General features: G+C 42.5%; 6 protein-coding genes across 6 annotated transcripts in view; 3 read left to right on the forward strand and 3 right to left on the reverse strand.

Moving 5' to 3' along the window:
* Positions 1–24,635: 24,635 nt before the first annotated feature.
* col27a1a (collagen, type XXVII, alpha 1a) lies at positions 24,636–267,283 on the reverse strand. The gene is made up of 61 exons (XM_046369694.1): positions 266,896–267,283; positions 261,626–261,696; positions 247,387–248,849; positions 231,902–231,955; positions 224,126–224,179; positions 208,016–208,069; positions 207,797–207,850; positions 198,086–198,130; positions 186,907–186,960; positions 186,199–186,243; positions 181,367–181,420; positions 180,509–180,553; positions 174,807–174,860; positions 165,623–165,667; positions 163,618–163,671; positions 163,087–163,131; positions 159,795–159,848; positions 159,511–159,564; positions 156,387–156,440; positions 156,232–156,285; positions 148,477–148,530; positions 148,064–148,108; positions 134,739–134,792; positions 134,385–134,429; positions 134,217–134,270; positions 129,496–129,549; positions 124,987–125,040; positions 124,220–124,273; positions 112,537–112,590; positions 108,775–108,819; positions 108,295–108,339; positions 107,869–107,922; positions 99,676–99,729; positions 89,005–89,058; positions 88,479–88,532; positions 88,318–88,371; positions 87,796–87,903; positions 85,369–85,422; positions 85,074–85,181; positions 83,273–83,326; positions 78,771–78,824; positions 77,164–77,220; positions 77,018–77,071; positions 67,921–67,974; positions 60,908–60,961; positions 60,587–60,640; positions 54,002–54,109; positions 49,693–49,800; positions 49,291–49,398; positions 49,055–49,108; positions 48,113–48,175; positions 46,340–46,393; positions 46,211–46,246; positions 44,417–44,434; positions 44,266–44,292; positions 38,608–38,634; positions 38,353–38,409; positions 38,056–38,224; positions 37,827–37,936; positions 29,682–29,900; positions 24,636–26,162 (listed from the first exon to the last, which is right to left on the reverse strand). The coding sequence occupies exons 1-61, from the start codon at positions 266,946–266,948 to the stop codon at positions 26,016–26,018; spliced, it is 5,244 nt and encodes a 1,747-aa protein (XP_046225650.1). The 5' UTR covers positions 266,949–267,283; the 3' UTR covers positions 24,636–26,015.
* A 101,451-nt stretch (positions 267,284–368,734) lies between these two features.
* On the forward strand, positions 368,735–377,847 carry psmd5 (proteasome 26S subunit, non-ATPase 5). The gene is made up of 10 exons (XM_046369695.1): positions 368,735–368,946; positions 370,060–370,204; positions 374,090–374,203; positions 374,290–374,418; positions 374,784–374,893; positions 375,031–375,173; positions 375,350–375,541; positions 375,669–375,778; positions 376,868–377,008; positions 377,353–377,847. The coding sequence occupies exons 1-10, from the start codon at positions 368,774–368,776 to the stop codon at positions 377,608–377,610; spliced, it is 1,515 nt and encodes a 504-aa protein (XP_046225651.1). The 5' UTR covers positions 368,735–368,773; the 3' UTR covers positions 377,611–377,847.
* Positions 377,848–385,611: 7,764 nt separating this feature from the next.
* Positions 385,612–387,210, forward strand: LOC124047660 (beta-1,3-galactosyltransferase 9). The gene is made up of 3 exons (XM_046367972.1): positions 385,612–385,617; positions 385,804–386,510; positions 386,826–387,210. Exons 1-3 carry the CDS (start codon positions 385,612–385,614, stop codon positions 387,208–387,210), a joined length of 1,098 nt encoding a protein of 365 aa, XP_046223928.1.
* Positions 387,211–476,770: 89,560 nt separating this feature from the next.
* LOC124047795 (retinal homeobox protein Rx3-like) lies at positions 476,771–482,094 on the reverse strand. Its single transcript, XM_046368106.1, has 3 exons — positions 481,433–482,094; positions 481,021–481,250; positions 476,771–479,105 (listed from the first exon to the last, which is right to left on the reverse strand). The coding sequence occupies exons 1-3, from the start codon at positions 481,686–481,688 to the stop codon at positions 478,638–478,640; spliced, it is 954 nt and encodes a 317-aa protein (XP_046224062.1). The 5' UTR covers positions 481,689–482,094; the 3' UTR covers positions 476,771–478,637.
* A 27,065-nt stretch (positions 482,095–509,159) lies between these two features.
* LOC124048680 (protein ERGIC-53-like) lies at positions 509,160–534,836 on the reverse strand. Its single transcript, XM_046369696.1, has 13 exons — positions 534,596–534,836; positions 532,742–532,896; positions 530,738–530,845; positions 530,382–530,443; positions 529,776–529,875; positions 529,423–529,546; positions 528,707–528,765; positions 528,350–528,482; positions 526,083–526,267; positions 520,713–520,783; positions 509,980–510,130; positions 509,737–509,864; positions 509,160–509,623 (listed from the first exon to the last, which is right to left on the reverse strand). The coding sequence occupies exons 1-13, from the start codon at positions 534,801–534,803 to the stop codon at positions 509,587–509,589; spliced, it is 1,521 nt and encodes a 506-aa protein (XP_046225652.1). The 5' UTR covers positions 534,804–534,836; the 3' UTR covers positions 509,160–509,586.
* Positions 534,837–572,388: 37,552 nt separating this feature from the next.
* The window catches only part of LOC124048681 (potassium/sodium hyperpolarization-activated cyclic nucleotide-gated channel 1-like), a 178,611-nt gene continuing 174,283 nt past the window's right edge, over positions 572,389–576,716 (forward strand). Inside the window, exon 1 of the mRNA XM_046369697.1 lies at positions 572,389–573,026. Coding sequence (XP_046225653.1) covers positions 572,662–573,026 — 365 coding nt within the window. The 5' untranslated portion in view covers positions 572,389–572,661. The remainder of the gene's footprint in view (positions 573,027–576,716) is intronic.

Genomic DNA, 576,716 nt, shown 5'->3' on the forward strand with positions numbered 1-576,716 from the left:
GTGACAGATTAAAGGCCTATTATGTGCATTGTGAAAAGTTATAATTCCAACTATCTTTTGGAAAAAAATATAATTGTGTACCACCTGCTGTATGCTCCCTTGTTGACCGGATTGCAGGTTGGGAACTGCTGGCACATGGCTCTCCTCCACAGTGTGTTTTTCTCCACTTTGTTTTCAGTTCATTTGATGTTAGCTAGTTAGTTTAGCAGTTAAATATTTCAAATACATTTGGTAATATATATATTTTTTATATATCTGATTTTTAAAATCACATTTTATTGGTCACTTAAATAAACGTGTTTAGCAGATGTTATTGCGGGTGTAGGAAATGCTTGTGCTTCTAGCTCCGACAGTGCAGCAATATCTAACAATTTCACAACAAATACCTAATACACACAAATCTAAGTAAAGGAATGGAATTAAGAATATATAAATATATGGATAAGCAATGTCAGAGTGGCATAGACTAAGATACAGTAGATAGTAAAGAATACAGTAGATACATATGAGATGAGTAATGCAAAATATTTAAACATTATGAAAGTGACAAGTGTTCCAGTTATTAACGTGGCCAGTGATTTCAAGTCTGTGTATGTAGGCAGGAGCCTCTCTGTGCTAGTGATGGCTATTTAACAGTCTGATGGCCTTGAGATAGAAGCTATTTTTCAGTCTCTCGGTCCCAGCTTTGATGCACTGACCTCGCCTTCTGGATGATAACGGGGGAACAGGCTGTGGCTCGGGTGGTTGTTGTCCTTGATTATCTTTTTAGCCTTCCTGTGACATTGGGTGCTGTAAGTGTCCTGGAGGGCAGGTAGTTTTCCACCGGTGATGCATTGTACAGACCGCACCACCCTTTGGAAAGCCCTGCGGTTGTGGGCTGTGCAGTTGCCGTATCAGGTGGTGATACAGCTCGACAGCATCTGTAAAAATTTGTGAGGGTTTTAGGTGACAAGCCACATTTCTTCAGCCTCCTGAGGTTGAAGAGGCGCTGTTGTGTGGGTGGACCATTTCAGTTTGTCAGTGATATGTACGTCCAGGAACTTAAAACATTCCACCTTCTCCAATGCTGTCCCATCTATATGGATATGGGAGTGCTCCCTCTGCTGTTTCCTGAAGTCCACAATCATCTCCTTTGTTTTGTTGACATTGAGTGAGAGGTTCAACCACACCTCCAGGTGTGAACTAGATTCACTTTTCGCCTTTTAGGGATTTGAAAAATAATGGAAAGATGGCTGTGACGGCCCCAAGGGGAAAAATCTGGGGTGCTCTATCTTCTCAGGGTCCATAAACCTACCTCTGTTACAAATGTAGTGCCTTTATCCCAAACAGGCCAACATCTCAGATGGCTCTATATCTAAAACCTACATCTGTGCCAAATGTGGTGCTTTTATCACAAAACACAGGTTGTTTCAGATTTTCCAGCCAAGCCGCCCCACTAAGCCACCCCACTAACTGTACGACATAACAGCTTGAGGATTTACTACCAGAAGGGTGTTCTCACTTTGCATTTCACAGTCTATGCTCACAGCCTATACTCACAGCTCCCCTGCCAACTTGACACTGTCCGTGTCATTTCCAAAAGAGTTGATTTGAATTCAGATATAAACAAAGTGCTTATTTGTTAAATCATTTATGGGTTCTAGTAGGCCTACAATGTGGTTAATAAAATTTGATTTTGATTTATTTGGCTGTTTTCATAAAATAGTGTAAAATATACGGCCTAAATTGCCTAAATGTAGACTAATGTTTTTGTGCTGTAGAAAGACGAACCAATTGCTTCAGGGGAGATTAACCAATTGCTTACTAGGGAGATTCCACAAAACAATCTTGTGAAATCTCCCACAGAAAATTCAGACAGTTTAGTCTTTTGGCTAGGACGAATTGATGTTGTCCGTAGCTTGCAAATGCATTAAATCGGATGTTGTTGATCCTACCACACTGTTCGACTTATGAGCTTCTGTTTTTCATGAACGACCTAACGTCCTAGATCTGTGCTTTAGTGCAATTTCTGCTCTGAGTGTTAGTAAGCAAAAGAGAGGACTAGGGAGTAGAGAGAGAGGGCGAGAGAGAAAGATGGAAACTCACATACTCTCATATACCACCAGCCACATTCATTGCCAGAGAGAGTATGTAAAAACAGTCCAAATTAACCCTCAGAGCAACTCAGGGAGTGTCAGCTGTCTGCTGTGGTATCACTTTCCTTCCAAGTGGCATAGGGGGATCTGACAACTGCCACCATGACCTTGTCCCCCCCCCCCCTCTGTGGTGGGACTAGACAAGGTTACCTGCGTTCACAATCATCTCACTTTCCGAAAACACTGTCCCCCTGCCGTCTGTCAATCAAAAAGTGATGATGTTGGTATGACAGGGCCTGAACAGATGGCTAATGGTAAGGCAGAGGCTAGCATGTTAGCATCTTAAAGACAGTGTTTCTGTGTGTTTGTAATAGGCGGAATGCAGACAGGGAGCATCTCCTTAGGAAAATACTAGACTGGTGCCTGAGTTTGCCTGAGTGAGTAACCCCACCAACTATAGTCCATATCTTATCCTCGCACCGGAGACTGGGGTTCACTTTCTGGTCCAGGTTGACCATTTCTGGCCTGCCTCTCTTCCGTCATCTGTCTCCTGCTCTATAAAACATGTATTTAAGACTTGATTTGCTAGATAACAATTTCGAAAACATGATGCAGTTTCAACCACAACGACCCTCATCTGACCAAACTCATTTGGTGTCAATCTGAATTATGGTGGAGAATAACACACACCAATCCAGGAATAAGTCTGATAACTAAGTGGCCGATCCCTGAAGCCAAACCCACTACAGCACAGGGCATGGAATGGAATCCAAATGTGAGACCAAAATGGCACCATATTCCCTACATAGTGCACTAATTTTGACCAGAGCCTTATGGGTCCTAGTCGAAAGTAGTGCACTACATAGGGAATAGGGTGCCATTTGGAATGGATTCTAAATGTCACAGATAATTTCTCACATACCTCCATCACATACCCCACCCCGCCTCCTCTTCCTCATCTCCATGTCTCTCATCCACTCTCTCTCCTTCTCCCTCCCTCCCTCCCTCCCTCCCTCCCTCCCTCCCTCCCTCCCTCCCTCCCTCCCTCCCTCCCTCCCTCCCTCCCTCCCTCCCTCCCTCCCTGTCAGGTGGTTAATGGAAGTATGCCCGGCCTGTGGCAGGAGTCCTTTAATTCTGAGGGCTGTTTTAGATTCTGTGAAGAGGTGACCTTAGTGTCACTGAGGTCGAGAGCGTGAAACCTACTAATGACAGACAAGCCACTTCTGTGCCGGCATATATTATCAGCTGTACCATGGACATTAGAAAATGTTAGAGTGAGGTCTGCGTGTGTGCGCCTGTACGTCTGTGTGCAATCACACATCCTGGACAATAAGTTGAAGAGCAAGAAATGCCTGGCTAGGGGGCCCATAATGGAAACAGAACTCCCCAATGATAGCTCCTGCTGTGTCTTCACATTAGGACTGATATGTGATCCTAAATGTACTGCTGTGCCTGACCTGGGGAAGGTCCTTGGGGATCCTTGGAGGGTGTGTAGAGCAGCGGCCTGCATGCCGTCGGCTAACCGCCAGTGGGGAGGGCACATGGTGCCAACAGCTGCCACGCTATAACGCTAACTCCACTAAACACTCATCCAAGGAAACACCGCTGGGCCGAAGCACATTCCAGTGGGTGCCAGGGGATAGAGAGACACATACACACACGCACACACTAACTATAGTGTATCATACCAATGGGGGGCAGGGGGGTGGACCAGCTGACGCCGTGGAGAAAGGAAAATCGACCCTTGTGAAATGGCCTATTAGAGTGCGGTCGGTATCCACGGGGTGAAAGGATAAGCGTGTAAAGGGAAACTCAACACCTACTTCAACATAAACAGAGCAGGCATAAAGATCCAAGGATATTTTCAGAGGACTTTTATTTCCACTGATGAAACTCCTTATGGGATTTAGGGAGGGAAGGGACTTTATGTTATGTGTCCTGAATGTGTAATATGTGGGGAACATTTTTGACATGTTTCTGAATCCCAAACAGAAAAGCAAGGGATTTTTACCTTTGCAGACCCTGCCCACTGACCAGATACACAAATTAAACATCTGGTTTTGATATCTGATTGAGTTAACTATTGTGAAATCAATGTAAAAAAAACTGTCACTGCAGCAAAACAAAGAGATGGGAAACTATGTCAGCTCAACCGGAGGATTCGACTGTGAAGATCTTCACAAGTATAACTTGTCTCAACCTTTTTTTCCTGCATTTAATTTTAGAGAATGGTTTAAGATACTGTATGATTGGCTCTATGTCAGGTCCACTGAGTGGATCTTCCCTCCCTGGTTATGCTGTTGAAGACCTAGAGGATCTGAAGGCCATATGTATCTCGCCCGTGTTGCCTGTAGTCCAGATTCCAGAGTTACCATTTTAGGTTGTTCGGAAATCAATAGCGCGAGTGCCACAGTCTGTTAACTCAATTGTGTTTTCAGACGTTTGCACAAAGGTCAATTATTTTGAACCTGTGTGTAGTTTCAGGTGGTGAGATTGGTTTAAGGTGCTTGATATGCTCCAACAAGTGCAGAATCTATTTCACCACAGACAAAATTGGCACCGCCGGTCCCTTCTGAACACAAGACAGAACTTTCCCTGTCCTTCTAGAAGGTTGAGCAACGGCAGAGGCCTTTTGGAGCTCCCAATGCAACAGGCAATATATGAAGATTGAGCTGGACAGAAGTCTAGAGACTGATGGAGCTGGTGGAGGGCTTGAGGCGGACAGTGGTGTCACATTACAAGCAGCCACTGGAGACTTTCTAAGAAAGGAAAACAAATTTACAAATGTAGTAAATAGTAATAATATGTATGCTCTATATAGAGGTTTAGTAATAACCTCTATATGACACTAAATAATTAGTGTCATAGTTTCATATTGTTTAATATAATATGTATGCATAAATTGTTGGACACAAGATTTTCAAGAGAATATAAAAAAACATGATTATGTTGAAACTCTTCAGGTTTTGATGCATCTTTAATGAAATGGGGAAAATAGCCCTTGGCCATTTATGCGTCCATGTCACAACTCCTACCGAAGGTGGCTCCCCTTCCCGTTCGGGTACGCTCGGGGTTGTCATCCCTGGCCTATTGTCTGTTTATTGGTTACACCTCTTATGTATTGTGTTGATTAGTTGGGCTTTATTAGCCAGCCGGCCCACCTGTTCTTTGTGCGGGATTGTTTGTGTGACATTTGTGCATGTTTGAGACAAACAAGTTTTTTCCTGTTCGTGGGTTTTGCTGGACTGTTTTAGTCCCCGTGTTTGGGGCATTTGTTTTTGAGTGCCCAGTGTTTCGTGGGGTGGGCCTAGGTTCGCCGTGTGTGCATTAAAGAGCACTACCTCTCTGTTTCCTGCACCTGACTTCGCACCCACTACACCCAGATCGTTAGTCCATGAGCAAATTTATCTAAGAGGATGTCTGCTTGGGGTTAAAGGAAAGGATAGGTCCACAACATTATTAATGACTTGGCCCCCCAAAATAAGCAAACATCAAACCTATCATCTATACTGAACAAAAATATAAATGCAACATGCAACAATTTCAACAATTTTACTGAGTTACAGTTCATATAAGGAAATCAGTCAACTGAAATAAATAAATTAGGCCCTAATCTATAGATATCACATGACTAGGCAGGGGCACAGCCATGGGTGGGCCTGGTAGGGCATAGGCCCACCCTCTTCGGAGCCAGGCCTACGCACTAGGGAGCCAGGATCAGCCAATCAAAATGAGTTTTTCCAGACAAAAGAGCTTTATTACAGACATAAATATTCAGTTTAGTTATCTCTTCGGGTGGCAGGTCTCAGATGATCCTGCAGGTGAAGAAGCCGGATGTGGAGGTCCTGGGCTTTTGTGTTTAAACCTGTTCTGCGGTTGTAACGCCTGTCGTCGGAATGAGTGGACCAAAGCGCAGCGTGGAAAGTATTTATGATTTTATTGATTAAAAAAAACACTCAAACAAAGTAACAAAATGATAGCGAACAGTTCTGTCAGGTAAACAGAAACTAAACAGAAAATAACTACCCACAAAACACAGGTGGGAAAAAGGATGCCTAAATATGATTCCCAATCAGAGACAACAATAGACAGCTGCCTCTGATTGGGAACCACACTCGGTCAAAAACAAAGAAATAGAAAACATAGAATGCCCGCCCAAAATCACACCCTGACCTAACCAAATAGAGAAATAAAAAGGCTCTCGAAGGTCAGGGCGTGACAGCGGTTGTGAGGCCGGTTCGATGTAATGCCAAATTCTCTAAAACAATGTTGGAGGCTGCTTAACATTAAATTATCTGGCAACAACTCTGGTGGACATTCCTGCAGTCAGCATGCCAATTGCACACTCCCTCAAAACTTCCCTCTGTGGCATTGTGTTCTGTGACAAAACTGCACATTGTAAAATGGCCAGTGGCCTTTTATTGTCCCCAGCACAAGGTGCACCTGTGTAATTATGCTGTTTAATCAGCTTCTTGATGTCCTACACCTGTCTGGTGGATGGATTATCTTGGCAAATGATAAATGCTCTCTAACAGTGATGTAAGAAATATGTGCCCAAAATTTGAGAGAAATAAACTTTTGTGAGTATGGAACATTTCTGGGATCTTTTATTTCAGCTCATGAAACATTTTATGCTGCTTTTATATTTCTGTTCAGTGTACAATGAGGCATTTGGGGCATTTTCTGTCTATGAAGCACAGGTTCTGTCTATGAAGCAATTAATGATTGAAAGGATAATGAGCACCTCAACATCTAATTTGACCCTCTAAAAAAAGCAGCCTCTTAACCCCTTTCAACCAACAAATCTAGAAGACTTAGAAAAAAGCTAACTTATCAGCTAAAGAGAAGCCTTGAATCTTTTATTTCTAATGGATCAATTTGAATGTAAGTTTAATATAAATTTGATATAATAATTATCCCCGACATGCATGTTGTATCCCCAGTGTGTGACAATAAAACATTTTCTTCTTATAGTTTTAAGTTTTTAATATTGAAATATATTATTGTGTGTTTGTGAGTGTGCTTAAATGAATGCTATTTATACAAATGTTATCAGGCATGTTATAGTATACAATATGTTGATTTGTTGAACTGAAATGTTTTAATTGTTAAATTGCTCTCAGTACATGCCCTTGTACTGAAAGACTGTGGAGACAAAGGAAAAGCATGTGTCATGTCTGTGCATTACAACCGCAGCAAGGGTCTACTCAAGAGTAGACCAAAAATGCCCTCTAGTGGAATTTTAGTTGAAAAACATAACTGACAGTCAATGCAATTTTCAATAGAATTGTGTATGCTTGTGTGTGTGTACAAGTGGAGGCTGCTTAGGGGAGGTCGACTTACACTCCATTCCAGCCATTATTATGAACCATCTTCCTCTCAGCAGCCACCACTGGTGTGTGAGTGTGTGTTTTACATGAAAGTTCAAGATTTTGGTGGACAGGAATAAACAACTTGTACACCAGGTCTAAATCAGTCACTAATTAGAGGGGAACAATGAAAAAGCAGGGGAACTGGCTTCGGGTCCAGACTTAAATTTGAGCGTTCTAGGCCTCCCAAAAAGTTCGCTTTTGGAGCCTGAGTTATACCATTTGAACAATGTGAGTATTGTCTATCAATTTCTAAATTCTGTTGCTAAGAAGGATACCATGTTGCAAAGTGTAGAAGGGGGCATGTTTCTGTTTTACCATTGTAGTCTGTGGATGATAGAAACATCTTACACATTCCCCATTTTTTCAGTTGGTCCCCAGTTGAGCCTGTGTCACAAGGATGACGCTGGAGAGGTGAAGCAGGTACAGGGAGTCAAAAATGTAATATAGAACGGACATGGAACGAGACAGGAACAGCATCAGCACACGGGTAACACAGACAAATAACAATCAATGCAGCTGCGGGGAACAGAGCTGGGGAACTGACAAATATAAGGGAGGTAATAAACAGATGATGAGTGAGTCCAGGTGAGTCCAATATCGTTGATGCGCGTGACGAGGAAAGACATGTGTGCGTAATTAATGATGGCAGGAGTGAGTGATGCAGGGCAGCCTGGCACCCTCGAGCGCCAGGGGGAAAGAGCGGGGGCAGGCGTGAGTTATAGCAAAGGGAAATCATTGGATAACAAAATGTACGAGCTCCGATCAAGGATATCCTACCAACGGCAAGATAGAAGAGCTGCATCTTGTAAGACAAGGGGTGGCGGTCTGTGTCTATTGGTAAATAACAGCTGGGCCACGAAATCTTATATTAAGGAAGTCTCAAGGTAGAGTATCTCATGAAAAGCTGTAGACCACACTATTTACCAAGACAGTTTTCAGCTATATTTTTCGTAGCCTTTTATTTATCACCACAAACCGATGCTGGCACTAAGACGGCACTCAAAGAGCTATATAGGGCCATAAGCAAAAAGGAAAATGCTAATCCAGAGGCGGCACTCCTAGTGGCCGTGGACTTTAATGTAGGGAAACTTAAATCCATTTGACCTAATGTCTATCAGCATGTAAAATGTGCAACCAGAGGGAAAACAACTCTAGACCACCTTTACTCCACACACAGATGCATACTGTAACAGATGTCGTCTGGAGATAGAGGAGGACCAAGGTGCAGCGTGGTAAGTGTTCATGTCTTTTTAATAAACAAACTGGGGGCGTATGCTTTATGGTTAACGGGACGTGGTGTGGCCAAAACAACATACAGGAACTCAAGTCCTTCTGTTCACCTGATTTAGAATTCCTCACAATCAAATGTAGACCGCATTATCTACCAAGGGAATTCTCTTCGATTATAATCACAGCCGTATATATTCCCCCCCCCAAGCAGACACATCGATGGCTCTGAACAAACTTGATTTGACCCTTTGCAAACTGGAATCCATATCTCCGGAGGCTGCATTCATTGTAGCTGGGGATTTTAACAAGGCTAATCTGAAAACAAGACTCCCTAAATTTTATCAGTATATCGTTTGCGCAACCAGGGCGGGAAAAAACCTTGGATCATTGCTATTCCAACTTCCACGACGCATATAAGGCCCTGCCCTGCCCTCCTTTCGGAAGAGCTGACCACAACTCAATTTAGTTGCTTCCAGCCTATAAATTGCGTCCAACAACAACATTGACAAAAACGCAGTTTCAGTGAGCGAGTTTATTAGCAAGTGCATCGGCGATGTCGTACGCACAGCAACTATTAAACCAGAAACAGTGGATTGATGGCAGCATTCGCGCAAAACTTAAAGTGCGAACCACTGCTTTTAATCATGGCAAGGTGACCGAATACAAACAGTGTAGCTATTCCTCCGAGCATGCGCAGACCAGCTGGCTGGTGTGTTTACGAACATATTCAATCAATCCTTATCCCAGTCTGCTGTTCCCACATGCTTCAAGAGGGCCACCATTGTTCCTGTTCCCAAGAAAGCTAAGGTAACTGAGCAAAACGACTACCGCCCCGTAGCACTCACTTCCGTCATTATGAAGTGGTTTGAGAGACTAGTCAAGGACCATATCACCTCCACCCAGCTGACACCTTAGACCCACTCCAATTTACTTGCCGCCCCAATAGGTCCACAGACGATGCAATCTCAACCACACTGCACGCTGCCCTAACCCATCTGGACAAGAGGAATACCTATGTGAGAATGCTGTTCATCTAATACAGCTCTGCATTTAACAACATAGTACCCTCCGAACTCATCATCAAGCTGGAGACCCTGGGTCTCGATCCCACCCTTCGCAACTGGGTACTGGACTTCCTGACAGGCAGCCCCCAGGTGGTGAGTGTAGGTAACAACATCTCCATCCCGCTGATCCTCAACACTGGGGCCCCACAGGGTGCATTCTGAGCCCTCTCCTGTACTCCCTGTTCACCCACGACTGCGTTGCCATGCACGCCTCCAACTCAATCATCAAGTTTGCAGACGACATTATAGTGGTAGGCTTGATTACCAACAATGACAAGACAGCCTACAGAGAGGAGGTGAGGTCCCTTGGAGTGTGGTGTCAGGAAAATAACCTCACACTCAACATCAACAAAACAAAGGAGATGATCATGGACTTCAGGAAACAGCAGAGGGAGAACCCCCCGATCCACATCGACGGGACAGGAGTGTAGAGGGTATTAAGTTTTAAGTTCCTCGGCGTACACATCACGGAAAAATTGAATTGGTCCACCCACAAAGACAGCGTGGTGAAGAAGGCGCAGCAGCGTGTCTTCAACCTCAGGAGCCTGAAGAAATTTGGCTTGTCACCAAAAGCACTCAAACTTTTCCAGATGTACGATCGAGAGCATCCTGTCGGGCTGTGTCACCGCCTGGTACGGCAACTGCTCCACCCATAACTGTAAGGCTCTCCAGAGGGTAGTGAGGTCTGCACAACGCATCACCGGGGGCAAACGACCTGCCCTCCAGGACACCTACACCACCCTATGTCACAGGAAGGCCATAAAGATCATCAAGGACAACAACCACCCGAGCCACTGCCTGTTCACCCCGTTATCATCCAGAAGGCGAGGTCAGTACAGGTGCATCAAAGCAGGGACCGAGAGACTGGAAACAGCTTCTCTCTCAAGGCCATCAGACTTTTAAACAGCCACCACTAACATTGAGTGGCTGCTGCCAACATACTAACTCAACTCCAGCCACTTTAATAATGTAAAAATGTATGAAAAATGTTTCACGAGCCACTTTAAACAATGCCACTTGTATATGTTTACATACCCGTACCATCTGCTGCATCTTGCCTATGCCGTTCTGTACCATCACTCGTTCATATATTTTTATGTACATATTCTTCATTCCTTTACACTTGTGTGTATAAGGTAGTTCTTGTGAACTTGTTAGGTCAGATTACTTGTTGGTTTTTACTGCATTGTCGGAACTAGAAGCACAAGCATTTCACTACATTCGCATTCACATCTACTAACCATGTGTATGTGACAATTACAATTTGATTTGACGGGCGGTACACTGTAACACGTTACATTATACCTAAGTTACCCCTTTATGGGTGGTAGACTGTAACACAGAAAATGTTTGGTTTTATTCATTTCTATGCACTACACCGGGGCGAAGAATAAGAGTGAACCCCTTCTGATGATAATGACTGTTAAATTTGTTGACTGTTCACTCTGTTCAAATGATTGACTATTCACTCTGTTCAATTTATTGAATGGTATGGAGTGATGGATCTCTAAGAAGTCCACATGTAGCACAAGTGTATGATTACATTGAAACTTTAGCTGGAGGAAACTCCAACACGGGTTATGAGGTAAAGGATTAAATTGAAGCTTCAGCATGGAGAACTCAATGTATGAGTTGGATGGTGCAGTTGCTGAGGTGAAAACTGTGTTTGAGGAATTGTTGCATTTCCATTGTCGTTTTTGTTGCACTTGCATTCAGTAGCATTTATGAATCACATATAGACTGAATTCAACAGCAAGGCCCAGTTCTGTTTTATATTCCTCGCACGGGGCTCTAATATGCTGCGACTTTACTTCCATTCATCTGATGATTGTTATTTGTTTAATCCACTAACTATGTTTCATTGTTACATGATTAATTTAATCAGGTAACAATTAACTCATTAGGATCTGGGGCACCACGGAAGAAGTTATTTAGAGAGTTACCATCTCCTGAATTAAACTCTATAATGTCTTTACCTATCACATCTATAAACAGTCATCTTATTAATCATTAGCTCTTATCAAATACTCATTCTGAACGGTCTTATCCTTCTTGGATTTGCAAAAACCCCAGCCTTGCACATTATTCAGTACTACACAAATTGGTTTAATCATTTATTTACTAGCTAACTAAATAATAACACAGAATACACATACACGCTTACATAAGACAAAGATCCCTCGTGGGCTAACAAGATATGACAGCTTGTTACAACATAGATAGGGAAGAGGGGGAGAAAGAGAGGAAAAAGGGACACATTCTATAACTATTCTCCCATTACCCATATACCTTGCACAAAAACCACCGCCCGTTTGGAATAAGAAATCATTAATGTATTTATGTGTGAAATGCCTTTGTTCGTCGTTTAGAACTAGGCCTTGCTATTGAATTCAGTCTATATGAATTGTGCAGCAGATTACGTAATACATCATTAGAGCAGTAGGCAGGATTTGTTGTTGAGTGGTGTGTGTGTTTCCATTTGAAAAAGATAGTCGAGAGATTGACTCAGGTGTTGTAATGTAAATGTAAATGTTGTATATCTGACAAAGAGTCAGACTGTGTAGGGTGAATGAATTCATTCTTAGAGCTAGGACATATGGGCCTGTGGATTTAGGAGAATTGAGAAGATATATATTTGTTGGCCAAAGCAAAGCATTATCTCTGTCTATCACACTTAAAAATGTGAAAAGTGACAGCGAATATTTCTTTATGTTATTGCGTGTTCTGTGATGTTCTGTGTTATACATTATAGCCCTTACCATATCATATGTGATGGAATATTATTTGCTGTTGAGTTGTGTGGGTATATGTGTTATGCAACATAGCTGACTTGAGACATTGTTAACAGTTTCAGGGCCATGGGCCTTTCTCATGATGGAAAAATACAGAATAACATGAAGACAGGGACTGTGCAATGAGTTGGGGGGCACATAGTGTTACAGAACATAGTGTTACGAGAACAAACAGTCTTTTGTTAGTTAAAAATGTCTTGATACTACCCATCCCGCATGCGGCAGCGTAATCATAGCCTCAAACTAATTAGCATAACGCAGCGGCCATAAATATCCCTAGAAAATGTTCCTATTCATGAAAATCACAAATGAAATATATTGAGACACAGCTTAGCCTTTTGTTAATCACACTGTCATCTCAGATTTTCAAAATATGCAGCCAACGCTAGAAAAGTATTTGTGTAAGTTTATCATGGTATAATGCTATGCTAGGCTCTGCTACCAGCAGGCAACATTTTTACGAAAATAAGAAAAGCAATCAAATTAAATAATTTACCTTTGCAGAATTTCAGATGTTTTCACTCAGGAGACTCCCAGTTAGATAGCAAATGTTCCTTTTTTCCAAAAATATTATTTTTGTAGGCGAAATAGCTCCGTTTGTTCTTCACGTTTGGCTGAGAAATCGACCGGAAAATGCAGTCACTACAACGCCAAACTTTTTTCAAAATTAGCTCCATAATATTGACAGAAACATGGCAAACGTTGTTTAGAACATATCTATTCGATAAAATATCCACCGGGACAATTGGTTTCTCATAAGAAGCAATTGGAAAAATGGCTACTTCTGTACTTTACGCAAGATTTTCTGCGGGAGCCATCATGTGACCACTTGCTCAATGTGGTCCCTTACGGCTATTCTTCAACATAAATGCGTAAAAAGACGTCACAATGCTGTAGACACCTGCGGGAATACATAGAAAGTGTAAGCTCATTCGTAGCCCATTCACAGCCATATAAGGAGTTATTGGCATGCAGGGCTTTCAAAATATGGGGCACTTCCTGGTTGGATTTTTATCTGGGTTTCGCCTGTAACATCAGTGCTGTTGTACTCACAGACAATATCTTTGCAGTTTTGGAAACGTCAGAGTGTTTTCTATCCAAAGCTGTCAATTATATGCATAGTTGAGCACTGTGTCGTGACAAAAGTTTTTTTTAATCCAAAAATGAAAATACTGCCCCCTAGTTACAAAAGGATAACAGGAGCCAGGTGCCTGATAACTGTATATTCTACACAACTACAACTACTGACCACTGGAGCGCCCGGGGGATGGGACCAGCTCTGTGCCAACAATCAACGATAGGCTGGGTGAGTCTAAACCATGCCCAGTCTCTACTCTGACAGGCCGGCTCAGAAGCAGGAACTATTTCTGCCAAGAGTATATTATAATATCTTTGTCAGGAACAAGTCAGTTCTCTGTTTGCCCTGAGAGGTGGAACAGAGAGCCTGTATATACGAAAATTGCATTTACCACTTATTGCTTAGCTAATAAAAAATACATAGTATACAATCGGTGACTCAGTGTCATACTTATCCTGATACCAGATTCGAATTGACGCAACCTTAACAGTTCCTATAATGTCACTAGAAAAAAACACCTATTGGATTGAACACGAATCGTCGTTAGTAAACCCCTGGTCCCGTATTGAAGGGGACCCTGTCTGTGCTTGGAAGTGAACATTCTTGTTAGAAAACCGCTAGCTTTGCATTCGATGTTAAGCTAACAAAGAAAGAGCAGCAAGCAATTTTCGTTTGTCACAGACAAATCCCGCGCTTTGCGGGATTCCCGTGTGATTTCAGCTTTCAGGGCAAAACCCTGTGTATTGGGCAAGGGAAGTCCCGCCTCTGCTGGAATCCCCTGTGAGTTAATAACAATCATCAGATTAATGCAAGTAATGTCATGACACTAGTATTTACAGAACAACTGGTTCCGAGAGATAGGATCAGGACCTGCAACTGTAACAAAAAGGAAAATTGCAGTTTAGCCATTATTAAATTAATGCTATGTATTTATTTATGTAATTCTATACCTGTCTATTAATGTTATGTATTATGTAATTTTATCTTGTTCTGTCCATCAGCTGTAATTGTTATGTTTTTCTTCTTTTCTTTTTTTTGAACCTTTATTTAACTAGGCAAGTCAGTTAAGAAATAAATCTTATTTTCAATGACAGCCTAGGAACTGCCTTGTTCAGAGGGGCAGAATGGCAGATTTGTACCTTTTCAGCTCGGGGATTTGATCTTGCAACCTTTCGATTACTAGGTCCACACTCTAACCACTAGGCTACCTGCCGCAATAGGTAGCCTATTCCTAAATTTTCATGTTTCCATTTTTAAAGTTCATCATTCATCAAGGATGATTGTGTCTGACTTCTACCCGCTCAAGGTATGTGGTTCTTTGGATTTTGTTTGAGTGACCACTTGGACTTGAGACAATGTTTAGAACTTGGCTAACTGGAGGGTCAGTTTTGTCTTGTGTTATGATTTGGCTAGTAGTTAAGGCCCTTATATACTACGTGAGCTCTGGCTAGGAGCTAAGGCCCTTTTATAATAGGTGAGCTCTGAATAGTAGCTTTAGCTTTGTTGGACAAGATGTGCTCTGGCATGTAGCTGTAGCACCTGTTGGACTAGGAGAGCTCTGGCTTGTAGCTGTAGCCCTTGTAGGACTAGGTGAAATCTGGCTAGCAGCTGTAGCCCCTTTTGGACTAGGTGAGCTCATGCTAGAAGCTGTGGCCCCCCATTGGACGAGGTGTGCTCTGGCTAGTAGCTGTAGCCCTGTTGGACGAGGTGATCTCTGGCTAGTAGCTGTAGCCATGTTGGACTAAGATAACTCTGGCTTGTAGCTGTAGCCCTTGTTGGAATAGGTGAGCTCTGGCTAGTAGCTAAAGCCCTGTTGGACTAGGTGAGCTCTGGCTAGTAGCTAAAGCCATGGTTGGACTAGGTGAGCTATGAATAGTAGCTATAGCCCCTGTTGGACTAATTGTGCTCTAGCTAGTAGGGGTTGCCCCTGTTGGACTAGATGAGCTCTGGCTAGTAGCTGTTGCACTTGTTGGACTAGGTGTGCTCTGGCAAGTAGCTGTTGCGCCTGATGGACTAGGTGAGCTCTGGCAAGTAGCTGTAGCCCCTGTTGGACTAGGTGAGCTCTGGCTAGACGCTAAAGCCCTGTTGGACTAGGTGAGCTCTGGCTAGTAGCTAAAGCCACGGTTGGAATAGTTGAGCTATGACTAATAGCTGTAGCCCAGTTGGACTACTTGAGCTCTAGCTAGTAGCTGTAGCCCCTTTTGGACTAGTTGTGCTCTGGCTAGTAGCTGTAGCCCCTGTTTGACTAGGTGAGCTCTCTAGTAGCTGTTGCCCCTGCTGGACTAGGTGTGCTAAGTCTAGTGGCTGTATTCCCTGTTGGACTAGGTGAGCTCTCTCTGGTAGCTGTAGCCCCTGTTGGACTAGGTGAGCTCTGGCTAGTAGCTGTAGCCCCTGTTGGACTAGGTGAGCTCTGGCTAGTAGCTGTAGCCCCTGTTGGACTAGGTGAGCTCTGGCTAGTAGCTGTAGCCCCTGTTGGACTAGGTGAGCTCTGGCTAGTAGCTGTAGCCCCTTTTGGACTAGGTGAGCTCTGGCTAGTAGCTGTAGCCCCTGTTGGACTAGGTGTGCTCTGGCTAGTAGCTGTGGTCCCTTTTGGACTAGGTGAGCTCTCTCTGGTAGCTGTAGCCCCTGTTGGACTAGGTGAGCTCTGGCTAGTAGCTGTTGCCCTTGCTGGACTAGGTGTGCTAAGTCTAGTGGCTGTATTCCCTGTTGGACTAGGTGAGCTCTCTCTGGTAGCTGTAGCCCCTGTTGGACTAGGTGAGCTCTGGCTAGTAGCTGTAGCCCCTGTTGGACTAGGTGAGCTCTGGCTAGTAGCTGTAGCCCCTGTTGGACTAGGTGAGCTCTGGCTAGTAGCTGTAGCCCCTGTTGGACTAGGTGAGCTCTGGCTAGTAGCTGTAGCCCCTGTTGGACTAGGTGAGCTCTGGCTAGTAGCTGTAGCCCCTGTTGGACTAGGTGTGCTCTGGCTAGTAGCTGTGGTCCCTTTTGGACTATTGGAGCGCAGATGCTATCAGCTAGCTGCTGTCCTATCTTTTTGAACAGTTATTGGCAACGAGCCTATGGACCAATGTCAGGAACCAATTTTAGAAACTCAGTCGGTGTCTCAACTTACTGCTGAGAGTTATTATAATAGAATGCACGAGGTGCAATTTCAAAATTTGGTTGTGCATCAGCAGTCACTCAATTAGCCCATGTCAGCAATTTTTTTAGATTGGCCAGCTGTCTAAACTCGTAATAATCATGGTTGAATTACCGACCAGGATCGACCCATTGATCATCAGTTATCATACTAAAACTTCAAACATTTTCCTCCACAGTCTGGGAAAATCTTTGGAAATGCAGGAAATGAGCTGTAAATCTGCACATTTTTCTCTCCGCCCTATGGCAAAATGAGTAGAATTGCAAGAAATGAGTTATACAATTGTAAAATCTTCTCTTCGCCCCATGGCAAAAACTGTGGATTTGCATTACACAGCCATCCTAAAAACCCAAATCTGATCATTATTCATATTCAATATTTTTTTCTGACTGTCCACACTCAGTTTTACATATCAGATTTGTGCATTCACACGGATGTAGCCTCTGAAGTAGCACACAGATGTAGCCTCTGAAGAAGCACACAGATGTAATTCTCGTTTCGTGTCACTGTTCCTCTAAATTTGGGGGTGATTGTCGTGGTAATGGCAGGTCATGTGCAAAATAAATACTTAAGATACAAAAATGGATGTGAGTGTCCAGACTAAGGTCTAGATGCTTGAAATTCAAAATATGAAACACCGAAATTGTATCAGAATTGAGTGCCACGTATGAATTTGGAATTAAAAAGATGAGATTCAATGTGGTTGTTGCTTAGCACCTCAACTGAGTGCCAGCCATAATTTGCAAATCGATTCTACATGTAGAAACAGGAGAAAATGACATTTGTCTGTCGCCACCCTAAAAAACACAGCACCTTCAGCAATCGAATGAATGGCAAATGAACGGCAGACGTCAATCGGTGTGATTCCACTAGGTTGAATTAACGTTGTTTCCATGTCATTTCAACCCATGAAATCTATGTGATGACATTGAATCAACGTGAAGAACTGATTGGATTTGCAAAACGTAATCAATGTAAAAAAAAACAAATCTAATGACACGTTGTTTTTTCGATTTCACATTGAGTTCACGTTTGTTTACAACTCAATCAAATCAAAACTAGACGTTGACCTGACATCTGTGCTCATTGGAATGTGTTTTATTTTTAAAATGACAATTAGTTATGTCAAACAAAAGTATGCTGAACAAAAATATATATGTAAAGTGTTGGTCGCATGTTTCATGAGCTGAAATAAAAGATCCCAGAAATGTTCCATAAGCACAAAAAGATAATTTCTCTCATGTTCTTCTCAAATTTGTTTACATGCTTGTCAGTGAGCATTTCTCCTTTGCCACGATAATCCATCCACCTGACAGATGTGGCATATCAAGAATCTGATTAAATAGCAGGATCACTACACAGATGCACCTTGTGCTGGGGACAATAAAAGGCCACTAAAATGTACAGTTTTGTCACACAACACAATGCCACAGATGATTCAAGTTTTGAGGGATTGCAGGAATGTCCACCAGAGCTGTTACCAGATAATGGAATATTAATTTCTCTACTATAAGTCACCCCTAACATCGTTTTAGAGAATTTAGCATTACGTCCAACCTGCCTCACAACTGCAGACTACGTATATGGCATCGTGTGGGCAAGTGGTTTGTAGTGATGTCAACGTTGTAAACAGAGTGCCGCATGGTGGCAGTGGGGGTATGGTATGGGCCGGCATAAGTTACAGACAATGAACACAATTGCATTTTATCGATGGCTCTTTTGGAAATGACCATTTTAATGAATGGGGCACTGCCAAATGCGCTCCACAGATTGGAATTTGCGCAAAAAGGGCAGCGTTCAAACATATCGCTGAGCGTGCTAGGATAGAACTGGTTTCCATGGGTTTGATGCCATTCCACTCACTCCATTCCAGACATTATTATAAGCTGCCCTCCCCTCAGCAGCCTGCACTGATGCCTACGGTGGAGGCGCAAGTGAACACACAAATCTAGGGCATAGTAGTGAGAGGAAGGGACTGGTTCCATTATCGTGACCCCTGGCAGATATACTGCAGAATCTAGAAAATATATTATTGGGTATGCAAGTGTTCAAACCCAGATCCTAAATATTTATTGAAGAACTGAACATTAAACATGGGGAACTGCAAGGCACACAGACACGTGAAGGCAAAAGCATAGATCTTGTTTGGAAATGTAATTGGGCTGATATTTTGCATGTAAATATATATATTTACAGTTGAAGTCTGAAGTTTACATACACCTTAGCCAAATACATTTAAACTCAGTTTTTCACAATTCCTGACATTTAATGCTAGTTAAAATTCCCTGTCTTAGGTCAGTTAGGATCACCACTTTATTTTACGAATGTGAAATGTCAGAATAATAGTAGAGAGAATGATTTCTTTCAGCTTTTATTTCCTTCATCACATTCCCAGTGGTTCAGAGGTTTACATACACTCAATTAGTATTTGTTAGCATTGCCTTTAAATTGTTGAACTTCGGTCAACGTTTTGGGTAGCCTTCCACAAGCTTCCCACAATAAGTTGGGTGAATTTTGGCCCATTCCTCTTGACACAGCTGGTGTAACTGAGTCAGGTTTGTAGGCCTCCTTGCTCGCACATGCTTTTTCAGTTCTGCCCACAAATTCTATGGGACTGAGGTCATGGCTTTGTGATGGCCACTACAATACCTTGACCTAGTTGTCCTTAAGCCATTTTGCTACAAATTTGGAAGCATGCTTGGAGTCATTGTCCATTTGGAACACCCATTTGCGACCAAGCTTTTAACTTCCTGACTGATGTCTTGAGATGTTGCATCAATATATCCACATAATTTTGTGGACCAGTCCCTCCTGCAGCAAAGCATCCCCAAAACATGATGCTGTACCCCTCCCTGTGCTTCACGGTTGGGATGGTGTCTTCGGCTTGTAAGCCTCCCCCTTTTTCCTCCAAAGTTAACGATGGTCATTATGGCCAAAGAGTTCCATTTCTGTTTCATCAGACCAGAGGACATTTCTCCAAAAAGTACAATCTTTGTCCCCATGTGCAATTGCAAACCGTAGTCTGGCATTTTTATGGCGGGTTTGTAGCAGTGGCTTCTTCCTTGCTGAGTGGCCTTTAAGGTTATGTCAATATAGGACTCGTTTTACTGTGGGTATACCTGTTTCCTCCAGCATCTTCACAAGGTCCTTTGCTGTTGTTCTGGGATTGATTTGCACTTTTCGCGCCAATGTACGTTCATCTCTAAGAGACGGAACATGTCTCCTTCCTGAGCGGTATGACAGCTGTGTGGTGTTTATACTTGCGTACTATTGTTCGTACAGATGCATGTGGTACCTTCAGGCATTTGGAAATTGCTCCCAAGGATGAATCAGACTTGTGGAGGTCTACAATTTTTTTCTGAGTTCTTGGCTGATTTATTTTGATTTTCCCATGATGTCAAGCAAAGAGGCACTGAGTTTGAAGGTAAGGCCTTGAAATACATCCACAGGTACACCTCCAATTGACTCAAATGACGTCAATTAGCCTATCAGAAGCTTCTAAAGCCTTGACCTCATTTTCTGGAATTTTCCAAGCTGTTTATTAAAGGCACAGTCAAATTAGTTTATGCAAACTTCTGACCCATTGGAATTGTGATACAGTGAATTCCAAAGTTAAATAATATGTCCGTTAAAATTGTTGGAAAAATGACTTGTCACGCAAAGTAGATGTCCTAACCGACTTGCCAAAACTATAATTTGTTAACAAGAAATGTGGAGTGGTTGAAAAATGATTTTTAACGTCTCCAACCTAAGTGTATATAAACTTACGACTTCAAATGTATATATATATTTTTATGTAGACCAAAATAATTTCCTCTAAAATCATATATAAATGTCAGGTATTCTTAAGTTGTATTATGATTGACAAAAACAGAACTTTCACACATTAACATTTTTTATTTTAAACACAAGTTATAGCATTTAACAGAGCAGGGGAGTCACCAGAGTTTACGAACATCCTGGACCCAGGCATTGAAGACCAGGCATTTCTTTGTATTTGCGGTTAGAGAAAAATGGCCTTTTCTAAAATAATTTCATGCAATTATACGTCATTTTACACGACTGGAGATATTTGAAGAATATTCTTTTTATACCACACAAATGACTGACATGACAGGCTACACTGACATACTGAGACAATTAAAACGAACTACCCTGTCTTAAATGCAACCAATAGCATAGGCCATTAAAAAGAGTGGAGACCGATTGTACTATATGAGGAGGAAATTATAGTCCACAAATTTTCCAGTGGCACTGACTCATCCAAACTGACACGTGTTTTTCCCGTAATTGTATTTTGAAAGTTTGTGAAAGGTCTTTTAGCTGCTGCCTTCTGTTCATTGACAGACACTTAGACTGCTCTCTGGTGTATATTTTCAACGATTTCATTTATTTCTCTAAAGACAGGAGTAATTATACAATTGGTCAAATTTATTTCAATTTCTCTGCAGCACCTCCAGCACACCTCCCACGGCTATGTTTTCTTCCATGTACTGTGCTCTCCCCTATACAGTCAATGGATTGTGGTCTGTTTTCTTCCATGCACTGTGCTCTCCCCTATACATTCAATGGATTGTGGTCAGTAACCCCATATGAGGTTCTTGCGTATGTGAATATTTTCAGTAAGTTAATGAACAAGAGTTTATCTATTCACTTATTTTTTTCTTTTTAGCCAATAGTGGCTTTAGCTACATTGTTATAGAAACTATGTAGGACTAATGGCCTTTTTTTAAAAAGAGTGCAGTTGACTTAATTTTCTTGCATGAGGCTTTAATCATTGTAGCACAGAAACTATGTTATTAAGGCTAATTAGAAAATATTTAAAATTGACTATGTGAAAGTGTTCAAAAGAGTCTTACCTTTCAGGAATGGGGTCATGGTTAATTTGCGAGTGAAGAGCAAAATAATCCACCAGACTATATATAACATGCTAGCAAAATGTTCTGATCAGTCCTGCTAATAGATGAACAAACTAGACTAATGATGATGTGCACTCACCTCAACTTAGCTAAAATTTCCCAGCCTAATTGTAACCAAATATCCAAACAGACATTCAGTGAACACTAAAATCTGACATGAATTGATTTATCAAGAAGAGTATCCATGTTTGTCTCAAAGCAGCACGATGGTGCTGTCCCAATCAAGAGTGTTGAAATGATGACTTATGACTTTGGGAGTTTCACGTTAACACGGCTCTATGAACTAAGTGACGCATTCAGTTGACAATTCTTTTTTACACCATCGCAGCAGTGTTAAAGCATTGGTTCACAACTCCGGTCCTCGAGTTCCCCAACAGTACACATTTTTATTCTAGCACCAGACAAGCACAACTGATTGAACTTGTCGACTAATCATCAGGCCCTCAATGAGTTGAACATGGTACAGTATGTTTGTTCGGCGCTACAACAAAGATGTGTGCTCTTGGGGGTACTCAGGACTGGAGTTCGGAACTACTGCGCTAAAGATTCGGGGCTGACCCCCCAAAATTCGGTGCTGAAGCCCGAAAGCCTGATCCTAGTGACATCCCTGGAACAGAGTTCCAGTATACAGTACATGTTTGATTACCATAGAGAAAAGTGAAATAATAAAATAAAAAAATACAAATAAAGACAATTAACATTGCAATAAATGTGTTCTCTGGAGCTCCAAATTTACAAATCAAAATATATAAACTCCAAGGCTAGTTGGGCTAACTGATAACATAACATTATCAGATAAAATAACTATTGCTTAGACAAAGAGCACCTTGCTTGGTCAGCAACCACGTTTACGACATTTAAAGAAAAATTGAATTAGCAAGAGGGGATCCACTGTATATAACAAGGCTTGCATAGATATAACCATGTATTTTTTTATGCTTACAAAAGTATTATGTTTTTCATCTCTAAATCTATTGCCTTATAATAGGCACCTCTGATTTGCATTTTTTTCTCAGAATCATGAAACATGAAATTGGTTTTGAATTGGTGAATCTATTTGGCCATATATCAAGGATTTGGGTACCACACATTAGCAATATGAGAATGTGTGACATATATAGTTAATCTGATCAATAAGCAAGACTCACTCTGGCTAAATGTAATTTAATCTGTCACATTAGTACAAATTCGAGGTGGTTCATGGAGGTGAACCATTGTTTTGTGGTGAGTAACCTTGCCTGACACCTGAATACTTGCATTAGCTCCCCAATGTGTATGGCAGAGTGGTGTAGTGTATACAATACCTGTAATTAGAGAAGCACCTCAGGTTGGTCAGAAACATGTGTGAGAGACCAGATGAGGAGGTGGGGAGATCAGGGGCTGTATGTATAAACCATCTCAGAGTAGGCGTGCCTACATACGATCAGCCTTTCTTTTCAGATAATAACGAACATGGTTATATTTGGACAGGAGGAACCTAATCCTAGATCAGCACTGCGACTCTGAGACGCTTGATCAATTCTGTAATCTGTTCTTACTTGTCTGTAACAGGTGAGAGCTCTGGCTCTGTGTTGAAGTTGCCCATAGGCACAGATATAGGATCAGCTTGCCCTACACAAATTAGAGAATATCCAAACTGACCTCAGGTCAGGAAACTTCATGCTACACCAGTGCATACTGAGAATGGAAGAGTGATACATACAGTTGAAGTCAGAAGTTTACATACACCTTAGCCAAATACATTTAATCTCAGTTTATCACAATTCCTGACATTTAATCCCAGTAAAAATTCCCTGTTTTAGGTCAGTTAGCCACTTTATTCTAAGAATGTGAAATGTCAGAATAATAGAGAGAATGATTTATTTCAGCTTTTATTTCTTTCATCACATTCCCAGTGGGTCAGAAGTTTACGTTCACTCAATTAGTATTTGGTAGCATTGCCTTTAAATTGTTTAACTTGGGTCAAACGTTTCAGGTAGCCTTCCACAAGCATCCCACAATAAGTTAGGTGAATTTTGGCCCATTCCTCCAGACAAAGCAGGTGTAACTGAGTCAGGTTTGTAGACCTCCTTGCTCGCACATGCTTTTTCAGTTCTGCCCACAAATGTTCTATGGGATTGAGGTCAGGGCTTTGTGATGGCCAATCCAATGCCTTGACTTTGTTGTCCTTAAGCCATTTTGCCACAACTTTGGAAGTATGCTTGTGATCATTGTCCATTTGGAAGACCCCATTTGCGACCAAGCTTTACCTTCCTGACTGATGTCTTGAGATGTTACATCAATATTATCCACATAATTTTCCTCCCTCATGATGCCATCTATTTTGTGAAGTGCACCAGTCCCTCTTACAGCAAAGCACCCCCACAACATGATGCTGCCACCCCCGCGCTTCACGGTTGGGATGGTGTCTTTGGCTTGCAAGCATCCCCCTTTTTCTCCAAAGATAACGATGGTCATATATGGCCAAACATTTCTATTTTTGTTTCATCAGACCAGAGGAAAATTCTCCAAAAAGTACAATCTTTGTCCCCATGTGCAGTTGCAAACCGTAGTCTGGCTTTTTTATGGCGGTTTTGGAGCAGTGGCTTCCTTCTTGCTGAGCGGCCTTTCAGGTTATGTCGATATAGGACTCGTTTTACTGTGGATATAGATACTTTTGTACCGGTTTCCTCCAGCATCTTCACAAGGCCCGTTGCTGTTGTTCTGGGATTGATTTGCAGTTTTCACACCAAAGTACATTTATTTATCTAGGAGACAGAACACAGTGTTTATACTTGTGTTTATACTTGAATACTATTGTTTGTACAGATGAACGTGGTACCTTCAGGCGTTTGGAAATTGCTCCCAAGGATGAACCAGACTTGTGGAGGTCTATAATGTTTTCTGAGGTCTTAGTTGATTTCTTTTGATTTTCCCCTTGATGTTAAGCAAAGAGGCACTGAGTTTGAAGGTAGGCCTTGAAATACAGCTACAGGTACACCTCCAATTGACTCAAATGATGTCAATTAGCCCATCATAAGTTTCTAAATCCATGACATCATTTTATGGAACTTTCTAAACTGTTTAAAGGCACAGTCAACTTTGTGTGTAACTTTCTGACCCACTTCAAAAGTGAAATAATGTCTGTAAACAATTGTTGGGAAAATTAGTGGTGTCATGCACAAAGTAGATGTCCTAACCGACTTGCCAAAACTATAGTTTGTTAACAAGAAATTTGTGGAGTGGTTGAAAAACACGTTTTAATGACTCCAACCTAAGTGTATGTAAACTTTCGACTTCATCTGTATGAACACCTCTAAAACACCTTGCTCACTCTTTTAGGTGAGGAGTATCAGCCAAAGGTAGTGACCAGGGCCCAGTTTCCCAAAAACATCTAAATCGTTCTTACGATTAACTTAGCCATAAAATGATTTTGGGAAACTGGGCCCTGATCGCTTATCTGACTGACATTCAATACAGAGTATGCTGTCAAGCATGGTCTTAAAGTGTGTCCTAAAATTACCACCACCCGACAGTATATCAAGTCTAATTGGTGTGATATACGCATTAATAATTATTATAGGCAGAAGGTCTGAGACAATATACACCGACTGGTTGCCACTGATATCCATTATGGCGCAGAGACTGAGAGACGTGTCGGTCTCATGTTTGGGACTATGGGTAAGTGCATAAAAAAAAATCAAGTCAAGCACCAAAGCACACAAAAAAAGCCTTCAGCATTATCAAAGTCTAAAATATTAAATGATCATCTAATTTTCTATTGCACTTGAAGATGATTTCTTTACATAAAATATGCATGTATAAAAGTGACGGAATACGCATATATATGTACAGTATGTTTAATATTGTTCCCCATTACTTTAATTAATCTCTTGGACAGACTGTTGTTCCTTGGTATTTATTAAGTACACACTGTATGATAACTCACTATAATTCCAAAAGAAGGGGAATTGGCAGTATCGACTTAGTCTGGATGTCCCTTAACTTAATTGTTCATGAGAGACTGTTTGGCAAAGCCTTTTCTCCAAGAAGATATCCACAGCTTGTTTTTAGTTTAAATCATTCCCGAAGAGCAAAAAAATAACAAATTGTCTTCTTTAGGAGCTATTAGTGTGAGAACTCCCCCATTCCTCCTTTGCTCTTCTCCTCATTCTCCCCCAGCACCAAAATATCTTCCCTTTATTTCTGCAGTCTGATGAGAGGGGTGATAAGGGGGTGTTGAGGGAGGGGTGCAGAGGTCCTTCTTGGACAGTGCTTGAGGGAGGGAATGGACTGTTCCATTCACCCCAACTGCATGGAGGTTCAGAAGTGAGGGTCCCTGCACACACAGCACCACACAGACATACACACCCTTACAGGAAACACACAGGGCCAACCTCCAGGTGGTAGTGTGATCCGAGAGTGGTCTTGGGTAAGTTATAGATGTTAACCACAGGGAGCAGGTTAGGATCCTGGGTGTGGAACACAAAATGGGTGTGGTGCCAGCGTCCATCCTTCATCTGTAATAGAGAAACAAATAAGTAAAAGAGTTTCAGATTTTATGATTGATATGTCATTATTCTATTACTGTTCATAGTGCAGAAAATGGAAGTTGAGAGACTGGAGTAAGAAGAAGTAGCCCCTTTCTGATAGCCTCACAGATACAAACCAGGTAATGGTCAAATACACTCCCCTCCATATGCATTTGGACAGTGAAGCTAAAAGATGTGGCTCTATACTCCAGTATTTTTAATTTGAATTCAAATGTTTTATATTAGGCGACAGATTGTCACCTTTTATTTGAGAGTATTTTCATACATATCTGTAAGCACATTATGTATCTAGTCCTCACATGTGAAGAATTCACAAGAATTTGGACAAATTCAATTAACCCAGGATTCCTGAAATGTGACACCTAAGTTATGTTGACTGTAGTGATAGAGGAAGAGTTTACTGACTTACTGTATGCACTTGTGAAAAGTGTAAACAACTAGTTTCCTAAAAAGACCAGATCATTGAACACCTAGAGAGAGGAAAAGGATCCTAAAAGAACATCACGCTCTGGCTAAGAAGACTTCAAGATTGCATGCTGTTTTTGATGTGACAATTTTAAATGACCGAGAGGGTAATACAGGGTACTATGAGATTGGAATCCTCTGCAGTTGCTTCTGAGGATTATGCCTTGGACCACTTTCTTGTATTAACACATCCCACCAACGAGAACCAGAAGACTACTGCGTCTTGCTCTACACCATCAGAGGCAAAGTGGAATCGAGTTAGAGCAAAGAGAGGTGGAACATTCCAACATATTCTCCCTCTGCCCATTCGTCCAGACCTGCGGCTCTAACAGTTTTACGGCTCTGGGCCCTCCAACACACTCCTCTGGACCTGGTCCTGGGTTACTGAGCCGGCCATCCCCTGGATCAGCCCCATAGCTGCTGAGCCTTCTTCACCACGCTGTGTGGATGGACCATTTCAGGTTGTCAGTGATGAGCACGCAGAGGAACCCTCTCCACTGTGGCCCCGTTGATGTGGATGGAGAGGGGGGGGGGTGCTCTCTCTGCTGTCTCCTGAAGTCCACAATCAGCTTGTTTTGTTGTCGTTGAGGGCCCCCTTGTGGGGCCCCCATGTTGAGGATCAGCGTGGAGGTAGTGTTTTTGCCTTCCTTCCCCACCTGGGGTCGGCCAGTAAGGAAGTCCAGGACCCAGTTTCACAGGGTGGGATTCAGACCCAGGGGCTGGGCTTAGTGAAGAGCACTATGGCGATGAAGGCTGAGCGGTTGTCAATGAACAGTATTCTTACATAGGTATTTATCTTGTCCAGATTGGATAGGCATTGTGCAGTGCGACGGTGATTGTATAATCCGTTTATCTGTTGGAGCAGAATGGAAATTGTAGTGGGTCTAGGGTGTCGGGTAAGGTGGAGGAGATATGATCCTTAACTAGCCTCTCAAAGCACTTAATGATGACAGAAGTGAGTGCTACGGAGTGATTGTAATTTAGTTCAGTTACCTTTGCTTTCTTGGGTACAGGAATAAGAAGGGACTTGAAGCATGAGGGGACAACAGACTGGCTAAGGAGAGATTGAATATGTCCATAAACACTCCTGCCAGCTGGTCTGCGCATGCTCTGAGGACGCGGCTAGGGATGCCATCTGGGCTGGAGAATGAGAGCTCACTGTCTTCGTGAGCGCCAGTGGCCGGCATCGGTGGTTCTGTGTTTTTGCTTGAAGCGGGCGAATGAGTTTTTTTTAGCTTGTCCGGGAGTGAGACGTTGGTGTCCACAACGTGGCTGGCTTTCCCTTTATAATCTGTGATTGTCTGGAGTCCCTGACACACATGTCTTGTGTCTGAGCCGTTGAATTGCGACTCCACTTTGTCCCTGTACTGTCGTTTTGTCTCTTTGATTGCCCATAGCTGGTCTGTTTGTACACCTTGCCGTGGTTAAATGCGGTGGTTCGCGCATGCTGCCATCTATCCACGGTTTGTGGTTTGGTTAAGTTCTAATCGTCACAGTGGGAACAACATCCTCATTGCACTTCCTGATGAACTCTGTCATAGAGTCAGTGTATACATCAATACTTTATTGTCCAGGGACTGAACTTTAATGAATAATATACTCGGAGGAGGTGGATGATATGCACACCTCCTGAGTCTGATTAGCAGCCCAGACCTTATTCCTGTTCTCTGTCGACGGTGCAGCCCCAGGATGAATGGAATTGCCTCTGGGAGTTCAAACAAAGGATCCAATTCAGGAAAGTCAAATTTCTGATCGAAATTGTGACGAGTGACCGACGTTCTAATATCCCAAAGTTATTTTCAGCTACAGGTAATAATGCCGGAAATATTCTGAGCAAATAATGGCTAGGAGAAATATGGCGACGTAGCTAGCCAAATTTGCCTCATCTGAGAATAATGTCAGCTAGCTATTAACTTAGTAACAGGAGCTAGCTTGCTTTTGGTGGAAGAATTCAACATTTTGTGTGCTGAACTGGTTAGCAGCATCACTCGGTCAATCGGTCCTTCTGTAGCTCAGTTGGTAGAGCATGGCGCTTGTAACGCCAGGGTAGTGGGTTCGATCCCCGGGACCACCCATACGTAGAATGTATGCACACATGACTGTAAGTCGCTTTGGATAAAAGCGTCTGCTAAATGGCATATATTATTATATATATTTATATTACTTTGATTTCATATGGCTGGCTGGACAAATCATCCTATGCTTTCATGACATTGTCAAACTTCAGAAATACTGCTCATTGGTTCACAAAACACCATGTAAAATGGTATGACTAAGACTTCCTCATCAAATGTCTACATTATTTACAGATGTATTGTTTTAACTTCAATTAATTCGGTATGTTTTAGACAGCAGAAGATGGAGTCCTAAAGATGGCGCTGCAATGCTTTGTTATGTCACTTGATTATTGCTGGAATGGTATGTTCGTATACTGTATATTTATTTTCTCAACATGTTTTTTTAATTTAATACAATTTTTACTAGCTATCTTAAGATAAATGCACTGATTGCAAGTTCCTCTAGATAAGAGCATCTGCTAAATGACTAAAATGTCAATGTTTTACATGCAGATCTCATATTACTATATTGATTAATTTCTTAATGTTTTTTATTTTAATATTGATGTCAAAGTATCATTCCTACAGTTATTTACTAAAAATGTAGTTACTTGTAGATGTGATTGTAAAACCTGGCAGTACTACTTATTTATAGTGTTTTGCAAAAAAAAAACATTTGTCCCTCTGAAAGGAAGCGAGTGATAGATTTCAAGCAATCATTGAACAACCCCTCTTTAATACGTTTTTTAACAATAAAAGCTAATTGACCATATCTGAAAATGGATATAGTGTATATAGCGTTTTGGAAATAAACTTTTCATATGGAGGGGAGTATATTTTCCATACCCCTAATGGTTAGAATCAGGGGTAGGGTAGTGTAAATCGATCCTAGATCTGTGGTGAGAGACAACTTCTACCTCAAGCTCAGAGAGTGCACTCCACTGAGAGAAAATGGCAGCCGTACCCAACAGGAGTCCTCGATGACGTGAGGCTCCATCGCTCCTCCTGCCTCAATGATCTCCCCACTCCACGCCCTGAAATGCACAGACCCCTTTGAAGGAGGCTGGTCCTCAGAGGTCCTCCAGATAGGTACGTTCAGGCAGTGGATGGTCACATGTTGCACAGCCTTTGAGCTCAAGAGATGCAGGAAGTTCATCTGGACACGCCCAACACTAATCTCCAGCTGCATTGTCAATGAAGAGAAAAGTTGTTCAAAACAAATATACTATATCATAATATATAAATATACAGTTGAAGCCGAAGGTTTATATACACCTTTACCAAATACATTTCAACTCTGTTTTCCACAATTCCTGATATTTAATCCTAGTAAAAAATTCCCTGTCTTAGGTCAGTTAGGATCACCACTTTATTTTAAGAATGTGAAATGGCAGAATAATAGTAGAGTTATTTCTTTCAGCTTTTATTTCTTTCAGCACATTCCCAGTGGGTCAGAGGTTTACATACACTCAATTAATATTTGGTAGCATTGCCTTTAAACCGTTTAACTTCAGTCAAAGTTTCGGGTAGCCTTCCACAAGCTTCCCACAATAAAGTGGGTGAATTTTGGCCCATTGCTCCTAACGGAGCTGGTGTAACTGAGTCAGGTTTGTAAGGCCTCCTTGCTCGCACACACTTTTTCAGTTTTGCCCAAACATTTTCTATTTTCTATGGGGTCAGGGCTTTGTGATGGCCACCTTGACTTGGACATCCTTAAGCCATTTTGCCACAACTTTGGAAGTATGCTTGGGGTCATTTGGACCCATTTGCTGACTGATTTCATGAGATGTTGCTTCAATATTTCCACAAATTTTCCCGCCTCATGATGCCATCTATTTTGTGAAGTACACCAGCCCCTTCTGCAGCAAAGCACCCCACATTTTTGTTTCCACAGACCCAGAGGATATTTCTCCAAAAAGTACGATCTTTGTCCCCATGTGCAGTTGCAAACCGTAGTCTGGCTTCATGGCGGTTTTGGAGCTGTGGCTTCTTCCTTGCTAGGCTGCCTTTCAGGTTATGTCGATATAGGACTCTTTTAGCTGTGGATATAGATACTTTTCTACCTGTTTCCTCCAGCATCGTCACAAGGTCCGTTGCTGTTGTTCTGGGATTGATTTGCACTTTTAGCACCAAAGTATGCTCATCTCTAGGAGACAGAACACGTCTCCTTCCTGAGCGGTATGACGGCTCTGTGGTCCCATGGTGTTAACACTTGTGTACGATTGTTTGTACAGATGCATGTGGTACCTTCAGGCATTTGGAAATTGCTCCCAAGGATGAACCAGACTTGGAGGTTAACATTTTTTTTCTAAGGTCTTGGCTGATTTCTTTTGATTTTCCCATGATGTCAAGCAAACAGGCACTACGTTTGAAGGTAGGCCTTGAAATACATACACAGGTACACCTCCAATTGACTCAAATATCAATTAGCCTATCAGAAGCTTCTAAAGGCATGAAATTATTTCTGGAATTTTCCAAGCTGTTTAAAGGCACAGTCAATTAGTGTATGGAAACTTCTGAACCACTGGAATTGTGATAGTGAATTCTAAATTAAATAATCTGTCTGTAAACAATTGTTGGAAAAATGAATTTTGTCATGCACAAAGTAGATGTACTAACCGACTAGCCAAAACTATAGTTTGTTAACAAGAAATGTGTGGAGTGGTTGAAAAACGAGTTGTAATGACTCCAACCTAAGTGTATGTACATTTCTGACTTCAACTTTATATGCCATTTGCCAGACACTTTTATCCAAAGCGACTTACATTTTATGCAAGGGTGTTTCTTATTATTATAATGTACCCTACGTTCAAAAGTTTGGGGTTACTTAGAAATGTCCTTGTTTTTGAAAGAAAAACATTTTTTTTGTCTACTAAAATATCAAATTGATAGGAAATACATTGTAGACATGTTGTAAATGTTGTACATTGTAGACATGTTGTAAATGTTATTATTATTAAATGTAAATGACTATTGTAGCTGGCAACGGAAGATTTTTAATGGAATATCTACATAGGCGTACAGAGGCCCATTTTCAGCAACCATCACTCCTTTGTTCCAATGGCATGTTGTGTTAGCTAATCCAAGGTTATCGTTTTAAAAGGCTAATTGATCATTAGAAAACCCTTTTGTAATTTTTTTTAGCACAGGTGAAAACTGTTCTGATTAATGAAGCGATAAAACTGGCCTTCTTTAGAGTAGTTGAGTATCTGGAGCATCAGCATTTGTGGGTTTGATTACAGGCTCAAAATGGCCAGAAACAAAGAACTTTCTTCTGAAACTCATCAGTCTATTCTTGTTCTGGGAAATTAAGGCTATACCATGTGAGAAATTGCTAAGAAACTGAAGATCTCGTACAATGCTGTGTACTCCTCCCTTCACAGAACAGTGCAAACTGGCTCTAACCAGAATAGAAAGAGGAATAGGAGGCCCCGGTGCACAACTGAGCAAGAGGACAAGTACATTAGAGTGTCTAGATTGAGAAACATACGTCTCACAAATCCTCAACTGGCAGTTTCATTAAATAGTACCCGCAAAACACCCGTCTCAACGCCAACAGTGAAGAGACGACTCTGGGATGCTGGCCTTCTAGGCAGAGTTGCAAAGAAAAAGCCATATCTCAGATTGGCTAAGAAAAAGGAAAGATTAAGATGGGCAAAAGAACACAGACACTGGACAGAGGAACTCAGCATCCCGGAGTCGCCTCTTACCTCTTAACTAACACAACGTGCCATTGGAACACAGGATGGCGCCAACAGAGATGATGGCCTCGCTTCAGGTCCTTAGTAAACTATGCAGTTATTTGTTTTTTATATATTATTTTATGTATTATTTATTGACTTATGTAAGAATGCTGTTCATTGACTACAGCTCAACATTTAATACCATAGTACCCTGAGTCTCGACCCCGCCTTGTACAACTGGGTCCTGGACTTGGCGGGCCGCCCCCAGCTGGTGAAGGTAGGAGACAACATCTCCACCCTGCTGATCCTCAACACTGGGGCCCCACAAGGTTGCGTTCTCAGCCCCCTCCTGTACTCCCTGTTCACCCATGACTGCGTGGCTATGCACATTTCCAACTCAATCATCAAGTTTGCAGACGACACTATAGTGGTATGCTTGATTACCAATAGCGACGAGACGGCCTACAGGGAGGAGGTGAGGGCCCTCGGAGTGTGGTGTCAGGAAATAACCTCTCCCTCAACAAAACAAAGGAGATAATTGTGGACTTCAGGAAAAAGCAGAGGGAGTACCCCTTCCCCCCATCCATACCGAAGGGACAGTAATGGAGAGGGAAAGTTTTACGTTCCTTGGCATACACATCAAATTAAAATGGTCCACCCACACAGACTGCGTGGTGAAGAAGGCGCAACAGCGCCTCTTCAACCTGAGGAGGCTGAAGAAATTTTGCTTGTCACCTAAAACACTCAAAAGATTTTAGAACTTGCCCCCCCCTCCCCATATAAACAAGTGACTAAACTACAGTCTATAAGCTCACATTCACGGGGAGCAGCAATTGGTAACTATAGTGTTTCAATATGAAAAACAGCACTTGCACAATCAATCTTTTCTGTGAAAGCAGTCCATCTCTTGTGACCAACTTTCAGGAGACGTATAAAAAAGTCTTAACGAATTCACAAAGAAAGTGAAAAGCTGGTTTAAAAACAGAAAGAACGCTACCATGTGTGATTCTTTTGTAATACGTTTTGTTTATTTATTTTGTCATGTTTTCTTTTTCACTTATTTGAAAGCACAAATTTGGTGATTCATTATTCAAATGAGCACAAGCTAAAGCATATTGGTGTAATGCATATGTTGATACTTCAATGTTTTATTTGTACCTGTCCATAACAAATTAAAGCATTATTATTATTAAATAGGTGAGAATGGGATAATGCTTATCAGTGAAGAAATATTGCAATTGTACTGGCTAAGTTAGTTGAGCAAGCAACATGGTAAAACATTTTTCCCACTAACCAGGTTTTCATCCAACCTTTTTATGCGACTAAATGTTATGTCGGATAATACAAAAATGTAATGGCAGGCCTGATGGAAACAATTTGTCAGTAAACTTTCCCTTTTTGTTTACAAGGAACTACTTTATAAACTTCTGTCGTATCTAACTTTGATGTTGAAGTAAAGACACCCGAGTTGCCTAACCCATTCAGAGGATTGGTTAACTTGAGGTTTCTAGGGTCTCCACTGAGCTAGGTAAATCTGCCTTTAGTTTTAATGCACCATATTGCTGGAACAAAATTCAAAATACATTTCATCTTGATGTTCTTCTGCTGTTGAGGCAATTTCAAGTATTGATTGGGGACTTATTTGTGGAGGAAAGTAACTTTTTCTGGCTGATTTGTGATGTTTTATTTGTGCTTCCCATGACTGTATTTTTGTATTTTAATGTGTATATGTTTGGGTATAATGTGTATATTTATGTTGTGTGTATATACAGGGCATGTTTGTAAAAGACAGCTAGGTCTCAATCGATTTTCCCTGTAAAAAAACAATGTTGACAAAACAAAATACACTAGATGGGATATTTTTGTGCCTGTAAAGTTAATGATGCTTGAAATATTAGTGGAATCACTTTTATGTGCAAATATTGATATAATAAACAGCTCCTTGAAGTAAACTTGTAGTCCCACGATAACATATTGTGTGGTCTTCCCACTACGACTAGTTGGGACCATGCAGTTTATTAGGCTACAGATGAAATAAATGATGAACTTCACAGGGTGGTGAAAGTGCAAGGTGTTGAGCTTGATGCTCCTTTCCAATTAATATTAAGGGTCTTATTTTGGTGGCATGATCATCGATGCTTGGCTGCCATTTGACAAGTAATTTAGCTCTTTTGTCCATAATAATCTAATCATGAAGGCTGGCTAGAGTGCACATGCAAATATGAGAGTGGGCACACCTGCTATACATTACCAGTCAAAAGTTTGGACACAGCTACTCATTCAAGGGGTTCTCTTTACTTTATTCTACATTGCAGAATAATAGTGAAGACAAACATTATGAAATAACACATGGAATCATGTTGTCCCAAATTGTTAATCAAATCAAAATATATTTTATATTTGAGATTCTTCAAAGTAGCCTTGATGACAGCTTTGCACACTCTTGGCATTCTCTCAGCCAGCTTCATGAGGTAGTCACCTGGAATGCATTTCAATTAACAGGTGTGCCTTGTTAAAAGTTAATTTGTGGAGTTTCTTTCCTATATAATGCATTTGAGCCAAACAGTTGTGTTGTACGGATGGTTTACAGAAGATAGCCCTATTTGTTAAAAGACCAAGTCCATATTATGGCAAGAACAGCTCAAAAAAGCAAAGAGAAATGACAGTCCATCATTACTTCAAGACATGAAGGTCAGTCAATCTTGAAAATCTCAAGAACTTTGAAAGTGCAGTCGCAAAAACCATCTAGCGCTATGGTGAAACTAGCTCTCATGAGGACCGCCACAGGAAAGGAAGACCCAGAGTTACCTCTGGGTGTGATGTGTGGGAGTGCTTTTCTGGTGACACTGTCTGATCTATTTAGAATTCAAGGCACACTAAACCAGCATGGCTACCACAGCATTCTGCAGCGTTATGCCATCCCATTTGGTTTGCACTTAGTGGGACTGTCATTTGTTTCTCAACAGGACAATGACCCAACACACCTCCAGGCTGTGTAAGGGCTATTTGACCAAGAAGAAGATGCCGCATCAGTTTAGCTATATTTTGATTTGTTTAATACTTTTTTTGGTTACGACATGATTCCATATGTGTTTTTTCATAGTTTAAGTCTTCAATATTATTTTACAATGTAGAAAACAGTAAAAATAAAGAAAACCCTTTGAATGAGTAGGTGTCCAAACATTTGACTGGTACTGTATGACTCTACATGTATTTTTTAGTAAAACCACCAGTAGAGTTGAAAATGCGACAGAAACCCATTTAGCCAAGCACAACTTTAAAGAAAAAATCTGCAACAAGTACATTTGATGGAAACATATCTTTGTTGGGAAAATGTGCGTATTTTTTTCATGCAGATTTTAGAATATTCCCTTTCCCATCTGGACAATAGGAACACCTACAGTTGAAGTCAGAAGTTTACATACACTTAGGTTGGAGTCATTAAAACTAATTTTGCAATCCCTCCACACATTTCTTGTTAACAAACTATAGTTTTGGCAAGTCAGTTAGGACATCTACTTTGTGCATGACACAAGTCATTTTTCCAACAATTGTTCACAGACAGATTATTTCACTGTATCACAATTCCAGTGGGTCAGAAATGTACATACACTAAGTTGGCCTTGCATTTAAACAGCTTGGAAAATTCCAGAAAATTATGTCTTGGCTTTAGAAGCTTCTGATAGGCTAATTGACATCATTTGAGTCAATTGGAGGTGTACCTGTGGATGTATTTCAAGGCCTTCACTTCAAACTCAGTGCCTCTTTGCTTGACATCATGAGAACATCGTATTTTTGGGAGAAATATCCTCTGGTCTGATGAAACAAAAATAGAAATGTTTGGCCATAATGACCATCGTTATGTTTGGAGGAAAAAGGGGGAGGCTTGCAAGCCGAAGAACACCATCCCAACCGTGAAGCGAGGGGGTGGAAGCATCATATTGTGGGGGTGCTTTGATGCAGGAGGGACTGGTGCACATCAAAATAGATGACATCATGAAGCTGGAAAATATGTGGCTATTTAGAAGCAACATCTCAAGACATCAGTTAAAGCTTGGGTCTTCCAAATGGACAATGACCTCAAGCATACTTCCAAAGTTGTGGCAAAATGGCTGAAGGACAACAAAGTCAAGGTATTGGAGTGGCCATCACAAAGCCCTGACCTCAATCCTATATAGAATTTGTGGGAAAAACTGAAAAAGCGTGTGCGAGCAAGGAGGCCTACAAACCTGACTCAGTTACACCAGCTCTGTCAGGAGGAATGGGCCAAAATTCACCCAACTTATTGTGGGAAGCTTGTGGAAGGCTACCCAAAACTTTGACCGAAGTTAAACAATTTAAAGGCAATGCTACCAAATACTAATTGAGTGTATGTAAACTTCTGACCCACTGGGAATGTGATGAAATAAATAAAACCTGAAATAAATCACTCTACTATTATTCTGACATTTCACATTATTTAAATAAAGTGGTTATCCTAAATGACCTAAGACAGGGAATTTTTACTGAAATTAAATGTCAGGAATTGTGAAAAACGGAATTTAAATGTAGTTGGCTAAGGTGTATGTAAACCTCCGACTGTACGTGACAATGCTGTTCGTTGATCAGCGTATAACACTATCGTGTACTCAAAGCTCATCACTAAGCTAAGGACACTGGGACTAAACACCTCCCTCTGCAACTGGATGTTGGACTTTGAGGCTTCCCCCAGGTGATAGCGGTAGGCAACAACACATCAGCCACGCTTATCCTCCACATGGGGGCCCCTCAGCAGGGGTGTGTGATTAGTCCCCCTCTGTACTCCCTGTTCACCCACGACTGCGTGGCCAAACATGACTCCAACATCATCATCAAGTTTGCTGATGACACAACAGTGGCCTGATCACCAACAACGATGAGACAGCCAAATGGGAGGAGGTCAGAGACCTGGCAGTGTGGTGCCAGGACAACAACCTCGCCCTCAACGTGAGAAAGACAAAGGAGCTTATCGTGGACTAAAGGAAAAGGAGGGCCGAGCATGCCCACATTCACATCGACACCTGTCGTGGAGCGGGTCGAGAGCTTCAAGTTCCTTGATGTACACATCTCTAACTCACGATCATGGTCCAAACACACCAAGACAGTCGTGAAGAGAGCACGACAACGCCTCAATCCTCAAACATTTCTACAGCTGCACCATCGAGAGCATCCTAACTGGTTGCATCACCGCTCGGTATGGCAACTGCTCGGCATCTGACCGCATTTCATGGTAACGTTGTATTCGGGGCATTTGACAAATGACATTTGATTTGAAACTCTTTTGCCAATTGAATAGAAGCCTAGCTACTCATGAAGCCTAGCTATTCATGAAATACTGTGGTATCATATATTCAGTGTGACTGGTTGTAGTATGACTGGTGATGTATGACCGGTGATGTCTGAAGTACCTTGGACACCGTTACAGGTTTTAGGCAGGTCTGCCCTCCACCTGTGAAGTTACAGGTGACCTCTATTGTATCTGAGGAGTAGCCCAAGTTTGGGTCAATCCAATAAGTGCCTAGGGAGAGAAAATAGTCAGTTACTAAACACACTCTTTCCCATTCTTCTCCTCCCTCTTGTGTGCACATACAGTACATGAATGCATGCATGCAAGCACACACACATCTGTCCTCTCACCATCGCTCATTTTCTGTTCACAGCTGTGGAGGTCCCTGCAAATGCGGGCGGGGTTATCGCTGGTGCCCAGTGGATTTTTCAGGCTCTGGATCAGGTTACTAAGGTAGTGGAGGGTCTTAATGATCTCTGTAACATGGTCTAGCATAGGCAGGTCCATAACTACCCAATTCTGCACAGAGATAGATAGAGAAATTCATTTGTAGCAGTCTACAGTATATTCAAAAAACATGAATGGATGACTATACATGAGTATAAATGGATATGTTCACAGCTTATTGAGGGTATCATGGTACTGACCTCAGTCCTAAGTGGGGTGTTTATAGACTCAAACACCTGAAGGGAACTGTCCTGTTTCTGAATAAGAAAACGGCACAGACAACATAATGTAACATTACACTTTCATAGGACGTACTGTATAGGAACACACCGTGTTTGGTACTGTAGTGATGGCCATAGTCAATAGTCACATAGTTGATGATGGCCATAGTCACAGTAGCTAAATGTTTTGGTGAAACTTAGTGTACTTAGTGTATTGAAGAGACAATAACTTACAAATGACAGAGGGACACCAGGAGGACCCTAGAGAAAATGGAACAACCAGTCAGGAGAAATAACGCTACAGATCACCTAAAGTAACACAGATGGAGTATGCTCCATCACAGTTCGATTGCAGGAACTATCAAGAAATGTGCCCTTATAAAGGACTAATCTTGCAATGTAGTCCTTGATGAGGCCCATCTGAATTCTTCGGTTGGAAGTTTCCTTTTTTTTATAAACAGCCTTCGTGTGTGATAATTTTTATCACTCACAATAGGGGTTTGCGATGCTACTTTCCAACATGCTAAGAGCAGGGAGTTTTGAGAATGCACTGTGAACTAAGCTGTTTTTATGAAAAACTGGAGCCCTTCAAAATTGAATTTGAGACTTGTTAGACTCCAGGTAGAGAGAATAATTGGATGCGTGGTGGGACCAGAAAAAAAGATGAAGAATCGCTCCCGGTGCGCCTGCCTTGACCGCCTCAAATAGCCGACCAATCAGCCTGTCACCAACCCTTAGTAAAATTTGGAAAAAATGGTGTTTGACCAGATACCGTGCTATTTTACAGTAAACACATTGACAACAGACTTTCAGCACGCTTACAGAGAAGGACATTACACAAGTGACTGATGATTGGCTGAGAGAAATTGATGATAAAAAGATTGTAGGGGCTGTTTTGTTAGACTTCAGTGCGGCTCTTGATATTATCCATCATAGTCTGTTGCTGGAAAAACATATGTGTTATGGCTTTATACCCCCTGCTATATTGTGGATAAAGAGTTACCTGTCTAACAGAACAGAGAGGGTGTTCTTTAATGGAAACCTCGCAAACAAAATCCAGGTAGAATCAGGAATTCCCCAGGGTGTCACGCCTTGGTCATTGTATCTTGTGTTTTTGTTATATGTTTGGGTAGGCCAGGGTGTGACATGGGTTTATATGTTGTGTTTCGTATTGGGTTTGTATTAATTGGGATTGTGTATTATTAGGGGTGTGTCTAGTTAGGCTTGGCTGCCTGAGGCGATTCCCAATTGGAGTCAGCTGATTCTCGTTGTCTCGGATTGGGAACCGTATTTAGGTAGCCTGAGTGCACGTTGTATTTTGTGGGTGATTGTACCCGTCTCTGTGTTAGTCACCAGATAGGCTTTAATTAGTTCTCATTCTGTTTGTTGTTTTCTTCTTCAGTTATTTCATGTACCATATTTATCTTCATTAAAGTCATGAGTAACCTACACGCTGCATTTCGGTCTGACTCTCTTCATCTTCAAACAACAGACGAAGGTCGTTACAGAATCACCCACCATTCACAGACCGAGCAGCGTGTGAACTGGCAGGATCTGAAGGAGGACGTTATGAACAGCAGAAGCATGGAGTATACTACGTGGGAAGAAATCGACAGGTGGGCGGCCGACCCAGAGCGAGTGCAGGAGCCCACCTGGGATTCCCTACAGCAATGCGAAGAGGGCTATACACGTATGGAATCGAAAAGGAAAGCACGGCTATACAGAGCGAAAACCCGTAGGTAACGGGAAAAGCGCAGAGAGAGAGTGGCAGAGTCAGGAGTCAGACCTGAGCCTACTCTCCCTGTTCATTGTGAGGAGCAGCAATATGAGGACTTCTGGTCTTGGGAGATGATATTAGATGGTAAAGGACCCTGGGCGCAGCCGGGAGAATATCGCCGTCCCAAGGAGGAAATAGAAGCAGCTAAAGCGGAGAGGCGCAGGTATGAGGAAGCAGCACGGCGACGCGGTTGGAAACCGGAAAGTCACCCCAAAAAATGTATTGTGGGGGGGCTAGAGGGGAGAATAGTTATGCCAGGTAGGAGACCTGCGCATACTCCCTGTGCTCACCATTGGGCTAGAGAGACCGGGCAGGCACCGTGTTATGCTATGGAGTGCACAGTGTTTCCAGTGCAGGTGCAGAGCCAGCTGCGACACATACCAGCTCTTCCTATTGGCCGGGCTAGAGTGGGCATCGAGCCAGGTAAGCTTGGGCAGGCTCGGTGCTCAAGAGCTCCAGTGCGCCTGCACGGTCCGGTCTATCCAGAGCCACCTCTACACACCAGTCCTCCGGTAGCAGCTCCCCGCACCAGGCTTCCTGTGCGTGTCCTCGCGCCAGTACCACCAGTTCCAGCACCACGCACCAGGCCTCCAGTGCGCCTCGCCTGTTCAGCGCAACCAGTGCTTTTCTCCCCTCCTGCGCTGCCGGAGTCTCCCGCTTGTTTAGCGCAACCAGAGCTGTTCTCCTCTCCTGCGCTATCGGAGTCTCCCGCCTGTTTAGCGCAGCCAGAACATTTCTCCTCTCCTGCACTGCCGGAGTCTCCTGTCTGTCCAGCGCTGCCAGTGCTCCCAGTCTGCCCAGCGCCGCCAGTCGGCCCAGCGTCACCAGTCTGCCAGGATCCGCCAGAAGTGCCAGTCTGCCAGGATCCGCCAGAAGTGCCAGTCTGCCAAGATCTTCTAGATCGGCCAGACAACCTGAATCATCCAGTTCCACCAGCCAGCCAGGATTTACCGGAGCCTACTACCTGCCTGAGCTTCCTCTCAGTACTGAGCTTCCTCTCAGTACTGAGCTTCCTCTCAGTACTGGGCTGCCTCTCAGTACTGGGCTGCCCCTCTGTCCCGAGCTGCCCCTCTGTCCCGAGCTGCCCCTCTGTCCCGAGCTGCCCCTCTGTCCCGAGCTGCCCCTCTGTCCCGAGCTGCCCCTCTGTCCCGAGCTGCCCCTCTGTCCCGAGCTGCCCCTCAGTTATGTGGGGATCAGGGTGAGGACTATTAGGCCATGGTCGGCGGAGAAGGTGGATTATCCTAGGACGCGAAGGGGAGGAACTAGGACATTTATGGGAGTGGGGTCCACATCCCGAGCCAGAACTGCCACCATGGACAGAGGCCCACCCGGACCCTCCCTATGCTCTTGAGGTGCGTCCCGGAGTCCGCACCTTAGGGGGGGAGGGGGGTTCTGTCACGCCTTGGTCATTGTATCTTGTGTTTTTGTTATATGTTTGGGTAGGCCAGGGTGTGACATGGGTTTTATATGTTGTGTTTCGTATTGGGGTTTGTATTAATTGGGATTGTGTATTATTAGGGGTGTGTCTAGTTAGGCTTGGCTGCCTGAGGCGATTCCCAATTGGAGTCAGCTGATTCTCGTTGTCTCGGATTGGGAACCGTATTTAGGTAGCCTGAGTGCGCGTTGTATTTTGTGGGTGATTGTACCTGTCTCTGTGTTAGTCACCAGATAGGCTGTAATTAGTTCTCGTTCCGTTTGTTGTTTTCTTCTTCAGTTATTTCATGTACCGCATTTATCTTCATTAAAGTCATGAGTAACCTACACTCTGCATTTCGGTCTGACTCTCTTCAAACAACAGACGGACGTCGTTACACAGGGCAGCTGTCTATGCCACTTTTTTTCAAATTGTATTAATGACATGCCACTCACTGGCTTTAAATAATGCTTAAACTGCTTGGAGTAACCATGGATTGTAAACTGTCACGGTCAAAACATATTGATACAACAGTAGCTAGGATGGGGAGAAGTCTGTCTATAATAAAGTGCTGCTCTGCATTCTGAACAGCACTATCAGCAAGGCAGGTACTACAGGCCCTAGTTTCGTCGCACCTGGACAACTGTTCAGTCATGTGGTCAAGTGTCACAATGAGTGACTTAGGAAAATTGCAATTGGCTCAGAACAGACTCAAAGTGGAGGAGAGCTTGACTTCATCACTATTTGTATTTGTGAGAAGTATTGACATGTTGAATGCACCGAGCTGTCTGTTTGAACTACTGGCACACAGCTTGGAAACCCATGTATACCCCACAAGACATGCTACCAGAGGTCTCTTCACAGTCCCCAAGTACTTAAACTATGGGAGGCGCACAGTACTACATAGAGCCATGACTACATGGAACTCTATTCCACATATTGTAACTCATGCAAGCATTAAAATTAGATTTAAAAAACATGAAAATACACCTTATGGAACAGCGGGAACTATGAAGCAACAGACACATGCATACAAACACATAATACACACGTACATATGGATTTTGTTTTGTATACATGTGGTAGTAGAGTAGGGGCCTGAGGGCACACATGAATTTGTTGTGAAATCTGTCATGAATGTATTGTAATATTTAAAAATGTATAACTGCCTTAATTTTGCTGAACCCCAAGAAGAGTGGGGATTCATAATTAATACACATACAAAGTTACAACAGCTGACATAACATATCATAACCTGTCATGATATAGCCATAACATTGTCATGACCCATTTATAGTGTTCCCGAGTGGCGCAGCTGTCTAAGGCACTGCATCTCAGTGATAGAGCTGTCACTAAAGACCCTGGTTTGGTTCCAGGCTGTATCACAACACGCTGTGATTAGGAGGAGTGCCATAGTGCGGCGCACAATTGGCACAGCGTCGTCTGGGTTAGGGTTTGGCCTGGGTAGGCATTCATTGTAAATAATAATTTGTTGATAACTGACTTGCCTAGTTAAATAAAGTTTAAATAAAATAAAGAAAAATAAATAAATATTTACACCTGTTGTGACATATATTGCATTATTTTATGGCTGGTTATGACAGCTACATAAGTGTCAAAACCCACATTTATTCAAGTTCGTTATTTCCCTGCCAAGAACTTTCCTTTTGTTTGAAACTTTGTTGTTGTAATTCTTTAACGTCATTTTTTTCAGCATATCTTAAATAACTTGTAGAAAATAAGCTTTCTGACAATGCCATGAAGCATTATGGCCATCTTGTTTACTTGAACTAAGAAAATACACTTTATGGCACTGTCTAGAAACATGATGACCATCATAATCATATGAGCCAGACAGGCCTATCTTGTACATGCCCTTATATCAGTCATCAGTCACAAAGAGGGTCTCCTGCTCCTGAAATCTGCTCCTGCATTCATCCCAGTCATCAGCAACAGAGCATTGGGGAAGGTGGATGTCTGACATCAATGTGTGTGCAATTACAATGATAGTTTAATATGGTCAATTTCCCAAAAATGTATTCAACATAAACACACTGTTGACACATAGGCTACGGTGTAATTGACTGTTTTTCCTTGTGTGCAGGTTGTGGGTATTGACGCTAATGTTGTTATAATAACTCGCCATAAAAGAAACTACGTTGTGGGTTTTTACACTCTTATGTAGGTGTCATAACCAGCCATAAAATAACTACCATGGTAGGTTTTTACACCGTTATGTAGGTGTCATAACCAGCCATAAAATAACTATGTGGTAGGTTTCGTGGGTTGTTACACTCTTATGTAGGTGTCATAACCAGCCATAAAATAACTATGTGGTAGGTTTTTACACTCTTATGTAGGTGTTATAACCAGCCATAAAATAACTATGTGGTAGGTTTTTACACTCTTATGTAGGTGTCATAACCAGCCATAAAATAACTATGTGGTCGGTTTTGTGGGTTGTTGCACTCTTATGTAGGTGTCATAACCAGCCATAAAATAACACAATGTCACAACAGGTGTAAACATATGTGTCATGACAGTGTTATGACCATATTATAGCAGGTTATGACACGTTATGTCAGCTGTTATGACATGGATATAACGTGCTATGACGCTGAGTGTCAAGTAAAGTGTTAACCTAATTTGGCTAACACACTAACAAAGTATGCTAGATTGAGTTAGGAAGGTGAAGACTTACTGGAGGTCCCGGGGGTCCTGGAAGCCCCTGTGAAACAACAAAATCACAAACATCTCAATCCGGTAGTTAGAAATGCCTTTTTTAAGCCTAACATTGGAGGGTTTTTAAATCAGCTTCATTATTTAAAACATTCTGCACTGCAAACACATACCTTTGGTCCTTGTAATCCCTGTTGATGAGCAAGAGGGAAAGAGGAAAAAAATAGGTCAATTTTGGGTACACTCTGGAAAAAAAGGTACCTACAGTAGTTGTCACTGGGGTACCCTGTAAGGTACGTACATATTATACCTTTAGTCAGCGGTATATCATATTACCCTTATAGGTTGTATTTGCAAAGAGGCAATTGTGTACCTCATGGGTGACGAAATAGCACCTTTCTCACAGGTATAAATGTGCACCTACAGAAAAGGTACACATGAGCTTTTTTTAGGGTGCCACTACAGCCCTTTTGATTCACTTCTCTTTAAACACATTTAAACACATTGAGGTGAATTAAAGAGCAAATATTATATACACAATCAAACAAAACAAACACATTTATAAATATAAAAATCCCTAGCCTTTCTCGTAAACTGACCCAGAGACAACACCACTTCCAAATGAAACATTACTTGAAGATTATTCCACATTATAGAGGTCTAGTAGGAAAAGGTTCTTTTTTAAGTGACAAGAATGCTATATAATGCCTGTTTAGACGTTCTAGATTACTTTTCCTTTCTTTGTTTTACAACATGCTGAGAAAAACAATTATATATTGTAAGGAAAATGTTGACTCAACAACATTTGATATTAACAATAGCTTTTTTACTGTCTCGTGCGCTTATATAAGCCTTTAAAAAGACTACAGAGCTGCAAGTGGACAATACCTAGAAAACATGACCACATTGGCCCCTGTTGGATATTCTGTGGGCATGGACTAGCTCCACCAGCCTAACATGGGCTGGCCAACACCAGTCCAGCACAGGCTAGCCCATACCAGCTTAACATGTGCTAGCACATGCTGGGCCAATTATTAGGTGGCTAACATAGCATGGACCAAATGGGGAAGCCCACACTGGTCCCTAATGTGTTAGATGGGGTGAGTGTTTTATTCTGTTCCACTTGATAATGTACCGGCGGGGGCTCATTACAATATTTGGGGCGTGGTTTGCGTTCAGTTATTTTGTGCAGCTGTCACTGAGTGTCATTCCAGATTGTACACGGCCATTTCAGTAGTCTTAATAAAGGCTTGAGTAAGTGCATGTGACATTATAAAAGTATCTTACACAGTAACCACTACCACTACTTTGAATACAATGCTAATCTGTTAAAACGGATCAATTTTCATAAGGTTGGGCCTATACCATGAGCTCATATCAAACACTTATCTCCCTCACTAGCTTTAAGCACCAACTGTCAGAGCAGCTCAAAGATTACTGCACCTGTACATAGCCCACCTATAATTTAGCCCAAACAACTACCCCTTTCCCTACTGTATTTAATTTATTTATTTTGCTCCTTTGCACATTCTTCCACTGCAAATCTACCATTCCAGTGTTTTACTTGCTATATTGTATTTACTTTGCCACCATGGCCTTTTTTTGCCTTTACCTCCCTTATCTCACCTCATTTGCTCACATCGTATATAGACTTGTTTATACTGTATTATTGACTGTATGTTTGTTTTACTCCATGTGTAACTGTGTCGTTGTTTGTGTCGAACTGCTTTGCTTTATCTTGGCCAGGTCGCAATTGTAAATGAGAACTTGTTCTCAACTTGCCTACTTGGTTAAATAAAGGTGAAATAAATAAATAAATAAATATTAGGACCCAAATGGCCCTCACCAGAGGAGGGCTGCCCTCAGCAAAGGACCAAATGTGTCGTTATTGGAGCAGACTGAATCAGTGAAGTGAAATAATACTAAAATTGACCTTGGATTCCAGAGTAGGTATAGTAGTTACTTACCATCTCTCCACGGCTCCCCTTGTCTCCTTTAGGGCCCTGAGGAGATACGTGTATAGTCAGAATGATGAAGGCTAGCAATCAGCCATACCTAAATAAATATTGTTTCATTGATATGGGCAAAATACTTACTGGACTTCCATCGGGCCCAATAATCCCCATCGGACCCATTATTCCACCTCTGCCCTGGAAATGGAAGGAAAGAGGAAGAGAGTGATGAGTTCACGTCAATCTATAGCCCTGTTTATATCTGGTGCTAACATGCATCCTTTGTTCCTGATTGTGCCCACATTTTTAGACTGGTGTAGACGATTAAGACTCCAGAGGCATTTGGGAATGCATTGTGTCTGGATATCTTACAATGGACCTAGACAGTAAAATGGACAGAGACAGTAAAACAATTTAAATCATAATTGAGCCCTACAGACGAAGAACTGTATGTGCTAATTGCATTTTCATTTAAAAAAAAAACAAATCGCACCAAATACAAACACGAACAACAACTTTCAGACGCACACAAACGACAACATCTCAACATCTCATCTGCCCAGACCCCATCCCTAGTGCCTGCATTATAATCTGCCATGTAGCCTTAAATTGTACCAATTAGTTTCTCGGTCACCCAGGGAATTTAAATATTTCAATAATAAATAATATTGTTTTTCCATTGTGTTAATGATGGTGGATTGATTTCCACAATTTTTATACATTTTTTTCAAGATCAGTGAGATGAAGAGAATCGTCCAGCCCATTAGGTATCTCACTATACCACCATATGCCATATCTTGAAATATGCACTTGCTAAACATCTCCTGAGTAGTTTTGAAAAAATGGTGTGTTACTACTGTAGTCAAAAAATAGTTCTTAATATTCCGGGCAACTTTATGAATTGTATCTGAATTTACATTTCTTGGTAAAAATGTGTAGCACTATTTTAGAGTATTGTTAAGAATATAAGATATTTTATGTATACTGTCCCTGACCTCAGTTCAAATGGCTTATTTTTCTTTCAAAAGAGACCAAGATACAATTGCGCTAACTGACATCGGTTTGAAAAAAATCTGTGTTCTTACATGGTGTAACCAATAAAGTGTTCAAGAGGGTATGTTCACACACAATGTAGACATAGTACAATATATTCTTTATGCTATTTTAATGTATTTTCTCTAGCAACAGCAAGGGAAATACTTTTTCACACAGATGTTTCAGACAAAGCCTTCTCCTGTGTGTGCAATCAATAAACCCATCACAGAATAGTCCCAAAAGTGCAAACCCAGCCCCTCTGACACTGTCACGACTTCTGCCGAAGTCGTTGCCTCTCCTTGTTCGGGCGGTGCTCGGCGTTCGACGTCACCGGTCTTCTAGCCATCATTGATCCATTTTTCATTTTCCATTGGTTTTGTCTTGTCTTCCCACACACCCGTTTTCAATTCCATTCATTACCTGTTGTGTATTTAACCCTCTGTTTCCGTTCTGTCTTTGTCAGAGATTGTTTATTGCCAGTGTAGTGTTTTTGTTGTATAGGTGCACGACGGGTCTTCGTACCCATATTTGTTTATGTTCTTTTCCTGTTTAGTGTTATGGAGCATGTTACTATGACATTATTAAAAGACCTCATTTTACACTCCGTTTGACTCTCCTGCGCCTGACTTCCCTGCCACCTATCCACATATGCCTGACAGACACTTAAGGCAGGCTAAATCAAACAGATTAAGCCTAGTCCTAGACTAAAAAGCAAACTCAAAAACTCTTCCTCCAGGGTTCTTTTTCATCTAGGACTAGGCTTGAGCTGTGTCCGGGAAACTAAACCTCAAAGTATTTGAAAGAAAACAAATACTACTTGAACCCAGGTTTGGTAGAGCTAGCATGCCGGAAATTACTGGTCTACAAAAGGCCCCTACTTACCATTGTGCCCTGTGGCCCTTTTGGTCCCTGTATGCCTTTTGGTCCCAAGTCACCTGGAGGCCCCTGGAAACACCAATGACAAACATTTATACAATCAGTATAACTTCATGTGCAACACATGTATTCCAGCCCCCATTTAAAGTATTGTAGTGATTTTTAACTATCACCCCATTTCAAGGCTTCCTTGTCCAGCTAAGATTATTGAATCCTTCACCATTAATTTCTATTGGGCACAAAATAATCTGGGCTATGGGACTTAATACAAACACACGATAACATACCACACATGTACACATTGATTTTGTGTTCTAGATATGTGGTAGTAGAGGCCTGAGGCATACACTTAATGTTGTGAATTCTGTTATGAATGTATTGTAATGTTTTTAAAATGTATAACTGCCTTAATTTTGCTGGACCCAAGGAAGAGTAGCTGCTGAATACAAATACAAATACTAAATGTTTGACTACTTTAATACGCATATATGTGAATTTGTCCCAATACTTTTGGTCCCCTAAAATGGGGGGAATATGTACAAGAAGTGCTGTAATTTCTAAATGGTTCACCAGATAAGGGTGAAAATACCCTCAAATTAAAGATGACAGTCTGTACTTTAACCTCAATCAATGTATCATTTCAAATCCTAAGTGCACAACCAAAGCAACAAAAACATTTGTCACTGTCCCAAGACTTTTGGAGCTCACTTTATGTGGTTGTCCCACCTAGCCATCATAAGATCTGAACTGGGCTGTGTGGTACGAGGTCGCCATCTACTGGCGGTGGAACGACATTGTTTTTTGCTAACTCGACTGTTTTCATGAACATTAAGGACTTTTTTTGTGCATTTCTTATATATATATATACACATGTAGTAGGTGGTGTAGTTCAGCTACATCACATATACCCCTTGGCTGCCTGACATGTGCATGTGTTTATGAACTCACTGTTGGTCCAAACACTCCCAGTATCCCTGGAAAACCTGGTTCTCCTGTATCACCCTGGAACAGATCAGACACAGCAGTTAGGATGTGGCCCCAACAATGGGGGGGAAACAACATCCATCAATAGACCATCAGAAAACAGCAGTAAGCTAATACAGGAACCATGCTATGTGAGCATTACCAGTATCATCAATGTCAATATTGATCTATATACATGTGGTTAGTTGGCTGAAACTTACAGGTTGTCCTTTGGGCCCTTGGTCCCCCTGTGGCCCTGGCAGTCCCATCCCACCCTTAAAGCCTCTCTTCCCTGAGGGTCCTGTCTGTCCTGGGAGGCCCCTTTCACCCTGGGAGAAGAAATCACATAGAGCCAACTGACATGAAGAATAGTAGTATGGAGTAGGTGCCTATTACTCTACAATAACGTTCCATAAATGTTTCTAGAATCGAGACATTCTTTAAGTTGAGCTTAATTACATTTTAATTCAGTCAATTCAGGGGATGACTCGAAAAGGATTTAATGACGATTTTACAATTATTGAATTGGAATTGTCATTCAATTATCCTTGGCCTATGTTTACACCCTGATGAAAACCCTCCCTCCATACTCAACTACACAATTTCCATCTCTCTTACAGTACCTTTGGTCCCAAAGTTCCCATATCGCCCGGCAGTCCCAGCCCGCCGACTTTTCCACGGTAACCAGCTTTGCCAGGGAGACCGAACTCACCATCGTCACCATGCTCGCCCTACAGAGAGAGAGAGAGAGTCTATTTCTTTGTACTGTATTGTCCTATTTATCATTATTATTCATTGGGTATTCTTATTGTGAAGAATGCGAAGCATGAGCCCCAGCTTTTTTATATTGAACTTTTATTTAAGTTGGCAAGTCGGTTAAGAACAAAATCTTATTTACAATAACAGCCTTGCCGTGTGGTAGCAGAGGAAACTGTCTATAACTTGGGTGACTGGAGTCTCTGACAATTTTATGGACATTCCTCTGACACTACCTACTGTATCGGTCCTGGATGGCAGGAAGCTTGGCTCCGATGTACTGGGCCATGTGCACTACCCTCTGTAGCGCCTCACGGTGGGATGCCGAGCAGTTACCATACCAGGCGGTGAAGCTAACGGTCAGGATGCTGTCGATGGTGCAGCTGTAGAACTATTTGAAGATCTGGGTGGGAACCCATGCCAAATATTTCAGTCTCTTTTGGGGGAAAAGGTGCTGTTGTGCCCTCTTCACGACTGTCTTGGTGTGTTTGGACCATGATAGTTTGTTGGTGATGTGGACACTAAGGAACACTCTTGACCCGCTCCACTACAGCCCCGTTGATGTTAATGGGGGCCTGTTTGACTCCTTTTCCAGTAGTCCATGATCATCTCCTTTGTCTTGCTCACATTGAGGGAGAGGTTGTTGTCCTGGCACTACACTGCCAGGTCTCTGACCTCATCCCTATAGACTGGCTCAACTGTTGTGTTGTCAGCAAACCCAATGATGGTGTTGGAGTCGTTCGTGGCCATGCAGTCATGGGTGAACAAGGAGTACAGGAGGAGACTAAGCACGCACCCCTGAGGGGCCCCAGCGATGCAGATGTGTTGTTTGCCTACCCTTACCACCTGTGGGTGGCCCCTCAGGAAGTCCAGAATCCAGTTGCAGAGGGAGGTGTTTAGTCCCAGGGTCCTTAGCTTAGTGATGAGCTTTGTGGGCACTATGGTGTTGAACGCTGATTTTCCTTTTGTCCAGATGTGAAAGGGCATTGTGGAGTGCAAGAGAGATTGTGTCATCTGTGGATCTGTGGCGCGGTATGCAAATTGGAATGGGTCCAGATTGTCTGGGATGGTGGTGTTGATGTGAGCCATGACCAGCCTTTCAAAGCGTTTCATGGCTACAGATGTGAGTGCTACAGGGCAATAGTAATTTAGACAGGTTACGTTGGCATTCTTGGGCACAGGTACTACGGTGGTCTGCTTGAAACGTGGGGATTACAGATTGAGTCAGGAGGAGGTTGAAAATGTCAGTGAAGATACTTGCCAACTGGTCAGCACATGCTCTGAGTGTGCATTTTGGTAATCCCTCTGTCCCCAAGGCCTTATCAATGTTAACCTGTTTAAAGTTCTTACATCGGCTAGGGAGAGTGTGATCATACTGTTGTCCGGAACAGCTGGTGCTCTCATGCATGGTTCAGTGTAATGCGAGCCTTGAAGCGAGCATAAAAGGCATTTAGCTCGTTCGACAAAGCACTGGAGTCTGACAACTACTGAGGATAATAGCAGACGATATTGCCATTCATATTTGCCGTATTTTCAATCTAAGCCTACTAGAAAGTGTGTGCCCTCAGACCTGGAGCGTAGCAAAATTACACTGGAACAAAAAATATAAACGCAACATGTAAAGTGCTGATCCCATTGCAGAAATGTTCCATATGCGCAAAAAGGGGGGTGCAGAGGGTTTTTTCTGTCTGTAATAAAGCCCTCTGGGGGGAAAAACTCATTCCGATTGGCTGGGCCTGGCTTCCCAGTTGGTCAGCATGGCTCCCAAGTAGGTGGGCCTATGCCCTCCCAGGCCCACCACTGGCTTCACCCTTGCCCTGTCATGTGAAATCCCTAAATTAGGGCCTAATGCATTTATTTAAATTGACTGATTTCCTTATATGAACTGTAACTCAGCAAAATCTGAGATTGTTGCATGATGCATTGTTGCATGATGCATTCATTATTTTTGTGTTGGATAATTCCACTGCCCAAGAATAGTAAAGCCCTCTCTACTGGCTGACTGAAATAGCTGACCAATAAGCCTGTAACCAACCCTTTGGATAACTTATGAAAGAAAATGGTGTTTTACCAGATACAATGCTATTTTACAGTAAACAAATTGACAACAGACTTTCAGCACGCTTATAGGGAAGGACATTCGACAAGCACAGCACTTACACAAATGGCTGATGATTGGCTGAGAGACAATTACGATAAAAAGATTATGGGAGCTGTTTTGTTAGACAATGCGGCTTTTGACATTATCCATCATAGTCTGCTGATGGAAAAACGTATGTGTTTTGGCTTTACACCCCCTGCTATATTATGGAACACAGAGGGTGATATTTAATGGAAGTCTCTCAAACATATTCCAGGTAGAACTTTTTTCAATCTTTACTAATGATATGCTCAACCTATACACCTCTGATCAAGATCTCAGTGATCACTGCCTCATTGCCTGCATCTGTAATGGGTCAGCGATCAAACGACCCCCACTCATCACTGTCAAACGCTCCCTGAAACACTTCAGCGAGCAGGCCTTTCTAATCGACCTGACCGGAGTATCCTGGAAGGATATTGATCTCATCCGGTCAGTAGAGGATGCCTGGTTATTTTTTTTAAATGCCTTCTTCACCATCTTAAATAAGCATGCCCCATTAAATAAATGTAGAACCAGGAGCAGATATATCTTATAGATATAGGTTCTCTCCAGACCTGACTGCCCTTAACCAACACAAAAACATCCTATGGAGTTCTGCATTAGCATCGAACAGCCCCTGTGATATGCAACTTTTCAGGGAAGCTAGAAACCAATATACACAGGCAGTTAGTATACACATACGACTGCACAGGCTGAAGAAATGTGTCTTGTCACCTAAAACCCTGACAAACTTTTACAGATGCACAATTGAGAGCATCCTGTTGGGCTGTATCACTGCCTGGTATGGCAACTGCACCGCCCTCATCCACAAGGCTCTCCAGATTTTGGTGCGGTTTGCACAACTCATCACTGGGGGCAAACTATCTGCCCTCCAAGACACCTACAGCACCCAGTGTCACAGGAAGGCCAAAAAGATCATCAAGGACAACAACCACCCGAGCCACTGCCTGTTCATCCCGCTACCATCCAGGAGGCGAGGTCAAAACAGGTGCATCAAAGCTGGGACCGAGAGACTGAAAAACAGCTACTATCTCAAGGACATCAGACTAACACAAAGAGGCTCCTGCCTACATACAGACTCAAATCATTGGCCACTTTAAAACATTGATCACTAGTCACTTTAATAATATTTACATATCTTACATTACTCATCTCATATGTATATACTGTATCTTATAACATCTATTGCATCTTGCCTATGCCGCTCGGCCATCGGTCATCCATATATTTGAAAGTACATATTCTTATTCCATTCCTTTAGATTTGTGTGTATTAGGTAGTTGTTGTGGAATTGTTAGATTACAGTTTAGATATTACTGCATTGCACAAGCATTTTGCTACACTCGCATTAACATCACATAACCATGTGTATGTGACCAATACAATTTGATTTGATTTTGATAACCACACAACTACTGACAGCTACTCACCACAACCACAAAACTGACCACACAACTACTGACTAAACCTAATAACCACAAAACTACTAAACCATACAACTTATGACCACAACACCTGACCACAACACACCTACTAACCACAGCTACTGAGCACACAACTACTGACAACAACCACACACCAACTGATCACACAACTACTGACCACACACTATTGAGAAAGACAACTACTCACCACAACCACACAACTACTGACTAAACCTACTTACCACAAAACTACTGAACACAACACCTAACCACAACTACTGACCTTAACCACGCAACTACTGACCACAATAACACAACTACTGACCACACAACTACTGAGAAAGACAATTACTGACAACAACCACACACCAACTGATCACACAACACAATTATTGACCACATGACTACTGAGAAAGACATCTACTTGCCACAACCGCACAGCAACTGACCACACAACTACTGACAACAAATCCTGACCACAAATTCTAACCACACAACTACTGACCACAACCACACAACTATTGAGTACACAACTACTGACCACAACTACTACGGACCACAATTACTGTCCAAAACTCTCTCTCCACACGCTCCACACGCTCTACTCACTGGCATGCCTTTGGACCCATCCTTCCCTGAGACTCCGTCTACGCCTGGCACGCCCTCCAGCCCCTCTCGCCCCACCATGCCTCTCGGGCCATGGAGACCAACCACACCCTGAGGAAGAAGAAAGACAAAATAAGCAAGAAGGATAAAGAAAAAAGGGAGAACGAGCCATCAGCACCAAATGTGTGAAAGCCCTGTCACGTTTTTGGTGTGAAATCACAGGAATCTTATTATCAATATGACTGACTTTTAATGTAACCAGGTTAAGTACAGCATTGCAAGGTTTTGTACAGTCAAATGTGAAAAATGTTATTTTTAATAAAGAACTGTACAAATTAAACATGTGTGAAGTCCATATTAAAAATAATATTTAAAAAAATGTAAAATATGCATGATACGAACGGATATATAGTAGTTGTGTGGCTGTGCTATATACAGTTGAAGTCAGAAGTTTACATACACCTTAGCCAAAATCACTTACTAAGTTTTTCACAATTCCTGACATTTAATCCTAGTAAAAATTCCCTGTCTTAGGTCAGTTAGGATCATCACTTTATTTTAAGAATGTGAAATGTCTGAATAATATTAGAGATAATGATTTATTTCAGCTTTTATTTCTTTCATCATATTCCCAGTGGGTCAGAAGTCTACATACACTCAATTAGTATTTGGTAGCATTGCCTTTAAATTGTTTAACTTGGGTCAAACGTTTCAGGTAGCCTTCCACAAGCTTCCCACAATAAGTTGGGTGAATTTTGGCCCATTCCTGCTGACAGAGCTGGTGTAACAGAGTCAGGTTTGTACACCTCCTTGCTCACACAGGCTTTTTCAGTTCTGCCCACACATTTTCTATAGGATTGAGATCTGGGCTTTGTGTTGGCCACTCCAATGCCTTGACTTTGTTGATCTTAAGCCATTTTGCCACAACTTTGGAAGTATGCTTGGGGTCATTGTCCATTTGGAAGACCCATTTGCGATTAAGCTTTAACTTTCTGGCTGATGTCTTGAGATGTTGCATCAATATATCCACATTTTTTTCCTGTCTCATGATGCCATTTATTCTGTGAAGTGCACCAGTCCCCCCTGCAGCAAAGCACCCCCACAACATGATTGTGCTGTGCTTCACGGTTGGGATGGTGTTCTTCGGCTTGCAATCCTCCCCCTTTTTCCTCTAAACATAACGATGGTCATTATGGCAAAACAGTTATATTTTTGTTTCATCAGACCAGTGGACATTTCTCCAAAAAGTACCATCTTAGTCTCCATGTGCAGTTGTAAACTGTAGTCTGACATTTTTATGGTGGTTTTGGAGCAGTTGCTTCTTCGTTGCTGAGCGGCCTTTCAGGTTATGTCGATATAGGACTCGTTTTACTGTGGATATAGTTACCTTTGTACCGGTTTCCTCCAGCATCTTCACATGGTCATTTGCTGTTGTTCTGGGATTGATTTGCACTTTTCGCACCAAAGTACGTTCATCTCCTTCCTGAGTGGTATGATGGCTGCGTGGTCCCATGGTGTTTATACTTGCGTACTATTGTTTTTACAGATAAACGTGGTACCTTAACCCAACTAGGGTAGGGGGCAGCATTTGAAATTTTGGATGAAAAGCGTGTCCAAAGTAAACTGCCTGCTACTCAGGTCCAGAAGCTAGGATATGCTTATAATTGGTAGATTTGGATAGAAAACACTAACGTTTCCGAAACTGTTAAAATAATGTCTGAGTATAACAGACAGGCGAAAACCTGAGGAAAATCCATCCAGAAGCACCTTTATTTTGAAATGCCTGTTTTTCCATTGAAAGCCTATACACCATACAAAGACTTATGACGCAGTTAACAATCTCTATGCCTTCTACAACATGTGGCCAGTCTTATGGCATTGTTTCAGGCTTTAACTCTGAAAAATCATGGAGAAACAGCACATTCAAGTAGTGGACAGTGGAAATTTCCAGACGTGAAGCCAGCGCACGACGGGAAGCGCACCTTTCTTGTTTTTCCTTATCTATTGATGAAGCTTTTGTCCGGTTGAAATATTATCTATTATTTATGACAAAAAGAACTTGAGGTTTGAGTATAAACATCCTTTGACATGTTTCTACAAACCTTTAGGGAACTTTTTAGATTTTTTTGTCTGTCTTTTGTGACCGCGCTTTGTTCCAATGGAATATTGAACAAAACGCACCAACAAAACTGAGGTTTTTGGACTTAAAGAGGGACATTATCAAACAAAACAAACATTTATTGTGTGAAATGGAGTCTTCGGCGTGTAACCATATGAAGATCAACAAAGGTAAGTAATACATTTTATCGCCATTTCTGACTTTTGTTACTCCTCTTCTTGGCTGCTAACTGTTTGTAATGATTTGTCTGATAGGGGCTGTTCTCAGATAATCACATGGTTAGCTTTCACCGTAAAGCCTTTTTGAAATCTGACACAGCAGTTGGATAAACAATAATTTTATCTTTAAACTTGTGTATAACATTTGTATCTTTTATGTATGTTTATTATGAGAATTTCTGTTTTGTTGAGTTTCACGCTCTGCAATTTCACCGGCTGTTGTTTGAGACAGTGTTTTACTGAACAAAATGCGCTAACAAAACAGAGTTTTTATTACATAAAGACGGACTTGATCAAACAAAGCAAACATTTATTGGGTAACTGGGAGTCTTGTGAGTGTAACCATATGAAGATCATCAAATGTAAGTGATTAATTTTATCGCTATTTCTGACTTTTGTTACTCGTCTACATGGCTGGTTACTGGTTGTAATGATTTGTCTGCTGGGCGCTGTTCTCAGATCGCATGGTTTGCTTTCGCCGTAAAGTATTTTTGAATTCTGACACAGTGGTTGGATTAACAAGAAGTTTATCTTTAAGCCCATGTATAACACTTGTATGTTTCATAAATTTTTATAATGAGTATTTCTGTTTATGGATTTGGCGGCAGCAATTTCACTGGATGTTGGCCAGGTGGGACGGTAGCGTCCCACAGACCCTAGAGAAGTTAACCTCTTGAACCTCTGGGGGCAGTATTTCATTTTTGGATGAAAAACGTTCCGGTTTTAAACAAGACATTTTGTCGCGAAAAGATGCTCGACTATGCATATAATTGACAGCTTTGGAAAAAAAACACTGACGTTTCCAAAACTGCAAAGATATTGTCTGTGAGTGCCACAGAACTCATGCTACAGGCGAAACCAAGATGAAATTTCATACAGGAAGTGAGCCAGATTTGAGGCGCTGTGTTCCAATGTCTCCTGATATGGCTGTGAATGCGCAAGGAGAGAGCCTACACTTTCTGTCATTTCCCCCAAGGTGTTTGCAGCATTGTAACGTATTTGTAGGCATATCATTGGAAAATTGACCATAAGAGACTACATTTACCAGGTGTCCGCTGTCAAAACTATTGTGTAATCTCCAGGTGCGTGCATGTTTCCATTTTGAACAGAGGAGAAACCAAACTGCCACGAGTGATTTATCATCGAATAGATATGTGAAAAACACCTTGAGGATTGATTCTAAACAGCGTTTGCCATGTTTCTGTCGATATTATGGAGTTAATTTGGAAAAAAGTTCGCGTTTTAATGACTGAATTTCGGGGTTTTCTCAGCCAAATGTCATGAACAAAACGGAGCAATTTCTCCTACACAAATAATATTTTTGGAAAAACTTGCTATTTGCTATCTAACTGAGAGTCTCCTCATTGAAAACATCAGAAGTTCTTCAAAGGTAAATGATTTTATTTGAATGCTTTTCTTGTTTTTGTGAAAATGTTGCCTGCTGAATGCTAGGCTTAATGCTATGCTAGCTATCAATACTCTTACACAAATGCTTGTGTAGCTATGGTTGAAAAGCATTTTTTGAAAATCTGAGATGAGTGTTGTTAACAAAAGGCTAAGCTTGTGAGCCAATATATTTATTTAATTTCATTTGCGATTTTCATGAATAGTTACGTTGCGTTATGGTAATGAGCTTGAGGCTATGATTACGCTCCAGGATACGGGATTGCTCGTCGCAACAGGTTAACAAGAAATTTGTGGAGTGGTTGAAAAATTAGTTTTAATGACTCTAACCTAAGTGTATGTAAACTTCCGACTTCAACTGTATATCTAAAATCTATGAATGAAAAATCTGAGAACAGTAAAAATTAACATAACAACATAAAGGACCCCTAAGTATTCATTTCTGATGAAAAAATACAAATGTGAAAAAATTGTGGACATAGTGTTTAGGAATGAAACCTCTCAATTATGGGGAAATGGGAAAATGCGGTGTGAAGGTGGACAGGTAAGCTACCGTATTTAGCTGACTTTGCTTTATTTAGAGTTGATTATCAAGAAAATCTGTCACCAAAATGGATTGGTATGGCACAGCCGAATATAAGTCTACGGGCTAGATTCAATCAGATTCGCGCTAGCTAACACGCGCTAGCCGGAACTGCATTATAGCTGTCAAAACAACATCTCGGCATTACACCTAAAGCGGAGATTGCCATTGGCTAGTCACATTAGTAGAAATCCTGTGCAGCCTTGTCTACAAGTTTGAACACTGGAATGTGAGATGTACAGTGGCTTGCGAAAGTATTCACCCCCTTGGCATTTTTCTTATTTTGTTGCCTTTTGGGGGATTTGTTTAATTTAATTTACACAACATGCCTACCACTTTGAAGATGCTAAATATATATAGGTGAACCTCCGTCCCAGTCTCAAATCTCTGAAAGACTGAAACAGGTTTCCTTCAAGAATTTCCTTGTATTTAGCCCCATCCATCATTCCTTCAATTCTGACCAGTTTCCCAGTCCCTGCCGATGAAGAACATCCCAACAGCATAATGCTGCCACCACCATGCTTCACTGTGGGGACTCTGGCCACTCTTCCATAAAGACCAGCTCTGTGGAGTGTACAGCTTAAAGTGGTCCTATGGACAGATACTCCAATCTCCGCTGTGGAGCCTTGCAGCTCCTTCAGGGTTATCTTTGGCCTCTTTTTTGCCTCTGATTAATGCACTCCTTGCATGGTCCGTGAGGTTTGGTGGGCTGACCTCTCTTGGCAGGTTTGTGGTGGTGCCATATTCTTTCCATTTCTTTAATAATGGATTTTTTATAACACAACCCTGAATTGTACTTCTCCACAACTTTGTCCCTGACCTGCTTGGAGACCTCCTTGGTCTTCATAGTGCCGCTTGCTTAGTGGTGCCCCTTGCTTAGTAGTGTTGCAGACTCTGGGGCCTTTCAGAACCGGTGTATATATACGGAGATCATGTGACAGATCATGTGACACTTAAGATTGCACAGAGGTGGACTTTAAGTAATTATGTGACTTCTGAAGGTAATTGGTTGCACCAAATCTTATTTAGGGGCTTCATAGCAAAGGGGGTAAACACACATACACGCACCACTTTTAATTTTTCTTATTTTTATATTTTGAAACAAGTAATTTGTTAAATTTCACTTCACCTATTTTGTGTATGTCCGTTACATGAAATCCAAATAAAAACAGGTTGTAATGAAACAAAATAGGATAAATGAATACTTGTCACGTTCTGACCATAGTTCTTTTGTTATGTCTTTGTTTTAGTATGGTCAGGGTGTGAGATGGGTGGGTAGTCTGTGTTCGTTTTTCTATATTGTGGTTTTGTGTTTGGCCTGGTATGGTTCTCAAACAGAGACAGGTGTCGTTCGTTGTCTCTGATTGAGAATCATACTTAGGTAGCCTTTTCACACCTGTGTGGTGTGGGTGATTGTTTTCTGTTTCAAATTATAACATTTTTGACATGTGTTTTTCTGGATTTTTTTAATGTTATTCTGTCTCTCACTATTTAAATAAACTTACCATTAAAGTTATAGACTGATCATTTCTTTGTCAGTGGGCAAACGTACAAAATCAGCAGGGGATCAAGTACTTTTTTCCCCTCACTGTACCTTACACTTTCTTGTTCTGAACTTCTAATTTGAGTGGGATCAGTGTGGCTTAGTGGAAATGGCCACAAGTGCAGCCACTCACCAATTTCACAGCTCCAACGCAGTTACACCTCTGACATATCGCCTAAATGAAAACAATCATCTGATATGTAGGTGACAGTTATCACGGGTTAACGCTGAACTGATTGAATCTACAGTAAGCCTTTGTAGGTTCCAATTCTTTCAAAATTGTTTTTACATTAGGCCTATGTCAAAGTAGGCTAGTATGGTGAATTCATGTTTTATAATAATATGCTTATGTGTAAAGATTGTGGCTTATATTGCTTGATCCATTATGATTTATATCTTCTGAAACCCGCTCATGAGTTGGTTTAGGTTTTTAAAAAGCTGATGCTATATAAGTGACGTCTGACAAAGAGTGCAATTGAAATCAAGGTGAGATGCACATCCAAACTCTGATTTGAATGTTAGCAAACTATGGCAGTTCTATCTATGCTGTTTTTGTACCACTCAAGTTTTGAAGATCATGAAAACCTTTAGAAAACACGAGGTCATGTCCAAGCATTTCCCCAAAATCCAGCATGCTGTGATATATGAAGACTGAACAAAACGCTGGTAACATAATCAGTCGTGGACTAGAGACAGGACCAGAGAGAAATCTACTCCTTACCAGCGATCCTCTGCTTCCAGATTCTCCTCTCTGACCGAGTTTGCCTTTCTGACCCTAAACAGACAATGAAATAGAGTGAAAGAGAGAGTGAGAGAGAAAAACAGAAAAAAAACACTAAATTCACATAGAAATGGCAAAAGGCCCTGTCAAAATGGCATGAGAATGGCTAATGCTCATGTATGAGTTGTGTATAGTTAGGCGTCAGGGTCATAAGTGGATAAATGTGCACTATCTGCACAGTTCACAGACACACACAAACACAAAGACTATGCAATGTTTAGGTGGTGCAACAAATATGGTGATAACTTTTAACATCCTTACTTGATCTCCTTTGGATCCTTTGGGCCCGTGTTGTGCATGAGGTCCTGGATGTCCCTAGGACATCAGATCAGTCAACATCAGATAAAGGATAGGCAGACTTGATGAACAGCAACAAGTATACCATTATTAAGAGGACCAATGAAGATAGTATATTTATAGTTCTAACGCCAACACAAGTAAATGACCTCGACTAACCTGTACTCCTAGACATTGCCTCGCTACCGGTACCCATTCGTTATTATTATTCTATTGTGTTACTTTTTATACTTTAGTGTATTTTGTCAATATTTTCTAAACCGCGTTGCTGGTAATAAGGTGCATGTGACAAATAAAATTGTATTTCATTTTATTTGAATCAATAACAGTTTCAAAGACCTTTTATTTATATAGAATCTATTTTGACCTTCCTGGTTTGGAAATTTGACCATTTGGAAATAGGAACAGAGTGAAGGTGTCTAGCAAGACATTTGGAGAACAACAGTCAAATCGGATCAAATGTTATTTGTCACATACTGTACACATATTTATCCAATGTTATTGCGGGTGTAGCGAAATGCTCGTGTTCCTAGCTCCAACAATGCAGTAGTATCTAACAGATCAGAACAATACACACAAATCTCAAAGTAAAATAACGGAATTAAAAAATATATAAATATTAGGATGAGCAACTTTGGAATGGCATTAACTAAAATACAGTAGAATACAGTATATACATATGAAATGAGTAAAGCAGTATGTTTAAAGTGACTAGTGTTCCATTATTCATGTGACCAGTGATTCCATGTCTATGTACATAGGGCAGCACTCTCTAAGGTGCAGGTTTGAGGAACCGGGTGGTAGCCAGCTGGCTAGTGATGCTTATTTAAGTCTGATGATCTAGAGATAGAAGCTGTTTTTCTGTCTCTCGGTCCCAGCTTTGATGCACCTGTACTGATCTCGCCTTCTGGTTTGGATGATAGCAGGATGAACAGGTCGTGGCTTGGGTGGTTGATGTCCTTGATTATCTTTTTGGCCTTCCTTTGACATCAGGTGCTGTAAGTGTCCTGGAGGGCAGGCAGTGTGTCCCCGGTGATGCGTTGGGCAGATAGGACCACCCTCTGAAGAGCCCTGCGGTTGAGGGCGTACCAGGCTGTGATATAGCCCGACAGAATGCTTTCAATTGTGCATCTGTAAAAGACGGTCTTAGGGGCCAAGCCAAGTTTCTTCGGCCTCCTGAGTTTGAACAGGTGCTGTTGCGCGTTCTTCATAACACTGTCTGTAAGGGTGGACCATTTCAGATTTTCCATTTTCACCTTCTCCACTGCGGTCTCATTGATGTGGATAGGGGGGTGCTCCCCATGCTGTCTCCTGAAGTCCACGATCAGCTCATTAGTTTTGTTGACATTGATGGAGAGGTTGTTTTCCTGGCACAACTCCGCCAGGGCTCTTACCTCCTACCTATAAGCTGCGTCGTCAATGTTGGTAATCAGGTCTACTACTGTTGTGCTGTCTGTAACCTTGATGACTGAGTTGGAGACGTGCATGGCCACACAGAGGGGGCTGAGCATGCAGCCTTGGGGGGCTCCAGTGTAGAGGATCAGCGAAGTGGAGGTGTTGATTACTACCTTCACCACCTGAGTGCAGCCCATCAGGAAGTCCAGAACCCAATTGCACAGGGCGGGGTTAAGGCACAGGGCCCCAAGATTGATGATTAGCATGGAGGGTACTATGGTGTTGAATGCTGAGCTATAGTCAATGAAAAGCATTCTTACATAGGTATTCCTCTTGTCCAGATGGGACAGGGCAGTGTGCAGTGTGGTGGCGATTGCATCGTCTGTGGATCTATTGGGGTAGTATGCAAGTTGAAGTGGGTCTAGGGTGTCAGGTAAGGCAGAGGTGATATGGTCCTTGACTAGTCTCTCAAAGCACTTCATGATGACGGAAGTGAGTGCTACAGGGCGGTAGTCGTTTAGCTCAGTTACCTTTGCTTTTTTGGGTACAGGAACAATGGTGGACATGTTGAAGCAAGGGAGGACAGCAGAATGGGATAGGGAGAGATTGAATATGTCCATAAACACTCAAGCCAGCTGGTGTGAGCATGCTCTGAGGATGCGGCTAGGAATGCTGTCTGGGCTGGCAGCCTTGCGAGGGCTAACGCGTTTAAATGTATTACTCACGTCGGCCACGGAGAATGAGAGCCCACAGTCCTTGGGAGCGGGCCGCATCGGTGGCACTATGTTATCCTCAAAGCGGGCGAAGGTGTTTAGCTTGTTTGGGAGTAAGATGTCGGTGTCTGCGACGTGGCTGATATTTCCGTGATTGTCTGTAGCCCCTGCCGCATACGTCTCGTGTCTGAGCTGTTGAATTGCGACTCCACTTTGTCTCTGTACTGGCGTTTTGCCTGTTTGTTTGCCTGACGGAGGGAATAACTACAATGTTTGTATTCAACCATTTTCCCAGTCACTTTGATTGGTTAAATACGGTTGTTCATCCTTTCAGTTTTGTGCGAATGCTGCCATCTATCCATGTTTTATGCTTTGGGTAGGTTTTAATAGTCACAGTAGGAACAACCTCACCTATACACTTCCTGATGTACTCAGTCACTGTGTCCATCGTCATTGTTATTCTCACAGGTAACCCAGAACAGATCCCAGTCCGCATGATCAAATCAAACTTGAAGCATGGATTCTGATTGGTCAGACCAACGTTGAACATACCTTAGCACGGGTGGTCAGTGACAGTGGTCGAGAGTTTTTGATGCGCGAGTACTACAGGCAATGTGTTGATAGAACTTTGATAGTGTTTTCCTCAAATCTGCTTTGTTAAAATCCACAACTACAATAAATGCGGCATCAGGATATGTGGTTTCCAGTTTGCATAAAGTCCAGTGTAGTTCCTAGAGGGCCATAGTGGTATCGGCTTGAGTGGAAATGTAAATAGCTGTGACAATAACCGAAGAGAAATATCTTGGGCTGTAATACGGTCTGCATTTGATTGTGAGGTATTCTAAGTCGGGTGAGCAAAAGGACTTGAGTTCCTGTACGTTATCACATCCCACCATGAGTAGTTAATCATGAAACATACAATACCCCTTTCTTCTTCCCGGAAAGTCCTTTATTCCTTTCTGTGCGATGTTCTGAGAACTCAACTGGCTGTATGGACGGGGACAGTATATCCGGAGAGAGCCATGATTTTGTGAAACAGAGTATGTTACAGTCCCTGATGTCGATCTGGAAGTAGATCCTCGCCCTGAGCTCATCTACTTTAATGTCCAGGGACTGAACATTAGCGAGTAATATACTCGGAAGTGGTGGATGGTGTGCATTCCTCCTGAGTCGGACTAGAAGTCCACTCCGATTATGTCTTCTCCGCTGGCTGTGAGGAGCAGCCTGTGGGATGAGTTAAATTGCCCTGGGGGGTAGGAACATAGTATCCAATTCGGGAAAATTGTATTTCTGGTCGTAATGCTGGTGAGTTACCTCCGCTCTGATATCCAAAAGTTATTTCTGGCTGCATGTATTAACGCAAAAAACTTTTGGGCTAATAATGTAAGATATAACACAGAAAAACAAAATACTGCAAAGTTGCTTAGGAGCTAGAAGCAGAGCTTCCATGTCTGTCATTTACAATTTATTTGGGCCCAAGACCCCATGCAGAATTCGAGGGTGGGTACATGGGTGGATAGCTTTCAATTTTAAGGTTTTAAGGGAGACACATGGAATACATTGCCTAGCGAAATTCTTACTTGCAGGTTCCTTCTCGACAATGAAACAACAATAAGAAATAATAAAAGATAAGAGTTATGAACATAAACTAAATGACAGGAGAATAGAATAATACATCTTAGCATAAGTAAATTACAGAAATGCACAATTTATAGTCCAATATTTACAAGGGTATTGGGGAAGAGTCTGGCATGAATGTATACAGTTGAATTCGGAAGTTTATATACACCTTAGCCAAATACATTTAATTAAACTCAGTTTAGAGAATGATTCACTTCAGCTTTTATTTCTTTCATCACATCCCCAGTGGGTCAGAAGTTTACATACACCCAATTAGTATTTGGTAGCATTGCCTTTAAATTGTTTAACTTGGATCAAATTTTCAGGTAGCCTTCCACAAGCTTCCCACAATAAGTTGGGTGAGTTTTGGCTAGGTCCTCCAGACAGCGCTGGTGTAACGGAGTCAGGTTTGTAAGCCTCCTTGCTCGCACACACTTTTTCAGTTTTGCCCACAGATTTTCTATGGGATTGAGGTCAAGGCTTTGTGATGGCCACTCCAATACCTTGACTTTGTTGTCCTTCAGCCATTTTGCCACAACTTTGGAAGTATGCTTGGGGTCATTGTCCATTTGGAAGACTCATGTCAATTTAGAAGACCCTCCTTGCTCGCACACACTTTTTCAGTTCTACCCACACATTTTCTATAGGATTGAGGTCAGGGCTTTGTGATGGCCACTCCAATACCTTTACTTTGTTGTCCATTTTGCCACAACTTTGGAAGTATGCTTGGGGTCATTGTCCATTTGGAAGACCCATTTGCGACCAAGCTTTTACTTCTTGACTGATGTCTTGAGATGTTGCTTCAATATATCTATATCATTTTACTCCCTCATGATGCCATCTATTTTGTGAAGTGCACCAGACCCTCCTGCAGCAAAGCATCCCCACAACATGATGTTGCCACCCCCGTGCTTCACGGTTGGGATGGTGTTCATCGAGTTGCATGCCACCACCTTTTTCCTCCAAACATAACGATGGTCATTATGGCAAAACAGTTCTATTTTTGCTTCATCAGACCAGAGGACATTTCTCGAAAAAGTATGATCTTGTCGCCATGTGCAGTTGCAAACCGTATTCTGGCTTTTTTATGGCGGTTTTGGAGCAGTGGCTTCTTCCTTGCTGAGCGGCCTTTCAGGTTATGTCGATATAGGACTCGATTTACTGTGGATATAGATACCTTTGTACCTGTTTCCTCCAGCATCTTCACAAGGTCCTATGTTGTTGTTCTGGGATTGATTTGCACTTTTTGCAGCAAAGTCCATTAATCTCCAGGAAACAGAACGCATCTCCTTCCTGAGAGGTATGATGGCTGGTGGTCCCATGGGGTTTATACTTGCATGCAATTGTTTGTACAGGTGAACATGGTACCTTCAGGGGTTTGGAAATTGCTCCCAAGGATGAACCAGACTTGTGAAGGTCTACAATTTATTTTCTGAGGTCTTGGCTGATTTCTTTAGATTTTCCTATGATGTCAAGCAAAGAGGCACTGCGTTTGAAGGTAGGCCTTGAAATACATCCACAGGTACACCTCCAATTGACTGAAATGATATTATTTAGCCTATCAGAAGCTTATAAAGCCATGACATAATTTTCTGGAATTTTCCAAGCTGTATAAAAGGCACAGTCAACTTAGTGTATGTGAAAATTACTTTTGTCCTAACCGACTTGCCAAAACTATAGTTTGTTAACAAGAAATTTGTGGAGTGGTCGAAAAACAAGTTTTAATGACTCCAACCTAAGTGTTTTTAAACTTCGGACTTCAACTGTATGTGTATGTATGCCTGTGTGAGTGTGTGCTAAGTGGCGGAGAATCAGAGCAGGTGGTCAGTCCAGTTCAAGTGTTCAGCAGTTGGATGTCTTGGAAATATCAAACCTCATGCCCCGACTCAGTCTGCCTGATGGTAAAGGGGAGAACAGCTCGTTGCCGGGGTGTTTGGGGTCCTTGATGATGCTGCCTGCCTTCCTCAAGACCTGTTTCAAGTATATGCACTGGATGGGTGGGAGCACGGTCCCAGTAATGTTCACCACCCGCTGGAGGACCTTGCAGTCATGAGCGGAGCAATTCCCGTACCAGACCACGATGCAACCATTCAGGACGCTCTCGATGGTTTAGTGGTAGTATTTGGAGAGGACCTGGGGCGGTATGACAAATTTCTTCAGCCACCTTATGAAGTAGAGACGCTGTTGTGCCCTCTTGACAAGAGTGGTGGTGATGTTGGTCTCCTTAAAGCAGGTGGGGACTACAGCCTGAGAAATGGACAGGTTGAGAGATGTCAGAGAAGACTTCACTCTGGGGACGCGGCCAGGGATGCCATCTGGGCCGGCGGTTTTGTAAGTATTCACTCTTTTGAGAGGTTTCCTCACATAAGCCTCGTAGAGCGAAAGCACCTGGACATCCGGAGCAGCGAGACTCTTCCTGGATGGCTCTATATTGTCTGCCTTGAAGCGATCATAGAATGTGTTAAGCTTGTCTGGGAGGGAAGCGTCAGTGGGGACTGCACAGCTGGATTTGCCTTTTTAATCTGTAATAGTCTGTAGTCAGTTGTCGAACATCAATTCAAGTTTGAATCTCTATAGTCTCTTTGCGTCCCCAATGGATTATGCGTCGTGCCCCGCCAAGTCATCAGGGTTCGTTCTGCTGCAGTACGAGCTCTCAGCATTGTACGGTTATCTCTCTCGTTCATTCAGGGTTTTTGTTTGGGGTATGTCCGGATTGTTCTTGTGGATCATCATCAACACATTTCCTAATGAAGCCTGAGACTGACGATGTACAGTATATTTGTCAATGTTGATTAATGAGTCCTGGGTGGATGAATCTATTAATATATTCCAATCAATATCCTCAAAGCAATCGCGCAGCATAGAGTCTGCCTCGTAAATCCAGCGCCTCACTATTCTCTGTGTTGATGGCTCTATGGTGTGTTGGTCCAAGCACATTTGGGCTCGGGGGTAGGTTGATTATTTTATTTTGTACAAATGAGAAATATGTTTGTTGTGTCTGCGCAGTCACAATGTAAAAATCTATAAAACAGTTTGTTTTTAAGAATACAGGTTTTTGTGGTGTATTCATGCTGTATATTCTATACTCCTTGTTGCACAATGCATTTCTATACAGTACAGTTATGACTGATTTGGCTCATTAATGCCAATGATTTGCAGGCATGCATGGGTGCACAATCCCATGTTTGCAATGTAAAATGTAAATACATATTGATGTGTAAATCATAGCTTCAACAGATCCACACTCACAGGTTGTCCAGGGGCTCCAGGTTTGCCTCTCCCTCCGTCCACACCTTGTTGCCCCTTAGGAACAGTAAAACATTGTCAGCTACAATATAACGTATGCAACAGGACAGTAATACAAAAAGACATGCATGAGGAGAGTACTGTATAGTTGGTATGCCTGTAATGTGTTGAAACCGGTTGCACTATAGTATTACTACACCATAATGTTCTAAAAACTTGCTGGGAGAACACGGAGCCTCTAGCAGCCCCCAACCAGTAAGGAACATGACAAGCAAAGGCAGAACAAACTAGCCGAGTGCTAAATAGCTCAGACAGATACAATTATTTGCTATCATCAACTTTAATGCCATGTTTAGTAAATAAAGCTGGGATAGACATTCAGATTCACTTCATTTTAACACAGCATAAAATCATAAGATAATACTGTAGATAAAAACAACACCCCCACTTCTTAGATTTTATAAATATTTTAACCAGCTAGTTTTAAACTATACCTGATCTGATATCAATAACTGAAGACATATTATTTGGGGGTGGATTGCAACTCAGTCAAACTTCAAAGGTAGCATTAAGCACACTTCGTCAGAGGTGTCATACCAGGGGAGCGTGGCAATTGGGGCATTAATGTGCTCATGGGTCGGACATGGGTCGGACATGGGTCGGACATGGGTCGGACATGGGTCGGACATGATTGTGTTCAAGTGCTTTTTAAGTGTGACCTTTTCTTCAAACAATAACATGTAATTTGCTTTCCCGTTGTTAGACTGAGTAAGAGAGTAGCAGATGGGTTCTGTAAACCTTTTTTATTTCACCTTTATTTAACCCGGTAGGCCAGTTGAAAACAAGTTCTCATGTACAACTGCGACCCGGCCAAGATAAAGCAAAGCAGTGCAACACAAACAACACAGAGTTAGGAAAAAAAATCTATATAGAGTGTGTGCAAATGAGGTAAATTTAGAGAGGTAAGAAAATAGGCCATAGAGGCTAAATAATTACAATTTAGCAATTAAACACTGGAGTGATAGATGTGCAGAAGATCAATGTGCAAGTAGAGATACTGGGGTGAAAAGGAGCAAAACAAATGTTAAATAACAATATGGGGATGAGGTAGTTGGATGGGCTATTTACAGCTGGGTTATGTACAGATGCAGTGATCTGAGAGCTGCTCTGACAGCTGATGCTTAAAGTTAGTGAGGGAGATATGAGTCTCCAGCTTCAGTGATTGTGGCAGCAGAGAACTGGAAGGAAAGGCGGACAAAGGAGGAATAGGCTTTGGGAGTGACCATTGAAATATACCTGCTGGAGCGCATGCTACGGGTGGGTGCTGCTATGGTGGCCAGTGAGCTAAGGTGGAGCTTTACCTAGCAAAGACTTATAGATGACCTGGAGCCAGTGGGCTTGGCGATGAATATGAAGCGAGGGCCAGCCAACGAGAGCGTACAGGTCACAGTGGTGGGTAATATATGGGGCGTTGGTGACAAAACGGATGGCACTGTGATAGACTGCATCCAATTGTCTGAGCAGAGTGTTGGAGGCTATTTTATAAATGACATCGCCGAAGTCGACGATCTGTAGGATAGTCAGTTTTACGAGGGTATATTTGGTAGCATGAGTGAAGGATGCTTTGTTGTGAAATAGAATGCCGATTCTATATTTAATTTTGGATTGGAGATGGTTAATGTGAGTCTGGAAGGAGAGTTACAGTCTAACCAGACACCTAGGTATTTGTAATTGTCCACATATTCAAGTCAGAACCGTCCAGAGTGGTGATGCTGGATGGGCGGGCAGGTGCGGGCAGCGATCGGTTGAAGAGCATGCATTTAGTTTTACTTGCATTTAAGAGCAGTTGGAGGTCACGGAAGGAGAGTTGTCTGGCATTGAAGCTAGTCTGGAGGTTAGTTAACAGTGTCCAAATAAGTGCCAGAAGTATACAGAATGGTGTCATCTGCTTAGAGGTGGATCAGAGAATCACCAGCAGCAAGAGCAACATCATTAATGTATACAGAGAAAAGACTCAGCCCGAGAAAAGAAACCTGTGGCATCACCATAGAGACTGCCAGAGGTCAGGACTCAGCCCGATAAGAATGTGGTGATTGACATAGTCAAAAGCCTTGGCCAGGTCGATGAATACGGCTGCACAGTACTGTCGAGAAAAGAAACCTGTGGCATCACCATAGAGACTGCCAGAGGTCCGGACAACAGGCCCTCCGATTTGACACACTGAACTCGGTCTGAAAAGTAGTTGATGAACCATGCGAGGCAGTAATTTGAGAAACCAAGGCTGTTGAGTCTGCCGATAAATTTGAATGTTTTTCAAACTGCCTGTGATTGACATAGAATCAAAAGCCTTCCACCATCTACTTCAGGCCAAAATGTTTTCCAAATCGATGAATATGGCTGCACAGTTACTGTCTTTTATTGTGATGGCCACTCTGGAAAATTAAGATATTGTTTAGAACCCCACCTTGAGGCACAAGAACATATCAGGTGGCTGAGGTACACCCATGACCATGCTGAGAGCACTAGCTGTTCCGTAAACCAGATTGAACATCTGCTTTAGTGGAGAAGGTACAGTGGGATTAGAAATGGTTTGAACTGTGATCTGTTTGTTAAACAGACTATGGGAGGCTTTCCATGCCTAAGACCTTAGAAAGGCAGGGGAGGATAGATATAGGTCTGTAACCGTAAATTGTATAACTGCCTTAATTTTGCAGGACCCCAGGAAGAGGATCCATAATAAATACAAATACTAGAACTGTTAAATCATCCATTTTGACTGCTCATACATTTTTAAAGTCATGACCCCTCCACGTCCTTTACTTTTCCTAAAATAGTCTATATAACACACTGTTGTTGTTAGAATCTTAACATCACAAACAGTACTGGAGTTATAACCAGTTTTAGGAGGGTGTGTCATTTTTTTGAATGGTTTTCCCCCTTTGTCCCTCCTCTCATCAGTCGGACCTGCTTACAAAGAAGAAGTCTGGCCAGCACCATGAACAAAGTGAAACGGGAGATCCCTCCCTCTGCGCAAAATAAGGCACCTGCACAGTCGCTGTTCAATGGTGCTTACTAGACTATATTGATCTTGTCTATATTGAATACATCATTTAAACATTCACAGTGTAGGTTGGGAAAAGTATGTGAACCCCTAGACTAATGACTTCTCCCAAAGCTAATTGGAGCCAGGAGTTAGATAACCTGCAGTCCAATCAATGAGACAAGATTGGAGATGTTGGTTAGAGCTGCCTTGCCCTAAAAAAACACTCACAAAATTTGAGTTTGCTATTCACAAGAAGCTTTGCATGAAGTGAACCAAGACCTAAGATTAAGAATTGCTGACTTGCATAAAGCTGGAAAGGGTTACAAAAGTATCGCTAAAAGCCTTGTGTCACGCCCTGCTCTGAGTATTCTTTGTTTTCTTTATATATTTTGGTTAGGTCAGGGTGTGACATGGGTGATGTATGTGTTTTGTACTGTCTAGGGGTTTATAGGTTTATGGGGTTGTTTACCATCTAGGTGTTTATGTATGTCTATGGTTGCCTAGATTGGTTCTCAATTAGAGGCAGCTGTTTATCGTTGTCTCTGATTGGGAACCATATTTAGGCAGCCATCTTCTTTGGGTATTTCGTGGGTTATTGTCTATGTGATGTTGCATGTTTGTGCTCAGTATTTATAGCGGTCACAGTTGTGTTGATATTTTGTTTGTTTAGTGTACTTTGTGTTTGTTTTCATCTATCATTAAAGGGATGTATTCACATCACGCTGCGCTTTGGTCTCCTCAATACGATGATCGTGACACCTTGATGTTCATCAGTCACGGTAAGACAAATTGTCTATAAATGGAGAAAGTTCAGCACTGTTGCTACTCTCCCTAGGAGTGGCTGTCCTGCAAAGTGGACTACAAGAGCACAGCTCAGAATGCTTAATGAGGTTAAGAAGAATCTTAGTGTCAGTTAAAGCATTACATAAATCTCTGGAATATGCTAACATCTCCGTTGATGAGTCTACGATATGTAAAACACTAAACAAGAATGATGTTCATGGACACCACGGAAGAAGTAACTGCTTTCCAAAAAAACATAGCTGCTTGTCTGAAGTTTGCAAAGGTGCACGTGCAGGTTCCACAGTGCTACTGGCAAAATATTCTGTGGACAGATGAACCTACAGTTGAGTTGTTTGGAAGGAACACGTAAAACTATGTGTGCAGAAAAAAAGGCACAGCACACCAATAGAGTGGGAGGCGTGGGTGCACAACTGAGCAAAATAACAAGTACATTAGTGTCTAGTTTTAGAGTTGCAAAGAAAAAGCCATATCTCAGACTGGCCAATAAAAAGAAAAGATCAAGATGGGAAAATGTAAATGCTTGTGCACACACAAACTGGAAACACTGAATGTCCTTGGGAATGTGATGAAAGAAATAAAAGCTGAAATAAATCATTCTCCAGACATTTCCATTCTTAAAATAAAGTGACTTGAAAGACCCTATGAATTGAACATCTAAATGTATTTGGCGGAGAAACTTCCGACTTCAACTGACCTGAAAATAGTTATTAGTATTTTCTCATATATCCATTTGCATTGCTAGATTAATATTATTAGCCATATCCATTTGCATTGCTAGTTATAGCCTAATGGCAGCGAGCTAGCTAACATCGAAGCTGGTTGGTTATATTTAGCTACCTGCAGATTCATGCATTGTAGTAACATTATGAGTTGGGATTATGGTTCAATGTTTAGCTAGCTACATGTCTAAACAAAAGATTCCCCAATGCAAGTAACCATTTCACTATACCTTTTACAACTTCTGCATCCTGTGGATGTGACAAACTTACATATGATTTCATATAGTGTGTGTTTCCTAGAGATGGTAATGTGAAAAACAACATGACCTGCACCAAAGTCATTTAAGATATAATGTTAGAGCCTCCCAAGTGGCACAGCAGTCTAAGGCTCTGCATCACAGTGCTAGAGGTGTCACTACAGACCCGGGTTCGATCCCAGTCTGTGTCGCCGTGACCAGGAGACCCATGAGGCGGTGCACAATTGGCCCGTTAGGGGAGGGTTTGGCCGGCTTGGGATATCCTTGTCCCATCGCGCTCTAACAGTTCCTTGTTGGAGGGCCGGGCGTAGTGCTCGCTGACTTCTGTCGCCAGCTGCACAGTGTTTCCTCCGACACATTGGTACGGCTGGCTTACCGGTTAAGTGGGCATTGTGTCAAGAAGCAGTGCGGCTTGGCTGGGTTGTGTTTCGGAGGATGCACGGCTCTCGGCCTTCGACCTCTCCCTAGTCTGTACGGGAGTTGCAGCGTTGAGACAAGACTAACTTCCAATTGGATACCATGAAAGAGGGGGAGAAAATAAAAGATTGCTCTTCAACTGACTGTGACCCTGCATGTAAATATTTGGATTGATATGGATTTGACATTTAAAAAATATATACTGTAGATCTGGTTAAGAAGCTAAGTTTTAAAGTTGGCTTTTTCTACAGAAACAGATTGTTCAGATTATTCAGTCAACCTGCTACTTCTCCTAAACCTTTGGATGCCATCTACCATTGTGCCCGTCATTTCGTTACAGGTGAAAGCTTTTATTAACATTATTTTTTTTAAATGTAAATTTTATCCTTTTTCTCCCAAATTGTGTGATGACCAAACGGTAGTTACAGTCTTGTCCCATTGCTGCAACTCCCGTATGGATACGGGAGAGGAGAATATCGAAAGCCATGCGTCCTCCGAAACACGACCCTGCCAAGCCGCACTGCTCGCTTAACCTGGAAGCCAACCGCACCAATGTGTTGGAGGAAACACCGTACAACTGGTGTCAGTGTGCATGCACCCAGCCTGCCACAAGGCGTCGCTAGAGTGCAATGGGACAAGGACAACTGTTGCGGCCACCTGGGATCGAACCCAGGTCTGTAGAAACGCCACTCGGGAGGCCCTATAGGTGACAGTTTTGATACTTATCATTAACAGAAGTTCATGAAGTAGAGCCTTGTGAACAAAAAGGAAGTAATATAGAGGTCTACGGGTCTTCAGGGAAGTCCAGACAACAACATAGACCTCTACATTACTCCCTTTTTGTTTACAAGGCCCTACTTCATACATTTCTGTCTAATCTAACTTTGCTGTTGAAGTATAGGCATCTGAGTTGCCTAACCCGTTCAGAGGATTGGGTAACTCTTGAGGTTGCTGTATTTTAATGCACTGTATTGTTAGAATAATATAAATTTCATATTGATGTTCTGGTGCCGTTTGGGCAATTTAAAGTATTGATTGGGGACTTATTTGTGGAGTAATGTAACTCTTGTTCTGGGTGATTTTTAAAAAATAGTTCTTCCCACTAATGTATTTTTGTAAATCTGGGGATCCAAGATCTTTTACATATTATCGCCCAATAACTGTACTATGATGTTTTTTTAAACCAACACTATTCTATATGAGCACCAATATGGTTCATAATTCATAAGCACTACCACACAGATGTCTCTTTTACAACTTGTGGATAAAATCTTTACAGCCCTGAACAACAATGAATACACTCTTGGCATCTTTTTAGATTTATCAAAAGCATCCGACATGGTTGATCGTGAAATATTATTACAGTTTTCAGGATTGTACATATAAATGGCTATATAATTATGTTTATGATAGAGAACAATTTGTATATGCAAATGGTTGTGCACCTACCAGGGCCAAGATATTCTGTTGCATTCCACAGGGTTCAATCCAAAGTCCTTGCTACTTTGTCTTCTACTGTAATTCCCATTCTATTTGCTAATGATTTTATCACTCTAGAATTTTGATTCGCTAATCAATGAAGCAAACTCGGGCATGGCCAAGTTTTCTGAATGGTTCCAGATTTTTTTAACATTTAAAGATGATTAATTTATCTTCATTGTATTCACTGGTAAGAATAAGAAATAGCAAACAATAGAATAGGACCAGGTTTCATCCACTCGATTCCTAGGTGTTTCAATTGATAAAAAGTTATAAATCATGTTAATTTTGTTTGCAGCAAAGTATCATCAGAACGAATAGTGGTTTGGTTCATCAGGCTTGCTTCCTAATACCACACTACATATTAATTTACCCATATCTCATTTACTGCAATATTGTCTAGGACTGTACATATACTGTATGCTTCCTACCTACACAAATTATTCTTCACACCAAATAAATTTACAAGACTAGCCACCCCCTTTAACTACTTGGCTCCATCGGTCCCTCTGGTTTAAGAAACTGAATATATTGTATATCTACAACATTTAATTTACCAAAATGATGCACCTTCATGTACAAATACCCCCCAAACAGCCTACCCAAACCCTTCAATGGATTCTTCCAGGTTAATTCCCAAACCCATGCATACAACACAAGACACTGTGATAACCTGCATACTCCCATTGCCGCACCTCACAGTCCATTCTCTATCAGATACAGGTTCCATACTCTGGAATTCCTGCATAGACTAGGTGTTAACCAAACTACCCAGTATTGTCTCCTGACCCTCCTGTCTCAGCCTCCAGTATTTATGCTGCAGTAGTTTGTGTCGGGGGGCTAGGGTCAGTTTGTTATATCTGGAGTACTTCTCCTGTCATATCCGGTGTCTTGTGGGAATTTAAGTATGCTCTCTCTAATTCTCTCTTTCTTTCTCTCTCTCAGAGGACCTGAGCTCTAGGACCATGCCTCAGGACTACCTGACATGGTAGGGTAGCCTAGTGGTTAGAGTGTTGGACTAGTAACCGAAAGGTTGCAAGTTCGAATCCCCAAGCTGACAAGGTACAAATCTGTTGTTCTGCCTCTGAACAGGCAGTTAACCCACTGTTCCTAGGCTGTCATTGAAAATAAGAATTTGTTCTTAACTGACTTGCCTAGTAAAATAAAAAAATAAAAAATGATGACTCCTTGCTGTCCCCAGTCCAACTGGCCGTGCTGCTGCTCCAGTTTCAACTGTTCTGCCTGTGATTATTATTATTTGACCATGCTGGTCATTTATGAACATTTGAACATCTTGGCCATGTTCTGTTACAATCTCCACCCGGCACAGCCAGAAGAGGACTGGCCACCCCACATAGCCGGGTTCCTCTCTAGGTTTCTTCCTAGGTTTTGGCCTTTCTAGGGAGTTTTTCCTAGCCACCGTGCTTCTACACCTGCATTGCTTACTGTTTGGGGTTTTAGGCTGGGTTTCTGTACAGCACTTTGCGATATCAGCTGATGTACGACGGGCTATATATATACATTTGATTTGATTTAGTCTCCTCCATGCAGTTTCTTTTATCTGTAGTGTTAAGTATTTCACTTGTTTTCTATGGTGCAAATAAATAAAACCTAAAAACCCAAATAAGCTAGTTAATGTTGCTAATAATAAAGTTAGCTAGCTTGCTTAAAGCTTGAATCCTTCATTGGTGAAACTAACACCTACGTTGGGGATATTACAACAAGACATGCTACTGCAAACAACAAACAGTTTTTTTTGTAATTATAAAAAAACAGATTTGTTGTCATGTTTAGGTTGAAAAGGTAAATGGTCAGTGGTGAATGAACAACTCGGCAACTTGGATAACAAAATGTTCTCAGAGTTTTACAATTGTAATTTGACTTGGCGTTTCGTTCAAGTGAAACTTCAGAGTCAACTCGGAACTTCAGATAATTCCGACAGCTTGTAAAGGCCCCATATGACATCAGTTGCAAAGTGCATATAAAACACATCAAGTGTGCACATGTTGTGTAGGGTGCAGAAATTGAATTTGAGAGCGTGCAAGTGTGTCATTGGGAACAGAAAATCATTGCAGCGTCCAATAAATGAGTCTGAGAGTGAAGATATTTCCCCCCTGAAGAAATAAAGATTCAGAAGTTGTTGCAAATATACCCTGCCCGGATGTCTCTTCTCACACACACATTTTAATTTTACTCTTCAAAATCCATCTCGCTCTAGCCGAGTGGATCTCTTGCTATAATATTTTACAGGTAGGTGTCAGTGTCAAAATTCTACCCAATGAGAGAGTTTATTCCAGGCTACTGAAATGCAATTGGTCAGGAATTTCTGTACCAATCAGCTGGTTGACTGGTTTGTTTAAATGCAGAATCATAACACTTACTCGGTATCCTGGATCCCCTATCTCCCCTCTCTCTCCTCTGTCTCCTGGAGGACCCTGATCAAAAACAGAAGAATACGTTGATATTAAAGACCCTCAGAACCGAATTGGGATTAGTAATGAAAGATGAGAAGATAATAGCAACTCACTCTGTCGCCTGGAGGACCAGTAGGACCCTCAACCTTCCCATCATCCCCCTGCTCGCCCTAATATAAAGAAACAATGTTAGTGGAGCCATTCAATGGAAGACAATACAATTTACCTCTCACAGATTGCTCACTGAAAGTGCACTGTTTCTTCAAAGATTGTTGGTTAGTGTCCTGAATGATCCTACTGTAACCGTGTACACATGTCAGATGCAGCTTTGCAGTGTTTACGCCATGCTTAAATGACTAGCTTTAGCCAGGGTTGATTTGTTGTTTGTTAGGCAATACATTTAAAGCAGACTTGGGGAATATAAAGGATAACTGCAGAGTTGTGTTAAAGGATCTTTGCTTCATGGTTCAAATGGGAAACATTGAGTTCAAATGTAGATCCAGACAGCTGGTTGATGTTAATACACACTATTACATAACAGACTGAGATAGAGACATGTTGATAGAGAAATAGGGTAGGATTATGTTCAAACAAGACCACAAGTGTCCATTTTTCTTTTGCCCGTCAGGCACAGTTGAATCTAACCCACTGTAATATATTAGATGCACTACAGTGGGTGCAGAAGAATCACATCAGTGAGGCAGCAAGCTCGATTTGCTAAACACTTTTTTTTTTTACAAATGTCTGATATACCATCCCGTCAGAAAGTAGTCATACCCCTTGACTCATTCCACATTTTGTTGTGTTACAGTCTCAATTTAAAATGGATTACATAGATTACCCCGAAATGACAAAAGTGAAAACATGTTTTCAGAATGTTTGCAATTGTGTTGAAGGTGAAATACAGAAATATCTTATTTAAGTATTTACACCCCTGAGTCAATATGTTAGAATCACCTTTGGCAGCGATTACAGCTGTAAATAATAATATTTGCACATTATTATTAAAACAATTCTTCAAGCTCTATCAAGTTGATTTGTTTATCATGGCTAGACAGCCATCTTTTTCACAATGCTCAAAGGGATATTGAATGTATGCTTTCTTTTTTAAAATCTACCTGTAGGTGCCCTTCATTGTGAGCCATTGGAAAACCTCCCTGGTCTTTGTGGTTGAATCTGTGTTTGAAATTCATTGCTCAAATGAGGGAACTTACAGAGAATTGTATAGTGTTAGGTACAGAGGTAAGATAGTCATTCAAAAATCATGTTAGTTATGTTACTATTATTGCACACAGAGTGAGTCCATGCAACTTATTAAGCAACTTACTCTTGAATTTATTTAGGCTTGCCATAACAAAGGGGTTTCAATACTTATACTTTCATTTTTAATTAATTAATTTCCAAAAACATAATTCCACTTTGATATTGTGGGGTATTGAGTGTTGGCCTGTGACACAATGTGTAGGCCAGTATTCCATTTTAAAGTCAGGCTGTAACACAACAAAAAGTGGGAAATGTTAAGGGGTGTGAATATTGTCTGATGGCACTGTATGCCTGTAATATGCTTCTGCTGTAGCACCCCCAAAATTAAGTTGACAAAGCAACATTAGCCTTACGTGATGCTTGCAGTGCAGTTTCTGAGTTAGACATACAGTAGTTAGCCATTGTAAACATAGATGCTAGTTTCTGAGTTAGACATAATGTGTTGGGAATGGTGTACCTTTTCACCATTTGGTCCTTGATGCCCAATAGGGCCTTGGGGTCCCTGATGACCCTATATAGACAGACAGGGATGGAGGAAATACTTTTTTATTCTATTTTTATTTCACCTTTATTTAACCAGGTAGGCTAGTTGAGAACAAGCAGTGTGACACAGACAACAACACAGAGTTACACATGGAATAACATGGAATAAACAATAAACAAGCCAATAACACAATAAACAAGTCAATGACACAGTTGAACAAAATAAAGTCTATATACAGTGTGCGCAAAAAGCATGAGGAGGTAGGCAATAAATAGCGCAAAGTAGCAAGGAATTACAATTTGTCAGATTAACACTGGAGTGATAAATGAGCAGATGATGATGTGCAAGTAGAGATAATGTGTGCAAAAGAGCAGAAATGTAGATAAAAACAGTATGGGCATGAGGTAGGTAGATTGGATGGGCTATTTACAGATGAACTATGTACAGCTGCAGCGATCGGTTAGCTGCTCAGATAGCTGATATTTAATGTTGGTGAGGGAAATATAAGTCTCCAGCTTCAGCGATTTTTGCAATTCGTTCCAGTCACAGGCAGCTGAAAACTGGAAGGAAAGGCGGCCAAATGAGGTGTTGGCTTTGGGGATGATCAGTGAGATATACCTGCTGGAACGTGTGCTACGGGTGGGTGTTGTTATCGTGACCAGTGAGCTAAGATAAGGTGGAGTTTTATCTAGCATAGACTTATAGATGAGCCAGTGGGTCTGGCGACGAATATGTAGCGAGGGCCAACCGACTAGAGCATACAGGTCGCAGTGGTGGGTGATAGAAGGTGATTTGGTAACAAAACGGATGGCACTGTGATAGACTGCATCCAGTTTGCTAAGTAGAGTATTGGAAGCTATTTTGTAGATGACATTGCCGAAGTCGAGGATCGGTAGGATAGTCAGTTTTACTAGGGTAAGTTTGGTGGCGTGAGTGAAGGAGGCTTTGTTGAGAAATAGAAAGACAATTCTAGATTTGATTTTGGATTGGAGATGTGTAATATGAGTCTGGAATGAGAGTTTACAGTCTAGCCAGACACCTAGGTATTTATAGTTGTCCACATATTCTAGGTCAGAACCGTCCAGGGTGGTGATGCTAGTCGGGCGGGCGGGTGTAAGGCAGTGAACGGTTGAAATGCATGTATTTGGTTTTACTTGCATTTAAGAGCATTTGGAGTCTATGGAAGGGTTAATACTGTGATATACAGATTTAATCATTGATATACTTTTAAAGGCAATTTCACTGATGTTTGCGGAGATCACTTTTCACTGACATAACCTTTATAATGAAATATTTCCCTGATGGCAAAGCTCCCATCCACTTTGAAGCAAAACATGTTTTATTGTTTCTTAACTTGTTTCCTTGTCACACATCATAGGTTTGTTCACTAAAATTGCCAATTTTCTAGTTCAGGGGTTTCCAACTCCTGTCTGGAGAGCTACTGGGTATGTAGGCTTTTATTCCAGCATCACACCTGATTCAGCTATTTATTGTTCATATGGATAATCATGATGCATTGAATTAGGTTCCTTAGTGATGGTCTTTATTAAAAATGAGAGTTGGAGTACCGTGCTCTAAATGTTATTAAGCCAGTTATAGTCAGTTATAGGTATTAGATGATGAGGTTAAGTCAGAATTTCTTGAAGTAGTTCCGCAGGTGTCGATACTGTTCTTTTCACTATTTATATAAATGCTGTTGGTTAATCTGTTGAAAATTGTACATTTCATCTATATGCAGATGATACTATGTACACAATTCCCCTGACTGCTGAACTGGCTGTGACAAGACTACTGTCCGATTTTGCAGTTGTGCGGGAAGCCTTTACTGGTTTAAAATGCATGCTTAATACAGGCAAAACAAAATACAGTACATGTTGTTTTCAAGTTCTCGTAAAATTGTCTCAGATGGATTACATCTTCACTCATCGGATGGCTCTATACTGAACAAAAATATAAACGTAACATGTAAAGGACCCATGTTTCATGGGCTGAAATAAAAGATCCCAGAAATGTTATGTGCACAAATGTGTTTTACATCCCTCCTTTGCCAAGATAATTCAGCCACCTGATAGGTGTGGCATATCAAGATGCTGACCAGCATGATCAGTACACATGTGCATCTTGTGCTCGGAACAATAAAATGCCATTCTAAAATGTGGAGTTTTGTCACACAACACAATGCCACAGATGTCCAAAATTTTGAGGGAGCGTGCAATTGCCAGATAATTGAATGTTACATTTCCTAACATAAGACGCCTCTAACGTAGTTTTAAAAAATTTGGCAGTACGTCTAACATGCTTCACAAACCCAGAGCAAGTGTATGGCGTTGTGTGGGTGAGCGGTTTGCTGATGTCAACGTGGTTAGCAGAGTGTCCCAGTGGTGGGGTTATGGTATGGGCAGACATAAGCTATGGACAATGAACACAATTGCAGTTTATTGATAGCAATTTGAATGCACAGAGATACCATTGTCGTGCCATCATTCCGCCGTCATCACCACGTTTCAGCATGATAATACACGGCCCAATGTTTCAAGGAACTATACACAATTCCTGGAAGCTGAAAATGTCCCAGATCTTCCATGGCCTGCATAGTCACCAGACAAGTCACCCATTGAGCATCTATGGGATGCTCTGGATCGATGTGTACGACAGCGTGTTCCAGTTCCCGCCAATATACAGCAACTTCACACAGCCATTTAAGAAGTGGGACAACATTCCACACGCCACAATCAACAGCCTGATCAACTCTATGTGAAGGAGATGCGTCACGCTGCATAAGGTAAAAAGTTGTCAGACCAGATACTGATTGGTTTTCTGATCCACTCCCCTACCTCACAGATGCATATCTGTATTCCCAGTCATATGAAATCCATAGATTAGGGCCTAATGAATTTATTGAAATTGACTGATTTCCTTATATGAACTGTAACTCAGTAAAATCTTTGGAATTGTTGCATGATTCATTGATATTTTTGTTCAGTGTAGTTAGCCTATTCCCGATCTGGACAAATGATCCACCTACCACTATTGTCACTATCAATGGTGGATAGAGGGCAGGATAGACAGACTGGTAGACTATATTGACCTGAAGTATAGTTAGCACGCGGAAAAGCATAGTGCATAAGGGCAATATCAAAACAATTTAATATAGGGGAGGCCCATGCAAGCAGATAAGGAAATTTGTCTAGGATGGAATTCTATAGTAAAACCTGCAAAAGGGTGAATGTAAACCAGGGAAAAAACAACCCTCCACAAAGCAAAGAAAAATTGTTAGACCACTCTCCCCTAAATTTCAAACTGTCCCTAAGTAGTGTGATCAAAAGCATTAGGAGTGAAGCACGTTGCGGGAACAGTTTTACTCAGTACATTACTGTAACCCAGTTTTAACAAACTAGTACGGTGTGACGAAAGCGTTACTGGAGAGATTTGGAGCTCAAGGAACAGGTCAAAATCTGTATTTTGTTTAATATTTTTTTTTTAATTCTGTGATTTATGAAATAGTACAGTACAGTCGTGGCAAAGTTTTGAGAATGACAAATATTAATTTTCACAAAGTTTGCTGCTCCAGTGTCTTTAGATATTTTTGTCATATGTTACTATGGAATACTGAAGTTTAATTACAAGCATTTCATAAGTGTCAAAGGCTTTTATTGACAATGGGGAGAGAAGTGGCTTGGAGAGAAGTGGCTTATTTGCTTCCCTTCTTGACACCAGGCCATCCTCCAAAAGACTTCGCCTCACTGTGCGTGCAGATGCACTCACACCTGCCTGCTGCCATTCCTGAGCAAGCTCTGTACTGGTGGTGCCCCGATCCCGTAGCTGAATCAACTTTAGGAGACGGTCCTGGCGCTTAATTGAACCGCTCTCCTTGAAGTTCTTGATGATCCGATAAATGGTTGATTTATGTGCAATCTTACTGGGAGCAATATATATCCTTGCCTGTGAAGCCCTTTTGTGCAAAGCAATGATGACGACACGTGTTTCCTTGCAGGTAACCATGATTGACAGAGGAAGTACAATGATTCCAAGCACCACCCTCCTTTTGAAGCTTCCAGTCTGTTATTCGAACTCAATCAGCATGACAGAGTGATCTCCAGCCTTGTCCTCATCTACAATCACACTTGTGTTAACGAGAGAATCACTGACATGATGTCAGCTGGTCCTTTTGTGGCAGGGCTGAAATGCAGCGGAAATGTTTGTTTTTGCAGATTCAGTTAATTTGCATGGCAAAGAGGGACTTTGCAATTAATTGCAATTCATCTGATCACTCTTCAAAACATTCTGGAGTATATGCAAATTGCCATCATACAAACTTTTTTGTATGATGGCATTTTGAAAAAAAAAAAATCATATTTGTGTCATTCTCAAAACTTTTGGCTACAACTGTATATGAAGGCCTCCCTCGTAAAAGAGACACTGGTCTCAATGGCGAGTCCCTGATTATATAAAGGTACATAAATATGTAGACTTACCTCGTAACCTGCTAGACCCAGTTCCCCCTGTTTACCCATTCTGCCTGGGGGACCCTGTGAGAGGAAGGGAGGGAGGGTTTGGTCACACTGGAGCTAAAACTGCAAATAACCACATTACCCATCTAAAGTGACAGCCTTCAGATGTCAATGAAGGTCAAACCTAAATACGGATTTTGCTCTGACTGCTTGACTTCTTACTGGGTTTTACCTTCTAGATCTAACATCGGGACCCATATGCATAAAGCATCACAGAGCAGGAGTGCTGATCTAGTGCGGCACTACCCTTCCGAAAGGGTAGTGACATGTATTCATGGACTCCAAGGGAACATAGGGAACACGAAGACACATAAAATAATGTATTACTCTGTGTTCCATAATTTTCCTTCAATACTGGCCTATGATGATAACAGCAATTCTGATCCAACCATTAATTCATACATTGTTGTGCCCCTGGCCTGAGAGGGTGGAAGTTCAATATGTAGCTAGATGTAGAAGACTACTGTTAACTAGTTAACGTTTCCCATGAATGGAAGTTAGGCTAGTAAAGGCAAGCATTTTACCAAGTAGCCTAGGACAACAAAAACTAAAAGTATGTACTGTATGACAGAGTGATAGACCGTTTTGTCAACATGAAAGAGAGGATGTCATTGGCGTTTCTCGACAAGTAGGGTGAGTCAACATGTTTTACTACTTGCACAAACGCAACATGGTGCTGGAATAGTGGAGGCAGCTCCTGTTTTTTTTATGCGACTTGCAGTAACTCTGTGGTTCTAAATCAATAGTTGTTTAGTGGTCCGAAAATGTCGGAAAACATTAACTTGCTTAACCATGCTGTAGGTCATGTAACTATCTGTTACATGCAATATGCATTGTGGACTTCACTGGACAGAGGTTTCTATCCGGTGTGAAAAAACAATGGTGTAGTTGAATAACTTCTGCCACTGGCTTCTCATTGTCTCGGCCTTTAGGCCTATATATCATGGTCACAAGGCATATGAATTAACAGCAAACAATGCAATTTACAGAACACATATAGTGTAGGTTTTAATATGGCTGGCTTGAGTGGGGCTTGGCTTGATTTTGCCCTCGCATCCCTACCGCCGAAGGGATTCTTAATTTGTCCCCATAGAAGAATCCTTTTAGGTTCCATGTATAACCTTCTGTGGAAAAGGTCCTGCATGGAACCCAAAATGGTTCCTCAAAGGGTTCTCCTATGGGGACAGCTGAAGAACCCTTTTAGGTTCCAGATAGCACCTTTCTTTCTAAAGGTGATGGATCAGGTGCCCCCTGCCCATGTAATATTATACATTATGAAAAACTGATCCTAGATCAGGACTCTGTCACGCCCTGGTCGAAGTATGTATGTTTGTCTTCATTTATTTGGTCAGGCCAGGGTGTGACATGGGTTAATGTGGTGCGTTTTTGTCATGGGGTGTTTATGGGGTGTCTAGCATAGTCTATGGCTGCCTGAGGCGGTTCTCAATCAGAGTCAGGTGATTTTCGTTGTCTCTGATTAGGAACCATATTTAGGCAGCCATATTCTTTGAGTATGTCGTGGGTGATTGTTCCTGTCTCTGTGTTAGTGTTCACCAGATAGGCTGTATAGGTTTTCATGTTCCGTTTGTTGTTTTTGTTTGTTCGTGTTTTCATTATTAAAGATGTATCGAACTAACCACGCTGCATTTTGGTCCGACTCTCCTTCGACGCAAGAAAACCGTAACACACTCCTCCTCTGAAACGGTTTATGAATACAGGCCCAGAAAATGATCTCACTGTCTGCAATACTACAGGTCTACATTACCACAGGTCCAATGGTTCCTCTCGAGCCCTTCGGTCCCACAAACCCTTTTGGCCCAGTCTTTCCGATTCGTCCCGTCTCCCCAAGATGACCCATATGGCCTTTGGCTCCCTACAACATACACATATAATTGGTATGATATTATGAAACATTATACAGTAAAATTACTTGATATACAAGTACTGTAAACAAAGATACATTTATAAAGGTATAATAGGTATCGCAGGGTTCTGGACCATGTTTTGATCTAGCAATGGAAAATAATAAGTGAAATCAAATCTGTGGTTGATAAGAATACCTTTCTTCCTGGTTTGCCTCTTTCACCAATCTTGCCGGATTTACCCTCTTGTCCCTGGAGTGGAGATATGCGACAGACTGAGAAATAGACATTTCAGCTGAATAGCTACATATGACAAAATTTAAAATAGATAGACAATGGTGTTGTGAAATATTTCTAGGTGAGGGAGCGCAAAATAATATAACCCGTGAATGATAATTATTCATGTATGTCACCTCTACTCCCGCTCCTCCCCTCTTGTGCTTGACGTAGCCGGTTTACTAACCACCGGTCCTGGTAACCATCATTACGCACACCTGACATTCATCAATACGCGCACCTCTCTCATGACCTCCCCTTAATCTGGCACTCCCTTAGGTTTTTTCTCCATGATACTTGTTATATTAAAAACTTACCACCTTCACCTGCTTCTCGATTCCCAGCATTACAACGTTCTACCAGTAAAACGTCCAAACTGTATCTGCATGCCAATGATTTGATTGATCTCAATCAGTTTCATAGTAATATACATTTAGATCTTCTTGAATTACTGTTTCATAAACCGATTAGAGCAAATGGGGTTAACAAACTATCAGCCTTGTATTTTGTTTTAATTAAAGCACATATCCTGCCCACTCTTTTTTTACTATTCAACTTTTACTATTTACTCCACTCGGGGCCTCCCAAGTGGAGTAAATACAAATACATATAGCTTAATATCATTGCACTGTTTGTGAGGAGAGCTGTAAGGTCCTGGGTGTCGTGAAGGTGAAATCAGGCGCGGGAAAGCAGAGTTCAATAAAGTGCATTTTTTAATGCACACATGGTGAACTACGGTCACCCCACTTACGGGTGCTCAAACCAAATGCCCCAGACACAGGGAAACGAAAACAGTCTAGCACTAAATACACAAACCTGTACATCTAATGCAAACACCAGGGTTACAATATTCAAACCCACACCAAGAACCAGGCGGGCCGGCTGACTAAGAAAGCAACACTAATTATAACCAACTCAAAACAGGTGTACTCAATAAACACATAAGGAGGGGGAGAAAATAATCAGTGGCAGCTAGCTGGCCGGCGACGACGACCACCGAGCGCCACCCGAACACAAGAGCTTTAGTTGCGAGTAGCTATTTCATTGTATTGTGTAGCATACACTACGCTGTATCATAAATAAACTATAATTTGATTAGCTTGAACACATGGTTAGAATATGCTATTATAAAATAAAACAGAGGGGTGAACTATCAATTCATTTAATTTATTTGCATAGATTAAACAAACATCAAATTAATTGACCAAGTAGTGAACATAAATCATTACTACTTAGAATTGCAGGAAATTTGTTTTAAAACAGCCATCAAATCGAACTTTTGGTGTGGTGTATTCATGCATCTTAATAAAGTATAACCTTAATGTATTATTAAGCTACAACGGTTCCTGCGTCTCAGCCAATGTAGTCTAAATACTCCCAGAGAGGGTCAAGGCTCCTTGGGTTTTGCTGGGGCTAAACTGGTTTGGGTTTCCTTAACAGAATAGTTTCACCGTAACCAAGTGGTCACATTGTTCTGGGTTCCACTGTGGAAGAGGGGGTTCGTGGAGTTTTATGAACATCAATGCAGACGCACTGTGAATTTCGATTTTTAGATCTTGTTGGTGTGATAAGGTTCATGTGGCTAAACCCCCTCTCACATGCTGCCGAGATACAGTGAAAAGTGCTTGACCTGAAATAGGTTCCGGTACTCATTTTGGGTGCCGGTACAGTTTATTTTTTAGCTACAGGGGCTCCACAATACTTTTGAGCTAGTAAGAGTCAAGTCAAGAACTGGAGATGTACAGTTAAGCAGTGGTCTCAGCTTGCGTGTCCCCTACTGTGAACAAAGTCCCTAAAGCCATTGATAGTGGAGGCGCACGGGAGAGAGAAGTGTTGGCACCGGATGCGAATGTCTTTTTCCCTTGAATCTCGGAATGAGAGGCTCTGACCAGCTCTCTGTAATCGGACTGCGCTGCAGTCTGGTCCACTGCGGCCGTGCCTTTAAAGCTTGTGAACAAGCTCATGTTGTTTATAAGGCTAGACAGGAACTGCTGGTGTTTATTTTCCAACGTTCTCATTGGCCAAAGCGGTCAAGTCTCTGACGGCCTCCGCAGTGCACACACGCAGCTTATTCATCATTCTCACCACCGCCAGAGGCTGCTATACAGGCTTGTAAGCTGCTATACATAGGCTATTTATTTGGGTTATCGTTCTATCGTTTTTCATGGAATTTGTGGTAATTAAATCAAATGTATTTATTACAACTACAACCCAGTCACAGTTGGTGTAGTGTGTCGGGTCAACATATTGTAGCCATATAACACTTTTATTTACCAAGGTAAGCAATTGAGAACAATAGTCAACCTGGTTGAGTGTGTGTGGGGGTGTTTGGTTACGTTTGTCACTCACTGTGATGCCTATGAGTCCAGGATTCCCAGGTGGGCCCTCCTTTCCCTTCATTCCAGTTTCACCCTTCTCTCCTTTGTCGCCCTCGTGCCCCATGTCACCCTTTTCACCCTAATAAAACAGAACAGCATGGGCTCAACTGGGGAGCTCAATACAACAATAAAAAACGGAATGACCTGCGAAGAGAGCTGGTGAAACCAGCAGGCATAATGTGGAATGGAATGTCATAATGATGTCATATTTCTGGCTGTAAACAGTTTTTCTGGTTGTAGAGTCATCAGATAAAGAGGTATTTCTTGCTTGATAATATACTGTATATATTTTTTTATCAGTTCAGATATGTTTTTTCCTGGTTGTTTCAAAACACCATAAACAACCTGACCATTACCTCACAAAAAACATCAGAATAATGACAGCAACAAAGTTAATAAAGATAAATTGTTTACTACTTTTGACCAGGGCTCATAGCGAATAGGGTGCCATTTGGAAGCACACAATGACTCAGAGATTTGTCTCAGTCCATACCTTTGTTCCATCAGGACCAGCAGCACCGGCCTCTCCCTCAATCCCTGGCTCTCCCTACACACAGAGCACAAGCAATGAATGAGATTGACATTTGATGGTTAACAAAACACAAAACGATCAGGAGAAATTCATTTTAAGAAGAGAATGACAGAAAAACTGACCCGTTGTCCCATTAGTCCCTGCTCTCCGATGTTACCAATGGCTCCGAGTGCTCCCTGATACACACACACAATCTTGAGGGCAGGGTTTCCTTAATGTTACAGATATGTTTCTGCCTGCCTGTGTGTGTGTGTGTGTGTGTGTGTGTGTGTGTGTGTGTGTGTGTGTGTGTGTGTGTGTGTGTGTGTGTGTGTGTGTGTGTGTGTGTGTGTGTGTGTGTGTGTGTGTGTGTGTGTGTGTGTGTGTGTGTGTGTGTGCACGTGTTTATGCGTGTGTGCGTACATGTGTGTGCAAGGGTGTGTGAATGTGCTGTAACAATAACTGCCTACATACAGTAACTGTGCTGTTATTCACTAATTTGTCATTTACACAGACTCATCACAGAAACATCATTGCATTCACTAGGTATGTAAGTGTGTGTAGGAAGTGAGAGACTGACTTATTATAATGGACAGACAACCATGTAACAGTGTTAGAATGAGGACAGAGGGTGATAAGAGTAGGATGTGGTGAGTACTCGTGACTGACCTTCTCCCCTGGCTCCCCAGGCAGTCCTGGATCACTCACTTTGCCTAGAGGACCCTAAGAGAGACAAAAAGAGTAAAGAAGAAGTAACCAAAAGCTCGCTGGTTCAAATACCCAAGGCGACAAGCTGAAAAATCAGTTTGCGTAACCCTTGAGCAAGGACGCCGTACTACTATTTTTGACCCTGCAAAACAACACATTTCACTGCACCTCTCTCTTTGCTACCGCCAAGTCTGGAACCAAAAGGCTGCTGAACAGATTCTACCCCCAAGCCATAACAATGCTGAACAGATAATCAAATGGCTATCTGGACTATTTGCATTGACCCTCTTTTTTTCATAACACTGACTCTCGTGCACATCCTTGGAGAGCTCATTGGTCTTGGCCACTGACTCTCGTGCACATCCTTGGAGAGCTCTTTGGTCTTGGCCACTGACTCTCGTGCACATCCTTGGAGAGCTCTTTGGAGAGCTCTTTGGAATCTGATTGATTGCTTCTGTGGACCGGTGTCTTTTATACAGGTAACAAACTGAGATTAGGAGCACTACCATTAAGAGTGTGCTCCTAATCTCAGCTTGTTACCTGTATAAAAGACACCTGGGAGCCAGAAATCCTTCTGGTTGAGAGGGGGTCAAATACTTATTTCTCTCATTAAAATGCAAATCAGGGGGGAATTGGAGGGACGCCATGTGCGACGGACGTGGTTTCCATTTGCTCCCGTGGTATTCTTAAAGTTTATGTGAATTTTGCAGCTGAACCGTATTTATATTCAAATATTAGTTTGGTGATCCCTTTCCGTAAAAACCAAGACTACTTTGCTTCCGAAAGTCAGCATGTCGACGAAACATAAGGCCAGAAGCATGACTTTGAGAAAACCCGGCCTACAAGACCCACTCTCATCACCGCCCTCTCCTGAGTCTGAGGACCCGGGGACTCACACTTTACCCGGGGGTGCGGCCTGGCCTGGCGGCGCTGAAATAAACATTCTCGAGGCCATCAAACTACTATGCTCTGAGATAATTGAAATGAAAACGGAGGTGTTTGCTACGATTGAGACCAGAATACAGGAGGTTTCTGATACTTTAAAAGCACACTACAACGATCGCAGTACTGGAGACCTCCGCTACCAATGTCTCCGACTTAACTACATCCCTGGAGGCTAAATTGAAACGCCTAGCTGCGGATTTGAAAAAGGGGAAGGAGAGCTATGTGAGTTTAGAGGGATTCTCTCGCCGCAATAACCTAAGACTTGTATCGGTCCCAGAGTCAGCGGAAATGCCTCGCGCCACGGATTTTGTTTCAGGGCTGCTGAATGATGTTCTTGCCTTAGATGAAAAACCCCTGATTGATCGTGCCCACCGGTCGCTGCGCCCAAAGCCCCGGGATGGGGAGAGGCCCCGTGACATAATTCTTTGAGTGCATTTTTTTCATGAGAAGATGGAGATTCTCCGACGAGTCCGCAATACCACTCTGAGCTTTCAAGGACAGAGCTTCTCCATCTACCAGGACTACTCCCCCACTGTTTCCAGGCAGCACGCAGGTTTCGGACAGGCCAAACGACTACTACGAGACCATAAGAGCGTCTGCTAAATGACTTAAATGTAAATGTAAATCTACTACGGGACCATGAAGTATGGACTGCGATTCCCATTCCGTTTATGGCCATCTCATGACGGTAAAGACTACACATTTGAGTCTCCGGATGAGGCTATGGCTCACATTCAACGTCACATCAAGAATTCTTGAACTTGCTTACAGTTCAGCAACTGTTGCATGCGAACTGTGGATAGTAAGTAACCCACCTGTGGTACAATTATGTTTAGATATAACAGGCTAGTCTTGTATAGTTGGCGAACCCATTCAGGCTTATTTGATGTGATCTAATGTTTTGATCATCTAGTGTGCTTGCCTTACAAGCATTCAGTCATTTTAATTTCATTGTATTAAGGTTTTACTTAACTCCTGGGTTTCTAGGCTGTCTCGCTCACCTATTCAGTTTGTTTACATAGTGTTTTAGTGACTACAAATATTTTTGGTTATTTGTTATTGGTATTGGTTGTAAGCTGTATCAGCGTCAACTAGACAACTATTATTATTATTGATTGTCAATTACGATATCCTTACTTAAATTAGGATACACATCTACAAGTGGTGCTTTTGTAATTTCGTTTACATAGGGGGGGGGGTTGAATTGTTCAGTTCTAATGTTGTCATTCTGTCTTTTTAGTTTATGTTTCTGTACTTTTTCCAAACATCTACCACCGTACATTATTACTCTGAGACAAGCTATTCTGTTTTTTTTGGCGCTCATTGCTTTTCCATTCTATGCTCTAATGACAGGGTTGAATAACGGGAATGCCCAGAAGGGCCGAAATAATGCGATCAAGTACATTTCATGGAACATCAAAGGGGCTAATAACCCGGTGAAGCGTAAAAGGGTGTTGACACACTTAAAGGGTTTGAATGCAAATGTTGCATTTCTACAAGAGACTCACTTGAGGACTGGTGAGCATTTTAGGATGCGTAAGGACCGGGTTGGTCAAGTGTTCCACTCTAACTTTCATAGTAAATCACAAGGTGCTGCCATTTTGGTTGATAAAGCTACTCCCTTTTAGCTTCTGAGGTTATTGCTGATCCTAAGGGACGATACGTCATAGTAACCGGTAAACTGTTTTCTACCCCTCTTGTTTTGGCTAGTGTTTATGCTCCCAATTAGGATGACACAAGTTTAATTTCTTCCTTTTTGTCTGCTATACCCAATTTAGATGATCATTTGTTGATTTTAGGGTGATTTCAACTGTAACATGTCCCCAGTTCTTGACAAGTCCTCACAAACATCTACAGGCCCATCTAAATGTGCCCTACTTATTCAATCCTTTCTTCAGAAATATGCTATGTTTGAGGCCTGGCATTTCCTACATCCTACAGATAGACAGCATTCCTTTTATTCTCATCTTCATCAAATATACTCCCGGATTGATTACTTATTTTTGGACAAAAAACTTCTGCCTAACCTTCAGCAGTGTACTTACGAGAGTATTGTTATTTCTGACCATTCACCGTTCACTACCGCCCTGTAGCACTCACTTCCGTCATCATGAAGTGCTTTGAGAGACTAGTCAAGGACCATATCACCTCCACCCTACCTGACACCCTAGACCCCTAGACCCACTCCAATTTGCTTACCGCCCAAATAGGTCCACAGATGATGCAATCTCAACCACACTGCACACTGCCCTAACCCATCTGGACAAGAGGAATACCTATGTGAGAATGCTGTTCATCGACTACAGCTCGGTATTTAACACCATAGTACCCTCCAAGCTCGTCATCAAGTTCGAGACCCTGGGTCTCGACCCCACCCTGTGCAACTGGGTACTGGACTTCCTGACGGGCCGCCCCCAGGTGGTGAGGGTAGGCAACAACATCTCCACCCCGCTGATCCTCAACACTGGGGTCTCACAAGGGTGCGTTCTGAGCCCTCTCCTGTACTCCCTGTTCACCCAGGACTGCGTGGCCACGCACGCCTCCAACTCAATCATCAAGTTTGCGGACGACACAACAGTGGCAGGCTTGATAACCGACAACGACAAGATGGCCTACAGGGAGGAGGTGAGGGCCCTCGGGAGTGTGGTGTCAGGAAAATAACCTCGCACTCACCGTCAACAAAACTAAGGAGATGATTGTGGACTTCAGGAAACAGCAGAGGGAACACCCCCCTATCCACATCGATGGAACAGTAGTAGGAGAGGGTAGTAAGTTTTAAGTTCCTCGGCGTACACATCACAGACAAACTGAATTGGTCCACCCACACAGACAGCATCGTGAAGAAGGCGCAGCAGCGCCTCTTCAACCTCAGGAGGCTGAAAAAAATTTGGCTTGTCACCAAAAGCACTCACAAACTTCTACAGATGCACAATCGAGAGCATCCTGTCGGGCTGTATCACCGCCTGGTACGGCAACTGCTCCGCCCACAACCGTAAGGCTCTCCAGAAGGTAGTGAGGTCTGCACAACGCATCACCGGGAGCAAACTACATGTCCTCCAGGACACCTACACCACCCGATGTCACAGGAAGGCCATAAAGATCATCAAGGACAACAACCACCCGAGCCACTGCCTGTTCACCCCGCTATCATCCAGAAGGCGAGGTCAGTACAGGTGCATCAAAGCTGGGACCGAGAGACTGAAAAACAGCTTCTATTATCTCAAGGCCATCAGAATGTTAAACTGCCACCACTAACATTGAGTGGCTGCTGCGAACACACTGACTCAACTCCAGCCACTTTAATAATGGGAATTGATGGGAAATGATGTAAAATATATCACTAGCCACTTTAAACAATGCTTCCTAATATAATGTTTACATACCCTACATTATTCATCTCATATGTATACGTATATACTGTACTCTATATCATCTACTGCATCCTTATGTAATACATGTATCACTATCCAATTTAACTATGCCACTTTGTTTACATACTCATCTCATATGTATATACTGCACTCAATACCATCTACTGTATCTTGCCTATGCCGCTCTGTACCATCACTCATTCATATATCTTTATGTACATATTCTTTATCCCCTTACATTTGTGTCTATAAGGTAGTAGTTTTGGAATTGTTAGCTAGATTATTTGTTGGTTATTACTGCATTGTCGGAACTAGAAGCACAAGCATTTCGCTACACTCGCACTAACATCTGCTAACCATGTGTATGTGACAAATACAATTTGATTTGATTTGATTTGATCCCTAAGACCATGCCTCAGGACAAGCTGGCCTGATGACTCCTTGCATTCCCCAGTCCACTGGTCATGCTGCTGCTCCAGTTTCAACTGTTCTGCCTGCAGCTATGGAACCCTGACCTGTTCACCGGACGTGCTACCTGTCCCAGACCTGCTGTTTTAAACTCTCTAGAGACAGCAGGAGTGGTAGAGATACTCTGAACGATCGGCTATGAAAAGCCAACTGACATTTACTCCTGACGTGCTGACCTGTTGCACCCTCTACAACCACTGTGATTATTATTTGACCCTGCTGGTCATCAATGAACATTTGAACATCTTGGCCATGTTCTGTTAAAATCTCCACCTGGAACACCCAGAAGAGGACTGGTTCCTTTCTAGGTTTCTTCCTAGGTTGTGGAGTTTTCGGGAGTTTTTCCTAGCCACCGTGCTTCTACACCTGCATTGCTTGCTGGGGTTTTAGGCTGGGTTTCTGTACAGTACTTTGTAACATCAGCTGATGTAATAAGGGCTTTATAAAAACATTTGTTTTATTGACTTGAATCCGATCGAACATTTCTGGAAAGACCTGCAAAAAGCTGTGCAGCAACGCTCCCCATCCAACCTGACAGAGCTTGAGAGGATCTGCAGAGAATAATGGGAGAAACTCGCCAAATACAGGTGTGCCAAGCTTGTAGCGTCATACGCAAGAAGACTCGTGCCTGTAATCGCATCCAAAGGTGCAACAAAAAAGTATTGAGTAAAGCATCTCATTAAATCAAATTTGATAAATCACATGCTCTGAATATAAAAGGTGTAGACATTTACAAGTCCTTAACCAACAATGCAGTAAAGAAAATACTTTAAATTAGTAAGAAATACAAGTAACAAATTACTACAGAGCAGCAGTAAGATAACAATAGCGAGGCTCCAGTGGCTTGCGACAGTATTTACCCGCCTTGCCATTTCTCTTATTATGTTGGCTTACAACCTAGAATTAAAAATAGATTTTTTGGGAGTTTGTACCATTTGATTTACACAACATGCCTTCCACTTTGAAGATGCAAAATATTTTCTTTTGTGAAACAAGAAATAAGACCAAAAAAACTGAAAACTTGAGCGTGCATAACCATTCACCCCCCCCCCTCAAAGTTAATACTTTGTAGACCCACCTTTTGCAGCAATTACAGCTGCAAGTCTCTTGGGTTATGTCTCCATAAGCTTGGAACATCTAGCCACTGGGATTTTTGCCCATTCTTCAAGGAAAAACTGCTCCGGCTCCTTCAAGTTGGATGGGTTCCGCTGGTGTACAGCAATCTTTACGTCACACCACAGATTCTCAATTGGATTGAGGTCTGGGCTTTGACTAGGCCGTTCCAAGACATTTAAATGTTTCCCCTTAAACCACTCGAGCGTTGAGCAGTATGCTTAGGGTCATTGTCCTGCTGAAAGGTGAACCTCCGCCCCCGTCTCGAATTTCTGGCAGATTGAAACAGGTTTCCCTCAATAATTTAGTCTCATCTGACCAGGGTACCTTCTTTCATATGTTTGGGGAGTCTTCCACATGCCTTTTGGCGAACACCAAACGTGTTTGCTTATTTTTTTCTTCAAGCAATGTCTTTTTTTCTGGCCACTCTTCCATAAAGCCCAGGTCTGTGGAGTGTACGGCTTAAAATGATCCTATGGACAGATACTCAAATCTCTGCTGTGGAGCTTTGCAGCTACTTCAGGGTTATCTTTGGTCTCTTGCCTGGTCCATGAGTTTTGGTGGGCAGCCGACTGTTGGCAGGTTTGTTGTGGTGCCATATTCTTTCCATTTCTAATAATGGATTTAAGGGTGCTCCGTGGGATGTTCAAAGTTTCGGATATTTTTTTTGGTGCACCTTGCTTAGTGGTGTTGCAGACTCTGGGGCCTTTCAGAACAGGTGTATACTGAGATCATGTGACATATCATGTCAAACTTAAATAAAGTCCACCTGTGTGCAATCAAACTAATTATGTGACATCTGAAGGCAATTGGTTGCACCAGATCGTATTTAGCGGCTTCATAGCAAATGGGGTGAATACACCACTTTTCCATTTTTTTAAACATTTTTTTTCCCATTTCACTTCACCAATTTGGACTATTTTGTGTATGTCCATTACATGAAATCCAAATAAAAATCAATTTAAATTATAGGTTGAATAATTTTGCAAGGCACTGTATATACAGGGGGCACCGGTACAAAGAAATATCAGTGTGCATGTAGGTAGAGTTATTAAAGTGACTATGAATAGATGACTACAGAGAGTAGCAGCAGTGTAGAAGAGGGGGGAGGGGCGATGCAAATAGTCTTGGAAGCCATTTAATTAGTGTTCAGGAGTCTTATGGCTTGGGGGTAGAAGCCATAATTAATGTTCAGGAGTATTATGGCTTGGGGGTAGAAGCTGTTTAGAAGCATCGTGGACCTAGACTCCGGTACCGCTTGCTGTGTGGTAACAGAGAGAACAGTCTATGACTAGGGTGGCTGGAGTCTTTGACAATTTTTAGGGCATTCCTCTGACACCTCCTGGTATAGAAGTCCTGCATGGCAGGAAGCTTGGCCCCGGTGATGTACTGGGCCGTACGCACTACTCTCTGTTGTGCCCTGCGGTCGGAGGCGGAGCAGATGCCATAACAGGCAGTGATGCAACCAGTCAGGATGCTCTCAATGATGCAGCTGTAGAGGATCTGAGGACCCATGACAAATCTTTTCAGTCTCCTGAGGGGGCATAGGTTTTGTCGTGCCCTCTTCATGACTGTCTTGGTGTGCTTGGGCCATGTTAGTTTGTTGGTGATGTGGACGCCAAGAAAATTGAAGCTATCAACCTGCTACAGCCCCATCGATGAGAATGGGAGCGTGTTCGGTCCTCCTTTTCCTATATTCCACAATCATCTCCTTTGTCTTGATCACGTTGAGGGAGAGGTTGTTGTCCTTGCACCGCACCATCAGGTCTCTGACCTCCTTCGTATAGGTTGTGGCGCCGTTGTCGGTGATCAGGCTCACCACTGTTGTGTCATTGGCAAACGTAATGATGGTGTTGGAGTCGTGCCTGGCCGTGCAGTCATGAGTGAAAAGGGAGTCCCGGAGGGGACTGAGCATGCACTCCTGAGGGGCCCCCATGTTGAGGATCAGTGTGGAGGATGTATTGTTTACCTACCCTTACCACCTGGGGGGTGGCCCGTCAGGAAGTCCAGGATCCAGTTGCAGAAGGAGGTGTTTAGTCCCAGGGTCCTTAGCTTAGTGATGAACTTTGAGTGCACTATGATGTTGAACGCTGAGCTGTAGTCAATGAATAGCAGTCTCACATATGTCTTAACTTTGTCCAGGTGTGAAAGGCAGTGTGGAGTGTAATAGAGATTGTATCATCTGTAGCTCTGTTGAGGCGGTATGCAAATTGAAGTGGGTCTAGGGTTTCTGGGATAATGGTGTTAATGTGGGCCATTACCAGCCTTTCAAAGCATTTCATGGCTACAGACGTGAGTGCTACGGGTCGGTAGTCATTTAGGCAGGTTATCTTAGTGTTCTTGGGTAGAGAAACTAAGACAGGGAGAGGTTGAAATTGTCAGTGAAGACACTTGCCAGTTTTTCAGTGCATGCTCCGAGTACATGTCCTGGTAATCCGTCTGGCTCTGCGACCTTGTGAATGTTGACCTGTTTAAAAGGTCTACTCATACCGGCTGTGGAGAGCGTGATTACACAGTCGTCCTTAACAGCTGATGCTCTCATGCATGTTTCAGTTTTCCTTTCCTCGAAGCGAGCACAGAAGTTATTTAGCTTGTCACTGGGCAGCTCTCAGCTGTGCTTCCCTTTGTAGTCTGTAATAGTTTGAAAGCCATGCCACATCCATCAAGTGTCAGAGCTGATTACTTATGTAAATGTGATATTTCAGTTACTTTATATAAATTAGCAAACATTTCTAAAAAAAACACTTTTTGCTTCGTCATTATGGGGTGTGTAGATTGACGAGGAAAAATAAAAGAATAAGGCTGTAGTTAACAAAATGTGGAAAATGTCAAGGGGTCTGAAAATTTTCCGAATGCACTTTATATACACTGTGTATATACACTACCATTCAGAAGTTCGGTGTCACTTAGAAATGCCCTTGTTTTCCATGAAAACATACATGAAATTAGTAGCAAAATTAATAGGAAATATAAAGATGTTGACAAGGTTATAAATAATGATTTTTAATTGAAATAATAATTGTCCTTCAAACTTTGCTTTCGTCAAAGAATCCTCCATTTGCAGCAATTACAGCCTTGCAGACCTTTGGCATTGTAGTTGTCAATTTGTTGAGGTGATCTGAAGAGATTTCACCCCATGATTCCTGAAGCACCTCCCACAAGGTCGATTGGGTTGATGGGCACTTCTTATGTACCATAGGGACAAGCTGCTCCAGCAACAGCTCAATAGGGTTGAGATCCGATGACTTTGCTGGCCACTCCACTATAGCCAGAATACCAGCTGACTGCTTCTTCCCTAAATAGTTATTGCATAGTTTGGAGCTGTGCTTTGTCCTGTTGTAGGATTAAATTGGCTCTAATTAAGCACCGTCCACAGGGAATGGCATGGCATTGCAAAATGGAGTGATAGCCTTCCTTCTTCAGAATCCCTTTTACCCTGCACAAATCTCCAACTTTACCACCACCAAAGCATCCCCAGACCATCACATTGCCTCCACCATGCTTGACAGATGGCGTCAAGCACTCCCCCAGCATCTTTTCATTTTTCTGCATCTCACGAATGTTCTTCTTTGTGATCCGAACACCTCAAACTTAGATGCGTCTCCCCAAAACACTTTTTTCCAATCTTTCTCTGTCCAGTGTCTGTGTTCTTTTGCCCATCTTAATCTTTTATTTTTATTGACCAGTCTGAGATATGGCTTTTTCTTTGCAACTCTGCCAAGAAGGCCAGCATCCCAGAGTCGCCTCTTCACTGTTGTCGTTGAGACTGGTGTTTTGCGGATAATATTTAATGAAGCTGCCAGTTGAGGAATTGTGAGGAATCTGTTTCTCAAACTAGACAGTTTAATGTACTTGTCCTCTTGCTCAGTTGTGCACCGGGGCCTCCTACTCCTCTTTCAATTCTGGTTAGGGCCAGTTTGTGCTGTTCTGGGAAGGGAGTAAGTACACAGCGTTGTACGAGATCTTCAGTTTCTTGGCAATTTCTCGCATGGAATATCCTTCAATTCCCAGAACAAGAATAGACTGCTGAGTTGCAGAAGAAAGTTCTTTGTTTCTGGCCATTTTGAGCCTCTAACCCACAAATGCTGATGCTCCAGATACTCAACTAGTCTAAAGAAGGCCAGTTTTATTGCTCTTTAATCAGGACAAGTTTTCAGCTGTGCTAACATAATTGTAAAAGGGTTTTCTAATGATAAATTTACCTTTTAAAATTATAAACTTGAATTAGCTAACACAACATGCCATTGGAACACAGGAGTGATGGTTGCTGATAATGGGCCTATGTAGATAGTCCATAAGAAATCTGCCATTTTCCAGCTACAATAGTCAATTAGACATTAACAATGTCTACACTGTATTTATGATCAATTTATATATATATATATATATAATTTGATGTGATGTCATTATAATGGACAAAAAAGGTGGTTTTCTTTAAAAAACAAGGACATTTCTAAGTGACCCCAAACTTTTGAACAGTAGTGTGTTTTTTTAATGACAAATAAAATCAGTCAATCAATTATTCTTTATAGTGGGAAGAACAAACAGGTAGCTAGACACACATCCTGATTCAACTAGTGAAACCAGACGATGTGAATGTGTATGTGTGTGTGTGTGTGAGAGAGAGTGATACAGTGTGTGTACATGTGCATGTGTGTGTGTGTGCGTGCTCGCGCATGAGTGGACGTGTGAGCATGCATATGTTTGTGTGTGTACTGTATGTGTAAATTCTCACCTGTAGACCAATTTCTCCTAGTGGCCCCACTGTCCCCACTGGCCCAGGGAGTCCCTAGAAAACAGAGCAGAGACACAATGTTGATGAGAGATGGTCATATAAGAGAAACCAATGCAGCTTTGTGCTCAAACAACATCCTCGAACTATCCTTGTTAAACCATCCTCATCTTATGAGCCTACGTTCTGTTTCACTACATGGATTCACGAGGGCTACAGTCAGGTCAGGTTGGTGGATCAGGTTACAAGAGAACAGGTGCTGCCCAAAAATGAGTAGGGGACAATGGGGTAAGTTGAGACAATTTTTACATTTAAATCAAACTTTATTTGTCACATGCACCGAATACAGCAACCTTACCGTGAAATTCTTACTTACATGCACTTAACCAACAGTACAGCACAAGATAGAGTTAAGAAATAATTTGCCAAATAAACTAAAGTAAAAAATAATAAAAAGTAACGCAATAAAATAACAATAACGCGGATATATACAGGGGGTACAGGTACTGAGTCAATGTGCGGGGGTACAGGTTAGTCGAGGTAATTTGTACATGTCGGTAGGGATGAAGTGACTATGCACAGATAATAGACAGCGAGTAGCAGCAGTGTAAAAACAAAGGGGGGGGGGGGGGGGTCAATGTAGATAGTCCGGGTTGCCATTTGATTCATTGTTCAGCAGTCTTATGGCTTGGGGGTAGAAGCTGTTAAGGTGCCTTTTGGTCCTAGACTAGGCGCTCCAGTACCGCTTGCCGTGCGGTAGCAGAGAGAACAGTCCATGACTTGGGTGACTGGAGTCTTTGAAAAAATGTTGGGCTTTCCTCTGACACCGCCAAGTATATAGTTCCTGGATGGCAGGAAGCTTGGCCCAAGGATGTACTGGGCTGTATGCACTCCTCTCTGTAGCACCTTACGGTCAGATGCCGAGCACTTGCCATACCAGACGGTGATGCAACCAGTCAGGATGCTCTCGATGGTGCAACTGTAGAACTTTTTGAGGATCTTCGGACTCATGCCAAATATTTTCAGTCTCCTGAGGGGGCAAAGGTGTTGTCGTGCCCTCTTCACGATTGTCTTGGTATGTTTGGACAATGATAGTTCGTTGGTAATGTGGAAACCAAGGAACTTGAAACTCTCAACCCTCTCCACTACAGTCCCATCAATGTTAATAATGGGGGCCTGTTTGTCCCGCCTTTTCCTGTAGTCCACGATCAGCTTCTATGTCTTGCTCACATTGAGTGAGAGGTTGTTGTCCTGGCACCACACTGCCAGGTCTCTGACGTCTTCCCTATATGCTGTCTCATCGTTATCGGTGATCAGGCCTACCACTGTTGTGTCATCTGCAAACTTAATGATGGTGTTGGAGTTGTGTTGGCCATGCAGTTGTGGGTGAACAGGGAGTACAGGAAGAGACTAAGCACACACCCCGAGGGGCCCCAGTGTTGAGGATTGGCGTGGCAGACGTGTTGTTGCCTACCCTTACCACCTGCGGGCGGCCCGTCAGGAAGTCCAAGATCAAGTTGCAGAGGGAGGTGTTTAGTCCCAGGGTCCTTAGATTTGTGATGAGCTGAGGCCACTATGGTGTTGAACGCTGAGCTGTAGTCAATGAACAGCATTCTCACATAGGTGTTCCTTTTGTCCAGGTTCGAAAGGGCAGTGTGGAGTGCAATTGAGATTGTGTCATCTGTGGATCTGTTGGGGTGGTATTCGAATTGGAGTGGGTCTAGGGTATCCGGGATGATGCTGTTGAAGTGAGACAAGAACAGCCTTTCAAAGCACATCAGCATCACTCCGTCAAGGGAAATCGAGTATTATTCTCAAACAAAGATATCTACATATATTGCAGGATGCTGTAAATCCTGTGTATTGAAGAAAACACTTCAATTTGATCAACTTGCCAGTGGCTCAGCTTATCCCATTGCCATTGGCTAAACTTAACCCAAAGATTTTGGCTATATAGCCCACACACCTACAAGGATGCACTTTCATGCTAAGTTTAGGACCTCATATTGAAGCTTATAGAGACCAACTGATTAATAAAATCTCTCATGCATGTCTCAGTGTAATTTGCCTCGCAGTGAGCATAGAAGTAGTTTAGCTCATCTGGTAGGCTTGTGTCACTGGGAAGCTCTCGCCTGTGCTTCCCTTTGTAGTCTGTAATGGTTTGCAAACCCTGCCACATCCTATGAGTGTCAAAGCCAGTGTAGTATGATTCGATTTTCGTCATGTATTGCCGATTTGCCTGTTTGATGGGTCGTCGGAGGGCAAAGCGGGATTTCTTATAGCTTCCGGGTTAGAGTCCAGCTCCTTGAAAATGACAGCTGTAGCCTTTAGCTCAGTGCTGCCTGTAATCCATGGCTTCTGGTTGGGGTATGTACTTACGGTCACTGTGGGGACGACGTCATCGATGCACTTATTGATGAAGCCAATGACTGATGTCAATGACACTTCAGCGAGCAGGCCTTTCTAATCGACCTGGCCGGGTATCCTGGAATGATATTGACCTCATTCCATCAGTAGAGGATGCCTGGTTATTCTTTAAAAGTGCTTTCCTCAACATCTTAAATAAGCATGCCCCATTGTAAAAATGTTGAACCAGGAACAGCTATAGTCCTTGGTTCACTCCAGACCTGACTGCCCTTGACCAGCACAAAAATATCCTGCCGCGATATGCAACTTTTCAGGGAAGTTAGGAACCAATGTACACAGGAGGTTAGGAAAGCAAAGGCTAGCTTTTTCAAACAGAAACTTGCATCCTGTAGCACAAACTCTTATTCTCCATGGAGAATAAGAGCACCTCCTCCCAGCTGCCCACTGTACTGAGGCTAGGAAACACTGTCACCACCAATAAATCCATGATAATTGAGAATTCCAATAAGCCTTTTTCTATGGCTGGCCATGCTTTCCACCTGGCTACTCCTACCCCGGTCAACAGCCCTGCAGCCCCCACAGCAACTTGCCCAAGCCCCATTTCTCCTTCACCCAAATCCAGATAGCTGATGTTCTGAAAGAGCTGCAGAATATGGACACCTTCAAATCAGCCGGGCTAGACCATCTGGACCCTCGCTTTCTAAAATTATCTGGCAAAAATGTTGCAACCCCTATTACTAGCCTGTTCAACCTTTCTTTCGTATTGGCTGAGATCCGCAAAGAATGGAAAGCTTCCGCGGTACACCTCAGCCATGCTCAAGGTCCTAAACGATATCATAACCGCCACCGATAAGAGATTATCTTTTGCTACTGTGCAGCTGTATTCATCGATCTGGCCAAGGCTTTTGACTCTGTCAATCACCACATTCTTATCGGCAGAATCAACAGCCTTGGTTTCTGTTGGAGAAAATTATGGTTGAAATGACTAACTATGTATACATTCCAATCAGAACTGACTAGTCCAAATGCTATAATGTACTGTACTATATTAATTTTCTCTCTTGCTCCCATAGCCTAGTTATATAATGTAGTCAGGAGTTTAGTAACAATGAAGGTCTGTTCCTTAGTTCATTCATCTGTACAATCTCCAGATGACAGGGACGGAATATCTCCAGAATGTCTAGAATGCTGATTTACAGTGACTGACCTTGGCTTTAGGAGAGGAGGGAATGCTCGAGAAACTATAGGGCCTTTACCGGTGTTATGAAGAGATAGAACATTTAGAAAACGCTGATGTCATTTTCAGTTTATAACCTGTAGAGAAATGTGTATGTGGGAGTACTCTCTTGTAATAAACGCTGTTACCTGACTTTTAAGACTGGTCTCGATCTACTTCATGCATAATTAATGAATTTACAACTCATTAACCTCTTCAGTCGACCCTCTACTTTTTCGAACATTCTGTTAAAAATCGAGCAACATTTCAGCGCCCTGCTACTCATGCCAGGAATATAGTATATGCATATGATTAGTATGTGTGGATAGAAAACACTCAGACGTTTATAAAACTGGTTAAATCACGGCTGTGACTTTAACAGAACGTGCGTTTCATTGAAAAGTGCAGGAAAATCTGATCACTGAAAGTGGAAAAATATATCCATCCGCCGCTTCAACCCATTGTTATGGGCGAAAGACATTAAATAGGGCTGAGGTTGCAGTACCTACAGCATCCACACGATGTCAACAGTCTTGTCATTTGCCAATTCTTTGTTTCTTGGTCAAAAGAACAAGAGACAGGCTTTTTCTTCAGGTCTCCGACCGGATATTTTTGTTGAGAAATACACGGACAGTATTTCAAGACGGACCCCTATAGAAAACACTTCGTCTCGTGATTAATTTGATCGCTTATTAACGTTTACTAATACCTAAAGTTGCATTACAAAAGTATTTCGAAGTGTTTTGTGAAAGTTTATCGTCGACTTTTTGAATTTAAAAAAACGACGTTACGTTATGAAACGCAATTTTTTTCCGTTTATCACACAGTCTTCATAGATCGATATCTAGGCTATATATGGACCGATTTAATCGAAAAAAAGACCCAATAGTGATTATGGGTCATCTAGGAGTGCCAACAAAGAAGATGGTCAAAGGTAATGAATGTTTTGTACTTTATTTGTGCGGTTTGTGTAGCGCCGACTATGCTAATTATTTTGTTTACGTCCCCTGCGGGTCTTTTGGGGTGTTACATGCTATCAGATAATAGCTTCTCATGCTTTCGCCGAAAAGCATTTTAAAAATCTGACTTGTTGCCTGGATTCACGACGAGTGTAGCTTTAATTCAATACCCTGCATGTGTATTTTAATGAACGTTTGAGTTTTAACTAATACTATTAGCATTTAGCGTAGCGCATTTGCATTTCCAGAGCTCTAGATGGGACGCCTGCGTGCCAGGTAGGAGCAAGTGGTTAACCGGAGCCGTGTCTATGGCCCGTGACGTGAACAGGCAAAAGCGGTGCAGGAGGAACGTCCTCCTCAAATCGAACAGTAATCTGCGTAGCTCGGTCATGTTATCAACAACAAGTCAATATGGTGCATCGTTCAGAAACATTCCGCAAAGTCCAATATCTCTTTTCATAAATATATATTCACATTTTCAAACTAGTTTTTATTGGGAAGATAGATAAAGCCTTTTTATCAAAAGCAATCACTTTTGCATGTGAAAATACAGGATCCTACTCATTACTCCACGTGCTTAACCTAGAGTACCAGTCAAACGTTTGGACACAGATAATGATTCAAGGGTTTTCTTTATTTTTTCCATTTTCTACATTGTAGAATAATAGTGAAGACATCAAAACTGTGACATAGTACATATGGAATCATATAGTAACCAAGAAAGCGTTGAAAAAAGTGTATTTTAAAGTGTTGAATGAAAGTGTATTTTATATTTGAGATTCTTCAAAGTAGCCACCTTTTGCCTTGATGACAGCTGTGCTCACGCTTGGCATTCTTTCAACCAACTTCACCTGGAATGCTTTTACAACAACCTTGAAGGAGTTCCCACATATGCTGAACACTTGTTGGCTGCTTGTCCTTCACTCTGTGGTCCAACTCCAATCACAAACCATCTCAATTGAGTTGAGGTCGGGTGATTGGATGTAGCACTACATCACTCTCCTTCTTGGTCAAATAGTCCTTACACAGCCTGGAAGTGTGTTGGGTCATTGTCCTGATGAAAAACAAATGATAGTACCACTAAGCGCAAACCAGATGGGATGGCGTATCGCTGCAGAATGCTGTGGTAGCCATGTTGGTTAAGTGTGCCTTGAATTCTAAATAGATCAGACAGTGTAACCAGCAAAGGACCCCTACAGCATTACACATCCTCCTCCATGCTTCACGGTGGGAACCACACATGCAGAGATCATCCGTTCACCTAATCTGCATCTCACAAAAACAAGGTTGGGACCAAAAATGTCATATTTAGACTCATCAGACCAAAATTCGTATTTCCACCAGTCTAATGTCCATTGTTCATGTTTCTTGGCCCGAGCAAGTCTCTTCTTCTTATTGGTGTCCTTCAGTAGTGTTTTGTTGCAGCAATTCAATTATGAAGGCCTGATTCACACAGTCTCCTCTGAACAGTTGATGTTGAGTTGTGTCTGTTACTTGAACTCTGTGAAGCATTTATTTGGGGTGCAATCTGAGGTACAGTTAACTCTATTGAACTTATCCTCTACAGCAGAGGTAACTATGGGTCTTCCTTTCCTGTGGCAGTCCTCACGAGAGCCAGTTTCATCATAGGGCTTGATGGTTTTTGCGACTGCAATTAAAGAAACTTGAACAGTTCTTGACATTTTCCAGATTGACTGACCTTCATGTCATAAAGTAATGATGGACTTTCGTTTCTCTTTGCTTATTTGAGCTGTTCTTGTCATATTACGTTATTGTTCTTATACCAAATAGGGATGTCTTCTGTATACCACCCCTACCTTGTCTTAACACAACTGATTGGCTCAAACGCATTAAGAAGAAAATAAATTCCACAAATTAACTTTTAACAAGGCACACGTGTTAATTGAAATGCATTCCAGGTGACTACCTCATGAAGCTGGTTAAGAGAATGCCTAGAGTGTGCAAAGTTGTCATCAAGGCAAAGGGTGGCTACTTTGAAGAATCTCAAATACAAATATGTATTTTGATTTGTTTAACACTTTTTTTTGGTTACTACATGATTCCATATGTGTTATTTCATAGTTTTGATCTCTTCACTATTATTGTACAATTTAGAAAATAGTCCAAGTAAAGAAAAACCCTTAAATGAGTAGGTGTAAAACATTTAACCGGAAGTGTACATCTTTAATAGACATTCATATATCTCTTATAAACTAGCTGCCACTCTCCCTGAGTGAACTGGCTTGTTTAGGGATACAGAGAGAGAACTCTGTTAGGTATGATGGATTTAGTGCTTATTAACCCAGTAAGAGCAAAAGACAGAGAGAGGGCGGTGTTGGCGAGACAATGATGTGCAGACAGATGAGTGTGAAAGACAAGTGGAGGCAATTTATTCAGGATGGAGAGGGAGAGAGGAGAGGCATATGAAGAGAAGGAGGTGGAGATGGGGTTGAGGAGATCAATAGGGAGAAAATATAATGGAAAGAGAAAAGGGAGAAGATGGAGAGAGAGGAAATGGTGAGAGAAAAGAGGAGTGATGGAGAGAGGAGAAATAGTAAGACTTTAAATAGAGAGAGAGGAGATGGAGAGAAATGTGACGGTGAAAGTAGGAGAGAGAGACAGTAGAAGGGGAGGGGGAGGTGGAGAGAGAAAGGATAGGAGTGATGAGGAGAAATAGAAAGAGTATAAATAGAGAGAGAGATGGAGAGAAAGGTGACGGAGAAAGTAGAGAGAAAGACAGGAGAAGGCGAGGGGGAAATGGAGCTAGAAAGGAGAGGAGTAATGAGAGAGGAGAAATAGAAAGAGTATAAATAGAGAGAGAGAGATGGAGAGAAAGGTGACAGAGAAAGTAGAAGAGTAAGTGTTGGTAAAATTATGATGAAATGACTGAACAAATCATTTTAAATGGAACTGTAACTAAGTTAACTTCTACTCTGTTTTATTATATCTGATTACCAATATGAGTTCATACGATGGGATTGTGTGACACGGACAAGGAGTAATTAGAGTTAATGAACACCATTCCAACTAGGAAGAAACTAATGGGTTGTAGACTGTGTAAACACATAAGGTCGTTAACCTATGGTTGAACCTACAGAACTGAGCTCTGGGGTTTTTAGATAAGACAGTGAGTGCATTCCAAGTTTTCTGTTAATTAGAACTGTCAGCTCAGTGGTGATCGATAATGTTGAGGGGTAACTTTTGACCTGGGAGTGTGTTAGTAAGTTAGAATTAACTTTTCACCTCACTTTGTCCAAGTCGAGAGGAGGGGATTCTGATAAAACAATGAAATGACGTCATGATCTGTATATAAACTGTTGCTCATGGTTAGGTGGCAGCGCGCTCCGAGAATAAATTATGTTACCTATTATTGAAAGACTGGTCTCCGTCTATTTTATGCAAACAAGAATCTTACAAATTCTCATAAAATAGATTAAGGGTTTTCAATGAATGAAAGCACATTCGCATAATTAAACTACAGTAACAGTAAGAGAGTAGAAGTAGAAGGGGAGATGGAGAGAGAAAGGAGAGGAGTGATGAGAGAGGAGAAATAGAAAGAGTATAAATAGAGAGAGGAGATGGAGAGAAAGGTGACAGAGAAAGTAGAAGAGTAAGAGAGTAGAAGGAGAAGGGGAGATGGAGAGAGGGACTTACTGGCTCGCCTGCTATTCCTTGGTCTCCTAGAGATCCAGAGGGTCCTTGAATACCCTGTTGATATAACAGCTAATGATTGTAGAGAACAGATACACGCACACACACACACCGAGGGGGAAGCAGAACAACAGTCAACATGTGGCCAGTTAATGATGGGTTAAATCCCCACTTTCAGGCAGTCATAATATAAGATATAAAGCTCTGACCAAAAGCAGTACTATTAAAAACAAAAAACTACATTCTAAGTGAAAAGTAGGCATTAGTCTGAAGCTGAAAAAAAAGAAATAGCACAAAAATGCTTACTCCACCCATGCTTTACAAAAGGTTTTCCAGCACACAGCTTTGACCTATTACAGTAGCTGTGTTGGTATTGTACTTCAAACTATGTGTAGGCAGGTTGCTTAAGATTCCAACCTTAGAACTTACGGGAAACCCTTGAGGTCCAGCTTCTCCCAGCTCTCCAATTTTCCCCTGGGGATAGAGCACAAAAAAGCAGGAAAAATAAGACCACAACTATACGAGATAGCTGACCTAATGTACACCAAATGTGCTACCAAACACAGGCGAAGAAAAGACTGACCATCATATGATAAACGCACAGCTACAACTTAAATACAAATTAGCATATTTGTTGCAGCACTGCTCTGTGAGTGCACCGTATTGACAGTGGATAAGGTGAGTCCTCTCCTTACAAGGTAAAGCAGTATACACTTGAAGAAATTGCTGCACACAGTAAATCAATAAATTACAGTGTACCTACAAGCTCCTAAGAACAAGAAACTGTAAAAAAGCTGCCTGTCTCAAGTGGCGTGCCTGTCAGTAAATCAGTTAGGGCTAAGTGGCTGGGCTATCCAGTGTAACATAACCAGGGGTGAAATATGACAGTGATAGGAAACTTAATTTTACCTCATCTCCCGAAAAACCCATTTTTCCCGGAAGACCATCGGGGCCCTGTGGAGAGAAAGGGATGATGAGGAGGGAAAAGGAGGGAAAGTATGAAAGTATATGCACTTTATCGAACAAAACATACATGTATTGTGTAACATGAAGTCCTATGAGTGTCATCTGATGAAGATCATCAAAGGTTAGTGATTCATTTTATCTCTGTGCTTTTTGTGATTCCTCTCTTTGGCTGGAAAAATGGCTGTGTTTTTCTGTGAGTTGGTGGTGACCTATCATAGGCAATCAAACAAGCTAAGCGTCAGTATAGAGACAAAGTAGAGTCGCTATTCAACCGCTCTGACACGAGAGGTATGTGGCAGGGTCTACAGTCAATCACGGACTATAAAAGGAAAATCAGCCCTGTCGCGGATCAGGATGTCTTGCTCCCAGACTTACTAAACAACTTCGTTGCTCGCTTTGAGGACAATACAGTGCCACTGACACGGCCCGCTACCAAAACCTGCGGGCTCTCCTTCACTGCAGCCGACGAGAGTAAAACATTTAAACGTGTCAACCCTCACAAAGCTGCAGGCCCAGACAGCATCCCCAGCCGCGTCCTCAGAGCATGCGCAGACCAGCTGGCTGGTGTGTTTACGGACATATTCAATCAATCCCTATCCTAGTCTGCTGTTCCCATATGCTTCAAGATGGCCACCTTTGTTCCTGTTCCCAAGAAAGCTAAGGTAACTGAGCTAAACGACTATTGCCCCGTTGCACTCACTTCCGTCATCATGAAGTGCTTTGAGAGACTAGGCAAGGATCATATCACCTCCACTCTACCTGACACCCCAGACCCACTCCAATTTGCTTACCGCCCCAATAGGTCCACAGATGAAGCAATCACAATCACACTGCACACTGCAGTAACCCATCTGGACAAGAGGAATACCTATGTGAGAATGCTGTTCATTGACTACAGCTCAGCAGTTAACACCATAGTACCCTCCAAACTCGTCATCAAGCTGGGTCTCGACCCAGCCCTATGCAACTGGGTCCTGGACTTCCTGACAGGCCGCCCCCAGGTAGTGAAGGTAGGTAACAACATCTCCACCCGGCTGATCCTCAACACTGGGGACCCACATGGGTGCTTTCTCAGCCCTCTCCAGTATTCCCTGTTCACCCATGACTGCGTGGTCATGCATGCCTCCAACTCAATCATCAAGATTGCAGATGACACTACAGGGGTAGGCTTGATTACCAACAACAACGAGATGGCCTACAGGGAGGAGGTGAGGGCCCTCGGAGTGTGGTGTCAGGAAAATAACCTCACACTCAACGTTAACAAAACAAAGGAGATGATCGTAGACTTCAGGAAACAGCAGAGGGAGCACCCCTCTATCCACATCGACTGGACAGTAGTGGAGAGGGTAGAAAGTGTTAACTTCCTCGGCGTACACATCACGGACAAACTGAAATGGTCCACCCACACAGACAGCATGGTGAAGAAGGTGCAGCAGCGCCTCTTCAACTTCAGGAGGCTGAAGAAATTTGGCTTGTTACCAAAAGCACTCACAAACTTTTACAGATGCACAATCAAGAGCATCCTGTCGGGCTGTATCACCTGGTACTGCCACTGCTCCGCCCATAAACGTAAGGCTCTCCAGAATGTAGCGAGGTCTGCACAACGCATCACCGGGAGCAAACTACCTGCCCTGCAGGACACCTACACCACCCGATGTCACAGGAAGGCCAAAAAGATAATCAAGGACAACATCCACCCGAGCCACTGCCTGTTCACCCTGCTATCATCCAGAAGGCGAGGTCAGTACAGGTGCATCAAAGCAGGGACCGAGAGACTGAAAAACAGCTTCTATCTCAAGGCCATCACTAACATTGAGTGGTTGCTGCCAACATACTGACTCAACTCCAGCCACTTTAATAATGGAAAAATGTATGTAATAAATGTATCACTAGCCACTTTAAACAATGCCACTTCATATAATGTTTACATACCCTACATTAATCATCTCATATGTATATACTGTACTCGATACCATCTACTGCATCTTGCCTATGCCGTTCTATACCATCACTCATTCATATATTTTTTTATGTACATATTCTTGGTAATTCCTTTACACTTGTGTGTATAAGGTAGTTGTTGTGGAATTGTTAGGTTAGATGTGTGTCACATGTGTATGTGACAAATAGAATTTGATTTGATATGACCACCATATTGTAGTATTCGCTGTAGTGTTGTTGCGGACATGACTAGTATAGTGTAGTATTCACTGTAGTGTTTTTGCAGACATTACTCAAGTATTCACTGTAGTGTTTTTGTGGACATGACTCGTATACTGTAGTATTTACTGTCGTGTTTTTTGTGGACATGACCAGTATACTGTAGTATTCACTGTAGTGTTTTTGCAGAGTTTAATGTAGTATTCACTGTCGTGTTTTTGTGGACATGACTCGTATACTGTGGTATTTACTGTAGTGTTTTTGCTAAGGTGTTTCCTGGTCCGTTGCATTGCTCAGAACTGTTGTCCCGTCTCAATAGGTGGCCTGTCACGAACCTGTGTTTTATGTTCTGTTTGAGATGTTTCCCATATTAAACAGTAACTGGCAGTTGTTCCATGTTAGCTAACCCTAGTCGGCAGGTGTTACTACCATCATGTCTGCAATAATATTATATATAGTTTACTACAGTCTTGTCTGCAAAAACACTACAGTAAATACCCGAAAAACTCTCCATAAGAATCTGTCAGTTTAGAGATTTGTTTTTGCCTTGGATGCTTCTCAATTCACCACATCTGCCTATGTCGCACTTCCGCATATGCGGTGAAAGGTGACAGAACTAGAGAGGTGTTTGTCTGACCATGAGACATCCCAAAAATCAGTCTTCTCACAAAATCATCTGTAGCCTACTATTATGACCCCTCTATGGAAAGATGACTCTCACGAACGCGATGGTTTTCTCAGATTTGCTCTACGACCCCTTAGCAGCGTAATGGGACTTGGCAGATCGGCTGTACCTACTTCTGTCTACAGCGTTTTTTTTGCTGTAGGATGCCCACAGGCCTCACAAGACTCGTATGATGGTCCCCCGGTACCAGTTGAAAAAAGGAATGAAAGTATACAGTATCTGAACACTGTTTAGTGCCAAATATATATTTTTTTAAACATGTAAAAAATAAATAAATATGTTTCCTGATCTTTCTGACAACATTCAGAAACATTATACTGTAGATTACAATATTATACAATATTCAACATTATACTGTAGGACAGATACTTCAGAATAAACTTCCTTTTGACAGGGCATAGACAATGTTTTTTTAACCTGTCTCCTCCTCTTGTCTCATCTACACTGATTGAAGTGGATTTAAGTGAAAGTCTATGGTCAGTCTATGTCAAGGAAAGAGCAGGTGTTAATGTTTTGTATACTCAGTGTAGTATTCTATAGTATACTACACAATTCTTAAGTAAGCACGACACAATCGAGGAATACTCCAGTGTGGATTATAGGATTCTACAGTATACTATAGTTTACAACAGTTTACTATATAATTCTATAGTAAATACTATAGTAAGTAAGTCGCTCTGGATAAGAGCGTCTGCTAAATGACTTAAATGTAATGTAAATGTAATGTACAGTAAACTGTAGTATTTTTTATGTGGGCCCCATGTGTATCTGTAGCTTGGTCTTTTCTGGGGGTGTACGTTACAGCTGAAGTCCCTTACACCCTGCAGGACTGTGACCTTTGACACAAGCAGGAGTCTTACCTTCATGCCCACTAACCCCAGCTTCCCCGTTGGACCGTCGGGCCCTCTCGCACCCTGAAAAAGAAAGGCGTATAATTTAGACCAGTAGAGGTCGCTGTAAAACAGCCAGCCAGACAGCCACAACATAGCACAGCACAACAGACTCTTACTTTACATAAGCCATCATTGCCTTAACATCTGTGTATCCCCATGTATATCAATAAGGAATGTGAGGGTGTATTTTGTCAGCAAGGAATAAAAATGTTCCTCTGTGGTTGTTGTTTGCATTTGTAATTTTAACGGGCAGAAAGTATGTACGAAATCGTAGACATACACTACCGTTCAAAAGTTTGGGGTCACTTAGAAATGTCATTGTTTTTGAAAGAAAAGCAAATTTTTTGTCTATTCAAATAACATAAAATTGATCAGAAATACAGTGCTAATGTATTGTAGCTGGAAACGGCAGATTTTTTATAGAATATCTACATAGGCGTACAGAGTCCAATTATTAGTAACCATCACTTCTGTGTTCTAATGGCACATTGTGTTAGCTAATCCAAGTTTAACTTTTTTAAAGGCTAATTGATCATTAGAAAATCCTTATGCAATTATGTTAGAACAGTTTTCAGCTGTGCTGATTAAAGAAAAAAAATGGCCTACTTTAGATTAGTTGAGTATCTGTAGCATTAGCATTTTTGGGTTCGATTACAGGCTCAAAATGGCCAGAAACAAATAACTTTCTTCTGAAACTCGTCAGTCCATTCTTGTTCTGAGAAATGAAGGCTATTCCATGCGAGAAATTGCCAAGGAACTGAAGATCTCGTACAACTGTGTGTACTACTCCCCTCACAAAAAAGCGCAAACTGGCCCTAACCAATATTGAAAGAGGAGTGGGAGGCCCCGGTGCACAACTGAGCAAGAGGACAAGTACAATAGAGTGTCTAGTTTGAGAAACAGACACCTCACAAGTCTGCAACTGGCAGCTTCAATAAATAGTACCCTTAAAAACACCAGTCTCAATGTCAACAGTGAAGAGGTGACTCCGGGATGCTAGCCTTATAGGCAGAATTGCAGAGAAAAAGGCGTTTCTCAGACTGGCCAATAAAAATAAAATATTGGGGCCTCCCGGGTGGCGGTTAAGTGGTTGAGACCTTTACTTTTCCCATATTTTGTTACGTTACAACCTTTTGTAAAATTGATTAATTTAGATTGAGTAAAAAAATGTAATCTAATTTTAATCTAATCTACACACAATAACCCACAATGACAAAGCAAAAACAGGTTTTTAGAAATGTTTGCAAATATATTAAACATAAACACCATATTTACATAAGCATTCAGACCCACTGCTATGAGACTCGAAATTCAGCTCAGGTGCATCCTGTTTCCATTGATCATCCTTGAGATGTTTCTACAACTTGATTGGAGTCCACCTGTGGTAAATTAAATTGATTGGACATGATTTGGAAAGACACACACCTGTCTATATAAGGTCCCACAGTTGACAGTGCATGTAAGATCAAACACCAAGCAATGATGTCGCCCAAACTGAGCAATCGGGGGAGAGGGCCTTGGTCAGGGAGGTGACCAAGAACCCGATGGTCACTCTCCAGAGTTCCTCTGTGGAGATGGGATAAACTTCCAGAAGGACAACCATCTCTGCAACATTCCAATAATCAGGCCTTTATGGTAGAGTGGCCAGATGGAAGCCACTCCTCAGTAAAAGGTACATGACAGCCCGCTTGGAGTTTGCCAAAAGATACCAAAAGGACTCAGAAACAAGATTCTCTGGTCTGATGAAACCAAGATTGAACACTTTGGCCTGAATGGCAAGCGTCATGTCCGGAGGAAACTTGGCACCATCCCTACGGTGAAGCATGGGGGTGGCAGCAACATGCTGTGGGGATATTATTCAGTGACAGGGACTGGGAGACTAGTATGGATCGAAGGAAAGATGAACGGAGCAACGCACAGAGAGATCCTTGATGAAAACCTGCTCCAGAGAGCTCAGGACCTCAGACTGGTGTGAAGGACAATGACCCTAAGCACACAACCAAGACAACGCAGGAGTGGCTTCGGGACAAGTCTCAATGTCCTTGAGCGGCTCAGCCAGAGCCTTAACTTGAGCCCTATCGAACAACTCTGGAGAGACCTAAAAATAGCTGTGCGTGTAAATGTGATATTTCAGTTGTTTTTTTATAAATGTGAAAACATGTATAAAAACCTACTTTGTCATTATGGGGTATTGTTTGTAGATTGATGAGGGAACAAACTATTTAATCCATTTTAGAATAAGGCTGTAATGTAACAAAATGTGCAAAATATATACTGTATATATTTACCCCTGAAGGGTAAAAAAGTACATGCAGCCGAGATCTACTGCTCAGATTGTAAAAAAAGTAATAATATATTTTATTTAACCTTTATTTAACTAGGCAAGTCAGTTAAGAACAAATTATTATTTACAATGACGGCCTACCCCGGCCAAACCCGGACAACGATGGGCCAATTGTGCCCCGCTCTATGGTACTCCCAATCATGGCCGGATGTGATACTTGCACACTGAGATGCAGTGCCTTAGACCGCTGGACCACTCAGGAGCCTGACTTTTTTTTTAAACGACTTAATAACCGTAAGCCTATGCTACATTGAGTACCGTTACATTCACACAATAATGTGATTAATGTGGATAATCAGATTAATATAATAGTTTGACTAAAACGTTTACTTGCTTTGCAAGAAGAACGATTTCCCTAATAATCGTGTTTACATGGACACATCTGAAATCAGGCTACCTGATGGCAATGCAGAAAATCATCAATCAAAATAAACGTTCCAACACAGCGACCATATTTGATTCGGAGTTTGGACATATGAAGTTTGTATGTGAAAATTACCTCTAAAATGCATACATTCAGTTGTTCTGAACTCACTTCACTCACGCTAAGTGTGCTAGCACATGCACCGATCAAATACACCGCTGGAATGCCGATTAAGGTGTTTATATGTCCTAATGATTAGAAAGATTGCTCACAAACCCAGGTGTTTTAATCAGTTTAATGTATTGTTTAATTAATTACGCCTTACTAAGTATTGTTGACATACGTAGTATGTAGACCGCAGCAATGCCTTAGATTTTCCTGAACGATTTACCAACTGGAGAGGCAGGCATATATATATATTTTTTAATTCACCTTTATTTAACCAGGTAGGCTAGTTGAGAACAAGTTGTCATTTGCAACTGCGACCTGGCCAAGATAAAGCGTAGCAATTCGACACATACAGTCAATAATACAGTAGAACAAAAGAAAACAAAAAATCTATATACAGTGAGTGCAAATGAGGTAAGTTAAGGAAATAAATAGGCCATGGTGGCGAAATTACAATATAGCAATTAAACACTGGAATGGTAGATCGGCAGAAGATGAATGTGCAGTTAGAGATACTGGGGTGCAAAGGAGCAAAATAAATAAATAGATACCAGTATGGGGATGAGGTAGGTATTTGGGCTGTTTACAGATGGGTTATGTACAGGTGCAGTGATCTGTAAGCTGCTCTGACAGCTGGTGCTTAAAGATAGTGAGGCGGATGTGAGTCTCCAGCTTCAGAGATTTTTGCAATTCGTTCCAGTCATTGACAGCAGAGAACTGGAAGGAAAGACAACCAAAGGAGGAATTGGCATTGGGGGTGAACAGTGAGATATACCTGCTGGAGCGCGTGCTACGAGTGGGTGCTGCTATGGTGACCAGTGAGCTGAGATAAGGCGGGGCTTTACCTAGCAGGGACTTGTAGATAACCTGTAGCCAGTGGGTTTGGCGACGAGTATGAAGCGAGGGCCAGCCAACGAGAGCGTACAGGTCGCAATGGTGGGTAGTGTATGGGCCTTTGGTGACAAAACGGATGGCACTGTGATAGACTGCATCCAGTTTGTTGAGTAGAGTGTTGTAGGCTATTTTATAGATGACATCACCGAAGTCGAGGATCGGTAGGATGGTCAGTTTTACGAGGGTATGTTTGGCAGCATGAGTGAAGGGTGCTTTGTTGCGATATAAGAAGCCGATTCTAGATTTAATTTTGTATTGGAGATGCTTATTGTGAGTCTGGAAGGATAGTTTACAGTCACGTATTCTAAGTCAGAGCAGTCCAGAGTAGTGATGCTGGACAGGCGAGCAGGTGCGGGCAGTGATCGCATGCATTTAGTTTTACTTGCGTTTAACAGCAGTTGGAGGCCACGGAAGGAGAGTTGTATGGCATTGAAGCTCGTCTGGAGGTTAGTTAACACAGTGTCCAAGGAGGGGCCAGAAGTATACAGAATGGTGTCGACTGCGTAGAGGTGGATCAGAGAATCACCAGCAGCAAGAACAACATCATTGATGTATACAGAAAAGAGAGTCGGCCCGAGAATCGAACCCTGTGACACACCCACAGAGACTGTCAGAGGTCCGAACAACAGGCCCTCTGATTTGACACACTGAACTCTATCAGAGAAGTAGTTGGTAAACCAGGCGAGGCAATCATTTGAGAAATCAAGGCTGTCGAGTCTGCCAATAAGACTGTTGTGATTGACTGAGTCAAAAGCCTTGGCCAGGTCGATGAATGCGGCTGCACAGTAATGTCTCTTATCGATGGCGGTTTTGATGTCGTTTAGAACCTTGAGCGTGGCTGAGGTGCACCCATGACCAGCTCTGAAACCAGATTGCATAGCGGAGAAGGTATGGTGCGATTCTAAATAGTCAATAATCTGTTTGGTAACTTGGCTTTCGAAGACCTTAGAAAGACAGGGTAGGATAGATATAGGTCTGTAGCAGTTTGGGTCTAGAGTGTCACCCCCTTTGAAGAGGGGGATGACCGCGGCAGCTTTCCAATCTTTGGGAATCTCAGACGATACGAAAGAGAGGTTGAACAGGCTAGTAATAGCGGTTGCAACAATTTCGGCAGATCATTTTAGAAAGAGAGGGTCCAGATTGTCTAGCCCGGCTGATTTGTAGGGGTCCAGATTTTGCAGGTCTTTCAGAACATCAGCTATCTAGATTTGTGTAAAGGAGAAATGGAGGGGGCTTTGGCGGGTTGCTGTGGAGGGTGCCGGGCAGTTGACCAGGGTAGGGGTAGCCATGTGGAAAGCATGGCCAGCCGTAGAGAAATGCTTGAAATTCAATACGTGGATTTATCGGTGGTGACAGTGTTTCCTAGCCTCAGAGCAGTGGGCAGCTGGGAGGATGTGCACTTATTCTCCATGGACTTTACAGTGTCCCAGAAACTTTTTGAGTTAGTACTACAGGATGCAAATTTCTCTTTGAAAAAGCTTGCCTTAGCTTTTCTAACTGCCTGTGTATATTTGTTCGTAACTTCCCTGAAAAGTTGCATATCACGGGGGCTATTCGATGCTAATGCAGAACGCCACAGGATGTTTTTGTGCTGGTCAAGAGCAGACAGGTCTGGAGTGAACCAAGGACTATATCTATTCCTAGTTCTACATTTTTTGAGAGGGGCATGCTTATTTAAGATGGTGAGGAAGGCACTTTTAAAGAATAGCATTCTCTGCTCCTGCCACAGTTCGGTTGCCTTGATCAGCAGAATATGCAAAGCAACGTTTTCTAAGGAATATACATTTTTCACCCATGTCCATCACACTTATACCTGCATTGACTACTTCTTCTTAGACAACAGACTTCTTTCCTTTGTACGCTCATGCTCATACAATTCGATTGTCATATCTGATCACGCCCCTCTGACTTTAGCGCTATCAGTTGGTGGTGGGACTGAGCCTCGCGTACCTTGACTTTTTAATATGATGAAAGTTTTGTTAACTTTCTGACTGCTCAGATTGACGTTTTTATAGCTACTAATGACACCCCCGATGTTTCAGCATCTGTTCTGTGGGAGACTTTTAAGGCCTACATTAGAGGTCAAATAATTTCATACACTAGTTTTGAATGGAAAAATATAACTGACAACTCGTTTTTTACAGTTAGACAGTACTTATGATACCTCACCATCCCCAAATGTGTACAGGGACCGACTCTCTTCACAAGCTGAATTCAATACCTTGTCAACAGGACAAATTGAGGAACTGCTGCTTAAGTCGTGACATACTCACTATGAGTATGGTGACGCGGCAAGTAAATTGCTTTCTCATCAACTTTGCCAGTCTTCCTCTGCTCAACAAATTTGTCAAATTCAAACACCTACAGATGCAACAATAGATCCCCCACTAATAAATAACCAGTTTAAGGACTTCTATGCATCTTTATACACCTCTGCTGACCCCTCTGCTCTTCATACATTTTGTTATACTTTAACTGTCCCAACAAATGATTCAGTCTCCAAGCTTCAATTGGAAGAACCTATCACCATGGAAGAGATTTCAGAGGCGGCACGTGCAATGCAAGGTCGTAAAAGTCCTGGACCAGATGGGTACCCAATATAATTTTATAAGTAGTTTCTGGATAGTCTCTTGATTAATATGTTTATTAAATCAGTCTCTCTCCCTTTATCTTAAACACAGGGATCCATTTCATTGATATTGAAAAGGAATAAAAGACCCTCTCTTCTGCGGGGACTATCGCCCAAACTCACTGCTCAATGTGGATGTTAAACTATTAGCTATGCATTTGGAGTCGGTCTTACCACCTGTTATTTCCTCTGACCAGACAGGTTCTATAAAAAAATATACATTATTTTTCAAATATCAGACAACTCTTTAATGTTATGTATACTTCCTCTCTCTCAAAGCTCCCAGAGATTCTAATCTCCTCGATGCTGAGAAGGCTTTTGATAGAGTGGAGTGGGGCTACCATTTTCATACCATAGAAGAATGTAGCCTTGGCAAAAATTCCATTGCTTGAATAAACTTCATTTCTCCACTTGCATCTGTCAGACCAAACAAACACCACTCAGCCTATTTCCCCCTCTTCAGAGGCACTAGACAGGGGTGTCAAATGTCTCCCTTACTTTTTGCCATCACCAACGAGCCCCTTGCAATTGCATTTAGATCCAACCTACATATAACGGGAGTGTTCAGAGGCGACATCAAACAGAGGTTCTCACTTTATGCTGATTACCTGCTTCTCTATATCTCAAACCCTGATGTATCCTTACCCATTGTGTTCTTAATGCATTTGGCCTAGTCTCTGGTTACAAATTAAATTTGAATAAGAGCAAGCTTTTCCCTCTAAATGTGGCAGCTCGTAAATACCGATTACACACATTGCCTTTCAGAGTAGTTCTCAACAAATGTACATACTTGGGGGTACATGTCACAGACGAATTTGATAATCTTAAGGTAAAGGAAGCTTAAGGTAAATTTTTCTCCTCTCCTTACCATGTTGGAGAAAGAATTTGAACGATGGTCACTACTCCCACTATCATTAGCTGGTCAAAATAATTAGGTTAAAATGCATACCCTTCCTAAATTGTCCTACCCTTTTCAATGTATACCTATTTTTATTCCTAAATCGTTTTTTTATGCAAACTCGATGGGATTATTTTACACTTCATCTGGAATAAAACAAATCCAAGGATCCGCAAGGTGTTCCTACAAAGGCCTAAACCCTTAGGAGGCATGGCCCTACCTAATTTCCGATTCTATTATTGGGCTGCCAACTTCCGTAAAATCCTACACCGCACTCACTGGACTAAACTAAGGCTTTCTAAAGGTCTATCCTGATTTCGATTCTGTTTGCGACAGGTGTCGGCAAGCCCCTGCTTCATTAATACATATGTTTTGGTCCTGATCTTCTCTACATAACTATTACTCTGCCATCTTTGATACCATATCTAAAGTACTACAAGTGTCTTTTCCGCCTACTGCCATAACATTATTATTTATAACATTACCAAAATACACATCTGACTTTATAGCCTTTGAGTTTGTTGGCAAGAAGGTTGATTTTACTTCTGTGGAAGTCGCCCACCCCTCCTTCTCATTTTGTGTGGATCAAAGATGTCTTACACAAATTAATTGGAGAAGATAAAATATTATTCTGACAAATTCTACCGAATGTGACAACCTTTCTTTACCTATATAGAGATGCCTACCTAACCTTTTGTATTTCATTGATCTACCTTTGAGTGTTTAACTTCTTCGATATAGGGGGCGCTCTTTTAATTTTTGGATAAAAAAACGTTCCCGTTTTAAACAAGATATTTTGTCACGAAAAGATGCTCGACTATGCATATAATTGACAGCTTTGGAAAGAAAACACTGACGTTTCAGAGTGCCACAGAACTGATGCTACAGGCGAAACCAAGATGAAATTTCAAACAGGAAATGCCCCAGATTTTGAAGGCGCTGTGTTCCAATGTCTCCTTACATGGCTGTGAATGCGCCAGGAATGAGCCTACACTTTCTGTCGTTTCCCCAAGGTGTCTGAAGTATTGTGACGTATTTGTAGGCATATCATTGGAAGATTGACCATAAGAGACTACATTTACCAGGTGCCCGCTTGGTGTCCTCTGTCGAAATTATTGCGTAATCTCCAGCTGCGTGTATTTTTCCATTTCCTTCAGAGGAGAAACCCAACTGCCACGAATGATTTATCATCGAATAGATATGTGAAAAACACATTGAGGATTGATTCTAAACAACGTTTACCATCTCCAAACGTGATGAACAAAACGAAGCGATTTCTCCTACACAAATAATATTTTTGGAAAAACTGAACATTTGCTATCTAACTGAGAGTCTCCTCATTGAAAACATCCGAAGTTCTTCAAAGGTAAATGATTTTATTTGAATGATTTTCTTGTTTTTGTGAAAATGTTGCCTGCTGAATGCTAGGCTTAATGCTATGCTAGCTATCAATACTCTTACACAAATGCTTGTGTAGCTATGGTTGAAAAGCATATTTTGAAAATCTGAGATGACAGTGTTGTTAACAAAAAGCTAAGCTTGTGAGTGAATATATTTCTTTCATTTCATTTGCGATTTTCATGAATAGTTAACGTTACGTTATGGTAATGAGCTTGAGGCTATGATTACGCTCCCGGATACGGGATTGCTCGTCGCAACAGGTTAACAATCATGTTCCCATGTTATATTGAATGTACAAAAATACATGTACTGTATTTCAAACATTGTTTATTTTAACTGTGAAAGAAAATGCAAATAAAAAGAGTATATTCTCACAGACTCCAGTCACCCAAGTCATAGACTGTTCTCTCTGCTACCACACGGCAAGCGGTACCAGAGCGCCAAGTCTAGGTCCAAAAGACTCCTTTACAGCTTCACCCCCAAGCCATAAGGCTGCTCAACAATTAATCAAATGGCAACCCGGACAATCTACATTGATCTCCCCCTTTGTTTTTACACTGCTGCTACTCGCTGTCTATTATCTATGCATAGTCACTTTTACAAATTACCTCGACTAACATGTACCCTGGCACATTGACTCGGTACCGGTAGCCCTGTATATAGCCTCATTATTGTTATGTTATTCTGTTACTTTTTTACATGTATTTTTTACTTTAGTTTATTTAGTAAATATTTTCTTAACTATTTTCTTAAAAATACATTGTTGGTTACGGGCTTGTAAGTAAGCATTTCACGGTAAGGGCTACATCTGTTGTACTCGGCGCATGTGACAAATAAACTACTACTTCAAGGATGGATCCCTTTTGCAGGTCTGAGAGACAGCCCGCCAGCCAGGTCAGTCCCAGAGCAGCAGGCAGATTGATGGCCAGGGGAAGCAGCTCGCATTAATATTTAAATCTAGTACAGGATTAACTGAATGGACAACAGAGACTGAATGAAATGTGATATTTCATTAAATACAGTAGTTTGGGGGAAGGTCTCATCCCCGAGGGAAGATCCTCAGAGCCAGATGATGTGATGGCTCCAGAGGATGTACTTTTTAAAATAAATGTTTTATTTAACCTTTATTTAACTATACTAGTCAGTTAAGAACAAATTCTTAATTACCAATGACGTCCATTGGTTGAGATAGAGAAAGGCGATAATTGCTTGGGTGAGCCCATAGGTTAAACAGCAACCATGAGGAATGTGCATTATTGTGCACCAACACTGGACAATTAAGCGTAAAAACATTGCCTGGTCCGACAAATCCCGGTTCCTGTTACATCATGTTGATGGCAGATTCAGGATTTGGCATAAGTATCATGAGTCCATGGACACATCCTGCCTGGTGTCAACGGTACAGGCTGGTGGTGGTTGTGTAATGGTGTGGAAAAAGATTTCGCAAACCCCTTGAGGACGGAAGGGCGGAGCCAGTTGGATCCGAGCCAGTTGTAGTGTCCATCGTGGATGATGAACAGGAGTCTCAGACAGCCTTACGGTCTGATGAAGGTGGGAGCTCTGAGGATTTGAACCCGAGGTCGAAGTCAATGGAGATGGAACAGAGGACGATTGCACAGGTATCTTCGTTTCAGTGGAGGCTGCTGAGGGGAGAATGGCTCATAATAATGGTTGCAATGGAGAAAATGGACTCAAACATCTGGATCCAGCATCCTACTAGCTCTATTCTCCAGGGAAGGGGGAGAACCCTTCGGGAGGGATCACTACAGACTGCCTGCCAGTAGGCTGTGGAGAGCCGACACGGCAGCGACACTTCCACCAGAACAGAGCGGCGTCTGGCTACTTGGGTAGAAGAGAGTGTTTGTCTCTGTCATCATTTTACAGATGAACTTACTTGTTCACTCTTTTCTCCATCATCACGATAAACATCTTCCACTTTATGACCTCCATAATCATTGTCATTCATGATCTCGTCTTCTTCATGATCCTTTTTGACCCCATGATGTAGCTGATTGACAGATCAACCCATTTACCTCTTATTATTGGTGTAAACAGTGGAAAGGTACATCTTGTTGTTCTCTTCGTGGACCCCTAGTTACCACTCCCTGGGGGGTTAAAGTTAGAACATGGCCTGTCCCTCTAATTCACAAAATGTGTCCATCATCCTCCAGGACCACTACTTGTGACTATAACCAGGAACAGCCAAGTCCATTTTTCAGGAATGCAATTTATCTGCCCTGAACCCCATTTTAACTGTTCATTGTTATATTTTTATTGCCAACAAATAATATCTGCTGGTGAGCTTTGACTTCCAATGAAGATGACAAATGCTAGGGTCTCTCTTTCTCACCTGCTGTCTCGACATCTGAATGCTTGGCTATCTGGCCTGAAATACATTTTATTTGATTGGTTCTCAGTCCCTCTGACCCCGAGAATGTGTAGAAGCAGTTCCATATAATTTTATTACACAGCTAAATGTTTTCCTCCACATCAACATATCGATAAAGACGCGCGCGCGTGTGTGGACACATGTTTAGAACAGAATCTGTGAAGATAAATCCATACACACACAATGTGTAAGCACATACAGACATGCATTAACTAGCACAAATGCATACATACTCACAGGCTTGTGAGTTGAAATGGGCTGACTTGACTAGACAAACTGTAAGCATCTCACCTACTCCAAAGGCTGAAGAGTTGTTATTATGTGGGCTTTTAATTAATGGAAAATTGAATTAAGGGAAATCAAGTCTGAAATGTCAAAATTCAGAAGAAGCTTTTTTAAACCTCAAATATACTACAAGTTTAACATGTCCTTCATTGCAGGTTAATTCTCCTTCAACAGGGTGATCAAATTCAGATCCTACATCAGTAGCTACTTCTCTACACAGTCACAAAAGGGCAAGAGTGTGAAACATACAGTAAGTGCAGAAATATTCCATCTCATACCCATCTGCCTTTGGGTCCTCTGGTACCAATTGGCCCACGAGATCCTGGGGGGCCCTGTACAACAAATGGAAGGTGAGGGAGAGAAAGAGAGAGGTAGATATAAAACAAAGGTTTAGAATAACCGCAAAGCCCCTTTTTGCCCACCCTGGGGGTGCAGTCTGACCTCAGGAACACACTCTGGGGTTTGTTGTTAGATGTCACTCATCCCAATTAAAGAGCTGGCTCAGGAATCTTGCTCCTCTGAGGCCCTGTGTTTATGTTTGTTTTGGTGCCTCTGTGGCCCCCCGCCTCCTCTAGAGCTCTCCCCTGGACCCCTGCACTGTGTGAGCCAGGCGAGGCGGCACAGGGCCAGGGCAAAACACATCACAGGGTCAGGGGGTACGTCTAATTGGTTGGAGGTGTTGGAGTTTTGACTGACAGGAGGGTAGTCCAGCAGCGGGAAGCCAGGTCCTATAAGCCTCAGAACCCTTCAACAACACAGGCTGTAGACTTGCTGTAGAGTTGCTGTAGCATGTTACAGTTCTTGTAATATAGTAGCTACTGTAGCAAACAGGGTCAAATGTCATTAAAGACATAAAAGTAAAGTCATATTCTATTCATTTATATTTGTGATCATAATGGATCAAACAAATGTTTAACATTAGATCTCGTGACACAGCTCATCCCTGCAAATATTAGCCTAGAGCTAATATTATGTGAAGTAAGCTATGCTAAGACCATAGCTAATTCAATATATCATGTGAGTGAATGAATGGATGGTGACGTACCGGTCTTCCAGGTTCCCCAGATGGCCCACTTTCACCTAGTGTCCCTTGGTGACCCTGTTTAGAGAGCAACGACACACTGAGTGATTAATAAACTACTCAACGACATGATGACAGCACGGGACACTGCTGTTTAAGAACAATAGCAGATTGTATCACAGTAGTTACAGTTTAACATATCACCCATTCTTAATACGAGTTGTAACAGCGGAACAAGCTATCAGAATAAGAGCAGAAAGATAGTTAAACTTCCAATTGGAAGGACACAGGATTTACTGTGTACCTTATGTGTGTGTGTGTGTTTATTGTAATGTAAGCATTCATAAACACAATTTACTGTGATTATTGCTGACGGCTCTGAAACTGAGGAAGCTTATGTTCTAATGTATTGTGAAGTACGGGTTTGTAAGTAAGCATTTCGCGGTAAGGTCTACCCCCCAAAAGGTCGTTTTTGGGGGGTATCCGTACTTTACTATTTATATATTTGACAACTTTTACTTTAATACATTCCTAAATAAATACATTTTCCCTTACACTCAAAAGTACAAATTACATTTTGAAAGCTTGGCAGGACTGAAAGTCCAATTCACGCACGTATTATTATGCTCCTGGCTATCCGTAAATATATAAAAAAGAAAAGAATATGGTGTCGTCTGGTTTGCTTAATATAAGGACTTAGACATTATTTACACTTTTACTTTCGATACTTAAGTATATTTTAAAAATTACATTTACTTTTGGTACTGAAGTATATTTAAAACCAAACACTTTTAGACTTTTACTCAAGTAGTATTTCACTGGATGACTCACTTTCTTGATTCATTTTCTATTAAGGTATCTTTACTTTTACTCAAGTATGACATTTGGATACTTTTTCAACCACTGTATTTGGCACATGTGACAAATAAACATGTATTTGATTTGGATTTAGTACCGTAGAACTTTACAACGTGACATTCCAGTGACTTGATTGATTGATTTTTTATTTTATTTTACCCCTTTTTTCTCCCCAATTTCGTGGTATCCAATTGTTTTAGTAGCTACTATCTTGTCTCATCGCTACAACTCCCGTACGGGCTCGGGAGAGACGAAGGTTGAAAGTCATGCGTCCTCCGATACACAACCCAACCAAGCCGCACTGCTTCTTAACACAGCCCGGAAGCCAGACACACCAATGTGTCGGAGGAAACACCGTGCACCTGGCAACCTTGGTTAGCGCGCACTGCGCCCGGCCCGCCACAGGAGTCGCTGGTGCGCGATGAGACAAGGACATCCCTACCGGCCAAGCCCTCCCTAACCCGGACGATGCTAGGCCAATTGCCCCACGGACCTCCCGGTCGTGGCCGGTTACGACAGAGCCTGGGCGCAAACCCAGAGTCTCTGATGGCACATCTGGCGGTGCAGTACAGTGCCCTTAACCAGGAGCACTGCACCCTACTAATTGAGTTTTTAGATACAGTGGGAATAAAAAGTATGTGAACCCTTGGATTTAATGACAGGTTGACCCTCCGTCGGCAGCAATAACCTCTACCAAATGTTTTCTGTAGTTGCAGATTAGTCCTGCACAATGGTCAGGAGGACTTTTGGACCATTCCTCTTTACAAAACTGTTTCAGTTCAGCAATATTCTTGGGATGTCTGGTGTAAACCGCTCTCAAGGTCATGCCACAGCATCCCAATCGGATTGAGGTCAGGACTGACTCTGTTCAAGCCATTCTGTTATTGATTTACTTCTGTATTTTGGGTTGTTGTCCTATTGCATCACCCAACTTCTGTTGAACTTCAATTGGTGAACAGATATCCTTACGTTCTCCTGCAAAATGTCTTGATAAACTTGGGAATACATTTTTCAGTTGATGATAGCAAGATGTCCAGGCCCTAAACCATGATGCTCCCTTCACCATAGTTTACAGTTGGGATGAGGTTTTGATGTTTGTGTGCTGTGCCTTTTTTCTCCACACATAGTGTTGTGTGTTCCTTCCAAAAAAACTCAATTTTAGTTTCATCTGTCCACAGAATATTTTGCCAGTAGCGCAGAGGAACATCCAGGTGCTCTTTTGCGAACTTCAGATGTTCAGCAATGTTTTTTTCTGGACAGCAGTGGCTTCTTCCATGGTGTCTTCCCATGAACACCATTCTTGTTTAGTGTTTTGGCTATTGTAGACTCATAAACAGAGATGTTAGCATGTTTCAGAGATTTCTGTCATTTTTTAGCTGACATTCTAGGATTCTTGTTAACCTCATTGAGCGTTCTGCACTGTGCTGTTGCTGTCATCTTTGCAGGACGGCCACTCCTAGGAAGAGTAGCAACAGTGCTGTAATTTCCCCATTTATAAACAATTTGTCTTACCATGGACTGACTTTTATAGATACTTTTGTCACCCTTTCCAGCTTTATGCAAGGCAACAATTCTTAATTTGAGGTCTTCTGAGATCTCTTTTGTTCGAGGCATGGTTAACATCAGGCAATGCTTCTCGTGAATAGCAAACTCAAATTTTGTGAGTGTATTTTATGGGGCAGGGCAGCTCTAACCAAATTCTCCAATCTCGTCTCATTGATTCGACTCCAGGTTAGTTGACTCCTGACTCCAATTAGCTTTTGGAGAAGTCAATGTCCTAGGGATTCACATACTTTTTCCAACGTACACTGTGAATGTTTAAATTATGTATTCAATATAGACAAGACAATTACAATAATTTGTGTGTTATTAATTTAAGCACACTGAGTTTGTCTATTGTTGTGACTTAGATGAAGATCAGATCAAATTTGATGCCAAATTTATGCAGGATTCCAGGTAATTCCAAAGGGTTCACATACTTTTTCTTGCCACTGTACTTTAAAACTCATGGCAAACTATTCCTCCCAGTTATGCTAGGAAGGGTGTTAAGGTTTATTGAATGTGTCCCAAATGGCAACCTATATCATATGACCTTGCTCTGGTCAACAGTAGTGCATGTAGAGACTATGGTGCCAATTGGCAAGCAGTCATTGAGGGTAGGAAATGGATGGGGATTCACACAGTGAGAGTGAATATGAAAAGTAATGGTGGTGGCTGGCTACACGAGTCCCTCGTCACATTAATGTGATTAACGCACTGTGGGGAACATGTCTGTTGCATCAGGGGGAGAGAGAGAGAAACAGAGAGAGAAAGACAGAGACAACGTGCTGGTCAGGTTTTTCCTTTTATACTGCTATTTTATTTCAATTTTTGTTTTCAGAGGCTCTAGTGCAGCTGACAGAGTCTCCTCATATTCATGCACGAGTCAAGCTCCAAAGGATTCCCTTTGCAATCAGCAGGTAACCCGGAAACTGTTTCAATATGATTGATGGCCGACTTCCATTCATATTATCCACTCAGACTGGTCATACATATCATCCTATATAAAGTCAGGCACCATTTAATTTCCCATAAACCATCATAACCTTGCAAGGGCTCTCTCTTTAAGGACTGACAGGGAGAAGAGTATGTAGGAAAGGACTTTAAAACTGTCTGCTGTCTTTCCTGTCTTAAAATGAACTTTTCATGCATGTCTGAAACAGGTATGGGAGTTAAATAAAGTTGTAAAACGTGAACGAAGACCAAACAAAAAGGTTAAGTGTCTGAAGTTGTATTCACATTTTAGTCATTTAGCAGTCGCTCCTACACTACATGACCAAAAGTATATGGACAACTGCTCTTCGAACATCTCATTCCAAAGTCATGGGCATGGAGTTGGTGCCCTCTTTACTGCTATAACAGCCTCCACTCTTCTTAGAAGGCTTTCCACATTGCTGCCAGGACTTGCTTCCATTCAGCTACACGAGCATTAGTGAGGTTGGGCACTGATGTTGGGTGATTAGGCCTGAATCGCAGTCGGCGTTTCAATTAATCATTGGAAATACAGCAATTTATTTCCCCACCCACAACATTTTTCCACAGTCCAGCATAATTTACACTATGCCACTGTAAAACGTTTCAGAGTATTCTACTGTTTATAATACCCAAAATATCCCTATAAATTATAGTTTTCTGTTACAGTGTGTGTGTGTGTGTGTGTGTGTGTGTGTGTGTGTGTGTGTGTGTGTGTGTGTGTGTGTGTGTGTGTGTGTGTGTGTGTGTGTGTGTGTGTGTGTGTGTGTGTGTGTGTGTGTGTGTGTGTGTGTGTGTGTGTGTGTGTGTGTGTGTGTAACATGGCTGTTGGCTGCGGTTCAGACAGACGTGCACACTCAACAGTATTCAGCTGCCTCAGAGACTCATGTGAGATCATCAATAATGGCAGTTCTGAACTGGCCAGGTTACTTTGTCAGCTAGACATTTACACACATCTTGTGTGTATGTGTGAGAGAGTGCATGTGTGTGCGTACGTACATGTATGTTCTCAATAGGACCATCTATTCCCATGGGAATTACATAAACAATCTTAGAGGACTGACTTTCAACTTCACTTTTATGAGGGCCCCACCCCTCGTACCCCCCCACTTGGACTCTCAAAAATCTCTGGCTCCTCACAAGCTCCTCACATCTCTATCTTACCATTGATCCCTTTTCTCCAGGAGGTCCCGGCAGGCCCATCTCCCCTCGATCCCCCTAGAAAACACACACAATCATACACTGTAAACACGCCAACTTAACCATTGCTTAATCAGCTTTATTCTTTGAGTTGTGTGGACTTCAGAAGGACAAGAAGTTGAGCTAAAGAGTGAAAGTTTGAATTTGAACAAGCTTGTTGAGTAAAATTACAAATATATGTTTTCTCAAAACCACACCCATCATCATCATATTTCCCAGCATGTTCTATTGTAGGTTTCAATACCTGTGTTTTTGCATGTACTGTATTGGTTGATTAATCATATGCTACACAACATCCACTGAACAACAATATAAACTCAACATGTAAAGCGTTGGTCCCATGTTTCATGAGATGAAATAAAGATCCAAGAAATGTTCTATATGCACAAAAAGCGTATGTAACGATTCTCGTCCTCTTCTTCTGATGAGAAGTAGCAAGGATCGGACCAATATGCAGCGTGGTATGTATCCATAATGATTTAATGATTTAATTAATACAAAATACAAAAGAACAAGAGAATCCAAATGAAAACCGAAACAGTCCCGAATGGTGCAAACACTGAAACTGAAAAATAAACACCCACAACTCAAAAGTGAAACCAGGCTACCTAAGTATGATTATCAATCAGGGACAACGATTGACAGCTGCCTCTGATTGAGAACCATACCAGGCCGAACACAGAAAATCCCAAATTATATAAAAAAGAACATAGGCAACCCACCCAACTCACGCCCTGACCATACTAAAACAAAGACATAACAAAGGAACTAAGGTCAGAAATGACAGCATATTTCTCTCTAGTTTTTATTTACATCCTTGTTAGTGACCATTTCTCCTTTGCCAAGATAATCCAAGATGATGGCATGTCAAGAAGCTGATTAAAAAGCATGATCATTACACAGGTGCACATTGTGCTGGGGACAATACAAGGCCACTCTAAAATGTGCAGTTTTGTCACACAACACAATGACACAAATGTCTCAACTTTTTAGGGAATGCGCAATTGGCATGCTGATGTACACCAGAGCTGTTGTCAGATAATTTGATCAGTTGACGCCTCCAGCGTCATTTTAGAGAATGTGTTGTGGCCAGAGTGCCCCATGTTGGCGGTGGGGTTATGGTACGGGCATGTACAGTGCCTTGCGAAAGTATTCGGCCCCCTTGAACTTTGCGACCTTTTGCCACATTTCAGGCTTCAAACATAAAGATATAAAACTGTATTTTTTTTGTGAAAAATCAACAAAAAGTCGGACACAATCATGAAGTGGAACGACATTTATTGGATATTTCAAACTTTTTTACAAATCAAAAACTGAAAAATTGGGCGTGCAAAATTATTCAGCCCCTTTACTTTCAGTGCAGCAAACTCTCTCCAGAAGTTCAGTGAGGATCTCTGAATGATCCAATGTTGACCTAAATGACTAATGATGATAAATACAATCCACCTGTGTGTAATCAAGTCTCCGTATAAATTCACCTGCACTGTGATAGTCTCAGAGGTCCGTTAAAAGCGCAGAGAGCATCATGAAGAACAAGGAACACACCAGGCAGGTCCGAGATACTGTTGTGAAGAAGTTTAAAGCCGGATTTGGATACAAAAAGATTTCCCAAGCTTTAAACATCTCAAGGAGCACTGTGCAAGCGATAATATTGAAATGGAAGGAGTATCAGACCACTGCAAATCTACCAAGACCTGGCCGTCCCTCTAAACTTTCAGCTCATACAAGGAGAAGACTGATCAGAGAGGCATCCAAGAGGACCATGATCACTCTGGATGAGCTGCAGAGATCTACAGCTGAGGTGGGAGACTCTGTCCATAGGACAACAATCAGTCGTATATTGCACAAATCTGGCCTTTATGGAAGAGTGACAAGAAGAAAGCCATTTCTTAAAGATATCCATAAAAAGTATCGTTTAAAGTTTGCCACAAGCCACCTGGGAGACACACCAAACATGTGGAAGAAGGTGCTCTGGTCAGATGAAACCAAAATTGAACTTTTTGGCAACAATGCAAAACGTTATGTTTGGCGTAAAAGCAACACAGCCCATCACCCTGAACACACCATCCCCACTGTCAAACATGGTGGTGGCAGCATCATGGTTTGGGCCTGCTTTTCTTCAGCAGGGACAGGGAAGATGGTTAAAATTGATGGGAAGATGGATGGAGCCAAATACAGGACCATTCTGGAAGAAAACCTGATGGAGTCTGCAAAAGACCTGAGACTGGGACGGAGATTTGTCTTCCAACAAGACAATGATCCAAAACATAAAGTAAAATCTACAATGGAATGGTTCAAAAATAAACACATCCAGGTGTTAGAATGGCCAAGTCAAAGTCCAGACCTGAATCCAATCGAGAATCTGTGGAAAGAACTGAAAACTGCTGTTCACAAATACTCTCCATCCAACCTCACTGAGCTCGAGCTGTTTTGCAAGGAGGAATGGGAAAATATTTCAGTCTCTCAATGTGCAAAACTGATAGAGACATACCCCAAGCGACTTACAGCTGTAATCGCAGCAAAAGGTGGCGCTACAAAGTATTAACTTAAGGGGGCTGAATAATTTTGCACGCCCAATTTTTCAGTTTTTGATTTGTTAAAAAAGTTTAAAATATCCAATAAATGTCGTTCCACTTCATGATTGTGTCCCACTTGTTGTTGATTCTTCACAAAAAAATACAGTTTTATATCTTTATGTTTGAAGCCTGAAATGTGGCAAAAGGTCGCAAAGTTCAAGGGGGCCGAATACTTTCGCAAGGCACTGTATAAGCTACGGACAATGAATAAAATAGCATTTTAATCGATGGCAAGTTGAGCTCCTGAGGCACATTGCTGTGAAATTCATGCGCCGCCATCATGTTTCAGCATGCACTGTCAAATGTCACAAAGATCTGTACACAATTCTTGAAAAATCTGAATATGTCCCAGTTCTTCCATGGCTTGCAAACTCACCAGACATGACACCCAATTAGCATGTTTGGGATGCTCTGGATTGATGAGTAGGACAGCGTATTCCAGTTCCCGCTAATATCCAGCAACTATGCACAGCCATTGAAGAGGAGTGGGACAACATTCCACAGGCCACAATCAACAGCCTGATCAATTCTCTGTGAAGGACATGTGTCGCACTGCATGAGGCAAATGGTGGTCACAACAGATATTGACTGGTTTTCTGATCCATGCCCCTACCTTTTAAGGTACTGTATCTGTGACCAAAATATGCATATCTGTATTCCTAGTCATGTGAAATCCATAGATTAGGTCCTAATGAATTGATTTCAATTGACTGATTTCCTCATATGAACTGTAACTCAGTAAAATCTTTGAAAATGCTTGCATGTTGAGTTTATATTTTTGTGCAGTATAAATAAAAAAATCGCAACTCATCCAACCTGTTAGTAGTTTGACTTTTTGCACCCGTTACTGAGATGAATGTTCCAGTTTATATGATTTAGGTAGTCTCAAATAGGAATTACACATAATTTTTCAAGCCAGCATTGAGTTTTGAATCAACATACAATTGTAAGGCTAAGTGTAAGTGATGGGGCAACGAAGCTTGAACATGTCGAGCCAATTGTGTCAAATAGGTTCATTACTCAAGGCTTTGATCAACACACTAAATGGCACCTGTTAGTCAATATAATTTAGAACAGCAAAATTATTAGAGATGAGGTCATACACACAGGATAGCCTTTGTATCTTCTACCCGAAACGAAACCAATCTGGTGATTGTTCTACAAAACTAAGCTTCGGGAATCGATCACGTGCTTCTGATAAAATGATACAAGCGTCAGCACACTGCTTCGAAGTAAAATGCTTATCAGTTCCGATGCATAATTTGGAGCACCTGTATCAAATGTAACATCACTAGTAGGGCAACCAGCTGCAATAGGATTGTGTGTTTGTTTAATACAATGGCATTGAGGTTGATTCAACATACAGTTGTAGGGCAACCAGCTGCAATAGGATTGTGTGTTTGTTTAATACAATGGCATTGAGGTTGATTCAACATACAGTTGTAGGGCAACCAGCTGCAATAGACCGGTTGGTTGTTTAACAACAAAACTGACGCATGCACAACTATGGAACAAAACAGAAGGGTTGGCTTAGATAGTTGGCAAAATGTTAACTATATTTTGTCTCCAAAGGTTTATTGAAAACATAAATACATTTGCACAATGTGCCCAGTTGTTGGTTTGCGAGTTAGCAAATTTGAGCCATATTAGCATAGACATGACATCAGTCAAAACACCTCAAAACAAGAGATGGTATCAATAACAATATAAAACTAGCAGAAACGAGCCACTTACGATTCCCTACTTGACAGCTTCTTGTCATTGTTGCTAGCTATAAGACCGTTCAGAATCATTACAAAACACGCCTTCTGGCCATGTCGATAACCACTCATCCTTTTCATGTTGTCAGTCAAGCCTTCTATTAGGATTGTGAGTTTGCGCAACATTTGATCAACAAAGTACAGCAAACTCAATATCCTATCGAAGCCGGTTCCCTTACAATTGTACGTTGAATCCACATCTTTTTTGGGGATTTTCTGTTTATAGGGCAACCACATTCAGGACAATCAGATAACGGTCAGATATTGGAACTCAGACACTCAAATACACCATGGTGATCACAGACATACACCCCTATGCAATAACAGATGAGAGATGGGGGTGTCTTACCTTCTCCCCTGCCAATCCAGTCTCTCCAACAGGCCCAATAAAGCCAACCAGGCCCTGTGAAACAACACAAACAGAGCCAGAAAGGGAGTTCATATTAACATTAGTATTATTGTGTTCATAATAAAACAACCAGTGGCCATAACACTAGGTATTTGCGAAAACTCTTACCCTTTCACCCAAGCCTCCAACCTTCCCGGTGATACCAAGCTCTCCCTAAAAGAACAAATAGCATGTTACTTTTTTTTTTTACTGTACTTACAAGGAAAATACCCAAAATCGATAGCCAATATGCTGAACAGTCTAATGTATTTTATATTCCATACAGCATATTGAATGTAATAATTACTGGAGGAAGATATGAGGCAACATTTTACTCTTCTAAATTTGTATCAGCATAAATAAATCGGCAACTTCTCATAGACATAGTTTCTGTTCACTGCGTGTGTGCGATTAGAAGAGTAAAATGTCAGCATCAATGTATGAAAAGGTCAGGTATGTGAGGTAATCCTCAGCTGTCCTCACCTTCACTCCATCCGTTCCAATCTTTCCAGGGAAGCCCTTCATGCCGACTCTACCCTGAACAAAACACATAGCCCACCGTTGACCACTCAATGTGCAGAGCCTGTGGTCTAGTGGTAACACTCCCAACAGGTCACATACAGTGCATTTGGAAAGTATTCAGACCCCTTGACTTTTTCCACATTTTGTTATGTTACAGCCTTATTCAAAAATTGATTAAATTATTTTTTCCTCATCAATCTACAAACAATATCCAATAATGGCAAAGTGAAAACAGGTTTTTAGAAATGTCTGCAAATGTATTACAAATAAAAAACATAAATAACTTAGACATAAATATTCAGACCCTTTGCTATGAGACTTGAAATTGAGATCAGGTGCATCCTGTTTCCATTGATCATCCTTGAGATGTTTCTAAAACTTGATTGGAGTCCACATGTAGTACATTCAATTGATTTGACATGATTTGGAAAGGCATACAGTGGTTAGTCCACTAAAAGTTTTGCGAACATGCTGCAGAACTTAGAGGCAATTTGTGGTTTAGTACGGCACCCTGTGTCACCACTTCATGGCTTCAGCCCAGCGCAAGGGGGAGTTAGAGAACTGATTATGCTTATGGGCCCTACTGTGTCTAACTGGCAATGAATGGGTGACAATAAACCTAAATAGAAACTGATACTTGTGCACGACTTCAGTATTACTTACTAAAACTGTTGTTACACTAAGGTTTTATTATTTTGTTAGGATTATTTTGCTCTTACTGTAGTTGTGTGGCCCACTCCCGACAAGCCATGTTGTACAGTGCCTGAGTGGTGCAACGTTCTAAGACACTGCATAGCAGTGCAAGCTGTGTTTCTACAGATGCTGGTGCAATACCTGTGCTGGCCTCTACTGGGAGACCCATGAGACGACTGTAGGTTTTTGGTTTCTCTCCCTCTAAACAGAAATAAATAATTCTAAATAGCAAACTGGCTTTATTTATAAATTAGTAACAATGTCTCACCCCATGTTCAAAAACGGCCTTTTTCTCGCTCATTTTACGTTATTTGAAAAATAAATAATCTCGAAAATATCATTTTTTTAACAAAGTGATTATTATTATTATTAATTTAGAATGATATAAAAGCCCCTTAGATATTCTCACAGATATATTATTAACCCTGTTATTAGCAGGACAATATTGATTGGTCATATTGATCATGGCACCCGAGTGGCGCACAATGGGATTGCCTTGCAGTTCTCCAGCTGTATCCACTGAAAGCGTGCGAGGTTCATGGCACGAGGGCAGGGGACACGGGATGGGCTGCAAAGCCGTGCACAGACGGACGTAGCCCAGGGGAAGACTGACCTAGCCCATGGGGAAGGGAGGAGGAGGAAGGGGGAGGGGGGGTGGAGCCCTACCCCACCACACTGAGTAGCACAGAGCAACATTAAGGGGCATTGTATTAATAATGGCGCTGACTAGGGAACTGTTCTAAGTGCCAGTCTGCACGTTCAAACTAATACAATGTATCTAATAATGGCATCTTTATGCTTTCGTTAATACAATAATGATACAAATACTCTCTAAAAATGACGATGTTTTATTTAGTTATGGATCCATAATGAATTACTAGTTGCTTACTGGAAAATACTCTTTCAAAACACACGTTCTACAGCACCATTATGGCTACCAGCAGGTAGCTGGACAATAGACTTGCCTAGAAGGAGGTTAGGGAGAATTATATTGTCAAATGTATTTCTTAGTTAGGTTGGCTATATCACAACCGGCCGTGATTGGTTGCAATTTCAGTTTAATCCACCAGAAAAGACAAACAAATAATACAACAAAAATGATTATTATTATGTATCACATCCGACTGTGATTGGGAGTCCCATAGGGCGGCGCACAATTGGCCCAGTGTTTCTCTCCCCCTAAAAACAGAAACAAATGTTTTGGCCTTTACAAATATTATTTGGGCTTTTATTCAGATTACAATCGCTCACTTTTGTTTTCTGTAAAAATGAAATAACCTCCAAAATAACATTATATATTAACAAGTTGATGGCACAGTCATATAGCCCGGCACCTACATAAAGCTGAGTGACTGTCATGTTTTGTCATTTATTATCTTGTCTTGTCCCTGTGCTTCCCATTCTATTCGTTTCCCTCTGCTGGTCTTATTAGGTTCTTTCCCTTTTTCTATCCCTCTCTCTCCCCCTCCCTCTCTCACTCTCTCGCTCTCTCTTCTCTCTATCGTTCCGTTCCTGCTCCCAGCTGTTCCTATTCCCCTAATCAATCATTTAGTCTTCCCACACCTGTTCCCGATCCTTTCCCCTGATTAGAGTCCCTATTTCTTCCTTTGTGTTCCGTTCCTGTCCTGTCGGTTCCTTGTCTAGAATTCACCGTGCTGTGTTTGTGTATCGCCCTGTCGTGTCGTGTTTTCCTCAGATGCTGCGTGGTGAGCAGGTGTCTGAGTCGGTCTGGTTCAAGTGCCTTCCCGAGGCAACCTGCTGTTCACCTGCTGTTCAAGATCGAGTCTCCAGTTTGTCCTCGTCATTTCGAGTGAAAGTTGTGTTTTTTGTTTGTATTACTTTACTGGATTAAAGACTCTGTTTTCGCCAAGTCGCTTTTGGGTCCTCTTTCACCTGCATGACAGAAGGAACCGACCAAGGAATGGACCCAGCGACTTCAGACGCTCGTTACACTGCCGTCGAGATCCAAGGAGCCATGCTCGGCAGACACGAGCAGGAATTGTCTGCTGCTCACCATGCCGTGGAGAACCTGGCCGCTCAGGTTTCCGACCTCTCTGGACAGTTCCAGAGTCTACGTCTCGTGCCACCTGTTACTTCCTGGCCTGCCGAGCCTCCAGAACCTAGGGTTAATAACCCACCTTGCTACTCCGGGCAGCCCACTGAGTGCCGCTCCTTTCTCACGCAGTGTGAGATTGTGTTCTCTCTCCAACCCAACACATACTCTAGAGAGAGAGCTCGGGTTGCTTACGTCATTTCACTCCTTACTGGCCGGGCTCGAGAATGGGGCACAGCTATCTGGGAGGCAAGGGCTGATTGCTCTAACAAGTTCCAGAACTTTAAAGAGGAGATGATTCGGGTTTTTGACTGTTCAGTTTTTGGTAGGGAGGCTTCTAGGGCCCTGGCTTCCTTATGCCAAGGTGAACGGTCCATAACGGATTATTCTATTGAGTTTCGCACTCTTGCTGCCTCTAGTGAGTGGAACGAGCCGGCGCTGCTCGCTCGTTTTCTGGAGGGACTCCACGCAGTGGTTAAGGATGAGATTCTCTCCCGGGAGGTTCCTTCAGATGTGGACTCTTTGATTGCTCTCGCCATCCGCATAGAACGACGGGTAGATCTTCGTCACCGGGCTCGTGGAAGAGAGCTCGCATCAACGGTGTTTCCCTGCTCCGCATCGCAACCATCTCCCTCCTCTGGCTCAGAGTCTGAGCCCATGCAGCTGGGAGGGATTCGCATCTCGACTAAGGAGAGGGAACGGAGGATCACCAACCGCCTGTGCCTCTATTGCGGAGTTGCTGGACATTTTGTTAATTCATGTCCAGTAAAAGCCAGAGCTCATCTGTAAGCGGAGGGCTACAGGTGAGCGCTACTACTCAAGTCTCTCCATCAAGATCCTGTACTACTTTGTCGGTCCATCTACGCTGGACCGGTTCGGTGCTACATGTAGTGCCTTGATAGACTCTGGGGCTGAGGGTTGTTTCATGGACGAAGCATGGGTTCGGAAACATGACATTCCTTTCAGAGAGTTAGAGAAGCCTACGCCCATGTTCGCCTTAGATGGTAGTCATCTTCCCAGTATCAGATTTGAGACACTACCTTTAACCCTCACAGTATCTGGTAACCACAGTGAGACTATTTCTTTTTTGATTTTTCGTTCACCGTTTACACCTGTTGTTTTGGGTCATCCCTGGCTAGTATGTCATAATCCTTCTATTAATTGGTCTAGTAATTCTATCCTATCCTGGAACGTTTCTTGTCATGTGAAGTGTTTAATGTCTGCCATCCCTCCCGTTTCTTCTGTCCCTACTTCTCAGGAGGAACCTGGCGATTTGACAGGAGTGCCGGAGGAATATCATGATCTGCGCACGGTCTTCAGTCGGTCCCGAGCCAACTCCCTTCCTCCTCACCGGTCGTATGATTGTAGTATTGATCTCCTTCCGGGGACCACTCCTCCTCGGGGTAGACTATACTCTCTGTCGGCTCCCGAACGTAAGGCTCTCGAGGATTATTTGTCTGTGTCTCTTGACGCCGGTACCATAGTGCCTTCTTCCTCTCCGGCCGGGGCGGGGTTCTTTTTTGTTAAGAAGAAGGACGGTACTCTGCGCCCCTGCGTGGATTATCGAGGGCTGAATGACATAACGGTTAAGAATCGTTATCCGCTTCCCCTTATGTCATCAGCCTTCGAGATTCTGCAGGGAGCCAGGTGCTTTACTAAGTTGGACCTTCGTAACGCTTACCATCTCGTGCGCATCAGAGAGGGGGACGAGTGGAAAACGGCGTTTAACACTCCGTTAGGGCATTTTGAGTACCGGGTTCTGCCGTTTGGTCTCGCCAATGCGCCAGCTGTTTTTCAGGCATTAGTTAATGATGTTCTGAGAGACATGCTGAACATCTTTGTTTTTGTCTATCTTGACGATATCCTGATTTTTTCTCCGTCACTCGAGATTCATGTTCAGCACGTTCGACGTGTTCTACAGCGCCTTTTAGAGAATTGTCTCTACGTAAAGTCTGAGAAGTGCTCTTTTCATGTCTCCTCCGTTACTTTTCTCGGTTCCGTTATTTCCGCTGAAGGCATTCAGATGGATTCCGCTAAGGTCCAAGCTGTCAGTGATTGGCCCGTTCCAAGGTCACGTGTCGAGTTGCAGCGCTTTTTAGGTTTCGCTAATTTCTATCGGCGTTTCATTCGTAATTTCGGTCAAGTTGCTGCCCCTCTCACAGCTCTTACTTCTGTCAAGACGTGTTTTAAGTGGTCCGGTTCCGCCCAGGGAGCTTTTGATCTTCTAAAAGAACGTTTTACGTCCGCTCCTATCCTCGTTACTCCTGACGTCACTAGACAATTCATTGTCGAGGTTGACGCTTCAGAGGTAGGCGTGGGAGCCATTCTATCCCAGCGCTTCCAGTCTGACGATAAGGTTCATCCTTGCGCTTATTTTTCTCATCGCCTGTCGCCATCTGAGCGCAACTATGATGTGGGTAACCGTGAACTGCTCGCCATCCGCTTAGCCCTAGGCGAATGGCGACAGTGGTTGGAGGGGGCGACCGTTCCTTTTGTCGTTTGGACAGACCATAAGAACCTTGAGTACATCCGTTCTGCCAAACGACTTAATGCCCGTCAAGCTCGTTGGGCGTTGTTTTTCGCTCGTTTCGAGTTTGTGATTTCTTACCGTCCGGGTAGCAAGAACACCAAGCCTGATGCCTTATCCCGTCTGTTTAGTTCTTCTGTGGCTTCTACTGATCCCGAGGGGATTCTTCCTTATGGGCGTGTTGTCGGGTTAACAGTCTGGGGAATTGAAAGACAGGTTAAGCAAGCACTCACGCACACTGCGTCGCCGCGCGCTTGTCCTAGTAACCTCCTTTTCGTTCCTGTTTCCACTCGTCTGGCTGTTCTTCAGTGGGCTCACTCTGCCAAGTTAGCTGGTCATCCCGGTGTTCGAGGCACTCTTGCGTCTATTCGCCAGCGCTTTTGGTGGCCGACTCAGGAGCGTGACACGCGCCGTTTCGTGGCTGCTTGTTCGGACTGCGCGCAGACTAAGTCGGGTAACTCTCCTCCTGCCGGTCGTCTCAGACCGCTCCCCATTCCTTCTCGACCATGGTCTCACATCGCCCTAGACTTCATTACCGGTCTGCCTTTGTCTGCGGGGAAGACTGTGATTCTTACGGTTGTCGATAGGTTCTCTAAGGCGGCACATTTCATTCCCCTCGCTAAACTTCCTTCCGCTAAGGAGACGGCACAAATCATTATCGAGAATGTATTCAGAATTCATGGCCTTCCGTTAGACGCCGTTTCAGACAGAGGCCCGCAATTCACGTCACAGTTTTGGAGGGAGTTCTGTCGTTTGATTGGTGCGTCCGTCAGTCTCTCTTCCGGGTTTCATCCCCAGTCTAACGGTCAAGCAGAGAGGGCCAATCAGACGATTGGTCGCATACTACGCAGCCTTTCTTTCAGAAACCCTGCGTCTTGGGCAGAACAGCTCCCCTGGGCAGAATACGCTCACAATTCGCTTCCTTCGTCTGCTACCGGGTTATCTCCGTTTCAGAGTAGTCTGGGTTACCAGCCTCCTCTGTTCTCATCCCAGCTTACCGAGTCCAGCGTTCCCTCCGCTCAAGCGTTTGTCCAACGTTGTGAGCGCACCTGGAGGAGGGTGAGGTCTGCACTTTGCCGTTACAGGGCACAGACTGTGAGAGCCGCCAATAAACGCAGGATTAAGAGTCCAAGGTATTGTTGCGGCCAGAGAGTGTGGCTTTCCACTCGCAACCTTCCTCTTACGACAGCTTCTCGTAAGTTGACTCCGCGGTTCATTGGTCCGTTCCGTGTCTCCCAGGTCGTCAATCCTGTCGCTGTGCGACTGCTTCTTCCGCGACATCTTCGTCGCGTCCATCCTGTCTTCCATGTCTCCTGTGTTAAGCCCTTTCTTCGCACCCCCGTTCGTCTTCCCTCCCCCTCCCGTCCTTGTCGAGAGCGCACCTATTTACAAGGTACATAAGATCATGGACATGCGTTCTCGGGACGGGGTCACCAATACTTAGTGGATTGGGAGGGTTACGGTCCTGAGGAGAGGAGTTGGGTTCCGTCTCGGGACGTGCTGGACCGTTCACTCATTGATGATTTCCTCCGTTGCCGCCAGGATTCCTCCTCGAGTGCGCCAGGAGGCGCTCGGTGAGTGGGGGGTACTGTCATGTTTTGTCATTTATTATCTTGTCTTGTCCCTGTGCTTCCCATTCTATTCGTTTCCCTCTGCTGGTCTTATTAGGTTCTTTCCCTTTTTCTATCCCTCTCTCTCCCCTCCCTCTCTCACTCTCTCGCTCTCTCTTCTCTCTATCGTTCCGTTCCTGCTCCCAGCTGTTCCTATTCCCCTAATCAATCATTTAGTCTTCCCACACCTGTTCCCGATCCTTTCCCCTGATTAGAGTCCCTATTTCTTCCTTTGTGTTCCGTTCCTGTCCTGTCGGTTCCTTGTCTAGAATTCACCGTGCTGTGTTTGTGTATCGCCCTGTCGTGTCGTGTTTTCCTCAGATGCTGCGTGGTGAGCAGGTGTCTGAGTCGGTCTGGTTCAAGTGCCTTCCCGAGGCAACCTGCTGTTCACCTGCTGTTCAAGATCGAGTCTCCAGTTTGTCCTCGTCATTTCGAGTGAAAGTTGTGTTTTTTGTTTGTATTACTTTACTGGATTAAAGACTCTGTTTTCGCCAAGTCGCTTTTGGGTCCTCTTTCACCTGCATGACAGACTCGCTCATTCATGGCCTTAATGTTTGCGACTCGCACAAACATTAATAAACGATAAGTGTCCCTTTTGCTATCTCCCTCTCTTCCCCACCCCTCTTCATTTGCTGAGTAACAAGCTGCCATATTTTAAACAGTCCGCTAGGGACTGTTTTCTCATGTATTAAGTGTGTATGTTATCCTGTTTTCCCATTTAGTTAGCTAGTAAATAAATTATTGAACCAGTTTGTGCAGTACTGAATCATAAGTAAGGTTGGATGCAGATGCATGAGGTTACGACTGTTTAGAATGATGATATGATAAGAGGTAATGATTAATAAGACCACTGTTTATTAATGTAATAGATAGTTGAAATCGGAAGTTTACATACACTTAGGTTGGAGTCATTGAACCCGTTTTTAAACCACTCCACAAATGTATTGATAAACTATAGTTTTGGCAAGTCGGTGAGGACATCTACTTTGTACATGACAAGTAATTTTTCCAACAATTGTTTACAGACACAGTGAAATAATCTATCTGTCACGCTTTGGTCTTAGTATTTTGTGTTTTCTTTAATTATTTGTTCAGGCCAGGGTGTGACATGGGTTTATTGTGTTGTCGTATTGTTTTTTTTGTAGGCATTGGGATTGTGGTTGATTAGGGGTGTGTCTAGCATAGGCTTGGCTGCCTGAGGCGGTTCTCAATCAGAGTCAGGTGATTCTCGTTGTCTCTGATTGGGAACCATATGGGTTTCACTGTGTATTTTGTGGGTGATTGTTCCTGTCTCTGTGTTAGTGTTCACCAGATAGGCTGTATAGTTTTCACGTTCTGTTTGTTGTTTTTGTATTTGTATAGTTATTTCATGTATTCGCTATTCGTCATTAAAGAACATGAGTAACCACCACGCTGCATTTTGGTCCGACTCTCCTTCAACAAACGAACAACGTTACAGTATCACAATTCAAGTGGGTCAGAAGTCTACATACACTAAGTTGACAGTGCCTTTAAAGAGCTTTGAAAATTCCAGAAAATGATGTAATGGCCTTAGAAGTTCCTGATAGGCTAATTGACATCATGTGCGTCAATAAGATGTATTTCAAGGCCTACCTTCAAACTCGGTGCCTCTTTGATTGACATCATGGGAAAATCAAAAGAAATCAGACAAGACCCCAGAAATATAATTGTAGACCACCACTAGTCTGGTTCATCCTTGGGAGCAATTTCCAAACACATGAAGTTACCATGTTCATTTGTACAAACAATAGTACCCAATATAAACACCATGGGACTACGCAGCCGTCATACCACTCAGAAAGGAGACGCGTTCCTAGAGATGGAAGTACTTTGGTGTGAAAAGTGCAAATCGATTCCAGAACTACAGCAGAGGACCCTGTGAAGATGTTGCCGGAAACAGGTACAAAAGTAACTACATCCACAGTTAAAACAAGTCCTATATCGACATAACCTGAAAGGCCGCTCAGCAAGGAAGAAACCACTGCTCCAAAACTGCCATACAAAAAGCCAGACTACGGTTTACAACTGCACATGGGGACAAAGATCGTACTTTTTTGGACAAATGTCCTCTGGTCTGATGAAACAAAAATAGAAATGGTTTGGGGGTGCTTTGCTGCAGGAGGACTGGTGCACTTCACAAAATAGATGGCATCATGAGGCTGGAAAATGATGTGGCTATATTAAAGCAACATCTCAAGACATCAGCCAGAAAGTTAAAGCTTGGTCGCAAATGGGTCTTTCAAATGTTCAATGATCCCAAGCATACTTCCAAAGTTGTGGCAAAATGGCTTAAGGACAAAGTCAAGCTATTTTACTAGGATTAAATGTCAGGAATTGTGAAAAACTGAGTTGAAATGTATTTGGCTAAGGTGTATGTAAACTTCCAACTTCAACTGTATATACCTTCTAGGGTTTAATTCGAAAGATGATAAAACAACCTCTTCTGTGTTAAGCCAAATCCTAATGAGTTCATTGTTACATGATTAATTTAATCGGGTAACAATTAAACATAGTTAGTTGATTAAATAAATAACAGTCATCAGATGAATGAAAGTGAAGTCACAACACGTTCCTCTTGGGTTGACCACAGTCGCTCGAGAGAGAAAGTGAACCAGAGAGTACTGAGGAAAGCAGACAGATGGTTGAGTGAAGCACATGCGCAAAGCACTGTGGCACCTGGCCAGAGATCACTCATAGGGAGAGGACGAGACAAACACTACTTCCCCTGAGATATAGAGAGAAACAGGATGGGAAAGAGAGACTATAGAGAGACAGACAAACAAAAGGGGCCTAATAGACAAGAAGAGAGAGGACAAAGATGGAAAGAAAGGGAAAGGAATAAGATACCATGGCAACATGTCATGTCTACAATTAGACCACATTAAACCGTTAAATTCTTTGTTTACTTGTGTTTCAGAAAGAAGTACAATTTGTATCACAGGTACCTGAAGAAGTTACTTTTTATTAGTACTATTTATTTAAGCTGTTATACCAAGTCACTTCTCACTTTACTACTTCCACACATTTTATCATGCTGTATATTCTATTGTGTACATTTCTCATAACTAGTTTATTACTTTTTATATTGTACTTTTGTATCTACTTGTTTTTTTGTACTTCATATTTGGCATTTGATTCTTGATATTGAAATTCACTGTACCGTTTATACCTGTGCACATTAATAATAAAGAACATTTGATTAATTTGAGTTTATCTTAAAACAGGGCAATGGACATAGCAATTATCACCACCTTATTCTTAAGGGCCTTCCTTGAGGGCACATCGATAGATTTTTTCACCTAGCCGGCTCGGTGATTCCTACCAGCAGCCCTTCGGTTACTTGACCAATGCTCTTACCTGTTAAGGCTACGTTGAGCATGAGAAACCTGTAACCTGGTCAGTCAACCTACACTGCGGTGTTCATAACCTTTAAGAGCTACAGGTGTGCAGTCGTATGGTTCAGTCGAGCACTAACACACTTGACTCAGCTAATCACCTAAATCATATTGTCTGATCTCAGTTCCACTGGAGTCCAAAGTCAGTTGCACACGGTTTCAACTCAGTCTATACAGCTCAGACCTGGTTCTATGTGCCAGCTCCTCTGTGATACATAACTGGGCAGATGCTGCAGAGCTGCTGACATGAAGCCAGTGTTCCGTTGTTCCAGTGTGCCAGTGTTCCCCTGCTATATTGTGGATAAAGAGTTACCTGTCGAACAGAGGGTGTTCTTTAACCTTAAGGATATGGGGCAGCATTTCCACTTTTGGATAAATAGCGTGCACAATTTCAACTTCCTGCTACTCATGCCAGGAATATATTATATTCATATGATTAGTAGGTGTGGATAGAAAACACTCTGAATTTTCTAAAACTGGTTCAATCATGTCTGTGACTATAACAGAACTTAAGTAGCAGGCAAAACCCTGAGGAAAAACTGTTCAAAATTATATATATTTTTTGCCTCTGACCGTTCCCGTCCGTTGTCTTTGCCAAGGGATATTTGATAGCGACCATTTTACAGTTCCTACGACTTCCACGGGATGTCACGAGGCTTTGGAATTGGGTTGAAGTTAATCATTGGTGCAACGAAGAGGCACATCCTGGAACAACTTTACACTGTTGAGAGTTACGCAAGAGGGAAAAAGGTGCATGTTTTGTTTACTCGCTCTATTGAATAGAGATTGCCCCGTCTACGATTTGATCGATTATTAACATTTAAAAATAGCTAAAGTTGTATTACAAAAGTAGTTTGAAATATTTTGGCAAAGTTTATAGGCAACTTTTGAAATGTTTTATAGTGACGTTGTGTTTTGGCAAGCTGTTTTTTTTCCGGATCAAACCTGCTTCATAAATGGACATTTTGGGTATACATGGAAGGAATTAATCGGAAAAAAAGGACCAATTGTGATGTTTATGGGACATATTGGAGTGCCAACAAGGAAGCTCGTCAAAGGTAATGCATGTTTTATATTTTATTTCAGCGTTTTGTGTAGCGCCTGCTACGCTAGTTATTTTGTTTACAACTGGTTCAGGTGGGTGCATGCTATCAGATAACAGCTTCTCATGCTTTCGTCGAAAAGCATTTTAAAAATCTGACATGCTGGCTGGATTCACAATGAGTGTAGCTTTAATTGAGTATCCTGCATGTGTGATTTAATGAAAGTTTGAGTTTTAAAGCGTTTTATTTGAATTTGGCGCTCTGCATTTCCCGAGGCTAGCGTCTCACTATCCCCAAGAGGTTAAACTTGTTAAGCCTATGGGTTCCGGAACAGGAACTACACCCCCCCCCGTTCAGCTGAAACGGTGGTGCAGGGAATGCAAAAATATTCTTAGAAATATTTAACTTCCACACATTAACAAGTCCAATAGCTCAAATGAAAGATAAACACCTTGTTCATCTACCCAGCGTGTCAGATTTGTAAAATGTTTTACGTCGAAAACACAGCATATATTTATGTTAGGCCACCACCAAAACAAAGAGAAAACGTAGCCATTTTGTACCACAAAAGATAAAATGACAAAAAGCAGGATAAAAAAAATTATAATTCACTAACCTCTTGAAAATCTTCATCAGATGACAGTCATATGACATGTTACACAGTACATTTATGTTTTGTTCGAGAATATGCATTTTATATCCATAAATCTCGGTTTTTCAGAAAATTCTCCAAAATGTCCTGAGGAATTATAGAAAGCTACGCCAGTTAACAGAAATAGTCATTATGAACTTTGACTAAAGATACATGTTCTACATATAATTAAAAAGATCCACTGGTTCTTAATGCAACCGCTGTGTCACATTTCTTTTTAACGTTACAGAAAAAGCCTAACATTGCAATAATCTGAGACAGCGCTCAGACGTAACAATATTTCTCCGCTATGTTGGAGTCAACAGAAATACAAAATTACAACATAAATATTCCCTTACCTTTGATGGTCTTCGATCAGAATGTAGTGCAAGGAGTCCTACTTCAACAATAAATCGTTTTGTTTCATAATGTTCAATTCTATTGGTCTACCGGTCAAACTAAGTGCAGAATCAATCTTCAGGATGTTATAAACGTACAAAACGAATAGCATTCAAACCGGGCAATCCTAGTTCATCTCGGGCTGATTGGAACAGACAAAGCACTCCAAACGCATACGCGCCTTCAAGCACATGACTCTTTTGCGACACTGTAGCGCTTTCCTTCCCATTAGGTCAAAGTTAACAGCAAATGTTCCATTACACTTTCTACTGAATGAGGACCTCTAGTGGAAGACATAGGAAATGTTTCCCGATCCATAACTTGTTGGGCAGGGAGGGGCGATGACGTCAAAGTTGCACCAACTTTCAGGATTCCAAAACTAGTTTGGAAGATTGCCTGCCCTGTGAGTTCGGTTATACTCACAGACATAATTCAAACGGTTTTAGAAGCTTCAAATAATAATAATATGCATATATTAGCAATTCAGGACAGATTTTTGATGCAGTTCACTATGGGCACGCAATTCATCCAAAGGGGCATTACTGCCCCCTATCCTTAACAAGTTTTAAGACACATGAAAGTTCAAATGTTCGAGATGGCATTTCTGCCAAAAAAGGCATTTAGATATAAATGAAAGTTAACGTTCAAACGGCTTTCCTGTCAAGTAGTGACCAGCGACATATGTCTAGTTTCCTGAAACGGGTCACAAATGTGGAAAAAGTCAAGGGGTCTGAATACTTTCCGAAGGCACATGCACATATTTATTCCATAGCGTAGTGAGAAGTGAGTGTGAGTTACAGGAGCCAGAGGGGCTATGCTGAGATAAAAAGCTCAGTTAAAATTAAAACAGGCAGCCACAATGATCCCTGCTATCTTCACTTCCCCTTTCTCATCTTCATCCAATCACCACTCACCTCCACTCCTGTCAGACCCAGTGGTCCAAGTGGGCCCTCAACTCCCTGAAAACAGTGATAATGGCATTAGCATTTAGCTTTTATTAAAATGAAACACTGTGGCTGCAACCCAAATGGGACAATATTCTCTACATAGTGCATTACTTGTGACATACGTCCTTGGTGAAAAGAAGTGCATTATAAATAGGACACAACATGTATATGGAGCTGGTTGTCCTCACAGTTGTTTCAGGAGCAGTTTTGCACAACTCCAGTCCTTGCAGCGTTTTGTGACTACTGAACATGACCCAAGCCAAATCAGCAACAGGGTCCGAGAGCACCACTGAGAGCAATAAAAACCACTGGAACAGCAGAACTCATGGACAGGGGTTGTCCACCCCTGACATAAAACAAGCTGCTGTATCATATCATACCTCTAGCCCGGGCACCCCTCTAGGACCAGGCAACCCCCTCACTCCGGGCTTTCCCTGCAGGACATTACAAAACATTTTACAATGGCAGAATGTGCAGTATCACAACCAAAAGCAGGCACTTTCTTCATGCTCATCACCCACTGTGTCTCCCCCCCATGAAAGAATACTATAGAATACTACAGTACTTACTCGAGAATTCTATAGATTTCTGTAGCATACTGTAGATACTATACTCCATACTGTAGTATCCCTCAATCATGTCTACTACTACTTAGTATTGTATTTTGTAGTATACTGTAGAATACTATACTACACACTGTAGTATCCAATCGTGTTGTTCTTACTATACGTTGATCGTGTAGTTCTTACTATAGAACAGGGGTGTCAAACTAATTTCGCCCAGGGGGCCGCATTTGGTCTTCAACAAGGTCCGTCGGGCCGCACTGAAAATGTGTTATATTTCCTCGGCATAAACATTTGCGTAATATAATCCTCTATCCTGGGGCGGCAGGTAGCCTAGTGGTTAGAGCGTTGAACTTGTTACCGAAAGGTTGCAAGATTGAATCCCCGAGCTTACGAGGTAAAAATCTGTCCCTGAACAAGGCAGTTCTCACTGTTCCTAGGCAGTCATTGAAAATAATAATTTGTTCTTAACTGACTTGCCTAGTTAAATAAAAAGTAAAAAAGTAAAATATCCAACATTATTGGAATTTTCCATACTTCCTGACTATCTAGCTTTACTTTTGGTGATTATTAGCGAGCTGGACACATTCAGTAAATTGTATAAATGTAGGCCCATTACAATTTCTAGACCGTTTCAATTTGGTTTTAGTCAGTTAAAAGTACATCTAAAAAATGCAATTCTGTAATAAACTGTAGATAACTGTATTGCTCTACCAAGCAAAAAGGCAGTAACTGCTATTTAGGTCGAAAATGAGTTACATTAAATACATACTTAATCACATGGACAAGTATCCTGCCTCTATTGTATTTTGTTTTGGAGAAAATCGGGGTCAAGTTATCAGTAACTGCATAAAGTTACTGTGAAACCAAAGTAAATAAAAAGTCATTTTTCTCAGTTCCACGCTATGAGCAGTTAGGAATATGTCTTCCAATGGTGCGACTGCTGTCGGCATCCAAAGAGTATCAAACATCTATGGCGATAAGGAAATGACTTATTATTGATATCTACATAGCGCATTGATGTGAATCACACTGCTGCTCTCTCATTTAGCTATTTGTGCCTTATGGATTGTGGTTGTTATGGATGGCTGTTCACAAGTCTAAATGTGTATTTGAACCCAATAAGGGTTGAATTCAAGAAGTTTAAGCTGCCTATCAATCATTCTTTTGAAACCAGTGGACAGCCAGTGAAAATGCACTCTTGCAACAGCTGCATGGTGCAGATCCCAGCCTATGGAATAAAAGTGGGGCTTTTATTGCTCAATCTAATTCATGCTGATAAAAAAGATATATCCATAGGCCTAATGGACACGTGCTCCAACTTGCAGACTTTTGATCTCCAGGAGTAATCTGGAGTTTCTACATCCATTTTTGGATTTATAAATTACATATATTAATGTAAAGATATAATTTAAACATATTATTATATGAAGTAGAAAGCAATGGGTTAGAAGAAGCATACATAAACAAACCATAAAGTAAAATGTAACATCCATAAATGGCCAGCTACGTAAACTTTAACAATGATTTAATCTGCAAAAGATGTTGTTCAATTGGTAACACAAATTGTTGTCTTCTAATGCCTCTTAATGGGAAAGTAATCTAAACGTTTTTGAATGTAATCAGATTATGTTATTGAGTTTGGGTAATCCAAAAGTTACCTTACTTGTCATGTTTGTCATTTATTATCATGTCTTGTCCCTGTGCTCCCCATTCTATTCGTTTCCCTCTGCTGGTCTTATTAGGTTCTTTCCCTCTTTCTATCCCTCTCTCTCCCCCTCCCTCTCTCACTCTCTCGCTCTCTCTTCTCTCTATCGTTCCGTTCCTGCTCCCAGCTGTTCCTATTCCCCTAATCATCATTTAGTCTTCCCACACCTGTTCCCGATCCTTTCCCCTGATTAGAGTCCCTATTTCTTCCTTTGTGTTCCGTTCCTGTCCTGTCGGTTCCTTGTTTAGAATTCACCGTGCTGTGATTGTGTATCGCCCTGTCCTGTCGTGTTTTTGCCTTCATCAGATGCTGCGTGTGAGCAGGTGTCTCTGTCAGCTACGGCCTACGCCTACCCGGGCGACCTGCAGTCTGTGGCCGCTTCTCCTGTTATTCCCCTCTACAGACTAGAGGATTTCTGTTATTCCCTGTTTGGACATTTCCTGTTAAGGATTCAGGATTTGTCGTTTTCTGTTTGGACTTGAATAAACTCTGTTTCTGTTAAGTCGCTTTTGGGTCCTCTTTCACCTGCATGACAGAAGGAACCGACCAAGGAATGGACCCAGCGACTTCAGACGCTCGTTACACTGCCGTCGAGATCCAAGGAGCCATGCTCGGCAGACACGAGCAGGAATTGTCTGCTGCTCGCCATGCCGTGGAGAACCTGGCCGCTCAGGTTTCCGACCTCTCTGGACAGTTCCAGAGTCTACGTCTCGTGCCACCTGTTACTTCCTGGCCTGCCGAGCCTCCAGAACCTAGGGTTAATAACCCACCTTGCTACTCCGGGCAGCCCACTGAGTGCCGCTCCTTTCTCACGCAGTGTGAGATTGTGTTCTCTCTCCAACCCAACACATACTCTAGAGAGAGAGCTCGGGTTGCTTACGTCATTTCACTCCTTACTGGCCGGGCTCGAGAATGGGGCACAGCTATCTGGGAGGCAAGGGCTGATTGCTCTAACAAGTTCCAGAACTTTAAAGAGGAGATGATTCGGGTTTTTGACCGTTCAGTTTTTGGTGGGGAGGCTTCTAGGGTCCTGGCTTCCTTATGCCAAGGTGAACGGTCCATAACGGATTATTCTATTGAGTTTCGCACTCTTGCTGCCTCTAGTGAGTGGAACGAGCCGGCGCTGCTCGCTCGTTTTCTGGAGGGACTCCACGCAGTGGTTAAGGATGAGATTCTCTCCCGGGAGGTTCCTTCAGATGTGGACTCTTTGATTGCTCTCGCCATCCGCATAGAACGACGGGTAGATCTTCGTCACCGGGCTCGTGGAAGAGAGCTCGCATCAACGGTGTTTCCCTGCTCCGCATCGCAACCATCTCCCTCCTCTGGCTTTGAGACTGAGCCCATGCAGCTGGGAGGGATTCGCATCTCGACTAAGGAGAGGGAACGGAGGATCACCAACCGCCTGTGCCTCTATTGCGGAGTTGCTGGACATTTTGTTAATTCATGTCCAGTAAAAGCCAGAGCTCATCTGTAAGCGGAGGGCTACAGGTGAGCGCAACTACTCAAGTCTCTCCATCAAAATCCTGTACTACTTTGTCGGTCCATCTACGCTGGACCGGTTCGGGTGCTACATGTAGTGCCTTGATAGACTCTGGGGCTGAGGGTTGTTTCATGGACGAAGCATGGGTTCGGAAACATGACATTCCTTTCAGAGAGTTAGAGAAGCCTACGCCCATGTTCGCCTTAGATGGTAGTCATCTTCCCAGTATCAGATTTGAGACACTACCTTTAACCCTCACAGTATCTGGTAACCACAGTGAGACTATTTCTTTTTTGATTTTCCGTTCACCGTTTACACCTGTTGTTTTGGGTCATCCCTGGCTAGTATGTCATAATCCTTCTATTAATTGGTCTAGTAATTCTATCCTATCCTGGAACGTTTCTTGTCATGTGAAGTGTTTAATGTCTGCCATCCCTCCCGTTTCTTCTGCCCCTACTTCTCAGGAGGAACCTGGCGATTTGACAGGAGTGCCGGAGGAATATCATGATCTGCGCACGGTCTTCAGTCGGTCCCGAGCCAACTCCCTTCCTCCTCACCGGTCGTATGATTGTAGTATTGATCTCCTTCCGGGGACCACTCCTCCTCGAGGTAGACTATACTCTCTGTCGGCTCCCGAACGTAAGGCTCTCGAGGATTATTTGTCTGTGTCTCTTGACGCCGGTACCATAGTGCCTTCTTCCTCTCCGGCCGGGGCGGGGTTCTTTTTTGTTAAGAAGAAGGACGGTACTCTGCGCCCCTGCGTGGATTATCGAGGGCTGAATGACATAACGGTTAAGAATCGTTATCCGCTTCCCCTTATGTCATCAGCCTTCGAGATTCTGCAGGGAGCCAGGTGCTTTACTAAGTTGGACCTTCGTAACGCTTACCATCTCGTGCGCATCAGAGAGGGGGACGAGTGGAAAACGGCGTTTAACACTCCGTTAGGGCATTTTGAGTACCGGGTTCTGCCGTTCGGTCTCGCCAATGCGCCAGCTGTTTTTCAGGCATTAGTTAATGATGTTCTGAGAGACATGCTGAACATCTTTGTTTTTGTCTATCTTGACGATATCCTGATTTTTTTCTCCGTCACTCGAGATTCATGTTCAGCACGTTCGACGTGTTCTACAGCGCCTTTTAGAGAATTGTCTCTACGTAAAGGCTGAGAAGTGCTCTTTTCATGTCTCCTCCGTTACTTTTCTCGGTTCCGTTATTTCCGCTGAAGGCATTCAGATGGATTCCGCTAAGGTCCAAGCTGTCAGTGATTGGCCCGTTCCAAGGTCACGTGTCGAGTTGCAGCGCTTTTTAGGTTTCGCTAATTTCTATCGGCGTTTCATTCGTAATTTCGGTCAAGTTGCTGCCCCTCTCACAGCTCTTACTTCTGTCAAGACGTGTTTTAAGTGGTCCGGTTCCGCCCAGGGAGCTTTTGATCTTCTAAAAGAACGTTTTACGTCCGCTCCTATCCTCGTTACTCCTGACGTCACTAGACAATTCATTGTCGAGGTTGACGCTTCAGAGGTAGGCGTGGGAGCCATTCTATCCCAGCGCTTCCAGTCTGACGATAAGGTTCATCCTTGCGCTTATTTTTCTCATCGCCTGTCGCCATCTGAGCGCAACTATGATGTGGGTAACCGTGAACTGCTCGCCATCCGCTTAGCCCTAGGCGAATGGCGACAGTGGTTGGAGGGGGCGACCGTTCCTTTTGTCGTTTGGACAGACCATAAGAACCTTGAGTACATCCGTTCTGCCAAACGACTTAATGCCCGTCAAGCTCGTTGGGCGTTGTTTTTCGCTCGTTTCGAGTTTGTGATTTCTTACCGTCCGGGTAGCAAGAACACCAAGCCTGATGCCTTATCCCGTCTGTTTAGTTCTTCTGTGGCTTCTACTGATCCCGAGGGGATTCTTCCTTATGGGCGTGTTGTCGGGTTAACAGTCTGGGGAATTGAAAGACAGGTTAAGCAAGCACTCACGCACACTGCGTCGCCGCGCGCTTGTCCTAGTAACCTCCTTTTCGTTCCTGTTTCCACTCGTCTGGCTGTTCTTCAGTGGGCTCACTCTGCCAAGTTAGCTGGTCATCCCGGTGTTCGAGGCACTCTTGCGTCTATTCGCCAGCGCTTTTGGTGGCCGACTCAGGAGCGTGACACGCGCCGTTTCGTGGCTGCTTGTTCGGACTGCGCGCAGACTAAGTCGGGTAACTCTCCTCCTGCCGGTCGTCTCAGACCGCTCCCCATTCCTTCTCGACCATGGTCTCACATCGCCTTAGACTTCATTACCGGTCTGCCTTTGTCTGCGGGGAAGACTGTGATTCTTACGGTTGTCGATAGGTTCTCTAAGGCGGCACATTTCATTCCCCTCGCTAAACTTCCTTCCGCTAAGGAGACGGCACAAATCATTATTGAGAATGTATTCAGAATTCATGGCCTCCCGTTAGACGCCGTTTCAGACAGAGGCCCGCAATTCACGTCACAGTTTTGGAGGGAGTTCTGTCGTTTGATTGGTGCGTCCGTCAGTCTCTCTTCCGGGTTTCATCCCCAGTCTAACGGTCAAGCAGAGAGGGCCAATCAGACGATTGGTCGCATACTACGCAGCCTTTCTTTCAGAAACCCTGCGTCTTGGGCAGAACAGCTCCCCTGGGCAGAATACGCTCACAATTCGCTTCCTTCGTCTGCTACCGGGTTATCTCCGTTTCAGAGTAGTCTGGGTTACCAGCCTCCTCTGTTCTCATCCCAGCTTGCCGAGTCCAGCGTTCCCTCCGCTCAAGCGTTTGTCCAACGTTGTGAGCGCACCTGGAGGAGGGTGAGGTCTGCACTTTGCCGTTACAGGGCACAGACGGTGAGAGCCGCCAATAAACGCAGGATTAAGAGTCCAAGGTATTGTTGCGGCCAGAGAGTGTGGCTTTCCACTCGCAACCTTCCTCTTACGACAGCTTCTCGTAAGTTGACTCCGCGGTTCATTGGTCCGTTCCGTGTCTCCCAGGTCGTCAATCCTGTCGCTGTGCGACTGCTTCTTCCGCGACATCTTCGTCGCGTCCATCCTGTCTTCCATGTCTCCTGTGTTAAGCCCTTTCTTCGCACCCCGTTCGTCTTCCCTCCCCCTCCCGTCCTTGTCGAGAGCGCACCTATTTACAAGGTACATAAGATCATGGACATGCGTTCTCGGGGACGGGGTCACCAATACTTAGTGGATTGGGAGGGTTACGGTCCTGAGGAGAGGAGTTGGGTTCCGTCTCGGGACGTGCTGGACCGTTCACTCATCGATGATTTCCTCCGTTGCCGCCAGGATTCCTCCTCGAGTGCGCCAGGAGGCGCTCGGTGAGTGGGGGGTACTGTCATGTTTGTCATTTATTATCATGTCTTGTCCCTGTGCTCCCCATTCTATTCGTTTCCCTCTGCTGGTCTTATTAGGTTCTTTCCCTCTTTCTATCCCTCTCTCTCCCCCTCCCTCTCTCACTCTCTCGCTCTCTCTTCTCTCTATCGTTCCGTTCCTGCTCCCAGCTGTTCCTATTCCCCTAATCATCATTTAGTCTTCCCACACCTGTTCCCGATCCTTTCCCCTGATTAGAGTCCCTATTTCTTCCTTTGTGTTCCGTTCCTGTCCTGTCGGTTCCTTGTTTAGAATTCACCGTGCTGTGATTGTGTATCGCCCTGTCCTGTCGTGTTTTTGCCTTCATCAGATGCTGCGTGTGAGCAGGTGTCTCTGTCAGCTACGGCCTACGCCTACCCGAAGCGACCTGCAGTCTGTGGCCGCTTCTCCTGTTATTCCCCTCTACAGACTAGAGGATTTCTGTTATTCCCTGTTTGGACATTTCCTGTTAAGGATTCAGGATTTGTCGTTTTCTGTTTGGACTTGAATAAACTCTGTTTCTGTTAAGTCGCTTTTGGGTCCTCTTTCACCTGCATGACATTACTGATTATCATTGTGGACAGGTAAAAGTAACCTACCCAACCTTGAGTATAGAACATATATTGTGTTCCATACAGGTTACAGAAAAGAGCCGAAGCGCTGAACAAGCTGTTCAGACTGCAGTCCTACCTACTAACAGGTTATGGAAAGTTTGCTATTTTAGTATTTGTGGAAGCCCCCACTTCTATGTCAAATATAATAAAACACAATAGTAAATACTACAGTTATGAATGAAATACTATTACTGTTTTTTTTTTTTACTATGGTAATACTGCAGTATTTGTACTTTAGTAAACTGTCTGCAAAATGTTTGCAAAAACAATACTAGGCTTCAGTAAAGTCTGCAAAAACACTAAAGTAAATATTATAGTATATAAATACAGTAATACTACAGTATTTATACCATAGTATGCATTAGTATTTTTTCATGTGGGTCATACCAACATTCAACAGATCCCAAAAAGAACAAAAGTGATTTACTCACATTTGGGCCTTCTAAGCCATTCTCTCCAGGAGGCCCCATGTCTCCAGGGAAACCCTGTGATTTAGAGAGAAAAAGGAACATATTTATGTTGTTGTTGTGTGTACTTGTGTGTGTGTGTGTACATGCATTTGTGCATATATACTGTAAGTGGTTACCTCTGCTCCTGGAAGGCCAGGTACTCCATCAGACCCTCTCTCTCCTGGCCTGCCCTGGGAGTAGGAGGGAAATGCAAGGAAAATGAAAGCTGCAAGCAGTGGGCCCACTGTGCCACCATCAGCACAAATTTGACATATTGCCCAAGGATGCACTACTTCTGTACTCCTTACCATGCTTGCCAAATATCACAACTAAAAATTAAACAGATCATACAATATTTTAGACAATTATTTATGATATAGACTACTTTAAATGTCTTCTTCTCCAGAACCGCTCAACTGATCAGTGCCACATTTGGTACATGGCGTCTACGGATGCACATATTCAAAAAATATTTTCCAAGCCTCTTGCTCAAACAATATGCCCACAATAAGCCAATGTGCTTGCATTAATGATTGTTACTGTCCAACAGCCTCCAACAGCCCCCCCATACGGCTAAACTTAACCATACTTTACAGATTAGCTAGACTCATATCCCTTAGCATGTGTGCCAAATATCATCATTCGAAGTCAAACAGATCAAGGGATATAAACATATAGAGATAGCAACATGTGCTTGTTATAGAGTCATCATGTCATGGCATTTGTCTGTTACATTTATTGTTATTGCACCACCATGTGGCCAATTTGCATGGCATTACGTGTGAGGGTGTGGCCAATGGCCTTTTACCATCATACAAGGTCCCACCCTCCTAGGCCTCAACAGGAATTTGCCTTTTAATGTTGCCTTACGGAACAAAAGGAATAATTATAATAATTAAACCTGCAAGCAGTGTTGACGGGGTTCAAGCTAGGTACTGTTATTCATTGTTGGTAACTGTTGAAGTGATTTGAGTAGTTGCTATAAGATGGCAAAAGTGTTAGTAGTACCTGAAGAGGTGCATCAGGCATATTGATAGTGTTTGACAATTAAATGTTTCACACTTAGAAAGTATTCAGACCCTTTAACTTTTTCCCACATTTTGTTACATTACAGCCTTATTTTAAAACGGATTTAAAAAAATAAATCTCAATCTACACACAATACACCAGAATGACAATGCAAAAACAGGTATTTCAAATTTTTTGCAAATCCATTACAAATAAAAACCGGAAATATCACATTTACATGAGCATTCGGAACCCTTTACTCAGTACTTTGTTAAAGCACCTTTGACAGCAATTACAGCCTTGAGCCTTCATGGTATGATGCTACAAGCTTGGCACACCTGTATTTGGGGAGTTTCAACCATTTCTTCTCTGCAGATCCTCTCAAGTTATGTCAGGTTGGATGGGGAGCGTCGCTGCACAGCTATTTTCAGGTCTCTCCAGAGATGTTTGAACGGGTTCAAGTCCGGGCTCTGGCTGGGCCACTCAAAGATATTCAGTGGCTTGTCCCTAAGCCAATCATGTGTTGTCTTGGCTGTGTGATTAGGGTCATTGTCCTGTAGGAAGGTGAACCTTCGCCCCAGTCTGAAGTCCTGAGCACTCTGGAGCAGGTTTTCATCAAGGATCTCTATATTTTGCTTTGTTCACCTTTCCCCTGACTGGTCTCCCACTCCCTGCCGCTGAAGAACACACCCACAACATGATGCTGCGACCACAATGCTTCACCGTAGGGATGTTATTGTGCCTGGTTTCCTCCAGACGTGACGCTTGGCCCTTCTCCCCTGATTTCTCAGTTTGGCCAAGCGGCCAGCTCTAGTCAGAGTCTTGGTGGTTCCAAACTTCTTCCATTTAAGAATGATGGGGTCAGTGTGTTCTTGGGGACCTTCAATGCTGGAGAAAGTTTTTGGTACCCTTCCCCAGACCTGTGCCTCGATACAATCATGTCTCGGAGCACTAAGGGGAAAGGGGGATACCTAGTCAGTTGTAAAACTGAATGCCTTCAACTGAAATGCTTCTTCTGCATTTAACCCAACCCCTCTGCGGACAACTCCTTCGACCTCATGGCTTTTTCTTTGTTCTGACATGCACTGTCAACTGTTGGACCTTATATAGACAGGTGTGTGCCTTTACAAATCATGTCCAAAAAATTGAATTTACCAAGGGTGGACTCAATGAAGTTGTAGAAACAGCTCAAGGATGATCAATGGAAACAGGATGCACCTGAGCTGAATTTCGATACTCATAGCAATGGGTCTGAATACTTATGTAAATAAGGTGTCTTTTTTATTTTTAATACATTTGCAAAGATTAAAAAAAAAAGCTTTTGCTTTGTCATTATGGAGTATCGTGTGTAGATTGTTGAGGATTTATTTTATTTGATCCATTTTAGAGTAAGGCTGTAACGTAACAAACTGTGGAAAAAGTGAAGGGGTCTGAATACTTTCCGAATGCACTGTACATTCATATTTATGTTTGTGAAATGTTTTAATCGTGAAACACTATCAATACCCCTGATGCACACCTTCAGGTACTACTCATAAACACTACTCATTACCCTGATGAAGACAGCTTGCCTGTCGAAACGTTGGCCATTACATTTTTGCATAGAGTGTGAGGCTCTCCTTTATTTTAAGTTTTCCACTCCGCTAGACAGCACCTCGCCTAAATAAGTGCGCGTTTCTTTTTCCTCTAGACTACTCATAAACACACACATACTGGCCCCACAGCGCGACCATCAGGACAAATTGAACACATCGCTCTAGGATGAGCTGCTTCTGTACTCCTTACCACGCTTGCCAAATATATGAACGCAACATCAAACATCTCATACAATATGCCTTAGAGGAATTTTGGACCAGCAACTAAAAGCCAAGTTACAATTCACATTTACTGTTGCTGCATGATTATTTTCCTGCCACATGTGGCAGTTGCTCAGTTGGTGGAGCATGGTTGTGGGTTGGACTCCCACGGGGGACCAGTACGAGAAAGCATGAAAATGTATGCTCTCACTACTCTAAGTCCAACTGGACATGAGTGTCTACTAAAACGTCATGTGAAACTGGCTTAAATTAAGATATGGCATCTCTATTTTGTTAATTAGCCCACTGTTAATAACATCTTCAAGGAATTGTGCATATCACCAGTCAAACTTTCAAGCTCGAGCACTTTCAGTACAGAGCAAAAATGGTGATGATGCATTTTGCATGGACAAACTAAAATCCTTATCCCAATGCAATTCATAGCGGGAGAACTCACCTGAAGTCCTGGTTTTCCTCTGGTACCTGGCAATCCTGGAGTACCCTGAACACCCTGTTAGATACACAGACCCCAATGATCTTAGTAATCTCAGCAGCAACAGAACAACACTGAAAGCATTATATCCAATGAGATTGATGGGAACTTCACCAGCCGTTAGACATGCATGACTTTGGTTAACATCTCCAAGGCCAAGGCTCTGTGTGAGTGTGTACATTTGCTTGGGCAGTTGGAGGTCAGCAGAGAGGAAATTAAAGGGTTAACCTGGGGGGTTGGGGTTCTACCTTGTCTCCTTGGAACCCGATCATTCCCTGCTGTCCATGAAGCCCAATTTCACCCTAATGCGGTTGGAGGAAGTGAAAGAACGGAGGGGGAAAGAGAGAACACCATTAGCAAAAGGTGAAATGTCTGCGCTCTATTGCACACATTCAACAATTTACTACAAGACAATACTCATTATAACTTTGCAAAGATTAGCATTCATTCACTATACCCGCTCACCAGGGTTGGGTAGGTTACTTTCTAAATGTAATCTGTTACAGTTAGTAGTTACCTGTCCAAAATTGTAATCTGTAACGTAACTTTTGGATAAACCACACTCAGTAATGAATTCTGATTACATTCAGTTACTTTTAGATGACTTTCCCCTTAAGAGACATTAGAAGAAGACAAAAATATTACCAATTGAACGACATCTATTGCAGGATAGATACATTTTAAAGTTTACTTCGCTGGCCATATATGGATGTTACATTTTAATTTATGGTTGGTCAAGTAGGCTTCTTCTAACCCATCGCTTTCTACTCCATATAATAATATGATTAAATTATATATTTACATTAAAAACTAAAGTCTATCAGAATTCCAGTCATTTCAATGAATGTTATATCCCTCTGAGTGGCGCAGTGGTCTAAGGCGTCGCTACAGACCCTGGTTTGTTCCCAGACTGTCACAACCGACTGTGATTGGGAGTCCCATAGGGCGGCGCACAATTGGCCCAGTGCTGTCCGGATTAGGGGAGAATTTGGCCGGGGGGATAGGCCATCCTTGTAAATAAGAATTTGCTCTTAACTTACTTGCCTACTTAAATAAAGGTAAACAAATGCATCTTCAAGAATAGGACTTTTCAGTGTTTGTTTACATATACAATGTTTGTGATTGTTTACATATACAATGTTTACAAACATTGGAGAAAAACAAGCTTATATTTTGGGTTCTCTTGGAGTGTGACAGTTGAACTAAGCTCATAAGTTATATACTTAAAGAATCAATGGGTATACAGTACCAGTCAAATGTTTGGACACACCTAGTCATTCAAAGGTTTCTCTTTATTTGTACTATTTTCTACATTGTAGAATAATAGTGAAGACATCAAAACTATGAAATAATACATATGGAATCATGTAGTAACCAAAAAAGTGTTAAACAAATCAAAATATATTTTAGATCCTTCAAAGTAGCTACCATTTGCATAGATGACAGCTTTGCACACACTTGGCATTCTCTCAAACAACTTCACCTGGAATGCTTTTCCAACCGTCTTGAAGGAGTACCCATATATGCTGAGCATTTGTTGGCTGCCTTTTTTTCAACTCATAACAAACCATCTCAATTGGGTTGAGGCCAGGTGATTGTGGAGGCCAAGCCATCTGATGCAGCACTCCATCACTCTGCTTCTTGGTCAAATAGCCCTTACACAGCCTGGAGGTGTGTTGGGTGAACAAATTATAGTCCCACTAAGTGCAAACCAGATGAGATGGCGTATTGCTGCAGAATGTTGTGTGATTTCATAGTTTTATTTAATAGTTTCGATGTCTTCACTATTATTCTACAATGTAGAAAATAGTCAAAATAAAGAAAAAACGTTGAATGAGTTGGTGTCCAAACCTTTGACTGGTACCGTATATACACAGTATATCATTTTTAAATCCAAAAAATGGATGTAGAATCTACAGATTTCTCCTTTAAGTCGATCAAAAGTGTGCGAGTTTGAGCATGTGTCCATTAGGCCTATGGATATATGTTTTTATTAGCTTGTATTAGATTGAGCAATAAAAGCCCCACTTTTATTCCATAGGCTGGGCTCTGCACTATGCCGCTGTTGCAAAAGCACATTTTTCATTGGCTGTCCACTGGTTTCAAAAACAATGACTGAAAGGCAGCTTAAACTTCTTGAATTCAACCATTGTTGGGTTCAAATACACATTTAGATTTGTGAACAGCCATCAACAACAACCCCATTCCTTAAGGCGCAAATAGCTAAATGAGAGAGCAGCAGTGTGATTAACATCAATGCCCTATGTAGATATCAATAATAAGTGATATCCGTATCACCGTAGACTACACCACTGTAGACTCGCTCAAGTGGAACAAACATAAATTTGCGCCTTTTTTAATGTTGATTTGAATGTCATTGAGAAAACAGAGCTGTATCAAAGATTTTAAATTTAAAAGTAATAATCTAGTTTTTCAAAGTATCTGTAAAAGGATTACAATAATTTGGCTGGCAACGTAACGGATTACAGTTACCGTTTTTTGTAATCCCTTACATGTAATCTGTTACTCCCCAACCTGCCCATCACATCATACGTCAGCACATATATATACAAAATACACCTGTTCCGAATGAGTAAATGTATGGATGTAGTAACATCGATCTATCCATACATCCATACATATGTCTCTGACACTCAATTCAATAGATGAGTTCACCAGGGCATGTTTAAGCAATACGGCACGAGAGGGTGTGGTTTATGGCCAATATACCACAGATAAGGGCTGTTCTTAGGCACGACGCAATGCGGATTGTCTGGACACAGCCCTTAACAGTGGTATATTGTCCATATATCACAAACCTGAGGTGCCTTAACATACTTAGAGCAGTAAAAATACATGTTTTGTCATACCTGTGGTATATTGGCTGTCAGCCAATCACCATTCAGGGATCGAACCAACAAAATTAAGAACAAGAGAGAACAGGGAGGGGAGTTTTGGATTCCTTGACTTACTGTATAATGGCCTACATTTACTTGACTTTATTAAGTTTATTTTTACAAGGACTATGTAGATTAATCAACATTTCTGTAAAAATGCTGGTTTTAACAATTTTGCATGTGTGACTACCAAAATATCAGTTCATCACCTTACGTGCTAAGCTAAGGCAGCAAGTCTCACTTGTACTTACACTCGGCCAGGGTTGTGTTCATTAGGCACTAAACAGAAGACAATGTAATGTAACATGGAGGGATTACCTGGACTCATAATTTTAGTTTTCTATGGAAAAAAATGATTCTGTTGCGTGACCTAATGAACATGACCCAGGGGTTTCTTCCTGACCATGTGTCCTGACCAGGAAAGACAGAGTGATGTGAATTGACCAGATCAAAAAAAAACTGGAGTGGCCTTGAGGTTTTTCGTGGTCAGATTACAGTCAGGAAAAACTCCTTGCCCGGTTTATACAGTAACTGCTTCGGAGCACGCTATGTACAAGCTGGCCGGGGGGGGGGGGGGGGGGGGGGTACATTATCCATCACATGCTGCTCAATCACAGGCCAATAACGGGAATATTCAGATCACCTTATCACCTTTCAGTCCTGGTTCTCCTGGGTTGCCGGACACCCCCTGCAAGAAACACACACATGTAGAGATTAGTACCAATCAAACTGTCCCCTTTCCTGTCTGGCCTGTCTCATCCCAATAAATCAGTAACTTAGTATTATTCACTATATTATTGTGGAGCTGCACTGGTCAACAACTGCACTGACCGCTATAAACTGTTTGTTAAAGTTCCACACGGAGACATCTAATTAATTGGGAATATTATTCCATATAGTATAGATAGGACAACAGTAACTCACTACTTTAACAGGAGCAGAAGCTCATATTTTCCCAGATGTACAGTATACTACTACACTAGTGGGGTTATAAAGGAGTAAGGTAGGTGCAAAGGCCCTGTGTGTGTGTGTGTGTGTGTGTGTGTGTGTGTGTGTGTGTGTGTGTGTGTGTGTGTGTGTGTGTGTGTGTGTGTGTGTGTGTGTGTGTGTGTGTGTGTGTGTGTGTGTGTGTGTGTGTGTGTGTGTGTGTGTGTGTGTGTGTGTGTGTGATCACCTTCAGTCCATTGGGTCCTGGAAGGCCCATCTTCCCATTCGGTCCCATGTCACCCTGAGGGCAGAAAGAGAGAGACAAGTCACAATCCCATTGCAGCTGGTTGCCTTACAATTGTTAATTTAATAAACAAACTCTACTCGAATTGAGCTTGTTGTGTAAAATTACAAATGTAAATTACCCTGGCAGTTATTCTCAATGTAGGTTAGAGATAATAAAAATGTCAAATTGTTGGATATCCTCACTCTGACTGGATTCCAATAGGAATTACAAATGACTTTGCAAGCCAGCATAATGCAACTTTTAGACCACTGCTTTAGGGTGTACAGAAACTAGGCCCTCAAAGGCCATATGATATATGTTATATATTGTATATTTTGTATATTGTATGATATATGTTATATATTGTATATATATTTTCATAAATACTTTAATTTTACACTGGGAAATATGCAAATCATGTTGAAAAAATTCTCAAGATGAATTGAATGTTCACTCAACCTAAAATTCAAAGTTGAGTGAACATACAACTCAACTTGAGAATGTATGTTAGTTCAGCTATGTGCTATAAAACTCACAATCCTATCACAGCTGGTTGCCTTACAATTGTACATTGAATCACCCCCCCCCCCAAAAAAAATGTACAATGTAGGTGACCTGGAATGCACCCCTTGAGGAAGGAAATCAGGAAGTGTTTCACAATTCAAAACACTGTCAAGTTTTACTCTTATGATAGTGAATATCTTCCAGCTAGTTCCTCCGTTCCTAGGTATAAGCACCAAAGACATAGATTGGGTGTATTGGGTTGGAGATGAATTTAATTACATTTTCATGCCTTCGAGAGCATGGCGTTAGCTAGATCTGTATGTTTGTGTGTGGCTGCGTGTGAATGCATGCTTTTTGAGTTTCATTCAGAACTGGGTGTCCCAGAAGAGAAGAATATTACTTTCCTTCTCTCCAGTGTGTGTTCAAATTTGTTCAAATTGGAGACATAATCCAAGTCTTTGATGGTCATTATAAAGGAAACAAAGGAGTCTCATTAGATGGTGGGGTGGGGTGTCGGATCAAAAATGGCAGTTGTATATTTACAAGCAAACAGAGATGTGGCTTGGTGGCAGAGGAAAGGGCTGCTGTGTTTACCATCAGGATCAGGTGAATGCCTAGTCAGACTGAGACTAAGGGCAGAGCTGTAATTAGAGGACCACAGCATTTCCAATTATAGGCCTGCTGGTGGCTGAGGATAGAGTAGGGGGGCTGCAAGGAACAAAGTGGGCGGGAGAAATCTAGAGAAACGTTATAGTCAGAGGCAATTTCGCCAGTGACAGAGGAACTGGCTCTTTACAAAGCTAAATTAGAAAGGAATTTGAGGACACAGCGTGTGTACCCCCAATAATCTCTCATTCCTCCTTTATTGTGCACTTGTTCACTACTTCTCAACAATTTGAAAGCATTAGATTGGTGCTGAGGGAGTTTCCATATACCAGTAATTTCCTTTCAAATCCACGAAGGGAAGTGAACAAATGCACACTTGGGGAGAAAGGCAATATAATTGGGATGCACCCAGCAGCTCCCTTGTTAGTCTCTGGGGGATTGGTGTAGATTGAGGGCTGTGTGCTGTTTGGAGTGTCATTTATAGATCCCAGGCAGGATAAAGGAAGGGAAGGCCATTCTGTCACAGGGCTTCTGAGATGCCTTTGGGTCGTGTCGTGTGGCCAGCACAAAGCCACCCCACGGGGCACAGACGTAAATTAAAAGTGGAAACAACGTTGATTCAACCAGTGTGTGCCCAGTGGCAAAATATGGGCCAGGCAGTAAGTCATTCTGAACATATCCAACCAATTAAAAGACTTACAGTACATTAAACGGCTCTCCATGCCTTTGAAGATATGGTCTTCAAAGCCAGTGTTGGGTGGAAATGGATGTTGACACCCGTGCACACAAACCAATAAAACAAACATAGAAATGGTGTACACAGAAGCAAACAGAGGCACAGACAGTTTATACTTACAATAAGTCCAAGAACTCCATTAGGACCACGGGCTCCAAGCAAACCCTTGGAGAGGAAAGAGGAAGAGAGGAAGTGTGATTGTGAGAGCGCTAGAGAGAGAGCAGGTTTCTGGGGTTATATGCTGGATCCATCTGTAAATAGCCCACCCGATCTACCTACCTCATCCCCATATTGTTTTTATTTACTTTTCTGCTCTTTTGCACACCAGTAGCTCTACTTGCACATGATCATTTGCTCATTTATCGCTCCAGGGTTAATCTGCTAAATTGTAATTACTTCGCTACTATGGCCTATTTATTGCCGACCTCACAGCATTTGCACACTGTATATAGACTTTATTGTTTTCTATTGTGTTATTGACTGTACGCTTGTTAATTCCATGTGTAACTGTGTTGTTGTTTGTGTCGCACTGCTTTGCTTTATCTTGGCCAGGTCGCAGTTGTAAATGAGAACTTGTTCTCAACTAGCTTACCTGGTTAAATAAAGGTGAAAAAAAATAAAACATGTTTTTTTTTAACAAAACGCTCAGAAGAGTGTTTAGTGAAGACTAAGGAAGGGGGTGGTGGGGGACATTTGTGTGTGTGTGAGTGTGAGTGTATGCATGTGTGAGAGAAAGTGAATTGGGAGCTAGGCCCCCTGTCCGTCCTGCTGCAGTTTATGTAATCTCCAGGTTCCATCTTCCCTGGCAATGCAAGAAGAGTACAGCTGCAGCGGGACACAGAGATAAGTTTGTTGACCCCCTGCCTCGCTCCCTCTGCTATGTGCCATGCCCATTTCCTCCTGCCTTGCAGCCCATGATGAAAGGATCACTTTATTCTCCTCTTCTTTTTCTGAAGAGAGGAGAGATGGAGGCTAGCCTCGCAGGAAGTCAAGAAACTCAAACTAGCTAAATTCCTTTTTTCCAGAGGAAAAGTGAAAATAAAGTCAAGTGAAAACAGAGGGACATGATCTGTGGAGATCCGCCCACCGGCCATTATTTCAGCTTTCATCAGCCAATCTGAGGTTGTTGTTGCATTCACCTTCCAATAGCAATATCAAATCAAATCTAATTTTATTTGTCATATACACATAGTTAGCAGATGTTAATGCGAGTGTAGCGAAATGCTTGTGCTTCTAGTCCCGACAATGCAGTAATAACCTACTAGTAATCCCAAAACTACTGTCTTATACACACAAGTGTAAGGGGATAAAGAATATGTACATAAAGATATATGAATGAGTGATGGTACAGAGCGGCATAGGCAAGATACAGTAGATGGTATCGAGTACAGTATATACATATGAGATGAGTATGTAAACAAAGTGGCATAGTTAAATTGGATAGTGATACATGTATTACATAAGGATGCAGTAGATGATATAGAGTACAGGATATACGTATACATATGAGATGAATAATGTAGGGTATGTAAACATTATATTAGGTAGCATTGTTTCAAGTGGCTAGTGATATATTTTACATCATTTCCCAGTGGCTCGGGTGGTTGTTGTCCTTGATGATCTTTATGGCCTTCCTGTAACATCGGGTGGTGTAGGTGTCCTGGAGGGCAGGTAGTTTGTCCCCGGTGATGCGTTGTGCAGACCTCACTACCCTCTGGAGAGCCTTACGGTTGTGGGCGGAGCAGTTGCCGTACCAGGCGGTGATACAGCCTGCCAGGATGCTCTCGATTGTGCATCTGTAGAAGTTTGTGAGTGCTTTTGGTGACAAGCCAAATTTCTTCAGCCTCCTGAGGTGGAAGAGGCGCTGCTGCACCTTCTTCACGATGCTGTCTGTGTGGGTGGACCAATTCAGTTTGTCTGTGATGTGTATGCCAAGGAACTTAAAACTTGCTACCCTCTCCTACTACTGTTCCATCGATGTGGATAGGGGGGTGTTCCCTCTGCTGTTTCCTGAAGTCCACAATCATCTCCTTAGTTTTGTTGACGTTGAGTGTGAGGTTATTTTCCTGACACCACACTCCGAGGGCCCTCACCTCCTCCCTGTAGGCAGTCTCGTTGTTGTTGGTAAATCAAGCCTACCACTGTTGTGTCGTCCGCAAACTTGATGATTGAGTTGGAGGCGTGCGTGGCCACGCAGTCGTGGGTGAACAGGGAGTACAGGAGAGGGCTCAGCACGCACCCTTGTGGAGCCCCAGTGTTGAGGATCAGCGGGGTGGAGATGTTGTTGCCTACCCTCGGGGCGGCCCGTCAGGAAGTCCAGTACCCAGTTGCACAGGGCGGGGTCGAGACCCAGGGTCTCGAGCTTGATGACGAGCTTGGAGGGTACTATGGTGTTAAATTCTGAGCTGTAGTCGATGAACAGCATTCTCACATAGATATTCCTCTTGTCCAGATGGGTTAGGGCAGTGTGCAGCGTGGTTGAGATTGTATCGTCTGTAGACCTATTTGGGCGGTAAGCAAATTGGAGTGGGTCTAGGGTGTCAGGTAGGGTGGAGGTGATATGGTCCTTGACTAGTCTCTCAAAGCACTTCATGTGGATGGAAGAGAGTGCGTTACCTTAGCTTTCTTTGGAACAGGAACAATGGTGGCCCTCTTGAAGCATGTGGGAACAGCAGACTGGGGTAGGGATTGATTGCATATGTCCGTAAACACACCAGCCAGCTGGTTTGCGCATGCTCTGAGGGCGTGGCTGGGGATGCCGTCTGGGCCTGCAGCCTTGCGAGGGTTAACACGTTTAAATGTTTTACTCACCTCGGCTGCAGTGAAGGAGAGGCCGCATGTTTTGGTTGCAGGCCGTGTCAGTGGCACTGTATTGTCCTCAAAGCGGACAAAAAAGTTAATTAGTCCGCCTGGGAGCAAGACATCCTGGTCCGTGACGGGGCTGGTTTTCTTTTTGTAATCCGTGATTGACTGTAGACCCACATACCTCGTGTCTGAGCCGTTGAATTGAGATTCTACTTTGTCTCTATACTGACGCTTAGCTTGTTTGATTGCCTTGCGGAGGGAATAGCTACACTGTTTGTATTCGGTCATATTTCCGGTCACCTTGCCCTGACAGTTATTGACACCCTTAATAAAGATGAGCAAAAAAGACTGTGTAAAATAAATAATGCAAATACTGAGCTATACTGAACAATTTCAAAGATTTTACTGCGTTACAGTTCATAAGGAAATCTGTCAGTTGAAATAAATTAATTATACCCTAATCTATGGATTTCATATGAGTGGGTATACAGATACTTTGTGTGACCACCTTGTGCCTCAAGCAGCGCAATATCTCCTTCTATTAGAGTTGATCAGGCTGCGGCCTGGGGAATGTTGTCCCACTACTCTTCAATAGCTGTGTGAAGTTGCTGGATATTGTTGGGAATTGGAACATCGTGCACGTCGATCCAGAGCATCACACATATGCTCAATGGGTGACATGTACAGTTTGGTGAGCATGGGGGTGTGCATCATACTGAAACATGAGGTGATGGTGGTGGATAAATGGCATGGAAAATGGGCCACAGGATCTTGTCAAGGTATCTCTGTCATGCCCTGACCTTAGAGAGCCTTTTTATTTCTCTGTTTCGGTTGGGGTGTGATTTGGGTGGGCATTCTAGTTTTTCTATTTCTTTGTTGGCCGGGTAGGGTTCCCAATCAGAGGCAGCTGTCTATCGTTGTCTCCGATTGGAGATCATACTTTGGCAGCCTTTTTTCCACCTTTAGATTGTGGGATCTTGTTTGTGTGTAGTTGCTTTCTGCACTGCATGTAGCGTTAAGTTCATTTTTGTATTGTTTCTTCGGTGACATTTAAATAATGAAAAATGTACGCCTACCACGCTGCGCTTTGGTCCAATCCATCTCTAAACGATCGTGACAATCTCTGTGCATTCAAATTGCCATCGATAACAGACAATTGTGTATGTTGTCCGTAGCTCATGGGAGGCCGGTTGGACATACTGCCAAATTCTTTAAAACATTGGAGGCGGTTTATGGAAGAGAAATTAACAATAAATTATTTAGCAACAGCTCTGGTGAACATTCCTGCAGTCAGAATGCCAAACGCACACTCCCTCAACTTGAGACGTCTGACATTTTGTTGTTTGACAAAACTTCTAATTTTAGAGTGGCCTTTTATTGTCCCCAGCACAAGGTGGGGACAACACAGCACCTGTGTAATTGTCAAACTGTTTAATCAGCTTCTTTATATGCCACACCTGTCAGGTGGATGGATTATCTTGGTATGTAAACACATTTGTGCACAAATTGAGATAAATAATTTGTGATCGTTTATTTCAGCTCATGAAACATGAGACCCAAACTTTACATGTTGCGTTTATATTTAAGTTAATTATATATTGTATGCATTTGTTTTTTTGGAGGATATTATTTTATACTAATACAAATTGCTCCTTGAAAGAGATTTTGTTTAACAACTGTCACGCCCTGGCCTTAGTATTCTGTGTTTTCGTTAGTATTTTGGTGAGGCCAGTGTGTGACATGGTCATTTATGTGGTTTGTTTTGTCTGGGGTTGTTTGTAGGTATGGGATTGTGGTTAGAGTAGTACTCTAGGTAAGTCTATGGTTGCCTAGAGTGGTTCTCAATCAGAGGCAGGTGTTTATTGTTGTCTCTGATTGGGAACCATATTTAGGCAGCCATATTCTTTAGGTCTCTTGTGGGTGATTGTTCCTGTCTTTGTGGCACCAGATAGGACTGTTTCATTTTTTTTCACATTTCTTGTTTTGTAGATTGTTGTACTTTCATCTTTATTAAAGATGTACAAAACTAACCACGCTGCATTTTGGTCCGCCTCTCTTTCACCAGAAGAAAACCGTTACAACTAATACTTTTTTAAAAATATATAATAATTAAAGATATGGTTGAAAATTATTGGCACTTCTAAAGATTCTTATAAAAACTAATAAAATGTAATCTGCATAAACATTTACTATTTTAAAGTAAATACCTTTTCAGATTTTTATGAAATAGGACCTATAATTTCTTACAATATGAGTGAAATGGTTTTCCTTTCAAAAAACTGCTTTTTAACTGTATGTTAAAAAGCATCTTTTCTGTGTTGGAATGGTGTGGGTGTAACTGAATGTTGTGAGCATTAGTGATGTGCGGGCCAGAAAAGTCATGTTTGGAAAATATTTGGTAAAGTGGTATATACATATTCCACAGTCACAAAACGGGACTTCAAATAGGTCTATGGCATGTCAAAGGAAATGTATCCTACTGTTTAGATGTGTTAAATGGAAACTGAATTTTTTGGCAAAGTCCTCTGATAATACTAGTCCCATGAGAATCGACATCCCTGTGATTTGAGAGAAATGTCTGAGTTTGACAGGTGTTGCTCGCAGTTTGAGCAAGAAAACAATAACTGATTGAACTAAGTGCTGCTCATAGCCTATATATGAAGGCCCTACATGTATCAACTTTCACAGTGAATGCTTTTGTGCGAATGAATTGAACATCGCAAAAGCATCATAAACATAAACATCTCCGTTCTTGATGTTAGCAAACAAGTAAACATTCACAAAGCCGCGGGGCCAGACGGATTACCAGGACGTGTACTCAGAGCATGTGCGGAACAACTGGCAGGTGTCTTCACTGACATTTTCAACCTCTCCCTTACAGAGTCTGTAATACCAACATGTTTCAAGCATACCACCATAGTACCTGTGCCCAAGAAAGCGAACGTAATCTGCCTAAATGGCTACCACCCCGTAGCACTCACATTGGTAGCCATGAAGTGCTTTGAAAGACTGGTCATGACTCACATAAACACCATCATCCGGAAACCCTCAACCCACTCCAATGCGCATACTGCCTCAACAGATTCACAGATGGCTCAATCTCAATCACACTCCACACTGCCCTTTCCCACCTGTACAAAAGGAATGCCTACATGAGAATGTTGTTCATTGACAACAGCTCAGGGTTCAACACTATAGTGCCCTCAAAGCTCATCACTAAGCTAAGGATCCTGGGACTAAATACCTCCCTCTGCAACTGGATCCTGAACTTCCTGACAGGCCGCCATCAGGTAGTGAGGGTAGGCAACAACACATCTGCCACGCAGATCCTCAACATGGGGGCCCCTCAGGGGTGTGTGCCTATTCCCCTCCTGTATTCCCTGTTCACCCACATCTGCATGGCCAAACACGACTCCAACACCATCATCAAGTTTGCTGACGACACAGTGGTAGGCCTGATCCCCGACAACGTTGAGCCAGCCTATAGGGAGGAGGTCAGAGACCTGGCAGTGTAGTGCCAGGACAACAACCTCTCCCTCAATGTGAGCAAGACAAAGGAGCTGATTGTGGACTACAGGAAAAGGAGGGTCGAACAGGCCCCCATTAACATTAACAGGCCTGAAGTGGAGAGGGTCAAGAGTTTCAAGTTCCTTGGTGTCCGCATCACCAACAAACTATCATGGTCCAAACACACCAAGACAGTCGTGAAGAGGGCACAACAACTGAAAAGATTTGGCATGGGTCCCCAGATCTTAAAACAGTTCTACAGCTGCACAATTGAGAGCTGCATTGCCGCCTGGCATGGCAACTGCTCGCCATTAGACATGCACCTGTCTGGGGAGTGGGCATGTTTGTTTATTTTTGGGCAATGGCAAATTAGTAAACATTTCTGTAGAGGTGTGGGAAGAATGTTTTAATCTTTCATAGTTATTTAAAAAAAAGTAAGAATGCATGTCACCTATATGAGTTACAAACTCTGGCTGAAATTCTGCAAGATTGATTGTCTATTGAACAATTTAAAAGTAAATACTGCCCACACTTCTATGCAAAATAATTGTTGTTGAATATTTTGTTTATTAATACATGACTGTGATCTCTTGCCTTGCTATAGGTTCTGAGATTAAATGGGCTAAGACATTACACTCCTATGGCCCAGCAATACTATAGTACAGCCTACCCATACTGTCAAATATTTTAAATAGGCTACCACTTACCGGTCTATTTACCTCCGAGCATGGTTGGCTATTGAATGACTGATGGATAAATGCCTAATAGGCCTATTTGTTGTGTAGTGGGAAAACCAGTCACGTCAGAATAGTAGAGACATTCCCTGCAATACGATTATGATTTAGGCCTAATGCAAAAGCTAATAAATATATGCAATCTTCTTACCAATGGCAAATGTATCTGTTTTATCATTAGGCTTACGTTTTAAACTCCCACACCAGTAGCACTTTTTCGAACTGAAAGACGATGGCCAGAGTTTACCCATGATGTTGTACACAGATTTAAGTCAATAAGTCATTGTTTTAGTCAAAGTATTATATATTTGGGCTTGTAGTGACAAACCCAAACCTCCCACTTCATGGAAATCCATGTGAATGCAGTGTTTTTTCCTATGACAAACAAATAATTTTTCAGCCTGTTTCGTTTCTGGGTTTTATTTGATTATTAATCAGAAACAGATGCAAAGTTATTCATTTTTTTGCGAAGGAGATGAGCCAAACAGCCTTGTGGAGCACGCAAGGTTAAGAGTATTTTGTGTGCTCATGCACCTTTGATAATTGAGGTGTCCGGGGCCCTTGTTATGTTCAGCAGCTTCATGAACTTCAAGTACCAGGACATTTTTGCTAAAAACCTGGTTGCCTCTGCCAGGATACTGAAACTTGGCTGCAAGTGGAACTTCCAGCAAGGCAATAACCCCAAGCACACATCAAAATCCACAAAAAACAGGTTCATTTACTACAAAATCAACATTTTGCAATGGTCATTTCAGTGTCTGGACACCATTGAAAACCTGTGGTTTGAATTGAAGGGGGCAGTCCATAAGCGCCGACGAAAGATATCAAGGATCTGGAAATATTCTGAATGGATGAATGGTATAAGATCTCTCACAATGTCTTCTCCAATCTCATAAAACATTTTAGAAAAAGGTTCAGTGCCATTATCCTCGGAAGGAGAAGGTGGCAGAAAAAAAGGGTGCCAATCATTTTGTCCCTTATTTTTAAAAATGCCTGAAAAAAATCAGAATTAGCATAAAGTATACTTTCCAGATTTCTGGGGCATACATTAGACATACACAAAAGGATGCGGACACCCCTTCAAATTAGTGAATGTAGCTATTTCAGCCTGAAATGTTGCAAACAGATGTATAAAATAAAGCACACAGCAATGCAATCTCCATAGACAAACACTGGCAGTGCAGTAGAATGGCCTTACTGAAGAGCTCCGTGACTTTCAACAAGCCAGTTTGTCAGATTTCTGCCCTTCTCGAGCTGCAGAACTGATCGTCGAGAGTTTCATTAAATGGATTTCCATGGCCAGACAGCTGCACAAAAGCCTAAAATCAGCATGCACAATGTCAAGCATTGGCTGCAGTGGTGAAAAGCTCTCTGCCATTGGACTCTGTAGTATGGGAAACGTGTTCAATGGATGAATCACTCTTCACCATCTGGTAGTCCAACAGATAAATCTGGGTTTGGCGGATGCCATGAGAACACTACCTGCCCGAATGCATAGTGCCAGCTGTAATAATGGTCTGGGGCTGTTCTTCATTGTTTGGTCTAGGCCCCTTAGTTCGAAGGGAAATATTACCGCTACAGCATACAATGACATTCTAGACAATTCTTCCAACTACAAATAGTCTGGGTAGCCATTTAAATACCTGTTCAGGAGTGTTATAGCTTGGGAGTAGAAGCAATTTAGGAACCTCTTGGCGCTCCAGTACCGCTTGCCGTGCGGTAGCAGAGAGAACAGTCTATGACTAGGGTGGCTGGGGTCTGACACTTTTTAGGGCCTTTGATGCCAATGAAAATAAAATCTATAATACAAAGAACACAGTGAAATAAAAAAAATGCAATATCATAAACCTTGTCTGTCCATCTGTATGTCCAAAAAGTACTTACAAACAAAACAGTCAATCTCGTGGATCCTTTGTGGTCAGAGAGGATTTTCTTATCATTGTTGAAAAGTATCACAGTCCACATTCCCACTGAGTGAAAAGCCAGGAGAAGAGTGTGTATGGGAGTGTGTGTGTGGATGGCGTGGTGAGTTAAGTGCTCTTAAAGACTTCACTCCATTACACAGGTGAGAATGAGATAAAATAGAAAAGTATTTCACTGGGAAAGAGGGGATGTGGTTGTGTGCTATGTAGGACAGTGCCTGTGGAGGTTTTACATCTTCCTACATAGTGATGTGGAGTAAAGTAATACAGTATGCCTAGATAGAAACTGTATGGACCAATGTGTGTGTGCATGTTTGTTCACGAAAGGTCACTTACTGGGTCCCCATCTGGTCCTGGTGGTCCTCTTTCACCAAAGTCTCCAGGAAACCCCTGGAGAGAGAGCAGCTTTAAAGCGACAATCTGCGATTGGTACATCCATTTGTACTAATGCCCAGTAGTTCTACGAATCACAGTAGTTACATTTTTACTACTGCACAGTATCACCAGGTCTGATCTAAAGAAAGTAAGAATGCTACTGCTAGTCTGGTCCCAGACCAACAAGTGCTCCAATGGTCAGAGCAGATGGCAGAGGAGTTGGCTAAAGCACATACAGATCTGGGACCAGGCTAACTTTGACCTGATGCTAATGCTGTTCAGAAATAAAAAACAAAGCTTAAGTGTCTGTTTTACGTGAAGACATCATCCCAATCTTTGTTTGTGATTTTATTTTTTATTCACTCTAGAAAAAAACTTGTGCGAGTAAAATGCGTGCTAAATCATGTTTTATATCTACAATGGGCTATCATACTACAGAGTTTGAAAACCTTTGCATTCTACAGTATATTTCACATTCAAACTCAATTTCTCTTACAATTATTAATTTCAGGTCAGAAATCATTCTGCCTTTAGATTATTATTACACAATACACTTTCATTTTAGTCACAGCAAAACCATTGCAGTAATTGTATAGCTTCTAGTAATTGTAACATAAGTTAAATATTACATGATATATTACAATACTACACCAGAGGCTAAGCAAACTCATTGAATAAATGAAGCCCAAAAATGTCATCTTAAATTGAAAATAACTTCGGTATCCAAATCTACCAAACTAACATCTAAACATGATTTGAATGGCGAAAACACAAAGGTCTCTGGGACTGTAGCTGAGCAGTACTCCAAGAGGGCAAGCAATGTGTCTTAAGGCTTGTACACATCGCAACGAAAGTGGATCTAGCATTCGTCTGCCTGTTTTAGGGACCACCCTAAGGCATCACATTTTTCCTGTGATTCCTCATGTAAAATGGGTGCGCACTCGATTCGCAAATTAGGTTCAGAGATCCTAAGTTCTCTCTGCCGGCAAATGTCTGAGCCCTTAGGGATCCCCGTATCCCAAATTAAAACGTCAATGTGTTGTAAATGCAATCTCTGGTAAAACTTTACTTAAATCGTGCAGGTACCCTACATGATCAAAAGTATGTGGACACATCTTGGACCATCTCATTCTAAAATCATGAGTGTTAATGTGGAGTTGGTCACCCTCTTTGCTGCTATAACAGTCTCCACTCTTATTTCTCCCCAATTTGGTGGTATCCAATTGGTAGTTAGTCTTGTCTCGTCGCTGCAATTCTGGTACGGACTCGGGAGAGGCGAGTGTCGAGAGCCGTGCATCCTCCGAAACACAACCCAGTCAAGCCGCACTGCTTCTTGACACAATGCCCGCTTAACCCGGAAGCCAGCCGCACCAATGTGTTGGAGGAAACACCGTGTACCTGGCGACCGCGTCAGCGTGCAATTCGCCCGGCCTGCCACAGGAGTCGCAAAATGTGCATGTGCGAGTGAGTACATACACTGCGATTACGTGAATTTTGTTTCTATGTAGATATAATTTATCATTGCCACAGGACAACATCAGAAATCTCTTCAGGCACAGATCTTTCCACTCTGTCTGAAAAACTGTGTATATAGTGTATACTAGTTATCTTTACACATTGTGTATTTATTCCTCGTTGTTATTTTTCTATTTCTTTCTTTGAATTGTTGGGATAAGTAACTATTTCACTGTTAGTCTACACCTGTTGTTTACAAAACGTGACAAATAAAATGTTATTTGAAAGACACTTGCACAAAAAAAACCTACAGGTGGTCCAAGATGGCGTAGCAGTCGGACGTGTGTTTTTGTCTTGTCCCGTCCTATATTTTGCATATATTTTTCACTCACTTTCCATCTACGGACTGAATATACTGCAACCCGCCTCACCCACTGTGGTACGGATCTGCTAATTTTATACTTTAGAACCAGAATCCCCTTCAGGATCTAGCCAGCTAACTAGCTAGTTGTCAGTTTGCCACTGCTAGCGGTCATCGCCGTTAACTCTGACATCAGCCAGCCTCAACCTGGTCAATTCCTGCCAATCTGAACAGCGTAATATTAACCAAGAGCATATCAGACTGATTTTTCTCTACCACATCTCCAGATTTATACCGCAAGCTCTGAACCTTTACGCCGGATCATCGCAGCAGGCTGCTATGCAAGTGTCTACTCCTGGCTAACGTCTCTGGCCTGAAGCCAGCACCAGTTAGCCTGAAGCTAGACTCGAGCGAGGCCCATCTCCTGGCTAGCCAAAGAAGTCCAACAGCCAATTCTTGGGCCACAATACCTCTTTTGCCAATTGACCCAGACCATTTACTGCCGACACGGAGCCCCGCCGATCCATAACATCTGGTTTGCCAATGTAACCGTCCACGGAGGTCTCAACAGGATCTTCCATTGTGATGTCGCCGGATGCCCATCTGCTAGCCCCGGCCCGCTAGCTGTTTGAATCGCCATGTCTCCAGCTCGCCTAGCGTAGCAGCGACTATGGAATGGCTCCCTGAGTCATCTAGTGCTACTCATTGAACCCTATGATCACTCGGTTACACATGCCTCTCCCTAATGTCAATATGCCTTGTCTATTTCTGTTTTGGTTAGTGATTGTCTTATTTCACTGTAGAGCCCCTAGCCCTGCCCAAAATGCCTTAGATAGCCCATTTGTTCCATCCCCCTAACATGTTGTGACCTCACCTGGCTTAACAGGTGCCTCTATAGAGACAAAACCTCTCTCATCGTCTCTCAAACCATACCTTTGTCTGTACGTTATCCATGAATATATTATTCCGCGCCCAGAAATCTGCTCCTCTTACTCTCTGTTCCAAATGCACTAGACGACCCTTATCCTACGCCTCCTCCGTTGATGTAGGGGTTAAAGCAGGACCTGCAGCCCCCAGCACCAATCCCATTCCCCAGGCGCTCTCATTTGTTGACTTCTGTAACCGTAAAAGCCTAAGTTTGTTTTATTCACTGCTTTAGCACACTCCACCAACCCTGATGTCCAAGCCGTGTCTGAATCATAGCTTAAGAATGACACCAGAACTCCTGAAATGTCCATCCCTAACTATAACATCTTCAGACAAGATAGAACTGCCAAAGGGGGCAGAGTTGCAATGTACTGCAGAGATAGCCTGCAGAGTTCTGTCATACTATTCAGGTCTGTGTCCAAACAATGCAAGCTTCTACTTTTAAAAATCCACCTTTCCAGAAACAAGTCTCGAACCATTGCAGATTCTCCTTCACACAAAACCACACAGCTGTGTTCTGAAAAGGCTGTAAAGGCTCCAGGCTGTAAAGCCTGGATCCCTACAAATCAGCTGGGCTACACAATTTGGATCCTCTCTTTCTAAAATTATCCACTGAAATTGTTGCAACTCCTATTACTAGCCTGTTCAACCTCTCTTTCGTATCGTCTGAGATCCCCAAAGATTGGAAAGCTGCCGCGGTCATCAAACTCTTCAAAGGGGGAGACACTCTAGACCCAAACTATTATAGACCTATATCCATCCTGCCCTGCCTTTCTAAAATATTTGAAAGTTAACAAACAGATCACCAACCATTTCCAAGCTGGTCATGGGTGCACCTCAGCCACACTCAAGGCCCTAAACGATATCATAACCACAATCAATAAAAGACAGTACTGTGCAGCCGTCTTCATCGACCTGACCAAGGATTTCGACACTGTCAGTCACCTCATTCCTATTAGCAGACTCAATATCCTTGGTTTCTCAAATGACTGCCTCGCCTGGTTCACCAACTACTTCTCAGACAGAGTTCAGTGTGTCAAATCGGAGGGCCTGCTGTCCGGACCTCTGGCAGTCTACGGAGGTGACACAGGGTTCAATTCTCGAGCAGACTCTTTCCTCTGTATATATCAATGACGTCGCTCTTGCTGCTGTTGATTCTCTGATCCACCTCTACACAGACACCATTCTGTATACAACTGGCCCTTCTTTGGACACTGTTAACATGCTTCAATGCCATACAACACTCCTTCCGTGGCCTCCAACTGCTTTTAATTGCTAGTAAAACTAAAGGCATGCTTCAACCGACTCTTCCTGCACCCACCTGCCCGACTTGTATCACTACTCTGGACAGTTCTGACTTAGAATATGTGGACAACTACAAATACCTAGGTGTCTGGTTAGACTGTAAACTCTCCAGCCAGACTTAAGCATCTCCAATTCAAAATTGAATTGGCTTCCTATTTTGCAACAAAGCATCCTTCACTCATGCTGCCAAACATACCCTCGTAAAACTGACTATCCTACCGATCCTTGAATTCGGAGATGTCATTTACAAAATAGCCTCCTACACTCTACTCAGCAAACTGGTTGTAGTCCATCACAGTGCCATCCGTTTTATCACCAAAGCCCCATATACTACCCACCACTGGCGCCAGGTCATCTATAAGTCTTTCACAGCACACTGGTCACCATAGCAACACTCACCCGTAGCACACGCTCCAGCATGTATATTTCACTGTTCATCCCCAAAGCCAACACTTCCTTTGGCCGTCTTTCCTTACAGTTATCTGCAGCCAATGACTGGAATGAATTGAAAAAAATCACTGAAGCCTTATCTATCCCTCTCTAACTTTAAGCATCAGCTGTCAGAGCAGCTTACCGATCACTGTACCTGTACACAGCCCATCTGTAAATAGCCCATCAAACTCCCTCTCCCCCATTTAATTTGTATTTTTTTGCTCCTTTGCACTCCAGTATCTCTACTTGCACATCATCATCTGCACATCTATCACTCCAGTGTTAATGTTAAATTGTAATTATTTCCCCTCTATGGCCTACCTCCCTGCATTTGCACACACTGTACATATATTTTTTTATTGTGTTATTGACTGTACGTTTGTTTATGTGTAACTCTTTGTTGTTTTTGTTGCACTGCGTTGCTTTAACTTGGCCAGGTCGCAGTTGTAAATGAGAACTTGTTCTCAACTGGCCTACCTGGTCAAATAAAGGTGATTTTTTAAAGTATCCAAACTACACGATCCCATCGAGAGAAAGGTGACCAAATAAGCTCATTTCAATATGAGCCTTTTCTTATTATGTGGCACGTCTCTGACGTGTTCAACCTAGAGTAACCCTTCAATTAGCAAAGGAAATAGCAAAGAGAGAAGCTTATAATGATGTAGACAAATGTGCGACTGCGGGCCTTTGCACCAAACCTCTCAAAGGAGTTCTCAGCTAGAGAGCAGGTCTGGCTACAATATTGTAAGAACACTGCTGGAACTAGAACACTGACTCACTGAAACAAATCATGTTCAGTGGTCACAAAACCTTTTGGAATTCTGAACTGGGAGATGCTGAATGTGAATTTGTCCAACAAGAATGCTCACTTTTGTTTCCCACCGCAAAACGCTACTGAATACAAATAAGGATTTGAGGACCGAATGACAGAGAAAAAGGTCTGAGTGTTCAATAAGCTAACATTAGCTAAACACAGCTCTGAGCTATGTCTCATTGCCAGCAGCCTCCATGACACTGTATACTGTATGTCCTGTTAGTGTTCTCGGTATCAGTCTCTGGAGACCATAGATTTCTTAAGCCTGTGGGTTAGGTCTTAACACAGCGTCTGCTGTGGCTGACATCAACGCATTTCATAACAGTTCATATAAATAATTATCTATAAAGTATGTTGAGACAACTTTACCGGCCTACCCATCTTGCCCCTCTTCCCGGGTTCCCCAAGAATGCCCTGAAAATAGAACGAGAGAGCGAGAGAGAGAGAGAGAGAGAGAGAGAGAGAGAGAGAGAGAGAAAGAGAGACAATAATAAGTTCAGAGCAACATTGTACTAACTACACTGATGTAATAATGTCAAACCATCACAGACTGTAAGCTACTTGTTGTTGGTATTTTGTTTAGCTACTCTGTGTAAATACTGCTTAATGTATATGCATACTTTTATTGCTTCTACATTGCTCTGCACAAACCTACAGCTGTGCCAGCTAATTGGAGCTATTTTATAGTGCTCTGTCCCATATAGGTGTCTTCCTTGAAGATTAGGAGGAAGTTAGAAAGGACAGACAGACACAGTGATCAACAGACAAAGATTAGCCTGCTACAGTATGGTGGAGCTGCATAGTGGAAAGTCCATTACAGGCTCACCCATGACGTAGCCCCTGGTGCATGCGATAAGTAGGGTAATGGTCTGGTGTTTTTGGAGGCTGAGCTTTAGGAAGGCCTTGATTAGTTTAGCCAGTTCAAAGGCTCAATAAGGGGGGTCACAATGAGTCATCACCAACACTCCCACACTGACTTACTCAATACAGCCTGATAGCATGCTGGAGGCAGTTCCCACATTTAAATCAAAACAAGAAACTGGTTGTCGCTTATGGAAACAGAGGGAGGGAAGATCAGAGTCACCACTGGGACAGGTAGTCAGAGTTGCCTCCATTCTTGTACACAGTGTGTGGTGAGGTCAGGAATAAGTCCTGGCCCTAATCATTACAGACATAGTGAGTATTTTGATGTGTGTAGCAGTAAGGTAAAAAAAAAGACAAACATACTCTTTTGCCATCAGCACCAGGTAGGCCAAAAAGGCCCGCGATTCCAATGAAGCCCTAGAGCGAGAGAGAGAGGTAGAGGAATTCCATTTTCAATGACTGCGAAGTAGATCTATTATAGCTTGAGAGTTGAGGAGTCCAGTGCTGGGGGTCTGAAGGTTCCAGGGTTGATGGATCTGGTCTCCATGAAGAACTAAGCCATGAGGCAAGTGTATATGCCCATGGACTGCATGGTGCTGGCTTCCACGATGTAGTCCAAGGGCACATACCCTCACGCCAGGGATCTCTGAAGATGACACCAATCTGGCCTGTTGATAGCGGTTTAACGTAACAAAAAAAGAACAAGACCAGGAACAACAGCAGCAATACCAGTAGCAATGTTTTCTATAAGACAGTGGAGTGCTGATACTGGTTAAGTTACAGCTGATGGGTTAAGGTTGAAGGTTCATAGGGCATAGGGAACAGACTATGTAGATCAGGATGATTGAGATGTAGCATTTTTAGATGTGCTCCATTTTAACAAACCTAATGGAATGGTATGTCTTAGCACTAGCGTTATAGGTTCAGTGGGGTGTCAGTAATATTTGAGCTATCTTCACCACTGGTATTGGGGGCGCAGTAGCTGGCGCAAGTTATTTTGATAAATAAACAAGTTGTGGGTGTGTTGAGACTTGCCCCTCACTGTCCAACCAGAACATCCTCCATGTCTAAATATGTTGTTGCTTCAAGTTGTGTATTGAAATTTGAATTTTAGTCTATTATAGCATAGCTTGTAAAATAGCCTGCCCCATATCTGATAAACATGTTGAACATGTTTGCAGTCTACATTGTTCTAATGGCATTGCTTCAATATGGAAATATATTGTTAAACATAGGCCATAGCATTCACACTGATATAGGGGCTAGGCCTACTGTAAATTGCAGTCTGGACATGGACATGCCAAACATAGTCAATAAGCAAGATTCAATTCACTAGGCTATTGATAAGACCGTGTATAATTATAATACAAATTTAACAACCACTTGTTTTATATAGACTATGTCTAAATACAGTTACCAGAATTTCTCCCCATGGGTGTATAACACAGACAAGGCAACTTAACTTTGGAATGTGTGTCAAATCCTCCATAGACTTTCACAGGAGCTGGATAAAGATGTAATATAAAGAGAAAGGGGGAATGTCCACTCACCGTTATACTGTCCGCAAATGTAATGTTTTCTAAACATCATGGAACCAACCATATTTGTACTTCTCCAGAAATAGATTAAATTGCATTTCATTTGGGCCATGTACATTCTCACCATAAATAGATAGTGAAGGATACAGTATAAACTGTACATATGAGATGAGTAATGCAAGATAGGTAAACATTCTTAAAGTGGCATTATTTAAGTGACGAGTGTTCCATTTATTAAAGTGGCCAATGATATCAAGTCTGTAGGTAGGCAGTCACCTCTCTGTGCTAGTGGTGGCTGTTTAACAATCTGATGGCCTTGAGATAGAAGCTGTTTTGCAATCTCTCTGTCCCACATTTGATGCACCTGTACTGACCTCGCCTTCTGAATGGAAGCGGGGTGAACAGGTAGTGGCTCAGGTGGTTATTGTCCTTGATCTTTTTGGTCTTCCTGTGACATTGGGTGCTGCAGGTTTCCTGGAGGGCAGGTAGTTTGCCCCGTTGATGCGCTGTGCAGACCGCACCACCCTCTGGAGAGTCCTCCGGTTGAGGGCAGTGCAGTGCTGTACCAAGCGGTGATACAGCCCAACTGGATGCTCTCAATTCAGCACCTGTAAAGGTTAGTGAGGGTTTTCGGTGACAAGCCACATTTTGTTAGCCTCCTGAGGTTGACGATGCGCTGTTGCGCCTACTTCAGCACAATGTCAGTGTGTGTGGACCATTTCAGTTTGTCAATAATATGTTCACCAAGGAACTTAACTTTACACCTTCTCCACTGCTGTCCCATTGATGTGGATAGGGGGTGCTCCCTTTGCTGTTTCCTGAAGTCCATGATCATTGCTTTTGTTTTGCTGATGTTGAGTGAGAGGTTATTTTCCTGACACCACACTCCGAGTGCCCTCACCTCCTCCCTGGAGGCGGTCTCGTAGTTGTTGGTAATCAAGCCTACCACTGTAGTGTCATCTGCAAACTTGATGATTGAGTTGGAGGCGTGCATGGCCACTCGTGGGTGAACTGAGAGTACAGGAGAGGGCTGAGAATGCACCCTTGTGGGGCCCCAGTGTTGAGGATGAGCATAGTGGAGCTGTTGTTTCCTACCTTGACCACCTGGGGGTGGCCCATCAGGAAGTCCAGGGTCTCAAGCTTAATGATGCGTCGAGGGTACTATGGTATTGAATGCTGAGCTGTAGTCAATGAACAGTATTGTTACATAGGAATTCCTCTTGTCCAGATGGGACAGGGCAGTGTGATGGCGACTGCATCATCTGTGAACCTATTGGGGCAATAAGCTAATTGGAGTGTGTTTAGGGTAACAGGTAAGGTGGAGGTGAAATGATCCTTGACTAGTCTCTCAAAGCACTTTGTGATGAAAGTAGTGAGTGCTACAGGGCGATTGTCAATTAGTTCAGTTACCTTAGCACATCGGCCACAGAGAATGAGAGCCCACAGTATTTGGTAGTGGGCCATGTGGGTGGCACTGTATTCTCCTCAAAGCACGCCAAGAAGTTGTTTAATTTGTCTGGGATTCATTGATGGCCATCTTGGTATCCGCTTGCGGGGGATATACACGGCTGTGACTATAACTGAGGAGAGTTCTTTTGGGAGATAATACGGTCGGCATTTGGTTGTGAGGAATAATTCTAGGTCATGTGAACAAAAGGACTTGAGTTCTTGTGTGTTGTTACAATTACACCACGAGTGGTTAATCGTGAAACATACACCCCCGCCCTTCTTTTTACAAGAGAGATGTTTTTTCCTTTCGGCGCGATGCACTGAACATCTCGTTGGATGTACGGACTCTGACAGCATGTCCCCAGCTAGCCATGTCTCCGTGTAACAGAGTATGTTACAATCCCAGATATCTCTTTGGAAAGCAACTCTTGCCCTAATTGTTCACTTTGTTAGCTAGGGATTGGACATTAGAGTAAAATACTCTGAAGTGGTGGGTGGTGTGCGCACATCCAAAGTCTCACTAGAAGACCCCGCCGGCACCTTTTCCGACGGTGTTGTTTCTGGTTGGAATCAGTTCAAATGCCCTGGGAGATGCAGGCAAAGGATACGCTTTGGGAATGTCGTATTTCTGGTCGTAGTGCTGGTAAGTTGACGTTTCTCTGAAATCCAATAGTTCTTCCCGGCTGTATGTAATAACACTAACAATGCAAGAAAAAATACTGCACAGTTTCCTAAGGACTTGAAGCGAAGCTGCCATCTCTATCAGCACCATCTTGTCTCTGATTAAGCTACTGTGTGCCTCTGCTGGCAAAATTGATGCCATAACCAATTGAGTTACAGCTAAGAACAGCTTTCGGGGAGTCTTAAATATCACCAATTACGCTGCTTGAAATTGGCACACAGGATTTACAGGACACACCACAAATACATCACCATTCCCACCTCAGCCCAAGCAAGCTGATATAAAAGAGGAGCGCTGGCTTTTACAAGTCGAATTTAGCTGGTAGTTTAGCTGGTAGTTTGTAGATTATGGTTATAGCTGAGCGATAGTGGTGGTTAGTCGTAGTGAGTTGGTTAGTTGTAGCTAGGGGATCAGGGGCTGGTTGTGAGACACAGTAGCAGACAGGGTAGATGTAGATCAGAGATACAGGGTGGTTAGATGTAATTGACGGGGTAGCTGTAGTATACTATAGGTAGGTAAGTACTTGAAGGTAAATATGGGATAAGGGGTAGATGTGTGAACCAGGGGTTGTGAGGGAGTTGGTTGATGCATAGCTTATGGTTGTAGGTAGGGGATAGATACGGTGGTAGTTGTAGGTAGGTAGGTAGGGAATGGATGTAGATAGGACAGGGGGATGGTTGTGTGGTAGATCAGGGGATGGGGGTTGCTGATAGAGAGAAGGAGAGGATGGAAGGCCTCTTTACTACTGTAAACAGGAAATTCCAGCCGGTGGGGGCAGGGCCAGTTTTGGAACAGCCATGGAAGCTGATAAAGGGTCTTTAATGAAGTGCAACATAACATCACATCACTGAGTGTGTGTGTGTGAGTGTGGCGGCTGTATACAGTTAGACAACTGTTTATGTGGAAAAGGCAGAAGTACAGTACGTGTGTGTGTGTGTGGGAGGGGGGGGGGGTTATAGCAGACAAAACCAATAACTTTGATTAAGCAACTCTTGGCAAGCGAGTGTGTTTCGCTGGAGACTGGAGACACTATCCACTGTAAACAGAGGATAGTAAAATCTGTGTCAAGCCGGATGCATAGAGGTCAAGGTCAGATCAGCCGAAACATAGAAGACAGAGACGGATTGCCCTTGAAAACCAAAACCATACAGTAAACATAAGAACATCAGCCTCTTTCCAGAATTGATCAAATCACGACCCGTAGGCATGACAACAGCGTTCAGTGTGGTGTTCAGTGTCCTAGGAATACCTAGGATAGGATAAAGTAATCCTTCTCACCCCCCCCTCCCCCACCTTAAAAGATTTAGATGCACTATTGTAAAGTGGCTGTTCCACTGGATGTCATAAGGTGAATGCACCAATTTGTAAGTCGCTCTGGATAAGAGCGTCTGCTAAATGACTTAAATGTAAATGTAATGTAAATGTGTTTATGGGTATGATTCAAATGTCCAGGCTATAGCACTGCTAAAGAAAATCAGGCTCCACTGGAAAATAATTGGGGTAGAGGGAATTAAGGGTACACCTACCCGAGTGCCTTTTGGCCCAATGGCTCCTATGGGACCTGGCAAACCCTAAGACAAAGACAGAGAAAACGTAGTTGAAAGGTTAAACACAATTATTGGTAAGATAAAAACCAACCAATTATCACAGTGACACTATGTGTGTGTGTGTGTGTGTGTGTGTGTGTGTGTGTGTGTGTGTGTGTGTGTGTGTGTGTGTGTGTGTGTGTGTGTGTGTGTGTGTGTGTGTGTGTGTGTGTGTGTGTGTGTGTGTGCGTTCGTGCGTCTGTGTGCAATTTTTTGAGTCTGTTAATTGGGAATTTATGAGTCGGTGTGTGATTAAGAGCAGGGAGAGAACCACTTAAGAGTTGGTCTGAACCCTCTAACCCTACTCTAGATGAGCATAACCTCCTGACCCCTGACCCTTGGGGCAGCAGGGTAGCCTAGTGGTTGAGCGTTGGACTAGTAACCGGAAGGTTGCAAGTTCAAACCCCCGAGCTGACAAGGTACAAATCTGTCGTTCTGCCCCTGAACAGGCAGTTAACCCACTGTTCCTAGGCTGTCATTGAAAATAAGAATTTGTTCTTAACTGACTTGCCTGGTTAAATAAAGGTAAAATAAAAAAATAAAAAATATGACCCCTAGCCCTACTGTACCAGACAAGCCTGACCCCATTGTACCAGTCAAGCCTGACCCCACTATAACAGTCACAGCACATCAGAGGATTTACTGCACCTGCCTGCCAGGATAACCTTTGGCACCTGGGCTTCCATCTGGACCTCGCTCCCCCTGTGGGAAAGGAGGAAGATGGGGTTAAAAGGAAGATAGAAAAGATTGATAAAAATTACAGTAAGCCAGTGACAGACAGCGCCTTGTGCAGAGTAATAGGTAGTGTAACGGTCAAACTAAACCAAAGCTGCCATGTCACCGTAACGGCTCAATAACGTGAGTCACATGATCTATGAGACATGCTATACTGAAAGTAAAAGCAATAGGTCTGCGAAGCGAGAATCGCTTAAAGCAGCACGTCTGCAATGCAAGGATCGCTTGAAGCAGAGTAGTTTTACACTGAGTCTATTTTCCTTGTCAGCGACAGCATTGCAGAGATGTAGACATAGAAATATTAATCAATACATAAATTAAACAAACAATCCTAATAACACATTGAAAGTGTGTTCGGTATCACATTTTATGCTTTAACAAAAATCCAATTTAAGTTGAAGCAATTGTTGATACAACCACAAAGTCATTTTAAACATGCAAATGCATATCAACAAGATTGTGTTTTGGAGTTATACAGTGAATCCATAAAATATTCAGACCCCCTGACTTAAACAGGTTTTCAGAAATGTTTGCAAATGTATAAAATAAAAAAATACTGAAATATCATATTTACATAAAAATTCAGAACCTTTACTCTGTACTTTTCTTGGGTATGGCGCTACAAGCTTGGCACACCTGTATTTGGGGAGTTTCTCCCATTCTTCTCCGCAGATCCTCTCAAGCTATGTGGTCAATTCCTTCGACCTCAAGGCTTGGTTTTTGCTGTGGCATGCATTGTCAACTGACCTTATATAGACATGTGTTTGCCTTTCCAAATCAACTCCAATCAAGTTGTAGAAACATCTCAAGGATGATCAATGGAAACGGGATGCACCTGAGCTCGATTTTGACTCTCATAAGTCTGGCTGCACAACCGATTGGCAAACGTATTGCAAATTGGGAAATCAAGACTAAACTGCATACAAATAATAATGAACTATTAAACAAAGATAAATGATATAAACAATGATAGTAAAAAAAGTTTTGGAGCACCTTAAATTCATTTTTTGGGAAAAAAGGCAAACTTAGTTCCATTATTCATTGAATCAGATGGCTTATGCATCACAAAACCAACTGATATTGCTAAATACTTTGATTATTTTCTAATTTGTAAGATTAGCTCATTTAAGCATGACATGCCAGCAACAATTGCTGATACTACACATCCAACTATATCTGACCAAATTATGAAAGAAAAGCATTGTAATTTTAAATTCTGTAAAAGGATTGCGGAAGATATACTTATTATGTTTTCTCTGTCAACAACGACATGCCACCGGGGTCTGACATCGTGGATGGAACAGCGATTATGCCACTCATATTTTCCATACTTTCCCAGTTTAAGCCTAATTGAAAGTGTATTCGGGGGAAGCAAAAGTCATTCCTCTACCTAAGAATAGTAAAGCCCCCTTCAATGGCTCAAATAGCCAACCAATCAGCCTGTTACCAATCATTAGTAAACTGTAAGAAAAAAATCTGAAATGACAGTGTTAACAAAAGGCATTTAACATAAAATCCAGGGATGGGCCAGTTGAGTATAAGACTGTAGCATCTGCATATAAATGGAAGAGAATAGCATGGGGCCTAGGATCGAGCCTTGGTGTACACCCTTCGTGACAGGCAGTAGCTGAGACAGCAGATGTTCTGACTTTAGACACTGAATTCTTTGAGATAGGTAGTTAGCAAACCAGGCCAAAGACCCCTCAGAGACACCAATACTCATTAGCCAGCCCAAAAGAATGGAATGGTCTACCGTATTAAAAGCTTTGGCCAAGTCAATAAAAATTGCAGGACAACATTGCTTAGAATCAAGGGCAATGGTGACATCATTGAGGATGTTTAAGAATGCAGTGACGCATCCATAACCTGAGCGGAAACCAGATTGCATACTAGAGAGAATACTATAAACATCAAGAAAGCCAGTCAGTTGATTATTGACAAGTTTTTCCAACACTTTAGATAAACAGGGCACAAAAGAAATAGGCTTATAACAGCTAGGATCAGCTTGATCTCCCCCTTTAAATAAATACCTAACTGCCTTCAAAGCAATGGGAACCTCCCCAGAGAGGAGAGAGGTTAAAAAGATCAGAGATAGGGTTGGGGATTTGTCACATTCGTTTGTAGTAACGGACCAAGGCGCAGAGAATGTTGAGTTCCACATAATTTATTAATAGTGAAACAATAAACAAACCGTGACTACAGAGGTGCTACATACACTTACTCAAAATACAATATCCCACAAACACAGGTGGGAACAATTAGAGACAACGATCCCCAATTAGAGACAACGATTACCAGCTGCCTCTAATTGGGAATCATACAAATTAACAACATAGAAACATGAAAACTAGAACACCCACATAGAAATAATAAACTAGACTCCACCTTAGAAAATAAGGACTCTCTATGGTCAGGAAGTGACAGGATTATAGGAGCAGCAACCTTAAAGAAGAAAGGGTCTAATCCATCTGACCCAGATGTTTTTTGGGGGTCCTTTGGGGGTCCTTTAGCACCTCAGACTCAGTGACCGCCTGCAGGGGGACACTTTGTAGTGGGGCAGGGAAAAAAGCGTCGGGGCGGGAGATGATGAAATGTTGAGTGGGCAAATAGAATTCCTGACTTAATGAATTGGTTCTTAAAGAGCTCAGCCATGTACTTCTTGTCAGTAACAACCACATCATCAACTTTAAGGGACATGGGCAGCTGTGAGGAGGAGGGTTTATTCTTCAGGTCTTTAACCCTTTTCCAGAACTTCTTGGGGTTAGTCCCACCGAGAGAGAACTGCTCCTTAAAGTAACTAACTTTGGCCTTCCGGAGAGCCTGAGTGCACTTATTACTCATTTGCCTGAACGAGAGCCATTCAACCATGAGTATGCGTGTGCTGAGCCTTTCGCCAAGTGCAATTCTGAGGTGGAGTAACTCTGTAAGATCACGGTTGAACAAAGGGCTGAACCTTTTTTAAATAATAATTTTCTTCATGGGGGCATGTTTGTTAACAATATCACTGAAGACATCGAAAAAGGTCCAAGCGTCTTCGCCAGAGGGAATGAAGCTGATTTTATACCATTTTACAGAGGCCAGGTCATAAATGAAGGCTTACTCATTTAAGTTTTTTAGCAAGTGTCTATGACAAATCAGGACAGGACGTTTCACTGAGCAACCATTACAAACATAGGTTGTAAAAGAGTGATCACTAAGGTCATTACAGAAAACACCAGACTGGTACCTATCAGGATTATTTGTGAGAATAATATCAAGGAGAGTGGCCTCTTCTGGGTATTTGGAGTCATACCTTGTGGGATTGGTAATAATCTGAGAATGATTTTGGGAGTCCTATTGCTTTAGGACTTGGTCAGGTGGTTTAAGCATGTCCCAGTTTAGGTCTCGTAGCAGGACAAATTCAGACTAGAGGTCGACCGATTAATCGGAATGGCCGTTTAATTATGGCCGATTTCAAGTTTTCATAACAATCGGAAATCGGTATTTTTGGACACCGATTTGGCCGATTTGGCCTTCTTTTTTAAACATTTATTTAATCTTTATATAACTAGGCAAGTCAGTTAAGAACACATTCTTATTTTCAATGATGGCCTAGGAACGGTGGGTTAACTGCCTTGTTCAGGGGCAGAACGACAGATTTTTACCTTGTCAGCTCAGGGATTCAATCTTGCAACCTTACAGTTAATTAGTCTAACGCTCTAAACACCTGCCTCTCATTGCACTCCACGAGGAGCCTGCCTGTTACGCGAATACAGTAAGCCAAGGTAAGTTGCGAAATAGCCTTAAACTTATCTTATAAAAAACAATCAATCAATCATAATCACTAGTTAACTACACATGGTTGATGATACTACTAGTTTATCTAGCATGTCCTGTGTTGCATATAATCGATGCGGTGCGTATTCGCGAAAAAGGACTGTCCGTGCTCCAATGTGTACCTAACCATAAACATCAATGCCTTTCTTAAAATCAATACACATAAGTATATATTTTTAAACCTGCATATTTAGCTAAAATAAATCCAGGTTAGCAGGCAATATTAACCAGGTGAAATTGTGTCACTTCTCCTGCGTTCATTGCACGCAGAGTCAGTGTATATGCAACAGTTTGGGCCGCATAATTTGACAGAATTTTACTTAATTATGACATAACATTGAAGGTTGTGCAATGTGACAGGAATATTTAGACTTATGGATGCCACCCGTTAGATAAAATACGGTACGGTTCCATATTCCACTGAAAGAATAAACGTCTTGTTTTCGAGATGATAGTTTCCGGATTCGACCATATTAATGACCTAAGGCTCATATTTCTGTGTGCTATTATATTGTAATTAAGTCTATGATTTGATAGAGCAGTCTGACTGAGCAGTGTTAGGCACCAGCAGGCTCGTAAGCATTCATTCAAACAGCACTTTTGTGCGTTTTGCCAGCAGCTCTTCATTGTGCTTCAAGCATTGAGCTATTTATGACTTCAAGCCTATCAACTCCCGAGATTAGGCTGGTGTAATCGATGTGAAATGGCTAGCTAGTTAGCGGGGTGCATACTAATAGCTTTTCAAATGTCACTCGCTCTGAGATTTGGAGTAGTTATTCCCCTTGCTCTGTATGGGTAATGATGTTTCGAGGATGGCTGATGTCGATGTGTTCCTTGTTCGAGCCCAGGTAGCGGCGAGGAGAGGGACGGAAGCTATACTGTTACACTGGTAATACTAAAGTGCCTATAAGAACATCCAATAGTCAAAGGTATATTAAATACAAATGGTATAGAGAGAAATAGTCCTATAATTCCAATAATAACTACAACCTAAAACTTCTTACCTGGGAATATTGAAGACACATGTTCAAAGGAACCACCAGCTTTCATATGTTCTCATGTTCTGAGCAAGTAACTTAAAGGTTAACTTTTTTACATGGCACATATTGCACTTTTACTTTCTTCTCCAACACTTTGTTTTTGCATTATTTAAACAAAATTGAACATGTTTCATTATTTTATTGATTTTATTGATTTTATTGATCTATTACATTATGTTAAAATAAGTCTTCATTCAGTATTGTTGTCATTATTTCAAATAAATTAAATAAAAACATTGGCCGATTAATTGGTATCTGCTTTTTTTTGGTCCTCCAATAATCGGTATCAGCGTTGAAAAACCATAATCGGTCGACCTCTAATTCAGACTTTATGTAAGGGGCCAGGAGAGTGCTTAGGGTGCAGGTAGGGTACAGTCCAGCGCTGATGGAGGACGATAACACCCCATAACAGTCAACAAAGAGTTATTTGACAATGTAATGCTTAAAATGAGCAAATCAAATTGTTTGGGGACAGACTTGGCGGAGACAACTGAGTACTGAAGGTGATCCTTGGAAAAAGATTGCCACTCCCCCAACTTTGGAAGATCTGTCTTGCCGAAAAAGGTTATAACCAGAAAGGTTAACATCAGTATTCAAAACACTCTTCCTTAAGCACGTCTAGGTAATGACCAACACATCTGGATTGGAGCTGTGTTCCCACACTTTCAATTGATCCATTTTAGCTAATAATCTTCTAGTATTAACGTGCAGAAAACCAAGGATTTTACGAGAGCAGAAATCCGTGAAACAGATATCAGAGCACAAGTCAGAATTGGGGCTAGCAACAGTAGATGGGCCTGGGTGTACATGCACATTTCCAGATATCATCAACAGTAATACAATCAAGGCACAGCAGAGGACAGGGAAAGCTCTGCAGTGTTGATGTATGACATGAGAATGTGCATTAGATGGCAACAGGATCATATTATACAGCAATTTCATCAGGTAACATGAATACAAAGCGGCGAGAGGTGGATAGAACAGGATGGGGGGCCAAAAGTCTATGTAACCAATAGAGAGTCAGAATCCCGAACAGTCTGTTCCACGGTAGGGTAAACAAGAAAGTTCATAGTCAACAAAGCATGCAGGAGTCATGAGGCAAATAGCAAAATAGCAAAATGAACAAGGAAAAAAACGACTTGGGGACAGCCATTGTAAGATCAGAGTCACTCGCCCCAACAGTGCGTGTGGCTGGAGGTAAGCAAAAGCTCAGTAGAGAGGGGGGAGTGTGGTGGGGGTACCTGTACCAGACAGGGGGAGACAAGCCAGGGCAGCAGCTAATGGAGATCCATGATCAATACAAATACAAATAACAGCTTTTTGGTCTTTTGATTGAGGAACCATTAACACATATTTTTAACTTGACAATTAAATATAATACTATCCCTAGAGTATGGATGGCGGCCCATGTGCTTCCTTTACATAAAGGCGGCGACCCAAGTGATCTAAATAATTCTCGTCCCATTCCCAAACTATCTTAGTACCATCTCTGCTACTTCTATGATTTTAAATGATCTCGTAAATTGTTTAGATATGAAGAAACACTGTGCTGCCCTCTTCATTGACCTGTCCAAGGCATTCGACACTGTGGATCGCACCTTGCTTATTCAGAGACACTGTCTTGGATTACAACACTAGATTACAGGGTTGGTTAATGCTGGAGACACCACATATATCCTTAGAGTTGGGCAAATCATCCTTTTCCCACCAGGCCCCTATCATGTGTAATAATCTCCTAGTAACATTTCATTTGGATGTGTTGTTGTCTGTGGGTCAGTTTAGTAGAAAGGCTAAGGATTTTTACATTGATAAATGTGTTTGTTTTGTTTGATTGTTTATTGTGTATATAATACTTGCTCTTTAAGTTTGTGTTTTAAATGGTATAAAATGTTATTTTCTCTATTGTTCCCAGGGCACATTTGTGTTTTTCCCTAGTTAAATAAAAGTTAATAAGAATTTGATCCAATCAGGGCTTGGCATGGGGGATGGGATGGGCAGGTTGAAACCTAATTTCTTACAATGCAAGCGTGTTCATGTAGAACTTCCTTCGACGTGCATAGCCCCTGCACAGTGCACACAGCCTCCTATTGAAGGCCTCCCCATTCATTTGGCTTGGGCCTATGCATACAGCAGAGCCTCAGAGAAGTATAGATGAGGAGAGGTGAAAGGAGGAGCCCTCTGCCAGCCCCCATCAACATTAAATCAGTAAGGGGGTTCGAAGATATGGTATGGGAGGGTCGGGTTTGTCATTAGATGCTCCAGTCTTGTGCTCTTTGCTCTGGTAATACATCGCATTGCATCATGCAAAACAGAGTTATTACTCAATCACTGTTTGCCTCATCATTCAGACAGAAAAAAGCATTTGTTAATCTTGTCCATGCAAAAATAGTCTTAGACTGGGGAAGTAGGGGTGGAGGAGGACACAAACACACTCTCCTCATGCCTCAAGAAACTCTATCCATTGACGTCCCTTCCACAGTTTTTCTCTCTAAGGCCATTTTCCTCAAGAGGACTCCTTGCAATTAGGATGAAAATAGCCTTGATATGTTACGGATGCTCTAGAACCTTAAATAGCCTTGATGTGTTACGGACGCTCCAGAACCTTAAATAGCCTTGATGTGTTACGGACGCTCCAGAACCTTAAATAGCCTTGATATGTTACGGACGCTCCAGAACCTTAAATAGCCTTGATGTGTTACGGACGCTCCAGAACCTTAAATAGCCTTGATGTGTTACGGACGCTCCAGAACCTTAAATAGCCTTGATGTGTTACGGACGCTCCAGAACCTTAAATAGCCTTGATGTGTTACGGATGCTCCGGAACCTTAAATAGCCTGGACACTACGATGCTTATCCAGTCTCCCCCACTTCTTCCAAAGACTAACGTAGCAACAGTCAGCAAAATTGTTAAGAGGTTTTAAAAGCAATTCAATTAATGCAACAGTTGGACAATGGATGAATGTACTCCAAACCTTTTGAATTTTAAAATCCATCAGATAAAACATGTTACTGGCACGAACAAATAATGAATGGAGTTTAGGGATTTTGGTGGGAATTCAGGTATTACATTTATTGTAAAATGACATTTTTCGGGGGGACTAATATATACATGTTGTAATGGTATCAGGTATTTGTGAAATATTTTGTGTTAAAATAAAGTACATTGTATATGCTTAATTTGCATAAACATATGGTGTATTTGCAATATGAATAAATTAATATAAAGGGGTGGAACAGGGCTGCAAACACCAAAAACATGCACTGTCTAAGCTTACCTGCACTCACCACGTTCTGTTGCCTAATTCAGCAAGTGTGTCAATAGCAGTATACGATCAGATTAAAAATCAACCCGCTTGACTCTATATTACATCTATCTATACGTACATTTTTCATTTACATTTGGGTCATTTAGCAGACGCTCTTTTCCAGAGCTCATATCCAAAGTGACTTACAGTCGTGAATGTATACATTTTCCTACTCCCTTCATACTATACATTTGTCACGTGCGCTCCTTCTCCGGCCTCTAGGTCACCAGGCTGCTCATTGTGGCACACACCTGTCACCATTGTTATGCACACCTGAGCGTCATCAGACTCGCTTGGACGCCATCACTTCCCCGATTACCTTCCCTAAATATGTCACTCTGTTTGGTTCCTTCCCCAGTCATCATTGTTTCTGTTCCAGTGTCATGTATGTGTGTTGTTTGTGTTTTCTTGTTTGGTATTATGTTACGTTTATTTATTAAAACACTCACTCCCTGAACTTGCTTCCCGATTCTCAGCGCACACGTTACAACATTGTTTGCGAGTTCAGACATAATAGCACTATAAACTGAGTGTTGGTTTCAGCACATTTAATTTGTAAACATTTCAACTGTATTAAATTATAACTTTTTTTTAATTGGGCAAAAAAATCAACACACATCAAAATAATGTTACCTTCTCTTTCTTGTGATGTAATTTCCAAGACCATGCATTAAATCCCTGATGAAGCTTTAGCCTTGTTATAGATGCAACGGAAAGACAATATATTCAATTTTGACAGGTCATTACAAACATGTCTGTGGTTGTAACGTTAAAGGGAAAAAACGACAGGCACAAAGCAAGAGTAAGAAAGAGTCGCAATAAAGTGAAAATAATCAATCCAGTGAGATTTAAGTGACAAGTGGATTTTGCACCCCTCAAACACAGAAATAGATGAAATGAAAAGACATATGCTGAGATGGGAGGGGAATGCGCATTGCTACTGTTGTGTGTTCCTTGGGTTGAATCAGTATAGTGCTGCTATACAGTGATATGGTGTGAGTGGCTGTGTCTGTGTTGGATGGTGTGAGTGGCTCTGCTCTTGGAGCTGGAACAGCCCAGCCAGTCAGATCTGGCTGCCTCCAGGCATGTTTGGCTCAGCCATTTACCAACTGCTGAAAAGGGGCTGGAACTCCCAAGAGTCGATAATGGACCAGGAATCAATCTGATTGATCGATGCTTTAGCATGCCAAATCATCATCCGTTACCATGGCACTTTTGCTATCCCATAATACAGTCCATAATTTGGGCTGTTGGACATTGACGGAGAGTGGCAGACTGAGACGAGACATAATGGGTTGGAGTTGCTCTGGTCTTGGAGGTATTTTTTGCATCATGGGTCATTGATATGAGCTTTCCTATGGGACTGTAGCAGAGACATTTTGACAGAGCGACAATGCGAAGATGTTTCCAAAACGAACTGCATCATTCCAAATATCCAGCACAACATTTGATTGCCAATAGCAATTGCTTTGCAAATACACAATGTTAACTTTACACCAGTCGTGTAAAGTACTTAAGTAAAACTACATTAAAACCTCTTAAGGATCGAACCCTTTTTTCAATTTCCGTCTAAAATGACATACCCAAATCTAACTGCCTGTAGCTCAGGAACTGAAGCAAGGATATACATATTCTTGATACCATTTGAAAGGAAACACTTTGAAGTTTGTGGAAATGTGAAATTAACGTAGGAGAATATAACACATTAGGTCTGGTTAAAGATAATACAAAGAAAAAAATCATATTTTTTAATCATCTTTGAAATGCAAGAGAAAGGTAACAATGTATTATTCCAGGTTAGGTGCAATTTCGATATTTTTTGCATTGTATGTGCAACAGTTTTGACTGATCCAATGAACCATTGTATTTATGTTCAAAATGTTGAATCAAGTCTGCCCAAATGTGCCTAGTTGGTTTATTAATACATTTTCAATTTCAAAACTGTGCACTCTCCTCAAACAATAACATGGTGCTTCTACACCTGCATTGCTTGCTGTTTGAGGTTTTAGGCTGGGTTTCTGTACAGCACTTTGTAACATCAGCTGATGTAAGAAGGGCTTTATAAATAAATGTGATTTGATTTGACATAGTATTCTTTCACTGTAATAGTTTACTGTAAATTGGACAGTGCAGTTAGATTAACAAGAATTTAAACTTTCTGCCCATATCAGATATGTCTATGTCCAGGGAAATGTTCTTGTTACTTACAACTTCATGCTAATCACTTTAGCCTACATTAGCTCAACCATCCCACGGGGGGGGGGGCATTGATCCTGTGGTTAAAGTAATACTTAAGTAACACTATTTCTATTTTTGACAAGTTTTACATTTGCTTTACTACATTCCTAAAGAAAATAATGTACTTTCTACTCCATACATTTTTGCTGACACCCACAAGTACTACTACATTTGGAATGTTTAGCAGGACAGGAAAAATGTCCTATTAACAATCTTAAAGAGAAAATCCCTGGTCATCCCTACTGCATCTGATCTGGCAGACTCACTAAACACAAATTTGTAAATTATGTTGGAGTGTGCCCCTGGCTATCAGTACATTTAAAAACAAGAAAATTGTGCTGGCTGGTTTGCTTAATATAAGGAATTTGATATTATTTATACTTTTACTTTTCCTACTTAAGTATATTGAAAACCAAACACCTTTATACTTTTACTCAAGTAGTATTTTACTGGGTGACATTCCCTTCTCTCAAGTATGACAGTTTTACTCAAGTACCACTGCTTTATACCCACATAAGTAAGCATTGGCCTTATGCACATCATAAAAGGAGATGTGGGATTAGGGATATTTTTGTTATCTCCGCATTTATGTACTATCAAAACAGTGCCTTCTGTGTATGTAGAGGTGTACCATGGCATGTGGTAACCAGTTATAACTGAGTTTTTACTGGATATGAACTACTTAATACTCACAGGCTCTCCTGTGTGACCAGGTGGACCAGGATGCCCTCTCTGTCCCTGAGGAGAGAAACACAAAGAAATGAGTACCACGCATAGAGACAAATTGAGAGAGAGCAAGTGAGAAATTATAGATTGAAACAGTTCAAGAAATGAGGTAAAATCTGAGAGAACACTGAAGAATTATGAAAGGGCACACGCAGCGAGAGTACTGCAGTCACGGAACACTAGCTAACACTGTACTCCCTGTTCTTCTTGTTCACCCACATATCTACACACGACCCTAACTCAATCACCAAGTTTGCTGACGACATGATAATGGTAAGCCTGATTACCAACAACGGCACGACTGTCTACAGGGAGGGCTAGAGCCTTGGTGGAGTTGTGTCAGGAAAATAACCTCCTTCTCAAAATAAAAAACAAAGGAGCTGATAGTGGACTACAGGAGACAGAAGAGGAAATGTGCCCCCATCCACATCGATGGGGCACAGTGGAGAGGGTCAAGAGCTTCAAGTTCCTTGATGTGCACATCACTGAGGACCTGCAATGGTCCCACCACACCGACTCAACATCAGGTAGCTGTAGAAATGTGGCATGGCCTATAAGAAAATTACAAACTTCTATAGATGCACCATTGAGAGCATTCTGTCAGGCAGCATCATCGCCTGGTACAGCAACTGCACGGCCCTAAACCTAATGGTTTTCCAGTGGGTTGTAGCGTCAGCTCAATGCATCACCGGAGGCACACTGCCTGCCCTCCACTCTGTGTCAAAGGATGGCCAAGAAGTTCATCAAGGACCTCAGCCATCCGAGTCATGATCTGTTCACTCTGCTACCATTTAACAGAAAGAGACAGTACAGGTGCATCAAAGCCGAGACCGAAAGACTGAAAAACAGCTTCTATCTCCAGGCCATCAAACTGTTGAACAGTCATCATGCCATCTCCTGTAGTAAGTAGTACTCCTGTAGTAAGTAAGAGACACATATAGACTCACTCAGTAACACAAAACCCATACACACAAGCTCACACACCTCATACTCAAATATACTTCCTAATTAATAATGGCGCCGGAGGGGATGGCTGTTGTTTTCTTAGCATTGTTTGTAACTCATTTTGTGCATAATGTTGCTGCTATTGTCTCTTATGACCCAAAAAGAGCTTCTGGATGTCAGAATAGCAATTACTCACATTGAACTGGACAAAGATTTTCTTTAATGAGTCCGAAGCGAAGGAAATACAATTTTGTCCAAACAGGGCCCAAGTCCCCATCATCAGCGTGAAGAAAAGACGAAGGAAAAGGGGGTGGAGGTGGACTCCCTTGGAAGAATTTGCAGACGAGTAGGTAAACCACCACTACTCTCCGTATTATTGGCTCACGTGCAATCATTGGAAAACAAACTGGACGATCTACGATTAAGACTATCCTAACAATGGGACATTAAAAACTGTCACATCTTATGTTTCACCGAGACGTGGCTGAACGACAACGCGGATAATAAAGAGCTGGCTGGCTTTGCCGTGCTTCGGGCAGGACAGATAAGCTATGTCTGGTAAGACAAGGGGCGGGGGCGTGTGTCTATTTGTCAATAACTGCTGGTGCGCAATGTCTAATATTAAAGAAGTCTTGTGGTATTGCTCACCTGAGGTAGAATATCTTATGATAACCTGTAGACCACAATATTTACCAAGAGAGTTCTCATCTATATTATTCGCATACGTTTATTTCATGTCAGAAACCGATCCTGGCACTAAGACTGCACTCAATAAGCTGTGAAAGGCCATAAGCAAACAAGAAAATGCTCATCCAGAAGCGGCGCTCCTACTGGCCGGTGACTTTAAAGCAGGCAAACTTAAATCCGTTTCACCTAATTTCTACTCTCATGTCACAAGTAACCAGAAGAAAAAAAAACTCTAGACCACCTTTACTTCCACACACGGAGACGCATAAAAAGCTCTCCCTCGCACTCCACTTGGCAAATCTGACCATAATTAAATCCTCCTGATTCCTGCTTACAAAACCTAAAGCAGGAAGTACCAGTGACTCACACAATACGGAAATGGTCAGATGACACGGATGCTATGCTACAGGACTGTTTTGCTAGCACAGACTGAAATAAGTTCCGGGACTCATCCAATGGCATTGAGGAGAATACCACCTCAGTCACCAGATTCATCAATAAGTGCTTCGACGACGTCGTCCCCACAGTGACCGTACGTACATTTCCCAACCAGAAGCCATGGTTTTCAGGCAGCATCCACACTGAGCTAAAAGCTAGAGCTTCTGTTTTCAAGGAGCGGGACAATAATCCGGACACTTATAAGAAATCCTCTATGTTTTCAGACAAACCATCAAACAGGCAAAGTGTCAATACAGGACTACGATTGAATCCTGCTACACTGGTTCTGACACTCGTCGGATGTGGCAGGGCTTGAAAAATATTACAGACTACAAAGGGAAACTCAGCCACGAGCTGCCCAGTGACACGAGCCTACCAGACAAGCTAAATGCTTTTTTGTGCTTACATCGATGCAAGCAACACTGAAGCATGCATGAAAGCACCAGCTGTTCTGGGCGACAGTGTGATCACGCTCTCCGTAGCCAATTTGAGAAAGACCTTTATACCGGTCAATATTCACAAAGCCGTGCATGATATGAGTACCGATCCTGGTAATCTAGACGGATTAGCAGGTAGGGTACTCATATCATGCGCGGATCAACTGTTCTTCAACCTCTCCCTGACCAAGTCTGTAATACCTACATGTTTTAAACAGGCCGCCATAGTCCCTGTGACAAAGAAAGCAAAGGTAACCTCGCTAAATGGGCTCCTGAGTGGCGCAGCAGTCTAAGGCACTGCATCTCAGTGCTAGAGACGTCACTACAGACCCTGGTTCGATCCCAGGTATTACAACCGGGAGTGCCATAGGGTGGCTCATAATTGGCACAGTGTCATCCGGGTTAGGGGAGGGTTTTGGGACCTGTTCTCTTCACTATTTATATAAACACCACAGGTCAATCTGTTACAAATGTTAAACTTAATCTAAATGGGCATGATACTGTTAAATATTCTACTGCCCCGACTGTTGATCTGGCTGTGTCAAAACCACAGTCAGATTTTATAGCTATTGAATGAAGGAATCTCTTGCTGATTTAGAACTTGTGCTGAACACAGGCAAAACTAAATACATGCTGTTTTTAAACTCTCATAAGAATGTTACAGATTAACTACATGTTCACTCAATAGATGGTTCAAACGTGTTCCCGCATATACAGATGAAGTCGGAGGTTTACATATTGTCATGTTTTGTCTTATATTGTCTTGTCATTATGCTTTCCCTTCTGTTCGTTTCCCCCTGCTGGTCTTATTAGGTTCGTTCCCTTTTTCTATCCCTCTCTCTCTCCCTCCCTCTCTCTCCTCTCTCTATCGTTCCGTTCCTGCTCCCAGCTGTTCCTCATTCTCCTACTCACTCATTTAGTCTTTCCACACCTGTTCCCTATCTTGTCCTCTGATTAGAGTCCCTATTTCTCCCCCTGTTTTCCGTTTCTGTCCTGTCGGATCCTTGTATATTGTTCACCGTGCTGTGTCTGTCTCGCCCTGTCGTGTCTTGTTTCCCTCAGATGCTGCGTGTGAGCAGGTGTCTGAGTCTGCTACGGTCGGTGCCTTCCCGAGGCAACCTACAGCTTATGGTCGAGTCTCCAGTCTGTCCTCGTCACTACGAGTGGAATTAGTTTTTTATGTTTTGTTTTCTGCTCCGATTTGTCTAGGAGTATTGCCTATTTCCTTTACTGGAATAAAGACTCTGTTTTCGCCAAGTCGCTTTTGGGTCCTCATTCACCTGCATAACAGAAGGATCCGACCAAGAATGGACCCAGCGACTATGGATTCTCTCTACTCTACTCTCGAGTTCCAGGGAGCGATGCTCGGCAGACACGAGCAGGAATTGTCTGCTGCTCGGCATGCCGTTGAGACCCTGGCCGCTCAGGTCTCCGACCTCTCAGGACAGTATCAGAGTCTTCGTCTCGTGCCACCAGCTACTTCCGGGTCTTCCGAGCCTCCGGAACCTAGGGTTAATAACCCCCCATGTTATTCTGGGCAGCCCACTGAGTGCCGCTCCTTTCTCACCCAGTGTGATATAGTGTTCTCTCTCCAACCCAACACATACTCTAGAGAGAGAGCTCGGATTGCCTACGTCATATCACTCCTTACTGGTCGGGCTCGGCAGTGGGGCACAGCTATCTGGGAGGCAAGCGCTGAGTGTACTAACAATTATCTGAACTTTAAAGAGGAGATGATAAGGGTCTTTGATCGTTCAGTTTTTGGGAAAGAAGCTTCCTGGTCCCTGTCTTCCCTATGTCAAGGTAATCGATCCATAACGGATTACTCTATAGAGTTTCGCACTCTTGCTGCCTCCAGTAACTGGAACGAGCAGGCGTTGCTCGCTCGTTTTCTGGAGGGACTCCACGCTAAGGTTAAGGATGAGATTCTCTCTCGGGAGGTTCCATCCAGCGTGGATTCTTTGATTGAACTCGCTATTCGCATTGAACGACGGGTAGATCTTCGTCACCGAGCTCATAGAAGAGAGCTCGCGTTAACTGTGTCTCCCCTCTCCGACACTACCATCTTTCCCCACTGACTCAGGTGTTGAGCCCATGCAGCTGGGGGTATTCGCATTTCGACTAAGGAGAGGGAACGGAGAATCACCAACCGCCTCTGTCTCTATTGCGGTTCCGCTGGTCATTTTGTCATTTCATGTCCAGTTAAAGGCCAGAGCTCATCAGTAAGTGGAGGGCGACTGATAAGCGCTACTAGACGGTCCTCTCCGTCAAGTACCTGTACTACCTTACCGGTCCATCTACGCTGGACCGGATCGGCAGCTTCCTGCAGTGCATTAATAGACTCTGGGGCGGAGGGCTGTTTTATGGACGAAGCCTGGGCTCGGGAACATGACATTCCTCTCAGACAGTTAGGGGAGCCCACGGTCATGTTTGCCTTGGATGGTAGTCCTCTCCCCAGTATATTATGTGAAACACTACCTTTAACCCTCACTGTATCTGGTAACCATAGTGAGACTATTTCTTTTTTGATTTTTTGTTCACCTTTTACACCTGTTGTTTTGGGTCATCCCTGGCTTGTGTGTCATAATCCTTCTTTTGATTGGTCTAGTAATTCTATCCTTTCCTGGAACGTTTCTTGTCATGTGAAGTGTTTAATGTCTGCTATTTCTCCTGTTTGTTCTGCTCCCTCTTCACAGGAGGAACCTGGTGATTTGACAGGAGTGCCGGAGGAATATCATGGTCTGCGCACGGTCTTCAGTCGGTCCAGAACCAACTCCCTTCCTCCTCACCGGTCGTATGATTGTTGTTCTGATCTCCTCAAGAAGCGTTTTGCATCCGCTCCTATCCTTGTTGCACCTGACGTCACTAAACAGTTTATTGTCGAGGTTGACGCGTCGGGGGTGGGCGTGGGAGGCATTCTGTCCCAGCGCTCCGATACTGACGATGGGGTCCACCCTTGCGCGTATTTTTCTCATCGCCTGTCACCGTCGGAACGTAACTATGATGTGGCTAACCGTGAACTGCTCGCCATCCGTTTAGCCCTAGGCAAATGGCGACAGTGGTTGGAGGGGGCGACCGTTCCTTTTGTCGTTTGGACTGACCAAAGGAACCTTGAGTACATCCGTTCTGACAAACGACTGAATGCGCGTCATGCTCGTTGGGCGTTGTTTTTCGCTCGTTTCGAGTTCGTTATTTCTTATTGCCCGGGTACTAAGAACACCAAGCCTCATGCTTTATCCCGTCTCTTTAGTTCTTCTGTGGCTTCTACTGTTCCCGAGGGATCCTTCCTGTTGGGCGTGTTGTCGGGTTGACTGTCTGGGGAATTGAGAGACAGGTTAAGCAAGCACTCACGCACACTGCGTCGCCGCGCGCTTGTCCTAGTAACCTTCTTTTCGTTCCTGTTTCTACTCGTCTGGCTGTTCTTCAGTGGGCTCACTCTGCCAAGTTAGCTGGCCATCCCGGCGTTCGAGGTACTCTTGCTTCTATTCGCCAGCGCTTTTGGTGGCCTACTCAGGAGCGTGACACGCGCCGTTTCGTGGCTGCGTGTTCGGACTGCGCGCAGAATAAGTCTGGTAATTTTTTTTCTGCTTCTGCTCCTGGTCTTGCTGGGTCTCAGTCTGTTCCCTGCCACCGCATCTCTCCTGTTCTTGTTCCTGCCCTTGCTGTGTCTCAGTCTGTCCCTAGTTGTTACTCTCCTGGCCTGTTTGGTCCTGTTTGCTCTAAAGCTTTCAGTTCTCTACCCGTGTCTCATTTTTTTTTTTAGAGTAGTACCCTAGTTTCCCTTTTTTTTCGTTTTCCGTTACGGTCCTGAGGAGAGGAGTTGGGTTCTTTCTCGGGACGTGCTGGACCGTTTGTGATCTATGATTTCCTCCGTTGCCGCCAGTGTTCCTCCTCGAGAGCGCCAGGAGGCGCTCGGTGAGTGGGGGGGTACTGTCATGTTTTGTCTTATATTGTCTTGTCATTATGCTTTCCCTTCTGTTAGTTTCCCCCTGCTGGTCTTATTAGGTTCGTTCCCTTTTTCTATCCCTCTCTCTCTCCCTCCCTCTCTCTCTCTCCTCTCTCTATCGTTCCGTTCCTGCTCCCAGCTGTTCCTCATTCTCCTACTCACTCATTTAGTCTTTCCACACCTGTTCCCTATCTTGTCCTCTGATTAGAGTCCCTATTTCTCCCCTTGTTTTCCGTTTCTGTCCTGTCGGATCCTTGTATATTGTTCACCGTGCTGTGTCTTTGTCTCGCCCTGTCGTGTCTTGTTTCCCTCAGATGCTGCGTGTGAGCAGGTGTCTGAGTCTGCTACGGTCGGTGCCTTCCCGAGGCAACCTACAGCTTATGGTCGAGTCTCCAGTCTGTCCTCGTCACTACGAGTGGAATTAGTTTTTTATGTTTTGTTTTCTGCTCCGATTTGTCTAGGAGTATTGCCTATTTCCTTTACTGGAATAAAGACTCTGTTTTCGCCAAGTCGCTTTTGGGTCCTCATTCACCTGCATAACACATATACTTAGGTCATACATACACAAGTCATTAAAACTCGTTTTTCAAACACTCCACACATTTTTTGTGAACAAACTATAGTTTTGGCCAGTCGGTTAGGACATCTACTTTATGCATGATAAAAGGAAGTTTTTCAAACAATTGTTTACAGACAGATTATTTAAATTATCATTCACTGTATCACAATTCCAGTGGGTCAGAAGTTTACATACACTAAGTAGACTGTGCCTTTAAACAGCTTGTAAATTTCCAGAAAATGATGTCATGGTTTTAGAAGCTTCTGATAGGCTAATTGACATCATTTGACTGAATTGGAAGTGTACCTGTGCCTCTTTGCTTAACATCATGGGAAAATCAAAAGAAATCAGCCAAGACCTCAGAAACAAAATTGGAGACCTCCACAAGTCTGGTTCATCCTTGGGAGCTATTTCCAAACGCCTAAAGGTACCATGTTCATCTGTACAAACAATAGTACGCAAGTGTAAACACCATGGGACCACGCAGCCATCATACCGCTCAGGAAGGAGATGCGTTCTGTCTCCTAGAGATGAACCTACTTTGGTGCAAAAAGTGCAAATCAATCCCAGAACCACAGCAAAGGACCTTGTGAAGATGCTGGAGAAAACAGGTACAAAAGTATCTATATCCACAGTAAAACAAGTCCTATATCGACATAACATGAAAGGCCGCTCAGCAAGGGAGAAGCCCCTGCTCCAAAACCGCCATAAAAAATCCAGACTATGGTTTTCAACTGCACATGGGGACAAAGATCATACTTTTTGGAGAAATGTCCTCTGGTCTGATGAAACAAAAATATAAATGGTTTGGCAATAATGACCATCGTTATGTTTGGAGGTAAAAGGGGGATGCTTGCAAGCCATATTGTGGGGGTGCTTTGCTGCAGGAGGGACTGGTGCACTTCACAAAATAGATGTCATCATGAGGCATTAAAATTATGTGGATATATTGAAGCAACATCTCAAGACATCAGTCAGGAAGTTAAAGCTTGTTTGCAAATGGGTCTTTCAAATGCGCAATGACCACAAGCATTCTTCCAAAGTTGTGGCAAAATGACTTAAGGACAAAAAAGTCAGGGTATTGGAGTGGCCATCACAAAGCCCTGACCTCAATCCTATAGAAAATGTGTGGGCAGAACTGAAAAAGCGTGTGCGAGCAACGAGGGCTACAAACCTGACTCAGTTACACCAGCTCTGTCAGGAGGAATGGGCCAAAATTCAGTCAACGTATTGTGGGAAGCTTGTGGAAGGCTACCTGAACCGTTTGACCCAAGTTAAACAATTTAGAGGCTATGCTACCAAATACTAATTCCAGCCAAAACCATTATCTCAGCCAATCATGGTTAGCGGCATGTCTTTTTCTGTGGCTAAACCAACTTAGCTCGTCATTTAACAATTGTATTCGTATTTACAGATGGCATACAGTACAAGCTTGTTATTAAGGCACATGAAAGTTCACATGTTCCAGAATTCATTTCTGCCAAAAAACACGTTTTGATAGAAAATAAATGTTGATGTTCAAATGCTTCTCCTGTGAAGTAGTGATGTGTGACATTCGCCTAGTTTCCTGAAACAAGTTGCATATGTCTGATGTATTATCCCTTGACAACGTGTGCCTGTGTCATAACAAATTGATTAACTCTACTAAACTCATAATGTGTCAAGGGTAGTAGTTTACGTTGTCATCAGACTTCCACACACACAGAGAAAATCCAATCCAACAGAACCTCTGTCCAAGTTCCGAGATCAATTTCCTAGAAGTATGAATCACCCCAGTCAAGCCTTTCCTGCTCATTATGACACCAGTGACTTACAACAGTATGTCCCCCCTCCTCCCGCTGACAGTATGAACCTCCTCCCCCCCTCTCCTTCATTCCGAACAAAACTGTAGCCGACCCAGCTGACACAGATTGTAGAAGTGGTGAGCACAGCAGAGCTGCTGGCATGGGTCAGTACCTCATGGGTCTCCCATTCACTGCCAGTTGTGACACAGCCTGGGATTGAACCCAGGTCTGTTGTTAAGCCTCCAAGCACTGCGATGCAGTGCCTTAGACTGCTCACTCTCTCTGGAGGCCCCCACAAATGGATTTTAACAAACAATTGGTCCCCCAAAAAATGTGGCCCTCCGTTGAATTTCAAAATCCCGATGTGGCCCTCAAGCCAAAACGTTTGACCACCCCTGTTATAGAGCAACAAAGCATGAGGAGAGAGAGAATAGAATCTCCTGCAGGTCAAAAAGGGACTCACACACACAGAGAGAGTGAGAGCAAGAGAGAAAAACAGAGGAGAGAGAAGATATATAATAGTGACTCTGACTCATACCGAACTGTCTTTTCTTACTCGTTTTATTAATGGTCATGTTCTAGCATATTTGGCTGACTGATGTTATGACCTCACACACACATTGTGCAGAGATGATTCTTTCTTGGTCCAAACGTGTGTTTGTATGCATTTGGAGTACTAGACATGTGTGTGTGTGTGTGCGCACATTTATGTGCGTGTCTGCGTGTCTGGGCCACATTGCAGCTCACATCTTGACATAGATAGGGACCCATTCCAGCTCACAAAATGAGACTCCAGTTATATGGGCTTTCTGACGAGAAAGTAGTAGAGGATGAGAGGCAATGAGGTATGAAGCAAACAATAGGTGAGTGTCTGTCTCTTACCTTTCGACCAGCCTGGCCGAGTAGTCCAACTTGGCCAAGAATACCTGGGTCTCCCTGAAAGACAGTCAAACAAATACATATAAATACATATCATGTCAATACACAACCTAGATTCAACTTAGACTAAACTTGAATAGAATATGATTTTATTGTACTTGATAAGTATACTGTTTGCTGGTCAAGGTGAAGTTAGGGAAGGGCAGGGGGGGGGGGGCTTACCTTCTCTCCTTTAGCGGCTGTTCCAGATGAGAGACCAGAGTCTCCTTTCCTCCCCTGAGAAAAACACAGAGAAAGAGGACCAATTAGTGATACTTAAAAAAAACAAGCACACTTATTCACACTGACACATACAACCACCTAACAGTGATACTTGGTTATTTGGTCCTATTTTACCATACATAGTTAAACGTTATGCAGTACCGCAGTGTGTACCTATACTGTAATTACACTGCATTTACATGGATACTATCAATTGGGTTTGATATAAGGTATCATGAAGTGGGACCATAGAGTGGAAAAAAACTCCTCTCTTCACACATGGGAATGCTAAGTTCATTACCTCATTTTTGACAGCTTTTGAGGCCTAATCAATTAATGAATCATCATCTATCAATATGATTGTCACAAGATATTAGCAACAACCTGCTCAAACAGCTAGTGACCAGAGTGGAAGGAGTGAAAGCAACCCTCCCTGGACACATGGGAAACCTTATGATTGTAGCAGTCTTTTCACATGGGAAACCCCATCTACAGACTGTCTCAAGATCACTCTGTGGTGAGATTTCTCCCCAGCGGTCTTCCTGCCAGACAAAACAGGGATTCATTGTTGGAGTAAAGAGAACCGTAATGGGTCTCTACACTTCAGATGGAAATTTAACTCACCGTATGGACTTCTTTTTCACAAAGAGCTCCTGTGATTTACAACTTTTTCTGTATTAAGGGGTGATGAAAGAGCACAATCGGGGAGAGCTCCTGAACATCAAACACTTTGAAAACGTTCCCTCAACACACCTGCTTAACGAAGCGAGCAGCTCTGACTCTACACTCCACCCCCCATGCAAGGATCATTTATGTTGCTCAACTGGAGACATTGTTGCTTTGACGTACTACGTAAACTAGTAGGCAGCAGCTACTCTTCCTAGGGTCCAGCAAAATGAAGGCAGTAATATATAATACATTCACAACAGACAGCAGTTGTACAGGTCAAACATAAGTACAGGTATGCGTTTTCAGAATTTACATTACGTGTGTGCTCTCTGGCCCCGACTCTACTACCACATATCTACAGTGCAACACAAAATCCATGTGTGCCTGTGTGTATGTCATCCTGTGTGTGTATGCATGTGTCTAGGTCTATGTTTGTGTTGCTTCACAGTCCCCGCTGTTCCATAAGGCGTATTTTTATCTCTTTTTTAAAATCAAATTTTACTGCTTGCATCAGTTACTTTATGTGGAATAGAGTTCCATGTAGTCATTGCTCTAAATCAAATCAAATTGATATAGCCCTTCTTACATCAGCTGATATCTCAAAGTGCCTTACAGAAACCTAGCCTAAAACCCCAAACAGCAAGCAATACAGGTGTAGAAGCACGGTGGCTAGGAAAAACTCCAAAACCTAGGAAGAAACCTAGAGAGGAACCAGGCTATGAGGGGTGGCCAGTCCTCTTCTGGCCAGTCCTTAACATGGCACAAGCGCATTCGCACTGAGTTGAGCAACACAAATGAGGAAAGTGATGGTGGATGTATTCTAGAGATGTTTTTATTAAATGTATGAGTTTCATAACATCGCGGAAGGACCGCAGTTGTATAGGTATACTTTTTCCAGAATTGACATTTTTACAAGTATTGGCTGATGTTGACTCAATGTTGCATAGCCACAGTAAGTATGGGTGTTGAAGGTGCTGCAGCACCCCCTGGTGGTTAAATGGTAAAACTGTAATTTGTGTTGCAGTAAAATAAAACATACATTACATTACTGACATAAATGATAATGTTTTTGGGGTAGGGAATGGGAAAAAAAATCATGGAATATTTATATATGGGGCCCATTCTGCATGGAGAGCTCTCAGCTCTGTTTTGTAAAAGGTGCACTCATGATATGCTCTTATCTATTCAGTTGTGGGGATTTGAGTCAGACACATGCTCTGCTGTACAATAGACAGTTTAGTTTGTGTTGAGTCAAGTCTCTCTCTACTTCTCTGTCCCTCTCCCCTCTCTCTCTCCCTTTTCTATTCTCTCCCACTTGTGGTGGATATCAAGTGATCTGGGGGGCAGGTAGCCTAGTGGTTGGAGAGTTGGGCCAGTAACTGAAAGGTTGCTGGATTGAATCCTTGAGCTGACAAGGTAAAAAATATTTTGTTCTGCCCCTGAACAAGGCAGTTAACCCACTGGTCCCCAGTCGGCTGTCATTGTAAATAAGAATTTGTTTTTAACTGACTTGCCAAGTTAAATAAAACTGGAGCAGTGCTCGCAATTAGTTTTTCACTTCTGTTTTCTACTAGTTTACAATTCTAAACTTGTCAAAAAAGGAATGGAAACAATATGTAATAAGTAGCATGGCATTCTCTCACCCTCAGCTCGCAGACCTGCTCCTGCCCATGTCAAAGGTCTGCTCCTGCCCATGTCAAAGGCCTGCTCCTGCCCATAGCAAACAACACAGTGCTGGGATCAGCCCAGTGAGTGGTGCTTTCCTCCCGCTGGTGCTGGATAGAGGTGAATGCTTTTCTCCAATTTTTGTCCATTTGTGCTCAGTTTTAATAGTCTTAGTTACAACATCCCTCTCTTTATCTCTCTCCATTGTAATTATGAAGTACAAAGACATTTGCACTCTGTTCACAACAGTCTTTTCCGAGGCACATAAGTTTAAAATTTGAGTTTCATGTTTGGGGAAGCTTACAATTTATCCTACCATTTCTACCGATCTGCGCGCCAGATATGATTTTCATATGTGCATTTTCGAGGAACAATTTCACATAAATAATAACCGTTTAGTTATTCAAAATCATTGTCACATGGTTGAGAATACAAATCGTAATAAAAAGGTTAAAATGCCACTAATGGAGAGCACCTGTCATGTTTTGTCTTATATTGTCTTGTCATTTTGCTTTCCCTTCTGTTCGTTTTCCCCCTGCTGGTCTTATTAGGTTCGTTCCCTTTTTTCTCTCTCCCTCCCTCTCTCTCTTCTCTCTATCGTTCCGTTCCTGCTCCCAGCTGTTCCTATTCCCCTACTCAATCATCTAGTCTTTTCACACCTGTTCCCTATCTTGTCCTCTGATTAGAGTCCCTATTTCTCCCCTTGTTTTCCGTTTCTGTCCTGTCGGATCCTTGTATATTGTTCACCGTGCTGTGTCTTTGTCTCGCCCTGTCGTGTCTTGTTTCCCTCAGATGCTGCGTGTGAGCAGGTGTCTGAGTCTGCTACGGTCGGTGCCTTCCCGAGGCAACCTACAGTGAATGGTCGAGTCTCCAGTCTGTCCTCGTCACTACGAGTGGAATTAAGTTTTTTATGTTTTGTTTTCTGCTCTGATTGTCCAGGAGTATTGCCTATTTCCTTTACTGGAATAAAGACTCTGTTTTCGCCAAGTCGCTTTTGGGTCCTCATTCACCTGCATAACAGAAGGATCCGACCAAGAATGGACCCAGCGACTACAGATTCTCGTAACACTGCCGTCGAGATCCAAGGAGCCATGCTCGGCAGACACGAGCAGGAATTGTCTGCTGCTCGTCATGCCGTTGAGAACCTGGCCGCTCAGGTTTCCGACCTCTCTGGACAGTTCCAGAGTCTTCGTCTCGTGCCACCTGCTACTTCCTGGTCTGCCGAGCCTCCCGGAACCTAGGGTTAATAACCCACCTTGTTACTCCGGGCAGCCCACGGAGTGCCGCTCCTTTCTCACCCAGTGTGATATTGTGTTCTCTCTCCAACCCAACACATACTCTAGAGAGAGAGCTCGGGTTGCTTACGTCATATCACTCCTTACTGGCCGGGCTCGAGAGTGGGGCACAGCTATCTGGGAGGCAAGGGCTGATTGTTCTAACAATTACCTGAACTTTAAAGAGGAGATGATTCGGGTTTTTGATCGTTCAGTTTTTGGTAGGGAGGCTTCTAGGGCCCTGGCTTCCCTATGTCAAGGTGATCGATCCATAACGGATTACTCTATAGAGTTTCGCACTCTTGCTGCCTCTAGTGACTGGAACGAGCCGGCGCTGCTCGCTCGTTTTCTGGAGGGACTCCACGCAGAGGTTAAAGATGAGATTCTCTCCCGGGAGGTTCCTTCCAGTGTGGACTCTTTGATTGCACTCGCTATCCGCATAGAACGACGGGTAGATCTTCGTCACCAAGCTCGTGGAAGAGAGCTCGCGTTAACGGTGTTTCCCCTCTCCGCATCGCAACCATCTCCCTCCTCTGGCTCAGAGACTGAGCCCATGCAGCTGGGAGGTATTCGCATCTCGACTAAGGAGAGGGAACGGAGGATCACCAACCGCCTGTGCCTCTATTGCGGACTTGCTGGACATTTTGTCAATTCATGTCCAGTAAAGCCAGAGCTCATCAGTAAGCGGAGGGCTACTGGTGAGCGCTACTACTCAGGTCTCTCCATCAAGATCCTGTACTACTATGTCGGTCCATCTACGCTGGACCGGTTCGGGTGCTACATGCAGTGCCCTGATAGACTCTGGGGCTGAGGGTTGTTTTATGGACGAAGCATGGGCTCGGAAACATGACATTCCTCTCAGACAGTTAGGGAAGCCTACGCCCATGTTCGCCTTAGATGGTAGTCATCTCCCCAGTATCAGATATGAGACACTACCTTTAACCCTCACAGTATCTGGTAACCACAGTGAGACTATTTCCTTTTTGATTTTTCGTTCACCTTTTACACCTGTTGTTTTGGGTCATCCCTGGCTAGTATGTCATAATCCTTCTATTAATTGGTCTAGTAATTCTATCCTATCCTGGAACGTTTCTTGTCATGTGAAGTGTTTAATGTCTGCTATCCCTCCCGTTTCTTCTGTCCCCACTTCTCAGGAGGAACCTGGCGATTTGACAGGAGTGCCGGAGGAATATCATGATCTGCGCACGGTCTTCAGTCGGTCCCGAGCCAACTCCCTTCCTCCTCACCGGTCGTATGATTGTAGTATTGATCTCCTTCCGGGGACCACTCCTCCTCGGGGTAGACTATACTCTCTGTCGGCTCCCGAACGTAAGGCTCTCGAGGATTATTTGTCTGTGTCTCTTGACGCCGGCACCGTAGTGCCTTCTTCCTCCCCTGCCGGGGCGGGGTTTTTTATTGTTAAGAAGAAGGACGGTACTCTGCGCCCCTGCGTGGATTATCGAGGGCTGAATGACATAACGGTTAAGAATCGTTATCCGCTTCCCCTTATGTCATCAGCCTTCGAGATTCTGCAGGGAGCCAGGTTCTTTACTAAGTTGGACCTTCGTAACGCTTACCATCTCGTGCGCATCAGAGAGGGGGACGAGTGGAAAACGGCGTTTAACACTCCGTTAGGGCATTTTGAGTACCGGGTTCTGCCGTTTGGTCTCGCTAATGCGCCAGCTGTTTTTCAGGCATTAGTTAATGATGTTCTGAGAGACATGCTGAACATCTTTGTTTTTGTCTACCTTGACGATATCCTGATTTTTTCACCGTCACTCGAGATTCATGTTCAGCACGTTCGACGTGTACTCCAGCGCCTTTTAGAGAATTGTCTCTACGTGAAGGCTGAGAAGTGCTCTTTTCATGTCTCCTCCGTCACTTTTCTCGGTTCTGTTATTTCCGCTGAAGGCATTCAGATGGATCCCGCTAAGGTCCAAGCTGTCAGTGATTGGCCCGTTCCAAGGTCACGTGTCGAGTTGCAGCGCTTTCTAGGTTTCGCTAATTTCTATCGGCGTTTCATTCGTAATTTCGGTCAAGTTGCTGCCCCTCTCACAGCTCTTACTTCTGTCAAGACGTGTTTTAAGTGGTCCGGTTCCGCCCAGGGAGCTTTTGATCTTCTCAAGAAACGTTTTACGTCCGCTCCTATCCTCGTTACTCCTGACGTCACTAAACAATTCATTGTCGAGGTTGACGCTTCAGAGGTAGGCGTGGGAGCCATTCTATCCCAGCGCTTCCAGTCTGACGATAAGGTTCATCCTTGCGCTTATTTTTCTCATCGCCTGTCGCCATCGGAACGCAACTATGATGTGGGTAACCGCGAACTGCTCGCCATCCGCTTAGCCCTAGGCGAATGGCGACAGTGGTTGGAGGGGGCGACCGTTCCTTTTGTCGTTTGGACAGACCATAAGAACCTTGAGTACATCCGTTCTGCCAAACGACTTAATGCACGTCAAGCTCGTTGGGCGTTGTTTTTCGCTCGTTTCGAGTTTGTGATTTCTTACCGTCCGGGTAGTAAGAACACCAAGCCTGATGCCTTATCCCGTCTCTTTAGTTCTTCTGTGGCTTCTACTGATCCCGAGGGATTCTTCCTTATGGGCGTGTTGTCGGGTTGACAGTCTGGGGAATTGAAAGACAGGTTAAGCAAGCACTCACGCACACTGCGTCGCCGCGCGCTTGTCCTAGTAACCTTCTTTTCGTTCCTGTTTCTACTCGTCTGGCTGTTCTTCAGTGGGCTCACTCTGCCAAGTTAGCTGGTCATCCCGGCGTTCGAGGTACTCTTGCTTCTATTCGCCAGCGCTTTTGGTGGCCTACTCAGGAGCGTGACACGCGCCGTTTCGTGGCTGCTTGTTCGGACTGCGCGCAGACTAAGTCAGGTAACTCTCCTCCTGCCGGTCGTCTCAGACCGCTTCCCATTCCTTCTCGACCATGGTCTCACATCGCCTTAGACTTCATTACCGGTCTGCCTTTGTCTGCGGGGAAGACTGTGATTCTTACGGTTGTCGATTGGTTCTCTAAGGCGGCACATTTCATTCCCCTTGCTAAGCTTCCTTCCGCTAAGGAGACGGCACAAATCATCATCGAGAATGTGTTCAGAATTCATGGCCTCCCGTTAGACGCCGTTTCAGACAGAGGTCCGCAATTCACGTCACAGTTTTGGAGGGAGTTCTGTCGTTTGATTGGTGCGTCCGTCAGTCTCTCTTCCGGGTTTCATCCCCAGTCTAACGGTCAAGCAGAAAGGGCCAATCAGACGATTGGTCACACACTACGCAGCCTTTCTTTTAGAAACCCTGCGTCTTGGGCAGAACAGCTCCCCTGGGCAGAATACGCTCACAACTCGCTTCCTTCGTCTGCTACCAGCCTCCTCTGTTCTCATCCCAGCTTGCCGAGTCCAGCGTTCCCTCCGCTCAAGCGTTTGTCCAACGTTGTGAGCGCACCTGGAGGAGGGTGAGGTCTGCACTTTGCCGTTACAGGGCACAGACTGTGAGAGCCGCCAATAAACGTAGGATTAAGAGTCCTAGGTATTGTTGCGGCCAGAGAGTGTGGCTTTCCACTCGTAACCTTCCCCTTACGACAGCTTCTCGTAAGTTGACTCCGCGGTTCATTGGTCCGTTCCGTGTCTCCCAGGTCGTCAATCCTGTCGCTGTGCGACTGCTTCTTCCGCGACATCTTCGTTGCGTCCATCCTGTCTTCCATGTCTCCTGTGTCAAGCCCTTTCTTCGCACCCCCGTTCGTCTCCCCCCCCCCCGTCCTTGTCGAGAGCGCACCTATTTACAAGGTACGTAGGATCATGGACATGCGTTCTCGGGGACGGGGTCACCAATACTTAGTGGATTGGGAGGGTTACGGTCCTGAGGAGAGGAGTTGGGTTCCGTCTCGGGACGTGCTGGACCGTTCGCTGATTGATGATTTCCTCCGTTGCCGCCAGGATTCCTCCTCGAGTGCGCCAGGAGGCGCTCGGTGAGTGGGGGGGTACTGTCATGTTTTGTCTTATATTGTCTTGTCATTTTGCTTTCCCTTCTGTTCGTTTTCCCCTGCTGGTCTTATTAGGTTCGTTCCCTTTTTCTCTCTCCCTCCCTCTCTCTCTTCTCTCTATCGTTCCGTTCCTGCTCCCAGCTGTTCCTATTCCCCTACTCAATCATCTAGTCTTTTCACACCTGTTCCGTATCTTGCCCTCTGATTAGAGTCCCTATTTCTCCCCTTGTTTTCTGTCCTGTCGGATCCTTGTATATTGTTCGCCGTGCTGTGTCTTTGTCTCGCCCTGTCGTGTCTTGTTTCCCTCAGATGCTGCGTGTGAGCAGGTGTCTGAGTCTGCTACGGTCGGTGCCTTCCCGAGGCAACCTACAGTTAATGGTCGAGTCTCCAGTCTGTCCTCGTCACTACGAGTGGAATTAAGTTTTTTATGTTTTGTTTTCTGCTCTGATTGTCCAGGAGTATTGCCTATTTCCTTTACTGGAATAAAGACTCTGTTTTCGCCAAGTCGCTTTTGGGTCCTCATTCACCTGCATAACAGCACCAGCCTTTACCATATGGACACATTGATACACTGTGAGCCATTGGCGGTTAAATAAATAAGAGATAGCCTAGGCCAATGTAGCAGTAGGCTTTTAAAACTTCCATTGTCAACTAAGTAAAACTACATAAAAGCCAACAAATAAACACAAAAAAATATCCTGATAAATGCAGGTTCTTTCATCTCTCTATACAGTGGGGAGAACAAGTATTTGATACACTGCCGATTTTGCAGGTTTCCCTACTTAGGTGATCAAATACTTATGTCATGCAATAAAATGCAAATGAATTACTTAAAAATCATACAATGTGATTTTCTGGATTTTTGTTTTAGATTCCGTCTCTCACAGTTGAAGTGTACCTATGATAAAAATTACAGACCTCTACATGCTTTGTAAGTAGTAAAACCTGCAAAATCGGCAGTGTTTCAAATACGTGTTCTCCCCACTGTATATACTCCACTTGTCTGCCTCCCTTTCTGTCTGTGTTACTGGGTCAGGCCCAATGACTGTCACTTGCGAACTTGCAACATTGCATCAACTTGCCTATTCTGGGTGCTCAGAGTTTCCAACACCAGTGATCACACCAGACACAGCTGTTTTTGCGCAATTGGAAATGTTTTCAGGGAGGCTATTTTATGTAATTTCCACTGGATATACGGGATCCTCAGAGCATGACATTTTGCTCTTTCACACTGAGGCCTGGTGATTATCAAAGAGGAGACTGTTGGAAAGATTTTTCAAATACTGTGAGGAAATATCATTCACTATAGATTAAAAAAATATATTTCATTGACATAGCTTATTATTAGTAATGGTGCGTTAAAACGATCAAATCAGACATCCAGTTAGCTATGGGCACGCTCAACATTACGAGGACAGAGAAACCAGACATATGCTCATTGCTCACATGGAGAGCTCCAAACAATTTTTTAAATATTTTTAAATGTATTTTTATTTCACATTTATTTAACCAGGTAGGCCTGTTGAACAATTTCTCATTTACAACTGTGATCTGGCCAAGAAAAAGCAAAGCAGTGCGACAAAAACAACAGAGTTACACATGGGATAATAACACAATAGAAAAATATATGCACAGTTTGTGCAAATGTAGTAAGATTAAGGAGGTAAGGCAATAAATAGGCCATAGAGGTAAAATAATAACAATGTATCATTAACACTGGAGTGATAGATGTGCAGATGATGATGTGCAAGTAGAGATACTGGGATGCAAAAGAGCAAAAAAATAAATAAAAATAATAATATGGGGATGAGGTAGTTGTGTGTGCTATTTACAGATGGGCTGTGTTCAGGTACAGTGATCGGAAAGCTGCTCTGACAGCTCATGCTTAAAGTTAGAGAGGGAGATATAAGTCTCCAGCTTCAGTAGTTTTTGCAATTCGTTCCAGTCATTGGCAGCAGAGAACTGGAAGGAAAGGCGGCCAAAGAGGTGTTGGCTTCAGTGAAATATACCTGCTGGAGCGCGTGCTACGGGTGGGTGTTGCTATGGTGACCAGTGAGCTGAGATAAGGTGGGGCTTTACCTATCAAAAGACTTATAGATGACCTGGAGCCAGTGGGTTTGGCGACGAATATGAAGTGAGGGCCAGCCAACGAGAGCATACGGGTCGCAGTGGTGGGTAGTATATGGGGCTTCGGTGACAAAACGGATGGCACTGTGACATCCAATTTGCTGAGTAGAGTGTTGAGGCTATTTTGAAAAGTCAGAACTCTCCAGAGTAGTGATGCTGGAAGTGCAGGCAGGTGTGGGCAGTGATCGGTTGAAGAGCATGCATTTAGTTTTACTAGCATTTTAAAGTAGTTGGAGGCCACGGAAGGAGTGTTGTATGGCATTGAAGATTGTTAACACGGTGTCCAAACAGAGAACAGAGAATCACCAGCAGCAAGAGCGACATTTTGGCACAGACCTGGCTAGTATGACAGAACTCTGCAGGCTATCTTTGCAGTAGATTGCAACTCCGCCCCCTTTGGCAGTGCTATCTTGTCGGTAAGGGAAGACCCCCATGAAATGAACAAAAATGAATGGCAACTTATTGGCATTGGGCGAACTCAACACACTATCGCAAATACTACTCAAATGGACGGCAGTACATCAAAACCATATTGCAAGTTGAACATGGTAAGTGCCAAGCATCATACCTCAAAAATCCGAAAGATGGCGAGCGCGCTCCACCGTAGATTTTCATATGGCAAATGGTCACTAAGTTGCTCCCATGGGTGAAATAAAATTTTTAAAAATAATAAAAAATCTAAATTATAAAACCTCTAAAAAAGTGCTTTTTTGGAACACTTTTTACTGGTATGGACCAGTTTTTACCAGTTTTATGTCCATTTTGTTTTTACCTTTATTTTACTAGGCAAGTCAGTTAAGAACAAATTCTTATTTTCAATGATGGCCTAGGACCAGTCGGTTAACTGCCTGTTCAGGGGCAGAACGACAGATTTTGTACCTTGTCAGCTCGGGGGTTTGAACTTGCAACCTTCTGGTTACTAGTCCAACACTCTAACCACTAGGCTACCCTGCCGCCATATAAGTCAGTGAACCATGTATACTGAACAGATTATATATATATATATATATATATATCACTATGTTAACCTCTTAAGCCCACCTGACACGCAGGCGTGCCATCTAGCCATCTGGAAATGCAAATGTACTACGCTAAATGCTAATAGCACTCATTAAAACTCAAACGTTCATTAAAACACACATGCAGGGTACTGAATTAAAGCTACACTCGTTGTGAATCCAGCCAACAAGTCAGATTTTTTAAATGCTTTTCGGCGAAAGCATGAGAAGCCATTATCTGATAGCATGCAACACCCCGAAATACCTGAAGGGGACGTAAACAAAATAATTAGCATAGCTGGCGCTACACAAAACGCAGAAATAAAATATAAAACATTCATTACCTTTGACGAGCTTCTTTGTTGGCACTCCTAGATGTCCCATAAACATCACTATTGGGTCTTTTTTTCGATTAAATCGGTCCATATATACCCTAAATATCGATCTATGAAAAGTGTGTGATCCAGGAAAAAACACCGTTTTAAAACGCAACGGCATTTTTTTAAATTAAAAAAGTTGACGATAAACTTTCACAAAACACTTCGAAATACTTTTGTAATCCAACTTTAGGTATTAGTAAACGTTAATAATCTATCAAATTCATCACGGGCGATGTGTATTCAATAGCTCCACGTCTTCAAATCATGTTTGGAAATTTCTCCTCCAAAACATCCTGTCGGAGACTGGAAGGAATGGGCTCTCTCTTACTCGTTTGACCAAGAAACAAAGCCCAGGCAATTGACAAGACTGGCGACATCGTGTGGAAGCTGTAGAACTTGCAATCTCAGCCCCATGTAATTTGCTTTCCCATAGACAATACATGCAAGTGGCGCATTTATATTTTTCCCAGTTTTCGGTGATCAGTTTTTCTTGCGCTTTTCGATGAAACACACGCTCTGTTATAGTCACAGCCGTGATCTAACCAGTTTTAGAAACGTCAGAGTGTTGTCTATCCACACATACTAATCATATGCATATACTTTATTCCTGGCATGAGTAGCAGGACGCTGAAATGTTGCGTGATTTTTAACAGAATGTTCGAAAAAATAAGGCCCTGATTCAACCTAGAAGGTCTATTTGCCATGTTTGATCATAGGAAGTCATAGGAAGTAAAAATTTCCCATTGATGTTGATTTCAGCCTGTCCATTTGGTGATGAAAAATCCCTCATTAAAATACATTGAAAATGGACAAATATGTCATTTTTTAAAATGGATAGGCACGGGTGGGGGGGTGCTCCCTACCCGGCCATGGACCCCTTGCACCACCCTAAAGGCATGAAAAAACATTTAAAAAATATGCTCCTGGTAACCCGTTCAGATTACCATGTGTACGGCTGTCCATTTGCAATGTCTTACAATGGGCATTTACCATAACAAATTTGACATGATCTAATATACTGCACAAATGCCAAATTGACTGGCTCTTTCAACTCGGGATGGCCAAGCAGTGATAGTAGTTCCTCTCCATCCCTCGTTGATGTTGATTTCAGCCTGTCCATTTGGTGATGGCAAATCCCTCATTAAATACATTGAAAATGTACTGTGTATTTGCAATGTTTTACAATGGGCATTTACCATCATGAATTTGACATGCTCTAATATACTGCACAAATGCCTAATTGACTGGCTCTTTGAACTCGGGATGGCCAAGCAGTGATAGTAGTTCCTCTCCATCCCTCGTTGATGTTGATTTCAGCCTGTCCATTTGGTGATGGCAAATCCCTCATTAAATACATTGAAAATGTACTGTGTATTTGCAATGTTTTACAATGGGCATTTACCATCATGAATTTGACATGTTCTAATATATTGCAGAAATGCCCAATTGAACTCGGGACGGCCGAGCAGTGATAGTGGGTCCTCTCCATCGCTCGTCATTTTCGCGATATTCAAAATTAATTGAACTCATTGCAAATGGACGAAGCTGTTTATCGGCCTGAGACCCTCCTAGAGCCATATAACTCACTGTGCACTACCGACTAAAGCTCTAGAACAGGTTTCTAAAGTTTCAGAGCTCGAGGTCTGACGGTTCTTTGATGGTGAGAACGTCGGTATCTATTGGAGGCTCTGTGTGTCTGTAAGCCCAACACTGGCTGTTTGTGTGTGTGAGTTTTTGTTGGACATCTGATGGGAGAAATGACAGATTTTCAGTTCATGGGAGGCTTGTGGAAGGCTACCCGAAATGTTGACCCAAGTTACACAATTTAAAGGCAATGCTACCAAATACAAATTGAATGTATGTAAACTTCTAACCCACTGGATGAAATCAAATCTGAAATAAATCATTCTCTCTACTATTATTCTGACATTTCACATTCTTAAAATAAAGTGGTGATCCTAACTGACCTAAAACGGGGAATTCTTACTCGGATTAAATGTCAGGAATTGTGAAAAACTGTGTTTATTTGGCTGTATGAAAACTTCAGACTTCAACTGGAGCTCTTTTCAGTAGCTATTTATCAAGTTGTAAATTACAGTGCATGAAGAATGGTGCTATTTCAACCATACAACATTATTCAATGAAGCGGATGCTAAGCTACGGGACTGTTTCGCTAGCACAGACTGGAATATGTTCCGGGTTTCATCCGAGGAGGTTTCATTGAAGAGTTTACCACATCAGTCACTGGATTTCTTATTAAGTGCATCGACAACGTAGTCCCCACAATGATCATACATGCATATCCCAACCAGAAGCCATGGATTAAAGGCGACATCCACTCTGGAGCTAAAGGCTAGAGCTGCCGCTTTCAAGGAGCTGGACGCTGAAAGGAAATCTCACTACGCCCTCCGACGAACCATCAATACCTAAATGTTTCAAGCAGACCACCTTAGTCCCGGTGCCCAAGAATGCCAGGGTAACCTGTCTAAATGACTATCACCCCGTAGCACTCACATCTGTAGCCATTAGAGTGGGACCCACTCTAATTCGCATACATACCCGACAGATCTACAGATGATTACATCTCTATTGCACTCCACAGTGCTCTTTTCCACCTGGAGAAGAGGAACACCTATGTAATGCTGTTAATTGACTACAGCTCAGGTAGACCTGATCACTGACGTCGAGACAGCCTACAGAGAGGAGGTCAGAGAACTGGCAGTGTGGTGCCAGGACCACAACTTCTCACTGGAATAGAGTGAAACACATTTTTTTGATACCCGTTTCAATCTGTCAGCTTCACTGACTGACTGGCTAGCACTTAGCAGCTAACGTTAGATATCATATTCTTTCCACAATTCATGTGATAGGTAGCTAGCTAACTAATAACTTGCCTAAAAACTTATATTTTTAGGTGAATACGTTGCTGTCTTTTAATACAAATATGTATGTCGATATGCTAGTTTCCCAGTTCAGTACTATGTTAGCTAGCCCAACAGCTAAAGTAGTACTGGGAGGAGGATGCATCAACACCCTGGAAATATGTTTGTGGTGCACTCACTCATAACACTTTTTGAGTGATAAAATAAGGGCATCGTCTTCAAGAGTAATAAGGTAAACAAAGGCATGTATTATTCTGAAACATAGCCCATACATTCATTAGTTGCAACCATTAGATCTTTCATTGATTTAAACTAGTAGCTAGCTCATCTTGATCATGTGTTGTTCCTTCTCTCTTTCTAGAGGCAAAAATACAGATTGAGGCCTTCAATCAATCTGAGGACAGAGAAATATATGTGCACCAGACAGGTCAAGGCTCCTTGCATGCATGGCTTTGAGATGTAAATTACACTATAAACAAATTGTTAGGTTGTTTGGATGACCGAATTGCTGGGTTGCAGGCATTGGGTCAATAGTTGGGTTGTTTTCTGTAAGTACAGCAAGGTTGGGTTGTTGGTGGAGGGTTATTAAGGTTGGGCTATGAATATTTGACCCAGCCAATGGGTTAATTCTCCCGCCACCAGCGCATGAAGTCCACCGGAACGTGAGAAAGTCTTCCAGTTCTAGTGCTACTGAGTGGAAATTGGCTAATGTTATTTTGACAGACTAAAGGTGTTTTGGCTGACTGAAAACAGCAAGTAACAAACATTACAAATGATGAATTTTATGGTCACTCAGGTTAAATAGGTTGTCCTATCATAAAAGGTAGGTAGCTTATGTTAGCTTGAGCGTTAGCTAACGACTGTTAGACAGCGAGCCATTTTCTGTGCTAATATCTCTGTCTGTGGTAATGTTAGTTAGCTAACGTTAGTATCGTTACCATGCTCGCTATGCTAGCTCAGTAAAGTGTTGTCGCAGAATATAACTAAATGTAAAAAAAGACAATCGATGTTTTGGTTACCTAGCTACCTTAGCTAGCTAAGTCTGACACTTCTTTTGGACTGTCTCTAACACTGTTTCACCCGTAAGCTGTCATCTTACTAATCAAATCAAACTAATCAAATCAAAGTTCATTTGTCACGTGCGCCAAATACAACAGGTGTCGACATTACAGTGAAATGCTTACTTACAGGCTCTAACCAATGGTGCAGAGAAAGAAAAGGAAAAGAAAAGGTGTGTGTGTGTGTGTGTGTGTGTGTGTGTGTGTGTGTGTGTGTGTGTGTGTGTGTGTGTGTGTGTGTGTGTGTGTGTGTGTGTGTGTGTGTGTGTGTGTGTGTGTGTGTGTGTGTGTGTGTGTGTGTGTGTGTGTGTGTGTGTGTGTGTGTGTGTGTGTGTGTGTGTGTGTGTGTGTGTGTGTGTGTGTGTGTGTGTGTAGGTAAGTAAAGAAATATAACAAGGCTATATACAGACACCTGTTAGTCAGGCTTATTGAGGTAGTATGTACATGTATGTATCATTAAAGCGCATATATGATGAACAGAGAGTAGCAGAAGCGTAAAAGAGGGGTTGGCGGGTGGTGGGACACAATGCAGATAGTCCGGGTAACCATTTGCTACCTGTTCATGAGTCTTAGGGCTTGGGGGTAAAAACTTTTGAGAAGCCTTTTTGTCCTAGACTTGGCACTCTGGCACCGCTTGCCCTGCGGTAGTAGAGAGAACAGTCTATGACTGGGGTGGCTGGGGTCTTTGACCATTTTTAGGGCCTTCCCCTGACACCGTCTGGTGTAGAGGTCCTGGGTGGCAGGCAGCTTTGCCCCAGTGATGTACTGGGCCGTACGCACTACCCTCTGAAGTGCCTTGCGGTCGGAGGCCGAGCAATTGCCGTACCAGGCAGTGATTAAACCAGTCAGGATGAATTCGATGTTACTAGCTCGGACTATGCTGATAGCTCATTTATTGAGGAAAAATGCAATTACTATGACTGTGATATGTAGTTGTCCCAACTAGCTTGAATGCACTAACTGTAAGTTGCTCTGAATAAGAGTTTCTGCTAAAAGACTCAAATGTACAAATAAAAAAAATGGTGTGTGTGTGTGGGACATACCTTAAGCCCAGGTGGACCAGGACGGCCAGGTTTTCCATGGGGACCGGGTCCACCCTATCAGAGACGAAACACAATCAAACGTTGATCAGAATGACAATCATTATGTTGGCATAAGCGGAGGCCGTGGGTAGTCCCCCATCTCCTACAGCTGAAGTCGGAAGATAGCATACACCTTAGCCAAATACATTTAAACTCAGCTTTTCACAATTCCTGATATTTAATCACACACTTTTTCAGTTCTGCCCACACAATTTCTATAGGATTGAGGTCAGGGCTTTGTGATGGCCACTCCAATACCTTGACCTAGTTGTCCTTAAGCCATTTTGCCACAACTTTGGAAGTATGCTTGTGGCCATTGTCCATTTGGAAGACCCATTTGTGACCAAGCTTTAACTTCCTGACTGATGTCTTGAGATGTTGCTTCAATATATCCACATTTTTCTTCTTCATGATGCCATCTATTTTGTGAAGTGCACCAGTCCTCCCTGCATCAAAGCACCCCCACAACATGATGCTGCCACCCCCGTACTTCACGGTTTGGATGATGTTCTTCGGATTGCAAGCCTGCCCCTTTTTCTTCCAAACAGAACGATGGTCATTATGGCCAAACAGTTCTATTTTTTTTTCATCAGACCAGAGGACATTTCTCCAAAAAGTACGATTTTTGTCCCCATGTGTAGTTGCAAACCATAAACTTCACAGATCTTCATTGTAAAGGGTTTAAACACTATTGCCCATGCTTGTTCAATGGCCCATAAACAATTAATGAACATGCACCTGTGGAACGGTTGTTAAGACACTAACAGCTTACAGACAGTAGGCAATTAAGTCCACAATTATGAAAATGTAGGACACTAAAGAGGCCCTTCTACTAACTCTGAAAAACACCAAAAGAAAGATGCCCAGGGTCCCTGCTCATCTCCGTGAATGTGCCTTAGGCATGCTGCAAGAAGGCATGAATACTGCAGATGTGGCCAGGGCAATAAATTGCAATGTCCATACTGTGAGATGCCTAAGACAGCACTACAGGGAGACAGGACGGACAGTTGATCGTCTCCCAGTGGCAGACCACGTGTAACAACACCTGCACAGGATCGGTACATCCGAACATCACACCTGCGGGACATGTACAGGATGGCAACAACAATTGCCCAAGTCACACCAGGAATGCACAATCCCTCCATCAGTGCTCAGACTGTATGCAATAGGCTGAGAGAGGCTGGACTGAGGGCTTGTAGGCCTGCTTTAAGGTAGGTCCTCACCAGGCAACAACGTCGCCTATGGGCATAATCTCACCATCGGTGGACCAGACAGGACTGGCAAAAAGTGTTTATCATCGAATGAATGAGCGTTACACTGAGGCCTGTACTCTGGAGCAGGATCAATTTGGAGGTGGAGGCTCCGTCATCGTCTGGGGCAGTGTGTCACAACTGAGCTTGTTGTCATTACAGGCAATCTCAATGCTGTCCGTTACAGGGAAGACATCCTCCTCCCTAATGTGGTACCCGTCCTGCAGGCTCATCCTGACATGAACCTCCAGACATTCTAAGGTTTGTATCAGTCACAACTAAAGTTGCCAAATAACTATAAATCTAGCGAATAGGACTTGTTTCAAATGATCACTTTTACGCTCAACATAGCCACTCCATATGTGCACTCGCTCCAGAATGGGAAATATACCCTCTCTATTTTATTCAGGTAAGTCAAATCAAAACATATATGGGCTGCATGATGTAACTATTGGCTGTTGATGATTTTAGAAAGTAGCGAAAAGAACTTGCGCTCTGCTCCTTGCCTTAGGCTGCACAGCTATTCCCTTGCCAAGTTATCATATCTTCACCCACCAAACTATTCTCCATTTAATCGTGTATTTACTAATATGTACACTTATTTTAGATTCAGAATGATTGTTGTTTTATTCAGGTTGCTTTTCAGGCTTGGGCTCATAAGCCTATGCATATGCATAAGCTCTAGGAAGACTCTTGGTGGTTCCAAACTTCTTCCATTTAAGAATGATGGAGGCCACTGTGTCCTTGGGGACATTCAATGCTGCAGAAATTCTTTGGTACCCTTCCCCAGATCTGTGCATTGACACAACCCTGTCTCGGAGCTCTACGACCTCATGGCCTGGTTTTTGTTCTGACATGCCCAGTCAACTATAGGACCTTATATAGACAGGTGTGTCCTTTTCCAAATCATGTCCAATCAATTGAATTTATCACAGGTGGACTCCAATCAAGTTGTAGAAACCTCTCAAGAATGGTCAATGGAAACAGGATGCAGAGCCCAAATTCCGGTCTCATGGCAAAGGGTCTGAATACCTCTGTAGGTTTTTCTGTTTTTTATTTGTAATAAATTTGCAAAAATGTCTAAAAACCTCTTTTCACTTTGTCATTATGGGGCATTGTGTGTAGATTGATTTGGGAAAACATATTTCATCCATTTTAGAATAAGGCTGTAACGTAACAAAATGTGGAAAAAGGGAAGGGGTCAATATACTTTCCGAATGCACTGTACATTCTCTCCCAGACTCGTGGATATACATTTTGGAGCGTAGCATATGCAAATAAATACATTCCACACTCAAAGGCAATTACTCAAATTTGTTTAATTGTAGAGTAGAGTCTAGACCAATTTTATACCAAGACATCTTAAATCAGTTTTGTTTTATGTTTTTCTGCCATGCGTAATATGTAATATGTATTGTATAATGACACAAGCCTATGCATATGCCTATGTATGTTTTTGAATGAATCCTCACCTTAGAAAGCGCTGTCCATTTTGTTGTGTTTGAAACAACATCCACAGTGACCATGTTTTGCACTCAGTTTCAACCTGCTGTTGAACTTCTTCCTTCAAATTGATCATCACAGTGAGGTGAGCTTTAAAAGTAGCATACTGTTTTGATGATGTGTTTGTGATTTAAGATTGCATTTTTCATTGATGTCAGAGTGGTTAGAGGAACAATAGAGCCCTGAGTACCAGGCCATTCGGGCCTGAATGTTATTAGCAAATTGGGTACTAACAAAGGATGTCCAGAGTGGATAAGAGAAGATTACTGTGACTCAACAGTCACATGGAATTTTACTGCGATCATGGCACATGACTGCCGGAGTGATGGTAATATGGTCACTGCAACAGCCCTAGTAGTATTCTACTATGGTATTTCAGAGTGTCGTTGACTAACCTGGAAATGAACAACAACTATCTAAAGTGAGGAATGCTAAACCTGCAGTGTAAAATTGGGTTACCGATGGATTATTTCAGCAATCAACAACAAGAGCTTTTCTTTCAAATGGAAACAATTCCTCCATCTGGCCTGAGGGTGGTGTTGAGTGTGTTCTGCAGTATGAACGTGTGGCGAGCGGCAAGAGATTGAAAAGGCATTTGTTTTAGGGGGGAGTTAAGAGGCAGCTTTTATATATGCAGGTGTTAAACGTAAGCCCACAGAAGCAGCCTCACCGTTCTGCAGAGCCCTGTATAACTCTTTATATTTCTCCCTGTGAGGGTCATGTCTTCTGCACACTATTCACAATGCCATACAACTCTCCTTCCGTGGCCTCCAATTGCTCTTAAATACAAGTTAAACTAAATGCATGCTCTTCAACCGATCGCTGCCTGCACCTGCCCGCCTGTCCAACATCACTACTCTGGACGGCTCTGACTTAGAATACGTGGACAACTACAAATACCTAGGTGTCCGGTTAGATTGTAAACTCTCCTTCCAGACCCAGATCAAACATCTCCAATCCAAAGTTAAATCTAGAATTGGCTTCCTATTTCGCAAACAAAGCATCCTTCACTCATGCTGCCATACATACCCTTGTAAAACTGACCATCCTACCAATCCTCGACTTCGGCGATGTCATTTACAAAATAGCCTCCAATACCCTACTCAACAAATTTGATGCAGTCTATCACAGTGCAATCCATTTTGTCACCAAAGCCCCAAATACTACCCACCATTGCGACCTATACGCTCGAGTTGGCTGGCCCTCGCTTCATACTTCATCACCAAACCCACTGGCTCCCTGTCATCTACAAGACCCTGCTAGGTAAAGTCCCCCCTTATCTCAGCTCGCTGGTCACCATAGCATCACCAACCTGTAGCACGCGCTCCAGCAGGTATATCTCTCTGGTCACCCCCAAAACCAATTCTTTCTTTGGCCGCCTCTCCATCCAGTTCTCTGCTGCCAATGACTGGAACGAACTACAAAAATATCTGAAACTGGAAACACTTATCTCCCTCACTAGCTTTAAGCACCAACTGTCAGAGCAGCTCACAGATTACTGCACCTGTACATAGCCCACCTATAACCTAGCCCAAACAACTACCTCTTTCCCTACTGTATTTATTTTATTTTTAAAATTTATTTTGCTCCTTTGCACCCCATTATTTTTATTTCTACTTTGCACATTCTTCCACTGCAAATCTACCAGTCCAGTGTTTTACTTGCTATATTGTATTTACTTTGCCACCATGGCCTTTTATTGCCTTTACCTCTCTTATCTCACCTCATTTGCTCACATCGTATATAGACTTGTTTATACTGTATTATTGACTGTTTGTTTGTTTTACTCCATGTGTAACTCTGTGTCGTTGTATGTGTCGAACTGCTTTGCTTTATCTTGGCCAGGTCGCAATTGTAAATGAGAACTTGTTCTCAACTTGCCTACCTGGTTAAATAAAAGGTTAAATAAAGGTAAAAAAAACTATTAACAGGGCTGTGTGTGTGGTGCGAACATGTCTGCATTCATAGATGTGAGCATGTGAGCACGAGCGTGAGCAATGTGGTGAGGAATTCACTGTATAGGATTTCTGTGGATGCCTGTTTTGTTTGAAGCTCAGTGTCAACTCCAGACAGCAGTGTTTGAGGGGAACCTGTAAATGAGCTTAAGCCTGCCCGCTCCCTTCCTCTCTCCTCTGTGGTGCCTGGTGTAGATCAGTGTTGGCTGTCTGAGGGGGCAAGGGATGTCTGTGTATATACCCGTTTCTATCTCTGAACCAAACTTCAGCCACCCTTGGCCTCAATAAGGTGCACCTTCTATATGAGATGGATTACAGGTGGCAGTTTTGCTATGCTGAATGTATCTGGCTGAAACGGACATGCCCTGCTACCACAGACAAGGTGAGAGGGCTGGTGGGGTTAAAATGCCCTTAATTAGATGCAGACAAAGAGGTCTTTCTACTATGGAAGTAAGAGGGATTTCCCTCAGGTCTCTCACTCACACACACACACAGAGTTACATAACACACGGTTGCATACACACACACTGTATACACTATGGCTGTCTATGTCTTGATCACAACAGTAAAATGCATGACACTAAGCTTGATCAGAAATAATTTTGCCACTGTCCTTTGCATTTGGTAGCTCACAGAGTCAGATGCGCTGAGGAAGTTTGACTGACTTTAGAAAATCAAATTGTCCAACCTTTCCGCTTGTCGTTGTGGTGACTCATTGACAGCAAAATTCTATCTACGTCACTACGTCACACTTACGTTTCTAAATAAAGGGTCTCGCAAAATATAGGCAAAAAAAGCGCCGCCAGCGAGCTATCAACTCGTCGTGTTTGGAGGACAAAGAACACCATACCTACTGTGAAGCATGGGGGTGGAAACATCATGCATTGGGGATGTTTTTCTGCAAAGGGACCAGGACGACTGATCCGTGTAAAGGAAAGAATGAATGGGGCCATGTATCGTGAGATTTTGAGTGAAAACCTCCTTCCATCAGCAAGGGCATTGAAGATGAAACGTGGCTGGGTCTTTCAGCATGACAATGATCCCAAACACACCGCCCGGGCAACGAAGGCTTCGTAAGAAGCATTTCAAGGTCTTTGAGTGGCCTAGCCAGTCTCCAGATCTCAACCCCATAGAAAATCTTTGGAGGGAGTTGAAAGTCTGTGTTGCCCAGTAACAGCCCCAAAACATCACTGCTCTAGAGGAGATCTGCATGGAGGAATGGGCCAAAATACCAGCAACAGTGTGTGAAAACCTTGTGAAGACTCACAGAAAATGTTTGACCTCTGTCATTGCCAACAAAGGGTATATAACAAAGTATTGAGATAAACTTTTGTTATTGACCAAATACTTATTTTCCACCATATTTTGCAAATAAATTCATAAAAAATCTTACAATGTGATTTTCTGCATTTTTTTCTTCTCATTTTGTCTGTCATAGTTGAAGTGTACCTATGATGAAAATGACAGGCCTCTCTCATCTTTTTAAGTGGGAGAACTTGCACATTTGGTGGCTGACTAAATACTTTTTTGCCCCACTGTATACTTGGACAAGATGGAAATTACGGTGAGTGTTAACATTTGATAACAACCTACCTTAGCTAGCTAGCTAGAATACACATGCTTAGCACATAACATGTTTCCACTGCACAAGCGCGCACAAGTTCATATAGCTAGCTAGCTACCATTAAGAAATTATATATTATCTTGTCATTTAGAGGTAACGTTAGTTTAAGTCAAGTTAAATCGCTGGCGAGCTGACTTGAAAATGTAGCTAGAAACTGTCACCCAGTTAGCCCAGAACACTGAAAATCTTTTGATAGGACTGACACAGTTGTTATAGTGATGTGCAAAGTTGATTTGATGTTCATAAACATATTCATATTACGTTTTTATTATGTGTATTTTATACATTGTCATTTATGGGACTTGCAAGAGACGCAAAATGAATCAGAGGAGAGACAAGCAGCTGTCTCCACAGTGGCTGAGGTGAGTGTGACCTATATACCTGTATATAGCTAGTTCTGGATGCTCCAATTAAGTGATTGTGTTTTTGTTAATGTCTCTGATGTGGCCCACTGGTAGACCGGCATTATGCATCATTGTATGTTATCCAAAACAGTTAAATGTGTTGTTTTTACCAAAGAGTCAATTAGTATTTCTCCCGGTCTATCTGTGTCTCTATTTCAATCTCTCTCTCTTTGTCTGTCTTTATTCATCTTTCTTTTTATACCCCCACCCTTTCTGCACCCCCATCTCATCTCATTCTCATGTTTTTCACATGAGCGAGAGCAGAGTGTATCCTTGATATGAGAACAGAAGGTCTCTGATGTGTCCCGTTGGTAGATTGGCATTATAAATCCTTGTATGTTATCCAAAACAGTTAAATATGTTGTTATTACCACAGGATTAGCTAATCTCTCTATCTCTCACAAATTAAAATTCCTCTGTGTTTAGAGGTTTTCTTAGGCATCCTATCAGATAGGTAGTCTTTTCAAAGGTCTCTTTATGTGAGTTTTCCTGTTTATGCCTGGAGGTCAACGCTCTCAGCCCTGCACTTATTAGGGTCAATCTGACTGCAATGCATACAAAGGGTGTGGTGGTGTGTCTGAGTAGCAGAGCCCCTTTACCTCCCTGGGGGGGGGTGATTAGTGTGTGTTTGTCTGGACCTCTGATGCAGTGGCAGCAACCGTCATAACAGACCACGTTAAACAGCCTTCAGCCGAGCAGATACTAATGCACACAGTAAGCCAAGGAATATTGATTTGATTTGACTAGTCAACAGATCTTATTTGCTTATATGACCAGTTCCATCGCTATATATCCACAGAACTCTATTTCAGAGCAGAGATCTGAGATCTGGTATTTCTATGTTAGGTTAGCAGGCCTGGGGATGGAGGGGGGAGAGGGGAAGAGAGGTAGAGGGGATGTATAAGGAGAGAGGTGAAACAGCTTGGCTAACAGAGGGGAGGAGACAGACAATCAAACAAACAAACAAACACTGGGGACAGGGAGATGAAATAGAGGCTTACCTGAGGACCCCTCTTCCCTGGTGTGCCTGACTTCCCCGGTGGTCCTGGACGGCCCTGTAAGGTGGGAGAAAAAGCACACACATTCAGCTTTGTTTTTAAATGAAGAAAATATATATATATACAGTACCAGTCGAAAGTTTGTACGCACCTACTCATTCAAAGGTTTTTCTTTATTTTTACATTGTAGAATAATAGTGAAGACGTCAAAACTATGAAATAACACATATGGAATCATGTAGCAACCAAAAAGTTATTCAAAGTAGCCACCCAAAGTAGCCAGCTTTGCACACTCTTGGCATTCTATCAACCAGCTTCATGAGGAATGATTTTCCAACTGTCTTGAAGGAGTTAACACATATTCTGAGCACTTGTTGGCCCCCACACGTTCACACCTCCTACTCCATGCTTCACGGTGGGAACCACACATACGGAAATCATCTGTTCACCTACTCTGCGTCTCAAAAAAACACGGCAGTTGGAACCAAAAGTCTCAAATTTGAACTCATCAGAGCAAAAGGACAGATTTCCACCGGTCTAATCACGGTACTCCATTCTGCTTGTTTATGTTTTATCTGTCGGCCCCAGCGGGACTCAGGCTCTGTGTGTAGTTAATCCGACCCTCTCTGCCTAGTCAACTCCATTTTACCTGCGGTTGTTGTGCTAGCTGATTAGCTGTTGTTGTCTCACCTACTGTTTTAGCTAGAGCTCCCAATTCAACACCTGTGATTACTGTATCGCCCTCCAGGTTCCCTCGGAGAGTTCATCAATGAGCTTGATGCCTTGATAAGCTCCTTTCCTGAGGACGGCTCACCTCTCACAGTTCTGAGCGACTTTAACCTCCCCACGTCTACCTTTGACTTATTCCTCTCTGCCTCCTTCTTTCCACTCCTCTCCTCTTTTGACCTCACCCTCTCACCTCCCCCCACTCACAAGGCAGGCAATACGCTCAACCTCATCTTTACTAGATGCTGTTCTTCCACTAACCTCATTGCAACTCCCCTCCAAGTCTTCGACCACTACCTTGTATCCTTTTCCCTCTCGCTCTCATCCAACACCTCCCACACTGCCCCTACTCGGATGGTATCGCGCCGTCCCAACCTTCGCTCTCTCTCCCCCGCTACTCTCTCCTCTTCCATCCTATCATCTCTTCCCTCTGCTCAAACCTTCTCCAACCTATCTCCTGATTCTGCCTCCTCAACCCTCCTCTCCTCCCTCTCTGCATCCTTTGACTCTCTATGTCCCTTATCCTCCAGGCCGGCTCGGTCCTCCCCTCCCGCTCCGTGGCTCGATGACTCATTGCGAGCTCACAGAACAGGGCTCCGGGCAGCCGAGCGGAAATGGAGGAAAACTCGCCTCACTGCGGACCTGGCATCCTTTCACTCCCTCCTCTCTACATTTTCCTCCTCTGTCTCTGCTGCTAAAGCCACTTTCTACCACTCTAAATTCCAAGAATCTGCCTCTAACCCTTAGGAAGCTCTTTGCCACCTTCTCCTCCCTCCTGAATCCTCCTCCCCCTCCCCCCTCCTCCCTCTCTGCAGATGACTTCGTCAACCATTTTGAAAAGAAGGTCGACGACATCCGATCCTCGTTTGCTAAGTCAAACGACACAGCTGGTTCTGCTCACACTGCCCTACCCTGTGCTCTGACCTCTTTCTCCCCTCTCTCTCCAGATGAAATCTCGCGTCTTGTGACGGCCGGCCGCCCAACAACCTGCCCGCTTGACCCTATCCCCTCCTCTCTTCTCCAGACCATTTCCGGAGACCTTCTCCCTTACCTCACCTCGCTCATCAACTCATCCCTGACCGCTGGCTACGTCCCTTCCGTCTTCAAGAGAGCGAGAGTTGCACCCCTTCTGAAAAAACCTACACTCGATCCCTCCGATGTCAACAATTACAGACCAGTATCCCTTCTTTCTTTTCTCTCCAAAACTCTTGAACGTGCCATCCTTTGCCAGCTCTCCCGCTATCTCTCTCTCTGAATGACCTTCTTGATCCAAATCAGTCAGGTTTCAAGACTAGTCATTCAACTGAGACTGCTCTCCTCTGTATCACGGAGGCGCTCCGCACTGCTAAAGCTAACTCTCTCTCCTCTGCTCTCATCCTTCTAGATCTATCGGCTGCCTTCGATACTGTGAACCATCAGATCCTCCTCTCCACCCTCTCCGAGTTGGGCATCTCCGGCGCGGCCCACGCTTGGATTGCGTCCTACCTGACAGGTCGCTCCTACCAGGTGGCGTGGCGAGAATCTGTCTCCTACCACGCGCTCTCACCACTGGTGTCCCCCAGGGCTCTGTTCTAGGCCCTCTCCTATTCTCGCTATACACCAAGTCACTTGGCTCTGTCATAACCTCACATGGTCTCTCCTATCATTGCTATGCAGACTACACACAATTAATCTTCTCCTTTCCCCCTTCTGATGACCAGGTGGCGAATCGCATCTCTGCATGTCTGGCAGACATATCAGTGTGGATGACGGATAAACCACCTCAAGCTGAACCTCGGCAAGACGGAGCTGCTCTTCCTCCCGGGGAAGGACTGCCCGTTCCATGATCTCGCCATCACGGTTGACAACTCCATTGTGTCCTCCTCCCAGAGTGCTAAGAACCTTGGCGTGATCCTGGACAACACCCTGTCGTTCTCAACCAACATCAAGGCGGTGGCCCGTTCCTGTAGGTTCATGCTCTACAACATCCGCAGAGTACGACCCTGCCTCACACAGGAAGCGGCGCAGGTCCTAATCCAGGCACTTGTCATCTCCCGTCTGGATTACTGCAACTCGCTGTTGGCTGGGCTCCCTGCCTGTGCCATTAAACCCCTTCAACTCATCCAGAACGCCGCAGCCCGTCTGGTGTTCAACCTTCCCAAGTTCTCTCACGTCACCCCGCTCCTCCGTTCTCTCCACTGGCTTCCAGTTGAAGCTCGCATCCGCTACAAGACCATGGTGCTTGCCTACGGTGCTGTGAGGGGAACGGCACCTCAGTACCTCCAGGCTCTGATCAGGCCCTACACCCAAACAAGGGCACTGCGTTCATCCACCTCTGGCCTGCTCGCCTCCCTACCACTGAGGAAGTACAGCTCCCGCTCAGCCCAGTCAAAACTGTTCGCTGCTCTGGCCCCCCAATGGTTGAACAAACTCCCTCACGACGCCAGGACAGCGGAGTCAATCACCACCTTCCGGAGACACCTGAAACCCCACCTCTTTAAGGAATACCTAGGATAGGATAAGTAATCCCTCTCACCCCCCCCCTTTAAGATTTAGATGCACTATTGTAAAGTGACTGTTCCACTCGATGTCATAAGGTGAATGCACCAATTTGTAAGTCGCTCTGGATAAGAGCGTCTGCTAAATGACTTAAATGTAAATGTAATGTATGCCTCGCTGTATGTCTCTCTCAAATGTCAATATGCCTTGTATTCTGTTGTTCAGGTTAGTTATCATTGTTTTAGTTTACAATGGAGCCCCTAGTTCCACTCTTCATACCCCTGATACCTCCTTTGTTCCACCTCCCACACATGCGGTGATCTCACCCATTACAACCAGCGTGTCCAGAGATACAACCTCTCTCATCATCACCCAGTGCCTGGGCTTACCTCCGCTGTACCCGCACCCCACCATACCCCTGTCTGCGCATTATGCCCCAAATATAATCTACCATGCCCAGAAATCTGCTCCTTTTATTCTCTGTCCCCAACGCTCTCGGCGACCAGTTTTGATAGCTTTTAGCCGCACCCTCATACTACTCCTCCTCTGTTCCGCGGGTGATGTGGAGGTAAACCCAGGCCCTGCATGTCCCCAGGCACCCTCATTTGTTGACTTCTGTGATCGAAAAAGCCTTGGTTTCATGCATGTCGACATCAGAAGCCTCCTCCCTAAGTTTGTTTTACTCACTGCTATAGCACACTCTGCTAACCCTGATGTCCTTGCCGTTTCTGAATCCTGGCTCAGGAAGGCCACCAAAAATTCTGAGATTTCCATACCCAACTATAACATCTTCCGTCAAGATAGAACTGCCAAAGGGGGAGGAGTTGCAGTCTACTGCAGAGATAGCCTGCAAAGTAATGTCATACTTTCCGGGTCCATACCCAAACATTTCGAACTACTACATTTGAAAATTACTCTCTCCAGAAATAAGTCGCTCACTGTTGCCGCCTGATACCGACCCCGCTCAGCTCCCAGCTGTGCCCTGGACACCATTTGTGAATTGATCGCCCCCCATCTAGCTTCAGAGTTTGTTCTGTTAGGTGACCTAAACTGGGATATGCTTAACACCCTGGCAGTCCTACAATCTAAGCTAGATGCCCTCAATCTCACACAAATCATCAAGGAACCCACCAGGTACAACCCTAAATCTGTAAACAAGGGCACCCTCATAGACGTCATCCTGACCAACTGGCCCTCCAAATACACCTCCGCTGTCTTCAACCAGGATCTCAGCGATCACTGCCTCATTGCCTGTATCCGCTACGGAGCCGCAGTCAAACGACCACCCCTCATCACTGTCAAACGCTCCCTAAAACACTTCTGTGAGCAGGCCTTTCTAATCGACCTGGCCCGGGTATCCTGGAAGGACATTGACCTCATCCCGTCACTTGAGGATGCCTGGTCATTCTTTAAAAGTAACTTCCTCACCATTTTAGATAAGCATGCTCCGTTCAAAAAAATGCAGAACTAAGAACAGATATAGCCCTTCGTTCACTCCAGACCTGACTGCCCTAGACCAGCACAAAAACATCCTGTGGCGGACTGCAATAGCATCGAATAGTCCCCGCGATATGCAACTGTTCAGGGAAGTCAGGAACCAATACACGCAGTCAGTCAGGAAAGCTAAGGCCAGCTTCTTCAGGCAGAAGTTTGCATCCTGTAGCTCCAACTCCAAAAAGTTCTGGGACACTGTGAAGTCCATGGAGAACAAGAGCACCTCCTCCCAGCTGCCCACTGCATTGAGGCTAGGTAACACGGTCACCACCGATAAATCCATGATTATCGAAAACTTCAACAAGCATTTCTCAACGGCTGGCCATGCCTTCCGCCTGGTTACTCCAACCTCGGCCAACAGCTCCGCCCCCCCGCAGCTACTCGCCCAAGCCTCTCCAGGTTCTCCTATACCCAAATCCAGATAGCAGATGTTCTGAAAGAGCTGCAAAACCTGGACCCGTACAAATCAGCTGGGCTTGACAATCTGGACCCTCTAAACTATCCGCCGCCATTGTCGCAACCCCTATTACCAGCCTGTTTAACCTCTCTTTCATATCGTCTGAGATCCCCAAGGATTGGAAAGCTGCTGCAGTCATCCCCCTCTTCAAAGGGGGAGACACCCTGGACCCAAACTGTTACAGACATATATCCATCCTGCCTTGCCTATCTAAAGGTCTTCGAAAGCCAAGTCAACAAACAGGTCACTGACCATCTCGAATCCCACCGTACCTTCACCGCTGTGCAATCTGGTTTCCGAGCCGGTCACGGGTGCACCTCAGCCACGCTCAAGGTACTAAGCGATATCATAACCGCCATCGATAAAAGACAGTACTGTGCAGCCGTCTTTATCGACCTTGCCAAGGCTTTCGACTCTGTCAATCACCATATTCTTATCGGCAGACTCAGTAGCCTCGGTTTTTCGGATGACTGCCTTGCCTGGTTCACCAATTACTTTGCAGACAGAGTTCAGTGTGTCAAATCGGAGGGCATGCTGTCCGGTCCTCTGGCAGTCTATGGGGGTGCCACAGGGTTCAATCCTCGGGCCGACTCTTTTCTCTGTATATATCAATGATGTTGCTCCTGCTGCGGGTGATTCCCTGATCCACCTCTACGCAGACGACACCATTCTATATACTTCTGGCCCATCCTTGGACACTGTGCTATCTAACCTCCAAACGAGCTTCAATGCCATACAACACTCCTTCCGTGGCCTCCAACTGCTCTTAAACGCTAGTAAAACCAAATGCATGCTTTTCAACCGTTCGCTGCCTGCACCCGCACGCCTGACCAGCATCACCACCCTGTATGGTTCCGACCTTGAATATGTGGACATCTATAAGTACCTAGGTGTCTGGCTAGACTGTAAACTCTCCTTCCAGACTCATATCAAACATCTCCAAACGAAAATCAAATCAAGAGGCGGCTTTCTATTCCACAACAAAGCCTCCTTCACTCACGCCGCCAAACTTACCCTAGTAAAACTGACTATCCTACCGATCCTCGACTTCAGCGATGTCATCTACAAAATTGCTTCCAACACTCTACTCAGCAAACTGGATGCCGTTTATCACAGTGCCATCCGTTTTGTCACTAAAGCACCTTATACCACCCACCACTGCGACGTGTATGCTCTAGTCGGCTGGCCCTCGCTACATAGTCGCCAGACCCACTGGCTCCAGGTCATATACAAGTCAATACTAGGTAAAGCTCCGCTCTCAGTTCACTGGTGGATGGCAACACCCATCTGTAGCACGCGCTCCAGCAGGTGTATCTCACTGATCATCCCTAAAGCCAACACCTTTTTTGGCCGCCTTTCGTTCCAGTTCTCTGCTGCCTGTGACTGGAACGAATTGCAAAAATCGCTGAAGTTGGAGACTTATCTCCCTCACCAACTTCAAACATCTGCTATCTGAGCAGCTAACCGATCGCTGCAGCTGTACATAGTCTATCGGTAAATAGCCCACCCATTTTTACCTACCTCATCCCCATACTGTTTTTATTTATTTAATTTTCTGCTCTTTTGCAGACCAATATCTCTACCTGTACATGACCATCTGATCATTTATCACTCCAGTGTTAATCTGCAAAATTGTAATTATTCGCCTACCTCCTCATGCCTTTTGCACACAATGTATATAGACTCCCCTTTTTTTTCTACTGTGTTATTGACTTGTTAATTGTTTACTCCATGTGTAACTCTGTTGTCTGTTCACACTGCTATGCTTTATCTTGGCCAGGTCGCAGTTGCAAATGAGAACTTGTTCTCAACTAGCCTAACTGGTTAAATAAAGGTGAAATAAAAAAATAAAAAATAAAAATGTCCATTGCTTGTGTTTCTTGGCCCAAGCAAGTCTCTTCTTCTTATTGGTGTCCTTTTAGTAGTGGTTTCTTTGCAGCAAATCGACCACGAAGGCCTGATTCATGCAGTCTCCTCTGAACAGTTATGTTGAGATGTGTCTGTTACTTGAACTCTGTGAAGCATGAAAGGAAGACCCAGAGGTGCAGCGATCTGAGGTGCAGTTAACTCTAATGAATTTATCCACCTCAGAGGTAACTCTGGGTCTTCCTTTCCTGTGGCGGTCCTCATGAGAGCCAGTTTCTTCATAGTGCTTTATTGTTTTTTGCGACTTCAAATTTCTTGGAATTTTCTGGATTGACTGACATTCATGTCTTAAAGTAATGATGGACTGTTGTTTCTCTTTTCTTATTTGAGCTGTTCTAACCATAATAGGGACTTGGTCTTTTACCAAATAGGGCTATCTTCTGTGTACCACACCTACCTTGTCACAACTGATTGGCTCAAATGCATTAAGGAAAAAAATTCCACAAATTAACTTTTAACAAGGCACACTTGTTAATTGAAATGCATTCCAGTTGACTACCCCATGAAGCTGATTGAGAGAATGCCTAGAGTGTGCAAAGCTGTCAGCAAGGCAAAGGCTGGCTACTTTGAAGAATCTCAAATATATAATATATTATACCTTTTTGGATATTACATGATTCCATGTGTTATTTCATAGTTTTGATATCTTCACTATTATTATACAATGTAGAAAATAGTACAAACAAAGAAAAACCTTGAATGACTTTTGACTGGTACTGTATACTTCTACCCTATTCTATATACCCATATGCTTCTTTAAGAGGGTTTTAAACTATATCAACAGTGAATAACTCTTTAACGTCTGGATTACACACACACACACACACAACTAACACAGTACTCAACAAGTTCAATCTGAATCTGGGTTGAATGGAGATGAATTAAAAAACACCACCTTTCCTGTAATGTAACTAAAACCCAAACTGGTACTGCTCATAAGAGGCCAGGTGGGTCACGTGTGTTTGTGTGTGTGCGTGCATCTGTGTAGGTACAGGGGGCAGGAAACACTAAAAGCACCAGAACATTTCCTGCTTCACTCCCAACGTGTTCAATTTATCAAACTAGGCCCATGGTCATTTATTTTACTTTCAACATAAAAGAGGAAAAAGAGAAGTGAAAAATAAGAGGGTGACCACTACACTGCCTGATGACTGGCCAAAAACAGCATAAACCTCCAGCCATGTGTACCATGCGTTTCTCCTGTTTGGTTTCCACGGAACATGACCCATGTCTCCTACAGCTTAACTTTAATTATGCTATAGACCATCCTGGCTCTAACCTGTGACTCCAGTGAAAAAGGGTGGACTTTTGTAAGAGGACATCTTAGTTGGATTGATTGTCCACTTAATTGTGGACATTGTGCCATTTAAATTGAGTTACAGAAGGGCATTCAGGAGTGAAAATAGACTGTCATGGGCTCACTTCAACTATGTCTGTGTTGTATCTCTTACTGGGCCCTGTCCTCAGCTTTCACACAGAGGAGTGACTGGAGCTGCAGAGTGCTCCAACAGGGCACACAAAAAGCAGTAGGTGCTATGAACTCTTAGAAAAAAAGGGTCCAAAGTGTTCTCTGGCTGTCCCAATAGGATAACCCTATGAAGAACCCTTATGGTTCCAGGTAGAAACCAGGTAGAAACCCCTTACATTTGAGTCATTTAGCAGATGCTCATATCTAGTGTCTTACAGTTAGTGTGTTCTTCTTAAGACAGCAAAGTGGGACAATAATATATCAAAATGAAATCAAAATGTTATTTGCCAAATTTAACGAATACAACAACAAAACAACAACAACAAAACAAAGTTATCAAACAAGTTAGTTGACTTACAATTAATGGAAGACAATCCAGCTCCAGGAGAAACAGTGATATCTTTTACAGAAACAAATGGGAGTTCTCTCTGACATTTGTACACCAGTGAAATGCTTAATAACAAGCCCTTAACCAACAATGCAGTGTTAAGAAAAATACCAACAAAAAAAACGTCAGTGATGCAAACCGTTAGGATGCTCTCGACGGTGCAGCTGTAGAGAACCTTTTGAGGATCTGAGGACCGAAGCCAAATCTTTTCAGTCTCCTGAGGGGTAATAGGCTTTGTTCTGCCCTCTTCACCACTGTCTTGGTGTGCTTGGACCATGTTAGTTTGTTGGTGATGTGGACACAACTCTCAACTCTCGACCTGCTCCACTACAGCCCCATCGATGTGAATGGGGGAGTGCTCAGCCCTCCTTTTCCTTTAATCCACAATAATCTCCTGAGTCTTGATCACGTTGAGGGAGAGGTTGTTGTCGCAAAACACCAGTCTCAACATCAACAGCGAAGAGGCGACTCCGGGATGCTGGCCTTCTCTACAGAGTTCCTCTGTCCCGTGCTTGTGTTCTTTTGCCCATCATAATCCTTTATTATTATTGGCCAATCTGAGATATGGCTTTTTCTTTGCAAATGTGCCTAGGTGGCAAGCATCCCGGAATCGCCTCTTCGCTTTGACTGGTGTTTTGCGGGTACAGTGTATTGAAGCTGCCTCCACTCCTCTTTCTATTCTGGTTAGAGCCAGTTTGCGCTGTTCTATGAAGGTAGTAGCACACAGCGTTGTACGAGATCTTCAGTTTCTTGGTAATTTCTCACATGAAATGGACTTCATTTCTCTGAACAAGAATAGACTGACGAGTTTCAGAAGAAAGTGTTTTGTTTCTGGCCATTTTGAGCCTGTATGATGATGATGCTCCAGATACTCAACTAGTCTGAAGAAGTCCAGTTTTATTGCTTCTTCAATCAGAACAAACACTTTTCAGCTGTGCTAACATAATTACAAAAGGGTTTTCTAATGATAAATTAGCCTTTTAAGCTGATAAACTTGGATTAGATAACACAATGTGCCATTGAAACACAGGAGTGATGGTTGCTGATAATGGGCCTCTGACGCCTATGTAGATATTCAAGAAAAAAATATCCCGTTTCCAGCTACAATAGTCATTTACAACATTAACAATGTCTACACTGTATTTCTGATCAATTTGATGTTATTTTAATGGACAACAAATGTGCTTTTCAAGGACATTTCTAAGTGACCCCAAACTTTTGAATGGTAGTGTATGTAAAACGTCAGACAGACACCCATCCGGTGCATTCGGAAAATATTCAGACCCATGGACATTTTCCACATTTTGTTATGTTACAGCCTTATTAAAAAATGTATTAAATAAACACCATACACACCATAATTACAAAGCGAAAATATTTTTTTATCCCCAAATGTATAAAAGAAAGTGGTGTTATTTACGTAGGTATTCATATACTTTGCCATGAGACTTGAATTTCAGCTCAGGTACCTCCTGTTTCCATTGATCATCCTTGAGATGTTTCTACAACTTGATTGGAGTCCACATGGGATAAATTCAATTGATTGGACATGATTTGGAAAGGCACACACCTGTCTATATAAGGTCCCACAGTTGACAGTGCATGTCAAGAGCAAAAACAAAGCCATGAGGTCGAAAGAATTCTCCGTAGTGCTCCGAGACAGGATTGTGTCGAGGCACAGATCTAGGAAAGGGTACCAAAAAATGTCTGCAGCATTGAAGATCCCCAAGAACACAGTGGCCTCCATCATTCTTGAATGGAAGACGTTTAGAACCACCAAGACTCTGACTAGAGCTGGTTGCCCGGCCAAACTGAGCAATCAGGGGAGAAGGGCCTTGATCAGGGAGGTGACCAAGAACCCGATGGTCACTCTGAAAGAGCTCTACTGTGTGGAGATGGGAGAACCTTGCAGAAGGACAACCATCTTTGCAGCACTCCACCAATCAGGCCTTTATGGTAGAGTAGCCAGACGGAAGCCACTCCTCAGTAAAAGGCACATCACAGCCCGCTTGGACGGCCCCAGGGAGACTCTCAGACCATGAGAAACAAGATTGTCTGGTCTGATGATACCAAGATTGAACACTTTGGCCTGAACGCAAAGCATCACATCTGATGGAAAACCTGGCACCATCCCTAAGATGAAGCATGGTGGTGACAGCATCATGCTGTGGGAATGCTTTTCAGAGGCAGGGACTGGGAAACTAGTCAGGATCGAGGCAAAGATGAACGTAGCAAAGTGCAGAGACATCCTTGACGAAAACCTGCTCCAGAGTGCTCAGGACCTCAGACTGGGGCGAAGGTTCACATTCCAACAAGACAACAACAAGACAACAAGCACACAGCCAAGACAACGTGGCTTAGGGACAAGTCTCTGAATGTCCTTGAGTGGCCCAACCAGAGCCCGGACTTGAACCCGATCAAACATCTCTGGAAAGACCTGAAAATAGCTGTGCAGTGACGCTCCCCGTCCAACCTGACAGAGCTTGAGAGGATCTGCAGAGAAGGATGTGAGAAACTGTACCAAGCTTGTAGCATCATACCCAAGAAGACTCAAGACTATAATTGCTGCCAAAGGTGCTTCAGCCAAGTTATTAAGCAATTTTAGAACAAGGCTGCAATGTAACAAATGGGTGTACGGTCAAAAGGGGTTTAAATACTTTCCGAAGGCACTGTATGTACTCAATGTGAGTCCTTTTGATCAATGTGTGTGTGGTTGTGATCTTATGTTTAGCAGATGTTGTTAAAACATGTGAAATCAGCTCAGGTCTGTATGGGAGAAATTGTGCTTGGAAATATCCTGTGTCTGTGTTGTTATCATAATGATTTGCAGGGCTAGTTCAAACATCTGAAAACAGACACTGTGGTGTGTATGTGCTACTTAGATTGAGATGTTTATTAAATCAATTCTATTGAGTGAACATTCAACTCAAAAGGAGCCCATGGAGATGTTTTAAGATTGCTTGCAAGGTATTCAAAATAATTTGCCATCTGCTTGTAGGTGTTGGAAGGGCATGGTGTTGGGGAAAGCACAAAGACAGAGCTGAGCCCTGACAGATGGTTCATCGCCCCTTGGTACATCTTCTTCCTGGCCTGGCTCATTCCGTCCCCTGCCCTTCTCACCAACATCCAATGCTTCAAGGCGCACCTTCACTATCTGCCCTGACACTCCATCTACCTCTGCCTCATCTCTTGACCCTGTGTTGTGTGCTAAACACATTTGTGCAGATGTTGGTTCAAATGATTTCTTTAATTGCACTATTTTCCTCCTGTGGTATTTCCTCTTGTGATCGTCAACTGGTGAAAAATATCTAGCAAAAGGTCTGCAAATGTCTTTGTCTGATTATTTATACTCGTGGCATAAAATATGACTGTTCTGTATCAGTCACTCAGTAAACTTGTACTGCTTTGTAGAAGAGCTATTTAAATTAGGTTAATGTCTTGGGAGTCATTCTCACCAATGTACCATGGTAGGAAGGTTCCCACTACACATTACACAAGGCTTTACATGGTAATGTAGATTAGGTTACTGTCTTGAGGATCTAGTCTTAATATACTGTATATGACAAACTAAAACAACATGAGGATGAAGTGACTGTCATTACGGTAATCTTTATTGTGATTGGTAATGTGTGAATAAGAAAAACAGTAGCTCACAACATTACATACTGGATAAACAGTAATCTCCCAGAGAAAGAGAACATATTTACTGTAGGGTGTCATGTGTGATGGCAGCATCCTGGAAAGACACTACCAGCTGGTGTGAGGAAGTACTCCTTGAGGTTGTTGGACACGTCTTTAGCAACTCTGGTTGCCGTCTGCCAACATGTTCCTTGGGTCCAGGAAGCTGGTGTCCTCTTGTACCACCTGCCTTCTCTCTCCTGGGCACAGGTCCCCAATGGGTGTGGAGTGGACAACAAACGTGGGGTGGGTGTACCGTGTTGATGACTCTGGCAGTGTCTGTGATGCAAAGGTAGTTGTAGAGGGCCACGCAGGCCTTCACAATAGTCTCAGCTTGCCCTGGACCAACCTCATTGACTCGTCCCAGGATCCTCCATCTTGCAGCATGGAATCCAAAGGAGTTCTCTAAAACTAGCTAAAGCTCTACTCTGGCTCCCCCTAGTGGATATCCACTACACAAGGCTCCTCTTGCTTGGTAAGCTACTCTTGTTCCCCCTAGTGGATATAGACTACACAATGCTCCTCTTGCTTGGTAAGCTACTCTACCTCCCCCTAGTGGATATACACTACACAAGGCTCATCTTGCTTGGTAAGCTACTCTGGCTCCCCTTAGTGGATATACACTACACACGGCTCATCTTGCTTGGTAAGCTACTCTGGCTCCCCATAGTGGATATACACTACACAAGGCTCATCTTGCTTGGTAAGCTACTCTGGCTCCCCATAGTAGATATACACTACACAAGGCTCATCTTGCTTGGTAAGCTACTCTGGCTCCCCATAGTGGATATACACTACACAAGGCTAATCTTGCTTGGTAGGCTACTCTGGCTCCCCATAGTGGATATACACTACACACGGCTCATCTTGCTTGGTAAGCTACTCTGGCTCCCCATAGTGGATATACACTACACAAGGCTCATCTTGCTTGGTAAGCTACTCTGGCTCCCCATAGTGGATATACACTACACAAGGCTAATCTTGCTTGGTAGGCTACTCTGGCTCCCCATAGTGGATATACACTACACAAGGCCCATATTGCTTGGTAAGCTACTCTGGTTCCCCCTAGTGGATATACACTCCACAAGGCCCATCTTGCTTGGTAGGCTACTCTGGTTCCCCCTAGTGGATATACACTCCACAAGGCCCATCTTGCTTGGTAGGCTACTCTGGTTCCCCCTAGTGGATATACACTCCACAAGGCCCATCTTGCTTGGTAGGCTACTCTGGCTCCCCCTAGTGGATATACACTACACAAGGCTCATCTTACTTGGTAACGTACTCTGGTTCCCCCTAGTGGATATACACTACACAAGGCTCCTCTTGCTTGGTAAGCTTCTCTTGTTCCCTCTAGTGGATATAGACTACACAAGGCTCCTCTTGCTTGGTAAGCTACTCTTGTTCCCCCTAGTGGATATAGACTACACAAGGCTCCTCTTGCTTGGTAAGCTACTCTACCTCCCCCTAGTGGATATACACTCCACAAGACCCATCTTGCTTGGTAGGCTACTCTGGTTCCCCCTAGTAGATATACACTACACAAGGCTCATCTTACTTGGTAACGTACTCTGGTTCCCCCTAGTGGATATACACTCCACAAGGCCCATCTTGCTTGGTAAGATACTCTGGTTCCCCCTAGTGGATATACACTCCACAAGACCCATCTTGCTTGGTAGGCTACTCTGGTTCCCCCTAGTGGATATACACTACACAAGGCTCATCTTGCTTGGTAACGTACTCTGGTTCCCCCTAGTGGATATACACTACACAAGGCCCATCTTGCTTGGTAGGCTACGCTGGTTCCCCCTAGTGGATATAGACTCCACAAGGCCCATCTTGCTTGGTAGGCTACTCTGGTTCCCCCTAGTGGATATACACTCCACAAGGCCCATCTTGCTTGGTAGGCTACTCTGGTTCCCCCTAGTGGATATAAACTACACAAGGCTCCTCTTGCTTGGTAAGATACTCTGGCTCCCCCTAGTGGATAGACACTACTCAAGTCAGACTTGCTCCACTCTGGGTGGAGCTCAACAACAATGTGGACAAAGGTGCAGTCTGCCCCCAAAAATCCAGCTCCATCCATGCACATGCAAGCATGTCGATCGACGGAGTGAACCTTGCAGTGACCTTTAGCCTGCAGTGACAATATGACTCCAGCTAGCTTGCCCCACTACCCCAAAGCTAAACCCTAGCAGCATTTCACTTCAAACAAGGACACTGACATGCTTTGTACTCTGTATGTACCAATAGATATACATTTGATGTTGTTGTGTTTTGAAAAGCAGAAGAGGACAGTAAAGACAAACAAACTGAGAAAAAGGAGAGACATTTGAACAAAGAAACTTTGTGAACCATGTCCACAATGTTCTCTCTCCATCACCATCTCTCTTTCTCTTTTGTCTTCAGTCATCCTCCTTTCTCCCCCCACCCCCACTTTCCACTGTAGACATCTGGCTATATATATACTGAAGGGTTCTCTGATCACAGACCCAGCCCTCCTGTCCTCCTCCCCACTTTCTATACCTGGGCTGGCAGAGCTTTGAAGAGGCTGTGTTCCCCCCATATTCCCTCAGCAGAACGTCACTGAGCCTCGATTGTTCACAGTGAGGAGGGATAGAGGTCTGTAATCAGACTGGAATAGAGTCTGGGAGAGAGAGTAAGAGGGGACGGGGGTAGGATGAGGAAGAGAGGGCTCACATATGCTCTACTTTCACCACTCCAGTGAGTTTAATAACTCAACCTGCCACACACTTCCACCTCACACATACTCACTCATGCACACATGAAAACACATATGTACACTGCCTTTGTGCGCTAAATACAATCTCTTATGCATCCCCAGTTGGTAGGAAAGAGTATTAAGAGGCTCTTACCGCAAGGCCTGGTTCACCCTTTAGCCCTTGGGGTCCTGGCAAAAATAGAGAAAAATGGGTCGGCTCCACATCGTACGTCTGCCACCAGCCCGTGGCGGTGAAGTTAAAGGGTGCATAGGTGGGTCTGGTGGGCCGTTGGGTGACAGGTGCATTGGTGGCTTTCGAGAGCTTTGGATTGGCAGGTGCATTGGTGGCTTTGAATTGGCGAGTGGCTGTGACTTTAGGCTGGGCTATTGTCTTTTTGGGTGCTGTAGGCTGTGGTTTCTGTAGTAGTTTCTTTGGCCCAGGGCTGACTGCCCCCTGGGCTAGAAGGGCAGAGTCTGGCTTCTTCTTGGTAGGCTTGGCCGCAGCAGTGAAAGAGGGTTTCTGCTTTGCCTCCAGCCCCAAGGTGGTCTTCTTGGGGCTGCTGCGAGAGGTGGGTTTGGCTAGGATGGGCTTGGCAGGTGTGGGCTTGGGAGGGGTGGGCTTGAAATTGGCAGGCTTAACAGGGGTGGGCTTGACATTGGCGGGCTTGATATGAGTGGGCTTGTGGGATTTCTGAGTGATGGGGTAGGTTTTGGGGGAGGAGGGAGGGGCGACTCCATTCCTGAGTGGTGCTGTAATGGTCTCGCTCTGGGCCTTGGTCGGGAAGGCTTGCCCAGGCCCTGTCATGAGTAACATCACAGTACCAGGCAGGGGAGAAGGAGTGGTCCTAGGGGTGGGCTTTAGCAGGATGGCCGGCACCACATGCCTAACAGCAGAGGCAGCTGCAGTGGCGCTCCTTGCTAGGTTCATGACCATGGGCTTCCTGTTCAGCTCAGAGGGAGCTGGCAGGGCCAGGCTGGCCGTGATGTTGGGGTCTCGGGTTAAGAGGGGCGCTATGTTTGGCCTGTAGGTGTCACCCTCCCTGCACTGTTTCTTAATGTACCTGCAGTAGTTGTGAGCTGCTTGGGAGGAGGGGATAAGGTCAAACTGGCAAATGGCACCCTCGAACTGCACCGAGCCCTGGCCCATCTTCCCGAGTAGGAAGGAGCTCTCAGGGTCCAGGCCTTCTCTGTCTACTGAAGTCAAGTCTGCGTGAACGCTCTGCTTCCCACAGGCAGAGTATAGAGTCACCCTTTGGTCACGGATGTCCAGAGCCAGATGGTGCCACTGGCCATCGCGGAGGTCGTAGTGGAGTGGGACGGCGCTCTTGGGCCCTGTGTGGAGGACAAGCTGCCCCGGGGTCAGCTGCAGGCCTAGCAGGAGCCGGCGGTGGCCGGTGAGAACGGTGAAGAGGAAGGCGTTGTTGACACGGTGGGAACGCACACTCAGAAGCAGCGCCAGGTTGGGCCAGTAGGACGGTGGTATGACTGAGCGGGCAGGGGCCTCCACACGTGCCTGTTGGGTGAGGATGACTCCTGATCGGAATGGAATGATCCCTGGACGGATGGAGCTTGATGGCTTCTCTCCCTTGAGCCCCAGCCTCTGGAGGATGTCCACATCTGCAAGAGAGCAAGACAGGTGTATGATCAGAGTGGCTACGCACACTCACACACACACACACAAACACACACACAGAGACACACATACTGTGAAGAAAGAATGGCACTGGGAGTAAACGTTTTACGGGCTGCTGACCAGTTATACTATTTTGTGTTTTTTTTAGCACTGATTTTAACTGTTTTTATACATAATGTTTCCGTCATCGTTTCCTATGACCGAAAAGATCTTCTGGACATCAGAACAGTGATCACTAACCTTGATTTGGAGGAAGAAGTCTACTTCAATAACTCAGCTCACGCAGAACATACTGCTGACCTGAGACCAGGCCCTAATCTAAGGCACCCGGAAGAGGAAAAGCAATATATAGAGGCCAACTTGGGGGCACCCTGATGAAACTACGGCGACGAGTAAATAAAATGCCTCTACCCTCTGTTCTATTGGCGAATGTACAAACACTGGAAAACAAAGTACACGGGCTCTGTTTGAGACGATCTTATAAATGGGACCGGAATATCCTATGCTTCACTGAGTAGTGGCTGTACGAGGACATGGTTAATATAAATCTAGCTGTTTTTCTATGCATCGACAGGACAGAATGGCAGCGTCTCATCAACTGAAGGGCGGGACTGTGAGTCTCTTTGTGAACAACAGCTGGTGCACAATCTCTAATATTAAGGACGTCTCGAGGTTCTGCTTGCCTGAGTTCGAATGCCTCCTGATAAGCTATAGACCATACGATTTACCAAGAGGTTTCATCTATATTTTCCGTAGCTGTCTGCTTACCACCACAAACCGATGCTGGCACTGACTGCACTCAACAAACTAAACTCAGCAAAAAAGAAACATCTCACTGTCAACTGCGTTTAGTTTCATCAAACTTAACATGTGTAAATATTTGTATGAACATAACAAGATTCATCAACTGAGACATAAACTGAACAAGTTCCACAGACATGTGACTAACAGAAATGGAACAATGTGTCTCTGAACAAAGGAGGTGGGGGGGATCCAAATCTAAAGTAACAGCCAGTATCCACCAGCTGCATTAAGTGCTGCAGTGCATCTCCTCCTCATGGACTGCACCAGATTTGCCAGTTCTTGCTGTGAGATATGTAACCCCACTCTCCCACCAAGGCACCTGCAATTACTTGGGGGGAATGGCCCTAGCCCTCACCCTCCGATCCAACAGGTCCCAGGAGTGCTCAATAGGATTGAGATTCAAGCTCTTCGCTGGCCATTACAGAACACTGACATTCCCTTCTTGAAGGAAATCACGCACAGAACGAGCAGTATGGCTGGTGGCATTGCATGCTGGAGGGTCCGGATGAGCCTGCAGGAAGGGTACTACATGAGGGAGGAGGATGTCTTCCCTGCAATGCACAGCGTTGAGATTGCCTGCAATGACAACAAGCTCAGGCCGATGATGCTGTGACACACCACCCCAGACAATGATGGACCCTCCACCTCCAAATCGATCCCGCTCTATAGTACAGGCCTCGGTGTAACACTCATTCTTCTATGATAAATACGAATCCGACCATCACCCCTGGTGAGACAAAACAGTGACTCGTCAGTTTAGAGCACCTTTTGCCAGTCCTATCTGGTCCAGCGACGGTGGGTTTGTGCCCATATGCGACATTGTTGCATATGGTGTCTGGTGAGGACCTGCCTTACAACAGTCTATACAAGCCCTCATTTCAGCCTCTCTCAGTCCATTGCGGGCAGTCTGAGCCCCGATGGAGGGATTGTGTTTTCCTGGTATAACAGGTGTGATGTTCGGATGTACCAATCCTGTGCAGGTGTTACACGTGGTCTGCCACTGCGAGGACGATCAGCTGTCTGTACTGTCTCCCTGTAGCGCTGTCTCACAGTACAGACATTGCAATTTATTTCTCTGGCCACATCTGCAGTCGTCATGCCTCCTTGCAGCATGCCCAAGGCACGTTCTTTCTTTTGTTGTTTTTCAGTCAGTAGAAAGGCCTCTTTAGTGTCCTAACTTCTCATAACTGTGACCTTAATTGCCTATCGTCTGTAAGCTGTTAGTGTCTTAACGACCGTTCCACAGGTGCATGTTCATTAATTGTTTATGGGCCATTGAACAAGCATGGGAAACAGTGTTTAAACCCTTTACAATGAAGATCTGTGAATTATCTTTGGAAGACAGGGCCCTGAAAAGGGGATTTTCTTTTTGGAGTACTGCTAATACTAGTACAGTATTTATACAGTGCCAGCAGGATACAAGATAGAGCTCATGAGACAGGAGGTAGAATTTTGACATTGGTAAAGAATGTGATTAAGTGTGAACAGATTGAATTCAAGAATAAAAATATTCTGGAAAGTATGATTATTACAAAAACCTTATCTCCACAAATGTCATTCAATATCATTGGTGTACTGTATACACTACCGTTCAAAAGTTCGGGGTCACTTATAAATGACTTCTTTTTTTTTAAAGAAAAGCAAATATTTGTCCATTAAAATAACATCAAATTGATCAGAAATACAGTTTAGACATTGTTAATGTTGTACCTGGAAACGGCAGATTTTTAATTGAATATCTACATAAGCATTGTGGCGTACAGCAGGTCAGCCACCAGGGGGAGACTCGTCGAGGCCTGGTGACAGACGGAGTATACATCACAAGGCGATGGCTCCATCTGCTGGACGTGCCAGGTCTCAAAGGGCTCTCTGGCCAGGACTAATTGGGGCTGATTGGGAGTTTTGAGTAATCAAGGGCTGATTGCTCACCAGCTGTACAAGTCCAATGAAGCTGCCAGAAGGGCAGCACACAGGAGAGGACTGGGGGAAGAAAGAACTCCCGTATAGTTGGGGGCAGTGGCAGAGGTAACAGGAGCGAGTTCAGTTTTTGATCCCCACAGGATACAGCAAGACCCGGAGCCCAGAAGACGGTATCCCGGAGAGGGTCTCATGAGGGAGACCTTTGCTTTTGAACTATTATTTTAATAAACATCTTTGAAACTGAGCTAATCCTACTCTGTTCGTGTCTGATCTGTGTAAACGTTTTGACCCAACCCCCTGGTCTACCACAGTGACAGAGGCCCATTATCAGAAAGCATCACTCCTGTGTTCTAATGGCACGTTGTGTTAGCTAATCCAAGTTCATCATTTTAAAAGGCTAATTGATCATTAGAAAACCGTTTTTAAATTATGTTAGCACAGCTGAAAACTGTCGTTCTGATTAAAGAAGCAATAAAACTGGCTTTCGTTAGACTAGTTGACTATCTGGAGAATCATCATTTGTGACTCAATATTTACAAGCTAAAATGGCCAGAAACAAAATCCCGCCAGCTCTAATTTATCCGTGTCACCTCACAAATCCTTAACGGGCAGCTTCGTTAAATAGTACCCGCAAAACACTAGTCTCAACATCAACAGTGAAGAGGCGACTCAGGGATACTGGCCTTCTATTTTTATTAGCCAGTCTGAGATATGGCTTTTTCTTTGCAACTCTGCCTAGAAGGCCAGAATCCCGGAGTCGCCTCTTCACTGTTGATGTTGAGACTGGTGTTTTGCGGGTACTATTTAATGAAGCTGCCAGTTGAGGACTTGTGAGGCGACACGGATAAAATAGAGCTGGTGTTTTTTTCCATGAAAAGCAGAACAGAGATGCTACGTCTGGTAAGACGAGGGGTGAGGGGGTGTGTCTATTTGTCAATAACAGCTGATACGTGATGTCTAATATTAAAGAAGTCTCAAGGTATTGTTCGCATGAGGTAGAGTACCTTATGGTAAGCTGTAGTCCACACTATCAACCAAGAGTTCTCATCTATATTATTCATAGCCGTCTATTTACCACCACAGACCAATGGTACAAAGACCGTACTCAAACAACTCTATAAGGCCAGAAGCAAACAAGAAATGCTCATCCAGAAGCAGCGGTCCTAGTGGCCGGGGACATTAATCCAGGCAACCTTATATCAGTTTTACCACATTTTTGTCAGGATGTCACATGTGCAACCAGAGGAAAAAAACTCTACACCACCTTTACACCACACACAGAGATACAGAAGTGGTCAGATGACGCGGATGCTACGCTACAGGACTGTTTTGCTAGCACAGACTGGAATATGTTCTGGGATTCATTTAATGGCATTGAGGAGTATACCACCTCAGTCATCGGCTTCATCAATAAGTGCATCGATGACGTTGTCCCCACAGTGACCATACGTACATATCCAAACCAGAAGCCATGGATTACAGGAAACAGCCACATCGAGCTAAAGGCTAGAGCTGCCGCTTTCAAGGAGCGGGTCACTAATCCAGACCCTTATAAGAAATCCCGCTATGCCCTCAGACGAACCATCAAACAAGCAAAGCGTCAATACAGGATTAAGATTGAATCCTACTACACTGTCTCTCACGCTCGTCGGATGTGGCATGGCTTGAAAACTATTACGGACTGCAGAGGGAAACCCAGACGCGAGCTGCCCAACGACGCGAGCCTACCAGGTGAGCTAAATTACATTTATGCTCGCTTCGAGGCAAGCAACACTGAAACATGCACGATAGCACCAGCTGTTCTTGATGACTGTGTGATAACGCTCTCGGTAGCCGATGTGAGCAAGACCTTTAAACAGGTAAACATTCACAAAGACGTGGGGTCAGATGGATTACCAGGACAAGTACTCAAAGCATGCATGGACCAACTGGCAAGTGTCTTCACTGACATTTTCAACCTCTTCCTGACCGAGTTTGTAATACCTACATGTTTCAAGCAGACCACCATAGTCCCTGTGCCCATAGTCCCTGTGATCCACTTATGATGCAATCTCAATCACACTCCACACTGCCCTTTCCCACCTGGACAAAACAAACACCTATGTGAGAAAGCTGTAATCAATGAACAGCACAGCGTTCAACACCATATTGCCCTGGGACTAAACACCTCCCTTTGCAACTGGATCCTGGACTTACTGACGGGCCGCCACCAGGTTAGGTTAGGTTAGGCAACAACACGTCTGCCACGTTGATCCTCAACACTGGTGGCCCATCAGTGGTGTGTACTTAGTCCCCTCCTGTACTCCCTGTTCACCTACGGCTGTGTGGCCAAACACGACTCCAACACCATCATCAACGATGAGACAGTCTATAGGGAGGTGTTCAGAGAACTGGCAGTGTGGTGCCAGGACAACAACTTATCCCTCAATGTGAGCAAGACGAAGGAGTTGATCGTGGATGGCAGGAAACGGCAGGCCGAACAGGCCCCCATTAACATCAACGGGGCTTTAGTGGAGCGGGTCGAGAGTTTCAAGTTCCTTACTGTCCACATCACTAACAAACTATCATGGTCCAAACACAAAAAGACAGTCGTGAAGAGGTTACGACAAAACCTTTTCCCCCTCAGGAGACTGAAAAGATTTGGCATGGGTTCCCAGATCCTCAAAAAGTTCTACAGCTGCACCATTGAGAGCATCCTGACCGTTTGCATCACCGCCTGGTATGGCAACTGCTAGGCATCTGACCACAAGGCGCTATAATAGGCGCTGTCAGAGGAAAGCCCATTAAATTGTCAGAGACTCCAGTCACCCAAGTCATAGACTGTTTTCTCTGCTGCCGCACTGCAGAGCGGAGCGCCAACTCTAGCTTCTACCCCCAAGCCATAAGACTGTTGAACAATTAATCAAATGGCCACCGGACTATTTACGTTGACACCCCCCCCTCCCTCCCATTCCGCATTTGTTTTGTACACTTCTGCTACTCGCTTTAATATCTATGCATAGTCTCTTCACCCCAACCTACATGTACAAATGACCTCAACTAACCTGTACCTCCGCACACTGACTCGGTACCGGCACCCTGTATATAGCCTTGTTATTCTTATTTTATTGTGTTACTTTTTATTATTTTTAACTTTGGTTTACTTGGTAAATATTTTCTTAGCTCTTCTTGAACTGCACTGTTGGTTAAGGGCTTATAAGTAAGAATTTCACGGTAAGGTCTACACTTGTATTCGGCGCATGTGACAAATAAAGTTTGATTTGATTTGATTGATTTTCTTTGAAATTGTGATTTGTCCAAAGCACCGGAACTAATGTGGCTCATTTTCATGACAGATCTAAGGTACCATTTATGTTTACGCAGTCTGTCCACGAGAGATAATGTTTTTGATCATGTTTTTTAATTAAAACACAAAATGTATTTTAACATCACCAATAAAATACTGAACAAAAATATAAATGCAACATGCAACAATGTCAATGATTTTACTGAGTTAGAGTTCATATAAGGAAATCAGTCAATAGAATAAATTCATTAGGCCATCTATGGATTCATTAGGCCATCTATGGATTTCACACGACAGGGCAGGGTCGCAACCATGGGTGGGCCTGAGAGGGCACAGTTGGGAGCCAGCTCATGAAACATGGGACCAACACTTTGCATGTTGCATTTATATTTTTGTTCACTATACATTTGATACATTTTTCCATAAACCAAAGTATCTTCCCTAAGGAATGGAAGTCAGCTGTTCTTACACTCATATTCAAGTCTGGAGATTATTTTATGGTCAATAATTATAGACCAATACGTATTTTCCCAAGACTGCGAAGAGGGTAGTTGCTGAGCAATTGACTGATCACTTGAATACTAGTTATTTCTCATTACACCCCATGCAATTTGGTTTAAGAGCTAACCGTTTTACTGAGTCAGAGAAAAGCTATTTTTTGGAGAAGGTTCAATTGAAAGGGGGAGTGATAGGATGTTTTTAGATTTGCAAAAAGCAGTTGATACTGTAACATCACAGAATTCTACTCTCTAAATTAGCAATGCTTTAAAATTGATGCATTCATATTTATCTGACAGAATCCAGTGTGTTAGCATCAATCAGAAAGCGTCATTGTCTGGCAACTGTACAATGGGGGTTCCACAAAGGTCCGTCTAAGGGCCTTTACTCTTAAGCGTATCTTTAAACACTGTATTGATGCAATTGGACACAGGTTATCGATACGCTTAACTAAGGGTGATAGGTTCAGTACACAACACTGCATTCTGTATCAGAAAGTAGGCTGGCCCTCTTCAGAGTTTCGTAGATTGATCAATTGCACTCTTTTTGTTTATAAAACACTCATAAACTTCCAAAAATCACATAAAATCACAGTGCCATTATCAAAAAAACATTATTTGCTGTGTTATAGCCTAACTAGACAATAGGCTATGAAGGCAAAGTGTATTTCTCCATTGCATGTCACCTTTCCTGACATATTTGTTAAGGCAGAAAAATAAAAATAAAATACTATATATATATATATATATATATATATATATATATATATATATATATATCTGAACAAAAACATAAACGCAGCATGTAAAGTGTTGGTCCCATGTTTCATGAGCAGAAATGTTCCATACACACAAGAAGCTTATTTATCTCAAATTGTGTCCAAATTTGTTGACATCCCTGTTAGTGATAATTTCTCCTTAGCCAATATAATATATCAAGAAGCTTGGTTAAACAGCATGATCATTACACAGGTGCATCTTGTGCTGGGGACAATAAAAGGCCACTTGAAAAAAATGTGCAGTTTTGTCACAATGTCACAATTTTTAAAGGAGTGTGCAATTGGCATGTTGACTACAGGAATGTCCAGCAGAACTATTACCAGAGAATTCAATGTTCATTTCTCTACCATAAGCCACCTCCAACGTCTTTTTAGAGAATTTGTCAGTATGTCCAACTGGCCTCACAACCACAGACCATGTGTAACCACACCAGCCCAGGACCTCCACATCCTTCTTCTTCACCTGCGGGATGGTCTGAGACCAGCCACCCAGACAGCTGATGAAACTGAGTTGTATGGTTATTTAAAAAATGTAAGCCTGGGATCAAACCCGGGTCTGTAGTGATGCCACTGCGATGCAGTGCTTTTGAACGCTGAGCCACTTGGGAGGCCAAGTGTCTATAATAAAGCCCTTTTTTGGGGGATAAAACTCACTCTCATTGGCTGGGCCTGGCTCCCAAGTGGGTAGGCCTATGCCCTCCCTCCCAGGCCCACCCAAGGTTGCGCCCCTGCCCAGTCATGTGAAATCCATAGATTAGGGCCTATTGATTGTATTTCAATTGACAAGATTTCCTTATATGAACTGTAACTTAGTAAAATTGGTGAAATTGTTGCATGTTGTGTTTAATATTTTTGTTCAGTATAAGTACATGGGTGTGGTATTAGACTCTAAACTGACTAAGTTGGTCAATACTGTGACATTTAGATAATAAACTGTCTTAACACTAATGCTGCTAAGGTTTATATATATGCTATGATAATTTTCTCACATGTCTTATTGCATTACAAGAAAAAAACACAAGACACCATTGCAATCTCTGTACAAGCGTGCATTGAATTTTTTTTAAATCAAAAAATGAATAATTATTACCACTGTTTAATTCTAAAGAAACACAAGTTGTTAAGTTTTGGATGTTTTTGTACACTTTCAAATGTAAAACTGCTTTTTAAACATGTACATGGACTTGCTCCACAACAAGTCTACTACTACTTTACCATCTATATGTTCGCACACTAGGGGAGCAATTAATGAAAACTGTAGAGTTCCAGTGTGTAGAACAGCTGTTTCCCAATCTGCATTTTTACAACTGGAGCAAACTTCCTGAAAAGTTCAAATGTGTGGCTAATGTCAGTGCTTTTACACAGTGGTGGAAAAAGTACCCAATTGTCATACTTGAGTAAAATGATAGATACCTTAATTATTCAAGTAAAAGTACAATTCCCCCAGTAAAATACTACTTGAGTAAAAGTCTAGAATTATTTGGTTCTAAATATACCCTAAGTATCTAAAGTAAATGTAATTACTAAAATATAATTAACTTCTTCGAGATAGGGGGCGGTCTTTTAAATGTTTGGATAAAAAACGTTCCCGTTTTAAACAAGATATTTTGACATGAAAAGATGTGCATGTAATTGACAGCTTTGGAAAGAAAAAACTCTGACGTTTCCAAAACTGCAAAGATATTATCTGTGAGTGCCCCAGAACTAATGCTACAGGCGAAACCAAGATGAAGTTTCATACAGGAAATGCCCCAGATTCTGAAGGCGCTGTGTTCCAATGTGTCCTTATATGGCTGTGAATGCGCCAGGAATGAGCCTGCCCTTTGTGTCGTTTCTCCAAGGTGTCTGCAGCATTGTGACTTATTTGTAGGCATATCATTGGAAGATTGACCATAAGAGACGACATTTACCAGGTGTCCGCCAGGTGTCCTGTGTCGAAATTATTGCGTAATCTTTAGGTCCATGCGCGTTCCATTTCTTCAGAAGAGAAAGTCAACTGCAACGATGGATTTATCGTCGATAGATATGTGAAAAACACCTTGAGAATTGATTCTAAACATCGGTTTGCCATGTTTCTGTCGATATTATGGAGTTAATTTGGAAAAAAGTTTGCGTTTTAATGACTTAATTTTCGTTTTTTTCTTACCCAAACGTGATGAAGAAAACGGAGCGATTTGTCAACACAAATAATATTTTTGTAAAAACTAAACCTTTGCTATCTAACTGAGTCTCCTCATTGAAAACATCTGAAGTTCTTCAAAGGTAAATTATTTTATTTGAATGTTTTTCTGGTTTTTGTGAAAATGTTGCATGCTGAATGTCAGGCATAATCCTATGCTAGGCTATCAATACTGTTACACAAATGCTTGTTTTGCTATGGTTGAGAAGCATATTTTTGAAAATCTGAGATGACAGTGTTGTTAACAAAAGGCTAAGCTTGAGAGCAAATAGATTATTTCATTTCATTTGCGATTTTCATGAATAGTTAACGTTGCGTTATGCTAATGAGCTTGCGGATAGATTTACACAATCCTGGATACAGGTTTTTTTCGTAGCTAAACGTGACGCAGAAAACAGAGCGATTTGTCCTAAACAAATAATCTTTCAGGAAAAACTGAACATTTGCTATCTAACTGAGAGTCTCCTCATTGAAAACATCCGAAGTTCTTCAAAGGTAAATTATTTTATTTGAATGCTTTTCTGTTTTTTGTGAAAATGTTGCCTGCTGAATGCTAATGCTATATGCTATGCTAAATGCTACGCTAGCCATCAATACTGTTACACAAATGCTTGTTTTGCTCTGGTTGAGAAGCATATTTTGAAAATCTGAGATGACAGTGTTGTTAACAAAAATCTAAGCTTGACAGCTAGCATATTGATTTCATTTCATTTGCGATTTTCATGAATAGTTAACGTTGCGTTATGGTAATGAGCTTGAGGCTGTATTCACGATCCCGGATCCGGGGTGGCTCGTCGCAACAGGTTAAGTATCAAAAGTAAAAGTATAAATCATTTCATATTCCTTCTATTAAGCAAAGCCAGCGGCACCATTTTTATTTAAATAAAATGTAATTTACAGCTAGCCTGGGGCAGGCTCCAACACTCAGACATAATTTACAAACTAGGCATGTGTTTAGTGAGTCCGCCAGATCAGAGGCAGTAGGGATGTTCTCTTCATAAGTGTGTGAATTAGACCATTTCCTGTCCTGCTAAGCATTCAAAATGTAACTAGCACTTTTGGGTGTCAGGTAAAATGTATGGAGTAAAAAGTATATTGTTTTCTTTAGGAACATAGTGAAGTATAAATAGTAAAGTAATGTACAGACACCCCCAAAAACGACTTAAAATATTTTTACTTAAGTACTTTACACCACTGCTTTTACACCAAAAGTTAACCAGTGGTTAAAAGAACAGTAGCCACTTATGAATTTGTTTTGTTGCTGTTTGGTTTTGTTCATGTTTTTTACTATGTGTTTTTACAACTCATAGGTCCAATAACAATTTGTCCGATAATTATTATGTGCAATGTCTTGACTTCTGTGTGGAAACATATCTGTATGTCCTGACCTCTGTTTTTTGTACTATTCTTTTCTTCTTTTATTTTAAATATGTTTGATATCTGTATGTTGTCTGCTCGTAAATGTTTTTTTTTGTTTATATGTTCACCTGCCTGGGGACTGCAGATGGAAATTAGCTGTTGGCTAAATCTAGTCCAATGCATTTTTATCAAGTGTACTGAGACATGCTTTGTTGTATATTGCGTCTGTTCAAATAAACAATAATAATAATATGTTCAATGTAAAAAATTGGCCCCCACTCGCAACCACCCGGCAGGTGGTCCCTGGAATACACCATGGGGACTGCAGGCGATGGGACTAACACTGACTGGTTTGGGTTGATTGGTGTGTCTCTGCTCTAAGACAGAAACCAAACATGCAGTCAATAGTAGTGCACTCCATAGGGAATTGGGAGCCAGAGACACAGCCATACAGTTTGTGTTTAGCACCTGGTTGGATTTCACAGCCTTTCTGGTATCCCTGCCCGACTCCAATTTAGGAAATGTAGACCTTTCCTACGCACGCCTTTCCTGCGCACTTCTCAGAAGTTAATATTTAGACTTACCTTCTGCAGGTGCCAGAAGTTTCAATTCAGAGTTTTCAGTAAATTTATCTTAAGCCATCCCTTTAAAAACGGTGTACCTTTAACTCCATTTTTGTCAACAGACTAGAATACATAAAAAAACAGGTTCATAATATAGGGATCAACAAAAGAAAGCCAACTAAATATGTGCATATTTGTCTCCGATTGAACACTAACTGGTAGATTTAAAAAAACTCTGATTTTGGAGATTACTTAGGCAAATTTTGGGGTAAGGAAAGTATGTATTATTCATTTAAAAAACAGGTTTTTTAATTTTGCACGCCCAATTTTTCAGTTTTTGATTTGTTAAAAAAGTTTGAAATATCCAATAAATGTCGTTCCACTTCATGATTGTGTCCCACTTGTTGTTGATTCTTCACAAAAAAAATACAGTTTTATATCTTTATGTTTGAAGCCTGAAATGTGGCAAAAGGTCGCAAAGTTCAAGGGGGCCAAATACTTTCGCAAGGCGCTGTATATACTACTTAACTGTAGAAAGGGGGCATCAATACATGTCATGTTGATTTGATTTCCAGTTCTTCCATATGACTGGTTTCGCATTCATCTCTAGGGATCCTTCTCAATCTCCTTCTCCAAATAAGTTACTCATTTACCTAGCTCTTATCAATGTATAAATTACAGTGTATGGAGAATGCTGTTTTTTCTATCAGAAAAAATAAAGTAGATGCTTTTTCCACTTTTCCCGCATGTTCACATGACCTTATTCGGGTCTCCTCGCATGTAAAGGTAGTGGAATTAAGTCATGGTCTGAATACAACATATCTGTAGACACACCTCCGCCACACCTTCATTTCTTAGATCTCCTCCCAGAACAAATAGCGGGTGAATAGCAGGCAATTCTCATGCATAAGTTCAAGGTCATAATACGCATAGAGAAAAGTACCGAAGAAGGAAATTATGTTCCATTTGTGCGCCTTTAACTGGGGTCGGAATTGCCCCCTATGGCCTATGCCTCTTCTCTTCTAATTCAATTCCACATAATGAATGAGTTCAGGGCCTCATTACTCCAAAATAGTACAGAAAAATGTTAATTTGAACCAGAGCAGTTATTGTAATTGTGTCAATTGTGTTCATTTGTGTCTTTGGAAAGCCGCAAACCTCACAAGAGCCATCACACCTTAATGAACCGTTTGAGCTCTACACACACATTGCCATGGAAATGTCCAAATCCCATACAGCATGTTTACAGGCTTGTGCTATGAGCACAATATAACTCCAATCCAATCTGTTTTACTGCTTTTCCGCTATTAAATAGGGACTGTGAAACCAGGGTGGAAAAGAAAATAAATTAATACCAGGAAGTAATGTCTTACCTTCAGAGTTTACTTGTGCAAGTCCCAGGTAGCAAGTACAATATAAAACTGTACAGAGCAATAGGACTCTCCTGTGAGGAAGAAAGGAGAAGCTGGTTAGAAACACTCTACAGCAATTCATGTTACAGCTAGGTTGGCTCAGTAAACAACTTATAAATCTTAAGGCCCAAAATGCATTTTTATTCTATTGAAAAATGGACCTTTCATGAGACACTATACTTCCCTTTATATCATTGCAGTTGATATCAATGGTAAGTTGAATTTGCAGATGGGATATATGAGCATGACATGAGGAAGACATATGAGTGTTACTGCATTATGGGGACGTCAGGTGAAATAAAAAGCTTAAATCTGGGTCAGAACATACCGCAAAACAACAACAACCCAAGCACAGTCTGTCATTTAATTACTCTCTCCATCATAATCATCATTATCATCATCATAAAGAAATGCAATAAAGTTCTCTGCAGAACTATTTCACGTTAAAGGTAGCTTAGTCTCTAACACCCAGCAGCAGCAGCCTCCAGTGAACATGTTCCTCTCACCACACTACAGGGGCTGACCAGGATCGAGTTCACTAGGCCACGCAATGGAAAACCTTCAAATAATTTAGCAATTGAAAGCTACAATAAACATTTCATAATGGGTCCAGGTAGTCCCTCCCTGTTTCAGTCTGTTTTCTATTTCAGTTTGTTGTCCCAAGTGGGGTGAGGTGAGTGAATGACAGTTGGACTGGTAGCTCCAGAAGGTGAGGTCAGAATAGGTGCATCAAAGCTGGGACTGAGAGACTGAAAAACAGCTTCTATCTCAAGGTCATCAGACTGTTAAACAGCCATCACTAACACAGAGAAGCTGCTGCCTACATACAAACTCGAAATCATTGGCCACCTTAATAAATGGATCACTAGTCACTTTAATAATGGCACTTTAATAAGGTTCACATATCTTATATTACTCATCACATATGTATATACTGTATTTATACCATCTATTGCATCTTGCCTATGCCGCTCGGTCATCGCTCATCCATATATTTATATGTACATATTCTTATTCCACCCCTTTAGACTTGTGTGTACAACGTAGTTGTTGTGGAATTGTTAGATTACTTGTTAGATATTACTGCATGGTTGGAACAAGAAGCACAAGCATTTCGCTACACTTACATTAACATCTGATAACCACGTGTATGAGATCAATAAAATGTGATTTGATTTGGGTGAATAGGGGATCCTTTAACAGGAGGAAAGGAGCTGTCACTTTGGTTATTACCATCGGAAGACATTGGGAAACACTGGAGGAAATGTCTAAAGCAGCTGTGGTTGTGGTTAACCCCCCCCCCCCACACACACACACACCTTCCCCAGACTGAACAAAGTCATTCTGCTTTAGCAAATAACAACCTGGGGAACCAGAGAATGCTCTGAAACCACGGTCTGATCTCACAGTAAGTAATGCAGAGGAGTGCGATCATCACCAACCCGACACCACTCTTAACAGCTGGTTGTGTGTGTGTGTGTGTGTGTGTGTGTGTGTGTGTGTGTGTGTGTGTGTGTGTGTGTGTGTGTGTGTGTGTGTGTGTGTGTGTGTGTGTGTGTGTGTGTGTGTGTGTGTGTGTGTGTCTCATGACAAGCAGCTGGTTGTGGTCTCAGATTGTCTCTTATCAGCTGGGCAGGGATCTGCTGGAACTGAGTCTCATTCTGTCAGTCGGTTTACGTGTATGTGAACCAGACTTAATGTTGAGTCAACTAAGTTTGCTTGAAATTAACAGTATTTTTACAGTTGCACTGTTTTTACAGACTAAAGTCTACCTACTGGGCCGGCAAACATCTGTATCCTAAAGGTGGTTTGGTTAGAGGAGATACTGATGCTTGTATGACGGGCTCTGTGGCAGGTCTGGGTTATGTGGGTTTTCCGGTACAATTGGATTCTATTCGTTTGGAAACAACACTGCTTTTTAATAGGCAAAAGTTGCAGCCTTGGTGGTTTAGTTCAGACGGGGCTGTGTAACAGGTCGTTGGAGCTCCGTGGTCTCCTGTAATGTGAAGCTGAACCTACAGGAGACAGCTTCAGCATACAGTGTAAATACGTCTGACGTCTGCATATATCCTGTCTTTGGCGGTTTCACACTGCAACACCAGGGCTGACTTTACAGCTGAGAGATTTGCAAGCAAGTTGAGTCTTCAAAATACAGAGCCAAAAGAACAAGAAAACATGAAATACTAGTCAGCACAACCCTCAGTCAGAACTTACTTCATGGATCTACTGTTTCTGTTAGACCAGCTCTGCAAGAACCATTGGTTGTCTCCCAGTGAGCAAAAGTATATAGTTGAGTAGGAATGCCTGCCCTCTCAAAGACCTCTCCATCCTGGTTGACAACTCCTCAGTGTTGCCCTCCCAGAGTGAAATGAACCTTAGCGTGACCCTGGACAACACCCTGTCATTTCTGAAAACATCAAAGCAGTGACCCCCTCCTGCAGGTTCATTCTCTACAACATCGGTAGAGTACGACCCTATCTCACACAGGAAGCGGCACAGGTTCTAATCCAGGCACTTGTCCTCTCCAGTCTGGACTACTGCAAATCGCTGTTAGTTGGGCTCCCCACTTGTTTAATCAAACCACTGCGACTTATCAAGCACACTGCAGCCCGCAAGGTTTTCAACCTTCCCAAGTTCTCTCATGGCACTCCACTGGCTTCCAGTCGAAGCTCGCATCCACTACAAGACCATGGTGCTTACCTACGGAACAGCAAGAGACACTGCCCCTCCCTACCTTCAGGCTATACTCAAACCCTACACCCCAACCCGAGCACTCCATTCTGCCACCTCAGGTCTCATGGCCCTCCCACTCTGTCCCAATGGTGGATCCAGCTTCCGAAAACATCAGAAAAATCAAACAGTATCTTACCTCCCCCCAGCTCTGACTCTACTTATGGCTACGATATTGAGGAAAACATTTCTCTACTGTATATGCCTGTGAAATGTGGTTGTCCTACCTAGCTATCTTAATTAAGATGAATGTACTAACTTAAGATGAATGTAGTTGCTCTGGATAAGTGTGGCTGCTAAATGACTAAAATGTCAAATGTAAATTCTTTGGCATACTTGTTTTGATTTTGCCTTTTTTTAATCAGGTAAGTCATTGAAAACAAGTTGTCTTTTACAATAACAACATGACAAACTCTCGACATCTTCCCGTATGTAAGAGATGCACAAATCCAATCAGTGGGGGGCACAATCGGAAATGGTCTATTATTTATTGCCCCCTTTGACATCCTAAAGTCATGCCAAAGCGCCCAACTGTTCAGATGTTGAAACCTCAATGATGCCTGGAGCTTCTGAGTGACCATTACAATCAATTTACCAGGCAGCTTGTCGGATTTAAAAATGCCATTATACTAAAGCTCTGTTTCTCATTTTGTAGTCCGTGTGTAGGGCTCCTCTTCCTCTACTTTTCTGCATGCCTTCGACCTTTGTGGTTCCACTGACCTCTGTCCCTATCCTCACACTCTATGTCCTTTATTACCTTCACCATCTATCTCTGTCCTCTCTTTTTTTCCCAATTTGTATTTCTCCCTCTCTATATGTATTTCTCTCTCTCTAATAATAATAATATAATAATATAATAATATATGCCATTTAGCAGACGCTTTTATCCAAAGCGACTTACAGTCAAGTGTGCATACATTCTACGTATGGGTGGTCCCGGGGATCGAACCCACTACCCTGGCGTTACAAGCGCCATGCTCTACCAACTGAGCTACAGAAGGACCCCCTCTCTCCCCCCTCTCTCTGTGAGAGGGCTATCCATCTGGTCTCAACACATATACACATTTGATTGAACTTTGATAATATTCTGATTTTTTTGGTTTGTTGCCAATATTGTTAACTAAATAGGTTATGCTGTTTATTGTCATCAGTTGAACATCAGTGAAATTATGATGTATCATTTTGAAAACCTAGCAGTTTATTTCGAAGAGTAGATAGCCTAACAGTGACTGGCTGTGGACATCAATTTAGTCAGGACATGAATTGAGGCACTGGACATTCCTTGAACTACTTCCTTGCTCTTCCCTTCCTCCCCTCCTCCTTTTATTGATTAACAGACTTGTTCATTCATTGGGGGTAATACGATTTTGGGATATTCCTTTCATATACGAAATGGTAAAATGGTAGGCTATTTGATAGTGAAAGTCATCTGATAAAATATGAATAGTATGACCGATGAAAAAATGAAAGCGTATTTAGCCTCCTTTATGAAAATGAAAAGTTGACAAACAAACAACATGAAAGAGACTGATATAACAACAAGTTGCTTGTTTGGAGACGGATAATGGACTGATGAAAACCAAAAACAGATGGAACTCAAAAGTTGACAAATCACTTCACAGAACCTCCCTCTTCGATAAGACAGAGATAGCTGTTCACACAACTCACCCGCGGACTCCAGCTGTTTTAAGTGTGGAGTGCGGTCATTATCCGGGCCCATCGTTAGTACCTCATTATGCAGTGTGATTTCTTACAACAGTTCATCCTTCACAAAAACGACCCGGTTTAATACCTTATCACTTTTACTCTTTACAGTGTTGCAAAACAAAACGAAGAAAAGTCCCTGGAATGGACAACACTTCAGAGACGTTCGTTTTCAGTCGCCGGGGGAATTTAATATGCTTAATTGTACGCGCACTTTGCGCTGAGAAAGTTACAGCTTTTGATGAGAGCGCCGTGCATTCCAAAGATAACACAGCAAATGTATGTTAGGTCATTTCTCAAACGAATAAAAAACCTAAAGTAGGCATATGCATCTTCTCACTATCGCCCTCCTAAAACCATTGCTTGACTGCATATTCGAACTAAATTAGCCTATTGTAAAATCACGTTCGAAAAGGTTACAAAGTAGATCCTGTTCCAACTGAATCAGTAACTTTCTCTGGAGGTTAATACAAACAGCTTCGGGATAACTGCCACAAATGAACATCGGTTGTGACAGGCTGCGGGACCATTGTCAGCCGGCAGGTAGAACACATACCAAGAAGGTTAGGGCAGTAAACGGAAAAGTCGCTAGTTCGAACCTCCGAGCTGAGTAGGTGTTCTGTACACTCAGTGTATATAGGCTAGGATAACTGAACATCTGCATTCAAAATCACATCGTAACTATCAGTCAGGTCCACTTCAATTAGGCTGCATATGCAAGTGTGTGAGTGACTCCATCACTTTCATATCAACTTCTGATCCCATCACAAAAACACATCCAGTATAGAAATACTCACTTTGTGTCGAGATGAGAGGTTCTGCAATCTCCCCTTCGGATCCCTAGATTCATTTGTATTCATTTGTCCTGGCAGTCAAAAACCTGATCTGTTAATCACAGCGTGACTCCTTTGCAAGGGAACAGAACGCACCGGTTGTCCTCTAACACATTTGACAAGCTTGCAATAAAGTTCCAAGGGAAAGCTCTTCTATTGATTTGCCTATCAAGACCAACATAAATGACTGTAGTCAGCCAGAGAGCAGTTTGACAGGAAACGTTCCAGGGTGACTTTCTTCCGATATTCCCCGTGGTTCATTCATTTATGCCGATCCGTAATGAGGGACGTTGAATCAGAAAGAAAATGTTAGTTCTTGGGGCGGTTACCGAGTCAGGAGCGGAGAACTCATCCTTTTCCTTTTTAAACAGCCTCTCTGTGGGTGACCGACCGTAAGGCACCGCAGCACAGGGTGTCGGGTTACAAACCTAGTCGGGGTTACAACCCCAGCGGTTGCGCTGGGCAACTACACGAAGCCTCCAGGGGGTGGCCACACGAACCCGCTTAATCGGGAAACTGTCCTGTTAAAATGACCATTGAAATAATCCACGGCCGTATGTGAGAAGGTGCGTATATTTATTATCTACAATGTTATGAAAAAAGGCTCAACGGGATCTTTATGCACCAGAACGTATATTTAACTGGTTTAATTGAATTAATGTAGCATGTCTAACAGATGATCATTGCTTATGATGAAGGCCAAGAGCATAGGTATTTCCTGCATTAGCCTGTGACTCTTAATGAACTTCTAGTTTTCACAGATGTTACAGCATACTTGGCAGGTGTGTCTTACAAGCCACCCTTGTTTAAACAGGAGCAAGAGCCTTTGAGATATCAGGTCTAACTTAAAGCTGCAATTTGTAAGTTTTTGAGTGACCCCACTAAATCCAAATATAAAACTCTGTCATTCTCATTGAAAGCAAGTCTAAGAAGCAGAATATCTGTTCTATGTGTGCTATTGATATGCTTCCTGGTCTTAAGTTTCATTTTTGTATCTTTTACTTTCAGTGATGTACATGAGCTTCAAACAGCTGAAAATAAAACATTGTTGGTTATGGAAAATATATTTCACAGCGGTTTAGATGGTACAATATTTATCTACACTATACTCGCTTGTTTTGTTACATACATTTACAGTGCCTTGCGAAAGTATTCGGCCCCTTGAACTTTACGACCTTTTGCCACATTTCAGGCTTCAAACATAAAGATATAAAACTATTTTTTTGTGAAGAATCAACAACAAGTGGGACACAATCATGAAGTGGAACGACATTTATTGGATATTTCAAACTTTTTTAACAAATCAAAAACGGAAAAATTGGGCGTGCAAAATTATTCAGCCCCTTTACTTTCAGTGCAGCAAACTCTCTCCAGAAGTTCAGTGGGGATCTCTGAACGATCCAATGTTGACCTAAATGACTAATGATGATAAATACAATCCACCTGTGTGTAATCAAGTCTCCGTATAAATGCACCTGCACTGTGATAGTCTCAGAGGTCCGTTAAAAGCCCAGAGAGCATCATGAAGAACAAGGAACACACCAGGCAGGTCCGAGATACTGTTGTGAAGAAGTTTAAAGCCGGATTTGGATACAAAAAGATTTCCCAAGCTTTAAACATCCCAAGGAGCACTGTGCAAGCGATAATATTGAAATGGAAGGAGTATCAGACCACTGCAAATCTACCAAGACCTGGCCATCCCTCTAAACATTCAGCTCATACAAGGAGAAGACTGATCAGAGATGCAGCCAAGAGGCCCATGATCACTCTGGATGAACTGCAGAGATCTACAGCTGAGGTGGGACACTCTGTCCATAGGACAACAATCAGTCGTATATTGCACAAATCTGGCCTTTATGGAAGAGTGGCAAGAAGAAAGCCATTTTTTAAAGATATCCATAAAAATTGTCGTTTAAAGTTTGCCACAAGCCACCTGGGAGACACACCAAACAATGCAAAACGTTATGTTTGGCGTAAAAGCAACACAGCTCATCACCCTGAACACACCATCCCCACTGTCAAACATGGTGGTGGCAGCATTATGGTTTGGGCCTGCTTTTCTTCAGCAGGGACAGGGAAGATGGTTAAAATTGATGGGAAGATGGATGGAGCCAAATACAGGACCATTCTGGAAGAAAACCTGATGGAGTCTGCAAAAGACCTGAGACTGGGAAGGAGATTTGTCTTCCAACAAGACAATGATCCAAAACATAAAGCAAAATCTACAATGGAATGGTTCAAAAATAAACATATCCAGGTGTTAGAATGGCCAAATTAAAGTCCAGACCTGAATCCAATCGAGAATCTGTGGAAAGAACTGAAAACTGCTGTTCACAAATGCTCTCCATCCAACCTCACTGAGCTCGAGCTGTTTTGCAAGGAGGAATGGGAAAAAAAATTCAGTCTCTCGATGTGCAAAACTGATAGAGACATACCCCAAGCGACTTACAGCTGTAATCGCAGCAAAAGGTGGCGCTACAAAGTATTAACTTAAGGGGGCTGAATAATTTTGCACGCCCAATTTTTCAGTTTTGGATTTGTTAAAAAAGTTTGAAATATCCAATAAATGTCGTTCCACTTCATGATTGTGTCCCACTTGTTGTTGATTCTTCACAAAAATACAGTTTTAAATCTTTATGTTTGAAGCCTGAAATGTGGCAAAAGGTCGCAAAGTTCAAGGGGACCGAATACTTTCGCAAGGCACTGTAAATTATGTGAACTATTAGCATTTTAGCAACCAGGAAATGGCGGAGAGATTTTTGCATAGTGCATCTTTAATGGTCAGTATCTTGGATAATGGGAATGCCATTAGGCCTACTTAACAAAGCAAAAAAAAGGTGAATCAAATGGTTTTTAAACAAGCATGATTGAACCATATTGTAGTAGATGAAAAGCCATACAGCAGCTGCAATATTTCCCAGCTAGCAATGAGGAATCGGCTCGCTTCCGGGGTGCCGGAACTGATTGAATCGGCCCAGAATCATGTGTCGGACTTGGCCCGGAATCAAAATGAATGATTGCCCAGAATCGGCCCAAGTACATCGGGGCATTTCCGTCTACCGGCACTCAGCCGACTTTGCCGGCGTCTAACCAGAATCCCGCCAGAAGGAGGAGTCGCTAATTGGACAAGGGCATCCCGTACCGGCCAAACCTTCCCCTAAATTGGACGATGCTGGGCCAATTGTGCATCGCCTCATGGGTCTCCCAGTCACAGCCGGCACGAGTCTCAAACCAGAGTCTGGAGCAACGCAGTTTGCACTGCTATACAGTGTCTTAGACCACTGCGTCACTCGGGAGGCTCCTGCCACAAAATTTTTAATTCTTATCAATTGCCTTGCACAATCTATCAAAATACTAAAATACTACACAGGACTCTTAAAGAATTTAAGTTAAATGTTAATTGTATTTTTTGATCACAGAAATAATGAGAAAATATGAAAAATAAATAATGAAAGGTTAATTATATAAAGTGTAATCATCTACTAGAGAGAAGTCCCAATCGGCCCGAGCCCCAAGTAATACATTTGGGCCAGATAACTCTCACCGGAATCGGCCCAAGCCCAAAGTAATACATTTGGGCCAGATAACTCACACCGGAATCGGCCAGAGCTCAATCCCCACATCCTAGCCATAAGTAATACTGCCAAAAGCAGCCCAGACTTGGGCCACATGACTTCGGCCGAGTCTGACTCTCAGCCGAGTGCCCCTACTTTCAGCCGGATTCGGTCCAGATCCAATGTGCTCGCTGGGTTGAGATATTTGAGGGAAAAAGGTACACACTCATATCCAAATAACCCTTCTATAACATAACACTGACGTGTCTGCTCTGAGAACTTTTCACCCTTTGGCTTTGTTCACACATATGAATCAGGTAACCATCCTCTTACATAGGTGTTCCTGTTAAACAATGTAAAAATAAATTACACGGTTTCACCTCTGACAACATTTTGGAAATTATCTTTCATTTCGCCAAGATTTATATTTCTCACTATCTCATAAGTCATTTTAATTTCTCAGGAATATTGTGTAACCATCCTCTCACGTGTGGTGTCAAAGTCAACATTTATTTAACTGTTTACCTTCAACATGTTTGTATTTGTATTTATGAGGGATCCCCGTTGGCTGATGCCAAGGCAGCATTAAGGGACTTACATCACACGTAAAAAAAAGATAAAACAGTACATCATATAACATTATTACACCACTCCATATCTACTATACAAAATGTATAATACAACAATATTACAATGTCCACTACCGTTCAAAAAGTTTAAGGTCCCTTAGAAATATCTTGTTTTTGAAAGAAAAGCACATTTTCTTGTCCATTTAAAATAACATCAAATTGTAGTGTAGTGTAGACATTGTTAATGTTGTAAATTTCTATTGTAGCTGGAAATGGCAGATTTTAATGGAATATCTGCATAGGTGTACAGAAGCCCATTATCATAAGCATCACTCCTGTGTTCCAATGGCACGTTGTGTTAGCTAATCCAAGTTTATAATTTTAAAAGGCTAATTGATCATTAAAAAAACTTTTGCAGTTATGTTAGCACAGCTGAAAACTGTTGTTCTGATTAGAGAAGCAATAAAACTGGCCTTCTTTAGACTAGTTGAGTAACTGGAGCATCAGCATTTGTGGGTTTGATTAAAGGCTCAAAATGGCCGGAAACAAAGACCTTTCTTCTGAAACTAGTCAGTATATTCTTGTTCTGAGAAATTAAGGCTATTCAATGCAGAAAATGACAAGAAACTGAAGATCACTTCAACGCTGTGTACTACTCCCGTCACAGAACAGCGCAAACTGGCTCTAACCAGAATGGAAAGAGGAGTGGGAGGCCCCGGTGCACAACTAAGCAAGAGGACAAGTACATTAGAGTGTCTAGTTTGAGAAACAGACAAGTCCTCAACTGGCAGCTTCATGAAATAGTACCCACAAAACACCAGTCTCAATGCCAACAGTGAAGAGGCAACTCTGGGGTGCTGGCCTTCTAGGTAGAGTTGCAGAAAAAAAGCCACATCTTAGACTGGCCAATAAAAATAACATATTAAGATGGGCAAAAGAACACAGACACAGGACAGAGGAAGATTGGAAAGAGGTGTTATGGACAGACAAATATAAGTTTGAGGTGTTCTGATCACAAAGAAGAACATTTGTGAGACGCAGAAAAGATGCTAGAGGAGTGCTTGATGCCACCTGTCAAGCATGGTGGAGGCAATGTGATGGTCTGGGGGTGCTTTGGTGGTGGTAAAGTGGGAGATTTCTAAAGGGTAAAAGGAATCGTGAAGGAAGGCTATCACTCCATTTTGCAACGCCATGCCAGACCCTGTGGACAGCCCTTAATTGGAGCCAATTTCTTCCTACAACAGGACAATGACCAAAAGCACAGCTCCAAACTATACAATAACTATTTAGGGAAGAAGCAGTCAGCTGGTATTCTGTCTACAATGGAGTGGCCAGCACAGTCACCGGATCTCAACCCTATTGAGCTGTTATGGGAGCAACTTGACCGTATGGTACATAAGATGTACCCATCAAGCCAATCCAACTTGTCGGATGTGCTTTAGGAAGCATGGGGTGAAATGTCTTCAGATTACCTCAACAAATTGACTAGAATGCCAAAGTTCTGCAAGGCTGTAATTGCTGCACATGGAGGATTCTTTGACGAAAGCAAAATTTGAAGGACACAATTATTATTTCAATTGAAAATCATTATTAATAACCTTGTCAATGTCTTTACTATATTTCTTATTCATTTTGCAACTCATTTCATGTATGTTTTCATGGAAAACATTCGAAATGTAGTATACGTGTGTGTGCCAGCATGTGTGTGCATATGCGTGTGGCTGTACTTGTGTGTGTGTCTCTTCCCAGTCCCCACTTTTCCATAAGGTCTATTTTTTTCTGTTTACTGCTTGCATCAGTTACCTGATGTGAAATAGAGTTCTATGTAGTCGTGGTTCTTTGCATTACTGGGCACCTCCCATGGCCTGTTCTGCACTTGTGAAGAGACCTCTAGTGGCATATCTTGTGGGGTATGCATGGGTGTCCGAGCTGTGTGCTAGTAGTTTAAACAGACAGCTCGGTGCATTTAGCTTGTCAACACTTCGTACAAAAACAAGTAGTGATGAAGTCAATCTCTCCTCCACTTTGAGCCAGGAGAAATTTACATGCATATTATTAATCTTAGCTCTCCGTGTACATTTAAGGGCCAGCCATGTTTCCCTGTTCTGAGCCTATTGTTGTCATGTTTTGTCTTATATTGTCTTGTCATTTTGCTTTTCCTTCTGTTCGTTTTCCCCCTGCTGGTCTTTTTAGGTTCGTTCCCCCTTTTCTCTCTCCCTCCCTCTCTCTCTTCTCTCTATCGTTCCGTTCCTGCTCCCAGCTGTTCCTATTCCCCTAATCAATCATTTAGTCTTCCCACACCTGTTCCCTATCTTTTCCCCTGATTAGAGTCCCTATTTCTCCCCTTGTTTTCCGTTTCTGCCCTGTCGGATCCTTGTATATTGTTCACCGTGCTGTGTCTTTGTATCGCCCTGTCGTGTCGTGTTTCCCTCAGATGCTGCGTGGTGAGCAGGTGTCTGAGTCTGCTACGGTCAAGTTCCTTCCCGAGGCAACCTGCAGTTTATTATCGAGTCTCCAGTCAGTTCTCGTGATTACGAGTGGAATTGTTTTTATGCTTTATTTACCGCTCCGATTTGTCTAGGAGTATTGCTATTTCCTTAAACTGGATTAAAGACTCTGTTTTCGCCAAGTCGCTTTTGGGTCCTCATTCACCTGCATAACAATTGTATGTTTGCTCTCTGTAAAAGTCCCTCTTTGTGGCACCTGACCACACTACTCATTACAAGGTTTAGTTGAGGTTTAGGGTTTAGTGAATGATTTGTCCCAAATTCAATTTTTTTACATTTTTTATTTAGGACTAACTTATACCTTGCCACCCATTCTGAAACTAACTGCAGCTCTTTGTTAAGTGTTGCAGTCATTTCAGTTGTGGTGGTAGCTGACGTGTGTAGTGTTAAGTCAAAGCCAGTGGCATGTCATTCGTAAAGATTGATAAAAGTAATGGGCCTAGACAGCTGCACTGGGAATTCCTGATTCTACCTGGACTTTGTTGGAGAGGCTTCCATTAAAGAACACCCTCTGTGTTCTGTTAGACAGGTAAGTCTTTATCCACAATATAGCAGGGGGTGTAAAGCCATAACACATACGTTTTTCCAGTAACAGACTATGATCAATAATGTCAAAAGCTGCACTGAAGTCTAACAAAACAGACCCCACAATCTTTTTATCATCAATTTCTCTCAGCCAATCATCAGTCATTTGTGTAAGTGCTGTGCTTGTTGAATGTCCTTCCCTATTAGCGTGCTTAAAGTCTGTTGTCAATTTGTTTACTGTAAAATAGCATTGTATCTGGTCAAACACCATTTTTTCCAAAAGTTTACTAAGGGTTGGTAACAGGCTGATTGGTTGGCTATTTGAGTCAGTAAAGGGAGCTTTACTATTCTTAGGTATGACTTTCGCTTCCCTCCAGGCCTGAGGACACACACTTTGTTGTAGGCCTAGATTGTAGATATGGCAAAATAGGAATGGCAATATCGTCCTCTTATCCTCTGTAATTTCCATCCAAATTTTCAGACCTCAGTGGCCTGTCATTGTTGATAGACAACAATCATTTTTGATAATGATATCATCAAAGGTATTATCTAAGTGAGTTTCAGAGATAGTCAGATTATGAATGTCATCTATTACTTGCAAGTAATTGATTTCTACATATGTTAATGTTGGCTATTTTTAGCACTAGACTAACTTACCATGCTAAAAATTGTTAGCTGATATGGCTAATTGAGAGACTGTAGGTGACTGACATAACAAGCGGACTATTCTACTATTCTAACTCTTAACAGTAAGTTGAGACCCAGACTGAGTTCCCAAAATTAAGTTGTTTTTGCAATTTAAAGCAAGTCTTCTGCAGTTCCACACATTTTGCCATTGGGCAGAGAGAAAACGTAGCAATTTCTAACACATTTCATGCAATTCTTCTGATTTTGCCATGGGGCACAGATACATTTTTTTAGTTTCAAAGATAATCTCCTGCAACTCTACAAATTTTGCCATGACTTATGCCATGTCTGAGTGAGATTGTGTATTCTTGGTCCTTCTGTAGCTCAGTTGGTAGAGCATGGTGCTTGTAACGCCAGGGTAGTGGGTTCGATCCCCGGGACCACCCATACGTAGAATGTATGCACACATGACTGTAAGTCGCTTTGGATAAAAGCATCTGCTAAATGGCATATATATTATTATTATATATATTCTACTATTCTAACTCTCAACAGAAAGTTAAGACATCGATTGAAGGTTTGGGTCCCGCTAGCGCCCTGGGGCCCAAAGCGACCGCTTATGCCTGGAGCCAGACCCTGGTCTGAAACCTGACACTTCAAGTCAGCTCCACTGAGACAGCGGAAGTGGAGAGCAGACAGATGGGGCTTTCTGGCATTATAAGGTGAAGCAATCTATGGTGTTCACAGAGTGCTTTGAACACACCATTTCAGTCGGAACCGGTCCAGATCCGCTCAACGTCCCCAACATCTGAGTTTAAGTGATCTCAAATTAAATTATATTTCATTTTTAACCCGTCTAAAAACAATTGGTAATTTTACTCAAAAACATGTATTCATCATTAGTCCACTTCTGACTTTTGCCCCACAAAATTGCTCACGTAATCATCCAAGTTGATGCATTTAGCACTTTCCGGAGTGTTCTACATAGTTATGCGCTAGTGAGTGAGGGGCTTTGGACTAGTGAAAATGTAGTTTGGCTAATTCATATTCAGCCACTTCCAACCACAGAGATAAATCAAGTTTCAACACAAAGCACCCTCCATTTTTTCTGTTCTGAGCACTGTGATAACCTACCACTGAGTTCCAGCCCTGATCTCCCCTACTTCAGCTGGTTCAGACTAACAGGTAGTTCAGATGTTCCAACAGTGTGTCAGTCACCATCTCCCCGAGGACACAGTCACTCTACAGGTACCCTAGGGGTGGGTGCTAATGGACGCCCCACTCATTTACCACCCTCTTTACGCTCCTCTTTAAACACTTTGTCCCCTGTGTTTCAGTGCTGGGTGCCACCAACCCTCCCATACATTTCCAATCAGATATGTTCTACCTTCCTTTCCAAATTACAACCCGGCTTGCGCTCGCTGCCACCCTAAAGCTGCTTAATTACGGTCATTGGCACTTGTCTGAAGGCCTCCTTTATCCCTCATGCTCCAGAAATAGCCCCTGTCGCAGCACAGAGGCAGCCCAGATCAAACGCTTCCCAATGGGAAGGGGTCATTACTGCAGCGCAGGGCGGACACACCCCTCTGGGTGCCGCACCACGCCCTGGCCCAAATTGCAGACCTGGCCCGCGCCAAGACACAAGGCTGTTCTTTGATGCACCGAAACACAATGCAGTCTGTTTAAATGTCAGGGTTTACAGTGTGGTATACTGTGCATGCAATAAATGTACATAACAGCACAGTATTGCCAGAAATGTGTGATACGTTATAATGTGCATGTGACCAATACACTGGATTAAAATGGACATTATAGTTGGTGATTTGGTAGAATGGTGTATTGGTTCATGTGTTTATTTCATCTTGTAGGATACACAATCACAGCTAAAAGCTAAATTGCATTATAGGCCTACAAAATAAAAATGAAGATATAAATATATATGCAAGCCTGCAAGCAATAGAAACAGGGTAACCTGTTGAACACCATGGCAATGAAATGGGAAAAAGTCATACCTTTCATGTTGACATCAACACCAAACTTGGTACTGTACATATCTTCAGGAACATGTTATCAGTCATTAGCATGAGTTTCAAGCTGATCCAACAAAGTGGCATGTATGTATAGACATTTACAGCCCAAAGTCTGTCCTAAACACCACAAAGAGTCTGTATTCGACTCTGAGGAGGGATACAACTTCATGAACAAGATGGCACTCAACATCCGAACAAAGCTGATGGCTGAGCTGAACAAAAAAACCTAAGGCCTGATTTATCAATCATGCATGGGATCATTTTCACGCAAAGTGTGAGATTTAGCAAAACCCACAGTTACATCCAATTTCCATACACAAGAAGAGATTCTGTAGCATCAACGGGTTCGGAAATACAATCGGAGAAATAGATCATCGCCATAAAAGCACAAACCCAAAACGAGTTCAACTATGTGAACAGAAAATACTTCCACTCACTTTAATGTACAGGTGAAATGTTATAGCAAAAATGCTGAGGAATGTGGTGGCAAGGTGGCCAGGTGAAACGCACGACTCATTCCTTCTGCAGAACAGCAATGTTGTTCATTGCCTACAGGAGGGAGCTGTTGATGATTGATGGCTTACTGGTGAGTGTTGCCTGATCATTTGAAGTATATTTGCCTTTGCTAAAGCAACTTGAATTGTGCTAGTGGGTCTCTCTCTCTATTTTATAGGAGACAACCTTGACAAATCTACCCGTTTGGAAAATAATCATTCAAATCAAATAAGAATCTTGTATGGCAGAAATGTATTTATACAAAAATCTAATATGTAACTGTAATATTGTTTTAATGTTTTGATGTATACAGTATGTCAGTACTGTATTTGTATATGTGTTAACTTATGTGCCTAATGTAGGAAATACAATTGAATACAATATTGTGGTGATTTTCCTACAAGACATGGTATGACATATGAGACAAAAAAAAATGAATTATTATGTGTCTTCTATGAGTATTATAAGAAAAGTGTATGTTCTGACAATGTAACAACTACAAGATAAATGTTTTCCTAATAGGTTTGATATTGTTTTTATAAGTCATTATATAAAACCCCATGACAATTACTGTAAGAAACATATCATAATGTTTATATATATATATAATAATAATGTTTATACAGTAATAATAATAATATATATCTATACAGTTGAAGTCGGAAGTTTACATACACTTAGGTTGGAGTCTTTGAAACTCGTTTTTTAACTTATCCACAAATTTCTTGTTAACCAACTATAGTTTTGGCAAGTCGGTTAGGACATCTACTTTGAGAGTGACACAAGTAATTTTTCCAACAATTGTTTACAGACAGACTATTTCACTGTATCACAATTCCAGTGGGTCAGAAGTTTACATACACTAAGTTGACTGCCTTTAACCAGCTTGGAAAATTCCTAAAAATGGTGTCATGACTTTAGAAGATTCTGAAAGGCTAATTGACATTGTCTGAGTCAATTGAAGGTGTACCTGTGAATGTGTTTCAAGGCCTACCTTCAAACTCAGCACCTCTTTGCTTGACATGATGGGAAAATCAAAAGAAAATCAGCCAAAACCTCAGAAACAGGTACAAAAGTATCTATATTCACAGTAAAACAAGTCCTATATCAACATAACCTGAAAGGTCGCTCAGCAAGGAAGAAGCAAGCCACTGCTCCAAAACCACCTTAAAAAAGGCAGACTACGGTTTGTAACTGCACATGGGGACAAAGATCGTACTTTTTGGAGAAATGTCCTCTGGTCTGATGAAACAAATATAGAACTGTTTGGCCATAATGCCCATCGTTATGTTTGGAGGAAAAAGGGGGAGGCTTGCAAGGTGAAGAACACCATCCCAACCGTGAAGGCCGGTGGTGGCAGCATCATGTTTTAGGGGTGATTTGTTGCAGGAAGGACTGGTGTACTTCACAAAATAGATGGCTGCATGAGAAAGGAACATTATGTGGATATATTGAAGCAACATCTCAAGACATAAAGACATCAGTTAAGTTAAAGCTGGGTTGCAAATCAAATCAAATCAAATTTATTTATATAGCCCTTCGTACATCAGCTGATATCTCAAAGTGCTGTACAGAAACCCAGCCTAAAACCCCAAACAGCAAACAATGCAGGTGTAAAAGCACGGTGGCTAGGAAAAACTCCCTAGAAAGGCCAAAACCTAGGAAGAAACCTAGAGAGGAACCAGGCTATGTGGGGTGGCCAGTCCTCTTCTGGCTGTGCCGGGTGGAGAATATAACAGAACATGGCCAAGATGTTCATATATATATAGTTCATAAATATATAGTGAAAACAATAGTGGTCCTAAAACAGAACCTTGAGGAACACTGAAATTTACAGTTGATTTGTCAGAGGACAAACCATTCACAGAGACAAACTGATATCTTTCCGACAGATAAGATCTAAACCAGGCCAGAACATGTCCGTGCAGACCAATTTGGGTTTCCAATCTCTCCAAAAGAATGTGGTGATCGATGGTATCAAAAGCAGCACTAAGGTCTAGGAGCACGAGGACAGATGCAGAGCCTCAGTCCGATGCCATTAAAATGTCATTTACCACCTTCACAAGTGCCGTCTCAGTGCTATGATGGGGTCTAAAACCAGACTGAAGCATTTCGTATACATTGTTTGTCTTCAGGAAGGCAGTGGGTTGCTGCGCAACAGCCTTCTCAAAAAATTTTGAGAGGAATGGAAGATTCGATATGGGCCGATAGTTTTTTATATTTTCTGGGTCAAGGTTTGGCTTTTTCAAGAGAGGCTTTATTACTGCCACTTTTAGTGAGTTTGGTACATATCCAGTGGATAGAGAGCCGTTTATTATGTTCAACATAGGAGGGCCAAGCACAGGAAGCAGCTCTTTCAGTAGTTTAGTTGGAATAGGGTCCAGTATACAGCTTGAAGGTTTAGAGGCCATGATTATTTTCATCATTTTGTCAAGAGATATAGTACTAAAACACTTGAGCGTCTCTCTTGATCCTAGGTCCTGGCAGAGTTGTGCAGACTCAGGACAACTGAGGTTTGGAGGAATACGCAGGTTTAAAGAGGAGTCCGTAATTTGCTTTCTAATAATCATAATCTTTTCCTCAAAGAAGTTCATGAATTTATCACTGCTAAAGTGAAAGTCATCCTCTCTTGGGGAATGCTGCTTTTTAGTTAGCTTTGCGACAGTATCAAAAAGGAATTTCGGATTGTTCTTATTTTCCTCAATTAAGTTAGAAAAATAGGATGATCGAGCAGCAGTAAGGGCTCTTCGGTACTGCACGGTACCGTCCTTCCAAGCTAGTCGGAAGACTTCCAGTTTGGTGTGGCGCCATCTCCGTTCCAATTTTCTGGAAGCTTGCTTCAGAGCTCAGGTATTTTCTGTGTACTAGGGAGCTAGTTTCTTATGAGACATTTTTTTTAGTTTTTAGGGGTGCAACTGCATCTAGGGTATTGCGCAAGGTTAAATTGAGATCCTCAGTTAGGTGGTTAACGGATTTTTGTCCTCTGGCGTCCTTGGGTAGACAGAGGGAGTCTGGAAGGGCATCAAGGAATCTTTGTGTTGTCTGTGAATTTATAGCACGACTTTTGATGTTCCTTGGTTGGGGTCTGAGCAGATTATTTGTTGCAATTGCAAACGTAATAAAATGGTGGTCCGATAGTCCAGGATTATGAGGAAAAACATTAAGATCCACAACATTTATTCCATGGGACAAAACTAGGTCCAGCGTATGACTGTGACAGTGAGTGGGTCCAGAGACATGTTGGACAAAACCCACTGAGTCGATGATGGCTCCGAAAGCCTTTTGGAGTGGGTCTGTGGACTTTTTCATGTGAATATTAAAGTCACCAAAGATTAGAATATTATCTGCAATGACTACAAGGTCCGATAGGAATTCAGGGAACTCAGTGAGAAACGTTGTATATGGCCCAGGAGGCCTGTAAACAGTAGCTATAAAAAGTGATTGAGTAGGCTGCATAGATTTCATGACTAGAAGCTCAAAAGACGAAAACGTCATTTTTTTTGCAAATTTCAATTTACAAAAAAAAAATGACGTTATCGTAAATGTTAGAAACACCTCCGCCTTTGCGGGATGCACGGGGGATATGGTCACTAGTGTAGCCAGGAGGTGAGGCCTCATTTAACACAGTAAATTCATCAGGCTTAAGCCATGTTTCAGTCAGGCCAATCACATCAAGATTATGATCAGTGATTAGTTCATTGACTATAATTGCCTTTGAAGTAAGGGATCTAACATTAAGTAGCCCTATTTTGAGATGTGAGGTATCATGATCTATTTCAGTAATGACAGGAATGGAGGTGGTCTTTATCCTAGTGAGATTGCTAAGGCGAACACCGCCATGTTTAGTTTTGCCCAACCTAGGTCGAGGCACAGACATGGTCTCAATGGTGATAGCTGAGCTGACTACACTCCTCCAGCTAGGATGGAGTCTGTCACTTCTCAGCAGGTCAGGCTTGGTCCTGTTTGTGGGTGAGTCCCAGAAAGAGGGCCAATTATCTACAAATTCTATCTTTTGGGAGGGGCAGAAAACAGTTTTCAACCAGCGATTGAGTTGTGAGACTCTGCTGTAGAGCTCATCACTCCCCCTAACTGGGAGGGGGCCAGAGACAATTACTCGATGCCGACACATCTTTCTAGCTGATATGCACGCAGAAGCTATGTTGCGCTTGGTGATCTCTGACTGTTTCATCCTAACATCGTTGGTGCCGACGTGGATAACAATATCTCTATACTCTCTACACTCGCCAGTTTTAGCTTTAGCCAGCACCATCTTCAGATTAGCCTTAACGTCGGTAGCCCTGCCCCCGGGTAAACAGTGTATGATCGCTGGATGATTCGCTTTAAGTGTAATACTGCGGGTAATGGAGTCGCCAATGACTAGAGTTTTCAATTTGTCAGAGCTAATGGTGGGAAGCTTCGGTGTCTCAGACCCCGTAACGGGAGGAGTAGAGACCAGAGAAGACTCGGCCTCTGACACCGACCCGCTGCTTAATGGGGAAAACCGGTTGAAAGTTTCTGTCCGCTGAATGAGCGACACCGGTTGAGCGTTCCTACAGCATTTCCTTCCAGAAACCGTAAGAAAGTTGTCCGGCTGCGGGGACTGTGCCAGGGGATTTATACTACTATCTGTACTTACTGGTGGCACAGACGCTGTTTCATCCTTTCCTACACTGAAATTACCCTTGCCTAACGATTGCGTCTGAAGCTGGGCTTGCAGTACAGCTATCCTCACCGTAAGGCGAGCACAGCGGCTGCAATTAGAAGGCATCATGTTAATGTTACTACTTAGCTTCGGCTGTTGGAGGTCCTGACGAATCGTGTCCAGATAAAGCGTCCGGAGTGAAAAAGTTGAGGAAAAAATAAATAAATATATGAACGGTAATTAAAAAGTGAAAACCGTAAAGTTGTCAGGTAGCAAAATAGGTTGGCAACAAAACACACAGCAATTCGAAAACAAGCCTGCAAGTTGTGACCGGAAATGTGTCTTACAAATGGACAATGACCCCAAGCATACTTCCAAAGTTGTGGCAAATGGCTTGAGGACAACAAAGTAAAGGTATTGGAGTGGCCATCACAAAGCCCTGACCTCAATCCTATAGAACATTTCTGGGCAGAACTGAAAAAGCATGTGCGAGCAAGGAGGCCTACAAACCTGACTCAGTTACACCAGCTCTGTCAGGAGGACTGGGCCAAAATTCACCCAACTTACTGTGGGAACCAACCATCTTGCGGAACTAACCACAGTTCTTCTGTGGATTTAGGCAGCCTCAGGTGCTTCTCTCTCTTCAGATAATCCCAGACAGACTCGATGATGTTGAGATCAGGGCTCTGTGGGGTCCATACCATCACTTCCAGGACTCTTTGTCATTATTTACACGGAAGGTACTTCTTAATGACTTTCACTGTATGTTTGGGGTCGTTGTCATACTACAGAATACATTTGGGGTCAATCAGATGCCTCCCTGATGGTATTGTATGATGGATAAGTATCTGTCTGTACTTCTCAGCATTGAGGAGACCATTCATTCTGACCAAATTCCCAACTTAATTTGCAGAAATACAGCCCCAAACTTGCAAGGAACCTCCACCCTGCTTCACTGTTGCCTGCAGACAGTCATTTGTTTTCCGCTCTCCAGCCCTTCGGTGAATAAACTGCCAATTTTTGACTCATTAGTCCAGAGCACCTGCTGCCATTTTTCTGCACCCCAGTTCCTGTGTTTTCATGCATAGTTGAGTCGCTTGGCCTTGTTTCAACGTTGGAGGTATGGCTTTTTGGCCGAAAGTCTTCCATGAAGGCCATTTATGACCAGACTTCTCCGGACAGGAGAATGATGTTTTTTGCCAATTCTGAGCTGATGGACACCGCTGGACGTCTGCCGATTGCAAAGGGAAGTAAGCATGATGTGTCTTTCATCTGCTGCAGTAAGTTTCCTTGGCTGACCACTGCGTATACAATCCTCAACATTGCCTGTTAATTTGTGCTTCTTCAAAAAAGCTTGGACAGCACATCTGGAACCCCCTGTCTGTCTTGAAAATTCTTCCTAGAGAGACCTTGCTGATGCAGTATATCTACTTTGTGTCTTGTTGCTGTGCTCAGTCTTGCCATGGTGTATGAATTTTGCAACTTCACCTTGTTAGTTGAGTTTGGCTGTTCCTCACCCAGTTTTATTCCTCCGACACAGCTGATTCTGTTTCAGTTAATGATTGTGTTTCAACCTACATATTGAATTGATCATTAGAACCGGTTTGGTATAATTGTTTAATGATACACGTGACTATATGCCGACAAAATCTCTGACTTTGTGCAAGTGCACTGTTTGGAAGGCAAAGGGTGGTCACACCAAATATGGATTTGATTTAGATTTTCCTTCTGTTCACTCACTTTGCATTTAGTTAATTGATAAACATGTCTATTTTTGAAGCATTCCTACTTTACAGAATCAAATCAAATCAAATGTATTTATATAGCCCTTCGTACATCAGCTGATATCTCAAAGTGCTGTACAGAAACCCAGCCTAAAACCCCAAACAGCAAGCAATGCAGGTGTAGAAGCACAGTGGCTACAGCATTTTTTCACACCTCCCTAAAACGTTTGCACAGTACTGTATATTTTAGATTTTAGATTCTTCAAAGTAGCCACCCTTGGACTCGATGACAGCTTTGCAAACTCTTGGAATTCTCTCAACCAGCTTCATGGGGAATGTTTTTCCAACAGTGTTGTAGGAGTTCATCTGATGCAGCACTCCATCACTCTACTTCTTGGTCATATAGCCCTTACAGCCTGGAGGTGTGTTTTGGGTTACCTCATGAAGCTGGCTGAGAAAATGGCAAGAGTGTGCAAAGCTATCATCAAGGCAAAGTATGGCTATTTTGAAGAATCTCAAATATATTTTGATATGTTTAACACTTTTTTGGTTACATGATTCCATATGTGTAATTTTAGTTACACATAGTTTTGATGTCTTCACTATTATTCTACAATGTAGGAAATAAGAAAAATATAGAAAAACCGTGGAATGAGTAGGTGTGTCCAAACGTTTGACTGGTGTATATACACTGCTCAAAAAAATAAAGGGAACATTAAAATAACACATCCTAGATCTGAATGAATGAAATATTCTTATTAAATACTTTTTTCATTACATAGTTGAATGTGCTAACAACAAAATCACACAAAAATTATCAATGGAAATCAAATTTATCAACCCATGGAGGTCTGGATTTGGAGTCACACTCAAAATTAAAGTGGAAAACCACACTACAGTCTGATCCAACTTTGAAGTAATGTCCTTAAAACAAGTCAAAATGAGGCTCAGTAGTGTTTGTGGCCTCCACGTGCCTGTATGACCTCCCTACAATGCCTGGGCATGCTCCTGATGAGATGGCGGATGGTCTCCTGAGGGATCTCCTACCAGACCTGGACTAAAGCATCCGCCAACTCCTAGACAGTCTGTGGTGGAGGATGGAGCGAGACATGATGTCCCAGATGTGCTCAATTGGATTCAGGTCTGGGGAACGGGCGGGCCAGTCCATAGCATCAATGCCTTTCTCTTGCAGGAACTGCTGACACACTCCAGCCACATGAGGTCTAGCATGGTCTTGCATTAAGAGGAACCCAGGGCCAACCACACCAGCATTGGTCTCACAACGGGTCTGAGGATCTCATCTCGGTACCTAATGGCAGTCAGGCTACCTCTGGCGAGCACATGGAGGGCTGTGTGGCCCCCCCCAAAGAAATGCCACCCCACACCATGACTGACCCACCGCCAAACCGGTCATGCTGGAGGATGTTGCAGGCAGCAGAACATTCTCCACGGTGTCTCCAGACTGTCACATCTGTCACATGTTCTCAGTGTGAACCTGCTTTCATCTGTGAAGAGCACAGGGCGCCAGTGGCGAATTTGCCAATCTTGGTGTTCTCTGGCAAATGCCAAACGTCCTGCACGGTGTTGGGCTGTAAGCACACCCCCCACCTGTGGACGTCGGGCCCTCATACCACCCTCATGGAGTCTGTTTCTGACCATTGGGGAGGTACATGCACATTTGTGGCCTGCTGGAGGTTATTTTGCAGGGCTCTGGCAGTGCTCCTCCTGCTCCTCCTTGCACAAAGGCGGAGGTAGCGGTCCTGTTGCTGGGTTGTTGCCCTCCTACGGCCTCCAGCACATCTCCTGATGTACTGGCCTGTCTCCTGGTAGAGCCTCCATGCTCTGGACACTACGCTGACAGACACAGCAAACCTTCTTGCCACAGCTCGCATTGATGTGCCATCCTGGATGAGCTGCACTACCTGGATGGGCTGCACTACCTAGACTCAGTCTAGACTCCGTCTCATGCTACCACTAGAGTGAAAGCACCGCCAGCATTCAAAAGTGACCAAAACTTCAGCCAGAAAGCATAGGAACTGAAAAGTGGTCTCTGGTCACCACCCGCAGAACCACTCCTTTATTGGGGGTGTCTTGCTAATTACCTATAATTTCCACCTGTTGTCTCTTTCATTTGCACAATAGAATGCTTTTTTTTTACTGTTTGAGATGTTTGTTTTTTTCTTCCAATTTACGCTTTCGCCACAAATACAAGTATAGTAAACAACATGGGTATGTGTGAACAGAATATGAACTTTTAAAAGTGAGACTTTCACTGACCGTTATTTTAAGTACATTAAGTTTTTTTATCAACACCCAATTTCGTGGTATCCAATTGGTAGCGGCTAGCTGCGACAGAGCCTGGACTCAAACCAGGATCTCTAGGGGTACAGATAGCACTGCAATGCAGTGCCTTAGACCATTGCGCCACTCGGGAGACCCAACAATTATTTTAACATTCTAAGTTCTATAGAGGCAAACAGCAGACAGCATACGTTTGGGTGTCCTGGGTTGCTTAACTTAGCTTAACTTTCTGTGGTGTATTGGAACAGAACAGTAGTTTTGAATTAATTATGATTCATAGTATATGAGAAGTATATAAAACAATTTAAGTTGAACGATTTACATGATCTTTCCATAATGTTCATTCTGTTGTCTATTCAAAAAGGTCCATTCAGCTTACATTGTACTTGGAATACAGCTCAGAAATTTTTGCATAGATAGCTGAGCCGATGTAACTGGAAGGTTGTTCGGCCAGTTCTGGAGAGCAGCCCCTATGAAATAAAAGGAGAAAAGGAAATGAAGTAAACACTTACAATAAAGGATGAAAGTAAGTAAAGGCTGTGTTCCTGTTTGCATTTTGCTTACTGTAAATGGCGTCCAGCTTTGTTTTCTCTCGTGGCTGACGGTGAGGTCTATTCCCCTTTGACATCTCCCGGTGGTTGCTCACCAGCAAGACCTCCACGGGATGGACTGCCATGATCAATGTCCTTACAAAGGATGAGGCAGAGTTGGCATTTACAGCATAGGCCCAAGAAAGCTTCTCAACAAACACCCTGGATAGATTTCAATGTATGGAATGGAAACAGGGATCATTTTTGGGGGGGGGGTAATATTCCATCAAACAAAATATGCAAATAGAATGAACATGAATTGTTTGAATATCTGAAAATAGATGAATGCGAATTCAAATAGATGAATTAAAGCCCATTACCTGATCTGTATCAGTCACAGGAACTGAGAGGGGGGAAACATCAGTAACACATTGATTAGATTGAAGATAAGTCATGAAATAACTTAATTCAGAGGTACTGTATGCTACAGCAGATGTGAAAACCTTACAGTTTCTGTAAAAATAAGACGAAACAGCCAACCTGGGTCAGCTCATTTACCGACACTGACAAACATGCCTCACACAAGCACTACTAAAATAATGAAATATGGGTGGAAATTGATGTTCAAAATTAAACGACTGACTGGTTTGTCGCATCACTCAGACATCAAGCTGGTCCACACAAAAAACAATTGTGAGGAATAAGGTTTTCGGGGTGGCGTTACCTAGGAGTTAAACATTATCAGTAGCCATGGTATCAATTAGCTTTCAATACTGAATAAGTGCGACTACTTATGGCAAAAATCGTAGATAAGTGGCACAGACACAGATTTTTGCCTCGGTTTATCCCAGCGGATAAGAGTCAAGACTATTGCTCAGCATGACCTTGAAGAACCATATCCTTCCATCTGTCATTCTGCTATTTCAGTTCAAAAGTTATCCTGTTTATGTTTGGAGATCTCCTTCTCCAATTCATCCCCTCTGTTCATGAGCTTAACGCTGTCTGATGACCGATACTGTTTTAGGATGTCTTCAACGGATGTCTTCTTCGTCACCTTTGACTTCTGGGTATCATATGAATGACAATATGAGTGAAAGAGAAATGCTGTCAATCACTGTTACACAAGAGGGACAATTTTGTACCATTAATAAAACCTAAATCAGTAAATGAGCCTTACCTTTGACTGCAAGGGGGTTGGGTTATCTATGTCAGATGAGTCAGTCTGATTCCTACATTTTTGGGTGGAACAGATGCCGTCTCTGCTTGGGAGCCTGAGGATGGACATAGTTATCACTGACGAGTGATTTAATCTCGCTTGTTGTGTGGGATCAGTTGTCTGAAACAAATATAAGGTAGAAGAAGATATTTATCAGAGTTAAGCCAGGCATAACTGTAGCGTGGAGGATTGACTATGAGGGAAAGGGGGATACCTAGTCAGTTGTACAACTCAATGCATTCAACTGAAATATGTCTTCCACATTTAACTCAACACCTCTTTATTAAAGAGGTTTCATGGGGTTTCCTAAATCAACACCCAGGGAGCAGTTATTGCTGGGGGTTAACTGCATTGCTCAGGAGCAAAAATATAGATTTTTACCTTGCTGGCTCAGGGATTTGAACCAGCAAACTTTTGGCTGCTGGCCCAATGCTACTACCCACCAGGCTACCTGCCACCCGCTCTGTGGACAACAGTTTCAAAATACAAAGTAAATAAAAAATGATTTAAAAAATAATAAAATGTGGGTAATGGTGGTGGGTCACATCATGTTATTGCCTAACCTGTTACCATTGGAATATTATATAATTGTTAACTTGAAAAAGTTCAATCTTCTACCTGACAGTCTTTTCTCCTGATGTTCATGTGTGGACTTTTTCTTTTGTCTCATTAATTTAGCCTACTATAAGTGAAGATGGTATGCACAAAGCATTATGGGCCAACCCAAATTTGCCCTGGGTGCTGATGTAGGGCAATTGTTTTTTAAATTTTAAAGTAAGGATTTTGGGAGGGGAGGCTGATCCTAGATCAGTGTCTAATGCAGGGATGGACAACTCCAGTCCTCAGGGGCCTGATTGGTGACACACATTTGCCCCAGCCCCTGCTAAGACACCTGACTCCAATGATCAACTAATCATGTCCTTGTGTTGTCCATTACTTACTCCAATTAGGAGAGGGGTGGTAGGGTTAGGGGAAATAATAAAGAGGGAAAATATGTTTCATTAGTTTACTCCAATTAGGAGAGGGGTGGTAGGGTTAGGGGAAATAATAAAGAGGGAAAATATGTTTCATTAGTTTACTCCAATTAGGAGAGGGGTGGAAGGGTTAGGGGAAATAATAAAGAGGGAAATATGTTTCATTAGTTTACTCCAATTAGGGGAGGGGTGGAAGGGTTAGGGTTAAATAATAAATAAGGAAACTATATTTCATTCATTTAATCAAATTAGGGGAGGTGTGGTAGAGTTAGGGGAAAATAATAAAGAAGGAAAATATATTTCATGAGTTTTCTCCAGTTAGAGGAGGTGTGGTAGGGTTAGGGTAAAATAATAAAGAAGGAAACATCTTTTTATTAAATAAATTACATATACAGTAGTGCATTTCAGTGCTAGAGGCGTCACTACAGAACCCGTTTCGAATCCAGGCTGAATCACAACCGGACGTGTTTGGGAGTCCCATAGGTCCAGCATTGTCCGGTTTGGCTGGGGTAGGTTGTCATTTAAAATTAACAATTTGATCTTAACTGACGTGCCCAGTTAAATACAGGTAAAAAATATATATCTATCTACAAAAGATGACCCATAATGACAAAGCGAATGAAAATGTATAAGAAATTTAAACAGAAATACCGTTTTACATAAGTATTCAGACCCTTTGCTCGAAAAGAGACTCGAAAATTGAGCTCAGGTGCATCCTGTTTCCATTGATCATCCTTGAAACATTTTTTCAATGAATTGTACATGATTTGGAAAGGCATACACCTGTCTATATAAGGTCCCACAGTTGGCAGTGCATGTCAGAGCAAAAACCAAGCCATGAGGTCGAAGGAATTGTCCATAGAGGTCCTAGACAGGATTGTGTCGAGGCACAGATCCAGGGAAGAGTACCAAATAATGTGTGCAGCATTGAAGGTCCCGAAGAACAGAGTGTCCTCCATCATCCCTAAATGGAAAAAAAATTGAATCACCAAGACTCTTCCTAGAACTGTCCGCCCGGCAAAACTGAGCACTCGAGGAAGAAGGGCCTTGGTCAGAGAGGTGACCAAGAAACCAATGGTCACTCTGACAAAGCTCCAGAGTTCCTCTGTGGATATGGGAGAGCCTTCCAGAAGGACAACCATCTCTGCAGCACTCCACCAATCAGGCCTTTATGGTAGAGTTGCCAGACAGAAGGCACTCCTCATTAAAAGGCACATGACAGCCCACTTGGAGTTTGCCAAAAGACTCCTAAAGGACTCTCAGACCATGAGAAAGAAGATTCTCTCGTATGATGAAACCAAGATTGAACTCCTTGGCCTGCACGCCAAGCATCATGTCTGGAAGAAACCTGGCACCATCCCTACGGGGAAGCATGGTGGTGGCAGCATCATGCTGTGTTGATGTTTTTCAGTGGCAGTGACTGGGAGACTAGTCAGTAACGTGGGGAAGATTAACAGAGATCTTTGATGACAATCTGCTCCAGAGCACTCAGGACCTCAGACTGGGGTGAAAGTTCCCCTTCCAACAGGACAGGTCATTTCCGGTCACAAATTTCAGACTTGTTTACGTGTTGCTATGCATTTTGCGTTTTGTTGCCAACCTATTTTGCTACCTGACAACTTTCTGGTTTTTACTTTTTAATTACTGTTTATATTTTTGTTTTTTACCTCAACTTTTTCACTCTGGACGCTTTATCTGGACATGGTTCGTCAGGACGTCCAACAGCCGAAAGTAAGCTAAGTAGTAACATTAACATGATGCCTTCTAATTGCAGTCGCTGTACTAATATAATATACAGGAGAACAATCGCCTTATGGCGAGGATAGCTGTGCTGCAAGCCCAGCTTCAGATGCAATCTTTAGGCAAGGGTAATTTCAGTGTAGGAAAGGATGAAACAGCGTCTGTGCCACCAGTAAGTACATATAGTAGTATAAATCCCCTGGCACAGTCCCCGCAGCCGGCCAACTTTCTCACGGTTTCTGGAAGGAAATGCTGTAGGAATGCTCAACCGATGGCGCTCATTCAGCCGACAGAAACTTTCAACCGGTTTTCCCCATTAAGCAACGAGTCAGAGTCAGAGGCTGAGCCTTCTCTTGTCTCTACTCCTCCCGTTACGGGGTCTGAGACGCCGAAGCTTCTCACCATTAGCTCTGACAAATTGAAAACTTGAGTCATTGGCAACTCCATTACCCGAAGTATTAGACTTAAAACGAATCATCCAGTGATCATATACTGTTTACCAGGGGGCTGGGCTACTGACATTAAGGCTAATCTGAAGATGGTGCTAGCTAAAGCTAAAACTGGTGAGTGTAGAGAGTATAGAGATATTGTTATCCACGTCGGCACCAACGATGTTAGGATGAAACAGTTAGAGATCACCAAGCGCAACATAGCTTCTGCGTGTAAATCAGCTAGAAAGATCTGTCGGCATCGAGTAATTGTCTCTGGCCCCCTCCCAGTTAGTGGCAGGATGAGCTCTACAGCAGTCGCACAACTCAATCGCTGTTTGAAAACTGTTTTCTGCCACTCCCAAAAGATAGAATTTGTAGACATTTGGCCCTCTTTCTGGGACTCACCCACAAACAGGACCAAGCCTGACCTGCTGAGGAGTGACGGACTCCATCCTAGCTGGAGGGGTGCTCTGATCTTAACTACCAACATAGACAGGGCTCGAACTCCTCTAGCTCCACCATGAAATAGGGGGCAGGCCAGGCAGCAGGCTGTTAGCCAGCCTGCCAGCATAGTGGAGTCTGCCACCAGCACAGTCAGTGTAGTCAGCTCAGCTATCACCATTGAGACCGTGTCTGTGCCTCGACATAAGTTGGGCAATCTCACTAGGATAAAGACCTCCTCCATTCCTGTCATTATTGAAAGAGATCATGATACCTCACATCTCAAAATAGGGCTACTTAATGTTAGATCCCTTACTTCAAAGGCAATTATAGTCAATGAACTAATCACTGATCATAATCTTGATGTGATTGGCCTGACTGAAATATGGCTTAAGCCTGATGAATTTACTGTGTTAAATGAGGCCTCACCTCCTGGCTACACTAGTGACCATATCCCCCGTGCATCCCGCAAAGGCGGAGGTGTTGCTAACATTTACGATAGCAAATTTCAATTTACAAAAAAAATTACGTTTTTGTCTTTTGAGCTTCTAGTCATGAAGTCTATGCAGCCTACTCAATCACTTTTTATAGCTACTGTTTACAGGCCTCCTGGGCCATATACAGCGTTCCTCATCGAGTTCCCTGAATTCCTATCGGACCTTGTAGTCATAGCAGATAATATTCTAATCTTTGGTGACTTTAATATTCACATGGAAAAGTCCACAGGCCCACTCTTTCGGAGCCATCATCGACTCAGTGGGTTTTGTCCAACATGTCTCTGGACCCACTCACTGTCACAGTCATACTCTGGACCTAGTTTTGTCCCATGGAATAAACGTTGTGGATCTTAATGTTTTTTCTCATAATCCTGGACTATCGGACCACCATTTTATTACGTTTGCAATTGCAACAAATAATCTGCTCAGACCCCAACCAAGAAACATCAAAAGTCGTGCTATAAATTCACAGACAACACAAAGATTCGTTGATGTCTTCCAGATTCCCTCTGTCTACCCAAGGACGCCAGAGGCAGTTAACCACCTAACTGAAGAACTCAATTTAACCTTGCGCAATACCCTAGATGCAGTTGCAGCCCTAAAAACTAAAAACATTTCTCATAAGAAACTAGCTCCCTGGTACACAGAAAATACCCGAGCTCTGAAGCAAGCTTCCCGAAAATTTGAACGGAAATGGCGCCACACCAAACTGGAAGTCTTCCGACTAGCTTGCAAAGACAGTACCGTGCAGTACCGAAGAGCCCTTACTGCTGCTCGATCATCCTATTTTTCTAACTTAATAAGAACAATCTGAAATTCCTTTTTGATACTGTCACAAAGCTAACTAAAAAGCAGCATTCCCCAAGAGAGGATGGCTTTCACTTTAGCAGTGATAAATTCATGAACTTCTTTGAGGAAAAGATCATGATTATTAGAAAGCAAATTACGGACTCCTCTTTAAATCTGTGTATTCCTTCAAAGCTCAGTTGTCCTGAGTCTGCACAACTCTGCCATGACCTAGGATCAAGAGAGACGCTCAAGTGTTTTAGTACTATATCTCTTGACACAATGATGAAAATAATCATAGCCTCTGAACCTTCAAGCTGCATACTGGACCCTATTCCAACTAAACTACTGAAAGAGCTGCTTCCTGTGCTTGGCGCTCCTATGTTGAACATAATAAATGGCTCTCTATCCACCGGATGTGTACCAAACTCACTAAAGTGGCAGTAATAAATCCTCTCTTGAAAAAGCCAAACCTTGACCCAGAAAATATTTTAAAAACTATCGGCCTATATCGAATCTTCCATTCCTCTCAAAATTTTGGGAAAGGCTGTTGCGCAGCAACTCACTGCCTTCCTGAAGACAAACAATGTATACGAAATGCTTCAGTCTGGTTTTAGACCCCATCATAGCACTGAGACTGCACTTGTGAAGGTGGTAAATTACCTTTTAATGGCATCAGACCGAGGCTCTGCATCTGTCCTCGTGCTCCTAGACCTTAGTGCTGTTTTTGATACCATCGATCACCACATTCTTTTGGAGAGATTGGAAACCCAAATTGGTCTACACGGACAAGTTCTGGCCTGGTTTAGATCTTATCTGTCGGAAAGATATCAGTTTGTCTCTGTGAATGGTTTGTCCTCTGACAAATCAACTGTAAATTTCGGTGTTCCTCAAGGTTCCGTTTTAGGACCACTATTGTTTTCACTATATATTTTAACTCTTGGGGATGTCATTCGGAAACATAATGTAAACTTTCACTGCTATGCGGATGACACACAGCTGTACATTTCAATGAAACATGGTGAATCCCCAAAATTGCCCTCACTAGAAGCATGTGTTTCAGACATAAGGAAGTGGATGGTTGCAAACGTTCTACTTTTAAACTCGGACAAAACAGAGATGCTTGTTCTAGGTCCCAAGAAACAAAGAGATCTTCTGTTGAATCTGACAATTAATCTTAATGGTTGTACAGTCGTCTGAAATAAAACTGTGAAGGACCTCGGCGTTACTCTGGACTCTGATCTCTCTTTTGAAGAACATATCAAGACCATTTCAAGGACAGCTTTTTTCCATCTACGTAACATTGCAAAAATCAGAAACTTTCTGTCCAAATATTATGCAGAAAAATTAATCCATGCTTTTGTCACTTCTAGGTTAGACTACTGCAATGCTCTACTTTCCGGCTACCCGGATAAAGCACTAAATAAACTTCAGTTAGTGCTAAATACGGCTGACTAGAACCAAAAAATTGGATCATATTACTCCAGTGCTAGCCTCCCTACACTGGCTTCCTGTCAAAGCAAGGGCTGATTTCAAAGTTTTACTGCTAACCTACAAAGCATTACATGGGCTTGCTCCTACCTATCTCTCTGATTTGGTCCTGCCGTACATACCTTCACGTACGCTACGGTCACAAGACGCAGGCCTCCTAATTGTCGGAGATCTTTGTGGGCTATACTCAGCCTTGTCTCAGGTAAGTTGGTGGTTGAATATATCCCTCTAGTGGTGTGGGGGCAGTGCTTTGGCAAAGTGGGTAGGGTTATATCCTTCCTGTTTGGCCCTGTCCGGGGGTGTCCTCGGATGGGGCCACAGTGTCTCCTGACCCCTCCTGTCTCATCCTCCAATATTTATGCTGCAGTAGTTTATGTGTCAGGGGGCTAGGGTCAGTTTGTTATATCTGGAGTACCTCTCCTGTCCTATTCGGTGTCCTGTGTGAATTTAAGTGTGTTCTCTCTAATTCTCTCTTTCTTTCTATCTCTCGGAGGACCTGATACCTAGGACCATGCCTCAGAACTACCTGACATGATGACTCCTTGCTGTCCCCAGTCCACCTGGCGGTGCTGCTGCTCCAGTTTCAACTGTTCTGCCTTATTAATATTGGACCATGCTGGTCATTTATTAACATTTGAACATCTTTGCCATGTTCTGTTATAATCTCCACCCGGCACAGCCAGAAGAGGACTGGCCACCCCACATATCCTGGTTCCTCTCTAGGTTTCTTCCTAGGTTTTGGCCTTCTAGGGAGTTTTTCCTAGCCACCGTGCTTCTACACCTGCATTGCTTGCTGTTTGGGGTTTTAGGCTGGGTTTCTGTACAGCACTTTGAGATATCAGCTGATGTACCGAGGGCTATATAAATACATTTTTTAATTTTTTATTTGACAGCGACCCTAAGCACACAGCCAAGCAATGCAGGAGTAACTTCGGGACAAGTCTCTGAATGTCTTTGAGTGGCTTAGCCAGAGCCCGGACTTGAACCCGATCGAACATCTCTGGAGTGACCTGAAAATAACTGTGAAGTGACGCTCCCCATCCAACCTGACAGAGGTTGAGATGTTCTGTAGAGAAGAATGGGAGAAACTCCCCAAATACAGGTGTGCCAAGCTTGTAGCGTCATACCCAAGAAGACTCTCGGCTTTAACTTCACTAGGGTAGGGGGCAGCATTCAGAATTTTGGATGAAAAGCGTGCCCAAATTAAACTGCCTGCTACTCAGGCCCAGAAGATAGGATATGCATATAATTAGTAGATCTGGATAGGAAACACTCTAAAGCTTCCAAAACTGTAATGTAAACAAATAATGTCTGTGACTATAACAGAACTGATATGTTTTTCCATTGAAAGCCTATCCACCATACAAAGACCCAGTTCACAAGCTCTGTTTCTTTCTCTACATGTGGCCAGTCTTTAGGCATTGTTTCAGGCTTTTACTCTGAAAAATAAGGGAGATACAGCACTTTCAATCAGTGGCCACTGGAAATTTCCATTCATTAGCCATGCGCCTGATCTTTCTTATTGAAGAAGCTTTTGTCCGGTTGAAATATTATTGATTATTTATGACAAAAACAACTGGAGGGTTGATTTTTAACATAGTAGAAACATTCCAAACTAACTTTTACTGTACTTTTTAAAAACTTTGTCTGGAAAAGGATTACTGGACAAAACACACGATCAAAAAGGAGGTTTTTGTTCATAAAGAGGGACATTATCGAACAAAACAAACATTTATTGTCTAACATGGAAACCTGGGAGTGCCACCAGTTAAAGATCATCAAAGGTAAGTGATTAATTTTATCTGTATTTCTGACTCCTCTCTTTGGCTGGAATAATGGCTGTATGGTTTTCTGTGACTATGTGCTGACCTAACATAATTGCATGGTGTGCTTTCGCAGTAAAGCATTTTTGAAATTGGACACTGTGGTTTGATTTACAAGAAGTGTATCTTTAAAATGGTGGATAATACGTGTATTTTTGAGGAATTTTAATTATGGGATTTCTGTTGTTTTGAATTTGGCTCCCTGCAATTTCACTGGCTGTTGTCGAGGTGGGACGCTAGCAAGGTTAATGGAAGCTTACATCACATAATCCAGATAGAATCATGAATTCCTCAGTGCAGCTGTCTAGGCCTATACTTTTTTCAATCTTTACTGCCACTGGCTCTGTGTAAAGCCTGTGTGTATGCGGATGTGGTAGGATGGCGCCGACAGAGAGTTCTTAGGAAACTATGCAACATTTTTTGTTGTACTATTTCTTACATTGTTACCCCAGGAAATCTTAAGTCTTATTACATACAGCCGGGAAAAAATATTGGATAGGAGAGCAATGTCAACTTACCAACATTATGACCAGGAATACGACCATCCTGAAGTGGATCCTCTGTTCGAACCACCATCCAGGACAATGGAGCTAATTCCAGTAGGCGATCCAAAACAAAGACGCCGCATAAGGGGCAGACGAAGCAGCCACCTGGCCAGCCTCTGTAGACGTGAACATCGCACACCGCTCCCGAGTATTTTACTAGCTAATGTCCAGTCTCTTGACAACAAGGTAGACGAAATTCGAGTAAGGTTTGCCATCAGGAGAGACATCAGAGATTGCAACATTCTTTTTTTCACGGAAACATGGCTGTCTCGAATACGGTTCAGCTTCTTCATTAAACACCTATCTGGGAAAAGGAAGGGCGGGGTTGAATGCTTTATGATAAACGACTCATGGTGTAAACATAACAACATATAGGAGTCCTTCTGTTCACCCGATCGAGAATTCCTTATAATCCAGTGCCGTCCATTTTACCTACCAAGATAATTCCTGTCAGTTATAGTCACAGCTGTGTACATTCCCCCTCAAGCAGACAGCAAGACAGCCATCAAGGAATTTCACTGGACTATATACAACACTGAAACCATACATCCTGAGGCTGCATTTATTGTAGCTGGGGATTTTAACAAAGCAAATTTGAGAACAAGTCTACCTAAATTCTTCCATCATATTGATTGCGATACGCGCATGCACAATACCCTCGACCACTGCTACTCTAACTTCCGCGATGCATACAAAGCCCTCCCGCCCTCCCTTCGGAAAATTCAACCACTTCTCCATTTTGCTCCTCCCGTCCTATAGGCAGAAACTCAAAAAGCATTTAAAATGTTTTTTTTTACCTTTATTTAACTAGGCAAGTAAGTTAAGAACAAATTCTCATTTTCAATGATGGCCTAGGAACAGTGGGTTAACTGCCTGTTCAGGGGCAGAACAACAGATTTGTAACTTGTCAGCTTGGGGGTTTGAACTTGCAACCTTCCAGTTACTAGTCCAACGCTCTAACCACTAGGCTATGCTGCTGCCCCAACTCAAAAAGGATGTACCAGTGTCGAGAACCATTCAACGCTGGTCCTACCAATCAGAAGCAACTCTTCAAGGTTGTCTTGATCACGCGGACTGGGATATGTTCCGGTCAGCCTTAGAGTACAACATCAACCTATACGCTGACTCGGTGAGTGCATTTATAAAAAAATGCATTGGAGATGTTGTACCCGCTGTGACTATTAAAACCTACCCTAACCAGAAACCGTGGATGGATGGCGGCATTTGCGCATAACTGAAAGTGCGATCCACCGCATTTAACCATGGAAAGAGGTCTGGGAATATGTCTGAATATAAATAGTGTAGTTATTCCCTCCCCAAGGCAATCAAACAAGCGAAATGCCAGTACAGGGACAAGGTGGAATCGCAATTCAACGACTCATACACAGACCAGCTGGCCGGTGTGTTTACAGACATAGAGGGGAGAGGTCAGACTGGTCTTTTCTATGTCTCTGGTGCTATGCAGAATATCAGAAAGGGAAGAGGACAGGATGGAACATGGTTTTCATATGTGAAGGGATGGCGTGATTAAGGGGGAACAAATTCCGTGTCTCCACAATGTATGTGCGCAAGTCACTCCCTCCTTTGGCATTGGGGGAGGTGTATGGCAGTGTCTGATACCATTGTATGTCCTCTCTGATGTTGCACTTATCCTGGGATAGTGTATGACCTATAGGCTCACTCCCCTCAGTCAGCTTGTCCAGAAGAGGGTCAAGAATGAGTTTTACTTGAGATGGGAGTATCTAGAATTGACAATTGAGTTATGCCATTGGATGAGTTGGTGGTTTTGTGCTATGAAGTATCAGGAACGAGATTAGAACCTCGTCTTGGGGACCAAACTGAAAGATAATTTATAGCGAATACTATCTGGCTAAGGGATACTCCTATCTCATTATAAAGTCTTCCTTTGTGAACTGTTCCTAATATCTGTGGTTTGTTATGTCGACTAGGGCGGTGGATCTGTGCTATAAAAGATCTCAGTAGCCATTGTGTTGTCACTCTCAACGGTTCATTAGGAATAGGGAATCGTTGAAAGTGATTGCTATTGCAAAGCTCTTATTATTTGTAAGTCGCTCTGGATAAGAGTGTCTGCTAAATGACTTAAATGTAATGTACATGTAATGTAGTTTAAGTATAACTGACTGGTGTGTGAAGTTTGTCTCTCTCCTCATTTGGTAATAAAGAAATTAACCACCATACACCCCATGTCACAGGAAGTCCATAAAGATCATCAAGGACATCAACCACCCGAGCCACTGCCTGTTCACACATTACCATCCAGAAGGCGAGGTCAGTACAGGACCAAGAGACTGAAAAACAGCTTCTATCTCAAGGCCATAAGACTGCTAAACAGCAATCACTAACTCAGAGAGGCTGCTGCCTACATTGAGACCCAATCACTGGCCACTTTTATAAATGGATCATTACTCACTTTACAATGCATTATGCATTATACAATGCTCTCTAAATAATGCCACTTTAGTAATGTTTACATATCTTACATTACTCATATCACATGTATATACGGTATTTTATTCCATCTTCTGCACGTTGCCTATGCCGCTCGGCATCCCTATATTCCATATGCTTACATGTACATATTCTCATTCTCCCCTTTAGATTTGTGTGTATTAGGTAGCTCTTGGGAATTTGTTAGATTACTTGTTAGATATTACTGCACTGTTGGAACTAGAAGCACAAGCATTTTGCTACACTTGCATTAACATATGCTAACCATGTGTATGTGACAAATAAAATGTTATTTGATTTGTCTCAACGTTATACACGTCAGTTACTACAGAGAGTGAAAACACCTAATAAAGAGCAGTTAGTTTCAGAATGGGAAATAAGAAATAAGTTAGTCCTAAATATTTAAAAGTAAAAGCAGTTTATTTGGGACAAATAATTCACTAAACCCTAAACCTCAACTAAATATTGTAATTGTAACGATCATCTGTTGAAGAAGGTGTGGACCAAAGCGCAGCGTGGTAAGTGTTCATACTTTTATGTCAACTGAACACTATATAGCAATAATCCCAAAACCGAAACAGTCCTGTCAGGTGCAGAAACACAAAACAGAAAATAACTACCCTCAAAAACCCTGTGGGAAAAAGCTACCTAAGTATGGTTCCCAATTAGAGACAACGATAGACAGCTGTCCCTGATTGAGAACCATACGCGGCCAAAACAAAGAAATACAAAAACATAGAAAAAGGAACATAGAATGCCCACCCAAATCACACCCTGACCAAACCAAAATAGAGACATAAAAAGCTCTAAGGTCAGGGAGTGACAGTAATTAATAATGTGGAAATTGAGAAAGTTGAGGTAACTAAACTGCTTGGTGTAACCCTGGATTGTAAACTGTCATGGTAAAAACATTTTGATACAACAGAAGTCTGTGCATAATAAAGCACTGCTCGGCCTGTTATGCAGGTGAGTGAGGACCCAAAAGCGACTTAACAGAAACAGAGTTTATTCAAGTCCAGACAGAAAAATAGCAAATCCAGAATCCTTAACAGGAAATGTCCAAACGGGATAACAGAAATCCTTTAGTTTGTAGAGGGGAACAACAGGATTAGCGGCTACAGACTGCAGGTCTCTTCGGGTAGGCGCAGGCCGTAGCTGACAGAGACACCTGCTCACACGCAGCATCTGATGAAGGCAAAAACACGACAGGACGGAACAAGTATACAGCGAACAGCAAACAAGGATCCGACAAGGACAGAAGCAGAAACAGAGAGAGAAATAGGGACTTAATCAGAGGGCAAAATAGGGGACAGGTGTGAAAGAGTAAACGAGGTAGTTAGGGGAATGAGGAACAGCTGGGAGCAGGAACGGAACGATAGAAAGAGAGAGAGGGATAGAGAGAGAGGAAAAGAAACCTAATAAGACCAGCAGGGGGAAACGAATAGAAGAGAAAGCACAGGGACAAGACATGACAATATATGACAAAACATGACACTGCCACTATCAACAAGGCAGGTGCTACAGGCCCTAGTTTTGTCGCACCTGGACTACTGTTCAGTCGTGTGGTCAGGTGCCATAAAAAAGGGACTTCGAAAAATTACAATTGGCTCAGAACTGGGCAGAACAGCTGGCCCTTAAATGTACATGGAGAGCTAACATTAATAATATGCATGTAAATATCTCATGGCTGAGAGGAGAGGAGAGGAGAGATTGACTTCATATTGTAGATATGATGCAGTAGTGGCCTGAGGGCACATGCCTAATGTGTTGTGAAAAGTGTTATGAAATGTAATGTCACGTGACATTTGTAATTGTACATAACTTTAATGTTGCATGACCCCAGGAAGAGTATCTGCTGCCTTGGTAATAGCTAATGGGGATCCTTAATAAATACAAAAATAAAGACATACACGATCCATGTCTCAATTGTCTCAAGGCTTAAAATGTTTTCTTTAACCTGTCTCCTCCCCTTTATCGACACTGATTGACGTGGATTTAACAGGTGACATCAATAAGGGATCGTAGCTTTCAGCTGGATTCACCTGTTCAGTATAGGTCATGGAAAGAGCAGTTGTTCCTAATGGTTTGTCCACTCAATGTACAGTTGGCCTATATGGTAGCAGTTTAGTTACAATGATGTTGTGGAACAAATTCACTCCATAAAAAGTGCAGTATTAGTGTATGATTTCCAATATGTTTTATTAGTAATGCATTGCTTGCATTTAAGCTGTCAAATTGTTTTATTTAAAGCAGAGTGAAAAACAACAACACCATTTGCAGATTTATGAGAAGGAAATTATGCTGATTCAATTTAGTGACACAGGTTCCAACAAATAGTATGTGTTTTGTGTGTCAAGAATAGAACAAGAATTACCTCACCTTACCTTACCTGGTTATCAGATAAAGAGATACTTGGTTAGTACTACAGAAAATAGGAAGGTTTTATGTTCACTTTTACCACTGGAAAACCAGTGGTAGAAAAAGTACTCAATTGTCATAATTGAGTAAAATTAAAGAAGCATTAATAGAAAAAGACTGAAGTATAAGTGAACGTCATCCAGTAAAGTACTACTTGAGTAAAAGTCTAAAAGTATCTGGTTTTAAATGTGCTTAAGTACAGTGGTGGTGGAAAAAGTACTATATTGTCATTGAGTAAAAGTTTAAGAAAATGCTCTACATCAAATTCCTTATACTAAACAAACCAGACGGCATGACTTTCTTGTTTTTAATTTATTTACGGAGAGCAAACGCCACCAGAGGTCTCTTCACAGTCCTCAAGTCCAGAACAGGCTATGGGAGGCACACTATGAACAGGCAATGGGAGGCACACAGTACTTTCTTATATTAAGCAAACCAGACAGCACAACTTTCTTGTTTTTTATTTATTTATGGACAGCAAACGCCACCAGAGGTCTCTTCACAATCCTCAAGTCCAGAACTGGCTATGGGCGCACATGTACTTCCGGCGCCGACAGAGATGGCAGCCTCGCTTCGCGTTCCTAGGAAACTATGCAGTATTTTTTTTTACGTGTTATTTCTTACATTCATTACATACAATCAGGAGGAAGTACTGAATATAAGAGCAATGTCAACTCACCATCATTACGACCAGGAATATGACTTTCCCGAAGCGGATCCTCTGTTCTGCCTTCCACCGAGGACAATGGATCGGATCCCAGCCGGCAACCCAAAACAACGATGCTGTAAAAGGGGCAAACGAAGCGGTTTCCTTTCGGAAACGCTGACCACGACTCCATTTTTTTGCTTCCAGCCTACAGACAGAGACTAAAACAAGATGCTTCCGCACTCAGTTCTGTTCAACGTTGGTCCGACAAATCTGATTCCACGCTTCAAGACTGCTTCGATCACGTGGATTGGGATATGTTACGCATTGCATCCAACAACAACATTGACGAATACGCTGATTCGGTGAACGAGTTCATAAGAAAGTGCATCGACGATGTTATACCCACAGCAACGATTAAAACATTCCCAAACCAGAAACCGTGGACTTATGGCAGCATTCGCAACGAAACTGAAAGCGCTTTTAACCAGGGCAAGGTGACCGGAAACATGACCGAATACAAACTGTGTAGCTATTCCCTCCGCAAGGCAATCAAACAAGCTAAGCATCAGTACAGAGACAAAGTAGAGTCGCAATTCAATGGCTCAGACACAAGAGGTATGTGGCAGGGTCTACAGTCAATCACGGATTACAAAAATAAAACCAGCCCCGTCGCGGTCCAGGATGTCTTGCTCCCAGATGGACTAAATAACTTTTTTGCTCGCGTTGAGGACAATACAGTGCTACTGACACGGCCCGCTTCCAAAACCTGTGGACTCTCAATCACTGCAGCCGATGTGAGTAAAACATTTAAACGTGTTAACCCTCGCAAGGCTGAAGGCCCAGACGGCATCCCCAGCCGCGTCCTCAGAGCATGCGCAGACCAGCTGGCATGCTAAATGTTATTCAAAATATAAATGGTAAAGTAAAGTACAGATACCCAAAAAAACTACTTGGTAGTACTTGGAAGTATTTTTACTTAAGTACTTTACACCACTGTGGAAAACTGAGCACATTCAGTGCATCTAAATCAGTGTACGATACAGAGCCTTCATCAGCCTCTCTCAGCTATGTCGTACTATCCTGAAACCCCCAAAAGCCATTGATCCTGCAATTGGAGATCTCTGTCGTCAAGACTTTTTAGCTCACCCACCAATTCTGCTTCAGCTCTGACGATGAAGGCCTTTGACCTTAAAGATCAGAATCTGCATTGTCATTATCCTTTCTACTAGTTCACCGCACATTCCTTTTCCACAAAGAAACGACCACAAAAAAATGGTAATTTCTTCCTTACAACTTCTTAAAACAAAAGGGGTTAAAGGCGGGGAGTGGTACCTGTTAAAACTATATTGCAACAATTATGACATGAATTATAAGCCCTCTGCACTTTCTGAAGAGCAGCATAGCACTTAAAATAAAGTACCGTAGGGCCATTTTGAGAATCCCAAGTCTGCAATCATGGCAGGAGCGTGAATAGGGGAGGATTACACCAGGAACAATAAACCACAATGGGTTCGACACAGGCCTCATACCAGAGAGAGAGGAATAAGGGTGCTTATTTGTCTAAGAGAAAATAAGCATGCAGTTTGACGAACACATCGCATTCCACTAATCCTCCCCTGTCTCCACATGGAATGTTTTTTAGAAACAGCAGACCCATCATACATAACTAAATACTATAGTCATAAACAGGAAGCCTGCGTGTTATTATGGTTGTTATTTTATTTTGGCTTTAAAGAAATTATGAGTGTGTGTGTTGTGTGGGAAGGCCTGTTATAGTAAGCCAGCACTGGCGCCTAAGGAAAACATGGATGGAGCTGTGCCAAAGTGCTGGTCCTTGTACCCAACCCAGCCACTGAGCATGGGGGACAGAGGAAGAACGGTATAAGACTAGCACACTCAGTCCAGTCCAGGCAGTATTTCCTTAAGTCATTGATTTAACACCTACATGTAAGATTTTATTTTGCAACCCAATTTTCCAACCCTTTTCTTTCTGAATAATATATTGACAAATTATGGGCTTTCTGGTACCATTTATGTGTACAAGACAATGTAGCCTATCTGGGGCAAGTGGAAATTAGGGTTGACTTAAGTGAAGATGATCAGGAGGTATAATGTTACACATGAAGATGACATACAGTATCTAAGGTAGCTATATATTTGTGTAGTTAATTCTGGGATGTGCATGTCAATTTACATTTGACAATTTGAACACTGAAGACAGATTTTTGTGGCAGCTCTGGTTTCGCTTATCTCCTGGCTAAAAACTCCTGGCCCTACAATTGATAGCAGGATTATGGTTAGGATTATTCCCTGGTCTGACCAGGTAAAATACTGTCCCTCCCCAGCTGGTTCTGTTTAAGTGCTCCAACCCCCATGATTGACTGGCGGAAGAGGGAAAAAAAAACATATCAACATTTTTTTAAAATTGTGCGGGCGCCCCATGCTGCCCCAGGCATGATGCCGCCCTGGGCGATACCTAAATCTGCGCCTGCCTATAGGACTACCACAAGGCACTTCGTGTGGATCCAAAAGTATTGGATATAGTGTATATGGTAATGTTATGGGTAGTTTTAGAATTTCAGGGGAATTTGTGTCCTTTGCCTCCGAAAAATACAGATTTTCTTTTTTAGAAAAGTTTGTTATACTGCATAACTTGATGTTTATGCATTTAAAGTACTTAGGACAAGCAAATTGAACTCAGGTGCATCCTGTTTCCATGAATCATCCTTGCTTGAGATGTTTATACAACTTGATTGGAGTCCACTTGTGGTAGATTCAATTGATTGGACATGATCTGGAAAGGCACACACACACCTGTATATATAAGGTCCCACAGTTGACAGTGCACGTCAGAGTAAAAACCAAGCAATGAGGTTGAATTAATTGTCCGTAGAGCGTCGTGGCACATATTGTGTCGTGGCACATATCTGGGGAAGAGTACCGAAAAATGCCTGCAGCATTGAAGGTCCCGAAGAACACAGTGGCCGCCATCATTCCTAAATGGATGAACTTTGGAACGAGCTGGCCATCTGGACAGACAGAGCAATCAGGGAGAAGGGCCTTAGTCAGGGAGGTGACCAAGAACCCGATGGTCACTCTGACAAAGCTCCAGAGTTCCTCTGGAGATGGGATAACCTTATAGAAGGACAATCATCTCTGCAGCACTCCAGCAATCAGGCCTTTATGGTAGAGTGGCCAAACGGAAGCCACTCCTCAGTAAAAGGCACCTGACAACCCCCTTGGAGTTTGCCAAAAGCCACCTAAAGGACTCTCAGAACATGAGAAAAAGATTATCTGGTCTGATGAAACCAAGATTGAACTATTTAGCCTCAACGCCAAGCATCTCGTCTGGTGGAAAACAGGCACTGCTCATCACCTGGCCAATATAATCCCTACTGTGAAGCATGGTGGTGGCAGCATGGTGGTGGCAGGATGTTTTTCAGCCAGGGACTGGGAGACTATTCAGGATCGAGGGAGAGATGAACGGTGCAAAGTACAGAGAGATCATTGATTAAAACCAGTTCCAGAGCACACCGACAACACAGGAGTGACTTAGGGACAAGTCTCTGAATATCCTTTTTTCCCCCCTCATTTTGTCTGTCATAGTTGAAGTGTACCTATGATGAAGATTACAGGCCTCTCTCATCTTTTTAAGTGGGAGAACTTGCACAATTGGTGGCTGACTAAATACTTTTTTGCCCCATTGTATCAGAGCATTGCGAGATATATATATATATTTATATATTTTTTTTATCATAGTAGAACAAATTATATTATTTCAGTGTAGAGGGAAGGGAAGGGCAGGGAAGGGCAGGTTAAAATAAAAACATACTAGCCAGACAAGCCAGTGTATGAATCAAACTGATTTGCATATGAATGGAGTGGAAATTAGATGACTTATTGATCTGTCAAGTAAGTAACTTTAATGTGTCAAGCACTCTTTTATAGCTTTGTCAACTATGTGTGTGTATTCTATACCTGTTCACTCCTCTCCATGTAGCCTTTGCAGATGCTCCCCACCTCTTGACTGCAACCCTTCTAATTTAGTGTACTCTCCGTGCACAACCCATGTGGAGTTCCTGGTCTCCGGCAACATTTGGAACTGTTGATCTGAAGTCAAGAACCCTGAGTTAATCTTAGCTTATGCTGCCCTTCAGTCCCGAGACTTTTGGTCCCTGATGGAGACATGGATCACTTCAGAGAACACATCTACTGCAGCTGCTCTCTCTTCATTTCACTACGTGTTCTCTCGTAGTCAGAGCATCTGGTCATCGCGGTGGTGGCACAGAGATACTCATTTCTCCTAAGTGGAGATTTTCTTTTTTCTACCTCACTCACCTGTCCATCTCCTTGTTTAAATTCCATACTGACACCCGTCGACTTTTCACACCCTGCCACATCCGACGAGCGTCTGAGCTGGTGTAGTACGATTTGATCTTTAGTCCTGTGTTGACGCTTGCCTGTTTGATGGTTCGTCAGAGGGCATAGCGGGATTTCTTATAAGCTTCCGGGTTAAGTTCCGTTCCTTGAAAGCAGCTGCTCTAGCATTTAGCTCAGTGCAGATGCTGCCTGTAATCCATGGCTTCTGGTTGGGGTATGTATGTACGGTCACTGTGGGGATGACGTCATCGATGCACTTATTGATGAAGCCAATGACTGATGTGGTGTACTCCTCAATACCATTGGAAGAATCCCGGTACATATTTCAGTCTTTGCTAGCAAAACAGTCCTATAGCTTAGCATCTGCTTCATCTGACCACCTTTTTATTGACCAAGTCACTGGTGCTTCCTGCTTGCTTGTGTTTGCTTGTAAGCAGGAATCAGGAGGATAGAATTATGGTCAGATTTGCCAAATGGAGGGCGAGAGGGCAGAAATGTATTCTCTGACATCTGAACTCTCATGTGCCATAATAACAAACTTGTGTGCCTTCTGTAAATACAAATAATGTTGTTAACCTCTTGAGTGTAGGGGGCAGTATTTTGATGTTTGGATGAAAAACGTACCCAACTGAAACTGCCTATTTCTCAGGCCCAGAATCTAGAATATGCATAGAATTGACGGATTAGGATAGAAACACTCTAAAGTTTCTAAAACTGTCAAAATATTCTCTGTGAGTATAACAGAACTGATATTGCAGGCAAAAACCTGGGGAAAATCCAACCAGGAAGTGCTGTTTTTCCCTGAAACCTCTCTGTTCCATTGAATGCCTTCCCTCCATTTAAATGGATATCAACCAGATTCATTTCTCTATGGCTTCCACATGGTGTGAACAGTCTTTAGACATAGTTTCGGCCTTTTATTTTGAAAAATGAGCGAGAACGATCACGTCGCGTCAGTGGATGGCTGGGTGCCAGCATTGTTTTGCATGCGCAACAGCTTAGAGCAGACATTTTCTCTCTCTCTCCTATTGAAAAAGCTACGGTCCGGTTGAAATATTATTGATTATTTATTGTAAAAACAACCTGAGGCTTGAATATGAAAAACGTTTGACATGTTTCTACGAACTTTACGGATACTATTTGGAATTTTCGTCTGCCCCGTCGTGACCGCTCGAGCCTGTGGATTTCTGAACAAAACACGGCAACCAAATGGAGGTATTTTGAAAATAAAAATAATCTTTATCGAACAAAAAGTCTCGTGACTGCAAATATCCGAAGATCATCAAAGGTAAGCGATTCATTTTATTGCTTTTCTGACTTTCGTGACCAATCTACATTGCTGCTAGCTGTTTGTAATGCTGAGAGAGATGTCCTAACATAAACACTTGGATAGCTTTTGCTGTAAAGCTTTTTTGAAATCTGACACACCATTTGGATTAACAACAAGCTAAGCTGTGTTTTGCTATATTGTACTAGTGATTTCATGAAAAATAAATATTTTTAGTAATTTAATTTGAATATGGAGCTCTGCCATTTAGTGGATGTTGACGAAAATGATCCCGCTAACGGGATGGGTGCGCCAAGAAGTTAAATTACGAGTCTACTTGGTTAAGCCACAGAAAAAGTGAGAAACCTTCCCGCTAGGCATGATTGGCTGAAATAATGAGTGTGATGTATATGCCGAGAGAAGAGTTTGGATTGGTCTGCCATATAGCTTCTTTCTATTTGAGCTGCTCAGTTTATGTAGGTAATCCTGTCTAACGCAGCTTTTGTTTTGAAATGTATTGCGTGGTAAAACTTAACAAAGGCTCAACTTTGCAAGTATCCATTTCAATTGAACGTCACTACAACAACTGTTTCAGAGCACTCTCTGAATGTGCCAGAGAGCAGAATATTTGATTAATTTCCAAACGCTCAACAACGGTTGAATATGGCCTGTGTCAGTAAACGTTGCAAAAAAACATAATAAATTGTTGCCAAGAACACAATTACAGTCAACCAATGCTCTTTTAAAAAATATTTAATATATTTTTATATTTTTTTGTTTTGTTTTACATTAATAAAGTATAAAAATTCAACATGGCAACAACGGAGATGGTTGCTTCACTTCGAGTTCCTAGGAAACTGTTCATTATTTCATTTTTATATGTATTATTTCTTAAATTGTTACCACAGGAAATCTAAAGTCTTATTAGATACAGCCGGGAAGAACTATTGGATATAAGAGCAACGTCAACTTACCAACATTACGACCAGGAATACGACTTTCCCGAAGTGGATCTTCTGTTCAGACCACGACCCAGGACAATGGAGCTAATTCCAGTAGGTGATACAAAACAACGATGCTGTAGAAAGAGCAGACGATGCGGCCACCTGTTCAGTCTTCGTAGATGTGTACATTGCACACTGCTCCCGAGTATCCTACTAGCCAATGTCCAGTCTCTTGATAACAAGGTAGATGAAATTCGAGCAAGGGTTGCCTTACAGAGAGACATCAGAGATTGTAACATTCTCTGTTTCACGCAAACATGTCTCTCTTGGGATATGTTGTCGGAATCGTTTCAACCCCCGGGCTTCTCCATGCATTGCGCAGACAGGGATAAACACCTCTCTGGGAGAAGTAAGGTTGGGGGTTATGCTTTATGATTAAGAACTCTGGGGGCGGTATTTCATTTTTGGATAAAAAACTTTCCCATTTTAAACAAGATATTTTGTCACGGCAAGATGCTCGACTATGCATATAATTGACAGCTTTGGATAGAAAACACTCTGACGTTTCCAAAACTGCAAAGATATTGTCTGTGAGTGCAACAGGACTGATGTTACAGGCGAAACCCAGATAAAAATCCAATCAGGAAGTGACCCATATTTTGAAAGCGCTGCATGCCAATTACTCCTTATATGGCTGTGAATGGGCTACAAATGAGCTTACATTTTCTACGTATTCCGCAAGGTGTCTACAGCATTGTGACGTCTTTTTACGCATTTATGTTGAAGAATAGCCGTAAGGGACCGCATTGAGCAAGTGGTCACATGATGGCCCAAGCAGAAAATCTTGCGTAAAGTACTGAGGTAGCCATTATTCCAATCGCTTCTAATGAGAAACCAATTGTCCCGACGGTTATATTATCGAATAGATATGTGAAAAACACCTTAAGGACTGATTCTAAACAACGTTTGCCATGTTTCTGTCGATATTATGGAGCTAATTTGGAAAAAAGTTCGGCATCGTAGTGACCGGTCGATTTCTCAGCCAAACGTGAAAAACAAACGGGAGCTATTTAGCCTACAAAAATAATATTTTTGGGAAAAAGGAACATTTGCTAACTAACTGGGAGTCTCCTGAGTGAAAACATCTGAAGTTCTTCAAAGGTAAATGATTTAATTTGATTGCTTTTCTTATTTTCGTGAAAATCTTGCCTGCTGCTAGCAGGGCATAATGCTATGCTAGCCTATGATGAACTTCCACAAATGCTTGTCTAGCGTTGGCTGTAAAGTATATTTTGAAAATCTGAGATGACAGTGTGATTAACAAAAGGCCTGTGTCTCAATATATTTAATTTGTGATTTTCATGAATAGGAAGAATAGCCGTAAGGGACCGCATTGAGCAAGTGGTCACATGATGGCCCAAGCAGAAAATCTTGCGTAAAGTACTGAGGTAGCCATTATTCCAATCGCTTCTAATGAGAAACCAATTGTCCCGACGGTTATATTATCGAATAGATATGTGAAAAACACCTTAAGGACTGATTCTAAACAACGTTTGCCATGTTTCTGTCGATATTATGGAGCTAATTTGGAAAAAAGTTCGGCATCGTAGTGACCGGTCGATTTCTCAGCCAAACGTGAAAAACAAACGGGAGCTATTTAGCCTACAAAAATAATATTTTTGGGAAAAAGGAACATTTGCTAACTAACTGGGAGTCTCCTGAGTGAAAACATCTGAAGTTCTTCAAAGGTAAATGATTTAATTTGATTGCTTTTCTTATTTTCGTGAAAATCTTGCCTGCTGCTAGCAGGGCATAATGCTATGCTAGCCTATGATGAACTTCCACAAATGCTTGTCTAGCGTTGGCTGTAAAGTATATTTTGAAAATCTGAGATGACAGTGTGATTAACAAAAGGCCTGTGTCTCAATATATTTAATTTGTGATTTTCATGAATAGGAAGATTTTCTAGGGATATTTATGTCCGCTGCGTTATGCTAATTAGTTTGAGGCGATGTGTACATTCCTCCTCAAGAAGACACCAAGACGGCCATCAAGGAAACCATAGATCTCAAGGCTGAATGTATTGTAGGAGGGAATTTTAACAAAGCAAAATTGAAAATAAGTCTACCTAAATTCTTCCAGCATATTCAAGTAAAATTGATTTATTCAGCCCTTCTTACATTAGCTGATATATCAAAGTGCTGTACCGAAACCCAGCCTAAAACCCCAAACAGCAAGCAATGCAGGTGTAGAAGCACGGTGGCTAGGAAAAACTCCCTAGAAAGGCCCAAACCTAGGAATAAACCTAGAGAGGAACCAGGCTATGAGGGGTGGCCAGTCCTCTTCTGGCTGTGCCAGGTGGAAATTATAACAAAACATGGCCAAGATGTTCAAATGTTCATAAATGACCAGCATGGTCAAATAATAGTAATCACAGTGAACAGGTCAGGGTTCCACACCCGCAGGCCAAACAGTTGAAACTGGAGCAGCAGCACGGCCAGGTGGACTGGGTACAACAAATATGCATACAAAGCCCTCCCCTGGCCTCACTTCGGCAAATCCGACCATGGCTCTATCTTGCTCGTTCCATCTTGTAGGCAAAAACTCAAGCACAAACTCAAGCAGTCTGGAACTTCACTTCCTGATCACAGACCACACCAAGTTTGCCCCCGACTAATGCTTCGGCCTCATCAAGCATCACTTCAGAAAGACCAGAGTGAACACTTTGTCTGAGATTGCTGGTGTTGTTGGACTGAAAGACAACACCTGACTCCATTCTTCAGGCTGCTGCCACATTTCAAGCAGTACCAGCACTTCAGGTGAATATCATTTTCATTCCATTGTATGAGGTTATTCTTCTTATCTAAACTTGGGAGATGAATTGATGTTGTGCAAGGTTGTAATTTGTAATTTCCTGAGAGACGAAGGTTGAAAGTCATGCGTCCTCTGATACACAACCCAACCAAGCTGCACTGCTTCTTAACACAGCGCCATCCAACCCGGAAGCCAGCTGCACCAATGTGTCGGAGGAAACACCGTGCACCTGGCAACCTTGGTTAGCGCGCACTGCGCCCGGCCCGCCACAGGAGTCGCTGGTGCGCGATGAGACAAGGATTTCCCTATCAGCCAAACTCTCCCTAACCCGGACGACGCTAGGCCAATTGTGCGTCGCCCCACGGACCTCCCGGTCGCGGCCGGTTACGACAGAGGCCACCCAAAACTTTAACATCAAGCAATGGATACTGGAACAATATATTTCATCTTAATATTTAATATATTAATATATTAATATATTTCATCTTCTTATTTCATCTTAATGTTGGGAATGATTAGATATGGAATATTGAAAATGATTGTCTATTTTGTAACGTCATTAAAATTGTTATAAAGACATTAACTTGAAGAGCTTTTACACTGTGTATATCAGGTTTACATTCTTTACGTTGTGTAGAAAATATCAAGGATGAAGAGAGTGTTTCTGTGACGATAGGATTGTGATTTTAGTACGCTAACGAGATCATAGTAATTCTGATACTTTGCCTCGTAACTAGTGTGGAAGGACCACTAGAGGGCAGGCTGGGCTCATGGATAGTAGCCCAACAAAGCATGGGAGACAAGGTAACCAGAGTCAATTAAGCACAGCTGACGGTACTGATGAAACTCTCCTTCCCCTATAAAAGAGAGAATGGAACCAGCAGAGAAGGAGAAACTATCTCTGGAAGATGGCCACCGAGAGAGAGAAGCTGTGCTGAAAGAACCACTAAGACGGTGACAAACCCGTGATTTATGTTTGTTGTAGTTTAAAGATTATCCTATTGTGTTCTTGTTTCATCTGGAGAAGAAGATGTGTGTTTTTCCTTGGAAGATTTTTCATTGATTATGTTAGAATGTTTTTGTTGACAAAATACCCTCAATAGAGTTCAATCAGAAAAACCTACTCCTGACTCGTTTATTCCATCTTCCCGCTTTAGAGTGACGCCTAATTACTTGGTACGCTCACACTAGCCACGCCACAGGGAGCCCAGAGAGCATGTGAGAATGATGAAAACAGCCCGCTTTACCTGAGGGTATAAAAGTATTGAGTTATCAATTAACATAGGAGACTAGGACCACAAGTTGTAGCTGAGGTCTATGATAGTCCCGACCCCAAAATGCGACAGAGGTTGAAGAAGACAAAAGAACCTCTAACAATCCAATGCAAGTAAACAGACAACTAATAAGGACATTGTCCACGAGAGGTCACAATCACAGACTTACACCTTAGAACGAAGGAGAAGGCCATCCGAAGAGCGTGGGCCCAATCAAACCCTTCTCACCAAGCGGAACCCTTGCCCGGCCCAACAGAGATACCAAACGAACACCTCCAACACGTAAATACATCATTACTTCTTACCCATAAGAAAGTCAGTTCAGGGCAATCTATTAGGGCTAATATTAGCGTAGTTTCCAAATGTATCCAAGTATTTCCTATTTTTCTCTTTTGCTTTCTCTCTCTTTAACTCTCCATCTTGTGTAACAAGTGTCATATTGTGTTAGTCCGCAAGCAACCTGTTGTCATTGTATTAAGTTTCTAATCAATAACCTATACCGGGTGTGTGTATGTTTGTGTTTGTTTTTGTGTGAGACAGTATCCTATGCTATCGTTCAGTTTGTTAGTAAATAAATAATCAAATCAATTTGTGTGGTAAAGAATGATCAGTGAGACTTGGGTTTGTGCAGATGTCCGAAGTCTGTAAAAATGTATATAGGTTCATAAATTTTGCGAAATAGTACAATTACAAATTGAAATCAACCTGGATGAACATCAGAAATAGAGGAAGGCCAGGACTACAAACAAACAAAATATAACTATTGTAAAATAGATTGTCTGTAAAATGTGTATAATATGTATAAACTGAAGGTAGAAGCCTAAGTGTTATTGTTTATTAGTTTACTCCAATTGGGGGAAGGCTGGTAGGGTTTGCAGGGAATAATAAATATATATTCTAAAAAAAGTGTGAATATTTATTGTGGCAGACGGCAGTGAGAGTTGAGGCGAGTGGTGATTGAAGGAAGATAGCTTGCCTGCTGGCTCCACCCTGAGCCTTATATGGACTTCCTGCCCCAATGTGGCAAGCATGTGGATCATTAAGCCATGGAGTGCTTGGGGATAAAAGAGGAAGTGAAGAGGACTGAGAAGGAAATGTGTGTTATGGAGAGTGTGAGAAGAGAACTAATTATCTGTGTGATTCCCCCCCCCACTGTGTATCAAACTGGTTTGGCTGAGGTCACCAGTTTTACGATTAACGGAACAGACCAAGAGAACGGATTGTGGATTGTGAACTGTGAACTGTGAACGCCCCCTTTACCACAGTGTGAAAATATCCCTAATAAATTTGTTACATTCATCAGTTTTTTTTCTCCAGAATATTGAGTGATTGAACCTGAAACAGTGCATCTTTCTAAGGTCTTCGAAAGCCAAGTTAACAAACAGATTACTGAACATTTTGAATCTCACCATACCTTCTCCGCTATGCAATCTGGTTTCAGAGCTGGTCATGGGTGCACCTCAGCCACACTTAAGGTTCTAAACGACATCATAACCGCCATCGATAAGAGACATTACTGTGCAGCCGTATTCATCGACCTGGCCAAGGCTTTCGACACTGTCAATCACAACATTCTTATTGGCAGACTTGACAGCCTTGGTTTCTCAAATGATTGCCTCGCCTGATTTACCAACTACTTCTCTGATAGAGTTCAGTGTGTCAAATCGGAGGGCCTGTTGTCTGGACCTCTGACAGTCTCTATGGGTGTGCCACAGGGTTCAATTCTCGGGCCGACTCTCTTTTCTGTATACATCAATGATGTTGCTCTTGTTGCTGGTGATTCTCTGATCCAACTCTATGCAGACGACACCATTCTGTATACTCCTTAACTAGCCTCCAGACGAGCTTCAATGCCATACAACTCTCCTGGCCTCCAACTGCTCTTAAACGCAAGTAAAACTAATTGCATGCTTTTCAATCGATCGCTGCCAGCACCTGCTCGCCCGTACAGCATCACTACTCTGGACGGCTCTGACTTAGAATACGTGGACAACTACAAATACCTGGGTGTCTGGTTAGACTGTAAACTCTCCTTCCAGACTCACATTAAGCATCTCCAATCCATAATTACATCTAGAATTGGTTTCCTATATCGCAACAAAGCATCCTTCACTCATGCTGCCAAACATACCTTCGTAAAACTGACCATCCTACCGATCCTCGACTTTGGTGATGTCATCTATAAAATAGCCTCCAACACTCTACTCAACAAATTGGATGCAGTCTATCACAGTGCCATCCGTTTTGTCACCAAAGCCCCATACACTACCCACCATTGCGACCTGTACGCTCTCGTTGGTTGGCCCTCGCTTCATACCCGTGGCCAAACCCACTGGCTACAGGTTATCTACAAGTCTCTGCTAGGTAAAGCCCCATCTTATCTCAGCTCACTGGTCACCATAGCTGCACCCACTCGTAGCACGCGCTCCAGCAGGTATATCTCACTGGTCATCCCCAAAGCCAATTCCTCCTTTGGTCATCTTTCCTTCCAGGTCTCTGCTGCCCATGATTGGAACAAATTGCAAAAATCTTTGAAGCTGGAGACTCACATCTCCCTCACTAGCTTTAGCTTTAAGCACCAGCTGTCAGAGCAGTTTACAGATCACTGCACCTCTACATAGCCTATCTGTAAACAGCCCATCTATCTACCTACCTCATCCCCATACTGGTATTTATTTATTTATTTTGCTACTTTGCACCCCAGTATCTCTACTTGCACATTCATCTTCTGACGACCTACAATTCCAGTGTAGTTCTGAGTCTCCCGTCTGTCCAGAACTGCTAGAGTCTCCCACCTGTCCAGAGCTGCTAGAGTCTCCCGTCTGTCCAGAGCTGCTAGAGTCTCCCGTCTGTCATGAGTCGCCAGAGTCTCCCGTCTGCAAGGAGCCGCCAGAGCCGCCAGTCAGCCAGGATCCGCCAGAGCCGCCAGTCAGCCAGGATCTGCCAGAGCCGCCAGTCAGCCAGGATCCGCCAGAGCCGCAATTCGGCCAAGATCTGCCAGAGCCGTCAGTCAGCCAGAAGCTGCCAGAGCTGTCAACCAGCATGAGCTACTTCTCAGTCATGAGCTGCCCTTCAGTCCGGAGCTGTCCCTCTGTCCGGAGGAGTTTCCTCAGTCAGGAGGCACCCCTCAGTCCAGAGGCTCTCCTCAGTCCAGTGGGGCCCTTTGTTAGGGTTCCTAGGCCAAGGTCGGCGGTGAGGGTCGCCACTCAAAGGACGCTAAGGAGGTGGACAAAGACAATGGTGGAGTGGGGTCAACGTCCAGCGCCATAGCCGCCAGCGCAGACAGATGCCCACCCAGACCCTCCCTTATAGGTTTAGGTTGTGCGGTTGGAGTCCGCACCTTGGGGGGAGGAACTGTCACATTCTGACCATAGTTGTTTCGTGTTTTCTTTGTTTTAATGTTGGTCAGGACGTGAGCTGAGTGGGCATTTCTATGTTGTATGTCTAGTTTGTCTATTTCTATGTTTGGCCTAATATGGTTCTCAATCAGCGGCAGGTGTTAGTCATTGTCTCTGATTGGGAACCATATTTAGGTAGCCTGTTTTGTGTTGGGTTTTGTGGGTGGTTTTTTCCTGTCTTTGTGTTCTCTGCACTAGATAGGACTGTTTCAGGTTGTTTTTGTAGTTGTGTTCATGTTTAGTTTCTCTTATTAAAAACCATGAACTCTAACCACGCTGCATTTTGGTCTTCCTCTCCTTCGACGGAAGAAAACCGTTACAGTTCTACTGTATTATTGACTTTATGTTTTGTTTATTCCATGTGTAACTCTGTGTTGTTGTATGTGTTGAATTGCTATGCTTTATCTTGGCCAGGTCGCAGTTGCAAATGAGAACTTGTTCTCAACTAGCCTACCTAGTTAAATAAAGGTGAAATAAATAAATCCCGAATGGAGGCAGCAAACAATGTACCAGGTCAGCTGTGATTTACAACCTGATAGCAATTTTTTTTGAACTAAGAAATGTATTGGTGAATTTATATTAATCATGCATTGAACTGCATCAATCTATTCTGTCAACAACGCCTTAATGTACATCATGGAACTTTGAGTCAAATAGAACCTTTTTTTAAAACCTCTTATAGAGTTGGTTTTGTAGCATAGACTGGGAAGTTGATATTCTTTACAGATATTATGATTGTTTCATATCTACAAAGTAGTTAAAACACTGTCAGTTCCACTTTAAACATTAGGTCAACGGTTACTTTGTGTGCTAAACGTGAAATGTAAAAGTTGTACATTTCGATTGGGAAATGCTTATGTTTGTGTTTTTGTATTCCTATGAATGCGACCTACTGGCTTATGTCCAAGTTGATGGACTGCGTATCCTTTAAGTGTGACTGCTGTCTTTCCATGAGCCCCATGCAGTGGTGTAGTGGTGATTTAACATCATGCTGTGTGTGACTGCTGTCTTTCCATCAGCCCTATGCAGTGGTGTAGTGGTGCTTTAACATCATACTGTGTGACTGCTGTCTTTCCATCAGCCCTGTGCAGTGGTGTAGTGGTGCTTTAACATCATGCTGTGTGTGACTGCTGTCTTTCCATCAGCCATATGCAGTGGTGCTTTAACATCATGCTGTGTGTGACTGCTGTCTCTCCATCAGCCCTATGCAGTGGTGTAGTGGTGCTTTTGCATCATGCTGTGTGCGACTGCTGTCTTTCCATCAGCCCTATGCAGTGGTGTAGTGGTGATTTAACATCATGCTGTGTGTGACTGCTGTCTTTCTATTTGTCCTATGTAGTGGTGTAGTGGTGCCTGGAGAAGTGGGTATACTCTAATTTTGCCCCAAAGTTCCAAATCGGCCTGCCCAGTGAAGGACAGGAACCCTTTGTGAAATCCTATGTTTTCCTCTTGTGTTTCTGGAGTTTTCCTATACATTTTTCAGATTTCCACTCTTAAAAATCACACTTCAATGGTCCCAGTCGATAACAATGTTTAAACCACATCAATCTGATTGGGTGGGCCTGTCAGGGCATGGCTCCCCAGTAGTTGGGCCTCTGTCCATCCAGGCCCATCCATGTCTACTCCCCTGATGCAAACAGAGCATGATGACAATTGCACATCACAAATAGCCTACTAACCAACACTTCGGACTAAACGTTTTCATACCCACTCTTGCCTTAGTTAGCATTTACTGGTAGATATCAAAAGTTGAAATGCCTATCCTACCCTATCAGCTACCAATGTCAAAACCAGTTCAGTTGCACACTCTTGTCGCCTGCAGATGATATTCCACTGAAACAATATTCTGCTGAAAATGTGTGCGGCGCACATGTGAATATATTTCATGTGCTTTGTGATTGTATAGGCTACTTTGTGTATGATTTCTCTATTGTACTACATAATTGATAAGTCTTATACCTCCACTACACCACTTTGATACGCATCAGTAAGATTTAAGAAGTGAGTATAAGCAATGCCCACTGAAAAGAAGTGGGTATAAGGCCTATTCCTGTGTACACCCTCCACTACACCACTGGCCCTTTGTGTTTTACAAAAAGTGCACTCTTCTACATGAGTGCACCGCTAGTACGATTGCTGTCCTTTCAGAACCACAAACCTGTCACACACTGAAGGCTTATATGTTCGCCACGGTACAAAGAGTTAAGATATTGTTTAAAGAAAGGAGTGTTTATATTTGGCCTGGCGATGCGGTTTTATGCTCAAGTCCAGACTATCCGAAAGCTGAATGCTCAAGTCCAGACTGTCCAAAACCGATTCAAGACTAAGTACAAATGTTTCCTACTCTAAGACAAGACTATCCCACAGCGGAGACCGGTCCTACAACACTGAAAAGCGCTAACCACTACACACAGCCTACATCGTTGTCACCATATTAGCTAACATCATAGTCAACATAGCTACTAGAACTAACACATTAGTAATCCCACTGCAATCATGCAGTACAGCAAGCAGTTTAGCAGTTACACCAGCAGGCTCAGGTGGGAATAAATTAATAAAAAACAAAGTTTACCTTGACTTGGAAGAGTTCCAGTGTTGGATAGACAGCTAGCTAACATAGTACCCCTCTCTTTGTGAGCCATGTGTTTGAATACGCTAAAGTAGGTAGCATAATAAATAATAATAAAGTAAGTAAAATAATAAATAATAATAACTATAATACAATTAAATATAGCTCTAATTATTTTGTCAAAACTGTAAATCAATGGAAGAGGGTGAGAACCATGAGCCTCCTAGGTTTTGTATTGAAGTCAATGTACCGGAGGAGGACGGAGACTAGCTGTCCTCCGGCTACACCATAGTGCTACCCTACAGAGTGCTGTTGAGGCTACTGTAGACCTTCATTGCAAACCAGTGTGTTTTAATCAATTGTTTGTTGACTTGAATATAATTTTATCTACAAAATGTATTTTTTATTTTTATTAAATTCACTGAGGATGGTCCCCTTCCTCCTCTGAGGAGCCTCCACTGGTGTGTGTGTTTATCTCCTATACAGGGTGACGCCACCTGTCCTCCTCCAGGTTTCGTTGGTGATGCAGGACATTTAAGGCTCTGAAACAGAGGTGGATGCTTGGTCTCTCTCACTCAATTATTCTACCTGCTCGCCCTCTCACGCTCACTCACTCACTCACTCACTCACTCACTCACTCACTCACTCACTCACTCACTCACTCATCATCCCACAGGCATTTCCACCAGGCACACCATACCGTCATGCCATCGGGTAACCATAATTACCATCCTGTCCTCTCATAATAACGCCAGAATAACCCAGTGGAAGGGAGGCTGACTGTTTAAGCCAACCAGCTAAGATTCAACATCCCTCGATACAAATCTCCAACACAGCACAGCTTGTTAGTTAGAGTTACTGTATGTAGCACTAGGTACTTTACACTTGACAAAGCTATCATTCTTTTGTGTGTGTATGTGTTCCTACTCTGTGTACCCATTCTCTGAGTTTCAAAGTGTAAAGTATTGGTATAGAGATATGCTGAGCCCCTATGATTAGGACCAGGGGCCTCATTTATCAACCATGCATATATTCATTTCAAAATTCGGGCGTATGTGGATATTCTAGGATTTGCGTGTGCAACAAATAATTGGGATTCATCAAACTGTCGCACACAACATATACACATGCTTTCATTGATAAATCAGAGCCATACTATATTTGTGCGCTTGTGAAAGAGTGTTGCAACCGAACCTGAAAAATGCCCTCCATTCACTCCTCTTTTCTTTCAGTAGTCATTTTTTTTCACCCTGTACAATACGATTTCCAGGAAATATTGTGTGGACATGGGCAGGGTAGCCATTTTATGGCCAGCTGGATTAGCTAGTCTGCAGAGGGTAAATATCACGCTATAGCTACAATCTGTGTAAGGTGTGGGTGAGGGGGTGGGAAGGTAGCAGATGGGTGCGTAAAAGTGTGAACTGGTATCTTTTCTCCTCTTGACTTATCCAGGTTCTGACAGTGAGAATGATCATAGATGTATGCTGATCTTGGCATGGCAAGCACGGTCTTATAGTCTGTGAAATACTCACATATACTCTCGTAGATGTGTGTGTTCTTGCACATGGGGTAGGCAGGCTAACTCGGACGTGTGTGTGTGTGCTGTAGGTTTGTGTGTGCCTGTGTGATTGTGTGTGTGTGTACAAATGTGTGTGGGGGGGAAGGGGGCATGCGTTCGCTAGTAAGTGTACTGTATATGTGTACTGTATGCATGCATGTATAGTATATAGGTATGTGAGCATTGGCTGGGTCGTGTGCTGTGAAATTCCACCTTCGTTGCTCCGTCCCCAATAAACAAGAGGGAGTTGGCAGTCATAGTAATTTAGCCAAACGGAGCCCTGAGGGTACTGGTACTCGCCTCTATGAGCTACATCAGCTAAACAGAGCCATGCTTAGGCTACAAGCCCAGCTCTTAATTTAGCTCCTGATTGAACTCCCAATATTTTTCTCTAAATTACATCTGATGAACATAGCCGTGATTCTTTACCATGTCTAGCTTCATATTTGGCTTCCAATTCAGTTCCAAATTCAACTCCCAATTCAGCTCTTGAATCACTCCTTTACATTAGTTTAACAGAGCCATGATACATTCCAAGATACATTCCAAGATATTGAGCTTGAGCCCACCTCCAGAGTGAGCAGGGACATAAACACAAACTTTCTGACAGCAGCCCAGGTTGATTGAACTGGAACCAGCAGGACCAATTAAAACCCCCACTCTCTGGCGTGAAGTCACTGTCCAGATTCCAATGATGCGATAACTAAAATGACTTCATTATACTCTTGGAATATGGTCCCCATGATCAGCTATTACACCAGGCCCAGTGTTCTGACTGCCTAGTTCCTACCCCAATCAACCCCCTTCTGTTTCCTCACACAGTGGCGATGGTGAAACAGATTTGAAAGTCAGAAATCATGAAATCAACAAAAAGACTCATGGGGCGGTTCCAGCTACGAATATCCTCTATTTTCCTTATTGGTTGCCCCATGTGTAATAATTCAACAGCAAGTCAGGATCCAACCCTCCAAAAGTCACTCCAACAGCTCCTTTTGAACAGATGCTCATTCACTCATATCACTCCATTACCCCCTTCTCTATTCCCCACCCTAGCCTAGCCAGAGAGCTATTTATTTAAAAAAAATAAAAAATTGTGCATTTTTTAACCTGTTGAACCTATGGGGGCGCTCTGTCATTATTGGATAAAAAGACGTGACCGTTTTAAGCACAATATTTTGTCACGAAAAGATGCTCGACTATGCATGCAATTGACAGCCTTGGAAAGACACAACTTTGACGTCTCCAAAACTGCAAAGATATTATCTGTGCGTGCCCCAGAACTAATGCAACAGGCGAAACCAAGATGAAGTTTCATACAGGAAATGCCCGGATTCTGAATGCGCTGTGTTCCAATGTCTCCTTATATGGCTGTGAATGCGCCAGGAATGAGCCTGCACTTTCTGTCTATTTCCCGAGGTGTCTGCAGCATTGTGACGTGTTTGTAGGCATATCATTGGAAGATTGACCATAAGAGACTACATTTACCTGGTGTCCCGCCCGGTGTCCTGTGTGCATAATCTGTAGGTCCATGCGTGTTCCATTTCTTCAGAATTGAAAGTAAACTGCCACGATGGATTTTATCCTCGATAGATATGTGAAAACACCTTGAGGATTGATTCTAAACATCGTTTGCCATGTTTCTGTCGATATTATGGAGTTAATTTGGAAAAAAGTTTGCGTTTTAATGACTTATTACTATTATTTTTTCCTTAACCAAACGTGATGAACAAAACGGAGCGATTAGTCAACACAAATTATATTTTTTGTAAAAACGGAACATTTGCTATCTAACAGAGTCTCCTCATTGAAAACATCTGAAGTTCTTCAAAGGTAAATGATTTTATTTGAATGCTTTTATGGTTTTTGTGGAAAATGTTGCATGCTGAATGCTAATGCTAAATGCTACGTTAGCCATCAATACTGTTACACAAATGCTTGTTTTGCAATGGTTGAGAAGCATATTTTGAAAATCTGAGATGACAGTGTGATGTTAACAAAAGGCTAAGCTTGAGAGCAAATAGATTAATTTCATTTCATTTGCGATTTTCATGAATAGTTAACGTTGCGTTATGGTAATGAGCTTGAGGCTGTAGTCACGATACCGGATCCGGGATGGCTCGACACAAGAAATTAACATGAATGTTTGGGGGTTTGGCTGCTCTAGGGTTTGATCACTATATCCTGTGGTCTTGACTTTCAGAGTTGCAGGATTGTGATGAAAAGTCTGTCTTTTGGCTTGATAGCTAGCTGTTTGGATTCAAATAATGCATCTTTTTGTTTAATCTGTATGGAAGTATTACACTAAGGACTGCATGTTGTGTCCAGAGGTAGCAGAGGAAGTTCTGGGAATGTTCAGGGAATGCGCCTAACCACTGCCAATATGTGGTTGGTGGCTTTTGTGCGCTTTTCAGCACCATGGCATCACCCAGGTGGGTGCTACATTCCTGGCAATGGATGACTCCTACCAGAGAAGCAGCTCCAATAGAGTGTCTGACCATTCAGAGCAGCAGGTGTGGTGCGCTGCTGAAGAGCTACGGGGCTGTTTTTTCAGACCAACTTTGTTTCTCCTTGGCTGTCCCATCGCTGCCCCCTCCACTGAACCTCCATTGCCTTTCCAGCCCAAACTGCCTCAACTTGATCCCAAGCCGACTGAGACTCCATCATTAATTTTTTTTTTTTGTTATTTTACTTTTTATGCGCTATCTACCTCGCTCTTCACTTCCTCTGTGTGTGAAGCCTCTGTGTGTGCTTGATGTTGAGTGAGAGTGACACAAGTGTTTGATATGTATGTGAGTGTATGTGTGCGCACACATATTTGTGTGTGTAGTTAAGTAAATATGGGAAGAGTTAGTGTTTGAGTGTGCACACCCAAATTGGTGTGTATATTATGTGTGGGAGTAAATAAAGAAAAGTGTGTGTGTGTGTGTGTTCGTGCGTGTGAGGGGAAACAATCTGAAAACCAAAGCCAGTCCAGACCAGTGCATGTGGGAATGGGCCTCAGCTGGTCCTGATAGTGACATTTTATCCTCATTGTAACTGCAGGAAATTGTAATATTTTCCTACAGACAGGAGCCATGGAGCCATGTGATCTTGCAGTCCCCTCAATACAAATCAGATGGCTTCTGTCACCTGATAGAGCGATCGAAGAGCCGCCATAAGTGCCCGGATAGAGCAGTGGTGTAAAGTACTTAAGTAAGTTTTGGGGGTGTCTGAACTTTTACAGTTACTTCACTTCATTGCTAAAGAAAATATGTACATTTTACTCCCATACATTTTCCTTGACCTCAAAAAGTACTTGATACATTTACAATGCTCAGGTAGGACAGAATTATTGTCCAATTCATGTACCTATTAATATACCGCATTGTCATTCCTACTTCCTCTGATCTGCGGACTCACTAAAAATAAATACTGCATTTCTAAATGACGTATGAGTGTTGGAGTGTGCCCCTTTCTGTCTGTTAAATAAATAAATAAAACAAAAAAATTGTGCTGTCTGGTTTGCTTATTAACAAGGAATTTGATGTATAGCATTATTCTATTATTCTAGCCACAATTTGGTTCAAGACTTAAAATATCAACTTTCTGATGTGTATTAAACTCTGATTTGAAGTCTTGAACCAAATCGTGGATAGAATAATGGGTACTGAGTAATCCTTAATTTGCGCTCTGATGAGTAGCCTGTATAGTGTGGACTGATGTGTCTATCACAGTGGTGGAAAAGTATTACATTGTTATACTTGAGTAAAATAAAATATACCTCAATAGAAAATGACTCAAGTAAGAAAGTCACCCAGTAAAATACCACTTGAGTAAAAGTCTAAAACTATCTGGTTTTAAATGTACTTAAGTACAGTGGTGGAAAAAGTATTCAATGGTCATACTTAAGTAAAAGTAAAAAGAAATGCTATACATTAAATTCCTTATTACTAAGCAAACCGGACAGCACGATTTTTCCTATTTTTTAAATGTATTTACTGATAGAAAGGGGCACACTCCAACACTCATATTTTATGTAGGTGGAGGGCCTTGGATGCCCTATGCTCACCAAATGTAAAGAACTCCTTGTTTATCTTACTCATCTACTTACACACCTCTTCTATTGTTTTTCTTGTTTATTATAATTGTCTTTATTTTATTTCACTTAGCTCTGAGCCTAAGATTTTCTCTGAACCCTGCAATCACACCCGCAACACTGTATACTGTATGTGATTATTAAACAGTGAATCTGAATCTTTCCCTAAATTCAAACTCTTTCATTTAAGGATTTATGATTAAATAGAGCAGACAGATTAAATCCATTGATTTCTTCCATCTCTCCATCCATCCAGTACATCAACCTGAAATTAAGAGAAACGATGGAGTATGAAGAGGATTTAATTGTAATTGGGTGATCGGGTAATCATGACTTGAGCTCCGTGAGGGGGCCGATAGCCTTTCATTCACACTGAATGTGGAACTCACTGACACTGCTCCCTAACCTCTCGACTCCCATTCCTGCTGCCTGTTTCTTTAATAGCTGATGTAACCGTACCTCCACCTCCTGCTTCTCATATGCCACAAGAGGAAGCCAAACCAAAAGACTTACCCATTCTTTAAGTCCACCAAAAACTCTCTCTGCAAAATCCCTCAGGGCTATAGAATAAATATTTCATTTCCCCTGGCAAGCAACAGGAAGGCTTACAGTATATCATGTAAAGGAGCAGAAATAGGGACTGAAAAATGCTTGTCATTCTGTATATCTTGGGCCTGGTTCATTCCATGCTGTTCAGCTGAAGAGGCTTTTTATATTCAAGGACATTAAGCTGTCTTGTTTTAGGAGGATAAAGCTGTCTTATGTTAAATGGTGCAGATACGTTACAATTATTACAAGCATGGGTTGAATTTTTTATTTTTTTATTTTTTATTTCACTTTTATTTAACCGGGTAGGCCATTTGAGAACAAGTTCTCATTTGCAACTGCGACCTGGCCAAGATAAAGCGTAGCAATTTGACACATACAACAACACAGAGTTACACATGGAATAAACTAAACATACAGTCAATAATACAGTAGAACAAAAGAAAAGAAAAAGTCTATATACAGTGAGTGCAAATGAGAAGTTAAGGAAATAAATAGGCCATGTTGGCGAAGTAATTACAATATAGCAATTGAAGATGAATGTGCAAGTAGAGATACTGGGGAGCAAAGGAGCAAAATAAATAAATACCAGTATGGGGATGAGGTAGGTAGATAGATGGGCTGTTTACAGATGGGCTATGTACAGGTGCAGTGATCTGTAAGCTGCTCTGACAGCTGGTGCTTAAAGCTAGTGAGGGAGATGTGAGTCTCCAGCTTCAGAGATGTTTGCAGTTCGTTCCAGTCATGGGCAGCAGAGAACTGGAAGGAAAGGTGACCAGTGAGATATACCTGCTGGAGCGCATGCTACGAGTGGGTGCTGCTATGGTGACCAGTGAGCTGAGATAAGGCGGGGCTTTACCTAGCAGAGACTTGTAGATAACCTGTAGCCAGTGGGTTTGGCAACGGGTATGAAGTGAGGGCCAACCAACGAGAGCGTACAGGTCGCAATGGTGGGTAGTGTATGGGGTTTTGGTGACAAAATGGATGGCACTGTGATAGACTGCATCCAGTTTGTTGAGTAGAGTGTTGGAGGCTATTTTATAGATGACATCGCCGAAGTCGAGGATCGGTAGGATGGTCAGTTTTACGAGGGTATGTTTGGCAGCACGAGTGAAGGATGCTGTTATGCTGGTGAATGAGGACCCAAAAGCGACTTAACGAAAATAGAGTCTTTATTCCAGTATAAGACAAAAGTAATAATCCTGGATAAAACAAGGAGAAAACAAAACAGGAAAAACTTAATTCCACTCGTAGTAGCGAGGACCGACTGGAGACTCGACCATAGACTGCAGGTTGCTTAGGGAAGGCACCGACCGTAGCAGACTAAGACACCTGCTCTCACGCAGCATCTGAAGAAGACAAAACACGACAGGGCGAGACCAGGACACAGAACAGCGAACATCATACAAGGATCCGACAAGGACAGAAGCGGAAAACAAGGGGAGAAATAGGGGCTCTAATCAGAGGGCAAAATAGGGGACAGGTGTGAAAAGAGTAAATGAGTGAGTTAGGAGAATGAGGAACAGCTGGGAGCAGGAACGGAACGATAGAGAGAAGAGAGAGAGGGAGGGGGAGAGAGAGGGATAGAAAAAGGGAACGAACCTAATAAGACCAGCAGGGGGAAACGAACAGAAGGGAAAGCACAAGGACAAGACAATAAATGACAAAACATGACAGATGCTTTGTTGCGATATAGAAAGCCGATTCTAGATTTAATAAAACATGTATTTATTTATTTAATGTTAAAGGTTAGTACGGGATAGACTATGTTCATGGGGTGGTTGTGAAAACAGCTCTTAATTGGTTAATGGGATGCTTTGAACATCAAATGAACATTCAAAACATCACAACTTTGTTTGAAGTACTAAAAGTACAAAACAAGATACTTGCCTTTTCTCATTTCTATGACTTACAACACTGTACAGGACATAGCTTAAAAAAAACGTAGTTGCACCGGCAAAACTGTGAAGAAGTGGAATACTATAAACGCAGTCTCAAATATCTGCCTGGCCCTTTTAATTGCCAGGCATCTGCACGCATTTCAGTAAATAAACAGCTGTTTCAAATAAAGGCCGGGTCTAAATGAATTGTTTACGACTGAACTTCAGTGAATAAAGATTGCTCAAAAGAAAATAAAGGATAGCAACATCATTTCCACGGATGAGACAGCAGTGTAGTTTGACATGATCGGCTTTACTATGGGCGCCACGGGGTGCAACGCAGTGAGATCTGACAGACTTCAGTATTAGACGTTTGTCCAGGTCACTACTTTCACATTTTTACTGAAGTGATAGTATGAGATCATGTTGTGTAAGGAGTGAGAAAATGGTGCTGAAGCACAAAATCGGGGGTTTATATAAGTAGACTTATCTCTGATCTGCAATGGATTTGTTATTATAATGTTTATACTGGTCATAATCGTCACAATAAACAGTGTGGTAGTATTTTCTAAATGTTATTGAGCAACAGCTGTGTGCATTAAGGATATGGACGCTGCTGTCTAGTAAGTGGCAGTACTGTTCAGTGATTGAAGCAAATAAACTCCCAGGCTATTAATTTAAGTTTTACAGTAATTGTAGAATAACAGTAGTTTTCTTTATGACACAAGCAACCAAATAACACTATATGTTTGCCTATTGTAAGGAATGAGAATTGTACGACTGACTTACATTAGCTATTATGAAAGACCAATTAAGTTCAACAGATGTATGGGAAATGTGAGTTTGTCAAGGTTGGAGGCATAAATGCTAACCAGAGCCTGCATTCGGACCTATTTTTAATTATTGTTCAACAAGATATGTTAAGTCAACCACCAAGGCAGCAGCTACTCTTCCTTGGGTCCAAACAAGATTAAGGCAGTTATGTGCAAAATAAAACCGTACATCACACTGTAACGCACTCTATGTAACGCAACTGTAACACACTCAAAGCACTCTAGCCCAACTAAAACCTAAACAGGAAACAGCTGAAACCAATAAGACAAAACCAACAGAAAAGGGAAAAGGGATCGGTGGCAGCTAGTAGACCGGGGGCTAGCAAAACGGGGGCATCACTGTGGTGGCGGTCAGCGCTCCTCTTCTGCCGTTCACCAGCTTGCTTGAGGGATTCCTGGATGGCCTTAGAGCGCTGAACCCACTCCTCCACCGCAGAAGCCTCGGTCTGACTCCGATGCTACGGTGTCAGGACCGGCTGGTAGCCCAACACGCATTGAAATGGTGACATGTTTGTGGAGGAGTGGCGGAGTGAGTACGTCCCATGGGACGTACCTCGCCCCTTCTCCTGGCCGGTCCTGGCAATACAACCACAGAAACCTACCCACCTCCTGGTTCACTCTCTCCACCTGCCCATTACTCAGGCTGACCGAGACCCCCAGACGCTCCATAAACGCCCTCCACACTCGGGATGTGAACTGGGGACCCCAAACAGAAACAACCGCCTCAGGCACCCCATAGTGCCGGAAGACGTGGGTAAATAGGGCCTCCACAGTCTATAGGGCCGTAGGGAGACCGGGCAATAGGAGTAGACGGCAGGACTTACAAAACCGATCCACAACGACCAGGATCATGGTGTTCCCCTGAGACGGGGGAAGATCGGAAAGAAAGTCCAACGACAGATGAGACCACAGCCGTTGTGGAACGGGGAGGGGATGTAACTTCCCTCTAGGCAGGTGCATAGGAGCCTTACTCTGAGCCCACACCGAACAAGAAGAGACATAGAACCTCACGTCACTAACTAAGGTGGGCCACCAGTACTTTCCCCTAAGACCCCGCATTGTCCTCGCCACTCCAGGATGACCCAAAGAGGGTAGCATGTGAGCCCACCGAATCAATTGATCACGGACACCAAGTGGCACATACTTAAGACCTGTAGGACATTGTGGAGGCGCAGGTTCCAACCGTAACGCCCGCTCAATGTCCGAGTCCACCTCCCATACCACCGGTGCCACCAGCCTTGAAGCTGGAAGGATGGGAGTAGGATCGATGGGCCAATCCTCTGTGTCATAGAGACAGGACAGCGCGTCGGGCTTCGTGTTGAGGGAACCTGGTCTATATGAGATAGTAAACCTAAATCTGGTGAAAAACATGGCCCACCTTGCCTGACGAGGATTCAGTCTCCTCGCTTCCCGGATATACTCCAGATTACGGTGGTCAGTCCAGATGAGGAAAGGGTGCTTGGCTCCCTCAAGCCAGTGTCTCCACACCTTCAGGGCCTTTACCACAGCTAACAACTCCCAGCTTCAGGGCCTTTACCACAGCTAACAACTCCCGGTCCCCCACATCATAGTTTCGCTCCGCCGGACCAAGCTTCTTCGAAAAGAAAGAGCAGGGACGGAGTTTCGGTGGCGTGCCCGAGCACTGTGATAGCACGGCTCCAACCCCAGCCTCGGACACGTCCACCTCCACTATGAACGCCAAAGAGGGGTCCGGATGTGCCAACACGGGAGCATCAGTAAACAGCCCTTTAAACGATTGAAAGCTCTGGCCGCCTCTGCCGACCACCGTAAACGCGCCGGCCGCCCCCTTCAGCAGTGAGATAATGGGAGCCGCCACCTGGCCAAATCCCTGGATAAACCTCCAGTAGTAATTGGCAAACCCTAAAAACCACTGCACCTCCTTTACCGTGGTCGGAGTCGGCCAATTACGCACGGCCTTAACACGGCCACACTCCATCATCACCCCCGAGGTGGAAATGCGATAAACCAGGAAGGAGACGGCTCTTTAGGAGAACACACATTTCTCAGCCTTAACGTATAGGTCATGCTCCAGCAGTCGCCCAAGCACCTTGCGCACCAGAGACACATGCGCGGCGCGTGTGGAGGAATAGATCAGGATATCATCAATATTCACCCTTCCCGTGCAGGTCCCTGAGAATCTCGTCTACAAATGAATGAAAGTCAGCTGGAGCATTCTTTAACCCATACGGCATGACGAGGTACTCATAATGGCCAGATGTGGTACTAAACGCGGTTTTCCACTCGTCCCCCTCCCGAATACACAGCAGATTATACGCGCTCCTGGGGTTCATGAAAAAATGCGCTCTGTGAAATGATTCTACCGCCATAGCGATGAAAGGTAGTGGGTAACTAAACCCCACTGTGATGGAATTGAGACCTCGATAATCAATGCACGGACACAGACTTCCCTCCTTTTTTTCACAAAAAAGAAACTTGAGGAGACGGGTGACATGTACCCCTGTCCCAGAGATTCTGTGACATATGTCTCCATAGCCAATGTCTCCTCCTGTGACAATGGGTACACTTGACTCCTAGGAAGTGCAGAGTTTACCTGGAGGTTTATCGCACAATCCCCCTGTCGATGAGGTGGTAATTTAGTTGCCCTCTTCATACAGAAGGCGATAGCCAAATCGGCCTACTCAGAGGGAATGCGCACAGTGGAAACCTGGTCTGGACTCTCCACCGATGTGGCACCAATGGAAACTCCCATACACCAACCCAAACACTCCTCTGACCACCCCCGGAGAGCCCCCTGTTTCCATGGAATCCTGGGATTGTGACTGGCCCACCAGGGAAGCCCCAGCACCACTGGAAACGCAGGTGAATCGATAAAGAAGAGACTAATCCACTATGATACCCCTGCGTTACCATGTCCAGTGGAACCGTGGCCTCCCTGACCAGCCCTGACCCTAACGGTTGGCTATCTAAGGAGTGCACGGGGAAGGGTGGATTTATCGGCACCAGCGGAATCCCCAGCTTACGGGCGAGTCCGGGATCCATAAAGTTCCCAGCTGTGCCTGAATCGACTAGCGCCTTATGCTGGAAAGAGGGAGAAAACTCTGAAAAAAATACAAACATGTGACCAACAGGGAGCTCTGGGTGAGTTTGGTGCTGACTCACCTGAGGTGACCGAGAAGTGTTCTGCCTGCCCTTTCGATTCCCAGACAGCCTCCTCCAGCACCGGTCGGAAGTGTGTTCTCTCTGACCACAGCTGGTGCAGGAGGAGCCTCCTCCTCCGGTACCCCTCGATGTGGCCCCTCCTAACTCCATAGGTATGGGAGCGGGAGAGCCAGGAGGTGGAACTGACAGGACCCTTTCCGAACGCCCGCAGGCAGCTAGCAGATTGTCCGGCCGGATCGACATGATTATGAGTTCATCGAGGGAGAGAGTGGCGTCCCGACAAGCTAGCTCCCTGTGGACTTCCTCCCGGAGGCTGCACCGGTAAGTGGTCCATCAGGGCCCTGTCATTCCACCCGGCCCCAGCGGCCAAGGTCCGGAACTCCAGCGTCAAGTCCTGCGCACTCCTCGTCTCCTGCCTAAGGTGGAACAGCCGTTTACCCGCCGCTCGGCCTCCGGAGGGTGGTCAAATACGGCCCAGAAACGGGAGGTGAACTCTGGATAGTGGTCCCTAGCCGAGTTTGGGCCATTCCAAACTGCGTTGGCTCACTCCACGGCTCGTCCCGCAGGCAGGAGACGAGGACGCTCACACTCTCTTTGCCCGAGGGAGTCGGCCTCACGGTAGCCAGGTACAGCTCGAGCTGGAGCAAAAATTGGGTCAGCGATGGACCAGATGATGGAGAGAATGGACCGATGGGAGAGGAGTGGTCTGCTGGAGCAAAAATACCTGGCACCCAGGCGCCCCTCCATCATACTCCCTCGGGGACGCAAGACGAAGTGCGCTGGAGCCGGACACCGCCGGAGGAGTGTGTTGAGTCGGCGGTGTCCGGCTCCAGCACACTTCGTCTTGCGTCCCCGAGGGAGTATGATGGAGCGACGGCTGGGTGCCAGGTATTTTTGCTCCAGCAGACCACTCCTCTCCCATCGGTCCATTCTCTCCATCATCTGGTCCATCGCTGACCCAATCTGATGGAGGATGGTCGTATAATGGAGGACGCGCTCCTCCATCGATGGAAGGGGGGTGACCGCTGCTCCTGCTTATTCCATGGTGGTGCGGGCTTCTGTAACGCACTTCTATGAGTAGTGGGTGCGGAGTCAGGCGCAGGAAGCAGAGGGTAAAGAACAATATTTTGTCACATCAAAACACCAGGCGCATTAACAAGACCGGCCCAAAACCAGGACCCAACCAGTCAGGAGAAAAACAAAGGAGATCGCACAACCACAAACATGAACAGAGGAAAAATAAGCCCGCACAAAGAGCAGGCGGGCATTACCGGCTTAAATAGCCCAACTAAAACCTAAACAAGAAACGGGTGTAAGCGCAGCCTGAACAGGAAGAGGAGGGAGTCGTGACTATTGTTAAGTGACTGTCCCACTGGATGTCATAAGGTGAATGCACCAATTTGTAAGTCGCTCTGGATAAGAGCGTCTGCTAAATGACTTAAATGTAAATGTGACAACAACATATTATTACACACTACTCTACTCTAATTAAATACAAAATAAACCAGTACATCACACAACACATTATTACACACCAATCTACTCTAATTATATAAATATTTTTACAAAAAACTGTTTTAAAGTGAAATATTAGCTTATGTCTAAAACTGAAAAAGACAGGAAATTCAAAAGATAATTTGACCTATACACTAACAAGGCATTTCAGCATAAGCAGCTTGACTACTGCTAGAGTACTGTAGCTTTACTGATTTACTGTACATCAACAACAGATGTACTCACATTGGATGTGATGTTATTGTGAAGGTAGGAAACAACATCTCTACTTCGCTGATCCTCAACACTGAGGCCCCACAAAGGTGTATACTCAGCCCACTCCTGTACTTCTAGTTCACCCATGACTCACCCTGCAGACGACACAACAGTAGTAGGCTTTATTACCAACCACGGCGAGACAGCCTACACGGGGGAGGTGAGGGCACTCAGAGTGTGGTGTCAGGAAAACATCCTCACTAAACTGCCCTGACTTTTCCTCCCCCAAATTTTTTTTTTTTTACATTGCTCATTTAGAGTGTTTTTTTTTTTTTTTCTTCTCACGCCTATTCACAACTTAACCTGCCAAGACAATGTACTGTAGGATGTTGGTACCCAGACAGGCGCTAATGCTTCTCTCTCTCCTCACTGAATGAATGACAAATGGGTGAATGGGCAATAATTGTGCACTTTACTTCATCATTTAATTTAAATTAAGCCTAACTGAATGATAAGGAGGATGAAGAGATTGATTTAAATTAGAAAGACAATAGTGTATTGATGAGTTTGTGTTATACCTATTTATCAGGAGCAAATCATTTGACTGGGCTTATTTATCAAAATGTCTGTTATTGGACTATTTTATTTACTATGACTCTATTTCTAATCGAATGTGTATTGTAAGGGAAAGGAAAACATGCTATGTGTTGCAGTAGGCCTTTAGAATAATGCAAAAAAACAAATCTTTGACTCTATCCAAGTTGATGAGCGGAAACAAACGATGCCAGTAAACCTGCACAGCCGGCCCATCAATAAAGCTAGCCTATAGACAATATTACATTTACAATAATTTCAAGAGTGACAGTATTAGGCCTATCAGTTGTCAAATTGTACATAGAGAGATGGGGGCATGATTTCTATATAGTATCAGAAAGAGCATATTCTGCAGTTTTTATGACACTTACCTTTGTCAAATAACTCTCCACATTCAAGAGGTGCAGTTCTATTTCCAAATTTCACTTTTTCAAACCAAGAATCAGTGCTGTCTATGCATTCACCACATGACCACTTGCGTGACAGCGTTGCTCTGGCTACTAATCATAAACTCATAACATATAAACATTTAAATGTGCTATTCCCGTCGTCAATGGATGAATGGGCGATCGAAACCATATAGAAACTGATAATGGTGCATGTGACTTCAATTAACTGAATGATGAAGAGGGTGAAGGTTGATTTCATTTGATTGATCTGAATGTTGAGGATGATTGGATATAGAACAATAGTATTATGATGAAGAATTGTGGGAATTTTTTATGAATGGTATGTAATTTCCCCTCGGAGAGTCAAATTAGACAATGAGTACAATATACAATGTGTGTAGTTCACAATGGCAAGCCGAACCAAACGAATGGATGCACTGGCAGCATTGCAAGTACTGCAGAATTTAGATGAGTGGAGTCGGATGGAGGATAGGATATTAAGCTTGAAATTGACGTTGCTGATAAAGAGTCTTCATCTGATTCTGATGTTGACATTGACATTGAGCCTCTGTCTACAATGCCTGAGCCCTGCCGCATAAAACCAGAACAGAGTCAACTGAGATGGTGATCCCAACTTCAATGTTGAGACAGGAGTCTGGGAGGGATGGCACGGTTTGTGTGGAAAAGAGTGACGAGTTTATGTGATATGCAGATGTTGCAGCGCATCAGAGATTGTACTGTCACTCATGTGCACAGAAAATGAAACAGTACGTGGGACATGTCTATGGATGAACTCAAAGCAGTTATTGCACTCTTGTATGTCCACGGGGCATACTGCTGAAAGAGCACGGATGTGGTGGCATTATTAATCTGATAGGTATGGGTTGGACTTTCCCAAGAGACCATGCCACCCAACCGCTTCAGAGAGATTACGTGGTACCTGCCGCCTGCCTGCGGCAGGTGCACACGAAACAAAGCCCATGAAAACGTTGAGCAGAGCAAGCGATATGTTTGCGGGGCTTGCTCACACAAAGCCCCGAAGCTGTGAGAGGCGACGAGATTGATTCATGGGTAAAGGCATAATACAGTGTATGATACAATCAACAAATGACAGTTCTATCTTGTCGTGAATATATTTCCACAAATATGTCTTTATGCAATTCATCCTTTACAATTTTTCATGCACTTGTGCTTTTGTTTAGGAATACGAAAATAATTTCACCTGCGCACCTGGCTGGTTATATTATTATTATTGTTTTCCTTCCTAAATTGTGAAAATAAGCTGTAACTTCACTTTAGTAATTGCTATAACTCTATTACTAATCAAATCTACAAAAAAAGTTGATCAAATCGATTACACAGTAATGTTTTTATTGTAAGAAAAACGACAATAGGCTTAAGTTTTTCTTTGTAGAATTATACAAAGCATATATTTTACTCTAGCTAAACAAATAACAATTGTTGCTGTTCTTTTTTATTGATATATTTCCATTAATATTTCCATTAATATCACTCAATTAACGTAAACTCACTCACTTTTGTACATCTCCTTGGTCCGTACAATTGACCTTATTTTAGCGTCCCAAAAACGTAATACTTCCAGATCAACTGTAATGTCAATACCATTGTAAAGCACAAATTCTTCCCTTTCCAACAAAATCAATTACATGACCTAAACACTGCCCGTTTCTGCATACTTCAAGAAGACAATGAGCTCATCGGGTCTTTTTAAAAATGGCGGGTGGGAATTTAAACTAATGCGTGGTAGTGAGGAGAGATGTTGTGTGGGAAAACGGCTTTTTTTCACTCGATCTGTCCAACTTATCACCTTATCGCCTCTAAAATGAAAATAAAACACTATAAAGAGTTTATATAATGTGTCATTACATACATATTTCAAGGTTTGTGTCAAATTTGAATCTGGTTTTTGGGTGGTGCTAAAGTGATCTTAGAAGTAAACAGCGGCTTTGAGAATGAGGATCGCATTGATGATGCAAAAAATTACCAGGTATCCCCCTTTACCCCCGTCACTGTCCATTTCTTGTTTTTAAAGGATGTGAGAAGTGCTACACCTGGTGGAGAGAGATTGTAAGACAGAAATAGTTGCTTTATGCGTGCTGTACATGACATATCACGATGTAACGGAGGGTCTGTTTTTTTCCAACTTTTCTCCAATACTATAGAGCTATTACCATGTCGATCAACACATGAATAGAAACCTTGTTCACACACCCGATTTTGAAGTCAACAAAGTCGCTACAGTCCCATTAGTTTTCTTTGTAACCTCATTTGAATGTTGCGGTTGCGCACATTTGTACGGAAAGGGGTGAGATTACGTTAGTCCTTGACAATAGTTTATGCACTATTTATCAAGGATGAGTGCGGTGCGCACCTTGCGGGATGATAGAGCCAACATCTGATGCATATGCTAAAGGTTACGCCCGACAATGTTCGAAATTTAATCAAATCAAATGAAATGTTATTTGTCACATACACATGGTTAGCAGATGTTAATGCGAGTGTAGCGAAATGCTTGTGCTTCTAGTTCCGACAATGCAGTGATAACCAACAAGTAATCTAACTAACAATTCCAAAACTACTGTCTTATACACAGTGTAAGGGGATAAAGAATATGTACATAAGGATATATGAATGAGTGATGGTACAGAGCAGCATACAGTAGATGGTATCGAGTACAGTATATACATATGAGATGAGTATGTAGACAAAGTAAACAAAGTGGCATAGTTAAAGTGGCTAGTGATACATGTATTACATAAGGATGCAGTCGATGATGTAGAGTACAGTATATACGTATGCATATGAGATGAATAATGTAGGGTAAGTCAGGTAGGGTGGAGGTGATATGGTGATATGGTCCTTGACTAGTCTCTCAAAGCACTTCATGATGACGGAAGTGAGTGCTACGGGGCGGTAGTCGTTTAGCTCAGTTACCTTAGCTTTCTTGGGAAAGATCTTTCTGACAATTCTCTAGCGGGTACTTATAGTCTGAAAGGCCAGACAGTGCCCCCAGCCCGGTGTCTGACTCTAGCAAATTCAGGTTGAAGGTGCAACATATCAATTTCATGCAATTCATATTTATTTATGATGATATTGAAAATAAAAAGTTTGTTGTCTGTTGTCCTCTGTGTTTAAAACAAACACGCTAAACACGTGTATGTGACACATACCATTTGATTTGATTTGATCACTGGGATGCTGTCACTCAAAGCCAGTCTGTGAACGAGTGGCACATTCCTCCACAAAAGATGTAGCAAGTAACAGGTCATATCTGGCTTTTTGGATCCTAACCACAAACCACATGTGCTTTTCTCTACTCTATCGGGGTCTCATTGACAGAACTATTGGCCAGTACTGAAAAGACCTGTACACCATCACAATTGAATGTAAGGGGCAATAAATCCTCATCACTGTATGCCTTCAAGGTCTGATATAAAGTGCCATCACCTGTATCACGTATTACATGTCTACTACTGTCACCAGAACGAAAACATAAATCATGCATACTCTGATTCTCAAGAAGATCTTTCAATTGATCTTTCAAAGTACATGTCCTTCCTCTAAACTGTTTTTCACTGTTACGAATTCGGAACAGGACAAACATATTTGTGATTTTCCAAGGTACTTCGTTCATACTCTGCAGTAGTGATGACATTCAAGTTGATCTACAATACCAGCAGGTGGCCTCTCAAAAAAATCATTGCTTGCTGGAACTGTACTTGTACTAACTGTACTAACCATAGAAATCTCAGCAGGTCTTCCACCAACACACCAGTAGTGTCGTGTCTCAAAGCAAAGGAGAGAAATTGAGATGCGACTTTGGTCTTCTGTAAGTCCATGTGTGTCACGGGATACTAGGAGTGGTGGGTTGGAATCAGGCGCAGAGAGCAGGGTTCAGTATATCGTGATTTATTCTCCTCCAAAAAACGGTCACGCCAACATACAGGGTGCATTGACCAGCCCAAATACAGGACCAAACAGTCCGGAGAATACACACATGAAAACCACAATCCAACAGAGTAACAAAAACAATCCTGCACAAAACAAGGGCGGGACAACCTACTACATATAGGGAAGCTCATTAAACTAAAATACACACAGGTGAAACTAATAATAAGACAAAACCAACAGACAAACGAAAAAGGGATCGGTAGCGGCTAGTAGAACGGTGACGACGACCGCCGAGCACCGCCCGAACAGGCAGGGGAGCCAACTTCGGCGGAAGTCGTGACAATGTGAGTGGGTATCACTATCCTCTGTTTATTTTCCACCATAATTTTCTAATAAATTCATTAAAAATCCTACAATGTGATTTTCTGGATTTTTTTTCTCGTTTTGTCTGTCATAGTTGAAGTGTACCTATGATGAAAATTACAGGCCTCTCTCATCGTTTTAAGTGGGAGAACTTGCACAATTGGTGGCTGACCAAATACTTGTTTGCCCCACTGTATGAATATATTTTCCCCTAACCCTGCCACACCTCCTCTAATTGGAGTAAACTAATTACATATATTTTCCTTATTTTTTATTTTCCCCTAACCCTGCCACCCCTTCTCTAATTGAAGTAAACTAATGCAATATATTTTCCTTATGCAACAAGACAATGACTCAAGGCACACAACTAAATCAACCAAAGAATGTCTGAAAAGGAACAGGATTTGTGTTTTGGAATGGCAAAGTCAGAGTCCTGACCTTAACCAAATTGAGATGCTGTGGCATGATCTGTAGAGGGCTGTGCAATCAAGACAACCCAGAAATATTGATGAGCTGAAACAGATTTGTAGGGAGGAATGGTTCAAAATTCATCCTCAACGTTGTGCAAGTCCTCGAAGCAGCTACAGGAAACGTTTGGTGGAGGTTGTTGCTGCTAAAGGAGGATCTACAAGTTACTAAATTCAAGGGTTCACTTACTTTTTCCAGGCTGCACTGTGAATGATTAGTCAATATCTTCAATTAAAATTTGAGAAGTACAACTATTTGTGTTTTATTAGTTTAGTCAGATTGTGTTTGTCTATTATTGTGACTTAGATGAAGATCAGACCACATTTTACGAGTAATCAATCCAGAAATCCAGGTAATTCCAAAGGGTTCACAAACTGTTTCTTGCAACTGTATGTGACCATAGAGAGTACTGTGCTGAATACAGGCTCTATTTGCTGTTGTTATTTCTGAGGGAGGAGGGAGGCGTGAGTAGTCGGGATCATTTCCAGTGGCCCTGAACATTGGCCCTCTCACAGCACAAGAGCCTGTGAAATGCTCAGAGCTCCTTGCGTTTTCAGGTAAACACCCTCGCCTCCTCTAAGGGTCAATACCAGTTACATCACAAAAGCTGGATTCATGGTCAGCTCGTAAGGTGGGGAGGAGGGGAGGAAAGGGGACAGACTCTTGTGCGCTTTCTCTCCTGGGTGCAGTCCTTCCAACTCTTTGTCTCATCCACTGCTTCTCTCTGTCTTTTATTTACTTTCACTTGCTATGAATGTCCTTTCTCCTCTCTCGCTCACTTTTGCTGCCTCTATCAGTGGTGTAAAATACTTAAGTAAATCATTTAAAGTACTAGTTAAGTCATTTTGGGGGGTATTTGTACTTTACTATTTATATTTTTGACTACTTTTACTTTTACTCCACTACATTCCTAAAGAAAATAATGTACTTTTTTCTCCATACATTTTCCCTGACACCCAAAAGTACTCGTTACATTTCGAATGCTTAGCAGGACAGGAAAATGGTCCAATTCACGTACTTATCAATAGAACATCCCTGCTCATCCCTACTGCCTCTGATCTGGCAGACTCACTAAACACAAATGCTTTTTTTAATGATGTTCGAGTGTTGGTGTGTGCCCCTGGCTTTCCACCTGGTTTGCTTAATATAAAGGAATGTGAAATAATTTATACTTTTTTTTATGATACTTAAGTATATTTTAGCAATTACATTTACTTTTGATACTTAAGTATATTTAAAACCAAATATTTTTTACTCAAGTAGTATTTTGTTGGGTGGTATCTTGACTTTTATACAAGTATGACAATTAGGTACTTTTTCTAACACCGCTCTCTATTACTGTCACACCCTGACCTTGGTTATCTATGTTTTCTTTATTATTTTGGTTAGGTCAGGGTGTGACGAGGGTGGGTATGCTTGTTTTGTATTGTCTAGGGTTTTGTATGTCTAGGGGTGTTTGTAAGTCTAGGCATATGTCGGTCTATGGTGGCCTGAATTGGTTCCCAATCAGAAGCAGCTGTTTATCGTTGTCTCTGATTGGGGATCATATTTTGATTGCCATTTTCCCTTGGGTATCTGTGGGTTCTTGTCTATGTGTAGTTGCCTGTTCAGCACTCTTTATTATAGCTTCACGGCTCGTTTTGTTATTTTGTTTAGTGTTCATTCGTTTAAATAAATAGAATGTATGCATACCACGCTGCGCCTTGGTCTCCTCCTTACGACGGCTGTGACAATTACCCTTCCATTCCCTACACCTCTAATTCTCTCCCTATATTCCTGGCAGCTCACTATGCCTCTCTCCTGGTAGTTCCACTACCTACTGTATCTCTCTATTACTCCCCCTTCACATAACACACTCTGTCTCCTCCTCTTGCCTCCCTTTTTCCTGGACACAGGTAAATGGAATCTCTGAGAGACTTGGGCAGCTGAGGCTGCTAGCTTACCCACATTATTACCCAAAACACCTGGGAGGAGGTGTTAGCCCAAGGAGGGCCAGGCTGGCTTGCCTGTCCTTAACCAACAAACCAGCAATCCCACGACAGAATTCCCAAACCCAGCAACCCACCAATGAAACCTCCATCTTGTAAACCCCCAAACTACCACTGAATCTTCCATTTGCAACCTATGTGTGACACTTGAGTTAAATACACCACCAAACATTTGTGAAAGAAAATATAGGGATACATACTGCGGAGCAGGTTTCTCATGGTAACACATTCCTTTGGCTATCACAAGCACTTGTTACTGTAAACTTAAAATGCAGTTATCCAGTGTGTTACAGTCAAAGCACAACACAACCTCTAGTGGTACTATGCGGAAAGTTCATGTTATTTAGAGTTAGAAGGTTATTAAGTCCACAGTCTATATCAGGGACGGGAACTTTGATGGGGCGGGGGCCGCAGTAGCAACCCTCCACCCCACCCCCAATGTTATAACACATTTTGAGCAATTCAACACATTTTAACATAGGGTGGAGAGAAATGTTTGCAGTTTTTAATATGAGTGAGACTGACTAACAGAATCGATTATGGGGCCATGGGCGATAATTCAACCATCATTACTACAAGTTTCGATAGATGGCTGCTATACTAATTGACCAATCTAAAACATTTTAGATGACATGGGCTAATTGAGTAGCAAGAGAAAAAACTGGTAATGTACAAACAAATAAAAAAATTCCACCTTGTGTTTTCTACTATTCTAACTCGCAACAGTAATTTGAGACCCCTTCTCCCCAGTTGAACATGATTTACAGAATCCACTACAATGGTGGCTGGTGGGAGGAGCTATAGGAATATGAGCTCATTGTAATGGCTGGAATTGAATAATTGGAACAGAGTTAAACATGTGGGTTCCATATGTTTGATGTGTTTGACACGTTCCATTTATTCCATTTCAACCATTACAATGTGCCAGTCCTCCTATAGCTCCTCCCACCAACCTCCTCTGGTCCACTGAGCTATCATTCAAAATAACTGCATAATGTTTCCTCAACAAGAATCAATAAAATGCAGAGCCAGTTTGGCCTACTGAAAGTCTAATACTTTAGAGAGAAAGATGGATAATGACAGGCCTTCTATTTTGTTGTTTAAGTATATACAATAATTAAGTTTATATATATATGTTCCCAAACCCAATGCTTAACTATCCTAAGCTGTATTTTTGGTGCCAGAAAACAAGCGCAGACCACTGTCATTTCCCAACATCGATTCAGCCCTCCTCTTTCTTCAGTCTCGTGTATCCTCCCTGCTGGAACCCAAACACCACACTTGTCCCTGTAAACCATCCAGTAATAACAGGCTTGTCTAAAGCCAGACCCTGTTAAACGCCTCTGGCCGCTCAGTTTAGAGTCTATCCTTCTGATGAGATTTCTTTTCTCTATATACGGTATATTCATAGTTTTGTTTCCGGTCACAGCAGAACTTTCTGCAACAAAAAAAAAACTGACACAGTTCTTTGTCCCGTTCTGCTGCAGCTGAAATGGAAAGATAAGAAAGTAATTTATCAAGTCTGATTCCAGTCCTTATTTCAGAGGGCTGGGCAGGATGCTAGTCCAAATAAAATCCCAGAGGAGCAGTAGGTTTTTTCTCTTCGGGGGGACCATTTTGAATGGGGCCTTTCTACAAAACTCAATAATATCATAGTACAGTCACACCTATATTCACTTGCTGAACTTCCTGCACAAATCCAAACAGGTCCAAGAGACAGACTGACTTCTGAGAATTACCCGTGTTTGCCTCCCCCGTAGAACAGCACTCCTGTGTAGGGTAAGAACTCGGGCTTATAAAGGGCACTCACTAAGGTACAACTGAGACTCGTTTCACAGAAAACATCCATCAAAAGGCTTAATTTAACTGAGGTGAGCCTTTTAAGTCCTTTCTCTACCTGAGCTAGGGCTGTCTATTTTCTCATATGTTTGTGTTGCAATTCATAAACATCTCAGCACCTTATGCATAATGAGGCTCATTCCTTCACTTGTGGATGGCATAAGGTCCAAATATGTCTACCTGATGTTCATTTGCTAGATCAAGATCATGCATTTGATTGTAAATCCATGGGGCACCTCACTTTGTGAGAATGGTAGTAAAGTTCTGGATTTGCATTATAGTTGTACACAAGAACATCCTACATAGACCATTCAAGTTCCTGCAACAGCACATATCAAATATAGCTATAGAAAGGTATCACTGAACACTCTAGCTCCCACAATGAGAGAGAAAGAGTGTGTGTATGTGTGTATATACTGTGTATGCCATTTAACAGACACTTTTATCCAAAGCAACTTACTGTCAAACCCTCTATCCTGGCATTGCAAGCACCGTGCTCTACTAACTGAGCTACAGAGGACAGACTTAAAAATACTGTCAGAGTAAACTCCAGACAGAATACATGGAATTAAACTAGTATTGGAATTGAAAATGTCAATGTTAAGTGTGTGTAATCAGTTTGCATGTGTGTGCATAGTGTGTGTGTGGGGGGGGGGGGCGCATGCGTTCATTAGTAAGTGTACTATATGTGCATGTATGTACTGTATATACTGTAGTTATGTGAATACTGACTGGGTCGTGTTCTGTGAAATTCCACCTTCATTGCTCGGCCCTAAAATAAACAGAGGATGTGTGTGTGTGTACGTGCGTGTGAAGTACTGAATTTAATTCAAATGCTACTGTCATATTTCTCAACATGAAAAGCATCCACTTCTGGCACGCCGATGACCTAGGGCTACTGTATCCTCAATGTGCTGAAATCTAACACAAGGACTGTACATGTACTGTACAACGTCACTGAGTAGGTAGCATGGCAATAACTTGTCTGCCGTTGTACAGTAGTCTATATAATGTGACTACACAGAGATCCAACATGGTCTGCTCACATCTCCTAAGCTTTGTGCACCCTTAGGGCAGTGCAAAATTGGGTTTGGCCGGGGTAGGCCATCGTTGTAAATAATAATTTATTCTTAAGTGACTTGCCTAGTTAAATAAAGGTTAAAAAAATAAGAGAAGTGAGCTTTATCCAGAGTCATAACAAGCACAAATTATGTTAGAGATTACTCTGCTTGAAACATTTGATATTTTGTTCACTGTTGATTTCCGATTTCACTTATTCAGTCTGCTAAAGGATCTGCTGCTCAGCTCAAGACAGCAGTTATCATTTTAACAATTAACACATTTCACAAAATTACATGTATTTTCTGAAGAGAAAAGTATGAAGGGGAAGTTAATGACAAAGACCCACAACTGGGACATAGAACAAAAGCATAATGTCATAACATCGCAACAACCTTATTTTACTGTATCTCTCCATTTATTTCATCACTGTCCTAACAGTGACATATTGTGGACACAAATAAGGTGTCATTGGATAAGTTCATGTAACAATCTGGGTGTAGTGGGCGCGAAGTCAGGCGCTGGAAGCAGAGAGTTCAGGGTAGTGCTATTTAATGCACAAACGGAAAACATAAGCCACCCCACAAAACACAGGGCGCACACGAAACAAATGCCCCAAACACGGGAACTTAAACAGTCCAGCAAAAACCCACGAAATGGGAAACACGTTAACCTCAAACGTGCACACTAGTCACACAAAACAATCCCTCACAAAGAGCAGGTGGGCCTACTGGTTAACATAGCCCGACTAATCAGCCTAAACACAAAACAGGTGAAACCAATAAACAGAAAGGGGGAAAATGATCAGTGGCAGCTGGTTGGCCGGTGACGATGACCGAGTGTTTTCTATCCACACATACTAATCATATGCATATACTATATTCCTGGCATGAGTAGCAGGGCGCTGAAATGTTGCGCGATTTTTAACAGAATGTTCGAAAAAGTAGGGGGTAGGAGTAAGAGGTTAACCAGCTTCTTGATATATTATCTTGGCTAAGGAGAAATGATCACTAACAGGGATGTCAACAAATTTGGACACAATTTGAGATAAGCTTCTTGTGTGTATGGAACATTTCTGCTCATGAAACATGGGACCAACACTTTACATGCTGCGTTTATGTTTTTGTTCAGATATATATATATATATATATATATATATATATATATATATATATATATAGTATTTTATTTTTATTTTTCTGCCTTAACAAATATGTCAGGAAAGGTGACATGCAATGGAGAAATACACTTTGCCTTCATAGCCTATTGTCTAGTTAGGCTATAACACAGCAAATAATATGTTTTTTTGATAATGGCACTGTGATTTTATGTGATTTTTGGAAGTTTATGAGGGTTTTATAAACAAAAGAGTGCAATTGATCGAAGTAAATCGTTTTCATTTTATTGCATGAGATTAGTATTTGATCACCTACCAACCAGTAAGAATTCTGTCTCTCACAGACCTGTTAGTTTTTCTTTAAGAAGCCCTCCTGTTCTCCACTCATTACCTGTATTAACTGCACCGGTTTGAACTCGTTACCTGTATAAAAGACACCTGTCCACACACTCAATCAAACAGACTCCAACCTCTCCACAATGGCCAAGACCAGAGAGCTGTGTAAGGACATCAGGGATAAAATTGTAGACCTGCACAAGGCTGGGATGGGCTACAGGACAATAGGCAAGCAGCTTGGTGAGAAGGCAACAACTGTTGGCGCAATTATTAGAAAATGGAAGAAGTTCAAGATGACGGTCAATCACCCTCGGTCTGGGGCTTCATGCAAGATCTCACCTCGTGGGGCATCAATGATCATGAGGAAGGTGAGGGATCAGCCCAGAACTACACGGCAGGACCTGGTCAATGACCTGAATAGAGCTAGGACCACAGTCTCAAAGAAAACCATTAGTAACACATAACGCCGTCATGGATTAAAATCCTGCAGTGCACGCAAGGTCCCACTGCTCAAGCCGGCGCAGGTCCAGACCCGTCTGAAGTTTGCCAATGACCATCTGGATGATCCAGAGGAGGAATGGGAGAAGGTCATGTGGTCTGATGAGACAAAAAAATAGAGTTTTTTGGACTACACTCCACTCGCCGTGTTTGGAGGAAGAAGGATCAGTACAAACCCAAGAACACCATCCCAACCGTGAAGCATGGAGGTGGAAACATCATTCTTTGGGGATGCTTTTCTGCAAAGGGGACAGGACAACTGCACAGTATTGAGGGGAGGATGGATGGGGCCATGTATCGCGAGATCTTGGCCAACAACCTCCTTCCCTCAGTAAGAGTATTGAAGATGGGTCGTAGCTGGGTCTTCCAGCATGACCATGACCCGAAACACACAGCCAGGGCAACTAACGAGTGGCTCCGTAAGAAGCATCTCAAGGTCCTGGAGTGGCCTAGCTAGTCTCCAGACCTCAACCCAATAGAAAATATTTGGAGGGAGCTGAAAGTCCGTATTGCCCAGCGACAGCCCCGAAACCTGAAGGATCTGGATAAGGTCTGTATGGAGGAGTCGCCCAAAATCCCTGCTGCAGTGTGTGCAAACCTGGTCAAGAACTACAGGAAACGTATGATCTCTAATTGCAAACAACGGTTTCTGTACCAAATATTAAGTTCTGCTTTTCTGATGTATCAAATACTTATGTCATGTAATAAAATGCAAATGAATTACTTAAAAATCATACAATGTGATTTTCTGGATTTTTGTTTTAGATACCGTCTCTCACAGTTGAAGTGTACCTATGATAAAAATTACAGACTTCTACATGCTTTCTAAGTAGGAAAACCTGCAAAATCGGCAGTGTATCAAATACTTGTTCTCCCCACTGTATATGGACACCATTTGGAGGTGGACATCAGTGGACACCATTTGGAAGTTCTGGTTTCTCACTGGGGCTCTGAGTCCTGTACTGATGTTTTTGTGAACAGGCCCACTGAAATTCTGAAACCATAGCCTACATCAGAGATTAATTGCTGAAATTCTGACTAAAATTCTGATGTAGTTAATTAGGCACTAAACCTGCCATCACTGACCACTGGTCAGTGATGTTTTATTGTTTTCTCATTTATCAGACTGGGTGTGGAAAACTAACAAATAGTGAAAGTTATTTGGTTCAATGCTATTCAGTAATGTAATGTAAACAAACTGGACAAATGGTAGCTGCTGATGTCAGTCTTTCTCACACATATACGCGTATGCACCTCTGAAGATAATCTGCACGTTGCTCTTTTGGCATGACATCTCCTGGAGGTGAGTTGGCAGTTTGTGTATGAAACCACCTGGACGTCACCTTGATGGTCTTTATTTTAAGTCTCAAGATTTGGTCAGGAAATTGAAACAGGCAGACACACAAACACACAAGGTGTGACCCCACCTACTGCATTCCACTGATACACACCACCCGTCCCTCTCCCTCCAGTACAGCTGCTCATCAAAATAATGTTCTCTTCTCCCTATTCTCCCAAATTTGAGACTGTTTTTGTGTTCAATTACTCTCTCTCTCTCTGTCCCTCCCTCCCTCTCTCAGTCTCTCTCACCATGTGGCTTGATTATATAGGTCGCAGTTGTAAATGAGAACTTGTTCTCAACGAGCCTACCTGGTTAAATAAATGTGAAATAAAAAATACAAAATCATTGGTCAGTTCTCTGGATAGTGTGATTGAGCCTAGACTGAATGACTGTATTGAAGATGAGATGGCTCTTTCCAGTGCTCATGAACTCTGGTGTGAAAGAATTTCCCTGCTGAATATAGCTGCTTGTTTAAGGACCACTGATGATGCCAGCTGGACCATCTCTCTCTCCTGTGCAGTCACAGCAGGCAGGTCTTTTAGCATAGAACCCCAATGGAAATGTATTACTATTAATAAAAACAAATGTCTCTGGTTCTCTGGAATGACAACAATAGTGAATTCCCAGACACTGTTGTCACTGGATACGAGTGGCTCTTAAGTGGTTTCGTACGACACAAAATCATAGGGCAAGCTGTCACAACCTGATCTGTTTCACCTGTCTTGTGCTTGTCTTCACCTCCCACCAGGTGTCTCCCATTTTCTCACATTATCTCCTGTGGACTTATACCTGCATTTTCTGTTAGTATGTTGCCAGTTCGTCTTGTCAAGTTTCCCGTATTGCTAGTTTCTGTTTCTAGTCCCCCCGGTTCTGACCATTCTGCCTGCCGTTCTGTCCCTGATTGATGCGGCCTTGGATTACTGACCTCTACCTGCCCTTGACCTGCCATTTGACTGCCCCCTGTTTTGTAATAAACATCTGAGATTTTTATGATGGAAGTAATTACAACAAATGTGCAATTGAGAGCATTTAGGGTAAATGTGAGCACGTTAAAGGCATTCACTCCAATGCAGTATGGTCTGCAGATTTGTTTGAGTTATACAAACCATTGACAGTTGAGTTTACTAATGATTAAAATTGCTTCTTTCTACTAGGTGGAATTAGACTGGAGTGGCACTACAGTAAACAGTGCAGTCCTCTGGCTGCTAAGCCTGCACCATCTACCCCTGAACAAACAACCCGGCCCACCTCAGTAATAGCTGAAGTGTGCCATGAGTTTAGTAAGCAGCTTCAGTAGACTCAGTAGGCCTTTTTACCCCACAGACACAGACAGTAGGGGTGACGCAGGTGGAAAAATAGAACATGGTCAAATCCTAGACCCATCCCTTGCTGCTATCCCTTGGCAGGCTGTTCTTATATTGCTGACCTACCCTGTCCAAAATATAACTTTGAGATAAGGCATGACTAATTAAACAAACACCACCTTCAATCTCCCAAATCCTACCGCAATGGCATTCCTGGCCCACAACTGTCCCTCTCCTAGCCGGATTTGAACTCCCTCTCCTTGAACCATCTACTGCTTACTATCTCTAACTTACCATCTCTAGCAACCCCCATAAACAATACATCTCTGTCTCTATCCCACTTCCTTCAGTCCAGACACTCTAAAGGACAGGTCGTTATGGACAGGGGCCAAATTAGATGAATCAGGGCACTGGACCAGACGATATGGATCCACACCCAGCATTCCTCACATATTGGCTGACCCTCCAGGAGTGAGGCTTGCCACAGCCTTTTCCAGCTTTCTCAGAGGCATTCCACCTGGAGCCATGTGAGCGAGTGATTGAGAGCAAGTGAATAATAGTGACTGATGACAATGTTCTACCTAACATTATAAAAGTGACCAAAAAAAGAAAAAACATAATGGTCGTCATGCCAGTCTGCTGGTATTTCATCCAACAAACAGTAAACTGTGTTACTAGGGCTCGTATAATTCAGTCCAGCGTGTAATGAGAGCAGTCATTACAGAGGAGCTGCTTCTTCTCTTCAGACAATCAGCCATGACCATTGTAGTCTAATTTAGTCTCAATTATAGCTTTAGGTCTGAGGTCTCAAAAAAAAAAAATTATCTTCAGTTTGGAATCCCATGTTGCCTTTCAAGAGAAAGTAACCACCATTAAATAATTTAGGTAAATGGAAAATCATATTCACTTGTTGTCACTGAAGATCCAGGTAGAAACGTTTTCACAAGACTTTCAACTGTATAGGTTGAAACAACTGTTTCAGGTTCAGGCTGCTCCTGTGAACTCCTTACAGAAGGGAAAGCAGCATATTGCTGCTTGTCTCGCTCCTAGCTGCTTGAAAGGGCCCTGAAACAACTTAATTCAGGTCTGATGAAGATCACATTCTGAAGGACAATGAGAGCACTGATCTTGGTCCAGCTGAAAAGAGAAGATTGTTTCTCTGACCCACAGACTGCAAAACACTTCAACTTAATTTAATAATTGTAGGCCAAACGGAAGACATGACACTTTCTATAGCCTAATCTTATCCAGGACACACATACTAACCCCATCTGACATACACACAGTCTAGAATAGGCTACCTCAAACATTCCTCTTATTCTCGATCACCCTTTTTCTTAACATATAAGAGATATTTTATGGGACGAGACCTTAATATCACTTATGAAATGATTATCACTGTAAACCATGCCATTATTGCTCTCCGCTCACTGAGATGAGTCAAACAGCTACTTGTTATTTGTTTATGCTGTAAGGGGCTCCCAGCAGCAAGAGACACATATCTGGTCTCCACAGGTCTAAGCTACGTCCTACTGGACAATTGAACTCCCGTAGTCTAAATTGTAAACACATTTAAACATGGCTCTGTATTTAGGGGCCAGTGGCTGACCTGTCTGCCTGTGCTCCATGTGTCGCGGGGGTGTCCCACAGCCTCAGTGACGGGAGAGTGTATCTCTGCTGGTTTTTCTGGAGGTGTCGACGCAGCCAGGCCTTTCCTGGAGGTGCTGAGTGAAGGCTCTTAATAAGCCATCACAAAACTCCAGTGGTGGTAGAAGTTGCGCTTAGGCACAGAGCTAATATCAGCTTACGATCCCCAATTCCTAACTTTAATGTTGAGGGGGATGCAAAACTGACCTTAGATCAGTGTCTTGTGGAAGCTCCATTCTTGAGGGAAACTGGAAGTACTTATGTAGGACTATAATAAACGTTTTAATGAGATCAGTTGCATGATGAGGTCGCTTTAATGGACAACCTTGCTTTGTAATTACTGTCAGATTTTTTTCTCTCCAGCAGTTTTCTATTTGTGTCTCTGCTGGACTCCCCACCTTCCCTAGCCAACTGAATTGATTAAAGGACAGTGGTTACAGTCACTCCCTCTGCACTGGGATAGCTACATATCATATCAAATAAATGCAAATCGTTTGGGTGGCCATTTTGATTAATTGTTCAGCCATCTCATGACTTGGGGGTAGAAGCTGTTAAGGAGCATTTTGGAACTAGGCTTGGTGCTCCAGTACGCTTTCTGCGGTAGAGAGCAGTCTATTGACTTGTGTGACAGTCTATTGACTTGACTATTTTTTTGCCTTCCTCTGACACCACCTGGTGTAGAGGTCCTGGATTGCAGGAAGCTTGGCCCGAGTGATGTACTGGGCTTTACGCACTACCATCTGTAGCGCCTTAAGGTTGGATGCGGGAGCAGTTACCACACCAGGCAGTGATGCCTGTACAGGGAGTACAGGAGGGGAATGAGCACACATTTTGAGAGAACCCTGTGTTGAGGATAAATATGGCAGATGTGTTGTTGCCTACCCTTGCAACCTAGGAGCGGTCTGTCAGGCAGAACAGGATCCAGTTGCAGAGGGAGGTATTTAGTCCCAGGGTCTTTAGCTTAGTGATGAGCTTTGTGGGCACTATGGTGTTGAACACAGAGCTGTAGTCAATGAACAGCATTCACACGTAGGTGTTCCTTTTGTCCAAGTAGGAAAGGGCAGAGTGGAATTGCAATGTGAGATTGCGTCATCTGTGGATCTGTTGGGGAAGTATGTGAATTGGAGTGGGTCAAGGGTTTCCAGAATGATGGTGTTGATGTGAGCCGTGACCAGCCTTTCAAAGCACGTCATGGCTACTGAGGTGAATGCTGTGGGGGCGGTAGTCATTTAGGTAGGTTACCTTTGCGTTCTTGGGCACAGGGACTATGGTGGTCTGCTTGAAACGTAGATATTACAGACTCGGTCAGGGAGAGGTTGAAAATGTCAGTGAAGGCAATTAACAGTTGGTACACATACTGATAATCCGTCTGAACCCGCGACCTTGTGAATGTTGACCTGTTTAAAGGTCTTGCTGGCTACGGAGAGCATGATGACACAGTTGTCTGGAACAGCTGGTGCTCTTGTGCATGCTTCAGTGTTGCTTGCCACGAAGCAAGCATAAATTATATTTAGCCCGTCTGGTAGAATTGTGTCACTGGGCAGCTTGCAGCTAGGTTTCCCTTTGTAGTTTGTAATAGTTTGCAAGCCCTGCCACATCCTACAAGCTTCAGGGCCTGTGTAGTAGGACTAAATCTGTCCTGTATTGATTCTTTGCCTTTTTGATGGTTAATCTGAGGCCCTAGCTGCATTTCTTATAAATGTCCGGATTAGTGTCTCACTCCTTGAAAGTGGCGGCTCTAGCCTTTATCTTGGTGCAGATGTAGTCTATAATTTCTTCTGGTTAGGATATGTACGTATGGTCACTGTCGGGATGATGTTGTCGATTCGCTTATTGATAAAGCCGGTGACTGAGGTGGTATAGTCCTCAATGCCATCGGATGAGTAACGGGAACATATTCCAGTCGGTGCTAACAAAACTGTCCTGTAGCATAGCATCCGTGTCATCTGACCACTTCCATATTGAGTGAGTCACTGGTACTTTCTGCTTTATTTTTTGCTTGTAATCAGGAATCAGGAGGATAATATTATGGTCAGATTTGCCAAATGCAGGGTGAGCTTGTACAGGTCTCTGTGTTAAGTAAAGGTGGTCTAGAGTTGTTTTCCCTCTGGTTGCACATGTGACATGCTGGTAGAAATTAGGTAAAACAGATTTAAGTTTGCCTGCATTAACTTCTTGGCACACCCATCCTGTTAGCGGGATCATTTTCGTCAACATCCGCTGAATTGCAGAGCGCCAAATTCAAATTTAATTACTAAAAATATTTCATTTTCATGAAATCACAAGTGCAATATAGCAAAACACAGCGTAGCTTGTTGTTAAATGCACCTTGCATGTCAGATTTCAAAAAAAGCTTTACAGAAAAAGCTATCCAAGCATTTATGTTAGACATCTCTCTCAGCAGACAAAACATTACAAACAGCTAGCAGCAAAGTAGATCGGTCACAAAGGTTTGATGATCTTCGGATGTTTGCACTCACGAGACTCCCAGTTACACAATAAATGTTCCTTTTGTTCTATAAAGATTATTTTTATATCCAAAATACCTCCATTTGGTTGGCATGTTTTGTTCAGAAATCCACAGGTTCGAGTGGTCACGACAGGGCAGACGAAAATTCCAAATAGTATCTGTAAAGTTCGTAGAAACATGTCAAACGTTTTTTAGAATCAATCCTCAGGTTGTTTTTACAATAAATAATTGATCATATTTAGCTTCTTCAATAGGAGAGATAAAGAAATGTCTGCTCCAAGCTCATTCTTCAGAATAAAAGGCTGAAACTATGTCTAAAGACTGTTCACACCATGTGGAAGCCATCTGGTTGATATCCCTTTAAATGGAGGGAAGGCATGCAATGGAACAGGGAGCTTTCCAAATAAGAGGCACTTCCTAGTTGGATTTTCCTCAGGTTTTCGCCTGCAATATCAGTTCTGTTATACTCACAGACAATATTATGACAGTTTTGGAAACTTTAGACTGTTTTCTACTGCTTATAATGAGGTACTCTATTCTTCACATCTGAATCATTAAATAAAACATCCTTGTCCAATTCGAGGTGAGTAATCGCTGTTATGATATCCAGCAGCTATTTTCGCTCATGAGAGAGGGTAGCAGAAGCATTATGTACAAAATAAGTTACAAACAATGCGAGAACACACAAAATAACACAATTGTTTAAGAGCACATAAAATGGCAGCCATCCCCTCCTGGGCCATTCTCAGGTATTCATTAACCTGGTGACTAATATGGACATTGTTTGTATTTCTAGCATATAAAACACTTCCACCTGACAGTGACAGAGATGACCCATCAAACATAAAATGATTCTGCTAGTGTTATGTACAGCATTCTTGAACCCTCCCTCTTAGAATTAGAATGCAACTGTTCTCATAGCATCAGACATGTTAAAGACAGTCACTTTAGTCAGAGCACTGTAACTGTACTGATTGATGAGCACAGTGAGCCAGACCTCAGTGCTACAATAACAGTGGGAACCCAATCCATAGTGAGTAAGTGTTCAACGGCCAAAGTCATGATGTGATAAATGGGCTTTCTAATGTCCAAACCTTCGTACAACTCAAAAAATAGGCAGCCACATGTTATCTGGGCAGAGCCGAGAGAGGTGTACAACCAGCTTTCGCATCATCTTCCGTCTGAGTTGTGGAATCATGGAACCAAACAGAAACAGATTACAATTTAAAATGTGTGATATAAAGGTTATAACTAAAACAGAAGTCAATGGCCCCAAAGCCATGCTACTGGGGAACAAGATATAAATCCTCTTAGATGTTAAGTTCCCTAGATGGGTGATCTGTTCTGGATTGACTGACATTTTGGTGTATTAAAGTGCTCTGTGAATGCTGCAGGCTCCTGTGCCTCATTAAAACTCAATCTGTCTGCTCTCCCTTTTCACTCTCTTAACTGACTTGAAGTGTCAGGTTTCACACCCCACATTTGCAAAGGGAGTGATGTGTCACATTTCCTGGACTATCTAGACAAGTTCATCAGTTTGCTTTTCCTCTGAGTGAGCCCAGCCTGTGAGATGGCATACAGTATGAACGGTGTCAGTCTAGCGAGTCCAGCAATTGTGGTTTCATCTTGCCGGATTTAGAGCTCTCAACATGAAAAAGGACCAAATTATTTCAGATAATTTTTTTTGAACTTCTGGAGAGAGTTTGCTGCACTGAAAGTAAAGGGGCTGAATAATTTTGCACGCCCAATTTTTCAGTTATTGATTTGTTAAAAAAGTTTGAAATATCCAATAAATGTTGTTCCACTTCATGATTGTGTCCCACTTGTTGTTGATTCTTCACAAAAAATACAGTTTTATATCTTTATGTTTGAAGCCTGAAATGTGGCAAAAGGTCGCAAAGTTCAAGGGGGCCGAATACTTTCGCAAGGCACTGAATATATATATATATATATATGTGTGTCATGTTTTGTCTTATATTGTCTTGTCATTTTGCTTTTCCCTCTGTTCGTTTTCCCCCTGCTGGTCTTTTTAGGTTCGTTCCCCTTTTTCTCTCTCCCTTCCTCTCTCTCTTCTCTCTATCGTTCCGTTCCTGCTCCCAGCTGTTCCTATTCCCCTAATCAATCATTTAGTCTTCCCACACCTGTTCCCTATCTTTTTCCCTGATTAGAGTCCCTATTTCTCCCCTTGTTTTCCGTTTCTGCCCTGTCGGATCCTTGTCTATTGTTCACCGTGCTGTGTCTGTGTATCGCCCTGTCGTGTCGTGTTTCCCTCAGATGCTGCGTGGTGAGCAGGTGTCTGAGTCTGCTACGTTCAAGTGCCTTCCCGAGGCAACCTGCAGTTCATGATCGAGTCTCCAGTCTGTTCTCGTCATTACGAGTGGAATTATGCTTTATGATTGTAGATTTACTTTACTGGATTAAAGACTCTGTTTTCGCCAAGTCGCTTTTGGGTCCTCATTCACCTGCATAACAGAAGGATCCGACCAAAGAATGGACCCAGCGACTACAGACGCTCGTAACACTGCCGTCGAGATCCAAGGAGCCATGCTCGGCAGACACGAGCAGGAATTGTCTGCTGCTCGCCATGCCGTGGAGAACCTGGCCGCTCAGGTTTCCGACCTCTCTGGACAGTTCCAGAGTCTTCGTCTCGTGCCACCTGTTACTTCCTGGCCTGCCGAGCCTCCGGAACCTAGGGTTAATAACCCACCTTGCTACTCCGGGCAGCCCACGGAGTGCCGCTCCTTTCTCACCCAGTGTGATATTGTGTTCTCTCTCCAACCCAACACATACTCTAGAGAGAGAGCTCGGGTTGCTTACGTCATTTCACTCCTTACTGGCCGGGCTCGAGAGTGGGGCACAGCTATCTGGGAGGCAAGGGCTGATTGTTCAAACAATTACCAGAACTTTAAAGAGGAGATGATTCGGGTTTTTGACCGTTCAGTTTTTGGTAGGGAGGCTTCTAGGGCCCTGGCTTTCCTATGCCAAGGTGATCGATCCATAACGGATTACTCTATAGAGTTTCGCACTCTTGCTGCCTCTAGTGACTGGAACGAGCCGCGCTGCTCGCTCGTTTTCTGGAGGGACTCCACGCAGTGGTTAAAGATGAGATTCTCTCTCGGGAGGTTCCTTCCAGTGTGGACTCTTTGATTGCTCTCGCCATCCGCATAGAACGACGGGTAGATCTTCGTCACCAAGCTCGTGGAAGAGAGCTCGCGTCAACGGTGTTTCCCTGCTCCGCATCACAACCATCTCCCTCCTCTGGCTCAGAGACTGAGCCCATGCAGCTGGGAGGTATTCGCATCTCGACTAAGGAGAGGGAACGGAGGATCACCAACCGCCTGTGCCTCTATTGCGGATTTGATGGACATTTTGTCAATTCATGTCCAGTAAAAGGCCAGAGCTCATCAGTAAGCGGAGGGCTACTGGTGAGCGCTACTACTCAGGTCTCTCCATCTAGATCCTGTACTACTATGTCGGTCCATCTACGCTGGACCGGTTCGGGTGCTCATGCAGTGCCTTGATAGACTCTGCTGAGGGTTGTTTCATGGACGAGTGCCTTGATAGACTCTGGGGCTGAGGGTTGTTTCATGAGACTATTTCTTTTTTGATTTTTCGTTCAGCATGGGGCTTCCAGTTGAAACATCCGCTACACATTCCTTTCAGACAGTTAGACAAGCCTACGCCCATGTTCGCCTTAGATGGTAGTCATCTTCCCAGTATCAGATTTGAGACACTAAACCCCACCTTTTAACCCTCACAAAATATCTGGTAACCACAGTGAGACTATTTCTTTTTTGATTTTAAATGTTCAAATTTTACACCTGTTGTTTTGGGTCATCCCTGGCTAGTATGTCATAATCCTTCTATTAATTGGTCTAGTAATTCTATCCTATCCTGGAACGTTTCTTGTCATGTGAAGTGTTTAATGTCTGCCATCCCTCCCATTTCTTCTGTCCCCACTTCTCAGGAGGAACCTGGCGATTTGACAGGAGTGCCGGAGGAATATCATGATCTGCGCACGGTCTTCAGTCGGTCCCGAGCCAACTCCCTTCCTCCTCACCGGTCGTATGATTGTAGTATTGATCTCCTTCCGGGGACCACTCCTCCTCGGGGTAGACTATACTCTCTGTCGGCTCCCGAACGTAAGGCTCTCGAGGATTATTTATCTGTGTCTCTTGACGCCGGTACCATAGTGCCTTCTTCCTCTCCGGCCGGGGCGGGTTCTTTTTGTTAAGAAAAAGGACGGTACTCTGCGCCCCTGCGTGGATTATCGAGGGCTGAATGACATAACGGTTAAGAATCGTTATCCGCTTCCCCTTATGTCATCAGCCTTCGAGATTCTGCAGGGAGCCAGGTGCTTTACTAAGTTGGACCTTCGTAACGCTTACCATCTCGTGCGCATCAGAGAGGGGGACGAGTGGAAAACGGCATTTAACACTCCGTTAGGGCATTTTGAGTACCGGGTTCTGCCGTTTGGTCTCGCCAATGCGCCAGCTGTTTTTCAGGCATTAGTTAATGATGTTCTGAGAGACATGCTGAACATCTTTGTTTTTGTCTATCTTGGCGATATCCTGATTTTTTCACCGTCACTCGAGATTCATGTTCAGCACGTTCGACGTGTTCTACAGCGCCTTTTAGAGAATTGTCTCTACGTGAAGGCTGAGAAGTGCTCTTTTCATGTCTCCTCCGTTACTTTTCTCGGTTCCGTTATTTCCGCTGAAGGCATTCAGATGGATTCCGCTAAGGTCCAAGCTGTCAGTGATTGGCCCGTTCCAAGGTCACGTGTCGAGTTGCAGCGCTTTCTAGGTTTCGCTAATTTCTATCGGCGTTTCATTCGTAATTTCGGTCAAGTTGCTGCCCCTCTCACAGCTCTTACTTCTGTCAAGACGTGTTTTAAGTGGTCCGGTTCCGCCCAGGGAGCTTTTGATCTTCTAAAAGAACGTTTTACGTCCGCTCCTATCCTCGTTACTCCTGACGTCACTAGACAATTCATTGTCGAGGTTGACGCTTCAGAGGTAGGCGTGGGAGCCATTCTATCCCAGCGCTTCCAGTCTGACGATAAGGTTCATCCTTGCGCTTATTTTTCTCATCGCCTGTCGCCATCTGAACGCAACTATGATGTGGGTAACCGCGAACTGCTCGCCATCCGCTTAGCCCTAGGCGAATGGCGACAGTGGTTGGAGGGGGCGACCGTTCCTTTTGTCGTTTGGACAGACCATAAGAACCTTGAGTACATCCGTTCTGCCAAACGACTTAATGCCCGTCAAGCTCGTTGGGCGTTGTTTTTCGCTCGTTTCGAGTTTGTGATTTCTTACCGTCCGGGTAGCAAAAACACCAAGCCTGATGCCTTATCCCGTCTGTTTAGTTCTTCTGTGGCTTCTACTGATCCCGAGGGGATTCTTCCTTATGGGCGTGTTGTCGGGTTGACAGTCTGGGGAATTGAAAGACAGGTTAAGCAAGCACTCACGCACACTGCGTCGCCGCGCGCTTGTCCTAGTAACCTCCTTTTCGTTCCTGTTTCCACTCGTCTGGCTGTTCTTCAGTGGGCTCACTCTGCCAAGTTAGCTGGTCATCCCGGTGTTCGAGGCACTCTTGCGTCTATTCGCCAGCGCTTTTGGTGGCCGACTCAGGAGCGTGACACGCGCCGTTTCGTGGCTGCTTGTTCGGACTGCGCGCAGACTAAGTCAGGTAACTCTCCTCCTGCCGGTCGTCTCAGACCGCTCCCCATTCCTTCTCGACCATGGTCTCACATCGCCCTAGACTTCATTACCGGTCTGCCTTTGTCTGCGGGGAAGACTGTGATTCTTACGGTTGTCGATAGGTTCTCTAAGGCGGCACATTTCATTCCCCTCGCTAAACTTCCTTCCGCTAAGGAGACGGCACAAATCATCATCGAGAATGTGTTCAGAATTCATGGCCTCCCGTTAGACGCCGTTTCAGACAGAGGCCCGCAATTCACGTCACAGTTTTGGAGGGAGTTCTGTTGTTTGATTGGTGCGTCCGTCAGTCTCTCTTCCGGGTTTCATCCCCAGTCTAACGGTCAAGCAGAGAGGGCCAATCAGACGATTGGTCGCATACTACGCAGCCTTTCTTTCAGAAACCCTGCGTCTTGGGCAGAACAGCTCCCCTGGGCAGAATACGCTCACAACTCGCTTCCTTCGTCTGCTACCGGGTTATCTCCGTTTCAGAGTAGTCTGGGTTACCAGCCTCCTCTGTTCTCATCCCAGCTTGCCGAGTCCAGCGTTCCCTCCGCTCAAGCGTTTGTCCAACGTTGTGAGCGCACCTGGAGGAGGGTGAGGTCTGCACTTTGCCGTTACAGGGCACAGACGGTGAGAGCCGCCAATAAACGTAGGATTAAGAGTCCAAGGTATTGTTGCGGCCAGAGAGTGTGGCTTTCCACTCGCAACCTTCCTCTTACGACAGCTTCTCGTAAGTTGACTCCGCGGTTCATTGGTCCGTTCCGTGTCTCCCAGGTCGTCAATCCTGTCGCTGTGCGACTGCTTCTTCCGCGACATCTTCGTCGCGTCCATCCTGTCTTCCATGTCTCCTGTGTCAAGCCCTTTCTTCGCACCCCCGTTCGTCTTCCCTCCCCCCTCCCGTCCTTGTCGAGAGCGCACCTATTTACAAGGTACGTAGGATCATGGACATGCGTTCTCGGGGACGGGGTCACCAATACTTAGTGGATTGGGAGGGTTACGGTCCTGAGGAGAGGAGTTGGGTTCCGTCTCGGGACGTGCTGGACCGTTCACTTATTGATGATTTTCTCCGTTGCCGCCAGGATTCCTCCTCGAGTGCGCCAGGAGGCGCTCGGTGAGTGGGGGGTACTGTCATGTTTTGTCTTATATTGTCTTGTCATTTTGCTTTTCCCTCTGTTCGTTTTCCCCTGCTGGTCTTTTTAGGTTCGTTCCCCTTTTTCTCTCTCCCTTCCTCTCTCTCTTCTCTCTATCGTTCCGTTCCTGCTCCCAGCTGTTCCTATTCCCCTAATCAATCATTTAGTCTTCCCACACCTGTTCCCTATCTTTTTCCCTGATTAGAGTCCCTATTTCTCCCCTTGTTTTCCGTTTCTGCCCTGTCGGATCCTTGTCTATTGTTCACCGTGCTGTGTCTGTGTATCGCCCTGTCGTGTCGTGTTTCCCTCAGATGCTGCGTGGTGAGCAGGTGTCTGAGTCTGCTACGTTCAAGTGCCTTCCCGAGGCAACCTGCAGTTCATGATCGAGTCTCCAGTCTGTTCTCATCATTACGAGTGGAATTATGCTTTATGATTGTAGATTTACTTTACTGGATTAAAGACTCTGTTTTCGCCAAGTCGCTTTTGGGTCCTCATTCACCTGCATAACAATGTGTGTGTATATGTATATATTGTTTACTTTTGATACTTAAGTATATTTAAAACCAAATACTTTTAGACATTTACTCAAGCAGTATTTTACTGGGTTACTTTCACTTTTACTGGAGTTATTTTGACAACTGCGTACTTTTTCCACCACTGGCAGTGTGTAATTGATATTCAGACTAGTTGGCCAAATGTTTACTTTTACACAGCAGACATGCATTTACATTTCATGGAAACTTCCAAACCTAATAGATTTTAAAAGCTTCTGTGCACACACAGTAAAGACAGCCAAAAGCTATAGAATAAACCATCAACATAGAAATAATCTGCAGGTACTGTTTGAGCTGGATTGCTTAAAATAAATGTTTAACATGGTAACTAAATTACAAATGAAAGACTAATGAGTTTGTAAAAAAGAAAAAATGAAAACCACAGTTGTCATCAAGAAGAGATGGGTTTACTTCTGAGGTTACTTCCTGTACTTAAGGGGGCAGGAGAGCCAAATGAATACTGAGCTTCAGCTCCACCTCCCTGGGAACTTATAGAGAACACTCACTCACACACACACACAGCCCACATTGAACCCCTCAACAAGATGAAAAACACAGAAAAGAACAGCTCTAATCAGTCCAGTCATTGATTGCCACTGGCGCTGCCCCAAATCACAGGCAATTCAGCCCCATCGTCCCTGTCGGCAGAGCAAACAGAGCCTAAATAAAACGGTGGTTGTCTCGTTTTGATGTGTCGTCTCTCTCTCTGCACACATGCAGCTCTCTGAGCGGAGTCATTCATTAGAGACCCTGAGCTCTGCACCACCCACATTCAGTTTACTGACTCCTAGACCTCACATTAACAAGCCCAGCAGGCGGTGAGGGTCTTGGGGCCTACAGGTTTCCCTCTAATCCCTTCTCTCTCTGCTTTCTCTTGGACAATCTAACCATCTTTTTTAAAATCATTTTTATTTCACCTTTATTTAACCAGGTAAGCTAGTTGAGAACAAGTTCTCATTTGCAACTGCGACCTGACCAAGATAAAGCATAACAGTTTGACACATACAACAACACAGTTACACATGGAATGAACCAAACATACAGTCAATAATACAGTAGAAAAAAAGAAAACAAAGTCTATATACAGTGAGTGCAAATAAGGTCAAATAAGGGAGTTAAGGCAATAAATAGGCCATGGTGGCAAAGTAATTACAATATGGCAATTAAACACTAGAATGCTATATGTGCAAAAGATGGATGTGCAGCTAGAGATACTGTGGTGCAAAAGGAGCTAAATAAATAAATACAGTATGGGAATGAGGTAGATAGAAAGGCTGTATACAGATGGGCTATGAACAGGTGCAGTGATCTGTGAGCTGCTCTGACAGCTGGTTCTTAAAGCTAGTGAGGGAGATGGGAATCTCCAGCTTCAGTGATTTTTCCAGTTTGTTCCAGTCGGTGGCAGCAGAGAACTGGAAGGAAAGGAGACCAAATGAGGAATTGACTTTGGGGGTGACCAGTGAGATATACCTGCTGGAGCGTGTGCTACGAGTGGGTGCTACTATGGTGACCAGCGAGCTGAGATAGGGCGGGGCTTTACCTAGCAGAGACTTGTAGATAACCTGTAGCCAGTGGGTTTGGCAACGGGTATGAAGCGAGAGCCATCCAACGAGAGCGTACAGGTCGCAGTGGTGGGTAGTATATGGGGCTTTGGTGACAAAACGGATGGCACTGTGATAGACTACATCCAGTTTGCTGAGTAGAGTGTTGGTGGCTATTTTATAGATGACATCGCCGAAGTTAAGGATCGGTAGGATAGTCAGTTTTACGAGGGTATATTTGGCAGTGTTACGGATACAGTTGTCCTGTGTGTGTGTGTATCCTGTGTGTTTCTTTTCTCTCCTTCTCCCCTCACAGGTGAAAATCATCACTCCCCAATCAGTCAACAATCAATCATCAATCAGAAGACACACCTCCTCCTATTTCCTGACCTATCACAGTTCCCATCATTTGTTTGTTCTAAAGCTCAGCTCAGCTCAGCTCAATCTCTAGCTCAATCTCTAGCTCAATCTCTCTGTAAATGCCATGTCTGTAGGTCTCTGTGTTTCACTCTCGCTTTGTGTCTTAACCTCTCTTTTGTTTAAAGCACCTCCATAGCACTTTGTCATCACTGTGAGTATTGTTTTTGGTTATGGTGTTTGTTTGTTGCTGGTGGGAAAAAGGGGAAACCAAGACAAGTCGCCCATGGGCATACACTACCCGTAGGTGAACTTTGTTAAATACACTAGTTAGAACTGGGCGGACCACCCACTGTATTTTTGGTTAGTTAGTTAGCTGTTAAAGTAGGCTAGTCTAGCTTAGGGGTGTGTTTTTGTATATTTATTGTTTCTTTCCTTGGGTCCAGCTCAGCCCCTTTTCCTGCTCCCCCCATTGCCGTGTGTTTATAAATAAACCTAGAGTTTGACGGTAGATTTCTGTTGTCGTGGTTATTTCGTTCACACTTTTACTTTGTCACAATAATAATTTGCATGAGTTATGTTACGGATCTCATTACCATCCCCCCTAGACTGTCGGGCCAAAAGGGATTCGTAACAGGCAGCATGAGTGAAGGAAGCTTGACAGGCGCATGCACAGTGAGCGGTTTCTTAACTGACCCCTCTACACACATTGCTCCGACTGGGTGGAAGGTGGGGACATCGGTGTGTGTGTGTGTGTGTGTGTGTGTGTGTGTGTGTGTGTGTGTGTGTGTGTGTGTGTGTGTGTGTGTGTGTGTGTGTGTGTGTGTGTGTGTGTGTGTGTGTGTGTGTGTGTGTGTGTGTGTGTGTGTTGTATGGGGTGCACAGGAGGAATGGGATGTTGGCTCAGGGGGGATGCTGCTCCAAATCAGAGGGATGTTCCGGACTGCCTGAAATTAGAGTCCTCTGCTCCAGAACAGGGCCGAATACATTTTTGTTAACTTCCACAGCTTTCTCCAAATGCGTTCAACATGTCCTGAGAGTCATTCCATATGAAATCAATTACTGGTTCACCGTACCCCTTTAGGTTTAAACAAACAAATATACAATAACTTTGTAATATTTGAAACAGCTATTTTGGTATAAATCTGCTATAATTTGACCAGACTGACCCATTTTATAATGACCTATAGGATCTGCTGGAAACTCGGCTACTTTTCTGAGCCATGGGAATAAAACAGATGTTTCAAAGCGTTCACTGAAGTGATCAATGTTCTAAGACTCCTACACCATACAGTAAGGCAGTGAAATTCAAGTTATTCTAGTCACGTAATCATTCTTCGCTCTGGCATCAACTCCATGGTTTGGTTGGTATCCATAGCAAAACATTGCTAGACCACGGGATGAGAACCAAGCCTGCTTCACACCCTGTTTGCTGAGCTGTTGACAGACTTCCTAGGTGGCTTCTCCTTAGTGGATAATATGTGAGCCCAACAGCCAAATAGAGTCTGCAAATGTAAACTGCTGTTCGTGGAAAGGGATCCTCAGTGCCTCTGCTGCAACGGTAGGTGTTCAGCGCTTGTTTCTCCCTGCAATTCATGTCATATATCGGCTAGTGAGGACACACATACACCTGGTTAGAAAGCAAGGACAAAAGCTGGCAGACAATTCTCTCCTTGAGGATCAAAAGTTGTGCACCCCTGATGATTATCTACTCTATCTGCACTTGACGACTGTGGGGGCCAGTTTGAGCCTGAAACTTTAAATCTCATCACATTGAGTGAGAAAACTGTCATAACATGACATTGACCTAATGCTGAAGTTCCAGTCGAGTTGGTCTGGACTGCTGCGGACGAGGGGCTGAAGAGCATGCCGTGTCAAGGCCACGGATGAGGGGTGTTAATCCAAATTAAGCCAAATTAATCCTAGGGAATGATCCGAGTGCACACTGATAGCATGCCAGCCACATTTTTGGGATAATTGGTCAGGGGCCAGGATGTATAGGCACGCACAACCCTTGTATTCTGCGTAACCAGTATTGATGTGGGGCAGGCTTTACCCACATGCTGGGCTGGGGCCATGAGGGAATTTAATGAAAACTGTGACAGAATCTCTGGCAGAGAAGCAAGCAATAAGAAAGGGAATTATATTTATTTAAGCAGATCTTGGTTGAATCAACGTTGTTTCTATGCTATTTCAATGAAATGACGTTGAACCAACGCAGAATAGACGTTGAAATGATGTCTGTGCCCAGTGGGTAGTGTCGACATGTGTTTTTGCCAAGTATATTCTATTACTGACACCTTAATGCATGTTTTGAAATTATATTATGTGAACCGAACAAAATCATTAAAAAAAAAATGTTTTAATAAATTCTTTACAGTATAATTTTTAGAGAGTACTAATGTTACTGTCCCCACTACAACCAACAAATGCTTAACTGCATGTAATTTTGTCCTTGAAATATTATATTGAAATACTGTAGAAATACATTCATTGCTATAGATCGGGCAAGAGTTCTACCAAAACCCTGGGGTACTGTTACGCCTTCTCCCGCTCCCCTTCTCTGGTGCTCGAGGGTGCCAGACTGCCCATCATTACACACACCTGTCACCATCGTTAAAAATAATCAACCACAAAACACAGGTGGGAAAAGGCTACCTAAGTTTGATTCTCAATCAGAGAAAACGATCGACAGCTGCCTCTGATTGAGAACCATACCAGGCCAAACACAGAAATACAACAAAGAAAAAATAACATAGACTACCCACCCCAACTCAAGCCCTGACCAAACTAACACAAAGACATAATACAGGAACTAAGGTCAGAACGTGACATATGCACATCTATCACTCCAGTGTTCATTTGCTAAATTGTAATTACTTCGCTACTATGGCCTATTTATTTCCTCACCTCCTTACTCCATTTGCACACACTCTATATAGCTTTTTCTATTGTGTTATTGACTGTACTTTTGTTTATTGTCGCACTGCTTGCTTTATCTTGGCCAGGTCGCAGTTGTAAATGAGAACTTGTTCTCAACTGGCCTACCTGGTTAAATAAAGTTGGAAAAAAAATATAAAAAATCAATCATCACATTTGCAATGGCTTTTGATAATAGTGTTTTCCTGCTAATGGAACATTTGCCGCAAAAGGCATGGATTTCTTTAGGGTGCATTACGGCCACTCAAGGGGATGCCATCGGGAAATTAGATGCATTAGCAAGTGCTTGTCAAATTGTGAATGAGTACACTGATGAAGTGTGTACAGCCTGCGCAAAAAAAACAAAGCAGAGCTCATGCCTTTCAAGCATGTGGTCCTTCTGTAGCTCAGTTGGTAGAGCATGGCGCTTGTAACGCCAGGGTAGTGGGTTTGATCCCCGGGACCACCAATACGTAGAATGTATGCACACATGACTGTAAGTCGCTTTGGATAAAAGCGTCTGCTAAATGGCATATATTATTATTATTATATTATAAGCAACTGGTTTAAAATCATCATTAGAGTGTCATGTTCTGACCTTAGTTTATTTGTTTTGTCTTTGTTTTAGTATGGTCAGGGCGTGAGTTGGGGTGGGCAGTCTGTTCTTTTTTCTATGATTTGGGATTTCTGTGTTTGGCCTGGTATGGTTCTCAATCAGAGGCAGCTGTCAATCGTTGTCCCTGATTGAAAACCATACTTAGGTAGTCTGTTTTCACCCTTGAGTTGTGGGTGATTATTTTCTGTTGTGTGTCTTCACCAGACAGAACTGTTTCGTTGTGGTTTCGTTCTTTCACTTTGTTGTTTTGTTTTTCAGTGTTCAGTTTGATTCATTAAATATTAACATCATGAACACATACCACGCTGTGCTTTGGTCCTCACCTTCTTCCACCAACAACGGCCGTGACATAGAGTTGCATCATGCAGCCTTAAAATGTATTAAAAATCAAAACACATAGCCCAACGTTTGTAGAACAACTTAAGTTACATTAATAACTCTAAATTAAGTATATAGGAGTACCTATTTATTTTTTAACTGCTCAACACAGATTAGCCCCATGTGCGCACTCTCTCAAATCATTTGGAAAAATATCCTTTCTATATTATTCAGCTTTGTTCAATTGCATTATTTATACTATACAATAATATAAAATGCCATGGAATTCTCAGCAAATCTTGATTGCTAAATTAACTATTATAGCCCACAAACATTTGGCATAGCCAGATCAGGACCTAATATAAGGACCACTCAGAGGATGCGATTCTGTTCTGAAATAGAATATATTTTCTTCATATCATGTTTCTTTAGACCTGTCTAAAATAAATAATGGATTTATTGTGAAGGTGTAGGCTATATTACATGGATTTATTCAACTTGTTTTAATATACAGTGGGGAGAACAAGTATTTGATACACTGCCCGATTTTGCAGGTTTTCCTACTTACAAAGCATGTAGAGGTGTGTACTTTTTATCATATGTACACTTCAACTGTGAGAGACAGAATATAAAACAAATATCCTGAAAATCACATTTGATGATTTTTAAGTAATTAATTTGCATTTTAATTGCATGACATAAGTATTTGATACATCAGAAAAGCAGAACTTAATATTTGGTACAGAAACCTTTGTTTGCAATTACAGAGATCATACATTTCCTGTAGTTCTTGACCAGGTTTGCACACACTGCAGCAGGGATTTTGGCCCACTACTCTATACAAACCTTCTCCAGATCCTTCAGATTTCGGGACTGTCACTGGGCAATATGGACTTTCAGCTCCCTCCAAACATGTTCTATTGGGTTCAGGTCTGGAGACTGGCTAGGCCACTCTAGGACCTTGAGATGCTTCTTACGGAGCCACTCGTTAGTTGCCCTGGCTGTGTGTTTCGGGTCGTTGTCATGCTGGAAGACCCAGCCACGACCCATCTTCAATGCTCTTACTGAGGGAAGGAGGTTGTTGGCCAAGATCTCGCGATACATGGCCCCATCCATCCTCCCCTCAATACGGTGCAGTCGTCCTGTTCCCTTTGCAGAAAAGCATCCCCAAATAATGATGTTTTCAACTCCATGCTTCACGGTTGGGATGGTGTTCTTGGGGTTGTACTCATCCTTCTTCATCCTCCAAATACGGCGAGTGGAGTTTAGACCAAAAAGCTTTATTTTTATCTCATCAGACCACATGACCTTCTCCCATTCCTCCTCTGGATCATCCAGATGGTCATTGGCAAAATTCAGATGGGCCTGGACATGCGCTGGCTTGAGCAGGGGGACCTTGCGTGCGCTGCAGGATTTTAATCCATGACGGCATAGTGTGTTACTAATGGTTTTCTTTGAGACTGTCATCCCAGCTCTCTTCAGGTCATTGACCAGGTCCTGCCGTGTAGTTCTGGGCTGATTCCTCAACTTCCTCATGATCATTGATGCCCCACGAGGTGAGATCTTGCATGGATACCCAGACCGTGGGTGATTGACAGTCATCTTGAACTTCTTCCATTTCCAAATAATTGTGCCAACAGTTGTTGCCTTCTCACCAAGCTGCTTGCCTATTGTCCTGTAGCCCATCCCAGCCTTGTGCAGGTCTACAATTTTATCCCTGATGTCCTTACACAGCTCTCTGGTCTTGGCCATTGTGGAGAGGTTGGAGTCTGTTTGATTAAGTGTGTGGACAGGTGTCTTTTATACAGGTAACGAGTTCAAACAGGTGCAGTTAATACAGGTAATGAGTGGAGAACAGGAGGGCTTCTTAAAGAAAAACTAACAGGTCTGTGAGAGCCAGAATTCTTACTGGTTGGTAGGTGATCACATACTTATGCAATAAAATGCAAATGAATTACTTAAAATTCACACAATGTGATTTTCTGGATTTTTGTTTTAGATTCCATCTCTCATAGTTGAAGTGTACCTATTATAAAAATGACAGACCTCGACATGCTTTGTAAGTAGGAAAACCTGCAAAATTGCCTGTGTTTCAAATACTTGTTCTCCCCACTGTAGATGATCCAAAGGTCTGCATCAGTGGCTTGTAGGCTATGTAGGTGTCACGAACCGGCTCAAAGCCTGTAACAAAAGGGAGACCATGTGGAGATAAGGAGTAACAAAACATATATTTATTAAATAAAGTAAACTAAGTACAATATACAATGGTGTGTCCCCACCACCAAGATATACAACAAAATCTAGAAAGGTGTCTGCATGGAGAGAGTCTCCTCTATCAATGGGGGAAGTGGTGTATTTATCCTGGGACACACGGGGCCCAGGTGTTTCCCATGTAGCTGATGACCCTCCCAACTCCCCCCACCGGCATCCTAATACGGAAACAAGAACAAAGAGAGAATACGGCAGACAGAGTGTGAGGGTCGTCACACGTGGAAGCCAGGAGATGCTAAATGTGTTTATGTTAATTAACAGTCAATTACCGTGAGACCGACAGTTATTTGCTTCACAATCACCGACTGACAAAATGTTGTGACCGCCACATCCCTATGTGGTGTTTTGAGAAGTGTTTTGAGAAGTTGAGATGGAGGAAGCAGAAGTGTTGTTTGAAGATGAAAGCGCGGCGAATACAGTTAGATATTACTGCATTGTTGGAACTAGAAGCACAAGCATTTCGCTACACTCGCATTAACACCTGCTAACCATGTGTATGTGACAAATACAATTTGATTTAGTAAGAAAGATGAGTGGACAACAATAATGGAACAAAAAGGGATAAATTTGTTGTGGAAAATGAGTCCGATGAATCGTTTCTTGTTGGAGTACGTTTTTGGAAAAAGGATGTTAATTTGGGAAAACCTTTTGAAGTCACAAGGATGGCGAAGAAAGCGTTGGGAAAAGTGGGCGCAGTCAAAGTAACCTGGAGTGGTGTGTTGATGATATGTGTATCCAAAAAGTAAAATGAGCATGAATTGTGGCTCACGAAATTATGGACGCATGAAGTAGACAGCTTTGATTTTCAGAGCAGGGCACTGGTAAAATGTGTTAACTAAGGCATCCCGTTGGACATTGATAATCAATATCTTAGGAAAAATATACAGGAGTAGTTAATGCACGTGGCTTGACCGGTACGGATAATTGTAGAGTGTATTTGTATTATTGATGTTTGATGAAGAGTATACACCACCCTGTGTAAAGTTGGGATACACAAGATATGCCATAAGAGCGTTCGTGCAAAACCCAATGTAATGAAAGAAGTGTAAACATTTTGGCCACGTGTCAAGTGTTTGCAGACAGAAGGAATGTGTTATGAAGGAGTCTGTGAATGTAAAATGTTGTAACTGTGGTAGGGAATTTATTCCTGAATTCCCTGAGTGCCTTGTTAGGGTGAAAGAGGTTGTAGTGTCAAGGATCAGGTGCAGCAAATCTCCTATCTGGAGGTGGTGAAGAGAGTTGAAGAGGCAAGAGGCCACAGTTCTGAAGAAGATATGGCGCTGGATGCACAGCAACCAGTTGCAGTGTTATACGTCAAAAGTGGATTTTATAGCATTTATAGCCACAGTTATTAATTGTACAGCACAAGTGTCCAAGAAGCCCACGTAGCTGGACAACATTATATCTGCAGCCGAGAAGTTTTTTGGGCTTCCAAGACTTAACGGCAGTAGCACTGCACGGACTACTGTCATCAGAAAATGTCCCGACCTCATAGGATCTTTCTGAAGGTGTTTAGGGACCTGATTAGAACAGAAAAGCAGGCTAATTTAGTCAAATGTAAACTTCGTTATTGATAGTTTGTATGATTTATTTTTATAAACTGTATATATGTATTATTTTTACTGCATTTTTTTTATTTGGTTATTTGTATTATTCACCTGTACAGTAGGTGGCGGAATGCACACATAATTGTTGCGAACGCCATTATACCAAAGAGGAAGAAGGTTGCAAGAGCAAAATGGCAGCCTCAATTGAGAGTTTGTTCGTTGAAATAGCAAGCCTTGAAGAGCCTATTGAAGAGCTGCAAACTTTAAAAACGGCCGTTTTATCAATACCTGTAAGCGCCCTTAGGGATACAGTGAGTGGACTCCGGCTTGAAGTGATTTTCTCTCTTTTGAACACAAATGACAGGTCTGTAACCGCTGCACTGCTGAGTCAAGCCTTAATACTAACATTAGCTAGCTATTTAGCATGGCAACAAACTCAAACGTTTAGTTAGCGAACGTTAGCTTGGACAGCTTCCTTGCAAAATAGATAGCACGTTCATGCAATTTAACTTAGCTAGATAAGTATAGCTACATACCTAAACCACTGTCTCCTGACTCGCTCGCTGACTTGGGTATGAATGCTAACGTTACTCTTGACTAGCTGGCCTTTTCTTAGCTAGCGCTTTCCAAAGATACACAGCGCCTTCATTAATGCAATGTAAGTAGCTAGATAAGCTAACGTTACTGGCCCTTTCTTAGGTAGCTAGCTGTGTTGTCAATGGTTTAAAGCTGCAATCCTAGTTGCTACATCCATTTTATGACTTATATATGAATTTTATATATATACCCGTTCATTCTTGAAGAATATATTGTAACGACACTGGGTTTATAAGCGCGGATATCGACTGCAGCTTCAGCATGCTTTTGCAGCACAGTCGATAGCACGCTGGACTTCGGGCTAGAAGGTCGAGGGTTCGAGACTTGCTCCCTGTCTGTTTCATTACAATATATTTTATATGCTTCATGAGCTTAGTTAAATTGTCGTAGTTACCCCATCAGATCCTAGAAAATACAAGCTTGTTTTACTCCAATGTTTGTAAAAGTAAAGAAACACTGTATAGCCTCCAAATATAGTGTGCATTCAGGAGGATGCAACATTTTGGAACGTTTAGGTAGAAATATGCTATGTAGAACAAATATGCCCCAGTCTCCGATATGTAGAATAATGAATCACGTCGGCTCTATTCTCTGCATTTCTATCTGGAACCTTAAGAACATTTTGCAACTGAATGTGGCCCAGGTTAAAACTATAATTTTGATGTCATGGATGGTAAGTTCTTGCATCCATAGCTCTCTGTGAATGTGAGTGGTTACATTTCTCCAAGCCCTTCCCTCAGCTTTTTACCAAAACACAGGCTTTGTTTCAATTAAGGATTTTAGCTTTAATGCAAAGTGCGTTGATGTAGCTGACAGGTGAGATGTGAGTATGAGTCGTGCATGAAAGATTTTCAATGACGAAGTCTCGTTAATTTCACAGAGAGAAAATTGAGCTATGCGTGGACATCCTTGGTCGAATCCTGCTCGCCCTCAGCCCTGTCCACCTGGCCCAAAACTGCAGAGTGGAACTTCAGGCTGGACTGAAACATCCTGATGACACAGTCAAAATACTGGCATTGACACAAGTATGTTACGGCTGTCATGTATTAATTTTTTTATTTCACCTTTCAGCCTACCAGGTAGGCTAGTTGAGAACAAGTTCTCGTTTACAACTGCGACCTGGCCAAGATAAAGCATAGCAGTGTGAACAGACAACAACACAGAGTTGCACATGGAGTAAACAATAAACAAGTCAAAAACACAATGGAAAAAATAGTCTATATACATTGTGTGCAAAAGGCATGAGGAGGTAGGCAAATAATTACAATTTAGCAGATTAACACTGGAGTGATAAATGAACAGATGGTCATGTGCAGGTAGAGATACTGGTGTGCAAAAGAGCAGAAAAGTAAATAAATAAAAACAGTATGAGGTAGGTAAATTGGGTGGGCTATTTACCGATGGACTATGTACAGCTGCAGCGATCGGTTAGCTGCTTAGATAGCAGATATTTGATGGCGCACCGTAGGAAACGGTTGACTCAAACACTGCAGCTTAAAAGCTGAGTTCCGTTTTGTTATTAAATAGGCTTGTCTCTGCTGCCCTGGGTCAAAATAATAAACTACAACTTTCATATAAAGGTCATTCCACCAATTGGGTGCCCTTTGAGAAGTGTAATTTGGTAATAAGAAAAAAACATGCTTTCCCACAAAGCGGTTAAATAAAAAACAATGCCTATAAGTGTCTTAGTGCCAAATATAGTAACAGGGTTGACTTAAGTCGGCCATAAATTTCCTCCAGGGGGAATGTAAGCTTGTTTTTTGCAACAGGGAGTGGCAATTGAATGCAAGCTTCACCCAAAAAATGAAATTGTTAAACAAATTATGGGTAACGGGGTTGATGTGTTATGATCGAGCCGCTCAGTGTCCCACCACAAAACCCCAGACAATTGCCAATAACAGTAGAACCAGCCCAGTTCAAACTACTAGCACTATTCCACCCCACAAGACATTCCACCAAAGATCTCTTCACAATCCCCAAGTCAAGATCAGACTGGGAGGCGCACAGTACTACAGAGCCATGACTACATGGAACTCTATTCCACATCGGGTAACTGATGCAGCAGTAGAATCAGATAAATAAAAGATAAAAAATTACACAGTGGCTACAACGGTGTCCTCTCCGTTCAAAAATATTCCTCCACCACACCTTGGGACTCGCTAAATGAATCATCCTACAACAATCTCTCACTTTTCCGATCAATTTCTTTTTCTTTTCTTAGATTTAGCTTTCCCTGACTTAGTCGCCATACTGATTGATCTATAAACAGCTGAATCTGCGCGTTTACCAAAACAACGCTGTGCGTAAAATGCGTAGCTCCTTCCGGAATAAAACTTCAATAGCGAATGACTCTGTTTACGCCGGAGTTTACGACATGGGTTGGTCTTCCAACACACAACCATTGCATATTGCCGTTTACTTCAGCTCATTGGCTATCTACCCAGCTAGATTTCAAGACGATCAGTGATCATTGGGTTAAAATACAGTCAATCAATGAAACAGTGGTCATATCATTGGTGCACAGAGATGTCATTACTTTTACTGTTGTCTTCAAATCGGTTTCCTTCAGTCAATACGTCCCATGAAATGTCCCATCAGGTTTGGTTGTTACAAACAAACCAGTTGATTGCAATGAAACCAAACATGACTGGAAAAGTCACGTTTTGTGTGGGTTATTTACCTGGAATGTGTCGTTGAAAATGGAATGAGACTGAATTCACGACACAAGCGGTTCACAAAATGTTTTGTGTTAGGCTATAAAAATGGATTTTATCAAACAAAAGATCATTCATTGTGTAACAATGAGCATTGGGATTGCAAACAGACGAGGATGTATGCGATTTTGTTACGCCTGTGCTGGTTGAATTGTATTTTTTTTTTATGGGGCTCTATGCTCAGATAATCGCATCGTATTATTTCGCAGTAAATCCTTTTTTAAATCTGACAATGCAGTTGGATTAGCAAGATTCTAGGCTTTCGATACATGTGAGACACTTGTATTTTCATGAATGTTTAATTAACCTCTTGCTCCTACCTGGCACGCAGGCGTCCCATCTAGAGATCTGGAAATGCAAATGCACTACGCTAAATGCTAATAGTATTAGTTAAAACTCAAACGTTAATTAAAATACACATGCAGGGTATTGAATTAAAGCTACACTCATTGTGAATCCAGGCAACAAGTCAGATTTTTAAAATGCTTTTCGGTGAATGCATGAGAAGCTATTATCTGATAGCATGTAACACCCCAAAAGACCCGCAGGGGACTTAAACAAAATAATTAGCATAGTCGTCGCTACACAAACCGCACAAATAAAATATAAAACATTCATTACCTTTGACCATCTTCTTTGTTGGCACTCCTAGATGTCCCATAATCACTATTGGGTCTTTTTTTCAATTAAATCGGTCCATATATAGCCTAGATGTCGATCTATGAAGACTGTGATAAACGGAAAAAAAATAGCGTTTCATAACGTAACGTCATTTTTTAAAAATAAAAAAGTAGACGATAGACTTTCACAAAACACTTCGAAATACTTTTGTAATGCAACTTTAGGTATTAGTACACGTTAATAAGCGATACAATTCATCAGGAGGCGATGTAAATTCTATAGGTGTCCGTCTGGAAAAAATGTCCAGATATTTCTCAACCAAAACATCCGGTCGGAGACCGGAGGGAATCGGTTCCCTTGATTCGGTTTGGCCAAGAATCAAAGCCGAAGCAAATGACAAGGCTCTAGACATTGTGTGGAAGCTGTAGGTACTGCAACCTCTGCCTCATTTAATTCGGTTCTTCTTGAACAATTCCTGGAAGTGGCGCATGGATATTTATTTCCATTTTCAGTGATCAGATTTTCCTGCACTTTTCGATGAAACGCACATTCTGTTAGTCACAGCAGTGATTTAACCAGTTTTATAAACGTCTGAGTGTTTTCTATCCACACATACTAATCATATGCATATACTATATTCCTGGCATGAGCAGCAGGGCGCTGAAATGTTGTGCAATTTTTAACAGGATGTTTGAAAAAGTAGGGGGTAGGAGTAAGAGGTTAATATGACTATTTATGTAGCGATCACCGTACGTTGTGGAATTTCAGCCCGCTACCGGGTTCCGTGCTCAGAGAGGTTAACTACACATGGTTGATATCATCTAGCGGAAGCTATACTGTTACACTGGCAATACTAAAGTGCCTATAAGATCATCCAATAGTCAAAGGTTAATGAAATACAAATGGTATAGAGGGAAATAGTCCTATAATTCCTATAATAACTACTAAAACCTCTTACCTTGGAATATTGAAGACTCATGTTAAAAGGAACCACCAGCTTTCATGTTCTGAGCAAGGAAATTAAATGTTAGCTTTTTACATGGCATATATTGCACTTTTACTTTCTTCTCCAACACTTTGTTTTTGCATTATTTAATCCAAATTGAACATGTTTCATTATTTGAGACTAAATTGACTTTATTGATGTATTATATTAAGTTAAAATAAGTGTTCATTGTTCATTCAGTATTGTTGTAATTGTCATTATTACATATCGGTCGATTAATCGGGATCAGCTTTTTTTGGTCCTCCAATTTGTATTGGCGTTGAAAAATCATATTCGGTCGACCTCTAGTGTTCACAGTAAACGCGCACTGGAAGTTCCACAGAATTTTCACAATGTTCATGTTTGCACTCAGCAGACCTGAAATGTGCTCAATGCCAACACATTTTTTTTTTTAGAGAGAACATTGGGAGGGACCTACCTGAATTTGTTTCAAAATGTTTAGCTATTTTCTGCTATTAATGAATACATCCCTGGTCTGTCTGAGCCTAGAGCTGTTCACTCTAGCTGTCATGGTGGCATAACTTAATACAAAGATCAGCCATAATCACTAACATTTTCATTTTCTGCAGATTGGTAGAATGGTATTGAACCATGAGGCAGTAACAGAAATTCAGAACAACCAAGACATACTTCGGGAAGTGATCCACTGCATCAAAGGAGAGAAGATGACGGTGGCCAAAGAGGTTGGCATAAAGATGAAACATTTTTGTAACCACATGTTACATTTCAAAACCACTTGTTGCTCAAGACCAGTTAATCAATTTCACAGGCAGTACGAGCTCTTGCCAAACTTAGCCACTCCAAAGCTGGGTTAGATGCTCTATTCAGGAGCGACTTGCTGAAAGACCTCAAGGATGTGATGGCTACAAGTGATATTGTCAGATACAGAGTATATGAGGTACGCCCATTGCCACATGTTTGTCTGTTTCCTAATATGTCTAATCTCTTGGAAATATTCTTACCCATATGAGTGTTTGAAAATAGAATTGCATGGTGGAGCACAGTGATAAGCATCAGTTAAACATATGGTAACCTTATCATGAAGTTGCTCATACATTTGAATATTGCAGTAACTACTCTAGTAACAATATTTTAACATGTTTTTACGAAGTGCAAATTCCAATAAGCACAGTAATGGAAAGAAGTGTTTTTCTTAGTATAAATATGGTACAAATAGCACACCAAATATGGCTGCTGGTACCTATGCATTGAATGGGAATGTCAATTCTTCTGTTCAATATTGACTTGTCTCTCCTGTTGCAGCTGATAGTGGACATATCGTCTGTCTCTCCTGTCTCCCTGGGTTACTGTGCCAACAGCAGCTTTATTTCCCAGCTACTGGGAGAGCTGACAGGAGATGATGTACTGGTCAGGTAAAACATGGATAACCCACGCCAAACAGACAGACAATCTCTTGCTCCTACTCTCTGTCACTGGCCACACAGACGAACACACCAACTCCCCCTCTCATTTCCCTTTTATGATATGTAGTGACCTCTGTCTGTTTCAGGGCTACAGCCATTGAGATGGTGACCACACTTTCCCACAGTCAGCATGGGCGCCAGTACCTGGCACAGCAAGGCATCATGGATAAGATATCCAACATGATCACTGGAGCAAAATCAGACCCCTTCTCTAGTTTCTACCTGCCAGGTGAGGAAGTTATGAGTTCATCTCACATTTGCATTTTAGTAATTTAGCGGAGAGTTATAGTGTACAGTATACATGTTCATACTGGGCCCCAATGGGAATCAAACCCACAATCCTGGCGTTGCAATCACCACGCTCTATCAACTGAGCCAGATGGGACCATGATGTCTCCCACACAGGGCTGGTGAAGTTCTTTGGGAACCTGGCCATCATGGACAGTCCCCAGCACGTGTGTGAGACCTACCCGGCTTTCCAGAACAAGGTGTTTGAGATGGCCATCGACCCAGACCCTGTTATGACTGGAGTGGCTCTGGACACACTGGGGGTCCTGGGCTCCACTGTGGAGGGAAAACAAGTCCTGCAGAAAACAGGTTTTTATTTTGTATGTTGGTTTGTTTGTGTTTTGTGTCACTGCATGAATTCCTTATTACAAACAATTTAGTAACTGCAGTAGATAACAATTACTCACTTTCTGTTTTGGTTTGTTTGTGTGTTCAGGTGAGAAGTTCAATGCTGTGCTGAAGAGAATGAGCCAGCTGGCCAGCGGTGGAGCCACCGAGCTGCGAGTGCGCTGTCTGGAGGCCATCTCACTCCTAATCACTCTGCAGGTCTGTCTGTCTCTGTATCTCAGTGGTGTGTGTTACCAGATTTTTAAAAAACAATTTTCTACATTGTACAATTTTCTACATACTAGTGAAGACATCAAAACTATGTAATAACCATAAAATATTAAACAAATCTATAGTACCTGCAAAACAAGAGGCGACTCCGGGATGCTGGCCTTCTAGGCAGAGTTGCAGAGAAAAAGCCATATCTCAGACTGGCCAGATAAGCAAAAGAACACAGACACTGGACAGGGGAACTCTGTCTAGAAGGCCAGCATCCTGGAGTCACCTCTTCACTGCTGACATTGAGACTAGTGTTTTGCCGGTATTATTTAATGAAGCTGAAGACATGTGAGGTGTTGTTTTAGACACTCTAATGTACTTGTCCTCTTGCTCAGTTGTGCACCGGGGCCTCCCACTCCTCTTTCTATTCTGGTTAGGGCCAGTTTGCACTGTTCTGTGAAGGGAGTAGTACACAGCATTGTAGAAGCTCTTCAGTTTCTTGCATGGGATAGCCTTCATTTCTCATAACAAGAATAGACGGATGACTTTCAGAAGAAAGGTCTTTGTTTCTGGCCATTTTGAGCCTATAATCGAACCCACAAATGCTGATGCTCCAGATACTCAACTAGTCTAAAGAAGGATAGTTTTATTGCTTCTTTAATGAGCACATGTTTTCAGCTGTGCTAACAATTGCTAAAGGGTTTTCTAATGATCAATTACTCTTAAAATTATAAACTTGGATTAGCTAACACAACGTCCATTGGAACACAGGAGTGATGGTTGCTGATAATGACCCTCTGTATGCCTATGTAGATATTCTGTTAAATTAGCTGTTCCCAGCAGTGTAGACATTAACCATGTCTACACTGTATTTCTGATCAATTTGATGTTATTTTAATGGACAGAATGTGCTTTTCTTTAAAAAACATTTCTAAGTGACCCCAAACTTTTGAACATTAGTGTTTCTGACTTGTTTTCAATGAGAATGACCGATCTACAAGTTGCATTTGTTTCTGAAATGAGTCGGGTCATACATAAAACGACATAATGGACCTTGTGTAAAAAATGCTGTGTCTGTGTGTGTACCAGGCTGAACAGCAGACAGAGGACCTGCTGGTTCTAACAGAGTCCTGGTTCCATCTGCTGTCTAACCAGCCTATGGAGATGATCCGGAACATCAGCATCCAGCCCTTCCCTGAGCTCCACTGTAGTGCTCTACGTATATTCACTGTGAGTGGATGGTCAGGAATTAGTGTACACATTACTGAACTTTTTTTTTCTTAAAAACAGAACAAAGTAACTGCGGATATGTTTAAGCACCATACTACATATTTTTTTGTATAGAATCTGATGTAAGAATACAAACTCATAAAATGGTTGCTTCCATCTGTTTTTGATTATATCAGTGGTACCTTTTTTATGAACCCTTTGTGATTTTGGCCCACTGTTGTAAAAGACCAAGTGTCATTGAGTTGGGTGATTTCATGAAAACACAGGAATTGTTTGTTCATCATTTATTGCCTCACTGGCTAAAACTCAAGAATTTTGTCTATGGTGTCTTTGTTGTGTTGCAGGCCATCGCTCCCCAGCCATGGGGTCAAAGGTTAATGATTGGCACGCCAGGGTTCATGGAGTTCATTGTCGACCGTTCGACTGGTCCGACCAAGGAAGCGAAGGATGCTAAGTTTGAGCTTGTGGGTGCGCTGGTGAGCTCTTCCACAGCAGCGGACATCTTGGGTAGCCAGCACTACTTACGCCTGCGGTCCTACCTCCGAGAGGGAGCGTACTATGTGACCGCTGTGGCAACAGTGACCACAGAGGGAGCAGAATGAGAGAAATGGGGAAAATTTCAAATGACACGTTATTCTCAATATAGTTCACTACCTTAGGCCCTATTCAAAAGTAGTGAGCTGTATGGATAGTAGGTTTAACTTGAGACTGCTACCAGACCAGGACCAACGAGACTCAATTCTTGTTATTTTATTAGATCGCCTGAGATGCATTTACTGTTACTTTTTCTAAGTGGAATATTTGCCCTTATTAAAGAGGAAGCATATTGAAAATGACAATCCAATAGTTTTATGATTTTTATATCACACACTTGCATAAGACAGACTTTCCAAAACATTAGTAACCCTTTTGCACTCAGACCAAACTCAATTCGTTGGCATGGACTCCAAAGTGTCAAGTGTTCCACAGGGATGTTGATTCCAGTGCTTCCCACAGTCATCAAGTTGGCTGGATCTCCTTTGGTTGGTGGGCCATTCTTGATACGCATGGGAAACTTTTGAGTGTTAAAAACCCAGCAGCATTGCAGTTCTTGACACTCAAACTGGTGTGCCTGACACCTACTACCATACACCATTCAAAGGCACATTTTTCCTTGCCCATTTACTCTCTGAATGGCACAAAAACACAATCCATGTCTCTGGCTCCAGACTTAAATCCTTTAACCGCCTGTGTGCTCTTTCATCTACACTGATTTGAAGTGCATTTAACAATAAGGGTTCATAGCTTTCACCTGGTCAGTCTGTCGTTGAAAGATCAGGTGTTCCTAATGTTTTGTATACTCAGTGTACCTACAGGCCTTTTCTCAACTCTTCTGTATCCCAGAAACTGATGTGGTCACCATATGTATGTGTGAATTAATAGGTGAACGGAGGCATTTCCTCTCTCGATTGCCGCTGGAGGATGCTCAGATGTATCCTAACGCGGAAGAATTTTCAAAATTAGCCTGTGACGTGTATTTCTTAGAGATCCCCATTAGCTGCTGCCATGGACAGACCAGAGTTCTCCCTATCTTAGCTACTATTGATTCAACATGTTTTGACCAAAAGTTTACAGTCCAGTGTTACTCCAAGCAGTTTAGTCACCTCATATTACTCAATTTCCACAGTCTTGCAATATTTAGTTGAGGATTAGTGAATGTTTTTCCAATATGTAGGACTAACTTATTCCTTGCCATGGATTCTGAAACTATCTGCAGCTCTTAAGTGCTCCAGATGCTGTAGTAGCTGATGTGTATAGTGTTGCTTCATCTGCATACATATACATTTTCTCAAAGCCAGATATATATATATATATAAAAAGGGGGGCCTAGACAGCTGCCCTGGAGAATTTCTGATTCTACCTGGATTATGTTGGAGAGGCTTCCATTCAAGAACCCCCTCTGTGTTCTGTTACAAGTAATTATTTTATCCACAATATAGCAGGGGGGTAAAGCTATAACACATTTTTTTTCAAAGGTAGACTATGATCGATAATGTCAAAAGCTGCAATGATACCCCTTTTAAATAGCTGTTGGAAGTTGCATTGGAGAAAAAGTAACAATACGCTACTTGTCATTTTCTCTCTACAAATGCATAGCACAACTATAATGAACAGAAATATAAATGCAACATGTAAAGTGTTTGCTTCATGAGCTGAAATAAAATATCCCAGAAATATTCCATACTCACAATTTCTCAATTTGGTGAACGCGTTTGTTTCCATCCCTGTTAGTGAGCATTTATTCTTTGCCAAGAATCTTTCCATCTGACAGGTGTGGCATATCAAGAAGCTGTTTAAACGGCATGGTCATTATACAGGTGAACCACTCTAAAATGTGCAGTTTTGTTGCCACAGATTTCTCAAGTTGAGGGAGTGTGTAATTGGCACGCTGAATGCAGGAATGTCCACCAGAGAATGAGTTATTTAATTTATCCTCTAAACTGCCTCCATCGTTTTAGAGAATTTGGTTGTACGTCCAACCAGCCTCAACCGCAGATCACGCGTAACCACGGCAACCCAGGATGTCCACATCTGGCTTCTTCAGCTGCGGGATTGTCTGAGACCAGCCACCTGGACAGCTGATGAAACAGGAGTATTTATGTATGTAGTAAAGCCCTTTTGTGGGGAAAAACTCATTCTGATTGGCTGGGCCTGGCTCCCCAGTCGTGAAATCCGTAGATTACATTTACATTAGGGCGAAGTATTTTTTTCGATTGACTAATTTCCTTATATGAACTGTAATGCCGTAAAATTGTTGCATGTTGCGTACATATTTTTGTTTGAGGTATTGATTGGAGTCCACTTGTGGTAAATTCAATTGATTCGACATGATTTGGAAAGGGGCACACCTGTCTATATAAGGTCCCACCGTTGACCGAGCAAAAACCAAGCCATGAGGTCGAAGGAATTGTCTTAAACTCAGAAACAAGATTGTGTTGAGGCACAGATCTGGGGAAGGGTTCCAAAAAATGTCTGCAGCATTTAAGTTCCCCAAGAATGCAGTGGCCTCCAATTTTAAATTGAAGAAGTTTGGAACCACCAAGACTTCCTAGAGCTGGCCGCCCGGCCAAACTGAGCAATTGGGAGAGAAGGGCCTTGGTCAGGGAGGTGACCAAGAACCCGATGGTCGCTCTGACAGAGCTCCAGAGTTCCTCTGGAGATGGGAGAACCTTCCAGAAGGACAACCATCTCTGCAGCAATCAGACTTCGATGGTAGTGTGGCCAGACGGAAACCACTCCTCACTCCCAATCAATTGAATTTACCACAGGTGGACTCCAAGTTCTACAAACATCTCAAGGATGATCAATGGAAACAGGATGCACCCGAGCTCAATTTTGTCTCAGAGCAAAGGGTCTGAATACTTAAGTAAATAAGAAATATTTTTTTATGTTTTCTATAATATATTTACAAAAATGTCTAAAAACCTGTTTTTGCTCTATCATTTTGTGTAAATTGTGAAGGATGATTTTTTTTTAAAGTCAATTTTAGAATAAGGCTGTAACGTAACAAAACGTGGAAAAAGTCAAGGGGTCTAAATATTTTCTGAAATAACTTTTTTTTTATGGGAAAAGTGAGGAGACTATCAAAATGTGTTGTTTCCTTTATACCTGAAAAAAAACTAAATTGTTCATGTTCGATATTATTATTAGGTTTGTTTTGTTAGTGAATTGACAGCTCCTGTCAAGATGTTATGGGTGTAAGATGGGACGTTGCTGCCATCTGTTGGTAAATGTTAATTGCTGCATCAGTGTTTTTGCAAGCATGCTTGATATACCCGGATGCATTGCAATTTGCTGAACAAGCATCAATGACTCTGCTTGCGTCCAAACACTTTAAAATACACACCCTCGTCCACTTACCCTCACCTTGCCCTTGGGGGAATTCCCGTCAATGGCGGGTGGTCCAAATGATTTGCCAAGCAAGGGAAGTTTGCAACGTAAGCCCTTCAACCATCATTTATAGTCAGCTTTGCGAGTGTACAATTATGTTCACTCAAGGGCCTGAAACTCTCCATAATTCAATTCGCAACGATATTTACTTTTTGCGTAGTAGAAAAATGTATAACTTATTTTCATTTGTTTTTACTTACACTTGTATGTTGACTACTCCATTGATGTTGTATTTACATGTTCGTGGACTTTTCTTAGTGATGTACAGTTTTGTTTTGGAAATTGTAGAAATAAAACATTTTCCTTCAGAAGTTCCCAGCTAGGCAGGCTAACATTAGTTAGCTAATTAATTTACTAGCTATCATACAGTAGGTGTATATTAATAATTATATATTTAATATAAGTAGACATGTCCTGATAATTGAATGTAGCGCATATAAAGCACCCACAATCCACCGGTGGTTGAAAACAATCATCGCGGGATTAACAAGTGACACATTTCCATCCAATCGTAGTTCCTTTAAAAATCATTCCTTCCTCACATCCCTTTATTTATTTATTAACAACAAATCAATACATAAACCACATAGGGAACACAAGCATACATAGATTACAAACAATGGACAATCGAGCAAGGGGCTACAATATCACATTTACAAGGACGTTAAGGGTCATCCCATGCCCTGCAAGTGTATACTCGTCAAACGTCATGAAACGTCATCAGAAGTGTTCACTTAATTTGAGGGCTGAGGGGATAGGGTGTGTCTTTTAAGTGTTTGGACCGAAAATGTGTCTCGTCATTTAACACCCAAACAGGAACTGCACCCGCTGCTTTGGGCTAGTATTTTGGCTTGCTCATCAATAAATGCTGGTGGTGTGTATCTGGTGTGGTGGTTGTGTTGTGTTTTTTTTTTGTGTGTTTATAAATAAAATGGGGAAAAAAATAAATATAAATTCTGGCGGCCATGACAGAAGCCAAATGTGAGTTGGCTTGGGTGTGTGGTTTGATGTGGGTGTTTCTTGGGTGTGTCCTTGCCACCACCAATACACACTTGTCTGTCAGAACTTTCATAGTTTTGATGTCTTGCTATTATTATGCAATATAGAAAATAGTAAACATAAAGAAAAACCTTGGTATGTTTAGGTGTGTCCAAATGTTTGACTGGTACTGTATGTATCAATTCTTGAAGAATATGACTTAGAAATGGCTCATGATGCCTCTAAAATATAAGTGTGTTTTTCTCCAATGTTTGTAAACATTTTAAATGTAAACCAACACTGTATAGCCTCATAACATGGTTAAAACAATAATTCTGATATAATTTTATCTTTCAGCTTGAATCAATGAGTCCAATCAGTCCTCCATGACAACAAAATCATAAACAATAGAGTAGGGATGGCTAATAAGTCCTTAGGTTTGGGGTTATGCACAGGTAAAACAATTTGGCTAATCTACACTTCCATATTTCCAAGTCCTATTCTTGAAGATCAAGGGGCATAACATTATTTGAAATGACTGGAATTCTGATAGACTTTGGTTTTTAATGTAAAGATATAATCATATTATTTTATGTAGTAGAAAGTGATGGGTTAGAAGAAGCCTACATAACCAATAACCCATAAAGTAAAATTTAACATCCATATATGGCCAGCTATGTAAACTTTAACATTGATTTATCCTGCAATAGGTGTTGTTCAATTGGTAACATACATTTTTGTCTTCTTCTAATGCCTCTTAAGGGGAAAGTCATCTAAAAGTAACTGAATGTAACCAGATTACGTTACTAATTGCAATTTTGGTAACTAGTAACTAATGGATTACATTTGGTAACATACCCAACCCGGTCAGTAGTTGTGTGGTTCAGCAGTTGTGTGGTTGTGGTCAGCTAGTGGACATTAGGAATCTTCTCTGTATTGTTCCAGAGGTGTGTTCATCCAGACTTCCATTTACGAACGCTCCCGGTTTGTTTTCAACAGAGTTTGTTGAATTTTTTTCAACACGAACATTCCATTCCCTTCCATTAGTTTTAGCTACTCTTTCTGGTAAAACGATCGATAGACCACCTAAAATGTAATAATCTATGACTTTTTAGAACCTGGTACTGATTTTAGTGTGTATATTGACAAGAAAACGTGAACAGCCGATTGGAAGACTCAAGGGTTCTGTGGAGGAAGTCATGCCTTGGTACAACGACTTTGACTTAGATTGAGCCGAGAAACTTTTCAGGTAATTTGCATTTTGTATGGTCTCTGTGTTTTGATTAAGGAGCATTTTGCTCTGAGAATGTCTTTGGGCATTGTCTTCTTTGGTCTGCAGTTGGGGCATCCTGGAGGGTTGTGCGTGTCGGTGAACTGGTTTTCAGGATGTGGTGTTGTCAACAGGGAGCCAGTGGTCTCAAGATGTTGCAGAATGCAACTTGTATACTGTAAATTGTATACTGTAGTAAAAAATAAAAAGTAGTTTTTTTTGCAGTTAACTGTAACATTCTACAGTATACTAGAACATTCTATATTAAGTTCTACATATGATCGAGGGTGTAACGGTTTTCTTCCTGTGAAGGAAAGGAGGACCAAAATGCAGCGTGGTTATGGTTGAACATCTTTAATAAAGATGATAACGTGAACAATATACAAAAATAAGAAAATGTGGAAAACCCAAAACAGTACTAACTGGAGCAAAACACAGAGACAGGAAACAATCACCCACGAAATACCCAAAGAATATGGCTGCATAAATATGGTTCCCAATCAGAGACAACGATAAACACCTGCCTCTGATTGAGAACCACTCTAGGCAACCATAGACTTACCTAGAATACTACACTGAACACAACCCCATCAATCTACAAAACCCCTAGACAAGACAAACACATAATCACCCATGTCACACCCTGGCCTAACCAAAATAATAAAGAAAACACAGAATACGAAGGCCAGGGCATGACAGAGGGATACTACAGTGTGTAGTATAGTATTCTACAATACACTATAGTAAACTGTAGTATTTCCTCATGTGGGCAAGATGATCTGCTCACCGATTTGACAGCGCCAACGCAGTTACACCTCTGACATCTCCTTATCAAAAGCAATGATAATGCTATGGGTTTGCCGGTTATTGCGGGTTAACACTGATCTGATTGAAACCTGGCCTAAATGGGACCGTTTACACTCGTAACCATATACCATTTAAAATGGCAGATTTGAGCACTGATAAATGGCTAAATTGGAATACAGTAGCTCTACAGTAACATGCTACAGTATACATGATGTCAGAGCTCTGGCGCTGCGATTCACAGTGCTGTAATGGGGTTTTGACTAATAGCTGTTCTGAACTTGAGCACCTTGCGTGACAAGAAGTTAGTCCCTTCTGCTAATAGGGAAACTTTTGCAAAAATGTTGTTGTCTGAGTGAGGGAAATGCTGTAAATTAAGAGGACTCTATGTATTTTGAAAGATGAGATGTTGAGGATTATAATAAATACCTCTGATGTCATATAAGCAAGCCAAACACCCTTGAGACCAAAAGTGCACTTCACATTTCCATATTATGTCATATACATTTTCAACATTTATTATACTATGTTTTATGTACAGCTACAAGATGACATGGTATCATACCCAGTGTTGTTCTGAACAGAATGAGCCTGTTTGTCTATTGTGAAGAAAATTTGCATTGTGAAAGCCTAACCTTGTAATATCATATTTTATAACTTCGCTGGTCATGTTGGCAATAGAACAACGTTTTCAAATGATGCCCACTTGACCCAGATTGCGATTTATAATGGACCGTTTTGAGATTGTGTGAAGAATAACAGTAATTGTGTGATTGCGGAGATACAGGTTCGTGTTCTAAACAAAACAACTACAAGTGTACTTGTGCGAGTTCCTCAATGACACAGCTAAGACAGCTCAAAAAGCAACTTGTATTTGAAGACTTCTTTGAGTCATAAAAGTGTGTGCACACTTTGGAGAGGTGTGTAGCCACTAGGAAACACCAGTTAGTCCTCTCTTCAAACTCTGTCTAATGTTGCACCTACCCCACAATTTCAAGAATATACTTATCATGTTACTGAATGTATCCAGACTACATTTTCAAGGAATATTCTTATCATGTTACTGAATGTATCCAGAGTATTTTAAAATCTCATGGCAAATGTGGCAAAAAGTACAGTAAATGTAAAATGCACATAAAATCAACAGTGTAATGTTTGGATTCAGTCTTGTGTCAGGTGAGCTCACCCAACAATCTCCAAACTGTTCCCTTTCAATTACCATCATTGTTGTGCATATGCTTTTCATATTTCGTCTATAAGAAACATTTCAATTTAGCCCTATCCATATAGGCCAATTACCACAAGTGTAATGAGTTAAAGGACAGTAAACAATTGGTTTACTTGGTTTGTTTACCTGGGTTGTTGTTTCTCATACAGTGCATTAATCCAGTCTCTCTGCAGGCCATTACTATATGTATGATGGAGGATACTTTCCTTGTGAATAGCCAGCCATCTGACCCTGTGGAAGAGTGTAGTGTTACTGTTACCTGGTGGTAGAGTTACCAGGTGGTGGAAAGACCTCTGCAAACTAGATTCATACTAGTCTATTCATTCAGCCAGTGTGACCAAGTTACTCAGGGCTTTACTGTTTCAGAGGAGCAGTTCCTTATGAGCAGACACCATGCAGGTAAGCATATTTAGTTCCCTCAAAGACATTAGCATGAAACGGACCTTTTTTATTTCTATCTGGAAACTCTCAACCATGTCTGTGGATTTTCTAAATGAAGATTAGAAACAGCTGAGCATTGTGATCAGGGTTGTTTTGTGTGTTGATGTGTTACATCAGTAAGTTTGAATCTCTCTCTCTCTGCAGTTCTCTCTGTGCAGGTTGCGTACCCACCAGTGGTGTTTCCTGCTCTTCAATGTGCTTCTGTTCCATGCCCTGTTGTTTGGGGCTGACTTTGTAGAGGAGTACATTCTCCAGCCCACCCCAGGGGTATACACAGATGGAACAGTCCTGGACGTGAGGGAGAGGGCCCGTAAACTAGACCTGAGTGGGACCAGGGGAAACGAGTCCCAGTATTACCCCATTACAAATCCAAATGCCTGCCTGAACAGTGACCTCTTCCTCCTCACCATCGTCTTCAGTTCCCCAAGCAATCACACGCAGAGGAATGCGGTAAGGGCCACTTGGGCCAACCAAACACGGGTCCAGAGTTTCGCCGTGAGAACACTCTTCTTCCTGGGATTGTCTCCCTCCACCGCCACCCAGGAGACTGTTATGACGGAGTCTGGTCGCCATGGTGACATGGTCCAAGGATACGTGAATGACTCCCCTCATGGTCAGGCCGAGAGGGAGGTGTTGGCGTTACGGTGGGTGGTGGCTTTCTGCCCAGTAGCCAGGTTCGTCCTGATCACAGAGGACTCTGTGTTTGTCAACCTCCCTGCATTAGGGGGTTACCTACTGGGGCTAAGAAGGCACCCTGAGGACCTCTACTTGGGGAGGGTGATGCACAAAGACACCCCCGACCGAGACCCCTCCAGTCCCAGCTACTTATCTCCAGCCCTCTATCCAGACAGGTACTGTACCTGGATATACATAGGAGAGTTATTCATCCACTCTTGGAGGGCATTGTAAACCGTAGGAACATACTTATGGAAACAGTAGGAAACTACACATGGAAACAGTAGGACAATACTTTACATTATTAAGAAACAATGTGTTAATTGTACTGAATTTAAAACGTTTAGTTTTAGTTTAGAAAGAAATAATAATCAGCTTCCATTGTCCTTCAAAAGGCTGAATAACTCACATGTATCCTGTTTGCTCCTTAATATGCACCCTGGTAGGACCCAAGGTATACTGACAGTGTACATTTTACTGTGCCCTAACAGGTATCTCCCAGACTACTGTGCCAGAACTGCCTCTGTCCTCTCCCAGGATGTGGTCAGGAAGGTGTATGTGGCGTCAGCTGGGCTCCGTGCCGCCCTTCCAGCTGATGTGTTTGTGGGCCTGTGTGCCTGGAAGGCCGGGGTGGTACCCACCCACAGTGCACGCTTCTCAGGGGAGAAACACATTCATTATAATGACTGCTGTTATCGCTACCTGTTCAACACCCCAGGGATGGGGAGTGAGGAGCTTGGGACAGTGTGGGCAGATCTGGGCCAGGAGGATGGAGGATGTTCCTTTCTAGAGACCTACTATGGCCTGGTGGCTTGCAAGGCTCTCACTTACATGGACAAACTGTCCTTCTTCAACTCAAAAGGACAGGAAGACTGAATCCAAATCCACATACACATGATTATCAGATGGTATTATGAGTGTAGTGAAATGCTTATGCTTCTAGATCTGACAGTGCAGCAGTATCTAACGGGTAATATCTAACAATTCCACAACTAAACCTAATGTCTAACTAATTCCACAACAAAACCTAATACACACAATCTAGTAAAGGAATGGGATAAGTATATATAAATATTAAATGAGGAACGCTTCTCTCTACCTAAAGCCTGCCTTGGTTAAGAGAATGGATGAGCAGTGAGAGCGGCTAAGATGCAATAAATACTGTATCCTACACTATATACATATAAGTGTGTCCGTGCCTGTGTGTGTGTGTGTGTAAGTTTGAATATGAGTCTCAGTATTGCATTTCAGTTTTTATTTCAGGAAACAATTCTCTACTTTATTTGATCATGTAAATAAGAAGCGGATTAAATATTAATTGAAGAGTTGCAGTTAAAGGGATTTAATTGCAAAAAGCCAGATTATTTTGCAGAAGAAGCCAGATATTGTTGCTGTGGGGGAGAGGTGCTGATCTTGGAATGTAACCACACTTTATAAATTATATATCATCAATGATACTATTTAGGCCTTGTATAGCATTTGTGCAGTCATCAGCTGTTGTTTCAATCCAACCCAGGGCTCACATAGTGTGAATGGATCAGCTTGCCCGAAGCGCCCTAACACAGGCGGGAGGCATAAAATGAACAGACCAGAGGCAGTGGCTGTGGCTCCTTTTACTGTAGCTGTGGTTCCGTTTACTAAACGGGTATTCCTTCACCCAACAAAATAACTCCAGTACAGGGAACGGCCAACGCTGAAACACCAGCGTGGCAAAACAAATAAACATAATCTAAGGCGTTGACCAAATGCCGTGGCCAAAAAGGGAAAGCAAAACAACAAACAGCTACTCCTGTCTTAGACTATCATCTACACATACGTAACGCTTCTCTCTACCTAAAGCCCGCCTTGATTAAGCGACAAGGCGCCCAGATGCTTTCTCTGAGGTAGGAAAACCCGACATCCTCACAGGTCCCCATCTCTACTCCCAATCTTTCTCGAGCTCCTCTCCTGGCACATCTATATAGAGGAAGACACAAAGCAATTAGTGGCCCCAGCTGTGTACTAATTGGCTTTGCAGTGAGTATCTATCCCCTGAGGAGGGTGTTGTTGTGCTGTCTACCTCCGGCTGGTCACTGAACTCTCACAATATGGTTTCAAACTTTGGTTGATTCTAATTTTAATCTAGTTATTCATATGTCAGATTAACGTATCCATCTCAGGTCAAATTTTTTATCTTGAGCGGATGGACAAGGGGCCAGAAAATAATTACAAATAATTTGTAGACTGCAAATTGACTGCAAGAAGCCCAAACAGATATAACTTCACTTTATCACAGGTGACAGTTTTAATACTTATCACTGGATCCGGTGTCAAAAGTCTCGTAGATCACGTTTTGCTTAAAAAGCTCTATTACAAGCCTCTGACCTACCTCACGGTTAAAATGTTCAAATATGAGACACCAAACACGTTCACAGGGATGGTTAACTCTCGAGGTTCCATCCCGATCTATGTTAATCCATCTTCAGTTTTACTGCCCCCATTTTTGGAATAGCCTACAAAATGCCCTACATCTTGACTCTCTGGTGCCTCTAGTGCAGTTTAGGACTTTAATTGTTGAATGTATTTAATGAGAATTGCAACTGCTTGGATTTGTGGTGTTTGAAGCTGTAGTGTTAATTCTGTAATTGTAGTTTTTTTTTTTTAAGTTCAGTCAGTACCTCAGTGTACCATTGTAAATGAGTCCCTGGTCTCAATGGTTTCCCTTGAATAAATACAAGCTAAATAAAAAAAGAACATTGACTAAAATATAATAATTTCAAACTTTGCTTACATTTGTATACGATTACATACAGTACCAGTCAAACATTTAGACACACTGACTTATTCAAGGTTTCTTCTTTATTTTTAATATTTTCTACATTGTAGAATAATAGTGAAGACATCACAACTATGAAATAACACATATGGAATCATGCAGTAACCAAAAAAAAAGTGTTAAACAAATCCAAATATATTAGCTATTTTAGATTCTTCAAAGTAGCCACCCAAAGTAGCTGTCATTTTCATTGATGACAGCTTTGCACACTCTTGGCATTCTCTGAACCAGCTTCACCTGGAATGCTTTTAAAACAGTCTTGAAGGAGTTCCCACATGATTTTTAAATAATATATATATATCACCTTTATTTAACCAGGTAGGCTAGTTGAGAACAAGTTCTCATTTGCAACTGCAACCTGACAAAGATAAAGCAAAGCAATGTGACACAGACAACAACACAGAGTTACAGATGGAATAAACAATACACAAGCCAGTAACACAATAAACAAGTCAATGACACAGTAGAAAAAAATAAAGTATACATACAGTGTGTGCAAAAGGTCTGAGGAGGTAGGCAGTAAATAATAATTGTAAATGATAATTGTGTAGTCTAGAGCGATTTTCTAGGTTAGCTAGCCAGCTATTGTCGTTCTTTTAATGCAACGTAACGTAAACAACACTGCTAGCTAGCCCCCGAATAGCAGCACTGTAGAAACTATTACACTCAACGGAATGACTTGATTAGTGTAGTGTCAACAACGCAGCCACTGCCAGCTAGCCTACAAAGTCAACAACGCAGCCACTGCCAGCTAGCCTACTTCAGCAGTACTGTATCATTTTAATCATTTTAGTCAATAAGATTCTTGCTACGTAAGCTTAACTTTCTGAACATTCGAGACGTGTAGTCCACTTGTCATTCCAATCTCCTTTGCATTAGCGTAGCCTCTTCTGTAGCCTGTCAACTATGTGTCTGTCTATCCCTGTTCTCTCCTCTCTGCACAGACCATACAAACGCTCCACACCGCGTGGCCGCGGCCACCCTAATCTGGTGGTCCCAGCGCGCACGACCCACGTGGAGTTCCAGGTCTCCGGCAGCCTCTGGAACTGCCGATCTGCGGCCAACAAGGCAAGGAGTTCATCTCAGCCTATGCCTCCCTCCAGTCCCTCGACTTCTTGGCACTGACGGAAACATGGATCACCACAGATAACACTGCTACCCCTACTGCTCTCTCTTCGTCCTCCCACGTGTTCTCGCACACCCCGAGAGCTTCTGGTCAGCGGGGTGGTGGCACCGGGATCCTCATCTCTCCCAAATGGTCATTCTCTCTTTCTCCCCTTACCCATCTGTCTATCGCCTCCTTTGAATTCCATGCTGTCACAGTTACCAGCCCTTTCAAGCTTAACATCCTTATCATTTATCGCCCTCCAGGTTCCCTCGGAGAGTTCATCAATGAGCTTGATGCCTTGATAAGCTCCTTTCCTGAGGACGGCTCACCTCTCACAGTTCTGGGCGACTTTAATCTCCCCACGTCTACCTTTGACTCATTCCTCTCTGCCTCCTTCTTTCCACTCCTCTCCTCTTTTGACCTCACCCTCTTACCTTCCCCCCCTACTCACAAGGCAGGCAATACGCTCGACCTCATCTTTACTAGATGCTGTTCTTCCACTAACCTCATTGCAACTCCCCTCCAAGTCTCCGACCACTACCTTGTATCCTTTTCCCTCTCGCTCTCATCCAACACTTCCCACACTGCCCCTACTCGGATGGTATCGCGCCGTCCCAACCTTCGCTCTCTCTCCCCCGCTACTCTCTCCTCTTCCATCCTATCATATCTTCCCTCTGCTCAAACCTTCTCCAACCTATCTCCTGATTCTGCCTCCTCAACCCTCCTCTCCTCCCTTTCTGCATCCTTTGACTCTCTATGTCCCCTATCCTCCAGGCCGGCTCGGTCCTCCCCTCCCGCTCCGTGGCTCGACGACTCATTGCGAGCTCACAGAACAGGGCTCCGGGCAGCCGAGCGGAAATGGAGGAAAACTCGCCTCCCTGCGGACCTGGCATCCTTTCACTCCCTCCTCTCTACATTTTCCTCCTCTGTCTCTGCTGCTAAAGCCACTTTCTACCACTCTAAATTCCAAGCATCTGCCGCTAACCCTTAGGAAGCTCTTTGCCACCTTCTCCTCCCTCCTGAATCATCCTCCCCCTCCACCCCCCTCCTCCCTCTCTGCAGATGACTTCGTCAACCATTTTGAAAAGAAGGTCGACGACATCCGATCCTCGTTTGCTAAGTCAAACGACACCGCTGGTTCTGCTCACACTGCCCTACCCTGTGCTCTGACCTCTTTCTCCCCTCTCTCTCCAGATGAAATCTCGCGTCTTGTGACGGCCGGATGCCCAACAACCTGCCCGCTTGACCCTATCCCCTCCTCTCTTCTCCAGACCATTTCCGGAGACCTTCTCCCTTACCTCACCTCGCTCATCAACTCATCCCTGACCGCTGGCTACGTCCCTTCCGTCTTCAAGAGAGCGAGAGTTGCACCCCTTCTGAAAAAACCTACACTCGATCCCTCCGATGTCAACAACTACAGACCAGTATCCCTTCTTTCCTTTCTCTCCAAAACTCTTGAACGTGCTGTCCTTGGCCAGCTCTCCCGCTATCTCTCTCAGAATGACCTTCTTGATCCAAATCAGTCAGGCTTCAAGACTAGTCATTCAACTGAGACTGCTCTTCTCTGTATCACGGAGGCGCTCCGCACTGCTAAAGTTAACTCTCTCTCCTCTGCTCTCATCCTTCTAGACCTATCGGCTGCCTTCGATACTGTGAACCATCAGATCCTCCTCTCCACCCTCTCCGAGTTGGGCATCTCCGGCGCGGCCCACGCTTGGATTGCGTCCTACCTGACAGGTCGCTCCTACCAGGTGGCGTGGCGAGAATCTGTCTCCTCACCACGCGCTCTCACCACTGGTGTCCCCCAGGGCTCTGTTCTAGGCCCTCTCCTATTCTCGCTATACACCAAATCACTTGGCTCTGTCATAACCTCACATGGTCTCTCCTATCATTGCTATGCAGACGACACACAGTTAATCTTCTCCTTTCCCCCTTCTGATGACCAGGTGGCGAATCGCATCTCTGCATGTCTGGCAGACATATCAGTGTGGATGACGGATCACCACCTCAAGCTGAACCTCGGCAAGACGGAGCTGCTCTTCCTCCCGGGGAAGGACTGCCTGTTCCATGATCTCGCCATCACGGTTGACAACTCCATTGTGTCCTCCTCCCAGAGCGCTAAGAACCTTGGCGTGATCCTGGACAACACCCTGTCGTTCTCAACTAACATCAAGACGGTGGCCCGTTCCTGTAGGTTCATGCTCTACAACATCCGCAGAGTACGACCCTGCCTCACACAGGAAGTGGCGCAGGTCCTAATCCAGGCACTTGTCATCTCCCGTCTGGATTACTGCAACTCGCTGTTGGCTGGGCTCCCTGCCTGTGCCATTAAACCCCTACAACTCATCCAGAACGCCGCAGCCCGTCTGGTGTTTAACCTTACCAAGTTCTCTCATGTCACCCCGCTCCTCCGCTCTCTCCACTGGCTTCCAGTTGAAGCTCGCATCCGCTACAAGACCATGGTGCTTGCCTACGGAGCTGTGAGGGGAACGGCACCTCAGTACCTCCAGGCTCTGATCAGGCCCTACACCCAAACAAGGGCACTGCGTTCATCCACCTCTGGCCTGCTCGCCTCCGTACCACTGAGGAAGTACAGTTCCCGCTCAGCCCAGTCAAAACTGTTCGCTGCTCTGGCCGCCCAATGGTGGAACAAACTCCCTCACGACGCCAGGACAGCGGAGTCAATCACCACCTTCCGGAGACACCTGAAACCCCACCTCTTTAAGGAATACCTAGGATAGGATAAAGTAATCCTTCTCACCCCCCCTTAAAAGATTTAGATGCACTATTGTAAAGTGGCTGTTCCACTGGATGTCATAAGGTGAATGCACCAATTTGTAAGTCGCTCTGGATAAGAGCGTCTGCTAAATGACTTAAATGTAAATGTAGGCCATAGGAGCGAATAATTTCAATTTAGCAGATTAACACTGGAGTGATAAATGAGCAGATAATGATGTGCAAGTAGAGATACTGGTGTGCAAAAGAGCAAAAAAAGTAAATAAATTAACAACAGTATGCGGATGAGGTAGGTAGATTGGGTGGGCTATTTACAGATGGACTATGAACAGCTGCAGAGAAATTCCTTGTGCAGGCAAATCAGCCGTTTCCAAAAACCCTACAGCTCTTTCTTTTAATCATTCCAGCATGAATGTAGCAGATGCACACAGCAAGAAGTTCTCGTTTAGAGTGATCTTTATGTTCATCTCCTAGTATGGCAAAATACCTGGAAGGTGTAGAATGAACTTCATCTTTTATCCTCCACAGTAGCAATGATGCTGCACACTCCAGCAACCCGTTCTGAATTTCGGGGCTCACAAGCATGGCATTGCGAGGTAGCTCATGAAGCCTGTTTTGCATTTCTGAGTCATACTTTGAGATGAAATTGAAGATTTCTAAAAAGTTACCTTTGTTGGATATGTAGAAGTGTGAGCCGGTTAAGGATCGATTCAGACAAGGTGGTAAAATTGTACTACAAGCGACAGGTTTATTCAGAGTAAAGATATCTGGTACACGTATATACGAGCCCCTCTGTTAGCTCATCAGAGACTAGCAGAAAAAGCACCTTGCTAACAGTGAGTACAAGCTTCATATACACAACAGAAAGTAGGTTGATTTCTAGGAGATCGGATCTTCTGATTGGATCAGGCTGGGGTGGCTAGTCGTCCTGAAAGCATTGGCTCTGTTGTCTGTCCTTCATCAAGGCACTAGAATCCTGCCATGCCTGTTCTTGGTCGTCACACCATGTTCAGCTGAAAAGGAGATCTGGTGTGTGCGCTATCTTCAGTCACACAATGTTCGGCTGGGAGGGAGATTATGTGTGTGTGCTAGTTTGTCTGCAAGTCAAGGCTGTGTCTCTTCCTCCCAATGTGTGGGTGTATGTCTTATCTGTGTGTCCTCGGCAGTTAGTGTGTATTGTATGTGCGTCGTCCCTGTCTTCAGAGGAGTCAGTGTGTAATGTGTGTGCGTCGTCCCTGTCTTCAGAGGAGTCAGTGTGTAATGTGTGTGCGTCCCTATCTTCAGAGGAGTTATGGCCGAACTCCCGGCCAGCACCTGTGGCTAGGAGTATCCTGTATGGGGCCCAACCTGTTTTACTATGAAAATACGTTGTCCCAGCTATAGTAGTGTAATGTCACCTACATAAGGAATTAGCAGTCCTCTACAGGTTCTCTATGCCTTCTGAGTGGAATATCCTGCTTTGCACACGTTAGAACAATATATATGACCACTTTAACATATGCATGGTTTCTTTCTATAAAACCCATGAATTTGGTTCAACACAGTCTCACGACTTCCGAATTGGAGGATTCAAATTTACCTAGGCACTATCATGCAATGTGCTATTCTCGTGTTTGCAGCATTTCTTGTGAGTTTCCAGTTTTTAAATCCATCTCTTATAAATCTGAATTCGAAATTTGCCATATTGCCTACAAAACTTACAATAAATTGCATCTTTTGCTTTACTATACTCAGTCCACAGATACTGTTCATACCACCTTGAAGAGAAGCAGTGTGATTTGCTATTTATCACACTTGAAGGGAACTTTGCTAGCTTTGATTGAAAGGCTGGTTCATCAACGGCAGACAAATCTGTCGGTGGACCTACTGCAGGTTCACCCCCACCCGAAGCATCAAGAATGAGAGGAGACGGTGGGGTAGGCAAGCATGCCTGACTCAACGTGGCATTGGCAGTTGTGATGGCAATTGCGGTTGTTTCTATCCTGGCGCCACCTGTTAATGTCTCATTATTGAAGCTATCGGTAGCTTGATCAAAATTATTCTCTGGTACACACTCCTTTTCCCCCAGACATCTTTTTTTTCCAAAACCTAGCGATAAACATTTGGTTTGCCATTGATAGAACTACTAAATTACCTTAGCTGGTGAGTCAATTTGAGTAAACTAGCGTGGTAGAGCTTGCTAGTTTATGCGCTACAAAGTTTAGTCATGTGACGTTGTTGAGGTAAACCACGGTATGATTTTTTTATTTAAATGAACCAGTAGTCGGAAAACAACTTGATTGTCGCAGACTATTTCTTTGTTACATTATAATAAAATGACCCATTGAAAGCAAATCTCACATCTTTTAAAAATGTAATAAAATAGAACACCAAATTATATTTCATAATTTTTTGGGAAATGTTTTGGGTAGGTACCCATGGCTACACCGCTGCTGTATGCCAACCAGACCTGGGTGTGTGGGGTGAAATACATGTGTCAAATACTCTCAAATATTTGAGGTGCACTTGATTTAGGCTAGCTTAATAAACAGTGTGTAGGGTGGGCAGGTTTTTCACCTTTATGACTTTCATTTATTTTATTGTACCAGTCAAGCTAAGCCAATTCATTTGTTTGACCCAGGTCTGATGTCAATGTGTTTATGTGATGGACAGAGTATCAATTTTCTTTATATTTTTGTAGGTTTTCATTGAATTCCTTCACCATATGAACAACAGTAGAGCAAATGTTGCGTGCTCTATGGAGTCTCGGCCAGGTTACTGTAAGGCACTTTATGATAACTGCTGATATAAAAACGCTATACATCAATAAATGAAATGTATTTATATGTCAAATGTTGTAGAAGGATGACCCTACGATGGAGAGGCCATACACATTTAAAGATTTCCTCCTACGGCCACGAAGGTCAGTTCCAGTCTACCAACGAAGGGGACATGGACACACAGACACACACACGGTAGGGAACACACGGTACGGAACATGTCCACCTGTCCTTTCTCAGGAGCATGTTAATCCATGTGAGACTCATTTAGGTGTCATGGAAACTACAGCCTTAGGTCATTATGGTATTTGGTTCAAAGGAACTTCAATGTAATCCGTTGTTAGCTAAAAATGGTGTCATTCCCCTAAAACTAACTGCCATTTTGGTATCTACTCTTCCGTCTCTAGCCTCAAGTATCTATGGCTGAAGATGGCATTCCTGCCAAAGAATGGTGGTCCGGAGAAGGACACAACAGGGGGGTTGACCAGGGAAGAAGCAGAGATAAGAAGACAGGGACACACACAAACACTCACGCAGACACACACGCATGCAGGCTTGAACACACATGTAAGCATGCTTGCACATACACATACTCACACACACACACACACATACACACACACACACACACACACACACACACACACACACACACACACACACACACACACACACACACACACACACACACACACACACACACACACACACACACACACACACACACACACACACACACACACACACACACACACAGATGAGGAGGTGGATAAACAAAATTCTGTTCAGGGAGTCTGGTTTGGCCTTGTTCTCTGCAAACACCATTCACTCACTCACTTCCCTTCATTTTCACAAATCTGATCTTTTGGTATGTGTTTGGTGTGTGAGTGTGCATGCATGTGTGTGTATGACTCTACACTGAGTGTACAAAACATTATGAACACCTCTTTCCCATGACATAAACTGACCTGGTGAATCCAGGTGAAAGCTATGATCCCTTATTGATGTCACTTATTAAATCCACTTCAATCAGTGTAGATGAAGGGGAGGAGACAGGTTAAAGAATGATTATTGATAATTGAGACATGGATGTGTTGTATTCAGAGGGTAAATGGTCAAGACAAAAAAGATTCAAGTGCCTTTGAACGGGTTATGGTAATAGTTTCCAGACGCACCGTTTTGTGTCAATAACTGCAATGCTGCTGGGTTTTTCACGCCCAACAGTTTCCCGTGTGTATCAAGAAGGGTCCACCACCCAAGGGACATCCAGCACAACTGTGGGAAGCTTTGGAGTCAACATAGGCCAGCATCCCGGGGTGGTTGCAATTCAATATTAGGAAGGTGTTCTTCATGTTTTGTGCACTCCGTGTATGTGTGTCTGTGTCAATCTGAGTAAGAGAGATAGAGAGAGAGAAGATGTGTAACGATGCTCGTCTTCCTCTAACGAGGAGTATGACAGATCGGACCCAAGTGCAGCCTGGTAAGTGTTCATCATTTTTTATGAAAAGAAACTGAACACGAAAATACAAAATAACAAAGTGAAAGAACGAAACAAAAACGAAACAGTTCTGTATGGTGAAGACATAGAAAACAATCACCCACAACTCAAGTGGGAAAAACAGGATGCCTAAGTATGGTTCTCAATCAGAGACAACGAACGAAACCTGCCTCTGATTGAGAACCATACCAGGCCAAATACATAAATACCACATAGAAAAAGGAACATAGACTACCCACCCCAACTCATGCCCTGACCAAACTGACATAAAGACATAATAAAGGAACTAAGGTCAGAACATGACAAGATGGCTCGTAGTTTTTCACAAAATACAATACTGCCTAGGTAAGGTGATATTTAGCAGGACAAAGGTTTTTTTCCTGACTGTCCAGTGTCTCTCTCTGTGACTGTATCTTTGAGCGCTCTTTCCTCCTGTGCCTGTGTGTTTCTCAGGGATGGGAGGTGAACGACTCGGCCGACCCTAGCATCCAGAGGTCCCAGGCGGTCCAGTTATCTTTGACACTGTGAACCACCAGATCCTCTCTACCCTCTCAGGGCTGTGTGTTTCAGGCTCTGTATTGTTCAGGATTGCATCTTACCTGACAAGCCGCTCCTACCAGGTGACGTGGAGAGGATCTGTGTCTACACCATGTGGTCTCACAACTGATGCTACCAAGGGCTCTATTCTAGGTCCTCTAGTGTCCCCCATGGCTCAGTACCATGTCCTCTGGCGTCCCTCAGGGCTCAGTAGTAGGTCTTCTGGTGTCCCCCATGGCTCGGTACTAGGTCCTCTCTTGTTTTCTCTAACGTGTGTAAATGTAATTTATTCTACTCCAGGGATGTTGTTTCAGAGGTGGAGAATTACAATCAACAGCGTGCAAACAACATCCAGGCCCACAGAGGGTTCTGCTCCAGACGACACATCTCTGAGGACCTCGAGAACGAACACGTCGAACCCAGGGACATGGATGGCATGTGTTACCTTTGATTTCCGGATGCAGGGTCTGTCTGGACTCAGGGAAGACTGTAGAACACCCTGGAATACTATATAATTAAATCCTTATGTGAAAAGTTAGCGCTTCTTGGAAGCTGCAAAATACAGGAAATTAAAATGAGCTAGATAGCCAGCTATCTATAGTGTCCAAATTTGCCAGTGTTGACCATGTCATTAGCCTGACCATTACCAGAGGTCCCAGTACTTTGAGACTCTTGCCTCTCTGTCTACAGTCATGGGATCCAATCACAGAAGAGAGTCCAGACAACCTGCTTCCAGGCCCCTCCTCCATCATGTTGATACCCACCCCCCATCAGCCGCTCCCCCGCTCCACAAGGAGTTTTCAGAGAAGATCAACATGAACCTGTCCCTCACCTCGACTCCTGGCCCCAGCCTCCACGTACGCCCGCCTGACATCAACGGAGAGGTGGCCGGACCCAGCCATACCTCTGCTGTGGTGAGAACAGTTTGAATCTAGTGTTAATATAAGGTAATCTAAGGCAGCTGCTGAATATGGAAAATGTGTGGAAACTGAGATTTCACTTTGCTAACTCCCTCACTTTTATTCTTCCATGTCTTCCATGTCCTCTCCCCCTCCTTTCCTCCCCCTCTTTCTCTCTCCCGACCTCCCTCCCCCTGTCTCTCTTTTCTCCCTCTCCTCAGCAGTGTCATCTCTCTTCCAGACTGCGTTCCTCCAGTATGACAGATGGGGTCAGTATTCCTCCTCTCCTCTTACTGACTCCTACTCTTTTCTTCCTCTCCTCTTCCTGTCTCTTTTTTTCTTCCGCCTCCTTACTTCCTGTTTGAAATCAAATCACATTTTATTTGTCACATGCTTCGTGAACAACTGGTGTAGACAAACAGTGAAATGCTTACGGGTCCTTCTCAAACAATGCAGAGCTAAAGATAAAGATAAAAAATATGAAATAATGACCTGAGGAATAAATACACAGTGAATAACAATAATGAGGAAAAATAACATGGTTATATACAGGGAGTACCAGTACCGAGTCGAAGTGCAGGAGTACAAGGTAAATATATCAAGTGGTTAGGCAACAGGAGAGATAAGACTGAGCTCTAGCAGCAGAGTATGTGGAGCAGTAGCAGCAGTGTATGTGATGAGTATGAAAGGGTGTTTGTGTGAGTGTGTGTGGCATCAGTGTACATGTGTGCATATATTATGTGTGTGTGTGTTGGGGTGTCAGTGTGAGGGGATGGGAAGAGTCCAGTGTGTGTGCATAGTCAGTGCAAGGGAGTTAGTAAAAAAGGTCACTGCAGGGAGTCAAGGCAGCCATTTAACGAGCTATTTTAGAAGCCTTGTTTGCATCTTATGGCTTGGGGGTAGAAGCTGTTCAGGATCCTTGGTGCACTGGTACAGCTTGCTGTGCAATAGCAGAGAACAGTCTATGACCTGGCTGGGTGGCTGGAGTCTTTGACCATTTTTTGGGCCTTCCTCTGACACCGCCTGGTATGGAGTTCCTGGAGGGCAGGGAGCTCGGCCCCAGTGATGTACACTGGGGCCCTCTGTAGTGCCTTGCAGTTGCTATGCCAAGCGGTGATGCAGCCAGTCAATATGCTCTCAATGGTGCAGCTGTGGAATCTGAGGGCCCATGCCAAATGTTTTCATCCTTGTGAATGGGAAGAGGCGCTGTCATGCACTCTTCACATCTCTGTGGGTTTGTGTGGACCATGTTAATTCCTTAGTGATGTGGATACTGAGGAACTTGACGCTCTCGACCAGCTCCAGTACAGCCCCATCGATGTGGATGGGGGCGTACTAGCCTCTCCATTTCCAGTAGTACACAATCAGCTCCTTTCTCTTGCTGATGTTGATGGAGAGGTTGTTGTACTGGCACCACACTGCCAGGTCTATGACCTCCTCCTCATAGGCTGCCTCATCGTCAGTGATCAGTCCTACCATCGTCGTGTAGTCAGCAAACCTGATGATCATGTTGGAGTCGTGCGAGGCAACACAGTCATGGGTGAACAAGGAGTACAGGACGGAACTAAGCACACACCCCTGTGGGACCCCTGTATTGATGGTCAGCATGGTGGATGTGTTGTTGCCTACCCTTACCGCCTGGGGGCAGTCAGTCAGAAAGTCCAGGATCCAGTTGCACTATGGTGGTCTGCTTGAAACAAGTTGGTATTACAGACCGGGTCAGGGATATGTAATGTCAGTGAAGTAATTTGCCAGCTGGTCAGTGCATGCTCCGAGTAGACGTCCTGGTATTCCGTCTGGCCTGCGGCATCATTAATAAATGCATCGACGACATTGTCCCCACAGTGACAGTAAGTACATACTCAAACCAGAACCCATGGATTATAGGCAACATCTCTTCGCATTATGTTTTCTTACAGAAATCTGTACCAACCTATCCCTGTACCATTCAAAAGTGTTCTGATTTTTGTATAGTTCGTTATCGGGGAATTTATGGAACAAACATCTAAAATGGAAATTTATATAAGGTACATATCGTCTCCACCGTCATTTAAATGATTTTGCAAGAATATATTTTTGCAAAGTCATTTAAATGATGGCCGATTCATAATGTACAAAAATTGTGCTTAAAAAAAGAAGGCACAAACCATCTACCTTCTATCCATCCTCTTCAGGCCTCTTTTACTGCACACACATTTATGAAGCTAGTGACGGATGTGGTAAACTTCAATGTTATCGGATAAATCTCGGAACATATTCCAATCTGTGCTAGCGAAACAATCCTGTAGCTTAGCATCAGCTTCGCCAGACCACTTCCGTATTGAGCACGGCACTGGGTAAGCAGGAAGCAGGAGAATAGAGTTGTGGCCTGATTTGCCAATGGAAGGACGAGGGAAGGCCTTGAATGCATTTCTGTGAGAGGAATAAAGGTGATCTGGAGTTTTGTCACCGTTTTGTCTCGCTGCATGGGTAACTTGCTGGTAAAAAAGGATGTAAAATGGATATCAGTTTCCCTGCGTTAAAATCACCGTATATGCGAAACGGCACCTCTGAATGTGCATAGTGCCAGCACTAGGTTTGTGGTGGTAAATAGACAGCTAAGTAAACAAATAGATCAAAGACGGCTGCTATCCACTGCATAAACCTTCCTTCCCTCCCTCCTTCCTTCCTTCCTCCTCAGTCCTCTTATCTCACACGCAGGCAGTACCTCATCTCCTCCTCTCCTCTCACTTTTTCCTCCTCATGCTGCCTTTACTGCACTGCCTTTAGTGCTTTCTTACCACTTCTCCTCCTCCTCTCCTCTACATGCTCACTGATTCTTGCCTTGTGGTGATTCCTTCTGCTGTGTCAGCCCTCGTCGTTTCTCTAACAGTGGCAGTAACTCCTAATCAAACATCCCAGACCTGAGTCACAGTAGCCCAGTAGAGCAGGGAGCCAGGGCTTCTAAAGAGAAAAGTATAGGTGCTGATGTCAGCCTTTTCTCTGCTGACTTGAATGAGTGGATAAGTTAAATGAGTGGGTTGCAGGGGTAACAGTAGCATAATTAGACATTTAATGGACTGGAAGTGTTCCATCCAGAAGAGAGATCCAATAACCACGTTGCTGCTTTAGCTGCAGTTTGAAACACTTTACGGGAAGCTGTAGGTTGCAGATCAGGGTTCAAATTGTATTTTTACTTTGAGTGTTTGTTCTTTTCTGCCTGAGTGCCAGATGTGCAGGATTTGCCCTTTTGGCATAACTCCATTGTTTACATTGGGCCAGGCAAGCTTAATTACTGAAAGTGTCATTTAAGTACTTGGATTAAATACTATTTCAACCCAGGTCTGGTGTCAGATGAAAGATTCAGTCCCCACATTGTGCATATAATGGTTTTGGTTTGACACATTTTCTTGGGCAGTATGTGTAGGTTGATCGGGGTTAGTTATGCAATTATCCCCCTGACTGTGCCCTCTCTCGCTGTGGAGTGCACTATTAATCTACACAGATCTTACAATAAGGCTCTTGTCCTTTGGATGGTCCTCCACATGGACAGTGTGTGAGACTTCCTAAGTTATTGCAGAGGGAGAGAAGCCAAATGTTATAAGTCATCATGAACGGCTGGCTCAGCTGTGGGCCTAATGTTGTACTATACTCTGTTTTGCCTGGGTGTAAACCTAGTTGTCGGTGGATTACGTGGCAGCAAAATCTTCAATTTTACCCTTAAGGGGGTGTTGTACAATAGCTCCATAGAAAATAATGCTTAAGGATCAAATATAAACTGCTGTTTGTGTTGATGTTAGTAATAACAAAGGAGTGAAAGTCAGTCAGTCCCATTGTCCCAAAGTTATGTGGTGGGACTGTGCCTTTACCAAGTGGTCCTGGGAACAACACAGCTAGATTTGTCACAGTCACACGATTTCTCCTGGATATTTAGCTGTACTAATGTACTCACACTGAAAATGTGACATGGTAAGGGTGGACCCAGGTGCAGAGAAGAGACCAGATGAGGAATCAGGGGTTAAGGATTAACATAATATTTACTGAGAAACGGTAGAAACAGAATAACAGTACACTTGAAAAAACAACAAACACAACATTTAAACACACACACACACACACACACACACACACACACACACACACACACACACACACACACACACACACACACACACACACACACACACACACACACACACACACACACACACACACACACACACACACAATAAATAATTAATAACACACACAATCATGAAATAATAAGACACACCTGAGTCCAATTAAAGTCTCTACGGCAGGCTCTGCTGCCCACTGGTGCCAGGAGGAACCATGACAGAAAATGTGCTGACACTGAAATAAAGAAAAACTGAACCTATTTTTAAAATATTTTTTAAATATTTTTTTAACCTTTAATTAACTAGGCAAGTCAGTTAAGAACCAATTCTTATTTACAGTGACAGCCTACTGGGGAACAGTGGGTTAACTGCCTTCAGGGGAAGAACAACATTTTACCTCATCAGCTCAGGGATTCAATCCAGCAATCTTTCAGGTACTGGCCCAACGATCTAACCACTAGGCTACCTGCCACCCCAAATTATTACTGATATTATTATTATTACTGAAAATATTTGTATTTTTCAATATTTTTTTATTTTTGTTAAGTAGCTAACTGAAACTAAAGAAAATAGTTGAGATTGTAATCAGGGGTTGTGATAATTGTTTTTGTTTACAATGTTTTTGCAGGATTTTTACATAAACCCTCTGGGTACTTTGCCCGTGTCAATTGTCCATATCTCAGTTTAATGTGAGTTAAACTTGGTAACTTTTCTGAATGAAGTTGAGTTTATCATGCCTTATTTTTCTTTGCAGCCTTTTGCTGGAACACCTGGTAACCATATAACTTATATACACCATATTATAGCAATGTCTTTGACATGGTGTAAAAAATGCTCTATTGGAGAGGAACTGTCATTATCGCAAAATATATGCACATTTATTTGTCACACCCTGATCTGTTTCACCTGTCTTGTGCTTGTCTTCCCCCCCACCCTGTCAACCAGGTACGTGCCCGGGTTGGACACCAGGGGTCATCCATATCTGTCACACCCTGATCTGTTTCACCTGTCTTGTGCTTGTCTTCCCCCCCACCCTGTCAACCAGGTATGTGCCCGGGTTGGACACCAGGGGTCATCCCTAGAGGGGGGGGTACTGTCACACCCTGATCTGTTTCACCTGTCTTGTGCTTGTCTCCACTCCCCACCAGGTGTCTCCTATTTGTCCCCATTATCGCCTGTGTATTTATACCTGTATTTTCTGTTTTGTCTGTTGCCAGTTCATCTTGTTCCATCAAGTTTTACCAACTCGTTTTTCCCCATTTTCATGTTTCTATAATTTTTGGTTTCTATTCCTCCCGGTTGTGACCATTCTGCCTGCCCTGACCCTGCCTTTTTGTTCTGTACCTTACGGACACTGCCCTGGATTACTGACCTCTGCCTGCCCCCTGTTTTGTAATAAATATATGTGATTCAAACTGTCTGCATCTGGGTCTAATCCTGATATTATCGTGATAATATCGTGCCCGTCATGTCTCATACACCGACGCCTCTCACCTGTACAAGCTATACACCTTCGCCCGCTTCAAGGAAAACAACATTGAGCCGCCGACGTGGGCCTCCACTGCTCACAAGGACTGTGTGCTCTTGTACTCCGTGGCCGACGTGATTAAGTCATTTAAGCATGTTAATCCTCGACTGTCGGCCCAGACGGCATCCCAAGCCATATCCTCAGAGCATGTTTACAGACATCAATCTCTCCATATCCCAGTCTGTTGTCTCCACTTACTTCAAAATGCCCACCATTGTTTCTGTACCCAAGAAAGTGGCACTCTCTTCTGTCTTTGAGAGGCACATATCACCTCCACCTTACCCAACACCCAAGACCCACTACAATTCGCACACCGCACCAACAGATCCACGGACAACGCAATCACCATTGCACTGCTCTATCCACCTGGACAGGAAAAATACCTGTAAGAATGATCCAGGACATCTATAGCACCCGGTGCCACAGGCAGGTCAAGAAGATGATCAAGAATCCCAGCCACTCGAGCCATGGCCTGTTCACCCTGCTACCATCTAGAATGCTAAGACAGTACAGGTGCATCAAAGCTGGGACTGAGAGACTGTTAAACAGCTTCTATCTCCAGGCCATCAGACTGTTAAACAGTCATCACTAGCCGGCCTCCACCCGGTACGATGCCCCAACCTTAGTCACTGTTACTAGCCGGCTATCACCTGGTACTCTACACTGCACCTTAGAGACTGCTGCCATATGTACAGAGTCATTGAACACTGGTCTCTTAAATAATGTTTAAATACTGTTTACCAACTTGATAGTGCCTTCAGAATTCAAAATTGATTATTGAAAAAAAAAATCGAACCAATTAACCCGCAATACCCCATAATGACAAATTGAAAACATGTTTATATAATTTTTGAATGAATTTGAAAATGAAATATCTAATTTACATAATTATTCACACCCCTAATTCAATACTTTGTAGAAGCACATTTGGCAGCGATTACATCTGTGACACTTTCTGGGTAGGTCTAAGAGCTTTCCACACCTGGATTGTGCAAGCTCTGTTTAATTGGTTGTTGATCATTGGTAGACAACCTTTTGCTCTAGATCTTCATGTAGACTTAAGTCAAAACCGTAACTCGGCCACTCACATTCTTCGTGGTAAAAAACTCCAGTGTAGATTTGGCCTTGGGTTTTAGGTTATTTTTCTGCTTAAAGGTGAATGTATCTCCCAGTGTCTGGTGGAAAGCAGACTTAACCAGGTTTTGCCTGTGCTTTTCTCCATTCCATTTCTTTTCTATCCTGAAAAACTCCCCAGGCCTTAACGATTACAAGCATACCTGTAACATGATACAGCCACCACCATGCTTGAAAGTATGAGGAGTAGTACTCACTGATGTGTTGGATTTGCCCCAAACATAACACTTTGAATTTAGGACAAAAAGTGTATTACTTTGCCACATGTTTTTCAGTGTTACTTTAGTGCCTTGTTGCAATCAGGATCAATGTGTTTGAATATTTTTATTATGTACAGGCGTCCTTCTTTTCACTCTGTCAATTAGGTTAGTATTGCAGAATAACTCCAATGTTGTAGATCCATCCTCAGTTTTCTCCTGTCACAGCCATTTAACTCTATAAATATTTTAAAGTCACCATTGGCCTCATGGTGAAATCCCTGAGCTGTTTCCTTCCTCCCAAAACGGAGTTATGCCTCTTTCTTTTAGTGAATGGTGTATTGACACACCATCCAAAGTGTAATTAATAACTTCACCATTCTAAAAGTGTGCTTTTTCTGCTCTTTTTTATTTTGACCCATTTACCAATAGCTGCCCTTCGTTGCAAGGCATGGAAAACCTCCCTGGTCTTTGTGGTTGAATCTGTGTTTGAAATGAGCTGCTCGACCGAAGGGGCTTACAGATACAGTTGAAGTCGGAAGTTTACATACACTTAGTTTGGAGTCATTAAAACTCAAATTTTCCCAGCTGTTTAAAGGCACAGTCAACCTAGTGTATGTAAACTTCTGACCCACTGTTTTTTGTGATACAGTGAATTAGAAGTCAAATAATCTGACTGTAAACAATTGTTGGAAAAATTACTTGTGTCGTGCACAAAGTGGATGTCCTAACCGAATTGCCAAAACTATAGTTTGTTAAGAAGAAATTTGTGAAGTGTTTGAAAAATGAGTTTTAATAACTACAACCTAAGTGTATGTAAACTTCTGACTTCAACTGTAGCTCCTCCCAACACTGCTGAGCTTTTTCTGCGTTTTCGTGACTGCAATTTCCGGGCGATTTCTCAGCCAAACGTGAAGAACAAACGGAGCAATTTCGCCTACAAAAATAATATTTCTGGAAAAAAGGAACATTGGCTATCTAACTGGGAGTCTCGTGAGTGAAAACATCCGAAGCTCATCAAAGGTAAACGATTTAATTGGATTGCTTTTCTGATTTCCGTGACCAAGTTACCTGCTGCTAGCTGGACAAAATGCTATGCTAGGCTATCAATAAACTTACACAAATGCTTGTCTAGCTTTGGCTGTAAAGCATATTTTGAAAATCTGAGATGACAGGGTGATTAACAAAAGGCTAAGCTGTGTCTCAATATATTTCACTTGTGATTTTCATGAATAGGAATATTTTCTAGGAATATTTATGTCCATTGCGTTATGCTAATTATGTCAGTCGATGATTACACTCCCTCATGTGGGATGGGGAGTCACTAGAGGTTTTAACAAAGTTTAGTGGTAACTTTTTGGATTCCTTTCTCTGCATGTTAAACAAGTGGTTACTCAAAATCGATGGCACCAACTAAACTGACTTTTTGGGATATAAAGGAGGATTTTATCTAACAAAACAACACCACAAGATGTAGCTGGGACCCTTTGGATGACAAATTAGAGGAAGATTTTCAAAAAAGTATGTGAATTTCTAATCGCAATTTGTGAATTTATGAAACCTGTGTCGGTGGAAAATTATTTTGATGTGTGGCACCATCCTCAAACAATCACATGGCATGCTTTTGCTGTAAAGCCTACTGTAAATCGGACAGTGCAGTTAGATTAACAAGAATTTAAGCTTTTATCCTCTTGAAACTAGGGGGCACTATTTTAATTTTTGGAAAAATAACGTTCCCAAAGTAAACAGGATATTTTGTCAGGACAAGATGCTAGAATATGCATATAATTGACAGCTTAGCATAGAAAACACAATAAAGTTTCCAAAACTGTCAAAATATTGTCTGTGAGTATAACAGAACTGATATTGCAGGCGAAAGCCTGAGAAAAATCCAATCCGGATGTGACTCATGTTTTGAATTCTCTGCATTCCGATGCGTCCCTATTGAGCAGTGAATGGGCTATCAACCAGATTACTTTTTCTATGTATTCGCCAAGGTGTCTACAGCATTGTGACGTAGTTCCACGCCTTTATGTTGAAGAATAAGCGTAAGCGGCTACATTGCGCAAGTGGTCACCTGATGGCTCTCAGAGTGATTCTTGCGTAAAATACAGAGGTAGCCATTTTTCCTCTCGCTCCTACTGAAAAATCAATTGTCCCAGTATATTATCAAATAAATATTTGAAAAACACCTTGAGGATTGATTATAAACAACGTTTGCCATGTTTCTGTCAATATTATGGAGCTATTTCGGCTACAAAAATAATATTTTTGGAAAAAAAGGAACATTTGCTATCTAACTGGGAATCTTGTGAGTGAAAACATCTGAAGCTCATCAAAGGTAAACGATTTAATTTGATTGCTTTTCTGATTTTCGTGACCAGGTTGCCTGCTGCTAGCTAGGCATAATGCTATGCTAGGCTATCGATAAACTTACACAAATGCTAGTCTTGCTTTGGCTGTAAAGCATATTTTCAAAATCTGAGATGACGGGGTGATTAACAAAAGGCTAAACTGTGTTTCAATATATTTCACCTGTGATTTCATGAATATGAATATTTTCTAGTAATATTTATGTGCGTTGCGTTATGCTAATTAGTGTCAGTTGATAACAACGCTCCCGGATCCGGTATGGGTAGTTACAAGAGGTTTTAACCGATAAGACACTTGTATGTATCTAAATGTTTAATATCCATAATTGTTATGATTATTTATTTGAATTGTGCTCCCTCCAGTTTCACTTTGAAGTTGTCCCGCTAGCAGGACCCCTAGCCTTAAAATAAGTATGAAATGTGACGCCCTATAATTCAGTTACATCCCTTGGGGTATTGCAATAATCTGGTTCAAGACTCAATATTCTAGTGTATTTGTAATTTGTTGGTATTAAAAATACATGCTTTTGTATTCTTTGTAGATAATGGCTATGTTATGATATGATTAATACTCCATTGGTACAGTATGTCAACTATTATATAGGTTTGCACTAATTATATGTTCTGCTTCCTAACAGCCTTGTCATACAGTGGCGGTTTCTGAACCGGGTTCAGAAACAGTTGAACGCCTTCTTGGAGGTCATTGTGTGGTATCATAGAGATGGGCTCCCTAGTGACATCGCAGTGTTAGAGGCGTCACTACAGACCCTGGTTCCCGGGTTGTATCACAACCGGCCGTGATCGGAAGTCCCATAGGGTGGCGTACAATTGGCCCAGCTTCGTCTGTAAATAATAATTTGATCTTAACTGACTTGCCTAGTTAAATAAAGGTAAAAAATAATAATTTAAAAAAGATACGTCATATTTGTTTTATTTTATGGCAGTAACAACCATGGCCATTTGGGGGCAGTAAAGCACAAGTGTTCAGCCCATCTTAGAAAGACTTTCATTTGTTTTTGGGGTTTATATACCCATCTTACTGTAGATAACTTCCAGACACCATTTTTTTGTTCAACAGAAATTTAGCAGCTGAGAAGTTGAGAAAATCTTGCCTATAATGACTCAAATAGTTGATCAACATTGGGTAGTACAGGTAACTGCCAAAATAATAGAAACACTTGAGTAAATTAGGGCTACAACATATATTGAAAGCAGGTGATTTCATACAGGTGTGGTTCCTGAGTTAATTAATTAAGCACTTAACATCCAGTCATGCTTAGGGTCATATACAAAACTGATGGCAGGACATTATTTTGTCTACCATGGTTATGCCTCTAGAGGATGACAATGACCCCATCCACAGGGCATGAGTGGTCACTGAATGGTTGCGCATGAACATTTTATAAACCATATGACATGGCCTACTCAGTCACAGGATCTCAACCCCAATTGAACACTTATGGGGGATTCTGGAGTGACGCCTGAGACAGCTTTTTCCAACACCCTTTCTTGTAGAGTTCCAGACACTTGTAGAAATGATCACAAGGTGCATTCAAGCTGTTCTGGCTTATAGTGGCCCAACGCCCTAGACACTTCATGTTAGTGTTTCCTTTATTTTGGCAGTTACCTGCATGTGATTACTGATTTCATTTCCACCTCTTTTGTTCAACAGGGATTCACTGAACTCATTCTCATCGACCTCATCAAGATATTTGATGAAAACAAGCTGGAGGTACAGTATTGTTCATAAAAATGTTCACTGTTAACTGGTAGATCTGAAAACACATGTTCTAATATTTTCACACCAATGAATAGATTGGGTGTGACTGTAGGAAATATTTATTGCTGTAACAAAAAAATGAAGGTGGCAATACTACATGGTTGAGTTTAACCTACACATTGCTGCTCTAATCTGTGTCTATGGCATATAAAGCACACACTTGTTTCAGTGTGTCTGTAGGAAACATTTCTGTCTGTCTGTGTCTAAGGCTAAGGGAGCCATGGGTTTCGTTTTCTCTGTCTGTTGTCTAAGGGCATTGTTTTTGGATGTTAAGGATGTTGATTATTAATACTTAACCAACACTACCTGTCAATAGTTTTACAATACCTATTCATTCAAGGGTTTTTCTTAATTCTTTACTATTTTCTATATTGTAGAATAATAGTGAAGACATCAAAACTATGAAGTAACACATGGAATTATGTAGTAACCAAAAAAAGTGTTAAACAAATCAAAATATAGTTTTTATGTGTAACGGCTCTCTTCTATCACCTCCTCTGACGAATAGGTAGAACAAGGATCGGACCAAAATGCAGCGTGATGATGATTCATGATATATTTTAATAAAGAAAAAACTATACATGCATTAACTACAAAAGAAATGAAATGAAATAATGAAAACCGAAACAGCCCTATCTGGTGCAAACACAAACGAAACACTCACAGAATATGGCTGCCTAAATATGGCTCCCAATCAGAGACAACGATAATCACCTGACTCTGATTGAGAACCGCCTCAGGCAGCCATAGACTACGTAGACACCGCACAAAAGCCCAAGACAAAAAACACACCACAATAACCCATGTCACACCCTGGCCTGACCAAATAAATAAAGAAAACACAAAATACTAAGACCATTATGTGAGATTTTTCAGCCACCCTTTGCCTTGATGACAACTTTGCACACTCTTGGCATTCTCTCAACCAGCTTAACCTGCAATCCTTTTCCAACAGTCTTGAAGGAGTTCCCACATATGCTGAGCACTTGTTGGCTGCTTTACCTTCACTCTGCGGTCCGACTCATCCCAAACCATCTCATTTGGTTGAGGTCGGGGGATTGTGGAGACCAGGCCATCTGATGCAGCACTCCATCACTCTCCTTCTTGATAAAATAGCCCTTACACAGCCTGGAGGTGTGTTGGTCATTGTCCTATTGAAAAACTAATGATAGTCCCACTAAGCCCAAACCTGATCGGATGGCGTATTGTTGCAGAATGCTGTGGTAGCCAGGCTGGTTAAGTGAATTCTAAATAAATCCCAGACTGTGTCACCAGTAAAGCACCCCCACACCATAACACATCCCCCTCCATGTTTACAATGGGAAACACACATGCGGAGATCAGTCGTTCACCCACACCGCGTCTCACAAAGACACGGCGATTGGAACCAAAAATCTCCAATTTGGACTCCAGACCAAAGGACATATTTCCACCGGTCTAAGGTCCATTGCTCGTGTTTCTTGGCCCAAGCAAGTCTCTACTGCTTATTGGTGTCCATTAGTAGTAGTTTCTTTGCAGCAATTCGACCATGAAGGCCTGATTCACGCAGTCTCTTCTAAACAGTTGATGTTGAGATGTGTCTGTTACTTGAACTCTGTAAAGCCTTTGAGACAACCTGGATTCGGTCTTATGTAGTAACATTTGAAATGGTGTTTCTTTACATTAGATAAAAGTAGAGACCCGGAGCTACAAAATGGTATATCAAACACTTCATTTCAGGAACAATGGGAAAGTAATTCTGCTTTGAAAGTTGATCAACTTGTAAACTCACCTTTGAGAAAATCACATTTGAATGTTTTGCTATCTAGTGAAGAGCTCTTCTTTGTCTAAACCCATTCATTATAGTTTACACCCTAAGCCTTAGCCCCACCCATCTCGTTTCCCTCTCGAAGCGCACACTTGATGCTCTGGCCGATGATTTGTTTACCTCTTGATAACATGAAAACAGCCTAACCAGCTCTTCTGGCAAAAATGTAATCAAACTTTTCTGCAGATGTTTACTGACACCGGCCATATTCAATTGGTTTTGTACACATGTCACGTAACGTTAGCTAACAAGACAGCCAGCCAACATTAGCTAGTTAAACAACAACGTGCCAGCAACGCCACAGTGCTGGGAGCTAACCACCCATGTTCAATGTTAGCTAACATTAGGCTCTAACTAGAACAGCACACGGCTCTGGGAAACAAATAATGTCAGCTAGGCAGCCAGCTAACGTTAGCTAGCTAGCTATCAGTACACTTTAGCTTGAAATGAAACCACTTTCTGTCAAAATTTGAAAACGTGTAATGAACCACAGGAAACTAAGGCTAGTATCACGGAGTCCCATCTTCACTGCTGACGTTGAGCCTGGTGTTTTGCGGGTACTATTTAATGAAGCTGCCAGTTGAGGACTTGTCTGTTTCTCAAACTAGACTCTCTAATGTACTTGCTAAGTTGTGCACCGGGACCTCCCACTCCTCTTTCTATTCTGGTTAGAGACAGTTTGCTCTGTTCTGTGAAGGGAGTAGAACAGTTTTGTATGAGATCTTCAGTTGTTTGGCAATTTCTCGCATGGAATAGCCTTAACTTCTCAGAACAAGAATAGACTGTTTTGAGCCTGTAATCGAACCCACAAATGCTGATGCTGCAGATACTCAACTAGTCTAAAAGCCAGTTTTATTGCTTCTTTAACCAGCACAACTGTTTTCAGCTGTGCTAACATAATTGCAAAAGGGTTTTCTAATGACCAGTTAGCCTTTTTAAAATGATAAACTTGGATTAGCTAACACAACGTGCCATTGGAACACAGGAGTGATGGTTGCTGATAACAGGCTTCTATACGCCTATGTAGATATTCCAAGTAAAATCAGCCGATTCCAGCTACAATAGTCATTTACAACATTATTTGATGTTATTTTAATGGACAAACATTTGATTTTCTTTCAAAAACAAGGACATTTCTAACTGACCCCAAACTTTTGAACGATAGTGTATTTTATTTATTATATTTTAAAGGTAAGATTAAATAAATAATAGTGTAATTTGGTGAAAATATTAGCCTATCACTTGTGAATTACAGTGCATTCGGAAAGTATTTGTCACGAATATTACTGAAGGTGACTCCCCTTCTTATCCGGGTGGCGCTCGGCGGTCGTCGTCGCCGGTCTACTAGCTATCGCCGATCCGTTGTTCTGTGTTCCTTTAGTTCTGTCTAATTGGTAGCACCTGTTTCTTGTTTGGTTGTTAGGGTAGGGTTATATATAGTCTGTTCAGCCCGCTTCTGTTTCGTGCGGGCTTGTTCGTCTGTTTTGTTGTTTGAGTGTATTTTTGTTGGCATTTGGGTTTCACGCTGTCCGTTTATATTTCTGTTCATTCGTGTTTCCACTTTTGTACATGTTATGTTTCCGGGACATTAAAGCGTGTTGTTTTTCCCATATCTTTTGCTCTCTGCGCCTGACTCCACACCTCTTCACTCATTTACCGTAACAGTATTCAGACCCATTGACTTTTTCCACATTTTGTTACTTTACAGCCTTATTGTTACGGTTTTCTTGCGGTGAAGGAGAGTCGGACCAAAATGTGGCGTGGTTATTTAGATACATCTTTAATGACGATGAAAAAACAAACAATACAAAAACAACAAACGTAACGTGAAAACCTGTAACAGCCTAAACTGGTGCAAACTAACACCTAGACAGGAACAATCACCCACCAAACACTCAAAGAATATGGCTGCCAAAATATGGTTCCCAATCAGAGACAACGATAAACACCTGCCTCTGATTGAGAACCACTCCAGACAGCCATAGACTATGCTAGATATCCCCACTAAGCCACAAACCCTATACCTAACAAAACCCCAAGACAAAACACACCACAATAAACCCATGTCACACCCTGGCCTGACCAAAATAATAAAGAAAACACAAAATACTAAGACCAGGGCGTGACACTTATTCTAAAATTGATTGAATAATTGTTTTCCTTCATCAATCTACACACAATACCCCATAATGACAAAGCAAAAACAGGTTTTTATAAATTTGTTCTAATGTATTACAAATAAAAACCTGAAATATGACGTTTAAATAAGTATTCAGCCCCTTTATTCAGTACTTTGGCAGCGATCACAGCCTCGAGTATTCTTGGGTATGACGCTACAAGCTTGGCACACCTGTATTTGGGGAGTTTCTCCCACTCTTCTCTGCAGATCCTCTCAAGCTCTGTCAGGTTGGATGGGGAGCATTGCTGCACAGCTATTTTTCAGGTCTCTCCAGAGATGTTAGATCGGGTTCAAGTCCAGGCTCTGGCTGGGCCACTCAAGAACATTCAGAGACTTATCCCGGAGACATTCATTCCTGTGTTGTCTTGGCTGTGTGCTTCAAATCAAATCAAATTGTATTTGTCATCAGCGCTGAATACAACTGTAAAATGCGTACTTACAAGCCCTTAACCAACAATGCAGTTAAAGAAATATAGTTAATAAAATATTTACAAAATAAACTAAAGTAAAAAAAAAAAATAATAATACTTTAAAAAAGTAACACATTGTGCTGGGGTACTGGGGTACTGGATAGTCGAGGTCATTTGTAAAGTGACTATGCATAGGTAATAAACAGTGAGTAGCAGCAGTGTAAAAACAAAGGGGAGGGGGGTGGTTTCAATGTAAATAGTCCGGGTGGCCAATTAATTGGTTGTTTAGCCAGTCTTGGCTTGGGGGTAGAAGCTGTTGAGGAGCCTTTTGGTCCTAGACTTGGTGCACTCGTACCGCTTGCCGTGTGGTAGCAGAGAAAACAGCCTATGACTGATGACTGGAGTCTTTTTGACAATTTTTTGGACCTTCCTCTGACACCCTCTATTATATAGGTCCTGAGTGGCAGGAAGCTTGGCCCCAGTGATTTACTGGGCTGTACGCACTACCCTCTGTAGTGCCTTACTTTCAAATGCCGAGCAGTTGCCATACCAGGTGGTGATGCAACCGGTCAGGATGCTCTCGATGGTGGAGCTATAGAAATGTTTGAGTGTCTGGGAACCCATGCCAGATCTTTTCAGTCTCCTGAGGGGGGAAAGTTTTTATCGTACCCTCTTCACAACTGTCTTGGTGTGTTTGGACCATGATAGTTTGTCGGTGATATGGACACCAAGGAATTTGAAGCTCTCAACCCGCTCCACTTCAGTCCCATCAATATTAATGGGGGCCTGTTTGGCCCTCCTTTTTCTGTAGTCCACAATCAGCTTGTTTGTCTTGCTCATATTGAGAGTTTATTTGTCCTGCCACCACGCTGCCAGGTCTCTGACCTCCTCCCTACAGGCTGCCTCATTGTTGACGGTGATCAGGCCTACCACTGTTGTGTCGTCAGCAAACGTAATGATGGTGTTGGAGTTGTGCTTGGCCACGCAGTCGTGGGTGAACAGGGAATACAGGAGGGAACTAAGCAAGCACCCCTGTGGGGCCTCAGTGTTGAGGATTGGCATGGCAGATGTGTTGTTGCTTACCCTTACCACCGGGAGGTGGCATGTCAGGAAGTCCAGTATCCAGTTGCAGAGGGATGTGTTTAATCCCAGGGTCCTTAGCTTAGTGATGACATTTTTGGGCACTATGCTGTTGAAAGTTGAGCTGTAGTCAATGAACTGTTTTCTCACATAGGTGTTCATTTTGTCCAGGTGGGAAAGGGCATTGTGGAGTGAGATTGCATCATTTGTGGATTTGTTGGGGCGGTATGCAAATTGGAGTGTGTCTGTGGTTTCTGGCACGATGGTACTGTTGTTTACCATGACCAGCTTTTCAAAGCACTTCATGGCTACCGACGTGAGTGCCAGGGGGCAGTAATTATTTAGGCAGGTTACCTTCACTTTCTTGGGCAAAGGGGCTGTGGTGGTCTGTTTGCATTATACTTGGCCAGGGAGAGGTTGAAAATGTCAGCGAAACACGTGCCAGTTGGTCCGCGCATGCTTTGATTATACGTCCTGGTAATCCGTCTTGTCCCGCCCGCGGCTTTGTGAATGTTGACCTGTTTAAAGGCCTTGCTCAGATCCGCTATGGAGAGCGTAATCACACAGTCGTCCGGATCAGCTGGTGCTCTCATGCATGCTTCAGTGTTGCTTGCCTCGAAGCGACCATAAAAAGTATTTAGCTCGTCTGGTAGGCTCGCGTCACTGGGCAGCTCACGGCTGGGTTTCTCTTTGTAGTCCGTAATAGTTTTCAAGCTCTGCCACATCTGACAAGCATCAGCACCAATGTAGTATGATTCAATCTTAGTTCTGTATTTACACTTTGCCTGTTTGATGGTTAATCTGATGTTATAGTGGGCAATTTTATAAGCATACGGATTAGTGTCCCACTCCTTGAAAGTGGCAGCTCTAGCATATAGCTTGGTGCGGATGTTGCCTGTAATCCATGGCTGCTGGTTGGGAAATCTTGTTTCTCACGGTTTGAGAGTCTTTAGATACCTTTTGGCAAACTCCAAGCGGGCTGTCATTTGCCTTTTACTGACGAGTGGCTTCTGTCTGGCCACTCTACCATAAAGGGCTGATTGGTGTTGTAGAGATAGTTTTCCTTCTGGAAGGTTCTCCCATCTCCCCAGAGGAACTCTTGAATAATAATAATAATAATAATATATATATGCCATTTAGCAGACGCTTTTATCCAAAGCGACTTACAGTCATGTGTGCATACTCTGTCAGAATGACCATCGGGTTCTTGGTCACCTCCCTTACTAAGGCCCTTCTCCCCCAATTGTTCAGTTTGAGTCTTGGTGGTTCCAAACTTCTTCCATTTAAGACTGATGGATGCCACTGTATTTTTGGGGCCCTTCAATGCTGCAGACATTTTTTGGTACACTCCCCTCAGATCTGTGCCATGACACAATCCTGTCTTGGAGCTCTAAGGACAATTCCTTCGACCTCATGGCTTGGTTTTTGCTCTGGCATGCACTGTCACCTGTGGGACCTTATATAGACAGGTGTGTGCCTTTCCCAATCATGTACAATCAATTGAATTTACCTCAGGTGAACTCAAATCAAGTTGCAGAAACATATCAAGGATGATCAATGGAAACAGGATGCACCAGAGCTCAATTTCGTGTCTCATAGCAAAGGGTCTGAATACTTACAGTATGTAAGTAAGGTATTTGTTTTTATTTTTAAGAAATTTGTATTAAATTCTAAACACCTTTTTTTGCTTTTTTGTTATGGTGTATTGTGTGTAGATTGATGATGTGTTTTAACAAAATGTTGAAAATGTCAACTGCTTGTCAAATTGTGAATGAGAGACTATTGGAGTGTGTACAGCCTGCTCAAAAAACTAAGCAGTGCTCATGGCTTTCAAATGTCTTTCTTCAAATAATTTTTAGAGTCTCATCCTGCAGCCTTACACGGAATCCAAACCGGCTGCGTGCATGCGCTATCGGGCATAAAATTATTTTGTCCCTCCACAACAAACGCGATCATGACATGCAGGTTAAAATATATAAAAAAAAACGAATTACATTAATTTGGGGACAGGTCGAAAAGCATTAAACATTTATGGAAATCTGTTGCTAGCTAATTTGTCCTGTGATTTAAACATTGAGTTGTTATTTTACCTGAAATGCACAAGGTCCTTTACTCTGACAATTAATCCACACATAAAATGGTCAACTGAATTGTTTCTAGTCATCTGTCCTCCTTCCAGGCTTTTTCTTCTTTGAACTTATATGGCGATTGGCATCTAAACTTTCATAATATTACCACGATGACCGACAGCTCAGTTTGTCTTTCAATCACCCACGTGGGTATAAACAATGAGGAGATGGAACGTGTGTATCTGCTTCTATAAACCAATGAGGAGATGGGAGAGGCAGGACTTGCAGCGCGATCTATCTGCATCACAAATAGATTTTAGCTCTTACCATGAGACTGACAGTAATTTGCTTGACAATCACCGGCTAACGAAATTTCGTGACCGTCACAACCCTAATTATACAACCCATAAAATCATTCAAAGCTGCACTGTCTGTTGTGGATCATCATTCTCCCAAGTCGTCCTATAATAACGTGGCCACATATGCTCCCAGCAGGCCAAATCATTCCGGAAAGCCTTAACTAAATATTTGGAATTTCACTTTTAAAACGTAATACCATTTATGTGTGGCATAAAAACAACCAATCTGATTAGGCTACTTCAAAAGTCTACTGTAGGCTACCCTGTTTGCTTTCATCCCAAATATAATTCCAGCATCCAAACTGCAGCGGCCCCGGGTCTGTAATGGGATTCTTCTGTTGAAGGAGAGGAGGACCAAAATTCAGCGTGGTTGAAATTCATGGTTGTTTTTTAATAAGAAAACTATACATGAATAAACTACAAAAACAACAACAGTGTAAACCCGAAACAGCCCCATGTGGCACAAACACTGACACAGGAGACAATCACCCACAAACCCCAACACCAAACAGGCTACCTAAATATGGTTCCCAATCAGAGACAATGACTAACACCTGCCTCTGATTGAGAACCATATCAGGCCAAACACAGAAACAGACAAACTAGGCATGTAACATAGAATGCCCACTCAGATCACACCCTGACCAAACAAAACATGGAAATATACAAAGCAAACTATGGTCAGGGTGTGACAGGGTCGGCCCTAGCCTTTTGGGGCCCTAGGCATGATTTGGTTGGGTTCCCCGCCCCACCTCACGGGCAAAACATTTTGGTGCCCCCCAATATATACAGAAAAACCTGTTGTTGTAAAGTTAGCATCAAAATGTTGAAAATCGGATTTCCACAAGCTGATGATTGTCTGCAGCCGGCTTTAAGCAGCCGTCTCTCTTGTAGTGTAATGAAACCTTCCTGCGTGGCAACGACTGTGCCACAAAAGCATGAAGAAGTGTCTATGTCCATTTTTTATAAACACCAGGTCGATAGAGTTATTGTTATTTGTGGGTAGTTAAAATTATTTTGAGATAACATCATGCAGGAAAAATATTGAACTACTCAGACCACCAGTCGTTGTTGTTCTTGATCATTAATGAGATAAATCATAAAGGAAAATAATGTTCTGTAAATTACATGATTCCACAAACTACATGCAACATAATTTATTGTTCAGTTGGAAGTAAATGATTTTTGGGCAATAACCTGCGCAGCGTTTGAAGATCAAAGTGTGCTTGGCTTAAAACAGAAATGTTTGCTCTGATGAAAGAGTAGGCCAGAGTAGCACTGGCCCTGGTTATCAGCCCTGTCGCTCTCTGTCTGGGGCCAGAAGCACTTTCACCATACACAGACTCACACAGTGCACACGGGGCGTGCATGTGCTCACACATACATAAGAATACACATAGGGTCAGATGAGCTGATTCAGAAAAAAAGGGACTGGATTAAACAGCTTCTGTCTGTCCCTTCTTGGCATGCCCCCCCCCCAGGTCCTTCTGAGCTATTGGCATATTAGATTTATTGTCTTTAGAACCATGTTTGTCTCATTTGCTGTTGTAATTCTACCGTCATACACCTATAATAACTCCATAGATACAGTGCCTTCAGAAAGTATTCATTCCTCTTTATTCCACATTGTGTTACAGCCTGAAGTCAAAGGGGTTAAACAGAGTCTTTGTCTCACCCATCTACACCAATCCCCCCTAATGACAAAGTGAAAACATGATTTTGATCATCTATAATAAATGGATATTTTTGGGGTGGCAGGTGGTTATCCTAGTGGTTAGAGCGTTGGGCCAGTAACCGAGAGGTTGCTGGATCGAATCCCTGAGCTGACAAGGTCAAAATCTGTCGTTCTGCCCCTGAACAAGGCAGTTAACACACTGTGTTAGTGTAGGCAGTCGTTGTAAATAAGAATTTGTTCTTCACTGACTTGCCTAGTTAAATCAAATTAAAAACTAAACTCCTCCTCTCCAGGTTACCACTAAAGTACTACCACCACCAGATAATCTTAGGATTGCTAACCAATCACAGATTCACTGATGATGATATTAGCTTAGCCATGTCTGAATGCTCTCTTCTCTCTCACTGTTTGCCTGCCCGGTCCCACCAACCTGTCTGTAGAATAAGGTCTATCCACTGAAAGGGAAGGAAGAAAGAGGTGGGGATTCTTCTGAACTACAAGCATTATCTTTTATCTTCTTTTGCAAAGCCAAGATCATTTTTATTATATCATTAGCATTCTTACAGAACACACTTCTGGCATATTTATACCGATGAGAAAGGTTGTTTACTATTTTGACAATGTGTGGGGAAACATGTGTGTAAATCTGGCCTTTGGAAACAATGATAATACATATGACTTAAATCATGACGTGGTTATTGTAGTGCTATGAAAGCAAACAGCATGAAAATATATATTGTGTTTGTTTAATTGCACAGTAATTACTAGTGTATTCTCCATCTTGGTTTGCCTAAATATCCTTCTTGGGGAATAAAACGGTAGAATTGTGTGATTTAGTCTGATATGAGAGGTTTGCGTCACAATTATGATATTAATATTGTTATGCTTATCCCTCCCTGTGCATAATGATGTAAATTAATTTTCTTTTTACATTGAGAAATGATTTCGTTATAAATATATATGTATTAAGTCTAATAATGAACAACACATAAAAATGAAGCTCAGCTGTGAGAGAAACTGTGATTGCCACTGATAGAAGAGCAGCAGGTTCTTACAAAACAAAACGTTGTATTTCTGTCCCAAATCCCATCATATTCCCTATACAGGACACTACTTTGACCAGAGCCCTATGGGCCACGAGTCAAATGTATTCAAATCAAAATGTTATTTGTCACATGTGCAGAATACAACCTCACAGTGAAATGCCCTAAAGCCCTAACCAACAATGCAGTTTTTTTTTAAAACAGCAAAAAACACCTATATTGTTTGCAAATAAGAATAAGAAATAAAAGTAACAAATAATTAAAGAGCAGCAGTAAAATAACAATGGCAATGCTATATACAGGGGGTACCTGTCACGTTCGTCATAGTGAGGAGACCAAGGCGCAGCGTGATAAGCGTACATCTTCTTTTAATGGAAGAACGAACACTGAACAAAACGAACGTGAAGCTATATAACATGAGTGCTGCCATGCAACTACACATAGACAATAACCCACAAAACCAAAATGGAAAGTGCCAACCTAAATAGGATCCCCAATCAGAGACAGCGATAAACAGCTGTCTCTGATTGAGAACCAATTCAGGCCACCATAGACCTACATATACCTAGACATATCAAAACCCCATAGAATAACAAAAAACCCTAGACAAGAAATAAACACACATACCACCCTAGTCACACCCTGACCTAACCAAAATAATAAAGAAAACAAAGATAACTAAGGTCATGGCGTGACAGTACTGGTACAGAGTCAATGTGTGGGGGCACCGGTTAGTTGAGGTAATTGAGGTAATATGTGAGTGTGGGTAGAGTTATTAAAGTGACTATGCATAGATAAAAACAGAGAGTAGCAGCAGTGTACAAGCGAGGGGGAGGGCAATGCAAATAGTCTGGGTAGCCATTTGATGAGAGGTTCAGGAGTCTTGTGGCTTGATTAGAAGCTGTTTAGAAGCCTCTTGGACTTGGTGATCCGGTACCGCTTGCTGTGCGGTAGTAGAGAGAACAGGCTATGACTAGGATGGCTGGAGTCATTGACCATTTTTAGGGCCTTCCTCTGACACCCCCTGGTGTAGAGGTCCTGGATGGCAGGCAGCTTGGCCCCAGTGATGTACTGGGCCATACACACTACCCTGTGTAGTGCCTTGCGGTTGTTGGCCGAGCAGTTGCCATACCAGGCAGTGATGCAACCATGCTCTCGATGGTGCAGCTGTAGAACCTTTTGAGGATCTGAGGACCCATACCTAAGGGGGAATAGGTTTTGTCGTGCCCTCTTCATGACTGTCTTGGTGTGCTTGGACCATGTTAGTTTATTGGTGATGTGGACACCAAGGAACTTGAAGCTCTCAACCTGCTCCACTACAGCCCCATCGATCAGAATGAAGGTGTGCTCGGTCCTCCTTTTCCTGTAGTCCACAATCATCTCCTTTGTCTTGATCATGTTGAGGGAGAGGTTGTTGTCCTGGCACCACACAGCCTGGTCTCTGACCTCCTCCTTATAGGCTGTCTAGTCATTGTCAGTCATCAGGCCTACCACTGTTGTGTCATCTGCAAACTTAATGATGGTGTTGGAGTCGTGTCTGGCCGTGCAGCCATGAGTGAACAGGGAGTACAGGATGGACTGAGCACGTACCCCTGAGGGTCCCCCGTGTTGAGGATCAGCGTGGCAGATGTGTTGTTACCTACCCTTACCACCTGGGGGCGGCCCGACAGGAAGTCCAGGATCCAGTTGCAGAGGGAGTTGTTTAGTCCCAGAGTCCTTAGCTTACTGATGAAATTTGTGGGCACTATGGTGTTGAATGCTGAGCAGAAGTCAATGAATAACATTCTCACATAGCTGTTCCTTTTGTCCAGGTGGGAAAAGGCAGTGTGGAGTGCAATATAGATTGCATCATCTGTGGATCTGTTAAGGTGGTATGCCATTTGGAGTGGATCTAGGATTTCTGGGATGATGGTGTTGATGTGAGCCATGCCCAGCCTTTCAAAGCACTTCATGGCTACAGACCTGAGTGCTAACGGTCGGTAGTAATTATTTATTACTTTTTTTATTTAACCTTTAACTAGGCAAGTCAGTTAAACACAAATTCTTATTTACAATGACGGCCTACACCAGCCAAACCCGGACGATGCTTGGCCAATTGTGTCCTGCCCTATGGGACTCCAAATCACGGCCGGTTGTGATACAGCCATATTTAGGCAGGTTACCTTAGTGTTCTTGGGCACAGGGACTATGGTGGTCTGCTTGAAACAAGTTGGTATTACAGACTCAGATAGGGAGAGGTTAAAAATGTCAGTGAAGACACTTGCCAGTTGGTCAGCACGTGATCGGAGTTCACGTCCTGGTAATCCATCTCGCCCTGCGGCCTTGTGAATGTTGACCTGTTTAAAGGTCTTACTCACATCAGCTGCAGAGAGCGTGATCACACAGTCGTCCGGAGCAGCTGATGCTCTCATGCATGTTTCAGTGTTACTTTCCTCGAAGAGGAAGCTCGTCTGGTAGGCTTGTGTCACTGGGCAGCTCTTGGTTGTGCTTCCCTTTGTAGTCTGTAATAGTTTTCAAGCACCTCCCACATCCGACGAGCATCAGAGTCAGTGTAGCACGATACGATCTTACACCTGTATTAACGCATTGCAGTCTGCAGCTTGTCATGAGATATTCTACCTCAGGAGAGCAAAACCTTGAGACTTCCTCAAATCTTGTGCACCAGCTGTTGTTTACAAATATGTATAGACCGCCACCCCTTGTCTTACCAGGCTGCCGTTCTATCCTGCCGATACAGTGTAAAACCCATCAGCTGTATGTTGTTCATGTCGTCGTTTACATTTACATTTAAGTCATTTAGCAGACGCTCTTATCCAGAGCGACTTACAAATTGGTGCATTCACCTTATGACATCCAGTGGAACAGCCACTTTACAATAGTGCATCTACATCTTTTAAGGGGGGGGTAGAAGGATTACTTTATCATATCCTAGGTATTCCTTAAAGAGGTGGGGTTTCAGGTGTCTCCGGAAGGTGGTGATTGACTCCGCTGTCCTGGCGTTGTGAGGGAGATTGTTCCACCATTGGGGGGCCAGAGCAGCGAACAGTTTTGACTGGGCTGAGCGGGAACTGTACTTCCTCAGTGGTAGGGAGGCGAGCAGGCCAGAGGTGGATGAACGCAGTGCCCTTGTTTGGGTGTAGGGCCTGATCAGAGCCTGGAGGTACTGAGGTGCCGTTCCCCTCACAGCTCCGTAGGCAAGCACCATGGTCTTGTAGCGGATGCGAGCTTCAACTGGAAGCCAGTGGAGAGAGCGGAGGAGCGGGGTGACATGAGAGAACTTGGGAAGGTTGAACACCAGACGGGCTGCGGCGTTCTGGATGAGTTGTAGGGGTTTAATGGCACAGGCAGGGAGCCCAGCCAACAGCGAGTTGCAGTAATCGAGACGGGAGATGACAAGTGCCTGGATTAGGACCTGCTCCGCTTCCTGTGTGAGGCAGGGTTGTACTCTGCGGATGTTGTAGAGCATGAACCTACAGGAACGGGCCACCGCCTTGATGTTAGTTGAGAACGACAGGGTGTTGTCCAGGATCACGCCAAGGTTCTTAGCGCTCTGGGAGGAGGACACAATGGAGTTGTTAACCGTGATGGCGAGATCATGGAACGGGCATTCCTTCCCCGGGAGGAAGAGCAGCTCCGTCTTGCCGAGGTTCAGCTTGAGGTGGTGATCCGTCCTCCACACTGATATGTCTGCCAGACATGCAGAGATGCGATTCGCCACCTGGTCATCAGAAGGGGGAAAGGAGAAGATTAATTGTGTGTCGTCTGCATAGCAATGATAGGAGAGACCATGTGAGGTTATGACAGAGCCAAGTGACTTGTATAGCGTATAGTGTATAGCGAGAATAGGAGAGGGCCTAGAACAGAGCCCTGGGGGACACCAGTGGTGAGAGCGCGTGGTGAGGAGACAGATTCTAAGGGGAGAAAGAGAGAATGACCACTTGGGAGAGATGAGGATCCCGGTGCCACCACCCCACTGACCAGAAGCTCTCGGGGTGTGCGAGAACACGTGGGCGGATGAAGAGAGAGCAGTGGGAGTAGCAGTGCTATCTGTGGTGATCCATGTTTCCGTCAGTGCCAAGAAGTCGAGGGACTGGAGTGAGGCATAGGCTGAGATGAACTCTGCCTTGTTGGCCGCAGATCGGCAGTTCCAGAGGCTACCGGAGACCTGGAACTCCACGTGGGTCGTGCGCGCTGGGACCACCAGATTAGGGTGGCCGCGGCCACGCGGTGTGGAGCGTTTGTATGGTCTGTGCAGAGAGAAGAGAACAGGGATAGACAGACACATAGTTGACAGGCTACAGAAGAGGCTACGCTAATGCAAAGGAGATTGGAATGACAAGTGGACTACACGTCTCGAATGTTCAGAAAGTTAAGCTTACGTAGCAAGAATCTTATTGACTAAAATGATTAAATGATACAGTACTGCTGAAGTAGGCTAGCTGGCAGTGGCTGCGTTGTTGACTTTGTAGGCTAGCTGGCAGTGGCTGCGTTGTTGACACTACACTAATCAAGTCGTTCCGTTGAGTGTAATAGTTTCTACAGTGCTGCTATTCGGGGGCTAGCTAGCAGTGTTGTTTACATTACGTTGCATTAAAAGAACGACAATAGCTGGCTAGCTAACCTAGAAAGTCTCTCTAGACTACACAATTATCTTTGATACAAAGACGGCTATGTAGCTAGCTATGTAGCTAGCTACGATCAAACAAATCAAACCGTTGTAATGTAATGTAATGAAATGAAGTGAAAATGTGATACTACCTGTGGAGCGAAGCGGAATGCGACCGGGTTGTTGAGTTCTATTCGGAAGACGTTGGCTAGCTGTTGGCTAGCTAGCAGTGTCTCCTACGTTAAGGACGACAAATAGCTGGCTAGCTACCTCGGTAAATTAAGATAATCACTCTAAGACTACACACTCTAAACTACACAATTATCTTGGATACGAAGACAGCAAAGACAGCTATGTAGCTAGCTAACACTACACTAATCAAGTCGTTCAGTTGAGTGTAATAGTTTCTACAGTGCTGCTATTCGGTGGACGTTTGCTAGCTGGCTAGCTGCTGGGCAAATAGCAGTGAAGACTACGTTAGGACGACGAAATACGATAATTACGCAATTATCTTTGATAGAAAGACGGCTATGTAGCTAGCTAAGAAGAAATTGCTAAGATTAGACAAATCAAACCGTTGTACTATAATGAAATGTAATGAAATGTAATGAAAAAGTTATACTACCTGCGGAGCGAAGTGCGGATGCGACCGCTCGCTCCAACCCGTTCAGCCACGACTCGGTGAAACATGAGACAGTTTAATCTTGCTCGTAGATCATCGATTGTATTTTCCAATGACTGCATGTTTGCCAATAGAACGGATGGCAGTGGTCGGTTACTCGCTCACCTTCAAATTCTCAGAAGGCAGCCCCACCTCCGCCCCCTTTTTCTCCATCTTCTCTTCACACAAATGACGGGGATTTGGGCCTGTTCCCGGGAACGCAGTATATCCTTCACGTCAGTCTCTTTGGACTTGTTAAAGGAAAAAGCTTCTACCAGTTCGTGGTGAGTAATCGCTGTTCTGATGGCCAGAAGTTATTTTTGGGCATGAGTAATCAAAATTTTAAAAAGTTACAAACAATGCTAAAAAATGAACAAAATAACACAGTTGGTTAGGAGCACGTAAAACTTCAGCCATCCTCCCCGGCACCATTCCACATAGGGAATATGGTGCCACTTGGGATGCATGCTTGTTTTGTTGTAGTTTGTTTATTGTTTATTTTCTGCTCTTTCTTCTAATGACACTGAACCTAAAGGGCACTATATTCATCGCACTAAGGTAGGATTTCCCAAACTCAGGCCTCTGGACCCCAAGGGGTGCACATATTCTTTTGACCCCTAGCACTACACAGCTGATTCAAATAATTAACCAATTATCAAGTTTGATCATTTGAATCAGCTGTGTAGTGTTAGGGGAAAAAACAAAATGAGGACTGAGTTTGGGAAACGTGACAGGCCTGTCGAATGTCTTTTATCATTATTAACTTAAATATGATGTATTTTTAATTGAGAATAGCACTTGTTTACTCTGTACAATATCTAGACTATAGGCCTTGGTCAAAATGTATGTCACCATATTCCCGATATTCCAGACCTATAGACTGTAAATCTGCCTGCTGCTAATGTATAGAGTGACAGTCGTGAAGACTGGATCTTCATACTCATCCTCCTCACTCTCTCCTCTCCTCCTTTATCTGTTCGTTCCTCTATCACTCTTTTCCTGCTCCAGCGACCGTGGTTTAATCGATCCTTCCCTCTCTCCTTGCAGTATGCTTTTTTTTGGGTGTTCTTTTTTTATGGGGATAACAAAATGTCGTTTTTGCTAAATTCCACCACTCTACAACAAGAGGTTCATATTTATTTTTATTTATTTATTTATTTCACCTTTATTTTGTCATGTTTTGTCTTATTTTGTCTTGTCATTTTGCTTTTCCCTCTGTTCGTTTTCCCTCTGCTGGTCTTTTTAGGTTCGTTCCCCTCTTTCTCTCTTCCTCCCTCTCTCTCTTCTCTCTATCGCTCCGTTCCTGCTCCCAGCTGTTCCTATTCCCCTAATCAATCATTTAGTCTTCCCACACCTGTTCCCTATCTTTCCCCCTGATTAGAGTCCCTATTTCTCCCCTTGTTTTCCGTTTCTGCCCTGTCGGATCCTTGTCTATTGTTCACCGTGCTGTGTCTGTGTATCGCCCTGTCGTGTCGTGTTTCCCTCAGATGCTGCGTGGTGAGCAGGTGTCTGAGTCTGCTAACAAGTGCCTTCCCGAGGCAACCTGCAGTTCATGATCGAGTCTCCAGTCTGTTCTCGTCATTACGAGTGGAATTATGCTTTATGATTGTAGATTTACTTTACTGGATTAAAGACTCTGTTTTCGCCAAGTTGCTTTTGGGTCCTCATTCACCTGCATAACAGAAGGATCCGACCAAGAATGGACCCAGCGACTATGGATTCTCTCTACTCTACTCTCGAGTTCCAGGGAGCGATGCTCGGCAGACACGAGCAGGAATTGTCTGCTGCTCGGCATGCCGTTGAGACCCTGGCCGCTCAGGTCTCCGACCTCTCAGGACAGTATCAGAGTCTTCGTCTCGTGTCACCAGCTACTTCCGGTTCTTCCGAGCCTCCGGAACCTAGGGTTAATAACCCACCATGTTATTCTGGGCAGCCCACTGAGTGCCGCTCCTTTCTCACCCAGTGTGATATAGTGTTCTCTCCAACCCAACACATACTCAAGAGAGAGAGCTCGGATTGCCTACGTCATATCACTCCTTACTGGTCGGGCTCGGCAGTGGGGCACAGCTATCTGGGAGGCAAGCGCTGAGTGTACTAACAATTATCTGAACTTTAAAGAGGAGATGATAAGGGTTTTGATCGCTCAGTTTTTGGGAAAGAAGCTTCCTGGTCCCTGTCTTCCCTATGTCAAGGTAATCGATCCATAACGGATTACTCTATAGAGTTTCGCACTCTTGCTGCCTCCAGTAACTGGAACGAGCAGGCGTTGCTCGCTCGTTTTCTGGAGGGACTCCACGCTAAGGTTAAGGATGAGATTCTCTCTCGGGAGGTTCCATCCAGCGTGGATTCTTTGATTGAACTCGCTATTCGCATTGAACGACGGGTAGATCTTCGTCACCGAGCTCATAGAAGAGAGCTCGCGTTAACTGTGTCTCCCCTCTCTCCGACACTACCGTCTTTCCCCACTGACTCAGGTGTTGAGCCCATGCAGCTGGGGGGTATTCGCATCTCGACTAAGGAGAGGGAACGGAGAATCACCAACCGCCTCTGTCTCTATTGCGGTTCCGCTGGTCATTGTCTCATTTATTGTCCAGTTAAAGGCCAGAGCTCATCAGTAAGCGGAGGGCGACTGATAAGCGCTGCTAGACGGTCCTCTCCGTCAAGTACATGTACTACCTTACCGGTCCATCTACGCTGGACCGGATCGGCAGCTTCCTGCAGTGCATTAATAGACTCTGGGGCAGAGGGCTGTTTTATGGACGAAGCCTGGGCGCGGGAACATGACATTCCTCTCAGACAGTTAGGGGAGCCCACGGTCATGTTTGCCTTGGATGGTAGTCCTCTCCCCAGTATATTATATGAAACACTACCTTTAACCCTCACTGTATCTGGTAACCATAGTGAGACCATTTCTTTTTTGATTTTTTGTTCACCTTTTACACCTGTTGTTTTGGGTCATCCCTGGCTAGTGTGTCATAATCCTTCTTTTGATTGGTCTAGTAATTCTATCCTTTCCTGGAACGTTTCTTGTCATGTGACGTGTTTAATGTCTGCTATTTCTCCTGTTTGTTCTGTCCCCTCTTCTCAGGAGGAACCTGGTGATTTGACAGGAGTGCCGGAGGAATATCATGGTCTGCGCACGGTCTTCAGTCGGTCCAGAACCAACTCCCTTCCTCCTCACCGGTCGTATGATTGTTGTTCTGATCTCTTCAAGAAGCGTTTTGCATCCGCTTCTATCCTTGTTGCACCTGACGTCACTAAACAGTTTATTGTTGAGGTTGACGCGTCGGGGTGGGCGTGGGAGCCATTCTGTCCCAGCTCTCCGATACTGACGATGGGGTCCACCCTTGTGTGTATTTTTCTCATCGCCTGTCACCGTCGGAACGTAACTATGATGTGGCTAACCTTGAACTGCTCGCCATCCGTTTAGCCCTAGGCAAATGGCGACAGTGGTTGGAGGGGCGACCGTTCCTTTTGTCGTTTGGACTGACCAAATGAACCTTGAGTACATCCGTTATGCCAAACGACTGAATGCGCGTCATGCTCGTTGGGCGTTGTTTTTCGCTTCGTTTCGAGTTCGTTATTTCTTATTGCCCGGGTAATAAGAACACCAAGCCTCATGCTTTATCCCGTCTCTTTAGTTCTTCTGTGGCTTCTACCGATCCCGAGGGATCCTTCCTGTTGGGCGTGTTGTCGGGTTGACTGTCTGGGAATTGAGAGACAGGTTAAGCAAGCACTCACGCACACTGCGTCGCCGCGCGCTTGTCCTAGTAACCTTCTTTTCGTTCCTGTTTCTACTGGGCTGTTCTTCAGTGGGCTCACTCTGCCAAGTTAGCTGGCCATCCCGGCGTTCGGGGTACGCTTGCTTCTATTCGCCAGCGGTTTTGGTGGCCTACTCAGGAGCATGACACGCGCCGTTTCGTGGCTGCGTGTTCAGACTGCGCGCAGAAGAAGTCTGGTAATTTTTTTTCTGCTTCTGCTCCTGGTCTTGCTGGGTCTCAGTCTGTTCCCTGCCATCGCATCTCTCCTGTTCTTGTTCCTGCCCTTGCTGTGTCCCAGTCTGTCCCTAGTTGTTACTCTCCTGGCCTGTTTGGTCCTGTTTGCTCTAAAGCTTTCAGTTCTCTACCCGTGTCTCATTTTTTTTTTTTTTTTTGAGTAGTACCCTAGTTTCCCTTTTTATCGTTTTTCGTTACGGTCCTGAGGAGAGGAGTTGGGTTCTTTCTCGGAACGTGCTGGACCATTTGTGATCTATGATTTCCTCCGTTGCCGCCAGTGTTCCTCCTCGAGAGCGCCAGGAGGCGCTCGGTGAGTGGGGGGGTACTGTCATGTTTTGTCTTATTTTGTCTTGTCATTTTGCTTTTCCCTCTGTTCGTTTTCCCTCTGCTGGTCTTTTTAGGTTCGTTCCCCTCTTTCTCTCTTCCTCCCTCTCTCTCTTCTCTCTATCGCTCCGTTCCTGCTCCCAGCTGTTCCTATTCCCCTAATCAATCATTTAGTCTTCCCACACCTGTTCCCTATCTTTCCCCCTGATTAGAGTCCCTATTTCTCCCCTTGTTTTCCGTTTCTGCCCTGTCGGATCCTTGTCTATTGTTCACCGTGCTGTGTCTGTGTATCGCCCTGTCGTGTCGTGTTTCCCTCAGATGCTGCGTGGTGAGCAGGTGTCTGAGTCTGCTACGTTCAAGTGCCTTCCCGAGGCAACCTGCAGTTCATGATCGAGTCTCCAGCCTGTTCTCGTCATTACGAGTGGAATTATGCTTTATGATTGTAGATTTACTTTACTGGATTAAAGACTCTGTTTTCGCCAAGTTGATTTTGGGTCCTCATTCACCTGCATAACATATTTAACCAGGTAGGCAAGTTGAGAACAAGTTCTCATTTACAATTGCGACCTGGCCAAGATAAAGCAAAGCAGTTCGACAGATACAACGACACAGAGTTACACATGGAGTAAAACAAACATACAGTCAATAATACAGTATAAACAAGTCTATATACAATGTGAGCAAATGAGGTGAGAAGGGAGGTAAAGGCAAAAAAGGCCATGGTGGCAAAGTAAATACAATATAGCAAGTAAAACACTGGAATGGTAGTTTTGCAATGGAAGAATGTGCAAAGTAGACATAAAAATAATGGGGTGCAAAGGAGCAAAATAAATAAATAAATTAAATACAGTTGGGAAAGAGGTAGTTGTTTGGGCTAAATTATAGGTGGGCTATGTACAGGTGCAGTAATCTGTAAGATGCTCTGACAGTTGGTGCTTAAAGCTAGTGAGGGAGATAAGTGTTTCCAGTTTCAGAGATTTTTGAAGTTCGTTCCAGTCACTGGCAGCAGAGAACTGGAAGGAGAGGCGGCCAAAGAAAGAATTGGTTTTGGGGGTGACTAGAGAGATATACCTGCTGGAGCGTGTGCTACAGGTGGGAGATGCTATGGTGACCAGCGAGCTGAGATAAGGGGGGACTTTACCTAGCAGGGTCTTGTAGATGACATGGAGCCAGTGGGTTTGGCGACGAGTATGAAGCGAGGGCCAGCCAACGAGAGCGTACAGGTCGCAATGGTGGGTAGTATATGGGGCTTTGGTGACAAAACGGATTGCACTGTGATAGACTGCATCCAATTTGTTGAGTAGGGTATTGGAGGCTATTTTGTAAATGACATCGCCAAAGTCGAGGATTGGTAGGATGGTCAGTTTTACAAGGGTATGTTTGGCAGCATGAGTGAAGGATGCTTTGTTGCGAAATAGGAAGCCAATTCTAGATTTAACTTTGGATTGGAGATGTTTGATATGGGTCTGGAAGGAGAGTTTACAGTCTAACCAGACACCTAAGTATTTGTAGTTGTCCACGTATTCAAGTCAGAGCCGTCCAGAGTGGTGATGTTGGACAGGCGGGTAGGTGCAGGTAGCGATCGGTTGAAGAGCATGGATTTAGTTTTACTTGTATTTAAGAGCAATTGGAGGCCACGGAAGGAGAGTTGTATGGCATTGAAGCTTGCCTGGAGGGTTGTTAACACAGTGTCCAAAGAAGGGCCGGAAGTATACAGAATGGTGTCGTCTGCGTAGAGGTGGATCAGGGACTCACCAGCAGCAAGAGCGACCTCATTGATGTATACAGAGAAGAGAGTCGGTCCAAGAATTGAACCCTGTGGCACCCCCATAGAGACTGCCAGAGGTCCGGACAGCAGACCCTCCGATTTGACACACTGAACTCTATCAGAGAAGTAGTTGGTGAACCAGGCGAGGCAATCATTTGAGAAACCAAGGCTGTCGAGTCTGCCGATGAGGATGTGGTGGTTGACAGAATCGAAAGCCTTGGCCAGATCAATGAATACGGATGCACAGTAATGTTTCTTATCGATGGCGGTTAAGATATCGTTTAGGACCTTGAGCGTGGCTGAGGTGCACCCATGACCAGCTCTGAAACCAGATTGCATAGCAGAGAAGGTATGGTTAGATTCAAAATGGTCGGTAATCTGTTTGTTGACTTGGCTTTCGAAGACCTTAGAAAGGCATGGTAGGATAGATATAGGTCTGTAGCAGTTTGGGTCAAGAGTGTCCCCCCCTTTGAAGAGGGGGATGACCGCAGCTGCTTCCAATCTTTGGGAATCTCAGACAACACGAAAGAGAGGTTGAACAGGCTAGTAATAGGGGTGGCAACAATTTCGGCAGATAATTTTAGAAAGAAAGGGTCCAGATTGTCTAGCCCGGCTGATTTGTAGGGGTCCAGATTTTTCAGCTCTTTCAGAACATCAGCAGAATGGATTTGGGAGAAGGAGAAATGGGGAAGGCTTGGGCGAGTTGCTGTTGGGGGTGCAGTGCTGTTGACCGGGGTAGGAGTAGCCAGGTGGAAAGCATGGCCAGCCGTAGAAAAATGCTTATTGAAATTCTCAATTATGGTGGATTTATCAGTGGTGACAGTGTTTCCTATCTTCAGTGCAGTGGGCAGCTGGGAGGAGGTGTTCTTATTCTCCATGGACTTTACAGTGTCCCAGAACTTTTTTGAGTTAGTGTTGCAGGAAGCAAATTTCTGCTTGAAAAAGCTAGCCTTGGCTTTTCTAACTGCCTGTGTATAACGGTTTCTAGTTTCCCTGAACAGCTGCATATCACGGGGGCTGTTCGATGCTAATGCAGAACGCCATAGGATGTTTTTGTGTTGGTTAAGGACAGTCAGATCTGGGGAGAACCAAGGGCTATATCTGTTCCTGGTTCTAAATTTCTTGAATGGGGCATGTTTATTTAAGATGGTTAGGAAGGCATTTAAAAAAATATCCAGGCATCCTCTACTGACGGGATGAGATCAATATCCTTCCAGGATACCCCGGCCAGGTCGATTAGAAAGGCCTGCTCGCTGAAGTGTTTCAGGGAGCGTTTTACAGTGATGAGTGGAGGTCGTTTGACCGCTGACCCATTACGGATGCAGGCAATGAGGCAGTGATCGCTGAGATCTTGGTTGAAGACAGCAGAGGTGTATTTAGAGGGGAAGTTGGTTAGGATGATATCTATGAGGGTGCCCGTGTTTAAGGCTTTGGGGGGTACCTGGTAGGTTCATTGATAATTTGAGTGAGATTGAGGGCATCAAGTTTAGATTGTAGGATGGCTGGGGTGTTAAGCATGTTCCAGTTTAGGTCGCCTAGCAGCACGAGCTCTGAAGATAGATGGGGGCAATCAGTTCACATATGGTGTCCAGAGCACAGCTGGGGGCAGAGGGTGGTCTATAGCAGGCGGCAACGGTGAGAGACTTGTTTTTAGAGAGGTGGATTTTTAGAAGTAGAAGTTCAAATTGTTTGGGTACAGACCTGGATAGTAGGACAGAACTCTGCAGGCTATCTTTGCAGTAGATTGCAACACCGCCCCTTTGGCAGTTCTATCTTGTCTGAAAATGTTGTAATTTGGAATTAAAATTTCAGAATTTTTGGTGGTCTTCCTAAGCCAGGATTCAGACACAGCTAGAACATCCGGGTTGGCAGAGTGTGCTAAAGCAGTGAATAGAACAAACTTAGGGAGGAGGCTTCTAATGTTAACATGCATGAAACCAAGGCTATTACGGTTACAGAAGTCATCAAAAGAGAGCGCCTGGGGAATAGGAGTGGAGCTAGGCATTGCAGGGCCTGGATTCACCTCTACATCGCCAGAGGAACATAGGAGAAGAATAAGGGTACGTCTAAAAGCAATAAGAATTGGTCGTCTATAACGTCTGGAACAGAGAGTAAAAGGAGGTTTCTGGGGGCGATAAAATAGCATCAAGGTATAATGTACAGACAAAGGTATGGTAGGATGTGAACACAGTGGAGGTAAACCTAGGTATTGAGTGATGAAGAGAGAGATATTGTCCCTAGAAACATCATTGAAACCAGGAGATGTCATTGCATGTGTGGGTGGTGGAACTAATAAATTGGATAATGTATAGTGAGCAGGACTAGAGGCTCTACAGTGAAATAAGCCAATAAACACTAACCAGAACAGCAATGGACAAGACATATTGACATTAAGGAGAGGCATCCTTAGTCGAGTGATCAAAAGAGTCCAGAGAGTGGAGTGGTTGGTTTCGGGGTCAAGGCGATTTAGACAGCTAGCCAGGACATCGGTAGCAAGCTAGCATAGGAAGGGTTCTGTTGTTAGCCACCTCTTGCGTTCCGTCAGTAGATTAGTGGGGTTCCGTGTGGTAGAGGGAATTAGTCCAAATCACACAACAACAAAAATAAAATAAAAACAATAGATATAGTTATAGAGGCCCAAGAATAAACATAATAATAATCATAAAAATAAATAAATTGTCCGATTTGTCTATTCTGAGAGCTGCCGGTAAGACAGCTAACGGTTAGCAGGCCGCAGATGGGCGTTCAGGTAACGTCGAGACAGAGGAGCCAGCCGGATCTCCTTCGGGTAGACAACGTCGGCAGTCCAGTTGTGAAGGCCCGGTGGGTCTCCGCGTAGGCAGTAAAACGGGTCCGGATAGGTGACTGCAGCCCAGGAGTGATTGACGGAGCCCAGGAGTGATTTACGGAGCTGGCTAGCTCCGGAGTAATTGATGTTTGCTCCGGAATCGACGAGAGCAGATAGACACACGGATAGCAGCTGGCTAGCTGTGAGATCCGGGAATGAATGTCCAGAGAGCAGTTGAAATCCAAGGACATAGAGAGAAAAATTGGTCCGGTATGTTCCGTTCCGAGCCGCGCTGCGCCGTACAAAACTGCCGATAGATTTTCAAGCTAAAGGATAGCTGATGACCACAAACCGTGGTTAGCTGAATACTAACGATTTGCCAGTAAAGAAGCTAACTAGCTTCTGAACTAGCTTCTGATTAGCTTCTGGCTAGCTTCTGGCTAGCTTTTGGCTAGCTTCTGGCTAGCTTCTTGGAGGATTGCAGATTTGAGGTAAATAATACTTATTTATAAATATAAATTGGTGAGGCGGGTTGCAGGAGAGTGTTTTGAAGATGAGTTGATGGAAAATAAAAAATGTATGTGAAAAAAAGTTGTAAATAAATATATATATACAGGACACGACAAGACGAGGACAAAAGACGTCTGAACTGCTATGCCATCTCGGGACATATAACTTGGATCAAATGAAAACTGAAACATGGAAACACATTGGCCTTTGAGTTTGTGTCATTGTGTGAAATGGTCAAAAGTTTTGGGCTGAATAGGGAATATGGTGCCATTTGTGATGTAGAGCTGTAGACTAAATCTGCCTGCATCTAATGTAAAAGTGACAGTCGTCAAGAATAGATTTTCACACTCGTTCTCACTCTCTCTTCTCCTTTATCTGTTCATCCCTCTATCCCTCTTTTCCTGCTCCACAGACTGTGGTTCAATAGATTCCTCCCTCTCTCCTTATATACTTGTTTTTTAGGGGGTGTTATTTTTTTAATGGGGAAAATACAATTTCACTTTTGTTAACTTCCACAACTAAATTCATTTTTATGATATTGCCTATTTTGACTTTGCAGGTGGCCCATCTAGTGAAAATCGCTCAGTTGTACGACCAGGACAAAATTTATGACAATAAACTTAACTTGCCTTCTGGTCTACTAGTTCTACCATAACTGGAGGAATTCAGGCAAGTACTCTACAAGACCTTTAGACCGTATGGCTGAGTTAAACATTAACCCAAGCCAAAAACTTGTCAATAGCTAGAAATAAAGTGGCTTCACACTATTCACCATAGTGTGCCTAATATTGTTTAATAGAGAGGGGAAACAACTTATGAAACTTTATAGGAAGACCTTTGAGTGAGCTGGATCTAGTAAATGAAGGGGTATTAAAATGTAGACTTTTCTATATTGCCATTTCTTTGGATATATCCATTATAATGAGCCTGATAAATGATTTTGCCTGGATCAGAGAAGCTGTCAGTTCATCACGTTCATATGCACGGGCACAGTGGAGATTGCAAAACAATAAGCACACAGATAGGCACACAGCAAGTCTTATATTAACAACCAGCTGTATAAAAGCCAATGCTTGGCTAGTAGTATGGGGAAATATTGTCTTGACACTTTTCCCGAGGGAGATTACGTTTTTAAATTGACTGGGCTGTCGGACAGTGGATCGATCCACTTTGATAAATGAGCAATGAAAGAGTTAACAGCCCTTACCTGTGGAATGAGGGGATTTTGGTGCTATAACTCCCTGCTATCAACCAATCAGCATCCAGGATCCAAACACCCCATTTTATAATGGGTGTTTTGAGGGTACGTAATGAAATCTACAGATTGGACCTCCCCATTCAAGTCAACAATGTCATAATGTGTGGCCTGGAAGCCATTGCGAGTGTCCCATGAGTTTAGCAGTTAAATTCACAGGATTAGAGGTTCAAAGCCTTTTCTATAGATTAAATGTATATGATTCTATTACTATACAATGAGGTCTGTGCTAACAGTGTTAATGTTGCCCAACTAATTGAAAGCTATATGAATATACACTGAGTGTACTAAACATTAGGAACAGCTTCCTAATATTGAGTTGCACCCCCTTTTACCCTCAGAACAGCCTCAATTAGTCGGGGCACAGACTCTACAAGGTGTCGAAAGCATTCCACCGGGATGCTGGCCCGTGTTGATTCCAAAGCTTCCCACAGTTGTGTCAAGTTGGCTGGATGTCCTTTGGGTGATGGACCATTCTTTATACACACAGGAAACTGTTTCAGTATGAAAAACCCAGCAGCATTGCAGTTCTTGACACATTCAAACTGGTGCGCCTGGCACCTACTACCATACCTTATTTAAAGGCACTTCAAACTTTGTCTTTCCCATTCCCACTCTGAATGGCACACATACACAATCCATGTCTCAGTTGTCTCAAGGCTTAAAAATCCTTCTTTAACCTGTCACCTCCCCTTCATCTACACTGACTGAAGTGGATTTAACAAGTGACATCAATAAGGGATCATGGCTTTCATCTGGATTCTGTCTCATTGAAAGAGTGTTCATAATGTTTTGGACACTCGTATACTCAACCATGTTGTCAACCACGTTGTTTATCTGTTCAATTAATTTAGGCAATAGTAAAGTTTCCACGACTTTCCACTGTGTGAGCAGGTTTTTACATTCAACCAAACTTGCCTTGACCATAATGAAGTGGAAAGGTGTCCTTAATGACTTTTCTAAGAAGAAGAGAGCAGCTATTGTGACATTTCATTGAGTACTGGGCAGAAGTCTAGAGATAGTGACATTTCATTGAGTCTATCGTTCTATCATTCAGTAAAGAGGAATAAGCCTACTTTACACAAAGCTTGTTGTGATGGTACGAGGGAGGCTCTTTGTGTGTGTGCATGTGTTTGTTCGGTGAAGGGAACCCAGTTCATTCACACAGGCAATCTCGGACTTATCTGCTCCAAGGGCGAGCAAATAAAAGCGGCCTGCTTGTCCTGGTACATTTTATCAAACCCCCTCTCTCTCTTGCTCGCTTTCCCTCTGCTCTTTTTCTGGTCTTTCTCTCTCTGTCTCTCGCAAACAAACCAGGAGCCAAATCCTTCCTCTGGCTCCCTCAGGATCTGGGCTGTCTAATAAAACTTTACTGAGGTCATCTGGATCGTGTTCAGTATCAAGAAAACATTTTAAAACCACGAGGTACAACCTGAACACAACCCTGATAAGAAAGGATCTAATCTGCTACACAATTGTAATTTCACCAACTGATATGCCTAGTACTTTAGTTTTCCACAAAAGATGAGTTTATTAAAGAGAAATATATCCATGGTGCTGTGTGTCATTTCAATCAGTGACCTATCAATGACCGACAGAGCTCTGGATTTCCTTGACATCAGTTGACCTCCGTTGGGACTTGACACTGTAACTCAGAGTAACAATTGCATTTTGTCACATCATGTACACCAGGGCAAATTTTCGATACTCCCTGACTGTCTAGCTTTAAAATGTAGGTGATTATTGGCAAGGTGGACACAGTCCCAATGCTGTAAATGTAGGTCCATTATAATTTCTACACAGTTTCTATTTGGTTTTAGTCATTTTGAAGTATATTGTTTTTTAAAAACTCAAACCATCCATGGGCCGGATTGGACTACCCCTGACGTACATGATGTAGAACATCAAATGCATATCTGAATCTATCTAACCAAGAACATTAGCATTTTTTTTCCAAATTCCAGACTTTTCTTTCGGGCAAGCTTGATATTGGAGATGAGATATGTTAAATGGTATTGTTATTGTTCATAGTAATAGTAACAACACACTGTATGTCCAGACATTTTTGTGGGAATGTGAATATTGATTATTGACAGAACTTTTATGACAGTTCGTAAATACCAGCTCACGGTAAGCTTTAGACATTCTTATCTCATCCAGCCCGTCCAACTCTTCAAAGTCAAACAGTTGACAATGATGAGGACAGCCAAGGGGACTCTTTTAAGACTTGAATGTGTATAATGTCTATAACTAAGTATGTGCCGGTCTACTCCATCACACAGAGTACATCTGCCATTTAGTATTGGGTGTCATGCTGTTGACACGAGGAACAGAGTAGCTCTTCAGGACACCGTCACAGTCTTATTAGACCCTGGGGAAAAAAACTAAAGACGGTGGGCATAACATACAATGAAGGGGAAGTAAAGTTGCTGTCTTACAGTTCTATCTTCATGAATAACTATAGCTACTGTACGTTACGGTAGCAAACAAGAGATTGTGTGTGTATGGCACAGCAAAGACTGAATAATAGCTGAAGAAACAAAAGGTGGATGCATGCCTCTTTGTCAAACCAAGGTAGTACGTTAGTGCCCCCTCCTCCTCTAAGTCAGGGTCAATCGATACTCCCCTGCAGCTTATCACTGAGGGGAATTAACTGTTTGTCCAAACAACCCCCCTCTGGCTACATAAAGGGAGGGAAAGGGACAGCACCATCCCAAAGGCTGACTGTCTCTCTGTCCACACACCTGCGTCCCTCCACATACCCCAGACCTACGTCAACACACCATGGACTGCTGCAAACCGGACTGCAGGGCTACCTGGTCTTTACTGAAGAGCGTGGAGCTGTGACACGGGACAGGACAGAAGGAGTCAAGGGCTGTGTCTGAAATGGCACCCTATGTGCATATAAGGAATAGGGTGCCAATTTGGACACAGGGAGAGCGAGCAGCCCTGTCCTGGGGCCTACATAGTGGGAGTAGAATGGGGAGAGAGATGCCAAGGCGGTCAACCGACAAGTAGTCTCATGGTGAGTTACCGTAGGATCAAAATGAGCACATGTATTTTAACGGTAGTAAGAAACTAACACAAGTCTACATAATCAAGGAGAGGGAATAGGTGTTCCCTCTCCAGAAGAAGCATAGTGAATGGACTGGTCAGAGTTTTACCCATGTCCATTGTGATCAGTGTGTCTGTCTGCTCCATCTGGTTAGCAGCAGGTTTATTAATATAGCTGACGTGAGCCTTAGTGCAGTTCGGTGAGTGGTCATAGCAGATCAGTGTGAGTTGAAATAGGCCTTTATACAGCAGACCTGTACATCCTAGGATACATGTATTTATTACATTTTTACATATGCTCTTATCCAGAGCGATTAGGGTTAAGTGCCTTGCTCAAGGTCACATCAACAGATTTATCACTTAGACGGCTCAGGGATTCGAACCAGAAACCAGCCCAATGCTCTTAACCGCTAGGCTACCTGCCGCCTTACTACAGTATAAAGCAAATGGTGATCATAACTACAAGGGTCATACTATATCCATGTCTGGTAGCATGCTTGTATTTATTGTGTTGTTCAGATTTTAGTCATTTTAGCAGATACTCTTATCCAGGGTGGTTTAAGAACTTAAGTAGGTGTGAAAAGGTAAGCAAAAGGTGTTTGTTTACATGCAGCATTATTATTGGGCCAACATTGAGACAGATCTACCATAAGACCAAACTGCATGTTGTGTGAAATGTTATGTGGCGGTCTCATTAGTCATCAGTCTAAGTTTTCGTAGGTGGTCATTTCTACATTGAAACTCAGCACCAGGGACAAATCTATAATAGATGACTAATCTCTCTCTCTCGCTATCTCTCCCTACAACTTTCTATCTGACTTCACACTCGCTCTCTACCCTAGTTATCCTCCACCCACCCGCCCACCCCTCTCTTAGTCTCTGTCTCTCTGTCTCTGTCTCTGTCTCTGTCTCTGTCTCTGTCTCTGTCTCTGTCTCTGTCTCTGTCTCTGTCTCTGTCTCTGTCTCTGTCTCTCTCTCTCTCTCTCTCTCTCTCTCTCTCTCTCTCTCTCTCTCTCTCTCTCTCTCTCTCTCTCTCTCTCTCTCTCTCTCTCTCTCTCTCTCTCTCTCTCTCTCTCCCTACAACTTTCTATCTGACTTCACCCTCTCTTTACCCCAGGTATCCTCCCACCCCCGTCTCTCTCTCCACATCACAGATATTCCATCCCTCCATCCTTATCCTCCGAAGCTGTGGAGTGTGACAATGGTGTTTGTGTCCTCTGCAATCAAACGCCATTATCACACTAAATAGCTACGGTTAGAAGAGAACAGCGTCACCATGACCCCGTGGTCTGTGGTCACTCAAACAGAGATACTGATGGTGAAGTTTGGGCCATGGTTTTGCCTTATTCTCTCTTCACAGGCCTCACATGTTGTTGTAGCTGGTTTGGACTCTACATTGATCACATGCTGACTGAGATGTAAGTAATTCAAATAGATGTGTGATACCTCGACAAAACATGAAGCTTCAGATGATTGCTGACCCATTTCACTCTCTGCCTACATAAAGACGTGATATTTTAGAAACCGAAATACATGAACCATTATGGGAGGTTATAGTGTAAATATGGCCAATCAGAAAAAGGGGAGAATAAAAGCCACAAGTTGCAGCTCACTCATTTTGTGGAAAGCTCCAGCCAGTGCATGTGCACGCACGCACGCACGCACGCACGCACGCACGCACGCACGCACACACACACACACACACACACACACACACACACACACACACACACACACACACACACACACACACACACACACACACACACACACACACACACACACACACACATACACACACACACACAGTATTTACTCCCTCTCTGCCTCTTGAGCCAGGGTACACACACCCTCACCTTGAACTAGCAGGTTTATAACATAGAGGTCAATAATAGGGCCTGTATTCATTACAGAACTCACATTCACTTGAAAGAGCCGTGCCCCCAAAAAACACAAGATAATATCGAACTAATCTCAAACATCAATCACGGTTCCAAATAATTATTACTCTCTATTAGGAATAGGCAGTATCCGATTACATATAACCAATATCCCAAAGGTGATTAAAATAATTTGTTTGAAATTGTGTGAATGAATACCTCAGAGAGGATAACTCAGACATTTTATTTGTATTTATAATGGATCCCCATTAGCTGCTGCCATGCAAAATTAAGGCAGTTTATACAATTTTAAAAACATTACAATACATTCACAGACTGTGTGCCCTCAGGCCCTTCCTCCACCACTACCACATACAGTGGGGCAAAAAAGTATTTAGTCAGCCACCAATTGTGCAAGTTCTCCCACTTAAAAAGATGAGAGAGGCCTGTAATTTTCATCATAGGTACACTTCAACTATGACAGACAAAATGAGGGAAAAAAATCCAGAAAATCACATTGTAGGATTTTTAATGAATTTATTTGCAACGATTTTCTGGATTCTTTTTCTCTCATTTTGTCTGTACAAGATCCACATGTACAAGATCCATGTGTACGTGTATGGATAGTATGTCTATTATTGTCTGTGTGTATGCATGTGTCTGTTTCTATGTTTGTGTTGCTTGTGTTGCCCCGCTGTTCCATAAAATTTGTTTTTTTATATGTTTTTTAAATCTAATTTTACTGCTTGCATGAGTTACTTGATGTGGAATAGAGTTCATGTAGTCATGGCTCTATGTAGTACTGTATGCCTCTCATAGTCTGTTCTTGACTTGGGGACTGTGAAGAGACCTGTTGTTGTGGCATGTCTTGTGGGGTATGCATGGGTGTCCGAGCTGTGCAACAATAGTTCAAACAGACAGCTTGGTACATTCAACATGTCAATACCTCTCATAAATACAAGCAGTGATAAAGTCAATCTCTCCTCCACTTTGAGCAGGGAGAGATTGACATGCACATTATTAATATTAGCTCTCTGTGTACATCCAAGGGCCCGCCGTGCTGCCCCTGGATGTACACAGAGAACCAACTCCAATTTTCCAACTGCAAAAGTCCTTTTTCAAGAGGCAGAGCAGTGCCATAATGGACAGACTTCTCCCCATCTTAGCTAGAGTTGTATCAATATGTTTTGACCTTGACAGTTTACAATCCAGGGAAACTCCAAGCAGTTTGGTCACCTCAGCTTGCCCAATTTCCACATTATGTAGTTGAGGTTTAGTGAATGATTTGTTCCAAATACAATGCTTTTAGTTTTTGAAATATTTAGGACTAACTTATTCCTTGCCACCCACTCTGAAACTAGCTGCAACTCTTTGTTAAGTGTTGCAGTCATTTCAGTCACTGACATGTATAGTGTTGAGTCATCCACATACAAAGATTGTTTTTATTTAACTAGGGTAGTCAGTTAAGAACACATTCTTATTTACAAATGACAGCCTAGGAACAGTGGGTTAAGGGGCAGAACAACAGATGTTTACCTTGTCAGCTCAGGGATTCGATCTGGCAACCTTTCGGTAATTGGCCCAACAAACATACTACTCATAACCACTAGGATACCTGCCACCCCAGGTAGATACTCTGGCTTTCCTCAAAGCCCGTGGAAATTCATTAGTAAAGCTTGAAAAAAGTAATGGGTCTAGACAGCTACCTTGGGGAATTCCTGATTCTACCTGGACTTTGTTGGAGAACCTTCCATTAAAGAACACCCTCTGTGTTCTGTTAGACAGGTAACTCTTTATCCACAATTTAGCAGGGGGTGTAAAGCCATAACACATACTTTTTGCCAGCAGCAGACTATGATTGATAATGTCAACAACCGTACTAAAGTATAACAAAACAGCACCCACAATCTTTTTATTATCAATTTCTCTCAGCCAAACATCAGTCATTTGTGTAAGTGCAGTGCTTGTTGAATGTCCGTCTTTATAAGCGTTGTCCTTCTTTGTTGTCAATTTGTTTACTGTAAAATAGTATTGTATCTGGTCAACACAATTTTTTCCTAAAGTTTACTAAGGGTTCGTAACAGGCTGATTGGTTGGCTATTTGAACCAGTAAAGGGGGCTTTACTATTCTTAGGATGACTTTTGCTTCCCTCCAGGCCTGGGGGCACACACATTCTAGTAGGCTTTAATTGAAAATATGGCAAATAGTAGTGGCAATATTGTCTGCTATTTATCCTCAGTAATTTTCCATCCAAGTTGTCAGACACCATTGTTTGTTAGACAATATTTTAAAACGCATGTACAGCTCAGAGAGAGCTGATTGTATGGCATGTATACTGAAGTCTAGCTCTGAGGCAGAGAGCAGTTTTAGCATTGCAGACATTCTTGCCAGGCCAAACTGATCAAGCAGCTGGTTTGGGACGTCAAGAGAAGGAGCTCTCAGGGGGCTCTCAGGGGGCTCTCAGGGGGCACAGCTGCTGTCAGGGGGCACACTCTCACTGACTGGTCTCCTGGTAATGTACTAAAAACTTTTAGTTATTTAGAAGAAAGTAAAATATTACTAACAAGTAACAAAACAGGTTTCAAATGGTCTCATCACCGATCCTTGCTGAACCTCAGCAGTGTTGGGAGGAGCTACAGTTGAAGTCGGAAGTTTACATACACTTAGGTTGTAGTCATTAAAACTCATTTTTCAAACACTTCACAAATTTCTTCTTAACAAACTATAGTTTTGGCAAGTCGGTTAGGACATCTATTTTGTGCATGACACAAGTCATTTTTCCAACAATTGTTTACAGACAGATTATTTCATTTATAATTCACTGTATCACAATTCCAGTGGGTCCTTTGTTCACATACACTAAGTTGACTGCCTTTAAACATCTTGGAAAATTCCAGAAAATTATGTCATGACTTTAGAGGCTTCTGATAGACTAATTGACCAAATTTGAGTGAATCGGAGGTTTACCTGTGGATGTATTTCAAGGCCAACCTTCAAACTCAGTGCCTATTTGCTTGCCATCATGGGTACAGCTAAATACATCAACCAAGACCTCAATTTTTTTTGTAGACCTCCACAAGTCTGGTTCATCCTTGGGAGCAATTTCCAAACGCCTGAAGGTACCACATTCATCTGTACAAACAATAGTACGCCAGTATAAACACCATGGGACCACACAGCCGTCATGCCGCTCAGGTAGGAGATGCGTTCTGTACTTTGGTGAGAAAAGTGCAAATCAATCCCAGAACAGCAGCAAAGGACCTTGTGAAGATGCTGGAGGAAACAGATACAAAAGTATCTATATCCACAGTAAAACGAGTCCTATATCAACATAACATGAAAGGCCACCCAGCAAGGAGAAGCCACTGCTCCAAAACCGCCGTAAAAAAGCCAGACTACAGTTTGCATGGGGACAAAGATCGTACTTTCTGGAGAAAATAATGAACAATTCTGGAACAGTCCTTTATGCAAACAAACTTCCAGAAGTAATCAAGGCACTCTCATGTTGTGGAAAAATGTAAAAGCCTTTATTGTTCTAAAGCTTATATCAAAAAAAGTAGAAGATATTTTACCACTTGGAGGTGACTTCTCCTTGTGTAAGTCACAGGAATATTTTTGGCAGACATAAAAGCTCAACATAAATGTGAAGAATATTCAGCCATGACTTGGAGTGACAGGAAGGTGCACATTTTTATGTAACATTCTGAAGTTGGAGACTTTTATCTCCCTCACCAACTTCAAACATCTGCTATCTGAGCAGCTAACCGATCGCTGCAGCTGTACATAGTCCATCGGTAAATAGCCAACCCAATTTACCTACCTCATCCCCATACTGTTTTTATTGATTTACTTTTCTACTCTACCTGCACATGACCATCTGATCATTTATCACTCCAGTGTTAATCTGCTAAATTGTAATTATTCGCCTACCTCCTCATACCTTTTGCACACAATGTATATAGACTCTTTTTTTCTTTTTTCTACTGTGTTATTGACTTGTTTATTGTTTACTCCATGTGTAACTCTGTGTTGTTGTTTGTGTCGCAGTGGTTTGCATTATCTTGGCCAGGTCGCAGTTGTAAATGAGAAATTGTTCTCAGCTAGCCTACCTGGTTAAATAAAGGTGAAATAAAAAAAATAAATAAATAAATACAATAAAACTGTGCATTAGATGCTATATTGTTTTTCTTCCATAAACCTTCACTTAGTTTGCCAGACACGATTGCCATATTACATAACTTCTATTTACATAACTTTTTGGGAAAATAACAAAACAGTAAAAGTGAATCACAATGTATTGTGGGTCCAGAATTGTTGGATGATTTGATAAAGATGAGCAAAAAAGGTTGTATAAACTAAATCATTTAAATACTGATCTATATTGTAAGCATATTTTTTTATAATAATAGTTTATACTAATACATTTTCTCAGAGGAATAGATTTCTTTTTTAGTTACTAATATAAAAAATATAAAAAAGATTGTTGCCCCGGTTTTCAATAATCCAATACTACACTGAACCTTTTTCTAAAATGTTTGATGAGATTAGAGAACAAATTGGGAGGCACCTTAGAGGATCTGCCCTAACACAGGAATAGTGTCACCAGTGTATGAAGAAAGGCAGATGGACGCTGGCTGAAGAGGGCACTCTTTCAGTTTTTCTTTGTAGATTATCTCTGGAACAAGAGATACTCCGGTGTCCAGCTGCATTTTTACTGGTTTTCCTGCTCCCTCCATGCTGAGATATTTTTGTTGTTGAGCTGTGTAGCTGTGTACCGTGTACAGTTCCAATACTGTTTCAGTTGTACTTTCCTCTTCTTGTGCTGCATCGAACACCTTGTGAGCTCTTGCTGTGCGTTTTGGAGCTAAATGGCCAAACTTTCCACAATTGTGGCACTTTCATTTTGGAATCGACATTCACTGTGCTGATGATTATCTCCCCCACGTCTGTAGTGACTTGGCTTAGACCTTTGTGAGTTGGGCTGTGTAGTGGAAATTTCCTGTATTTACCAAATCATGAGAGCAAACCACACACAAGTCAGAGTTATCATAAAGTCCATCTTTAATTATATGAGCTCCATCACAACCCTGTGACTCTCAGATCAATTCAGTGTCTATAAATGAATTCTCTGAGAGTGCTTACACATTGCAGCTGAGATCCTTTATGGAAAAGACACACATAGCCAGACAGCATTGGCTATAAATTATCGTTCAGCTTTGTCTCCTAAACTTTGTTCTTATCTCGCTCTTGGTACCACTCAGGACCAAAAACTAGCATATATCAAATACAACCCTCCTGGACAAGATCACAGAGACACAGTGACTGGCACACAGACATTGTGGAGCCAAGAGATAATTGGTTCCCCCTCAATCATCCCTTCACATGGTTTAAAAGATATGTTTACATATGAAGACAAGCTTGACCTCTCCCCTCTCTGTGGCCCAAGTAACTGAACCCTGACAGAGAACAGAGAACAGAGAACAGACAACTGCAACCGGCCAACAGTATTATCCAAAAATATACCTTCTAATGACATATCTCACATAAGCATGCGATAAAAATAAAACATCTTATCTATGTTACCCAACTATTCTGATTAATCCCCAACAGCTGCTTTTTTCTTGAGGACAGGACTGAGAAAAGTGTGACTTTTGTGAGCCCTCTACTCCACGTGTGTCAATGACCTTGTGACCACCTTTCTGATGTTCTGCATGTCCCAATACCTCAATAGTATCCCTGTGGGCAAGCTTGAGACCAAGTGCGATATCACAGGCTTAATTAAAAGTCAGGTCCTTCTCTGACAGGAGACTTCTGTGATATGCTTCACCTGTGACACCAAATACAAACTTGTCTCGGAGAGCGTCATCAAGACATTGTGCAAACTCACATGTACTTGCCAGCCTTTTCAAAGCAAGGATACTCAGTTGGACCCAAAACACTGAGAAATACATCTGCTTTCTTTTCATCTTTCATTTCATTTGCAGCCAGCCAACACACAAAACATTGTAAATAGGAATCAAAATCCTATTTTTTAGCCTCAAACTCTGGTACTTGACCAATGGTTTCCATTTTCACAATAAATTGTTCAGTTTCCTCATTCCTTGCATTTCTATTTTTTTAAATTGTTATAATTCTTCACTTTCTTAATTTCTGCAATTTCTTCATTCACCGCAATCAATTGTAATAATGTACACACTGTGTTCCGTTTCTTCATCCTTATTTTTTTTAACAATAATACAGGTAACAAGTGGAGGACAGAGAAGCCTCTTAAAGAAGAAGTTACAGGTCTGTGAGAGCCAGAAATCTTGCTTGTTTGTAGCTGACCAAATACTTATTTTCCACCACAATTTGCAAATAAATTCATTAAAAATCCTACAATGTGATTTTCTGGATTTCTTTTCTCTCGCATTTTGTCTGCCATAGTTGAAGTGTACCTACGATGAAAATTACAGGCCTCGCTCATCTTTTTAAGTGGGAGAACTTGCACAATTGTTGGCTGACTAAATACTTTTTTGCCCCACTGTAACTAGAATTAGATCTAATATCTAAGTTAGCCAACTCAAGATAAAACAATGTAAACAAGCTGAATGATCTATTTTATTGTGGATGTTTCTTTTTATTGCCTTGATGCAAGATGTTTCACTTGTTAGGATTACAAAATGAATGAGAAAAGATTCAACTATTTGTGAAATTATGTAATGTGATGTTTAACCTTTAATATGAGAGAATTGTATTCCCTTTAAAGTTGAACTAAGTCAGCGGCCCGCCACCGTGAGTAGACATGATCAGGTCTCATGGAACCGCCCTCTTCTACTGTTATGAATAAAAGCCTCCCCTAATAAAATCCTCTTGAGACTAAGCAAACTCCCAGCGTGAGCTGTGATTGCAAATAGTTAAGACTACGCATACCTCGGTGTAAGCTGAGGTGGAACAGGTTTGAGTACCAAGACTAGAAAGCCATACCACGTGGAGCGTTGGCTACATGACTGGAAAATGGTTCAACTCTGAGACTATCGATCCCTACAGAATAAGAGCAAATCTTAGATACCAATTACTAGTATGCAGCTAGAAATGATGTAAACCTGGGATGGGAATTCCAACACCCGCCCGAAACATCTATCTATGAGAACATTTCTGAATGGTATTCTGAAGTATCCATTCTAACCATAAAATACTATGATTTTCAGGGAAACAGAAAGAGAGAGAGAGAGACTCACATGAACTCTCCAGCAGAATGACCGGATTCCAACAGAGAAGACAACAATGACATACACCGTAAATATCTACTTCCATTTATGTGCGAAGGATTAGCATTTCAATGTATATAATTATGGACTGTGTAATGAATCCATTTAGTCTTTCCCACTCTTTCTCAGTCCACACCCCCTCCCCTTTGTCCACCAAGCCATTATATAGGTTTAGCCCACTAGGGAATCTTCTTTATCATTGTTAGTAACCAATATCTACTGTTTGTTTGTTCATGCATTTCTGTGATTATTTAGTTAGTTAGTAAATAAATGATTAAGCCAATTGGTGTATGGATTGTTTATAGTAAAGGCTGGCATCGTGCAGATAATTTACCAACAATTTACGACGTTGAGGTGAGACTGACGTGAGGTAAAGAATAATTCATTAATAGAAGACTAATTGATCAGATATTAAAATATCTGAAGAGTTATATTTGTAAAACTATAACTTTGTAATTTGAAGATTTTCCTTGGTGCCTCGACTTCCTAGTTAATTAAATGTACATGATTAGTTTAATCACGTAATAATAATTAGAGAGATATGATTTTAAAATAACAGTCTTCATCTTAATTGATGCCAAAGACACGACACAGGACATTGTACTAGGTTGGACACAGTTCGAGCCCATAATGGTCACAGGTGACCTGGCACCCAGAAAAGGGAAGGGCATAATGACTCTGACAGTAGGGGCAGGTCCGTGTATGGGAAGCAGCTGTACAGGACCCCTGTATCCTTCTGGTTGGACTTTCTAAGGAGCACAGGCTGCCAGCTAGATCTAGAAAGGGGCACACTGTGCTTTCATGGAGGGCCTGCAGTCACCCCCCCCCCCAATGGCTGCCTCCCCTTCCCCACATCTGTGTGTGACTTTCCCCCAGACCCTCTGTCACCTGCCAACTGTAGCTTCCCAGCCTCCCCACATCGGTGTGTGACGCCCCTTTGTCAGAACTATCTGTGTCAGTTGCTGTTTCGAGACAGCTTTTCTCTGAGTGAGGGGGAGGTGGTTCAGACTCATCCCGTGCAGCATGAGATTTACACAGGGACGCTCCGCCCATCAAGATGAGTACCTACCATATTTCACTGACACGCCAGGAGGCAACAGACAATGCTGTGTTGGAGATGCACCTGGCAGACTTCATTGAGCCTTCAGACAGCCCCTGGGCTTGACCAGTCGTCATGAATCCTAATAACGGGGACAACATGAGGTTCGTACAGACTACAGTTGGCTGAATGTGGTCACCAGGAAGGAGTCATACCCCATACCATGCATCAATGAGTCACTGGATCTGTGGATAGGGTGATGACTGGCATCCCCCTTCCAGTCTGCCCTGGGGAGTGCTTCCGTGAGTGTTAGAGAGGGTGGCTGCTGCAGGTGTGAATCTCCACCCTGAGACATACCACTTTGTGAAAAGAGAGGTGTCCTTCTTGAGGCACAAAGTGTGGGCTGTCCAAGAATGGCCCACCACCACTGACCAGCAGCAGCTGAAGAACTTCCTGGGCCTTGCCTTGTACTACTGGTGGTTTGCACAGGGCTTCTCCATCATCACCTCTCCCCTAAACTGACTTCTGTCAAAGGACAAGACCTTCGTATGAACAGTGGAGTGACCGAGGGGCCTCCATAACCCTTCAGCATGCACTGATCAAGGCCCCTGTACTGCAGATGGGTGCCGTCACTGTGGGTGGTGAGAGGCCGTGAGAGAGACGTGTGCGGAGGAGAGGGTCTGTGCCTCTGTTTGCCAGGTGGGCATGCCTGTCTCATGTGAGATACAGGCTGTCGACGTGGCTCTTTTGCATCCTGACAGAGAGTTGGATACATGTTGTTCTATGAACACTGATTGGGCTACTGCCAAACAGTAGACTGTGTGAGGTCTGTTTAATAAACCGTTCATTTCGATAACTTGATCCTCTTTTGTGGACATTTTTTTATTTTATCGAGGTCATTACAGAATACAGTGCCTTCAGAAATTGTTCATACCCTTTGATTCATTCCACATTTTGTTGTGTTACAGCCTGAATTCAAAATTAATGTAACATATTTTTTCCTGACCCATCTACACACAATACCCAAAGTGAAAACAATAATGACAAAGTGCAAACATTATTTTTGAAATGTTTGCAAATGTATTGAAAAAAAAAATATATATATATATAAATAAAATAAATAAAATAAATATCCTATAAATCAACGATCTTTAAACATTGTATCAACTGGGTTGCATTGAAACTTGCTCTAGCAAACTTGAAACATTGCATAAAATATTCTGGGCCCTCAGCAGCAGGAGCAGCGCTATACGGAGGAATGGACATGGGAGGACATTCTGGACGGCAAGGGTTGCTACACATGGGAGGAGATCCTGGCCGGAAGGGATCGCCTCCCATGGGAACAGGTGGAGGCAGCCAGGAGAGCGGAGGCAGCGGGTAAAGGGAGCCAGCGCTTTGAGGGAACACGGCTGGCAAGGAAGCCCGAGAGGCAGCCCCGAAAAATGTATTGGGGGGTGCACACGGGTAGTGTGGCTAAGTCAGGTAGGAGACCTGAGCCAACTCCTCGTGCTTACCATGGAGAGAGGTGGACCGGGCAGGCACCGTGTTATGCCGTGAAGCGCACGGTGTCCCCGGTGCGCAGGCATAGCCCGGTGCGGTACATAGCAGCGCCTCGTATCGGCCGGGCTAGAGTGGGCATCGAGCCAGGTGTAATGAATCCGCATCGTTCTGACCTTAGTTATTTTGTTATGTCTTTGTTTTAGTATGGTCAGGGCGTGAGTTGGGTGGGTTGTCTATGTTAGTTTTTCTATGATTTGCTATTTCTGTGTTTGGCCTGGTATGGTTCTCAATCAGAGGCAGCTGTCAATCGTTGTCCCTGATTGAGAACCATATTTAGGGAGCCTGTTTTCTAATGTGTTTCGTAGGTGATTGTTTTCTGTTGTGTGTCTGCAAACGCCATAACTGTTTTTGGTCTTTTCTCTTTGTTATTTCCGTGTTCATTCTACTAAATATAGAGAGATACCACGCTGCACCTTGGTCCTCGCCACCTTCCACCAACAACGGCCGTTACAGATACTCAGTTTCACTGGCATATAGTATGGTCTTAAACTGCAGTAATTTATGTCTGCAATTATATGAACATGACTGGGCATTCAAAGATATCTATATCTATTCATCATCATCAATATTGTGTTCCAGGTCTTCCTCGCATTGTTTTTTACAAGTTTGGGTGATTGGGAAAAGCCTCTATCAACCCTTGATACAGTTTCAAAATCAACTCTAGAGGTTTGTCAGACTGCCTTCAAATAATTTCAATCATTGAAGCTTCTGGCTTGTCCGGTGTTTGCGGCACAGAGAGAATAAAGTTTTGTATCTGCAAAAGTTTATCTCAATACCGTCACAGACTGGTCTTCCCTGGTTGCCTGACCCTGCTGAGACCCCTGTCACTACCTGACCCTGCTCAGACGAGGCATGATACATAAAAGGAAAAATATTTGGTCAAATACTTTCATTTTGTTCCTGTGAGACACCTTCCCTGGAGGCATTTCATTGATAGGCTATGCTTGTGAAAACAATATGATTCTCCCATGTAATTTGACCATATTTCCCTCAGGTATTTTGGATTATTGTTGCTCATATGGGTCTTCACTTTTGAGGAAATGCACAGTGTTTATATTCACATGCAGTGCCTTCGGAAAGCATTTAGACACCTTGACTTTTTCCACATTTTGTTACGGTATAGGCTTATTCTAATATGGATTAAAGCAAAAAAATCCTGAGCAAATGGTGGAAAAATTGCAAGATTATGTTATAACACTTTTATTGCATCAAATGGTTGTTTTATGCAACAGGATATGCAACTATTGTGTGTGTGTGTTCTACTGAGGATGGGCCTCCGCCGAGATAACACTGACAGGAGATTTACAATGTATTTTTTTAAAAACCTAAAGAGCATTCCGGAGCATGAGTTAATGTTTCTGTTCTATACCGTACCAGGAAGAGATGGTTCCAGTTTGGAGTCGGAGGGACAGACACTGGTCTCTATACAATGAAAACTGTTGACACAGCAGATACTGTCTGCTATGTATTGTAGGTGTCTTTCATACAAATCTCAACCTTGTGACCCATTCTATACAGTATATCTGTTGTTCATTGTGTAGGTTAAAGGGGTGTATCTTGTCTATAAAATACCTTGGAACTTTTGTCTCTGGGCTCTCAACGAATCTTGGCCATGGCCAGCTATCATTATCTTAGAGCACTCAACCGATTCACTTTATATGTGTGCATTGTATTGACCTGCTCCCTTATTAATAAGTGATTAAAGATTTAGTTTAAGTATAACTCTGACTTGTGTGATAAGTTTGTCTCTCCTCATTTGATAGTAAAGAAATTAACCACCAAACAATCTATTTATTTATTTATTTATTTATTTTTTTTCACCTTTATTTAACCAGCTAGGCAAGTTGAGAACAAGTTCTCATTTACAATTGTGACCTGGCTATACATAATACCTATACATATTACCCCATAATTAATCATATAATACCCCATAATTATTAGGCCAGAACTTTTCTATATCTTCTTGATGCACCCATCCCATTAGCGGGATCATTTTCGTCAACATCCGCTGAATTGCAGACGGCAAATTAAAATGTAAATTTAAAAGAATATTTTCATGAAATCACAAGTTCTATATAGCCAAACACAGCTTAGCTTGTTGTTAATCCACCTGGTGTGTCAGATTTCAAAAAAGCTTTTCAGCGAAAGCATTCCTAGGACATCTCTCTCAGCAGACAAAACATTATAAACAGCTAGCAGCCAAGTAGATTGGTCACAAAAGTCAGAAAAGCAATAAAATGAATCGCTTTCCTTTGATCTTCGGATGTTTACACTCACGAGTCTCCCAGTTACACAATAAATGTTCCTTTTGTTCCATAAAGATATTTTTTTATATCCAAAATACCTCCACTTGGTTGGCGCGTTATGTTCAGAAATCCACAGGCTCGAGCAGTCACGACCGGGCAGACAAATTCCAAATAGTATCCATAAAGTTTGTAGAAACATGTCAAACGTTTTTTATAATCAATCCTCAGGTTGTTTTTACAATATATAATCGATAATATTTCAACTGGACTGTAGGTTCTTCAATAGGAGAGAGAGAGAAAATATCTTCTCCAAGCTGTTGCTCAACGCTGCTGGCAACCAGTCATCCAATGATGCGATGTGATCTTTCTCGCTCATTTTTCAAAATAAAAGCCTGAAACTATGTCTAAAGACTGTTCACACCATGTGGAAGCCATAGGAAAATGAATCTGGTTGTTATCCCTTTAAATGGAGCGAAGGCAGGCAATGCAACAGAGAGCATTCAGGAAAAACACCACTTCCGGGTTGGATTTTCCTCAGGTTTTCGCCTGCAATATCAGTTCTGTTATACTCACAAACAATATGTTGACAGTTTTGGAATTTTAGAGTGTTTTCTATCCTAATCTGACAATTATATGCATATTCTAGATTCTGGGCCTAAGAAATAGGCAGTTTCATTTTGGTACGTTTTTCATCCAAATATCAAAATACTGCCCCTACACTCAACATGTTTCTATATCAGAGCATTACCAGCATTACGACCAGGAATATGACTTTCCCGAATTGGATTCCTTGTTCGTATCCCCCAGGGCAATTGAACTGACTCCAGAGGCTGACCCAAACACCACTGGCGGAGGAGAGTTACTCAAAGTGGAGTACTAGTCCGACTCAGGAGTTGCGCACACCACCCACCACTTCTGAGTATGTTACTAGCTAATGTCTAGGCTGTATCACATCCGGCCGTGATTCGGGGTCCCATAGGGCGGCGCACAATTGGCCCAGCATCACCGGGGTTTGGCCGGGGTAGGGCGTCATTGTAAACAATCATTTGTTCTTAACCAACTTGCCTAGTTAAATAAAGTTTAAATAAAAATTAAACAAAAAATTAACATTTTTTAAACGTTCAGTCTCTGGATAATAAAGTTGACGATCTCAGGGTGAGGATTTCCTTGCAGAGGGACATCAGGGATTTTAACATACTCGGTTTCACGGAAATATGGCTCTCTAGGGGTATACTGTCCATACAGCCAGTTGTGGTCTCAGTACATAGCGCAGACAGGAATAAAAATCGCTCTGGGAAAAAGGGGCGGGGGTGTATGTTCCATGATTAACTACTCATTTTGTGATTGTGATAACAAACAGGAACTCAGGTCATTTTGTTCATCTGACTGAGAATACCTCATAATCAAATGCAGACCGTATTACCTCCCAAAATAATTATCTTTGGTTACAGTCACAGACATTACCCATTAAGCCAATACCACGATGGCCCTCAAATAACTTCCCTGGACTTTATGCAAACTGGAAACCACATATCCTGAGCCCACATTTATTGTACCCGGGATTTTAACATTTTTGGGATAGGGGGCAGCATTTTCACTTTTGGATGAATAGCGTGCCTAGACTGAACTGCCTCCTACTCTGTTCCAGATGCTAATATATGCGTACTATTATTAGTATTGGATAGAAAACACTCTGACGTTTCTAAAACTGTTTGAATGTTGTCAGTGAGTATAACAGAACTCATATGGCAGGCGAAAAACTGAGATAAATCTAACCAGGAAGTGGGACATCTGAGGTTTGTAGTTTTTCAAAGCCATATTGATACACATTGAGATATGGATAAAGTTGCACTTCCTACGGCTTCCATTAGATGTCAACTGTCATTAGTAACTTGAATGAGGATTCTACTATAAATGAAGGACTCATGAGACCTGTATGAATCAGTGGTCTGGCAGAGTGTCTCTGTCTCGTTACACGCGCTCCCAACAGAGTTACCTCTCATTCCAGTGCTTTTCTTCAGACAAAGGAATTCTCCAGTTGGAACATTATTGATGTTTTATGTTAAAAATATCCTAAAGATTGATTCAATACATCGTTTGACATGTTTATAAAGGACTGTAACGGAACTTTTAGAGTTTTTGTCTGGATGAAGTAGCTGCGCCTCATGAAGATGGATTACTGGGCTGAACACGCTAACAACAAGTGGCTATTTGGACATAAATGATGGACTTTATGGAACTTTATGGAACTAATCAGCAATTTATTGTCGAACTGGGATTCCTGGGAGTGCCTTCTGATGAAGATCATCAATGGTAAGTGAATATTTATGGTGTTATTTCTAACTTTATTAACTCCAAAATGGCAGATATTCCTCTGGCTGTTATGGATTCTGAGCGCCGTTCTCAGATTATGCTATTTCCGTAAAGTTTTCTTGAAATCTGACACAGCGGTTGCATTAAGGAGAATTCAATCTTTAATTATGTGAATAACAGTTGTATATTTTATCAATGTTTATTATGATTATTCCTGCAAAATCACTGGATGTTTTGGAATCAAAACAATACTGCACGTAACGCGCCAATGTAAACTGAGATTTTTGGATATAAATATGCACATTATTGAACAAAACATACATATATTGTGTAACATGATGGCCTATGAGTGTCATCTGATGAAGATCATTAATTTGATCTATATTTCTGCTTTTTGTGACTCTTCTCTTTGGCTGGAAAATGGCCGTGTTTTTTAAAACTTGGCTATGACCTAACATAATCATATGTTGTGCTTTCGCTGTAAAGCATTTTTTGAAATCGGACACGATGGGTAGATTAACAAGATGTTTATCTTTCATTTGCTGTATTGTACTTGTTAATGTGTGAAAGTTACAAATTTCTAAAAATATTTTTGAATTTGGTGCTCTGCCTTTTCAGCTGAATGTTGTCGAGGGAACCCCTGCCCTAGAAAGGTTAATCCCATTAATCAAATTTCAAAAAGGCTTTATGGCGAAAGCAAACCATGCGATTATCTGAGGACAGCACTCAGCACACAAAACATTACATACAGTTACCAGCAAAGTAGATTAGTCACAAAAGTCAGAAATAGCAAGAAAATGAATCAATTACCTTTGATCTTCGTATGGTTGCACTCCCAAGACTCCCAGTTACACAAATGTTTGTATTGTTCGATAAAGTCCCTCTTTATATCCAAAAACCTCAATTTTGTTGGCGCGTTTTGTTCAGTAATCCAATGGCTCAAATGCGGTCACAATAGGCAGTCCAAAATTCCAAATAGTAGAAACACCGTATTCCAAGTTTGTAGAAACATGTCAAACGATGTTTATAATCAATCCGCATGTTGTATTTAGCCTAAATAATCGACAATATTTCAACCGGACAATAGCGTCGTCAATGTAAAAAAACAAACAAGGAAGGCGCACTCTCGGTTGTGTGCAGGAAACAGCTCTGGGGACATCCCACTATCCACTGACTCAAAGTTGTCATTCTCCCTCATTTTTCAGAATAAAAGCCTGAAACAATGTCTAGAGACTGTTCACAACTAGTGGAAGCCATAGAGAACGGAATCCGGGTCCTATCCCTTTAAATGGTGGATAGGCTTTCATTGGAAAAACAGCAATTTCAAAACAATGGCACTTCCTGAATGGATTTTCTTCAGGTTTTCGCCTGCCATTTCAGTTCTGTTATACCCACAGACATAATTTTAACAGTTTTTACTAATATGCATATCCTAGATTCTGGGCATATCCTGCAAATCCTAGCTTCTGAGTAGCAGGCAATTTACTTTGGGTACGCTTTTCATCCGGGGGTGAAAATAGTGCCCCCTATCCTAGTGAGGGTAGGGGGCACTATCCCAAGCCGCGTCCTCAGAGCATGCACAGACCAGCTGGCTGAAGTGTTTATGAACATATTCAATCTCTCCCTATCACAGTCTGCTGTCCCCACATGCTTCAAGATGTCCACCATTGTTCCTGTACCCAAGAAAGCAAAGGTAACTGAACTAAATGCCTATTGCCCCGTAGCACTCACTTCTGACATCATGATGTGCTTTCAGAGACTATTCAAGGATCATATCATCTCTACCTTACCTGACACCCTAGACCCACATCAATTTGCTTACTGCCCCAATAGATCCACAAATGATGCAATCGCCATCGCGCTGCGCACAGCCCTATCCCATCTAGACAAGAGGAATACCTATGTAAGAATGCTGTTCATTGACTATAGCTCAGCATTCAACACCGTAGTACCCTCCAAGCTTATCAATAAGCTCGGGGCCTTGTGTCTGAACTCTGCCCTGTGCATCTGGGTCCTGAACTTCCTGATGGGCCACCTCCAGGTGTTAAAGGTAGGAAACAACACCGCCATTTCAGTGATCCTCAACACTGGGGCCCCACAAGGATGCAAGCTTAGCCCCCTCCTGTACTCCCTGTTCATCCATGACTGCATGGCCACGTACGCCTCCAGCTCAATCAAGTTTGCAGACAACACAACAGTAGGCCTGATGACCAACAATGACGAGAGAGCCTACAGGGAAGAGGCGAGGGCCCCGGGAGTGTGGTGCCAGGAAAATAACAAAACAAAGGAGCAGATCGTGGGTTTTAGGAAAGAGGGAGCACCCCCTTAACAACATTGATGGGGCCGCAGTGGAGAAGGTGGAAAGCTTCAACTTTTTCTGCGCACACATCACTGACAAACTGAAATGGTCCAACCACACAGACAGTGTGGTGAGGAAGGCACAACAGTGCCTCTTTAACCTCAGGAGGCTGAAGAAATGTGGCTTGGCACCTAAAAAACTCAACAATATTTTACAGATGCACAATTGAGAGCATCCTGTCGGGCGCATCACCGGGGGCAAACTACCTGCCCTCCAGGACATCTACAGCACCCAATGTCACAGGAAGGCCAAAAATATCATCAAGAACAACAACCACTCGAGCCGCTGGCGGTTCACCCTGCTATCATCCAGAAGGCGAGTTCAGTACAGGTGCAACAAAGCTGGGACCGAGAGACTAAAAAACAGCTTCTATCTCATGGCCATTAGACTGTTAAATAGCGATCACTAGGACATTAGAGGCTGCTGTCCTATATACAGACTTGAAATCATCATTGGCCAATGGAATAATGGAATACAATTCACATGAATAATGTTTACATATTTTGCATTAGTCATCTCATTTTTATATACTGTATTCTATCCTGTTCTACTGTATCTTCGTCTATGCCGCTCTGGCGTTGCTCGCCTAAATATTTATGTACTCTTAATTCCATTCCTTTACTTTAAATTTGTGTGTATTGTTGTGAAATTGTTAGATATTACTTGTTAGGTATTACTGCACTGTTGGAGCTAGAAACACAATTATTTCACTACACCTGCAATAACATCCTCTAAATGAATAAAATCTGATTTTATTTGATGACAAAATGAAAACAGGTTTTTAGAATTTATTATAAACAAAACCCTTTGCTGTGAGACTCGAAATTGATCTCAGGTGCATCCTGTTCCCATTGATCATCCTGGAGATGTTTCTACAACTTGATTGGTATCCACCTGTGGTAAATTCAATTGATTGGACATGAGAAACAAGATTCGCTGGTCTGATGAAACCAAGATTTAACACTTCGGCCTGAATGCTAAGTGTCACGTCTGGAGGAAACCTGGCACCCTCCCTACGATGAAGCATTGCGGTGTCAGCATCATGCTGTGGGGATGTTTTTCAACGGCAGGTACTGGGAGACTAGTCAGGATCGAGGCAAACATGAACGGAGCAAAGCACAGAGAGATCCTTGATGAAAACCTGCTCCAGAATGCTCAGGACCTCAGACTGGGGCGAAGATTCACCATCCAACATGAGAACAACCCTAAGCACACAGCCAAGACAATGCAGGAGTGGATTCAGGGCAAGTCTCTTAATGTCCTTGAGTGGCCCAGCCAGAGCCCGGAATTTAACATCTCCGGAGAGACCTGAACATTTCTGGAGAGGATCTGCAGAGAAGAATGGGAGAAACTCCCCAAATACAGTTGTGCCAAGATTGTAGCGTCATACCCAAGAAGACTCGATGCTGTAATCACTGCCAAAGGTGCTTCAACAAAGTACTTAGTAAAGGGTTTGAATGCTTATGAAAATGTGATATACATTTTTGTTTTTAATAAATAAGCAAACATTTCTAAACACCTGTTTTTGCTTTGACATTATGGGGTAGTGTGTAGATGTTAAAATATATATATTTAAAAAAATTTTTTTCCATTTAGAATAAGGCTCTAAAGTAACAGAATGTGAAAAAAAGTCATTGGGACTGAGTACTTTCAGAAGGCACTTTATATTCACAAAATGGATTTCCAAATAATTTTTTACAACCAGTAAATGGATGAAAAAAAAGTTAAGATATTCAAGCAATATTCATATTTAACATTTCTCATTCAAGGTTAATTAAACTTGTACTTATCAATAGTATTATTTAATGGGCAAGGTAGTTATCATTTTGTCATTATTTCAACAATGTTTGGAAGTGTGGTTTCATTTCAGGTCAGTGAATGGAAAGACATGTCATTTTGTCATTTTATTCATATCACACTTTTCATTGGTGTGGAAGACAGAAGTTTCATAATGGACACTTGTACCACAATTATTGCTTTTAATTGACAGGTTACTGCTAAAAGGCACTCCTTAAATTACCCTTATTTCCTGTCAACTCCATTGTGACCAGGTAAGGTCTATTTTACATTTCGTATCAAAAGAGTAGGATGAATGAAGTGTTATATTTACTGTCAATTTTTTTTTGTCATCATTGTTGAAAATGTGAAGTCCTATCCTATGGGATTCGCCAATGTGACTCATCTCTAGCCTATACCCCACAGGATGATTGGGTGTCATATACAGTGGCTTGCGAAAGTATTCACCCCCTTGGCATTTTTCCTATTTTGTTACCTTACAACCGGGAATTAAAATGGATTTTTTTGGGAGGGGGTTTGTATCATTTGACATAGACAACATGCCTACCACATTGAAGATGCAAAATATGCTTTATTGTGAAACAAACAAGAAATAAGACAAACTGAAAACTTGAGAGTGCGTAACTATTCAACCCCCCCAGAGTCAATACTTTGTAGAGCCACCTTTTGCAGCAATTACAGCTACAAGTCTCTTACGGCGGCAGGCAGCCTAGTGGTTAGAGCGTTGGACTAGTAACCGAAAGGTTGCAAGATAAAATCCCTGGCAAGCTGGCAAGGCAAAAATATGTTGTTCTGCCCCTGAACAGGCAGTTAACCCACTGTTCCTAGACCATCATTGAAAATAAGAATTTGTTCTTAACCCACTGTTCCTAGGCCATCATTGAAAATAAGAATTTGTTCTTAACCCACTGTTCCTAGGCCATCATTGAAAATAAGAATGTGTTCTTAACCCACTGTTCCTAGGCCATCATTGAAAATAAGAATTTGTTCTTAGCTGACTTTCCTAGTTAAATAAAGGTTAAAACAAAAAATGTCTCTTTAAGCTTGGCACATCTAGCTACTGGGCTTTTGCCCATTCTTCAAGGCAAAACTGCTCCAGCTCCTTCAAGTTGGATGGGTTCTGCTGGTGTATAGCAATCTTTAAGTAATACCACAGAATCTCAGTTGGATTGAGGTCTGGGCATTGACTAGGCCATTCCAAGACATTTAAATGTTTCCCCTTAAACCAGTGTTGCTTTAGCAGTATGCTTAGCGTAATTTTCTTACTGGAAGGTGAACCTCTGTCCCAGTCTCCTTCAGAGTTATCTTCGGTCTCTTTGTTTCCTCTTTGATTAATGCTCTCCTTGCCTGGTCCGTGAGTTTTGTCAAGTTTGTTGTGGTGCCATATTCTTTCCATTTTTTAATAATGGATTTAATGTTGCTCTGTGGGATGTTCAAAGTTTCAAATATTTTTTTATAACCCAACCCTGATCTATACTTCTCCACAACTTGGTCCCTGAACTGTTTGGAGAGCTCATTGGTCTTCATGGTGCTGCTTGCTTGGTGGTGCCCCTTGCTTAGTGGTGTTGCAGACTCTGGGTCCTTTCAGGACAGGTGTATATATACTGAGATCATGTGACAGATCATGTGACACTTAGATTGCACACATGTGGACTTTATTTAACAAACAATGTGACTTTTGAAGGTAATTGGTTGCACTAGATCTTATTTAGGGGCTTCATAGCAAAGGGGTTGAATACATATGCATGCACCACTTTTCCATTTGGAATTTCTTTGAATTTTTTAAAAACAAGTAATTATTTTAATTTCACTTCATCAATTTGGACTATTTTGTACATGTCCATTACATGAATCCAAATAAAAATATCTTTAAATTACAGGTTGTAATGCAACAAAATAGGGAAAACACCAAGGGGGATGAATACTTTTGCAAAAGGTGCAAAAGGACCTCTATGTCATATCATGTGAAGATATCACAATAAGAAGTATGTTGATTTTAAATTCACCCAACACTGCCATCTAGTGACCATGCTAGACAGATACAAATTCCATCTCGACACCGTTTCCCTTGAACACACAAAAAACGATACATACTTCGGCATAAACATCAGCGCCACAGGTAACTTCCACAAAGCTGTGAACGATCTGAGAGACAAGGCAAGAAGGGCCTTCTATGCCTTCAAAAGGAACATAAAATTAGACATATCAATTAGGATCTGGCTAAAAATAAATGAATCAGTTATAGAACCCATCGCCCTTTATGTTTGTGAGGTCATGTGTCTGCTCACCAACCAAGAATTCACAAAATGGGACAAACACCAAATTGAGACTCTTCTTGCAGAATTCTGCAAAAATATCCTCAGTGTACAATGTAAAACACCAAATAATGCATGCAGAGCAGAATTAGGCCAATTCCCACAAATGTTTAAATACAGAAAAGAGCCGTTAAATTCTACAACCACCTGAAATAAAGTGATTCCTAAACCTTCCATAAAAAAAGCCATCACCTACAGAGAAATTAACACGGAGAAGAGACGCCTAAGCAAGCTGGTCCTGGGGCTCTGTTCACAAACACAAAGAGCCCCAGGACAGTAACACAATTAGACCCAGAATAAATCACAAGAAAACTAAAAGATAATTACTTGACACATTGGAAAGAATTTACAAAACAACAGAGCAAACTAGAATGCTATTTGGCCCTAATTCGAGAGAACACAGTGGCAGAATAACTGACCAATATTAAGGACATCTTTGACTATGAACAGACTCAGTGGGCAATAGCCTTGCTATTGAGAAAGGCCGCCGAAGGCAGACCTGGCTCTCAGGAGAAGATGGGCTATCTGCACCTTGCCCAGAAAATGAGGTAGAAAGTGAACGGCACTTCCTAACCTCCTGCCAAATGTATGACCATATTAGAGACACATATTTCCATCAGATTACACAGACTAACATAGAATTAGAAAAAAAATCTAATTTTGATCAACTCCCTTATCTATTGGGTGAAATACGCAAGATTTGTGACCTGTTGCCACAAAAAAGGGCAAGCCAGTAAAGAACAAACACCATTTTAAATACAACCTATATTTATGATTGTGTTTGCCCCTTTGTACTTGAACTATTTGCACATCATTACAACATATATCCTTATAACATATATATATATGTATATAGACATATGACATTTGACATTTGACATTTGACATTTGTCTTTATTCTTTTGGAACTTTTGTGAGTGTAATGTATACTGTACATTTTTTGTTGTTGATTTCACTTTTGTTTATTATCTATTTCACTTGCTTTGGCAATGTAAACATATGTTTCCCATGCCAATGAAGCTAATATAGACCGCTTTCTCACTCCCGGAGCATCACCTTCTCACAAATTGGTCAGCTAATGAGGAATTGAATATCAATCAATCAACTTGTCATTATTCTTGGTTATTGAAATACTGAATACGCAACCAGCAATCATTGAAATTACAGCTATTATGATGTTTGAGTTGGTCTCAGTCTTGCCTGTGATCATTATCTTAACATTATTCAATGACTGTGAAGGGATAGCAGCGACAGAACTCTTCATGCCAGCATTTAGTTACAAACATCACAATATTGTTACTTATTCATATTCAAAATAACTCATATTTCTATGTTTCTATAATACTGTATATTCAAAGGACATTATGAACAGAGATTAAAGACAAAAGATTAGATAGAAAATATCATTAGACTGAAACAGCACTTACAATATTTGATTTGCTCAGATCTCACTAACTCATCATCTTTTAACAATACAGTGCTTTTATAGTGACCTAAAATAGTTCAATTGTAGCCTGACTTTGTTATACCCTATGGCCAAAACTAATTTATAATGCTTCTACATACGTTATCCCTTGACGTGATGTCATCCACTGAGGATGAGCTTAGTACCAGGCCGGCTCACCAACTTCCTGCAGGGCTTTCCTCAGATGGTACAATGCCCCCAGGCTGCACTCAACCTTATCAGAACAAATGTTATCGTCATGTACCTTCAAAAGACTGGTGGTTGGACTACTAATCTGTCAACACTGATACTCTTTTACTCTTTCTCTGCAATGATCCATATGTCAATACAGTATCTGAATTTGTTCAGTCAAGTATGAAGTCTGTATGAGGTCTGCTGTGTTTTCCTTACTGGTCTCCACTGTGGCCACTTCTTTTATTGGAAACCAAGTCCTTATTTATTTTTTGAGCTTTATTTAAACAGGGAAGTCCCATTGTGAGACTCTTAACTCATAACAACACCGGGACAGAAGTCAGCATATTGCCTGATAGAAGCAGCTGGTGTTATTCACATCCAGAAGAACTGCAATTATTAAATAGTGTGCTACCTATACAGTTGACTTTCATTCTAATGTGTGTTGAATTGTATTCTATTTTATTGTATCGTATTCTATTATTTTATATTCTATTGTACTCTATTCTAGTCCATACTATTTATCCAGCATTAACTTTGCAATACTATAACTGGTCAACAGGAGGCCTACCCTATGGTCTGACACATTACACTGGTTTACATACACTGAGTGTACAAAACATTAGGAACACCTGCTCTTTCCATGACAGACTGACCAGGTGAATCCAAGCTATGATCCCTTATTGATGTCACCTGTTAAATCCACTTCAATCAGTGTAGATGAAGGGGAGGAGACAGATTCAAGAAAGATTTCTAAGCCTTGAGACAGTTGAGACATGGCTTGTGTGCCACTCAGAGGGTGAATGGACAATACACACAATTTAAGTGCCTTTAAACAGGGTATGGTAGTAGGTTCCAGGTGCACCGGTTTCAGTCTGAAGAATTGCAATTGCTGCTGGGTTTGTCACGCTCAACAGTTTCCAGTGTGTATCAAGAATGGTCCACCACCCAAAGGACATCCAGCCAACTTGACACAACTATGGAACCATTAGAGTCAACATGGGCCAGAATGTTGGGGCTCCCGAGTGAAGCAGCATACTTATTTTCCACCATCATTTGCAAATAAATTCATTATAAATCCTACAATGTGATTTTCTGGATTTTTTTTTCTCATTTTGTCTGTCATAGTTGAAGTGTACCAATGATGAAAATTACAGGCCTCTCACCTTTTTAGGTGGGAGAACTTGCACAATTGGTGGCTGACTAAATACTTTTTTGCCCCACTGTAAGTGCTAAATTGTTTTTTTCCCTGCATTTCCTCTCCATAGCTGACAGACCTTATTTTTTCTCTCCCATCAACAATGATGTGTAAAGAAACATGAATAAATTGGAAATTGTTGCAATAACTGCATTGTGGATAACAGGGTATTCCTTTACATAAACATTCAGACAGTACTGTATGATACAGTATGTACTTCATTTTCATCTGATGACAGGTGTCACTGCAAGAAGGCCAAAAATATTCACCACAAGAAGGCAGACAAGGGTCTCATCAGAGACTGATCACAGTTGAGGCTGCTTTCCCCATTCCACTTTCGAATAAAGACAGGTCTGTTACACTCTTCTTTTATTTACAACATTTAGATCTATCTATCCATAATTGAATTGTGACAACTGATATGCATCCTTACATGTTATATAAACTACCTAAGTTACTTCTTGTTTAAGATTCAGTACGATGAACCCAGCTAACTATTCTAGGGAGAGAGAACATTTTTGTAATGTTACCCATCATTTCCCCCAGATATTTGAGTGTCCAGTTTTCCGTTAGTTAGGGAATATTCTAAGTATGTTAGCAAAAACCTCCTCTGAATTTATTTGACATATTTTGAAAAGCATGTTTTGTTGTTAGTGTAGAACATTCCCTAAATGTGAAACAGAACTTAATCAGAATGTGGTTGCCATGTTCTCAGAATATCCTAAATTAAAGTTCTAGGCAAATTGAACTGGAATGTTGCAAAAACATTCTTATGTCCAGTTTTCTGAGGGTCAGGACAATATTCCATCAATGTCCCACCAATCATATACAGAACATGGTTGCCATGTTCTCATAATATAAGATACAGTGCCCAGTGAAAGTCTAGACACCCCTTGTACAGTTGTCACATTTTGCTGCTATAAAATTCAATTTAAAAGGGATTATATTAGATTTTTCCCTACAGATCTACACAACCTGCTCCACAGTTTCAAAGGAAAAGAAAAGTATTGAAAATACTATCAAATAAAAAATAAAAAACTACGATGTCTTCACACCCCCAAGTTAATACTTAGATCAATATATATCAGTTGTTTCTGTCAACATTGCTCAAGCTCAGTAATTTCGGTTGAGAATCAATGATGGACGGCAATATTCAAACCTTGTCTCTGATTTCCAAGCAGGACTGAGACTGGACCCCTCAGGAACACTCAACACCTATTGGAAAGCCATTCTGGTGTGTCTTCGCCATAAAATGTTAACTCTACTCAGACTGAGGCAGTTTATTTTTTATTTTTTACCTGGGCTTTGCTCCTTTTGTATTTATTTTGATCCTGAGAAACTCCCCAGTCCCTGCCGGTGACAAGCATACCCATAACATGTTGCTGCCAACACAATACTTGAAATTACACTAGGTTTCACAACATTGCATTCCCTCCAAATTGTTGGCCTGTATGACAAAGTGAAAAGATGGAAGCCTGTGTTAAAAATGTCATTTAAAATTATCCATTATGTTCAGACATTTGTTACCACAGCCCTCATCACAAACTCTTGACCTCGAACAAAGGCAAGAAGACAAACTTCAAGGCATTGCTGTCACGCCCTGACCATAGAGAGCCCTTGGTGCACTATGGTGTTGTAGGTCAGGGCGTGACTAGGGGGTGTTCTAGTCAATTATTTCTGTTTGGGATTGAGTATGGTTCCCAATTAGAGGCAGCTGATTATTGTTGTCTTTGATTGGGGATCATACTAAAGGTGTCCCTGTTGTTTTGTGTATGTGCATGTAACACCACTGATGTCACGTTTCGTTGTTTGTTTAGAGTTTTGTTTGGAAGTTTCACTTTATTAAAAGATGTGGAACTTTAATCACGCTGCGCCTTGGTCCGTCTCTCATACCGAGCGCGACAGAATATCCCACCAACGCAGAACCAAGCAGGGTGTTATGGAGGTTAGGTAGTTTTGGACATGGGAGGAAATCATGGGAGGATGTGAGGCCCTTCCTTGGAAGGAGACACCAATGAAGGTGGAAGGACAGCGACGACGCCGGGGACCGCGGCCACAGAAACCAAGTGTATACGGGGAAGACATATGGAAGAGGCCCTGAAAAGAACCAAAGGATGTGGGTTGTCCTGGACGTGACACAGGGACTCCGTGGCCACAACAACACGTGTTAACCTTTTTGCTCTGCACAAGCAGGGACAGGAGCTCTTCAAGAGGAAGCTGACGATGGTAGGAACAGTACAAAATAAGCGAGCTCCCACCTCAGCTTTTGAATACATGGAACAGGCCTATCAATTCCTCTAAGTTTTTGTTCATGGCCGACACGTCCCTAGTGCCCTACGTGCTAAAGAAAGACAAAAATCTGGTACTCATGAGTACACTACATAGGGATGGGAGAATCTGTGGCCAGGAACATCAAAAACCAGAAATCAGAATGGATTACAATGACACAAAGGAGGGGTGGACAGTTTAGACGAGCTGGTGACTGGCTACAGCTGCAAAAGAAGAACCCTACGCTGGCCCCTTGTTATATTCTTTAACATCTTGGACATCTTTGCGTACAACATGTTTGTCATCTGGATGCCGTTGAACCCAGATTGGAACAGAGGGAAGCTCCAGAGGAGACGGCTCTTACGGCTCTTAAACTCTGTCCCTCATGTGGTGTGTAGACCGGCCTTAATTTGTGTTCAATAGGGCTCATTTATCATTTCCATAAAATACTGTATGTAAAATTTGTCCATCCAATTTGTTCAGTTCAAAGCAATAAACATCAATAGTGATGCAAACCTTGTTTCATGTATATTTTTTCAAAATGTAAATGATTTATTCCAACCCATGTCTTGATTATAATAGATTTTTGTTCACAAAAATGAAATGTTAAATAGAAAAATAGTGCTTTTATTGATAAACGTGATCTAGCATGGGTAAAAGGCAAATATTAACCATGCATGCTGTCTATATTGCTTGCAATTGATATGTCAACATCTAAGTATTAAGTATTTTTACGTAAATCTTTATGGCTGTATTGTTTTAAAAATCCAATCATGTTGAGGGTCCATCAGAACCGCGACCATTGGGTGAATAACAAAAACATGAACACCACACAAGGGTTAACTGATAACTGACACAGAGGCTGTGTCCTAATACCCATACTTTTGTCCGAAATGGTCAGCCGTTTTAGTATGTAAAAAAAAAACGTTTTATAGTATGTGACATTTCGAAAGATCGATTATATTTTAATTGCCTCAATGTCATACTCATTTCGACTTTGACGACAGTTCATAATCAGCTGTCAATTAGATATGGGGATGCCCTTCCAAAATGAATGAATAGTGGGACACAATGCAATTGTGTATGATGCATTCTCAGTATGCCAAAAATAGAATGTTATATAGCATGTGAATTTTACGAAAAGTGAGTATGCCAGGATGTACATGTACAGTATGCTTTAAATGCCAGGTGGTTTTGAGTCATGTGGCCATAGCTATCTCTCTTGCCACTGCACAATGCCCAAGCTGAAGCATTAGTTACACAGTAGCCTACATTCCTATTTTCCAGTGTGCTTCTAGTTCTCCTGAACTCGGATTATCTGTGTTGAGCTGATTGTAATGTTTCCTCTGTGCAATATGGATCGAGTTTCATTGCACAAATGAGTAAAGGGTAAGCTGCACTCGTTACTGTTTTACCATGGCACTCCAATTAGATGACGTATGTGGCAGTCTAGCTATCGACAGAAAGTTCACATAACTCTACATTGCTCATGTTTCAGTAAATGTCGTGCTTCATCTTATGTCTTTTTTAGGATCTACGTGAAGGAGTGTGTGCTATAAACGGTAGGCTACTGTTTGGTCCTTCTGTAGCTCAGTTTGTAGAGCATGGCGCTTGTAACGCCAGGGTAGTGGGTTCGATTCCCGGGACCACCCATACGTAGAATGTATGCACACATGACTGTAAGTCGCTTTGGATAAAAGCGTCTGCTAAATGGCATATATTGTTATCTTGACATTTATTCCTGTGCTGTACTTGGCTAATAAAGTTCCCCTTTTATCTGAGAGCAATAACACTTTCCCATATATTTCCTATGCTTCACCGTCAGAAAGGTTCAAGTATTCCAGAGAAATGTACTGAAATTGGCATAATACCTTTTACAGGTAGTATGTTTGATGCTGAAAGCTATCATTTTCCATATTCTTCAGGAATTCAAAGCTCCCCCCGCCGGAGTCAGCAAGGATGGAGGGGAGGCCACAGCCACATCCTGGAAGTGGTATGCAGTGATGGATGAGGCGCTAGGGGCCCACGGTCATCCTCTCCTCATCCTCCCAAGGTGTAGCTGTGGGTTCCTCTCCCTCCCAGAAGTGTCCGGATGTGGAGGCTGGCGAAGGAGTTGGAGAAGGAGGTGACTGCCAGGAGGCACATCTTAAAGTCATTTTAGAGGCCATGATTAAGAAGAGTTTGATGAATTTAGTATGTTTTTACTTAAAGCTATTCATTTATTCATTGTCCTGGATCGGGCTCAGTCAGTCAGTCCGTTTGTCAATCCGTTCGTACGTTTAGTCACACGCAATATCTCAGACACCACTGGCCTGATTGATGAAACTTGGTGAATGAGGCATCTTGCCATAGAGATCTTGCCATTGGTCCACTTCTTCCGATGAGCGTTACAGAACATCCCACCACCAAAGGACCAAGCAGCGTGGAGAAGGGGACTCCTGGACATGGGAGGAGATCCTGGATGGTAAGGGACCCTGGAGGCAGGCTGGGGAATATCGCCGTCCAAAGGAGGAGAATAAGGCAGCGAAGGAGGAGCGGCTGCGATATCAGGAGGCAAGTCATTGAAGCAGGCACAAGAGGCAGACCCATTTTTTTTAGGGGGGAGGGCACACAGGGAGATTGGCTGAGTCAGGTTATAGACCTGAGCCAGCTCCCCGTGCTTACCGCACCGTGTTATGCGCTAAAGCATTATTCGGAGCCAGCTCTCCACAAGTGCCACACTAGAGTGGGCATCCAGCCAGGGTGGATTGTGCCAGCTCAGCGCTCTTTGTCTCCGGTGCGCCGTTTCGGCCCAGGGGATACTGCGGCTCTGCGCACTGTGTCACTGATGGAATATTCTCCTAACCCTCAGAAAACTGGACACATGAACGTTCATGCATCGTTCTTATGAAATGGATCTAGAACATTCATTTGTTATATTTTGAGACATTTTGACACATTAATGTTCTTGCAACGTTCCTATGAAATGGGAGTGTTGGCCTCATAAATGCAAGCCAGCTAGCTAATATTTAGAAAAACTATTTGTTTGGCTAGAGTTATGCAAACCGTTTGCAATCTCTTTACCGTTGCTTGCTAGCTTGCTGGCTAGCTACAGAGGTTAGCTGACTAATTAGCGACATCAGTTAGCCTCCGTCATCAGTTGTTGTTGTGTGATCATCATATTTTGCCTATTCCACCGTAGCGCAGTGAAAGGGAATCTGGACACACACTGGACATGGTAGACATATTTAAATATAGGTGTAGACACATGACATGTTTGGCATCGTATGATCAGAACTCTATGATCAGAAAACAAAAGCTGCATGAACTGTCACGTCTAGACATGGCCAGAGACGAGCTCCGACCAACAACAAATGTCTATCATGTGCGCACAGGGAACAATAGCATGCTGCAGGCACCATGGAGAAGAAAAATACATATTTAGAACTGATAATTGATCGCATGTCAGCTAACACACTTGGGATGTGGAAGTAAAAGTCAAGTAAAAAGCTGGAATTGAAACCGCCTTCTTCGAATGCAATACGTGTATCATTGGACGTGTTATGGCTGTGCGCATACCTTTCAGGTGGCAGGTGCCCAAAATGAAAAACGAGCTTTCGTAATTCATATCTCGAAAATAATTGTAAGATTGTTTAGTGTAATTGTAGGCCGGTTTATTTCTGCAACAACACACTCACTGATCCAAAATGTTAATGGACATCACTACCATTATGGGAACTGTATTCACTTGTTATTCTGAGTTACAGCATTCACCCCACGTAATATATAGTGCATTTATTATTTTTAATAATCAAACCAAAACCGAACCGACCTCAAAAAGCACTAATCGCTCAGCAATAATAGCCAAGGATGAGGTGTGTGGAGACACATGTTGTACAATATGAGGAGGAAATTATAGTCCTAAAAAAATCTTTCCAGTTTCACTGACTCACCCAATTATGTGCAGCTCACTCACTGGTTATGGCCGCTATGTGCTCTTGCCATTGTTTTAACTTTTTCAAGTTGATCAAATATTTTGGTAGCCGAGAGGAGATTAGTCTTCATTTTTCAGCAGGATCAATATGCTTTCCAACCTGTGTTTTCCTGCGATTGTAATAGGATATTGCAAAAGGCCTGTTTCGTCCGCATGCTGTTCACTGACAGATTTGCCTTCGACCAAGTGTTGCTCACAATCTAGTCCTGTTGCAGCCGTAACTCGACCTCGTTTCAAAGTTATCAACAAATGATCTCATTTGTGTGCCTATGAATCACCAATGTAGACTGTTTGAAGCACACTTTTGTAAGTCTCAGTTACAAATGGCAGCTCCAATAAGCCCCCTATGTTGAACGAGAGGCTTATAGAATAATGATTATTTTGAGGTTTTATTTCATCGTTCGGTAGGGGGGTCCTACGTGCACTGGGCATTACTGAATCAAATCAACGAAATGAGTCGAATGATTCGTTCTTTTGACTGAACGAGTTGAAAAGGTCTAATTAAATAAAAAGAGCCAAGCTTCCCATCACTAAATGACTAGTGACTCTGGTGTCAGATTACAATACATATTCACAGCCATTGGAGGCCGCAAAGTCCCACCTAAAATGTAACTAGTTCATGGAGTTTACACATAGGCATCACTGTCAAACGAAGCACAATGCTGGAAATCTGTCCGCATCCACAGAAACTAGTCCCCTCGTTCTATGACAAGCAGAGATGGTTTACAGTATATTGAATTCAAAACACAGAGAGCGAGAGACTGCCACAAACTGGCAGTTCCTTGAAGTTTTGGCTGTATATGTAGCTGAACATGAAGTAACACTTAGCTAAGTGGGTGTGGGGAACACATGACAGGCACTCATTTGCAATATAGGTAGTTAGTATTGCTAGTGGTGCGGAACTGGTGGCAGGGAAGTCAGACGCAGGAGAGCAGAACGAGGTCATAGTCGGAGCAGTTTAATTGTAAAGCCAACGGCATAATGAAAAAAACAAACATGGGTACAAAATCCGGTATTATATATATAGTTAATCATTAGGGTAGTGGGGGGCACATATGACAGGCACTCATTTGCAATATAAGTGGTTAGGCTGTTATAATGTTATACATTATTAAAGGCCAAGGGTAAGCTATTAGGCATTTACTCAGTGATTTTCTTCTTTGTCGAAAAAGGGTTTTATTCATTCACAACTAAGATGCTTCTGGGCTTAGCACAGACAGAGTGAAAGCCGGGGAAAACAAGAAGAAGCACAGAGAGACAGTGTCGGACAGACAACTGAGGAGGACAAGGAGAAGCACATACAGACAGTGACAACAGAGGAGAACAAGGAGAAGCACAGACAGACAGTGACAACAGAAGAGGACAAGGAGAAGCACAGACAGACAGTGACAACAGAGGAGGACAAGGAGAAGTACAGACAGACAGTGACAACAGAAGAGGACAAGGAGAAGCACAGACAGACAGTGACAACAGAGGAGGACAAGGAGAAGCACAGACAGACAGTGACAACAGAGGAGGACAAGGACAAGCACATACAGACAGTGACAACAGAGGAGGACAAGGAGAAGCACATACAGACAGTGACAACAGAGGAGGACAAGGAGAAGCACAGACAGACAGTGACAACAGAGGAGGACAAGGACAAGCACATACAGACAGTGACAACAGAGGAGGACAAGGAGAAGCACATACAGACAGTGACAACAGAGGAGGACAAGGAGAAGCACAGCCAGACAGTGAAAACAGAGGAGGACAAGGAGAAGCACAGACAGACAGTGACAACAGAGGAGGACAAGGAGAAGCACAGACAGACAGTGACAACAGAGGAGGACAAGGAGAAGCACAGACAGACAGTGACAACAGAGGAGGACAAGGACAAGCACATACAGACAGTGACAACAGAGGAGGACAAGGAGAAGCACATACAGACAGTGACAACAGAGGAGGACAAGGAGAAGCACAGACAGACAGTGACAACAGAGGAGGACAAGGACAAGCACATACAGACAGTGACAACAGAGGACAAGGAGAAGCACAGACAGACAGTGAAAACAGAGGAGGACAAGGACAAGCACATACAGACAGTGACAACAGAGGAGGACAAGGAGAAGCACATACAGACAGTGACAACAGAGGAGGACAAGGAGAAGCACAGGCAGACAGTGACAACAGAAGAGGACAAGGAGAAGCACAGACAGACAGTGACAACAGAGGAGGACAAGGAGAAGCACATACAGACAGTGACAACGAAGGAGGACAAGGAGAAGCACAGACAGACAGTGACAACAGAGGAGGACAAGGAGAAGCACAGACAGACAGTGAAAACAGAGGAGGACAAGGAGAAGCACAGACAGACGGTGAAAAACAGAGGAGGACAAGGAGAGGCACATACAGACAGTCACAACAGAGGAGGACAAGGAGAAGTACAGACAGACAGTGACAACAGAGGAGGACAAGGAGAAGTACAGACAGACAGTGAAAAAAGAGGAGGACAAGGAGAAGCACAGACAGACAGTAAAAAAAGAGGAGGACAGGGAGAGGCACAGACAGACAGTGACAACAGAGGAGGACAAGGACAAGCACATACAGACAGTGACAACGAAGGAGGACAAGGAGAAGCACAGACAGACAGTGACAACAGAGGAGGACAAGGACAAGCACATACAGACAGTGACAACAGAGGAGGACAAGGAGAAGCACGTGAAAGGGGAGAAGGGGAGAGAGAGGGATCCAAACAAGACCAGCGAGGGAAGCGAATAGCATGGGGCACAGAGGACAAGACATGACAATAAATGATACAGACAGTGACAACAGAGGAGGACAAGGAGAAGCACATACAGACAGTGACAACAGAGGAGGACAAGGAGAAGCACAGCCAGACAGTGAAAACAGAGGAGGACAAGGAGAAGCACAGACAGACAGTGACAACAGAGGAGGACAAGGAGAAGCACAGACAGACAGTGACAACAGAGGAGGACAAGGAGAAGCACAGACAGACAGTGACAACAGAGGAGGACAAGGACAAGCACATACAGACAGTGACAACAGAGGAGGACAAGGAGAAGCACATACAGACAGTGACAACAGAGGAGGACAAGGAGAAGCACAGACAGACAGTGACAACAGAGGAGGACAAGGACAAGCACATACAGACAGTGACAACAGAGGACAAGGAGAAGCACAGACAGACAGTGAAAACAGAGGAGGACAAGGACAAGCACATACAGACAGTGACAACAGAGGAGGACAAGGAGAAGCACATACAGACAGTGACAACAGAGGAGGACAAGGAGAAGCACAGGCAGACAGTGACAACAGAAGAGGACAAGGAGAAGCACAGACAGACAGTGACAACAGAGGAGGACAAGGAGAAGTACAGACAGACAGTGACAACAGAAGAGGACAAGGAGAAGCACAGACAGACAGTGACAACAGAGGAGGACAAGGAGAAGCACATACAGACAGTGACAACAGAGGACAAGGATAAGCACAGACAGACAGTGAAAACAGAGGAGGACAAGGAGAAGCTCATACAGACAGTGACAACAGAGGAGGACAAGGAGAAGCACATACAGACAGTGACAACGAAGGAGGACAAGGAGAAGCACAGACAGACAGTGACAACAGAGGAGGACAAGGAGAAGCACAGACAGACAGTGAAAACAGAGGAGGACAAGGAGAAGCACAGACAGACAGTGAAAAACAGAGGAGGACAAGGAGAGGCACATACAGACAGTGACAACAGAGGAGGACAAGGAGAAGTACAGACAGACAGTGACAACAGAGGAGGACAAGGAGAAGTACAGACAGACAGTGAAAAAAGAGGAGGACAAGGAGAAGCACAGACAGACAGTAAAAAAAGAGGAGGACAGGGAGAGGCACAGACAGACAGTGACAACAGAGGAGGACAAGGAGAAGCACAGACAGACAGTGACAACAGAGGAGGACAAGGAGAAGCACAGACAGACAGTGACAACAAAGGAGGACAAGGAGAAGCACAGACAGACAGTGACAACAGAGGAGGACAAGGAGAAGCGCAGACAGACAGTGGTAATAGAGGAGGACAAGGAGAAGCACAGACAGACAGTGGTAATAGAGGAGGACAAGGAGAAGCGCAGACAGACAGTGGTAATAGAGGAGGACAAGGAGAAGCGCAGACAGACAGTGGTAATACAGGAGGACAAGGAGAAGCACAGACAGACAGTGAAAACAGAGGAGAACACGATGAAGCACAGACAGACAGTGACAACAGAGGAGGACAAGGAGAAGCGCAGACAGACAGTGACAACAGAGGAGGACAAGGAGAAGCACAGACAGACAGTGACAACAGATCACATCGTGATCTCCTACTACTATCTAGTGGACGAACTTGGAATCAGACAGAGGATATATGTACATCAGTGGATAGATAGAGACTTCAGCGTTCTTCTCATAGTTATATCATTCCTGACAGAAAGACAGAAAATAAAGATGGCACGTTGCATAAGCCCTGCACTTTTAAATGGCTGTGTTCCGATGAGAATAGATCTAAGATTTATTTATTTATTATTATTATTCCTTTTGAAACAGTAATTGATGATATATTTGATCTGAAACCTAGACTTTCAAATCTCTTATCCCCAATGACATTGGGGACCCCCCAAAAAAAACACCCAGTTTTGAAAGTAGACTATATAATACATTGCTTAATTCGAAGAAAGGTGTAGTAGACAGCTTTCTGAAGAAAATAAAGCTGGAACTCAAAATGTTGAACGATACGTTTCTCCTTCTTCATAACACTAATGTCCACTAGAGGGAACCGGACACCATGTTCACTTGTTCCGCTCTGCTCTGTGACTTGAGATTTAAATTAGCAATAAGTGTGAATATAAAACCACTTGTTTTCTAAAAAGTTGAAAGCATTCTGCAAAAGCAATCGTCTTCAAAAAATAATATTCTATTGTAAGAAATATATATGTCTCTCTTTTTCTCTCCAAACCAAAATGTGGACTGAAACCTGATTATGAAGAGTCCTCCAAATGAATAAGAAATGCCCATTGTGCATGGTGAAGCTATGACACATAACGTGTATGCAACAACACAATACATGCATATATCATAGGACATATGACAATTCATGAAATAAGGGATAAGTGTTGATGTAACTATGCAGTTTTATTTCCATGAAATCATTAACGTATGGAGATAAACAACAAATGGACAATTGGTCATGAACATCTGTAAAGTCAGCTGCACAAACTGGAAGAACACTGAAAGAAAGGTATCTAGACAGGGGCTTGTAAACAATAATAAATACGTTGATTCATCCTGGGATGTGATTGTCTTAGCAGAAGTACATATACATAACAGAAGATCATTGTTAAAATACGGATGCAAATGTCAACATAGAAACCAGGTTGCAGGCAATTTTACATTGGAACATTTCCACTTTCTCTTCAATGGCATCCTTCATTCAGTAAGAGGGGAAATTCTGACCCGAATGAAGAGTGCCTAAATGGAACATAATTTTAAGCATATTCTGATCCCGTGGATGAGAATATCATGCTGAGGTGAGACAGAGGTGTGTCTACAGACCTCGACTTAATTTGCTCATAATTCCACCACTTTAAAAAAACGATAATTATATGTAGAAATAACACCAAATCTCTATGCACTATAATTCATAAATTGATAAGAGCTATTAATAAGACCTAGGTAAATTAGTCATTAGTTAGGACAAGAGGATTGTAAATATAAATGACAGTTGTTTTAGATCTATTTTTATTTTATGATCGTTGGGAGACAAATGTGAAACCAGTCATATTTCGGCAAACTGAAAAGCATGTCAACATGACAGGTATTTCGGCCTGTTTTCCACAAGTGAAGTAGGCATATCTGTATCATTATTCAGAATTTTAATTGTAGGCCTATGGCTTCATCATTTGCAGGAGTTGGAAACCTGTTTGCACTGATAGTAGAGCAGAACCTACCTAGTTGGTAGGTTAAAAAAAAATGTATAAGTACTTTGCTAACCCTAAATAATATACAAGATCAGAGTATTTTTTTATCTACCAATTGGTGCTGAAAAGGAAAGAAAAATGCATGTATTTACAAGGCTTTTTTCCATTGGTCCCTAACATTCTGAAACATTCTCTCCATAGACAGGTTAGCTGAGAACTTCCCAAAAACCATGTGTTGTTATGAGGCGTTTGACTGTCACGTTTATGCTATGCTATGCTATGCTAACATGTAAAAAAAAATATTGTGCAACTTTATTCATGTTTTCAATAAACATTGGAGATTAAATATAGTTTACATGTTGTCAACAATCTAAGCCAACCCCGTCTGTTTTACCCCATAGTTGTGCATGGGTCGGTTTTGTTGCTAAACAACCAACCCATCAATATGTTCTAGTGAGTCTGTTGAGAAGATTCTCATTAAAGGTACACCAAATTTAAAGGGATGGCTATTGAATAAAAATGTCACTAGAAAATCTGTTGGCCAGCAAGTGGGAGGGTTTTCAGCGGTTGAATGTATTCAACCGAATGTATTCAACGTTCAAAGCCTGTTAAGATTATCTTATACTTCCCAGTTCTAAACAGTGACTGCATGTATTATGACAACATTTTGTGAGGTTTTTGTTTGTTTTGGTGTTTGGCTGTGTTCGTCAGGTTTTTCCCAGCCTGTTCGAGCACACTTTAGGGATTCTTAGGGATTGTTCAATTAAGTGTTTGTTGGCATTCAACAACAGATGACTAGTCTTCATGCAAAGTTTTTCACTTGAGAAATACTGCACCAAAATCTGCGACTAAAACCTCCCTGGCAAAAATGTCAAAATTAATTAAACATTTCTTGAGCTATCATAATCTTAATTTGGACTATTTCGATGAAGTGTACTGGATATGGCGTCTCAAGAGGAACAAACAGTAATACTGCTAGCATGCTAGTAGATACCATAGACTACCTCTACCTTCCTTCAAACAGGGTGCAGAGACATAAAAATGGTATCCATGAGTTCATCTGATTCTGGGGAAGTAGTTAAAAGGCTTCATTGCCAAAATCCCAAAGTGTCCCTTTAAGGGAGTATGCAAGCACAATGTTCACTTCACCTAGTCAACCGAACCTTATTTGGATACCTTTACACACCTGCACAAGGTAAGTAGGAAAAGTGTACATTTCCTAAGTCAGAACCTAAAAGTAGACCAGAGTAAACCAGATGTATCTTGGTGAATGCAAGCATTTCATTGATGAGGAAAGTACATTATAAAACTTGAATATACTGAGAATGCACAAAAAACACTGACTGGGATGATAATGTAAACCATTGAAGAAGACAAAAAAAAACTATGTTCATCATCTTGTGGGGAAGAGTCCTCTAGCACATTGGACTTTAATGTCTCTAATGCAGCAACAATACATTCAGTAGAAGTCTTTAGTCTTTGCATTGCCTCAGAGGGATGCAAGCCAGCATCCATCCTCACCATGTTTTCCAATAGACTGAATATGCTCCTTAGCCTTCATCCTCAGAGACACAATACTAGAATTACGAGGATCCAACTCCTCCATAGTTAACTTGTCCACGTACCCAGACGCTGAGCACTGGTACGGGGGCGGCGGAGGAGGACACAGAGAACCAATATGCCCGAAACTGGGGGAGTTGAGAAAGGGTGGAGGCGTGTAGCTGGAGGTTCTTTGGAGGCCCTGAGATGGGCTGGTGATGAAGCCGGAAAGGGACTGCAGAGGGGTGGCAGTGGTGGTGGGAGTGCTGAGCCATGGCTCCAGCTGTAGCCCGGAGCCCAGAGACTGGGAGGAGGAGCGGCTGAAGGACAGGAAGGAGGAAGTGTCCTGGAGCTTGATGGAGCTCACCTCCAGCTTCTCCTGGCGACGCCACTTGGCCCGACGGTTCTGGAACCACACCTGGGATGAAATCACCACAACATTCTTTTAAGACATTCTGTAATTCAACATTATGAGAACTGGGGCGATTATACACAGAAACAAGATTCAGGGGCACTTTGACCATATCAGTAAAATATTGAAATACCATACAGATGTAGGATCTTAATTTGAGCCAGTTTGCTACAGCAGGAAATGTATCCTGTAGCAACAGGAAGAATGAATTATGATATGGATTATAATATAACTGTCATTTATGTAGGGTTGATACATTTTTCTTAAGGGAAAATCAAGTCTGAAATTTCAAAGTGGAAATTACAAAGTTCAGAAGGCTTTTTAAACTTCAAATATACATTACAAGTTTTACATTTCCTGCAGAGTAGGAAAGTTCTCCTGCAACATGGTGATGGAATGAAGTTCCTACATCTGCACATGATTTAACCCTACAATGATAACACTGCTGAAAGGCAGATGAAAGAAAGCTTAATCAGAAAACGTCTACTTAGTTCAACCTCTTTGCCAAAATGTACTGTTTGTCAACTTAATAAAACTTTGCTGTGTCAAAGAAACTCAATTGCCTATCTCTCCAGATATTAGCACAACAACAGACTATTGTAAAACTTTGCTTTGGCAGGCTATTTGAAAATATGTCATATCTTTAAATGGGAAGATATCTACTATTTGAATATATGAATGATAACTGTCAACCTTTGTGTAATACATGATCAACTATGATACTGTTACAAATGAAATGTCTTAAACATAATGATACATCATTGGAAAAACTTTAATTATCTAAATAATATCTATATAATGTAAGTATATAGACAGGTCTTGAACTCAATGAGATCTTGCAGATAAAATACATTATTATTTACTTAACATCATTAATGGCTTAGTAGACTCAATTAATCGTTTGAATATAGAATCTTATTGATGATCATTTCAAAGTCTTGAAATTTCTATATAATTGGGGAGGCAGGGTAGCCTAGTGTTTAGAGCGTTTGACTAGTAACCGAAAGGTTGCAAGTTAGAATCCCCGAGCTGACAAGGTACAAATCTGTCGTTCTGCCCCTGAACAGGCAGTTAACCCACCGTTCCTAGGCTGTCATTGAAAATAAGAATTTGTTCTTAACTGACTTGCCTAGTAAAATAAAGGTAAAAAATAGGTAACAATTATTATATAAAGCCCTGCTCCACAAACTCTCGACTTAACTAACTGTTAAGATTTCAAATGCATCAAACCCATTCACATGGTTGGTTAACTCTGGAAACTCATTCGGACTCTAGTTAGGAGAATCAGCCTTTCATTTCCTTGCATCTTATGTGTTCCTTGCATCTTACTTCAAAATGGAGGAATTGGGTGTCTCTCGAGCATTTCAAAAGATTAAGGGACCTTTTTACAGAAGAATGTATCTGTTTTATTATGATTGTGTTTTGCTTTTGGTGTATTGTTGTGTATAATACTGTGTATTTTATTGTGTATATTGTATTTTATTGTGTATATTGTATTTTGGTGTGTATACATGGCTCATCTAGAAAATAGACCTTGGTCTCAGCATTGACTTATAGTGTCAACATTTATGTAAAAAAAAGGGCTATTATCATCAAATACCGTATGTGACAATTTACTTAATAGTGAAGAAGTTAGGCCTAATATAAATTGCAATAACATATTTTAGTGGTCCTGACATTAGCCTAAGGTTGTAAATTAAAAAGATTAATATTCAACTAAAGATGATGATTATTTCACAAACCACATTTTATTTAAACTTTATTGACAAGACTCAGACACACAACTTTTGTTAAATGTGTCACAAATAGGATAAGACAAGAACTTATGTTGAGCCCATGCTCGAAACATTCATTCATAGACCTCGAGTCGAACTTCATACACATTTTCAACAACGGACTCAGTTGCTTGCTCATAATGTACCTGTACTCGGACCTCGGGAAGATGAACTTTGAGCGCGATCTCCTCTTTGCTGTAGACGTCAGGATAGTGCGACTTTTCGAACGCTCTCTCCAGCTCGTGCAGCTGAAAGGTGGTGAACGTGGTCCTATTACGCCGGTGTTTCTTCTTTGGATTCTCATCAACGTGCAATTTATCCTCCCTTTTAGGTAAGTCAGAACTGACAGAGGCCCCCGAACTGCTGCAGCAGACACCTGAAAAATACATTGTAGGCTGGATCAATTTATGAACTTCTGAGCTATACTTGCCAACCTTTTACTCTAATTTGAATGGTTACTGGTACACATATGTAGGCCTAAACATGGAATAAATAACTATAAATAACATTTTGAATACATTTTGAATCAATTAAAAAAATATTGCCAATTTTACTTACTGTCAAAACATTTTGGGTTGAGTTCTTTCTTCGGGGATGACATAATTCCATTTCCTCTCGGCTCAGCAGGTTTTCCTGATTCATTGTAGGACACAGATTGATGAAACATATTTTCGTCTTTAAATCTCAATATTGCTTCAATACTGTGAACCCTCGTTGCGGCTTGATTATGGTTATTCCAGGGGCTTCGGACAAAACGTGCAGAAGGCGACAGGCGCTCTTCCATGACTTCGGGAGTTGAACCAAGAAGCCACATTTGATGTATAAAATATTCTCAAACTAAATTGAAATGACACTGAAAAATGCATTTAAACTCCCGAGAAAGTTATATTTAAGAATGCATAACAAAAATGTTGAAATAGAATGAAACACAGACTGTTGACTAACAAATCTGTGTAAGGCATGCATCGCTACTGAGTATAGAGGCCACCTAGCTGACACTCTACGAGAGGTCTTGTCATATAGAGGAGGCTGTATCTTCTGGGGTTTATAAAGTAGTCCCCCGGTAAGACACCCATGTCCCTCAGTCCATGTGACAGTTCCCACCTCTCCACTAGACATGTCAAAAGAAGAATGTCACGTTCGATTTGACCCAGCCCTGCGGTTTGGGGGTAACTACATTGTCCTCATTGAACCAATGCAGCAATGCAGAGCTCGACTACTCTAACTCCTCCCCAAGACAAGTATTCTGCTGTGCTTGTCAGTCAGTCAGTGTTGGTTTATAAACCCCCTTACATAAATCTTAAAACCATCTTTCCCTCCATCTCCAGATGTCATGTACTACATCCCAAATGACAAATCCCTATTCCCTCCATGTAGGCGATTTGGGTGTCACTTGGGATGCAACATGCTTATGGTGGCCTGTAAAATTAGCTGGTGGGGAAGAAGAGTATGGTTTAAGGTGTCAGAACAAAATCATAATTATAAATCACAGTATCACAATTCCAGAAGTTTACATACACTAAATAGACTCTGCCTTAATTAAAACAGCTTGGAAAATTCCATCTAATGATGTAATGGATTTAGAAGCTTCTGATAGGCCAATGGACATCATTTGAGTCAATTGGAGGTGTACCTGTGGATGTATTTCAAGGCCTACCTTCAAATTCAGTGCCTCCTTGCTTGACATCATGAGAATATCAAAATAAAATCAGCCAAGACCTCAGGAAAAAAATTGTAGACGTCCACAAGTCTGGTTCATCCTTGGGATCAATTTCCAAATGCCTAAAGGTGCCACTTTCATCTGTACAAACAATAGTACGCAAGTATAAACACCATGGGACCATGCAGTCATTATACCGCTCAGGTAGGAGACGCGTTCTGTCTCATAGAGATGAACGTACTTTGGTGTGAATAGTGCAAATCAATCCCAGAACATCAGCAAAGGACCCTGTGAAGATGCTGGTGGAAACAGGTACCAAAGTATCTATATTCACAGTAAAATGAGTCCTATATCAACATAACCAGAAAGGCCGTTCAGCAAAGAAGAAGCCACTGCTCAAAAACCACCATAGAAAAGCCAGACATGGGGATAAAGATGAGACTTTTTGGAGAAATGTCCTCTTGTCTGATGAAACATAAAATAACTGTTTGGCCATAATAACCATAGTTATGTTTGGAGGAAAAAGGGGGGAAGTGCAAGCCGAAGGCCACCATCCCAACCGTGAAGCATGGGGGTGGCAGCATCAAGTTGTGGGGGTGCTTTGCTGCAGGAGGGACTGTTGCACTTCACAAAATAGATGGCATCATGAGGAGGAAATGTATGTGAATATATTGAAGCAGCATCTCAAGACATCAGTCAGGAAATTAAAGTTTGGTCTCAATTGGGTCTTCAAATGGACATTGACCCCAAGCATACTTCCAAAGTTGTGGCAAAATGGCTTAAGGACAACAAAGTCTAGGTTGGAGTGAACATCACAAAGCCCTGACCTCAATCCTATAGAACATTTGTGGGCAGAACTGAAAAAGCTTGTGCGAGCAAGGAGGCCAACAAACCTGACCAGCTGTCAGGAGGAATGGGCCAAAATTCACCCCAATTATTGTGGGAAGCTTGTGGAAGGCTACACGAAACATAGACCCAAGTTAAACAATTTAAAGGCAATGCTACCAAATACTAATTGAGTGTATGTAAACCTCTGACCCACTGGGAATGTGATGAAAGAAAGAAAAGCTGAAATAAATCATTCTCTCTAATATTATTCTGACATTTCACATTCGTAAATTAAGTGGTGATCAAAACTGAACTAAGAGGATATTTATACAAGGATTAAATGTCAGGAATTTTGAAAAACTAAGTTTAAATGTATTTGGCTAAGGTGTATGTAACCCTCCCGACTTCAACTGTACATATAAAATTGTTAAATAGTTATTGATAGGCCTTTTGGCAGCTTACAAACTTTCTCAGAGAGGTAGTTTACATATTCATGATTAAATATTTAATTCAAAACTCTTTAGTTGTCATTAAATGTATTCATTTTTTAGATGTGTCTTAACTATGCCCACTTGTTCTGTGAAGGCCAAATAAATAAATAATGAGCAAAAAAACAACATTCCCCATAATTTTCTTTGACTTTACAGTCTACAAACATTCAATAATTATTTTACAAAATGAGTTAAACTAAGCAAAGTTATTATAGTAGGTGACTAGTAACAGCTATAAACAACTATAGGCATAGCTGTTCTCCATTTAAGGCCTAATCCAGTCTCAATAATTGGACCTACTTCAAGTTGGGTTGAATGTGTTGAATGAGTTGAGTTGGCCTATAAGCCTGTTGTATCCTATTATCTGTAAGCAAACAAAGATACTATGGCTTATGCCCCATTAAGTAACCATTTTAAATGTCATAGTTCACATCTAGTTACATTGTTACATTTTAGGCTTATACAGTACACAACCTTATTATGTGAGAGGTTAACCATACAGACCCGAGTGGAGCCCAGGCCTGCCATTGAGGTGCAAATGATTGGAAACATTTCTTAACTTCCTCAATATTGAGGAGGATATGTGTAATTAACACTAAACAAAGATTGACAGCAAGTTGGTAATCCCTGGCCCACATGTTGCTTAAAGGGATTACTTTCTTTTTACTCAAAAGGAGTAAAATCCTTATAACAATTTAGCATTTCCCAATTGCTGAAAGTGACATTATCCTCTGTTGGCCATTGGTCCAATAGGCACTGCACAAGGAAGCAGAGCTGGACGTGGTATGTTGAGAACTACTTGCTACAGCAGGAAAATTATCCTGCAGCAACAGGAATTGTGGGTTATAAGTAGTCAACATTTTTGTAGATGTTGATATATTTTTCATAAAGGGAAATGAAGTCTGAATTTTGAAAATGGAAGTTACAAGCTTCAGAAGCATTTTTTAAACCTCAAATACGCTACACGTTTTTAATATCCTGCATTGCAGGAAAGTTCTCCTGCAACAGGGTGATCAAATTAAGATCCTACATCTGTAATCACAATGAAGCTTGTAATTTCAAACACAACGGTTATAACACAAATCTATCTTTTAGTTTCTATCTTTTTAATTTAGGGATGGATATTGGATATAAAAAGGGTTCTTTGGCTCTTGACTCATTAGCATATTTGTAGTTCACAATATGAGTTACAATATCCAGGGCTGGGTGCAACTTCATTCAACTCCATTTAGTCAATTCATGTCATGCATTTTAACTGAATTCAAGAACTGGAAGAAAGATCATCAATGGGTCTATTGTTCTCAGTTTAGGGGATGGGTACATTGTTGTGCCTTTGCCTTTGACATTGCTCTGTCTGATGAAAAAAATACATGAGATAATAGAAAAAAATACAGTTGCAAAGCAAAAATTATTCAAAGAATCGGCAGTTTAACCTATCACCTAGCTAAAAAAAATGTTTACCATTTAACCTTTCTGGCACAGGGGCATAGCGACCCACCTCACACAACATTCGTTCAATTATCTGAGGTCAGAGCCCCACAACAGCACATTATCCAAACAAGCACAGGCGTCACAAAATCCCAAATAGCAATAAAATAAGTGACTTACGCAATCACAAGAGTCCCAGGAACACAATGAATGGTCGTTTTGTTCGATAAATTCCTTCTTTATATCCCAAATAGTCCGTTTAGTAGGCGTCATTGAGTTCAGTAATCCACCCGTTCAGAATGCAGACATAGGAGTTCCAAAAGTTACCAGTAAATTTTATCCAAACAAATCAAACAATGTTTCTAATTCATTTAGGTACTCTAATATCTAAATAAACGATAATATTTCATACGGAGCAACAACAAAAAAAATTCAATAGGAAAGGAATCGAACGCAGTGCGCTCCCTCGGTCACGCGCACAATAAGACGAATTTTGCCATGGAACCTCCTGAGGATAAACAACTATTCCTCATTGGTTTTTTCAGAATTCAAGTATACATTTTTGTTTTTACATCTAGTGGAAGTCATAGGAACTGCAATTTGGGAGGCGGAAGTCTTTGGTTTCAATAGTTTAAGCTTGGAATTGGCTGGCAGGTCAACAGAAAACAAATTGGTCCTCGCGTTTTCGCCTGCCAAATGTGTTATGCTATGTGTTATACAGACATAATTTTAGAGTGTTTTATATACATTACTACCATGCATATGCATATCCTACCTTCTGGGCCTGAGTAACAGGCAGTTTACTTTGGACACCTCAGTCATCCAAAATTCTAAAAACTGACCCCATCACTAAAATTGATGATCTTTCACAATGGCATTTTGTCCCAGAAAACATCAGCTATGTGATTTTTATAATACCGTAAACTGTCACTCCACCATTCTGTGGATTCCTGTCTGGTTTTGTAACTAACAGAGTCCAAGCTAAATCATTTAAGAGAGTCTGAGACATCTAGTTAACCTGATGCGATGGGACAACCACCTCATCAACCTTGATCCTATTAACTGCTAATCTTTAACCACCAAATTCCCAATCCATGGCATTGTGACTCACTTGAAATTCACAACGTTGAGGGTTTCTTCAACCTAGAGTTTGCGCAGATTTGAAGTCAACTACGTTCAGAATGAGACTGATATGAGGTAATAATAATCATTCATGGATGACTGGTATGATAACGACATATTCTAGAGTTAATTAGGGAAACGGTAACTCATTAAATAAACGTTTCCGTGGTGCCCCAAGATTGCTAATGAGTTAATTGTTACATGATTAATTTAATCATGTAATAAGTATACATAGTTAATTGATTTGATAAAATAACCATCATCACCTTAATGATAGTCACAACACTCTCAAGGAGCAGTTTTAGAGAGCCTTGGGTCCGGTTTCCAGATAACGATGGAACTTGGGCTGATGAGTGTTTTAACAATATATCTTATCTACACCGGCCAAAGATGTAACATGCGTTTCCTAAAACACCACACAGAGAGAACATTTGCTAAGTGCTTCCTTGAGGCATGTGTCAATAATGATAGTACCAAAAGAAAGGCAACACTGCTCTCGAGTCAGCTTCCTCCATTCAAATCTTACCTTGCCATTGTAATTATTCCACAATACTTATGATGGATCAGCAGCTAGAGAGATATTATCACCTATGGCTGTAAATATTGAGGAGGCTTATTCTAATACTTACCCAGTAATAATGCACTGAATCAAGATTTATACACGTTAGGCTACACATCATTAAATATATTGAGGAAAAACATTTGACAGTAGACAAATATCTAAATAAATGAAACTCACTTGATTGAACATTAAATTGATTTCAATATCATTTAAATATCAAACTTGATCTCATGGTTTCACTTTGGGATTTTCCAAACATTAGGAAAAAACTAACTTTGGCTATCTACCTGAAATGCACGTGGTCCTCTACTCCGACAATTCATCCATTTCTAGTCATCTCTCCTCCTTCCAGGCTTTTTAATCTTTGAACTTACATGGTGATTGGCATCTAAACTTTCATGTTATTACTACACCAACCAGCAACACAGTTCGTCTTTCATTCACTCATGCGGGTATAACCAATGAGGAGATGGCACGTGGGTACCTGCTTCTATAAACCAATGAGGAGATGGGAGAGGTAGGACTTGCAGCACGATCAGCATAAGAAATAGAAAGGAGTTCTATTTTATCCCTTGGCAACGCAGACGCTCATTGACGCTCGCGAGCAGTGTGGGTGCAATAATTGAACAACAGATTTCTAAATGTATTATGCAATGCTAGTCCACGCGATGCGAGCTGTGGGGTCAGCCTATAAGGCTGTAATGTATCAAAATGTGGAAAAAGTTAAGGGGTCTGAATACTTTCCAAATGCACTGTAGGCCTATAGTTTATACTGTAGGTAGGCTTTGTATCTTTTAATGCAGTCATCTCTGTTTTCATTCAATCTTTTGCTTGTTTGTAATAATTGCAAAGACATTGGCAACTTAACATTGATCTAAAATTGACCCTAGAAATAGTACTGTTGGGAGATCTGGAGAGACTGGGTCAGTCAATTACTAATATACTAATACTCCTAGTAAAAGTATTTATCTTCAACTCACAATCTGTCGATTCTATTCGATTAGATAGATTGAAATTGTGTGTTAAACATCACAGCATAGATGAAATATATACAGACGTACTCAAATTTGTTGGTACCATTACAGCTCAATGAAATAAGGCTTAATTCCTTCTGTAATGTGATGAAATTAAAAGCTATTTTATCATTTATACTTGCATGCCAATGGTATGTCATGGAATAAAGCAAAGAAGCTGTGAAAAGAGACGAGTTACTGCTTATTCTACAAAGATATTCTAAAATGTCCTGGACACTTTTGTTGGTACCCCTTAGAAAATATAATAAATATTTGGATTATAGTGATATATCAACCTATTTCATTTCTTTAATTAGTATCACACATGCCTCCATTCTTTAAGTAGTCATTCAGTCTATTTAAATGGAGAAAAGTAGTCATTGTGCTGTTTGGTATCATTGTGTGCACCACACTGAACATGGACCAGAGTAAAGTAGTCACTGTGCTGTTTGGTATCATTGTGTGCACCACACTGTGTTCAAATCATGTCATGGTCAGTGTTTTTATGTGCGCAATCTCTGCCTTCTTTAAACAGCGAAGTCAATGAATCAGCACAAGTACCAATGTGCCTTTAGAGTACCAAGTATGCGCAAAAACGACCAAAACAATGCTGCTAAAGATGACAATTGTCTCTCACAAACGCCTGGCACACTGCAAATTTCTAAATCAGATGATGCTCTGTGATTGACAGACTTAAATCAGTCTTCGAACAAGGAGTTTAAACCTGAAGGTTCAGATCAAAAATCTTCAGACTCAGCTGTTTTGGCTCTGGGAGTGTATTGCCCACAGGTGAACATGTCATACAAAGTAATAGAAAATGCAAGTATAGAAAGGCTGCCTACTGAAGGAAGGTGAACAGTAACACAACACCCAAAGAGTGACTTGAACCCTGGAACCTCAGATTAAATGTCTGATGCTCTACCGACTGAGCTATCCTGGCTCTGCATTTGCTTATTTTCATACACCTAACCTGCCGGGCAGAGGCACGTGCTGACGAGGGGGCATTTTCAGATGGAACATTTCCCCAGAGAACCAGGCCTCCATTCCAAATGATAGAGTCATCGAAATCTGAGCTAGGCATCCCCTCCAAAGTTGCAAATTTAACTAGACCTCGTGGCGCAATGGTAGAGCGTCTGATGCCAGATCAGATGGTTGTGTGTTCAAATCATGTCGTGGTCATGATATTTATGTGTGCAATCTCTGCCTTCTTCACACTGTCAATGAATCTGCACAAGTACTCATGTGGCTTTACACTACTAAAAATGATCAAACCAATGCTGCTAAAGTTGACAATTGTCTTTCACAAAAGCATGGCACACTGCAAGATCCAAAATCAGATAATGCTGTGTGATTGACAGGACTTAAATCAATCTTTGAACAGGGAGTTTAACTTTTTATGGCTTGGAGGCAGTATTTCGACGTCTGGATGAGAAGTGTGCCCTGTTACTCAGGCCCACAAGCTAGGATATGCATATAATTGGTAGATGTGGATATAAAACACTCTAAAGTTTCCAAAACTGTTACAATCATGTCTGTGAGTATAACAGAACTGATACGGCAGGCGAAAACCAGAGGAAAATCAATCCAGGAAGTGTGATTTTTTTATGTGGGTAGTTTTCAATTGAATGCCTATTGAGTCTCTAATGGGTTAGGACCCATATTGCAGTTCCCATGGCTTCCACTAGATGTCAACAGTCTTTAGACATTTCTTTAGGCTTGTTTTCTGAAAAATGAAGACGAATGAGACCTTTCTGTCAGTGGACTGAGGAAGCATGCAGTGCTGGTTTCAACGCGTGACCGAGTGTGCACCCTTCGTTGTTTTTCCTTTCTATTGAATACGCTATCGTCCGGTTGAAATAGTATCAATTATTAAGACAATGGACAACCTGAGGATTAACTATAAACATCGTTTGACATTTTTCAACAACTTTACCGGTACTATTAGGATGTATTCATCTGCATGTTTTGACTGCCTTTGAGTCAGTGGATTACTGAACACGTGCCAACAAAACAGATTTTTTGGGATCTAAAAAGGGACTTTTTCGAACAAGACAAACATTTATTGTGGAGCTGGGAATCTTGTGACTGCAACCAGATGAAGATCTTCAAAGGTAAGTGATTAATTTATCGCTATTTCTGACTTTCATGACTCAACAGCTACTGGAGGTCATGTTAAACCATTGAGGTGTTCACCATGGAATAGGGTTGGTGTCAATTCCTTTTAAATTCAGTCAAAATTTCAATTTACATACAATTTAAGACAACATAATCTCAATCCCAAGGCCTCTGCACCTGAGCATTTAACTGTCACTTGTTTGCTTTTTCACTTATTTCCTTATGTAAACACATAAAACAATGCAGAATTCGGGTTTACTTACAGAACTGAATGGAAACAGAATTGACCCAAACTTATTCTGTTTAGACAGATAAGTTACCTCCCTCAATGTTCCTATGGTCTTAGATCTGTAGAGGTTCTGGCATCAGTTGGAACAGAGGGGACGAGTTGGAAATCGGATGTGCGTCACACATCCGACTTGTCTGTCTGAAGAGATTTGTCTGTCTGAAGAGATTTGTCTGTCTGAAGAGAACCCTCCCTGGATTTTTTTGTTGTTGTTGTTACTTTTAATGGTGCACTGTGCAGAAATCGCTCCGCCATTTCCTGTTTACTAAAATTTGAATACCAAGAGAATCCAAACATCCTCCCCAGACCTTGCCATTTCCTAGCTTATGCTGCTCTAAAGTCTTGGATTTCTGAGACTCTACAGAGTGACCAAGGAGGTAATTACATAAGGTTGTATGGCGGCAGGGAATAGGTTCTCACCTTTGGGAGCCTGTACATGTCTCTTAGGCACAACCTCAGATTTGCCCGCTCAGCCTTCTTGTGTAAGAAGTCTGCGTCTCTCTCCATCCTGAAAAACAGAGAAAATTAATGAATGACTTATTGATTGATTGATTGATTGATTGATTGATTAATTGATATCTAGCCTAATCAGGTCATGGATAACTGTATGTATGTACAGTATGCATGTATATACTACAGTTGAAGTCGGAAGTTAACATACACTTAGGTTAAAACTAGTTTTTCAACCACTCTGCAAAATAATTCTTAACAAACTATAGTTTTGGCAAGTCGGTTAGGAAATATACTATGCGCATGACACTGTTTACAGACAAATTATTTCACTTATAATTCACGGTATGACAGTTCCAGTGGGTCAGAAGTTTACATACACTAAGTTGACTGTGCCTTTAAACAGCTTGGAAAATTCCAGAAAATTATGTCATAGCCTTAGAAGCTTTTGATAGGCTAATTGACATCATTTGAGTCAATTGGAGGTGTACCTGTGGATGTATTTCAAGGCCTACCTTCAAACTCCGTGCCACTTTGCTTGACATCATGGGAAAATCAAAAGACATCAGCCAAGACATCAGAAAAAAAATTGTAGACCTCCACAAGTCTGGTTCATCCTTGGGAGCAATTTCCAAACACATGAAGGTACCACGTTCATCTGTACAAACAATAGTACGCAAGTATAAACACCATGGGACCATGCAGCCTTCATACCACTCAGGAAGGAGACGCATTCTCTCTTAAAGATGAACGTACTTCAGTGTGAAAAGTGCAAATCAATCCCAGAACAACAGCAAAGGACCTTGTGAAACGCTGGAGGAAACAGGTACAAAAGTATCTATATCCACAGTAAAACGAGTCATATATCATCACACTCTGAAATGCCACTGGGCAAGGAAGAAGCCACTGCTCCAAAACCTCGATAAAAAAGCCAGACTACGGTTTGCAACTGCACATGGGGACAAAGATCGTCCTCTGATGAAACAAAAATAGAACTGTTTGGCCATAATAACCATAGTTATGTTTGGAGGAAAAAGGGGGGAAGTGCAAGCCGAAGGCCACCATCCCAACCGTGAAGCATGGGGGTGGCAGCATCACGTTGTGGGGGTGCTTTGCTGTAGGAGGGACTGGTGCACTTCACAAAATAGATGGCATCATGAGGTAGGAAAATTATGTGGATATATTGAAGCAACATCTCAAAACATCAGTCAGGAAGTTAAATCTTGGTCACAAATGGCTCTTCCAAATGGACAATGATCCCAAGCATACTTCCAAAGTTGTGTAAAATAGCCTAAGGACAACAAAGTCAAGGTATTGGAGTGGCCATCACAAAGCCCTGACCTCAAACCTATAGAAAATGTGTGGGCAGAAATGAAAAAGCGTGTACGAACAAGGAGGCCTACAAACCTGACTCAGTTACACCAGCTCTGTTGGGGCGGTTAGCAAATTGGAGTGGGTCTACGGTGTCAGGTAGCGTGGAGGTGATATGGTCCTTGGATTGTCTCTCAAAGCACTTCATGATGACGGAAGTGAGTGCTACGGGGCGGTAGTCATTTAGCTCAGTTACCTTAGCTTTCTTGGGAACAGGAACAATGGTGGCCCTCTTGAAGCATGTGGGAACAGCAGACTGGGATAAGGGTGATTGAATATGTCTGTAAACACACCAGCCAGCTGGTCTGCACATGCTGTGAGGACGCGGCTGGGGATGTCGTCCGGGCCTGCCGCCTTGTGAGGGTTGACAGGTTTAAATGTTTTGCTCACGTCGGCTGCAGTGAAACAGAGCCCGCAGGTTTTGGTAGCGGGCCGTGTCAGTGGCACTGTAGTGTCCTCAAAGCGAGCAAATAAGTTGTTTAGTCTGTCTGGGAGCAAGACGTCCTGGTCTGCGACGGGGCTGGTTTTCCTTCTATAGTCTGTGATTGACTGTAGACCCTGCCATATACCTCTCATGTCTGAGCTGTCTCTATACTGATGCTTAGGTGTATGTAAACGTCCGACTTCAACTGTATGTTTGTTTACTGTGCATTCAAACACAATAATGGTTTGGATATTATCTTGTTTTAACCACAGGTACATTATATTTGCGTGATCCAACAGCACTCGATCAGGATGGTGGAACATGGCTAACATTCTATAGCTACCATGCAAATACATTGTAATCCCATACTGTAGAACAACATCTAAAGTTCAGAAGATGCAGGGCTTATGGATGTTGACCCTCACAACAGTGTAAACGGCTAAATTGTAATTACTTTGCCACTATTGGCCTATTTATTGCCTTTCCTCCTTACTTCATTTTACACATCACTGTATACAGATTTCTCTATTGTGTTATTGACTGTACATTTGTTTATCCCATGTTGTAATGTAGTTCGTCTGCTGTTTGAAGAGAGTCAGACCGAAATGCAGCGTGTAGGTTACTTATGACTTTTAATGAAGAAAATAGCGGTACATGAAATAACTGAAAATACGAAAACAACAAACGAGTGAAACTAATACAGCCTATCTGGTGACTAACACAAAGACAGGTACAATCACCCACGAAATACAACGCGCACTCAAGCTACCTAAATACGGTTCCCAATCCGAGACAACTAGAATCAGCTGACTCCAATTAGGAATCGCCTCAGGCAGCCAAACCTAACTAGACACACCCCTAATAATACACACTCCCAATTAATACAAACCCCAATACGAAATACAACATATAAACCCATGTCACCCCCTGGCCTACCCAAACATATAACTAAAACACAAGATACAATGACCAAGGCGTGACAGAACCCCCCCCCCCCCTAAGGTGCGGACTCCGGGACGCACCTCAAGAGCATAGGGAGGGTCCGGGTGGGCGTCTGTCCACGGTGGCGGTTCTGGCTCGGGACGTGGACCCCACTCCATAAATGTCCTAGTTTCTCCCCTTCGCGTCCTAGGATAATCCACCTTCTCCGCCGACCATGACCTAATCGTCCTCACCCTGATCCCCACATAACTGAGGGGCAGCTCGGGACCGAGGGGCAGCTCGGGACCGAGGGGCAGCTCGGGACAGAGGGGCAGCTCGGGACAGAGGGGCAGCTCGGGACAGAGGGGCAGCTCGGGACAGAGGGGCAGCTCGGGACAGAGGGGCAACTCGGGATAGAGGGGCAGCTCGGGACAGAGGAGCAGCTCGGGACAGAGGAACAGCTCAGGACAGAGGGGCAGCTCAGGACAGAGGGGCATCTCAGGACAGCAGGGCAGCTCAGGACAGAGGGGCAGCTCGGGACAGAGGGGCATCTCGGGACAGAGGGGCAGCCCGGGACCGAAGCAGCCCAGTACTGAGGGGAAGCCCGGTACTGAGAGGGAGCCCAGTACAGAGAGGAAGCCCAGTACTGAAAGGAAGCTCAGTACTGAGAGGAAGCTCAGGCAGGTAGTAGGCTCCGGTAAATCCTGGCTGGCTGGTGGACCTGGATGATTCAGGTTGTCTGGCCGATCTAGAAGATCTTGGCAGACTGGCACTTCTGGCGGATCCTGGCAGACTGGTGACGCTGGGCCGACTGGCGGCGCTGGGCAGACAGGTGACTCCGGCAGCGCAGGAGAGGAGAAAGGCTCTGGCTGAGCTGAACAGGCGGGAGACTCCAACAGTGCAGGAGAGGAGAAAAGCTCTGGCTGCGCTGAACAGGCGAGGCGCACTGGACGCGCTGGGCCGACTGGTAGCACTGGTGGCGCTGGACAGACAGGAGACTCCGGCAGCGCAGGAGAGGAGAAAGGCTCTGGTTGCGCTGAACAGGCGGGAGACTCCAACAGTACAGGAGGGGAGAAAAGCACTGGCTGCGCTGAACAGGCGAGGCGCACTGGAGGCCTGGTGCGTGGTGCTGGAACTGGTGGTACTGGCACGAGGACACGCACAGGAAGCCTGGTGCGGGGAGCTGCTACCGGAGGACTGGTGTGTGGAGGTGGCACAGGATTGGCTAGACCGTGAAGACGTACTGGAGATCTTGAGAGCAGTGTAGGCACAGGACGTGCAAGGCTAGGGATGTGCACAGGAGGCCTGGTGCGTGAGGCTGGCACCAACTTCACCAGCTGACTAACACGCACCTCAGGTTGAGTATAGAGCGCTAACTCAGGTGCTATTAAATCCCCGACACGATCCGTCGGACGAATATTATATCTATAGCACCAAGCTAGCAACTCCCTCATTACTCTCCACTCCACTTTCCCCATTAACTCCTTCACAGTCTCTGCTTCACTCACCTCTAATAATAATAATAATAATATCCCGATGCTCTTGAGGCTATGATTACGCTCCCGGATATGGGCTTGCTCGTCGCTAGAGGTTAATCCCAGCCCCCGTCCCTGCAGGAGGCCTTTTGCCTTTTGGTAAGCCGTCATTGTAAATAAGAAAAACTGACTTGCCTAGTTAATAAACATGAAATATTAAAACATTTTTTTAAAACATGCTCAACTCTGCCCTGCTCTCACAGACATAGACTATGTCCCAAATCTCTACCCATCTCCAGAAGTGTGCACTTCTTCGGCGGCCCTCATGCATTGAAAAGCATTGGATTCGTGCAAGCATGGCTGAAGGGAGTTTCCATCATATTCCTCACAGCAGTTCATTCCTTTCATATCCATGAGGGGAGTGTACAAGTGCATACTTTAGGAAAAGAGTAGAAAATATAAATGTATAAATGTAGCCATAGGCCAAGATACCCAACACAGTCACAATATAACTAACCCCTGCTCTGTTCTCTGTGGAGATTGGTCATGATGACTAGAACCAGTCGAGACAATTTGTCCAAGAGCTCAGCGTTGAAATTTCCCAAAGGTACAGAACTAGCATCAGCTTCCCTTACCCCAATCCTAACCTTAACCATTAGTATCAGCATCTCCATCGTCACAATATATCCAAGGAGAGGGTAGAGGAGTTGTTTACATCTACTAAATTCAAAGGTTAGTTCTAGAGGCTCAAATTTGTTGGCATTTTGCTGTAACACTTTACCTAAAGCCTTTAGGTAAAATGCTTTCTAACTTATAAGCATGTGGGAGCCTTTATAATGTTAAGATACTTTATGTTATCTCTCTGTGTATCAGAATTCCAACTGATTCAAAATGATGAATACAAGACATCATATGGTGGTCATACTGTACTGGCTCATGACAAGTCTTACAAAGCATTTATAACTGTTACAAAGCCTTATAACTGCATCATATTGCATCATACTTGCAGGCTTCAAATAAAGTGTTATACAATTAGCATCTGATCTGTGTGTGGGCATTTTTCGCCAGATGGCAACAGAATTGTTCCCTAAATCATGGGAGGAAGGGCTAATCTGGTTACGTAATCTGTTTTGGATGAAGCATCAATAAACGTATTCTATTACAGTAAAACATTAACACTGATGAAAAATGTCAGTGTTTGGCTAAGGCTATGCTATATTTTGTTGCAATATAGAAATTACATCCTGACATGTACAATATTTATTAGACAAAAATTGTGTAACCTTTGTGGATTAATTTGATGATTGCTGTTCAGAACAGAAATGTAAACAATCAGAGCCCAACTGGGCAGCAGCCATATCATCTTACATAAACAAAACAAAATAACAGTGACAAGCAAAATCAAGAGCAGAGGCTATTGTCTTTTGAGTAAAACAGTAGAGAACTCTTACTCCTGTTTGATGGAATAAATTGTTGTGGATCTTAATGTTTTTCCTCATAATCCTGGACTATCGGACCACCATTTTATTAGGTTTGCAATTGCAACAAATAATCTGCTCAGACCCCAACCAAGGAACATCAAAAGTAGTGCTATAAATTCACAGACAACACAAAGATTCCTTGATGTCCTTCCAGATTCCCTCTGTCTACCCAAGGACGCCAGAAGACAAACATCAGTTAACCACCTAACTGAGGAACTCAATTTAACCTTGCACAATACCCTAGATGCAGTTGCACCCCTAAAAACTAAAAACATTTCTCGTAAGAAACTAGCTCCCTGGTACACAGAAAATACCCAAGCTCTGAAGCAAGCTTCCAGAAAATTGGAACGGAAATGGCGCCACACCAAACTGGAAGTCTTCCGACTAGCTTGGAAAGACAGTACCGTGCAGTATCGAAGAGCCCTTACTGCTGCTCGATCATCCTATTTTTCCAACTTAATTGAGGAAAACTGCAAAGCTAACTAAAAAGCAGCATTCCCCAAGAGAGGATGGCTTTCACTTCAGCAGTGATAAATTCATGAACTTCTTTGAGGAAAAGATCATGATTATTAGAAAGCAAATTACGGACTTCTCTTTAAATCTGCGTATTCCTTCAAAGCTCAGTTGTCCTTAGTCTGCACAACTCTGCCAGGACCTAGGATCAAGAGAGACGCTCAAGTGTTTTAGTACTATATCTCTTGACACAATGATGAAAATAATCATGACCTCTAAACCTTCAAGCTGCATACTGGACCCTATTCCAACTAAACTACTGAAAGAGCTGCTTCCTGTGCTTGGCCCTCCTATGTTGAACGTAATAAACAGCTCTCTATCTACCGGATGTGTACCAAACTCACTAAAAGTGGCAGTAATAAAGCCTCTCTTGAAAAAGCCAAACCTGGACCCAGAAAACATAAAAAACTATCGGCCTATATCTCATCTTCTATTCCTCTCAACATTTTTAGAAAAGGCTGTTGCGCAGCAACTCATTGCCTTCCTGAAGACAAACGTATACGAAATGTATACGAAATGCTTCAGTCTGGTTATAGACCCCATCAATAGCACTGAGACTGCACTTGTGAACGTGGTAAATTACCTTTTCATGGCATCAGACCGAGGCTCTGCATCTGTCCTCGTGCTCCTAGACCTTAGTGCTGCTTTTGATACCATCCATCACCACATTTTTTTGGAGAGATTGGAAACCCAAATTGGTCTACACGGACAAGTTCTGGCCTGGTTTCGATATTATCTGTCGGAGAGATATCAGTTTTTCTCTGTGAATGGTTTGTCCTCTGACAAATCAACTGTAAATTCCGGTGTTCCTCAAGGTTCCGTTTTAGGACCACTATTGTTTTCACTATATATTTTACCTCTTGGGGATGTCATTCGAAAACACATTGTTAACTTTCGCTGCTATGCGGATGACACACAGCTATACATTTCAATGAAACATGGTGAAGCCCCAAAATTGCCCTCGCTAGTGTTTCAGACATAAGGAAGTGGATGGCTGCAAACTTTCTACTTTTAAACTCAGACAAAACAGAGATGCTTGTTCTAGGTCCCAAGAAACAAAGAGATCTTCTGTTGAATCTGACAATTAATCTTAATGGTTGTACAGTTGTCTCAAATAAAACTGTGAAGGACCTCAGCGTTACTCTGGACCCTGATCTCTCTTTTGAAGAACATATCAAGACTGTTTCAAAGACAGCTTTTTTCCATCTACATAACATTGAAAAAATCAGAAACTTTCTGTCCAAAAATGATACAGAAAAATTAATCCATGTTTTTGTCACTTTAGATTAGACTACTGTAATGCTCTACTTTCCGGCTACCTGGATAAAGCACTAAATAAACTTCAGTTAGTGCTAAATACGGCTGCTAGAATCCTGACTAGAACCAAATCATTTGATCATATGACTCCAGTGCTAGCCTCCCTACACTGGCTTCCTGTCAAGGCAAGGGCTGATTTCAAGGTTTTACTGCTAACCTACAAAGCATTACATGGGCTTGCTCCTACCTATCTCTCTGATTTGGTCCTGCCGTACATACCTACACGTACGCTACGGTCACAAGACGCAGGCCTCCTAATTGTCCCTAGAATTTCGAAGCAAACAGCTGGAGGCAGGGCTTTCTCCTATAGAGCTCCATTTTTATGTAATCGTCTGCCTACCCATGTGAGAGACGCAAACTCGGTCTCAACCTTTAAGTATTTACTGAAGACTCATCTCTTCAGTGGGTCATATGATTGAGTGTAGTCTGGCCTAGGAGTGTGAAGGTGAAAAGCTCTGGAGCAACGAACCGCCCTTGCTGTCTCTGCCTGGTCGGTTCCCCTCTTTCCACTGGGAGTCTTTGCCTCTAACCCTATTACAGGGGCTGAGTCACTGGCTTACTAGGGCTCTTTCATATCGTCCCTAGGAGGGGTGCGTCACTTGAGTGGGATGAGTCACTGATGTGATCTTCCTGTCTGGGTTGGCACCCCCCCCTTGGGTTGTGCCGTGGCGGAGAACCTTGTGGGCTATACTCGGCCTTGTCTCAGGATGGTAAGTTGGTGGTTGAAGACATCCCTCTAGTGGTGTCGGGGCTGTGCTTTGGCAAAGTGGGTGGGGTTATATCCTTCCTGTTTGGCCCTGTCCGGGGAAGTCCTCGGATGGAGCCACAGTATCTCCTGACCCCTCCTGTCTCAGCCTCCATTATTTATGCTGCAGTAGTTTATGTGTCGGGGGGCTAGGGTCAGTTTGTTATATCTGGAGTACTTCTCATGTCCTATTCGGTGTCCTGTGTGAATTTAAGTATGCTCTCTCTAATTCTCTCTTTCTTTCTCTCTCTCGGAGGACCTGAGCCCTAGGACCATGCCTCAGGACTACCTGACATGATGACTCCTTGCTGTCCCCAGTCCAACTGGCCGTGCTGCTGCTCCAGTTTCAACTGTTCTGCCTGTGATTATTATTATTTGACCATGCTGGTCATTTCTGAACATTTGAAAATCTCCACCCGGCACAGCCAGAAGTGGACTGGCCACTCCACATAGCCTGGTTCCTCTCTAGGTTTTGGCCTTTCTAGGGAGTTTTTCCTAGCCACCTTGCTTCTACACCTGCATTGCTTGCTGTTTTGGGTTTTAGGCTGGGTTTCTGTACAGCACCTTGAGATATCAGCTGATGTATGAAGGGCTATATAAATACATTTGATTTGATTTGATGTGTCTTTGAGCAAGGCACCTATTTGCTCCTGTAAATCGTTCTGGATAAGAGCGTCTGCTAAATGACTAAAATGTAAATGTGAATGAGAATTATTCCTGTCTGATACTGTGTTTATGGAGGAGTAAAGTTGACAGAGTCCTGAAATTATTTTAGATTGACCAAGCTTTAATAAGATGGCATTAGAATCATAAAACACGGGACGAGATGTTAAAAACTGTCCATTGTGCCAATAGATGGAATGCACTCGCATGAGATTTGCCGTGATGTTAACAGAGTGGCATGGGAGGTTTATTTCTTAGACTGGGGTAAGATGTCAATTTTTGGGACACATCCTCAGTAGTGTGCCTTCGAATCAGTGGGTGTTTCGGCCTTTAATCACTAAACACCCTCATCAAAGGTGGCCAGCTAAAGGGTGATCAAACCTTAGCTTGTGTCCCATGCCCAATTAAAATGTCCCACAGGACTGTGCAAGGCAGGGGCGTCCTCTTCCCTGAGCCAGCCATACAGCTGACCTCATATGCCCTCCTCAAGTTGGAGGGATTTGAATTGAGTTCTCAGGTGGGGGTGAGGGGTCATGAAGTTATAGCCCAGCAAGGGTCCTTCCGTTTGATCCAGATCCACTGGCTACCTCTTTCAGCTGCTTGAGAAACTGCTCTGACGGTCTGCCGCAGAGCCTGTCCATGGATTCCAAGTTCTTTCAGCAACCTGATGATGGAAGAAGCCACGAATCCTCTGCATCCCACTTCAACTGGCCAGACTTTTGCATTCCAGCCACGCTGAGTTGCGTCTGCTGCCAACTCTGTGTAACGCAGTTTCTTACGCTCGTAGGCCTCTTCAACAGAGTTTTCCCATGGGACTGTGAGCTCTATGATGTACACAGCCTTTCGTGAAGGGGACCAGAGTACCATGTCTGGCCTAAGGTTGGTAGAAGCAATCTCAGGTGGAAAAATGAGTTGCTGGCCAATATCGACAAGCATCTTCCAGTCCCGGGCCATGGCTAGGTGTCCAGTTTCTGGCTTTGTAGGAGGATACTTGGGCCTTTTCTGTCCCTCCCGGATGAATGTTGTTGTTTTGACGGGATTGCTTGTTTTTGGAGGTAATGAATTGGTTGCACTCCTCTTGGTCTCAAGTGCTGCAGCCAGGCTCTTGAGGACCTGATTGTGCCTCCAGGTGTAGCGGCCTTGTGAGAGGCTGGTCTTGCAACCTGTCATTATATGCCTGAGAGTCGCTGGAGCTGGGCAGAGGGGGCAGGTCGAGTCCTCGCCATACCATTGATGTAGATTTTTTGGTGATGGAAGGACATCATAAACAGCTTTTATGATGAAGCTGATGTTGCTTGCCTCCATTTGCCAAAGCTCACTCCAGTTGATCTTTCTCCTCTCCAGGCCTACCCACCGCGTCCATTGCCCTTGTTTAGCAAGAGAGACAGCCTTTGCACTTCTTGCAGTCTCCTCCTGTCTGCGCACCTCCTCAACCACCAGCTTCCTGCGTTCAGATGTTGTTGCCTTATGGAACGTTGGTTTGCTTGCTGCCAGGCCAAAGCCTCCTCTTCCATGCTGGATATTCCCCACAATGTCTTGGTGTCTCAGGGCTGATGTTGCTTGCTGCACAGCCTTGGATGATGTCCATTTCCGTCCAGTTTGTAGGGGAGGTGCAGCCTTGCTAATGGTCTGGTCTTTGGAGTCCTTCAATGTCATCTGAAGTCTTACTTTAGAGCACTTGTACTCCTCCGTTAGACTTGTAAGAGGTAGTTCAAGGACCCCTTTGCCATAGAGGCCGATGTTACTCAGGCATCGTGGGACACCCAGCCATTTCTTCACGTATGAGGTAATGGTTCGCTCCATCTTCTCCACTGTTGTTATTGGGACCTCATAGACAGTGAGTGGCCACATTACCCGGGGGAGAAGTCCAAACTGTAGGCACCAGAGCTTGAGCCTCCCAGGCAGTAGGGTCTTGTTGATGTTCTCAAGACCGTCGGCGATGTCCTGCCTTACTTGCTGCACTTGATCTTTATCCCGGAGGCTTTCGTTGTACCATCTAGGCTCTTGATGGGTTGCTCAGACACCGTTGGTATCGGGTCATCTCCAATGCAGAACCTCACATCTTTAAGCTGTCCCTTGACTATGGAGATGCTTCGAGATTTGCTTGGCTTGATTTTCATCCGTGCCCACTTGATGTTATCCTGCAGTTTTGCAAGTAGCCGCCTGGTGCATGCTGCAGTGGTGGTCAGTGTAGTCATGTCATCCATGTATGCTCGGATAGGTGGGAGACGGAGCCCTTCCTTAGTTCTCTCACCGCCGACCACCCATCTCGATGCCCTGATGATGACTTCCATGGCCATAGTGAAGGCCAGAGGAGAAATTGTACAGCCTGCCATTATGCCTACTTCCAAGCGCTGCCATGTTGTTGTGAAGTCAGGTGTTTGTTAAACACAATTGCAGGTCTTGGAAATAGGCCTTTAACAGTGTAGTGATGGGTTCTGGTACGTGGAAAATGTTGAAGGATTCCCAGAGGAGTTCATGGGGAACTGAGCCAAAGGCATTGGCCAAGTCGAGGAAGATGACATAGAGGTCTCTCTTGTCCTTCTTAGCTCTTTGGATCTGGTGCCAAATCATACTAGTATGTTCCAGGCAACCAGAGAAACCAGGAATGCCTGCTTTCTGTACAGATGTATCAATGTACTTGTTCCTTTCCAGATAAGTGGACAGCCTCTGTGCTATTATACTGAAAAAGGTCTTCCCTTCGACGTTGAGCAGGGAGATTGGTCGGAATTGACTGATGTCTGTCGCATCCTTCTCTTTCGGGATTAGCACACCACCAGCCCTTCGCCATGCCTTTGGTATTATTTCCTTCTGCCACACTATCCTCATGAGCCTCCAAAGAAAGCGTAGAACATCCGGGGCGTTCTTGTAGAGCTTGTATGGTACTCCATTAGGCCCAGGAGCCGAGGCCGCTCTTGCTCTTCGGACAACGTTCTCTACTTCCCTCCATTTTGGAGGGTCAGTGTCCAGATTGAATTCTGGTGGTTGAATAGGTGGGATGTCATGTGGGATGATTATCTGCTCATGCCTTTTCATGTCCTGGTGGACCTTTTCCAGATGTTCTTCCAGTTCAGGCTTTGTAGTTTTTAGGATTCCGCACTTTTCCTTTGCGAAGAGATCTTTGACAAACTTAAAGGGGTTTTTATAGAACCGTGTTCTTGAGTGTTCCTTCTTCCTACGAAGTTTCCTTAAGTTTTCCGCTCTTCGCAAGGTTGCCAGCCGACATTTAATGTCTGCTTGGAGTAGCATGAGACCTTCTCTCTCTGCATCAGAGGCCTTCTTCCACTGCTTCCTCAGCTGCCTTCTCTCTCTGACAAGTATCTCGATCTCCTGCTGTCTCCTAGATTTGGCTGGCGCGGGAGGTGTCTTGCCACTTCTCCTTTCGTTTACGCCAAAGCGCTCTTCTCCGTAGTGGTAGATAATGTCTCCCATCCTTTCAAGCTTTTTCACTGCTGTTCCTACCTGTTGTTCCAAGATTTTTGTCAGGTCGTTGTTGATTGTTTCCCACTCTCTCTTTTCAACGGCTTTGGGCCACTTCACCCTCGGTCTGTGCCCTTTGATCTTTTCCTCTTTTAGAGGTCTCTGTGGTTGGGTGAGTTCATCCACCGGCATTCCTGTGCTTGTGTTATCCTCCTCAGTTACAGGGGTGCTGATGCTCTGCGAACTTTGGTTTGCGTCCCGTCGCTGTGCTTCATTCGACTGATTTGACTGGCTGCTTCGTAAGAAGTACTGGTCAATGCGAGGTCCCTGTCTCTGCTTGTCTAACAAGCACCTTTTCCTCCCTTGATGGATCCTTAACCCCCTTTCCGATGTTACTCTCTCCCAACCACAGCTGCACACCTGAAGTGTGTGTCCTGCTGCTGTTATGGTTGTCTCATGTGCTGTGTTCCTACTCATAGTCGTTTCCGTTCCTGGGTCCGTAACCGTGTGATCAGTCGTTGAGCCATCTTGCGCCCCAGCTCTCGCAGGCTCTAGGGGTATGTTCCTTTGTTGACTTTCAGTAGCACTTAGCGGGTGTCTCCAACATACTGAAACAGCGTCGGAGACTGCCAACATGGGTAGCTAACCCATGACAGCCCCAGTGGGGTCTATTCCCTCCGGTCAGTTGTCTCTCCAAGCTGTCACACAGACTTTCCTATGTTGTCAGCTGTCCTTTCACAGCAGTCACTGGACTGGTCCAGATAATCAGAATCATAAAACACGGGACGAGATGTTAAAAACTGTCCATTGTGCCAATAGATGGAATGCACTCGCATGAGATTTGCCGTGATGTTAACAGAGTGGCATGGGAGGTTTATTTCTTAGACTGGGGTAAGATGTCAATTTTTGGGACACATCCTCAGTAGTGTGCCTTCGAATCAGTGGGTGTTTCGGCCTTTAATCACTAAACACCCTCATCAAAGGTGGCCAGCTAAAGGGTGATCAAGCCTTAGCTTGTGTCCCATGCCCAATTAAGATGTCCCACAGGACTGTGCAAGGCAGGGGCGTCCTCTTCCCTGAGCCAGCCATACAGCTGACCTCATATGCCCTCCTCAAGTTGGAGGGATCTGAATTGAGTTCTCAGGTGGGGGTGAGGGGTCATGAAGTTATAGCCCAGCAAGGGTCCGTCCGTTTGATCCAGATCCACTGGCTACCTCTTTCAGCTGCTTGAGAAACTGCTCTGACGGTCTGCCACAGAGCCTGTCCATGGATTCCAAGTTCTTTCAGCAACCTGATGATGGAAGAAGCCACGAATCCTCTGCATCCCACTTCAACTGGCCAGACATTTTTTAGATCTATTCTTTTTCACTTCAACATCAAAGTGCCTCCTACACCATCGCAGTTAATGGGTCAAATTTGGCAGCCATTTTGAAAATTCCACCTGTGGTCTTAGTAGTTTAGGAACTAAATAGGATAGTAGCCAAATAAAATATAATCTAAGACTATTTTACAGATTTGTTTTACTTTATTTTAGTGCTGATCCATTTGAGTGTTAGACAGATTCAATGTTGGTTAGACAGTTGGGCGTCAACAACAATATTGTTGACAACACCGCTGTAACAGCTTTCTTGTGGAGAAGGAGAAGCGGACCAAAATGCAGCGTGGTGGTTACTCATGTTCTTTAATGGAAGATGAACGATACATGAAATAACTTAAATCTACAAAACGTAACACAAAAACCTAAACAGCCTAATCTGGTGCAAACTAACACAGAGACAGGAACAATCACCCACGAAACACTCAAAGAATATGGCTGCCAAAATATGGTTCTCAATCAGAGACAACGATAAACACCTGCCTCTGATTGAGAACCACTTCAGTCAACCATAGACTTTTCTAGATAACCCCACTATACCACAATCCCAATACCTACAACAAAGCCAAGACTAAACACACCACATAATAAACCCATGTCACACCCTGGCCTGACCAAAATAATAAAGAAAACACAAAAATAGTAAGACCAGGGCGTGACATTTCTGGGTGTGAAAAAAATGTAATTGTCTTTTTTATGATGTGATTATATGGTCTGATGAGAGATCATTAGCTGTCCCAAATGGCAGTGCACTATACATGGAATACGGTGCCATTTGAGACACAGAGGAATTCATTGTGCTTTCACAATCCACATTTTCTGCCATTATTGTGGGTACGCAGAGGTGGCATTAAGAACTAAAGAATGGACATGAACAAGTGTGGAAGGCCATAGCGCAGTACATTCTGTTAACAAGCGTCATGCTATTTCTTGTGTCCTCAACGGCATCCCAAATAAAAATAGTATTCAGTCGTTCACAATTAAATTGGAGGTTGCATGTTACAAAAGTGTATAGGCTCCAATATGGTCAAAAAGTTATTCTGGAAAGAAGTGATTGTATAACACAAACCTAGAGTAAAATGAATTAGATATCCTTAATGCTGTACTGAACTGATTTCTGGACTGTTTGTTTGTTTAATTTCAGTTAAAAAAAGGTTAACCAGTGTAGTTGAGTCAAAGGCTTTTATTGACAATTACATGAAGTTGATGCAAAGTCTGATGGCCTTGAAATAGAGGCTGTTTCTCAAACTCTCGGTCCCGGTTTTGATGCAACTGTACTAACCTCACCTTCTGGATGACAGCGATGTGAACAGGCAGTGGCTCGGGGGGCTCTTGTCATTGATGATCTTTTTGGCCTTCTTGTAACATTGGTTGCTGTACGTGTCATGGAGGGCAGGTAGTTTGCCCCCGGTGATGCGTTGTGCAGACCACACCACCCTCTGGAGAGCCTTGCGGTTCAGGGCGGTGCAGTTGCCGTACCAGGCAGTGATACAGCCCGACAGGATGCTCTTGATTGTGCATCTGTAAAAGTTTATCAGGGTTTTGGGAGACAAGCCAAATCTCTTCAGCCTCCTGAGGTTGAAGAGGCGCTGTTGCGCCTTCTTCACCACACAGTCTGTGTGGGTGGACCATTTAAATTTGTCTGTGATGTGTACACCCAGGAACTTAAAACTTTCCACCTTCTCCACTGCTATCCCTTCATTGTGGATAGGGGGGTGCTCCCTCTGCTGTTTCCTGAAGTCCACAATCATCTCCTTTGTTATGTTGACGTTGAGTGAGAGGTTGTTTTCCTGACACCACACTCCGAGTACCCTCACCTCCTCCCTATAGGCTGTCTTGTCATTGTTGGTGATCAAGCCCACTACTGTTGTGTCGTCTGCAAACTTGATGATTGAGTTGGAGGCATGCATGGCCACGCAGTCGTTGGTGAACAGGGAGTACAGTAGGGCTAAGCACACACCCTTGTGGGGCCCTAGTGTTGAGGGTCACTGAAGTGGAGATATTGTTTCCTACCTTCACCATCTGGGGGGCTGCCCGTCAGAAAGTTCAGGACCCAGCTGCATAGGAAGGGGCTGAGACCCAGGGCCTCCAGCTTGATGATGAGCTTGGAGGGTAGTGTGGTGTTGAATGCTGAGCTGTAATCAATGAACAGCATTCTTACATATTAATTTTGTCCAGGTGGGAAAGGGTAGTGTGGAGTGCAATAGAGATTGCATCATCTGTGGATCTGTTTGGGCAGTATGCAAATTGGAGTGGGTCTAGGGTTTCTGGGATAATGGTGTTGATGTGAGCGATTACCAACCTTTCAAAGCACTTCCTGGCTATGGTAATCCATCTGGCCCTGCAGGCTTGTGTATGTTGACCTGTTTAAAGGTCTTACTCACGTCGGCTATGGAGAGCGTGATCACACAGTCATCCGGAACTCTCATGCATGCCTCAGTGTTGCTTGCCTCGAGAGTATAGTAGTGATTTAGCTCATTTGGTAGGCTCGTGTCACCGGGCAGGCAAGCCCTGCCACGTAAGACAAGCGTCGGAGCCGGTCTAGTATGATTCAGACTTAGCCCTGTATTGACGCTTTGCCTGTTTGATGGTTCGTCCCAGGGCATAGCAGGAATTCTTGTAAGCTTCTGGGTTAGAGTCCCTCACCTTGAAAGCGGCAGCTCTACCCTTCAGCTCAGTGCAAATGCTGCCTGGCTTCTGGTTGGAGTATGTACGTACAGTCACTATTGATAAAGCCAGTGACTGATGTGGTGTATTCCTCAATGCCATCGGAAGAATCCCGGAACATGTTCCAGTCTGTGATAGCAACACAGTCCTGTAGTTTAGCATCTGCTTCATCTGATCACTTTTTTTTTAGACCGAGTCACTGGTGGTTCCTGCTTTAATTTTTGCTTGTAAGCAGGAATCAGGAGGATAGTTGTGGTCGGATTTACCAAATGAGAGGGAGAGGTTTGTACGCATCTCTGTGTGTGGAGTACAGATGATCTAGAATTTTTTCCCTCTGGTTGCACATTTAACATGTTGACAGAAATTTGGTAGAACTGATTTAAGTTTCCCTGCATTAAAGTCTCCGGCAACAAGGAGCGCCGCCTCTGGGTGAATGGTTTCCTGTTTGCTTATTTCCTTATACAGCTGACTGAGTGCGGTCTTAGTGCCAGAATCGGTCTGTGGTGGTAAATAAACAGCCACGAAAAGTATAGCTGAACTCTCTAGGCAAGTAGTGTGGCCTGAATTGTATCACAATATACTCTGCTTCAGGCGAGCAAAATCTAGAGACTGCCTTAGATTTCGTGCACCCCCCCCACCCCCGGGTCCTGACCAGGCATCCGACTCTTTGCCCTCTGTACCTGCATCGCTTCCTCTTGCAAATAATGGGGATGTCGGTCCTGTGGGGTGTTTGGAGGATGTCTTGTGCGTAGTCTTTGTTGTAGAATAAAATCTTTGTCTAATCCGAGGTGAGTGATCGATGTCCTGATATCCAGAGCTCTTTTTTGTAAGATAGGGTTGCAGAAACATTCTGTACAAAATACGTTACAAATAACGCAAAAGAACACATAGCACAATTGGTTGGGCGCCCGTAAAACTGCTACCATTTCTTTCGGCACCATTTTAACTGGTATGGTTAGGGGTTTAGTGAAGGCAGGTCATTTTTTACCCTTCGGACAAGGGGAGTATACAGAATGTTAAGACTACACAAGGGTGAATTTGTTGAAATATGCTTACTGCTGTTATGACTGATATGCAATAATCTGTATGCCTACCGATCAGTGTTGACTCAAATACAATGTTGCCAATTATTTACATAAAGGGACATCACTATCCAATCTATGTTGATACATTGCCAACTGGTATTGTTACAGCTGAAGGACAATATTTGCTTTCAGGAGTGCATTACAACAGTAATTAGAGATATTGGTCGTCGAGTCAATTATACATTGTCAATTTAAAGTGACATTTTTTTTGAATAAGTTAGCGAGTGGAAACATGGACTCTGCTTCATGAAAACCCCCTGGTCTCAGATCCAAGTGAAAATCAATGACATTTCCAAGTCTCCCTTGTAAAAGACATGCCTTGTATTCTGACATCAATTGGACTTCATGGATAAAGGATAGAAAAAGTTTCAAGGATGTACTGGATATGGACTCCAATATCTAGACGACATACACGTGTTGTTCTCCTATAACTAAGGTTGAGCATGTGTCCAGCATGTTTTCTGTCCTGTCAGACTATTATAGCTGGGCACCAGCCTACCGTGCCTCACACTGTAGTCCCTTTCTCAGACCAATCCTTGACCAGACTAAGCCAAGCATTTAGCTAAGCATGTCTCAAAGAGATCCTGATCAAAAAAGCCAGGATGATAGCCTGGTCCCAGATGAGTTACAAGGCACAAGATGGCACAAACACAATGTCACATTTTGCGAGTGACAAGACAACCAAAACAGATCTCTGATCATGCTACCAATACTAAACTTTCAGGTAAAAATTGTACTATTCGGCTACTTCTGAATAGAAGAGCACCAATATGTAAACAAGATAACATTCAAGAACAAGAAAGAGAAAAACAAAAAATAAACTGTCATTTTGCAGCTTATGTAAATTGCTCGAGAAGAAAGACAAAGTCAGACTTTTGGCATGTTACAACCACTCAAGAAGACACCCACTGGGTTTAATTCAACATAGTTCAGCATTAATACAAAATTGCGCATTTATTAAATTCACAGTTTTCCAAACTATGTGAATTGGCAGACAGTGGTTTGTCTGTCTTCTGGGGGTGGGCACTTGTCAAAAAAATAAAAATACAAAAATATCATCCAATGACTTGTAATATATTCTGTACAGTATTTTGCCACATTTGGAATCTTAACATTTCCCACTCCCGCATTCATTCACATACCACATTAAAAAATATCAGATCAAATTAAAACTAAGAGATTTAAAAAAGAAGAAACTTCTCAAACAAAATCTCATTTCAGCACAATAATTTACAAATTCAAAAACAGCTAAATTAACAGTCCCTCATTTACATATCATGATATTGATGATAATGTTTCCTCAAAAGAATTTCTTTGCTGCTGCTTCTTGTTGACTTCTGTAGGGGGAGAAGAAACAAGAAAATAGAGAGTGAATTGTGAGAAACAAAAAATGTAACTACAATTTTGAATTACCAACGCTAATAAAGTGGAAACAAGATCTCATTCTTACTTGTACACGATGTAGCTGAAGAACAGGACTGATTGGATGACCACAAAGACCAAGAAGTGAATAGTACCCAGACAGGAAGGCATTTTAGGAGGGTCAGGGCATTTCTCTCCCCGATTTTCACTGGGGCTCTACATGCATTACAAAACAAAGAGTAAAAACACAAATCCAATGCTCTTTCCAAATGCATTTGTTGAGACTTGTGGTTTTTACAGCGGTTTACTGTAAGATAAGTTATTAACAGACCCCATTGCGTGTGATAAGGTGTTCGATGTTCCTCTTGACCACGTGTAGATGTTCCTGGATTTCGCTGAAGTGTTGCACCGTCTCATATGTCCCCATGTTGGCTTGGTGCGGAGTGGCACCGATCTGCTTCAGAGACTCATGGAAAGAGTTTCTGAGGAGAAAAAAAAACAGTGTCAGGTATATCTGTTGAACACAGCAGAAGAATGCATAGAATAGAACAAAAAAAACGATTTTGCCATTTTCTCATCTCACATCAGAAAGGGTAGTGAAGAAATCCATAGCCCATGGTAAAGAACATCTGAAGTATGTGACAACATTAAACCAGAAATGGAATCGATAGGATTTCAGTTTGATACAGAATGAAGGTCATTGAATATTTTAATATCTTTGTATATGTAAATTATCCCAAATGAAATATGTGAATTTGGAGTAAAAATAAAAATTCTAATTAATTAAATGAAATCTTGGAAATTATTCAATCTTTCCAATAAGGTAAGAAATGTTTGGCTTTTCCCTAAATTATGATAGTGTGTGAAGACGTGAATGTGTGACCCAGACATACAGGCAGGTTTATCCATGATGACACTAAAAGATATTGGACCGTTGTCTGTGAACAATGCCCAGACCACTTATCTGGATTAAAAATAGGAAGATGAGGTGACAACACACATTCCCGATTATTGTACAGCACACAAAGAACTCTTTCATACATCCTTACTCGCTCACAAATGAGACATCTGTACAGATTTAACTAACTATTTTGGAGAGTGAGAGGGTGACAGGAAAGTTGGTAGGAGAGATAGAAGGGCAAGAGGTCTGGATTCTAACCATCGCCAATACTGGCATATGAGCTCTGAAGGCAGTGGCACAAATTGGTGTCACACTAGGCAACCCGGAAAGTACTTTAAAATGATAGTGTGGGCTTCCTGCAGTTTGTTTTATTAAGTCCAGCCAAAAGTCCCCTCCAGAGATAAGAAATTACTGCAAATGTACTGTAAATGAACAGTTTATAATCTTAATATTACAGTGAATTGTCCAAATTAATCTTTCAGATCTTCTATTTAGCTAACAGAAGGCAATTTATCCTTAAAGTTGATACCAAATCTAATCATCCGAATAAAAAAGAACATGATTGCTAAATTAATCCCATGGAGTGATTCCATACAAAACCAGGACAAAAAAAAGACTGATTTGGGAGATTCACAAAATTGAATTTATAGAATGGTCCTTTTGAAGAATTGTAACTGAGAAAAATACCCAAAGAAACTGAAGCAGCAAACTGTGAAAATTAATGTGCGTCATTCAAAACTTTTGGCCACGACTGTATATAAAAACAATTGATTAGGCAAATGTTTCCATATATTGTTTAACATAATATATTCTATGGGCATGTCACAGTTCGAGAGTGGGATCTCTGCTAGTTTAAAGTTTAAAAGGACCATTTTATACAGAGAAATTGGCATAGAAGGCAAATGTAACAAACTTACAGCCCTCATTTTACTTGTATCATTGCACATCCTGCAAATCACCAGCAGATCGAACATTTTCAATCCAAATTGGATCATAATTCTTAAACTAACAGATTCCACTCTGGAACTTTTATATGCTTGTACAGTATATTATGTTCAACATTATACAGATGGTGGCCAAAACTTTTGAGAATGACACAAATATTCATTTTCAAAGTTTGCTGCCTCAGTGTCTTTAGATAATTGTTAGATGTTAATATGGAATACTGAAGTAAAATTACAAGTATTCCATAAGTGTCAAAGGCTTTTATTGACAATTTACATGAAGTTGATGCAAAGACTCAATATTTGCAGTGTTGACCCTTCTTTTTCAAGACCTCTGCAATACGCCCTGGCATGCAGTCAATTAACTTCTGGGCCACATCCTGACTGATGGCAGCCCATTCTTGCATAATCAATGCTTGGAGTTTGTGGATTTGTGTTTGTCCACCTGCCTATTGAGGATTGACCACAAGTTCTCAATTGGATTAAGGTCTGGGGAGTTTCCTGGCCATGGACCAAAAATATGGATGTTTAGTTCCCCGAGCCACTTCGTTATCACTTTTGCCTTTCCATCATGCTGGGAAAGGCATTGTTCATCACCAAACTGTTCCTGGATGGTTGGAAGAAGTTGCACTCCGAGGATGTGTTGGTACTATTCTTTATTCATGACTGTGTTCTTAGTTCTTAGGGAAAATTGTGAGTGAGCCCACTCCCTTGGCTGAGAAGCAACTCCACACATGACTGGTCTCAGGATGCTTTACTGTTGGCATGACACAGGACTGATGGTAGCGCTCACCTTATCTTCTCCGGACGCCCCAAACGATCGGAAAGGGGATTCAGAGGAAGGGACTTTACCCCAGTCCTCAGCAGTCCAATCCCTGTCCCTTCTGCAAAATATCAGTCTGTCCCTGATGTTTTTCCTGGAGCGAAGTGGCTTCTTTGCTGCCCTTCTTGACACCAGACCATCTCCAAAAGTCTTTGCCTCACTGTGCGTGCAGATGCACTCACACCTGCCTGCTGCCATTCCCGAGCAGGCTCTGTACTGGTGGTTCCCCGATCCCGCAGCTGAAATCAACTTTAGGAGACTGTCCTGGCGCTTGGTGGACTTTCTTGGGCACCTGAAGCCTTCTTCAAAACAATTGAACTGCTCTTGAAGTTCTTGATGATCCGATAAATGGTTGATTTAGGTGCAATCTTTCAGGCAGCAAAATCCTTGCCTGTGAAGCCCTTTTTGTGCAAAGCAATGATGATGGCATGTGATTCCTTGCAGGTAAACATGATTGACATAGGAAGAACATTGAAGCTTCCAGTCTGTTATTCAAACTAAAGTCAGCATGGCAGAGTTATCTCCAGCCTTGTCCTCATCAACCCTCACACCTGTGTTAACGAGAGAATCACTGACATGTCAGCTGGTCCTTTTGTGGCAGGGCTGAAATGCAGTGGAAATATTTTTGGGAGATTCAGTTAATATGCATGGCAGAGGGACTTTGCAATTAATTGCAATTCATCTGAACACTCTTCATAACATCCTGGAGTATATGCAAATTGTCATCATACAAACTGAGGCAGCAGACTTTGAAAATGTATATTTGTGTCATTCTCACAACTTTTGGCCACGACTGTACAGAACAATTTACCACATCCAAAATGGTGTTTTTTCAAATATTCATGTTGATTTGTCATTATTCAAAAGTAAAAATGTTTCTCTTGAAATCAAAATACTCATATTACAGTACAGCGGTAAAGCATCATGACAATAATTGCTGCTTTGTAGCACCTACAGATTAAACATTATAGGAGTATAAAAATGAGGCCTGAGTAAGAAAAATGTCAAGCCAAGTTTTTTCTTAATTATGCTTTTAGATACAAATTTCAAACACACAAAAGTATGGAGACACCCCTTCAAATTAGTGGATTTGGCTATTTCAGCCACACCTGTTGCTGATAGGTGTATAAAACCAAGCACACAGCCATGCAATCTCTATGGAACAAACATTGACAGTGCCTGACCTCACGAATGCTTTCAGCTGAATGGAAGCAAGACCCAACAGCGATGTTCCAACCTGTAGTGGAAAGCCTTCCCAGAAGAGTGGAGACTGTTATAACAGAAAAGGGGGGACCAACTCCATCTTCATGCCCATTTGGTCATGTAGTGTGTGCATGTACACAACCGGTTCAAAAGTTTGGGGTCTCTTAGAAAATATCCTCGTTTTTGAAAGAAAGGCCATTTTTTTTGTCCATTGAAATACAGCAACAATAGTAATTAACAACATTGACAATGTCTACACTGTATATCCAATCAATTTGATGTTATTTAAAATGGACAGTGTCAAAAACAAGGACACCAAAATTGTGAACGGTAGTGTATGCATGTATGTAGGTACAGTTGAAGTCGGAAGTTTACATACACCTTAGCCAAATACATTTAAACTCAGTTTCACAATTACTGACATTTAATCCAAGTAACAATTCCCTGTCTTAGGTCAGTTAGGATAACCACTATTTTAAGAATGTGAATCGTCAGAATAATAGTACAGAGAATGATTTCCGCTTTAATTTCTTTCATCACATTCCCAGTGGGTCAGAAGTTTACATACACCCAATTAGTATTTGGTAGCATTTAAAATTTAAATAGTTTAACTTGGGTCAAACTTTCTGGGTAGCCTTTCACAATAAATTGGGTGAATTTTGGCCCATTCCTCCTGACAGAGCTCGTGTAACTGAGTTAGGTTTGTAGGCCTCCTTGCTCGCACAAGCTTTTTGAGTTCTGCTCACACATTTTCAATAGGATTGAGGTTAGGGCTTTGTGATGGCCACTCCAATACCTTGAATTTGTCCTTATGCCATTTTGCCACAACTTGTGAAGTATACTTGGGGTCATTCTTCATTTGGAAGACCCATTTTCGACCAAGCTTTAACCTCCTGACTGATGTCTTGAAGTTGCTTCAATATATCCATATAGTTTTCCTTCCATTGATACCATCTATGTAAGTGCACCAGTCCCTCCTGCAGCAAAGCACCCCCACAACATGAAGCTGCCACCCCCATGCTTCACAGTTGGGAAGTTGTTCTAGGGCTTGCAAGCCGCCTCCGTTTTCCTCCTAACATAACAATGGTCATTATGGCCAAACAGTTCTATTTTTGTTTCATCAGACCAGAAAACATTTCTCCAAAAAGTACGATCTTTGTCCCCATGTGCAGTTGCAAACCATAGTCTTGCTTTTTTAGTGGTGGTTTTGGAGTAGTGGCTTCTTCCTTGCTGAGCGGCCTTTCAGGTTATGTTGATATATGACTCGTTATACTGTGGATATAGATACTTTTGCACCCGTTTCCTCCAGCTTCTTCACAAGGTCCTTTGTTGTTGTTCTTGGATTGATTTGCACTTCTTGCACCAAAGTAGGTTCATCTCTAGGAGACGGAACATGTCTCCTTCCTGAGCGGAATGACGGCTGCGTGGTCCCATGGTGTTTGTACAGATGAACGTGGTACCTTCAGGCGTTTGCAAATTGCTCCCAAGGATGAACCAGACTTGTCAAGGTCTACAATTAATTCTGATTTCTTTTGATTTTCCCATGATGTCAAGCAAAGGTACACCGGGTTTGAAGGTAGGCTTTGAAATACATCCTCAGGTACACCTCCAATTGACTCAACCGATGTCAATTTGCCTTTCAGAAGCTTCTAAAGCCATGACATCTTTTTCTGGAATTTTCCAAGCTGTTTAAAAGGCAGTCAACTTAGTGTATGTAAACTTCTGACCCACTGGAATTGTGATACAGTGAATTATAAGTGAAATAATCTGTAAACTATTGTTTCAAAACATGACTTGTGTCATGCACAAAGTAGATGTCCTAAACAGACTTGCCAAAACTATAGTTTGTTAACAAGAAATGTGTGGAGTGGTTGAAACACTTAGGTTGGAGTTATTAAAACTAGTTCATGTAAACTTCCGACTTCAAATGTATGCATGCATGCATGGATGGATATCCTCCAAATGACAAATGGTTTAAATTTTATGTTTTACATTTTGTGAAAATCCTCCAAATCATTGTATTTTTTTGTCCTGGTTTCATATGGAATCACTATATTTTTAACCCAGACATACAGTATCTTAATAAGAAATATATACTTATTGAAAAAACATTTCTGTAAACTATTTATAAATAATACCAGGACTATACATTTTTGCCCAGGGCAAGTTTGACTTGGAATCTCTCAAATGGGATTTGTCAGTTTGCTAGTTAGGAGTTAAGCTTGTTTAAGATTAACACATAATTTGGCATGGTCTATTGAAACCATAATTAGTTGTAATTAGTCTGTGGCATCTGTAAATGTGCAATGAAAATGTTCCATACTGAGAAAACGATTGTTTTAACCTACACACTTCGGAACTCTGCGGTCCTGTTCTATGAGCTTGTTTGGCTTCGTGGCTGAGCCGTTGTGGCTCCCAGACAGTACCACTTCACAATAATAGCCCTTAGTTGACCGGGGCAGGTCGAGCAGGGAAGAAATAGCTGGATCCACATATTTTTAAGGGGTGTCCAGATAGTTTTGCTTAAAATAAATATATATCTGGTTTATTTACTATAATGTAGTAATACATAAATGTGACAATAATTGCTTGATTGAATCAGGGGATATACGATTATTACTGATCAATGTATGGGCTCATTGTTATAGTTTCTGTAGCATAATTTGATTGACATAATAAATGTTAACAAATACAGTATAGATGCACATCTGGCCTATAACCTCTTATGTATCCCTTAAGTGCGAATCCCGCTCGAATCCTGATAACGGGATTGATTTGACAACACCCAGTGAAATTCTAACGCGCCAAATTCAAACTAGAAAAATATCAATATCAACGTTCAAAAATACAAGCGTAATACATCAAAATAAAGCTTAACTTCTTTAGCGTCCCACCTTGACAACATCCGGTGAAATTACAGAGCTCCAAATTCAAATTACTATAAATATTTAACTTCCATAAAATCACAAGTGCAATACATCAAAATAAAGCAACAAGTCGGTTGTTGTTAATCCAGCCGCTGTGTCAGATTTCAAAAAGGCTTTACGGCAAAAGCACACCATGCGATCATCGGAGGACAGAGCCCCGCATAAAAACACATGAAAAACATATTTCAACCAGGCAGGTGCGACACAAAAGTCAGAAATAGCCATATTATAAATGCCTAACCTTTGAAGATCTTCTTTTTGCAATCTTAAATGTCTCAATGACACAATGAATGGTTGTTTTATTCAATAAATTACTTCTTTATATCCCCAAAATGTCCATTTATTTGGGGCGTTTGATTCAGAAATACACCGGTTCCAATATGACTACAAAGTATCTAATAAATTACCTGTAAAGTTGGTCCAAACATTTCAAACAACGTTCCTAATCCAACCTCCGGTATCCTAAAATGTAAATAAACAATCAAGACAGAATACTGTTTCTAATACCGGATAAAAACAATGTGAAGTGCGCTCAAGTTCACGCGCGACTGAAGCCCTTCACAGACTTTTCTCAAAAGAAAAACATTCAACAATTTCTAAAGACTTGACATCTAGTGGAAGCCATAGGAAGTGCAATATGGGCCCTACTAAATCAGGTCTCCCATAGAAAACCATTGGAAAACAGTGACCTCTATTACTTTTCGCCTGGATGGATTGTGCTCGGAGTTTCGCCTGCCAAATCAGTTCTGTTATACTCACAGACATTACTCTAACAGTGTTAAGAGTGTTTTCTATCCAAATCTACTATTTACATGCATATCCTAGCTTCTGGGCCTGAGTAGCAGACAGTTTACTTTAGGCATGCTTTTCATCCGGATGTGAAAATACTTGTAAGGACTCATGATAGTTTCTGTAGCATAATTTGATTTACATAAATGTTTACAAATATAGTATAGATGCACATCTGGCCTGCAATCTATAATGCAGTAACAAGTGATTGAGCTGTATTAGATTATATTCAGGTAGATTATGACCTCTTTGAATTCGTGATCCCTTTCTATAGACAATAATTAATATATGTCTTTATCTTACTGTAGTCTCTGTTAAATTATGTTCTCTGATCTGAGAAGGGCTTTTTCATAAATTGGTCACTTGGATGAGATAAAGATTATATGAATTGGTTTAATAAAATGTTCACTTACTTTCAAGGGAGATTTTTTGTAATTTGAGAAACAAATTAGATTTTGTTTATACAAACGTCTTATACTGTATGACTGTCCCTCAGCTCTGTGTGCTCTGTGCCATGTGGCCCTGGGATGGCTGCAAGAAAAGGCCACATTTTAGCACCATTTGTCCTCAGAGTATTAGACATCAGTCTTTAAAATACATCCTTCATACACAGATACAAAACACGGGCTCCTTCTGATTGCTTTCTTGATGTCGCAGTTCCCTCGAGAGCTTGATACTTATAGCCTTACAATTGCTTTCATTTGACAGTCTTTTTGGCTTTGTAATCATCTTAAATTGCTTCTAGACAATATTAAAAGGAAAGGACGTACCCCTCCTTCTAGTAATACATAAGAAATGTAACAGAGGTAGCTAAAGAATAGGGACAGTTTCAAGTAAGCAGTAACACTCCCAAATGTAGAGTATGGAGCTAAGTGTTCACTGATCTACACAAAATACCCCATAATGTCAAAGTAAAAACTCTTTTTTTGCGGGGGGGGGGGGTTTAATGAATAAAAAATATTGAGTCAATACATATTGAAACCCTTTTATGGCAAGCCTAAATAAGTTCAGGAGTAGAAATTTGCTTAGCAGATCACATAAATTGTATGGACTCAGAGCTGAGGGACAGTCATACAGTATAAGACGTTTGTATAAACAAAATCTCCCTTGAAAGTAAGTGAACATTTTATTAAACCATGCATATAATCTTGTGTGCAATATTAGTGGTTAACAATGATTTTTGAATGACTACTGTATGATTGTACCAAACACATTCAGATAATTGTAAGGTCCCTCAGTCAAGTAGTGAGTATCTAGAACAGATTTTAAAAAATTAAAAAAAAGTTTCCCAATGCTTTGACAAGAAGGGTACCGATTGGTAGATGGGTGAAAATAATTTAAAGCAGACAATGAATATCTGTTTGAGCATGTTAAAGTTATTAATTAGGCTTTGGATGGTGTACCAACACACTCAGTCACTACAAAGATTGTCGCCTGACCGAGGAAGGGAACCACTCAGGGATTTCACCATGAGGACAACATTGAATTTAAAACACAGCTACAACATTTAATGACTGTGATATGGGAAAACTATGCATGGATAAACATTGTAGTTACTCAACAATACTAACCTAAATGAGTAAAAAAGGAAACCTTTACAGAATAAAACATTCAAAAACATTCATCCTGTTTGCAACAACAATCAAGGAGCACTGCACAAAATGTGACAAAGGAATGTACTTTTTGTCCTGAATACAAAGTGTTATGTTTGGGGCAAATCCAACAACACATGGCCGAGTACCTCTTCTTATTTTCAAGCATGGTGGTGGCTGCATCATATGGGTAAGCTCGTCATCAGCAAGGACTGTATAGAGTTTAAACTGAAAACCTGATTCAGCTTTGCAACAGACATTGGGAGATTAATTTACCTTTCAGCAGGACAATAACCTAAAACACAAGGCCAAATCTACACTGGAGTTACTTATCAAGACAAAACTGAACGTTCCTAAATGGTCTAGATATAGTTAATTGAGACTTAAATCTGCTTGAAAATCTATGGCAAGACTTGAAAATGGCTGTCTAGCAATGATCAACCACCAACTTGATACAGCTCGAATCATATTTTAAAGAATAATAGGCAAATACTGCACAATCCAGGTGTTCAAAGCTCTTAGACTTACAGAAAAAGACTCACAGCTGTAAATGCTGCCAAAGGTGTTAACATGCATTTACTCAGGGGGGGGGTGAATACTAGGGTTTAAAGTGGGAACCGGATTACTGAGATTGTCTGGCCAAACCAACTCCGGTTTACCGGGATAATAACTGAGAAACCAGTAAATGTATTTATATGACATGAAATGGAACTTGATTTATATGCAATGTCTAAATCTGGTTTCGCATGGCCTTCTCTACTCTAACTACATGCATGATCAACGATCCAACGCTCAGTGTGGCTGAGTGTGCATACTGATGGGCTATTACAACGTATTTACTATATTGTTTGTGCTGAAACTGTACACATGACCTTGAAATGCAGTTAGTAGGTCTATGGGAATCAAATTGGCACCAGCTTTTGAGCTACCAGTTAAGTAGGCCTACCTACTTTATGAATTCAATTTTTTTTGACTGTGTAGTAGAGCTTCACTAAAAGTAATACCACAAGGCAGAATGCTAAATCTGCAAGCGTAAAATACAATTTAGCCTACAGGCGGTTTGACAAGTTGATTGATCCAACATGCAGGCTGGCCTACACTCCAAACACTTGGGAGGCAAGTACAGAGAAGGGGCTTCAGCAAGAGCACAGAGGTTTTACTAGCAAAACGTCTTAGAACTATGCAGTCTTACCTGAAGCTGACAAGAATTTCAAGCAGAAATGGCTGCAAGTGATGGATTCTTCTGCCATGCCAATGCAAACAGCATTGTGCTACACACAACATCTACCATATCTGCCAGACATTCCAGTGTACTGCAGTCCAATTTAATCTGGAGTTATTTACCAAACTCTTCCTTTACATAGCCTACCCCTGTAGCTTGTCATCACATACCCCTGACTTGCGAAAGTGACTGGCAATCTTTCTCACTTTCTCCACTGCTGCGTAGCTCCCCTCTCAACGACTACTGGTTGTCTGTTTCTTCGCACTCCCCATCAACATCAAGTGTGTGTAGCCAGATGGCTCACTTTATTTATTTTATTTACAGAATTATTCAGACCCATTGTCGTAAGACTCGAAATTGAGCTCAGCCGCATCCTGTTTCCACTGATGATCCTTGATGTTTATACAACTTGATTGGAGTCTGTGGTAAATTGAATGGATTGGACATGATTTGGAGAGGCACACACCAGTCTATATAAGGTCCCACATATGACAGTACACTACAGAGCAACAACTAAGCAACGAGGTCAAAGTAATTGTCCTAGAGTTCCGAGATTGTGTCGATGCACAGATCTGGGGAAAGGTACCAAAACATTTCTGCAGCATTGAAGGTGATAAACAAATGCAAAGAAAACAAAACAATGGTCATTGCTACTGCACTTACCTCAACTCGTTCAGGTTTCCCAGTATCTCCTGTTGTGTTGCGACCACTGCACCCATTTCTTGACTAGGAGCCTAAAGACGATAAACAATTAAATTAATACATGTTTTATACCTAAGGATAGATTACTGAAAGATGTTTTAGTAAAGGCATCTTTCCTTTTTAGTAATAAAACTGGCATACATACAGTGCCTTCAGAAAGTATTCATACCCCTTGACTTTTCATTGTTTTAAAATGTATCAATTAATTAAATCGAGTTGTGTAGGCCAGTGACAAAACACCCACCACCCCAATGTCAAAGTAGAATTATGTTTTTACAAATGAATAAAAAAGGAAATGCTAAAATGTGGAAGCAGCATATGATTGAAAATGAGATTGTAGTCTGAACCTCGTTAGCTTCTTACCAAAACCCATGGCAGAAAAGTTCAAACATTTTATTTCACCTTTATTTAACCAGGTATGCCAGTTGAGAACAAGTTCTCATTTACAACTGCGACCTGGCCAAGATAAAGCAAAGCAGTGCAACAAAAACCGAATTACATATGGGATAATACCACAATAGAAATGTATAAATACCGTGTGTGCAAATGTAGTAAGATTAAAGAGGTAAGGCAATAAATATGCTATAGTGGTCGAAATAATTACAATTTAGCAACTAAACACTGGAGTGATAGATGTGCAGAAGATGAATGTGCAAGTAGAGATACTGGGGTGCAAAGGAGCAAAAATAATAATATGGGGATGAGGTAGTTTGGTGGGTTAAAATGAGATTAAGATGTATGCGAAAAAGGCTGGCTATTTACACAGGAAAAGACCAAAGACCGATACAAGACGGCGCTGCAGTAGAACATGTGTAAAACAACCCTATTTCGACCCGAAGCATAAATAAGTTCAGGAGTAAAAATGTGCTTAACCTCTCTTGGGTAGGTGGCAGTATTTTCACGTCCGGATGAAAAGCATGCCCAAAGTAAACTGCCTGTTACTCAGGCCTAGAAGCTAGGATATGCACATAATTGGTAGATTTGGAATGAAAACACTGAAGTTTCTAAACTGTTAAAAGTATGTCTGAGAGTATAACAGAACTGATATGGCAGGCGAAACCCTGAGGACAAACCGTTCCCCCCAAAAAACAGCCTACCACTGTTTACAATGGCTGTCACTTTTATTATAAGGTGAAATTCTCCCAGATTGCAGTTCCTAGGGCTTCCACTAGATGTCAACAGTCTTTAGAAAGAGTTATGCTGGTTTTTGGAAAAATGAGCCATAAATTTTAGGTTTTCTAGGTGGCTCCCATTTTGGCTGTAGTGTTTCCAAGCACGTGAAAAGAGAGGGTTCTTTGGTATTTTTCATCGGTAAAGACAAATGATTCTCAGTCTTAAATAAACAATACAATTGAAGTATTAGGGTACCTAAGGTTTGATTATAAATGTTGTTTGACTTGTTTGGAAAAGTTTATTAGTAACGTTTGGGAATCATTTTGTATGCATTAATAATGGAGGGAAACTGGGTGGATTATTGCCTGAAGCGCGCCAGCTAAACTGGGTTTTTATGGATATGAAGGACATTATCGAACAAAAATACCATTTATGATGTTCTGGGACCTTTTAGTGCCAACAAAAGATCAAATGTAAGGCATTTATTATATCACTATTTCTGACTTTCGTGGCGCACCTGCCTGGTTGAAATATATGTTTTATGCTTTTGTATGCGGGGTGCTGTCCTCAGATAATCGCATGGTGTGCTGTTGCCGTAAAGCCTTTTTGAAATCTGACACTGCGGCTGGATTAACAAATTAAGATTTATGTTTATGTATTACACTTGTGATTTTATGAAAGTTAAATATTTATAATTCTGTAGTTTGAATTTCACGCTCTGCAATTTCACAGGATGTTGGCCAGGTGGGATAAATAAATTGCATGGACTCAATTTGTGCAATAATAGTTATATAAATTATTTTTGAATGACTACCTAATCTCTCTACCCCACACATACAGATATTTGTATGGTGCCTCAGTCAAGCAGTGAATTTCAAAACACAGATTCAACCACTAACAGGGAGGTTTTCCAATGCCTTGGAAAGAAGGGTACCTGCTGGTAGACTTATAAAAATATTTCCCTTTGGGCATGGTGAAGAAGTTAATCACACTTTGGAAGGCGTATCAATACACCCAGTCACAACAAAGTCTAGGTCCAAGAGGCTTCTAAACAGCTTCTACCCCCAAGCCATAAGACTCCTCTTCAAATGGCTACCCAGATTATTTGCATTGCCCACCCCTCCTCCCTTTTACACTGCTGCTACTCTGTTACCTATGCAGTCACTTTAATAACTCTACATATTACCTCAATTACCTGGACTAACTAGTGTCCCTGCACACCTGTATATTTTTTATTTCACCTTTAACCAAGTAGGCAAGTTGACAACAAGTTCTCATATACAATTGCGACCTGGCCAAGATAAAGCAAAACAGTTCGACAGATACAACGACACAGAGTTACACATTGTTTTAAACAAACATACAGTCAATAATACAGTAGAAAAATAAGTCTATATACAATGTGAGCAAGTGAGGTGAGATAAGGGAGGTAAAGGCAAAAAAAGGCCATGGTGGCGAAGTAAATACAATATAGCAAGTAAAACATTGGAATGGTTGATTTGCAGTGGAAGAATGTGCAAAGTAGAGAGAAAATAATGGGGTGCAAAGGAACTAAATAAATAAATACAGTAGGAAAAGAGGTAGTTGTTTGGGCTAAATTATAGATGGGATATGTACAGGTGCAGTAATCTGTAAGCTGCTCTGACAGCTGGTGCTTAAAGCTAGTGAGGGAGATAAGTGTTTCCAGTTTCAGAGATTTTTGTAGTTTGTTGCAGTCATTGGCAGCAGAGAACTGGAAGGAGAGGTGGCCAAAGGAAGAATTGGTTTCAGGGGTGACCAGAGAGATATACCCGCTGGAGCGCGTGGGTGCTGCTATGGTGACCAGCGAGCTGAGATAAGGGGGGACTTTACCTAGCAGGGTCTTGTAGATGACATGGAGCCAGTGGGTTTGGTGATGAAGTATGAAGCGAGGGCCAGCCAACTCGAGCGTACAGGTCGCAATGGTGGGTAGTATTTGGGGCTTTGGTGACAAAACTGATGGCACAAAACTGATGACTGCATCCAATTTGTTGAGTAGGCTATTGGAGGCTATTTTGTAAATGACATCGCCAAAGTTGAGGATTGGTAGGATGGTCAGTTTTACAAGGGTAGATTTGACAGCATGAGTGAAAGATGCTTTGTTGTGAAATGGGAAGCTGATTCTAGATTTAAATTTGGATTGGAGATGTTTGATGTGAGTCTGGAAGGAGAGTTTACAGTTTAACCAGACACCTAGGTATTTGTAGTTGTCCACATATTCTAAGTCAGAGCCATCCAGAGTAGTGATGTTGAACAGGCGGGCAGGTGCAGGCAGCGATTGGTTTAAGAGCATGCATTTAGTTGTTTAGTTTTTTTCAGAGCAATTGGAGGCCACGGAAGGAGAGTTGTATGGCATTGAAGCTCGCCTGGAGGGTTGTTAACAGTGTCCAAAGAAGGGCCAGAAGTATACAGAATGGTGTCATCTGCATAGAGGTGGATCAGAGACTCACCAGCAGCAAGAGAGACATCATTGATGTATACAGAGAAGAGAATCGGTCCCAGAATTAAACCCTGTGGCACCCCCATAGAGACTGCCAGAGGCCCGGACAACAGACCCTCCGATTTGACACACTGAACTCTATCAGAGAAGTAGGTGGTGAACCAGGCGAGGCAATCATTTGAGAAACCAAGGCTATAGAGTCTGCCGATGAGGATGTGGTGATTGACAGAGTCGAAAGCCTTGGCTAGGTCAATGAATACGGCTGTACAGTATTGTCTCTTATCGATGGCGGTTAAGATATCGTTTAGGACCTTGAGCATAGCTGAGGTGCACCCATGACCAGCTCTGACACCAGATTGCATAGAAGGTATGGTGGGATTCGAAATGATCGGTAATCCGTTTGTTGACTTGGCTTTCAAAGACATTAGAAAGGCAGGGATGTAATGTAATGACCTGACTAAATCATAAAGGAACAATTGTCCAGACTGAGGCTTGAGTTTACAAATTGACGGTTAATTAACCCAACTTTACACAGGCTACTGTTTGGCCGTAGCCCACGCCAAATAAACAAAAGATACCCCACAAGTCAACCGTGACCTTATCTTGTGAAGCCCAGACGTAAGAGTTATATAGTCTCGCTACGGTTATTTTACTGCTGCTCTTTAATTATTTGTTACTTTTATTTTATTTTTTTATAATAAATAAATAACTGCATTGTTGGTTAAGGACATGTAAGTAAACATTTCACTGTATTTGGCGCATGTGACAAATATGATTTGATACAGGCGTGCTTCCTAACTCAGTTGCCGGAGAGGAAGGAAACCACCCAGGGATGTCACCATGGTGACTTTAAAAGAGTTGAGAGATTAATGGCTGTGGAAGTTCTCTCAACAACATTGTAGATATCCACAATACTAACCTAATTGGCAGAGTGAAAAGGTTGCCTGCACAGAATAAAAATATCCCAAAACATGCATACTGTTTGCAACAAGGCATTAAAGTAATACTGCAAAAAATGCAGCAAATGAGTTGCACTTTTCCTGAATACAAAGTGCTTTTGACAGAGCTTGAAGAATTTTTAATAATAAAATGGGAAAATGTTGTACAATCCAGGTGTGTAAAAGCTCTTTGATACTTACCCAGAAAGAGTCACATATTTAATGACTGCCAAAGGTGATTCTAACATGTATTAACTCAAGGGGTTCAATACTTATATAATCAAAATACGTATAGCGTTTTATTTTTTTATGCACTTTTTTTTTAAATGCTAGACTTTTTCCTCCGCTTTTACATTAGAGTATTTTGTGCAGATTTTTAACAAAAAATCATTTTTAATCCCACAAAGTCTAGGGTTGTGAATAGTTTCTGAAGGCACTATGTCCATGGCCCGTGCTCGACTTGGGCATGAGGTAACTGGAGCAGAGTACCAACACCTCAAGTTTTCTGCTCGAGTTTCTGCACCTTTTATAGAATATTAGCACAAAAGTATTTCCTGCAGAGTACCTGCACCTAAATATAAACAGGACCGGCACACAACATTATTACCAGCACCAGTTCAGTTCAAGTCTAGCAAAGTTAATGGCTATATTCAGGTGAACAAAACAGAGTAAACGTCTGAGGTTCGTGGTATAGTCTGCAGTGGTACTAATGAATGAAACCTTCCCCCCTTGATGCAAGGCCTCTGTCAGAGCAGTAGGTAGTTGTAATTGTGTGCATAATGTAAATGTTTGTGCGCACGAGTGTACAATCAAACTTCCTACCTGTCCCACCAACTCCACCTGGCGTTTGGATATCTCGTCTGTAACCACAGAAACATAGCGGTTCTGTTCGTCGAGGATCATGGCCAGCTGACGGTGAAGCTGTTTGATCTCCAGGTGGATCTGGTTCTGACCCTCAAACACCTGGCGGATCTCCCTGTCGTTGACACTCTCGTACATGTCCTCGACTTAACAACGAACAGGACACACCTGCTGCATCAGGTTTTAGCATCTAGACAACCTAGCATCCATTGGTAGCATCTAGACAACCTAGCATCCATTGGTAGCATCTAGTATGTACAAAGTAACCAATAACCTGCATTAGACTTCATTTGTTTTCTGTTATTTATATTTAAGTTGTGCTGACCAACTGTGTAAACTGTAGGCTATAAAGAGTCACACACGCAGTTGAAGTCAGAAGTTTTACATACACCCAGGACGGAATCATTAACACTTAGGATGGAGTCATCAACTTGTTTTCAACCACTCCACAACTTTCTTGTTAACAAACTGAAGTACGGGCAAGTAGGTTAGGACATCTACTTTGTGCATGACAAGTCATTTTTCCAACAATTGTTTACAGACAGATTATTTCATTTATAAATCATAGTGTCACAAATCCAGTGGGTCAGAAGTTTACATACACTAAGTTGACCGTGCCTTTAAACAGCTGGGAAAATTCCAGGAATAGATGTCATGGCTTTAGAAGCTTCCGATAGGCTAATTGACAACATTTGAGTCAATTGGAGGTGTACCTGTATTTCAAGGCCTACCTTCAAAACTCAGTGCCACTTTGCTTGACATCATGTGAAAATCAAAATAAATCAGCCAAGACCTCAGTAAAATAATTGTAGACCTCCACAAGTCTAGTTCATCCTTGGGAGCAATTTGCAAACGCCTGAAGGTACCACGTTCATCTGTACAAACAATAGTAACACCATGCAGCCATCATTCTGCTCAGGAAGGAGACACGTTCGGTGTCCTAGAGATGAACGTACTTTGGTGCGAAAAGTGCAAATCAATCCCAAAACAACAGCAAAGGACCTTGTGAAGATGCTGGAGGAAACCGGTAGAAACTTATCTATATCCACAGTAAAATGAGACCTATATCGACAAAACCTGAAAGGCAGCTCAGCGAGGAAGAAGCCACTGCTCCAAAACCGCCATAAAAAAGCCAGACTACGGTTTGCAACTGCACATGGGGACAAAGATAGTCTGGTCTGATGAAACAAAAAAATAGAACTGTTTGGCCATAATGACCATTATTATGTTTAGAGAAAAAGGGGAGGCTTGCAAGCCGAAGAACACCATCCCAACCGTGAAGCACAGGGGGTGGCAGCATCATGTTGTGGGGGTGCTTTGCTGCAGGAGGGACTGGTGCACTTCACAAAATAGATGGCGTCATGAGGTAGGAAAACTATGTTTATATATTGAAGCAACATCAAGAAATCAGCCAGGAAGTTAAAGCTTGGTCGCAAATGGGTCTTCCAAATGGACAATAACCCCAAGCATACTTCCAAAGTTGGCTTAAGGACAACAAAGTCAAGGTACTGGAGTGGCCATCACAAAGCCTCGACTTCAATCCCATAGACAATTTATGGGCAGAATTGAAAAAGCGTGTGCAAGCAAGGAGGTCTACCAAACTGACTCAGTTACACCAGCTCTGTCAGGAGGAATGGGCCAAAATTCACCCAACTTATTGTGGAAGGCTACTTGAAACGTTTGACCCAAATTAAACAATTTAAAGGCAACGCTACCAAATATTAATTGAGTATGTAAACTTCTGACCCACTGGGAATGTGATTAAAAAAACTACAGCAGAAATAAATCACTCCGTACTATTGACATTTCACATTCTTAAATAAAGTGGTGATCCTAACTGACCTAAAACAGGGAATTTTTACTCTGATTAAATGTCAGGAATTGTGAAACTGAGTTTAATAAATGCATTTAGTTAAGGTGCATGTAAACTTCTGACTTCAACTCTCTCTCTCTGTGTATATATATATATGCTCCCAGTAATTTATTGGGTGAACCACATTTCGGCTTCAGTGCGTTCTTCATCCTGAAGAAAGAAGGAAGGCACTGATGCCGAAAATGAGGTGTTATAACCAATAAATTACGGAGAGCTTATATAGCGTGCATCTCTCTTTAGTTACATTTAATTGACCAAACTATTGAATAATAACATCAATATTAAATAAGTATATTAGTCTAAATATAAAAGCATAGCAAAAAAAGTATAACACATTTTATTGAGTGAAACTAACTGGGTTCTCTCCGGACTTCCGGATGCTCCTTCTGATAGTCCTCTTTCTTTTTGTCCAGCTCCTGCTGAAAGTTCTCAAATTCCTCCTGGTACTTGTCCTGCTCCTCCTTGGGCATCTCTGCTTCAGGTGCAGGCTTCAATGGGACAGAAAACAACCACTCTGAACCCACACCGTAGAGACTGAGGCCCCTTACTTACATCACACTTTATCATACCCCTATTGAATTACCTACACAATTTCACTCAGATCTTCTTCCTATTAAATATTACTGGGGATTGGTATAACTAAGGACTGGGAGTGGTAGAAAATAAAATGAGTTACCAGCTCTGAGAGGTATAACTAAGAAAACATAGTTACCAGTTCATGGCCAGGTTCTGTTAGTCTGAACGTCAAGAAGGACAGGACATCATGGTCATCTGGAAGATGGAAGAAATTGCATTAAACATTAAGTATCATGATGCAACGTTAAGCAAGGGCAACAATTGGGTATGGCAGACGCCATATCCAAGTTCAACACCAACCATTTAAAATAGGCTATGAAAATCATGCCAATTCCGATTAAAAAAGCAAATACAGTGTAGCGGTATTAGCGGGCTGGCTTTAGGACAATGCGGTTAGCCCTGAGCAGGGGGGGGGTGTTTTCCCGGCTGGCTGGCTTGAGGACGATGAAAAGCACAGACACAGCTCTGCAGTGAACAGCAAAACTTCTCTCAAAAGATGGCTGTAGATGCTCTTTGACTTGACATGAAACTATACAAGCCAAGGTTATAAAGGCTGGAGTCAATTTATGCTTTTGTTTTGCTGTTCTTTAAATTGCATGACATATTTTAAATTGAGGAAATGCAGTAAATGAACTTTATAAAAATTCCTTGTCACTTTTCCATAACCTGGGTTTAGCCTGACAATAATAATCCTAATGTGACATTAAGCAGTTAAATCAATGTTCACAGATGAGTCAAATCTAATTAGAAAGGAATGACAGACAAACTTGCTTTTGACAAGTTTAATAATGCATTACAACCACATAATGCATTACACCTGCAGGCCTTTAGTAAATTGTTAACAAGTACCACCTGCTAGACCACCCGTGGCAGCTGAGATGCCAAAGTAGCCCTCCTGAGGAATGATCATGTTGTCCACCTTGGTACAGAACTCATAGTCATCCTTATCTGGCGTGAAACCATTGTTGATCAGCACCTGAGGGGACAGACGACAGCACATCAATTAAGGCAATCAATTGAAATAAATGCCCAATATAAAAAGATGAGGCAAATTTTTTGTGCATAATGCAAAACTGTTCAGTATCCATGTCTCTGTTGATGTGGAGAAAAACAGAGTAAAAGGCAGAGATCAGAGTATAGACAGTGGAATCGATGAGAACAAGGGAGAGAGATTATTTGAGAACGTTGATTGAATATTGTCCTACCGTTAGTGTCTTCTTGTAGTATGTTATTTTGGCTCTGACAGGATAGGGTTTGTTACGAAAGTCTCTTAAGCATGTTCCCAGGGCTTGAGTCGTGCCATCGCTGCAAAAAATACATCCTGTTTAGACACTAAAACTGAACACCATATTATTATAGTAGTACTTAATACAGTATATTTCAAGATTAATTGATCCCCACAAGCATCAACAATAATACAAATGATGAAATACGAAATACGCATGCATGATAGCAGCACGAAAAGCAAGTGCAGAGGATAAAATGCTCCATATACAGTGTGATCAAACAAATAACATTTCCAAAAGTAAATGGTTTGGAGATTTGAGAAATTAAGGAAAACATTTCAAATATAATATACTCCTATTATTGTAAACGGCATTTTCAGCAGTGACAAAACAGAACACTAAGACATAGGCCTAGATCAACTGGCACAGAGAAGTGATTTAAAGCTTTCACTGTCAAGGGAGATTAGGAAGAGACAAGACTATAATCTCCAACCACAAATGTACTGTGTAATATTTTCTAATCTTCTTTAAATTGTTTACATTTTCCTTTTGTGATGTTAGTGAGGAAAGGAAATGTTGACTTACTTTGGGTGATCATAAACAAGTTTGCCATTGTTTCCCACCACCAGCACAGCAGGGTTATTTTTCTAAAACAAAAGGTGAAACATTAATATACCTAATCTATGTTATGAAGGTCATTTGGGTTTATTTGATCCAATCCCAGCATACGTCCTCATCAGATCTAGGCATACCACTTGAAAGTATGAAAACAGTTTTTGTATCCAAGTGTGTATAGTATCAATCTATTATTCCTATAATTTGCATTGTAGTAATTTAATATTAAAGGTATATTATATACACTTGACTTTACCTATGATTAAGTAAATGAATGCATTATATTTTGTATTTTATGAATATATAATTAAAATATGGCCACCAACCTTCCCATCGTTGTCAAAGGAATCAAAGAAGATGCCGATGCCGTTCCAGTTGTCAGCAGCTCCATAGACAGGACCATCTTGGCCTTGTGCAGTGGTGAACCATATCGCCTATTAGAGGGACAGACAGAAATTAAGACATGGAGACACTGAAGGTCCAAAAATACTTGTTTAACTGTCTAAATAACTATCTTGTGATTATTGTGACTTTTCCATTGTAATTGTTTGTAAGCTTGTGTAGTCAAATGAATTTATGATCGTATGCTATCCATTGTTTTTTATGCTGTTCTTTATATGACATTTTAATATTTGAGAAATAACCAATGATATTAGGCCACTCTTGGGCATGATTACAGATACCGGTGTCTTTCGACACTACATAAACGAGTCATCCCGCAGTGTTTGTGATTATACCCTGATGAAGACAGCTTGGCTCTCGAAACGTTGGTAATTACATTTTTGCATCTGAGCACCTTGAGTGTGCGGCTCTTTTATTTTCAAGTTTTCTACTCCGCTAGCCAGCACCTCGCCTAAATAGGTGTGCGTTTCTTTTTCTTCTAAATAACTGTATGTAACAGTAAAGCAGCAAAGGGGCAGACAGATAAACATGGGGACAATAGATACAGTAAGATGTAAAGTACAGTCGCAGCATAATGTAGGAATTGAACACACAACCTTGGAGTTACTAGCACAACGCTCTCACCAACTGAGCCACACAGGGACAGGGCCGACAGAGGTAAACATGGTTATTAACCTGAAGTCTGAGCCTTTAGGTCAGTACAACTCCACATCCTCTACTAGCACAACAGCCACCATAACATAGGCCTATGTCTCAATGGACAGAAATAACCTTTTCACACCATCCTTTATCAGTCTAGAAATAATTAATTAACTGTAGCAGAGGGTAGAAACCATAGCACTATATTTGAAACCAGACAACTCAACTGCAAGTCTTGTATTTTTGAATACCTGGCAGTCTTCAGTCAGCCGTTTGTTCCACAAAACATCATTCTAAAACTGGCTAGTTGTCTCCTCTTTCCTAATAGAGGCTGTTTATTTAACCAGGCTTATGTTTACTTTACTGCTTTTGGGTAAAGTTTGTCGACTTAAATGAAGTTGATATATTTATTATTAAAATGTTTAGAACAGTTATTTAATTTTCATGATGGTCTTCATTCATAAATGTCAATTAGACCATTACTGTCTTATCCTAGTGCTGGCCCTGATATTTAACTGGCTCTTTTCACATTGTCCCTTCTAGCATTGTTCCAGCAACTAAGGTGGATGCTTAACCAGGCCTCTAAAGTACAGCTTGATCAGCTACAGAATGTAGTGTGAAAAGGTCTAAAGCAGAGATGGGCACTAACTCTCAATTTACTGTTGAGCAGTAGAATCATCAAATACACAAGGTGCATTTCAATGTGCATCAGCAGTCACTTAATTAGCCCGTGTCAGCAAAAAACTTTTTGATTGGTAAGTTAGTCTAGTGGCCAGCTATGAAAACTTGTAGTAAGCGTGATCGAACTACCAACCGGTGTGGGGCCCATTGATCATCAGTTACCATATTAAAAACTGCAAACATGTGCCTCCACCCTATGGAAAAATGTGTAGAATTGCAGGAAATCATCTGTAAAACTGCTAAATCTTCTCTCCACCCCATGGCAAAGTGTAGATTTGTAGGACAAAAAAAGAATTCCAAACACTTTCAAGTGTTTTTCTCTCTTCGCTGTCACGAGGAGGGCCGCTAAATGTTTTGCTCGCAAGGTGGGGTATGAATGTGGGTAAGCAGACCCACGGGCCACTGTGGCCTCTCATGAGTTTTGTTTTTTGTGGCCCCTGACCACCATCAGTTGCCCATCCCTAGTCTAGAGTCAAAGTGAATAGAAGCCATAGGAAGGAGGTTCCAGCAACTATGGTAGAGTTGTAACCAGCCGAGTACAGTTTAGCTCAGCAGTGAAAAAGTCAGTGTATGGAAACCATAGAAAGGAGGTGTTATTCAGTTCTTACGAGGCCGTCGGCTCCCATCCTCCCCCATCCAGACACACGAAAGGTCACCTCAGCCTCCCAGTGGTCAAAGTTGACCGTGTTTTTGGTCCAGACTGAGCCCTTCTGACTCCTGAGAGAGGGGGTGATACGGACCTGGTCGGCACTGGGGATGGCATCTGGAATACAAGGTTGATAGTTTAAAGGGTTGGGAGGGGTACATTCTAGTTAATGTTCAATGAATTCATACTGGCAAGTCCTAACTGACAACAAAATAAAATGTAGCTTCTCATGCATTCAAAAGGTTCCTAAATTTAAACTGTACAGAAACTGTGAAAACTCACTCTGTGAAGGTCCAGAAATACTTGTTTAACTCTATAGTGTAACTACATATGGAGAAAACAGTAGCTTATTGGCTCAGGGCAAACAACTGACCAGGAGGTTCATTTTCTTACAAAGCCCGAGGTTAGGAACATAAATGTGTGTTCAGCCCATGTACACCTTAATAGGTGTGCTCCTGGGATTATGTCCAAGGCTCTCTGTCAGTAACATTAATGTATCTGAAAGCCTCCTATGTAAAGGACAGAGATACATTATAATAGGCCTAGTATTGTTAACATTGCAATGTTACGCCATGCTTGTCAGGCTTATGGCTAGAAACAAGATCATCCTATATCCAAATGACCTCGCTCGTGTTAGGCTTTATTGTCTAGCCAAGAAAGATATGGCATTGGAAAGTAGAAATATAGGTAATAGCAACTAGCCCAGTGCAACCAGGCTTTGGCATATGGACCTTTGCCTACACTTATTTGGTGTGACCAAATTCTAAATGACAATTGTACATGTGTAGAGCCACATGCCATCTCACTACAGCCTATACTGATAAGACAAAGGCACCATGGTAAAATGGACTCAAATCTGGGTGCGTCATCAGCTGGACCTTTGCACGGTTTTTAGAGACACTGATTTGTTAATCCTTTACACAAAACCATGCCAGACTAGGGGACAAGCAGGCCACTTCAATAGAAAAGAAATGCAATGCTCGTCAACTTCAAATGCGCTCCCAAATATTAGGTATTGCGAAACGTGCCTGCTGTGGCATGTGGGTGGTTGTGTGTTGCAAGGATAAATGCAAAACTTGGACTAACAAGAGGAATGTTAGCATTCCAGATTGTGTGCAAGTAATCCATGTCTCTTTGTTTGCAAGACTCGGTATTGCTGAAAGGAACCAACTGAACTATTAAGTGTCAGCTAAAAAGAAATGTAGGCTGGCAGGTATACAGATGGTAAACTTTGCGGTTGGGTGATTTAGCCAGCTGGCAGGCAAGCGCCTGAAACCCTACTTCTTCAAAGAGTATTTAAAAATACCCCTCTTCCTTTCTAGCTCTGACTTCACTGAGAACTAGTTTATGGAGGGAAAGCGTAGTTACTAAACCTGTGATGTGGTTGTCCCAACTAGCCATCTATTTTAAGATTAATTCACTAACTGTAAGTCACTCTGGAAAAGAGTCGCATATTGCCTGACGGTGCATGTACCTTTCGCTTCTCCTGTTTTTCTAAAGCTGCTGGCTATTTAACGACCATGACATGTTGAAGCGAGTTTGATATCAGGCCACTGTTTAGAAACTGTAGCAAGCCAAGTCTGCACAGTCGAGAACTTCTCTACACAACAATAAACTGGTCCCCCTACAGAAGTTCTCTACAGCAGGCAGTAGCTGGATAGCTACAACAAACGTGTCAAATGTATCCCCTACATGCTACAATCGCTGGCTAGAGTGGCAAAATAGCTATCGCAGCTGATTTTCCACCACACCTATTTATAGGTTATGATAATTGACAACAGTAAGCAACTGCCTAGCCAATCTAACTGAAACTTACTTCCACTGTGTACCCAAAAAGGAATAATCCCGGCGGTTTGAGACAGGTGCGGTCCCTTGAAACTGTACTTGTATTCAAATCGACGGTGTGGAGCTTCTTCAGTCGATGCACCGGCAACGATATTATCGGCATTACTGTGGTGAAATGTTAAAGTTAATATTAATAAACAAGCATCCACAGCCAGACACCTTCCTATGGACACCGCCATCTTTTGGTATCACTGCTTACGTAGTATTGAAACAGAGAGGATGACGTGAATCCCTGTTGAGCCAACAGGGCGCTTTCTTATTGGTTGAATCTTAGACACCGCCGAGTTGCGGCCACTGAGGTATAATATGAACGGTTTCAGCTTGCCTGTACTTTACAGAACGCAACTGAATTACATTGTATCCTTAGATAAATTATACATTGTAGCCTGGTATGTGTCTGCATTTATTTCACAATGTTAACAACGATCCTGTTTCTCGATGTTTTTACAATGTAACCAGTGCCTTATTTAGAGGATCAGGTTTCATCCAGTGTGATGTTTATTTTGTATTTATTTTATTTATTTACATTTTATTTTATTAGTGAATCATACATTACCGAAAATACACATCAAAATATAAATACAAAATTCAAGAATAAAGAAACACAAGGTCATAAAAAACAAACACATGCATCAGTAATAAAGGTCCTCAATCAGCTTTCTGTATTGCCCTAGAGCAGTGGTTCCCAAACATTTTATAGTCCGTACACCTTCAAACATTCAACCTGCAGCTGCATACCCCCTCTAGCACCAGGGTCAGCGCATGTTGTTTTTTGTTATCATTGTGAACCTGCGATAGATTTATTAAACACAATAAGTTTTTGTCACAACCTGGCTCGTGGGAAGTGACAAAGTGCTCTTATAGGACCAGGGTGCAAATAATAACATAATAATAATCAATAATTTGCTCTTTATTTAGCCATCTTACATATAAAACCTTATTTGTTCCTCAAAAATTGTGAATAAATCACCACAGGTTCATGAGAATGGTGTGCTTGAAGGGATGCACATAACTCTGCAATCTTGGGTTGTATTGGAGAGAGTCTCAGTCTTTTCCACACACAGTCTGTGCCTGTATTTAGTTTTCATGCTAGTGAGGGCCGAGAATCCACTATCACATAGGTATGTAGTTGCAAAGGGCATCAGGTTCTCTACAGCACTATTTACCAAGAAACTGAGAACGCAGCCCTATCCACATTTTCCCTATCCAGAAATCTGGCAGTGGCTTTTGATTAAATTAAACTTTCACAGAACTTCTTGTTGCAATTTCGATGAGGCTCTCTTGTTCAGATATTGGTAAGTGGACTGGAGGCAGAGCAAGAAATGGATAAAGAATCCAGTTGTTTGTATCGTCCATTTTAGGACAGTACCTGCGTAAATGCGCACCCAGCTCACTCAGGTGCGTCGCTATATCACATTTGACATTGTCCGTAAGCTTGAGTTCATTTGCACACAAAAAAAATAATATAAAGATGGAAAGACCTGTGTGTTGTCCTTCTTACTGCAGACAGATAAGAGCTCCAATTTCTTAGTCATAACCTCAATTCTGTCCTGCACATTGAATATAGTTGCGGAGAGTCCCTGTAATCCTAGATTCAGATCATTCAGGGGAGAAAAAACATCACCCAGACAGGCCAGTGGTGTGAGAAACTCGTCATCATGCAAGTGGACAAACAAGTGAAAAATATGGTCAGTAAAGAAAACTTTAAACTCATCTCTCAATTAAAAGAAACGTGTCAATATTTTGCCCCTTGATAACCAGCACACTTGTGTATGTTGTAAAAGTGTTACATGGTTGCTGCCCATATCATTGCATAATGCAGAAAATACACCAGAGTTCAGGGGCCTTGCGTTAACAAAGTTAACCATTTTCAGTGTACCCAAGTGGCGTCGGAAGCAACTGCTTGTACGTGCATTGCCACTCCACTATGTCTCCCTGTCATGGCTTTTGCAGGGAGGCAGGGTAACCTAGTGGTTAGAGCATTGGACTAGTAACCGGAAGGTTGCAAGTTCAAACCCCCGAGCTGACAAGGTACAAATCTGTCATTCTGCCCCTGAACAGGCAGTTAACCCAGTGTTCCCCGGTAGGCCATCATTGTAAATAAGATTTTGTTCTTAACTGACTTGCCTAGTTAAATAAAGGTAGAAAATAAAAATTAAGTAAGTGCATATACCAACACATCTTCACCACCAAAGTTCAATTGATATCACAAAGCTATCCAGTACTTTATTAACAATATCCTCTCATGTTGTCCTGGTTTGCAGAAGAGGATGTCTTCCTTAATTGACTCCCCATAAACATAACAGACATATACCAGGAGCTGTGCCAGGCCCGCCACGTCTGTTGACTCATCAAGCTGTAACGCATTTAATTCACTGGCTTGTATGCGAAGCAGTAATTGTTTCAAAACACCTCATGCCATGTCACTGATGCGTCGTGAAACAGTGTTGTTTGATGAAGACGTCTGCATATTTTTTGGGGCCTTTTCCCCCAGAATTGTCCCAGCCATATGGTAGCTCACCCTATAAGATGCTTCTTATAAATGGTATCTGTTGCTTTTTTATGTCTTACTACTCGAAAGTTGTGTTTATTCTCGCTCAAAACTCCGGTGGTTTATTTTTCAAATTGTCATGTTTTGTTTCTAAATGTCTGCTCAAGAGCGGAGGTTTTTCCCATGAGAGAGTAACTGTTAATGTGATTGGATGTTAATTATTCAACTAGACTACCTGTATTTGACATTGTGTTGGTTTTATTTTTGACAGTTAAACGAAGCTACTCAGGCAAGAAAAAAAACTCACCCAACTGTATAGCCACATTGCAAAATAAAAATGTACTGTTTGAAAATTGAAGAATTTGTAGGTTTTTTTTCAATATTTTTTTTTATGTGAATCACATTGTTATTGGGTGTACCCCTGGGGGTATGCATAACCCAGTTTGAGAATACCTGCCCTAGAGGCACCAGAACATCACATTTAAGAGCATTTTTAAGATATTTGAGTAACTAAGGTGCAGGAAAACTAAAAGCTGATATACCTAACTCAGAGACCAAAGGAATTTCCAGAGTTAGCCATCTCTAAGACCAGGTGTGGTACCTCGTATGTCCAAAGTTCAGTAAAGATGTTAGATACAGTGGGACTTTTTGTAAAAGGGCTTTATAAATGAAAACATAGCAACGTACCAACCTGCATGACATCAAAGAGGGCCAACCAACTTTCTGGTAGAGAATGCAGTGATGAGTTCTATAATTGTTGCCCTTAATAAAAGCGCTGTGTGCTATGATAAACTGCATCTAACGGCTTTAATGAAGTGGCACCTGCATTCATATAGATGATGTCGCCATAGTCTAGGACCGATAGGAACCTCAACTGAATAATCCGCTTTCCATTTATTTAGCAAGAGGCAGGACCTATTTCTAGAAGCCCAGTTTTATTCTCAGTTTCTTAACTCACCAATATGCTTTTTAACAGACAGCATTTCATCTATCCAGATGCCCAGATATTTGTAAGCAGGGACATGATCAATATGGTCACCATCCAAAGTACATCTGCTTAAATCAGACTTATTTTTATGTGCTTTAGAGAACAATTGAACTGCCATGACATTCTGATACTCAATATTTGCAATTGAACTTGCCTAGTTAAATAAAGGTTAAATAAAAAAATACAAATTTAAAACAACATACATTGCATTCGGAAGGTATTCAGGCCCCTTGACTTTTTCCATATTGTGTAATGTTACAGCCTTATTCTAAAATGTATTCAATAAAATGTTTTTCATCATCATTCTACACAAAAGCAAATTTATAAAAAATGTAAAACAGATATACCTTATATATATATAAGCATTCAGACCCTTTGCTATGAAACTTGAAATTGAGCTCAGGTACATCCTGTTCCATTGATCATCCTTGAGATGTTCCTACAACCTGATTGGAGTCCACCTGTGGTAAATTCAATTGATTGGACATGATATGGAAAGGTACACTCTTGTCTATATAGGCACCCACAGTTGACAATGCATGTCAGAGCAAAAACCAAGCCACGAGGTTGAAGGAAATGTCTGTAGACTCCTGAGACAGGATTGCATTGAGGCACAAAACTGGGGAAGGGTAGCAAACACTTTCTGCAGCATTGAAGGTCACAGTGGCATCCATCATTCTTAAAACTTCTTATTGATAGGGCGCAGCATTTATACTTTTTGATAAATAGCGTGCACAATTTCAACTTCCTGCTACTCATGCCAGGAATATATTATATGCATATGATTAATAGGTGCGGATAGAAAACACTCTGAAGTTTCTAAAACTGGTTCAATCATGTCTGTGACTATAACAGAACTTATGTAGCAGGCAAAACCCCAAGGAAAAACTGTTCAGAATAAAAAAAACATGTTCTCCCTCTGACAGTTCCCTCAGTTGTCTTTGCCAAGGGAAATTAGATAGCGCCCATTTTACAGTTCCTACGACTTCCACAGGATGTCACCAGTCTTTGGAATTGGGTTGAAGTTAATCATTGGTGAAACGAAGAAGAGGCACTTCCTGGAACAACGTTACACTTTTGATAGTTATGCAAGAGGGAAAAAGGAGCATGTTTTGTTTACTTTCTCTATTTTTTTTTATTTCACCTTTATTTAACCAGGTAGGCAAGTTGAGAACAAGTTCTCATTTACAATTGCGACCTGGCCAAGATAAAGCAAAGCAGTTCGACACATACAACGCACAGAGTTACACATGGAGTAAAACAAACATACAGTCAATAATACAGTATAACCAAGTCTATATACAATGTGAGCAAATGAGGTGAGATAAGGGAGGTAAAGGCAAAAAAAGGCCATAGTGGCAAAGTAAATACAATATAGCAAGTAAAACACTGGAATGGTAGATTTGCAATGGAAGAATGTGCAAAGTATAAATAGAAATAATGGGGTGCAAAGGAGCAAAATTAATAAATCTATCGAATACAGTTTGCCAGGTCTACAATTTGATCGATTATCAACGTTTAAAAAAACCTAAAGTTGTATTACAAAAGTAGTTTGAAATATTTTGGCAAAGTTTATAGGCAAATTTTGAAATGTTTTGGAGTGATGTTGTGTTTTGGAAAGCAATTTTTTTCCGGATCAAACCTGCTTTATAAATGGACATTTTGGGTATACATGGACGGAATTAATCGAAAAAAAGGACCAATTGTGATGTTTATGGGACATATTGGAGTGCCAACAAAGAGGCTCGTCAAAGGTAATGCATATTTTATATTTTATTTCAGCGTTTTGTGTAGCGCCGGCTACGCTAATTATTTTGTTTACATAGCTTCTCATGCTTTCGCCGAAAAGCATTTTAAAAATCTGACATGTTGGCTGGATTCACAACGAGTGTAGCTTTAATTGAGTACCCTGCTTGTGTGATTTAATGAAAGTTAGAGTTTGATCGTTTTATCATTTTTTTTATTTGAATTTGGCGCTATGCATTTCCCGAGGCTATTGGCCACTTGAGACGCTAGCGTCTCACTATCCTTATGGCTGCGACCCCCGTACAGGGACCAACATCAGGGGAAATTTCAGTGACAACTAAAAATACAATTCTGTAACATTAAGAACACATTCTTATTTACAATGGCGGCCTACCCGGGCCAAACCCGGATGACGCTGGGCCAATTGTGCACTGCCCGATGGGACTCCCAATCATGGCCGGATGTGATACAGCCTGGATTCAAACTAGTGACATCTCTTGCACTGCAATGCAGTGCCTTAGACTGCTGCACCAGTCGGGAGCTAATGGCAGAGAATTAATGAGTTACTGTGCTGGTATAAAGACATTACTGAGGTAATCTTATTCGCACTGCAATCTGTCCAACCTTGTTCCAAACAGTGGGTGCAGAGAGATAGAGGTGAAGCCATGGAGAAAAGGGGGTTTCTCTGCTTAGCCACTAATTAATGCATTTAAGATATTTTGTGGCCAGCAGTGAGCTCTAAATTAAATGCCCCAAAAAACCTGTTGCATTGATGGACGATTTAAAAAAAGACATTGCCGCCCCACATAATTACAGGACAGTGCATATTTTGTTTCTAATGAAGTGAAAACCACCCCCTTTAAACGTAAAATTAGTCTACCAGAAACATGTGAAAGCTAGCTCTTGGGGCTTGTTGGGGCCTAAGTTTAAGGAAGCATTGAGGTAGGGGACAATAAGGGATTGTCTGGGTCCTCCTGAGTGCTTTATGTGCTGTAAACAAGTAAGTGGTGAATAGCTCCCCTTCTGAGACTCCTGGTGGTCCCATCTTCCCAGCACAACAAAACCTGGCCCTGAGATCGAGGTCCAAAGGGGTCCGGTAAGGAGTAGGAGGGTTGGTGAATGGACCCGCAGCAGCGAGCTGCTCTGAATATGCCTTATGGTTTTTAAGTGATGACACTGGGCTGTGCCTCCCCTCAAGTTATGTTTACACAGGCTTTGTCTCCTCTGATTGGACCTGATGAGAGACTAATTGGTATCTTTTTTACACAACTGTGTACTTAAGCCAATGGCAAGCTGTGGAACGTGGTACTTAAACCAATGGCAAGCTGGGGAAGACAGCATAAGCAGAGTTAATGAGAGGCTTTGCACAAATAAAGGCTTCAAAATGGGTATGTTTTCACACAAGGGAGAAAAGGGAAAGTTCTTTGTTATTTCATTACATAATGTGTAGGCATCTGAAAAGAAGGGGGGACGGAGGGGGAACGGAGGGACACACGGTGGTCATAGAAGTTTGAGGTACTTGTCTTCATAAAGGAATCTATTCTATATTGTTTGGGGGCCCTTGGTTTAGTGTGTCTATAAATAATGAGAGAGGACTGCTCCTCATAATGAATGTGCTTTAGTCTACACAGACAATGACAGGCAGCTCTTCACTGAGGCACACTGGACTGTGTTGAACCACTCTGTGGTAAATGTTTTAGTCCCACTGGCCTAGAGAATAATAACATAAATCATGTCGGCCTTATGGGCCCACACACTACCTGGTTAAGTGGAAGGGCATACAGTATGTTCAGGCTAACAGACCTTGTCCAACAAATGTATTACAAATGTATGAGGTTAGCATGGGACAAGTGGAGCCAAAGATTGACTCATTTAAAAAGTTTTGATACATAGTCAAAATACACTATCTGTTATATACTTACTTACTAAACATTAAGCACATAATTAAATAACCATGAGCTAAAACAAATGATTATTCCAGATATTCCCTTTTGGGGTTATGAGGCAATTTTCAGCAAAAAGAAGCCAGTTTGAGTTTATATAGCCAGTTGTTCTAACCAGTAAGTTGTTCTAGCTGCTGTTTAGTTGGTAAATAATTTGGCAACCTCATTGAGCAAAGCCTTGGACTCACTAAGACGTTAAAGCCTCTCTCTCTTTTTGTCTCTCTATATCCCCATGTGGTTTAGGTATCTGCTCCACAACACGCCGACAAACTCGGAGACCTAAGACTCTGACTCTGTACAGACCCAATCGCCATTTAACTTATTAGTATAGATACTACTTATGCACTAGTGATCAATCTAGCTTTCTCTGATATACTGAGAGTACTGATAAACCAAGAGTATACTGTTTTTTAGATCTACTTATATCCAGCAATGAGTTATGCTCAAAGTACCCTTTTCCAATTCCTGATCCCTTGGTATAATCCTTGGTGTAATTGGCAGACCAAATATTTGTGAGGACTAATTAGTAATGGTATTCAGAGTCTAAATGATCCAATAGCTTCATAAATGTGTGTGTCTAACATCTAAAGGAGCTATTTGCATCTCTATTGTCATGAAAATGTAGCATTTCCTCCATAGAGAGAAAATTAACTTTCTAATGAAATGAACCCGGACACAGGAAGGACCTCAATTAGTAACTCAATTTTCACCCCCATGAGGGTCCAGCCAATGACATCGATACACTAAGACCATCTGGTCATTCAGGAAAATATAATCATGAAGAGATACAAGAAGAGTCCTAGTTAATTACAGGTTGGGTTGAATTAGGCAGCATTGTGTTAACGTGTTAAGGTACTCAAGCTCTGTAGATATCTTATCAAATCAAATTTTATTTGTCACATACACATGGTTAGCAGATGTTAATGCGAGTGTAGCGAAATGCTTGTGCTTCTAGTTCCGACAATGCAGTAATAACCAACAAGTATCCTAACTAACAATTCCCAAACTACTGTCTTATACAAATCAACTCAAATCAAATGTATTTGTATAGCCCTTCGTACATCAGCTGATATCTCAAAGTGCTGTACAGAAACCCAGCCTAAAACCCCAAACAGCAAGCAATACAAGTGTAGGGGGATAAAGAATATGTACATAAAGATATATGAATGAGTGATGATACAGAGCGGCATAGGCAAGATGATTTTACAGTAGATAGTATCGAGTACAGTATATACATATGAGATGAGTATGTAAACAAAGTGGCATAGTTAAAGTGCCTAGTGATACATGCATTACATAAAGATGCAGTAGATGATATAGAGTACAGTATATACGTATACATATGAGATTAATAATGTTGGGTATGTAAACATTATATTAGGTAGCATTGTTTAAAGTGGCTAGTGATATATTTTACAACATTTCCCATCAATTCCCATTATTAAAGTGGCTGGAGTTGAGTCGGTGTGTTGGCAGCAGCCACTCAATGTTAGTGGTGGCTGTTTAACAGTCTGATGGCCTTGAGATAGAAGTTGCTTTTCAGTCTCTCGGTCCCAGCTTTGATGCACCTGTACTGACCTCACCTTCTTGATGATAGCGGGGTGAACAGGCAGTGGCTCGGTGGTTGTTGTCCTTGATGATCTTTATGGCCTTCCTGTAACATTGGGTGGTGTAGGTGTCCTGGAGGGCAGGTAGTTTGCCCCCGGTGATGCGTTGTGCAGACCTCACTACCCTCTGGAGAGCCTTACGGTTGAGGGCGGAGCAGTTGCCGTACCAGGCGGTGATACAGCCCGCCAGGATGCTCTCGATTGTGCATCTGTAGAAGTTTGTGAGTGCTTTTGGTGACAAGCCGAATTTGTTCAGCCTCCTGAGGTTGAAGAGGCGCTGCTGCGCCTTCTTCACGATGCTGTTTGTGTGGGTGGACCAATTCAGTTTGTCTGTGATGTGTACGCCGAGGAACTTAAAACTGACTACCCTCTCCACTACTGTTCCATCGGATAGGGGGGTGTTCCCTCTGCTGTTTCCTGAAGTCCACAATCATCTCCTTAGTTTTGTTGACGTTGAGTGTGAGGTTATTTTTCTGACACCACACTCCGAGGGCCCTCACCTCCTCCCTATAGGCCGTCTCGTCGTTGTTGGTAATCAAGCCTACCACTGTTGTGTTGTCCGCAAACTTGATGATTGAGTTGGAGGCGTGCGTGGCCACACAGTCGTGGGTGAACAGGGAGTACAGGAGAGGGCTCAGAACGCCCCCTTGTGGGGCCCCAGTGTTGAGGATCAGTGGTGTGGAGATGTTGTTGCCTACCCTCACCACCTGGGGGCAAGGAAGTCCAGTACCCAGTTGCACAGGGCGGGGTTGAGACCCAGGGTCTCGAGCTTGATGACGAGCTTGGAGGGCACTATGGTGTTAAATGCCGAGCTGTAGTCGATGAACAGCATTCTCACATAGGTATTCCTCTTGTCCCGATGGGTTAGGGCAGTGTGCAGTGTGGTTGAGATTGCATCGTCTGTGGACCTATTTGGGCGGTAAGCAAATTGGAGTGGGTCTAGGGTGTCAGGGAGGGTGGAGGTGATATGGTCCTTGACTAGTCTCTTATGTGATTATTTCAACAGTATGGTCGTAATATTGTTGTATATCACAGTCTCAGAGAAAAAGAACATGGGGGGAGTTATGTCAAGAAACCCAATGATGAAGCAAATTATTGTGTGCAATAGTAGAAAAGTATCTAGAATCATTTTGAGAGAATGTGTTCATAAAAATGTACTGTTTAGCAGCAAGTCATTTGTAAAAAGAGTCAATTGTTCCCAAAGTCCTAATAGCTTATAGCTAGAACACACAGCCCACTGGGAGAATTCTCCAAATGTTGCTAATAACCTATTGCTAGAGCACACAGCATTCCCTAAAATTCCTAATGACCTATTGCTGGAATACACAGCATTCCCAAAAATGTTCTATTATCTAGCCTACAGACTTAAGAGTTAGGAACACAGCATTCCCAGATTAATGACACATTGACCTGCTCTCGCTAGAGGGGGCTGTGCAGCAGAGCATCCCTTAATATCCAGACCTCCAAGAGCATGGAAAGTGAATGGCAGGGGGAATGTGTCACCCACTTACCTCTCTAGCCTAATTTATAGTGGGGCATATGTTTAAAATGGTGAGCGAGCGCTGCACCTTTTCAAATGGAGAATGTATGCACGCATGACAAAGTTGCTTTGGATAAAAGCATCTGCTTACTGGTATATATTATATATATACAGTATATACTTGGTGCAGCGGTGTAAGGCACTGCATCTCAGTGCAAGAGGCATCACTACAGTCCCTGGTTTGAGTCCAGGCTGTATCACATCTGGCCGTGGTTGAGGGTTCTATAGGGCGGAACACAACTGGCCCAGCGTCTTCCAGGTTTGGCCAGGGTAGGCCATCATTATAAATAAGAATTTGTTCTTAACTGACTTGCCTAGTTAAATAAAGGATAAATAGAAAAATGTAAAAAATGTAAATACTGTATATTGTGTCGTGTAGATAATAATTATCAGATCACAAGCAGCTAATCAGACAGGGATGCCTGAAGATAATCACCTGTAAATGTAGATATTCACTTTGCTACTGATATTATTATATTGAGCCTTCTGGAACTTACCTGTAACTTTTTGGATCGCTTTACAGAAGAAACAGCATCAGCAGGAGCCCGAGTATGGATCATCACTTCCATCTAGTGGATTTAATCAGAAACCCTCTCCAGCCAAGACCGGGATCAAGCATGACATCTACTGGTCTTTAAACATTCTTGAAAATGCAAGTGTCTTACACCTTTCAAAAGATTAGAATCTTGGTAATCAAACTAAGTTTTCCAATTTAAAATAGCTATTACAGAGAACAAATCCCATGCTTTTGTTTGAGAAGAGCAATCAAGAACAGAAACATTTTCGCCATGACAGTTTTTAGACATTCACATCTGAAGGTAAAATTATGACTTTACAATCTGATATCTTGCTCTTATTTCTCTTCCTGAGTATCCAATTTATCAAATGAAGTGCCGTTTTCTTTGATAAAATCCATTTTTATAGCCTAAATCTAAACATTTTGTAAACTATTTGTGCCGTGAATTCCTTCTCTATCAATTTTTTACGGAGCATTCGGCGTGATTCGCCCCTGTAAACAATCGTTTATATAGTCATGGTGGGTTTCAGTTCATTCCTCTGGATGTTTGCAACACAGTCAAATATCATTGTTTTTTTTGCGGGGAGAATTGACCGAAGTGAGCTGATTTAAAGACAACGATAAATGACTACCTTACGCACCAAAAGTTTAGCGAAGCTTCATTGATATTTCTGCTCAATGACCACTGATCTTCTTGAAATCTAGCTGGGTACATAGCCAATGAGCTGAGGTAAACGCCAGTATATAATGGTTTGGGGTTGGACCACAATTCCTTGGTTGTAATCGCACGCGCAGGGAACTCCATTTTCGCCTTGACGATCAGAGGAATTGCTGAAAAGGCTTTTTACGCAGCTGTATTTCGGAAAGTTGTAGTTTCAACGATTTCATTGAAGATATCCTGGCGAATACATCATGTAAAGCGAAGTCAAACTCTAAAGTGAAAGTGAGACAGATTTTTTGTTTGAGGAATCTTAGAGTGTTCTGATTCAAACGAACCGAGGAGGTGTTTCTGCAAGGACAGGACGTACTTCTGGATGGGTAAGTGCTAATGCCGTTTTATGAAATATAAAAATAAAAAAATAAAATATATGTATATTTTTTTTGCAATGAAATGTGTAGTTTGTTTTTGTGTTTGGGTGTGTGTGTTCCCTCTGCTCTATACAATCAATACATATCTGTTAATTTTATGTGATGATAAAAGGCTCATACAATACAAATTTGTTAATGTTTTCCTTTATAGTGATAGTGACTCCGACTGGGAGGCCCCGGTGCCAAGCTGCCCGCTCTACCTGTGCCCCCAATGGTGTTCATATGCCACAGTTCTTTACTGCAGGCATGACTGTGCCTCAGGGCCAAAAGGGCACAGCATGGAGGCGTCGGTTGTGTTCTGTGTCGCATAAAATGCACCACTTGTTCAGTTTGCCTCTGCTTTACATCAGAAAGAGACTGCTATGGGACAGGGCACAGGCAGCAAAATACTGTGATGATTTCCAAGAGGTGTACTGTTTTTTTTCTATATTTTTTTCTAATATTTTTTTAAACTGTGTGTGTGTGTGTGTGTGTGTGTGTGTGTGTGTGTGTGTGTGTGTGTGTGTGTGTGTGTGTGTGTGTGTGTGTGTGTGTGTGTGTGTGTGTGTGTGTGTGTGTGTGTGTGTGTGTGTGTGTGTGTGTGTGTGTGTTATAATTGCTTTTTGATGTGTTGTATACAGTTATTTGCACTGCTGTATATAGTTATAGGTCATTTCACCAATTCGGCCACAGTTATCAGTCTGAAACTTTGCACACCTACAGTTGCCCTCTTGTGCTGTCCATCAAAATTATCTCCAGCATCCTATCTGACTGTGTGGCTATTCTAGTACATGTGGAAGATGATACTACAACAATAAAAAACAAAACGTATGCTCTTTCTCCTTTCGTCCATCAGATCTACTGTGTTATATTCTCCTACATTCAATTAACATTTCCACAAACTTCAGAATGTTTCTATTCAAATGATACCAAGAATATGCATATCCTTGCCTCTGGGGCTGAGCTACAGGCAGCTACAGCTGCAGTTAGATTAGGGTATGTCTTCAGGCAGAAATTGAGAACAAAGGGATGCAGCCATAACAGGTTACCTTCCCAAGTTCTCTCACGTCACCCCGCTCCTCCGTTCTCTCCACTGGCTTCCAGTTGAAGCTCGCATCCGCTACAAGACCATGGTGCTTGCCTACGGAGCTGTGAGGGGAACGGCACCTCAGTACCTCCAGGCTCTGATCAGGCCCTACACCCAAACAAGGGCACTGCGTTCATCCACCTCTGGCCTGCTCGCCTCCCTACCACTGAGGAAGTACAGCTCCCGCTCAGCCCAGTCAAAACTGTTCGCTGCTCTGGCCCCCCAATGGTGGAACAAACTCCCTCACGACGCCAGGACAGCGGAGTCAATCACCACCTTCCGGAGACACCTGAAACCCCACCTCTTTAAGGAATACCTAGATAAGGATAAGTATTCCCTCTCACCCACCCCCCCCTTTAAGATTTAGATGCACTATTGTAAAGTGACTCTTCCACTGGATGTCATAAGGTGAATGCACCAATTTGTAAGTCGCTCTGGATAAGAGCGTCTGCTAAATGACTTAAATGTAAAAATGTTAAGTGATACAACAGCAGAAATATGTGGTATCTGGCTTATTCTATACATTAGTAGCATCATATGAGGAGTCTGCTCTGCCTAGAAGTCTGTGGTCTGGTCTGTGCATATAACATACATCAGACACACAATCTCCATCTCCACAAATTAAGTGTACTTAGGTAAATAGGTGAAGACGGAACTTCTATGTGCAGCATTACCAGATATGTTTTATTTTGGTATTTTATTAGGATCCCCATTAGCTGTTGCAAAAGCAGCAGCTACTCTTCCTGGGTTCCACACAAAACATGAAACATTACATAATACAGAACATTAATAGACAAGAACAGCTCAAGGACAGAACTACATACATTTTTGGGGGGTGACAGCAACGCTCTCAAAACAAAAGGTATTATTTTAAAGCTGTAAAACTAACCAAATGTTAATTACATTCAAAAGGAACAACATAGGCTACATAATATGGTGTCTTGACAAAAAAGGTGTAGATTTACCTTCTTGATATAGCCCTGAAAATATAGCACTATAGGTGCTATAGCAATATAGGTTAGGAGATACTGTGGCCCCATCCGAGGACACCCCGGACAGGGCCAAACAGGAAGGATATAACCCCACCCACTCTGCCAAAGCACAGCCCCCACACCACTAGAGGGATATCTTCAACCACCAACTTACCATCCTGAGACAAGGCTGAGTATAGCCCACAAAGATCTCTGCCACGGCACAACCCAAGGGGGGGTTGAATCAACCCACTCAGGTGACGCACCCCCTGCAGGGACGGCATGAGAGAGCCCCAGTAAGCCAGTAATAGGGTTAGAGGCAGAGAATCCCAGTGGAAAGAGGGGAACCGGCCAGGCAGAGACAGCAAGGGTGGTTCGTTGCTCCAGAGCCTTTCCGTTCACCTTCCCACTCCTAGGCCAGACTAGACTCAATCATATGACCCACTGAAGAGATGAGTCTTCCGTAAAGACTTAAAGGTTGAGACCGAGTTTGCGTCTCTGACATGGGTAGCCAGACCGTTCCATAAAAATGGAGCTCTATAGGAGAAAGCCCTGCCTCCAGCTGTTTGCTTAGAAATTCTAGGGACAATTAGGAGGCCTGCGTCTTGTGACCGTAGCGTACGTGTAGGTATGTACAGCAGGACCAAATCAGAGAGATAGGTAGGAGCAAGCCCATGTAATGCTTTGTAGGTTAGCAGTAAAACCTTGAAATCAGCCCTTGCTTTGACAGGAAGCCAGGGTAGAGAGGCTAGCACTGGAGTAATATGATCAATTTTTTGGTTCTAGTCAGGATTCTAGCAGCCGTATTTAGCACTAACTGAAGTTTATTTAGTGCTTTATCCGGGTAGCCGGAAAGTAGAGCATTGCAGTAGTCTAACCTAGAAGTGACAAAAGCATGGATTAATTTTTATGCATTATTTTTGGACAGAAAGTTTCTGATTTTTGCAATATTACGTAGATGGAAAAAAGCTGTCCTCGAAATGGTCTTGATATGTTCTTCAAAAGAGAGATCAGGGTCCAGAGTAACGCCGAGGTCCTTCACAGTTTTATTTGAGACGACTGTACAACCATTAAGATTCATTGTCAGATTCAACAGAAGATCTCTTTGTTTCTCGGGACCTAGAACAAGCATCTCTGTTTTGTCCGAGTTTAATAGTAGAAAGTTTGCAGCCATCCACTTCCTTATGTCTGAAACACATGCTTCTAGCGAGGGCAATTTTGGGGCTTCACCATGTTTCATTGAAATGTACAGCTGTGTGTCATCCGCATAGCAGTGAAAGTTAACATTATGTTTTCGAATAACATCCCCAAGAGGTAAAATGTATAGTGAAAACAATAGTGGTCCTAAAACGGAACCTTGGGGAACACCGAAATTTACAGTTGATTTGTCAGAGGACAAACCATTCACAGAGACAAACTGATATCTTTCCGACAGATAAGATCTAAACCAGGCCAGAACATGTCCGTGTAGACCAATTTGGGTTTCCAATCTCTCCAAAAGAATGTGGTGATCGATGGTATCAAAAGCAGCACTAAGGTCTAGTAGCACGAGGACAGATGCAGAGCTGTGACAGAGTTTAGAATAAACAGTGTTACATTTATATATATTCCAGGGTTTACTGGAAAAGATAACTATTTGTAATGTATTGCATATATGGGATCCTTATAATTCACTGTGGAATGGTATGGTATAACAAGTATGAATCTTCATCCCAAATGGCACCCTATTCCCTATGTAGTGAATACATAGAGCTCTGGTCAAACGTAGTGCACTATGTAGGGAATGGGCAATGATTTGGGACACAAACTGAGTCGGCTGGCCTCTACCTGGTAGGCCTAATCATATCAACGCACTGTCCAGCTTTCTGAACTTAAAATGTAATAAAAATAGACAAATTAATCTACCGGCTTTGAACTTGTCTTTCATTTCCTTTCCTCTTTCTCTTCCGGTTCCTGTCCTCTTTCTTCCTGCATGGTTTGTAGTCCTCTCTAGAGTTGCCCTTGACAACATTCCATGGCTTGTAGTCCTTTAGTTTGTAGACCTCTCTAGAGCCCATGTCCACCAGTACGTCCTGGTTATCCCTCCAGCTCTCAGGTGATTGGTTGTCTCTCCAGCTCTCTAGCCCAACCATGGGGACCTCCCTCCCAGGCGACTGGTTGTCCCTCCACATATCTGGGACCACCACAGGAGGCTGCTCTCCCCCAGGAGATGTGTCTCCCAAACACCTTGCTTTATAGCTCAGCAATGTTGTTACGTAAGAAGAAGATGGCGCCGACGGAGATGGCAGCATCACTCTTAGAAAACTTTGCAATATTGTTTTTTATGTACTATTTTTATTACATTATTAGCTCAGGCAATGTTTTGTGTCCTTACATACAACCGGGAAGAACTATTGGATATTAGAGCGGCGGTAACTCACCAGAACTACCAGCATTACGACCAGGAATACGTCTTCCCTGGAGCAGATCCTTTGTTCACTCTCCCCAGAGCAATTTAACTTATTCCAGAGGTCGACCTAAAATATCGTTGGTGGAGGAGAGGCACTCGAGGTGGCTTGCTTGTTCGGCATAAGAGGCGCGCACACCACCCACCACTTCCGAGTATATTACTCGCTAATGTTCAGTCTTTGGATTACAACGTTGATGAGTTTAGAGCAAGGATTTTTTTCCAGAGAGACATCGGGGCCTGTAACATACTTTGTTTCACGGAAACATGGCTCTCTCGGGATACTCTGTCGGAGTCAGTAAAGCCAGCAGGATCCTCAGTACAACACGCAGACAGGAATACATCTCTCTCCGGGAGGCAGAAGGAGGCAGAAGGACGGATGGGTGTGTTTCATGATTATCGACTCATGATATAATTCTAGGAACATACAGGAACATTTTGTTCACCCGACCTAGAATACCTCACAATTAAATGACAACCATATTATGGGGTGGCAGGTAGCCTAATGCAAACTGGAAACCACAGATCCTGAGGGTGCATTTATTGTAGCTGGGGATTTTAACAAAGCAAATCTGAGGACTTCAACATATTGACTGGCCTACTAGCTGGAGTCAGAGCCCAAGCCTTCTTAGGTCTCTCCTCCGCCCTCTCCTCTACCCTTTACGGGGTCTGAGCCGCCGAATCCTCCCACCATTTGCTCTGACAAATTGAAAAAAGTAGTTACTGGCGACTTGTTTACATGCTGCTGTGCAGTTTGTTGCTAACCTTACTTTGCTACCTGCCAACTTTACGGTTTGTACTTTTTAATTAACGTTTCATATTTGATTTTTTTCCCTCTCTCAACCTTTTCACCCCGGATGCTTTATCTGGACGTGGTTCATCAGTATCTAATTGCAGTCGCTGTACTGATAATATACAGGAGAATGATTGCCTTATGGCGAGGATAGCTTTGCTGCAAGCCCAGCTTCAGATGCAATCTTTAGGCAAGGGTAATTTAAGTGTAGGAAAGGATGAAACAGCGTCTGTGCCACCAATAAATACAGATAGTAGTATAAATCCCCACGCACAGTCCCCGCATCCGGACAAGTTTCTCATTCCTTCTGGAAGGAAATGCTGTAGGAATGCTCAACCGGTGTCACTCATTCAGCTGACAAACTTTCAACCGGTTCTCCCCATTAAGCAACGGGTCGGAGTCAGAGGCCGAGCCTTCTCTTGTCTCTCCTCCTCCCGTTACTGGGTCTGAGATGCCGAAGCCTCCCACCATTAGCTCTGACAAATTGAATACCCTAGTCATTGGCCCAGTATTAGACTTAAAACAAATCATCCAGCAGTCATACACTGTTTACCAGGGGGTAGGGCTACCGACGTTAAGGCTAATCTGAAGATGGTGCTGACTAAAGCTAAAACTGGTGTAGGGAGTATAGGGATATTGTTATCCACGTCAGCACCAACGATGTTGGGATGACACAGTCAGAGGTCACCAAGCACAACATAGCTTCAGTGTATAAATCCGCTGGAAAGATGTGTCAGCATCGAGTAATTGTCTCTGCAGATGATTATTTTCAAAATTCTTTAAGTTCAGATGTTGTAGGTCATTGCTAGACAACCATTTTCAGGTCTTGCTATAGATTTTCAAGTAGATTTAAGTCCACTTTAATTCGACCACTCAGAGATATTCACTGTCTTCTTGGTAAGCAACTCCAGTGTAGATGTGGCCTTCTGTTTTAGGTCACTGTCCTACTAAAAGGTGAATTCATCTCCCAGTGTGTAACGGTTTTCTTCCGTTGAAGGAGAGGATGAACCAAAATGCAGCGTGGTTAGTGTTCAACATGTTTAATATAGACGATCAACGAGAACACTACAAAATACAAAACAACAAATGTGAAAACCGAAACAGTCCTATCTGGTGCAATGACACAAAGACAGAAGACAACCACCCACAAAGTACACACAGAATATGGCTGCCTAAATATGGTTCCCAATCAAAGACAACGATAAACAGCTGCCTCTAATTGAGAACCAATCTAGGCAACCATAGACATACAAAACTACCTAGAAAGTGACAGTCCCATAAACAACAAAATCCCTAGACCAGACAAAACATATACATCCCCCATGTCACACCCTGACCTAACCAAAATAATAAAGAAAACCAAGATAACTAAGGCCAGGGCATGACACAGTGTCTGATGGAAAGCAGACAACCAGGTTTTCCTCTAGGATATTGCTTGTGCTTAGCTCCATTCTGTTTTCTTTTCATCCTGAAGAATTCCCCAGTCCTTAACTTATTACAATCATACCCATAACATGATGCTGCCACCACTATGCTTGAAAATATGGAGAGTGGTACTCAGTAATGTGTTGTATTGGATTTGCCCCAAACAAAATGCTTTGTATTCAGGACTAAAATAAATTGCTTTACCACATTTTTTTGCAGTGTTACTTTAGTGCCTTTTCGCAAACTGGATGCATGTTTTGGAATATTTGTATTCTGTACAAGCTTCCTTCTTTTGACTGTCAATTAGGCTAGCATTGTGGAGTAACTACAATGTTGTTGATCAGCCTCAGTTCTCCTATCAGAGCCATTACACTCTGTAACTGTTTTAAAGTCACCATTGGCCTCATGGTTAAATCTCAGCAGTTTCCTTCCTCTCCGGGTAGCTGAGTTAGGAAGGACGCCTGTATCTCTGCAATGACTGGGTGTATTGATACACCATCCAAAGTGTAATTAATAACATCATCATGCTCAAAAGGGATATTCCATGTCTGCTTCTTTTACCCATTTGCAAGGCATTGGAAAACCTCCATGGTCTTTGTGGTGGAATCTGTGTTTGAAATTCATTACTTGATTGAGGGACCTTACAATTATCTGTATGTGACTTATGAAAACTTCCTTCACTTATTTAGGTTTGCCCTAACAAAGACATTTCAGCTTTCATTTATATTAATTTGTACAAATTTGGAAAAATATCCTTTCACTTTGACATTATGGCATAAAATGTATATTTAATCTATTGTAAACTCAGTCTGTAACAACATTTTGAAAAAGTCAAGAGATGTGAATACATTCTGAAGGCACTGTAAGCTAAATTGTTAGCTTGGCTTGTATGATGTTTAAGGGTTATGCAGACAGAAGCCAAATCAAAAATCAAATCAAATCAAGCCCTGTTTATACCTGGCGCTAACATGCATCCTGTGTCTTGTCCACATTCTGATTGTGTCCCAATTTTCAGAAATGCATCTACACATGGTATTACGCAATGTATTAAGGCTACGTTGTCAGAAGGTGGGTGTAGCTGGTGCATGAAGTCAGACGCAGGAAAGCAGAGTGAGTGAGAAACGTACTTTACTCAAAATAAAGGCACAAGGTAACAATACACTTGACCAACAATAAACGGTAATCAATTACACATGGGTGAAAACAGCACCCGTCGAAAACCAGCCATAACGTACCGAATGAACATAAAAACAATCATGCACAAAACATGGGGGAAACAGAGGGTTAAATACATGAACATGTGGGGAATGAAACCCAGTGTTTAGAAAGCAAAGACAAAACAAATGGAAAATGAAAAGTGGATCCGCGATGGCTAGAAGACCGGTGACGTCGACCGCCGAACGTCGCCTGAATAAGGAGAGGGAACGACTTCGGCGGAAGTCATGACACATAACAGGCAGCCCAATTCTGATATTTCTTTCACTAATTGGTGTTTTGATCAATCCGGTCTGAAAAGACCAATTAGTCGATAAAAAAAACTTGCCCATGTAAACACAGCCTTACACATCCATTGTGTACAAATTGTGAACAGATATCAAATCAAAGGCAGCAGCATGTCAAGTCGTTCCTCTGTTACTCGTAGTTTACCTATTCATTTATGAAATGCTTACTTACAGGCTCTAACCAATGGTGCCAAAAAAGGTATGTGTGTGTGTAGATAAGTAAAGAAATAAAACAACAGTAGAAAGACATTTGAAAAAAGAGTAGCAAGGCTCTATACAGACACCTGTTAGTCAGGCTTATTGAGGTAGTATGTACATGTAGGTATCGTTAAAGTGACTGTGCATATATGATGAACAGGGAGTAGCAGAAGCGTAAAAATAGGGGTTGGCGGGTGGTGGGACACAATGCAGATAGCCTGGTTAGCCAATGTGCGGGAGCACTGTTTGGTCGGGCCATTTGAGGTAGTATGTACATGAATGTATAGTTAAAGTGACTATGCACATAAGATAAACAGAGAGTAGCAGCAGCGTAAGAGGGGTTGGGGGTGCACACAATGCAAATAGTTTGGGTAACCATTGGTTACCTGTTCAGGAGTCTTATAGCTTGGGGGTAAAAACTGTTGAGAAGCCTTTTTCTCCTAGACTTGGCACTCCGGTTTCGCTTGCCATGCGGTAGTAGAGAGAACAGTCTATGACTGGGGTGGCTGGGATCTTTGACAATTTTTAGGGCCTTCCTCTGACATCGCCTGGTGTAGAGGTCCTGGATGGCAGGCAGCAAGAAGGTTACAACTGTTCAGAATGAGACTGATATGAGGTAACGATTAATAAGTGACAGTTATCAATCTATAACTTATATATCTTCTAGAGATAAATTCAGGAGATGGTAACTCGTTAAACAACTTCTTCTGTGGTGCCCCAAATTCCTATTGAGTTAATTGTCACATGATTAATTTAATCAGGTAACAATAAACATATTTAGTGGATTAAATAAATAACAGTCATCAGGTTAATGAAATTCAAGTCACAAGACACCAGTACCAAAAGTCTGTCTCACTGTGTTTGTTACTAATAAAAATAAACATGGCCTTTTTTAACCAGTCTTAATAGTGGTTTATTGAACTTTAACTACATTTACATTTACATTTAAGTCATTTAGCAGACGCTCTTATCCAGAGCGACTTACAAATTGGTGCATTCACCTTATGACATCCAGTGGAACAGTCACTTTACAATAGTGCATCTAAATCTTAAAGGGGGGGGGGGGGGGGTGAGAGGGATACTTATCCTATCCTAGGTATTCCTTGAAGAGGTGGGGTTTCAGGTGTCTCCGGAAGGTGGTGATTGACTCCGCTGTCCTGGCGTCGTGAGGGAGTTTGTTCCACCAGGCTACTAAAGACTGTTGACACCTTGAGGAAGCCACAGGGGGGAAAAACTGGTTGATATCCCTTTAAATGGAGTGAAGGCAGGCTATGGAACATGGAGCTTTCAAAATAGAAGCCACTTCCTGGTTTGATTTTCCTCAGGTTTTCGCATGCAATATCAGTTCTGTTATACTCACAGACAATATATTTACAGTTTTGGACAGTGCAGAGTGTTTTCTATCTTAAGCTGTCAATTATATGCATATTCTAGCATCTGGTCCTGAGAAATAGGCGGTTTACTTTGGGAACGTTATTTTTCCAAAAATAAAAATAGTGCCCCCTAGTTTCAAGAGGTTAAACAACATCTTACGTGGTGCCCCAAATTCCCATTGAGTAAATTGTTACATGATTAATTTAATTGGGTAACAATTAAACATAGTTAGTGGATTAAATAAATAACAGTCATCAGATTAATGAAAGTTAAGTCACAACATTTGTTAGAGATGTTTACATGGCATGTAGCATCCCACATGCTAAAAATGATTCTACAAAAAAGAGGATATGAATTAGTAATGACTATTTACTCAGATTTGAGCTCAAGTCCATTCTAACCAGACAGAACAAAGCTCATCGCTGAGTGTAGGCTTAGGATTTATTTACTGTATATCTGATGATCAGTCTGCAACACAATAAGCACGCAAGCACACAACACACACAAGCGAGACAGACTGTAACGCTTGTCTTTGTCCTCCTGTGACGGAGAGTAAGAAATGTCAAACCAATGCGCAGCGTGGTAGGTGTCCATATTGTATTTAATATGAATACTGAACACTTGAACAAAAAAAAGACAAAAACGAACAGTCCTGAACGGTGAAGCAAAACACAGAACAGAAAATAATCACCCACAACTCAAGGGTGAAAACAGGCTACCTAAGTATGGTTCTCAATCAGGGACAACGATTGACAGCTGCCTCTGATTGAGAACCATACCAGACCAAACACAGAAATCCCAAATCATAGAAAAAAGAACATAGACTGCCCACCCCAACTCACACCCTGACCATACTAAAACAAAGACAGCACAAAGGAACTAAGATCAGAATGTGACACAGACACATACCTCTACCCCTATAGTTCATTGGAACTATAGAAAAAAAGATTGTCACTTCTCGTCCTGTACATACAGTAGTAGTGCTTAAATGTTCTAAGCATAAAACCTACTGGCCATTCACTCTAAAGAGATCCATCTATTGTGAAGCTGGACACATATTTTCATTTCAAACATTGTCAAACTGTAAGCATCACTCACAACATAGATTTTCATTTCAAACATTGTCAAACTGTAAGCATCACTCACAACTGGTCTGGGACAACTGCTCTGAGAAAACCATAGCAAAAGCAGTACCAACAGTTTTTTAAATATTCTGTAGGCTATCAATCAATCTTTGGCCAAGACAGAAAGCTGCTGCTCCTCCATTCCCTATTGTGCCATAACTAGGAAAAGTAACAACAATGGATATGGATCAGTCTAGCTGTCATTGAAGAAGAAGAAGAAGAAGAAGAAGGTAGTTGGAAGAGGTGGAGAAGGCGGAAAGGAAAAGGTGGGGGAGAAAGAGGATGATGAGGAGGATAAGGAGGAGGAAGGGGTGGAGGAGTTTGTTTGGCATGACAATGAGTGACATTGAGTTGACATGATATCACAAACAGACTGGCAGTGAGGCTAGAAGAGGAGGAGGAGGAGGAAAATGACAAACACTTGGTTCAGCAGTGTCTGGGATACTCCTCCTGTAAGTACACAACCCTTCAAGGGAGCAACGCCTGCCTGTAATGACAAGGCCATGAAATAAATTACTAAAAATAATTGCCGATCCGCAGAGATTATTACGCCTAGCATGCTAGCCAAAACTCAAATTAGACAGCGCAAGGCTGTCAATGGTGTATCAAGCCCACACCTGGCCCTGCCCCTGGTCTAGCTGTCTAGGCAGGGCTGCCAAGTGGCCCTGATCAAAAGAGAATAGGGTGCCATTTCAGACGCACACTTAGATCCTGCAGGGTTAATGCCAACCTGGCACTTAGATACTGGAGTTCTCACCCTGACCTGAAACCTCCTGCCAATCAATCACGATCCTCACCATCTTCCCAAAGCCTAGCTGGTCCTGAGCTTGTCAAAAATAAAATGTTATTGGTCACATACACGTTATTAGCAGATGTTATTGCAGGTGTAGCAAAATGCTTGTGTTTCTCGCTCCGACAGTGCAGTAATATCTAACAAGTAATATTTAACAATTTCACAACATATACCCAATACACACAAATCTAAGTAAAGGAATGGAATTAAGAATGTATAAATATATGGAAGAGTAATATCAGAGCGGCATAGACTAAGATACATTAGAATTGAATAGAATACATGATATACATATGAGATGAGTAATGCAAAATATGTAAACATTATTAGTTATTTAAGTGAGTTATTTGATTTATTAAAGTGTCCAGTCATGATGAGCTTGTGTTTCATTTTTTCATATAATTGAAAAACTATTATTTTCCTTCCCACGGATGTAAAAACAATCCAGCTACATACAATAAATCCTGTGCCTTCGTTTCAGACCAGACCACCTGTGCTTGGCTTGTGATGACAAAACACCTTAATTACAACAAGATTGGGGATGAAGGAAGCAGGGAGGTTGGTAATATTGTAACTGGATTGGTGACTTTAGTCGCTAGCCTAGATACCTTCTATCCCAGGGCCAGCGTGGAACTGAGACAATGGCAGGCATGGAACCAACCAGGGATTGTTCAATCACTGGTCTGGAAACAGGGATAGCTCTAGAATGTTGTATAGAATCTAGAATCACAGCCATCAATCACTGGTCTGGAAACAGGGATAGCTCTAGAATGTTGTATAGAATCTAGAATCACAGCCATCAATCACTGGTCTGGAACCAGGGATAGCTCTAGAATGTTGTATGGAATCTAGAATCACAGCCATCAATCATCGGTCTGGAACCAGGCAACGTTATGGAATCTGGATTCTCAGCCATAATCACTGGTCTCCACACTTGGGACCTCCTATGTTGTGGGATATGGAACAGATTGGCTCCTCTACCTGAATAGATGCTAAAGCAACTAGCCGTATGTTGAATGACTTGCAGAATGAGAAAACGGGGGCCATTTTGTAGCTAAGGTCTATTTGTGGCATGGACGATAGCTGGCATTGTGAGTAATGTAATGTTTCATGTCTAGATTAAGTATTGACTGTAAAACATAGCACTCTGAATGTAACTGAAGAGATACTGTAATCCCTATGGACTGGTGAGAAGCCCAGGGGAGAGAACAAGGAAGACATTCTTACCTCACAGGAAGATGGATATTTGGGGAACCATTCTGTCGGCCTATATTCTATACTGTATCAATTCCTATTCCTATCATAATTCTTTATTTAATTATTTTCACTGAGCACAACCAAGCCATGGCACTACCCCCAAAATGTTCTTGTTAACATTCTCGGTTATGCTTAAACATTTGAAAACATCTAATGGGCTGTTCACTGTTTGTTACAGAACAGATCAGTCTCCATTGAAGATTATACTGCCTTTATATATCCTCATTATTTAATTAGCCCACAATCACTTGCAAGCAGCCAGACACTGGCAGGCAGCAGCAGACAATTTACATAGCTTGGCACGAATGTGCCTTCTTAAAACCTGAAATGACATTTGATACCCGCTTGCTGCAGTCCTATCTAAATGGTAAAGCAGGGATGGACTGGTCATAGGGTAATTCTGGCAAATGCCAGATGGGCTGGGCCATCTTTAGCCCAGTGGGCCTATCTAAAATGAGATCGTTTTTCTGTGCGAAAGGATCATTATTTGGCTAATAATGGGGTCTTTGTGTAAAAAAAAGGTCTGTGTGGCTTCTTAACCTGTGCCTGGGCCTTGTGTGTGTGTGTCTGGGCTTGAGGAAACAAACCTGCCAGTGTGATAGAAGTGCTTGGGATGATTTATGGTCCCAGTCCGGACCTTGGGTAAATTTAAAAGCCCTGTCAGTCTGTCACTATGACGTTTATCAGCTACACATTTCTTTGTGTTGATAGCCTTACCCAGACACCTGACTGGCCAGACTGGGGTTTGCCCTTTGGTCAATTTCAGTATTACTCTCAGCTATACGCAACACTCTTCTCTCTCTCCTCATTAGCTGAAAAGCATCCCCTATTGAGGAAACATTTACATTTTACATTTAAGTCATTTAGCAGACGCTCTTATCCAGAGCGACTTACAAATTGGTGCATTCACCTTATGACATCCAAACGATTGCTGTGTGTTTCTGTGTGCATGCGTGCATACTTGAGTGTGTGTTGGCATGCAAACTAATCCACCAAACAACCCCAGCTGACAGGAATGAAAATAAAAACGGAGAAAATCAAGGGATGTTTAAATTCTGATAACACTGGGAAGCTTGCATAATAATTCCCCATCACACCCAGATAGCTACTATCTGAGCTAATTCCCTTCCTGGTGACACATCAGACAGTTGTTTGGGATATGTTTATATATGGTATATTTTTGCTGTACAGTCTACAATACATTTGCTGTATATATGGTGGATATATGGTACATGGGGGAAACATTACCCTTTGAGAAAATGCTCTCTGGCTCCAAAAATACCAATATTCTATCCAAAGAATGTTATGGACTGTTTCAAATTCATACTATCTTTTGGGCCAGCAGCATACCACTCTGCATACTACCACGCATCCCACTGCTGGCTTGCCTCTGAAGCTTAGCAGGGTTGGTCCTTGTTGGTCCCTGGATGGGAGACCAGAAGCTGCTAGAAGTGGTGTTGGAAGGCCAATAGGATGCATTCTTTCCTCTGATCTAAACAAAATATCCCAATGTCTCAGGGCAGTGATTGAGGACATTGCCCTATGTAGGGTGGTGTCTTCCGGAGGGACGTTAAACAAGTGTCCTGACTCTCTCTGGTCATTAAAGCTCCCATGGTGCTTATTGTAAGAGTAGGGGTGTTAACCCTGGTGTCCTAAATAAATTTCCATACCATTATGGCCACCTAATCCAACTTCCAATTGGTTCATTCTTTCCCCTGTAACTATTCCCCAGGTCGGTGCAGTCAATGATAATGTGTTCTCAGTCAATTTACCTGGTTAAATAAATAATGTATTCAGAAAGTATTCACTCCCCTTTCCACATTTGTTTGTTTTAAAATGAATGTAATTATAATTTTTTGTCAACGAAATACTCTGTAATATCAAAGTGGAAAAGAATATTTAAAAATTAATGGAAAATAAATCACTATGTCTTGATTAGATAAGTAATCAACCCTCTGAGTCAATACATGTTAGAATCCCCTTTGGCAGCAATTACAGCTGTGAGTCTGTCTGGGTAAGTCTATACAAGCTTTGCAGACCTGGATTATACAATAAATTGGTTGTTAATCATTGCTAGTCAGCCATTTTCATGTCTTGCCAAATATTTTCAAGTCAATTTAAGTCAAAACTGGAACTAGGCCACTCAAGAACATTCAATGTCATATTGGTAAGCAACTTCAGTGGATATTTGGTCTTGTGTTTTGGGTAATCATCCTGTTGAAAGGAGAATTTGTCTTCCACTGTCTGTTGGTAAGCAGATTGAAACCAAGTTTTCCTCTAGGAGTTTGACTGTGCTTAGCACTATTCTGTTTATTTTTATCACAAAAAACTTCCTAGTCCTTGGCGATGACAAGCATACCCATAACAAGATGCAGCCACCCCCATGCTTGAAAATATGAGGAGTAGTACTCAGTGGTGACTTGTTTTGGATTTACCCCAAACATAACGCTTTGTATTCAGTACAAAAATTGTATTTCTTTGCTATTTTTTTGCAGTGTTACTTTACTGCCTTATTGCAAACAGAATGCATGTTTTGCAATATTTGTTCTTCTTTTCACTCTGTAATTTGTTAGTACTGTGGAGTAACTACAATATTGTTGATCCATCGTCAGTTATTTCCGATCACAGCCACTAAACTCTGTAACTGTTTTAAAATCTGCATTGGGAATGAGACCCTGGTCTCAATTGGGCTACCCTGAATACAGAAAAATTGGTCTCATGGTGAAATCATTGAGCGGTTTGCTTCCTTCCCAGAAACTGAGTTAGGAAGGGCACCTGTATCTTTGTATTGACTGGATGTATTAATACACTATCCTAAGTGTAATTAATAACTGCACTATGCACAAAGGGATATTTTTCACAGGTTCACCTTGTGCTGGAAACAATATAATGCTGTCTAAAATGTGCAGTTGTGGCACACAACACAATTCCACAGATGTCTCAAGTTTTGAGGGAGTGTACAATTGGCATGCTTATTGCAGGAATGTCCACCAGAGCTGTCCACCAGACAATGAAATGTTAATGTCTCTACCATAAGCAGCCTCCAACGTCATTTTTGATAATTTGGCAGTACGTCCAACTGGCCTCACAACCGCAGAACATTTGCAACCGCGCCAGCCCATGACCTCCACATCCGGCTTCTTCACCTGTGGTATTGTCTGAGACCAGCCACCCGGACACCTGATGAAACTGTAGGTTTGCACAACCAAAACATTTCTGCACAAACTCTCAGAAACCGTCTCAGTGAAGCTCATCTGCGTACACGTTGTCCTGACCAGGGTCTTCACTTGACTGCAGTTTGGCATCGTAATCGACTTCAATAGGCAAATGCTCAGCTTCGATGGCCACTGGCACGCTGGAGAAGTGTGCTCTTCACGAATTAATCTCTGTTCAACTGTACCAGGCAGATGGCGTCGTGTGGGCGAGCGGTTTGCTGATGTCAATGTTGTAAACAGAGTTCCCCAATTTGGCAGTGGGGTTATGGTTTGGACAGGCATAAGCTATGGACAACAAACACAATTGTATTTTATCGATGGAAATTTGAATGCACAGCGATACCGTGATGAGATACTGAGGCGCATTGTCATGTCATTCTTCCACCGCCATCACCTCATGTTTCAGCATGATAAAAGGATCTGTACACAATTCCTGGAAGCTGAAAATGTATGTTATTCTATGGCCTGCATACTCAACAGACATGTCACCCATTGAGGAATGTTTGAGATGCTCCGGATCGACGTGAACGACAGCTTGTTCCAGTTCCCGCCAATATCCAGCAAAATCACACAGCCATTGAAGAGGAGTGTGACAACATTCCACAGGCCACAATCAACAGCCTGATCAATTCTATGCGAAGGAGATGTGTTGCGCTGCAGGAGGCAAATGGTGATCACATCAGATACTGACTGGTTTTCTGATTTATGACCCTACCATTTTTTAAGGTACTGTGACCAACAGATGGATATCTGTATTCCAAGTCGTGAAATTCATAGATTGGGACCTAAATAAATTGATTTAAATTGACAGATTTCCTTATATGAACTGTAACTCAGTAAAATATTTGAAATTGTAGCATGTTGCATTTATATTTTTAGTTCAGTGTAATTCCAATGTTTATCCAGTTTATGGATTGGTCATGAGCAATCTTTTACTCTTTTGGGGTCTAGTTGATTCAGATCCAACAACAGAAAATGATGTTTGTTGGCTTCATCTGTATGCTCTTTTTGTTTTTCTTGTGTCTGTCATACTAGGTTGCAAGTGACTTTCACTTTCTCTCCAGCTCCAGGGCAGCAGGGTCATTTGAGTAGGCGGGATTCTTGCAAAGACACACATGGCCCAGAAGGCCAGCCCAAGGAGTCTCAGGGCTAAACCCATTTGTTTTTGTTCAAAGTGAAAACACTACACAAGAAATGGGGAGGCATATGGTCGACAACTCCATGCGGAATCCAGCTTTAATAGAAATCCCATCCAGCCATGTTTACAAGTTTGAACACTGGAATGTGAGATGTAATCTACACCTCGATTAGGCTGATAGAAATCCTCATTATTTTGTTCAATGATTTTCAATTTGAGCTTCTGTGAGGACAGACGCTGGAGAGGAGAAGCAAGTACAGGGAGTGAACATTTAATGAAACATGGACATGAAACAGAATACAGTCAGCGTCTGAAAAGGGGAAACGTAAACGACAATAATGCTGCCATGGGGAACCAACGGGGGAACAGACAGATATAGATGGGGCAATCAACAAGGTGAAGGAGTCCAGGTGAGTTCAATGAGTGCTGATGGGCATAATGATGGCCCTCGAGCGCCAGAGAGGGAGAGCAGGTGTGACCGTAACCCTCCTCTAGGGGCTCCACCCAGCGTCCCACCTGGGCGTAACTGACGGACCGGCCGAGGCATGGGCGCTCTATAAGCCAGCAGAGGTGTGAAAGCCTGACGATTCCGCTGAGGCGTGGGAGCTTGACGAGCCGGCTGAGGCGTGGGAGCCTGATCAGTCGGCTGAGGCATGACGTGGGATGGGTGCCTGCCGAGCCAACCGAGGCAAGAAAACCTCTCGAGCCAACTAAGGCGTGGAAGCCCAACGAGCCAGCTGAGGCAATCCCCGGTTCCATCGCCGACGGCACCCGGACTCGTCTTCACCAACAAAAACAAAAAACAAAACCTCCCTGATGCTTCACATATTGGTGTCAGCGTTCTGTGAGGACAGACGCTGGAGACGAGAAGCAAGTACGTGGAGTGAACATTTAATGAAACACGGACATGAAACAGAACACGGACAGCACCTGGACAAGGGGAAACGTAAACGACAGTAATGCTGACACGGGTAACACACGGAGGAACAGACGGAGATAGAAGGGGCAATCAACAAGGTGAAGGAGTCCAGCTGAGTCCACTGAGCGCTGATGCGCATAAAGATGGTGATAGGTGTGCGTAATGAAGGGCAGCCTGGCACCCTCGAGTGCCAGAGAGAGGGAGCGGTAGCAGGCGTGACAGCTTCATTTTTTCTATATAGACTACACTTTCTCGTTCTGAAACAATGTAGTTACACCTCCGACATTGGCATAGCATCAGCTAAGTGGGTGTCGGCATAGCTAATGCTTGATCTGATTGAATCTATGCCTTAACCTCTGTGCATCTTGTGCTGGGGACAGCAGAGGAGAAGGCAGGTGTCATCCCAAACACCACTCGGATGGGAGAGTCGGAGGGGGTGAAGGGTGTAGCTGAGTGCATCCTAAATGGCGGGGCCCATATGGGTTCTGGTCAAAAGTAGTACACTACATAGGGACTAGGGTGCCACTGGGGCCGCAACTCAGAGAGTGGGGGGTACCACTGTCACTGACAAAGTGGACTCTCTGTGTCCCAATTGGCAATCTATTCTCTATATACTGCACTACTTTTGACAAGGGGCCTCAGGACAAAAGTAGTGCACTGTAGGAAATAGGGCACCATTCGGGATGCCAACTCTGACTCCCTGCACGTGAAGCAGTGTACACTAATGACAGAGATGTTATCCTATTATTAACACTTTATTATTATTGATGCATCCCTGACACACACTGTTGGTATTGATGAGTTGTGGAAATTATAAATATGTCTACATGATAAACAACAACAACCCTCTAGAGGCGAAAGAAACACATTCCTATTTAGGCGAGGTGCTGGCCAGTGGAGTGGAACACTTAAAAAAATCAAGGAGAGCCGAACACTTTAGGAGCACAGATGCAAAAATATTTATGTCCAATGTTTCGACAGACAAGCTGTCTTCATCAGGGTAAACAACAGCAACCAACCATTATGGACCATTCTGTTTTGATCTAAATATGAGCATAGCCCTTGTGATCATTATATGAGAAGGAGACAGTTAGGCCTGGTGTACAGTACAAAGAGTTTGGACAGACCTACTCATTCAGGGGTTTTTCTTTATATTAACCATTGTCTACATTGTAGAATAATAGTTAATACATCAAAACTATGAAAAATACATATATGGAATCATGTAGTAACCAAAAAAGGGTTGAACAAATCAAAATATATTTTAGATTTTAGATTCTTCAAAGTACCCTTTGCCTTGTTGGCAGCTTTGCAGACTCTTGGCATTTTCTCAACCAGCTTCATGATGTAGTCACCTGGAATGCTTTTCAATAAACAAGTGTGCCTTGTTAAAAGTTTATTTGTTGAATTTCTTTCATCTTAATGTGTTTGAGCCAATCAGTTGTGTTGTGGCAAGGTAGAGGTAGTATAGAGAAGATAGCCAGCCCTATTTGGTAAAAGACCAATACCATATTTTTTAGAAGAACAGCTAAAAAAAAGCACGGAGAAATGACAGTCCATCATTACTTTAAGACATTAAGATCAGTCAATCTGGAAAATGTCGAGAACTTTAAAAGTTTATTCAAGTGCAGTCACAAAAACCATCCAGCGTTATGATGAAACTGGCTCTCATGAGGACCGCCATAGGAAAGGAAGACCCAGCGTTACCTGTCTCATGAGGACCGCCATAGGAAAGGAAGACCCAGAGTTACCTCTGCTGCAGAGTATTTTTTTTAATGTTTTCATTTCACCTTTATATAACCAGGTTGGCCAGTTGAGAACACGTTTTCATTTACAACTGCGACCTGGCCAAGATAAAGCAAAGCAGTGCGACACAAACAACAACACAGAGTTACACATGGAATAAACAAACATACAGTCAATAACAAAATAGAAAAGTATATATACTCTACAGTATGTGCAAATGAGGTAAGATAAGGGAGGTAAGGCAATAAATAGGCCATAGTGGCAAATTAGTTACAATTTAGCAATTAAACACTGCAGTGATAGATGTGCAGAAGATCAATGTGCAAGTAGAGATACTGGGGTGCAAAGGAGCAAATAAATAAATGATAGTATGGAGATGAGGCAGATGGGCTATGTACAGGTGCAGTGATCTGAGACCTGCTCTGACAGCTGCTGTATAAAGTTAGAGAGTGAGATATGAGTCTCCAGCTGCAGTGATTCTTGCAATTCGTTCCAGTCATTGGCAGCAGAGAACTATAAGGAAAGGAGGCCAAAGGAGGAATTGACTTTGGGGGTGACCAGTGAAATATACCTGCTGGAGCACGTGCTACGGGTGGGTGCTGCTATGGTGACCAGTGAGCTGAGATAAGGCAGGGTTTTACCTAGCAAAGACTTAAAGATGACCTGGAGCCAGTGGGTTTGGTGATGAATTTGAAGCGAGGGCCAGCCAACCAGAGCATACAGTTCGCAGTGGTGGGTCGTATATGGGGCTTTGGTGACAAAACGGATGGCACTGTGATAGACTGCATCCAATTTACTGAGTAGAGTGTTGGAGGCTATTTTGTAAATGACATCGGCAAAGTCAAGGATCGGTAGGATAGTCTGTTTTACGAGGGTATGTTTGGCAGCATGAGTGAAGGATGCATTGTGCGATATAGGAAGCCAGAAGGTGGTCTATAGCATGCAGCAATGGTGAGAGACTTGTTTCTGGAAAGGTGGATTTTTTAAAAGTAGAAGCTCAAATATTTGGGATACAGACCTGGATAGTATGACAGAACTCTGCAGGCTATCTCTGCAGTAGATTGTAACTCCAGTTCTATCTTGTCAGAAATTGTTTATAGTCAGGGATGAAAATTTCAGGGGTTTTGGTGGCCTTCCTTGGCCAGGATTCAAACATGGCTAGGAGATCCGGGATTGCAGAGTGTGCTAAAGCAGTGAATAAAACAAACTTAGGGAGGAGGCTTCTAATGTTAACATGCATGAAACCAAGGCTTTACGGTTACAGAAGTCAACAAATGAGAGCGTCTGGGGAATGGGAGTGGAGCTAGGCACTGCAGGGCCTGGATTAACCTCTACATCACCAGAGGAACAGAGGAGAAGTAGGATAAGGGTATGGCTAAAGGCTATAAGAACTGGTTTTCTAGTACATTCGGAACAGAGTGTAAAAGGAGAAGGTTTCTGGGCACGGAAGAATGGATTCAAGGCTTAATGTACAGACAAGGGTATGGGGGGATGTGATTACAGTGGAAGTAAACCTAGGCATTGAGTGACGATGAGAGAGGTCTTGTCTCTAGAGGCACCATTCAAACCAGGTGAGGTCACCGCATGTGTGGGAGGTGGAACAAAAGGGATAGCTAAGGCGTATTGAGCAGGGCTGGAGGCTCTACAGTGAAATAAGACAATTATCACTTACCAAAACAGCAATGGAAAAGGCATATTGACATTAGGGAGAGGCATGCATAGCTGAGTGATCATGGGGTCTAGTGAGTAGCTAGGCCGACTGGAGACACAGCAATTCAGACAGCTAGCGTGCCCGGGAATAGCAGACTAGCAGATGGGCATTCAGGGGACGTCATGACGGAAGAGTCCGTCGTAGCCTCCTCGGGCGGTTACGTCGGCAGACCAGTCATGAAGGATCGGTGGGGCTCCGTATTGGCAGTAAAAGGGGTCCAGGCCAATTGGCAAAATAGTTATTGTAGCCCAAGGAGTGGCTGATGGCCCTCTTCAGCTAGCTGGGAGATGGGCCTAGCATAGGCTAGCTTCAGGCTAAATGGTGCTTGCTTCGGTACAGAGACGTTAGCCAGGAGTAGCCACTCGGATAGCAGCTAGCTAATCCAGGTGAAAAGGTTCAGAGTTTACGGTGGGGGAAAATTGTTCAGTATGTTCTAGGTTGAATCTCGCTGTGCAGATTGGCAGTAGTTTCTGGGCTAAAGGTTAGCTGATGACCAGTTGCAGTGACTAGCTGACTACTATCTTGTTCCGGTTCTAAATTAAAGAAAATAGCAGATCCATACCACATTGGGTGACGCGGGTTGCAGGAGAGAATGCTGGAGTTGAGGATTAAAAAAGATTTTAAGTATATATACAGTGCCTTGCGAAAGTATTCGGCCCCCATGAACTTTGCGACCTTTTGCCACATTTCAGGCTTCAAACATAAAGATATAAAACTGTATTTTTTTGTGAAGAATCAACAACAAGTGGGACACAATCATGATTTCAAACTTTTTTAACAAATTAAAAACTAAAAAATTGGGCGTGCAAAATTATTCAGCCCCCTTAAGGTAATACTTTGTAGCGCCACCTTTTGCTGCGATTACAGCTGTAAGTCGCTTGGGGTATATGTCTCTATCAGTTTTGCACATCGAGAGACTGACATTTTTTCCCATTCCTCCTTGCAAAACAGCTCGAGCTCAGTGAGGTTGGACGGAGAGCATTTGTGAACAGCAGTTTTCAGTTCTTTCCACAGATTCTCGATTGGATTCAGGTCTGGACTTTGACTTGGCCATTCTAACACCTGGATATGTTTATTTTTGAACCATTCCATTGTAGATTTTGCTTTATGTTTTGGATCATTGTCTTGTTGGAAGACAAATCTCCATCCCAGTCTCAGGTCTTTTGCAGACTCCATCAGGTTTTCTTCCAGAATGGTCCTGTATTTGGCTCCATCAATCTTACCATAAATTTTAACCATCTTCCCTGTCCCTGCTGAAGAAAAGCAGGCCCAAACCATGATGCTGCCACCACCATGTTTGACAGTGGGGATAGTGTGTTCAGGGTGATGAGCTGTGTTGCTTTTATGCCAAACATAATGTTTTGCATTGTTGCCAAAAAGTTCAATTTTGGTTTCATCTGACCAGAGCACCTTCTTCCACATGTTTGGTGTGTCTCCCAGGTGGCTTGTGGCAAACTTTAAACGACACTTTTTATGGATATCTAAGAAATATCCTTTAAGCACGCCCAATTTTTCAGTTTTTGATATGTTAAAAAAGTTTGAAATATCCAATAAATGTCGTTCCACTTCATGATTGTGTCCCACTTGTTGTTGATTCTTCACAAAAAATACAGTTTTATATCTTTATGTTTGAAGCCTGAAATGTGGCAAAAGGTCGCAAAGTTCAAGGGGGCCGAATACTTTCGCAAGGCACTGTATATACGAAATATATGTGAAGAAAATGCAAAGACAAAAGATACGGGACACGACAAGACAAAGATGCCTGACTGTTACACCATCTTGGATATGGATAAGGATGAGATCATTTGCATTACCAGGATCAGAAATTGGTAATTAACTGCACCTCAGATTGCACCTCACAGAGTTCAAGTAGCAAACACATCTTAACATCAACTGTTCAGAGACTGTGTGAACCAGGCCTTCATTGTCGAATTGCTGCAATTCTACTAAAGGACACAAATAATAAGAGAGACTTGCTTGGGCCAAGAAACATGAGCAATGGACATTAGACCAGTGGAAATCCATCCCTTGGTCTGATGAGTCCAAATTTGAGATTTTTGGTTCCAACCGCTGTGTCTTTGAGAGACGCAGAGTAGGTAAATGGATGATCTCGCATGTGTGGTTCCAAACATGAAGTATGGAGTAGGGGATGTGATGGTGTGGTGGTTCTTTACTGGTCACACTGTCTGTGATTTATTTAGAATTCAAGGCACACTTAATCAGCATGGCTACCTCAGCATTCTGCAGCGATACGCCATCCCATCTGGTTTGCGCTTAGTGGGACTACCATTTGTTTGTCAACAGGACAATGACCTAAAACACACCTCCAGGCTGTGTAAGGGCTATTTGAAAAAAAAGACAGTGATGGAGTGCTGCATCAGATGACTTGGCCTCCACAATCACCCGATCTCAACCCAATTGAGAGGATTTGGAATGAGTTGGACCGAAGAGTGAAGGAAAAGCAGCCAACACGTGCTCAGCATATGTGGGAACTCCTTCATGATGGTTCGAAAAGCATTCCAGCTGACCACCACATGAAGCTTGTTGAGAAAATGCAAACGGTGGCTACATTGAAGAATCTCAAATATAAAGTATATTTGTATTTGTGTAACACTTTTTTGGTTACTACGTTATCTTATGTGTTATTACATAGCTTTGATGTCTTCTCTATTATTATACATTGTAGAACCTAGTAAAAATAAAGAAAACCCCTTGAATGAGAAGGTGTGTCGAAACTTTTGACTGGTACTGTATGTGTTCCAGAGTAGAGACCCATGCTAGCAACTGTAATTGAGTACTGGCGGTGTCTGCTGTGGCAGGTGGGAAGGTGCAAGTTAACTGAGCTTTACCTAGCAAAGACTTATAGATGACCTGGAACCAGTGGGTTTGGCGACGAATATGTAGTGAGGGCCAGCCAATGAGAGCATACAGGTCGCAGTGGTGGGTAGTATATGGGGCTTTGGTGACAAAACGGATGGCGTTGAGTAGAGTGTTGGGGCAATTTTGTAAATGACATCGCCGATGTCAAGGATCGGTAGGATAGTCAGTTTTACGAGGTTAAGTTTGGCGGCATGACTGAAGGAGGCTTTGTTGCGAATTGGGAAGCCGATTCTAGATTTAATTTTGGATTGGAAATGCTTAATGTGAGTCTGGAAGGAGAGTTTACAGTCTAACCAGACACCTAGGTATTTGTAGTTGTCCACATATTCTAAGTCAGAACAGTCCAGAGTAATGCTGCTAGTCGGGTGGGAGGATGCGGGCAGCAATCGGTTGAAGAGCATGCACTTAGTTTTATTAGCATTTAAAAGCATTTGGAGGCCACTGAAGGAGTGTTGTATGGTGAACCTCGTTTGGAGGTTTGTTAGCACAGTGTCCAAAGAAGGGCCAGATGTATACAGAATGGTGTCGCCTGCATAGAGGTGGATCAGAGAATCACCAACAGCAAGAGATCGAAATCATTGATATATACAGAGAAAAGAGTCTGCCCGAGAATTGAACCCTGTGGCATCACCATAGAGACTGCCAGAGGTCCGGACAACAGGCCCTCAGATTTAACATACTGAACTCAGTCTGAGAAGTAATTGTTGAATCAGGTGAGGCAGTCATTTGAGAAGCCAAGTCTGAGAAGTAGTTGGTGATTCAGGTGAGGCACTCATTTGAGAAGCCAAGGCTATTGAGTCTGCCGATAAGAAAATGCAAACGGTGGCTACATTGAAGAATCTCAAATATAAAATATATTTGTATTTGTTTAACACATTTTTGGTTACTACATGATTCCATATATGTTATTACATAGATTTGATATCTTCTCTATTATTCTACATTGTAGAACTTACTAAAAATAAAGAAAACCCCTTGAATGAGAAGGTGTGTCCAAACTTTTGACTGGTACTGTATGTGTTCCAGAGTAGAGACCCATGCTAGCAACTGTAATTGGTGACTGGCGGTGTCTGCTGTGGCAGGTGGGAAGGTGCAAGTTAACTGAAAAAATCTAATCTCTCAATGTTCATATCAAAGTGCACCAAATTCATGCATTTAGCTGCTGAAATTCCTCCCGAAGGAAAATGCCCCCAGGAACCCCCTACTGTCTTTGGGTTAAGCCCTGAATGTCTTCAAATCCTAGAAATGCCCATGACCAGTCACATTATGGAAATGAAGTGGTCAAGCGCCCACAATGTCCCCGTTAAACCGCAATGCTACGCGAGCAAGAGAGAGTTGAACTCTAAATCGGTTCAGTCAGTAGATGGCGGTAATCCAGGAAACCTGATCTGTCAGGTTCAACAGAAGTCTGTCTCAGTTTGCATCATTCCCAAAGGAGGCAGTGGAGCCGAGCAGTTGAATGACATCAAATGAAACACGGGAGTTTACAGAGAGTCCTTTTGAGTTTTGCGCGTAGCTTGTCTTCCGAGCCAGGAGACAGTACGTTTTATTGAAAATCATGGAAGAAAAATCGAATTCGTTTTCCAGCAACAAAGAAGTGGAAAAAGCAGATGGGAATAATATATTTCAGAGGCAAGACTCGATACAGAAGAAGAATATGGGGAGCCAGAACATGAAATCAGGGGACCACCCGAAGTCGGTGGGCTTCAAGGGTGACCAGGAGGAATCCTTGGTCGGGTTCGACGATCTAGACGGGTCCGGGAACCGACACGGCTTTATGCAGAGGCAATTTGGAGCGATGATGCAGCCTGGCGTCAATAAGTTCTCCCTGCGAATGTTCGGCAGTCAGAAAGCCGTTGAGAAAGAGCAAGAAAGGGTCAAAACTGCGGGATACTGGATCATTCACCCCTATAGCGATTTTAGGTAAGGAGTGGAAAGTCACCTTCTGATCTTTTTCTTTATTACCATGCGATCCATTCATCCACACAGCCGGGTCCACAAGACACCACATCACTATGTCATCAGTGCGCGTAGGTTACGCCTCGTCAAATGTGTTGTCTAATCTTGCTTCGTTCTTGAGTCAATTATAGAGGCGTTTATTGTTTTACCTATAAAATTGTGATTGTATTCATATTTTCCATTGCGGCAATTGTCATTATTCTAATATGGAAGACATAAATACTTGAGTCCATGATATGTCCTTGGAAAGAGGATGGTGAATGTCACGAGTTGAATACACAAATACGAATTGTATTCCACATAACAGTAGTTTTTATTGCTGCATATGCGGATCTAAAATAAGCAATGAAAGTAAGGTGAGAACATCAGTATTGTAAACATAGCCCATCCTGCAATGATGAAACGACGACGAGGATCCGTCGGAATAAGTGAGGATGGCCTCGGGATGGAAAATAGACATATGCGGTAAATTCTAGGGAGAAACGACAACAGAGAATAGGGAGAGAGAATAGATAAATAATTAAACATTGGTCGTCCGCATAAAATAAAAAGAGAATACAAGGGAAGGGGTGAATTCAAACACCAGGCATTTAAACAGTTAATGGGATCTCGCCTGCAAAACCGTGAATAATGGACAGATATTTAAAATGCACAAAGCTTTGGCGTGCCATACCCATCCATCAAACGTAAATCCACGTTGAACTGCGCAGAAATAATGCGATGGAATATGTATATTTGTTTTTAGGGATATATTAACCTATTACAACAAGTTCCTCTTATGATACACTTAATTGCTTGCTTTGTTTTTAAAAATTCAATTGGATAGAGTTTGAGATAAGTGGTTAATGGGCTTGTAGGCATTGCGCAATACATATTTGTATTATTTAAAGTGTCATCCTCACGCCCAGTGTCTCTCTGACATATATATAGTTGACTGCATAGAAATGACCTAATATTGCGCATTGACAGAAATGACAGCATGAGATTATTATTTGGGTGACTGTCAGTCAGTCAATTAAATAATAATCACATCTCCTGACAAATTAAAAGGATACACAGTATTCTCAAACATAATCTCTCAAATGGAAGCATTCATAACCTGCCTCATCTGTTCAGTAACACCCCAGCTTTGTATTGTGTGTTGTATAAACATTGCAGTGGCATGTGAATATGGATGAATCTACACTCTGTCTAGACTACAGCATTTTTTTATTTTTTTATTTCAGCTTTATTTAACCAGGTAGGCCAGTTGAGAACACGTTTTCATTTACAACTGCGACCTGGCCAAGATAAAGCAAAGCAGTGTGACAAAAACAACACCACAGAGTTACACATACACAAACATACAGTCAATAATTCAAAATAAAATACAAATAGAAAAATCTATGTACAGTGTGTGCAAATGTAGAAGAGTAGGGAGGTAGGCAATACATAGGCCCTAGAGGATAAAAATAATTACAATTTAGCATTAATACTGGAGTGATAGATGTGCAGATGATGATGCGCAAGTAGAGATACTTGGGTGAAAAAGAGCAAGAGGGTAAGTAATAATATGGGTATGAGGTAGTTGGGTGTGTTATTTACAGATTGGCTGTGTACAGGTACAGTGATCGGTAAGCTGCTCAGATAGCTGATGCTTAAAGTTAAAGAGGGAGATATAAGACTCAAGCTTCAGAGATTTTTGCAGTTTGTTCCAGTCATTGGCAGCAGAGAACTGGAAGGGAAAGCAGCCAAAGGAAGTGTTGGCTTTGGTGATGACCAGTGCAATATACCTGGAGGAGCGCGTGCTACAGGTGGGTGTTGCTATGGTGAGCAGTGAACTGAGATAAGACGGGGCTTTACCAAGCAAATACTTCTAGATGACCTGGAGCTAGTGGGGTTGGCGACGAATATGTAGTGAGGGCCAGCCAATGAGAGCATACAGGTTGCAGTGGTAGGTAGTATATGGGGCTTTGGTGATAAAACGGATGGTGCTGAGTAGAGTGTTGGGGCAATTTTGTAAATGACATCGCCAATGTCAAGGATCGGTAGGATAGTCAGTTTTACGAGGTTAAGTTTGGCGGCATGACTGAAGGAGGCTGAAGGAAGACGATTCTAGATTTAATTTTGGATTGGAGATGCTTAATGTGAGTCTGGAAGGAGAGTTTACAGTCTAACCAGACACCTAGGTATTTGTAGTTGTCCACATATTCTAAGTCAGAACAGTCCAGAGTAATGCTGCTAGTCGGGTGGGAGGATGCGGGCAGCAATCGTTTGAAGAGCATGCACTTAGTTTTATTAGCATTTAAAAGCATTTGGAGGCCACTGAAGGAGTGTTGTATGGCAAACCTCGTTCGGAGGTTTGTTAGCACAGTGTCCAAAGAAGGGCCAGATGTATACAGAATGGTGTCATCTGCGTAGAGGTGGATCAGAGAATCACCAACAGTAAGAGCGACATCATTGATATATACAGAGAAAATAGTCTGCCCGAGAATTGAACCCTGTGGCACTACTATAGAGACTGCCAGAGGTCCGGACAACAGGCCCTCAGATTTAATATACTGAACTCAGTCTGAGAAGTAGTTGGTGAATTAGGCGAGGCAGTCATTTGAGATGCCAAGGCTATTGAGTCTGCCAATAAGATTACGGTGATAGACAGAGTCAAAAGGCTTGGCCAGGTCGATGAAGACACCTGCACAGTACTGTATTTTATCGATGGTGATTATGATATCGTTTAGGACCTTGAGCATGGCTGAGGTGCATCCATAACTAGCTCGGAAACCAGATTGCATAGCTGAGAAGGTACGGTGGGATTCGAAATGGTGGGTTATCTGTTTATTATCTTGGCTTTCGAAGATTTTAGAAAGACAGGGCAGGATGGATTTAGGTCTATAACAGTTTGGGTCTAGAGCGTCGCCCCCTTTGAAGAGGTGGATGACCGTGGCAGTTTTCCAATCATTGGGGATCTCAGATGATACGAAAGAGAGGATGAATAGGCTAGTAATAAGTGTTGTAACAATTTTGGCGGATAATTTTAGAAAGAGTGGGTCCAGGTTGTCTAGCCCAGCTGATTTGTAGGGATCCAGATTTTGCAGTTCTTTCAGAACATCAGCTATCTGGATTTGGGTGAAGGAGAAGCAGGGGGGGGGGGTTCTTCAGGGGTTACTGAGATGTTGGCCAGGGTAGGGGTAGCCAGGTGGAAAGCATGGCCAGCCGTGGAAAAATGCTTATTGTAATTATTTTAGATTTATTGGTGGTGACAGTGTTTCCTAGCCTCAGTGCAGTGGGCAGCTGGGAGGAGGTGCTCTTATTCTCCATGAACTTTACAGTGTCCCAAAACGTTTTGGAATTAGTGCTACAGGAAGCAAATTTCTGCTTGAACAATCTAGCCTTAGCTTTCCTAACTGACTGAGTACATTGGTTCCTGACTTCCCTGAAAAGTTGCATATCACGGGGCCTATTCGATGCTAATGCAGAACATCACAGGATGTTTTTGTGCTGGTCAAGGGCAGTCACGTTTGGGGTTAACCGAGGGCTATATCTGTTCTTAGTTCTACATTTTTGAAATGGGCATGCTTATTTAAGATGGAGTTGAAAGCATTTTTGAAGAGAAACTAGGCATCCTCTACTGACGGGATGAGGTCAATATCCTTCCATGATACCCGGGCCAGGTCG

This window comes from Oncorhynchus gorbuscha, linkage group LG11, assembly GCF_021184085.1.
Source record: "Oncorhynchus gorbuscha isolate QuinsamMale2020 ecotype Even-year linkage group LG11, OgorEven_v1.0, whole genome shotgun sequence".
In the NCBI taxonomy this organism is placed as follows: Eukaryota; Metazoa; Chordata; class Actinopteri; order Salmoniformes; family Salmonidae; genus Oncorhynchus; species Oncorhynchus gorbuscha.

What these genes read in the sequence shown, in the direction of transcription:
- psmd5 (XM_046369695.1), top strand. Translation starts at nt 368,774, where the DNA reads ATGGCAGCCTCAATTGAGAGTTTGTTCGTTGAAATAGCAAGCCTTGAA. An exon ending in ACAAGTCCTGCAGAAAACAG is followed by an intron (nt 375,542 to 375,668) that starts GTTTTTATTTTG and finishes TTGTGTGTTCAG; the next exon opens with GTGAGAAGTTCAATGCTGTG. An exon ending in CACTCCTAATCACTCTGCAG is followed by an intron (nt 375,779 to 376,867) that starts GTCTGTCTGTCT and finishes TGTGTGTACCAG; the next exon opens with GCTGAACAGCAGACAGAGGA.
- LOC124047795 (XM_046368106.1), bottom strand. Translation starts at nt 481,688, where the DNA reads ATGTGGCTTCTTGGTTCAACTCCCGAAGTCATGGAAGAGCGCCTGTCG. An exon ending in CAACCCAAAATGTTTTGACA is followed by an intron (nt 481,251 to 481,432) that starts GTAAGTAAAATT and finishes TGTATTTTTCAG; the next exon opens with GTGTCTGCTGCAGCAGTTCG. An exon ending in TTCCCGAGGTCCGAGTACAG is followed by an intron (nt 479,106 to 481,020) that starts GTACATTATGAG and finishes ATTTCATCCCAG; the next exon opens with GTGTGGTTCCAGAACCGTCG.
- LOC124048680 (XM_046369696.1), bottom strand. Translation starts at nt 534,803, where the DNA reads ATGGCGGTGTCCATAGGAAGGTGTCTGGCTGTGGATGCTTGTTTATTA. An exon ending in CAGAACCTGGCCATGAACTG is followed by an intron (nt 528,483 to 528,706) that starts GTAACTATGTTT and finishes GTCCCATTGAAG; the next exon opens with CCTGCACCTGAAGCAGAGAT. An exon ending in ACCTTATCACACGCAATGGG is followed by an intron (nt 509,865 to 509,979) that starts GTCTGTTAATAA and finishes TAATGCATGTAG; the next exon opens with AGCCCCAGTGAAAATCGGGG.
- LOC124047660 (XM_046367972.1), top strand. An exon ending in CCAGCCCTCTATCCAGACAG is followed by an intron (nt 386,511 to 386,825) that starts GTACTGTACCTG and finishes GTGCCCTAACAG; the next exon opens with GTATCTCCCAGACTACTGTG.
- col27a1a (XM_046369694.1), bottom strand. Translation starts at nt 266,948, where the DNA reads ATGAATCTAGGGATCCGAAGGGGAGATTGCAGAACCTCTCATCTCGAC. An exon ending in CAGCCGCTAAAGGAGAGAAG is followed by an intron (nt 207,851 to 208,015) that starts GTAAGCCCCCCC and finishes ACTGTCTTTCAG; the next exon opens with GGAGACCCAGGTATTCTTGG. An exon ending in CTGGTGCTGATGGCAAAAGA is followed by an intron (nt 180,554 to 181,366) that starts GTATGTTTGTCT and finishes TTCTATTTTCAG; the next exon opens with GGCATTCTTGGGGAACCCGG.